Here is a 500370-nt window from a genome sequence, read left to right on the forward strand (position 1 = left end):
ATTTTAGAATATGGCTTGGATGCATTACTAGTTTATATATATTTGAATATTTGAATGTTGCATAAAATAAACTGTTAAAGTAATAAAGATTTTTATTGATGTTTGGATAGAAGGATACTGCAATAATTCAGTTGGGACTCAACATAATTTTTCTGGGACGCATCATATTTAGCTGGGACTCAACCTTCTCAGAAGTCTTGAGTCCTGGGACTCATGTAAGCAAAATCCTAGTGAGAACCCTGAGTATTCAACAAGAAATAACAAACCCTATGCATTAAACATATAGAATGAATTATCTTTAGCTATTATTACTATTAATTATCTTTAAAATCATTTGTCGCTGGTTGGTTTCAAATATTTTGTTGTTATTACGTAATTTATAACTCGACATTTCCCTAAATTTGATCCTCATAAGTTTTGTTTAAGATTTCATATTAGATTACAGAAAACTGTTCATTTTATTCTAAAAGTTATAAATCAGAATATCATTTAAAATTCATTATATGAGACAAATTGTTTCCCCGGACGAGAAACAATCCCAAAAGTAATATGTTTGATCAATTACCCTCCCGATGTGACATAAAGAGCAATAAAAGGACCTCGCACTATTTCATTTAACTTTGCAGTGTTATAAATATTTAATATGTCAGAAACACTGTACCATAATAATAGGAATAAATTTTGCAACATGGTTGGTAGTAAATCACTAAAATGGGTTTGTTAATTAATATTTGTGTATTAAATTAATACTCCACGGGTGCTTGAGGCTTAAAACTGCAATGTAAAGAAATTTCATATTTTAAAAAAGTTTGTCATTTGCTTTTTTAAATTCGGGTCGTTTCAACTTCATTGGAGTTCAGAGAAAAACTTAGTTTGGCAACCTTTTTTTATAGTACAATTATAGCATAATTATTTATAATCCTTTAATGTCTTGGTGTCATGACAAGACCCTTAAATTACATTCTTACCCAAAACCAATTTCCCGACGTGCACCGTTTTTGCCCAGACATGAAGTTAGTGATTACCGAAGGTGGTCCGTGAGGTTGAGACAGAAGTATTCTCCCAGTTAAAAATCAAAAACAAAAAATACAGCGATTGACTATTATAACGCCTTGTAGTCCATACTCAATCCACCCTACTTCCGGTTGCTCCAATTATGTTGAACAATTTCAAAATTGTCGTGTTGTGCCAACCTAGTGCCATGGTTATCTACAATAAATATTTTTTTTTTTGTTTATCTATTTTCATATTTTTTTTTTCACTAGAGAAATGAATATCTTTTATTTTAATTTTTCACATATTTCTCCAAAGGAGCCCCCTGTAGTTACCATTGTGACTGCTTTACACGTTGTTCTAGGATCAAACGCCGTAAACGATATAACTTTTTTCTGAGATTTTAATTACCATATATACTCGCCTATAAGTCGGTCCGCCTATAAGTCCGTTGTATTTTTTGAGTTTATTTTGGAGGAATTTGCCATTGACCCGCTTATAAGTCGGTGCAACTTTTTGCCAGAATCAGTTGACAATTTGAAATGAATGCTCTAATGTTTCACATTTCGATTAATATTTTTTAGAAATGACGCTAATATTTAATTTTAAATCATTAAGAAAAATGCTAAAATTAATGCACACTTAAGATGAAAATAAAGTTATTTAAATATGCAAATACTTATACTTTATGTATAATCTTAGAATACATAGATGATATAATATATCCAGACTTTGTTCAACGATAATCCCTGGAAATGTTTATAGAATACTACATTTCGCTGTCCAGAAAATTACTAATCTTTTTATGACTCGCCTTTAAGTCGGACATAGAGTTTTGGACCAAAATTTAACTCCCAAAAAACCGACTTATAGGCGAGTATCTGCGGTAGTACAAACATAACGAACACAAACACAAAGAAAAAAAATAGAAATTGATTCGTCCAAAAAGTATGGACACGATTGTATTTTTTTTTCTATGAACTGGTTACGCTTCAGTCAATTTTAAATTCATTTATCGGTTAAGACATTTGAATTACTCATTTTTTATTTAAGTAACACAATTTTGCATCAAATAGATCATAAAAAGTTTTGAAAAATAAAGTATTAATTTTCTGTGGTGGTGCGTTAGCAATTTTGTCTAGTGTATATCAATATTTGAAATACATGTATAAGATCAGTAACAGAGAACGATTGAAAATTCAAACATTTTTGTTAAAAGATTCGGAGATGTAACGTTATTTCATAATTTTAACACTAAGGATAATTACAGTAGCAATTACTTTGTGATTGCTATATAACCTTAATGCCCTTGCAGGAATTACAGAATGCTACATAGATATATTACAAGGCTATTAGGTTTTAATGGTTACTACAATTTGTCATTTTAATGGTCAAATAAACTTCATGTTGTATTTTCTCTGATTGTGCAAGAGAGAATAGAATGCTACCAATAATAAATAACACAAGTTTTTTTTAAGTTTTCTTTATTTTCATCTTTTTTATTTTATTTTTTTTTTAATTTTATTATTTTATTGCTTTTTAAAGGATCTGTCTGCGCATAAGGGCATTGATTGAATCGATTCACTTACTATATGAGGGGTTTTTTTTATACACGATAATTCAATTCTTTCACTTAAAACATTTTTTCCGCCATGTAATTATCCAGAAATATTACTCTTGGGATGCTCAAACTGAAGTGTATGACAGAAATGGTTTCAAAGTTGTTGGAAAAATTGTTATCCCACTTTGGACCTGAAGTGGAGTTCATTTTTCCATTTCAATACTTAATACTACAATGTACTTTACATAGCAAAGAAATCGAGTAGGTAATGTCATTTATGTCCAGTGGTTCTAGAGATCTCTATATAACCCCTCCTTCCTTATTCTGAATTTATAGGATACATAACTCTAGGATATATCTAATGCGGAATATCTAATGCTACTTGTGTTAATGCAGCTATCATTTCTTGGTAGTGACTCAGTAGTACTCATTGATATTTTTTGTTGTTAATAATTCAGAAGTTTTGCTGATTCACTCAATAAACCCTCAGATTAGCTTTTGAATCAACAATCATGTTTCATCCTTGCCATATGAATGTATCTTTTATTTTGGACAATAAACTGACCCACTTACATCCATTTTTTATTCTGTTGGGTACTCAATATTTTGTTGTATTCTTACCATAAACTTTTGAATATATTTAACTTTTTTTAAAACTCCTAATTCTACTGTGAATTTCCTGCTTCTCCCCTTGAGCCTCAAGAGGTTGGACCAAACCTCAAAAAATGATGACTTATTTTCTATCAAATCTTGGATTAGTACTAATTAATTAAAACTAAATTAGGTGTTATGTGTTATTCTGTGTACTTGTCTAAAATTTGATATAGCTCATACTCAAAGTTTTCAATCAAATATTAATTTTATAAAGTAATCAAACAGATGTTAACTGATATAGGACGATTGTTTTAATGAATCAAATATGTACTAGCATTTATGAAAGTTACGATCTTCCAATTTATAAGTCAATACTAGTGATGGTAATTGTTTGAATGCTTTTATTTACAAAGAACAGCAATTTTGCAAGTTATGTTCCTTTTATATAAATATAAACAAAATGTATAAACATTTTCCTTTAATAAGATCCTTCTAATTAGGAGGAGGTAACAAAACAAGTATTTAAATTTATACATTGTATATATTTATAATATATAAATGAATGTTTATACTCGACACTGTTTTTCTTTAACTGTGATTTTTTTCATATGTATATAAAAATGGTTAATGTACCAACACTTTAGCTAAAAACAAATATTTTTTTATTTCCACAAAAATTAAAACTATCTATAAGAATTATTATAATGTGCAATTTTCCTGAAATTATATTTTGAAATGGAACTCAGTATTTTATATTGTGAGGTAAACGTTTAAGGGCTGCTAAAATGTCGAAAAAACACTTTGATCAAAAACATTGAGACGCTTGTCCATCTCAAAGGATCCATCTGTTTGTAAATGTAGAGGACATGAGGAATAATGGGATATGACCTCTAACCTACAGAAATCTGGCTCATGATTACTACAAACAATTTGCCAAAAGCACCCTGTGGGTAAAATATGAGCCAGATTGAGCAATGCGGAGAGAAAAATGCTCCACGTAAGAACAATTTTTAAAACGAGGCAAGCTACTGACAAACAAATTGATGGAACAAGGATATCAAGAGTCTCGTTTAAAATCATCATTTCGCAAGTTCTATGGTCGATACAATGACCTTGTCAGCAAATACCATCTATCATTAAGTCGAATGCTGACTGACATTTTTCATAATAAGTGTTAGGCCATTATTTAAACACTGCATTGTCTACGAATTTTCTCGCTTGCCCGATTATGTGACCGTTCGACAGGGGATGCTTACTCCTCCATGGCATCTGATCCCACCTGTGATGTTTTTAAGGGGCCCGTGTTTGCTCTGCTCCAAATCTGTATTGTTTCAAAGGACATTTCAGCTTGATTAATGTTAGTTATATCCATATTTCATGTTTTGGAAAAGAATAGAAAACTGCTATAACCTTTACTTTTAATCCAGAAACTTGTATCAAAATCACTCTGAAGTGTAAGTCAAAATGGTTCGATGACAGAAATTAAGTGCTCCAGAGTTTTATTTCAGAAACGAACCTGCTTTGACATTGACATCTGTATCAAGGTCACTATTCAATTGTTAACATAGATCACTTTTAATGTTATATGTAAGTCAGATTGGGCAATAGGAGAGAAAATATGCTCATGACAAGGATTTTTAACAGAAACCTATTTAGACCTTCATTTTTACCTAAGATCACTGCCACGGGATCTGTTTTTGGTAGACCATGGGGTGGGAAAATAACTTGAGTGAGTACTTGATTTAATGCATTACTTGTGCAACAATTTATTTCAGCTTTATAAAGATAAATTTAAAAGCATATAATTATGTGTATTTCGAGATTAAGCTTAGATACTTTAAGATTATTTTTCATTTATTGCCTAAAATAAACGTCTTTTAAAAGAGAGTTATCGAAGGATGGGTACTATAACTCAACATAATTTTTCTGGAACGCATTAAATTTCGCTTTGACTCAACCTTCTCAAAAACCTTGTTTCCTAGGACTCAACAAAATCCTAGTGAGAGATGCATTATGCTCTCTGCCTACTTTACTTTTAATTTACACGATTATTAAACAAAAATGTCACATTTTCGTTATACTCATATTTTTCATCCATCTTCCCCTTTATGATACAGATATCTTAAATGAAACACATGATTTTGACTCATTATATAACTTTAATGATGACCAACAGATATCTGGAAATTTTTGTATAAAGTATAGGTATTGTGCGCTGACGCCCAAGAGTCGTCATGCCCACCAAAGAAGGTCGAGAAGAAAATACCATCAATTTTGACGTCATCATATTTCCGTAAAACAACATCTTTAATTGACATGACAGGACTTGACGAATGGTTCATAAAAACCTTGATCTATCCATCTGCATTTCCGTGACCGCCACTACGGACTGTATTAAGGTGGGTTTGTTGCCTCAAGTTTATCCACTGACCATGTTGGAAGACAAAATTTGGAGAGCGAATAGACACCCCATAATTGTCGTTTGTTACAATACTTGCATTTTGACTTTTTGCCCACACATTAAAATTTGGTTGAGCTCCTTTGGGGAAGTACAGATACAATTTCCCTGCTCCGTGAGCTCGCCACATGAATCGGGTGGAGATGCAGTGATCTGAATCCCGTCCTCCGGAGCACTGGGTGCTGTAACCATAAGTACCGGGAAGTTTCCCGCCCTTCACCCATGAAAAAGAACTTGGGAAGTATACATCATAGCTGAGAGTGACATCAGTGGCACCATTCGGGAAAACAGATGGAGTGGCGAAGAATTGTGCCCCTCTCGCTCTGTCATACGTATGTGAGTGACTTCCTTTTGCATAATTTGCCTATCAATATATGTATATACCATGTGAGATTCAAGCCTGACATAGTTCTAAACAAGCTTTTATAAAACAAGAAGCCCAAGGGTCATAACGATCACATGTGTCATATTGAGACTGTAGTTCTTGACAAGATATTTAAATGTACTATCCCTTTATCCCATGTAAAATTGTGATCCTAATTGTGGCGCCACAATACCCCCTTGGGACATGATTTAAACAAACTCAATAGCTGCAATTGATTCAGCACTTCTTTAGGACCCTTGCTTATTAATAGGACAAACGAAGGCTCTTCTGTTCTTGAGAACATATTAAAGATTTTTTTCCCTCTACGGTCCTTTTTTAAACTTTGATCCCTACTGTTGGCCCCTCACTACTGATTTTAAAATATTTTTTTCCTGTGAATTCTTGACAACTGTTTCCACCATCGTGGTCACCCTCAAAACCGGGGGGGGGGGGGGGGGGGTATGATTTGAAAACTTGACACTGCATCTCCGTGTGATGCTTGCATATTTATATTGCTGATCAAGGCCCTTGACAATAATATTTTTTAAATGACATAACAACACTCTATCTATTTCTTAATCATCTCCCCTCGAAATAGTGCGCATTTAAACAAATTTGGATCCACGTCATACAAGAAAACTTTATGACAGAGTTTGGTTGAAATTGATGCAGTCGTTCTAGAGAAGATGAAAATGTTTTCGGTTGACACAGCTCACACGAGAGACGACAGACGAATGTACCATTCGATCAGATTAGCTCGCTCAGGTATGCTAAAATTAACAACCTTAAACAGTAAACTGGTATAAACATTTTCTAGGCTTGAAGTATGTATATCATATTTGTGATTTCTGTTTAAACTATGTTTAAAATATTACAAATAATACAATCCATTTCGTAATATATCTCTATATAATTCGAAAACTTTGCGCAAAATAACTGAAGCGTACTAGCCTGCTGCCATCTTAACGTTACCCTATAGCCCGTTTCTACACAGTGCACAAAGCTAGTTCTTGAAACGTTATTACTGCTAAAAAATTATTGAAGACCATGATTTATTTACATGTTGTGTCAATCATAAGTATCTTGTTACGAATAAAGACAGCTTCAAGAAGGAATTGTTTAGATAATCTGATTACCCTGATAGCAAATCGTATTTAAATTTAAGTTTTTCAAAGTTCTTTTCCAGCATAGAGTCTAAGCACAAAAGGTAATAGACATTTTACCATTTTACCTTAAGCATAGTGCAGGATGACCTTTTCGGATCTTGTGTCACTTCAAGGTCACGAATGCCAAATGTCCCGGATGTACGAACATTAACCCCAAGGTCGCTCAGGAAAGAGGAAACTGTCGTGTAATGGGGACAGCTTTCTACGGATAATTAATAAGTTATCTTTATTAATATACATGGGTTGTAGTCATTAAGTTTCTTGTTATAGTTTGAATAGATTTAATAACGTATTACATAACTGTGGTTGATTCACGGAAATTTTAGTCTTTGCATTTCCTGTTATAAAGATTTAATCAATGACTTCAAAAACGTTTCGTTTAGTGTCACATCAGCTTTAAGTATACTCAAATCAGACATCTACAAATATTATCTTGAATTGTACCGGTAGTATACGGTTCTACTTGAGTTCTTAATTGACATTTAAACTTTTTTTTTCATTATCAAAAATTAAGGGCTTCAAGCAATCAAACGTAACTTAGTTCTTTACCACTAAAAATCTATTCCTAGTAGTTTGTAACTGGAGATGAATGAATTTGAAGTCTTACTCATATTTCTAACTATTTTAAACAGAAACACTATACATTTACTCTAAATAACACTGCTTATAAATTTTGTATAATCATGCGAGAACCCATGATTCTTTTTTCAGAGGAACTTGGTCTCCCTTTCGGTGATCTAAACAATAAACTGCTTTTCTTTGTTTAAATTGGGATGAAAGGATTCATATTACTGACAAAAATTCTGATCCCAGCGTAAGCATTCATCATCTGATAATTTACATTTGTATAAATTAGTTGAAGTTTTTACGAAATCTTTCATACAATAGCTTAAAAATGAAACAAGTTTAGAAGTTGATTGAGTTTATTGATTCATCAATATTTGGTATCCAAAAGATATATTATATATAATATAATTTTTATAAGAAAATATTTAATGGTTGTAAATATGTTTTGTTGTTTTGTTTGTTTGTTGTTTAACGTCCCTCTCGAGAATTTTTTACTCATATGGAGACACCACCACTTGCCGGTGGAGAGCTGCAAATTTTGACCTATACTCGGCACTCAGGGCGAGCAGTGAGGGATTTTTTTGTGTGTGTCAGCACCTACTGCGACACCGGACCTTGGTCTATACGGTTTTATCCGAAGGACCGATCTCCACGTCCCGCAGTGGATTCGAACCAGGATCAACACCTTACACGGCGACTCTAGAGCAAACGCTCTAACCACTGCGCGACACGAGCGACTGTTGAAATGTGATAACAATGTGCACTCACAAAATACTTACCACTTTTATAAATATACATGTAGGTTGAAGCAAGAGAAAAATCAGCAGCTACTGCCTAAAATATAGTCATCATTATATTCAAAATATTGAAAATATCGAAATGTTCAAAAGGAAACAAAATTGTAAAAACTAGAATTTGAATTAATCTTCGTCAATACTGACTCTTGTTGGTTTAAAAATTTTGTTGTTATTACGTAATTTATAACATGATATTTCCCTATATTTCTTCCTCAATAGGTAAAAACTCGTGTTAGATTACAGATAAGTGCTCATTTTACTCTAAAAGTTTTCAAACAAAATATTTTCCCATTTGTAAAATTAAAAGGCAATAAAATATGTTCAAACAAAACTATCTTTCAAAATTCATTATACGAGACTAAATGTTTCCCCCGGAGAGTATGAATCCCAGATGTATTATGGGTAATCAATTACCCCCTCCTGATACGGCGAAAGGAACATCCATATAAATCTTTGCATATCAATTTTTAATTCGTGGGAAACACTATACTAAAATAACAGAATAAATTTAAAAACACCTGATTGTTAGCGCAGCATTAAAGTTAGTTAATATCTTATGTTAAATAAACCCTTTTCAAGTGCCTAGCTGACGGTAAAAGCACTGTCATGTTTAATTAAGAAAAAGGACAAGATAGGCTAATACCCCTTTTTGGTCCCTGGTTTGAGTGCAACAGTTTATCAATAAAAATATGTTGTCACCCCTGCCACAAAATGAGTATTGGTTCTAAGCTATGGGATACACAGAGGTCGCAGGGAGGTCAGAAAATATGTCAAAATCCGAATTGTTTCATTTTTATGCAAATTTTCATCGAATTTACAGCATATTTTGTTTCAGAAAACATAACGCACAAGTTTGCCTATCTACTAAGTTTATACATTTCATACATTAGTATCAGATGCATCTTATTCATAAAAATATCAGATAAGCAAGCTTGTGCTCTATGTTTCCCGAAGTGAAAAATATCTAAAATTTGACGAAATTTCACCAGAACTGAGGAAATTCGGGAAAATGTCATACTTCTGCACCCTCTTGTGGCCTCCGTGTTAGCTTTGAATCAAAATTAGTGCTGGATTTAAAACAAGCATCATATATATATATATATATATATATATATATATATATATATATATATATATATATATATATATATATATATATATATATATATATATATACTGTACATATATGAACAGACAGAAAGACAAACGGACAGACAGACAGAGTTTGTTACACTTTAAGGTAGAACCTATCGGAAAAGTCTTTGTCACAGGATTTTCAAACTTTTCAAAATGAGTAATTAGCACTTGCATATTAATCAGTTAAAAATACATTGCATGTTTCCTTGTTATTAAATGTAGTGCAGCCGGTGCAATTAAGAATGATTATTATACACGGCAACTGTAATTTTCAGCCATTTTTAAGGGTACATGATCATAAGTAGAATATAGAAAATCACAAAAACACCTTTGTTTATAGACTTTATTAACTGAGAATGGGTAGAAATATTACAGTAACTAAAAATTAAAATCGTTTTTCTTAGATTGACATAAAAGATTATATCCACATTTCAACAAATATACGCAAATGCGCTCAATATTTTTAAAGGATTTTTTTAGTCCATCTACAGCCCTAAATTTGTAAATATTTACCAAAAGTCTTTGTGACAATGTTTTCAATCCTTAATATGATGAAGAACATACTCAAATGATTACGAAAAACCATTAAAATATATACCATTCCCCGCAAACTAATGAGAGATATGTTTTTTATCAATACTAGACATGTTGACCTTTTTGCATTTACACAGGATATTATGATTAAATGAATGTTTTGGTGATAGCTTCAGATTTACAATATGAATATTTATCAAGAAATGAAAATTTCTATTTAGAAATTAATATTTTAGCGAAATTTTATTATTATACACAAACCACTAATAATCCAAATAAACAATTAAGAAATAATTATGAAAATAGATACATTTCATTTCACAAAAGACATTACAAACATTAAACACAATCTTTAATAAATTTAAGACTCAGAGGATATACATCATCAAGATATAGTACTATTTAAGGGGATGAAGGACACATGGTCACATGACTTTGTTAAACTACGTCATAGTCTCCATTTATATAAGTGCAAAACGTATAAAGCATCAGTTCTTGTATAAATTTTTGATATTTTTTTTTCTTTAATTACCATCTTACATTAAAAAAATAAAAAGTTTAACATTCTTGTAAACATAAACAAATTATGAAAAAAGATTGATCCACTCCTCTGTTTCTTTAAACTGCGCGTCCAACAAGTCGGTGACGTCATACACGATCTGCTAGTTCAACAAGATCATACTCGGTGAATACAAGGGCGGTATTATTATGTAAAAACAGGTCATAATCAGTATATGATGAAGTATTTTGAGAAACGGGGAACACAAAAATTATTTTTGCATGGCTGATGACGGAAATCTTATGTAGGTATATCTTATTTCGCTTATTTAGCTTACGTGTGACGTCATAGTTGGTTTTTCCCGTACTCGAGAAATGTAAACATGATAAGTTTTTGTCCTGCTTATGTCGTCTTTAACGATGTCCTGTGAAATATTGAGGTCAGCTTCACCATTCGAAATTTTTACAGTTAATCAATAATTTGAAGGACTCGCATTTCAACATAAATTTAAAAATATTGAATGATAGGATTTTTTGTAAATTACGTTTTTTGTTGTTTTGTTCGTAATTTTCCCTATCCAGATGCAGTGTGATAGATGAAACTTGCCTTTTCGAATTTTAAACCCAATTCATATTCTGAAATATTTTAAAAGATACATGTTCACTTACATATTTTTTATATATGCTTTAAAAATCCAATTATGGACAGAGTAATGAGCCCGGAAACATGGAGGATTAAAACTCCACTTAGATAATGTAGGGCATAATATTTGTCAATCAATATCTCTAAAATAAGGTAAGAAACCTAATGATATAACTGCTTTAAGATATGTGGGACATACTTAATAAGAAATATACAAAATATAAAAAAAAATTGAATGACAAGTAATTTTTTCAGCTAAAGGTCCTTCTTCCCCTTAATAGTCGACTGAAGATTTCTTTGCAACTTTGCATTCCTTCAAAATAGTTGCATGTCATTCACTTATCACAGTTGTATATTTTCATTAGCTGAGACAGCCTTGCGTTCGTTCACTTAACTATGACGTCATACGACGTAGTTCTACGTTAATATATTTAAGCATTTACCAACATCGCATTTATAGCGAGAGCTGCTCGCGAAGCGAGCTCAATAGACTAACGTGAGAACAGAGAAAATTTGGAATGAAATCTCTACATACGTCAGGCAAATTTTTTTGTGAAAATTCCCAGAATTCCCTCGCTACTAGGGTTCTAGGCGAAATTATTACAAAACATATTAAAGTCCAAGGATAATTGTTCCTTACCAAGAGATACGCTTACTTTTATTTCTTTGCAGAGAGCTTAAAAGAAACAAGAAAAACAATTGCATCTACTCTACAATGTATTTCATTTAATTTTGCACTCGTTCAACCATACGTTCGGCTGTCTCCGTAAATTCCGACGTCATGTGACGTCGTGTGACGTCACAGTGTAGACTGTGTCTCGTGCGGTTTGAAGAGGCAGATCAACGTTATAAGTGAAAGCTGTGTATGTAGGTTTTTGATTATACAACTGCGCTCGCCCCAACAGTCACACGGTAAAACATATTAATTTGATTTTGGAGGCAGGAGAAGGGGTGGTAAATGCAAGAAATAAACACACAAAATGAACAGAAAAGGAATTTTCTACAGTTTGAAGGACTCCCGAACTTCACTGATTTTGGGAAGAAGTTGGGATAGTAAATGTATTACCTCACTAATATGTAAATAACACATACAATGCTATGGGTTCCATTCATCTATTCTCATAAACCCCTCCCACTGGAATTTTCAACTAACAATTTCAATTTCTTAAGGTTCATAAATAAAAGTCTTGCATTACATAAGAAATCCTTAGATAAAAAAAAACCTATTTAAACACTATGAAGACCAGACATTTATAAAGGGAACTCCATTTTTTTTCAATATAAGCTAATACACGTGGGTCTTTTTTAGTTGGCAACCCTTATGATGCTAAAATTATATACCTTCATTAAAAAAAATCTAGAGTCACGAAATTTTCTTAATTTTCAATCTTTGAAAAGCTTTTTAAAAAAAGCATGAAACATTTCTGTGGCATTTTAATTCAGTTGTCAACAATATACATTGTTATACTTTCAAATTTGATTGGTTTAAAACATTTATTAAAAAGTACTGTTTCCCTACCGCGTGCATAAACTACGCCCTCTGGGTAACATTACATAGCAACGGTTGACAATGCATGACGACGGGTAACAATATGAAAAATGTTAACTGCGCAGAATATCTGCGCGTAAGGTTCACTGTAGGTTTTTTTCTTTAAATGCATTTTAAATACATTCAGTATAACAAAAAAAATTACATGTTTATTTAGGGTATGATGTGAAATTGTTATCCCTTGAAAACCATTGCTGACTCTCGATCAGCAAAGGTTTTCACGGGATAACAATTTCCCATTTTACCCTAGAAAACATGTAATATTTTTATAAAGTGTTCTACTATTTATGCCTGTTCAAATTCTTAACTAAGATTCCATTAGAATAGTAATTGCTTTAGTCTAAAATGTATAAATGTCCTTGTTATTTCTTCCCATAATACATTTTTATAACAAGTATTTTTAAGCATACAAATATTGTATTATGTTCAGTTTAATAGTATTTTACATCAATTCCTAAGTTGAACATATTAGACTAAACATTCAATTTTCTCTTTGAAATCATCCAAAAATCTAATAAAATACTTAAAACTTAAATAGTGTTCCTATAGAAGTCTTGTGATCACCAAACAAAGTTTTGTCTATTTATGTAATATCTACGTATAATATAAATACGTAGTTCACATGGCAGCTCTTATATCAGAGATGGAGACAGCTGGTAGAATTGATGACAACTCCATTTTAGGTAGAAACAAATCTCTCTCTCTCTCTCTCTCTCTCGTCGATCGATCGATCAACATTCTTTCCATCAATAAATTTTCTTTTCAAACTGTAGTAAAATTTCAAAATTTACCCCCACCACTCAGTAATAGATCATATAAAATGTTTACTTCAGAATCTGCAATATCAAGTGCTCTCTGGTATCAATTTAATTACCTTTATTTTTAAGAGAAAAAATCTTTGGAATGTCAATATCTTATCATGAATTCTACGCCTGTATAATACAAATTTTAATATAAAATGCGATATATAAGATAAATTAAATTGGTTATATCTAATATACAAAAACAGTAAGATACAGTCAGCATTGCATCTACAATATTTCCCAATATATATATATATATATATATAGAGAGAGAGAGAGAGAGAGAGAGAGAGAGAGAGAGAGAGAGAGAGAGAGAAACTGAAACTTTAATAAATAATACTGTTATAGATGTAATTTCTATTTAATAATAGTCCAAAGTTTAAAAAGAAAAATCCTTAGTTCCATCTTGGGGTTCTTAATTTATCTTCTTGTGAATGTTCCAATTTCATTCATTTTTGTGAATGTATTTTTATCCTCTTTCATCTTTGTAGACAACCACGTAGATTATATATCTGACGTATCTGAGGATTAGTTCAAGTTTACAAAGAAAATAAAGAGCTATATGCGGTAAATATATATTTTTGCCCCCATAAATCAAATAGGAAAAATTTCTTGAAATGTGCCGAAATATGTGACCGGTCGGCAGGGGATGCTCACTCCTCTATGGCACCTGATCCCACCTCTGATGTGTTCGAGGTCCGTGTTTACTCTGCTCCAAAATTTGTATTTTGTAATGGGCTTTTGAGCTTGAATACTGTTCGTTATTACCATATATTTCATGTATATATTGTATGAAAAAGCTGGGAAAAAAATATTAGTTTTGAAGTAGGCTATTGCCAACACTTGTTTCTATATTATAACGTCACAAACTATTCGGATTTTGCGTTGCCAAAATGGGCAAACTTCAATTTTTACTATATAATTTACAGAGCGCGAACCTGCTCCATAACAATATTCTCATATTTCATAAATATTATCATTCTACACATTATAGCAAAACATTGACCTGGAGCAAACCTGCACTCAATGACTTTTACTCAAAATATTGACGCAGTATACACCTTTTTCTATAAAAATCATGGAAATCTGAATTTACGCCATTTTCCTGACCTCAGACATATTTAACATATGCAATCATGGCTGATGAAAATGGTTAATGCCTTGAATTCTGCAGATATCCGTCAAAGTTTGGTCATTACCGAATATAGTCCTTTGATATATTTTAACATACAAGAATTTTTGTGACTGTGGGAGCGTATTAACATAACAGGGAAAGGGTAAATATTGAGCAAAAAAATATATAAACTGACAATTATATTATGAAATAAGTAATAGTATTAACTGGAAGTGTTAAATTTCAAATTTTACATTTTCTGGCTGAGGTGAACGAGAGGAGTCTACCTTCTACTCACTTCGATTATCTTTTCATTATAATTGATTTCATGAACAATATAAAATAACCTTTGTATTTTAACACTTTGGATTTTGTTTTATGATATACTACACCAGAATATCAATGGTGAATAAATATGAAATAGTGATAATACTGTGAATGAAGCTATCATTTCGAAATGGTAATGACTCATGAGGACTCACTGGCGTTTTTTCATGTTAATAATTCAAAAGTTCTGCCCATTCACTAAATGTACTCTCAAATTAGTCTTTGAATCAACAATCATATTCAATTTCATATCACTAGTACGTGAAGTATCTTTCAGTTTAGACCAATAAAGTGACTCAGTGACCCACATTCTTTTCGACCAATGAGGTTACGCCGTTTCCATAAACTTTGGAATATTTCAAGTTATTTTCTGATCTTGAAATTCCTAATTCACAAATGAATTTCATACCACTCCCCATGCGCCTTTAAAGGTTGGTACAAACCTCCACAAATGATGAATTATTTTTATTTTTTAGAGTCATGGACAATTCTAAGTAAAACTTAATTTTTCAAAGAGTAATTAGTGTTATTCTATGTACTGGTGTACTTGTCTAAATTAAAATATACTCATGATAGTATTCAATCAAATTTCAAGCTCCCAAAAGAAATCACATGTTAACTGTCAAAGGATGATTATTACATAGAATGAATCATTAGTAAAAGTCTCGGAGTTGTAAGTTGACGCTGGTAAGGATTCGTGTATTTGTTTCGTTTCTTCATCAACGAAGGAAATCGACAAGATATAAGTTTCTATACATAATATAAAACGTACTGCAGATTTTCTTTTTAAAAGCATGATGTGGAACCAGAATTAATACTGTATATCACTTAATTTTGGCGAAATCTTATATTAGCGAGACAGTTATTTGGTACTTGTAACTGAGATTAAATTTCATAAATTTAAGTTTTTGTTTAATGTACTCTTCTATACTATAAATATACGAAAGAACAAAATATTCGCCAGCAGGCAGTCGATCTCGCATAATTAAGCAAAAATAAAGTCCTTACGAATTACAAGTTACCATATTTAAAATATATTAATGGATATTTATACTCCTTTGCCATATTCTTTAAAATAAATTATCAAAGTATAAGGAATTTGGCAGATGTGATGCCACATATGACCCACTTTAGGATCGCTTAAATGTAACTACAAGAAACAGACATATACATACATTTTATGTCATGCAAATTACCCTCCTGGTATTTTAATTTTAAATGTTTCCCATTACATTTATATACCCGCACTTTCCAGAGAAAGTTTGGGTATTTGATGTAATTAAGGTCCGTCTGTCTGTCCGTCTAACACACTGCAATCTTCCTCAAACTCCTCTTACTTTTTTTTACAGTAGCCAAATCATCATCTGAAATATGATTGTGTCCTGTGGATATGCAATAAGGTTTTGGTGTTTTTGTATTTATCCTGGGGTCAATTGAAGTCGAAAAGATAGATTTGTTAACAAAAACCTGGTTCACGGATCTATTACTCTTTATGTAGTAGCCAAATATCTTTTAAAAGATGATTTGCTTGTTTTTTGTAGATGAGCAACAAGGTTTCATAATTTTCATTTCCATACTAGATGCCAATTAACGACGTTTTTCAACAAAAAAAAACCATAGTTCCCAAAATGTCTTTCATATTTTACGCTGTGGTTAAATCATCTTTTGGAATACGTGGCCTTTAAATGTGCAATAAAGTTTCGGAATTCTTTCTAATTGTTGATTGAGGGTCGAAAAATAACTTTTTTCTACAAAAACGATGTTCCCATAATATTCCTCTCACATTTTACAGAGAAGCTAAACATCGTTTGAAATATGATTGGTGGTGTACTGTTGATGTTCAGAGTTTGGGAATTTTCATTTTTATCCAGGAGGCCAGTATGGAATGTGAAGATAACGAGCAGTGATTATTCTCAAAAGTCAATCTTAACAATACAAATTACCAATATGAGAAAAGAAAAAAAGAGCCTCTGAAAAAAGTGACGGGATCAGGTGCCATAGAAGAGTAAGCATCCCCTATCGACCGGTCATACCGGCAGTGTGCTCCTTGCATTGTCATGATCGGGTAAGCGGGAAAAATTCTGTGCCGATAAAATGTCTATACATTTATTAGGCCTAATTCTCCTTAAACAAAATTTATGCTTAAATAATTTAAATTAAGACTTGTAATGAATAAATTATATGAATTACTAACAACTGAAGAGAACAACTTGCTCACCTGAGAATTTTATGCTCAATTTGATAAATGTATAGTTATGTTATTTACAGAAAACCATTGTGGCTTTTTTGAAGTAACCAAATATATTAATTAGTTAATTGGTCATCGGGTTCGTTGGTACGAAGGAGGGAACATATAGAGGCAAATAGTTCCTCGTGGATATTACTGTCTTAAGAAAACATCTAGTTTGTATTAAGGAATAACTGTCCAATACATGTATTTTGGTTTTATGATGTGATCAAGCAATATGCTTGAGTGATAATTTGCATAAACGCCAAAGGCTTAGTCATCGTCATAAAACTAAAAATCTGACGGTTATTCCTTATATTTACATGCTCTTTAATCCATAAATTCACGTGCTCCAATCCACGCCTTCTCTCTCTCTCTCTCTCTCTCGCCCCGCACGTATTTTTATTAAACATTATTATTGGCAGAAATCTGGCTCAAGACCACTTCACATCCTTTTCCAAGTACACTCTTTAGGTGATGTATTTAGGTATCTAGATAAGAATTTTACATAGAAAACTGTTTTAACCTTGGTTTGCTTGGAAAGAGGCCATTTTGAAGTACATGTATGTCAAACTGGTCCAAGGCAGAAATTAAATAATCCAGACTTGGATTTCACAAAAACTTGCTTCGACCTTGATCTTTGATCTAGGATATTCGCTGGATGTCACAGTGCAATCTTTACCTTGTAGAACTTGTAAGTAGAAGTGTGAAACAGATTGGGCCAAAGGATTTAACACCTGTTTAGACATTGACTTTTATCTAGAAACAAAGATAAGATCATTGCTATGGGCCCTCTGTGGGTCAGCCTTGAGTCAGATTGGGCCAAAGGAAAGAAAATACACTAGTACTGCGGACAAGAAAGATGTGACAGTTATTTAGACAGACAACTAAAAGGACGGACGGATAAACAATGAACTGGTCTACTTACTGATCATTTAAGGGCTCCAAGATCAAGCTTGCAATAATACTTAATGGGCAAAATGTCTTCTCTAACAGATGAACCATGGGGCTTTGAAATGAGGAGGGGAAAAAGTCTACTCTAACTCAAAGTAAAATAGTTCGATTATATTGAACATGTCTTGGATAACACTGTACTTGTGTCTGCTCACAATTTGTTAACCAAGTCCAAAACATCAGGGATAACAACACGTGTTAAACAAAGGTGTTTTTTTTTCTTTATGAATCTTTTGCGTGGAACATCGTATGTATTAATAAACGATTCCTTGTGTCCAGGCAGCATGTCTGATCAGTAATTGATTTTACAGTAGATTTTTTTCTTCATTTTCATATATTTGCTATATTTATCAAATATGATGATAGAATTCATGACAGTTTCTTTGATAGATAATTTAGGACCAGTATAAAACAGTTCACTGCACAAAATAACTCTGTGTGCAGACTGCATGTAAAATATAGGAATCCATACTTAACATACTTTAAATACTTCGAAAGAGAAAAAATGATCATTTTCTTCTTAAAAAAACCTTCCGCCACAAAATATAGTTCCTCACTTAATGCTTTTGGTATGGAATTTAATCATGGAGTTTTAACTGAATATAGCTTAATTGACATTGTAAAATCCAAATTTATTATAAGAATTAAAACATTATTCAGAATTTTTGATATATAAGTTAAGATAAAGATCTGCTCAAAAGCTCATGCAGGAGCGAACCTCGTTAAACCAAAGTTTATGCTCTGAACAGCCCTCAAAGAAAATATGATGATACATGTAACACTCTTTACGTTTTTTTTCAATCATTAATAACAGGTTTCAATCTACTGTAAAATCACATACATGTATTTCTTGGGGTCAAATTTTCGTGGTTTGAGGAAAAACTATGGTTTCGTGGGGATTAGATTTCGTGGATGAAGAATTGTTGAGTAGCTATGTATATGACATTTCACATTTCGTGGTGGTCATGAATTCGAGGGTCTCTTAATTCGTACCTCTAAAACAAAGAATTTTTAGCCCCCACGAAAGTTAGTGATTTCACAATATCTCAACGCATGATCTTTTTTCCACAAATATCACCTCGTCATGAGTAAATATTCAGGGTGTTCGAAACGGAATGTTTATGAAATATTATTAACCAAATATTCATGCAATGTGCATACCTTTAGATTAGGGTCGAAATCAAGGCATCTTAAGGAAATTGTTTTTAACAAGGTTCAATCAAATTTTCTTACTGATGTCACATCGTTGAATTATGTCAAATAACGGACCTTATAACTATAAGAAATATGCAACAAATAAAACCGTGATTTGAACTAGATTATAAAAATTTGTCCATTGAATATATTAACAGCAGTGTTCTAATGTGTGACATTGCATTAAAAGTTAACAACATAACGGATTGTATGCATAATATTATTCATGATGTATGTGGGTTATATGTCACCAATCATGCTCAGGCCATCTTTAAAATAATGTTTGATTGCCCTCTCCCGACACAAGGTAAAAAAATTGCGTCGATAGGTAGGTGGGAAAATCTTTTTTTTTCTCAGAAAATTTCAACATATATGTTGACGAATGGGAAAATCCAGGAATAAAAGGAAAAAAAAATATCTTAATACCTGGAGGTTGAAAAAAGTTTGGAGTCGGGCCATTTTAAGCCAGTCGGTCGGGAGAGGGCAACCTAACAATTTTTTAAAGTTGGCCTTAAGCGTTGTTTTGCTTCCATAAATGATATATGAGGTCGCAAAATTGTACTTTAAGTCTCTCTCTCTCTCTCTCTTTCTGTCTCTCTCTTTACAATTTTCATGACTACACTATACCATTTTAACTATAAATGGAAAAAAGACTTGACTGTCGGCCAAAGAAATATATACAATGCTATCGATCATATAACTTTACTTTTCTGAGCAAAATTTGATTTTGAATTTGCCCTAGGATTTAATTTCTATTCTATTTACTGTAATAGAGGTAATATTTCTATCTCTTTCTACAAGATACCGGTATTAGCCCAAAAAGGCTACATGTATTTTTTTTTATGAAAGATAAAATCAAATACTACCCCCGTTTGCTTTTCACTATGAATTTCCAAAAGCGTTCTTTTGTATTGAAAAATGTTCTGTTCCAACTTTCCTCTCTTTATTTCCTCGATCAGTAAGGGATTTTTCTGTCAGTTTTTTTTTTTTTAATTCAGTAGAACATTTCATCGTTGTCTTATTTAGATGAAGAAAAAAAGGAGATAATTAATTCATGAAAATAATTCCTTCATGAAGATAAATATAATGAAGATTATTAAGGCGCACATCTTGATTCAAAACGGTTGAACAAATCTTTAAAAAAAATGAAATATTCAAATTTAATGATGACCAACAGATATCTGGAAATTTTTGTATAAAGTATAGGTATTGTGTGCTGATGCCCAAGAGTCATCACTGCCACCAAAGAAGGTCGAGAAGAAAATGCCATCAATTTTGACATCATCATATTTCCGTAAAACAACATCTTTAATTGACATGACAGGACTTGATGCGTGGTTCATAAAAATCTTGATCCACCCATCTGCATTTCCGTGACCACTACTACGGACTGTATTAAGGTGGATTTGTTGCTTCAAGTTTATCCATTGATTATGGTGGAAGACAAAATTTGGAGAGCGAATAGACACCCCATAATTGTCATGTGTTACGATTTCTGCATTTTGGTGTTTTGCCCATGTATCGAAATTTGGTTGAGCATCTTTAGGAAAGTACAAATATAATTCCCCTGCTCCGTGAGCTCGCCACATGAATCGAGTGGAGATGCAGTGATTTGAATCCCGTCCCCCGGAGCAATGGGTGCTGTGACCATAAGTCCCGGGAAGTTTCCCACCATTCACCCATGAAAATGAACTCGGGAAGTATACGTCATAGCTCAAAGTGACGTCAGTGGCACCATTAGGATAACCAGATGGCGTGACAAAGAATTGTGCTCCTCTCACTAAGTCATGAGTATGTGAGTGGCTTCCTTTGGCGTAATTTGCCTATTCGAAGATCATGTGAAGATTTAAACCAGGCACGTAGATGGTATAATTCTAAACTCTAGAAACATGTATATGTAATCGTAGAAGCAATACATGTAAATAATATAGTTCTAAACAAATGATATTTTAGACATAGAAAGTCGTAAAGAGCTAATACTGAATATCTGAGCTGGGAACACATTTACAGAGTAAGTGGGTTATTTTTCCCATAAAATGTAAGTATTTAATAATCTTATCTTAGATTTGCCTTCCTGTTTCTTGAAGGAATATTGTGCAGGTGTAATCTTGGCAGCGAATAAATACTATTTTTTTTTATTTTTTAAAATCCTGTTTCAGTATAAGTATAGTCTTATGGAATGAGTTATTCAGACATTGCGATTTATTTTACCTTAAGCACAGTGCATGATGATCTTTTTGGGTCGTGTGTCACATCAAGGTCACTAACGCCAAATGTCCCGGATGTGTGAACATTGACCCCAATGTGGCTCAGGAAAGAGGAAACTGTCGTGTAATGTGGACAGCTAGAGCTGTGGAGATCTATATATAATATTTGAATGATCGTTATTAATATTTGTCTATTATAATTTCCAGTAGGTTATGGTCATTAGGTTTCTTGTTAAAGTTTTCATCAATAAATTCAGGCACGTTCTGTGGAGCACTTTAGCCTGGGGACACAGTAAATGGAAAATCAATTGACAAGCTAAAATTGTTTTGTTTCTTTTTAAATATTATATATAAATTATCAATGAGGGAACACAACCGTAACTTAGCATGGTGTCTATTGTAAAGTATATGTTGGCTAAATTATGCAGGGAATCCTACCCATCCACCCCGTCCTTATATATGTACTTCAAAGTTAAAAGTTAAGAGAGGCTTGATTTGCAAATCTTGTATTAATGTATATTCCTTGTACTTCTTGTAATATGGATTTAATTAATAAATTCCAGAACATTGTGACAGTGGCTTAATTTCTTCATCTTATTTAGCTAAAATTCTTCTTTTTTCATTATCAACAAGGACATCAAGATATACATGTATCTTATATAAATAATAATTTAAGTTCTTCGTCGATAATTTAAGGGCAGACGACTCGTTCCTCAGTAATATATTGTTTTTCCCAAGAATCTGTGATTAAAGTATTACTACTTTAACAAGTTTCCTCACAAAAAATTAAGGTACCTTACCAAGCATAATTGTCCAAAATAGTACTAGATAGAGGATGGTACAATGTAATTCTTATATAGTACTATTGGATATAACTTCAATTGCTGATCTAACAATTTTTGGAGTCAATATCATTAAAGACAATTTTGAAAACATGCAGTTGAGAAATAAAAACATGACAATAATTATGAATATTTTGGTATACTGCAAAGAGATACAAAAACATATATTCAAGGAACGTGCCATATATACTTACCACTTATAATAAAAGAGCATGAAGGTTGAAGGATGAGAAAAATCAGCAACCAATGCCTATAAAATGTTAAAAAGGAAATAACAAATCTACAAAAAAGAATCTGAATTACCTTTTCTAAATACATTTCTGTACATTTTGGTTGGTTCAAAAATCCTGTTACAGTGTATTACATGTATGTAAAAAATAACTCGATATCTTTCTATTTTTCTTGATGATAAAGTTTTTTTTGACGAAAAGCAAAACAAAAACTCGTATTGGATTACAGATAATTGCCCATTTTATTCTGAAAATCAAAATATCTTTTAAAATTCATTATTTTAGACAAAACATTTCCCACGGGAGAATACCAATCCTTGAAGTAATATGTCTGATCAATTACCCCTCTTGATATGGCAAAAAGAGCAAACATTGAAACCCTGTACTATTTCATTTATTTTGCAGTGTTTAAATATTTAATTCGTCGGAAACACTATACTTTATCATGGAAATTAATTACGCGAGTAGTAGAGCACTAAAGTTAGTTTGTTAATATTTGGAAATTCAAAAATACGCCTCATAAAATAAAATGATGTTTGCCATTCGCTAATTTATGGGAAATCAATTTCCTGTCCATAGGGAAAATGTGACCCAAAAAGTTTTATAACAGAGAGAGAGAGAGAGAGAGAGAGAGAGAGAGAGAAGCTAAAGCAGTAAAGATACGATTCAATATGTAAAGCATTTACTAATATCGCTGAAATATATATATTCTTTTAAGGGGATGTGGTTCCCGCGGTGGGAGAGCATCTCATAGATATATATAAAATCAGCAACAAATTAAGGAATTTCCTACAGTTTAAGGGATTTCAAAACTTAACTTTTTTGACACGATATATGTAGTTTTTGGGGACCAAGTCTTCCAACAATTTTATGCCGACCTGTTTTTATATTCCTATGAAGCAGAATTTATTCAAAAACTTCTACATAAGAAAAGGGAAACTCTTGCTGTTATCTTCAACTCAACATTTTGATATATCGACGACGTTTGATCAATTTACAACAGTTACTTTCATTTTTTATGTCAACTCAATATATACCAGTGAACTCGAAATAAAAGACCACTACAGAGTCTGTCACATTATATTTAGATGATTTACTGTCTATAGACGATAATGGCCAAATGATAACCAAACTGTATGACAAACAGTATGACTTAAGCTTTTCAGCTTCCCTTATTTGTGCAGCAATATTCCAACATCACGTACCTGCATATGGTGTCTATGTCTATATATTTGATCACAAAAGCATGCTCTGAGTACGATCAATTTTAATCCGAGGCAAGCTACTGACAAATAAGTTGATGTTACAAGGATTTCAACAACCCCGTTTTAAATTAGCTTTTAGCAAATTCTATGATGGTTATAATGGCCTTGTTTGTAAATACAACCTATCGTTGAGTCGCATTTTGTCTGACATATTTCACACCATTTTTTATGTCACTGTCTATATAATAAATTCGACTACGGAGTACTCCATATACCTCATTAATATACAGGCCGGTCAAAAGGGGATGCTTACTCTTCCTTGGCACCTGATCCCACCTCTTGTATTTTCAGGGGCCCGTGTTTTTGCCCTGTTCACGATTCTTTTTGTTTACTAGATTTATGAGATCGATCACCTTTTACATTAAGGGGGCTATTTTTGAGGGGGGGGGTTTAAAGGTTATATATCATGTTTTATTTACATAATATTCTGTAAATCAAATAACACTGAAACCCCCCCCCCTTCTTACTGGATTATCCCTTACTAATGAGCAATTTTATTTTCCCTAAGTCTATATATAAAGGAGTCTTGCATTGAAAAACATTTCTTTTAGTGAATACCATGAAATTTCCTCATAATAAGGTCCCCTTAATCTTATTCATGTATGAGCCTCTTGAAATTATCAACATTTATATGAACACCAGGCTGAATTAAAACGTTCTACAGTCATGTTTCTGTGTAAATCGATTTTCTACTAATTTCAAGCTTTACAAGGCTTTTTTTTTAAAACAAATTTAGTGGTTTTTAATTCAATAATCAACAATAAACAAATACTGTTATAATATCTGTGCCTGTTTCGATTTCTAAGTAAGATAACAAAATTGTTGGCTTAAGTCTGAAATATTCATATTTCCTTTTAAAATTTGTTCTTATAGTAAACGCTTTTAATTCAAATTTACATTTATTAATTTACAAGCAAGTGTAATTGTATTATGTTCAATTTCATGATTTTATCAATATCATGTACACATTACAACTAATCCTAAAGGAAAAATATGGACCTCAATAATATACATGTATATGTCTAATATCTCTTAAGTTTCTAATAAAAGACTTGATACTTACATGGTGTTTCTATTAGTCTTGTGATCAACAAACTGAGTTGTATCTACCTTGTTTATAGTGTAAATATATATAATTTATATGCATGTCCTCTATCAGCAAAAACACCTGGTCTTTCCCAGTAAAACCAGGAGCTGTGATTGACGATAACTCCATTGTAGGTAGGAATCTCCTCTCTCCCCCCCCCCTCTCTCTCTCTCTCAATTAAATAGTGTTTATAAGATAAATTTTCTATTCCAAATTAAAGCAAAAAAATATTAACATCAACCCTTAAACAGTCAGCAATAATTAAATCATTTAATATTTATAAATAAACACTGCTCTGGCATCAGTTAAGTTACTTTTATTTTAATTTTAAACATAATACGAGGGTTGTTCTTAAAGTTCGTGGACTATGCCAATTTTCGTTATACTACAGTGGCTGCAACGTTATTGTTGACAAACCATGGCCAATCCTGTAACGTGCGTGATCGTTCGTGCAACGTGCGAGATCGTGCGTGTATCAGCCTCAATCGTTTGCGGTTTTAATCGTGCGTGATCGTGCGTTAAGAAACGTGTAAATTTCGTTTTGTAGGTTTTTATCGGAATGTTATTTGTTATACAAGCATTTCGCTTGTCTGCTTTTTTATTTCAATCCAAATAAAATAAATGAAGCGCGATTTACATAATTGAAAGCAGAGCGAACTAATTATCGCTTGGAAATAAGCAATATAGTAAGTCGTACAATATTGTGTTCTCGTCAAATAGCGTGATTTTTTGTGATAAACTGTACTTAGATGTTTAAGGACTTTTTCTCTGATGTTAATTATGTTTACTGCTAATTATGGTCAAGATATTTTTAAAATCAATAGATCAAAAATAGATTTTTTACAAATAAATAAATAAACAATCTCGATGCTTTCATAAATATTTAGTCGGCGAATGTACATGTACACGACATGATTTGTCGGGGTTTAGTTTTTCAGTGTTTATCTCTGGAGCTTAGTTTTAATTATCTTTATAATTTCTGCAAATAAATGATTTGTAAAATAATTGTTGATTTTAGAGATTCACAAATAGAAACATGGATATATCTTATAATTTAATTCATTTTCATGCCATTTTTTTCAAACTTATCCCTTTCTGCATATTATGTAATCCAATTCAATCAAAACTCAACTCCACCTACATTTTTGTCTTCTGATAGGAAGAAAAAAAAATCTGTTTTCTTAAGTCGGTCGGGAGAATTACGTAAATAATTATTTGCAATCTAAAATAATTAATAAGTCTTATATGTATTTAATTTCAGAAATATCGATTTCTATTCTTTTTTATTTTTCAAAGTCGATGAAATAATATCAATAATTATTTGAAATCTAAAATAAATATTAAGCCTTATTTCGTTTTGAAAATATCCATTCCTAAAGAATTTGAACTATTTTGCGTGAAGAATCGTGCGTTTGAGTTAGCAATCGTGTAAGATCGTGTAACGTGTAGAATCGTGTGCGTGAAGGATCGTTCGTCTAACAGATTTTATCGTGCGTCAATCGTGCGGAATCGTTCGTGTAACGTGATCGTTCGTGTAACTTGTCAACAATAACGTTGCAGCCACATGTATCTTCAAGAAATTTAAGCATTATGAGCACATTATCATCTGTAAAAATATTTATTTTGTTCAAATGTAAAGTTTCATAACATGTACAGTGTAATTTAAAAGAATTCATGCTATTTAATTTTAAAATCAATTATCATATGTAAAAATATTTATTTTGTTCAAGTGTGAAGTTTCATTCCATGTGATTTAAAAGACTTCACGTTATTTAATTTTAAAATGTTTTGTAACCACGGAGCAAACTCAACAACACTGTTACGTCAAAAACATACCGACATGAGGTTCTCAAAAATACTATCCCTATACATTTCACACAGAATTGACAAATACCAGTGCACTCATTAAAAACGTTTCTCTATCACCAGAAATCTATTTTGCTAACAATTGTTCCAGTAGCATCATTTAGTTTGTCAATGTTATATTTTTTCACCGTATAAGTGTGCCTTCACAAGATCAGCATCTGTGATCGCAAACTCTTAGCATAACGTTACTAACTTTTCATTGTTTTTTGATAAGATTTTTACAGATAATCCGGTTTTTACAGATCACCATCGTCTAAGCAGAGTACACTATCATTCAAATACAACTTGTACCATGTACACACTCATGCATGGCTCGCTTTTGACATATTTCCTACTTCCTCCGGCATTTTCAGAGGTTTTTTTTTCTGGAGTTTTCTAGAGTACAACACAAAATTGTATCTAGTTAACTGCTGCTCCGTGACGTTCTACGACGTCACTTTTTTGCCTTTTTCAATGAGGACTACCTATCTTCTGATACTGATTTCTTTTCAACGAAGCAAAATATTAAGTCTTAATTCGAATCAGAAACGATAAAACAATTCTTAATTTGAACGTGTAGAATTTTTTTCCGTTTTTGTGTCATTTTACAGAAGATATGACTTCAGACATTATTTAGTGTCTTGATTGTAAATTACGAAATTTTGACCTGCTTCGTGATCCGAATTTCGCATTTTTTAAGTCTAAATAAGTTTGGAATAAACAATGATATTTTAAAAAAATTTAATACATATCATTTGAATTTACTGTTGAAATATTTCTTCCAAATTTGGATATAATATGACGTTAAGTAAAAAAAGTTATGACGGTAGTCCACGAACTTTCCGAACAACCCTCGTATGATCTAAATAAGAATAAAGAATTATACTTACAAAACGACGAGGGCCGTTCAAAAATTACGCGGACTTGTTGCACAGAAAATATATTTGACGACATAATCAAGCAAAAAGTCATAAATAATATAAAAGAATCTTTTCATATATGATCCTAAAAATTTCATATCAAAATATTGTAAATTGGTATCAATGTCAAGTTATTTAACAAGACATCTCATGAAGTCACAGCGCAGTAAAACTTTCAACGTCACGGGCATTTTAAAAAAAATGGGAGCTTCATTTTCTCAATATTTTCCCTTAGTAATTGATACTGAATAGTTTTGGTTACCTTATCTACTCAGAATAAACATCCATATACCATTTCCGATTCAGCTTAAAAACTATAAAACTATCATTGTGTGTTTTAGTTTGTATTGAACCCCAAAACTGCAGATATTTTATGAATTAAAGTTTGACATCAGTCGATCTCAATCACATTCTTAACAGCCCAGATCAGTGTTTTGTCGATGAACTTCTTCCATTCCTCCCAGATTGCCTTTTGACTAAGGTCTATCAGTCTAAAATTCTTTTTTACATTTTGTAGAGATGTGTCGGATATTCCGCTGGTTTACTACATGTTTCAATAGGATTATTATGGGTCTGTATTGCGTTTTCCCAGCATGACTCATGTCTTGATTTGATAAAAGTGCGCTGCTCCGTCAAATCACGAGACGTCATTTTTGCAGTTGATTTCGTAGGGGTCACATCGGGAAAAAATTACAATATTTCTCTTAGTATTTCAAATATTTCGCCAGAAATCTAAATACTTAATAATAAAACAATAAAAAGAAATTTTAGAGAAAATTGTTGAATAATATCGTGAAATATGGAAAATAAATAAATAATATTTTGGATATCGCATGTTTGTTTTTCTACATTTTTGCCGTGCTCCGTATATCACCATCAGAAGTATCAAAACGGCAATAATTTAATGAGATATTAAATAAAATCAAAAATTTTTACCAAGAATTTATTGGAATTTTTAAGAAATATGTTCCTGTGAAATTTCAATTCTATATGACGTCTGTAAGAGTAAATAATAGCAGAGTCCGCGTAATTTTTGAACGGCCCTCGTACGGACATGTAATCATCATTTGCCAAATGAAACAGGTAGATCGAATAATATTGATAGAAATTTAAGAATATGTACTACTGTATTTGTGACTGTAAAAGTATTGGTGATGAATTTCATTATGTTATGGAATGCAAGTACTTTTCGAATGACAGAAAAATATATCTCCAAAATAGATATTGTAAAAATCCTAACATTTTCAAGTTTAATGAACTTATGAACACAAATAATGTAGAAATACAAAAATCGTTGTCAAAATTTACTGAGAAAATTTCAAAACTATTTGTCCTTGTTGCATCCTCCATATGTTTAACTGATTATATGTTTACTTCATTCTTTTTTTTTTCTTTATTTGACCCTTGACTGTAATTTTTGTTTGTATATATGTATCTTTTGTACCATTGATCTGGTTTTGAGAGAATAAAGAATTGAGAATTGAAGTAACTTGTTTGTTTTCAAAATTTTATTTTTTATAAATACATGGGGAAAATCATTTTATTGAGTATACTTCTTTATGTTACTAGTATCAATTATTCATGAGGTCAGTCATGCAGTCTATAGTATGATCAAAAATCGCATTTTTTATTTTACTTTATTTAATTAATACAAGTATCTGTCTACGTTTTAAGTAATAGTTTATGACTCAAATTTTTCCAGTCTCTCTCCTTCTCCCCCTACCTACCCTTCATCTTGCAGGAATAGCTTTTCTGTTTTAGTCTATACAAATACATTTGATAGTTTAGCTATTTTTAAAAACAGAGCATTTTTAAAAAGTGGTACATACATATTCTTCCTATTTTTTTTTAAATATACAAATAAATTAACAACAGTAATTAGTCATGACTTATACATAATACACGTTTATGTAGACCTGACAAAGATTAAATATATTATTCAAATTGTTTCATCTTACACACTTAAATATACAAATCTCGATAAAAAAAAATATTTTATGCTAGTTTGAGCTTTCAAATGCGCCTTGTTACAACGTACTTTGAAAAATTACGCACTTTGAAATTCTTTTTTCAAAGTGCGTTAAATTTGGGACCAAGTTTACCCACTTTGAAAAAAATATATTCATTTTCAAATTGCGTTAATATTGACCATATTAAGGCACTTTGAAAAATAATGTGCACGGCTTCGTTAATATTCCTGCAAATTTTATTTGAACCTACTTAGATAATTTTTCGGTGATAACGTCACTTCAGGATCTGAGATGTAAACGTTTTAAAAATTTCTTGTGTTTGTCTTGTTCTCAAAGGTTCTCGTAAATATTATAAAAGGGAAGTGGGTCTTTTAGAAATAATGGAGGAATTGTTTGATAGCACAGTTTTGTTTCTTTTTTATTTTATGCAGCCTATAATAAGTTCGGTAGATGTAGGGTCGATAAGTGACTTAAAGCAACGCATTTTTCTTAAAGAAAGGGGAGCATTTATGATTTTTCCATTGAAAAAATTTCTCGCACAATATGATGGTCTTTTTATTGTTATTTGACGAGTATTTAGAAGTATGAAAAAATTCTTTATACCCGATAATATGATGGCCTGTTATACAGTTATTTGATTAGTATTACGAGGTATGAAAAAATTATTTATGCATTTTATACTTTTCTTTTGGTATCATATTTGATTTTGTAAAGTCACATGTACTTAAGTCAAAGTATAGTCAGTTGACTATTGTTGCTTAGATCAGTGATATGGCCCCTAAGCCTCTCTTCTTTAATATAATAGGGTGCGTTATTTTTTTTTTCAGGAAAGCTTATATAAATACTTACACTAGACAAAATTGCTAATGCACCACTTATTATTCTTATTTGTGAATTGATCATTTTCCTGATTGGTACTAGTATATAAAATATGCCATCTTTTCCAAAACAGTTGGATTGACAAATGACTTGCTGTCATGTCAAGACCCTTAAAGGACCTTCTTGTCCGAAAACCAATTTCCCGACGTGCACTGCGCACCGTTTTTGCCAAGATATGAAGCTGGTGATTACCGATGGTGGTCCGTGACGTTGCGACGGGAGCAGTCTCCCACTTAAAAATCAAATGATATACCCTGATTGACTACCATATCGCTTGTAGTCATCCAGTGCCTTGGTGTCAATACCAAATCCACCCAACTTCCGGTTGACCCAATTTTGTGGAACACTCTTGAAATTATTGTGTGGTGCTCAATTAATGCCGTCGATATCTATTGTAAACATTTTTATGATCGTTCATTCATTTTCAACAATTTTTCACCAGAGAAATTCATAATCGTTTAATTCTTTTAATTTTTCACAAATTTCCTCAAAGGAACCCCTTGCAGACTGGCTGCCTTAACACGCTCTTCTAGAGTCAAACGCCGCATACGGTGTAACTTTTTTTCTGAGTTTTTAATTAGTACAAGCATAAAGAACACAACCACAAAGAAAAAATTAGAAATTTATTCCACCAAAAAATTTTGGATATGATTTTATTTCTTTCTTTGAAGTGGTTACGCTTCAGTAAACGTTGTTGTTATTTATCAGTTAAAGCATTTAAATGTCTCATTTTGTATTAAAGTAACATAATTATATATCAAAAACATCATAAACAAGTTTTGAAAAGAAAAATGTTAATTTATTTAGGTGGTGCGTTAGCAATTTTGTCTAGTGTATATCTATTTTAGGTTAATTCAAATTTACTGAGAGAAAGTATATCAGTTTCATACCATTTATGTAAATACATATGTTTGGTTAGTAAAGATAAAGAGTTGGGCTGAGGGACCTTCTACCTGTCTTCTACCAAGTTTAATGCACTTTGAATTTTTTTTTCAAAGTGTGTCGATTTTTCTCTCAATTTTACCACACTTTGAAACAAATTTTCAAAGTGCGTAATTTTTCAAAGTGCATTGCCACAGCGCCTGAATAAAAGTAATATTCCTAAGCACCTCTTAATCAATTATGATTTTAACTTTAAATTTGCGTAATCATTTTATTTTTAATGAACCATCGTTATAGTTCTCTTTGTCTATGAAATTCTGAAATTAAACGAGGTGTAAAAACCCCTGTATGCTAATAATATGGTAATTTATAAATCGCTTAGTAAACAGTTGTTAATTGAGGGGTACCGACCCTCTGATAAGAGAGATAACCTTCAAATAAAAAAATCCTAATATTACTCATATTTTTTTTTTCACCAGATTTTAATAATTACTTTTTTATCAGGACCTTTAGTAGTCATTTCGAACAAACTAGGCCTAACTTAGAACTATTTCCTTTTGCCGATACTTTTCAAATAGTTTTATACCTCATATTATTTCTCATTTGAATGTAATGCTATAGCTCTTGATGAAAATCAATACATTGGAAAGTTGAAAAAAAAAAAATGAAATGTAGAGCAGAGGGTCACTATTTGTCAGGTTTAAAATTTTATGGCCGTTATAATGACCTTGTTAGCAAATACATGTTTTTTTCTTTCTTTTTCTTTTCTTTTCTTTTCTTTTCTTTATTTTTTTTTTTTTTTTTTTTTTTTTTTTTTTGCTGACTTGTTTCATACCATTTGTTAGGTCTTTGATTTTGTACTGGTTGGCTGCGGATTGTTCCGTAAGTCTGATCAATGCATAGGGTATATGGCGGATGTGACCGGTCAGCAGGGGATGCTTACTCCTCCCAGGTACCTGATCCCACCTTTGGAATTTCCAGGAGTCCGTGTGTTATGCCCTCTCCACATATTTGTACTGTTTTTGGACTTTTTTGAGATCACTGTTCGTTATCTTCACCTATTACATTAGTTCTCGAGAACGCACAAAGATCTTAGTTTATTTGGAGTACTTTTATACATCCTTGAGAATATAGGCCGATATTTAAAAAACAAAAACAACCCTTTCCAAAAAAAAAATGGAAATAACAAGATGTCATTCTTTATTTCAATTTATACTTTATGACCAATAATAAATTTTAAATTTCAAGATACATGTAGCTACAGGGAAATCAAAACAGCGCACAAGTAAATTGTTATACATGTATTTTAATTTTACGAAAGTTAAATGTCTACGTTCAGTTTATAATGTACAATATTAATCGTGGTTGGGTATTTTTTTTAGAATCAAGAGGTCCATGGGCCACATCACTCACCTGAGCACAGTGGCTTGGAAAAAGTAGAAAAGTTTACGGGGGAGGGGGGGGGGGTCAAGCTTAAACTTATATACCTCAGGATGTTTCCATATCAATATTACTAATAATGGCTTTGATGTTCTTGAGCAGAAATATTTTAAAGAATTTTTCCCTGTATATTGCTATGTAAAACTCTGATCGCTCAATGTGGCCCAACTCTACCAACCCTAAATGTGAACAAACTAGGATCTACACTACCTGAGGATGTTTCTATAATAATAAAACTAATCATGGCCTTGCTGTTCTTTAGCAGAAGATTTTTTTCAAGACGATTCCTATATATTCTTATGTAAAACTTTGACCCTCTGTTATAACCCCCCCCCCCCACCCCTTGGGGTTCATAATTTTACAAACTTGATTTTTATTTTCTGCAATACCTAAGGTTGCTTCTATATAAATATGACTAATAAAGGCTTTAATTTAGTTGTTCTTGAAAAGGAGAATTTTAAAGGTATTTCCAAAGTTATTTGTATGATCAGGTTCTTACAAGGGGTATAAATTTTCCTTTTCCTCTGTCTGAGTTAATGATTGGAGTAATTATTCAGACAACTCTGTCTGAGGGTAAATCACACAGTACTAATTTTTTTTCTCTTTCATCTAGAGATGGGGACTGGGTAATGTACTACTTGTACCGTGTGTCTCCCTTAGGTTCCTATTGATAGATAAGACCTAGTCTCTCAGTCTTCTTTAGATTAACTACACCCAGAACTTAAACTTATTTTCCTGCGATACTTGTCACAGGTGCATAACTTTTATACTTTTATTTTGCTCTAACCCTTATCTTCTTTATTGCTTATTCAACGGCCAACTTCTTCCGCTAGCTTCTGAATCCCTGATTTTCCCAAAGCTTTGCCTCATATACCCTTTGGCTAGTCCATTTCAAGGATTGTCAGGACATTTCACCATTTGAAGTCTTCAATGCAATTTACGCACATACCCCTTAACCATTACATCTGTATATTCCTATGTAAAACTTTGACCCACTATTGTGGCCCCGCCCTAGCCCCGGGGTTCATGATTTGAACAAACTTGAATCTACACTACCTGAGGATGCTTCTGTATTAATATGACAAATAATGGTTTCACTACGCAGGTAGGTTAAGGCTTCCCGTAGAATATGACAGTGCACTCTGTGCCTTCACATCTCTGAACTACCAAAATATGACGTCATAATGGAAAATGACGTCAGGTCACTGCAAACTTGAGGTGTTATGACGGGGAGAGTGTCATGAACTTTACACTTTATTTCAAACTGCATGTAAAATGCTAGATAGCTATTGCAAAATTCACGGGTCGTTAAAGGTTTTTTAAGTCTTATATGTCCGAATATTTTAAAAATACACCGCTTACCTACCCTTGATTGAAATTCATTATGTTCAAAATGCTTATGAAAAATATACTTTTGAAATGTACTCTGTTTTATACCCGTGGTTGGAGGTAGAATTTATTTTGTGTGTATAAAAGAGTCTGGCGCAGGTGAATAATGAGGATTAGTCTGAGAATTTTTGAGGAAATCTGTAAGAAGAGGTTGTTCTCTAACTGAATCTCGCTTGGGAAAAATGTGTGTTGGCTTTGTTTTAATACAGATTACGATATTGTGTGGAAAATACCCTCAAATTTGTAGGTAAGTTGAATTTTTCACGAAATATTTTGTACCCAAGTAATACTATGACTTTTCCCAAGCACATTTCGGATACACAAGGATACGATGAGTTTATTTATATAACAAAATGTTAATAATTATTGTGTTAATCAGCTGCGCCGAAGCGATTTATATGAAACACTTCAAAAAAGCATAAATGACCGTCACGTGATCAACAAAGTCATGTGATATCATAACAAATATGCTAATATATAGCTGAGGAAACCCTTTATATAAATTGGAAGTACTAAAGTTAAATACTTATAAATTAAAACCAAAACCGACCTCGCAATGACATATTATGTTTTGAGCGCATTTTAAAGCTTCGGGAAGCCTTAACATAGCTGCGTATTCTTGGGAAGACTATTTTTAAAGATTTTTCCTATATATTCCTATGTAAAACTTTGGCCCCCTGTTGTGTCTGCGCTCAACCCCCAGACGTCATGATTTGAACAAACTTGAATCAACACTTCCGGAAGATACTTCTATATTAATATGACTTATAATGGCTTAGCTGTTCTTAAGAAGATTTCTAAAGATATTTCCAATATATCCCTGTAATAAACTTTGACCCCTTGTTGTGGCCCTTCCCTCCCCTAATAGAATCATAATTGGAGAAAATTTGAATCTACACTACCTGAGGATACTTCTATAATAATATGACTAATCATGGCTTTGCTATTCTCGAAAAGATTTTCAAAGACATTTCTTATATATTCCTATGTAAAACTTCGACCCCTTCTTGCGAACCCGCCCTACCCCGAGGGTTATGATTTGAACAATATAGAATCTAGAGTAATGAAGCTTTCACATAAGTTTCATCTTTTCCTTCTCAAGTGGTTCTTGAGAAAAGATTTTTTAAAGATGTCACCGAATTTTCACGAATCCTAATTATCTTCCCTTGAAAGAGGGTGTGGCACTTCCTGTGAACAAACTTAAATCCCCTTTACCCAAGGATGTTTTGTGGCAAGTTTGGTTGAAACTGACCCAGGGATTCTTGAGAAGTCAAACATAGGTAATCAGAGATTACAGAGCTCACCTCAACGAATGTTGTCTTCAAGTAAGGCAAAGTCCCATATTAAACTAATAGTCTAGTAGTGTACATCCCAAGATGCAATATTTATGCAATTTTGATCTGATATGGCTTTCAGTTACTTGGAAATTATCTTATCCAAAAACTTCGAACTAGTCACTCATCCAGAAAATGTCATTCAAATCCAGCATCTGAAGCAAGTATGAGAGTGTTCATCCCTTGATGCATCATCCATGCAAGTTTGGTTCAGATAGGCCTTATAGTTTCTGTAATGGACTTTCATCCTGAAACATTAACCTGGACCATATCTGAAAAATGTAGGTCAGATCCAGCATCCGAAGCAAGTCCAGAAGTTTGCATTCTTAGATGTATCATCCATGCAAGTTTGGTCAACATAAGGCTTACAGTTACTTTAGAATGAACCTGCTCCAAAACTTTAACCTGCTCCAAAAACATTAACCTAGTCATTCCTAAGCTGAAATTGCAGCATCTGAAACCTTGACTGTTACAATGAAACACAAGATGTATCTTCCATGCATCTCTGATTAATGTAGCGCATAGAAGAACTTGAAAAAAACTGAACCAAAAACTTTAACCTGGGACGCCGATGCCGACGCCCAAGGTATCACATAAGCTCCCCCCAACTTCGTTAAGGTGAGCTAAAAATGTGAAAAGTTTACGGAGATGACAGACGATAGACGGACGCCGAACACTCTTTGATCAGAAAAGCTCACTTGAGCCTTCGGCTCAGGAGAGCTTAAAAATCCTAAATGATTATTCTCATTTCGTTCCAAAGCGTACATTCCTAAATATCTTAACCATATTCTTGAAGAATCATGCGTTATGATCATGACCGTTCGTTCAACGTGTAAAATCCTGTGCGTGAAGGATCATTCGTGTAACGGGTTTATTCATGCGGAATAGTTCAGGTAACGTGATCGATCGTGTATCTTGTCATCTATAAGGTAGCAGAGCAACAGGAACATAAAATGCAATATAATTTGATTTATTATCACATATAAACAATCAAACACAGTCAGTAATGCATCTATTTCCCAACAAACATAGAATTCACAAACTTTAGTTAGAGAATGGTGTTAAGACGTTATTTCTATTCAATAAAAAGTTCCAATTTTAAATACATTGCTTAGTCCCATCTCGAGGTTCGTTGTCTTTTCGTTAATGTTCCATCTTCATTCATTGTTGTGTATGTATTTTTATCTTCATTCATCCTCATGTAAATTATATATCCGATACAACCAAGAAACAACAATGTACCAGGTCCCATAACCATTACATTCTAGAATAGAGAAGAAAATTAAGGTTACGTATTTATCTGACAGAGACCAACAATTTCATTATGTGTACAATAAGTTATTCACTCCCACAAATGTAAGGTGTACATATATGCTAAGTGGAAAGTGGATTTGTTAATGAAATTGCTGATTTTAGTGTAATTTCTTATGTTTAAATAAAATGAAGAGTAAATAAATCTTGATTTTTTTTAATGTTCATATTTTTTTTATTGTTCCCTAGGAATATTTATTATTTTTTAAGGGGGGGGGGGGATAAATGAATATAAATTCATACAAGTTTTTAATATTGTACTCTCCTCTCTCTTTGTGCAGTTCATTCTTCAAATAAAATTTGTCAATACTTTGTACACATATTTTTCTCATGTCTATCCATCCCAACCCGACCCCACCTAAAGAAAACAAAAGAGAACTGTGTCTTTTTTCCCTATAGATATGCTACATGCATCTTCAATGCAAGTTTGCATGATGCTGGACCAATGAAATATATGGAGATAACGAACAGTATTCAAGCTCAAAAGTCCATTAAACAATACAAGATAGGAGCAGAGCAAACACGGACCTCCAAAACATCAGAGGTGGGATCAGGTGCCATGGAGGAGTGAGCATCCCCTGCCGACCGGTCACACCCGCCGTGTGCTCCTTGCCCCTTGATCGGGAAATAACGGAAAAATCCGTCGACAATTCAGTGTGTAAATAATAGCCTAACAATTAGTATGAAAAACGTCAGTTAGCATTTGACTCAATGATAAATTGTATTTGCTGACAAGGTCATTGTATCGACCATAGAACTTATGAAATGATGACTTTAAACGAGACAGCTGATATTCTTGTTTCATCAACTTGTTTATCAATAATTTACCTCGTTTTAGAAATGTACATACGTAGAGCATGCTCTTGTGTATCGAATCAACCGAGAGATATATACCCCGTATGCAGGTGATGAAGGTATATCGCTGCATAAGTAAGGGAAGTTGACAATTGAAAAGTTAAAGTCATCACGTTTATCATAAAGCTTGGTTGTTAGATTACCATTAACATCTTTTTCAAGTAAAATATCCAAATATGAAATAGATGTGTCAGACTCTGTGGTATCTTTAATCTCAAGCTCACCAGGATATATTGTATCGACATAAGAATGGAAATAGCCATTGTTAATTGACAATACGTCGTCGATATATCTGAATGTCAAGTTGAAGGCCAGGAAGTGTTTTCTTCTTTTCACGTACAAGATTTTGGACAAATTCTGCTTTATATGAATACAAAAAAAGTCTGCTTATAATGGGGCGCAATTGGTACTCATGGGAATTCCAATAGATTGTTGGAAGACCTGGTTTCCAAAAACCACATAGATATTGTCAATCAGAAACTCAAGCATCTTTTTCATGTCAACTTCAGAGTACTTGTGTGTACAATCAGAATGTTTTTTAACAAAATAATTTTGCAAATGACCAATGACAAAGTAAGTAAATTTACGAGTTCCATTTTTATTGAAAAAGCAGCTATCAATGATATCAAAAAGCCTGGACTTTAATTTATCATGGGGAATCGTTGTGTATAAAGTTGTAAGTTTTTCTGCTGTTGATTTTGGTAAAATCTTGTGATTTCAAATTTTCCAAAAGTTCCTTGGATTTTCAAGTATCCACATCTGATTTACACCACTTCTCGAATACATGTATATTGTTGCACAGTACTCTTGAAGTTTCTCCTTCACTACTGTTAATATCTTAGTGAGGAGTAAAGAAAGAGGCTTGGTTGAACATTTACTGGAACCCACTATGTATCTTTGTTTGTAAGGATTTTTATGAAGTTTCGGAATCCAATATAATATGGTAATTCAAATTCATTTTCAATTGGTTGTTTGGAATATTAAAAATATTCAAAACTGACATATGATTTTTAAGAATTTCTTCCTTAGAAAGGGAACTATGAGTATAAGTTGGATTACCACTTGTAGAATTAAACCCAATAAATACTTGGCTAAGGACTTGCTTTATTTCATACCCTAGTAAAAAAAATTCAATTAAATAATGCATCTGAGGGTATTTACACTTGTAAAATTAAGTACAAGAGCCAAGGCATTCGAACAAAAGGGATCAACAGAAACATATAATTATTTATAATAATTAATATTATTTTTACTATATATATACTTATGATAAATGTCACTACTTGTAGATAAAATATGGTTTTGCCCTGTCCAAACCCTCCTTTATTTAAAGATTACGGAATGTACATCCTATTTCTATAAAACTGGTGGTTTGGTTCTTACGTGTTTTTCTATTTTTGTAATTATGAGTGCATAAAATGTGAATCGTGGTGTCTGGATATTTTTAATTTGGAGTTGACAAAGTGTCAAAATTTTCCAGAAAAAGTCACTAGGTTTGATAGATAATCTACATTTTCTTATCATGGTCAGGATTTCAAGTTCACGTGGACTAACGCTAAATGTTCATATTATTCTACATTTTTTCTTATAAAAAGAAATTTCGGACAGAAAATACAATATAAAAAATATAATTACAGGCAAACTTCGTTAATCCAGACTCATGTTTTCCAAAGCTAATTGTACGGATTAATGAAGTGTCCAGAATAATGAAACATATTTGGTATATGTATATATCTTGTTCCCCACAAATTTTGTGCAGAAGGTGGAGTGTCCAGATTATTTTACATCAGGATTAATGCAGCCCCACTTCACTGTATTTAACAGGTTGTTATTTATTGTCATTTGGTTTATTTACAACAGAAACAATACTTTACAACAAAAAAATATTAAGTTTACAATTAAAGTTATCTTATTAACAAAGTGGATTGAACTGCAATTTTGTGCATTAATTAGACGATTAGATTTAAAATGGGAAGAAAAATTGCTTGATATTTTTATAAAATGATTAAGGAAAATTGTCATGCCTTTCAAATCATTCAGTGAGAAATTCTTCATTATATAAGCATTTTAGGAAACATAGATTTCATGAATATCTATTATTGTAGATGTATATTTTTCCAAAAATAAACAAGAGGCCCACGGGCCTTGTAGGTCACCTGAGTAACATGTATCAACTTTGCTCTAAGCCCTGCCCTAACACCAGAACCTTGACCCAGGGCACATAAAATTCACAATTTTGGAAGAGGCACCCTACTCATCATAACAATACTCTTAGTTCATCGGCTTAATACCCAGGAGAAAAGGAGAAGATTTTCAAAGAATTATTGCATTTTTTACTATGTAATCATTAGAGCCCCGCCCTAACACCACAACCCCTGACCCAGGGACCATGAAATTCATAATTTTGGAAGAGGCACTCTTACTCATCATAACTATGTATTCAGTTTGTTTGCTAAATACCCCAGTTCAAAGAAGAAGATTTTTAAAGAAATACATTTTCACTACATACTCAACAGAGCCCTGCCTTAACACCAGAACCCCTGACCCTGGGGCCATGAATTTCACAATTTTGGAAGAGGCACCCTTACTCATCATTACTATATTCTTAGTTTATTGGCTTAATACCCAGGAGAAAAGGGGAAGATTGTCAAAGAATTATTGCAATTTTACTATGTAATCATTAGAGCCCTGCCCTAACACCATAACCCCTGACCCAGGGGCCATGAAATTCACAATATAGGAAGAGGCACCCTTACTCATCATAACTATGCATTCAGTTTGTTTGCGCTGGATTAGAGAAGAAGATTTTTAAAGAAATAATGCATTTTCAGTATATATTCAACAGAGCCCCGCCCTAACACCAGAACCCCTCACCCTGGGGCCATGAAATTCACAATTTTAGAAGAGGCACCTTTCCTCATCATAACTATGCATATTTTTTGTTTGCTTAATACCCAGTAGGCAGAGGAGAAGATTTTGAAGAATTGATGGATTTTCACTATGTAATCATTAGAGCACCAATAACACCAGAACCCCTGACCCTGGGGTCATGCAATTCACAATTTTGAAAGAAGCACTCTTTCTCATCATAACTATGTACTTTGTTCATTGGCTTAATACCCAGGAGCAGAGGAGGAGATTTTTAAAGAACTACCGGTAATGCATTTTCACTATATAAGGCCAAAAAAAATAATAGTCTTGTTTCCTGCTACCCGACCTACCCTATTTTTTAGCCCCCGACCCTAAAATTTTTTTTAAGTTTTGGAAGAAAAAAAATCGGGAATTTCATTGTTCTGTCACTGTAATCAGTTTCCGTGTTACACTGTAACACAAGACAAGCATTTCATGAAATTCTTGTTTTAAATATGGACTTTCATAAAATATCACTTGAGTTGTGCATAAAAAGACATGAAATTTAATTTTAAAAGACAATGTTGACCTAGCTGTGACATGTTTAATTTGATCTTGTGTTAGTTCATATCCAAAAAATGCTGTCGGAAAAAAATAAAATTAAAATATAAAATAAAATAATTTTCCTACCTACCTACCCTATTTTTTTCAGGCCAGTAGCAGGAAACAAGACTATTATTTTTTTTGGCCTAATCATTAGAGCCCCGCCCTAACACCAGAACCCCTGACCCAGGGGCCATGAAATTCACAATTTTAAAAGAGGCATCTTTCCTCATCATAACTATGTACTTAGTTAGTCTATCAAATATCCAGGAGCAGAGAAGAAGGTTTTCAAAGAATTAATGCATTTTCACTATATAATCATTAGAGCCCCATCCTAACACCAGAACCCCTGACCCAGGGGCCATGAAATTCACAATTTTAGAAGAGGCACCTTTCCTCATCATAACTACATATGTATGTACTTTGTTCATCGGCTTAATACCCAGGCGCAGAGGAGAAGATTTTTTAAGAAATAATGCATTTTCACTATATATTCAACAGAGCCCCGCCCTAACACCAGAACCCCTGACCCTGGGGCCATAAATTTCACAATTTTGGTAGAGGGTTAAATGCTTATTACAACAGTTTGACTGCTTGAGTGCTTGATGTCCAGGAGTAAAGAAGAAGATTTTTAAAGATTGCAATAATTTTTATGGTTTTAGCCCCACCCCTTAGGCCCCAGGGGGGTTAGGGGTAATGAATTTCACAATTTTTACTCCCCTTCACCCATAGATGCTATATGCCGAATTTGGTTGAAATTGGTTCCGTGGTTCCAGAGAAGAAGCTGAAAATGTCCAATTGTTAACGCACGACTGACGGACGACGCATGATGCATGCCGACTGACAAAAACAGATAGCAATAGGTCACCTGAGTAAACTCAGGTGACCTAAAAAAATTGTGAAAATTTTTGTGAAAAATAAAGTGACACTTTTTCATTTCATTCCTTCAGAATTATTCAGCAAGGCTCATTTTTAATTTTAAGAATTAAATTTCTATGAATAGGTCTGTTTTGTCAATTTATTGTCATGTGACACAGTGACACAACTGAACCTGTGCAATTATGGCAGTATAAATAGTCAAAATTTTCAATGGTCTCAATTTCAGGCCTAAGCGAGCTATAAACATTGATTTGGGGAAATGTTTTCTTGTCTAAAAGAATATGTTAGAAACACTAGGTTAGTACAATTTTCAAATGGCTGCATAAATAAACGAAGAAATAAATCGAGAATACAGGGCACTTTTTTGTGCGCAATAAACATACACTTTTTTCAATGGGTGACACTGTAGCTCTCTGGTCCTCCATCCCATTTTTTTCAGACCAGCGAGTAGCTGTAGAACTGTAGCAGTATGGTTCTATATTTTTGTCTTTGACCATAATGCCACAGATCCCGTAATGCAAATATGGTGCAATTTAAGGCACAAGATTTTCTGCACATGGTTGGAGAGAATTTCTCTACTTTCCAGCATTGATCAATCAACTACCTTTCACTCTCTAATTCTAGACATATTTTTAAATCAACCTGTATATTTTATCCACCTTCTAACCCTTTATATAGTTGTCTCTACAGACCAATTAACTCGCTTGTTTTGAATTTTTGTCAAATGGCAGAAAGTTCAAAACAATGCTACAGTTCTGCGACTAACCAGCGAGCTACAGATCTGCAGCTAGTACTGCAGCTGTGTAATTCCTAAAGGATGATGTTCCATATGGCCCCCAGTAAACTGACAAAAAATGAAATATCTAAATTTTTCTCTAATTTTTGCATCCACTTAATTACTGATATGACTTTAATGCTTGGAAAAAAGGCATAATTTTTTTTCTTGTTTTCTGATAAACATTTTTTTATTCATTTGAGTCACAGGTTAGACACAAATCTACAATATCCCTGCTCATAATTACAAATAATTTTTTTAAATAAATATACATTATATAATTTCATAATTTTGTAAAGCGTTGTTGGGCAATTGGCTACACATATTCCTGAGAATCAGTGAATACACATTTCAATGTGAATTTCTCGACCCAAAACAGTAAACACTGAGGTTCCATACGTATTATCATGCATAAAAAGCCTTTGCTGACCATTAAAAGGTTGAAATGTAGTAGATATAATGTGTAAATTGACCTAAGCCATGTGTCTGTGATAAAATGTAAACATGTAGTAACCAGCATGTTTTGTTGTTCAGTCATTGGATTAGACATTAATTGTTCTCGGTAAGTGACTATGTGTGAAATAATAACAATACCCATATAAGGTAGATTCCTCAGACACCCATACCCCTCTATTGTAATAAGACCCGCCTATTCTCTTTTCATAAAAGATTCTATTGTCACAAACCAGGCCAAATTTTGCTCTCATGGGGTCTAAAAAATCATAGATAATGCACTCTTTCCTTATAATTAAAATGTGTTGGAACTATTGAAACTATTCAAAAGGCGTATTTATTCACTTTTGTTTGAAAATTATCAAAATGGTTGTAGAATATGTAAATATAATTCATTGTAAAAAAAGCACAGGTGCTCCCCATGTTATTCTGTAAATGACGAATGATAAGTATACCGGTATATATATATATATATATATATATATATATATATACGAGGGTTGTTCGAAAAGTTCGTGGACAATGTCAATCCTCGTTATACTAATTTCAAGAAATTTAATATAAGCACATTATCATATGTAAAAATATTTATTTTGTTGACGTGTGAAGTTTCATTCCATTCGATTTAATAGAAATCAATTTACTTTATTTTAAAATCAGCATGTTTGGTAACCGCGGAGCAAACTAAATAATATTACAACGTCAAAAATATAGCGTCATGAGGTTCTCAAAATATTCCCCCTATACATTTCACACAGTCTGGTCCAATATCTGCTCATTTAAAACGTGTCTCTATCAATTGAAATTCACTTTGTTAGTAATTGTTCCAGTAGCATAATTTTGATTGTCAATGTTTTCTTTTTTTACCGCTTAACTATGCTTTCACAAGACCAGCAACCGTGAAACGCCTTTCTCTTTCCAAGACGTTACGAACTGAACGTTTTTGGGTTGATTCTTTACAGACAATCCGTTTTCTCACAGATCGTCCTCGTCTGATAGAGAGTCTCTATCATTCAAATACCGCCTGGGCCATTTACACACACATATGCATGACCCGATTTTGAAATATTTCATTTTCTTACAACATTTTCAGATTTTATTCTGACGTTTTCCAGAGTACAACAGAAAATCGTATCGTAAACTGCTGCTCCGTGACGTTCTACGACGTCACCTTTTTTGCCTTTTTCAATGAGAACTACCTATCTTCAGAAATTGATTTCTTTTCCATGAAGCAAACTATTAAGTCATAATTTGGAATATGAAACGATGTAACAATTCTTCATTTGATGATCTAGATTTATTTTGATTTTCAGCCATTTTACAGAGGATATGACTACAGAAATTAATTAGTGTAATGTTTGTAAATTGCTAAATTTTGACTTGCTCCGCAAACCAATTTTTGCAGATTTTAACTCCTAATAAGTTTGAAATAAATCAAGATATTTTAAAAGTTTTCAATACAAACCATTTGAATTTATTGTTAAAATATTTCTACCAAAGTTGGATATAATATGACGTTAAATAAAAAAGACATGACAGAAGTCCACGAACTTTCCGAACAACCCTCGTATATATATATATACAACTGTATATACGTCTACCCCTCTATACTATAAAATATACTTATCATTCGTCATTTACTGCAGAATTACATGGGGAGCGCCTGTGAGAAAAAAGGGGCTGCAGAAAGCAGTTTTGGCACATCATCCTTTAGTTGAAGATAAACAGAGATATTATACGTGTCATTGTTAAAAACTAATAATAAGAAGAAAAAAAAACTTTAAAAAAAAATAGCTGCAGAACTGTAGCTCACTGGTTGAGAAAATTCGGACAGATAAACCTGGTTTATTTTCTCAACCAGGGAGCTACAGTTCTGCAGCTAAATAAAACAACAGTCAGCACGCACTATTTCGTTAGTATTGAAACACTTAAACTTACTGGTTTTGCGTAAAGTTCGAAGTTGATCGCTCTAAATGCAGATGTACTCGGTAACTTTCTCCAACCAGGAGACTGAAACTTTTCGTTTTGTTTGTCAATTTTGTCTTTGAAATCTGGATTGGTACCATTTTCACCTTTTGGATTCATGTTTTTATGCTAAAAATCAGGGGTTTGTTTTTACTAGACCTTTCGTTTGCATTTCAAGGGCGCATCCATCTTTGAAATCCCCGTATATAGAAAAAACGAGCCCGATTTATATAAATCTATTTACATGTACTGAAAACTTTTATGTTTTTAAAATTTGACTTTTTGTATAGTAAAATTTTATTTGATATCTAAATGAATGTTCTAATTGTTTTTATTTGTAAAGGTACATATTCATTGTAGAAAAAGTAACTTTAGCAATCTAATTAATAACATGATTAAGGTTCATAAACCCTTTTGGATCACTCATATAAAATCTTATGATTTTCCAAAAGAAAATTATTTTTTTAGTAAAATACAAACAATTTTATCAAAGCCTGTAGGGCAAAATTAAACAAAAAAGACATTTCAACTAGACAGATCTATAAAGGAATAATAGGCATTTATGTCATTAAGAGTTATCTCTCTTATCAGAGTATCAATGAACCTTAAAATCAAACTTCTTAGATCCACGCCGTTTACACTCCGGGGAAGAAGTGTATATGGCATGGATCTAAGAAGTCTTATTAATATTTCAATATTAGATTGGTAACTTAGATTTATTCAGCACGGAGAACTTCTTTTAAAAGAATTTTAAAATATCAATTTCAGTATTTCATATTTCGAAGCACAAAATTTTGCGATAAAGATAATTACATGTTGCCAACTTTTTAAATCCGATCCCTTGAAATAAAGTTGGTTACATCTCAATATTTTTAGTTCTTGGTTCGTGCAAAAAAGTCTTGACTTCTGGCTACTGTAACATCATTTAATTTTTAATAATGTAGAAAATGAAGATAAATTCAAAATATTTTATTAAAAAAATTTAAAACTTTAGTCACCATGGGAGTGTATTTTAAATTTTATTTGCGTATATTCATTATAAAGCACCATCGTGGATCTATTATCTATCAATATTTCCAAATGATTTTAAACTCAGAGAGGGAAAATGTGAATGTGTGGTAGAGTGTGAAGAAAAAGCAAATCATCATGTATTGTTTACTTTTTTCATTTTTCTGTTTAAAAAATATTAGTGTTCATTTGCAATTAAAACATCAGTGATTCATTTTGAAAATAGTTATTATGCAATCTGATTAAAATCAGATCATTTGATCCGCAGGCCCGTAGGAAGCAATTTCATTGGGGGGGGGGGGGGGGGGGCACAGCCATACATTTTCAGTTGAGGGGGCATTATCAACTACCAAAAATTCCTTGACAAGCAAAAAAAAAAAAAAAAGAAGGTCATCGTTGTTTTTATTGAGGGGGCACAAGCATATAGTATCAATAGTATCTATGTTAATTTCTGTCGTACTCTATATATCGGCAAAATTATTGGGGGGGGGGGGGCACGCCCCCCCCTCGTGCCCCCCTCCCCCGGTTCCTACGGCCATGATCCGCTCACATAGATCGCTACACAAGCACATAAGATTAAACTTTTCTTGCCCAGTGGTTCTTGAGAAGAAGATTTTTGAAGATTTTTTTCTTATACAGTATAAAGCATCCTTGTTTAGCGATCTATGTGAGTGGATCAAAGGATCTGATTTTAATCAGATTGTTTGTTGCAGTATATTCAAATCATTGTAATGTGGTAATGTATACTAAAATTTGGTAGAAAAAATTGTAATCTACTAAAATTCGATCAACTACCCCACCCCCACCCCCGAAGTAGGATTTTCGATTTTTTTATATTTTGATCGTCAAAGTTTTTTTTCCAGATACGTCTCCCCTTTTTTTCAAAAACGATACTACATGCCTGGTTTTATCGCAGAATCTCACATATTAACTTAAGAAATAAGTTGTCATTCACTGGGACATAATGCATGAAGTTGGCCACGCGACCAAACCCTATAACGTCCGAACCCTGTAAATTTACAATTTGACAACACGGGTAATGTAAACTAAGTCAATTAATAGATATATGCGATTCATGATCAATTTCACCTTTTTTAATGACTGTATCAACCCACCCACCGACCCTCCACCACAACCACCACCCAACCACCTCCTTGCACAAATATTGACGATATATATATAATTAAGTTCTGCATTAGATCGGCCATCGAGGTTAAAAAAAATATTGAACTCTTATAATGGCCGGTTGCGTACCTATGGCTCAGATAAGTACAGCTCAGCCGCTGATCCGCGGATCACGCAAGCCGGGTTTAAACCCCAGTTGAGTCGGGTTTACTTGAGACGTACTTCTGTTGCACGCTATAAAACTGAGTAAGGCTTACCTAATCTTGACTTACTCAAATTACACTGTTGAAGGCTAGTAAGTTTCCTAATTTTACAGCTCTTCAAACATTTTTTGATAAATCTGGTTGAATCTCGAAAGGATATATTTAAAAACAAAGATATATATTGATGGTAAATTGTTAATTAAAATGCAGAAAAAACTGCAATACAATTTAATTCAAACCACAGGATCTGTCATCGAAACTCAAACCATAAGAAAATATGAAATGGCGAACATAATACAGCTTTTCCAAAAGACTGAAGAGAGGAAAAACTGGGAGGGGGGTCTTGGGAATAAGTAAAAATAGAAACAATACCAAAACTTAAGACAGAGGTAGGAACAATGTATATATTTAAATTTTCAATTTAATATCAGATGATACCTTTTCTGTAGATATCAAGCCATTAGTACTTAGTTGTTTAGAATGTTTAGTTTGATATACAACTAATGTAACAAAGAGATTATTTGGGCATTATTCATATAGGCAGCAATCCAGTGAAACATTCAATTCGGTACAAGTATTGATAAATGTGAGTTTGTTGTCATGTTTTCAAGGATCAGGCCGTAAGCATTTTCGGGGGGGGGGGGGGGGGGGGGCACAGCCAAACATTTTTAGTTGTGGGGCACAACCCAAATATCCTTGACAGGCAAATTAAAAAAAAAGTCATCATACGTTATTATTGAGAAGGCACAATCATACATTAGCTATATTTTCTAGAGTATTCTATATATCGGCAAAATTATTAAGGCTGGGCAGCCCCCCCCCCCCCGGTCCTACGGCCATGTGGATAGCCTACACAATGATAAAAAATAAACTTTTAATTTCTAAGAAATTCGGTTCGGCATTATTAGAAACTATTGGAATGTGTATCACCAGCTGTTTGCATTGTTTGAAAGTGTGAAATTCGTAATTTGATTTAAATTTGGTATATGAGAAAGTTTATATAACTTTTTGTGTACCCGAATAAATTCCCACTTAAAAATTTCTAGTAACTTCAGTATTCAGCTGCATCAGTGTTATTTAAAACGACACATTGAAGAAATGTGCCAAAAAAAATCTTCAATATGACCATAAAAAAATTTCTTGTAGAATAGCCTTTTTAATATGGCGAAATCTTTCAATACAATCATCGTCACCATAAAACATTTCTGGAACATCAAAACAGTTCAAAATATCAAGATATTCTACCAAAAATCCATGGAAACGATATCAAACTGGGTTTAAACCACCCCTATACCAGGTTCAGAATTTACCGTAATTCTGAGCTGTACTCAGCCAAGCCTTACCTGTGTGCAACGTGTAAACTTGGATTTAAACCTGGAATCATTGATCGGAGGTTTAAATCCGAGATACGCAACCGGCCATTAAACACGCCACAGTGAATAAAAGTTAATTCCTGGTTTTTTTTTTTTAAATTAAGTTGTGACTCTTACTCAGCAGTACTGGAAATTATTCAAATCAATTGTGTTCACTATGATCTGTTTTCACAGATCCCTATATGAATAGTTACGGGGATAATCAAATAATCAGATTATCAAGTGTAACCAGTAATTGAACTTCTTTTCAGGAGAATCGTCAGTGTCTTGATTCTATGTTCTTGATTGCTAGCGCTCTCGAGTGCTAGCAACTACGTTAGTCTATATTTCTGGATTACGCATGCTCAACTTCACGGTCGGGCATTCTGGGAAAACTACTGTAGATAGACTGTGCGATAACAATTTCGTTTTGTCATACAAATATAGATATGGTCAGAATTTACACTAGCCTTTCATTTCTGACGTTAGAGACAGGCAATACCAGTCTAGATCCGGATTCTGATTTTTTTTTATTTATTGTCGAACCTACACATAAAAGTACAAGAAAAACTTAGGTCATATAATGCCAAGATTCATCTAGCTTTCCTCACAGTTATACCACCTTCCTGGGTAATTTCGGCAAGCTCGGAAAAAAAAATCTTTTCAGGGTATGTCGGAAAGACATGTCAGTTTAGTTTTTATCATCTGAAAATACATATGATCTGAAGTTTCGTGTTTTGTTGTCTATTCTGCACGTAAATGAACAAAAAGTAACAGTTACTCGGGTCTTATAAAAACGAAGACTGTTATTTCTAAAATTGTAATGAATACCTAGCTTTTCTAATTTACCTTCATTGATTTTTCCGGCAAGTTCGGAAAATCGCCGCAACCTCGGATATGTTTACCGAGCTTGCCGGAAAGTTCCGAGAAGTTGCGATTGCTAAAATACAGTACCACACTGGAATATTTTAAACTAGGTGCTCATTGGTTCTACTGACCTTTTTTTTCACCTCCAAATTGAAATTACAGTAGAATACAGAATGCTTAAAGCACAGTTAGGAGTTATGCCATTGCCGACGTGAAGCCCACTCTTAGATTTACCATTCTGAATTATGACCCCCCACCCCCACCCCCAACCCCCCGACTCAACCCCCCAGTGCTCCAATGTGCCTTCTTATTAATAATTAATCGATTCAGCAAATTTAACAAATGGTTCAGATATCTTCTGTATTTTATTATGCTACAGCGCTAGCTCACCAATCTTTTTAAAAGATAAGCTTGTACTGCACTTACACTGACTGTGAGAGTAACAGGTGAATTATTATCAGATGAGTTTATCTCGGGCTCGAAATTCTCCTTTTACAAACGGGAATTTTCCTTCTGGGGCCTCATTGTTTACAAACAATATACCTTAAATTCTTCCGCCGGAAAAACATCAGATATTTGCACAAATTGCATTTTATTTAACAGAAATCTAAGATAATTTCTAAAGCTGAGAATATTAATAAAAGTTAACGCCAATAATAAAACTCGGTTTGACATTTTGATATCATATTTTAATGGACTATTTTCTTTCTCGTATCATAATATTATGCCATCAGCTGACATTGACCGTGGCGAAATTGTTGACAAAGAACACTGGTAAGATTTAGTTACTAACTTTGATGATTTTCATAATCACTCAACATAAATGTTGTATACGTTGAATTGGTGGAAGAATTTAGTGCAGAATTGTGGAAATATCGCATATCAAATGATTACATTGCTGTTTGTCGGGTGACCTAGTTTCATTTCGCTCGCCATGTTTGTAAACAAGTGCTAGATAGCAAAAACAAAACACACATTCTATTTCAAAGACTTCTCCACTCTAGTATATCAGAAGGCAGAAAGAAGAGTATTTCTGCATGTAGGATTCAGACGCTAATTATTAGGTGAGGTGCTTAATGGTTTCAAATGAATTTCAGGGGACTCGTCATTGTTCAAGAAATAGGCCTACAGTACAGAAGACCTAGCCCTTCAGTCTTTCAGTATAGGTCCAGCACAATCTCTTGATTAAGCTATATAGCTTGAAATAGCTATATAGCTTTATTAAGCTATTCGAAAAAGCTTGATAAAGCTATTCATATGCAGGTTTTCACAAAAGTGTTATTTGTACAAAATAGACAAAAAGTCGCTAGTATTTGACTATTCATATATGTAATATGGGTTATCAAATCAACAACCCAAATCAAAGATAGTTCTAACATTGCAGCATTTGAATACTTTTAAGCAAAAGAAGAATTTCCATTGTTTGGGTAGCTGTACACTACCTTGTGTGCATTGAGGCATGGATAAGTATGATTGCTTCTCATTGTACTGAATTATTACCAATCAATTATCTTGTTGACCATAATTGGCCTCCTTTATAATTTCATTGAAGAAGTAACTGTATCAATTGCTTTAGGGTGAGTTAACCATGCATCAGACACATACCTTGCTTCGGACAACTTGAAGCAATAAACTTTCATTGAACCTGAGTCTCCCCGTGTTTTTACTTGTTTCTGTCTTAAAGGTAAAGATTTAAACTTTTTAATGATGCCGATTTTTATTTTCATGTTGTGATAAAAATACCACAAGAATGGCCTTGAAATTACGTCATATTTTGCATCATCAAAGGGGAGTAACCAGAAATTTACGATTTTGCAATTTTTAGAGTTGTCGTTCTTTTAAATAGACGTCAACGGAACGGGTCGGACCTAGGTAAAATTTATCAATAATTGATAATTTTTCAGAAATTTTCAAAAATTTCACTTCAATGTTTGTATAATATTTGTTAGAGTTGTTTTTAACAAGTATGTTTATTTCACCGTACATCGGACACAAATTAACCATGCATCGGACACTTTCCGATGCATGGGTGATCACTTCCATTTTCATATAAAACCCAAATGACAGCTATTTTTTACGGAAATAGAAAATAAAAACTCTGAATTTTAAGTGAAATACAAGATATCGATATATGACGACTAGAAGTGGACTCAATTTATTTCTTTAAACTAGATGATGATAACCCACGAGACAAAGGCGCGAGTTGCCATATTACTTGCATTGTAAAGCCTTTCTAAGGTGATGTGATGCACCTAAAATCTCTTCACATCTGTGGATCAAAATAGTCATTCAAATTTAACTAGAAGTTTAATTTTTTAATAAAAGATAAAAATGTTTCGATATCACTAATTTTAAAGCAGCGAGATCAAGGTATGATATTTTTCTGGTTTAAATACCGTATGTCCGATGCATGGTGAATATTGTTCGATCCATGGTGAATTCTGACTTATTTCGAAAAAATCGGGTTTTAATGATATTTTCTTAATAAATAGCACACGATTGTGTCAAAAATTTATATTTTAACCACATACTACATGTTAAGTTCCATTTTGATAATATTCGGTTGGTAGCGATATCGCTAGAACTTGTTGAAGTGCGAGGGTGTCCGATGCATGGTGAATTCACCCTATATAGCTCCAAAACTTTTAGAACTTTGAGTACAAAGTCTCTAAAGAGATGCAATTTGATGAGTGATTTTTACATGCATTATTTTCATAAGCGTTCAAGGTTTGAATATCATCACTGCACCAAGGTGCGACTTTTTGTGCATACTTGGAAAATAACACATTTGAGAAAAAAGCGTGATAAAATAGCTTTATCAAGCTATTCTGAATAGCTTAATAAAGCTATATAGCTAAATCAAGCTATGTAGCTTAATCAAGAGATTGTGCCGGAGCTGTTAGTCTGCGCAATGTGGCTTCAGTCGAGCCTCTGAGTTACAAACACTCATTTTTAGCTCTACTTGTTGGAGACCAGAAGAGCTTATGCGAAAGTAAAGTGTCCGCCATATGTCCATCTGTCTGTCTAGCTGTATCAGTGTTTGTCAGTTTGTCTGAAAACAATTTTTCAAAATGCTTCTCCTCCTAAAGTTTTGGTCCGATTTCAATATTACTTGGTACACAGGTAGACTATACTATAATACATAATTTTGTGGATCTTTTTTTTTATTTTGTTGAAGGATGTTGCCATGGTTACTTATTAAATAGAAATTTCTCTGAAATTCTTTCAAAATGCCAATCCAAAGACAGTTTCAGTCTAATTTCAATATAACGTGGTACACAGGAAGACTAAAGAAGGATATATAATTCTGTTTATCAGTTTTTGATTTTGTTGAAGTGTTGCCATGGTTACTTTAATAGAAATATCTTTGAAATTCTTTCAAAACGCTACTCCTCCTACAGTTTCAGTCCAATTTCAATATTACTTGGTACACAAGTAGACTACAGTAAGATACATTGTATATAACTCTATATATTTGTTTTTGATTTTGTTGAAGTGTTGCCATGGTTACTAAAATAGAAATCTCTGTGCAATTCTTTCAAAATGCTACCCTACTACAGTTATTGTCCAATTGCAATTAAACTTGACTCAGAAAGAGACTAAACCAAGGATCATTATTTTATTTATTGCTGTTGCCGTATTGTTTCTCAACTCCGACTAAGTGCTACCTTTTTCTACTTTTGTTAAGTAAAAAGCATTAGAGCTACAGTCTGGTCAGAGATTTCTTGTTGGTATATAGAGTAAACTGTAGAAATTTAATACCTGTACATATTTTAGATAAAAAAGCAAAGATGAATATGAAATTACCACCCTACCTCCAGGACGAAGTAGATGATGTTATTCCATATGTTAATGATGACATTGACTTCTCTGAATTTGAGTGGATGGCAGACCAAGAATTAGAGGAATTTGATAAACAAGTAGGTATATTTGTATAAGGAACTGTATGAAGTCATTAAAGCTTACTTTGTATGTACCATTGTTATACCTGGTGATGATTCAGTTACATTTTATATGTTTGGATCAATGGGATGAAGATAAAATTTGTATTCTTTATCTTTGTTCAATGCATGCAGCAAATAAGATAATCCTTTGTCAATCAAATGCATGTTAGATATACACTGAAACTTACCTAATCCAGAAGTTGTGTATTCCAAAATCTTCCCTTCTCTGATGTAAGCTTTACATGTTAGTCTCTCCCAGTAATTTCAATTAATTAAAATGTTGTGTAATTCGGAATTTGTCCAATCAACACAATTTCTATGGAACCAGCGGTGTCCGGATTAGATAAGTTTTACTGTAGATCAAAATATTTATCACATGTATGTATGTAGATATGAAATATTTTCTAATACTGACAGCACACCATTATTAAGAGCAAAAAATTTAAGGTCGGTAGAACAGAATTGATTAGTCTACTTGAATATTAACAAAAATAGCAAGAATTAAAAACATATATTTGCATGAAATGTTTGGTTCAAGTTTTGAAACTTGGGAAGCACTTTAACCTAAAAATAAGTGCCTGTACATTGGTCCCACCTGTACATTGTTGTTAATGTGATGGTAATTCGACATACTTTAGACTAAATAACATTTATACAGCAGTAATTCTGAAAAATCAGTTGATGAGACCAACATGATATATGGACCTTTTCCTTATTTTCTAAACTACTGTCTTCAGGTAGAAGAAGAGTTCTGGGAGGGTGAGTTCATTGAGGCATGTTTTGAGGAGATGCTCAAAGAGGAGGAGGAGAGGGAAATGACATTTTATCCATCATATCCTGACCACCCCCATCAGACAGTGGATTGTCCCAATAAGGTATGTTTTTTGTTCCTTAGTCCTTTGAATATTGATACAATTACAGTCAAACCTCGTTATCTTGAACACAATGGGACCGAGAATAAACTTCGAGATATAATCCGAGGGTTCAAGATATTGGGGGTGAAATACTTAAAATATTAAGTGCTTGGGACTTCCAAATCACTTCGACATATCCATGCTATTCGAGATATCTGTGTTCGAGATACCAAAGTGTCACTGTATATATGTTACAGTTAAATCTTGTTTTTTGAACTGCATGGAATGGAAAAATAGAATTCAAGATATTAATGATATTTAGAAGTCAATTACATGAAGTAAAATATGTTAGGACTTCCAACTGGATCACTTTGACAGATCCATGGTATTGTTATGTCAATGTTGGAGGTACCAAAGTTTGACTGTATTTTCAATTTTAGAATTATGATATTAGGCAGTCCTTGAACACATGAATTTAATCAAAGTTTCTGACTTCAGTCTTTATCAAGCAGTTATTATATACTCAACTGAACTATGTCTAAACATGTTTTCTGTTCATCTTTTAGGTGTTTTCTAGTAAATTGAATCCAAACGCTCCTGAATTCATCCCTAGAAATTCCAAGAAAGGAAAAGCATAGCCATGCAGGAGCCAAGTAATCTACATTTTTCAAATAGGGTTGCATTGAAAACAGTTGTAAATGCATTATACCCTAATTGTCTTTCATGGAGAGAAAAAAATTACAAAAAAAATTAATACTCCCGACATTCGTGTATGGCTGTGGATCTGCATGTGTTCGTTTATGTTTGTTTGTTTACTGGTGTATTGTTTTAAATGTGTTATGATATCTCCACAAGAAAGACTGAGAAATGTTTCATGGTTTCATGTGCATATTGTTTTCAAAAAGTGCTATATTGGTGCACATTTTTTTTTCAGGTAAATGTTTTCACTTTATGTTTAGGACACATTGAAGACATCAATGTCCTATTGTTTTCCTTCAAGTGCTCAGAGTTGCCTTTCTTTGTATATGATTTCTACTTTCTCTTACCTAATTCTTGATAAGAACTCTATAACAGAGGTTAAATATTCAATTTTTATAAAGAATAACTTTTTCAAATCTGTATTCTTGATTAACTGGAGGGATGATTTTAGATAATGAGATAAACTGTATGGTGTATATTTACAATATATATACATTTATCACATGTTTACCCCTTTATAAAGTAGATATTGCTCATATATCATTTTCATATCAACAGTTGTGACATCACAATGGTTTTTATCTTAAATTGATGAAGTCAAATGCAGTGGATTGATATTTAAAAACGTATATAAAAACTGTGTAGAACATGTTATAGCTGTGTGTAAAACATTTGATAAAAAGAATCTCCCTTTGGCTTGTGGATGGATGTAATTGTATGTTTTCTTTCCCCTCACCAAGGCTTGGGGATCATATCATATCCAACTACAAACCATGGGAGATCCTACCCTTACAGAAATTTCTGATAAGTGACTTATAAGTGATTTATTCTTTTACTTATAAGTTGTTTATACTGGACTTATACTTCACTGATACATTTAACTTATAAGTGACTGATCAGTGACTCATTAGGATTTTATATGCAAAAGTTGTTGTTTTTTTGTTTTTTTTTTTACATATATACATATGCATCTTCACCTAAGATGAAATAATTAAGTTAACATTTTATGAAAAATATTCCCTCTCATATGACATTCTTTGATGATGCAAACTTTATATATTATTTCAGTTCACAAACAAAAATGTTGGACAAAAAAAAATCAATTAAGATTTAATGACCTTGAGGTTTCTTCAAATTTATGAAATCTGAAAGCAACTGAGTCAATTGATTTAAAATTTCAGGCAAAGGAAGTTAAAATAAAAAGATGATGTGAATAGAACCTACTTGTTGAACCTGATGTGAAGGCATATTCAAAATAAATTTGAAATCTCCAACAACATCCTTTCACAGAGACTTAGTTTCAAATTCTTGTTGTTTATCTCTTCAGAGACAAAGTTTCTGATTGGTTAGCTTGAATACTCAAGACAAGTCTAGTATAGTGTAAAAATTTTAAGTCCACACTATTCTGGCTAATACCATACTGATCTTCACTTATAAGTGAAGTATAAGTGAAATATTCACTGATATGTTGCTAATCTTCACTTATAAGTGAAGTATTAACAAAATCTGTTCCTCACTTATACTTTTTTTTGACTTATAGTACACTTATAAGTAAATTTCAAAACTTATAAGTGACTTATAAGTGGCTTATAAGTGAAGTATAAAACACTTTTAAGTTTTTATTGGTTTTTTCTGTAAGGGTATGTATATGTTCTTGATTTCACATACGATATATCTGGAAAACTTGACATTATAAAGTTTGTATTAAAATTTCAATATAATCAGAAACCAAGATTCTCTGAAATTCAAAGAAAAGTAGAAAATGAAACACTGACATTAATTTCGGTCTATACCATGAAATACAATTTTGAGGAAAATTGTAGATATGCATCTTTAAAACTTAGAATATTTCCTCCAGTTTAATCTAAATGTTAATATGTTTCTGTATGGTCATTATCTTAAATGTAATGAACAAAGCTCCAGTCATGTCTTAATCAGGAATCCTTCACTGTAATATTAATTCAATCAGTATAATGTGTGTGTATGTAAAGATCTGTCAGTTTAAAACTGTCAATTTCATTGTAGGTGCCTTTTAATTTTCAGATTGTTTCATGTAACTTTTTTTTCACTTATGTTTTTTTTATTATTGTTTTTTTTATATTATCACACGGTGCCAACTGACAGGTTTTTTTAGGAATAAATTTTTTTTGAAAAAAAAAGTCTTGTATTTTATGGTGATTTTGAAGTTAGGGCAAGAAATATCAGGATGTATTTTAGAACAGATGCTTCCTCCTCGGATTTGAGTCCTGATCTCTATTTTCTCTGTACATGATGATGAGTAAGCGACTGATCCAATTCGTATTTTTCAGACGAAACCGAGCGTTTCCCTGAAAATCTGACATGGTCTTTGTAATTTGGAGCATATTCAGGAAAAAACTGCGCTGTAGACTTTCCGATAAGGAAATTTGATCAACGGTCGATTGCACAGTGAGGAAAAAAATGAGTTGGTGTTCACAACGTCATTTAATGAAAGGAAATTTAGCACTTGGAGTCACAGGCACCTTACGAATGGTTGGTGTAACCCCCCCCCCCCCCCTTCATTCTGAGAATTTTTTAGACACGATAACTTAGCCAATAAACATGAATTCCTAACCTATCTCAGAAGGAGGGATGGGGGTTACACCAACCATTCGTAAGGTGCCTGTGCTTGGAGTCTCAGTGATTTAAGCAATTAACCCAGCATACATTTTGAAGTTTCGAAAATTTGACAGTTTTATATTCTCGCAATTTCAGTTGAAAAAGTCGACAATTCTAACAGCGTTGAGAATCGAAAGACGATTAGAGCGTGAGAAAAAACACCTTTTAGACTAGTTATATGCATTTGGTTAATTTCAGTAAAATTTTAGATTAAGTTAAGATCAGATGACGCGTTCCTCAATAAAAGAGAATTTTTCACAATAATTTGTCATTGAAGTATTGCTGCTTTAAAAAGATTCCTAGCAAAAAAAATTCGGTACCTTGCCGGGCATTTGTGCAAGATAACAGAGGATGTTGTTTACTATATAATCTATCGGAAATCACTAGTAATCACGGTATATTAATTTTTGGTGTCTTTACTTAGTTAAAAACAGTTTATAAATAATTAACAAGATAATGATAATTATGTTTAATTTGTTGTATATTACGAAGAGATAAATCAGAACAAAACAGGAGCGTGTCGTCAGACCTTAATTCAACAACACAAAAGTCTGGTCAATCAACAGTCCTAACTTACGCGTACTTACTGGGTATCAGTGTCATTTGATATAATATGAAATAACCACCTTCATATATAATTTAGTTCTGGTTATAACGCGGTATTTGATTGGATAAAAAAAATACTTCATATTGTATAAATTTGGTTGCCTACGTCACAATGACTTGCGTCAAAAACGTATCGATCCGCCTGACGTTACATTTAAATTTTGTACGATTTGAAGTAATTTTTTAAGGGCAATCATTTTTTTCTTACACTAAATGAATGAAAATTAAATTATAAGGAATGAATTTAATAGCTACCCAATTTATACGGTATAAAGTGTGTTGGGGAGTTTACGCTTTATAAACCGCAAAGCGGTTTATAAAAAGCGTAAACTGTTCCAACCCACTTTATACCGTATAAATTGGGTAGCTATTAAATTCATTCCTTAAATAATACATATCTCAATACCTACAGGTCGAAATTAATGAGAAGTTTCTTGTGAAATTCATTAAAATATAATGGTTATCAACTACCTTTTTACCTTGAAATAGTCGTCAAAATAGGACAAATGTCTGACTCTATCTAGTAAGATTCATTTGTTGTCAAAATTGAATTCGGTGCAGTATTCCACAAATGTTTTATATAAATAAGAGAAATTTATAATAAATTTTAAAATCATTTATTTAAATCATCAACAAATTATAACAATAAATATAATATATATTTACAAGAACAAAAGATCACTGGGATTACTTCGGCATCTTAAAATTAACGAACATATACAAATATGCAATCAATGTGGCCATTTATGAACAAAATATGAAATGTCAGGATGCATATAGGCACGAGTAATTCAAACGCTTAAATTAATCAAAATTTCGAGAGCGAGACTCGGGCCTCAACGCTCACATAATTAAACTTGATTTTCCTCCTCAATTATCAGCGATAAAAGGTTCATTTCAGCAAAATCGAATTCCCATAAACCAGCTAATGGCGTATCGCCTTGAGAATAAGTGAGCTTGACGAGTAGTGTTCGAAAAGTTTTAGCTCACAGATAAATTGGAAACGCACAAACGTCGATCAAAGAGGTTGGTTCACTTGAACTTCTTAGTTGAACTGAATCTGGGATCTAAAGTGTAAAATTCAATGTTTCAAAATTGTGCTAATGTTTTAGGTTGCTCTCCAACCACTTTTGAGTTTATTGAGCTTTTTAATTTGAAAATTTCCAAGAGAGAACGGCTCATCCTTTAGATCATCTTCAGTTAAGCATGTAATGAAATTTCCATCAACCTTTTCGTCTTTGCACACGTCGGCTAGTTTATCCAGCTTGTATTCTCTCAAAAGAGAGCACAATGCCTCCACTCCTAAATTTTCTAAAGATTTTTTGCCTACTTCAACAGAGGGATTGAGTGAATCAGTCGGAAGGGACATTGACCTAGGCGGAACTGAAATAACGGGGTCGCTGACCTTTATGGCGGCGACAGGCATCGTTTTACATTTTTCTTTTGACCGCGGAGGAATGGTAGGGCTAAGCACTCGAGGCGGAGGTGAAATATTTGGCGTTGGACTTGGTCCTCTAGGCGAATGTGCACTGTGAGTTGTAGGACTAGATACTCTCGGGGGCTGGGTAGGAGACACGTCTTCACTGCTGGCCCCTTCCTTACCGCTAGTCTCTGGTTGCTTGGGAGAAGACGGCTTCCAAAGTTCGATGTATTCTTCGTCAATGCCTGCCTGGGCTGGTCGGTCAGTATCAGTTTCAGGTCCTTCGTTAGCTGATTAAGAATTTAAATCGATTAAATAAACAATAAAGCAATTACAAAATGTTATTTTCATGGCATTAAAAAGAAATCATTATGTTTATCAATTAAACAATGAAATGCTTTCTTTGGTTTAGTATGGAAATAAATGTTGCAGCTGTTGCAGAAAAAAATACATAACCCGCGGGTTGCCTAATTTTTTTCTGCAATAGCTTTAACGTTTATTTCCGTACTAACAAACAAAGAAAGACATTTATATATTGTTTATACAGTTATGTGTGTTTAAATGTATAGATAAACGACCGTGGTTTTCATAAGAAATAAAGGATATGATGTTCAGTGGGTTTAGATATTACCACATATATCTCGTCCAGAAATTAGGTCAATCTGTATCGTCAGTAAAAATTCAGTGTCACAACATAATTTTAATCTATAAATGTTTATAACTTACATAAAACATACTTGCCTTTTATCTCACGTTTCTTTTCAGTTCCTTTAATAATGTAAGTCTGGATGTCACTGAACATTGATGCCTCTGGAACCACATAGAAAGGACAGAATGTGTCTATCTCCTCCATTGAATTTTCTAACACCTCCACATGGACAGAGGATAAATCTAAATTTTCTAGAAGTTCACATACAACATTTGAACATTCCTGCACGTATTTATCCACACACACCAAATTGCACTTTCCTAGGTCCGCAAGAAAAAGCATTTTGTTGGATAGGGAAGACGCAACAATTTCATTTTCAAATTTTTGAGTGGCTATTAAATGTTGATCAATTTGTCGGTTGCAGAATTTTACTTTCCTAGGCAAGTTAAATCGTTCGACGATATCCTGCATTGAATATTTTTCAGTGTCTTGAATTATTTCCATCCCACACCTTATTGCGTTGGGCAAGACAATTTCAAGACCAGACTTTGGACCCTCTTTGACAGAGCAACACAACATTTCACCATGAAGTTCTTGTGCATTTGTATACTCTTCTCCAGACTTTGAGAAATTCCCTTTGTATTCCCGAATTTCCTTCACTTCTAACAAACTTTTCTTCTCAACTCGGATGCTTTCACATTCTCCATCTTTCTCACAAATTGCAAATAAATCAGAGGCTGGAATTATATACCTTGGAAATTCTTTGATCAACATTTCTACTTCATCATAAGTTTTCCCGAGGCAATGAATATCGTAGAAGAGTTCCGAAGTATCCCAAGGTATAAATCCCATGTTCTGTTTTAAATCTCGCGACATATTTGATTTTATGCAATCCTTGACAATCACTTGCTTTTCACACGAAAACACAACAAAACATTCACCACCCTTAAATGTCTTCCATTTTGGAATTTGCAGACTTCCCTCTGTCATCTTGAATACTTTTGGCAGGTCAACATTCTCAAGAGCGCGGAGAAAAGACATCTTCTTCTTCTCCGCCATCCTTGAAATGATCTGAAACTTGAAAACGGAAGTTTATAAATCTTGTCTATGGTTATTACACACAACGTCAAACAAATATACACACATTAGTTTACTTTTAGTCAATGGAGAAACGAGGAAGTGTTTTTGCCGTATCATACACCCAGTCTAATGTTGATAAAAAAAAAGTACAACTCAGCGTTTGATACGCTTTAACCAAACGTGGTACTTCCTGTAATAAATAAGAGATACATTCAACAAAATTATACATAATTATGTGACTTTTAAAGTGCTGTGCAAAATATATATATGACTTTTGGATTTACAAATGTAAATATAGAATATTTATGTTTCTGGTTCGCATCAAAACAATCAACTGGGAAAAAACACAAACAAGTTATAACAAATATTCATTTTTAAGAATGAATAAAAACTATTAATATCTTTAAAAAACGTTAGTGTTATTTAAAAAAGCAATCTTGTTTCTCCAGCAGAGAGGGACAAATACGGTGGTCATTGCAAAATTTCAATATCTTAATTATACGTTTCCGTTGGATTAACGCTTGTTGAAATTTCTTTGTGGTCAAGATTAGAAGACTAGTAACAACAGTTATGATGATTTGCTGTAAAACATAAAGTTAATTTGCTACCAATATATTTGGCATAAGGAATAAGTATCATATAAGGAAAGTTTTCTTAGTTTTGTGAGTGTTATTGGTAAGTAAATCACAAAGACTTGTCACTTAATATATTTTATGAAGCGCGCTATTACACACTAGTAATAACTTTCACAAACTGAAAAAAATTCCTTAAATTTAAATTCTAATTTTTTAAAACCAACAAAAATAAACGGAAGCCCGTTGAGGCCAGTTCAGAGAAAGAAATATTTTTTATTTCGTTTAAACGCAATAATTATTGCGTTTAAACGCAAAAGATTGCGTTTAATCGCAATGTATATTGCGTTTAAACGCAAACACTTTGCGTTTAATCGCAAAAGATTGCGATTAAACGCAATATTTTGCGTTTAAACGCAATACTTTTGCGATTAAACGCAATAGTTTTTGCGTTTAAAAGCGATAATATTATTGCGATGAAACGCAATAATCTTTGCGTTTAAACCCAATAATCTTTGTGTTTACAGGCAGTCATTTGTATCAAACCTTGCAGAGTACAATGGTCCCACGCATACTAAAATCTTTTATTTCTTTCTCCTTTTTACTTATTAGGAAATTGTGTGCTTTATAGAATCAGATTTATTCGAGCAAAAGCTCTCTGAAAGGATAAATCACTTATATGAATTTATAGAAGAGAAAAAAAAATGTCGGGTTGTAAAAACAAAGGCAACCTAAGAACGAGACATGTCTTAAGCTTATTAGATCTCTACCTTCTTAATGGTTTTGGTCAGTTGCTTTGATAAAAAACTCCTATGTTGCGGTCACGAAGTTTAACCCATGTATTAAGGGTTTTTAGAAAAGGAATGATAAAATGTTGGAATTACGTACAACATGTAGTATTTAGACTATGTGTATTCTCAACCCTTCCTATGGTTGCATACAGTAAACACAAGAACATAGGTGATGGATTCATATGAGATCAGATGATATATGAGATCAAAATCAAATGAAAACAGATTGATCGCTGTGTACTACCAAATTGACAAGTGCCATTAATACCACTTAAACATTATCTATAAGTTGTGATACGTAAGCAAAGAAGATCCGATTTGTTCTGTGTCTTTTTGCAAAATTTTCCAGTTTTTGAAAATTATAGTAAAACAATGGCATCCTAACAACCTGAATGTCTTAAATGTATTAGAACCCAACCCTCCTAATGAAATCGTTGATCAATTGAATGTTTCAGTAATATTGCATAATTACTAGGATCCTAGTACATGTACATGTAATTATAAGCTTGTGTTAAAATGCAAAACAAATCTTTATAAGGAAGGATTATTGCGTTTAAACGCAAAGATTATTGCGTTTAATCGCAATATCATTAATTTTAATCGCAAAAGTATTGCTTTTACTCGCAAAAATTATTACGTTTAATCGCAATATTATTGCGTTTAAACGCAAAAATTATTGCGTTTAATCGCAAAAGTATTGCGTTTAAACGCAAAAGATTGCATTTAATCGCAATCTTTTGCGTTTAAACGCAAAGTGTTTTGCATTTAAACGCAATATACATTGCGATTAATCGCAATCTTTTGCGTTTAAGGACATACGCAACGTAGTTTGAACTTTATTGTCTTTTTCCCTGGAGTTGAAGAGTTCCAATACTTAAAGGAATTGTTTGCTACATTTGTATGTCTATATATGCTGTTGTACACTTCTTCTAAAACAAGTTTGGATAAACAAAACATCTAGAATATGTGTTTAGTAATTTTTGTGTATTTTTCTTTGAATTATACAAAAATTTTCATCAATTGATATCTTTTCAAAACCCCTGGTAATGTATGCTGATTTTTTGTCGACGAACATCTGATGGCACTATAATCTTAAATTAAGAATATCTTGAAAAATTATCAGTAGGTAAGGTACGTTGCGTATGTCCTTAAACGCAATAAATATTGCGTTTAAACGCAATAATAAATATTTCCTTCTCTGAACTGGCCTCAACGGGCTTCCGTAAAAATACACTTAATATTGATTTTTTTTTTCTCTGCCATATATCATTATTACTTTTTAAAAATCCCGTTTCTATGCAAGACTGTGCATAACAAGAGACCCAGGTGCCAAATAGCCTACCTGAGCTCTTTGGTTAGAGAAAAGAAGAAATCAGTTCAGTATTGAAAAGTATAAATATATAAGTGGTCCCACCCGACCTCGGGAGGGGCAGTGTGGGGCCATGATTTGAACAGACTTGAATCTACACTAACTGAAGATGCTTCCATATTTATATGCGTAATATATTTTTAAAAGATTTTTGTTATAGATTTTTCTCTTATATATGCCTAAGGGAAAATTAGATCTTCTATTGTGGCCCCTACCTAGCACAAGGTGTCATGATTTGAATAAGCTTGAATCTAAACTATCTTAGGATACTTCCATATTAATATGATCAATCATGGCGTGATTTGCTGTTCCTGATAAGAAGATTTTTATAGTTTTTTCCTTTATATACCTAATAGTTGTAAAACTTTGATCGCCCATTGTGGCCCTACACTACCCCCAGAGGTCATGGTTTGAACAAACCTGAATCTACACTACCTGAGGATGCTTCCATATAAATTTGACTAACCATGTTTTGATGTTCTTGAGAAGACGATTTAAAAAAAAAATCCTCTGTATTCCCGTATAAATTTCTGATCATCCATTGTAACCCAACCCTGGTCTCCTGGGGTCATAATTTGAACAAACTTGAAACTAAGCTACTTAAGGATGCTTGCATATTAATATGACTAATCAAGGCTTTGCTGTTTTTGAGAAGATTTTAAAAGATTTTTCTAATGTATTCCTACGTAAAACTTTGATCGCCGATTGTGGCCCCACTCTACCCCGGGGGTCATGATTTAAACAAACTTGAATTTACACCACCTGCTTCCATATAAATATGTCTTATCATGGCTTTGTTGTTCTTGAGAAGAATATTTCAAGGATTTTTCCTATATATATATTCCTATGTAAAATTTTTATCATCCATTGTGGCCCCACCCTTGCCCCTGGGGTCATAATTTGAACAAACTTAAATCTACACTATACAACGAAGTTTTCACATAAGGTTCATCTTTTCTGGCAGAGTGGTAAATGAGAAGAAGATCATTAAAAGATGTCTTTAGATTGTCATTAATTCTTATCTCTTCTTGAAAGAGCTCGATGGTGTGACCCTTCATTTAAAGAAACTTTAGTTACATTTCCTTCACTTTCATACTTTATGGCAAGTTTGGTTGAAATTGGCCCAGTGATTCTTGAGAAGAAGTCGAAAATGTGAAAAGTTTACAAACGTCACACGACAGACGGACGCCGGACACTCTTCAATCAGAAAAGCTCACTTGAGTCTTCGGTTCAGGTGAGTTAAAATGGCATCAAAATCAATGTCATAGTTGGATTAGTTAAAAAAAAAACCAGCACATGTCCGTTATCCATTTGAATATCTATCTACTTGTTTACTTTAACTTGAATTTACTTAAAGTTCTCACTATAATTTGGATAGACTCTACTAGGAATCCCTCTAACCTCAGTACTCTATAATACGAGATCATTGCCAATCAAAACACTTGCCATTACAAACCTTTTTTCGATCAACTTCACTACACCTTGTTCCGAATGAACTAAAGTAAATGTAGGGTCAGATAACTCGCAAGACTTCTAATCTAGCGTTTGTATAGTTTATCTCAAAAGTTGTTTGATTTTCATCAAGGTACATTTCTTGGTAAGAAAGGTATTTTTAAAAACGAACACCTGTAATTTACATATAGGGCATGCGATAATCTGTTTATATATACAAAGTGATAATTAATCCGTAGCACGCAAGTAATTTTGGTTTGTTCTTGTACACAAAATGATAAATCCAACTGTTTAAACAATTTAAGTATTTTTAAAAATTTCTTTGCTTTTAATCATGTAATATTTTTGAGGACTTCAAGACTCCACTTTGACAGGAAGTGTTAATTGTGTGAAAATGTGACTGGGAGAGTGAATATGTTACATGTCTAGATGTACATTATCAAGTATCAGGGAAATTATCGTGTATTTGTATTTTAACAACTTGAGTCACGCAAATATACTTAGAAAAATATTGAAGTATTTTTAAAAAATACTTTTTAAATATATATATATATATATATATATATATATATATATATATATATATATATATATATATATATATATATATATATATATATATATATATATATATATATATATATATATATATATATATGTATATAATAGGCCCTAATTCAAAAAATATTCCTGTTTGTACAGTGTATCAATAATGACTAATTTCTTGGGGACAACTGGAGGAAACGTTCTAAATACACTGTACATATCACGGGTGAGATTACAAGATTTCATTTGTCCATTTGTCCCCCCTCCCCCCCCCCCCCCCAAGAGCAACAAAGATTTACAAAAAAGGAAGAGGATGATCCGAATGATAGAACAAACTGGAATAGCTGCTGGAATATTGTAATGATTTAAGAGTCCATACGAAATTCAATTTTTGTCACATGAGTCTAGAGTTCAGGTCCCAGTTGGGGCAAGGTTTAAGCCTATCAAACTCATGATAGTAGGTCTCGATCAGATTCACATACATTCAGATCCCAACACGCAGTGACACTTCGAGTGCACACCATTCTGTCTCTATCCTCTTGGTTTTTGGGGACTTTGGATTGCTACACCATTTGAATTTCTTCCCTCATTATAAATACAGAAGGGTTATTTTAACGACTATTTGATTGTTTGGACATATCAATCAAAAGTTAACATTTCCGTTTCAATTCAGATAGAGGGGAAATCACACTAACTACACTATTGTGAATATTCCCAAAGTTGTTTAAAGTCCTAGACGTCAGAATAAAATCCACTCTTAAACAGGAATTATATGAAAGTTTAAATGATTATAATTTCCTTTTTTACATTAAGAATTGTAACTTATTTGGAATCCCATTTTGTTTCTCAATAACTGCATACAACCTTTAATATACTAGTAACAAGTTACAATATCAAGGTATAAGCCTTATGGTGATTGTCGATTTTTTTTCAAGACCAATGAAACTGTTTAGATTTTGTCAAACTTGTGAGTTGAGAAACTGTTAAAAGATAAAAATCTCCTATTTCACATTGGTCATATGATTTACCTCGTTTTTTGACGTCGAAAAATGACCCTCTCCTCCCCCAGGCATAGAAAAATGTGAATATTTGGTAGGAAAAAAACCCTAAAGGTCAGTTTCCTACATGTGACCCTATAAGAAATTGACCCCCGTTGAAAAATGTCTCCTTTCCCAAAAGTGATACAAAATTTTAAAGAGGTGATGGATGCCAAGGTTTGAACAACAAAGTTTAATTCTTTTTGCTTGCATTTTTATGACGAACACTGGACGAAATGCAATGAAAATGAAATAAAGTAGTATTATATGTGTTTCTATCTATAGGCCTACTGTGTTCTCAGCAAACAATAAAAATCAAATATATATGTAACTATGGCTATTTGTTCCAACTGTTATCTTAATTTTCCTTTATCATATGTTTCATATTGGGATATTTTACGGATTATAGACGTTTATGGCCAACTTGCAACTGAACTATATGACACGAAATGGCTTCGGTTTTTCAGTCACCTATTTCTCATTATCACTTGGTTTATTCCACTATCACCTGCATAGGTGTTTATGTCTCCAAACTTATTCGGCATGCAAGAGCATGCTCTGGGACAAATAAGCTGATGTTCAGGGGCTTTCAACAGCCTTGATGAAAGTCAGTATTTCAAAAAAATGTGATCGTTATTATGACCTTATTTGCAAATGCGATAATTTTCCCAATTTTTATGTTTTTATGTTGCAAGGTTATATATTCTGTAATTGTATAACCTTACAACATAAAAATTGTAGAATGTGGATAACTTAAAAGAAATTTCAACACTCACGAAGGCCAAAATTTTATTTAAAAAATACAGATACGGAATATAATGCAAGTACTGTGTACCTTGCCGTTGTTCGGATTTGTTCGGTCGAACTGGATAGTTGCTTGGACAACTTGGTTCTTCTTTCGAGCGAGTTACATATTTGTTTGAACAGTTTGATGTTTTTCTTTGCATAAGATTCACCATTCCTCAAATAAATGTGAGCATCCAGTGAAAAATCAATGCTAGTACAGGATCAATTGCTCATTGGGTGTGGACTTTCCCCTTCCCTAAAAAAATCATGCATATTACTTTTGCCCTTAATTAGCTCACCTGAGCCAAAGGCTCAAGTGAGCCTTTCTGATCAAAATTTGTTCGTTGTCTGTCGTCGTTGTAGTCGTTGTTGTTGTTGTAAACTTTTCACATTTTCATCTTCTTCTCAAGAACCACTGGGCCAATTTCAATCAAACTTGCCACAAAGTATCCTTGGGTAAAGGGGATTCAAATTTGTTCAAATGAAGGGCCACGCCTTCTTCCAAGGGGAGATAATTAAGAATTCGTGAAAAATTAATGGCATCATTAAAAAATCTTCTTCTCAAGAACCACTGTGCTTGAAAATATGAAACTTATGTGGAAGCATCCTCAGGTAGTGTAGATTCATGTTTGCTCAAATCATGACCCCTGGGGGTCGGGTGGGGCCACAATGGGCGATCAAAGTTTTACATGGGAATATATAGGAAAAATCTTTAAAAATCTTCTTCTCAAGAACAGCAAAGCCATGATTAGTCATATTTATATGGTAGCATCATCAGATAGTGTAGACTCAAGTTTGTTCAAATCATGACCCCCGGGGGTCGGGTGGGGCCACAATGGGCGATCAAAGTTTTACATAGGAATATATAGGTTAAATCTTTAAAAATCTTCTTCTCAAGAACAGCAAAGCCATGATTGGTCATATTTACAGGGAAGCATCCTCAGGTAGTGTAGATTCAAATTTGTTCAAATCATGACCCCCGGGGGTCGGGTGGGGCCACAATGGGCGATCAAAGTTTTACATAGGAATATATAGGTTAAATCTTTAAAAATCTTCTTCTCAAGAACAGCAAAGCCATAATTGGTCATATTTACAGGGAAGCATCCTCAGATAGTGTAGATTCAAGTTTGTTCAAATCATGACCCCCGGGGGTCGGGTGGGGCCACAATGGGCGATCAAAGTTTTACATAGGAATATATAGGAAAAATCTTTAAAAATCTTCTTCTCAAGAACAGCAAAGCCATGATTGGTCATATTTAAATGGAAGCATCCTCAGATAATGTAGATTCAAATTTGTTCAATTCATGACCCCCCCCCCCCCCGAACCACTTTTTTATTTAAACTTTTCAACCTTTCAAGACTGAACTGATTTCTGCTTTTTCCTAGCCATAGTGCTCAGGTGAGCGATGTGGCCCCTGGGCCTCTTGTTCATGTTGCATTTAAATATTTCAAAGTAAGATTTTTTTATATATCCAAATATGACATGTACATGAGTAAAATGTTAAAATAATTAACTTAAACTCTCTCTCTCTCTCTCTCTCTCTCTCTCTCTCTCTGGAATATATCGGGGGGAGGGGGTTAATTTAAAAATCTTCTAAAAATGATATTTTTGTCAAATCAATTTGGATGCATTTCCACATAATGTAGATTAAAGAATATTAATGTTGTCAAATTTTCATAAAATACAGATCATTTTATTTGACACATTACCGGGAAGGGTGTGTGATCATATAAATCTTTTTCTAAGATCAACATATCGCTGTATTCTGAATTAAGCTACATGTAGGATGAGCATTTTGACCCACAGGCCTCTTGATTTATAAGACTTAATTTTCTAGCCAAAATGAAAATACATTCCAAATAAAATTCCCAAAGGAATTTAGCTAGGATGATCATTTTGACTTACAAACCTCTTGATTTATAAGATTTATTTTTCTAGCCAAAAATAAAAATACATTCCAAATAAAATGTACAATTCAAGGGATCATTATTCTACTGGGGCCATTTTTCTTCACATTTAAGACTGATGACACTTTTTCTACAGGCAAAAGAGTTATTTCTCGACGTCGAAAAATGACCTCCAATCATTACTCTACGGGGTCATTATTCCTCTATAGACTGGTAGTGCCGCCGTCTTCCACAGTCCAGTCGAGTTGTTCCTCAGCAAAAATGATGCTGATTTACCTGTGTTTAATCTTCTTGAAATCTAGTTTATCAAATGCTCTCTTGTTTGAAAAAAATATACTGTAATTGACAATTAAGTAAAAATTGAAGCATTAAAATTGTGTATTAGCATCTGGTTAAACATTTGCAAATTAAAATAGTTTTGACTTTTGCGTAAATAAAAACGTTTAATAAAGGTTTCAATGTAAAAGGTGGAGATAACGAACAGTGATCAATATCATAAACCGAGTAAACAAAACGAATCGTGAACATGTCAAAAACAAGGATTACTGGAAACATCAGGGATGAGATCAGGTGCCTAGGAGGAGTGAGCATCCCCTGGTGACCGGTCACACCCGCCGCCTTATGTATTGATCAAATACACGGAGTACTCTGTAGTCAAATATAGTATAAAAGCAATGACCTAGCAAATAGTATGAAACTTGTCAGACAAAATAAGACCCAACGATACGTTGTATTTTAGAAAAAGGTCCGTACAGTTGTAACTACCATAGAATTTGCGGAAAGCTAACTTTAAAAGAGGTTGTTGAAATTCTTGTTACATCAATTTATTTGTCATTAGCATGCCTTGGTTTAAAACTTGATCGTACTCAGTGCATGCGCTTGCATATCGAATCATTTAGGAGACATAAACACGTACTGCGGGTGATGTTGGAATATCACTACATCAATAACGGAAGTTGATGATGGAAAAGCTGAAGTCATCCTGCTTGTCATAAAGTTATTATCTGGCCACTATCGTCTGTAGTCAGCAAACATCCAGGAAGGAAACAGATGTCGTACACTCTGTAGTATCTTTTATTTCGAGTTCATCGGGATACATATTCAGTTGAAGATCAGTATCTCAAACGCCAATATCTCGCGATCGAATACCATGGTTATGTTGAAGTGATTTGGAAGTCCCAACCACTTTAAGTATTTTACACTATATATCTCGAAGTTTTTTCTTGATCCCATCGAGTTCGAGATAACGAAGTTTGACTGTATATCTAGTTGACATATGAATGAAAGTAACTATTGTTAACTGTAAAACGTCGTCGATATATCTAAATGTTGAGTTAAAGGCCACAGCAAGAGTTTTCTTCTCGCTGTAGAAGTAGGCTTTTGAGGTAATTTTACTTCACAGGAATATAAAGATGGGTAGGCTAATAATGGAGTACAATTATTGCCCATCAAAATTCCAACAGATTGTTGGAAGACCTGGTCTCCAAAGACTACATAAATATTGTCAATGAGGAATTCCTGGCAGCATCTTTTTAATATATACATCAGAGTACTTGTATATAGAATCAGAATAATTTTGAACAAAGTAACTTCGTAGATGAACAATCACAAATTATGAAAATTTACGAGTTCAATTTTAATTATGGAAGCAGTGATTTATTCCCTTTAATTTATCCTGAGAAATTTTCTAATAATTTAAGCAGGTACCGGTAGCTTTATATCTTTTATCAATCAAGTTTCATAAAGTGTTTCCGTGCACAAAGACAACAAAGATCGACATAATTAGCTGGTTAAAAAGATTATAAAAACATGAAAAGGACGGAAACAAGTTTCGTAAAATATAATAAAGCATGTATACACATCAGTTAAAGTGTTTCCTTATTCTCTACTCCATGAGGTTAATTATAGAAATTCTAAAAATAAACTAAATTAAGAAATTTTCCTGACTACATTGTATGTCAACATCTTTCATTCATCTTAACGACATAATAATAATAAAAAATGAAGTAATGAAAAGCGATCAATCTCATAGATCACGAAAACAAAACAAACCTTGGAAAAAGCATGGATCCATCACATCCCCCAAAACACAATAGGTGGAATGGGAGGTCAACATTAATTACCGCTACACTGCGAAAAATTTCAACTCATTACCGCTACATTTTCTCAAATTTTCGGGAGATCATTACCGCTACATTTTATCAAAGGGACTAATGCCGAAAACAATATACATACCGAATCGGCCAGCAATGGCACGGGATATTAGTTCGATTCACTATAATTCACTCACCATGTAGTGATGTACAATTTGGATCTGAATTCTAATTAAAATGAGTATATATAAGTCTGTAGTCGATTTAGCGTCAGATGAATGTCATGGCTACTATTGAGAAGTTTGTGACAAATAAAAAATGAAAAAAAAACATCCTGATCAATGTCCTACTTTCACCTCCCCGTGGTGATAAGGGCCAACAGATCTTATGCATGTATACATATGTTGTACTGTACACGCATAAAAAGAGGCAATGTGGCGGTTATGTATACTTTTAAATGTAGCGGTAATGTATCCATTTTTTAGCGGTAATGTGCAAGTAGCGGTAATGAAAATTTTGAAAATGTAGCGGTAATGATACGCACCCGGTGGAATCAGGTGCCAATGAGGAGTAAGCAAACCTACCCTGACGACCGGTCACACCAACAGGGAGCCCTCTGTGTTGATCAAGTTAAACTTACATTTACTAAATTTCTTACGAATCGCTCTAGTAAATTTATAATTATATTTTTACGTACACTAAATATATTTTAATACAAAATATTATTAATGAAAGATTCAAAACTTGGTTTTTAACTATAAATTTTAGTAGACTTCCTTCCTTACCGATTGTAGGTCAGAACAGGTTTTTATTGATATTATTAACAACTTTTTTTGATTTTCTAGCTCCGAATATCAAAGAGTTTCAAACAATTCTGCAGGTATCAAAGAAATTTAAAAATGCCATTTGCCGTGTTCTGTGATAAAGCAAAAATTTAACTGTCTGATATGATGCTAGAAAATCAAGGAGAGTTGATTATTACAATTGGTTGTATACCCCCCCCCCCCAAAAAAAAAATAAATAAATAAATAAAAATAAATAAAAATTAAAACTTCGACTCTGTATTCGAATATAGGTCTGATATGAAAATATCAGAAATTGTTCTTTTTTAAATATCAAAATATGGCTGATAAGTTCCCGACTAGTCTTTATTCTCAGACAAACAAATTAAAAAAAAAAAAAGAAAGGAAAGAAATCATCATCGTGTAGGCTTTGATAATTCTAGGTGGGGATGGTATTAATGTGCAATCCTTTACAGAAAATTATGATCCTATCTGAAATCCTCGGTTGGCAATGTAATAACGTTTTTTCTTATAAATCGCTATTGCTTCAGCAATTACTGATCAATTTTTCATTTGTCTCTGATATTAAATTCAAAGAAGTAACTAACCTCAGTAATTATTGAAGAAACTGACGTTTATTTCAATTCCTCGTGACAGTAACTGATATCGTTAAGTTTTCTGTTTCTGTGCAATGTTATAATCGCTTCATAATATGCTAAATAAGTACATGTATATAAAGAATGTCGAAGCTAAGAAAGGTAAGCTGATATTCAAATTAAAGTTTTCGATCCCTTATAGGACCCCTAATTCTCTCTTTTAGTATCCATGACGTGTACAATACTCTGATATTAATTTAAAGCATTCTAGAAAAGGATTTACCAAGGGAAATTAAAAAAAAAATGTAATTATCTAATTAGTACTGTGTGTGCACTTAGAATAGCGGGCTTCATTTTTTAATGCCTTTAGCACAGACAACGATGCGCTATTTCAATAATACCACTAAGAAATCCCTGATAAATACAATACACGGCACGGACATGATTCATGATTTCGCCAACAACTCGACACCCAGTGATTGCACAAAATTTTGAAAACGCTAATTTTTGTATTTTTACAGTAATTAATCATCGGAGATGGGAAATGGGAATAATGTCAAAAGATACTGAGTATTGCATATCTGTTATGTATTGAATTTAATTGAATTTGAGGGTATTATAGATGTAATACCTTAAGCAGCTAGTTTTTGATTTCATGCCTTTTTCTGTCATTGCTATGTTGATGACGGTTACTGCAGTAATGGATATTCGGGTAATATCATCGAGTGTTGATTGAGGAGGGGGGGGGGGTCCTTTCCACAAGCACCTGTGATATAGCACAGAAACAAAGTGGCAATAGTTCAATATAAATCTATAACTCTTGTTTCACACTTAAAGCAATTGACTACTTCAACTTTTTCAGTTTAAAGTTTACCTTTAAAGTACCTGAAATTGGTTCTGACTTTCTGTTTATCAAAAAATATACTTGTTTTGTCATTGTTGCAGACATGGTACAAAAACCTACCTAATTGATACTTGAAGTTGAAACTCGTATTAAAAACAGACTGGCTGCCCCTTCTCTCTCTCTCTCTCTCTCTCTCTCTCTCTCTCTCTCTCTCTCTGAAGAGGCTGTGCCCTGTCTGAATCGCGGTTATACATTGTATCTAATTCGCAAACCCTCCTCTTTAGGTTTCTAGTCATCCTCCTCTAATTTTTCTGTTGTTTAATTTCCTTTTCTTTCTCACATTTTCAAGTAAACATACAAACTTACCATTCTTTTGCACAATTTTTTCTAGGAAGGAAAGTCAAACATACAATATTTTTAAATGTTGTTTAATATTTTTAAACATACAATATTTTTAAATATTGGTTAATATTCCCAACAATCAAATTGAATTTGAATTACCATACTTATACTGAATATCTAAACTACATAAAAAACCCTTACAGAGATACATGTACATAGCAGGTTCCAGTAAGTGTTCTACGAAACCTCTTTCTTTACTCCTTACTAGAAACTTAACAATAATGAAGAAAAAACTTAAGAGTACTTTACAACGATACTAGTATATCCAAGAAGCGATGTATATAAATCAGATGTGCATACTTAAAATTTCCAAGAAACTCCTAGAAAATTTGAAATCACAAAACTTTGCCAAAATCCATAACATGAAAACGTACGACTTTTCAACACTCTATACGACCATTCGCCACGACAAATTAAGTTAAGACTTTTTGACATTATGGACAACTGCTTTTTCAATAAAAATGGAAGTCGTAATAAATTTACTTACCTTGTCATTGATCAGCAAAATTATTTTATTACAGCATTTTGATTGTACGCACAATTGCTCCGAAGGTAATATTGAAAAGATGCTTGAGTTTCTGATTGACAATATCTATGTAGTTTTTGAATATAAAATCTTCCAATAATGTGTCGGAATTTCCATGGGCACTAATTGCACCACGTTAATAGCAGACCAATTTGGGTATTCATATTAAAAACAATTATTCAAAAACTTCTTCTCTTGGTGTGGCCATCAATTCAAGATTTATATGTCTATAGACGACGTTTTATCTATCTTTAACAATTTCATACGTACGAGCAGTTTCTGAAACGAGGCAAGCTATTGACAAATAGGTTGATAAAACAAGTATATCAACAGTCTTGATTGAAGTCTACATTTTTGCAAATTCTTTGGTCGATACAATGACCGTGGCAACAAATATAATCTGTCGTAAAGTCTAATGTTGACTGACGATTTTCATACAAATTGTTAGACCATTATTTTCTCATTGATTTGTCTACAGATTTTTCCGTTTACTCGATCATGACAAGGATGACACGGCTGATATGACCGGTCGACAGGGGATGTTTTCTATGTTAGGCCATTATTTATACATTAAACTGTCTACGGATTTTTCCGGTTTTAGTTTCCCAATCATGACAAGGAGCACACGGCGGGTGTGACCGGTCGGCAGGGGATGCTCACTTCTCCATGGCACTTGATCCCACCTCTAAATTTTGAGGTCCATGTTTGCTCTGCTCCAAATTTGTATCGTTTCATTGGACTTTCGAGATTGAATACTGTTCGTTATCTTCATATTTCATCACTCCTCCATGGCACATGACCCCACCTCTGATGTCTTTAGAGTTCTTTGTTTGCTCTGCTTCCGATTTGTATTGTTTTAATGGCTTATTCCCCGAACGGCTACTCGCCAAAAACAACAAGTAATTATCACACTCAATTAAGGGGCCCTCTAAGGGGTACAGGTAGACTTACCTGTATGAGTAATCTGCCAGAATTTAAGTTACTTTAAACAAAATAAAATAAAATGGATTTGTAATGAAGTTTTTTTTTTTATTTTAGCAGAAGTTTAGATATATATATTGTGTACAAATTTTTAAATAAATAATTTTACAAGTACAAAACATAGTAAAATTAAGAATTAAACAGATTTTTTACTTTAAATTGTCTTGAAGTTCTATTGTTTAACAGCACTATTTAACAAACTTCATATTTCATTATAAGTAAAAAAAAAAGTACTGTTTCACTTTCACACCACACATATTTACAATATTTACAATTTATTTAGTCACAACTAAGGGATCACTATCCTAGGTGAAGTAGTTCAGATGCAGAGTCTGCGTACGCCATAAGGTCAATGATGCCACCCTGGTACCTTTCTTTCAGTAACTGCAATCTTCTCTTTATAGTTGCATACTTTTTTGCTGGAGATCTAATGGTCCCGCCGGCTTCCCTCTGAATCTTTTGAATTTCTTTAGCATTCTGTATATCTTTGAACACCTTTACGACGATGAAGATGTTGGGATGTGCGTGCTGTGCCATCCTTCAAGGCTGTTGTTGGTCCGTGGTCCCTCTGTTCCAAAATGATTCCATAAAAGTCTGTTACCGTTAACCCACTGTTCTGTTACATAGTCTGTGAAGGATGCTGTAGCTTGTGCGAGGTCAGCTTCATCTCTGTCTTCCAGGGCTCTGAACCAAACGTCTTCAATACAGTCCAGGGGAACAAGGGGAAGAACTGCTGCTCTTCGAACCAAGGTCTTTACGTTGTCGTCATCTTTGTAGGGGATCTGTAGTCCTGTCTGTTGAGCTTTTCGCCAAATAGTCTGGGTGAAGTGAAAAAAACATCCCTTGGTTGTGATGTCCGGAAACACTTCTCGAATAGAGAAATTTATAGATAATTTGTGTGTGTGTTTTAATTTTAGTAAAAAATAATTTATGATTTTTTTAAAATATAATTATAAATAATTATATGTAAATTTTCCATCAATACTATTGAATAATTTGGAAAAAATAATATTAAAGGTACAACAATTTTTTTTTATTTTAAGTACAATCATACAAAGGATCTTAATTCTGTGTTTTGATTTTTTTTTTTCTTTTACACATTAGAGTTTTGAAAATTAAAAAAAAAATCTCTAAATTAAAATGAAATTGAATGAATTTATCTGATTTATCTTAATTTTATCTATTTTTTTTTCTTTTATATAGTAGAATTCTGAAAAATAAACAAAAATCTTTGAATTGAATGGATTTATCTGATTTGTCAAATATTGCTAATCCAGGTAAACACAGGTAAGTCTACCTGTACCCCTTAGAGGGCCCCTTAATTGAGTGTGATAATTACTTGTTGTTTTTGGCGAGTAGCCGTTCGGGGAACACACCGTTTTAATGGACTTTTGAGCTTGATTACTGTTTGTTATCTTCATATTTCATTACTTACAGTGGATTTATTCTACATGCTTGAGTGTTAGTAGCATCAATATTCATTCAATCTGTTTTTCAAACTAAAACCCATACACCGGTATTACGTAAGGGTTAATGTACGAGTAGCGCTCCATTCCTTAAAAGTAATGGAGCCGAGGCCCCGAAGGGGCCGAGGCCCATTGCTTTTAAGGAATGGAGCGCTACGAGTATATTAACCCGCGTAAAATCCACCTTTTTATTTGTTTGTATTTACTGTTTGTTAATATATAATAAAGAATATTTATATGATTCACTGTAAATTTACATTACATATTAGTAGTATTTAATTTATGTATAGAGAGAAAGTAAGCGAATAAAGTATACTGAAGTTAATCTAATCCTATATCACCCAACAGCTTCGATAGCACAGTGAAATGAGTACCCGACTTCGAAAGTGAGGGTACCGGGTTCGGTTCTCAACAGTGGGACACTTATTTTCTTTATGTGAAAGTAAACTTATTAAAATTTTCTAAGTTCTTTCCTCGGTAGAGTCACGGGAAGGAGAATATGAACATAACAAATTCCATTTTCAATACAATTTGCAGCTCTCCATTCCTGAAAAATAATGGAGCGCTCGAACAAAAGAGTGACGTCACAGGTGGATTTTACATCTAAATATTTATTTTTTTAATGTATGTTTAGTGCATGATATGAATGCCTGGATATTCTAATGCCATGATTTTACAATTAATTGCTCTAAATACATGTAAGATATACTAAAGTCAGTTTTACCGGCCACCTAAGTTTTGCGTAGATTGTCAAAAACTTAGTACGCTTCTAATTACGGTCTTAAATCTAAGAATGTATTTAAGTCCTACTTGAGCATGGTCTTAGACTTAAACAGCCTCTATGCTACGATCCCAAGGTCTCCAAAAGACTACAATATATTTTCTATTCATGAGGAACAATAGTTTTCATAATCTGAGAAATCGTTCCAAGAAAGCAGTAAGTCACTTTTGTAATCATAATGATAAAAAAGAAAATTTAAATAATTATGTTTTCACATTGACTTACTGAAACTTTTGAATGTTTTTTTGTTTGTTTGTTTGTTTTTGTTTGTTTGTTTGTTTGTTTGTTTTGTGAGAATATTTTGAATAGAAAAATAAAATATTTTTAAGAAATTGTGAAGAAATCCAAATTTTCAATGCTTGGCTTTCAAAGAATTTTGATATGACACATTCTTTGCAAATATAATCAAGGATACTAAAATTGGATATAAAGAAAAATTTAAATCTTGCATAGAAAAAGTTTAAGAATTGCAATTTTATATCGGTAAACCAAACAAGAAACCATATTTATTATTCTAAAGGAGTTACTCCTCTTTTGATTATCATTGAGTAAATCTATTTACTTGAAATGACGACCCTAGCTAACTTCTTACTCAAGGATTTATAAATTGATTTTTTTGTTTTGGATTTCGTTTTTATGATATGCTTCCCCTAGATGTCAGACAATTTTTTTGAAGGTAGAAGGGCAGTTCTCGTGTTTGGAATACCTATACCTGTCTGTATAAAGTTTACAGATCAGAAGGGTAGTTCTCCTGTTTGGAATACTTATACCTGTCTGTATAAAGTTTACAGATCAGAAGGGTAGTTCTCCTGTTTGGAATACCTATACCTGTCTGTATAAAGTTTACAGATCAGAAGGGTAGTTCTCCTGTTTGGAATACCTATACCTGTCTGTATAAAGTTTACAGATCAGTATAATCATGTATTTCTGCAAGAGGTTTAATAATAAGAGCTAAAGAAAGACAAATACAGTATGGAGAGAACACCTACTGGGTAATTACTACCACTGAATCATCATAAATATCATCTGTGTAATAAATATTCTTTTTTGTAATATAAAGTGAAAGACTTTGATAAGCTCCCAGGAAAGAATAAAAACACTGACATTTACATTTATGCAATGGATTTATTGTCCAGGTGCTAAATAAATAGTATAAAAGTACAAACAAGTGCGGAAAACATGTTAAATAAAATGTAAAACATGTGCAAAGTTCACTAATGAAAGTACAGAAAAAAAATAATGAATTTTAAACTGCTTCTTATATGCTTTGTGTATCTACCTTCTGCCATATTATTTCATTCAATTTCGTCAACTATTAAAATTATTTTTATAAAGAATTTGGCCAAATAAATTAGCTGCCCGCGTTTTTCAAGTGATCTAGTCTTCTTTTTTAATGTATACATTATGTGTTTGTTTTGACAAAGCTCATATCATTTACAGTGATGAAATATCAAAAAAAAATTCTCAGTAAAATTTTCATATCTCATATGTTTCTTTCTTTTAATGATGCTGCTGCTTTTCGTACTTCAACTTGCAGCTGTGACTTTGTTCGGTGTTTATTGGAAATGCCATTACTTTTAGTTCTCTTCATTCAATGTAATGACTCCAAACAACGAATGAATTCATATACAGTCGAAGCCCCATTTAACAGTTTGCTGTGACGGAGGGGTCATCTTGCCAAGCACTGAAGTCTAAATCAGGAATCTCACTACATTCGGCTCTAGGATGGAACTCTCTGTGCATAAATATAAAATATTTTAACATTAAAAATTTAACGTTTCATTCGTAGGCTGCTTCAGTTGTTTTTCTTTTGTAAATATTCAAAAACAACAATACATGAATATATACAGTAAACCAACTGTTTTTCGCAAAAATTTTTATGTGCGATTCAACGGTTAGAGATATATCCGCAATAAATTGAAATCTATCTGAAATCATTCTAAATATATGCACAGTCATAATGGCTTATTTATTTGCGAATAAAAGGGGGTTAGGTAAACTCGCATATATTTCTCGTACTTGAATTAAAGTTGGTTTAAATTTATTTAACTTACTCAGATGGAAGAAACATAACTCTTTGTTGAATTCTTTCGATATCCAAATTGTTACACATAATTTTGGCCAAGGACATTCTTCGGATTGCACTCAGTTGCTCTATAAGATAAAAAAAAAAATCTTGTATATTTCATATCTTTCAACTTGCATGCATACATATTTGAAAAAGAATTTAAAATGTGGTTAAAGCTTTTTAACATAGTTACATCTAGTAAATTAAAACCAGTACAGTAGTCTGCATTATATAACAAGATGTTTACTGAGATTTTACATTTTAAGTATAAAATCAATATAATATTTTAAAAAGCTTCGGTATTATTAGACTTTTTCAATATATTCTCGCTACATTTTGAGTTCAGGCTTTCATTCTGTCATTGTTTAAGTTATGTCCAATAAAGTTAATTTCATAGTTTCATTTACCTAAAAGTAAAAACAAATCTGCACAGAAGTAAGTTGTGTGCAATTACAGAGGCAATGCCTCATTATTATTCCCAGTGCAACCAGAAAAAGTTTCTTTCTGTATTTTGAATGATAATATAACATTTTCGTACTGATTGTGAACCCAGTTCGTGGATCTGGATTTTCAAACCAAAACCTGTCTCCCTTTTTCAGTTCGCTAAATTGTAGTCCCACTATGCAGGAAAAGGTTGGGCCGATCTCTGTTCCCATCCGCTTTCTCTCGGTCAATGCCCCTGTCAAAAGGTCTATGTCCATTGGGGATCTGTAAGCATCAAAATTACAACGTCGATACATTGTTTCCTCATGAATGAAATTATGCAGTAGAAGGGAATAAAATAATTCAATGTTAGGTAAGAGGGACTTAAATAACACTTTATATTGCAATATATACTTTACATCACCATTTATTCGCGAGAACTTTATTTTCGCGTAATTACGCCAGACAGTAAGCTCGCAAAAAATTTCATTCTCGCGTATAATAGTAATCCTTAAGATTATATAGAGCAATAACACAATTCGTGAAAATTTTGTCTCACTTATAAATAGACATTGACTATCTCGCAAAAATAAGTTGTTGCGAAAATTTAGTGATCTACAGTAGTTAGACTTGATCAATTAAAGCAGTCGAATTATGATTTCACTTTTAGAATTCTATTATCATTTTAAGTGATGGATTAAAAAAGTATAGGACATTGTGCAACATAATGTTTTACTTTCGAAAAACATTGCAAAACATAAAACAATAATTGTTAATTAAATTTCTGATCCTTTATAAAGCAAGGATGACAATCTATTTCTATGGTAGTACTCCATGAAGTATACATTACTTGTATATCTCCTTAAGCTTTTGTATCATTTCAGGTTCGTGGTCGAGGAGGTTTTCAAACTTGTCTGCGATTGGAAGAGAACAGAACCTCCGCCATGAGTTGTAAGCCGGAAGTCCATGGTCCCGCCCCCTTTGTATGTCAATGGCTGCCAGGTCTAAACTACTACCGTTAAACTCAAGGTAGGAATCTGTTAGTGCACGTACGTAGAATCTACGAAAAATATGACAGAATAAAACATTTAAAAACATTATGATATAAAAATAATTTTGGAACTAGTAGGCTTAATGTAGAAACATGGCGAAATAAGGTCTAATGTAGAAACGTGGTGGAATAAGAATAATTAGCATTGGAAGGGTTGATTGAAATAGAGTAAATGGAATATTTTTATTTGTACATGCACTAATATTTAATGACGATTTGCGCTTCTATTCTCTTAAGGACTCTGATCCCTGCACTTTGGATTCCTTTAGAAGGGTTTTCAGCTATCATTCTCTTTTTTCAAAAGTTCAGATTCGGTAATTAAAAAAAATATCATGCAATCTCAGGAAGCATTTTGTGTTTGATTATGGGATATAGAAATTCCTTTCGACTTAAGGCATACATGTATAAGCTCAAAAACCCTGGCATTTCTTTTTAGAAAATTGTAAGTCTTAATTTCGAATAATCTTAGTATATGGTAAAAAATATTAACTTATGGAACTTTCTCTATACTCAATTGGATCAAAAGGTCGTTAATCAAAACCAACTGCTCCCTCCAGCTGAAAAAGGTAATCGTAAAACCATTTGTGGTGGCATTGTGTAAAATAATTGAAGCTAATGATTTATTATACTTTAACAATGAACAAGGTTGTGGCGGAAACATTAGTAAAATGACGTCGCCTCCGAAATGTACTTTGATTATTTCAGAGGTAACATGACTAACTCGTTAATGTGTTTGGATATACAATCATACAATGTCAGGGAAAAATACTTTGGCTGGATAGTCTAACAAGCCAGTGATTTACTACGAATGAATCCTGTCAGATTGTAGAATTATTGGTAGTTAGTCCTCCCCCATAGCTATTGTTTCTCGAGAGCATTATGAGTGGTAAACATGGATTTAAGGGATGTTTTTAATGGCAAGATAACAAAGGAAAATGACCTATTGGTTTCCGGTTGAGCATCATTAACCAGCCATTTCATTATCTCTTCCATGCCTCTGCCGCCATCTTGTTGCGCGTACCAGGGTCTGTGAAATGTTTTCTCTAAATCTACGTATTGCGTTTGGTTATCGTAAAAACCAAGCATATCTGGCATTTGGGTGTGGATAAATTTAATAGCTGCAGAAGAAAAACTGTTAGCGATTCCAGCATTCACGTTTGGATTATATGCAGAATAGTCATAACCGTCAATATTGATGGTCAAACCATATTTCCACATGCCCTCCTTTCCTAGAATAACTGGAAGATACTCTGTGTAGGTAATCTGTTGTATCAGGGCTACTATGATCTTCCTCGCCTCCTGGAAGACAAACTCTGGAAGCCAGTGAGGGTTTCTGCATTGTAATTTGTCGACAAGACGGTTGTGCTCCCTAACAAACAATGTATACATTGATGTGAGGGCTGGGCTTCGATTAATTCTATCGTCACCTGCAAAATATGAAATTCATCTATTCTCGCTTTATTTATAAAAAACAAATCACACATTTATGAGTTTTAATCTAATCTACATATCTTGTGATATGGAATGTTGTTTATAATCCAGTCCATTTTTTATGTGATAAGAAATAAATATATAACATGGGAAGAAAATCCGGATATGAAACATTTTTCAATGGTTTTCGTTTTGATTCCTAGTGAATTAACAGCTAGGCAAGTATCAACAGTTTCAAAGGTGGGGGGAGGGGGGGTTACCCCAAAAAATCTGACAAGCAAATAAAACAAAAACCAGTACTGATCAAACATACAAAAGTAGAAGGGGGAACAACTTCCCAAATCTATCTGAAGGCAAAAAAAGAAGCGGATTTACTGTGCAAATCCTGGAATTTGCCAGTGCTCGACCCTACATCAAAATGTTGGGGGGGGGGGGGGGCAACCAGCATCTAAAAGAAAATTTACTATAGCAAAATACTATACTCAGAAAAAAGTTCCATGGGCCAGATTGATTGCAAATCAATGATGTCTTGCATGGAAAAAAACCTTGGGAAAGAAAATATGTAAACAGGTCATATTCTAAAAAAAGAAGTACAACTGATGCATAGTTCTAAATAAAAAAAATAATATATAGAGTTTATTTTCTGTTTTAAATCACTCAGAGAATATCCATTTTTTAAAATAAAAACCGCATTTCTTGAGGATATAATTTTTTCCCATTTTTTCATTTACTTTCAATACAGGCATATTTTAATGGAAACAGTTGTCAACGGTTTTATGAAATCTCTATCTGATTCTGAAATTAACAAGGAGGGAAAAATATATAAAAAAAACTATTTGGATAGTGATTGACAACATGAGACAAACGTGCATGTGTGTTGAATAGTAGAAGCGTTAAGCTTTATCTTTAAAAAAAATGACGCATTTCAAAAACCATTTGAGATGGTAGGTCAGGGTTTTTTCTGAACATTTACAGGAATTATCGCTTGATTTATCACATTTGTTCTTTTTCCCTTAAATATTGGTCATGACTCAGAAATAATGAGTCGATCATTATTTTAATTTTTTCTATGATATCAATTTTTTTTTTATTTTGGCCATGAAACAAAAAATAACTTGATTCCCGACTTTGACGAAATATCTATGCACCTTGTGAATTAAATCATATACAATGTACTGGTATCACTGTAACAGGGTTGATGAACTAAGATTAAAATCCCTGAAATGAATTCTGAGCGATGCTTCTTCAAATATTTTGCATAAAGTTCTTAAAGTGTAGATATACGTTGAATTTAAAAACTTTATGCAGTTGAAATTCAATTTAATTTTTAGGTTTTTTGGTAATTGCTTTTCTTGTTCCTGTGGATTACATTAATTTATTTTTTGGCATAAGGGGCAAACAAATGGGATCAAATAGTTACATCCCCCCCCCCCAAAAAAAAAAAAAAGGGAAAAAGGAAATATTTCAACATTGACACTGTCACTTACGATTTTACCTAACAAAGCTGTAAACTCTGTTCGGCCATTTGCTCTCAAAATTATGCAAAGAAGTTTGTTTCCAATAAGATAAACATGTTTCTAGATTTGTAAACGATATACATGCATTTCTGCCAGTTTTTTAAACACTTTACCTAATTTCGGACAGTAGTCAAAACTCTTCTCCAGAATACAATTTTCTATGGCAGGGTCGGCAGCTGGAATCATATTGTTACCATTTACTTTTAGTTTTCCTGTGGGAAAAAAAATATTCATTTAAATCACTTTCATCTTCATCATTTTACATCTTCCCTATCAAAAATATACTATAATTAACTATAGTTGACTATAGTTAACTATATTATCAAAGTTTTTACTATAGTAAATCAAACTTTTCACTAAAGTGAATCAAAGCATTTTTTCTATGGATTCTAGGTTTAAATTTTATGTTCTGTAATTCATACATGCATTTTTTTTTTTTTTTTTACCGTAAATGAAAATATTACTTGAATATTAGCATATTTTTCACAAATTTATCATTAGTATAGGATATAAGAGATTTTTAACTTTAAAATCTCAAACAAGATCTAAATCAAAGTTTCATAGTAAATCAAAGTTTCAAAGTATTTCCTATAGTTAACTATAGTTGACTATAGTAAATTTTAGTTAATTTTAATAAATTTTTGTCAGGGTTTCTCCAGTACTATGAAGAAAAAGAACGCTCTATAACGGTATTACAGTAACTAAAAAAGAAATTAAGGATATCAGCAAATAAAGCCATTAGCTGAAAAAAGGTCATTTTAATTTAAAATCAAATCCCTGTATTTTAAATGTATGTAAACACTCCTTTCACGAACCATATTAATGAATATATTCAAAGAGGAAAGTGTGCTCCAACAAAAGAACATCCCTTCTAAAAGTTTATCAAACATTCAAAACAGAACATAACCATTAAGTATAATTATCTACTAAGCCTTTTGCCGAATCCCGTTCTGTTATTAAAATAGCAGTTATGGATTATGGAATTTTTTTTCACTCAGACATTAATTTGATAAAGCCTGATTAGAGTCTGCAATTGATATACGATTCTCATCACGATACCGTCAGAGTTTTGCCTTAATGGACATTTTAATTTCCTCTATTCTGATCCTAGGTTTCAGATACATGTATAACCTCCTACATTTCACATAGTCTTCTTTTCCATCAATTTGTCTCTTTCGAGGAAAAAAAGGAACTCGAAAAATAAAAGTTTCATTTAACAATATTTCATTAGATTCGGAAATATTTCTCGTTTTACGAAATATTTCTCATACCACGTATTACATACTAGGGATCAATTTTACTTTTTTCCTCAGACGATGTTCATTTTTATACGATGCCCACCCATTTCTTCATGTAATTGTAAAGTAAAGCATTAAAATGAATGCATGTAACGTCTATGCTTTTAGTGTAGAGACAAATTTAAAGTGCAATTTTATCATTTATCATACTTTTTATCTCTAGTTAGAAATGTAATGCAAGGTGGTAAAATCAATCTTTCCATTTCAGAGGTGAGGATTGTAGAAATAATCTCTTACCAGTGTTGGCATCAACTATTTGTCTCAGTGTCTCGGTATTTGTACCATAAATGTGAGAACCGTCGATGAAAGCTGTAGCCAGGTTCAGTTGTTCTCTTTTTGCTGAAATGGTTTTTATTACAAAGTATACCAATAAAGATATAAGATGGTTTAATTCATAAAAAATTAATGATCAATATTTTTTTAAAAAAAAAAAAACTTAATTCAAATATATGAGGGAAATATAATGAAAGGATCCGTTGAAAATAAAGTAATAGTTCTAGAATGATGAGTTGATATTTACCTAATAGGCAACCTTTAGTGCAAGCATCTAATTATAATAGAGATTTTAAAAAAACGCATATTTTATAGAGCTAATATTAACGAGCAAATGACGGTATATATATATATATATATATATATATATATATATATATATATATATATATATATATATAGGATAAGAAGGAGCCGGGGAAAATGTCGTCCTTACATTTGAAAGATTGTACTCACTGGTGTAACACATTGGTCCAACTCCTGGTGCCGAACGTACCATCGGAATGCATCGGGTGTTGAAGAATGGGTCGTTTTGGGGAACGTTTATTGAGAAACATTCATGACTGAAATAATATAAATTAGAAATTTTAATTCTTTTATGAATAATGCTGATTTTAAATAAAGATTACAACAGCAATTCTGATAAACAAGATAACAAGACTTCGAACGATTATTCTTACTCGTTCTTATCTCTTCCACAGCAATCCAAAGCTTGGCCATGTTTGTCTAAAAATGTCAACCAAATACATGTAGCCTGCTAATAATACGTACTAAGTCATTCTGAATTTTTAGGAAAAAACTATGAATTTTTACATACATGTTTATCATATCACATTCCGTTAAATAAATAATTTTGGCTATATTTATTTAAGTTTTTTAAGAAAACATTAATTTATTGTCATATTTTAAAGGAATTTATGATCAATTCTTTAAAGCAGCAAATAATTTTCGAAAATAGCTGCTATGAGATATGATTTACCTCTGTAAGCAGGTACAGATAAAATATCATGCTCCAAAAATTGTCCCCACTGCATGACCATAGCAGATAGAACTATGTTCATGTCCATGACGTCACTTTGTCTATGTAATAATTTACTTATTTCCCTTGCACTGGGAAGTGGTTCTCCCGTGATGTCTAAGGATATTGGCATTTCAACCCCTTAATTCAAATACAAAGAAAGACTTCAAAACGTGGTCGAGATTATTAGTGAAAATTTGAGTTCTATGACATTTAACATTTTTTGATAATTATGTGAAATTGCATTAATAAACATTTTAACAAGACTGTGATTTTGTTCCACTTAAAGAGTTTTTGTTTTGTTTATAAACAATGCTGAAAAAAAGTCTTTTAATTTGATATTTAGATGAATTTTTTTCATCTTGTTTGATATGTTTGTCATGATCATTGCTATCCAATCAGAAAAGATAACAAGTTTGTCCAATCAGAGAAGAGATACATGTAACACTGACTGACCATCATGATACCCTGGGGAGAGATAGCGTCGCAGAACCTGTCCAGACATGCCCCAAGTGGGGAACACCATATTATTACAGGAACCGTCCAATGATCGGTATTGGTCATCGCTACATTGTCCATGAGATGGACCCAGTTCACAATCCTTCTCTGTAAACTTTAAATGCAACGGTATTAGGAACTCGTCGTTTTCAAGCAAGGCTGATGATGTTGTGTTCACTCTAAAATTGAATAAAAATATAAATCACATTTTTGTTTGAAAATTGTTATCAATATTTATATTTTCTATCGTTGAATTCATAAATGCTATCATTTAAGTTGATATAATGCGATCGGCGTGCCATAAAGCACATATCTAAGAAATGCTTTGTTCGAACCCGAGGTCTGAATAAATTGTGTTATATTCATAATATTGATAAATGTCATATATGTCAAATTTTGTAATGACAGTGAAGGAAAACATTTATATTCAATTAAAAGTTGCTCATGTACTTGTAAATACTTGTTTGAAAAATTAATCTTTGCATAATGTTGAGACGTTTAGTCATCATTCCAATAGATCATGAAAGAATTTAAAGGACAACGAATAAAAAGATCATCTTAAGATGAAATGCATTGGATTGTAAATAAACATTGCACAATAGTCTGCATACATGGTGAGTGAATTTAACTTTAGAAACCATGTTTATCAAGCTCGTGTAATGGAGAACTATCAAGTCATGAATTGTAAAACTATAAAATGATAAATACTCGTAGGCAATCTCCTCAATGACGTCATGAATGAAGTTATACTTCCGGGTCTCGAACAAGGTAGGAAACATACTGCTTGGTAAAGGATTTTCATCATTGAAATCTGTGGATGTCTTCAATTCAAAAACAGCTAAAATTGAAACAATAAAGGAATGAAACTCTTTCTGTATTGATTCAATAATGAGAGGTCTAATGGGAAATCCAAATATGAAAGTATAGCCAAACCTATTAGCAGAGAACTTATATTATGCCCCGAAGATTCAGGGGTATATAGTTTTTGCCCTGGCAGTCCGTCTGTTTGTCTGCAAAAATTTTAACCTTGCCCGTTGATTCGTTGAAGCTATGGCTTTCATATTTCACATGTTTATTTCTTGTTACTAGACCCTTCCTCTGTGTACCAAGGTATTTGACCTCTTGACCTTGAACTTAAAGTTTGACCCGTTTTGGAAAAAAAAAATTTAACCTTGGCCATAACTTGTAAAGAATTGGTGCCAGGGCTTTCATATTTCACATGTATATTCATTGTGAAAAGACCTTTCCATGGGAATAATTATTTTTGACCTTGTGACCTTGATCTTAGAGTTTGACCCATGTTTTAAGAAAACCTTTAACCTTGGCCATAACATTTGAAAAGTTGGTGCTACATGTAGGGCTTTTAAATGTATATTTCGCTTGTGTATTTCTTATGACAAGGGATTCCTCTGCGTACTATTAATTTTGACCTTTTGGCCTTGACCTCGGATTTTGACCTACTTTTGAAAAACTTTAACCTTCGCCATAACTTTTGAACAGTTGGTGCTAGGGCTTTTAAATTTTGCATATGTATTTCTTACGAGGAAGGATTCCCCTGCGTATCATTAATTTTGACCTTGACCTTTCGGTTTGACTCACTTTTAGAAAATTCCAACCTTAACCATAACAAATTGCTTTTGTTTATTAGATAACACAGAGAAGATATTAAGGATCGTATGTTAACCTATGGATAATCTCCTAGGTATTACGTTAAAGACGTGAACTTTCAATATTTCAAGATCATTGCCATTGTGTACTGAGTCTGTTAACTAAATATCATGAAATAAAGATAGACTAGTGGAAAGTAAATTTCAGAATAGATGTAATTCAGTTCAGTCGTCGAACCTGAATTATGACCTCAGAGACATGTGTTATACTCTGGCTAAAAGCTAACTGCTCATTATATTCATGTACACTGATTGCCTGCTGAATTTCAAAATTAAGACAAAGACTTTTTAATATCTGACCAACAAACCATATTAATGTGAGACCAAGGTGTCAAGACATATATATTTTATAACATAATTATTCTCTCTAAAATCAATCATATGACTTGCCTGCTGACAATTCAAGGTTAAATGAACAAGATTTCCATTAAAAGAATTTATGCATTGAATAATACTTTTGGTACAAAATTTGTAATCGCTAATGTGATAAATATAGTTTTCCGTTATAAATATTCATTTTGAAATTAAAGTAATTCACTTACTTAAGTTTTCATATTCAGACTGGCTTTTAATGACGTTATATAGATCTTCTATGACGGATATATTAACACATCCCGATATCACAAAAAGCTGGAAACATAATGTAACGAAAATCATCTTTCTTGGTCTGATGGTAACTCTACAACTGCAAATTGAGATGTTTTTTAATTGTTGATGGTGATGTAAAGGTTACAGAAAATAAAATGCTAATTAATGTTTCAGCATTTTTTTTTTTTTTGAAAAAATTTCTTCTATCCCTCTCATAATATAGTTTTGTATACACATGATTATGTTTGAAATATATGAAAATGATATTAATTCAGAAAAGTACTTTTTTGAGAAATGCTAGCTATTTGTAGAGCAATTTTTGAGTATAATTATATTATTACGAAATTGCCTTAAAAATTTAGTATAGTCCAACCCCAGAAACTGAAAGAAAGAAGAAATGATAAATTGGATGCCATTTTTGCTGCTTCAAACAAAAAAAATATTTAAAAAAAAAAGAGGATTGAAGAAGTCCGAAAAAAGAAATATTATTACCTTACGTATATGTGATTCGGATTTTATTTTCTGAAGGAAAAGTTGTTCTATATAAACTATTTAATTTGAATACATTAATCAAATTTGAATGAAACTCATTTCTGCATTTATGCACAGAACAGGTGCTTACATGACGTTTCTTTTTACGTCTACTTGGCATCGATGATTAGACAACATAACATTATGGAATTCAATTATTATTCTGGCAAATTAGATGTTTAACATATTATTAGTAACTAGCATTATAGTAAAGCCTGACATACCTCAAACATTTTAAATTTCCGGGAATTGTAAGAAATATACATTTTTACATATTAATAAATGCTATTTTGATAAAATCCTCGAGGTGAGTCAGAGGGGGTTTTCTGAATGACTAAAACAACAGGGAAAAATAAGAAAGCTTATTAAGACTTATATATGATACAAATGTCTCTATAGGCATTATGAAAACTTTTTCCTTGTGAACTCGAAATAAAAGACACCACAAAGTCTGCCACATATGTTTCATATTTGCATGTTTTACTGACAATAGAAGACAAGGGCCAACTGTTAACTAAACTTCAGTTTTCTACCGTCAACTTTCCCTATTTATGTAGTACATGTATTTATGTAGTAACATTCCACTATCTCTTGTATATGGGATCTTATTCGATACGCAAGAGCATGCTCTGAATACGATCAATTTTGAAACCGAGGAAGGCTACTGACAGATAAGTTTAAATTACAGGAATTTCAACTTCCTCGTTTAAAGTCAGCATTTCTGAAATTCTATGGTCGTTATAATGACCTTGTTAGCAAATGTAACTTACCATTGAGTCGTGTTTTTGGCTGACGTTTTTCATATCAATTGTTAGGTCTTTGCTTTTATACTGAAATTCTGCCTACCTGATCAATACTTAGGGCTCATGGCAGGTATGACCGGTCGACAGGTTTTGCTTACACTCCTCCTGGGCATTTGATCCCACCTTTGGAATATCCGGGGTCCATGTTTTATGCCCTGTTTACATATATGTGTGGTTTGTGGATTTTTAAGATCGATTACTGCTCGTTATGTTCACCCTTTTCATCCAGAAAGTCTACGAAATATTTTTTTGGAAGTCAAAATGTGCATGACCCAGTCCTAGTATAACCACAGTCAGTATATTTTTACAATTTATCTATTTTTTTTTTTAAATTCATTCTATACATATATTTAGCAATTGAACTCTGATTAACAATTAAGAGCAGAATGGTAAAAATTGTGAATGGAGTTGCCTTCATAAATTAAAAAAATCGCACTTTGAAATTTGATTGACACAATATCTTAAGTACCTTTCATGAAACTATATCTGAATGTTTTGTAAATACAATCTTATTAATACGAAGAACGCATACAAGTATAATGAACCATTTTTTCACTGGAACGTACATCTCCTATTCAAAATAATTTTAACATCCTTTTATGGTAAAACTGGTATGCCAGGTATTCTATGCATTGCATTAGAAGTTTTTAAAATGTATTATACATCCATATAACAAATATAAGCCCATATCAAAATGGTGTGCAAACGATGTATAACACGAAGAAGAACAAAGATTGCACGAGAAAATGAAGAGTTCAGGGTAAAATACTGTTCGTGTACATAAATTGGCGTATTCAAATTATGCGCAATCACTGGGTATTGAGTTGCTGGCGTATTCATGAGTTAGAGCTACACACTTCCGCGCCGTATATTATATTTATTTATGATATCTTAGAGGTATTTTATGAATTAGCGCATTAATTTCCGCGCCAAAACCGCTAAAATATAAAGCCCGCTTTTTTAAGTACACACACAGTAGTCCGTCTCATTTGTCGAAAGGATGATTTAAATTTGATAGACTGATTGAATTTTGTGAAATGTGAAGATAATGAACAGAAGCCCAATTAAACAATACAAATTATGGCCAGAGCAAACACGTACCTCTAAAACCAGAGGTGGGATCAGGTGTCATGGAGGACAGCGCATCCCCTGTCTACCGGTGACGACCACTGTGTGCCCCTTGTAATTGATCGGGTAAATGGAAAAATCTGCGGTGAATTCAGTGTTATAATAATGGCTTAAAAATCTGCATGAAAGACGACAGTCAACATTAGACCTAATGATATACTGTATTTGCAAGCAAGGTAATTAATTATATCAACCACAGAATTTGCGACAGGTTGTCTTTAACGAGATTGTTGATATCTTTGTATCATAAACTTTATTTGTCAGTAGCTGTCCTGATTTATAAATTGTTTAATTCCTTAAACGAGTCAGATTGTTGATATCCATGTATTATCAACTTTATTTGGCTATAGCCTGTCTAGATATTGTTTGTACTTAGAACATGTTCTTGCGTATCGAATCAACTGGAATACAAAAACCCCATAGACTGGTGATAATTGTGTATTGCTGCATAAATAAGGGAAGTTCACGATTGAAAAAAAGGTTGAAGTCTTCACGTTTTTCAAAAAATTTAATTGTCAGAGATACTAACAGTATGAACTTGAAAAAAAAAATAGATCACAAAAATTTTAAATGTTAATTTGCGATATGTAAATAGTTTATAGGTGTACATGTATATTTTTATCTATCTTTATTGTAAAGTACACTTAAGTAGTACTGACGCCATGTAATATTAGTATGCAATACGTATGGAAATTATTCCAAGCAAGATTTTACATCCCAAAGATATGAACGGCATCCTTACTAAATTAAAATTAATACAATGTATATTAATAAATTATGAATGCACATTACATTAGCACGTTATATTCCAATCATTCTTTTATTATTGATTGCAAACACCTTGTTTTAATAATGGAAGTGTAGATTTCCATGTTGTCCCTTCAGTTTGCGGTCTACCAAACTTAGACAAACACAGATGATTTAATTAAAGAAACCACAATATGTCATATACCTTTGTCCAAATGCGTGGTTTTGTCTATCGTCAATTTCTAGCCTAGTCATCCAATAATTTTTTAAATACGCTTTTAATAGTATGCAAATCTTATTTTCATAACAGTACCCTAAAGCTAATTAAGATTTATTTTGAGTGGCAGTGCTGCAGATTTGTGTTTTTGGGGGGAGTTTTCTATTAAAAGTAGTCATTTGTCATAAGAAGAAAACAGTCATGCTAGATCCTGTAAATTTTCTGTACGTGAAACAATTCATTTAAATTAAAAAAATAATAATAAATTGTAATTTGTAAGCGAATTATATGATCCATGAAAAACAACTGTAGAATGAAATTACGAACTTAATTTTTTTTTAAATATTTCTAGATTGTGTACAAAAGACAGATAACTTTTTTGTGGTCATTTCGGTTGGTAGAAGGAAATAAATAACTACATGATTTAAAACAGTGAGGTACTTGGGCTCTTAATGTGGCATATAAATTAATGATGACACTGAAGTTTACATTATGATGTTTATCATGATAACTGTGTAATTTGTCTGCCTTGATTATTAATACATTGTATACATAATTAAACGCACAGTTTTTATTTGCTTTCCTTTAAGTTTCAGGAACTATCGAATGCAGTTGTTCTGACACTCTTCAAATCTTAGTGAATACATGTATATTTGATTTTTCGTCATGAATTATTTGGTATTCTGACAAAAATCAAACTCCCAAATATTATGAGAATTAAAAAACAAAGGTCGACATTGCATATTTGTATTGAGGGCCCTTTTCTCTTTTTGCTTCTTTGTTTTTATTTAAACAATCTATTAATTAAAAATTCCGAGTCAACCTAGATTGACCTAGATCTATATGTGAAAATAAATGGTATTGAACATACTTTTTGACGAAAAATACAAATTGTCTATAAATTCATCCATTTATTTGATTTTCATTTCAACTGTTTTAATTTTAGGAACAATCAATTTTTGATTAATTGACCTGTCTAGATAATAAACACTTTTCGGGCCAAGAAGAGTAAATTTGGCTCTGACATTCGATCTATTCATGTACAACCTATCAATTATCTGCAGAACACTTTTAGTTTTGATAAGAAATAAACTCTGAAAATTTTCTATTTGGCGTCAATATATTTAAATAAATAATAAGATGTGAATATTTTCAATCAAATTAGAATTTGTAAACACATATCTTGCAAATTTTCAAATGTACTTGCAAATACTATTCATGGAATTGTTCCATGTTGATATATTGCAAATTAATGAATGATTATGCAGGTTCTTTTTAACAATTTTCATTTATAATTATTTTTTAATAATGCTATAATGAAAAAAAAAAACATCAAACAGACAAATGACATTCTTACGTCTGATCATAGGTTAAAAATGTCTTCATAGATGTCTACATATGTAAAACTAAAATAAAACATTCACCTTACTATTTTTGCTTTAAAAAAGAAAATATTGTGTTCCAAGAATTGTGCGTATTTTTTCAATGTAGAACATATTTCTCAACATACGAGGACATAAATGGGCATCATATCTACTGCACGGTCAATTTTATCCCTAAAATTACTTTCTATAACATTTAAGTAATTCAGAATGTTTTAGGGGAAAGGAACTTTGAAATAGCCATATATATTTTGTGATTGGCGTCTCCGATGTATGGCAAAAATACTGCAGACTTGCGTTCAAAAAAAAAATCAATGTGCCATCTATACAAAATTGATGTACACACACTCTTGAAATTTATTTTAAAAAGATGCTTGACTTCCTCATTTATGATATCTATATATATAGTTTTTGGTCTTGTGAGAGCAGGTCTTTCAAGAATATGTTCGAATTCGTATGGGCACTTATTTTGCCCCTTTATTTAGTAGACCTGTTTTTGTATTTTTATGAAGCGAATTTTTATTCAAATCTTTCTATATGAAAAGGAGAAGCTATTGTCAACATCCTTTTTTATCATGCATAATACCATTACCTGCGTATGGTGCTTACGTTTTTCAGTCAATTCGATACCTAAGAGCATATTCTACGTAATTTTTCTTTACAAGGCTTTCTACACTTTGAGAATTTTAGATGGAGCTTACAACACCTACATCCGTACACATGATCATGAGAAATGATTTTACTGCTCCTTATACCATCTTTTCTGCATAATATGTGTAATTGGAATAAGTTGACAACATAAGCCAGTCACTTTTTACGTATTAAGTGTATGTTAACAAAAATAAAACGTGTTACACATAGTTAAGAAAACTTCAATTAAAGTATGCAAAAACAAAGTTACTGTGAAACAAGAAAACATTGACATCAATTGTAGGTACTACAAATCAAATAATACAAAAGATTAACAGGAATTTGAAAACTATAAATCAAATATTACAAAGAATAACAGGCATAGTTTTGTCAAATTTTCCTTTTTGCATGAAAATTAATACATAATTGTAAGCATCTTAACTTACTCAAAATTTGTCACCTCAAAAAGATTTAAATGTCTTCGAATATTAAAAAAAATATTATTCAGTTCTGTATAAATAGGAAATTGGAAACAACAAACGTTGTAACAAGAAATTATGACCAAATTATGAACAAATTTTATTTACTTACACTGAAATGAAAGAAATTCATTCCAATCTAGATCTAATGAAAAGAAGGAAAGGATAATGCAAATTTATGATTTGTACTATTTTTTTTAAATCTAGCTTGCAGTTTGTGAAGTTTACAATTTTAAAAGTTTCTTAAAACTTACATAGACATCCAGCAGATGATAAATCCGGTTACCACTGACGAACTACGTTAATTGTAATTAAACAAAACGGATACAATATACCATGCTAATTAAACAATCTATTTGGAGACAAAGAAACGATGTCAAATTATAAGGTTCGCTGCGCGTTATTTATCCTTTGTGGTAAGAAGTTCAAATGTTAAAAATAATGACATTAATCGGTTTGAGATGTATCAAACCCACGTTGCTTCGTGAAGGATCTAATTATATTAGTTAACACCTAGATGTCTATGTGCCACAGCGCTCACCTGAATAAATTATTCTTTAATTCCTCACAAGTGAATTTGTACATATAAATAGATCGAGCCCCAAATTAAAGCATGTGATTTTAACAGTTTTAATTTTCAGTATACTGAGGCTTTATGCATGTCAACTTTACAAAATTACATATTTTTATTGGTTTGGGATTTCTGTATAATTCTGTAAAATTCTTTTTAACGAAATAGTTGCCTCAACCCACATACCCTAAGCCTATGCCTTTTTTTAATCCTTTTAATGTGGTCCCGTCCTTGCTCTGGGGGCCATAATTTTATTTTTCATTCAACAAATCTCGAATTGCACCACATGAAAATGCATTAGCTTTACTGTTTGTTCACTTATTATCCTCTTTTACTTTAGATAACCCTTTCAAAAAGATTTTTGCTATTCCAATACACATCTCTGACCGAATTGATTCCCAATCTTAGTCCCTGGGGGCATGGTTTGAGAAAACTTTGTTGTACACATTTGTAGAACCTTATTCGTACATTAATTTGATTATATGATCTTGATGTTCTGCCATATATATGCCTCCACCCTAGTCCGGAATAATGATTTGAATTATCGTTTATGTTACCAAGATTCTTATATATAATGATGAACAACTTAGTCCTGAAGTCCTTGATATGACATTTTAAAAAAAAAAATCACATTTATAAAGCCACAGGTGACATGCTTTGAAGGAAAAGAATTTCTACACTGTATTGAGATACTTGTAAAGTATTCTGACTATATATTTGAATCTTACTATTGCTGGGAAGATTTCTTCTTCAATTTTTTCCTGCTACATTTACTTTAAACCCATACTGTGGGTCCATTCAAGCCCCAGGAGTCATGAGATGAATAAACCTGAACTTACACCACATGAGGAATGCCTGTATTATCATATGATTTTTTTAGTTTCTGCTGTTCCTCAAAATGTTTTGTAAGATTCTATATATTCCTCACCTCAAGACAGGGGGCTATGATTTTTACAAATCTGGACTTACAATTAACAGGAAAATTTCTTTTCTAGGAAAGGGGGGGATTTTTAAGGGACCCAAACCTGTTCTTCCAGATTATGATCCCTTGAAAAAGGACGTAGTCCTCAATATTAACTCACTTTAATCCCTTTTTACCAAATAATACTTTGTGCCATGCAACCTTCAGCTCTGACACAGGTGAGCTAAAACACTAGTCATGGAATGTTTAATTCATTTTATTCAAATTATTTTAATTGCCATCCAAATTATAGATACTTTTTTATAGAGGAAGAAAAATAAATATTTAAATTTAAAAAAATTACAAACTCTTTACAGTACCTTGAGTTTTTGTTCAATTTTTCTCTAACAGATTCTTGTGCACTAGAGATATGTAGGTTACTGAGTATCAATATTAAGATATACATGTACAACATATTTCAAACTTTTTAAACGTCTTTTAATGAACTCCTTCCATACCTTTTAGGTAGATATCCAGGAACCTAACAGAAGTACATTATCTATATATTTATCTCCATCTTTCCTTTTTTGAATATAACCCTCAATCAATCTCAAGTAATTAACTATAATTTTATAGTATATATTACTAACAGCATACATAGGGTCCAAAATATTATTACATATCATTAAAATTAAAGCTAACTATCACTATATTTCTAATATTTCTATGAAAACTAGTAAACTTCTAGTATACTCAATATTTTTATCTTAAAAAAAGGGGGGTGTTTGTGAAACACTGATGCCCCAGTATGGCAACTTAGTATTATAGCAAAGGTTAAACTTTCTCAAATGCAAATCAAATATGTTGGTACGCAAAGTTAGGTCTTGCCTCAAGGAATAAACCTGTGAAATATGAAAGCCCTAGAAGTAACCATTGAATAGAGATGGAAAAGGTTAAAGTTTTTTTTTCAAAAATATGTCAAACATCAAGGTCAAATGGTCAAAATTAATGGTGCCCAAGGAAAGGCCTTCTCCCAAGAAATGCACAGGTGAAATATGAAAGCCGAAGCACCAATAGTTCAAAAGTTATGACGAAGGTTAAATTTTTCCAAAAGTAGGTCAAACTTAAAGGTCAAGGTCAAAGGTCAAAGGTATTGATATCCAAAGAAAGCTCTTGTCACAAGGATTACACATGTGAAATATAAAAGCCCTAGCATCAACTGTTCAAAAGTTATGGCCAAGGATAAAGTTTGGTAAAATTTTGCAAAACTGGGTCAAACTCCAAGGTCAAGGTCAAATATTGTGGTACCAAAAGAAAGGTCTTGTCACAAGGAATACACATGTGAAATATGAAAGCCATAGCTCCAACCACTTAAAAGTTATGGGCAAGGTTAAAGTTTTTGCGTACAAACAGACAGACAGACAGACAGACGGACGGACAGGGCAAAAACTATATACCCCCGAATCTTCGATACGGGGCATAAAAATATTAAGACCTTGATGGGCTGAAACTTCTCAGTTTATTGAATATTGAAGTATTATTTTTACTTCATTATATACATATCACGACAGGAAAAATATATGTGGTTAAAATAAAGGAAACATAATGATAAGGATGGTCAAATAGAAGTGCAATAATGCTTTTCTTGCTTTAATGTCCCTCTTGTGTATCACTTTGATCGACTGCGTTCGAATTCTGTGGTAATAGTACACAGAAACATCAACCAACATGTGCAAGAAATGGCAATTGTCTAGAGCAAAAAAAAAAATTCTCATTTACAGTGTCTTTTTCAACTTTTATTATCTTGCATCTTATATAGGAATTAAATGGCTATTAAAGGCCTATGGGTTTTTTTTTTCTTTTTTCAGATAGACAACACAAAGGCGTCACTGAATAAAGACTCCCGTGAGAAATAATAGAGTAAAACACACTTATAACGAAGACCAGGGACGGACAATTTTGCTTCGTTGTAAACGTAATTCGTTTTATCTGTTAAATTCACAATGTATTTTAAAGCCTCGGGGAATGAAAATCAATACGCTGTAAACGTCAATTTATCATAGGCGTATTTGCTATAAGCGTGTTTTACTGTAAGTTGTCAACTACCCCAATATTCTGTGTGTCAGCAGGCTGAATATTTCAGCCTATAAAACAGATTGTTACTTAGTACTTATAAAATATGCGTTACAAAGGTAATCTGAGTGAATGTTATTTCATAAATTCATACCGGTAACCTTAGGCAGAATATTCAATGTCATTCATTTATCATCAGTCGGAAAAACCTCGAACTAATCTAACTGGAAGGATTAGACATATATATTAAAATACAACATATCGATTTCATGAAAAGAAACGATGTACATTTGGTAAGATACATTACCTTATTTAAAAAATGGAAAGAAAGGATTAAAATTGTCATTTAACCATCTGTTATATATTTTTAGAAATGTACAAATACATAATGAAGAATGGCCATTAGAAAAAGAAATCCTGTATTTTATAATCAACATTATTTCTTGTATCTTTATACCTATTTTTCCCCAACGGATTGTCCATATTTCAAAATCACAAGATAGCCATATTATATCGTGGACATTAGAAATGAATATTAGATCTTTTCAACTTACATACGCACTGTTTCATTAATTTTGTAAGTATACAATGTATATAGATATAACAACAGTGTACTTTGAAAAAAAAACAACTTATGTTAAACTCTTTATTTTTGCTAAAAATATTAATACAAATAACTTGATAAAGAAATATGAGGCATTAATCATAAATGAGTCAGTAATATTAAATTTGCTTTATTAAGCCAGCGAATATATCTACCGATATCAGCGATCAAATTTATTTTATTTTGAATTCATTTTTTTTTTTAAATTCATCTAAAAGTTCTTAAATCAATGTTTAATTAGAATGCAAAGAAGAAATTAATCTTGAAAAGATTCTCTGTCAAATAATTGTTCAATATCCAGTTTTAAAAAAAATCAAGTATTTATTGTTGATAGCTTTCAATTTCGTATGCTTCTTCTTAATCCCTCTTGAAAAAAAAATATAAACGTTTGTTTGCTTTTTTCCCCAAAACTGTGTAGAATTTTGAATAATCTGTTGTTGAGTTTGATAAAGTGCATCATCTTAGAATAATATGTGAAAGTCATAAACATTAACAAATTAATATTAAATATATAGAATGAAGTCAAGGATCATGAGCGTCGAATAGTTTGTTTTCATGTTCATTGGTAACTCATCTAGACGAAAAATTTAAAAACTACCTAATTAGTAATATTTTATTTATTTCCAAAAAGAGTTTAAATTTTTTGGACTTAAAACATTTAGCAAAACGAAGGACTTTGATTTATCTTGATACATTGTCTCTTAAATATTTCAAATAACATTTAAATGATCCTAAATGTTATGTTACTATACTTTATGGGTACCTATTATTTCTAGTTTATGATTTTGTTTGAATCTTTAAAAGAAAAATTTCAAAAATTAAAATTGTTAAAGCTTATTACTTTTTTTAAAAAGGATAAAATTGTAAATTTTGAGAGTTAAAAGGAAAAATATTTCTTCATCTACATTGGATTAGGAAAATTCTCATTATTACTGCCTCTAATATATAGTTCAAATAAAATAAAAATATACATTAGGACTTTCCTGTACGGTTATATTATTAAATTAAAGATCATGCTTACTATCAAGTTTTACAGTACATTCTCTTTTTAAAAGATCCAAGAAAGTTAAAGCATGAATAGAACAAGTTTTATGCTATGTGATATTACTTTCCTGTGCACCATATGGAAGTTAATAGCAATGTTTAGATCAGTTTATAGATTTTCTCTTCGAATATGTTTCTTACTAATTAAAAGCATTGTCGAGACAAACAAGATGCTTTTAAGACGACAGGAAACTCGCTACAAATTTAGAACATCACATTATAAGTAAACAATATAGCAAACGATTCCGTATCATATCACAATTCAACTACTTTTTTTTTTAATTTAAGAAATACCAATTTAAGAGCCTTGTAGAAAATGCAACATTCGTCTTACAGTCGCCAATTTGTGTACTGTAAATTGAAAGATATTTTAGATACAAAAGGCAAGTAAAAGTTCAGATAAATAAATATAGCTGACGATGCAAAACTGCACAATTATTGAATTATACCCTTGCTGAATAAGTTAACTTTTTTCTTTAGTATATACATGTATTACAGGGTTTGAGTATTTTGAATATAGGAATGGTAAGCTGAAAAATCAAAAGTTTATGAGGCATACACTACTCCGTAAAAAGTCTGTTTTTTTTCATTATCAAACCCTAACACATTATATGTGGCTAGAATAAGCAATTATCTGTCATATCAATGTTACTACATCTCCAAAAATAATACTGGAAACGTTAGAAATATAAATAATTTTATTTGGAAAAATAATCAAGTTAAAAGGTCAGTGTTCAGCCAGAAATTTTAAATCGGTAAAAATGGATTGGGATGTCCTAATCTTTAAACATAAATTAATAATTAAGATTGGATTGGATCAGAGGAATATTCATTTATATTGTTTTTGTTTGTTTGTATGTTGTTTAACGTCCCTCTCGAGAATTTTTCACTCATATGGAGACGCCACCATTTGCCGGTGGAGAGCTGCAAATTTTGTCCTATACTCGACACTTACGGCCATTGAGCAGTGAGGGATCTTTTTCGTGCCAGCACCTACTGCGACACGGGACCTCGGTTTATACGGTCTCATCCGAAGGACCGGTCTCCACGTCCCACAGTGGGATTCGAACCCGCGACGTAAAGATCAACTCTTTACCTCGCGACTCTAACGCAGACGCTCTACCACTGCGCCACTCGGGCGACAATATTCATTTATAAGAGAACCAGGTAGAGGAGTATTATTCTATCTTCTTTAAATATTATAAAATTGAATGCATTTATAAATACCAGTTATCCTTCTAGTTTAAATGCATGTATATCGTTACCCAAATTTTACAGATTTTTATACATAGATACTGTACTATATTTTTAAGACTCTATGCTTAAATGATAACATTAGCAGTAAAAATTTATGAGAAAGTGTTGGGGAATACACACTAGGTATTTTGTATATTGTGTGTGAGTTATTTAAAATTGGAAATTGGTGAAGAAATAGAGAACAAAATTGAATTTTTAAATTAACAGAAGTTCTTTGGTCTTCAGTGATTTTGTCACAAAAAATTTCTCATCTGATTGTATCAGATACTGTGTATGAAATTCCAATATTTGTATATCTGTCTTTTCCAGAGCTTCAGAAAAATATGTTTAATACAATTCACTCATTGTGGTACATATCACTAGAAGGTTGAGGAGAAGGAAAATTAGCCGATCAAAAAAAACCCCAAAAAATCGTCTTTAAGTTGCGTAACAAATACACAGTGTCCACTAACGCGCATCAAAAATAATTTAGGAATTACGCTTCCCATTCTGTTTATATGCATGTAAACCGAGCACAATGCCAGGCAGTACACTATATAAAGATAGGCAGATGTAGTGTTAACCTCACATTTCTAAGTCAATTGAGATGGAATGGATGTTCTTGGTTGTTTGCTGCAAACTTATGAATGGGCCATGGCAGAGATTTTTCCCAAATTCAAATTATAACTTACAGTTGTACCATCATTCAGTTGTAGAATAGTGAGATGCAAAAGGAAAAAAAACAATCTGCAGTGTATGGATATTTGCAAATGTGAAATCCTGAACAAAGCAGAGAAAATTCGAATTAAGTGTAGAAACAACTAAATTTTTCGAATTAAAGTAATAATGTTAGCATTCCTTTATCATTTTTATAGTTGCATTACACTCTGTGAGATATTCACACATTCTTTCTCCTATTTGAACGACATTAAAAGAAAATTAGAAAAATTGCATGTCCGCCATTTTGAATCGCCATTTTGACCTTTTTAACGCCATTTTCATGAAGGCCAGCATATTTTTTCGGATTCAGCATACTCGAAATAGGTTAAAAATCTATGCTGGACCAAATAATAATTATTTGCCGTTAGAAGTATTTTTTTCTATAAATCGGACAAGACTATAGGTAAATTGGAGATCTTCAAGACCACATTTCTCAAAGACGCTGAAAATTCACCTTTTTCATGCCTTAGTGAAATATTACCTGTGTGTGGGGGGGGGGGCGGGGGGGGGGGGGGTAAATGTTCGTGGGCAAGCAAACATTTACTGGTTCATGGGATGTAAATTCGTAGGTATAGATATTTATACGGTAGATTCAGTGAATCAATACGTTGACAAAATAATCGTGCATTTAGGGGTAAGGGTGACCAAGAACATTGGTCCCCAACGAACAATAATGATTCCACAGTATTGTAAAAGGTGATGATGACGAACAGTGATCAAGCTCATCAATACAGTAAAGAAAATGAATCATGAAAGGGCAAAAAACGGACAGCATTGATCAGGTAAATGCAGAAATCAGTAGTCAAAATGCTTTAAAAAAATGGCCTAACAATTTGGTGAGAAACAATTTGTGAGTCATAATACGGCCCAACGATAGGTTGTATTTGAAAACAAGGTCATTATAAAGACTATAGAATTTGTGAAATGCTGAATTTAAATGACAAAGTTGAAGACTGTAACATCAACTTATTTGTCAACAGCTTCTCTCAGTTTTTAAATTGATTGTACTCACTGCATGCTCTTGCGTACCGAATCAGTTGGCATACACATCATGTACATGTGATAGTGGAATTTTACTTCATAAATAGAGAAAGCTGACGATGGAAAAGCTGAAGTCATTCCTATCTGTGGTATAGTCCAGTTGATAGTTGACCATTTGTGTCTTAAGTCAGTAAAACATCCAAGTATGAAATAGATATGGCATTTTATGCTGTTATCTTTTATTTCGACTTCAATGGGATATATAGAGTTGATATATGAATGAAATAACTATTGTTAATTAAAAAACGTTGCCAACGAATATATCGAAATTTATTCATATATTTTAATAGTACGCCCTAGTACTTTATGTAGAAAAGTTTATAATACAGAGCATCATTTTAAATATTAATCTTGATTGGGATTATTCTCCAACATTGTTATGTTTTTTTTAAGATTTCATACATGTACATCTTGCCAATGGTGTTTAAATATGTATCATTTGAACATAAATTCACTTGAATATGAATCCTACTAACATATGAATCCCACTGAAATATAAATCCCATTGAAAATAAATCATTAAAGTACCAGTACATAGTCCACTAGGAATATGAATCCCACTGAAATAAGAATCTCATTCAAATATATAATTTCGAATAAAAAAAGGAACCCCCACTAAAAATATCACTAAAATATAAATTCTACTAAAATACGAACCCTACTAAAATATAAATCTCACTAAAAATATGAATCTCGCTAAAATATGAAACTCACATAAATATGAACCCCAAATTATACTCTAAAATATCAATCATACTTTAATGGGTACAAATATAGTACTTACTTATCTTTGGTATATATTATTTAAGGCCAATTGAAGTAATATTGAAAAGATCGATGAGAAAAGGGCAGAATAAATAATCAAGGTCACCAAAGCTTGGTAGTCTTCAGTGTTAACCCGTGATAATGGAGGTATCAATAAATTTTATTAAAAATCCCATTGTATTTTTCAGTTTCCTGTTCTGTAGAGCTATTAAGTACAATAGTGTTGTAAACTGTTTGGTCATACTATCTTATCAACATCTCTTCACAAACAGGGAGTATCATAATTGATTTTAACCTTTGCGCATTTCTCTCATTAAAGAAAAATTCGCATGTTTGCATTGATCAATGGGAAGTTTGGCAGAGATACGCTAAATAATAGGTTGTCGATTTCTCACATTTTCATTAATAAAATATCAATGCGTCTCTGTGAATATGATGAATTAAGTAAAAACAAGTGTGATCTGCGTTGGAGGAATTTGAAGTTAATAAGGACATCCACGCACCCTAAATTATCTAACAACTTTCTGAACTAAAAGCTATCATCAGATTTGAGATGCTGGTCAACTATGTAGAAGAAGTCTGTTTTATTTCAGATGTGTCTCTTTAAATTGTACTAATCTGGTGATTGGTTTCAAATTCTGAGAAGAATGTCTGAAGCATATACTCATCACTGTGTCTGTCGTGTTCTATACGTTAGCTAAGTGGCCAGTATTTTTTTAGTTTATCGATTCTGATTTTTTTCCCTACGCCTTTTTTCGTCTGGGAGTTATAAGTACTTGTGTATGTTTTATCGTTCTTTCACTTCAATTCACTTGTCATTCAAAAAAGGGCTTACGATAACTTAAGAGGTATGTAGCTTCTAGGTGCTTAAAGGATTGTGTTATAGTTATTTTTTAATGAATCAAGATTAAATTTTAATGTATTTGTGACTTAAATCTCTTTTATTTATTCCCTTGCAAATTACAAAGTTAAAAAGTGGATTTTGTTCTGTCTTGGACTTTTGTTTTGATTTCTTTTAACTCAAATATTAATAATTCTGAAAAAATAATGTCTTAGAAAAATATATACTTATCTGTGAATGAAGTTGAATTTAAGGATTTTGCAAATAATTCATAATCCAGGGTAAAGAAGTAATGTCCATACATCTTTTTTTTTTCCTAATGTATACATATGTGTTAAGAATATTTTCCAATTTTCATCAAAATAAATATCCAAAAAGATTAGTTTGATACCTAAAATTATGTTTTAAAATCTAATGACATAAATTTACGCTGGTAGAAAGGTCAAATTAATGAAAAAACATCTGCTTTAGATATATACATGTAGCTGTAATGGCAATATTGGTTGATGGTTCATTCATGATATTCTTTCATTCTTCGAAATTAGAGTTATACATAGAAGCATATATTAAAGACGTCAAAAAAATAATAAAAAAGAAGAAAAGAAATCATCAACCTGTCAATTTTATTGTCTGTTTACTAAATATAGTATTACAAATATATATTTCTTCAAGATTTTAGCAGGCTGTTGACAAACAAGCTAATGATACAAGGATATCAACAATCTCGTTTAAAGTCAACATTTCTATGGTCGATACAATAAACTTAATTGCAAGTACAATCTGTCATTGTAAAATTGTTGACTGACGTTTTTCGTACAAATTGTTAGGCCATTATTTTCACTCTGAATTGTCTACGGATTTTCCCCCTTCACCCAGTAATGACAAGGAGCACACGGAGGGTGTGATCGGTCGACAGGGGTCCTTACTCCCAAATGGCACCTGATCCCACCTCTGTTTTCAGAGGTCTGTGTTGGCTCTGCTTATAACTTGTATTGTTTAAATGGACTTTTGAGAATATCAGGCATCTCATAAAGATAAATTTATTTATGTTTAAAATATTTGAAATAGAAACACTTTCATAATATGCTCATTCTGAATAATTAAAATTAAGTTAAAAATTGTGTGATATTTCATTGTGAATAAGCAAGTTGATTTTGAAAATGCATAAGATCCGAAGCTTAAATTTACAACATATAAATATCGACAGATGCATTCTGCTGTTAATTCCTTTATTTTATGCAAAAACATATACAGCTTGAGATCTAAATAGATAAGTATGGCAATATCTAAATAGTCCTTTTTATTAATTATGTCTAAACTACATTTTATAAACATATCTATAGTACTATTCTTACATTAAGAAAGAGAAAATTGTGCTATTCTATATGGTAACGTTTAAATTCATTAAAGAGTTGATTGCATCACGTTTTATTTAGTACAAGATATAAATAGATAAGTACAATATACCCTAACAAAGCTTAATACACAATTCAAAAAAATTGGTAACCCTCGTCATTTTAATGCGATGTGCTTTTTTTTATTAATATGTCGTAATCCGTTTCAGAAAATAAGTACATGTAAATGATAGAATTACCACGTTTCACGAGCCGCGATGTTCTTTATCTACATTTATATATGGGATTTGCTTTAAATACTTAATGAAAGCGCAAGCCCGTAGAGCGCGAAGAAGAGGGGGGGGGGGGGGGTTCCGGGTATAGTCTTTTGCTGTTGTTTTCATATGAAAATTTTCATTTAGATGCTGTTTGTCTCCCCGTGCTGTATGACTCCCCGGAATTTTTGATGCTGTGAGGTTGTACACTAGCACATCCCAGCATTTGAAATAAAAATGTGCCAAAGATTTACAGAAAGCCCTAACGCCCCCTCCACCACTCCCCCTACCAAAATAGGATTTTTGATTGGGTAGTTAACTTTTCTTGGCTTGTCAAATTTTTGGGAGGTTCCCCCTACACGACCCTGAAGTGGTTCATTCCTACAACTAGTATTTATTGTACATTAAACTCAACTGATGACAAGAGGACAAGAATTTCATGGACAAATATTTTCATACCATATTCAAGCTTTATTGACTTTAATATCTTTAAAAACGTAACAGTTCCACGAATTTTTTCCAGACAATCCCCGTTACCCCTTTTTTATATGAATTAATTTTCAATCAAAATGTTTGCTTAGTGAGTGGAACAATTAAAATTAAATATCAGAATTTGGGGGGAGGGGTCCATTAAGTCTTAATTAATATTCATGTACTTATAAAGAACTATAAACGTCATAAATTTTGCAGCTGAGCCCACGCAATGTACATGTGACATGTACGGATACTTGTTAAACATTGAGCAATACATTTGGCGTATGGTTTTGTTAGAACTGCAAAATATACAGTATACCTATTTTAAGTTCTAATATTCGCCTATTCTCTTCAATGCACTCTCTAAAGATTTCGAAATTTCAGAGAGTCTGTCTTCCGCATGCTTGTTGATTCTTATGTTAATCCAAAGTATTCCCGATGTTGTGTATTATGTTTGTTTATTTAGCTAGTTTTGTCTGGTCGTACCTCTCTCTTGGACACGCACTTAATAACTTATTTTTATATAATTATTTTCTTAGAAAAAGTGTGCCTTGAAAAGCAAGAGGACTTGAAGTACATTTAGATAAACTTCAAACGCTTCATATATATCTATATTTTCAATTCAATTTACACAAGGCAGTTCGAAGTTCAAAACGTCAATGAAATGATTGCCTTGAAATAAATTTTTATCATTCCTTCCGATGTTATAGTCTGTTTAGATCTATAACATCAGAAAAAATGAGAAAATTCAAAAATCCTCTATTATTTTCATTTCCAAAGACCAAATACAAAAATCGTCCTTTGTATTTCGGGTATAAAGAAACACATTATAGAGACAAACATAAGAATTATTACAAGGGGTGAACAGGTTTTGGGATTTGGCAATATCAATGGAAAGTAAACAAAATAAAATAATTTAATGAAAAAAAAATATTTTGCTTCATATTTTTTCATACTTTCATTGCCAAAGACCAAACACATTTTTTTTTGGCAATCTCAAATACGTCAACATTGATGAAAATATAAAAAAAATCTTTCTGTCTAAAAAAAAAAATCTGTCAATCAACAGTTGACGTAAGAGACTTGAAATCTCTCTGCTCATTTATTGACTCGCGCATTCCGATAGCGACAAAATTTATTGAACAAAGAATATCTATTACTTTTTCATTTTCATGGGAAACGAAGCAAAAAACCTAACCATAAATTTCTTTAACAACAGGCATAACACAACTATCTCGAGCAGTAAGCTAAATTAATCCCCCCTTTCAGGTAAAATAATTGAGTCGTTATTTTAAACCTGTCAGCAGGTAACAATTACAAAAGATATTCTAAGCCTCGTTTACAGGTGTTAATTTTTATTACTCGGATTTACGCAAGGTTGTAGATTGTTAATAATGTTTTTCCAATAATTTATAGCATATCTTTTCACAGTATGACCACAAATACACCCGTTACCTTGAAGTTTAGATACAAGAACTGATTACATGCAAGTTTAATTTTGCTATCATGCAAGGCTTCAAACCTTTTTGGGGTATTTGGGTATTTTTGGGTGTTTGGGTACATTCATGAGTTCACGATTTTTTTTTTTAAAAAAATAATGGTTATTTCATTTTATCTGCTCAAAATAAATATGAATGAACGTTTGTAGGAGTTACCCAATAATCTGCGTGCATTTCAAAATTTCTTTAATATAATATTGCATTTAAGTAATCTTTGTATATCTTTAATCTATCATAAACACCCTCTAATAATAATAATCAGTATTACAAAATTGTATTGTATCATTGATAGTAATAGACATGTTTTGGCTATTTTGGCACGGCCTTTCGTGATTTTATCCACGAACACCGCAAATGGATAATATTTTTAAAGATATTTACGCTTAATCGTGATTTTCCCAATAAATGCAGGACCTATATTTGCACTCAATTTAGAATTCTCTAATTCTTGTATCTAAACATGAATATAGCAGCTATATCCGCGAATATAGTGAGTAAAATATTTGATAAAATTTGTAAGGTCATGAATGTACCCAAACATCCTTAAAGAAAAGGGTTTAAATGCCTTAATAACAAAGTAAGGATGCCAGAACGTAACCTTGTATAAAAGATTGAGAAGCAATGTTAATTTCAATATATGTAAGAAATTTTGAACAACAAAGCATGCAGATTCAAAAATATTCATAGAGTGTGGCGTATGTTTTACTAAATTATCCCAAAAAATTGGTATGGTTTGGGTTTATGATGCCCTTAAATTTCGATGTTTTCAAAATGTTTTAAAATTGGTTTTAAATATGTTGAGATGAATGCATAACTGTGATAAATCAGGAAAGAAAATGGTAAAAAGAAAGACTGTTTTGGAAATATGACGTCATAAGTTCTTACATTTCTACATTTTAAACAGAAAAAGCCTAAAATGACTCATTTTAAGGGTTATTTTCTTTATGAAAATAGTGTCCACAGCCGTCGCCAACTTCAATTTTCGGACATGTTTTGTAAAAAGTTTTGAGAAATCGAATTTCTTAAAATCTTTGTGGGCGGTGCATGTAGTCTAGATTGTCTGAAAGAAAATTATACTGAAAATTGATGTCTTCTGCTACTTTTTAAGAAAATACTTGAAAATGCACAAATTTATGACGTCACTATTGGCATTTAGGAGGTCATATACGCAAAACGATCTTCAGGACCTTATTGCAATGTCTTTGAATAATTTAGAAAGCATGAGTTCTAATTTCCCACAACGATTTCATATTTATATAAAAAAGAAATACAGGTTCAGATCTCTATTGAAACCGTACCTTCTTTACTTTTCATTTCCTTATCATTCGCTAATTTAAGATTCTTTTGACGTTTTAGGACGTTTGTTGAACCAGACCATGCTCTGTAAATTCTGGATTCAGGTATTGGTTGCCGTAAGCCTATTGACAGTTTCATTTGGTCAAGTCAGTTTCTCTACGAGCTGGGGTAGTGGGAAAAGGTCCTCTAATACAGCTCCATTGGTCGACGACATCTGTTTGACTAAGACAGATACGAAATTATTGTACGATTTAATGAGGGTTATACAGGTAAGTGATAATGTGTTTTTCCTCAATTCACTTCAATGTTTGCGAAAGGGAATATAATAGAAAATAAAAGTATTGATCCGATATTGTGCGGTATTGCTGATTAGTTTTACACATTATTATTCTGTCATTTCAAAAATAAAATTCTCTTTAAGTATTTTGTTTACCAATCTTCGTTCAATATATCGTTGCACATGTCTATGAAAACATATCATCAAATTAGTATACAATGGGTTTGGAGATCAAGTCTTCCAACAATCTATATTAGCAGACCTATTTTTGTATTTATTTTGAGGCAGAATTTATTCGGAGACTTCTACAAGAAAAGAAAGTATCTAGCTGTGGCCCTGAGTTCAACATTTATACATATCGACGACGTTTTATCAATTAACAATATTTATTTTCATTCCTACGTTGATTCGATATATCCCTTTGAACCCGAAAGAAAAGATAACAGTCTGACACATCTGTTTCATATAAGGATATTTTACAAGAAAAAGACATTAATGCTAACCTAACAACAAATCTTGACGATAAACGTGATGACTTCAACTTTTCTATCGTCAACTTCCATTATTTATGCAGCAATATACTTTTGTCAACTGCACAGAGGGTTTATGCCTCCCATATGATTCGATACGCAAGAACATGCTCTACGTACGAACAATTTCTAAAATGAGGCAAGCTTCTGACAAATAAGTAGATGAAATAAGAATATTAATAGTCTCGTTTTCAGTCAACATTTGGAAATGTCTAAGGTCGATATAATGACCTTGTTAGCGAGTACAATCTATCATAGAGTCGAATGTTGACTTACGTTTTTTCACACAAATTGTTAGACCTTTATTTTCACACTGATTTTTTCGTTTGCACAATCATGACAAGGAGCATACGGAGGGTGTAACCAGTCGACACGGGATGCTTTCTGCTCTATGGCACCTGATCCCACTTCTGATGTTTTTAGAGATCCGTGTTGGCTCTGCTCCAAATTTGTATTGTTTCAATAGACTTTTGAGCTTGATTACTGTTCTTTATCTTCATATCTTCATATTTTCTTCTTACATTCAGAGGCAAGCAGAACGCATAATTGCCTGCAGTCGCAATTACGATGAATTGAAGCGGGTATGGTATGTAGTAAGCAATATCTGCATTTTAACACTCTGAACTATTTTATCTTAATATCTATGTGGTTAGTTTACAATTTTCATTTAACATTAAATAAAAGAAACGCATTATAAATCGAATATCTTTTTGGTTATTTGCAGACTCTCTCACATATCTGGAGGACAAACGTCATATCCTCTACGTCATATCCTCTATGCAATTTTAAACGAGAATACGAGAAAGAAGAGGAACAATCATTAATTTTGCGACAAATACTTCGAATTTTCTATCAAAAATTTTATTTCCAAAAACAAACTTTTTTAGAATATTTGCAAGCAGAGCAATCTGGAAGGTGGTTGTGTTATTTTTGGAAAAGTTCACAACTGTTATCAATATAATGAAGATGAGATATGAATTATCATGCAATTTCAAAATTAATTAATGATAAGACATGTAACATACATGTATGTAAATGATGGAACGTCTGTATATTATTAATTCTTGGAAATCGTATGTTATTTCTTTAGTGCTATATATATTTGTTTTTAATATCTCTCGAAAGAGTCTTTTGAGTGGATCAATTTATCATTTACAATTGATATTACATACCTTATACATCTAGTTTTATATAGTTTTTGTTTAAAAACCATTCATTGCCAAAGATAATTTTACGTCATACTAGTATTTTGTTTTTAATTAGCAGGAAAAAAAATAATGATGCCAATTTTTGTAATTCAACTATCAACTGTATTGAATATTGGCATTCACACTCTAAAATAAAAGAAGCTCAAAACCTTATGTTAAATTTAGAATAAAAATCGTATAATTTTGTATGTTGTTGTTTTATTTGTCTTTGTCAAGGTCACAATCTGAAGAACTAAGCATCAATACTTTGCCCATAGCGTAGCCACATGAACAAAAACTTCTCTTTTTAAAACATGTAATAAAGCTTACAAAAGTGAAAGGTTTGAGAATTGAGATCAACATCACTTCTCATGGTGATATCTGCAAATGCAAAGCCATTTGGAAATTAAGATACTGAAGAATCTGAAAACCCTGATTGGAAAAAAATGAATTTATTCTATAGTATGTTGTTGGCTATGACTTTATATGTGTCATGATTTTGACTCAAATCATTTATGAAAGGTTTGAGTCAATGAACAATCAGATGCAGAAACTGTGTCTGGCCATTAATTTTTAACCCTTGACTGGAATGAATTCAAAATTTAGCATGTTGTTGCTAATGATCATTTTGTGTGTGAAGATTTTGAATCAAGATCATATCTCAAGATGAACCTACACCATTCAGTCAACTGAATGGTGACAAAAGTCTGAAAAGGTCACTGAATGCCAGAGCTCTGTCATTCAGTCATCTTTCAGTATACTTTCAGTCACCCTTCAGTTAACTGAATGGCAGAGTTTCATCCTGTGATATCTCAAAGATTAATGAGGTTCTGAAGTTTAAATGCCTCCCCAATTCCCAAATATACCCAAGACTATTATTATTTTACCTTGACTACATGAACCTGAAACAAAAATGTAAAATCATGACTTATCCAATGATTGAGGACATCTAAGGTATTCAGATTGCATGTATTTTGATTGACGGTTCAAAGTTCGTGACTGAACAAGATTTGCATCATAATCTCAACATCTCATCTTTGAGATTTGACCTGATGTCAAGCTTATCAGCTTAGTTTGAGGCCATTCATATCAAGAGTTGCAGAAATATGGTTGAAAATATTCTATTGATATCTCATTGCTTGAACTTTACCTTTGAAGGATGGAACTGAGTGAAGATAATGACAGATCATGGACAACAACATAATGAAGTTTGAATTCATTCCAGTTAAAGGCTAAAAAGTTCTGACCAAGAAACAGGGGTTGATTTTGCATTCTGTAAATTAATCCAATAATAACATGGTTTAATCATGTGAGATTTACCAGTAAAAAGTTGGGGGGTTTTTTTCATCTTAAAATTACACTTAATACCACAGTGACTGCAATATTCTAACAAAAAAGATCTATAGCAACAGAGATACTGATGAACCCGGTTTTTATTAATATCCCACCTTGTAGTAAAATACACGAATGCATTACTGCACCTTTTATCGTTATCTTCACCTTTTTCATTTAAAGAAAATATAGACAAAATCTGTACGACTGAATGACTTTACCATCGAAAGTATCGGCCTGCACTGCGCCAACAACAATGGACTTAATCACTAAACGCAACCTGGTCCTGCTATATACAGATATAGGGTACATGAGTCACTCAGGTGACCTATTATTATCTGTTATCGTCCGCCGTCGTCCAACGTCCTTCAATCATTGTTTGTCTGTCGTAAATTTTGAATATTTTCAGCTTTTTATTGTATCTATTTCAGCCAAAGTTGGTACAAAGAATCTACTAATGTGTATGAAGGAGGACAAAAATTGTAAATTTCATGGTCTCTGACTCCTTTGGACCTGATGGGTGTGGCCAAACCATTAAAATTAGAGCAATCTCCAAAAGTCGTTTTCTTTACGCAATGAGTCCTTTACCAAAATTGTAAAACTCATAGATCCTGAGTTTAGGGTCCTGGCTGCAGGATATGGGACAAAGCTAGTCATACTGAAAGCTATTAGTTCCATGTGTATCTGTTTAGTATTTCCCATGAAGCAATTTGTATTGTAGGTATTATTTAGCAGCATGCCATAATTCAAAAATCACAAGAGAGTTCCTCAGACGAAATGTGGTTTTTGCAATTCCTGGAACAGTCCTGATTCACAACCAAAGAAAACATTTGGGATCAGATAAAGAAGACCAAATCTTACTCAAAACATGCCAACAACTTATAAATTAAAAGATAAGTGGAAATCACTCTAGCGAGAACGGTGCTTAATTCCAAAATAAGTTCTCTGATAACTTAGCATGTCTTAATGCATTGAGGCTATTATCCATTCAAAAAAGGGGAGCAATTGCAACTTATTACTAAAAGTTATTATCAATTATGAATATAAAAAATAAAATAGCAAAAGTCATTATATTTCTGTTCACAAAGCATGTTAGGTTAAAAAGTTTTTTGAGCTGTAATGATGTGCTTTATCTTCTTTCTCCTGGACATCTAGGAGACAAGCTGCATAAAGACGGTAATGAATATATCTCACCGAACGCTTCCAGGTGGGGCCAAAGTGGTCATAGCCTGAGAAACTTATAACTATCAGGTGATCGGGGCCTTTTATTTGTACAAACAGACAAACATACCCAAACCAATTTGTGTCCTCATGCTGGAGAAGACATAATTACCAGATGTCCCTTTAGTGTGTTTCAAGGTACTAAAATGTGTAAGTTTCTAATTTTTATCAATCATTTGCATTCATTTCCTTACGACAAACAAATGTTATCAATATTAGTTTCCATCAATTATACTTTTTTATTATACATACAATTTATCGTTTATCACAAAGCCGGTTTACTAGATCGGAATTATTAGGGAGGGGTCATGTAGAACTGAGGTTTCTATAAATTCTTTTAAAGCTATAAACCACATGTAACAACTTATTTGTGTGTATACATGTACTCTTATAATCAAAATAATCATATGAATTTCCTTTTTTTATTGCCCCGTAATCGAAGACTCGGGGCATATTGCTTTGCTCTGTCCGTCCGTCATTCTATCTATCTGTCTGCCTAGCTGTTTTTCTGTCTGCCTGCTCGTCTACAAAACTTTAAGGGTGCTTGGACACATATTTGAAGTTAATATTTTCTCATATTTTCTGTATAATATCACGACTTATATATCGCAATAGCATTTCACACGAAAATATAATAAAAACTGGAAATCTGGAAATTATTGGAACTACGAATTCCGGGACGTGTTTGATTAACACATCTTTGCACTTATCCTGGTACACAAATTTCAACCTTATCCTTAATATTTAAGAAAAGAAGCGATTCTGTCATAACCGAATAGTACATCTATAATCCAGAAAATTCAGAGTAGAAATGTTCGAAAGCAAAACCAACTCATCAGTATTGTCAGTCCGTGTTCTGTGATGTGTACAGAGTTTAACAAATTGGACACACCCGTGAAACGTAAACTGTTTTTGTAAACAGGGCACGAGCTCTGTTATTGTTAATGTTTACGATTCACCGGGTGTGTTCAATTGTTAAACTCTGCACACACCACTGAGCACGGACAAGTTTACAATACTGTGAGTGGGTTTTTGCTTTCGAACATTTCTACTCTGAATTTTCTGGGTCATAGTTTTAATATTTTTCATTAATACACAACAAAATTTCCACTTTTCTTAAATATTAAGAATAAAATTAAAATCTGTGAAAGCGCAAGGATGTATCAATCCAACGCGTCCAGAAATTCGAAGTTTTGATAACTTTGAGATGAAATAAGATTTTTATTATATTTTAGTATGAAATGCTGTAGCAACATATAAGTCATGAAATTATACAGAAAATTTGAGAAAATATTAACTTCAAATCTGTATCCATGCACCTTTAACCTCATAAGCTCATAAGTTTTGATTGGTTGGAGCTGGGGCTTTCAAATTGCACATCACGGTGCGCAGCACAGTTGAGGCTGCAGTAAGGAGGCGGGGCCTAATTTATACGGGAAATGCTTACTATGACATCACTCAAAAATATAAGTTCTTCAAATTATGACAAAATGAAATGATTTGCTATTTTAAACTGTTGCATAGCTTTAAACTACATCAATACTAGATATTGCATGCATTTTTGTAGCTGGTTAAATCCCACACATCAATATAAAAACAATTCACTGATCGCAATGCACTTGTCAATGTGACGTCATATCGTAAAATTTGACGCAGTTTGTATGCAGTGAGAGGCGGATCAAGTTATATTTCATACAATGAAAAATGTATTTTGTAATTAAATAAAATATTATTTGCAGATATATAAGAGGTCATTAACTTGGATGCGATGTCTATTTTATGAATTTATTAATATACTTACCGTACATTCACTAGACAAGTGAAACTGCCGTATATTTGTATGCAAATTCATTGAAGGGTAATAGAAGGGTAGTAATAAATCGATATATTGCAGGGGCATACCCTCAATGAATTATGACAAGCTTTTACACATAAACTCAAGGAGTATGAAGATATTTGAAAAGTGCTGCGAACCTGTTGAATTCTTGCAAATGAATTAATTATATCTATATTTAATGTACTTGACCAGCGAAATATTCAATATACGGTCTAACAAATGTAATTTTAACAATCAAATAGTAGAATCTATATAGGTTCGCAGCACTTTTCACAAACTACAAAGAGTGTTGAAAATAATTATAAATTAAACTTAGATTTTTAACTTGGTTATGCCCTTGCAATATTGGAATTTATAGATGACCTCAATGCTTCAGGTATATTTGCTAAAATCACGTGACTGCCAAATCTAATTGTCCTCGACATGTAGTTTTCAACCACATTGCATTTCTCCGATAATAGCAAAGTCCTAAAAAGAATCGCCCATCCTTGGAAAGAATATATTTTCTATCTAAAAAATTCGCCGATATTTCCATTTGGCTCCTTAACTGTACTGCGTGTATTTCTTGTGATCTTTCTCGGGTACCAACATATTTGACCTCTTGACCTTGACCTTGGAGTTTGACCCACTTTTAAAAATGTTACCGAACGTTAACCATGACCAAAACTTTTGAACCATTGGTGCAAGGGTTTTATTCCTCATGTGTATTTATTGTGATAAAACCTTTTCTACGATACAAATATTTTTAACCTTGGCCTTGGAGTTTGACCTACTTTTAAAAAATTCTTATCTTGACCGTATTTTTTGAATGGTTGGGGCTAGGGCTTTCGTATTTCACAGGCGTATTCCTTGTGACAAAACCTTTTCTTAAGGACATCCTCAACGTACATGTAAGCGTATTTTACAATGTATCTTTCCCACTGATAATTTCCCGAGATATTCTAATTCATAGTACCATCAGATGTCCTTCGACAAAAAATCAGCATACATTACCAAAAGCATCGAAAAGATAACAAATGATAAAAATCCTTGTGTTTTCTTAAAAATTTTGAAAAATTAACAAAATATAGTTTAGCTAGTATTTCCTATATATTTCATTCAGAGGAGATGCTCAGCATTATCAGGATAGTAAAACTGCACAAAGTCCATTCAATTATTAGAACTCTTAAATTATACAGGGAATAAGAAATTAAAGTTTAAAACTACATTGCGTATGTCCTTAAATACCAATATTTTTTACCTTGACTTTGGAGTTTGACCTACTTTTGAAAAACTTTAAAATTGGCCCTAACTTTTGAACGGTTGGTATGAGGGCTTTCGTATTTCACAGGTGTATTCCTTGTGACAAGTCCCTTTCTTAAGTACCAGTGTTTTTTGACGTCATGATGTAGAAATTAAAGTTTGACCGACTCTTGAAAAGCTTTTAAAAAAGCTTTAACTTTCTGAATTGTTGTTGCATATATCGTTGTTTTCATATTACACAGGTATATTCCTTGTGACAAGACCTTTCTTTCGGTACCACCAATGTTGATCTTTTGACTTTGACCTTGGATTTTGACTTGCATTAGAGAAATTTTTACTTTCGCCATGAGCTGCCATATGGGGGCATCATATTTTCACAAACGCATTCTTTTAGTGCTCCATTACTTTCAAATCCCTTTAAAAGCTTTTTAACGTAACAACTTTCTACAAATAAAAACAACTTTGGATTGTGTTTAAAAATAAGAAGAAAATATACACTGAAAGTAATTTGATGATCAAGAAAAAAAATATTTTCCCTTATCTAGGAGAGGAAGATGTGGATGATTTTTAACTTTGCGATCTTTGATGATGTCATAAATCAGCCTTGCACATACCCCATATGTCAAGGATGACCTCATTTTACGAAAAAAATAAGTTTATCAAAAAATATTCACTTCTGCACTAAGTCATACATATGGAAACTCACTAAAGCCTATTGGGCTAATTTATGTAAAACATTAATTTTATGGATCCTTATAAGCGTAACTCCTTAATATATCCTATATTCATAAAACACTTTAATACGTATATTTTAACACTCTTCAAAACTCAGGGAATGAAAATCACTTCGCTATAAGCGAGATTCATTATAAGCGCGTTCGATGTTACCGTGTTTTACTGTGAATTTTAGGTTTGGGGTTATTATTATCTCGCATGTTATTCAAATCTCTTGAACATCATTTTGGTTTACTCATACTAATTTATGCATTCCATCTATAATACTAGTAAGTATTCCGATATGACGCGATAAATTTCGTGTTAATTCGCAAAAGTTTCAGTTTATAATGTTTAAGTTCAATTGGCGGTGATAAATTTGCAATGAAAGTTCATTATAATCACTTTACTTTTGAATACTCACGAAAATTAAGCATATAATGTTCAATTTTAATTTGTTTTCTAAATCCCCAGTGAAAGCTCCTTGAAGTACATATATTAGTAGATGTATAAGGAACAAAGAATCTACCGCCTTAATAATTCATGCTATCGGAAAGCAAAGATATTAGATTCATTTCTCATTTCCGAATTAAAAATTTATACCCTGTGATTTATGGTCGTGCAAATGAGTATATTTCTTCTTGAAGCAGGTTGGATACATATCCAATAATATCAGATAGCAACGGCGGTCTGTTACATGCATTCAAATTACTATGTTTATATCTAACTGTGGAAGCTAATTACTTATTTTTCAATTTGTTATAGATGAAAAAAGCAAACTATTTTTGTGCTGCAAAGGTGGAATAACAACACCAAAATGTTTTAGATCTGATATTTATAATGAAACATCATTACAAAGTTCAAACAATGACGAATGCGTTGTCCTTAGTTTCATTCAGAACGTTTTGCAATGACACCTGTAGGAATGAAGGTGGATTATCATTGAAAATCCTAACCGTTTAGAGACAGCTTCTTTGCATTGAGGCGTTATCTACACTAATTAAACAGTTATCTCTGAACAGAGTGCCTTCCTAATTTGGAACAATATTATATTTCGTTCAAAACCAATTCTATATATTTTTTATTAATACAGATAAAACGCAATGTTTATGAATTATATTATATTTCATACCTTTGTTGCTATAAGAATAAGACAAAATTATATTTCGGGACATATTGCAAAACTAGCAATATTGACATTTTGTCATATGTAGACATTTCATTCGGGTATATGTACGAGGGGTTATCAAAAAATTCGTGGACTAGCACCACAAAATTAAAACCGCTTAAGGTACATCAATGAATTTTCAAACATTTATTAAGTATCATCTTTCTATTTACATAATAAATTATAAATCATAAAATTTATTTTTTAATAAATTGTTAATGTTTTTGTAAGCAATGGTATGTCCAGGCGGAGCAACCTCAAACATGACGTTTTTTTTTCTGAGTGTAACTAAGAAAAACTTTTGATACGAGCATTTGTCATCCAAAAATCTCACTTATGTGGTATGAACAATTATTCCGTAAAATTTGCAATTATTACCTCATGCATTTTGTAAGTTCTATGAAATTTTATTGTAAATTTTATATTATATTATATAAGGGGTTAAAAATGACGACAAAGGGGGGAGGGGTTTCTTTTTCCAACAGTCTATAATGTTTCACCCCTGCAAAAATGTGTATAGATCTAAGAAAAGTTAAAACGGGCTACAGAGAAATAAATTGCATCCAGAGTACTTTTGAATGCCAAAAAAATTACGAGAGAGGAGAGATGTACAGTTATTCCCGATTGTAGTCAGAATGTCCAAAGTCAGTCACGTCGAAACATGTGGGTAGATATTGAACTCCTACAAGCAAATTATGCTGGCATAATGAAGTAAGGATCTTTCCCTTTATGTAAAGATCCATTTACAATATTATATGCATTGAAATCATCTGTTCGTGACATTGTAAAGTCATATCAACAAGACGGGTTTAAGTCTTTACATAACTCCAGGGAATATCGTCAAATTAAGTGTATGAGATAGAGAAAGCGGACATTAAGAAACAATGACGTCATCGGACATCATGAAACTAAACATCGGGTGATCATACAATGTCTTTTTTATTTAAAGATAATTTAGCAAATTATCAAATTAGCAAATTATCAACGTATTAAACTAAAATTTCTTAAACTTTTGTTTTTTACGTTCGTTCCTTATAAATTTTGTAAACACAGACTACATAATATTAGTTTTATCGCATCAGTCCACGAACTTTTCGATAACCCCTCGTATGAATTGAAGAACATAAGATATAATAATCTGAAATCAATAGTAAAAATACTTTGATTTACTCTAGTGAAAACTTTAATGATTTTAGTGAACTAGAATGAACCATAGATTTTTTTTGTTGCCCAGGGCGTGCTTCTTTATCAGTCGACCTGTTTTTATATTCCTATGAAGCAGCTTTGATTTAGAAACATCTACATGAGAAAGAGAAAACACTTGTTTTTACCTTCAACCTTGATATATATATATATATATATATATATATATATATATATATATATATATATATATATATATATATATATATATATATATATATATATATGGACGACATATTATCAAACAACAATAGTTACATATACAAATGTACTCCCATTCATATGCTTAATCGATATATACATGTACAAGTGAACTTGAAATAAAAGACACCACAGAGTCTGCCACATCTGTTTCATATTTGGATGTGTAACTGACTGTGTACGATAAAGGCCAACTAACAACTAAATTGTATGACAAACGAGATGACTTAGCTTTTCCATCAACTTTAATTATTTATCTAGTCATATTCCGCTATCACGAGATATGATTTTACATTCCCAACGTATTCAATACTCAAGAGCATGCTCCGAGTACGATAATTTTTTTAACCGAGGCAGGATACTGACAGATAAGTAGATGTTACAGGAATTTCAATAACATCGTTTAAAGTCAGCATTTCGTAAATTCTATGGTCGTTATAATGACCCTAATTGTTAGTAACCTATCATTGGGTCGCATTTGGACTGACAAGCTTCATACCAATTGTTAAGCATGTGCTTTTATACTGAAATCAACTATTAAGTGTTTCGTCTAGCCGATCAATACATAGGGCTCACAGCGGGTGTTACCGGTCAACAGGGGATGCTTACTCCTCCATGGCTCCTGATTCTCTGGAATTTCCAGGAATCCCTGTTTTATGCTCTGTTGACAGATGTGTATTGTTTATATTTTTTTTTGAGATCGATCACTGTTCGATCCGTTATTTTACCTTTTGCAGCATAATCAATAGAGCCCTGTCCAACCTCCAAAACCTCTAATATGGGCAGTGAATTTCCAAGTTTTGGAAGAGACATCCTTGCTAAGTTTAGCCATGCAATTAGTTTGTCAAGTAAAAATCAAGGGTATAGAAGAATAATTTTAAAGAATTCTTGCATTTCCTCAATATAATTCATAGACCTCCACCCTAATTCCAGAACCCCTTACCCAGAATTTCACAATATTGGAAGAGGCACCCTTCTTCATCTAAACCATGCATTTAATTTGTTTGCTTAATACCCAGGAACAGAAAAGAAGATTTTCAAGTAAATAATACATTTTCACTATATAATCAATAGATCGCAGTCTAAACCAATCCCTGATCCAGGGAATGATGAATTTTAAAAGAGGTGCTCTTGCTCATCATAACCATGCACTTAAATTGTCCTCTAAAAATACAGCGGGAGGGAAACTTTTTTTAAAGAATGTTTGCATTTGCAGTATAAAATTAATAGGGCCCCGGCCTAATTCCAGAATACCTGACCCAGGGGTCAAGAATGTCACAAAATTTCACAATTTTGGTGGACGGCTCAGTGCTAATTACAATCAAACCAACAGTTTTAAAACTTTCTAATAATTAGGAGTAAGGAAGAATACTTTCAAAGACTGCATTAATCCGGTATAAATCTGACTCAATGGGGGTGGGGACCAGGAAGTTAATATTTTTTGTTTCCCTTTACATGATGGCATGCTAATTTTTTTGGATTAAATTGGCTAAGTGGTTTCCAGAGAAAAAAACTGAAAATATTCAAACATTAACACACGACGGACGACGACGGACGAAAACAGATAGCAATGGATCACTTGGGTGGCTCGAGTGACCTAAAAAGTATTTTCCTTTTAATTTAGTATTGAAAGTTAGTCCAAAAGAAAGGAACCTCTCCCCTCCTTTTCTTTATGGCTATATCCAGCCCCATTGGCTGAAAAACGATGATCCAATGATATGTGCATGTTATACAAAGATCGTAATATCAATGCTAAGAAACCTATAAAATGTAGTATTTAAATTATCTTTAAAAATGCGACAGAACTTAAATAAATGAACTTTTCCACAGAATTAAATTAAGCATAAACTTATTGTGCTCTACAAATACCGATCGTTTTCTTATTATTAAGCGAATATTTATTTTTTTTAAGGAAGGTGAACTGAAGATTACGCTTTTGCACTTATAAATATCGGATAATTTTCGCGTGTGTAAACTGCTTTGCATCAACTAAATAGCGGAAATCCCCACCTCGTTAACTCGAATTGGAGTTTCCAGCTTCACTTAATGGCCGTTAACTGTGATGGGCACAGCTAATGTTCGGCGGTTTACTTTGATTCCAATAATTCATGTTTTTCTTTTCGTTTTGATATTATGTTTAAAAAAGCTACACATTTTTCATTTCTCCCGGAAAAAGCTTCTCTTACTTTCAGGTTAAGCTATTTTATCTTTTTCTATGGGGGAGATTTCCCCCATTTACGTTCTTCTGTTTCTTTGAAAAAATAACATTTATTTTGAAAGTGTCTTTGTAAACAATAATTATCATAATTTTTAATTAGGTTCCAAATTAGTCCCAAATCTGATTATGGCTTAATTTGGAAATACAGAAATGCAATTAAAGATGAAAAAATAAGTTTTCGTTGAGTACAAAGTAAATAATAGCTATTCAACAAGTGCACAGAACGTGAGCTATGGGAACTTTCTTGTTAGTTAAAAGATGAGAAAAATAAATAAATATAACCTTCCCCTCACCCCCCCCCCCCCCCCCCCACAAATAGATATATTTTTCGCGTTAAAAAAAATGTGATATTCAGTGCTAATAAGAATTTTTCTGTATTTGTCAGTTTGATTTCCTGTTAGATGAAGAAAATTATCGATTATGTGTAAAAGACATTAAATATTCAAAAAAAAAAAAAAATCTAATCAAAGTAGTGACGTACACTGACTCAAAGAACATGTTTAATTTCTGTTCAAAATAAATATATATATGGAACTTCTGAAAGATATTTATTTTTAGTTGAAGTGATTTACCTACTATAAGTAGTATTATTCAGGTGTGGGAAATAAAAGTCATTTTAAGTATGCGGGCTTCCTAGATATGCCATGCATTAAAAACATTATGAATGATGTAGGTAGTTTTACGATTTGAAACTTGGTGCAAAAGTATTATTATTTCAGTAATAAATATGATACATTCACAATAAAGGAGGTTCGCCAGTCAATTTGTCTACTATTTGAAAACATCGTTGTAACGGGTATACAATAATAAAACAAGTATCCATTTCAAAGGAAATGGTCGTGAAATGTATTTACAGCTTCTTGACCGATTTATTTCAAAAGTACAAAATAACACGATATAGAAAACGTATCGGTACACCATGTGATAAATATACACGTGTAGAAGTAGACTGCACAGTCTTCCTTGCTTTATCAAACACGTAAAATAATATGAAAATTCCAGAAACCTGCACAACAAATGAAGTAGTCTGTCGTATTTATCGCCAACTTCACATAAACTTAATAATTGAATTTGAAGATATCAATTCATGTATGCATGCAACAATTCAATTAAAGATTAGTTGAAGTATTGCCATCTTCATTTGAATTATTACGCACATTAATTAACTGTGCGCAATTGAATTATTACCATTTTCACAATGATCATCTATTATATTTGTTATTATCTATTATATATCTATATATTTTCCCCAATGATTATCTATTATTTACATGTATGGAATCTTATAAAACACACTTCTTGAAGAAATCAAGTCGGACTTTTCGCTATTTCTTTTTGTACGAGTTATCATTCTTAAACTTGTGCAAAAGTTTTGTTTTCCATAAATTTCTTAGGAGAGTATGGTTTAATTCAATTAATACCTTTCTCTAAAAAGTAATTATTGTGTGTTGGTATTCAATTTTTTTTTCTCTAGATGGGAGAGGGTCTAAAAAGCAGCTGCATTCCAACCCCTCACTGGAAAGCTCCTGTTCTTGAACATCATGGTAGCTTAGTCGGTAGAGCACTCTCTCCCTGATCGGAAGGTAGGTCTTGGATTCGAACCTCGGCCATGACTGTCGATAAAAAATAGGTAGCAACTGTTCCTTCCCCCAAGCGCTTGGCACTTTGAAGTGAAAGTTGCTAGTCATTTGGAGGAGACCTTATTAATAAATAAAGAACCCTCACTGCTCAATGGCCCCGAGTGCCAAGTAAAGGGCTAAATTTGAAGCCCTTCACCGGTATATCGGTATGGTGATGTCTGTATATGAGTGAAAAATTCTTGAATTGGATGTAAAATAAAATACAATCAATCCTGTTTCTTGCATAGTGTTCATAAATTATTCATCATTACCTCTTATATTATTGCAAGATAAACACTATATAAATGCTATCATAAATTTCATTTCATTACAGTGAAATAAAATACTTGAACGTCCTTCTCTGAATAAATAAATGTACTGTCAAACTATTAATAAAGAAACAACAGGAAATTCTTTTTTTTTTCCCCTCGTAAAACAAATCTGAAGAAATTATTTAAGACCTTTTTAGTACAGGTTTATTTAAAAGCAATGTCAACAGTCTGCAAAACATATAACAAAAAACCATAATTGTCCAAATGATTCTACTCATGTGGTTGTTATAAATGTAACATATAACTGTATCACATTTTATTTTTTAAAAATCATAATTCTGGGGAGAAAACAATCAAGTATTATGGCAGAAAATGTTTTATCAATTCTCATCCTAGAAAAAACTACTTTAACATAGTTTTGTACTTAGAAGTAATTGACACTATTATGAATTAAAAGGCATTATAATACATTACAATATACTAAACCTCTTCTGTAAAATGGGACACAAAACAAAATTCTAAAGATAAATTAAATACGCAACAGTCAAGCACTAACTGGAAATACATACTGGGGTTATGACCTCTGAACTTATTTTGCTTTTCCTTGATTGGCTACCCTCTCCATGGCAGCCTTGACCTCTGCTTCATCAGCCAGGTAGTAGTCTTTCACATACTTCATGTTTTCATCCATTTCAATCACCAAGGGGATTCCTAAAAACATGGAATTTGTTTAGCTTGAAGAAAAAAAAATCTTACCAAGACATTTAAAAATAGTTTAGTACAGATTATTATACCTCTACTGATTTTTCCCTATATAAGATTAGATGTGATTTATTCCCTAGAAATCATTATGAATGGACTAATCCCCGTGCGTTAGTCAAGCGAGCTAATCCCTGCTTCGAAAGCTAATTCCCGGTTATTCGTAATCCTCTAAATATTACTTTTACATTGGTATGATATGTGAATGGACTAATCCCCCTATGTGTTAGTTCAGTGAGCTAATCCCTGCTTTGAAATCACGCTATCTGAATCCTCTAAATTTTATGTTTGCATCGGTATAATAAAACAGTTAAAAGTATATCATTGCAGGAGTTAGCAAGATTCCAGTTCCCCCCGACCAGGGCTATTTCCCTTGGCTTCGCCTCGGGAAATAGTCCTGGCCTTGGGGAACTGGAATCTTGCTAACTCCCTCAATGATATACTTTAACTGTATACTATCAGTGTTTATATCTGAAGGGATACTCAGTTCTGGGTAAGAGAAAAACTAGTACAAGGTATCAGTGTTTACCTGTAGGGATATTGAGTTCTGGGTAAGAGACAAAACAGTTCAATGTGTCAGAGTTTACCTGTAGGGATGTTGAGTTCTGGGATTTCCGCATCAGGAATGTTCTTGAGGTACTTGACCAATGCTCTCAGACTGTTTCCATGAGCTGAGATTAGCACCCTTTGACCAGACTACAATATAAAACAAAAAAAAATTCTACTTATCAGAGTTCAACACTAACTTTTAAAACATACACTATAGTAGCCTGCAGGGCTAGGAATTTTAAATTCCAACTAGCCTGTTTATGAATACTTGTCCAGCAGTCAAAGGCTGATGGCCGAGTTGCAAAGCAATGAGGGGGGTAGGGGGGTAGGTGTAGGAGGGGATTCCCCTGCTGGTGGGGGTATTAGGAGCCTCCCCCAGAAAATTTTGAAAATAAAGAAGCCAAATCCTGCATTCTGGCTGTATTTTAGGGCAAAATTACATCTTTAAATGTAAGTAAAGATATTTTTCCTTATTGATATTTTGTAAACCACACTTTAATTCAGCATCTACATCAGTGGTTTTAGCCATCAGTGCATTAATTGTATTCTAAGTTTTTATATCATTGGTGATAAATATTTTTGATAGGTCATCCCAAAACAATGTCTGGCAATAGAAAAGTTGACAATCTAACTTTTCTGACGACAATTCAAAAGTTATATTCCTTAAACCTTGATAACAAATTTGGAATTTTTTATTTTATGAATGAATTTTTACAATTGCTTTAAGTGAGTGTATGCAGTATCTTACATTTCAGTAACCCTGCAAGACAAGCTTGATGACTTGTTTAGCAGCCTGACCTCACTTTACAGTTGTCCTGGGTTAGCGGGCTACCGTTAGTTGCATCATCCATACTAATTTAGTGCAGGTAGGGCTTTTAGTTATATGTACTTGGGAATGGACCTGCTCCAAAAACTTTAACCTGGTCACTCATCTGGAAAATGTAGATCAGATCCAGAATCCAAAGCAAGTGTGGTAGTGTCAATCCCTTGATGCATCATTCATGCTAGTTTACACCAGGTAGGGCTTATAGTTATTTGGGAATGAACTTGCTCCACATTAACCTGACAATTCACCTGGAAAATCTAGGTCAGATTCAGCATCCAAAGCATTTGTGGAAGTGTTCATCCGTTGATGCATGAACCATGCAAGTTTGGTCCAGGTAGGGCTTAAAGTTACTTGGGAATGGACTTGCTCTAAAAACTTTAACCTGGTCACTGACTCTTCTGGAAAATCTTGGTCAGTTCCAGCATCCAAAGCAAGAGTGGTGGTGTCCATCCGTTGATGCATCATCCATGCAAGTTTGGTCCAGGTAGGTAGGGCTCATAGTTACTTGGGAGGGACTTGCTCCTAACCGGGACTAAACTTTAACCGGGATGCTAAAGCTAACGCGAATGCCTGGGGTATAGCATAAGCTCATCTTGACTTCATCGAGGTGAACTAAAAAGAGTGTGCTAATATTTCAAGCATCTACGAAGAGTAGTTGCTGAGAATACAGCAACAGAAATTAGTTACAAACAGACAGACATGCAAGGGTAAAACAGTATACAGTAAATAGTATACCTAGAAACTACTTTTGTTTGGCTGTCTGAGTTCATTATTATGCTTATTTTGCATTGGTATGCACACTATACAAACGTAATATTACCTTAATGGTTGGAACTATGATATCATGCCAGTATGGCAGTACTCTGGCTACTGTATCTTTTAAGCATTCACAGGCTGGGACAACTGTGGCATCATATTGCTGAAAAAAATGAATATGTAGAAATAGAATAAACAAATATTTCAAGTTATTTTGTCAAAGATAAAACTACAAATGATTAAAAAAAAATTGATTTCTTCATAAAGCTATTGTTTTATTGAAAGGTGTGATTAGAATAATCACATGTAGGGCAGGAGTGAGAGACATAAAAAGCTAGAGAAGTGGGTGGGGCTTTGGATCAAGTATGTGCATTTACAGAATCATGTAAATATAAGTAATAACTGTCAGTTTATTTTTGTTTTATGATGATCAAGGAATTGGCTTGTGTGATGATTCTATACATGAACGCTTTTGATGCAAATTATCACGCAAGCCAATTGCTTGATCACATCATAAAAAGATATAATAGTTATGTAATTTAGAGTTGCATTGTATAGATAGGGATAGGTGTACTTAAATGTGCATGTACTTTCTGGATGATAATCAAAACAAAACACACCACAAGCTTATATATATAAAATATCTATTTAGTTACTTACACTGAAATGCCTATCACTGTACTTAAATGTTCATGCACTTTCTGGATGATAACTTAAACAAAACACAAAGCATGCTTGCTGGAAGACAACTCTAGTTCTATGAAATATCTATTATAGTAACTTACACTGTAACGCCTATCATTAGCTGACCATCTTGGATCTGAGGGTTCCAGTGCTGGAGGTGGAGTGTCATAGGACCTACGCCAAATCTGGAAGGCAAAAAAGCTTTTAACTACACTACAAATATAATCTGCACAATCTTTCTGTTCCCAGTTCATCAATATCTTAATGGTCTTATATATCTTGTTTGTTGCATTTTAGGTAAATAGTTCTAAATTTTTTCATTTGTACATACTGCCATCAATATAGTATTTCTCTCATTTGACAATTGTATTTTAACTATGCTGTGAAAAACTTCCATTGAAAATTGTGACAGAATATGTAGCGTTACTTAACATCACACAGAAAAAAGTACATCTACAGCAGTAATTTTTTCTCAGTGCATTCTAATAACATTGTTTCTTCCATTGCTACAATACCTTCACTTGGGCCTCCCCATATTTTTGTGCCGTCTCTGATTTGTTTAATCCCTGCAGTGCTCCGTAGTGGCGCTCATTCAGTCTCCAGTGCCTGTGGACTGGAATCCAATGAAGATCTAATTCCTCCTGAACCATATACAGTGTTTTTACGGCTCTCTTCAGAACACTGGTGAATGCTATATCAAACTGATAACCTTTCTCTTTTAACATCTGAAATAAAGCAAAGATATGGTCAGAAATGTCAAATTTTTCTTTTGAAAAATGTGAAAATAACAAACAGTGATCACACCATCATTCTTAAATGTCCACAAATTAGGTCCGCAGGACAATTATCATTTCAATGTTTAGAACATTCTATCTAACTTCCGAAATATGTGCCAGTATTTAAATTCTAAAACGCCATGTACTGGCACATATTACATTTGAAAATTATATTGAGATATTGAACAGGTCCAGTACAATCAGTACATTAAACTACGTAGCTAGAATTACCTACCATAGCTTTATTTAGCTACCTCAGGTAGCTTTAATTAGCTATTTCAATGCAACTTTTCACAATTTTGCTTTTTTATTTAAAAACGACAAAAAATCGCAAGTATATGAATACTAATATTTATAGCGAACGCAGCAAGCAGCGCGAATCGCTGCTCACACTGCGAGCTCTAATGACAATGCCTGGGCGAAGAGAAAATTCGGACTTGCACATTGATCCAAATGATTTTATTTTCCACAGTAATTTCTGGACCTAGAGACGGGTCTAATTAAATAGCAAATAATACACAAAAAAGGTGTATCTGTGCTTGCTCCAACGATCGCACTGTCAGCATATTACGTCGGTTTTTTAAAAAAGCAATCCAAAGCAGAGATAGTTTAAACATTGCTGCGTTTGATCCCTTTTAAGCAAATTGTTTGAGTAAATGTAAACAACTCTGCATTTGGTGAGGCATGGATAAGTATGATTACTTCACATTCTGCTGAATATTTACCAATCATCATGTTAACCAGAACTGGTTTTCTTTGTTATTTCATTCAAGAAGTAACTGTTTGGTCACAAATTAACTGTTGTATATAGCCCCAAAACTTGGAGAACTTTGACTGCAATTGCGCAGAAAAAACACACTTCCAAGAGTGATTTTTTCATGCATTGTTTTTAGATGAGTTTACAGTTGAAAATTATCACTGCATCAAAGTGCAATTTTCTGCACATCCATGACATCCGAGAAAAATTCTAATTTAAGAAATAAGTTTGAATTGGTAGCTAATTAAAGCTACTTCAGGTAGGTAGGTAAAGCTATGTAGGTAATTCAAGCTACGTAGCTAAATCTAGTGTCTGTACCAGACCTGTTGAATAGAGAAAACTCGAGTTTTTACCTTTCCTGCATTTTGTGCCTCAACAATTCCAGTCTCAGACAAGTCAGCGTCATGCCAACCACAGAAAAGATTTTTCTTATTCCACTCGCTTTCTCCGTGACGCACACAAACTAATGTGTACTTGGCCATTTTTCCTAGCCAATGGAAAATACAATATTCTTCCTTTGCCGGTTGGTGTCAACTTGACCTTGAATGCAAGTGGCCTTGAGATTCTAATATCTAACCAACACGGGGCCCAAATCCGGATTTATGTTAAATGCGAAAAACGTAACGGTCATAGAATCCGTATAGCTAGTCTGAGGTAAAACTTTATGGTCCAGCTTTCAATAAAATAAAATAAAATAAAATAATTTTAAAATGGTCAATAAACGTTAGTAATGTACTATATTTTTTTCCATTGGATAAAAAATCCATGAGGATACAGTATTAAGCTGAAGAATTTTAATTTATATCTCATTTACAGAAGTGCAAATTCATTTTTACAGTGAAGTATACTATATTCTAGCCTGATAAAAAGAAAATAGGAAAAGAAGAGATGAGGTAGAGGAAATTCTCTTTTAATTACTAGTCAAGGTTTAGGTAGAAAACCTTGCCTTTGCTAGTCAATTTTATTTAGCTGAATCAATATAGTGTTTTATTACAAATGTTAAAAAGTTTTAACACTATAAATTCACTTGGATATATTAAAATCGGCTAAGCCTGCTACATGTACCTTCATTGGTTAGACATTTTCCTCTCCCTTCTCAAGGCACACACATATATATTCCCTATTCATGAATTCAATCTAATTAAAATTAGATCTTCAATCTGCTCCAACTAGATCGCTACACAAAGTTGGAGCGGATCAAAGATCTAATTTTAATTAGATTGTCACAAATTTGTATTGTTTGTAGTTTGTTTTTGCTTTTTAAGATTGATTTCTGTTTGTTATCTTCACCTTTTAAATACAATTAATGAAACTCACAATTAATCCCTCGTCTATATAGTGAATTTGAAGTCCTTACCCTGATTAACAAATTCTGGAGTTATCCTGTCAAACAACAAATGTATAAACAGACAAACTGACACACAGCATCTCACACAGACAGTGAAATATGCTGCTGTAAAACATCAATATTCTGAAGAGGAGTCTTAAATAAGGAACAAGACACAACAGTAAGGTATAACAGTTTTTATTCATCACTGGATAAACTACTACTGGACGAGTCACTGGACATGAAACCCACGTCCTCTGTCTCTGTTTTGTGTCCTTTCATGTCTGATAAAATGTGACTCCCACTGGCCCCCAGACCAAGTTCTGTTGATGAATGCCACCCCGAGGATGAAGTAGGAGTACCATCTATTAAAAAAAAATGCATAATCCCTACTAAATGGGTCCTCTTTTGTATTTTTAAGTTTTCCCCATTTTATAGAGGTTAAAGAGAGACAACTCTGTATTTAACAATTGAATATGACAAGCCAATTTAGTGAAAAATTTTCATTGTAAAAAATAAATCAATGTTTGTATTTCATACACATTATTTATACTGACCTGTTTGAGCCCCACTCCTGTTACTAGATATAGGATCCCCATAGGAGCCTTGTGATTGCAAAACAGGGGTATTTAAGGGGAGATCACCAGCTTTTCCTAGAAATCCAAGTCTCATTTCAAAGTCTGTAGGATAGGGCCTTCTGGGATCACCTTTTGAAAAGAATAATCTGTGACTAACAAATTTTTTCCTTAATGTCATGGACTAGTGAAAGAAAGTTTCATTCAATATGCTTGCATAAAATCATTGAAATATTGATAATCTATGTGTGAAAAAGAGAAAAGAAAAAAATCAAAGGATTACTTTACAATATATGTAAACATATTAATAGAAATAAGTCAACTCATGAACAGTTTACATTTTCATAATTTCATATTTGGTGGGTTATAGCAAGGAAAATATTGTAACCGTATGATATTTCTGAGATTTGAAATTAAAAAGTGTACAAGCATGATACAACATATATCTAGAGCACCAAAATGGTCTTACACATGTATAGGTCATGTCTGAGAAACTATTAAAACAAAGATACATGTACTGACTACATTATCATGTTTTATGACGAATTAATTGACCTGCATATATTTAAGACTTGGTACTTAACTTTTTAACAAACTTCTATAAGATTTCAGATCCTATCTTGTCATACCCCTACCGAGATGCGACATTTCTGTACCTACCTGGGGCCCATGTTGGCAGTGAAGCTACAGCATTACTAGGACTGATTCCATGGGCATGTACATACCTGGGACCCATGTTGGCGGTGAAGCTACAGCATTAGTAGCATTGATTCTGTGGACATGTACATACCTGGGACCTATGTTGGTGGTAAAGCTACAGCATTACTGGCACTGATTCTGAGGGCATGTATGTACCTAGGGCCCATGTTAGTGGTGAAGCTACAATTGGCACTGATTTTTTGGACATGTACATACCTGGAGCCCATGTTAGTGGTGAAGCTACAGCATTACTGTCACTGATACTGTGGCCATGTACATACCTGGAGCCCATGTTAGTAATGAAGCAGTGAAGCTACAACATTACTGTCACTGATTTTGTGAGCATGTACATACCTGGGGCCCATGTTGGTGGTGAAGCTACAGCATTACTGGCACTGATTCTATGGGCAAACTTGATCAGTTCTTCAGATGAGATTTTCTTTTTGTTTGCCTGATTAATAGCTGTCAATTTCTGTTTGGCTTGATATATTGCAGTAGACTGTAAAATTTAGATGATATACAATTCTCAACAAATGATAACAACTAAAACTGAAAACAGAATCAAAATTGTTATTAATATTTTGGTACATCATACACAGCATAAATATTCATTAATAGAACTGTATGATTTTAAAATTACTGCAAATGGAAAATATATGTCACATACCAGAATAGTTTCTGCTTCTTTGAGATTCTTTTGTAAATGTTTGATCTCTGCGTCTCTTTTGTCAACCTCTGTCCTCAGTTCATCTATGGTCTTCTGGATTTCTGCTTGTTCCGCAGCTTTAAAAAATGTAAGTAACGAATACATGAAATACCTATCTTTTCAAATGATCTCTCTCTCACTGTACCTGATAAATTCCCAATTTGGTCAATTCCAAATTTAATTTCAAAGAGACAACAAATACCCAGCTGCTACATTATTAGATTTGATGGAGCATACCATATAAAGCATATTCGAAAATTATGTGATCATTTTTCATGTTTATATGCAATTTACAATGCACCAATATATCAAAAATGTTCAATACTGGTAATAACTGCATAATGCATGAGCTTTTTGATTTACAATAAAATAAGGTGAAAAGATATTAGTGTATCATTAATAAAATTCTGTGGGTGTAAATATGTACAGCACTTTGAAAACAAAGTGTGCAGAAAACTTTATATATATCAAGTAATTAAAATGATCTTTGATACCTAATTTTAAAGTTTCTTTAATTTCTTTGTCTTTCATTGTGACCAACTCAACCAAAGTAACAGAATCCATTGCATCTGGCTTTTGTTGACCCTTTGGTGTAGCTGCCACTTCAAACAGTTCCCTGGAAAATAAATAGAACATTAAAAAATGATGAGATAATTCCAATTTCGACTCTAAATTTCACAATTTTTTTTCTTTGTCTAACTAGATACAGAATCATATTTTTGTGTAAATGAACAATTGAGGATTAAATTTCGATATTTCATATGCCCTCCAGACTGAATTTCATAACTTTTACACAAATTAAAAAAATATTTGCACAAATGCACTAAAATAGCTTCAGTCTATCTTGAATACACTAGCTTAATAAGCTGTGTAGCTATTTAAGCTATATATTGTGATGGAAATAATGAAAAAGAACATGTGAATTCCTTTTGCTGCACTGCAGGTGTAACTTTTATCATATCTAATTAATCAAATTTTGCTTTACATATCATTAAAAAAAAATCATAATTAAGATTCAACTCTTTTCAATACTTAGAAATGAGCTCAACATCTTCTATGAGTGAAAGCAACTTCTGCTTTGTACTGATCTCTGCCATGTTTCATCTATTTACAGTCCTGTCCAATGAAATAAAATTTTTCAAAGATTGCATGAGATTGTAACGAATCAAAATTTAGCTTACAACCCTCATGAAAAGTGAAACCGGAAGTACATTAATAAATATAGAAACCATGAACAACAAATTTGATGCGTGAGTATTTCACGTTTTAAAGCTTTGCATGTTGTATTTCTTTTTTTAGGTTACTGCAGAAAGTAATTTAAAATAAGTGCCTTCTTTGTGTAAGATCAAGCGACAGGCATTGTGCATTGAAGGAGTGTTAAATCAGGCGAAGCCTTATTGTGCTTGTGACGTCAGATTTCCGAATTGCCTGACTGTTTACACTCGTACAGACACGTGTAATATTGTGTAAAAATGCCACAAAAAATCAAATCTTTTGACGTTTTACGTTCTACGGCTGAGGATAATGAAAATGGGTATGGAATATTTATATCAAATATGTTTCATATTTTACCAATTCAGTCTTTTTAAGGTCTTAGAAAACTAAATATATTTTCCCGGCTTTGATTTCCATATGTGATTGATTTGATGATCTTTTTGCCTCTAATGTTTATAGGTCAATGTTCATTTTAAGATTCAAATAACATCAAATTAACTAATAAGAATTATTTAGATCACATATATTTATTCCTTATTTTGTTTAATACACTTTGTTTCCGATGAAAGCTTTTGCATAAAGTCATTATCTGCATTCTATTCTTTTCTGCATCTAACATTTTCCATTGTTTATATAGCCAAAAATTCTTATTGCACATTATGTAAATAGCAAGAAGAATTTCGATTTAGAGTGAACTGGTTATAAGTTTTTCATAATCGTGTAATTTCACTGCTTTGCTTCAGTTGAAGTTTTATATTCATCATAGATAATTTTCTTGAGTTTATCTGTGATTTCTTTGTAGATTCACATCTTTATAAAGCACTAATTTTAAAAATACATGTAATAGTGCTTCAGATGCTGCATTTGACAGAACTAAAGAAGAAATTTCAGATGATCCTACTTTATAGTCTTACAATGGAATGTTGGTATTACAGCTGTTGTTTTTATTATTTTGATATTTTTATGTTATAGTTTAAAAACAGAAGACAGTGGAGAAGAGGACAATGATCAGAGGAATGAAGCAGAGGACCCTCCTAGACCCTCTCCTGTAAGTCTATAGGCAGTTACTGGAGAATTAAAATATTACTTATTAATGATAGAATATTATCACTCATGAAAGACCGTTTCCTTCAAGTCTGGAGGAGAGGAAATACAGACAGTTATTTGACAATTAAAATGTTAACACATGGTTAATATTGCAATTTTCACTCTTGAAAGTCACCTGTAAGTGAAAAAGAGAGGAAATATAAATGTAATCTGAAAATTAATATGTCAATCTTCACTCATGAATGAAAAGTAAATGTACACTTTTTGACCAAGACTAGAAGCTTGTTAAACAAAATTGAAATGGTGAACCATTTCCTAATATTTTTATTTCCTTGCATACATGTTTTTTTCTTGTACAAGTATATTCATTTTATGAACTTTTTTGTGCTTTAAAAAAGGTGATAACATTAGCTTTTTATTGGATTTCTGTTTTACACAACAACACACCAGTACAGTGTAACTATATTATACAATTATTGCTGGTTTTTGAGGTCAATACGATGATTTAGACACCTGAGGAGTACAATATTCACCGAGCCCGAAGGGCGAGGTGAATATTGTACTTCGAAGGTGTCTAAATCATCGTATTGACCTCAAAAAACAGCAATAACTGTTTTATTATATGATTAAATGATAGCAAACTCCTACAAGACTGTTTTTTTTTTTTTGCTTTAATTGAAAGTTTTAACGAGAAATTTCAACAAGAACACATTGTAACATGAAAAAATGGAACAGGAATAATTCATTATATTGACCTGTAATAATTCCTTATATTGACCTGGAAGGTCACGTGATTCATTATATTGACCTGCAATAATTCGTTATATTGACCTGGAAGGTCACGTGTAGGTCAACATAACGTAGTATTTTTCTAACATTGTTGGATCTCAGCCAATCAGAAAGAGGGAAATTATTCAATCATATAATAAAATATAATATTCAGATATACATGTCACACTAAATATCAACATCACAGTAATTATTTACAAAGTTTTGTATACATGTTCAATGAAATTTTTCTTTCCTCTGCAGAAGCCTGGCCCTGGGGAGCACCCTCTACAGTTTAACTACTCCCTGTGGTTTTCCAGGAAAGCCCCAGGAAAACACTCTACAGCAACTAGTTATGACCAAAATCTCAAGCTTGTGGGAACATTTGCATCGGTAAGTATTTTATTAAATATAGAAGCCGTATACAGTAATGTCATGGCCTGGGCAGTGGAGAAGGTTCTATTATATTCTCTTATGATGAAGAACCATCAGAAGAGATGTTGAATACATGTACATTGGACAGTTAGGATAAGATAAATTTGTTGTTTATACACTCTTATGCATCGAAATGCTCATCCTCACAATGTCAAGGTTCTGTGTGGAGTTCCAAAATCACAAAAACCTTGACACTGTGAGGATGTGAAATGCTTTGCACATACCTGTATTTACATGATATATATACAGTTGTATAAGTATGTGGTTATGAACATTTTTCACCGTCCTCCAATTTTTTTATCATCCATCACAGTTTCTTTTTTTCCCCTTAAATAATATTAAAAGAGTTTGAATTTTTTAATAAACTATTTTAATGCAACATTTGTTATTTTATCACATTAACTGTTGTATGCATAAATTTAACCATTGTTGTATTTCAGGTGGAACAGTTCTGGAAGTATTATGCTCACATAGTGCGGCCCAGCGATTTAACAGGGCATAGTGATTATCATTTGTTTAAGGAAGGAATTCGTCCGATGTGGGAGGTAAATTCATAAACCAGAACAAAATGTGTAATCAGCTAGGTACAGATTAAGGAGGCTTAGTAGTCAAAAAATCGATCCACCTGAAATAAGAGATTTGATTTTTCTAGCGTAAACTATTAGTTTGTAAAAGGAAAAAAAAACAACATGCACCAGCTATAATATTTAATGTAGACTGCACTCTCTTAATTTTAGTACACAGCTCTTCTTTTCCAAGATTTTTAGGCCAAGACCCCACAGCCCTCTTTTTCCAGTTATACACATCTATGATAATGTGTAGTTTTTAGCTCACCTGAGCTGAAAGCTCAAGTAAGCTTCTCTGATCACCCGTTGTCTGTCATCCGTCTGTCCGTCCGTCTGTAAACTTTTCATATTTTTGACTTCTTCTCCAGAACCACTGGGCTAATTTAAACCAAACTTAGTACAAAGCATCCTTGGGTGAAGGGGAGTTTAAATTGTAAAAATGAAGGGCCAAGTCCCCATCAAAGGGGAGATAATCAAGATAATACAAAAATTGGGTGGGGTCATTAAAAAATCTTCTTCTCAAGAACCACTAGGCCAGAAAGGCTGAAACTTATTTGGAAGCATCTTGGGGTAGTGTAGATTCTAAATTGTTCAAATCATTACCCCTGGGGGTAGGATGGGGCCACAATAGGGAATCCAAGTTTTACATTGAAATATATAGTAAAAATCTTTAAAAATCTTCTTCTCAAGAACCACTGGGCCAGAGAAGCTGAAACTTAAGTGGAAGCATTCTGGGGTAGTGTAGATTCTAAATTATTCAAATTATGACCCCCGGGGGTAGGGCGGGGCCACAATAGGAAATCCAAGTTTTACATTGAAATATGCAGAAAAAATCTTTAAAAATCTTCTTCTCAAGAACCACTGGGCCAGAAAGGCTGAAACTTATGTGGAAGCATCCTGGGGTAGTGTAGATTCTAATTGTTCAAATCATGACCCCCGGGGATAGGGCGGGGCCACAATAAGTACTACGGGGGATGAGAGAAATCAGGTGAAAAACAGCAAAGCCAAAGTTACTCAGATGAGTGCTGTGGCCCATAGGCCTCTTGTTTTTTTTCTTTTTAGATATGTTTAATGCACTAAGTTTGATATAAATGTACAGTGTACCTTAAAATGTCAAAAAGTATTCGGAGCACATTGGCTGTTACACTGTAAACAACAACTGACATTTTAGTAACGTTTTGTAATTTTATTATTCATACTTGAAGGATTCAGCAAATAACAAAGGAGGTAAATGGATTGTTCGACTTAAGAAAGGCTTGGCCTCACGGTGTTGGGAGAATTTAATACTAGCCATGCTGGGAGAACAGTTTATGGTAGGAGAGGAAATATGTGGAGCGGTCATCTCAATACGATATCAGGTATGTTAATGGTGCTCTCATTATCTCAATACGATACCAGGTATGTTAATTGTGGGTTTGTCGTCTCAATTAGGGATGGGTATCGGCAGAAATTTCGTATCGTGATATATCACGATTTTCCCCCAAAAATATCACGATAAATTGTGATATTTTTACATACAATTTTTACTACAATTTCATATGAATTTTCATAATATGAACATTCCCATAATATTGAACAAACAAATGAATATTTATAGTAATGTACCAAATACCGGTATTTTAGTCTTCGTATCACGATACGTATCACGCAATAAAAAATCGTGATATACCGGTATACCGATAAAATCGCGCATCCCTAGTCTCAATATGGTATCAGGCATGTTAATGGTGAGGTCGTCATCTCTATACAGTACCAAGTCATTTTGTCCAAGTATCCTTCTGTGAAGCAATGGTGAATGCCATCATATGGTTTCTTTTAATGATTTTCCTTATTGACAACAATTAAAAGTTTCCATGGTTTCACATACACCAGTTTAGGGTGAGATTATCATCTCATAGTATTAGATGTGAGCATTTTACCTACCCGGTACATGTACACATATCCAAAAAGAATGAATAACCTTTTAGAAATTCCCCTTTGGAAATGATGTGTTATATGTAACTCCTGATTTTTGACAATTAAGGTTTACCTTTGTAACTACTAAATATTCCAGAAATTACACAGAGTCTTCCCTAATATTTAGGACATTACAGTAACTTGCCATTGTATTTATAGCATCAATTTCTTAAAAAGGGCTATCCCACCCTGTTTTACTGTTATCTAAATCTTCACTTAATATAATTCTACTTGCCAGGAGGACATTTTGTCCCTGTGGAACAGAACAGCCAGCGATCAACAGACCACGTCCAGAATTAGGGACACACTAAAACGTGTTCTCAACCTTCCACCCAATACAATCATGGAGTACAAGACGCACAATGATAGCATCAAGTAAGTTACATTACAGTTGATCCCACCCAAACTCAGTGTTATACATGATGGAATTAAAAGTAATTCAAAAAGATTGTGTGAAATAGAAAAACTGATACTTAAATAATTTAAGAAGCAATAACATTAAAAAAAAAGATTTTTTATTGCTTCTATGGTTTGAAAAGAGACCATGAATATTCATATCCTCCATGGAATGACTTTACAATTCTTCAGTCGTGAAATTAAAACTCCACAAAATTTTTTTTTCCCACAATCCACAAAAACTTGACATCACAAATACATAGAATTTCACAGTACACGGAAACATTGCTCTTTCTATAATGATTGTTAAGAACATCAAATATGCAAATCCACGAGTTCAAACTTAATACAAAACCTTTTTTTTTTTGCTTTTTTAAAAACATGACACCAGTTAGATAAAATATGGATGTAAAACCATCAGTTTTTATACAAGTCATGTTATAATTACACGTAAATTATGACTGCTTTATTATTTTATTACAGGGACAATTCAAGCTTCAGAAACACAGATATTTTTATGAGGTGACAATAGAACAACCTGTTATACCAGTAGAGACTGTTACAAAGAGACAAGGTTCACAAAATGTTACTGTGCTCTGTGTTTGGAAAAAAGTCGACATTTTTCTGTTATCATGTTTATAGTACAGAGGCACAAGGGCAAGAAAATTATAAAACGTTTCAGTCCCCACTTTTACATGGCAAAATGGGCAAGAAAGTTAAAATGGATTAAGTTCCTACCAAGTGTTTTCGTACAACAAACAAGTATTTGTGACAAGCACTGTGGTACATGTGGCTCATGATGTTCAGGATTGAAATTGTTTTTCAGTTTGCAATTAAAAGAAATAGGAACAAGTCAGATTAGTATTAAATTGATAAAAAAATGTTCTTTTAATGTCATGTATATACAGAAGATACAAAGTTTGTATAAAAACCTTGTTAAGCATTTTAACAAAAAGTTTTGATGCAATGTGTTTGTGTAAACAAATGTTGTTTTAAATAAAAAATATCAAAATCCATTTATGGTGCATTTGTTCATACATTTTATTTGGTTTGTGCAGAATATGAAAGATGTTCAAGCACTATTATTACCTCACCTGAGCAGCTTTTCTGATCACTTGTTGTCCGTCCTTATAGATCTGTAAACTTTTCACATTTTCAACTTCTTCTCAAGAATTAAAGCTAATTTTAACCCAAGTTGGTACAAAGCATCCCTGGGTGAAGGGGAGTTTAAATTGTTAAAATGAAGAGCCAATTCCCTTTACAAGGGGAGATAATCAAGAAAAAGACAAAATTAAAATAAACAATAGGGTGGGGTCATTAAAAAATCTCAATCACTCGGCCAGAAAAGGTGAAACTTATGTGGAAGCATCCTGGGGTAGTTAATTAGATTCTAAATTATTCAAATCATGATCCCGGGGTAGGGTGGGGCCACAATAGGGAATCAAAGTTTAACATTGAAATATACAAGAAAAATCTTTAAACATCTTCTCAATAACCACTGGGTCAGGAAAGTTGAAACTTATGTGGAGGCCTCCTGAGATAGTGTAAATTCTAAATTGTTCAAATCATGACCCCAAGAGTAGGGTGGGGCCACAATAGGGAATCCAACTTTTACAATGAAATATAATGAACAAATCTTCTCAAGAAGCACTGGGCCAGAAAAACTGACACTTACATGTATGTGGAAGCATGCTGGGGTAGTGTAGATTCTAAATTGTTCAAATCATAGCCCCTGAGGGTAGGATGGGGCCACAATAGGGAATCAAAGTTTTGCATTGTAATCACATGGAAAAAAACCTTAAAAAATCTTCTTCTCAAGAACCACTGGGCCAGAAAAGCTTAAATTTATGTGGAAGCTTCTAAATCCTGAGGTAGCCTAGATTCTAAATTGTTCAAATCTATGGCAACTTGGAGTTAGGGTGGGGCCATAATAAGAAATCCAAGTTTTACATTGAAATATAATGGAAAAATCTTTAAAAATCTTTTTCTTAAAAACCACTGGGCCAGAAAAGCTGAAACATGTGGAAGCTTCCTGAGGTTTTGTAGATTCTAAATTATTTAAACCATAGGCCCCAGGGGTAGGGTGGGACCACAATAGGGAATCAAAAGTTTTATGTTGAAATATATAGGAAAAATCTTCTCAAGAACCAGGCTGAAACTTATGTGGAAACTTTCTGAGGAAGAGTAGATTTTAAATAGTGCAAATCACTTTTTATAGATAGGTCAAATTTTTGTGGTTTAAGTAAAAATTACCAATTCCAGGGCAATTTGAATTCGAAGTTAAAGGAGAACTGTTGTACTGACTAGGGCAAAATTTTCATATTACATGGGGGATATGAATTCATGGGTTTTTTATACCACAAAACAATGAAAATTAAACCCCCCATGAAAATAAGTGATTTTACAGTAATATAATTACAAAAAAAATGCTAAAACTAAATTTGTTTACAATATTTATTCTCTCAGAAAAGTACTCTTTTACTGAGAACATACATCTGAATGTAAAAGAAGATAGGAATGTACATTAATTGTCAGACAGAATAACACAGTATATTCAAATTTTGAAGACAAAAATACAGTTGTATTACAATTTACATATTCATTATCTCTCTGAGTATTTATTTACCTTTATTTTTTTTTTTTATGGAATCTCATAAAATAAAAGCCAAGGTAAAAAATAATGAGTAAAAAAAATTTAGTAATACATCAATTCACAGGGAACTAATCTGACTAGATAAAATTTCTTTCTGTGACAATAGTGAACTGTTAAACTCCAAGCACTTCACTGTCAAAACTGAGTTCATCCACCATCTTCTCAAACATACACAGACATACACCATCAACACTGAGACAAACTTTTTGACAAGCAAATTAAATCCAAAAAAAAAATAAGTGAACTGAACTAGTTTGTAAAGCATAGTGCATTAATTGACATCAAAATATAAAGCTACACATAATACAATAATCACCCTCATTTCTCAATGCCACTAGATGGTTAACTGGAAAAATGGTAATCATTCATGTTAATTTATTTGTCAATATCACAATTTTGGCACTTTTGTATTTTTCAAGCACTTTTTACTGTAATAATTTGTGACAATACTTAATTTGATCCCCAAGTCAAGTAAAATGCACTTAAAATAAAATATGTTCACATATCATGAAAATCCATTTTGAAATAAGACCCATGGGCCACAATGCTCACCAGAGACACTTTGGCCGTGCTGTTCTCCATCATCAGATTTTTCCCCTCTTTATTTACATTCAAAATATTGTCCCCATATTGTAGCCAAACACTAGCCCCAAGTTGAATCCACACATTACGGGATACATAGCCTTGCTTTCCATAAGAGTTTTTTTTTTTTTAAATCTGTTTCCCTGTAAACTAGCTGCAATAATGTAGCCCTCTCCGATTTTTTTAATCTGATATTTTCAGGAGAGGGCTACAATTCCACTGCATCTCCATAATGGTGCAAATATATTTTTTAGATACGGGCGACTGCAGGCAAAATAAATTGTTTTTGCATTCAACTTACTTCCAATAAGACAGAATTTTTATTCACTATCAACATCATAGCCCTTTATACGTGAAAACTCAAGTAAAATAAATCTGCATGTTTTCCAGTCGTTCAGCCATGACAGTTCTCGCGTGATGTACTGAGACTTGCGCTTGAAATTTAGAATCACTTGATAATGTAAATGTCGGTGTTGATAAATGTTTGTGTTGTATGATATAACTAAACATCGATAAATAAAAGCATTCCATGTGATATTTTTATCATAAACAGTGATATTTATGCTTATAATAAGGGAAATCCATACAGATCCGCTCCCCTAGATCCCAAATTCTCATTGGTTGTCCCAAAATAAAATCGATCAAGGTCAGTAAACATGGCGGATAAATTCAAGTTGTGATGTTGACATACATGAAAAATAACCGATATACGGATTGTTCTGTGTATTTTTGGATCAATTCATGTCCTGCATAACTACATTTTATGAGTTCAGGTAAGATATGTTAACAAAATACCCACTTACTGATAATTTGAGCCGAAATCTGTGTGGTAGTGAATCACTCCCGCACTTGCACCACTACGGAGATCCTAAGGAGTTGTAGCCCTCTCCCAAAAAAAAAAAAAAAAAAAAAAAAAAAAAAAAATTTGGAGAGGGCTACATTATTGCAGCTACCTGTAAACATGCATTAACTTTTAAGCCCCAACTTAACCCCAGGGTCTATGATTTCAAAAAACTTGATTACACACAACTTGATAATGCTTGCATATTGATTCAATTCAGAGTAGCTCTGCTACATATGAAAAATTTCCTTTATACACTCATGTAAAACTTTAATTGCCTACTGTGGCCCCAGGAAGGCATGATTTGAACAAATCAAAATCTACATTATAAAAGCTTTAATTCACGTAAGTTTCTTTTCTGGCTAGTGACTCGAGAGAATTTTTTTTCTTCAAATGATCCCTTAAATTGTCCATATTTCTTTATAATATTGAAAAAGGGAGTGGCCCTTCATTTGAGGAAACTTGAATCCCTTTTACCCAAAGATATTCTAGACCAAATTTGATTAAAATTGACCTTAATTCTGAAGAAGAAGAAAATCTGAAAAGTTTAAAACAATGACAATGCAAACAAATGAATTCTGATCAGAAAAGCCTTTGGCTCAGGTGAGCTAATTATGAAGGCACCATAAAATGGGAGTATACCCTGTCACAATTTACAGTTGTACACATGGGGCATCAAAGGAGCAGTTCAAACACATAATAAAAGTTGTAAAGGAAATTGATTTAAAATCTAATCCTGGTTAATTATTAGCATAAAATAGTATACATATATGTACATATACTGGTATGACTATATATATTCAAGTGTCATGGTAATATAACTCTGACCTTTCAACTGTATCTATGAACATATGAATATATGGATATCATAGACTTAATTTGTTCTTTCAATAACCCCAGAAATCTTATATGGCACATGCTTGTCAACAGTAAATACTTTAAAACACAACAAGGTTGTTAAGCTCTTAAAAAGGTTGTTGATAAAATATTTTTTTTAAAATAAATGACTCTTTGGGTTGTAGTAATTAAATATTTTAAAATGACAAGGTAGCTATCAACTTCATTGATGGTGGGGGGAGGGGGGGGGGGGGGGGGTCAAATAAACTATACCAGCAAACAAGTAGTTATCATATAGCAAAATAAATATATCTTTTAAAATATAAGTAAAAAATATCACTTTTCTTGAGAATTTTAAAATACGCCTATCATAGAATTATTCTTTTTTTTTTTACCATCATTAATATAATATTCCCATTTATAGTCAAGAACTGCATAGATTTTCAATATATTTGTAAGGGGTTTACAAAGTGTTCAGGGAGAGCAGTAAGTCTTCTTTTGTTAACTGTACCATTCCCGTGAACGATGGACTGCCTTCTCCCACTGCACAAATCTGTCCTTGTACGCTGGCCAGGCATCTTTTTCTGCTGTGAACACAGTCTCTGATTCACGGATTTCCCTCAATTCCGACTTATTCTTCCATATCCCTAAATCACGCAGAGGGGAAAAAATTTCAAAATATATGATGATGTACACTGAAAGGCATTTAAGGATCAATGTGCGTGTTTCTAGTATTTTTACAAATATCAGCATCCAGACAAAAAAAAAATATTTATAAAACTTTCTGTGTCATAAATAAAGATTTTCAATACTGTGAACTTCAACAAATTTTTTTGCAGTTACAAGATAAATGTTCAAGAAATCTGCAAGGAGAGGGAAAATTTTGCTGTAAACTACTACATGTATTCATTTCTGTACATTGACAGCAAAGCCATCTTAAGTCCAAACAAAAAAAATGGAAAAGAAAATTGGTATATTCTTTAATGAAAAAAAGAAGCAAAAAGCAGCTGCAAAGAAAAAAATCATTGACTTTTAATTTTTTTTTACCAAATGACAAGGTATTCCAAGAGATGAAATATTACATTGGTTTAATTTCACATTGGTAATTTTTTAACCAAAGTAACATTATTATATATATATGACTGCATAGTAAAACTTGGTTATAAAAAAGTCACTGGAACCTTGAATTTTAATTCCCCATTAGTGAATTTCTTTTTATCCATATAAAGAACATAGTGAATGTAAAATGTTTCCTTTAACTGAAATTTCCTTATAAGCAAGTTCTTCATAACCAAATTTCACTGTACATGTAAGCATGAGCTTTTTATTCTTCCTGTTAGTCAAATAAAACTTAACACCATGAGAAGTGAAATTTTCAAATATGAAAAATAAAAGTGGAACAAAATTATTCCAGTTAATAAATATACAGATAAATACCTTTCGCTAGCCCAGCTAGGAATGCTGCCCCTAGACTTGTCATGTTGGCCCTCTGTTTGGCTCTATCTATTGTCTGATTGGTGAAGTCAGCTATCATCTGCATGAGGAAATCATTATTGCACACACCCCCATCTGCCCTGAAAGAAACATCTCAGATGTATTTTTCATTAAAAAGCATGTTTTTGAGCAATATATCCTTGATGTAATTACACAGTAGTCTTTTAAAGCCATAATTGAAGATATCCTCAGACGGTGTGTAGTACTCGTAGAGTAGTTTTTGTTTGACATGCAATGTAGTTGTACAGTAGTAAATATATTGTTATAAATACTTTTTTTTTATTATAAATATGTAATATATGTTTTTCATAAATATCTATAGAATGGTAATCATTAGTGTAGTTATTACAAATAAAATATAAATTGATTCTAGTTTTACACTCTGTGTAATTCAATTTGTTAAATATGTATATTTCTGCATGCAACTTTTTCAGAATGATGCAATTAAATGGAAACCCCATCAAAACTATTTTAAAACTAGTGGGTATTGTTTTTTTTTACAAAAAAACACATGTCTCCCCTTTACCAACATTAACGAGTGCAAATATATGATCAGGGTCAAAAATAATAATGCAGTGCATCTCAACTCAAATTCTGTGTACAAAATTTCAAGTCTTCATGTCAAACAGATCTCAAGTAATGGTCTGGTCGTGTTTTTCTTAATTTGACCTAGAAGAAAGTGGTCAAGGTCAAATATTTTGATGCAGTGCATTTAGTCTTAATGTTGTCTTTCCTTGTTCCAAGTTTGAAATCTTAATGTCAAAAAGTTCTCAAGTTATGACCTAGACTATATTTTCATGTAAACGATTGACCTTGACTTTATTAATAGGTCAAGGTGAAAAAATGTTGCCATTCACCCTTCCTCTATACCACCTCTCCATGTTCCAAGTTTGAAGTCTTAATGTCAGGGTTCTCTAGTTATGGTCTAGTCATGTTTTCTCTATTTGACCTTGAAGAAAGGGGTCAAGGTCAAAATTTTGAAACGTTGCATCTTGTAACAATGTCTTCTTTCTATGTAACAAGTTTGAAGTCCTAATATCAAAGGGTACTCAAGCTAAGGCCTGGACTCTATTTTGATGTAAAAGATTGACCTTGACATTATAATAATTGGATCAAGGTCAAAAATTTTGGTGGCATGCATCCTCCTTCATACCACTTCTGCATGTTCCATGTCTGAAGTCTTTATAACAAAGGATTCTTAAGTAATGGTCTAATCAAGTTTTTACCCTATTTGACCTTGAAGAAGAAAAGAGGTCAAGGTTTTGGTGTGTTGCATCTTGTATCAATGTCTTCTTTCTTTGTTACAAGTTTGAAGTCCTAATATCAAAGGGTACTCAAGCTATGGTTTGGACTCTATTTTGATGTAAAAGATTGACCTTGACCTTATAATAATTGAATCAAGGTCAAAAATTTTGGTGGCATGCATCCCTCCTTTACACCACCTCTGCATGTTCCAAGTTTGAAGTCTTAATGTCAAAAGGTTCTCAAGTTATGGTCAAATCGTGTTTTTTCCCTATTTGACCTTGAAGGCAGAAATGGGTCAAGGTCAAAATTCTAATGCAGTGCATTTTGTCTCAAGGTCTTCTTCCGATGTTACAAGTTTGAAGTCCTAATATCAAAGGGATCTCAAGTTATGGGCTGAACTTTATTTTGATGTAAAAGATTGACCTTGACCTTATAAATAGGTCAAGGTCAAAAATGTTGGTGGCGTGCACTCCTTCTCAATGTCATCTATCTATGTTCCAAGTTTGAAGTCTTAATGTCAAAGGGTATTAAAGTTACGGCCTGGACAAAATTTGGATGAAGAAGAGGAAGAAGAAGAAGAAGAAGAAGAAAATCGACAAAAACAATGTCTCCCCTGGAAGGGGAGACATAATACGAGACTGACAGACTCCTCTGAACAAGGAAAGTAACTTTAATAAATATAAAAACTGAAAAAATACCTGTACATGTACCATTTCTGGGCAAAAAAAACAACATAGACTTAATTAAATCTATGATTTCCACATAATATACAAGAACATGTAATGTAACACACTTAAGGGGCCGAGTGGGGTTTTCATTGCACAATACTTCACACAGCATAGTAAAATAAAGCGTATTTACTCTTTTAAAGCAACTATTTTTACATAATTTATAAAATGTAACAATTTTAGGAAATCTCAGGTTAAAAAATCTAATTACATTCTTATATAACTGATTTTTTAAATGATTTTTCAAAGGATGGGTAGATAGACGTCATACATGTAATAGTTGTGTTTTTGACGTTATGAATAACCGAAGTTCTTTAAGCGGGGTCAATAATTATGTCATCAAATTAAAAGTATGAAATAGATGTTCTTGAAATTTCAAGCATAGGAAATTGAGAATCTCACAATCATTTTCATTATTTTTTATTTAAATCTGTATACAAAGTATCTGTCAAGTTTTGTTGTACTCCATAAAAACAGGAAAATATCATGAATTTCGACATTTTGAGATGCCTCCTCTGGAAACCAGATGGTATAATTTTGTGTTTCTTACATAAAATGTACAATATAGTATTACCCTTCAAATAATATAATTTGAGCAAAATATCTATAGTAGCATTTGTATAATTTGCTCTGAAGTGCAAAAAAATGGTAATTTCCTATGTAATTCTATTAGTAAATGAACCTGTATTTTGAGATGGTCCCCAAAAAATAAGCAGACGGTAGATTTTCACTAAACTTGGCATATATTCTGAAGTCAGTGTAAGGTACATATGGTGTAAAATTAAAGAGTTTCTCTATAGTAGTTTTCACACAATAAAACCCCAGTCGGCTCCCTTGAATTTAAAATGTGGAGTTTCTACCTGATATGGGACAGAGGAATTTTGGTCTCTGATAAGATGGTTTCATAGAGTAATTTAACCCTGAATGCCAAGTTTTCTAGGAGTGCTCGGACTATGTGAGCTTTGGTTGTGGTGGGTTTCAACCCAATCAGAGTAGTCACTGCTTTATCATCATTAATAGGGGCCTGAAAAAAAATTTACAGAAAATATCATAAACTTAAGTAATTAAATATGTACAGTGACATGGATTCAAATATAGAACATGTACAGTGTATATAATTTCTGCCAATGCATGAGCTCATATTACCGGTATTTATGTGTCGTGCTCCCAACAGTGTAAACTTCAAGCAAGATAAAGCAAATTTTTTTTTTACCCTCGACTTGTAGCAGTGCAGGCACGGTCATTCCTACCTGTAATCCACTGAAGGCTCCAACAAAATAGACCCCGTCACTATCTACAAACAGGGCATGAAAACAAAGTTACATCACAACAAAGTACTGGTACACCTTACAACAAACAGACAGTACTGACAATACAAGTTTTTGTTTCAATTCTTCTCTGCACTACAGCCTACATTAGGGACAACTTGGTCTTCACTAAATTCTACATCAGGGAGACAGGGACACAACAATCAAAATATGGTTTCATCAAACTGTTAGTACAGATGCTTCCACAATCTAAGCCATTTCACTTTAATCAATTTCTTCGAAACTATAATGCTATAGGTACTAATTCCTTTTGCTTTACACTGTTGATGTATACAAAACAAGTTAACAGGAATAGAGAAATACAGTAAAACACGCTTATAATGAAGTGTCAGGGATGGACAATTTTGCTTCGTTATAAGCCTAATTCATTAAAGCTGTTCATGTTAAAATATAATTTAAAGTTGCACAAAATGAAAATTACTTCACTGTAAGCATCAATTCATTATAAGCGTGTTCATTCTATAAGCGTGTTTTAGCTGTAACATGTTCTGAACTTACCTGGGACACTTTCCGCTATTTTAGCTGTGTCTCCTACATCATCCACAAAACCTATGAAATTGTAAATACAAATAAAGTGAGTTTTACTCTTAAAGTACTGTATAAAACAAAAGTTTCACTTCAAGTCTGGGTAGATACTTATCATAAGTAAGCATTAAATTTTATTTTCCTGATTATTTCACTTTACCTAATGATTTAGCCCATTCTATGATGGAACCAGTGTCTGTTATGCTCCCCTCTGCTACAAATGTTGTCTCATTTCCTATTTTCCAACCCACTATAGGATAAAGTCCTAAAAGGTAAGTAAAGTCCATCTAAAGTTTACATCAGACTTCTCTGTATTTCTAAAACAATTTCAAGAAATGTTCCACTGAATGCCAGTTCAGGATTTTGATCTTCTAGAAAGAACATTGTTTAGATTCTTCTTTTACCTCCAACAGAGGCATGAGGTGTGTCTCCACAATTCAAATCAAGAAAAGTCCCTGTTCCCATGGTGCATTTGATGTCTCCAACTTCAAAACAGCACTCCCCAAACAATGCCCCGGTCTGATCAGAAACCTACATGATAAGAAGGATCACTGTTAAACCCTGTGTATACATGAAGTAATGTAGATTCCTTATTTTTCGCGAGTACCGGGTACTTATTTTCGCGAAATGGCTCTTTGACGTCAAATCGTGAGAACAATAATTCGCGAGTGGACGGTTGATCAAGAGATTTTACACTGATTTCAGCACCATAAAAATAAAAGCAAGTAATTTTATTTCGCGAGGCGTGCTTTACGTGATAATTAATTTCTCGCGTACATTTAGGAATGTACAGTATTGTTCCTCTCAGAAATTAGAATGTGTTTCTGAATTTGAAATCACTATTGACCACTAGCTGACAAAGTCAAAAAGGGCCTGCAGTTTGTTTGTTTTTTTTATCAATAATTTTGACCTTGCAGAGCAAGTGGCTTCGGAATTTATAGGGATCCTTTTCAATTGTGAAATGAATATTAAGCTAGGCTTCATGATATGTATTTAAAATTTTGTATCAAGCATTTTAAAATGGGCTTTTTTGAAAATATTCCATTTAGAATTGATCTTGACCTTTGAAATCAAAAGATTCTTCTCCATTCTTGATTATATATAAAGTAACCTGAGGCACATGGGCCACAATGCTCACCAGAATTACTTTAGCCCCGCTGTTCAGAAGATTGTTAAAAGATTTTTATATTCTTTTGAAAAATAAATACTTACTACTGCAGTAATGGGAATGGCTGCCCCAAATATTGCTGGATCTGTGGTTCCAAAATCTCCACTACAGCAATAAAAAAAATGAGCAACAGTTCATACCATGATAAACTAACCTATTACGCAAGTAATTACATAAGCAGCCCACACATACAAAGTACCATGTATTTACTATTTAAAAACTATTATATAATCAACCTGCACATAAAAAGTACAATGTATTTACTATTTAAAAACTATTATATAATCAACCTGCACATAAAAAGTACAATGTATTTACTATTTAAAACTGTGAGTGGGTTAAACCAGAAGTATCTGAGGAGACTCTAACTCTACTGGCGTGTACTTATAATAAAGATTTCAAAGATATATCTTAGTATAGGCTTCTTGAATGTGTACCATGTCTAATTGAAATCCGACCAAAACTGTAGGGGGAGTAATGTTTTGTAAGAATTTCACACTCAGGAATTTCTTTCTGTAGTATAGAACTGTTGGAGGAGTAGCATTTTAAAAAGAATTTCCAAGAATTTTCTATTTTCAGTATTATGGCAACATAATTTGCCAAAATCAAAAACTGATGTATAGAATGTATATGCATCTTAGAATAATCTTAGTATAAGGAATATCATTTTGAAAGAATTTCCTTTTTAGTAACCATGGTTACATCATTTATCAAAATCAAAACCCATAAATAGAATGATGTATCTTAGTGTAGTCTACTTGTGTACCAAGTTTTAATGAAATTGGACCAAAACTGTATGGGGAGTAGTGTTTTGAGAAAAAAAACTGCTTACAGACAGACGGACAGACAGACACCTACGGTTGTCCCTAAGACCCAGGGGCCAGGGAAATTCCCCGCCTATAATGATGTAATCCCCCGGTTATTCTGGTATTCCCCCTCAACTCCCTGTTGGGGGAGGAACCCCAAACCCCTTTCTACCTCTTTAATGTTTCTTGCTATTTCAATACTTAGGGAAAACCCTGGACACCTTACAATTGCATAAGCTCCAGTAGAGCTAACAAAAAAATCATTAGTCCTTAAAAAATTACAATAAATTTAATTTTGAAATATTTCAAAACTGGATTTTTTACAGGACATATACACAGACTTCTCTTCTTACAATGTATAAAACACTGAGCCCCTTTCTTACTGTTAATACCTGGTGTCTCGGATCTCGGGTAAAATTTCCATAGGAATGTTCAACAAGTTACATACAATGGTGCTCCATTCAAACTGAAAACAAAACATATGCATACATATTATGAACACTGTCAGATGTATGTACAAATCAGTGCAGCTATAGTTAGATAACATGGTTATATTGAAAGGATGAAAGTTTGACAATTTCAATATTTTAGAAACATGACGAGTGAAAACTTTAACAGTACTCTTTAACAAGAATGTCAAGGTTGATGAATGGTAACTTTGATGTTTTTTCACTTATTCTGCAATTTCGCCAACATTTCCATGTCATCAAAGTTTCCGCTTTTCCAGTAGCATAAAAGGCTTTCAAGAACAAACTACGTGCAAGTCTTTTTTACAGTGCATTATTGTTAACACTGAAAATAATTTCAGAACATTACATAGTTTTAGTCAGGTATATCTAACTGTCAATCTTGAATACAACAGTTTTATCAAATTATTAACAAGGCTGCAAATATTAAATCTAATTTGCTGACATTGTGTGACAATACAAAGAGTAGGTTTTTTATTATAGAATTTAACGTCTCTCTTTTTGACATAATATACAGATTGAACTTCGGTATCTCAAACACTGATATCTCAAATACTATGGATATGTAGAAGTGATCTGGAAGTACCAACCCCTTATTCTTTAAGTATTTTACCCTGGTTATCTTGAATCCTTGGATATCTCGAAGTTTTTCTTAGTCCCATTGAGTTTGAGATAACGAGGTTTGACTGTACTTAAGGTAAAAGAACAAATGACATACCTGGTAGGGATCAAACAGCCCTGTTCCACTTGCACAGGAGTAGTCAGTCACTATAAGCTTTTCTTTTGTCAATTTATATAACAACCATGTTTCTATACAACCTAGGCACACCTCATTTACAGCTAACTTGGCTCTCAGCTACATGGAAAATAGAATTTTTCAAATACATGTGAATTCATTTTTGTATGAGTGAAAAAAAGCATTAACTGTTACCTACAAATTGTTTCTCAATCAGTTCAGTGTACTAAAGATACATGTATTTTGCTAACAATCCAATAAAATTCAATATGCACGTACATGTGTATATTAAATATGCATGTACATGTATATGTATATTAAATTTCAGAACATGTAAAACTACTAGTACCTGAAAAGTTCTGAATCAGCATGATCAGGTATCAATTTTTATTTCTTCATATTTTAGACTAAGTACAGTAAATTCAGTTTACACAGAGATAAAAAACTATGAGATATCATTGACAAATTTCACAAACATACCTTGTTTAAAATTACAATTTTTAAAGTAAAAACACAGATAAGACTATATATTTTTTTCTGATTCCTTGATTCTCTTTTTTTTTGACCTAAGTTTATTTGCTTAAGCTTAGATACAAAATTTTAATTTTGCATCCCAACATAAGTGTAAAACTCTGGAAGGGATATAAAACAAATAAACAAACAATTTTGTAGCATCTGGTATTACACTATTACAAGTACATGTACAGTTAACTTCATTATCTCGAATACCAGGACATTGGCAGTCCCAACAACTTTTTTTGTCTGTATTTCACCCTCATTATCTCAATTCCTTGGATATCTCGAAGTTTAATCTTGGTCCCATCAAGTTCGAGATAACAAGGTTCCACTGTACTTCACAGATTAGGGAATTATAGTTTTTTTATGCAGTTTATGACCTTACCTCTTCCACATTTTCTAAAACCCAGATCAACCTCATTGTAACCTAAAAGAGAGAGAAATGACAGAATCATTTTTTACTGTCCATTCAATGCATCACGTACCTTTCAACTTTCTGTTTAATTCAAACTTACAGTATGTAAATCTAAAATACATGTATATTAAAAATTCTTTCTACATTGTAAAATTCTGAGAGGATTGTAAACTAATGCACAATCATAAAAACATGTACAAAAGTTGATCAGTAAATTCAATTTTTTTCTTCTACAAGTAAAAAGAAAGCCACAAATTATGAGGGATTTAGGTATGCTAAGAATGGCCAATGGAAATCACTACAAACTACTGTAAAAAGTACTGGACTTCAATGAAACACTTTTAAACTGAAAATGACAGACTTTAAATTGAATATATGCATACAGATTTCCTTCAGATGTTTATCAAAAAGGGGAAAAAATGATTAAATGGCATCGTCTCACCTGCTGTGACATGAATTTCAGTACACTTGCTGACAAGAACCTTTTCTGTCAGGTGAACATGTGTAGAATTGAGGAACCATTATTTAAAGCCTGAAAATTTAAAAATTCACATGTAGTACAGTAAAACATAGTTATAGCAAAAATGCAAAATACTTATAATTCATTATAATATTCAAGGCCAATTCATAATTAACACTTAAGAAACTGAATTGTACACTTAATGGATATAGTGTGTTAAGTTTATAACGATTAACAAAATTTTTCATCACTGGCCCTTTACCATAAGCATATTTTACTGTAGACGGTCGACAGTAACATAAATCTTAAAATAAACAGCAATTAAATTAACTCTAGAAAAAGGATTTTCCAAGGAAATATGCATATTAAATACATACAAAGTACATGAACTTGCCTTCATTCTTAATGAATTATTCCAGCTTTTGACAATGTTCCTAGATCTCAAGTCTTGCCAAGTTATGAAGTTGTGAAATGGTTTTCCAGTTGTTCTACGAAAAATTGTCAAGGAATTAATTATTAATTAACTTTTCTACGAGATAATTAATTAATTTACAACAGATTTTGTTTGATATTCTATGAATCCATTTTTTGGGGAAAATTATTTCTATCTCGTAGAAAAGTTTTTTTTTTTTTTTTTTTTTTTTTTTTTTTTTTTATTAATACCAATTGTCACACACATGTCTATAATCTGGATTACAACATTATATCATTAATGAATATAATAAACAAATAAACAAAAAAAATTATAATTGTGACAACTGAGAGATAGAGAGAGAGAGAGAGAGAGAGAGAGAGAGAGAGAAAGAAAGAAGGAGAGAGAGGGGAGGGGGTTGAGAATGGTAAAAGAAGAGCATGATCAAAGATAAATGTCTGTTCATTAAAGTACTGGTAAGAGTATGTCCAAGGATTGTGCAAAATATCTTTAAGTGCCTATTTGCAGGGTCTTACATAAGTGAAAGCCAATTTTTCCATTTATTATTAAACTCTTTAATTTGATTACTTTTTGTTGCGCTATATTTCATGGTAGATAGTAATGTTTTAACATCTCCACGTAATCCTTGTAATCTCAAAACCTCATTACGACATTTAGTTCTGTATATAAATGATTTAATACATAACAGTATTGTATTTAATTCCTTACTATTGGGTATTGGGTTTCCTAGTATGAATGTACAACTATCTATTGGAAATTCTATATTATGAGCTTCGCAAAGAATGGTAAAACTATTTATAAGTTCTTGAACCTTCTGGCATTCCCACATAATATGAAAAATTGTTTCCTCACATGTCTGACAGAAGCTACACAATTTAGTATCTTTCAAACCCATTTTATATAAAATTTTATTTGTAACTAAGATATGTTGATTTATTCTGAATTGTAGCCATTGTAATTTAGAACTTTTTGTACATTGGAAAGGAATTTTGTATAGCATTTCCCATAGGGAATCTTGAATTTCAAAATGTTTACTCCATTTCACTTTTGAGAAAGGTACTACATGTTCTGTATTCAAAATATTATACATAGGTTTTGTTCCTTTTTTAGCTAAACAGAATAATTTTAAATAAAAAGGTAGAATGGGCTTTGGGTTTGATCTTTCTTTGTTTACTTTTTCTACAGCCATAGCTACTTTTATAACTTTCTGTAGACTTGCATAGGTTAAAAAATTGGTTTCTATATTAAATTTTGCTTGAAGTTCTTCTAATTTTAGAAAAGTTCCCTGTTCATCTAACAAATCTGAAATAAATATTACACCATTGATAAACCATTTAGAGTAAAAAATGGGCTTATTGTCAATTTTGAGTTTTTTATTGTGCCCAAGATGATTTTAAGCCCTTAATGTAGTTATTTATATCGATCATATTCAATCCACCACTCTTATACTCTTGAGTAATTTGTTTTCTTTTTATCTTGTCCACTTTAGATCTCCATAGAAAATTAAACATAACGTTATTTAGATTTTTAACAAAACATTCAGAAGGTGAAGGTAAAGCAATAAAGAGATGGTTTAACTGTGCTATTAGTAGTGATTTAATAAGTGAAATCCTACCCAAGGGAGTTGTACGTCTTTTACTCCATTGTAGTATTATATTCTTAATTTTAACCAATTTTTTGTCATAATTAAGTTTTGGAATTCTAGTTAAGTCCACGTCAAAATAAATACCTAATACTTTAAATTGTGTTGTCCACTGGAAATTCATTTCATTAAGTAATCTTTCATTTGAATACTTTTTGCTTCCTATCCATACTATTTGTGTCTTAGAGAGATTAATTTTAAGTCCTGATAATTTATAAAATTTATTTATTTCTTCAATACAGTTTCTTAGGGATTGTTCTGTTCCATCTAGTATAACTAGCGTATCATCCGCATATTGAGACATTAAATATTCCTCCTCATCAATTTTAATACCTTTAATTTTTTTGTTATTTTTTATTTTTAAAGCTAAAATTTCTGCACATAGTAAAAATAAATATGGTGAAATTGGATCACCCTGACGACAGCCACGGCCTAGTTTAAAAAAATTGGATAAATGACCTGCTTGATTGATAGCTGATACAATATTACATTGAAATACTGAAATCCATCTTCTTAGAGAAGGCCCAAAATTAAAGAATGTAAGAGCTTTATCAATAAAATTCCATGAAACTGTGTCAAAAGCTTTTTCAAAATCAATCATTAACAACAATCCAGGGATATTTCTTTCTTCTGTATAATGCATTAAATCATAAATTAATCTAGTATTTTCACCTATGTATCTTCCGGGTACAAAACCTGTCTGGTCTGAACTTATGATTGTGTTCAAGATATTTTTCATTCGACTTGCTATACAGCCAGAACCTATTTTATAGACAACATTTAGTAAAGATATTGGGCGCCAATTTTTTATAAAAAATTTACTTTTTCCTTCTTTAGGTATACAAGTGATAATTCCCTGTTTTTGTGTTACAGAAAGCTCTCCTTTTTTATAACCATAATTTATTGATCTTACTATGAAATTACCTAGCTGTTTCCAAAACACTTTGAAGAATTCTGTTGTAAAGCCATCGCTTCCAGGACTTTTATCATTTGACATATTTTTTAAAACTAGTAATGCTTCATTCAAAGATATTTCCCCTTCAAGACTATTCTTTTGTGTATCACTAAGTTTTTCTGCAGAAATATCCCAAGTATGATCACTTAAATCAACTTCTGTTACCGCAGAATTAGCCTCATAGAGTATTTTATAATATTTTTCAATTTCCAGAAGAATGTCTCTCTGATTTGTTACTTCCGAATCTATTGATTCATCTTTAATCAATTTAGGGATTATTTTATTTGTATAGTGTCTGTTCTCAAGGTTGAGAAAGTAATTAGTAGGTTTTTCTCCTTCATTCATCCATTTTACTCTAGACCTTATGATATTTCCCATAAGTTTGTGGTCTCTTATATTTTCCAATTCCTTTTTCTTATCATTAATTGTTTGGATATTTTTATCATAGTCTTTTTCCAGATTTTCAATTTCAGACATTAGCTGTTTTTCTTTCTCATTACTTTTTTTCTTTATATAACTAGAAAATGAAATGGTTTTACCTCTAATTTCCATTAAGAGTGTTTCAAGAAAAAGCTGATCATCTATAGTAAACTGAATTTCTGCAGGTGATATATCTTTGATATATTCTTTAGAATATATAGGTAATGCATAATTTTCTTTTGTTTCCTGAATAACTTTGTTGACTGTTTCAATATACTTAATATCTTGAAGAAGTGAGTTATTAAATTTCCACAAACCCTTTCCATGTGTCAGCTCATTTAATTTAATCTTTAAATATATAGGTGAGTGGTCAGATTTATAACTATTCAAAATTTTACTTTCTTCAACACCATTTAAATAAGAACTTGATATAAGAAAGAAGTCTAATCTTGCTTGTTTACATGGGGAAGGTTTACGCCAAGTATATCTTGTTTCATCAGGATTCATTTCTCTATAAATATCACTGAAATTGTAATCAGAAATGATTTCTAAAACTTTACTTCTTGCCTTTGGATTATTAATGTGAAGATAATTGAAATAATCTTTTTCTGGGTCCAAAACTAAATTAAAATCTCCTACCAAAATAACATCTTGATTTGATAAATCTTTTATAATTTCTGATAGTCTTTCATAAAATGAGGGTGTATCCTCATTTGGTCCATATATTGTAATTAAGCTCAGACGCTTGTTTTCAATTGTCAAATCTAGAGCCAAAAGATTCCCTGCATCATCAGATATTTTATTATGAACCTTATGCTCAAAATTATTATTCAAAAATATAGCTACACCTCTTGACTTTGATGAAAAAGAATTAAAATATGCCTCATATCCCCATTCATTTCTTATATCATTCTCCATATCACTTGTAAAATGAGTATCTTGTAGACACAGAATATTGCATTGAAATTGCTTATAATATTGGAGTACATCTTTTCTCTTTTTATAATCATGCAGACCCTGACAGTTTGCTGAAACTACTGTAACACCAGACATGATATATGAAATTGAACTGTTGCAAAACACTTGGACAAACATTCACTTACCATCATTAACTCATAAACATGCAGAATGAGAAACAGAAAAGAAGTTGCTCTAAAGGTAGAAGAGAAGATTGGAGAAGGGTTTAGTAATAAAGACACATGCATCATAGAGAGGTAGATATGGACTTGTTAGAGATTTGGTCGGAAGGGCAGAGACAATTTATAAAAATAAATCATATCGGATATGCCGCCATGAAGATAAAATAATAAACAAAAAAGAGTGAACATTTAAATTCCGGAAAACTACAAATATATTTTCCAAGTCGGAAATTATTTTTAAATCCGGATTTTTGCATTTCTATTGACAAAAATAAAGATTTTTTAAACACAACTTTCAATATTTTAAAATTTGAAATGAAGACGGCATTAATATTCGTATTCTCTCATGAAAAGAAAAACATATTTACAAAATCATAAAGGCCAGATTTCATAAAACGCCTATTATGTCAATTATAATAGTTCTTTACTAAGTTGTATTATTGTTAAAGTTATGTACTGTCAGATTACCGTGCATATGGCTTCAAAAGTCAAATTTCCATGGAATTAGCGACTTCGTTTATTAGTTGTTCCACGATTGCGAATCTTTGAGGTCCAATATGGGCTTCGCCCATCCATCTTGTAATGACGAAAGCTGTGTTGTGAATTTGATTTTCTCTCATGTATCGCAAAAGTCTGCGCCCTGCCCCATGTTCACAATCATCATGATAATTTTCGTGCACGGTACCATCTACTGTAGAAAATCTATAAACTAAGATGCGATTATCTGCACTTGCTGCATATGGATCTATTAAAACCTTGCTGTACATATTCTTGACATCCTCCACAGTCTTAACTCGAGCACCGAAAGCCATAAATTCCGAGCCGTCCTTTTTGATGGGGTCCGAGTTTTTTGTCTCAACTGAGTCTAGATGTTCTGTCTCTTCAGGCGTTACCAATAAGGCGTCCGCATTTGATAGAAATGGTATGTCATCTTTATAACTGGAGCCATTGGGCAAGATGATCTGATTCTTTTGAATCTTAACAGTGATGTTTTGGCTGCGCAAAGACTCTGCTGTATCATAAACCCTGTTTCGAGCGGATACAATGGATGCAGGTTGTTGTGTAGTAATAAAGAAGGGTAATGGTTGTTTGGCAATTTTCTTTAGCTTTTGAGCATAAAGAATTGTGTTAATTTTACTACGGTCGGTCAACTTTGCAGTAATGGATACAGGTCGGTCAGAATTGTATTGTGGGCGTGCCCCATTCCTATGAATCCTTACAAAACTAACATCCACCCCTAGAAGTTCTTTAAAAGTTACTGGCATTGATGTGGGTAGGTCCTCATTGGGTTCGTAAGGATAATTGTGAATAAGGATATTGTCTCGCATAGACCTTGACCTAAGATCCGTAACCTCGTGTTCCATAAGAGACATTTTTCTGTCCATTCGAATTACAACTGACCGTAGTAATTCCAGTTCTCTCCGCAGTTGAGTGTTTTCTTGACGTAGCAAAGATATGTCGTCATAATTGCTCTCGCTTTGTTCTGCAACGTATTTTAATTTTGAAATTACGCTCTGATCACCCTCCCATAGATCATTTCTTATAGCTTCAACAGTTGTTTTAATGTCATCAATAGAGCGAGACTGAGAGCTGTCAACAATAGACCGATTAACGGTTGTTTCTTCTATCGGTTCGCTCACACTTTTTTTACTGGGAGAACTAGGCGACTTTGTGTTACCTGGATTCTTCTGTGAACACTCCTCAGTCTGTTTTTTAGAACTTGGCCCGGTTTTCCTTCTCGTGTCTGACGGCATTGTAAATGCAGAAATATGCACAAATATCACAAATAACACTCTCCAGGCACAAAAGGACACAATAAACCAAGGTACGAATATTAAATCCTTCTAAAAATGCCCTAAATTGACCAAAAACTCTGGAGCTCAAATTAAGCCGCCATACCCTTAGATGTCACGTGACTTTTTTTTATCTCGTAGAAAAGTTAATTAATAATTAATTCCTTAATAAAAAAAAAAAAAAAAAAAAAAAAAACTTTTCTACGAGATAGAAATAATTTTCCCCAAAAAATGGATTCATAGAATATCAAACAAAATCTGTTGTAAAAAGTGTGTTAGCATAATTTTAAATGCAATAAAAAAAAAACTGCAGGAAAAGAATGAAACTTTCACACATTAAAAATGATTTATGATATGCTTATAATATAATTCATCATTGTACATGTATCAATTTTGAAAATGTACAATAATCTTTTTTTAAAGCAAAGTTTGAGTCAAAACTCTTATATTTTCTTATTTCTATCAAAAAGGAAATTATTCTGATTTATGACATTTAATGTAACTTTGTCAAAATCAAAATACATACCTCATCTTATCATAAATTTTTATCTGCATTACATTATCAGAAAATTTAACGTAAATCAAGCAATATGCCACTTCTCTTGTCCTGGACACGTATATATGATCAAAAAAAAATTTTTAACCTAAAAACGATCAGCTTTTATTAAAGGGGCCTAGACACAGATTTGAAGTTAATATTTTCTCAAATGTTCTGTACAATATCATGACTTATAGCATTTCACACAGAAATATAATAAAAGCATGTTCAGAAACTTATTTTATCTGGAAATTATTGAAACTACAAATTCTGGTACGCGTTTGATTGACACATATCCTTGCACTTTCACAAAGTGAACTTTATCCTTAATACTGAAGAAAAGTAGAAATCTTGTTGTGTATTAAAACTATAATCCTTAAAATTCAGAGTATAGAAATGTGAGAAAGCAAAACCAACTCACCAGTATTGTCAGTCCGTACTCAGTGATGTGTGCAGAGTTTAACAAGTTGAACACACCCGGTGAAACCTAAACATTAACAATAACAGAGTTTGTGCCCTATTTACAAAAACATTTATGTTTCACCGGGTTATTAAGGACAAAGTTTACGTTGTGAAAGTATTTCCGTGTGAAATGCTATAAAACATTATATTATACAGAAAATTTGAGAAAATATTAACTTCAAATCTGTGACTATAGGCCCCTTTAAGGAGCATACATGTAAATGGGCCTTACTTCCTCTTTCTTATTTCAAGCTCTGACACCAGTGTATACCTTCAGTTTTATAGAAACCAAATTGTACTAAACTTGAATTAAAACCAACCTGTCCCAGGTTAGGAATGTGTTTCTCTGTGTTGTTATACCCATACAAGCCACATCATGGACAGATATTCCTGCGGCTAGAGGAAGAGAAGACATAACGCATGTAATATATTGATAACATTAAAACTGTACAATATGTACATTTCATAGTACAGTTGAATTACATTATCTAGATTACTGATATCTTGAATACCATGGATATGCGATTTGGAAGTCCTAACTACTTTATCTATATTGTATTTCAAACTTGATATCTTGAATCATTCGATTATCTAAATTTTTTTTTTGGGGGGGGGGGGGGGGGAGGGGAGGAGGGGGGTTACTAAGTTCCAGATAATAAGGGTTGCCAGTGTTGAAAGAATCTGATGTATTCAAAAATTAAATCTGTTTAAATTACAATGGATAATATAACTAGATATCGTTGAAATGGTGACCATCTCAAAGGGCCCTGCTTTTAGCAAAGGACATTAGGATGAAAGGCTGTATTTTGAGTTTGACCTTTGACCTTTGACTTAAATCTTCACCCATAGGCACTATTTGAATGATGTATGAGCGAGATGGGGCAAAGGTTCATATACAGGTTACATATTTCCATGTTTGATCCCGTATGTATGGTTCCACCCTACCTTCTACACTATTTCAGGAAGCTGCCTCACAAGTTTCATTTTTTCTGACCCAGTGGTTCTCAAGAAGCACACACAAGCTCTCTATGGGTGAATTGTTGGCCAGTTGGGCCAAGGTGAGAGAAAATATGCTAAGGACAAGGATTTTACATAAAGAAATCTGCTATGACCTTGAACTTTAATGTAGAAAATTAGTTCCAGGTCATTGCACACCCCTATTCCACAAGAACTTTAGGAGTAAAATTTGAGCAAGACTGAAACAAAGGGATAGAAAATATGCTCTAGTCAATGATTTTACACAGATGTGTTTTTTGACCTTGACCCTTGAATACGAAAATTGGTTCAAGTTCATGACACAACCTCTACCCCAGGTACTCCATGGGTTAAGTATGATCCAAATTGGGGCATGGGGAGAGAAACTATTCTCAAATGATTTTGGATGGACAGATGGACAGACATGGATCGACTGATCACTAGAGGGCACTAGCAGAGCGGGGTCCTAATAATATACATTAACACTACACATTATGTTGGGAAAAAAAATATTAACCTCTAATGGACTCTTTGATACTGTCTATGACTTGTTTAACCAGGAGATCGGGGTCCATCTCAAACCATCCAGGCTGAGGATGAAGAAGTTGTATCTAAAAATAATTTTTTGAAATAAAACACTTGAATGAAAAAAGTTCAGATAATGAAAATCTGAAACATTTTCCACATATAGTTGCACATAAGCTTATTCATCTACAATGATAATTAAAATTATTAATTGTGTATCTTTCATGGGCTTAGAAGATTCAGAAATTTTCAAAATATTTTCCTAACATCAAAGTATACACAATTACTCTGTCTTATATACATGTAAGGATGGTAAGAAATCTAGATCATAATTTTCAGTGAACTTGCAGGAGAAAAAAGTATGTCGCATGCATTATCCTTATTCCAAAACTCCCAGTTTATTAAACTGGATGCATAAATAGATATGCAAGATTGTAATTAAATGACCTTTTGGTCATTCTAAATCATATCCCATTATTTTCAAGATTTGATGTTACAGTATTTAATCTCAGAGACTGTCTGTGAATGGCAGGGTACATAAGGGGTGTGGAAAATTGCTAATGACCAGAATCAGGATTTTTTCATGGGAGGAGAAATCTTTATTCAATGAAAAGCCAAAAAAAATTTCAAAGAAAAAAAGAAAATTCTATGGTTTAGGTCCACGCAACTCCTCCCTTCCCCTCTGTTTTCAAAAATGACGTGTCTCACCCTTTTACTGCTGGCCCCTTTTATGTTTCCTTGTTTGTTGTAAATATGACTTCGTAAACTGGTGGTACCAATATCCACTGCCAACACAAATTTCTCCACCCCTTCAGATCCACCACTACTGCCATTCTCATTGTCTGCTGTTGGAGAGTCCATACGAAGTACTTTCTGTAGGGAAAGACATAAAAATATACAGATTGAAAATAAGGAAAACCTTTGTTTGTTTAATAATATTATATGCATCCATTTTCCATTGTTATTTTACTTAGGTTTAAAATTCAGAAAACATCTTAATTTCTCATTGCCTTTTTGCCTGTTGTCAAAAACTCCAAACGAAGTACTTTCTGCAGGAATAGACTCGAAGATAAAGACTAAAAAAAGTTTCACAGTAAAATATGCACCCAATATTTATTGTTCTATACATTTATCTTTAAATCTCCTCATTTCTAAGCTAAATTAATTATTACAGATGTTCTAGAACAAGAATACCTGGGTTAAAAGACTAAATGTGAAAAAAAAAACTCCCAAATTCAAGAAAATGAGATACATTAACTAATTCAGTAAGAAGAAAGATGTACCATATTCTGTAGCTATCTGTAAAAGTGATTTTCATTTTTGTCTGCTTAGGGTTCATTTTTGTTCTTGTGTTCTTTATTTGTAAACAATCCAGGCATGATGTCCAAATTAGCCAAGAGAAAATGCATGTAACCCATCAGAGTGATCAGTTTAAAACCCGAGTTATTACATGTACCGGTATATCCCTCATACAACTACTTCTGCTCCCCTGACATAAGGCATAAGTATAGTTTTAATGATATGATGTGTTTGGGTTTTTCCCACTTTCATTTTTATTTATCAAAAAGTCAAAGTGAAGAATATGTTGCTGTTGGTAAAGAATAGAAACTTTTTTATGATGATATAGCATAGAAATTTAAGCTTGTGTATCTATTATGTAACCAGTATTAATAATTAAGGATGCAATGAATGAATGATGCATCAATTAAGCAAGTGTTAAGTGATAGATTATCCCATGCAGTCTTACTAGAACAGATTTTAGTTTTTCGATCATTATTAACATATAAAATACAGCTGACTTTTGATCTTAATGGGTCATCTCTCCAGTTTCTCTGTTTTTATGGAAACAAAAGCTGGATGTATTCATCATTTCTGGGGTCCAATATGAAGCAAAAATTATGTGATCTATATAGGGCACGTTCAGTCAAGACATCATGTACACGTTTTTGAAGTTAAAAGGTATTTTTCTTTTCCCTGGCCCTTATTATTTTGCAAATTTTGTTTTGGATCAGATCTATCTAAGAACCTTTTCAATAATAGCAAGTTGGACTAGTAAATTTAAATGTTATCATGGCAAGTAGTTCATTTATTTAATTCTTACTTCTTTATGATTAATGTCAGAAAAACAGAAATGGTGGATCATAACTGCAACATTATTTAGTGAAATGTGCCCCTGATAAGTAAAACCTATAAACCCTAGAGCCTTGATCAGCTGTAGATCACTAGACAGAAGATTCCTCGCCATGCTTTGTGCAATCTTAATAATTGCACAGGTTCATTTATGTGTGATTAATGACATATAATATAAATGATGCTTACATGAATAAAACTTTCTCGGTGTTTATCTTCCATCTATATCTTCATCCTGTGAAACACTCTTTATCAAACGAAAAGAAATATAATCTTATCACCGTAATCACGTTTGCACAATGAATCATTGTTGGACATTTTGATTGTCACATGACCTCGAACACTGCCATCTACGATGCGACGTTTCGGTGCGAAAATTTGGTAGGGTTCTCTTCTATCCACCTCTTTATAAGAAAAAAATATTATGACAAGACTGAAAGTCACTCATGTCACTCTTAGGTTTTAATCATAGGCACTCCCCAGCTTACTAGTAATTGTTAAAAAATATATATCTACTATACTATATAGTATAGTAGATATATATTTTTTAACAATTACTAGTAAGCTGGGGAGTGCCTATGTTATTTGCGCTTAAGGTCAAGAAAAATAATGCATAGACCTTTTGTAAAGCATTTCGGATTTTAAAAAAAATATATTATCTAATGAGCTAGAAAAGCACGGAAATTTTTGATTTATTCGAATCCGTTTTATGGTTTACTTTGTATCTACTTACTTCCTGGTTGATCAACGATCCGGGATCTCTCTGTGTCAGCTGTGCGGACTGTGCCTGCGAAGCCTAATGTTATCTTCATGATATCAAGACCAAAGCAGGCGTCACAGTATGGACTATCGAATTGTTCAAGGATACTTTGTATGAAGAAATTAAGAATGAAGTCCATATTAATTTTATGTGGTGGTGTCATTGGTGTTTTAGGTGCGTAAACATTACTTATCATTTGATCTATCCGGCCCGCACTTCTAATACCTCTGAGATTCATATGTGCATTAGAACATTACATATGCAAATGTTTTATATCTAAATAGTATATAGTAGAGTGTATTGGGTTACTGAATACACTGACGCATCTAATCATTTGATTGACCACAGCTCACATCCTCAGGTAATACACCTGGAATTCATTTTGATGTGTGTATTAGTGCATAACATATGCAAATGTTTCGTGTTTTTTTTTAAATACATTTATGACTAGGGAAAGTTGTTTGTCAAGTTAATTTCCATTGATTCTGAAATCATTCAAATGAAAAAAAATTAAAACGAATAAATTAGCCTGTCATGCCCTGTGAACATGTATCATGTATGATTAAAGGGTTCTTTTGACAATAAAATTCACAATCAGATGATTGGAAATATGCAGTATTAAATTTTGTAGTGTATCTACCTGCATTTTTCTCATATATAACTATTCTAATTAAAACCCAACACTCTGACTCTTAAAATAAGGTCCAGATGTCCTTTCACATCTGGTCTCTTGACCACTGTTGACTGTCCTCCTTTGTCAGTTTTTGGCCAATGGACTGGTGTTAAGGTCAAACACTGACCATAACTGGTATGCTCAAGACCTGCTTTTAAAAATATCCATATTCCTTTTTTTAAACCCATGTTAAGATTTTGGACATTAATTTGAAATTTAAATTTGAATTTTAAACTATTAAAGCTTATGAAATATCTTGACCTTTTAACTTCACATTTGACAGCATTTAAAAAAAATGATATATTTTGATAATTACTATCAATATACTCATATATTTTAAGCTAAATTTTTCATATATATTTTTTTTCAGTATGGTTCATCAGGTTTTCCAACTCTACAAAAACAGAGTAAGAATTCATAAATTTCAAAATTACATTGTCTGTTCCATGTATAAGCATTGAAATGTCTTGACTTGTCATGTCATAAATAGTGCCCATTCATTGACAAAAAATAGTTATTTACTATTCCTTCTCACTATAATTTTTTTTTAAAAAAATTGCAGCTTTACGAGGCTCCTCAATGGAACAGGACATAGTGAAATCTATGAAGAAATCACTGCCCTGAAGGAACGTATCAGTCAGCTGGAAAAACAGTATGTATTACACACAACAGAGCATATTTAATTCATTTATTGAGATATTCAAGTAGTCTAACCCTAACCCAGAGTAAAAAATTCCATGTATACTTTAATTTTTGCTTATAAGGATATTTTCAAAAATATTTCAGTTCAATATTGATCAAAGGATAAAAAATTTGTTCAGAGGTATACATCGATATCTATAAATATCTTACTACAAGGATATTATCAAAGATGATCAAGTAACAGCTGGAGTAGATAAAAAAAAAGATGAAGTTTTTATTGATCACACAGCAAAGACAGACACAGAATAGATCAATAAATGTGTATGATGTGTATGCTTTTATGCCTTGCATTCAGAAAATTAGAATTTAAAAGCCTAAAAACATTGAAACCATTAGCAATGTTATTTATTCATATGCATGCACATATTATACATGCATGCACATGTATATGAATACATTTCTGGAAATGGTAAACTTTAAATGTTGCAATTTTTTTATATTGAATGAAATTAGCTTTGCAGATATGTAAAGACTGATTCCAGAGAGATATGATCCAGAAAGGCAATAGCTTTATACACTCGGATGTTCACTCTTTCTAAACCATTTACCATAAGTGGTAACAAGAAAATGTATAAATTACAGTTAAGTCTCTCCAAAACAAGGAAATTTTCCTACAATTCTAATTAATTACAAGTTTTTTTTTTCAAAATTTTTTTTAGCTGGCTTCAAAAGTGAAAAGGTTTTTTTGTCGGTGAACAGATGCCAATCTAATTAAAATTAGATCCTTTATGCTCCTGTATTTTGTTATGTCGCTGTTAGGCAACATAACAAAATACAGGAATGTAAAATTAAATTGAACAGAATGCAGGTTTATTTATAGTTTTGTATAGCCACTAACCAAAGTGTTAGGGGTCTTACATAATTTATATTTTCTATATTTAAATATTACAGTATTTACATTTCTATTTTATGCTACAGTTTTCTATTTCATTCATGCTAACATTTAATTAATACAAATATGCCATACAGTTTCAAAGTTAAGCAGATGGCTTGTGTGTATGTCTAGTACATTGTTATCTATTCCCTTTAATTAAGTTAATCCCCTACACAATTATCTTTTGTTACACTGAAGACAGTATAGGTGTCACAGCTGACCTGCTTTTCTGCGATTTTATTTTTGCAACCTTTCTGTTTTTCCACGACTACTTCATGCTGCTTTTCCATGATTGGTATTTACAATATGTTATGTGTTATCTCCTTTTTTTATACATCCTTTCCGCAATTTTTAAATAGTTACGGCTAGCCAATATTTAGCAGTATTTACCTGTATTTCCTCCATAGCATTCTACAATATGGGTACTAACTCACATTGTGATTAAAATTATTGAATGAATCTCGCATTTTACACTTAAATTTGGAGCTCGCACCAAGATGTGAAAGCATGCAAATTCCTTCTGTCGACTTTTTAAAATCTAGACCAGTGCTTGTTTTTTATCTTTGTTTTATCCAGTGCCAAAGATTTTAAATCAATGTTCTTATTAAGTGTTTTGCAAGACTTATTTTCTTAAAATCCAACTTCATCTCCATGTGGTAAGCAGAATGCAATGGGTTTTAAATGGCTAACGGAAGAGGTACAGAAAAAAGTCACGGAAAAGCAATAAAAATATCATTGCAGAAAAGCAGTATAAAACTTGTCTCAGAAAAACAGGATTTTTTACGCAGAAAAGCGAAAAAATTAAACTGTGTGTTACACTAATGAACACTTAACCTGTCCATATCACTCTATTGCAAAGATGTCAAATAATCTTGAGTAAATCATATAATCACTCAATTCACCTTAAGGCAAAGATTATTATATATTTCTATAAAGAACAAAGAGATAACCTCAGTAGCTGTTTTACTTTTAGCCTTGGAGTTGAGAGAGTTAGTAGTAAAAGAGTTAGGGTTAGAGTTAGGGCTATAGAGTAGGCAGCTAGCAGACCCAGTCTTGGATGTAAATAATGTACAAATTACTCCTTTAATAAAGACTTAAAAGACATTTCTTCTTATGTCTTAATCCTTGACAGTTTCATGTCAAGGACAGTAACCATGTCAAAATGTTGATGCCAGGTGTGCACATGTGTGCAGTATAGGGTGCACTACTTATTCCAGGTGGACCCATACCCTCCCTGGCAGTTACATTAGTAACAAAAAAATCAGTGTTGGTTTAAAAATATGTACAGTCATGCAATAAAATATTTTACTGTTTCCAGCTGGTAGTATATGTATATAATCTTGTTAAGCACTTGGCCTAAGTGCATTACCAGGTAGTTAAAGCTGTGCCACAGCATTTTCTTATATCTGATGCTGGAATAATATTTCTTTTTACAGATAATTTTTTCCCGTTTAATTTGCTAACTTAGAGATATATTTACAAAAAATATATAGATATTAAAAGTCTTTTTATACACCAGTTAAGTTAAAAAAAATTAACCTGAAGAAATTAATCAAATTCATGTTAATTTTTTAAAAAATTGATAATGCAGTCATGAACGCCATAGGTGAGTCCACATCAGCAATCGATCAAATGGCTTTGAAGCAACTTACTTTTTTTTCTTTTTGCATTTATAAGTCAATGGCTTAACTGTTCAATCTCTGCTTTAATATATTAAAATTACTTGTAGTTAACTCTGTAGCCAGTAATGACCTTTATTGAAAAATATATTAACTGCACATGATTTAATATATAATTGGACCACAGTTGATCAACACAAAATAAAAAAATAAGTAGTATATTTCAATTTTATGACATGATCATGTTATAACAATGTATTCATGTATTCAAGGAAAGGTTAAAAGTCATCAATTTCATGTGCCCAGAAAAGTTTTTTCAAAAAAATTCCCTTTAAGTTAACCTGATTTTTTTTTTAAATTATGAATAGATTTTGAACTCTATTTAATACCTGTACCAAAGGCACTAAAATTGTCAATTGCTGGAATATGTCAGCTGGTTTTGTTTTGGCAATTTGATTCTGTTTTATTGTTTGGGGTTTGTTTGTTTGTTTGTTTTTAATTTTTGAAGTTTCCTTTAAGGTGTGCATTCTTAAACCCAGACAAACCACTCTAACATACCTTAAGAAAAAAATTGTGTGAAAAAGTAAAAAAAAAAAAAAAAAAGTGGGGGTTGTTTGCACTGATCTGAGTATGTGCCTTATTATATGAATGATGACTTCCTATTGTAAACTGGAATTAATAATAGTACATGTAATTGATAATTAAAATATATTGAAAATACTGTCAACTCTACTTAAAATAAAAATTGTAATGAACAGGTCCCTGTTCAATGCATGTATGCCATACAATTACTTCGATAATTTTCCATTTTTAATATGCAGATGATCTGCTGTCTTTAGCTATATGTTGGTTACTGAATGAACACATCTTAATTGTATAAGGCAACTTACAATATTATTTCTGCAAATGTTTTGAAAAGATAAATTGTTGGTATTACTCATCTTTAATACATGTACAAGTGCATGCCATTGTATAATTTATTTTGCAGAAATAAGATTTACCCAGATGTGAAGTTCCTGAATTATAAAGACAGGAAAAGGATCTTGGTATGTATACAGTTACACCTCCATATCACAAACTCAAAAAACCTGACCAAAAAATTCTCTATATTTATATATGTCTATATATATTGTAAACCAACTTTTATTCGTGTGCAAGAAATATTTGCGAGTTTCGCGACCTACTTTAAATCACTAATATTAATCGCCCCGAACCATTAATTTTTCTTTGTATTTGTAGAGAATGTTTCCTCAGTCGCAAAAATCAATCGTCGCAGATTGATTCAAACTGACGAATCACGAATAAAAGTTGACATGAATAATAGTTGGTTTACAGAATATAAGATTTGAATTTCTGAAGTTGACACTCAAATTCCTATATAGGTTAGCCTAGTAGATTTACTTTCAGCTTGGCCCTGGTATTCTATTGAACTTCAAATATGTGGTATGCAAATTTCATAGCAATGAAATGATTCAGTTAACACTATATAATGGTACTCCAAATTTCAGTATAAAAATTGGAATGTTGAATAGATTTCTTAAAAATTCTTTCTAAAATACTGTAAAATCACACAGTTTTTAATTTTCATGATTTGAGGAAAAAATTTTGGTTCAAAGGGATTTAAATTTTTGGTTAAAGAAATACTGCATTGTTAGAGATTAAAAATTTTACATTTCATGGAGGACATGAATTCATGGGTCTCTTCATACCAGGAAACAACAAAAATTAACCTTCACCCCCCACCCCCCCTCGATAATTAGTGATTTCACAGTAGACAGCGGTCATAGATTTCAATGCAGTTTTTTTCTTCAGTATTATTTTATCGTGATCTTTATTTTGTCAAAAAATGAAATGCTACTGCAGGTAATCTTTAATTTCTTTTCTAAATTAGTTTATAACAAACTATTGTGATTGATACCAGTGTTCTATATTTAGATCTCAGGAGGTGCTGGTTTTGTGGGATCTCACCTTGTGGACAGGTTAATGTTAGAAGGTCATGAGGTCACCGTGGTCGACAACTTCTTCACTGGAAGGAAACGAAATGTGGAACACTGGATCGGGCATGAAAACTTCGAGTTAATCAACCATGACATTGTACAAACACTCTTTATAGAAGGTGAGTAAATGTAATCAGAGTTAATCAACCATGACATTGTACAAACACTCTTTATAGAAGATAAGTAAATGTAATCAGAGTTAATCAACCATGACATTGTACAAACACTCTTTATAGAAGGTGAGTAAATGTAATCAGAGTTAATCAACCATGACATTGGACAAACACTCTTTATAGAAGATAAGTAAATGTAATCATTGATGACATTTTACAACAGTTGTTTACAGAAGATAGACAAAGGACTATATATAATAAGAGTCATTTTTGGCCCCCATGAATCAAAATTTTTAAATGTGAATCAGGTGATTTAAATTGTTTTTTATTAAGTAGAAGAGTTTATATCAAACATATTTTCAATACATTTGTCTCATTTATATACCCTTGCTGGCTGTAAATGACATCAGATATGATTCTATTTTTTTTCAATCCAATCAAAATAAGACAAAAATGTGCCTTTTCTTGACATTTTTCCTATGGGAAACAATGAAAACAGTTTTGAACAAGCAAAATTTTTCTGTAAGTAAGTAGTTTTGGATAGATACATCTTTGGTGAAAATATAGGATTTGTCCAAGTGTGTGCTTAGTATTTTCTGGAAGACAAAAAATGAGCAATTTTATACAAAATATGCTAGAGGCAAGAAATGGTGAATTTCATGACGTTATATTTCAAAATTAATGGCATTTTGATCAAATTGAAAATCACGAATAATCGTCACATGTATATCTGAACAAAGTAAACCTATATATTAAGTATGATTAAAATATTAATTTTAAGGGGCCGTTTGGGACACTTATCATTTATAGTTCTTTACATGTAATAAACTGACATGTAACAATTGTTTACAGAAGGTAAGCAAATTTACATGTTATAACTTCTGACATGTAACTACAGGTAGTTATAGAAGGTGATGAAATACAATTTGATATTCTATACCAGGTACATGTACTTATATAAGGTAAGTACATTTAATAAACCATGTCATCTTTATAAATTATTTATTCCCTAAATTGGGTTAACATAACATTGGTTCTATCAGATATATCTTCTTTACCTGCCTTCAGGATTTTAAAGGTGTTCACCTCACTATAAATTAATTATTTTTTGATGAATAAAAAAAGGTGTGTGCAAGGTTTGAGTAACTGAGAATCAAGTTTTTATGTGATGGATCAAAAGGTGGTGGACCAAAGAGGCCACTACTAAGAGAACAATTTTTTTCTTGTCTATGGAATGGGGTTTTATTCCATTTTTCCAATGGAAGATCATTTTGATTTAAAATTTCTGTATTCCTTTATTTTTCATTCATTTTGCATCATACAAATAATATCAAATGTTATCTTTGCCAAGAGCTCATTATACAGTAATGTTTTGTCACAGATATTATCCCTATCCCCTTGAGGGTCCCCTTAGTGATTTTTCTTTATATGTTTAGATTTAGATGCATTTTTTCTGTGCAGTTTTCTTTCACAGTAATCCTTGAACATTAAAAAAACTGAAAAAATCATTGCATTACCAAGTACCCTTTAAGCTGATCTTTCAAAAATCTTTAAAGTTATGGTGCAATGAAGGAATGATTATAAGACTTACGGTAGTATATTTCTCAGTATTTAAGAATTATTTTGTCCATGCTTTTTCCTTCATAACCTGGAGATAGAAACCTGAAACATTCAGAGGTAATAATATATTCTTAACATTTGCATCTTGAATTTCATTTTTATCAGCAGTACTTATGGTGTCTCACTGGAAGTGGTACAAAAAATTGCTGATCTTTTTTTCACCTGCAAAACCTTTTTCTTAAAACACCTCCTGTTGCTTAATATGAGGTCCTACTTTTATGGCCTTTAAATTTTCACTGGACATGCAATCTGTTTGAAAGTAGAATTAGCCCATGAAATGAAATTCAATCATTTTTGCAGGAAAAATTTCTTATCTTCACTCATATTTTATTAATTTTTGAAATTCATTGCATACCAGCCAATTTTATGAAAGGCTGACATCTTGTGTGAGCCACAAGCAATGCATTTAGTTATCCTTGTATTTAATATTTCTTTCAGTGGACCAGATTTATCATCTTGCTTCCCCAGCCTCTCCTCCTAACTACATGTACAACCCAGTAAAGACTATCAAAACAAATACCATAGGAACCAACAACATGTTGGGTAGGTACTCAATAGCTAACTGTACAACCCAGTTAAGACTATCAAAACAAGCACCATAGGAACCAACAACATGCTGGGTAGGTACTCAACATAAACAACTAACTGTACAACCCAGTAAAGACTATCAAAACAAATACATGTACCATAGGAACCAACAACATGCTGGGTAGGTACTCAATATAAACAACTAACTGTACAACCCAGTAAAGATTATCAAAACAAACACCAAAGAAACCAACAACATGCTGGGTAGGTACTCAATATAAACAACTAACTGTACAACCCAGTAAAGACTATCAAAACAAACACCAAAGGAACCAACAACATGCTGGGTAGGTACTCAATATAAACAACTAACTGTACAACCCAGTAAAGATTATCAAAACAAACACCAAAGGAACCAACAACATGCTGGGTAGGTACTCAATATAAACAACTAACTGTACAACCCAGTAAAGATTATCAAAACAAACACCAAAGGAACCAACAACATGCTGGGTAGGTACTCAATATAAACAACTAACTGTACAACCCAGTAAAGATTATCAAAACAAACACCAAAGGAACCAACAAGATGTTGGGTAGGTACTCAATATAAACAACTAACTGTACAACCCAGTAAAGACTATCAAAACAAACACCAAAGGAACCAACAAGATGTTGGGTAGGTACTCAAAAGCTAACTGTACAACCCTGTAAAGATAGGTACTCAAAAGCTAACTGTACAACCCTGTAAAGATAGGTACTCAAAAGCTAACTGTACAACCCTGTAAAGATAGGTACTCAAAAGCTAACTGTACAACCCTGTAAAGACTATCAAAACAAACACCAAAGGAACCAACAACATGCTGGGTAGGTACTCAATATAAACAACTAACTGTACAACCCAGTAAAGACTATCAAAACAAACACCAAAGGAACCAACAACATGCTGGGTAGGTACGCAATATAAACAACTAACTGTACAACCCAGTAAAGACTATCAAATCAAACACCATAGGAACCAACAACATCCTGGGTAGGTACTCAATATAAACAACTAACTGTACAACCCAGTAAAGACTATCAAAACAAACACCAAAGGAACCAACAACATGCTGGGTAGGTACTCAATATAAACAACTAACTGTACAACCCAGTAAAGATTATCAAAACAAACACCTTAGGAACCAACAACATGCTGGGTAGGTACTCAATGTAAATAACTACATGTATAAAAAATTAAGATCATGAATTTCATAAGCAATCAAAACTGTAGAAAGAAATACATTTAGTAATATGGACTCTGACAGCAAATTGTATTAACTTTGCTTTATATTAACTAAAAGCTTAGAATATCTTAAGTTACATTAAGTGGAGTGTTGCAAAAACAGACTAGAAATCAGGGTCATTAAAGTGGAAATTGGTTACAAAACAGCCCCAAGCAAGGTGTAATGCCTGTTTCTTTATTGAATATAAACATAAATTTACCTATACATGTATTAAAAGAATATGTTTGTATATTAGATATGTATTATGATGTATTGTAGGCTTAACTAAGAGGGTGAGAGGAAGGCTCCTATTGGCCTCAACATCTGAAGTATACGGTGGTATGTACATCATTGGACACAATTTGGATGCATTATTTATATACAGCATACACCAGAGGCCTGTTCAACAGAGCAACCATTTTGGAGTGGTCTCCAAAATTCCTTATCCCTCCAACAGAAATGTTCATGAGCACTTGCGAAAGTTCCCTCCGTTGAACAGGCCTCTGAATTTGGTATATGTAGCAGATGAATTGCTTACATGTACAGTAAAACTTGTCTAATCCTGACACTACTGGTTCCATAGAAACTGACCACAGACTGCCAACCCCTTTTGGTAGAAAAGCATAATAAGCCAGTGTCCTGGGTCTGCAAGTGCCTCAAACTGCTGAGAAGACCTCAGTCAATGAAGATGAAAGATACCCACTTTAAAGTTGATTTACTTAGAAAAGTTTCCAGACCCCATAACTTTATATTTACCAACTAGATGCACATTAGTCTCAAATATTCATCAGTGGTGTTAATCAAATGATGAAAACCATTCTATATAAAGAGGAATACTGGTACCTCAAACTAAACTTCTGACAAAAAAAGTAAAACAAATCCTGATTTCACACAAAGTTTTTACTTTAGTATTGAAAAAGTAATCATATGGTGCACTTTTAAGGTGACAAATCATAAAACTACGATAAAATTGTAATAGTTGGCAACTCAGTGACTGGATTAGATAACATTCCAGATTAGGCAACATTTTAAACTACTGAATTTACTGAAAGGAGGTTAAAGTTCACATTGTAATATGCAAGATTTCGGAATACACAACATCCAGATTAGACAAGTTTTACTGTACCAGTTACTGCACATCCCATTTCTACACAGTACCCCTTTTCCATTTTTCTGTCATCTTCCAAGATTTTAAACATACATGTAGATGCAAAGTGGATTTTGTACTTGTACAAGGTAGTTTATTGCTTTGTGAATTCAATATTTTACATATAAATTACATCATTTCACTTGATATTTGAATATAAGTAGAGTTTTATAATGTTCACTTTTACCATCTAGTGAGCTGATGCAGTCATCCATCACAAAAATAAACAATTTGTACAGTAACAAATATTGATGATATGGCAATTCTATGCTCAAGTTACTGGAGAAAGTACACCCTGTCAATTTGAACCTTTCTGCAAAACTGATGCCAGAGAGCTTTATTTAAATACTTCTTTAGCTCTCAAAGTGTTTGTTGAAATACATAAACTGTAAAACTCAGTCATAAGGACTGGTACTTCAAATTTCACTTCCTTTTAACCAATATTCTTTATATCTGTATAGGAGATATATAGCAAAAGGTCACCAAGGGAATTCATGAAATATTCCATATAACCGAGATTTCCTTATAACGGATTTCCTTATAATTGAGTTTTACTGTAGACCCTGAAGTTCACCCACAACCTGAGGAATACTGGGGACATGTGAACCCGATCGGTCCCAGAGCCTGTTATGACGAGGGAAAGAGAGTGGCTGAAACCATGTGTTATGCCTATGCTAAACAGGTATACTGTTAAATGGAGTGTTATGCTTCTTCTAAAAAATTATAGGAAACTTTATCTTCATAAAAAATGTTATGTTGGGAATGGAAAAGAGAAATATCCATGACTTGCATTTCTTTCCTATCCCTGCTTACACACTGCCTAGAATACTTTAATATTCTATCTTTAATTTTATTAAAAATATTAAGATCACTTCAACTACATGTACACTAGAACAATGTACATGTATTATTGAGTTCAAAATTTAGAAAAGAATGTAGCAGTTTTAGATAGCACTTTATTTTTAGAAAAAGCAGGTCGACTTTCAGCTCAGTACTAAGTGTTTCCAACTCATTGTTTTAATGCCTCATTAACAAGTCGGTGAAAATAATAATTTTCTATTCTGTGTTTTAGGATGGAGTACAAGTAAGGGTGGCCAGAATTTTTAATACTTTTGGTCCCAGAATGCACATGAACGATGGCCGTGTGGTCAGTAACTTCATCCTGCAGGCTTTACAAGGACAGAATATTACAGTGAGTAATGGCTGAAAGGATGTGTTCCTCATTTGCAGCAAAACACGGCTATAGAGAATACACATACTCTAAATAAACTATTCTTCTTCACAACTTTGATTCACAATTTGCCAGTTTGAAATTCATCCATAATTAATAATTTTTGCAACCCAGGAAACATTTATCATGGTATGGAATTAAATAAGGTTAATTGATCCTCTGATAAAAAAGATAACTCTTAAATGACTATTATTGTCAATTTAAAAGGTCATTTCTATCAAATTTTCCCCATCAAGGTATGATGAAATTATGTGTATTTTAATCATGAATTTGATAGAAAATTAAATCATTAGCCTTAAAGCAGAATTTTATATGAGTGAACGACCTTAAATGAATGGTTTCTGATAAATATTACATGAGTAAAAAATAAGAATGCAAATCTCACAAATATATTTTGCAAATGAAGTTAGTATAATAGGCAAGGATGGCCGATATTGTATTGCCGTATCCTAATTACCGGGGGGTACATTCAGTTAATTATTCATTAACTTTCTAGTACCGAGTGAAAAAAATATTGACATGTAGTTTATTCTAGGCTGAATTTATAATACCTGTGTTTGCTTTAAAACATGTTTTGTTGTGCTATAATAGTGATAATTCTTTATATTTTAAAATTGTGATTTTTATTCATTTTAATTGAATGAAATTAATGTATGTGCATTGTACATGATTGTTCATTAGTTTGTTTCTTAGCCTGTTTCATATAATTATGCTAAAAAGGATTATTAAGAAACTTGCTTTTAATTAGCTTCCTGTCACTGCAGCTTTGATTACAAGAACTGAAATTGACCACTCTTTTATGTATAGGTGTATGGATCTGGAAAACAGACTCGATCATTCCAGTATGTTTCTGACCTGGTCGATGGTCTTATTAAGCTGATGAATTCTAATTACTCTCAACCAATCAACTTAGGAAACCCTGAGGAACACACCATCATGGATTTTGCTACAATTATCAAAGATTTAGTTGGTACGTAAAAACCATTCTTCAGTTAAAGTAAAAGAATAGTTGGTACATGTAAGGAGAATCACTTCCAATGTCCCAAATATATATATTTTCCTAAAATGGTTTGAAAAATATATTACATGAAGGTTGTCCTATAAAATTCCACATATATGGGATATTTTTCTTAATTTTACAAATTAAGGAAAACTCAAAGACAGTGAATGTTATGTTCAATAATACCTTCAAATTCCTGTAAAATTTCAAACTTTTTGTTTGTTTGGGAGTTTTTTTTGGGTTTGTTTGACATAACCAACTTATTTTCTAACTATTAGTGATAGTAATAAACAAAATTATTAAAGCTAAACCAAAAAAAATTATCAAAAAAGAACATAGTTTTCTGTCTTTCCTTTGAAGGTGGATCCAGCCAGATTGTAAATAAACCTGCTATGCAAGATGACCCAAGGAAAAGAAAACCTGACATAACCAAGGCAAAGAAGTATTTGAAATGGTCACCCCAGGTAATGAGAAACCAGAAATTACTTCAGTTATTGAATGCAGTACATGGCTTAAATTCATTATAAAGAAAATAGTTGATTCAGTTGCAGGGGCACTGTGGCACAAATGATTGCTCAACCTCAATGTTATTTTGTTTCTTACACACGCATTTAGTTCTTTATTATTTCCATTGATCTAATAGACTTTATAGTGCTTGATAATGAAACTAGCGCTTTATATATTATCTTTAATACAGATACAAGTGCATGGATACTCAATTTTGTTTTTTACTTGAAACCTTTTTATTTTTGTTTTACAGGTGCCAATGATTGAAGGAATAAAGAAAACAATAGAATATTTTAGAAATGAATTAAAGAGAACACACCACAGTGAAAGAAATTTACATTTTCCGAATTAAAATACATGTATAGTACTGTATCAATAAAGGCAGAAATATTTTAGAGAGCACATCTAAGAAAGAAGAACCGGTTATTTAAGTTTCTGTATATCATATGCCAAGATATTAAATTCTTTTCAGCTCTGCTCAACTAAAAATTATATGAAATTGTGTTAATATATTTAATTGTGATGCATCTTTGTTATACATTCCATCTTTTATGTATTTTATCATGTTCAATTGATTAAGAACATTTTTTTTTTCATATTGTATATGTATTTTTATCAGTTTACTACTCTGCTAATTAATAATGGACTGGATGTGCATGTATCTAATGTCTCAAAGTTCAGCCCTGTGGAGTTTTATTAACCTTTTTCTTTAAATTCAAAAAAGTTCTTACGATACATGTACTTGGATTAAAATCTACAAAATATTGAATATTTGTATACATAATGTGGTATATTTTCCATTTATTAAAGTTTACAGGTTATATAATTTGCTGTTGCTTTTTTGACACTGTCTTTGCGTATACATGTACATATCTTTTTAGCTTATTGGCACTCGCAAATATTTTATTTTAGAGGATGTGTAATAATAAGAAATGCATAAATATTGTCCATTCTGTTTTGTAGCTTTTTGAATCCATACAATAGTATTCATTATTTCAAATCCTTAAGTGCTGTATATTTATTTTGTTGTAAATAATATTTTTTATCATACTTTTTGTCTAAAACAAATGGATATGAAATCCTGTAATTCATGTACATCAGTGGAACTTATTGAATATAACTTTTTTTGATTTGTTTGTTCAAATGTATCATTCTCAGCTGTAAGTATGACTCAAGTTAAATTTTAAAATTGGAATATCCAGATGTATGGAAAATGAATTGTGCCATAATACGATTAACCAGGCAGCAATGATTATTAATTGCGCTTTGTTTTTTTTTTTCCTTGTTGTCTTGGAAAAGAATACTCAATCATGATACACATTATCAATTTTTTTTTCTTGTGCCATAATTTATTGAGTTTAGAGGACTATGACATATAAACACCCTCTCCACTCCTCTCCATAATGTGCAGTCAATTTCTAAGAAAAAAGTCATATTGAAAATAAATTGGAGAGTTATTTATGCCTGGCTGAAACTGCTTAAAAGTTTTGCTCTGATGCCACAGATGTGGTGGATTTCTCCTTATATCTGAAATCGTCAATAAAAAATGTCAAATTTCTCCCACTTAAGGTTTAATATTATTATTCTCCATGTTGTTTCAAAAGAAGGAGTCTGGGAAGACCCAGGCTAAGTGTTTTTAGTAAAGAAAAGTGGACATAAATATCTGGACTGTACTCTAAGGATCCATCGTCGGACACCCATGGGTGATCTTGCCTTAAAAGACCAGATCACTCATGGAAACCTGATGATGCTAAGGATCATCAAAATTTGCAATTAAGGTTAATTTTCCCAGAGTTACTGTAATTTTAGCACATACTAATTCGAGGTTATTTTTGTGATGTAGAGATAGTAATTACCATTGTTCCAATAAGGTCTTTGTTCTGTTTTTCTTTGAAGTTATAATTTTCAAGAAATGCTCTCATTTTCATTCATGTAGTTGTACCCGTGAAACATATTAAATCTGATCTTTACATTTTATTGAAGAGTTTGTGAGCTTACTCAGTGTAGTTTCCTTGTATATTGTTTTATTGGGAAAAAGTCATTGTCTATTTACAAAGATGTTGGGCACTGTTTCTATTTTAACAACCACAGGACCATAAAGTTCAAATAGATACGAGTATAAAAACCAAAAATTTCTTCTTTCTTTGGTTACAAGGAATGTAGCGATAGCAGTCAATGGAAGAAAAAAATTGTGCATGTTTCTGCAGTGTTGGAATTGTTCATCCATTTGAAAAAAATTCAAAGGAAATATTTTAATGCTTAAATGTTTTCAAATATTTATATGTAACAGTGAGGATTACAATCCAAAAAGGACAAGTAGGATATGTAAAGAAAAAATATAAAATTATAAAAACTGTGGCCTAACAATTGGGGCACCAAAATTAGAGATTTATCAGCTTGTAGGGAATAGAGGAGAAAGGGAGATTGAGGTAAACAGTATTTATCTCCATTCACCTATAAATTATTACTAATCATATTTATTTAAAATTGCAACTGACTTTTTGAGGAAAAATTGAATAGTTTAAGCATAAGGCAGTACCCCACTGACACGACAAGTAACGTCCGATAAAAGCAAAAGGTCACTGAATCAACAAATTTAATGTGCAGTGCCTTAAAATGATTTGCATGAAAACAATAGAAAAAAGAAGCTCCTGAAAAATCACAGAGTTGATGTTCAAGACAGGAAAAAAGGAACAGAAAACTTCAGCTTTTCGAACTCATGCAGGTCTTTCAGAGCAACAACGAAGTTAACAGGGTTAGAGGGAAGTGATGTATTTACCAATGCCTATTAAAACAAAAAAAATTGTGATCAATAGCCTTGAAAATTTTAAGGAAAAGGTGGGGGGGGGGGGGGAGGGGGCAAAGAATCGATGTGTTGGATTTAATTAAAGAAAGGACGCAAAGGAAAGAATACAGAATCTAGAAATATCTATAAGCTTTACAGATAAAGCATAAATCTTTCCTAAACCAGCAGGTATATTAGAATCAATGCTTTCTACCACGAACAATATAAATGTAGAACTGTGCAAGTTTGTTTGTTTGTTGTTTAACGTCCCTCTCGAGAATTTTTCACTCATATGGAGACGCCACCACTTGCCGGTGGAGAGCTACAAATTTTGTCCTATACTCGGCACTTACGGCCATTGAGCAGTGAGGGGTCTTTTTCGTGCCAGCACCTACTGCGACACGGGACCTCGGTTTATACGGTCTAATCCGAAGGACCGGTGTCCACGTCCCACAGTGGGATTCGAACCCGCGACGTAAGGATCAACTCCTTACTCCGCGACTCTAGAGCAGACGCTCTAACCACTGCGCCACGCGGGCGACCACTGTGCAAGATAACAACTTCGAATGTAATAGACGATTTCAACTAATAAAGGGATAGACTGTGTAACTGGTATTTCCAAATGCATAAATAGAAAAGATTGAAAATTAATCCAAAGCAATGTATTTTGTAAGGAACGATTTTAAACCCATTGCACATGAAAACACATAGGGGCGAATTAAAAAAAAAAGACCACCAAATTGAAATTTTTTGACAAAGTTCAACTACCCATAACATATTTTTCACTTATATTATCATATTGTAAATGTATTCTAGTTCAAATTTCCGAAGTTGCAATAGAATAGACAATTGGATAAGAAAAAGTTTTTAAGTTTTTATTAGTAAAACTTTATTTGAGAAAAGAAAATATCACTATATCCTAAAAGACTCTCTAATTAAAATACATAATCAAAAGAAATTATAGTGTTTTGTGCTTCCAAATGGTATCAGGGATAGATCTAAACCTTAATTGAGTTTCTGCTCTTGTATACCAGTATGTGGGGGAAAAAATTGGCTTTTTGATTGTTATTTTACATTATTTTTTCAATTCTGGTTTGAAAAGTTTTAATATGAAAGAAATATGAAAAACTAAAATTCCTCCCAAATCATTTTTTTTTTTGTCCATTTAAGTCAATTCTTTAAATTTAAGCCAAAAGAGAATTTTGACATACAAGTTTTCTTACGAAAAAAACTAGATTTTTAAATGACCCTTTGTTACGTTACTGTGTTGCACTCCTGACATCTGATATCTGATTTTATTTAACATTGTTTTAAAAATTATAATACACCATAACCCATTCTTAGTTTTAAATCAGTTTGTCGTTATATATATAATTACTGTATTTGCAATGTGTAATATATATATACATTGACTGTAAAATGTCTGTAATTAGTTGAGAGCCATAATGTTTTGGACATCAAATAGTATCAAACATTTTTTTAAATTTATGTTTTGTAAAGATAGATGAAGATCATTGATAATTATAAAACAGTTTTGTTGCACTCCTGACTGCAGTAAAAGTTAAAATTCAAACCACAGAACACAAAAATTCATAAAGTGTTGGCAACATCAAGTGGTAACAAAATTGTTCAATATTTATAGTTCAATAATTCATGATTGAAACACATAAAAGAATTTAAACTTCACTTTTTATCTTAAATTATTCCTTATTTATGCCAAAAAACTAGCTAAAATATATATTTAGAGGATAAAATATATTTTATAGTATATTTTCCTTCACAGGACAAACACTGTAAGCAACTGAGGTCAACCAGAAACATTCTACTCATCAATTTATCTTTATAATTATTCATATTTGATCAGAAATAATTCTATCATATTTGTTGCACTCCTGACCGAGAGCATGGAAGTCTTTAAAGTAGAATTGTGAAGCGAAAATTATATCAGAACTTGTTCTGTTGTTTCAGTGAAGTTGAGGTGGAATTACTTGAACTTTATAACAATTTTTCATTGTATTTTTTTTTCACATATTTAGAAAAATCAAAGAAAAGATAAAAACACATCTGAATTGATTAAATTGCAAAAGGGAAGGATTTTAATAATAAAACTGTCAATAATTTATTACTAAATTATTCAAAGAGATCATTATTAATTGAAGAATATTTCTTAGCATGAGTAGAAGTCTTTTCGTCATATAACTTGAATCTTTAAAAAATGTGTTGCACTCCTGACCATAGAAACATAGATCTGAAACACAGGCATACCCTGCAATTGACAACACTTCATTTTTTTTCTGTTGCACTCCTGACATAGTATAACATTTTTTTCAACATCAGCCATGACCATAACTTGGTCAAACAAAAGTTGCAACAGTCTACATTTAAAGCTCAATACTTTGAATATATTATCATGAAAGTCTTTATTTCTACCAATTCACAGATCTTTAAAAAAAAAAAAAAAAAAAAATGGTGTTGCACTCCTGACATTTTTAGCATCATTTTTGGGCATAACTTTTTTGTGAATCGAGATATCAATGAGATATTTGGCAGGTATTTAGGCACTATCTAAAGACATATGCTGAGACATAGAAATTTATTCCCTTTGCCTGTACTTTTAGTGCAGGTTAAAAAATATATATGTGATTGGTCTTTTTTTTTTAAAATTCACTCATATGCCAATCCAAGCATTCAACACAAATTTAATCTGCTGAGCTCACAAAGTTTAATTAGCCATGAATTATCAGGTCCCTGACATCCTTAAGATCATCATAGTCATGGAAAATTATGATTTTTACCAGTCTTAAACCCTTCAATATCAAAAAACAATCCAAAACACAATGTTAATGATTTAATGATCGGGTACTGTTAATCAATATATAATGATAAAAATATTATCATCATGGGAACTCCGCTCGTAGAGGTGCTGTACATTTTTCTAGTACGCGTAAATGATTCACTCTGAAACAGAGTGGACATCTATCTTCGGGTTAGATTTTCCCACCTAAAACAAAAAGAAAATATTCCACAAAAGTTCGTCTTAAATAGCCTGTATTAATAATTCCGGCAAGAATTCAACATTATATGCTTATATATCATCAAGAGTAATTGTTCAGAAGGTTTAGTTGCATGCATTATCAGATGTGCATATTTTTAGGAATATATATCTTATTGTTGATAAATTTTTATTCTACATTTTTCTATGTATAAAATTTCTAAAAAGGTATAGATATAAAACATTATCTTTTTACATTTTTTCAGTTTAGCTTAATTTTATTACCTTTTTTTGGTTTGACTTACCATATAAAGGAAGAGAACAATATTATCATCTCTAATTGTAATCAATTACCACATAGAGGGACAGAGCAATATTCCCATCTCTTATTGTAATCAATTACCACATAAGGGACAGAGCAATATTCCCATCTCTTATTGTAATCAATTACCACATAGAGGGACAGAACAATATTCCCATCTCTTATTGTAATCAATTACCACATAGAGGGACAGAACAATATTCCCATCTCTTATTGTAGTCAATTACCACATAAGGGACAGAGCAATATTCCCATCTCTTATTGTAATCAATTACCACATAAGGGACAGAGCAATATTCCCATCTCTTATTGTAATCAATTACCACCTAAAGGGACAGAGCAATATTCCCATCTCTTGTTGTAATCAATTACCACATAAGGGACAGAGCAATATTCCCATCTCTTATTGTAGTCAATTACCACATAAGGGACAGAGCAATATTCCCATCTCTTATTGTAATCAATTACCACATAAGGGACAGAGCAATATTCCCATCTCTTATTGTAGTTTCTTACCACCTAAAGGGACAGAGCAATATTCCCATCTCTTATTGTAGTCAATTCCCACATAAGGGACAGAGCAATATTCCCATATCCTGTTGTAGTCACTTACCACATAAAGGGACAGAGCAATATTCCCATCTCTTGTTGTAGTCACTTATCACATAAAGGGACAGAGTAATATTCCCAACTCTTGTTTAATCGCTTACCACCTAAAGGGACAGAGCAATATTCCCAACTCTTATTGTAGTCACTTACCACCTAAAGGGACAGAGCAATATTCCCAACTCTTATTGTAGTCACTTACCACCTAAAGGGACAGAGCAATATTCCCAACTCTTATTGTAGTCACTTACCACCTAAAGGGACAGAGCAATATTCCCAACTCTTGTTTTAGTCGCTTACCACATAGAGGAACAGAGCAATAGTCCCATCTTTTGTTGGGATCTGTGGTATAGCACCAGGGTCCCTTAGGTTCTTCTCCGTACGGATTACGACAGTAGTTCCCTTGATCCCCTATGTATTTATACCCATGCTTATGTGGCGATTGGGAATCCCAGCGCATGCACGTGTAGCCATTTCTAGTCTTGTTGGCATGGCCAAAATAATCCTCTCCTCGAACTACATTTAAGCATTCAGATGGTGGAGTGTCTGCAACATGAAAAAGGTTCGTATAAACTTATTAACTGAACACGAAAATGGTACAAAGGCCCAAAACACCTGCAGATTGATGATGCCAAGTTCGTCAGCAAATGTTGTCATACCACTTGATACTCTGGAGGTATAAACACCGTTTCCTTGTTTTTACAGTCAATTTGAATTTCTTGCAATCTTGGTTGACAAAAGTTTAAAAGGGTCTGGCTATTGCATTGCTAAGGTGAGGAGGACATTTTTTTTTGGCGTGATACATTTCACAGTTATAATTTTGAACACAGATTAGTGCACGGTAAGAAAGGTATTCCTCTGATCGATCACTTTTCATAATTTCGGTCATACAGTTAAATAATAATTGCATATTATGTTATCCTGCGTGTTTTCCATTCAATATATATCATGTTAAGGACAATGGACATGAATAAGAATATCTGATTATATATTCATACATTACATAAACATACCAAACTACGGGGTGCGAAAGTCATGAGAGATGTTTGGAATATCATAAAAATAAAAAATCCTTGAACTCCATCGAAAATGAAAAAAAGCAATCCGATTAAATGTAATATTAATATTTCCCATTAATAGCTTACACTGATATATTTCTGCTTCAGACACGGTATACCTACCACAAGTCGGTATATCGCAGAGTTCCCATCGTTTATATGGGTCAGTAGTGTAACACCACGGGCCAGCTTCTTTATCTGGGTTTCTGCAATAGTTCTCATGACTAGCCATTGACGTGGTAAAGCTATGTCTATGTGGAGAAGTTTCGTTCCATCTTTGACAGGTACGGTTGTTGACTGTTACCGATATTGTTCCTCGATACTCCCAACCGGTATTGGACCGTTTACAGTTCTCCGTCCTTAATGGAACTTAAAATACATGAGAAACCCATGTTATTTTTTTAAATACTAGTTTTTGGCTAAAGTGATTCCACATGATGCTTTGATGTGGATTCTAAAATATGGAATTTTAATGTCTAATGATTAATTTTGAATTCAGGTTATACAGGTAAGTAACAAGAAATACTGACTCTCAGTTTCACATCTGTCTCCTTGGTAACCCGGGAAACAGGAACAATTATAGGAGTCTCCATTATTAGTGCATGTCCCTCCGTTGTAACATGGGTTTGAAAAACACGCTAGGTTGTCTGATTATTAAAAAAAACAGTATTGACTTCATTTAAAAATGTAATTTTCTTTTATATTCCGATTGAACTCATCCCTGAACCTAACAAAATACAAGTATTGATTAAGGACAGACGATACGTCCCTAAATAATATATAAATTTTTCTAAGATTTTATCATTGAAGTATTGCTACTTTAACATATGTTTACTCACAAAAAATTGAGGTGCCTTACCAGATATTTGTGCAAGATACCAGATGATGGTTTCCTTATATAATCCTTTTGCAAATAACTTAAATTGGCAATATCATATCAAAAATTTTAGCATTTTGATTTTTTTAAGACAATTTGAAACCAGTTTAGAAAGCATAAGGTTATATGATTTTACACATTTTTTAAACATTACAAAGATATACAAAACACATATCTGAGGAATGCATCATTTGACCTTAAATATTATATAATAATAAAATATGGAGATATAACGAACAGTATTCAAGCTCAAAGATCATTAAAACAATACAAATCGGGAGCAGAGCAAACAGGGACCTCCAAAAACATCAGAGGTGGGATCAGGTGCCATGGAGGATGGATTAATACATGTACTCGTATATATCCTAGTATTTATTCCTTCCCCTTTAACCAATAGTAGAACAGTAGTAGAACAGCGATGCATATATCATATATATATCTTTTATCAATATGGAGGATATTACCACAAGATGGAATATTGCACCTCTCCCATCGTTTGTCGGAGTCTGTGGTATAACACCAGGCACGGTCTTCACCGCCCATGTTTCTACAGTAGTTCTCCTGGGCAGATGTCAGCGGCACTGTCAAATATAACAGTACAGTACATTTACAGTATAACTTGTTTATTCTGAATAGAGATATAACGAATGAGTGCTCATACCACGTAATCTTTAACTTTTCGTCTAAACTTACTAACTTGAATGAGAATGCGGTTTCTGTTGATCCCATCTTTGACATGATCGACCACTTGTGGTTGTGTTGATTTGTCCAAAGTAATCTATATTTTGAGCTAGCAATGCGCACTCCCGAGCTTCGTCATCTGAAACGGATAAGATATATATCTTTATATATCAGCATTAAATGTAAATTAAACGAGTGTATCTAATGTACAAAAGTCCAATATTAAACTAATGCTTTTTGCCTGTTTGAAAACATTGCAAACCTAAGAAGAGGTATGCCTAAGATTATAAACAGATTACTTCTATTCCACATATCAGGATTAAGCCAGCTGCACGTGTATATATTCAGCTTTAAAACAAGTTTTGCAGAATATACTACGCCAGTAACTAACGCCAGTCTCAGGATCAAACGAGGCAACAGAAAAAAGAAGGGATGTACTTTGTTTGAAATCTTACTACACATTGGCACTTCACAGTATTCCCAGCGTGTGGAGTTATCCTCTGTGAAGCACCAGGGTTCCTGCTCTCTCCCCCTGGGGTTCCGACAGTAATTCTCGTGGGCCATCAGACCCGCATACGGATGTTCATGAGGTGACTGGGAGTCCCACCTCTGACACGTTTTCCCGGACTTTGTTTTGCTCACTCTTCCAGCATACTCGTATCCGATACTTGAACGTCTGCATTCTTCATATTCTACAACCAAAATGGTGGGATTTATTTTACATAACCAATATTTGCAATACAAAAAACATTACGAACAAGTAAACTTCCTAACTGGTCAATGTGCTTTTTTTTAATATTTTTATAATTTGAAAAATATAAACAGGCTTCATTTTTTTGAAAGAAATTAAAAAAAAATATCTTCAGCACAGATCATTAGAACAACACCTATCGAACGTCAAACAGACGATATTTTCATACACACTGAAAACAAATACTAGTACCACAAGCAGGTATGTCACAGTAATCCCACCGGTCGTTCGGGTCCATAGTGTAACACCACGGGTGGTAGTCATTGCTCTGGGGGTAAAGATTCCGACAGTAATTGGAATCATTGACTAGGGCTGCATAGCCGGAGTGTGAATGGGGCGATTGGTCTGCCCAGGGCTGACACGCCTTTCCGGTCCTTGTTATGTTAACTTTACCTTTGTAATCCCCGCCTCGGTTTGATTTCACACACTCAATATTTTCAGTCACTGCAATGTAAGGTTGATATTGTAATCACATGGACTCTTACATGACAATAACGAATTTCTTCCAGTTTTTCAGAGATACATGTATGTCACCAAAAATTTAATATATTTTGTAAAAATAAAAATGTTTTATGCATTTGATTCATACATATGCAAATTTTCTCTTATCATTTCTAGCGTGTTGATTACGTAATTAAAAGAGAATATTTTTTTTCTAATTGTCCATGACATACATATATTCTAAGATAATAATTTTATTTTCTGTAAAATGTTGCATGCAATATCATAGATATCTCGGGATTTATGTGCAAAATCTTTTGATTTATATGCAAGAATTTGTGAATTATATTCGAAAAGTTGTCATTCATTCATATTCGTAAAATCGTGGTGTATATTCTTTTACATGTATAGTTATTTACTGAGTTTATCGTTTATTTTTATTCATATTCGTAAGCGTGTGATTAATATATATGCAAAATCTTGTAATTCATATTCGAAAAGGTTGTAAATTATATTTTAGAGCCAGTCTGCCAAAAAACCATGCAATACTGTCCAAATTGAAGGTCACTATATCTTGATCATACAAACAACTCTTAAAAATTGGCACAATTTTGAAGAAATGATAAATTTAGTACATATTGATAGGCCAAAACTTCAAAGACCAGGCTACTAAATTAAATTTTTTTTAATATAATTGTCATAATATTTCTCTAATCATTATCTTTGAAAAATATTAAGCTTGGCAGCTAATAATTTATTGAGATAAAGGAATTTACAAATATTTACAAAAAATTCTTCAAACTCAAATTGGTTACACAGACTAATATAGAACTTGAAATTGTAAATATTTGTTATTAGATAAGAAAACAAGATGCTACCATATTCTTTATCATGTTTATGGAAATAACTCAAATTGAAAATTTATTAAAAATGAAAATTAAAATGTTAACAATTACCCTCAATATGAAGATTAGTATTTTGCCAATTGTTCAGAAACAGAATGATTTTATGATAAATTATGCAGACTGATATGTACATTTTCAACAATCATACTGAATGGCCATATTTCCTACATTTTTTGTAAGCCATTTCCTTTATAATTAAAAAAGTGACTTTACATGTATGTAAATTGAGTAGGTCTTTAGTACATCATCATTCATATTAATTAAGAGACTTGAACACAGCGTTAGACATGTTGTTTGTATTCTGCCAATTTTAACAAGACCCAATCTAGTTGGGAATTACGAAAACGGGCCGATAAAAAATCCAATTCTTGGATATACGAGGGTTGTCCATAAATTTCGTGGACAATGACGTTTTTGTCAAAATGAATGGTTCTACATACATGTATATACTTATTGCATATCAAAATATTTTTTATTAAAATCAAAGTCAGAATAGTTTGTTTGTTATTTGTTTGAACTTAATTTTTTTTGTTGTTGTAAAAATTGGGGCTTTCAAGGTTGCAGATAGTGCGCACGGCCCAGGGTTAAAATAACATAAACTTTGAACTAAAGTGTTCTAATTAAAATGATTATTTTCTTTATAAAACAAGTCAAAGCTTAATAAAAATTGAATATGTTACAAATAAAGCGGCTATCGTCATTTTCTGATATCTTTAGTATCGCCTTATTATACAGACAGTGAAAATATTAAGTAAAAGTCGCAAGAAATATGTTTCAAAAATTGACAGAAAAAGCGACGTCGGCCATCCGAACGGAAAAACGTCTTATAAAATTATGTTTAAATATGGTTGAAACGAAGTCAGAGACAAAGTATTTATTCAAACAACTCTGAATTATTGGAATATATTTAGTTCATTGATTTGAGATTGGTTTACACGACTTTTCAACGGTGTGTACAATTTCAGAGACACTGTTATTTGATGAAAATAGGATATTTCTATTCATGACGTTGTTATAAATCTAGCTCAGCGTCGGATTGGGTTGTGTTGCCTATGTATACGAACTGTTTATATTGATGACGCTCGTAAATTATCCCGTTTTGTTTTGAATTTTAAAAATTAAATCAATTATGGTCTATACATAAATATTATTGCACACTCTTGGCAGTGTGGCATAATAAAGAAAATGTAGCGCCTGTTGATGATCATATGATAAAAATTCAAAATCCAAATTTTTGATGTTGTCATGAAATTAGCTTTACGTCAGATTGGGCCGTGCGGATTGTATATACAAATATTTACACCTATAACTATCATACAATAGTGTGTATTGTTTTAATTTTTATATATTTACTTAATCATGGTTTATAATAAAATATTATTGTATATTTTGTTAGTGCGGACTTTATTCAGGAAATTATACCATTTGTCCACGACTTTTACGGACAACCCTCGTAACATAGAAAACAAAATACTAATATGCATGTATACACTTGTACACTGTTATCAATTGAATTTAATACCTATGATCCTTATTTAATACCTGTATTTATAGACTTACAAAAGGGAAACACACACAAAAAAGAAACGATGTAGTTGAATGGATGAACCTAGTAAAAGATGGACACTTAGATGAATTATGAAAATAACGATTAGTAATCAAGCTCAAAAGTCCACTGAAACAATATAGATTGGGAGTAGATAAAACACGGACCACTAAAACACCAGAGCTGGAATCAAAAGCCATGGAGGAAGCATTCCCTGTCGACCGGTCACATACGCCGTGTGCCCCTTGTCATGATCGGGCAAACGGAATAATCCGCAGACAATTCAGTATGAAAATAATGGCCTAACAATTTGCATAAAAAAACGCCAGTCAAAAATCGACTTAATGAAAGGATTGTATTTGCTGATAAGGTCACTGTATCTACTGTAGAATTTGCGAAATATTGACTTTAAACGAGGCTGTTGATATCCTTGTTTCATCAACTTATTTGTCAATAGCTTGCCTCGTTTTGGAAATTGTTCGTACGTAGAGCATGTTCTTGCATATCGAATCAACTGGGAGACTTAAACTCCATGCATATGATAAGGTATATTGCTACGTAAATAGATACAAAGACAGAAAGATATATATTCTTTTAAGAAAAAAAACGCAAAATAAATCATAAATTAGCAACTATCCATTGATATTCAACTTAAAACATTCAACATTTGTTATCTTTACACAACTTAATAATATTTGATTCTCATAAGTCAAAGTTGACAGACTTGATTTTATATTTATGCCAAAATGAATATATTCAGACGTTTTTCTGTATTTATAACATATTCATGGTTATGTCAAATACAAACCATTTACGCATGCTCCGACAGTAAGAACTATGTCATCTAAGGCAATATCACTACTCCAATCTTCACCACGAACAGCTTCAAACACAATCTAGTTTAACAAAAATATTGATCATAAATAACGTAATCAGGTATAATCTTTTTCGAATTCAGATTTGTTTTTCGTAGAACACTTCTTTCATTCCACCACAGTCTTCGAAAATACTCTTATGGTCAAACTTTTTTGTCAAGATACTCTTATATCCCCAGAGCACACGTTTTCATTGCTAGTTTGAATCTCTATAAAAACTTGAAAAATATATACTTAAAAAGTTAATTAAAGGATGATCTGATGCATAGATTATCAGATCCATGTGTTATAATCTGAATATTTTGTGGATCACGTATTACCTTCAGTTTTTCTAATTGCTGAATATTGACACGAGCGAATTTCCACCTGCTGCCCTGGTTTCCGGTCTCAGACCAGATGACGCTCTGAGAGCTGTTTTGCCCGGAGATCAGGACACTCAGTGAATCAACCGTGTGACCAAACATGTAGTAGTAGAAAGAAAGGCATCTCTCTGAGGCTACAAAAGAATCAGATCTCGCAAAACGGAGGACCAATCAAGTACAATATACTTAAAACTTTTGTCAAACTCATATCAGAAAATAAATATCACTTAATTTAAAGTTGATGGTATGCATTCTAATTCAATATGGATCTTCCTTAGGTTGAGTAAAATCAACAGAAATTAACGAAAACTAACCTTCCACTATCATGCCTTTTAAGCACAAGAATTGTGTATTATATTTATGTCTGCATGGTGCTATGCATAAGTTTAAAGTTGACAAATATATGTATATAAACAAGTTAAAAGTATTTAGCCAAAAATTTCAATCCAAAAATTTCATTGAGTAAGGGGACTTAGAATTTTTTATAGAAATACCTGGCAGGTCCAAGTTAGACACCAGCCATGCCTTTTCTCCCTTGACTCGAGGGTCTGACATTTCTGCAAAAATGTACCGATTTCCTTTGTGTGCCTTATCAGGCCCTGTGCCTTGTGAACTACTTGGGCCCTAGTAAAGATTTAAATTAATTCAATGAAAAGATAATTATTTACAAAAATGAGCGTAAAATGTTATATTTGATTTAGAATAAACAAAGTATAAATTACAGACATTACTTACCGAGTTAACAGCCCAGTCAAAGTCGTCTCCTTCTTTGGTGTTGTCTAGGAAACATTTCGTCTTTTCAAAAGTACACTCAAATGTGGCATCACCTGTTCAAATGTTCAGTGTAGGTTTAACTAAATCGTTAAAGGTGAAATGCATCTACGAAGATGGATTGATGTACACGTAATCGTATGAAATGCACAAGTGGAGATGATTTCTAGATGTCCATTCTAGTTATGTGGATTCAAATAGTATACTAACAAATGCAAAGAACATCGAGGCACTAAGCAACATGTTGTAAACCATGTCTGAGACGTTATTGGGGGGGGGGGGGGGATTGACAACTTTCAAAGAGTTACACCATCCAAATTCAAATAGGTAAATACTCATATATCTACTTCCCTTCATGTGTCTTATTGAAAATATGTGATTATACATTAAATCTTTAGATCCTCAATGGCCAGAATAGGGTTAGGATGCTTCAATTACCAGTTGAAGTTTTCTGACCCCAACATGGCTACTTTGTTTAATCTGTTTTCACTTAACACTACACTTGCTATTTTCACGTATATTGTCTCAGTCATTTAGAGTCTCAATAGGCAGTGAAGTATTTCACTTTAAATGGATCCAACTTCTATTCATTTTTGATCCACCGTTTAACTTCTATTCCTTTTTGGTCCACTATTCCAACCATGTCCTTTTCATACAATTCTGGACGAAGAATTTTTGTATTGTAATAAGTAAGAGAAAAATAACTTACTTGACATTTTGTCACACAACTTTCCTTCAAAACCAGAATAACAGGAACACGTAAACTGGCAATCCATCTTGCTTTCGTGACAAGTACCATATACACAAGGGTTATCCTTACATCCTAAATAACAGACAAGAAAAATAAACCAAAGAATCAGACATTTACCTAACGAATACCACACCGGGTATATTCTAGTTTCACCCTCAAGGCTTTGTAAAAGGGTAAATCAAGATCGAGAAATCGTTCAATGCCCTTTTGGGTGGAACGATAAATCAATTTATGAAATGAACATAAAAGTTTCCCATCCCCACAAGAAATCAGAGTGGACCACAGACTTCATCCAAAATTCAACACATAAATGTAAAGGAAAAATCTTATCCAATGTTTCTCATGAGCAGAGTATGAATTCTCGCAGTAATTATTAAATATGACCCTTTTCTCTAGAGACTTTCTTACATTTTATGACTAGGCCTGGAAACAAAAGTGGAAGTGGCAATATTATTTCCTGTAACTTTTCTTCGAGTAAATAACCATTATTCCACTTAAATATTAATGTGCAACTTAGATTTAGTATGTTTTATTTATGTATGCTATAGACAAATCCCAATTTAATTTCTTTCAATTTTATAAAATGCTTAGCCTAACCTCTTCCAACAGCGTTAAACCTGAGTTTGAAGCCCTTTTCTACGGGTCTGTCCTGTACAAATTTACTGTCAAATGTAATCGTCATAAAATTAGGACTGTCTTTGGATCCCGTCCACTGATCACCAATAATATCTCCACAGCGCCTGAATAGAAAAGAAGGCTTACTTCCAATTCAACAAAGCAAAAAGCTGAATTATTGATAATTTATTTACCAGACCTCTAAATTAGTACTTTAGTAAATAAAACAAAACGAAACAAAATTTATGGTCATAATTATTGTAACTAAGTTCAGATAACAGACCAGCAGAGAATCACATTCTTTCAAGTTAAAAAATCCCCGATCTATCTTGAAAGTTTAATTAATCATCAGAAATTTAGGGTATAACTTCATGAACAAACCAGAAAAGCTTTCAAGTAAATTATCAGCACAGAAATGTCAAGCATAATTGTAAATCTAACAGAAACCGTAATTGTAAAATCTCACAAAAACCGGGTCATATAAGTAAAACAGAAAATAAAGCTTATTCACATTTGGGTGAATTTAAAAAAATGACCACCAAATTGAATTTTTTTGAAAAAATTCAACTACCCATGACATATTTTTCACTTATATCATCGTTTTGTACATGCATTCTAGTTGCAATTACTGAAGTTGCAATAGAAAAAACACTTGGTGTTTCAGTTTCAGAATTTTTATTAGTAAAACTTTATTTGCAAAAAGAAAATATCACTATATCCTAAAACACTTTCTAAAATACAAAAAAAACTAGCTAAAATATATATTTAGAAGATAAAATATATTTTATAGTATATTTTCCCTCACAGGACAAACACTGTAAGCAACTGAGGTCAACCAGAAACATTCTACTCATCATTCTTTTTCTTTATATTTATTCATATTTGATAAGCGATAATTCTAACATTGTTGCACTCCTGAACAAGAGCATGGGAGTCTTTAAAGTAGAATCGTGAAGAGAAAATTAAAGCAGAACTTGTTCTGTTGTTTCAGTGAAGTTGAGGTCGAATTATTTGAACTTTATAACAATTTTTCAATATCTGCGTTTTTCACATTCTTAAAAAAATCAAAGAAAAGATAAAAACACATCTGAATTGATCAAATTGAAAAAGAGAAGGATTTTAATAATAAAACTGTTAATAATTTAGTACTAAATTATTGAAAAAGATCATTATTAATTAAAGAATATTTCGTAGCATGAGTAGAAGTTTTTTCATCGTATAACTTGAATCTTTAAAAAAATGTGTTGCACTCCTGACCATAGAAACATAGATCTGAAACACAAACATACCCTGTAATTGATAAATCTATTTGGTAAAAATGTTTTCTGTCTCTTTATTTTCCAAAATAAAAATCAGAGAATCATATACTGATAAAAGTTTTTTTTTCATGCTGGGGAATAAAACGTCAAATGCTGCACTCCTGACATTATTGGGTATGCACAGATAGTTGACTCTCATTTATGCTGCTTGTGATTTATATAACATTTTTAAGTTTTAAATTGTACATCAGTTATTGTTTTACACTTTGAAAATTCTTTTTTGACTTGATTGATTTTGCAAATTTTTTCAAATCGACTTTTTTTTTTTTTTTTTTTTTTGGCAAAACTACATTTTTTCTGTTGCACTCCTGACATGATATAACATTTTTTTAACATCAGCCATGGCCACAACTTGGTCAAACAAAAGTTGCTACAGTCTACATTTAAAGCTCAATACTTTGAATATTATCAGGAAAGTCGTTATTTCCACCATAAACCATTAATATTTTTATCACAGATCTTCAAAAAATATTGAATTTTCAAAGTGTCACAATAAGGTGTTGCACTCCTGACATTTCAAGCATCATTTTGGGGCATAACTTTTTTGTGAATTGAGATATCAATTAGATATTTCGCATGTATTTAGACACTATCTAAAGACGTAAGCTGAGACATAGAAATTTATTCCCATTGCCTGTACTTTTAGTGCAGGTTGAAAAATATATGTTTGGTCATTTTTTTTTAAATTAACCCATTTGCAGAAATTATAGCTTTTCATCAGAGAAAGAGAAATTCCAGACTTAGTGGTACATGTATATTACCAAAAAAAATCCAAATTTGATTTAAAAAAAAAAATATAAGCCGAAAATCAAAACTTTTAAATGTGGTAAATTTGACCATATAAACGTGAATCTATTTTTAATTTTACAGAGCATACTCTTAAGACTTGGTGATAAATTTAAGTCAATAAAATAAAAATTTATTACAGGCCTACTCCATTTCTATGTTAGTGCAGTATTATAACGCTAATATCCATAAATATTTTTTTTTTACTTTTGATTCGAAAGAAATTGCTATGTAATTTTCAGATTTTGTGGGATAACAGTGTAGTGTAGATTATAAAATGTTAAGGTTGGTATAGCCTCGCCCCCACCCCACTCCCTTTCTCCCATCAAATTTCTTTCAGTGTTTTTTAAACACACACACGCATTACAATGGAATATTTTTTTGTGACATTCAAGTATGCGTATGTGTTATAAATTAGATATTTTAACGAAAGATTTGCAATTCAGAAACCACAATGCACAGCAGAATACTAATTTTGATCACTAAAAAGAAAATGTGAAACTTATTCACCAAGACAAGAAAAAATATGGCGTTGTTAAAACAGATTCAAAAACAAATCAATGCATTTAGTTTGGAAGAGTTTATGTCAACTTGAACAAAGTGTAGATTATTTTAGTTACCTTTACCATGCACATATCTAGATCAAGAGAAGTCAGCACCGTACTGATACAGCGGGTTTTCTTGGCGGGTGTAAAATTCAGCGTTTTGTTTGGCTAAAGATATGTCAATAATTTTGGGGTAATTTATTTTCGCGGACTCAGGGTCCCAACTCTTTGCCAAATTACACTAAGACGAACACTGAATATTTTAGCGATTAAAATTTTGAGACCACTATCAAAACGCCAAAATAAGCCAAAATTAACACCCCGCTAAAATAACACGCTATACGGTAGTAATATTTCATTACTAAAGTATCATCTAGTTTTATGGAAATTTTTCAGTTGGGTTATTATATCTCATAAATATATAGTGGACACAGTCTTAATCAAACTTCTCGAAATTAAATTATTCGTATTTTAAAGTATACTAAACAACTACAGTACTGACTTGATTCCTGTCTGTCCTGGCAGGTTATATTGGATTTCCAGCCAATGGTAACATCTATTCAAATTGTTGTCCGCCAGGTGGAGTTCTTCTACCGTCATTCGAAGGTACCATCCCTCGGGTGCCTGTAGTTTTTTTAAAAGATAAAATTCAATCAAAATTTCTTCCAACGCAATAAGTTTAACTTCAGCCAAATGCAAATATGACTACAGTTTTTGAAAAAAAAAACATGTGAGGAAGAGTTTCATACCAACCTTTACGCCCCATCTACATAATTTTCCAATTGGGTAAGATACTGGATACCCTGGTGACGTCACAAATACATCTTTACCGAGAGGAACTTCTATCATTCCACCACAGTCTTCGAAAATACTCAAATGGTCATTTTTTTCAAGATACTTCACTGATATGAATTGAAACTATTATTTTACTTTAAAGAGAACGTGCAATAACTAAGAAAGACAATACAACTGTACAAAAGAAAAGTTAAAACTCTGAGGGAAAAGATATTTAAGTTGAATTTACCTTACTATTACTTCTGTTTCAAAAAGAACCCCAAAAACTACATTGTTGCAGTAAGCTTCTTTTCAGTTTATTCTTTAAATAGCATATACATGTATATTCATATCATTAAACAATTACTATTTCTGTGATACTTCAATCGTTAATTAAGTTGTTAATTACCATCATCAGTGATCACATTTTCACACGTGTCACCTTGGTAACCTTTTGGACAGTAACAGACACAGTTATGATTGACAAATCCTCCATTCTCACACCTTGGTGGGTTCACACACTCTCCTACAGATGCAGTATTCATTATTTATTCATTATAAATGTCTGTGAAATGCTTTTCACATAAATTGGTAATTGAGCATAATTTTTCTTTTATTCTAATTAAACAGTCATATGAAAAAGGGTTCTAGTGTCTAGTTTCTGTCATAAACATAATAATTATGCGTGTAAACCTTTTATATTACATTTCAATCATATACTTATATGGGAACATTATCTACTAACGTTAAGATAGACTATAAGAAACGTCCATCATATTACATGGTAGTTTCAGACATATGTGATGAATTGTCTTCATAATAAGGTCAGGGTATAGCTTTTCTGCGAATTTAATGATAATATGCATGACTGTGCCAAAGATGGTTTCCATATTTGGAAAACCCAATGTTTGCTGCAGACTTGTAGCAAACCAATTTTGCATAAATGTTTGCTGCAAACATAAAGGCTTTGTATAGGCTGTCATCCTACTTAATCCTCATTTCAGCAAGTCTGCAGCAAATGTTTGGAGCAGACTTGCAGGAAATGTTTGCGGGAAGGCAATTTTGTTTATAAGTGAGTGGAAAAGATTGTCAACAGCTTTTGGAAGGCCCGAAAACCGGTTGATATCTAAAATATTAAGTCAACAGAAACTCACCAGCACACTGGTAATTTGCGGTTATATCCTTTACATCATAGAAATCAAGACCGACCCCGGCCCCCGTCCCAGCCAGAAACTCCAGATCTCTGTCCAAAAACTCCATTGTTTGACCTCCAGTGACGGAAAAGGACTGAAATGGGTAAATTTTTACGAATAATTCATTTTATATTTTTTGCTATTAAGTTTTCACAATTGAGCAGTGTTGTAAATTGAGATTCAAAATATCAGATAAACATTACAAGCATGTTTATTTTATCACAAAACTAATTTATTGATAATTTTTATAATATCTTAATGGGGTAGAAAACATGGTTCAAAATTAAAATAATGAATGAATTTTTTTTCCTGGGTTTATAAATGATCATTATATAGATATTTACCCATAAACCGTACTGCATAATGCTTTCATAGTCATATGCATTGCGGTCAAAAGTGCTAGTCTTTGCCATGTTACCATTGTGAAAGTTATGCTTGAGATTTTCTTTGATCATGCGTATGTAGTCGTCACGGTCAGTGCGTGACTGCTCGTGCATCAAACCCACGGCATGAAGCATCTCATGCACAGCTATCCCAACCTTCAAAAAACAGTTCATACTTCACAATTCATATTTCACATATCTTTTCTGTTTAATGAAAGACTGTATGAATTTGTTTTAAGATTTGCTCTTCCTTTAAACAGAGATCCAAAAAATAAAAAAAACTATCAAAACTAAACAAATTATAAAAAGAATACCAAGAGGTCCTTTGACAGAAAGTTTGAAAGTTCTCTTTAGTGCGCAAACATTTTCTCCTCTCAGATCTTGATATTTTAAGTGATGTATCAATAATTTATGTCATTAATAAGCTTACACTCATACATCCCCTCTGTGACATTCCAATCACCTGAGGACTGCTTCTTATGTACCCAACATAGGACCAACATCCACTACAAAAAGGTACATTACAAACCAAATTTACGTATTGGCCTCAAATATGAGTATTTCGACTAAAAGTGCTTTAGATATTTTTATTTTCTTAAATACATTTAGATCTGTTGCATGATAAAATTGTATATAAGGAGACTATTGTCAAATATATTCTCTTTTTAAGCTACTATCATAAAGGCTGTTTCAAAATATCTGTCCCCATTACAAACTGGTTTAGAAATAATTCAGATGGTTTATGAAAAAAGTTTTTTTGGGGGGTAATTCAGAAAATTTGAATTCAGTTTTTTTCTCCTTTTTTTTTTTGGGGGGGGGGGGGGTATATATGCCTCCATACCAAGATATAACATCCAAAATTTAAAAAAGAGTAGGGTTTTACAAGATTATAAAGAACTCTGGTTAAATAGATCTAAACTATATACTTACTCGGAATCACGGAATTGTACATAATTATTGTGACCCACTCGTTCTGCTAGTTCCGGTGTGTAAGGCAGCCACTTAAGACAGGTTAAATTGTTAAAGAGTTCAGCTGCTTTGTTGAAGATAGTGTAGCTGCTTTCTTTTACTGCAAAAACATGGGAGTTTTCCATGAATATTGTTCAAGCAACTGCAAAGTGTATGGTTTGATACAATGTTGAAAATCTGGTACCTACCCATGTTGGCTCTCTATATATGAATAGCAGGAAGAAAGATGCTTTCCACAATATTATTGAGAAAGCATCATTTTACCATGATGTCTTCAAGATATGTATTGGTTATATTGTGATGAATTCTTGCTATTTTTTATCTTATCAAGTAAATATTTTAATACATGTTGCTGATACTACAGGCCTTTAATGCGGGAAATAGTTATTGCCATGACAAAAGATATTATAGATCTATAAACATTCATTACAATATAAACTTTCCGATACAGCCATGGTTGTTAAAGTGGTAGTGAATTAAAACTCTAAGATTTCAACTAATGTCTTAGTCAGTGCTACCTCAGTAACAAGATCGAAAAGGACCCCCCACACCTTTTGCAAGGTTTTGTCTTGAATTCTTTTTTAAAAAATATATATATATTTTCTATGTTTCGGATTGAGTGAAATTCGTGAAAAATGGACAGCTTCTTTTTTTTTTTTTTTTTTTTTTTTTTTTTTAAAAAAAGCTTGCAATTTCACTTCCTAGCATTATCCATACGAACGCAGTTTTGAAATCCATATATCTGACTAAATTAGACCCAATCTAAAGCCAAGTACACTGTAAATGTCATCTTAACTTCAGTGACAATAAACAAATACTAGTACACTTTATGGAACCATACCATGGGCTTACCTATAGTGTTGTTGTCTATATCAAAAGGAACGATATTCTTCGGCCACTTCCAAGCTGCCCTCCAAAAACTTCTCTTTTTTCTGCGTACCTGAAGCGCAGAGTCAATAGATCGTAAAAGGGTGAATTCAAAAAAAATGACCACCAAACTGAAATTTTTTGGAAAAATTCAACTACTTCTAACATATTTTTCACTTATATCATCATATTGCACATGCATTCTAGTTTAAAATCCTGAAGTGGCAATAGAATAGACAATTGGATTAAAAAGTTTCAGAATTTTTATTAGTAAAATTTCTTTTGAAAAAGAAAATATCATTACACCTTAAAAGCCTTTCTAAAATACATAATCACAAGAAATTATAGTTTTTTATGCTTCAAAATGGTAAAAGGGGTATAAATGATTAAATCTAGACCTTGATTGAGTATCTTCTCTTGTATATGTGACAAAAAATTGGCTTTTTGATTGTTATTTTACATTATTTTTTCAATTCTGGTTTGAAAAGTTTTAATAATTATGAAAAAAATATGAAGCAATAAAATTCCCCAAATTTCACTTTTTTGTCTGTTCAAGCCAATTCTTTAAATCTAAGCCAAAAAAGAATTTTTATATACGAGTTCTCTTACAAAAAAATACTAGATTTTGAAGTGACCCTATGTTACATAATTGTGTTGCACTCCTGACATCTGATGTGTATTTTATTTAACGTTGTTTTAAAAATTATAACACACAATAACCCATTCTTACTTTGTAAATTAATTTGTCGTTTTGATATTTTTGATCGTTTACGGCAGATTTTTCATATTTTGAAGACTTTAACACATGATTATTTGCAAAGTGTAATATATATAAATTGTATATAAAACTATATGTGAAATGATGAAAACTATTCCCTGAATTGACTAGAAAATTTCTGTAATTTGTTGATAGACATATTGTTTTGAACATCAAATAGTATCAAACATTTTTTTCAACTTATTTTTTAGTAAAGATAGTTAAAAAGCATTGATAATTATAAAGCAGTTTTGTTGCACTCCTGACTGCAGTAAAATTTAAAATTAAAACTGTAGAACACAAAAATTCATAAAGTGTTGGCAACATCAAGTGGTAATGAAATTGTGCAATATTTATAGTCCAATACGTCATAATTAAAACTGATGAAAGTATTTGAAATTCGTATTTTATCTGGAATTATTCCCTATTTATGCCAAAAAACTAGCTTAAATGTATATTTTGAAGATAAAATATATTTTATAGCATATTTTCCTTTAGAGGACAAGCACAGTAACCCACCAGAAAAATTCTACTCATCATTTTTTCTTTATTTTTATTCTTATTGGATGATTTATAATTCTAACATATTTGTTGCACTCCTGACCAAAAGCATTGGGACCTTTAAAGTAGAATTGTGAAGTGAAAATTACATAAGAACTTGTTCTGTTGTTTCAGTGAAGTTGAGGAGGAATTACTAGTACTTGAATTTTATGACAATTTTTTAGTGTGTTTATTTTTTACATTCATTAAAAAAAATCACAAAAAAGATAAAAACACATCTGAATTGATAAAATTGAAAAAGGAAGGATTTTAATAATAAAACTGTCAATAATTTAGTATTAAATTATACAAAAAGATCATTATTAATTAATGAATACTTCTAAGCATGAATAGAAGTGTTTTCGTCACACAATTTGAATCATTAAAAAAATGTGTTGCACTCCTGACCATAGAAATATAGATCTGAAGCACAGATAGATCCTGTAATTGATAAATCTATTTGGTAAAAATGTTCTTTGTGTCTTTCTTTTCCAAATAGAAATCAGAAAATCATATAATGATAATAGTTTTTTTATGCTTGGGAGCAAAACATCAAATGTTGCACTCCTGACATTATTGGGTATGCACCTATACTTGACTCTAATTAATGCTGCTTGTGATTCATATAACATTTTTAAGTTCTAAAATGTATATCAGTTATTGTTTTACACTTCGAAAATTCTTTTTTGTCTTAATTTTCTTTCAGAATTTTACAATTGATGTTTTTTTGGCAACACTACATTTTTTCTGTTGCACTCCTGACATGGTATAACATTTTTTTAAACATCAGCCATGACCACAACTTGATTAAACAAATTAAACAAAAGTTATTACAGCCTACATTTAAAGCTCAATACTTTGAATATAATCAGGAAAGTCTTTAATTTCAACATAAAGCATTATTATTTATTTCACAGATCTCCAAAAAATATTGAAATTTCAAAATGTCACAAAAAGGTGTTGCACTCCTGACAATTTTAGCGTCATTTTTGGGCATAACTTTTTTGTTAATTGAGATATCAACGAGATATTTGGCAGGTATTTAGACACTATCTAAAGACAAATGCTGAGACATAGAAATCTATTTTCATTGCCTGTATTTTTAGTGTGGGTTGATAAATATGCGTTTGGTCATTTTTTTTAATTCACCCAAAAGCATTTGTACGCAACATATTAAATAGGTTTCTTTTGCCATCAAATAAAAAAAAATGTCGTAAGAGTAGGTGACTTTGATATTGTTTTTATATGAGAATTGTAGATGCAGATGACATTGATATTATTTTTATATGAGGATTGTACATGCAGATACGATTGAAACTAACCGTGTGTTTAGAGATTCTCACTCGAACAAAATCATTAGAATACTAGTAGTACCTGATCTCCCGATATCTGCTCTATCTGAGATTGTTCTGAGGTAAAGGGGTGCTTGTCCATACCTTGACCTTTTGCAATCATTGACAACTCGGGATGCAAACCTTTGGCCTTCAAAATATAAAAGCTTTATACATTCACTCGAAACATAAATATTTTCTTTTCATTCATAATAACTTAGAGAAAAAGAAAAGAAAACAAAATTTCTATACTGGGTAAAGGGGGAAAATAAAACTGAATATTTCATAGGGGGCTTAACCAAAAAAGAATTTAAAGTGTTTAGATAACAAAATTATATTAAAATACCAAAGTTAATCAAAGTTCATGGCGAAGTAAATCAAAATTTCAATTTTCCCTCATATGTGAATGGAATATTTAGAATATTTTTTTTTAATTCTTATACTTAAATGTGAATTTTTGATATTTAAAGTGATATTGCTGCATAGTACATTAAATTATATCCCTGGTTTTTATGTTTTTTGAATATGGAATCCGAGATACAAGTACTTGTATATCAATGCTCTAAATCTTTAAAATTGATACCTAGTGCAAAGTTTTAAAGTAATCAGGTGTCATAGTAGAGAATAGACAAAAAGTAAAGATTTGTATATGGATTATTGTAAACTATTGTTTTCTATTGTAATTCATTGTTAACAAAAGAAAACTTTGCAAATGGGAGGGGGGTAATAGCGATTTAGAATAAACAATAGTATTGAATTATTAAAATCAAACTTTATGAATCATTATTTAGGTCATTTTTCTACAAATATATGATAAAACAAGTAAAAGGGCAAAAGGAAAATAATCATAGGTTAAAATACAAATGCTCTTTCTAAAAAAAAAATCTCATCGTAATACACGATGTTCTATAAGAATTTATACATTAATTTAATAATTACATTTGTAAAATATGTATATAAAATATGTAACCCACGTACGACGATGATCCTAATGGAGCCCTGTATATAAATCAAAGAGGGAGAAGAAAATAAAGTTAACCCCAAACATCTGCAATAGATTTTTTTAAATGAAATATTTCTATCATAAAGTTCATATCGTCAAACTTTATTCTCTGATAGAAAACTGTATTAAGAGATGAATTTCTTGTTCGGCTCTAGATTTGATGACACTTGTTTTATTTTCGAACAATTATGTGGTACACTAGTTCAGGCTCCGCTTAAATGACTAGACTTTATCCTAAGGGCATCAGATTATACGGGCTTCAATTAATTGCTTCATTGATTAAACTGCCCATGTTTATTCAATTATGAAAAAAAATTAGTCAACCGAGTCAATATCCGGAGGCTTATAATATTTTATAGAGGGTCTTTAAAGATTGACAGATAGGTTAAGCTCACCTTGAAAACCCTTCCGTTTTTCTCTACTGCCATTCCTTCCAGTAACTCCATTAACCGTACGTCGTCAGGGTCAACTTCCTGCAAAGAAATTATATTGACAATGTCTTAAGGTTCATAAACCCTCTGCTCACTCATATAAATTGTTTTTTTAACTCTTATGATTTTCAAAAAAAAAGGATTTTTAAAGTAAAATACAAACAATTGTAGCACAGCTTTAGACAGACTTGGACAAAAAATACACTTCAACTTGACGAATTTATAAAGGAATAATAAACATATATGTCATTAAGAGTTATCTCTCTTATCAGATTATCGATGAACCTTAATCTTTCACTTCAGTAAACACGATTTAATACATAATGATTTTCCTTGTCTCTATTGTTATGAATATCTTACAATTGATATTGGTTAAAATTGCTATTAATTGTTTTCTCCTCTCTAGGTCTTCACAGCTATTTGATGCTATATTTTAAGTTTTGTATCACGTTCTATTCAAAATGTGCATGCTCCTCATAATTGTGCATTTTTTTTTTCAAAGAAATGAAATAGGAAATATTTTCTTTTATTGCTAGTTATACTTTTATTTTTCTAGATGTAAGTATAAGATAGATTTTCTCTTATAAAAACGTTATTTAAGATATTTTGCTCTCTGAATTTAACAGTATGTAGAATACTGTGTGCGAGAGAGAGAGTCCTTACCTCTTCGTCGATCATTTTACTGTGTTTTTCCTGATTATCAAGCTTTTTCAGACCTCCTTCCTCTGTAGATTTCTGTCCCTTATTTTTCTTGACTTTTCTTTTTTGGGTCAAATCAAGACCCTCCTGACCAAAGTAATTTTTGAAAAGCCTCCTTCCTTTCTCTTCGTGGTCGATTCTCTAAATGACACAATGCAACATCAGAATAAATTTATTTTCGAAGAAATTTTTTTCCAAAATCAGCATGGTAAAAGGTTAAAAATTTTGATAATAAAAAGCAAAAGAGATAAGAAAGATAAAAAAAAAATCCTGTCAAATGAGTACAAAATATGATATGTCCGAAAATATTCTATTTAAGAAGCATTTAAAGAGTAATTCTACTCTTTTGTTTTTATGTTTATTGGGTAGATACTCACCAAAAATAGCTTCGTCAGAAGAATTATTTGTATACATTTACTACCCCAAAATTACGTCCCCGCGAACCAGTAAAATTTTTATTACCACCGAAAATTGTCAAACCCCCCTCCCCCCCAACGAATCAAAATAATTTCGGAGTAATGTGCGTCAGCGCATTTTCAAGATGTGGATTCACAATGAGTATTATTGATAGCACTGACATAAAAGTTATTTAATGCTTACATATATATTTATCTACCATCTTAAATGTATACTAAGATATATAGTTATATTTTTTTTATATAAATATTCTAAAACAGATATTTCTTCTTACACATCTTTATACATTGTGGCGTCATTTTTGTGATCCATGGTACATGGAAGTATATAAGTACATGTAGCTTAGAAGTAAACCGAGTATGGAATGTGAATATTCGGTAATATTTGGACTAATCTTTTTTCATTTGTTACCCGACAGTGTCTAGTAAAATCTGAGTAAAATTGCACTTTTCCCTACAAATGTTAACAAGATTTTTAAAAATTACTTTTCAAAAACATATTCTCCTGTAAATCGAAATTTTTGTTTGAAAATTACGAAGCGAATAAATTGTATGTAAAGAGAACTGAAGACGATTATGCTACAACCCTTGGAGGCATCAGGCCCTGCATTGAAATGTTGATAAGTATTATTTTAAATCAAGATATTTATTAGTCTAATCATCAATGGTACAAAACTACAATTCATTTTTTTTTATCTTCTTTCATGCAAATTCAATATAAACATAGTCATACCCTTTGTTGTTGTAAAGGATGATTTTATACCGGAGAAATGCTTGTTTCATAAAATGTAAAATCAGGTTTTACGAGATTAAACTAAACATTTGAAAAAAATTACATAAAATTGATCGAATAATTTTTATAGAATGAAAAAGGTGACGATAACCAACAGTGATCGATCTCAAAAAATCTTCAAACAATACAAATCTGTAAACAGGGCATAAGACACAGACCCCTGGAAATTCCAGAGGTGGAATCAGGTTCCTGTTGACTGGTTACACCCGCCGTGGGCCCTATATATTGATCAGGTAGACGGAGCATTTAGCAGTCAAATTTAGTATAAAATCAAAGTTCTAACAATTTGTATGAAACGCGACAGTCAAAATACGAGCCGATGATATATTAAATTTGTTAGCAAGGTCATTATAACTACCGAAGAATTTACGAAATGCTGACTTTAAACAAGATTTTTGAAATCCCTGTAACATCAACTTTTCTGTTAGTAACCTGTCTCGGTTAAAAAAAAATGATCGTGCTCAGAGCATGCTCTTGAGTATCGAATAACTTGGGAGACGTAAACATCATATGCAAGTGATAACGGAATATTACTGCACAAATAAGGAACGTTGAAGATGGAAACGCTGAAGTCACCTCCTTTGTCATACAGTCAAACAGATGTGTCAGACTCTGTGGTATCTTTTATTTCGAGTTCAGTGGGATATACCGAGTAGACATATGAATGGAATTGTTAATTGATAAAACGTAGTCTAAATATCTGAATATCGAGTTGAAGGCCTCAGCAAGTGTTTTCTTCTCATGTAGGTTTTTGAATAAATTCTGCTTCATTGGAATATCAAAACAATAGTCTAATAGCAATTAGTGCCCATCGAAATTCATCCGAAGACTATATATATGTTGTCAATGATGAACTCCAGCATCCTTTTAAATATCAACTTCAAAGTACTTTTGGGTAGAATCAGAGTGATTTATACAAAGTAATTTTGTTGATAACAACAAGATATGAACATTTCCGAGTTCCATTTTTATTGAAAAAGCAGTTGTCTATAATAAAGCCTGGGTTTTAATTTACCGTGAGGAATGGGTGTATAAAGTGTAGAAAAGTCGTACGTTTTGATGTTATTGACTTTAGAAAAAAATGGTGATTTTAAATTTTCTAAAAGTTCTTATGAGTTTTTGAGAATCCACATCTGATGTACACCACTTCTAAAATATTCCGTAGCACCACAGTAATTCTGAAGTTTCTCCTTTACAGCGGTTAATACTTTTGTAAGAGGCAAAGATAGGGGCTTGGTAGAGCATTTGCTAGACCCGGCAATGTATCTTTGTTTGGAAGGATTTTTATGAAGTTTAGGAATCCAGTATAGGGATGGTAGATCGACCATGGTTGACTGGATTTTTTAAAGTCTAAGTTGGATCGAATCATTTCCAGACATAGAAATAAAAGTTCTCCTGAAATACAGTTATAATAATGAGCCTTACAAACAAAGACTAAGGTACTAATGTTATTAATACCATTCTCCATTCCTTTGTTGGTAGCTATAAGTTTAAGGAATCAAAAGGTTGAGTCAGAATTATCATCCGAAACATGTGATATAACATGTGACTGTAAATATGACAACACTTAAGATAGCAAAAGAATTTGTGATTGTAAAATAAATGCTCAAATGGGAAATTTATTTGGTTACAAATTCACTAATAAGTGTCAACATCTTAAAATACTCAAATACAGTTTTTGTTCAATGTTCAGATTATAAGTAATGTTAATTTCACATAAATAAGAAAAGATTTAACTTCTAAATACCGCAGCTATGTCTTCGGGTTCACTTTCCTTTAAAAATTCCAGTAATTCTCGGACTTCTTCTTTAATGAAATCTATTCAATGATAATTTTGAGATATATATATACATGTACATCTATAAATGAAATTAATTTCTACGATTAATTATATATAAAAAATCATAAGTGCATATCTTCCAATTAAATATGTTATTTAATTGCAATTTCAAAAAAACAGATTACCTTCATCTTTCTCTTTTAAAGGTACAGAAAATATAGAGTTCCAAAATACCAATAACACGAAACACGTTTGAATCAGCATTTTCAACTGAACAATTGGTAATAATCATTGTACATCAGGCTTTATAAAGGCTCTATATGGGGTCATCTAGCGAGCAAATGTGTTTTCGACATAAAAGAACCCTTTCTGATGCTTCATGATTTTTTTTTAAATTCATACATTTTATTAGTTGATTTGCCGGGTGGATGAACTACATGCCAAAAACAAAAACAACAACAAACCCATGATGAATTTGTCTAAAGTTCGTAATAAACGATACACTATAAAGCCATCATTAAATAAATGAAAATGGCATGAAATAGATAATTCAACGCCTTCCAGCCATTTACCCTTTTCACACTCCTTAAGAACAGTAAGTGAAGTAGTACATATCTGACAGCCCACAAACTGTGTCCCGATAAACTCAGATTTCAAAACCTTGACTCATGTGTTAACCCTTTTTAGATGTCATCAAGCATATTTTTTTTATTAAAAATAATTTCATTTAACCGATTTTTCTTAATATTGAATAATGTTGCTAAAATAAAAAATAAATTGCGGCGGAAAACACTGGACTGGGTTAATGAGAAGAGCTTGTAAACTGAAAACCAACTGGAAAAAAAAATTCCATCGAATAACAAAAACTCTGAATTACAATAAGTTAATGGTTAAATAGACTATCAAATTAAACTTGATAAAATTTTAAGAAAGTGATTTCTTGTTTGGGATTGTTATTCAATTAAATTCTTGTTCATTAATAAGACAAAGGATTGAAATGATAAAAATATTTCTTATTGTCGGTAGGGGATGCTTACTCCTCCATGGCACTTGATCCCACCTCTAATGTTTTTAGAGGCCCGTGTTTGCTCTGCTCATGATTTGTATTTTTTATCATGGACTTTTGAGCTTGATTTTTGTTCCTTATCCCCACATTTATTCTTACAGATGTTTTAGGTACAACATTTAACTTGCTCTATGGCAAACTTGAGACCAGGTGTTCCAACAATATGTTGAAATTCTCATGGGTTTTAATTGTTTTCCTTTATTTACCGATATTAAAATCTTATGAAGATGAATTTATTCCTACATGAAAAGTAGAAGAATCTTGCTATGGCCTTTTATTCTACATTTAGTTGTACATGTATAAATTGACAATATTCATTTCATTTATACATTGATTCGTGATATTGCATTGAACTCGAAATAAAAGACACCACAGAGTCTGACACATCTTTTCATATTTTGATGTTTGGCAGAGAGATATTGAAGATAAGTTAATATAAGGTTAAAGGACTTGTAGCATGCTCTTCAAAAAATCGAAATTTTATGGAAAATTTTTTATCTACAACTTTATTTATTAAACTACTGAATATAATAAACGCTGCTGTAGGCATATTTTATGCGAAATAAAGAGTTGAAATTCAAATACGGCGATATGCAAATTTCAATCGGATTTCTTGGCCATACTGCTGTGACGTCATATGCGATAAATCAGTGAACGAGAGATGAGAAACTACATACTGTTTAATGAATATAAAAATTCAATGATTCTTGATCAGGCATACACGACTTTCTCTAATAAAGAACTTTATGTGTCTTAGGGAGTGCTACGTAATTTCATTGTGTTTTCTCTTGTTTCTTTTAAGGACTCTTACATACTAATCCTTATTCCAAGTCATGTCTGATAATATGCAAAATTTAACACAAACAACAACTGAATTTTTATTATCCTAACAGTATATTAATATCCATCTTTCTTTCTAGCAAAATATTCTGTTCATAATTCATGTCCATAAAAACTTGCAATATGTATTTCTTTTCCGTTATTTATAGATCACCATTTCTTTTTTTTTTCTTTAAAGGATCTGAAAGTCCCAAAAAGTGATAAGTGTCATTTACTACAAGAGTGGTTTTATCATTTAGTAAAGAAAACTTGTAGGAATGTTGTTTGGTACACGACTGTGAATAGGAGAGATTCAGATAAAGAGCTTTAATAGATCTCTGACCCTTTTAAATGGAATAATGGTCCTTCATTATCTAAAATGGGGAATGTAAGTTTGTTTTTTCCAATAATAAGAATATATAAAAATAATTTTTAAAATATAAATTATGAAAAGAAAGTACTTTAAAATTTCACATATTTTTGATTGACCAGATTTTTTTTAATGTTATTCCTGTCTCACTTGTTATTGCTGCAATCTGTTATTGCTGCAATGTGAATAAATTATTTTTCAAGAATCATGGGCATGCTTATAATGTCATGTGTTAATATGGAAATAAATTCATAAAATTTAATTAAATACATGTGTTGAAATGGATGGGGGATTTATCCAACAAACTCACAGCATGACAACTGCCGATAGTGCTAGAAAATTGAAGTTGCAGAATTCCAAGGAACGTGTAATTTGCAAAATATATGAATGAATATACTCTCAATGTTTTTTCGGAGCAGGAAAGGGACATATATCTTTTGCACTCCTTTTAATTCTTGTTTTATATATTTAAAAATAAAAAAGCCTTGAAAAGAATCTAAACAACAGAAAAAAAAACAACGCATTAAGGTGGTCTATAAGAGCACTTGACGTCAGATTTCATACATTTATTAAATCGTATTTGAGACAGTGAAACAATATTATAAATTGAATTAAATTGTCAAAATGAAAAGGTTTTTTTATTGAGGTACCAGGAAATTAAAAAGCTATAAATCAAACAACACTAATATATATATATATATATATATATATATATATATATATATATATATATATATATATATATATATATATATATATATATATATATAAAATGATATGTTTATTTTCTTAAGGGTGGCTATTGCATAAGAATTGGTCATCCAAGTCAGCTAATAACTTGTCAACTAGTTCAGATGGTTGACTACATGTAATACCCGCTGTCGTCGCCCACTTTGGCCATGCGGTCGAAATTCGCAAAAGATAGCTCTTCAGAAACACTGCACTGCAGTTACACGTTATGGGATTGCCTCTGAGATCAACTATTATATCGTTCTCCAAGAACTCTTGTACCTGGTTTTCACTAACGTTTGTGATATTATTGCTTCGTAAGTCGATATACAATGGACCAGAACTCAAAGATGAATTTAACAGTGAAAAGGAAATTTCTTTTACATTGTTATTAGATAAATCAAGGATTTCCAACGATGGGTAATAATAACGAATTGTTTTTAGTGTACTTGGAATTTGAAGAAGACTGTTGCTAGAAAAGTTGTAGACTCTCAGATTTGGCATTTTGTAAAGTGTCTGAAGATGGGGATTATTATGCATTCCTGAATTTGGATTATTGAACGAGCGCTCATAATAGGTCATATTTTCATAGATGCAAAGTTCCTCTGCCTTCAAAATGCCCTGTGCAAAGGCTTCTGCATTTACCCCGGCGTCTTTCAAAATTACTGAAAAATTTGTTTTGTTGAATTCTGTAAAAGTAAAAGATACGTTACGCATTATCTCACTTTTTAATGATAATTGTTCATCACAGTTCCTTGCAGAAAGATTTTCGATTTGATTTTTAACATATTCGTACGAGTTAATTTTGATAACACAGTCCTCTAAAGTAACGTCTGTTGTCAGTTCAGCACTTAGAGCTTGATCATGGGATTTATAATCTTCTACCAACAAACATCCCCGGATGTTGAATTTTGTGACGTAGCTTCCTGCCATCCGTCTAGGAATAATAAGAGAACCATCATGGCCACAGTTAATGTTTAATATGACTTCCTGAGGATTTTTCAAAAATGACTTTAGCCATCGTCGAAATTCAAAGAAATTCCATTCTTTGGTGACATTAATTGAACACGTAAAGGTTTCCGTGGATACATTTTGAAAACAATTTTGCTCATAGCTGGATGCGACCGAATATCTAAAAAATAAAATAAAAATTGTAAGAATATGCGACACAAAAACATTCATTTTTTGGAAAGTTTTGAAGAACATCTGTTTAATAAAACTTTGAGAATCGCGGTGGTTTATATACTTATGTTTAATTTTGCACTTAACTTTACACTTCATTGCCTTCCTGTTTTTGTGTGGTCTGATTCATTGTAAGCCGCAGGTACCAGGTATGTATTGTCACTAATGGGAATTATATGTACTTAAAAGTTCAGAAAGCCCTGCATATTATTCAGTATCAGATTAATTGTTCATTTAACTACCAATGAGATATAAATAATATAGTGCTTATCAAAACATTAATTGTAGGAAGAAGCTCGATGATTTTGATTTTGATTTTATTGTACAACAGATTACGATACCAATTATATCCCACGGTAATAACTTTTTCGGGAATTTTACAATGGTTAAGTAAAAGGGTTGGCAATAGTGTAAATGCAAAATATCAATTTACATCCACTGAATATAATTTCCTTTATTTCTTATGAAAAACACGGTCGTTTATAAGTACTCTAACGCCACTTAAAGGGGCTTGGACACAGATTTGAAGCTCATATTCTCTAAAATTTTCTAAATAATCGAAATAATATAATGACTTATATGTTGCTAGAGTATTTTACACATATCCTTGCACTTTCACAAAGTAAACTTTATACATGATATATCCATAAGTAGAAATTTTGTTGTGTATCTATGAAAACTATAATTCAGAAAGTTCGGAGTAGAAATGCTAGAAAGCAAAACCAACTCACCAGTATTGTCAGTCCGTGCTCAGCGATGTGTGCAGACTAAACAAATTGAACATACCCGGTAAAACGTAAACACTAACAATAACAGAGCTCATGTCCTGTTTACACACACTGGCGTTTGACGTGATGTTATGAAGAATGTCGTTGTCACTGAATTCTTAGAATATTCAAGTAAGTTCAAATCATTAAATTGAAGTTTTTTTTTAAATAAAAATAGACATTTAGAAGGACTGTGTCCAGGTCCCTTTAACAAGCCAACTTATAAATTTCTTTTATCCATGAAGGAAACATATCAATGACGCACATATCAATGATACAATAATTAAAGTAATCAATCTTACTTTATATGACTAATTATACAGACATAAATACACACTAATATCTTTATTTCTTTGTTAGCATAAGAATTAATGTTGCAGATATTATGATTAGAATTTTCCAAACTCGCTTACACGGGTTATGTAATATTTCTGCAAAAGATGCAACATTATTTTCCATACTAACAACCAAAGAAAGCATTTTATCGTTAAAAAGAACGGCTCTTGTACTTCTTAAAACAAACTGATATAAGGGCACAGTTTTAAAATTATTATAATTGTATTATAATTTTATTTAAAAAATGGAATAAAACCAAGAGTATATAAAATATAACAATTCAGCAATGACGTAATAAATCTTCAAGCATTATATGTTACGCAAGATTACAAATAAATCCTTACACACTCCAGCCAAATGCTGGGAATTAACTCTTGTATGAGAGCTTTTTGTACATTCCTGCCAAGTGCTAGGTATAGTCTTAAGTATGGGATTTGTACATTCCTGACAGTAGTGCTATGTAAAGACTCTAGTCTGAGATTTCGTTGTACATTCCTTACAGGTGCTAGGTACAAACTTTGGTATGAAATATATGAAGATGACGAACAGTATTCAGGCTCAAAAGTCCAACAAACAATACAAAATAGGAGCAGAGCAAACACGGACCTCCAAACATCAGAGGTGGGATCAGGTGCCATGGAGGAGTGAGCATCCCCAGCCGACCGGTCACACCCGCCGTGTGCTCCTTGTCATGATCGGGAAATAACGGAAAAATCCGTCGACAATTCAGTGTGTAAATAATGGCCTAACAATTTGTATGAAAAACGTCAGTCAGCATTTGACTCAATGATAAATTGTATTTGCTGACAAGGTCATTGTATCGACCATAGAACTTACGAAATGATGACTTTAAACGAGACAGCTGATATTCTTGTTTCATCAACTTGTTTGTCAATAATTTACTCGTTTACGATCTATTTGTACATTCTTAAGAACGATCTATTTGTACATTCCTGTTAGACTGTATTATAACAGCAATTCCTAAATTACTGCCAGACTTTAGTATGAGAGGTCCTTGTACATTCCTGTCAGACTTTAGTATAAGACTTCTTTGTATATTGCTGACAGTTTCTAAGTTAAGACCTTTGATGAGAGCTATTTGTACATACCTTTCAAACTATACTATAACCGCTATTTGTAAATTCGGATAGAATTTAGAATAAGAGCTACAAGGTTCATTATTACAATAGTTACTGTATTTTATTTTAAAAAATATATATATACTCACAGTTCACTTTCTAAGAATAAAATTCTTCAAATCACATTTCAGTCTTTAATATTTTTAACATTCCAGTCAATGAGGATGAGTTCGATCTACCCTACCCATACTGGATTCCTAAACTTCACAAAAATCCTTACAAAGATACATGTCGGGTCCAGCAAATGCTCTAACAAGCCCCTATCTTTTCTTCTCACAAAATTATTAACTGCTGTAAAGGAGAAACTTCAGACGCACTGTGCTACAGCATATTGGAAAACTCCAAAGAACTTTAAGAAAATTTGAAAAAAAAATTCAAAATCACAATTTTTTTAAACATCAGTAACATCAAAGCGTACATATATGACTCTTCTACACTTTATACAATCATTCCTCTCGATAAATTAAAAAAAAAACTACTAGTCTTTTTTATCACAAACAACTGTTTTTCTTTAAATAAAAATAGAACTCCCAAATTTTTATATCTTGTGATTGGTCATCAACATTTACTTTGTTAAAATCAGCCTTGATTCTACACACGTGTACTCTGAAGTCGAGGTTAAAAGGATGCTGGAGTTCCTAATTAACATATATGTAGTCTGAAGACCAGGTCTTCCAACAAAATGTTGGAATTCCGATGAACATGCACTAATTGTGTTCCTTAATTAGCCGATCAATTTTTTTTATATTCCTATGAAACAGAATTTATTCTAAAACTTCTACATAAGAAGAAAAAAAAACCTTGTTGTGACCTTCAACTTGACATTCAGATATATCGACTACGTTTTATCAAAGCACAATACTTACTTCCATTGTTGTGTAGACTCAATATATCCCAGTGAATTCGAAATTGAAGACACCTCGATCAGAGTCTGCCACATCTGTTTCATATTTGGAAGTTTTACTGACTATAGAGGACAAGGGCCAACTAACCACTAAATTGTGTGCCAAATAAGATGACTTCAGCTTTTCAATCGTCAATGTTCCTTATTTATGTAGTAATGTTCCGCTATCACCTGCATATTGTGTTAATGTCTCCTAACTTACTCGATACTCAAGAGCATGCTCCGAGTACGATCAATTCTTAAATCGAGGCAGGGTACTGACAGATAAGTTGATTCAACATCCTCGTTTAAGCATTTCTTAAAATCTACGGTCGTTATAATGACTTTGTTAGCATATATAACCTATCATTGGGTCGTGTTTTGACTGACATATTTAATACCAAATATTATGCCCTTGTTTTTATACTAAATTTGACTAAATTATGCCGTCTCTCTGGGCTATCTGGGTGTGACGGGTCGACAAGAGATGCTTAATCCTCCTAGGCACCTGATCCCACAACTGGAATTTCCGGGGATCCGTGTTTTATGCCCTGATAACAGATTTGTATTGTTTGTAGGGGGTTCTTTTTTTTTTAGATTGATCACTGTTTGTTATCTTCAACTTTTTCATGATATCTAAATTCCTGTCAGATTTTATATTATATAGCAATTTGTGTACTACTATTCCAAACAGACTTTAGTATTAGAGATATTTACACATTCCTGACAGATGCTATGTATTGACTTATGTATGAGAACTATTTATACATTCCTGCCAAGTACTATATATTGCCTTTAGTGCAAAAGTTTCTTGTAAATTCCAGAAAGACTTTATTTGAGAGCTAATTGTAAACTCCTTCCTGACTTTAGTATGAGACTGTTTCTAAACTCCCAACGCTTTTTTTACATTCCAGTCTGATACTAGTATAAGTATATATTTTAGTATAAGAGCTATTTCTACATTCCTGCCTAATACTAGGTTTACATAGACTTTTTGTATGAGAGTTATCCCTGCCTAATATATGTACTAGGTATACACTTTAGTATGAGAGCTATTTGTACTTACCAAATGCCCTGAATTAGCAAGGAGCTCTCATACTGTATGAGGCCAGAAAGTAAAAATTGATCTCATACTTAAGTCTGATCTATATGTACAAATAGTTCTTTTACTAAAGTATATGCCTAGCATCAGTCAGGAATGTACAGACTTTAAAAATAAGAGCTCCTTCATTATTAAGGAGGACAGTTGATAAGTAAAGACTTGTTAAAACTTAGAGGTCTGTGCTCATTCCGGACGGTACAGACCATAAAAGTTATATTATTTGGCTGTATTTGGATTAATATTCTGTTTGATTTGTACAAAGTGTTTTTATGTTTAGCCCTTCTGCATACAAAATTATTAGATCTTATAAATGTTTTAATTATTTGTAATTCTGCTAACTTTTTGTTCCTGGTATCATGAAAAACAAAACAGATTATTCTTAAGTAAATTTAATAAAAATAAAATGTCTTTCTTTTCATCATACAGGTTAGGGTAAACAGTAGTTATCTCAGCATTTATTCATGTATTGGGTACCATGTACATCAAATTTCGACGGTCTATGCGTGCACTTTTTTCATTGTACATGTAAAAGCCAGAACAAGAATTTAAAAAAAAATGGTTCCTTCCTCATGTTCCTGCAGCTGGTGAAATAAGAAACATAATTATAAAGATATTGACAACAAGTTTTGGAGGCAAAATTCTGATCAACTTTATAACCATGAGACTGCATAAAGCATTCTACATCACAAGATAGATAGAAACGTTTTTGGTATGTTGCCTTAAAATGAACTCATGCATTTCACCTATAATAACCTAAAGATCGTATAACTTGACAGTAAGAATGATTGACAGTGCAAGTACATTATGCATTTATTCAACTGGGACAAGCTGGTTTTCCTAGTGGTAACTGCGCAGACAGGAATAAAGCTGTTTAACCCTGTGATTGACTCACCAATTCTACGAAATTGTGACGTCAAAATCACTGACGGAAGTGAGGACTTTGGAATACAAGTATTAAAAAGCATGTATGCTCGATCGAATCTAGAAGCGTCAATGTCAATATCTATACCTTCTTTATTAAGGAAATTCATAGTTCATATTCATAATGAAAAAAAAAACAAAAACGAAAAGACAAACTCCCCATACGTCATCCACAGTATTGTAGCACAACTGTGCCAGATTTGGATATGCATTCTCATGCTTTGATTCATTTTTTAACTGAAATTGAAAAAGATCGACTGAAATAAAATAATTGAAAAAACATGAGGAAATTAGGAAAACAATCAAAAATTACGATTCCCTGCTTTCAGGGACACTTTTGAAAATGTAACAAACTTCAAGGTCATGAGGTCAAAAATCATAAAATATTTTGGAAGGTCTTATCAACGATATCTTCTCTCACTCAAAAGTCATGACCAAGGTTAAAGTGTTACAGACAGACAGACAGACGGACAGACGAATGAGATTTAATGTCTCTGCGCTTTCGCGAAAGCAGGGGACAAAAATAAACACTTGTTAATCATAGCAACAATTAAAGTCACAAAAACTCTTCTTTGTAATTTTCGGGATCTATTGAAACTTCTTAAGACCACTTGCATGTTTCAAACAAAGGATCAGTGCACTTAAGCTATGAGAGTTGGATCCCGGTGCTTTGCCAATAATAAATTTCCAAAATTTATAAACTTTTTGAATCAGAATTATTTAACAATATCTTTAGAGCAGGGTTTGATATATTATATCACATAAAAATACTAGATAATGCCGAGCGACACTGGTTTTCGCGACAGGGGTCTAGCAGTTTTGTCACATTTCTATTGTTATTCATATGCATACCAGTTTTCAACGACATTGTTTCCATCGAGCCGCAACTTGTCCATTCTTCTCATTTGCACAGAATGTGTATTTTTATCTAAACTTATACATATCCAAAGGCAATGTTGGACAATTTGCGGCTCATATGTAATTTTTTAAAAAATTCTCCAAACTACGGTGGGTTAGCTACTAAATTAACAGGTCACCGAGTGTCAACCTATTTTGACCTGTTTGATATTATAATCATTTTACTCACGTGACATTCCACTGTTCGATATGCTTTCATTGTGTCTGTCAATAGACTTCAGGGCTGTACACACGGATATGTATTTAAGTACAAAATCTGACTATGTATGGACTTTTAATACAGTGAATCCTAAGATTTTTCGAATCTTGTAAAACTGTATTAAGAATAGGGCAATGCTCTATTTCTAAATACAAGTCTTAACTTACCTTTCATTTTAAACCAATCAAAAGTACTCACGTTGTGGTTATCCTATTTTTATCATAACAAAAAAAACACGTGGTAAATAATGGTGGACTTTAGCAGTAAAAATATCGAAAAACTCGTTGTTTTATGGGAAGAAGATCAAAAGGAGTAACTACATGTAATTGCAAAAGTTGCTCAAATGCAGCGTTATCTATTCTAAAGAAGTTTTTATAACTACTGGGGTCTTCTCTTTGCACCTCATCTAGCGATGCATTGTGTGCACCAAGTACATATACGAGTGTTCCGCCGCTGTTTCCATTACGATGGGTTTTTTTTTTCAGTTTTAATGCAATGCATAATACGATAACAGATACTGCTAACAGAACTTCGTTTTCCATTATTGAGAGAGAGAGAGAAAGAGAGAGAAATATTGCGAGGGAAACACGTAGACATCCCTAAAGTCTATTAACAATCTAATAAAAAGTATAAACGTGTGTACAGGAAAGTATCATAATATAAATATAATACTTGTATTATACAATAACTACAAATCTCACCGTTTGTACCGGCCTGAACACTTTAAATTAGCACTTGAAGAATTTTGCGAAAATTTTATTAGGGTCTTAATGTTTAATTTGTCTTCTTTCACTAAATTGTGTTTTTCGTTTGGTATTTTGAAGGAAATTCTGGTATTGCCAGTGCAAATCAAGTGCACGATTAGTATGTAGCTGTGTTAGCTCATGTCGCCTCTGTATTATGGTCTGCAGGCATCTACAGACACATCCCTAAACACTAGTATATCATACCTGACAATATTTGGATTGCCGAAATGAAAGAGATATTGAAGGCATAAGCGAGTGATTATCGATATAGTAACGTTGTAGAATTTTCGTTGACCATGTTTTTTTAATCTGAAATATACTTGTACCGTCAATAAATGTTAATTTAAAATTGCATAGACACATATTTGAAGTTTATATTTTCTCAAATTTTCTGTATAATATCACAACTTATATAATGCTATAGCATTTCACACAAAAATAAAATTAAAAACTTCTTTTATCTGGAAATTATTGAAACTACAAATTTCGGGAGGCGTTTGAATAACACATCCTTGCGCTTTCACAATTTTTAACTTTATCCTTAATACTAAAGAAAGGTAGCAATTTTGTTGTGTATTAAAGGAATAATATTACATCTATAATCCAGAAAATTCAGAGTAAAAATGTGCGAAAGCAAAACCCACTCACTTAAGTATTGTCAGCCCGTGCTCAGTGCTGTGTAGTTGTGTACAGAGTTTAACAAATTGAATACACCTATGGAACGTAAACTGTTTTTGTAAACAGGACACGAGCTCTGTTGTTGTTAATGTTTACGTTTAACCGGGAGTGTTCAATTGTTAAACCTGCACACACCACTGAGCACGGACTGACAATACTGGTGAGAGGATTTTGCTTTCTACATTTCTACTCTGAAATTTCTGCATTATAGTTTTAATATTTTTCATTAATAAACAACAAAATTGCTACTTTTCTAAAGTAATAAGGATAAAGTTAAAATTTGTGAAAGTGCAAGGATGTGCCTATCAAACGCGTCCAGAAATTCGAAGATTTTTTATCAAATTTCCTATGAAATTCTATAGCAACATATAAGTCATGAAATTATACAGAAAATTTGAGTAAATATTAACTTCAAATCTGTGTCTGAGCACCTTTAAATTACAGTTAGTTTATATTTCTTGGAGTTTTCATGTTAACCTAGCGACCCAAATTTTAAGTTAAAATTTTATATTTCATTTCCGAATGTTATTTATATAAACATGCATATAATAAAATATGTATCACCGTGAGTACTACATACATGTATAATTTGTTTCACTACACGTACGTTTGTATTACTCTACGTACTACATGTACAGTGAATAATTATGATTAAATGTAGTGTGACATCGAAGTCATGTAAATGTGAATCTTTCTTAAAACATACATTCATTCTTTGAATTGAAAAGCATTCAGAATATAAAACGAAAAATGATAAAGCTAAAGAAAAAAGAGGGAGCATTTTTTATCATATACGAAAACTTAAGATTGATCTAATTCGGTGCTAGGCATCAAACATATGGATACGAATCATGAAAATGATCAATATGTATGGCCATGAATCATTTACTATTTGTGTGAATCATGAAACTACACAATCTTTCTCTCCTCCATCTAAATTCATACTGTAGAATCAATCTGGAAATAATGTGCAAATGTTTACATTCCACTTCCATGCGATTTAAATATCTCCGCCCATTTGCGGGTACCTTAAATTCGAAAGTGGTCCAGTTCAAATTTCCGGAATTTAAGGCTTATACATGTTCTTTTCAATGACGTTGTGTGGAATTATAGCAATATGTTTAACAAAAAATTCGAAGTATAAATATCAAAAGCATATGTATGCACAATAATCATAGATTAATTTAGCAATATAGTCTAATTTAAGGCTTAAAATGGGTGGCCGAAAAGGCTCCAAATGACACTCTAAAGTGCACTTATTCTTTTATTCATTCAATTCCATTAATACTGGTATTTGTCCCCCGCTTATAAAAAGAATCTTCTATACACATATTAAAAAATAAGCAATCAAATCTTTATATCCATATTGGCTTTTTTTATTTGCTTCAATACACATGTATACATTTACTAATTCTGCAAATCCAAGGGGGGGGGGAGGGGTCTGACCCCCCCCCCCCGAACTGCGCATGCTCTTCGTTTTTTCCCTAAGCGGGGGACACAAATTCTCTGAATCAGCTTGTTTTCCATGAATTTTGAAAGCTTTATCTTTCTAAAAGAAGAAATAAAGCCTCAAATGCCTCAGATGGAACTGAATGCTGGCATATTTATCGGTAACTTAGCTTACCTGAGTAACTAAGGCTCAGATTTGCTTTTCTGATCAAAGTTTGTCCGTCTTTCAACGCATATGTTTATCTGTTAAGTTTCACAACTTTAGCCATATTTCTCGAGATCCACTGGGCAAATGGCAATCATGGCGATATATATTCCTAGGACGATTAGAATTATATTTTCTACAAAATAAGGACATACCTTCTTTCCAGGTGAAATAATTAACAATGTTGAAAATAGGTTGGGATCATCTAAAGTAAGGGCCAAGGAAATACATGTAATCTTCAATGATCGATAACTTTCTTTCTAATTGTAGATTCCATTGTATTAAAAGATCATTGTGGATCCATATTGGGGGAACAAAAATTATCAGAGGAATCATATAGTATAGAGAAAAATCTCTCAAGAGAAAGGTCACAGTAATATAGATATGCAATCAATCCCGTAAAGTGAAAATTCAAATTTAGTAAACGTCTAAGGCGGAGCGTCGATAGGGGGGATAAAAGTGTTTAAAAGGCCCTTTCACACCAATGCTGTGTTCCTACAGAGTTGGCACGGCGTTATTAAATTTCAGGAATCGCCATGGAATAATGAAATTTTCAAAAGAAAAAAGATGTCACAGAATCCTGACGGCGATGAAGGCGTTTCTACAAAGCTCATTCGGCGTGCTGAGTTATAACTGACGATTGACTATACGTTCTCAATGAGTGCTCATCATACATGACGTGGTCATTTCGCGCTCACGGCGTACACAATGCGCTGACTGTGCAAAAGGCGTTAATATTTTTTAACGCATCGAAATCTTTAAGTGGACTCCGAGTGGTCGCTGTGCAAGCGCCGTTGATTCTATACTGCTATCATGTGCGTCACTTTAGCGCTCTAAGGAACGCTGTTGGAGACCTTAACGCGCTGTTACGGTGACCCTACGGCGTTCCTGCTGCGTGTATCTGGAACACAGAGCCACGGCGTTCTGCTTTTTTCATGGACGCCACGGGATTGCCGTGAGGATGCAACCCTGTTGCGACATGTGCACGGGTTTTACACAGGAATATGTGACATAAAAGATCAAGAAGAGCAGTCATATTGATACACAAGCTTCCTAATGTGATGTAGGTTCAATTTTGTTCAAGTCGTAGTCCCAAAAGGTAGGGTGAGACAATAATAAGGGTCACAATTATGCATGGGGATATACATGTATAAATAAAAAACAAAAAAGGTCACAATCACAACAATTTGCAAGCATTTCCGTGTAGTTTAGATTCAGGTTTATTCAAATCATGACCATGAGTTGTTGCCTACGAACCTATTCTTAAATTTGTTAATCTTTCTTTTCTTCATGAGTAAAGCGGTCACGATAGCCTAGTGGTAGGGTGCTCGCTTCGTGATCAGGAGTCCAGGGTTCGATTCTCGTTCGCCGCGCCGCGTCAATCCTAAGACGTAATCATAGGAAGTGACTGTTCCTTCGCCAAGCGCCTGGTACTAGAAGTGAAATTCATGGGTCTTTGAGGTCCAGTGTCACGGTAGGCGTTGGTACGATAAAGAACCCTCACTGCTCAATGACCCTAAGTGCAGAGTATAGGTCTAAATTTGAAGCCTTTCACCACTGAAATGCAACCAAATAATCCTTTCACCACTGAAATGCAACCAAATAATAAAAAAAGATCCCTGTAATCTATACCAAGGACGAAGTGTCATTTTTCTTATTGGTTGGTAATGGTTGCCATGGTTTTAATACCGCAAAGGAATTTCAAATTAACTCTCTGTATGTTTTAATCTGACCTTATCTTTTTAAAAAGCATATTTGTATATAAGTTCAGGCCCGTAGGAAGCAATTTCACTTTAAGTGGGCACAATCATACATTTTCAGTTGAGGGGGCACTATCGACTCCAAAATTCCTTGACAAGCAAAAAAAAAAAAAAAAAAAAAAAAAAAAAAGGTCATCAGACGTTATTAATGAGGGGGCACAAGCATGTAGTAGCTATGTTTTCTATAGTATTCTATATATCGGCAAAATTATTTGGGGGGGGGGGGCACGGCCCCCCCGTACCCCCCCGGTTCCTACGGCCATGAAGTTGTGATCAATTTAAAGGTATTGATGTGATCCTAATTTTCACATTTCGAAAAATTCAAATTAAAATCTTTAATTAGATCGTTGCTGTGGAAATCATAGGAAACGATACATGTATGTAGAAAAAGCTTAAAGATATTTTGTTTCCTTGGATACGTACCCTTGTATGTAGATTCCCAAAACTTTTATGATTGATATTTATGAACAAATAACCAGACTTTAATTGTGACAACCACACATTTCTAACTGGATGCAAGAATCTAAGGGTTGAATATTGCTAGAAAGTTAATAAAATTGAACATTTTTCCTTCTTGGTAACCATTGCAACAGTGTTATTTCCTTCATCAAACTTTATCAAAATATATGATATTCAACATAGGTTCTATCAGATATAAGTACAATTTAAGATGAGTCAAATAATACATTTCTTGAAGAAAGGGTAACTAAGTCCTAAAGCAGCAGAAAATATCACTTTAAACCAATGGTACCTTCTTTCCATGGTTAACTGAAAAGTAGCAATTTATCCCAATTTTTCTTATGCTATTTGTGTTACAAGGTCATAACGATATATATTTGCCAGTCTTGAATTCCCATGTTTTTCCTCAAGAAAGCAGCATTAACCAAAACTTAGCAACAAATTTTAAGGAATTTCGAATTTTTAACACCCCCCCCCCCCTTCATCCCCGGTCCTTTTCATAACTTAAATTCTTCCTTCAGACTAAGAATTGAATGCTTGTTTCAAATGTTTTACGGGTTACAAACTTTATCTCTATAATGTTAAATGGCTTGAGGAAGGCGCTATGCGCGACAGAGGCAACCTTCTTACAAATTTTTAGCACACATTTTGCATGGCTCTCTTTTCTTATTGAATGGCTCTACTGCTTAATGGAATGATTGTAATTTTCCCAGTAACATGGCTAGGGCCTGTAATAAGGTGAACATTTACTCAAATCACACTGATGGCCTAACGGTTAATCCATTCAAAAACGTTTAGTGGAAAATTATGGTTAGTAGAGTAGAACCATGCAACAAGTAAAGGTTACATGTAGGTTTTTAATTAACAGTACGCATTTGAATAAAGCACCAAACGAATATATATATGCAATGAGAAAATATGACATACCAGGTGTGTTCATCAAGAGTTGTGTAGCGTAGTGTTTAGCGTGTTTGTATCAAAGGAAAATGATACTCAGGATTTTTGTTGCAAGGGTTTGAACCCCGCAAGTACCACTTTATTTTTTAACAGAAAAAAATTGGCCAATAAAAATTTCCACAGAAAAGTGTTGTTTATCATAATTTCATAAATTTCGATAATGAGAACTTAACTCTAAAATATTAAATTCACAAACTGAACATGACTTTTATAAATCTGAAGCTATAGGTATTCCTTGATGCCTTGTTCACCCATCTCCTTTGAAGATCGTTTTTATGACAATTATTATTTATAAGGGAAGGAGGCAAGAATGCATGGAAACAAGAATGCAAGGATGTCAAAGGTGTCATAGTTTACTGCAGTATTGCTCCTTCGCGTTGTTTCCCTCGTGCTGTCTCCCTCAAATCGTGCCTTTTTGTGCTGTCACTTTGAACTAAGAAGCGAGTGATCCTGTTAATAAAGCCCACTACATATTATTATTATTGACATATTCCTGCTGTTCATGAGAACAAGATTTTAGATATTCTAGTGCCACTCAAATCACCAATAAAAAACATACACATAAGAATGATTGCATAATAATTAGATAAAGGACTGTCTTGATTTTTAGACCATGTTTCAAAATTTACTCTCAAGAACCTTTGGAGTCTCACACTGGGTTGAACAAGTTTGGTTTACATCAGATAACAACTGCATTCAATCGTACATTTTATTTTTGTTCAAATGACTTTAGTCAATTGAACCACAGTCCAGGGTGCACATGCTTACTCATAACTTTTCCTAGGTACATGTATTCCTCTGCAGATCTTTACACATCTGTAACTGCCCATAACCATCCTTACGGCCATGGTTTTGCAGTAATAAAATATTTCAAACAATTTGTGTCTGTGTTTTTTTTTTGTTTTTTTTTGGGGGGGGGGGGGGGTTTTGTTTTGTTTTTTGCTTTGGTTTTTTGTTTTGTTTTGTTTTTAGCAGTTAAAGGAATATTAGTTAAACTTTGGAAAATTTAACTTTGGACAACAAGGAAGTAATTAATGTGATCATGTGTTTAATTCAAATGTATTGCACACAAAAAAAAAACCTGGAACATTGTTTATAGTAGTAACACAGGGTGGAAACAGTGTTCCTGATTCTGATATACATTTGATTTCCACATTTAACAGACATTTAACATAACATCTTTCACAAATACAAGAAATATAAAAACAGTAACAACTACCGCTATCTTGTGAAAATTCTATTTAACTGTAGATAAAAAAAAATTGTGTGGGTTAAAATTACATGGTTCCATACCCAGAACCTTGATGTCTGATGTTTTTGCAATGTAATCAATTAAAGAACAGTAATGTCAAACATTAATTTTGCTGAGCAGACTTATCCAGAAACAAACATACATGTAATTTAATCCCTCTTAAACATTTCTTCAGCAATTTGATACTAAATTAGTTATACAATCACTGCAATGATAGCATCGAAGTAAATATTCTGTATGGCACCTTCAGAAATTCCAACCACTAACAATGAATCTTTGATGCCATTGTACACACTGAGAATTCTTTAACAGATTATAAATAAACATGTTGATCTTTTTCCCTTTCATGCCCCCTTATTATTCAACTATCACAGGTACCTAAACAATACACAGACTTCAGGCACTAACTTCAGACAGAAGTCTTTTCTGAACCTCTGCATTGTCCGGATTTAAGTTAATTAAGCGATTACTGGACTCTGCTAAGTCTGATATTGACACTCTGCCATGCTGTTTAATGAATTTGGCCACAGATTCGAGTTCCTCCATTGTAATAAATATAAATTTTCCCCTGTCATCCATCACCCCCGTCAAACGACCTTCCGTCTGTAGTTCTTTAACTCGATCAGCAGCATCCTACAGAGAAAAATGGCACAGTTCATATTTTTTTACGGCATTTCACCTTCTGTTGTCAGCAAAAGTTGAACTTTTGATAAACAATTACCATGCTGTTAACATACTTTTTTATATGAGGTCATAATTCTACATAATCACAATTTCTGTTCAATGCGCAGGTAGAATATTATGCAGATTTTGTGCATTGTTAATAAATTAATCCCATGTAAAAATTGTATTTCTACTCTAAGTTAAAATTTTGCAGAAATGTTTCAAACATCTTAACCACAACAATGCTCAATTTTACAAAAAGTAATCAACACATTAATTCTAAAAACAGAGACAATGTGAATTTAATTATCAAGAACTTAAAAGCAAATCATGAATCTCCATCTAAAACAAATGAAAATCATAATCCACAGAACACCACTATTTATACTTCAACACATTTTCACACTTTTTGGAAATCATTACATTACCTGGGTCTTGATTTTAAAATGGGCAGCTAAGTCTTCCAGCATGATAACCTTCATTTCCTGAAAACAAAATGTATATAATTATATATACCACTTAAAATTAACTATGCAATGAAACATGTGCTATGCAATGTCATAGTCTACCCCATGATTTTATGGATATACATATGTAAATAAAATGAAAACAAATATTCTCAATTGATGCTAATAACCTACTATGATTTCAGAATGTCTTTTTATAGCTACAGGTATAAACAATTTTTCTTTGTTTATTTTAGCTCGTATCTTTTTATTTCATGAATTTATAATGTCTTCAAAGAGGAACTGCCTATACTAAACCAAAGACTTCTACAAAAATCAGGAATATTCTACACATGAACTGTCAAGACAAACAGCTGGGTGGTTTTAGTAAATTCCCTTTATTACTCGAACCACATATACTTCATCTTGCTAGAAAAACATAAACATAGGGAAAAAAATATAATGTAAAAGGAACCCCTCAGTATGTTGTAGACATTTCTTCTTATAGACACTTACCTTAATGTAGTCAATAAATTCTTGAAGAAGTGACTGTGACTGAAAAAGAATACAGATGTGTTGGTGAAACAATATTAAACCTGAAGTAGTCAACATCCCAGCCCTTTTCCTCTCCCTTATCATCCTTCTACAGTTAAATGTAATGACCAAGTTTGAAGTTACACTTACAATGCTGCTGAAATCAGAGACATCATACAGTAGTGTTAAATCTAAAGCAAACTAGCATGGCGCGGCGCCATGCCCTTCTCCCTTGGCGCCATGCCCTTTTTTCCTTGCAAAAATAAATAAATATGCCTAGCAGAGGCAAGATGGACTAGCGGCTTTGTTTATTCAGTGCATGCTGATTAGCCCCTTTGTTTATTTAATGCACGCAAAGGTGTGAATTCAGGACAGGAAATCACTTCTCGCTTGAACGCACACAGCCACCTGGCCAGGTAACATGCCTCAGGCTGTCAGGGTATAAGAGATAACACGAGAAAATATCATTTGATTGCATTGATTATGCAAGAATTAGCCCAATGTCACAGATAGATTAATTTGTAAATTAAAATGTTACACATTTTAAATCAGGATCGTTTTTTTTTAAATTGAAAGTAGAAAAAACATAGTTGATGAAGAATTGTGAAAAATAAAACTGCTGATGAATTAAGACAACTTACAATGTACAGTACCAAAAAACTGAATATTATATGTGTAAAATGGGTTAGGAAACAACAAAGTATGAAGTTAGTTTCTTTCAACATGTTCAATGATTCTGTGTTCTAACTTTTTGAGTTGACACCCAGAGGCTCAATGTTTCTAGGCCAGAAAAAAAGTTTTAACCAAATTTTATATTATTTCAAGTTTAATGTTTTGGTATGATCAGTTTTCAGTTGATTTTGTTGGTAGATTATTTTAAAAATAAAGAGAATGCCTTCTACATTTATTATCCAAGTAGCCCCCCCCCCTTGCAATTTTGTTCTGTTATTTACCTCATACATAAATAACAATATTAAAGTAAGGGAAAAAAAATTCATACCCCAAACTAAAATGATTTTTGAGCAAGTGACAAAAAGATTCACACCTATTACTTTTTAAGCATAACCTTGATAACCATACTAATTTCCTGATTAAAAAATTTGAATTTAAATTTTGGCAATAATTGCCCTCTCAGTGTGTATTAAATGAATTAAGCTGACAGATTTATAAATTTTTCTTTTAGATACTTGTATAACTAAAGATTTCAGTATTAAATAATAATTTAAGTACATAAACATGATAAAGAAAATATTAATAATTTCAAAAACGTTAAAAAAGTGCCCTCATGAAAACTTGTCGCGGCATAAAGTGCCCTTTTGATAATTGGATTACCTTGCCCTTTTTAGGGTCTGGATTTAACACTAAATACATATACAGGAATAAAAAGCATTGAAACCTTACTTCAAAACAGGAAAAATAACCTACAAGTCTAGTGCTGTTACTCCTTCTACAATTACACTAGAGAAATCAAGTTCTCTGTGTAATGCATCATAAAGGGAGATAACACAGTTACTTCTTGTTCTATAATTACACTAAAGAAATCCAGTTCTTTGTGTAATGCTTTGTAAAGGGGGATAACTCAGTTTCTCCTTGTTTTAGAATTACACTAGAGATGTGTGATGCTTCATAAAGGGAGATAACTCAGTTACTCCTTGTTCTATAATCAAGTCTTCTGGGTAATGTTATATAAAGGGGAATAACTCAATAACTCCTTGTTCTATAATTACACTAGAGATGTGTAATGCTTTGTAAAAGGGAGATAACTCACTGAGAGGTCTGGTCCTATATCCTCCTCCCCCTCCTCCTCTACACTGAAGGCCTCCTTCATCTTCAGGTACTCCTCATGTTCCCGTCTCTCCTCCTCCTCCTTACGGATCCTCTCCTCCTCAGCCTGAGGAACATTATTTCAAACATATCATTATTTAGCATTTTGTTTTTTCACATAGTCAGTTCAACCTATGTCTTATATCAATCTGCTAAAGGAAAAGCCTAACTGCCATTTTCAATTCATTATTGGTATTCAATGGATTCTATCTATTAAAAAAAGATTATTTAATAAAACTAGAAAGCTATTTTATGAGATAATTATTACTACTTATTAAAAAAAAAATTAAATCCTCATAATACATTGCACTATGTCTTAAACAGGAGGATAACCTTACAATTTAAACCAGAACTTATATTTGCATCAGGTTTGATAAAATAAACATTACACTTGGTGAGATAGAGACGTTTAAGCTAGCATGTTTTTTTTTTTAATATGCAACATGAAGACTTCTTGTGAACATAAACATGTTTATGTATGTGTACAACTCAATCAAACCACACATTCAACTTTTGATTTAGTTTCCTAATGTCAATGAATTCTCATGCAAAATTAGATTAATTTGTTCCTTTATCATTTAGTGCTTCTGATTCTCAAGGACAAAGGAAATTACCCTGGCTGCCTCCTCGGCTTTTGCTATTTCCTCTTCTTTTTTACGCTGTTTTTCCAGGAGTGCTTCACGCTCTTTCCTCTCTTTCCGTTCCTCTTCCTCTGCCTATATAAAAGAAAATTAATTTCAAACTGTCAGATGTTTTTACAGTAATTTTTTTTGTTACTGCTCCATCTTATCTAGAAAAAAATGCAATGTGCTTTATTTTTACATGGTATTCAACCAACACTAAAATAAAAAAAAAAATTCAATTTTCCTAATCAGTGATCAGTGGATTTTCACTGCAAATCACCAACATTTTTATTCTTTGAACACTTTTTGAAGCATAAACAATTTGTTGTTTTCAACATTTGTTGTTCAGAGTATAATTTAAGGTATTTACCGAACACAGATTGAATTAATTTTTGAGTATTTACCAAACGCTGCTGTTTTCTTTCCTCCTTGGCCTGCAACTTCAACATCTTCTTCTTACCAATCTTCTTCTCTTCTCCCTCGAAATCCTCAAATGGATTAAACTCATCAGGAGCATTGGGTAAATCATCGTCATCTGCAAAACAAAAACATTAAAGAATACAACAATCATTTCTTAAATCCTCTAAAATGTTTCATTCATCTTCTGACCATTTTAGAAGAAAAGCAATTCTGTGAAGTACTCGGTCCTATTTGTTGTAAAAAAAAATTATTTCTCTTCTTTGCACATGTTGCAGGTAAAAAATTACTGAATTGTTAAAAAGAATCTTGACATTTGATATCATTTCAGGTCCACATAAGGCTTTCTAATGTATTTTACAATCAACATCAAATGAGTTGCCTGAAAGGGTACCATTTTCCCAGAGCCATAAAGTAATGACTGAAAATTTGAAATTCAACTGCCAATTTATAGGTACAGTGATATGATTAAGTAAAAGGATTAAATAATAGGATTATTTTTAAAAATTTAAAATTGAAATAAATGTACTTAAATTGCAACTGACATGTTGGCAGATGCACTCAACACACTTCCTCACAATTAACAACTATTAACCATGTTAATGCTACAATGGTAAATTCTGGGATTTTTCTAACTTTTTTATTTCTCACAATTGATACAATACCAAAGCTATTCCCAAACAGTAGATAATAATTGATAATAAAGTATCTCAATTCAGCTAATATCAATGAAACAGATAAATAAATTTAATAGCCCCCCCCCCCTTGCCTCCTGTAGATTTTCGTGCCGTCTGCTTGGTACGTGCCATGCTATCTCCTCAGATTATTCAAACTCGAATGAATGAATGAGTTTCAATTGTCATGATAATTATTAGTTGATATTCTTTTAACTAAAGAAGAATGGCACTTATCAGATGCCAGTCATGCCACTGATTATCATTTATTTACCAGATTCTTCCCCTCGATTGGCCATTCTGTTTCTTCTCCCTCTTCTTCTGACCCCTTGAGGCAGGTTTTCATCTCTAGCCCTGGCAGCTGGCTGCCTTCCACCATCTCTTTCTGCACGCTTTCCTAGAATATAAAAGTTACACACAACATCAGAAACTAATTTAATTAGTTCAGCGAAACATGAAATAAGCAAAAAGTTAAAAGAATAAACTATTAATTTTAAAGCTATAAAAAAATTGATGATAAGATTATCTTTATATATTGTTAAGTTTAAAATGTATTTTATTTCAAAAGAGACAATCATGTGAAGATCAACTGATCACAACAATCCATGATATAGCAAGCAGTCTTGACCAGCACCAACAAGTGGATGCAGTGTTGCTCAACTTAAGCAAAGCCTTCGACAAAGTTCCCCACCATCGATTAACCATCAAACTGGAGCACTATGGTGTGAGAGGACAGACACTGGACTGGATCAGAAGCTCTCTTGCTGATAGAAGCCAACAAGTAGTCGTTGCTGCTCCTGTAACATCTGGAGTACCCCAGGGCTCAGTGCTTGGCCCACTGTTGTTTCTGGTTTACATCAATGACTAATCATCCTGTATCAAATCCAGAACAAGGCTTTTTGCAAATGATTGCCTGTTGTACCAAAAGATTACCAATGAGGAGGACACCACCACCCTTCAGCAAGACCTGGACAAGCTACAAGTATGGGAGTCTGATTGGATGATGAGCTTCAACCCAGGAAAATGTGAAGTTATACGCATCACCAACAAGAGACGTATATAATATTGAGGCCAACTATTCCATATATGGCCAAACTTTGAAGATTACCTCCAAAGCAAAGGAGAGGAACTAGTAAGTTGATAGAACTTGTTTCTGATCCTTTTGATTGTTAATATGTTCAAAACAAAGCAAAGTACCTGGCTGTCACCATTGATAACAAGCTCAACTGGGGTCCACATATAAATAACATCACAAGAAAAGCCAACAACACCATTGCTTTCTTGAGCTGTAACCTCTCTGGCTGCCCATGGTACATCAAGGCAACCAGTTATAAGACACTAGTGAAACCCAAGGTCGAATATGCCTCCACTGTATGGAATCATACCAACAAGACCCATATTAATAAGATAGAAGCCGTACAATGAAAGACTGCACAATACATCATGGGTGATTACACCAAGGAGAGCAGTGTTACATCTATGCTCCAACATCTACACCCTGCAGTCCAGGCAGATAACAGCACGAGCCACCATGATGTACAGGGTTGTGAATGACCTTCATAGATATTCCGTCTAGTCATTTACAACCAACAATCATCTATATCAGAGGACATGCTTAGAGGTTTTTACAACCATTCTGTCACCTCAAATGCTACCAGGAATCCTTCTTCCCAGCTGGAGTAGTGATATGGAATTCATTACCAGCATCCCATCATATAAAAGCCAGTATTGGTTACCACGACGTACCATATACAGATAGATACAGATACATCCACGGTCACAGCTGATTCACTCAAGGCTCTCAAGGCCTGAAGCAGCTCCTATTCATTTTAGAAAAGATTGATGATTTTATCCAGATTTTAACGAGGCCTTTCTCGATCAGCATGATTTTAACCATTTATACATGTGCAAAAATGCCCAACATTGGAGTCAGGCACATTATCAGAAGAAGAAGAAGGCATAAGAAATATAAAAAAAATACTGAGTACCCGGGGTTATTTTAAAGTTCAAATTACAACAAAATTTATCTAACGTTATATCAGAGCAAAAGGATTGAAATATATCAGCGTATTTCCGAGTGAATTTTACGAAATTATCCATCAGAATTTCATATTTCATGAAACACTGTCACATAAACACATACACATAGTAAACAATCATGTCAATAACGCCCACACCCTCCCTCATTATGTTTTGCGACAAACTTCCCAACCCTTGCCTCTTGGTTGAGCTGAATGTAAAACTTTTTAACAAGTTTAATCAAATTGTACCTTTCTTGTTATCGTTGCAGAATATCGAGGCAAGTAACATAATTATGCCTACGATCGCCATCATTACTAAATACACCGTCGCTTGGTCTACAGCCATTTTTGCTGCTCACAGATGTTTTGTGTTTTCAAGATTTCCCAAACACGAAACACGACGGAAATGCCTAAAGAAACGTAATTGTCGAAACGGAAAAATGCTTGTAATTTTTCCGGAAAATTATTCATCAGAGACTTACAGCGTCATTTTCCCAACGATTAAAATTTAGTTGTAGTGAAACATACTGCTGAGCTATCTTGGAGCTCACCATAGTTGCTCTTAGGAAACAACAAATTTCTATCAACAAGCCGATATTGTCAGTTTTGTTTGTTTTTTTGAAGTACATGGAAATGAATTTCCTTTCCAGAAATTCAAGATTTCCATTCGAATTCCTTTCCTTTATTTATTTTTTGAAAATTTTTGTTGAGATTATACGTGTTGACGTGGTTAAAGTATTATGTTACTGTTCGTTATCTACATATTTCATTGAATTTATATTTGACATTTATTCCATTCTATTTGCAAAGTCATGATCTTATTCATAACTGTATATTCAATTTTGTATCTTGAAAAGGAGAAATGAACATCAGTCAATCGGCGATGTCAGAACTTTCGGTGATCTCATTCAAAATCTCTCGGATATCAGAATGTCATATTTGATAACGATCTATCTTTGATTGAAATCGATCGATTCGATACACACACTCAAATGTATCCATATAAGGGGGGGGGGACCCACACCCACAACCGTGGCACCCAGTCCACTTTTTTCCAGACATGTTTTACTGTTAATATAGTATGAAAATGTTCTTTGCTATGCAGTTTCGTTAAATCGTTCCATGTTGATGTATCTGAAATATTTTCTTGACGCACATATACACCCCCAACATATGCTTTTAGAGTTAGGACAATTTTCATCTTTTTATTTCTCTGCTTCTCAAAGATTTATAGGTAAGCTCTCAATTATCTCCCCTTCCCCCTTTCAAAAACAATGAAAAGGGAAAACCCCACCATGTAGCAGCTATCGGGGGGGGGGGGGGGGTGTTCTACTGTATAATCCGTTTTGAGGGGGAATACTATTTAACAACATCGCGTTTAATTCTAATAAGAATTTCAGTTGAATTTAATAATAATAATAATGGCTATATTAAAAGACAATAAAAAGTAAGTAGTTTTTTAAATTTTCCTTTCGTCAATGAATTAGCTTTGCCAACATAATTTGAAAACGGTTACAATAAATTTTAATGTACATGCATTTTAAGAAAAGAATATGCCCTTGGGAATTAAGATTAAGTTAGGGAGGTTTATCCATTACGAGATGCAGCTTGATTTTCATCTATATCGCCCAACTCCTTAACATGATCAATATACCCTAACGCTGTCATTCCAGAAACAAGAGGCCCATGGGCCACATCGCTCACCTGAGTAACTTTGGCCATGCTGTTCTTTACCAGATTTCCCCCTTTTAATATACCTATTGTGGCCCCGCCCTACCCCTAGGGGTCAGGATTTGAACAATTTAGATTCTACACTACCCAAGGATGCTTCCATATATAAGTTTCAGCTTTTCTGACCCAGTGGTTCTTGAGAAGAAGATTTTTTAAGATTTTTCTTATATATTTCAATGTAAAACTTGGATTCCTTATTGTGGCCCCGCCCTACCCCCGGGGGTCATGATTTGAACAATTTAGAATCTACACTACCCCAGGATGCTTCCATATAAGTTTCAGCTTTTCTGGCCCAGTGGTTCTTGAGAAGAAGATTTTTTAAGATTTGTCTTATATATTTCAATGTAAAACTTGGATTCCTTATTGTGGCCCCGCCCTACCCCCGGGGGTCATGATTTGAACAATTTAGAATCCACACTACCCCAGGATGCTTCCATATAAGTTTCAGCTTTTCTGGCCCAGTGGTTCTTGAGAAGAAGATTTTTTAAGATTTTTCCTATATATTTCAATGTAAAACTTGGATTCCCTATTGTGGCCCTGCCCTACCCCCGGGGGTCATGATCTGAACAATTTAGAATCCACACTACCCCAGGATGCTTCCATATAAGTTTCAGCTTTTCTGGCCCAGTGGTTCTTGAGAAGAAGATTTTTAAAGATTTTTCTTATATATTTCAATGTAAAAATTGGATTCCCTATTGTGGCCCCGCCCTACCCCCGGGGGTCATGATCTGAACAATTTAGAATCTACACTACCCCAGGATGCTTCCATATAAGTTTCAGCTTTTCTGGCCCAGTGGTTCTTGAGAAGAAGATTTTTTAATGACCCCACCCTATTTTTGTCTTCTCTTGATTATCTCCCCTTGTGAGGGGACTTGGCCCTTCATTTTAACAATTTAAATTCCCCTTCACCCAAGGATGCTTTGTACCAAGTTTGGTCAAAATTGGCCCAGTGGTTCTTGAGAAGAAGTCAAAAATGTGAAAAGTTTACAGACGGACGGACAGACAGACAGACGGACAGACAGACGGACAGACGGACGGACGGACGACGGACAAAATGTGATCAGAAAAGCTCACTTGAGCCTTCGGCTCAGGTGAGCTAAAAAGGAAGTAAATGTGACGGTCTGATGGATTCGATGGCCAGATAGCTCAGATGGTAGAACACCTGATTTGTCGTGGTTGGGGGGGGGGGGGGGGCATCGAATTCTGGTCTGGTCTGTCGCATTATTCTCCTTCAGTATTACATAATTTGGTGCCGTTGACCACCCTGGACTTGCAGGTAAAAGTCCTGCCAAGGGTAGAAAGAAATAAGGTTAGTTGTGTCTTCGAGGAGGGAGGAATGTAATGGTTTGGGCATTGGAAATTGGCCTGACTAGTGGTGCAAAGGTGTGATTCCCGAACCAGTTATACATTTTCTCCTTTCCTGTTACGTAAGACAAAAAACTTGGGATGACTTGGAACATAACTCACAATGAAGAATAAGTCATTTTAATATAACAAATGATTTGCCTAACCCAAGGGTATATCCTCAACAAGTTATGATGAAAAAAAAATCAAAACAGTTGAAATGAAAAAATGTTTTAATCAACAATAAATTAATACATTGTATGTATATACAAGTACCGATTGTTCAGAAATTTACAAGCAATATACTTTCAATGCCCAATATGGCAAACATGCAACAAATTTTATTTCTTGGGTTTTGGCAACTTAAAACTTTAATACATGTGCAAAATCACAAAACATGCACAACTCCACCCATTCACACCTCTCTGTAGCTAGCATGTAGTATTTATCTAAATTTACATGCATTTTTTTTAATTGAAGTGTATGCAAATGTACAATGAACTCAGCTACATGTAGCTAAAATAAAAGTTTCATAGAAACATCATTATCAGTTGAGAAAATATCTCCATTTGGAAAACCCTTAAGCACTAACATGTTAATTTGAATCTGTGTACATATATGTACGACTTATGTTAATTCATCTGGTCCCTATTTTTGTAAAAGAGCAGCAATTTTTTTTCATTAAATTTCTTGACATCAAATATATAAAGAAATACATGACGTACAGTCAAACCTCTTCCAAGATTAAACTTCCAAATATCTGAGGATACAAGATAACAAGGGTAAAAAAAAAAAATGAAAAAGTGGTTGGGACTGCCAATGCATTTAGACAAATCCCTGGTATTCAAGATATCAGTGTCTGAGATAACAAAGTTCAACTGTATTTTTAAACTCCTGTTAGAAAGAACAAGAGAGCTAATTTCAATGCAGCATGTTTGAAAAACAAAGAAACCTCACATTGCCTACATAAAAATTTACCAATCAAAATGTCAATTTAAAATTTAAAAAAATTGGTCTTCCAAATTAAAGAATTTTCCACGATTTTCTATTCTACCAAAAAAAAAAGGAAAAGAAAATTTAATGTTCTTCACCACAGATGTGTAGTTACTACACATTGGTAAATATCCACATTGACACACCTACATGTATATCCCATACAACAAATGGAAATGATTTTAACCCCTTAAATTCTTTATAAATCAATAATTTAATTCTGGTTGTAACGCTGTATTTGATTGGATAAAAAAATTACTTTTTATCTTATAAAAGGGGTTGCCTACGTCACAACGACTTGCGTCAAAAACGTATCGATCCGCCTGACGTAACATTCAAAGTTTGTACAAATTAAAGTCATTTTTTAAGGACAATCATCTTTTTTTTCTTACACCAAATAAATGAAAATTAAATTATACAGAATGAATTTAATAGCTACCCAATTTATACGGTATAAACTGGGTTGGAACAGTTTACGCTTTTTTATAAACCGCATAAACTGCCCCAACCTAGTTTATACCGTATAAAATGGGAAGCTATTAAATTCATTCCTTAATTAAACGCTTTTGGTTTCCATTTTTTAAAAAGCATTCTTTCTAAACTGAAGGAAACTGTATTGGGAAAATTTCTTCCAAGTTTTTAAATACAAGTTTTATATTCACACTTCCATCTCTCATTCTTTGGCAAATGCATTTACAATATCTTTCTGAACTGCAAACCAAACTATCATAGCAATCATCAAAATCATACCAACAAATATATCAATCTTATTCTCAAAACAAACACATTCATAAAGAGCACAGAAATGTAAGAACCTGTCAAATGTACCAATTAAATAATAAAACAGAACAAGAGACAATAATAGCTATCACTTGTAGAGATCTTTCAAACACTTCTCATATTAAGTAATTCGTAATTCAGCCAATATCCTGCACATGTATGGTTTGGACAGGAATTTCATGAGTCACTACTCTGTGCTCCACAATTTGTCCGTTTCTTTGGTGACCGTACTCAAATTTGATCCTAAGTTCCCCAATTCTGGACTTTGGCAGAATGTCAGGTATCCATTCTATAATGAAGGGTGTTGGTTCCTTTTGATCTGCAGCTGTGTTTCCTTGTTGTGAAAAATAAATAAAAAGTAAGCTATTCATTCAACAAATTGTTGAACTGAAGAGTTTGCAAGTAATTTGCAAAAAGCAAGAGTCACTTAATTCTAAACACATCTACTTAACACATAACAACTTATAAAGGGTTGTGGTATTCTTACCAACTTTGAGGTAGGTTTTAAGTTCAAAAGGTCGAATTGGCATTGGATTTTTGCCCTTAAATGGTTCATCTAAATTCTCTACTTGAACTTTTGGCACTTCATACAGATCATAGGTTCCATCTCTGTTTTCCACAAAATTGCGAGTGATATCTAATGGCATCTACAAAGACATTTAATTCATACTGTGAGTCTTCAAAAATATACAATAGGAGGTATGAATGAGAAATTTATAAACTGATTTTAGTGAAAACTAGATATCATTGAGATGGTGGCCATCTCAAAGGGCCCCGCTTTCAGCAACGAACATGAAATTGTAAGGTAGCTGAAAAGGGTTTATTTTGAAGAGGAACATTTGTGTACTATTAAGGGATTGTTGTTTGAGTCTAAAGGGCTTCTATGTCATCCTTGTTATAATAAAAAATAGCACGAGTGCTCCATACCCTCTATCAAACAGCACAAAAATCACAAATGTTGCATATCCTCTATGAAAATTGTTGCATATCCTCTATCAAAATATGGAAGGAAAATCAAAAATGTTCCGTACCCTAAGTCAATTGGTAAAGTTTGAGGTTGACTGGACTTAAGGGAAAGAAATTAAGCACCAAACAAAGATTTTAAACAGAGAGGCTATTTGACCTTGACCCTTGACCTAGAAACTTCGTTCTAGGTCACTGCACATCCATTGACCAGTGGCACTCTGTGAGTGAAGTATGAGCCACATTGGACCATGGGGAAGATATGCTCCGGGCAAGGATTTTTCATATAATTCTGCTATGACCTTAACCTTAGACCTAGAAACATGGTTCAAGGTCACTGCACACCCTTTACCCAAAGGCACTCTGTGGGTGAAGTCTGAGCCAGATTGGGCCAAGGAGAGAGAAGATTTGCTCCGGACAAGAGATCTCAGACGGACAGATGGACAGAAGGACAGACAGACAGACAGACTGATCACTATAGGGCGCCCGCAGAGCGGGGCCCTAATTAGTGGAGGGTTTTGAAGTGGAGCTGTAAATGTAAATCTATCCAAATTCAAGAACTTATCAAAATGAATTACATTAAGATTGGCATCCTATTTCATGAAAACTACAATAAGTCTGCCTCATTCAAGTGTATAATGGGGAAAGTCTAATATGTGCAAAACTGGGAGGGGGACTCAGGGAAGTTAATGTATGTCCCTTCATCCTGTTTTGGTTTCCCTGCAAACCTTCTAAATGGGTTTAGAGTGGGATATTTGTAATGACAACATGGATTGGTTGGAAGAAGAGCTCAGCTTTATTTTTATCATTTCTGTGGTATGGGGTCTTAGCTATAGGGTGTGATCTTTGCTGTTAAAAACTGATTTTGATTTCAGTGTATTGACTTGTCAGAGAAGGGCTCTGGTTGGGAGTTCATATTATAGGTAGTCATACACATCTTAAATTGCTGAAGATATACTTTTTCTCAATTGACTGAAGAAACATTCTTGTTCTAAGTAAACAGAATTAGAATGCAAACAAAAAAATCATTTGCTAAAAAGAGATAAAAAGCTGAAACAGTGTGCCTTTTAGATTGGGCTTTATGGCAAGTGGCCAATATACAGCTCTTCACCATCATGATTATGAAACTAACAGAAATGCTATATATTATCACACCAACACCGTTGTGCATGTACTTACTTCAGGCGTATCAAAAATCTGTTTGACATGCAGTATATTAGTGATATGCCAGGTGTATTTGGTGAATGTTCCTAGAGGCAAAGCATCTTTACGTATAAAGCCGGTGGTAAAGTTGGGCAGTCTCTTTTTCTTACTGCCGGATGAGATTCTCTGTTGTAAACACTCAAAGAACACCTGAGGGGCATGAAAGACTAGAGGGTCCGGATTACCTGAAGAGAGATCATGGGATTTCAATTTTTAAGTGCATTAAATTCAGATGGTGCCGATTACGATATTGAGAAAAATTATGACAAGACCTTAAACTGATCATGCACTTTTCATTACTGTTTCGTGATAATTTTTACTTTATGCCATTAAACATAATTAAAAAACAATTAAAAATTTTAAAACAATTTGACAAGTAGATTCTATCTATCTGATAATGGATTATTAGCTAAGTAAACGAACTCATTCTCATTAAAATCTTAGGAAAATCTGACCATCAAACTGATAGTGCATTGTCTGGTTAATCCTCTCTGTAACACTGCCCAGCCACTGATGGAAGGACACCACAACTAAGGACTCATCTATAGGCTGTGTGCCTACAATACATAGACATAGAAAATCAAAATAAGAAACAACACGCATTTATAAAACATTATTCCAGCCCTCAATTTTACTGGATTTACTCTGTACTACTTTTAATTTAATCCCCAGCACTAATTTAATAGATCTAAATAAACTTATAAAGTTTATACACATCTTTATTATTTTCAAATACTGAAGGTTTAACATTTAAATGTTTAAATATATGAGAGATAAATCCCACCTAAGAGTTCACTTAAAGTTCATCATTACAGCTAGATGAACTACATGTAGCTGAAAACATCAACAATTTAATACATATTCTATCTACCAACTCACAAAATTCTTGTTAATGTCTGCTTACTGACCTGGTTTCTTGGCTGCTGCAGTAGCAGCTTTGGTCTGTGGTTGTTGTTTAACTGGGCTGCTTTTCTTTGGACTGTTAGGAGATGAGGTGTTTCCATTTCCTTCTTGTAAAGTCAACAAAGCATTGCTGGCCTGAACTGTAGATAAAAGAAATACATATAAACAAGACTATACCCCACCCCAAAACTTGCCCACTTACATAATCTTCTTCAAGCATTGTCCACCATATGTTTTACTAGAAATATGTCCATAGGACATGAATGCCCCGCCGAGGGTATATTAGTAATGCAACATGAAAACTTGTATTAGTGTATGAAATTTGATGAGAATATCTTGAATAGTTTCTTTAAAATTGAAATTGAAATCTAAAAAGTTGGACATAGATGATAAATTTTCACCATATTATGTATAAGTGCATAAGCTTACATAAATATATCTAAAATGGTTTCTTTAAAATTAAGCAAAATGCAAATTTAAGTAAAATGAGGTCATTGTCCCAAAAAAGTTCAAGGTCAAACGTTTTTGATGCAGTTGAATAGCTCTCATCAGTTTGTATTAGCATTTTAAGTTTGACAAAAATATTTGAATGGTTTATTTAAAACTGAGCTAAACACTGATTTAAAATAAATGAAGTTAATGTCAAAGGAAAGGTAAAGGTAAAAAAAATGTTGATGCACTTGAAAAGGTTACATCAGTATGTATTAGCATATAAAGTTTGATAAAAATATTATGAATGGTTTCTTTAAAACTGAGTTAAACACAAATTGAGAAAAGTGAGGTCAAGGTCAGAGGAAAGGTCAAGGTGAAAAAATATTGATGCAGTTGAATAGCTCTCATCAGTATGTATCAGCATATGAAGTTTGATTTAAGAAAAGTTTGATAAAAATATTATGAATGGTTTCATTAAAACTGAGCTAAACACTAAATTGATGCAGTTGAATAGCTCTCATCAGTTTGTATCAGCATATGAAGTTTGATAACACTATCTTGAATGGTATCTTTAAAAGTGAGCTAAACACTTATTTAAGAAAAGTGAGGTCAAGGTCAAAGGAAAGGTCAAGGTAAAAAATATTGATGCAGTTGAATTGCTCTCATCAGTATGTTTCAGCATATGAAGTCTGTTAAAAATATCTTGAATGGTTTCATTCAAACTGAGCTAAACACTAATTTAAGAAAAGTGAGGTCAAGATCAAAAGAAAGGTCAAGGTCTAAAAATGTTGATGCAGTTGAATAGCTCTCATCAGTATGATTCAGCATATGAAATTTGTTAAAAATATCTTGAATGGTTTCATTAAAACTGAGCTAAACACTAATTTAAGAAAAGTGAGGTCAAGGTCAAAGGAAAGGTCAATGTCAAAAAATGTTGATGCAGTTGAAAGCTCTCATCAATATCTATCAGCATATGAAGTTTGATAAAAATATCTTGGATAGTTTTTTTGAAACTGAGCTTTGAACAGAGCTAAACGCTAAGTGTGACGGAAGGACGGAAAGACAGAAGGACGGAAGACGGACATGACAACACTATATGCCCCAGCCATATTCATGGTGGGGCATAAAAATTAGATTTTATATTCATAATGTTGTTTATATCATGTTACCTAGTGTTTCGTCTTTTTTCTGTCTCTTGGCTGGTCGGACTATACTTTCATCACTAATGACAACCTCTAACGTTGTAGGGTCAGACACCTCAATCTCATTGTCTTGAAATATTGCCACTACTTGTCTCTCTGGTGAGGGAATATCTGGGGGTATAGTTACTAAAAAATGAAAATTATTTCTACCTTAGATTTGTAGCTCAATGATTTCAAAAATCAACATATGACCTCTGACATAAACCTCTTTGTTACATATTTAAATAATGAGGGGCTTACAGTTGGCATCTAAGTTTATGTAATATTCAAACTCTTCTTGAAGTTTTTCATCACTAGCAAAAGCACATATACAAGCGTAAAAATGGACACATCTTTTGTGCAGATCTTCTTTGGGTCCTGGTTTTGTCTGGAAAAAAAAACATGATAAAGAACTGACACAAATATATATACACACACGTAAATATTTCTAAGTACAAGATTAAAACATTTTTGTCATAATGATCAATATTCCATGAAATAAAGTTACCTTAAAAGATCGACAAGTACACTGAAATTTATGCTCTGGCTGAGTTCGGTTTCTTGATGTCTCAAAAAAAGCAAAATGTAAAAACCCCAGCGGTTGCTTTGGACTGACTTTACATTTAACAACCATAATGTTCTTTGTGACCCTTTGCACCAGAGGTCCTGTGGTCTCTGTGGCTAGCAGCCAAATGGCCTGCTTAGTTTCATTAGGGACTTGCAAGGCATTTAGCACAGAATTTTTCAGAGTCAGAGGTTGAGCTTCCTGCTCACAATCAATAGCCGCCCGAATATGAGGACAAGACTCGTTCTGAAACCCTATCTGACTGTTTCGAGAACAACTGTCCACGTAGCATCGGGCTGCTTGGTATACAAGTGCCTGATCAACCACTGTAGCAGGATTTCCATCCATGTCTTGAAACAAAGGCAACTGTACAAAACCACGATAATCTGGTCCTCTATCTCGCAATCTCACAGAAAACACCTGAACAGTTGAGCCAGTCATAATCTTTACAGCATCGGCACTATGTCCTTTCTTCTTCTCTCTCTCTTTGAAAACAACATCACATGCTTTGTTTTTACAGCTTATTCCTCTTGTGCCATTATAGGTTCCACATTTGGGACATTTCCGAACTCCTCGCAATGTTGGTTTTCCTAAATCTTCAAACAACGTTTTTAGCTTGTCTGGTGTGGCCATTTCAAAGTCTGCAAAAATGAAAGGTTTTTTAATATAAATAACCTATCCACTTTGTTTAAGTTCAGTATTTTGGTAAATAAATACTAAGTTTCGAGGTGAATGAGTGAAATACATTATTTCCTATGTAGCTTGTAACACGAGCTTTGATTGGTTACAAAGTCGGGTGTAAATTTCCATACACCCGACTTGAGCCGGGGGGTAAAAAACATGACGTCACAATGCATAGTTTCTCTATGATGAAAAGCAAATAACATGACGTCATGATGCATTGTAGGACGTAGTAAATCTTATCGATAGCTTGATACATAGTTGATTGGACTTGTTTACAAAGAATTTATTTGAATACACAGGAAATAAATTTTTTTATCCAGGTCCAATCAAGGGTGTATGGGGATTTACCCGATTGTATTCCATACACCCTTCAGCCTTCGGCCTCAGGGTGCATGGAATAAAACCGGGGTAAATCCCTGTACACCTGGATAACTAATAAAATACATGTATCAAAATCATGAATTGTAGTTGGAATTGTGTGACGTCACACAGACCCTCATGGCGACTGATTCTTTTCGAGATGTCGTTAATGTTGGATTTAAGCGTCTAGTACGGCAACTGAGAGAGTAATCGGACCAGAAATCAGGTTAGAAACATCCACTGACATGAATTATACCGTGTGTTGTTGTTAGATTTATTAAATAAAGCGCCAGAGCAGAATTCGCCAAAAATACGTTGCATTCCTGTCGCTTCGCTCGCTACGCTCGCGAAGCTCACTGGTTGTTGTTTACGTTGCTTTATGGATAAAACTGCCGACTCCTTTGATGAAACACTGAATAATATGCTACTCCATACTCATCAGACTTGAAGCGGAAATAAATTCACTTATTCAATAAAAGCATTTTACTTTATGCTTCGTTTCTACCATGTTATAAATATAACACATTCATATTTATCAGGAAAACACATTTTAAATTTCACTTGCTGTTCAAAATACATAGATCATAGGCTAAAGTCATATCTAATAAGTTTCCCCTATATTTAACAGAGTTTCGGCATTTTGAGATTAAAACTGATGTTTTACAATTCATTTTATTTCATCTGTTCTTTGGCAAACGTACCTGTGGTTCTATATTAAATCTTCAACACAGATTTTCGAACAGAAAATTATCGTCTGAAATCCTTCGGCTCTTCCACCATGACAGCTACCTGCTCATAACGCGGTCAAGACGACAGAGCTGGTTGGATAATGCATGGCACATGATCTGCTGTCGCATTTCATTGGATAATGCGAAATAATAAGAAGAAAGTACAAATAGATAAGCGTCTGCAATCCCGGATAAGAGCCTCAAATATTACATGTATTCTCGAATCTAGATCATAAAATTACCCAGTAAATCGACCAAATTTTAAAATTTGTGTCAAAGAAAAGTTCCCTCAACCTAAATGAAAGCTGGGTCAAAATATCAAAATTTGATTCAAGAAATAAAACTTTTTTCCCCTAAGAATTAAAAAACGTTATCTAATTGTTATTTATTTTGTCCACTGATTAAATAGGAAAGTTGAGGGTGTCCTTAATTAATTTATGGCTATCAACACTTTTTTTTATACATTATTTTCCTCACTCTAGTTATTTAGGTCTCATTCAAAATTATGATACTAAATATCTATCAAACCTTGAAGATTTCCATTATTTATTATCAGGTATTTAGAATATATGTTTATGACATATTCTAACTTCTCTGCATAACATTGCATTATGACCTGTCTAAAACTTTGTTCTTCTGAATCCTTTCACCATCTGCAGTCACTTGACTCAAGTCATATAAATCTCTGCCTGAGAGCAAACTGAAATAAATTAATGTACTCAGAAAAGTATATGAATTTCTAATACATGTACTTATCCTGCAAAGGCCTGCATCACATTAAGTCACAACTGATCAAAGACTATGAAACTCACCTCAACTAATGTTATCTGTAAGTGAATTAAGGCAAATTAATTTAAAAACACACCAAATGATTTTTGTTGGTACATTGTACCATGCATTAATTAGGGGACCACCATTTGATTAGGGAGGAAGGGGGGAGACAAGGACAGATAGTTTATTTTCTTAACAATTTTTTACAGATTGTTCATTTTTATTAAAGGCTTAAGGGAGGAAATACCCCTCAAATTTTCTCCCCTGCATCCCTTTTTCCAGAAACCTGATGTCAACATTTTCATGGACAGATTATTCTTATCCAAATTCCCCCCCCCCCCCCCCCCCCAAAAAAAAAAAACAAAAAAACAAATGGTTCTCCCTTATAAATATATATGCAACATCTATGCAAGACTGGTACAAAAACTGTAACTATATATTTCAATTATCTGAAGATGAAGGTAGAACATCCAGGAAGGTCAGGTGCTGACTGCATCAGAAGCATAGTAGTGTTCATCCCTAGATGCTTCATTCATACAAGTTTGTTCCAAGAACAGCTTTTATTTAATTTACAAGGAACCTGCTCCAAAACCTTTTGATCACTTGTCTAGAAATACTACATCCCAGGTTACCTGGGAATGGACTTGCTCTGAAAACTCCCATCTTCCAAATACCGGTATTCAAGAATGTCTGGAAGTATGCATTGCTAGATGCACCATCTATGCAAGTACTCTACTAGTTTCTTGGGAATAAACCAACTCCAAAACCTTTTTTTAAAAAAAAACTTTTTATTGCACTTTCAATTTGGAAATGAAATTTACAAACATATAATATGTGTATTCACATAGATCAGTCATCTGCACTGCATACAGTTTCAATTAAATCATAGTGATTAGATATTTTTTTTCCACAAATACCTTGGTAGTGTTCAGATTGTTCTCTTTGTAAGAAATTTCCCACAGGTGATTTCAGTTTCTAATAGTCTGTGTCGCACGGACTGTAAAATCAACAGGGGGTTTCCCCTTCCTTAATTGCATTAATGTACAGGTATATAGTTTAAAAAAACTAGAAATATGTCCATAGGACATGAATGCCCCGCCAAGGGTATATTAGTAATACAACATTTTAACACAAATTGAGAAAAGTGAGGTCAAGGTCAAAGGAAAGGTCAAGGTCAAAAAATATTGATGCAGTTGAATAGCTTACATCAGTATGTATCAGCATATGACGTTTGATTCAGAAACTAATTTAAGAAAAGTGAGGTCAAGATCAAAGGAAAGGTCAAGATCAAAAAATGTTGATGTAGTTGAAAAGGTTACATCAGTATGTATTAACATATGAAGTTTGATGAAAATATTATGAATGGTTTCTTTAAAACTGAGCTAAACACTAATTTAAGAAAAGTGAGGTCAAGGTCAAAGGAAAGGTCAAGGTCAAAAAATATTGATGCAGTTGAATAGCTCTCATCAGTATGTATAAGCAAATGAAGTTTGACACTAATTTAAGAAAATTGAGGTCAAGGTCAAAGGAAAGGTCAAGGTCAAAAAAGGTTGATGCAGTTGAATAGCTTACATCAGTATGTATTAGCATATGAAGTTTGATGAAAATATTATGAATGGTTTCTTTAAAACTGAGCTAAACACTAATTTAAGAAAAGTGAGGTCTAGGTCAAAGGAAAGGTCAAAAAATATTGATGCAGTTGAATAGCTCTCATCAGTATGTATCAGCATATGAAGTTTGTTAAAAATATCTTGAATGGATTCATTAAAACAGAGCTAAACATTAATTTAAGAAAAGTGAGGTCAAGGTCAAAATAAAGGTCAAGGTCAAAAAAATGTTGATGCAGTTGAATAGCTTACATCAGTATGTATCAACATATGAAGTTTGATTACACTATCTTGAATGGTATCTTTAAAACTGAGCTAAACACTAATTTAAGAAAAGTGAGGTCAAGGTCAAAGGAAAGGTCAAGGTCAAAAAATGTTGATGCAGTTGCATAGCCCTCATCAATATCTATCAGCATATGAAGTTTGATAAAAATATCTTGGATAGTTTCTTTGAAACTGAGCTTTGAACAGAGCTAAACGCAAAGTGTGACGGAAGGACAGACGGAAGGACAGAAGGACGGAAGGACAGAAGGACGGAAGGACAGAAGGACGGAAGGACGGAAGACGGACATGACAAACACTATATGCCCCGGCCATATTCATGGCAGGGCATAAAAAATAGTTAGAATATGAAACATCATTGAAGAGATACCATTAGAACACCAGAATTTTGTCATCTGGGACTCACTCTTAGTTCAACTAGCTACAAAGCTTTAATGCTACAAATGTTCATGTATATACATGTCAGGGTTGTCCCTAAGAATTAAAATAGCAGGGGACATTCAAAAAGTAGAAGGGGGCCTGAGGTTCCTCCAATAACAGGGTGATGAGGGAAAATACCAGAGTAATCGGGGATTACGACATTATAGGCGGGGAAGTTCCCTGGCCCCTGGGTCTTTGGGACAACCCTGCATGTACATGTATGTGTATCACAGAGACTTTACTTATGATATAAAACTATACATAGAGACACATATTAGCATGAGATTATACAGACTAGTTCTCTTAAGCAGCACATGTATATCACAGTCCTGAAACAAGTCATTCAATCATTGACAAGAGCAAATATTATCACACATCTGAAACTAGTTTCAAGACACTTTCATTTTATAACATACCACTTGGCAAGTTTATAACTGTATAAACAATCCTCGACAAAAATAAGTCTAGTCATGGATCATTGCACATTCACATTTTATGTCCTACTTGTTTTATTATGTACAAGTATCTAAAGCTGAAAAATTCTTAATCTCTTAATCTTTCACAAAAAAACAACAACAATATATCCACCAGTTAAATGAACATCATGAGCACTTGAAATAAATATAAAATAACAACAGTCTTTTTAACTAAGACGTCACTATCTCCGTGCCTTAATCCTTAGGACTGCAGCCAGACAAATCATTTGGAAGGTACACAAGGTTTTTTTTTTTTTTTTTTAAATATCTAAATCACTTTTTTCAACTTGAAAAAGATTTTAATTTTTTATTATGAGGTAGAGGACTGTATGTCAATACTAGAAAACAAGTCCATATCATCCCAGGGAGAGGCTATAACCTGTGAACTCTGTACGGTTGATTGGTCAACCGGAACAGTCACCAGTTCCTCCACTTCCTGTAGCAAGGCCTCAGCTTTCTCATTCAGCAAAACCTAGAAAATGTAAACATGTGTTGTTTAATTAATAGTAACTGAATACATTTTTTTAAATTAATAATTTTAATTTCTATTAACTTTTATTCAAAACAAAAGAAAGCATATAAAATCTCTATCAACAAAGGTAGCCTAAAAAATACATCATTATTCACTCATTGAGGATGCATGTACATAAAAAATGACACATTTTCTTTGTAAATACAGAGAAGCCATAAAAATAAGCTTAGATGTAAAAATGTATTATGCATCCCTTTAAGACAAAATGTCTACAGCGAATTATTCAGCTGGGTGTCATGCATGTTGAAATACATATATTACAAAAACTTATCTTGTATAGAAATCAAATACTGAGAAAAAGACACTACAGCTCTATCTTTATGAGTTGTACAATTTTGCCACAAAAAAATTCCTACTTTTGCTGAAGCGACGATCTGTTTGGCCACTTTACGAGGGATCTGCTGTATGGATTTGACAAGGACCTCTGGATCAGCGGCTGCCACTAACGCAACAGACTGGAATCCGGCATTGTATAACTGCTTAGCTCGACCCTGTAGAATGTGAAAGACACTTTGTAAAGAATATCTTATTTTAAAATTCTTTCAATCATAAAATTAAAATAGTTTAAGCAACTAGTTCAAGGACATAAAGTAAAATCATGTAATGCGATTCATTATTTAGATCTATCATACACTGACAGAAACTTTATAGTTTTATTTTACACCTGCAGTTTGTACAATGTTATGCCAGTCACTTTACAATTTATCCTTCCAGATGTTGATATATTTCTGTTTAAAAAAAATTGTTTCCAAAATGAGGCTCTAGCCTAGTCCCCAAGTCCATGTTTTGAACAATCCTGAATCTTCATAACCTAATAATTAACTTACTGTGACCCTCCACTCATAAAAAATGATTTATAAATGTATTCCTATGTAAAACTTTGACCCCTTAATCCCTGCACAAAGGATTTGTGTGTCAATATGACTGATTCTGCCACTTCTGTTCTTGAGAAGGTTTTTCCTACATGTACATGTATCCCCACATAAAATTTTGATCCCATATTGTGGCCCCAACCTAACCCCACAGGCCATGATTTGAAAAGAAATGAATTTAAACTATGTTGAAATTTTTGTATGGGAAGATTTTTAAAAAGATTTTCCCTATATAACTTGTATTATAGTACTATATAAAACACTGACCCTCTTGCTACCAACCCTGGTGGGGGTTCAGGAATTTAACAAATCTGTAACTACACTATACTATATAAGGAAACTTGCATATCAATATGACTAACTGTACTTCAGCTGTTCCTGAGAAGAAGATTTATAAAGATCTTCCTAATATATTAGGAGGTTCAAGGACCATAATTTGAGGAAACTTCAAATTACAATTATCAAAGAACACTCATTAAGGAAGCCTTTACAAAAGTTTTGTCTTTTCTGGCACACTGGTTCAAGATTTTAAAATGACCAAACTCTATTTTCCTTCATTTTCTCCCCTTGAAAAATGGAGTGGTTCATCAAACATATTTGAATCTGCATCAATCAAAATGCTTAGTGGTTATGGAGAAGAAGTCGAAATGTGAAAGTTTACAGATGACACATGACAGACAGATGGACACTTAACACTTATTGATCAAAAAGTTGGCTTGAGCCTTTGGTTCAAATGAGTTCAAAGTTGTCAAATTAATTATGTTCCGATGGGAGCCCTGTATTATATTATTCCAAAGAAACATGAAGTCTAACATTTGAGCTTTATATAAAGAAAATTTGTGATGATTAATGAAAATAAAGTAAAACTTGTCTAATCCAGACACCACTGGTTCCATAGAAATTGGCTGCATTAGATAACATTCCTGATTAGACAACATTTTTTATCAATGGATTTTACTGAAAAGGACTTTCAGTAAACATTGTCTACATCACAATAGGCAAGATTTCAGAATACACAACATCCAGATTAAACAAGTTTTACTGTACATAATTATGTACCAGTTTGACGCCAGGTATTTCCATGAGCGGCAGGAGTTCTGCAGATACACAATAAGCCAGGCGCTTGACAAATGTTCCTAGTAGTTCTTGATAGGCCCAGAATTCCTCTAACTCCTGCAATGATTAGAGACAATTTGTCAAATACAAGTACTAAAACAGCAGTATGTACTAAATGTACACTTCATAATGTTCATATACACACATATAATAAGGTTTACCAACTTTTATTTTGAGTACCAAAAATATCCCAGTTTTGTGACCTTTACCCAGTTGCAGAAATTAGTAGTCACAGATGGATTTCAAACTGAAGAATCTTGAATAAACGTTGTTGTAACAAAAGTTGGTTTACAGTATATGTAGTTGATGTATCATTATGTACATGCATAAATACACCACATGAATTGCAAAAATATGTGTGGTTGCCCCATTTCTTCAAGTTTTACATGGCCAACCAGACCCCAGTGTCCATATTTTGAAAAAAACAAAACTTAAATAATCTTCACCACATAAGGATACTTTCACACAATTACTATGCAGATGGGTCTTCAGAAGAAAAAGTAAAATAAAATTATTCAAGGCTGGGCTCTTTTACGTTTGGTTGAAATTGGCCAAGTGGAGAGGCAGTTAAAAATGACAGAGGTTCCCAGACAGATGACATGCAGGATCCAATCAATAACAAACTATGATAACGTAGAACATGCTCACCTGAAGTTTCAGATCAAGGGAGCTAAAATATTGATTATGATATAGAATGTGGTAATATACCTGACAGAAGTGATAAACACATGTCGCAAAACTAGCTGCTCCAGAAAGGAGGTTCTGGACAAAGCCCCGAGGATATTCAAATTTTTCGGCGACTTCCCACAATGACTTTTGCTTCCAGAGATCGTACAACATCAGGGTCAGGTAGAAGCGCTTGACAACAAACTCGTCAACAGCCTTCAAAATAAACAATCAGGTTGTTCAATACAAATTAAAAATAAACTTCTCATCTGTCTTAAAAATGAAAAAAAAAACAACAAACTAATCTTTACAAAAATTTAAAAGATGCCAGGCACAAAATATCATATGTTCATGTACATGTAGTGTACACATGTCTATCTTTTCAGAAACAAATTTAATATACCCAGTGACATGAAAAGGAACAATGAGCTGCCAAAGTTTTAGGTGATTATTGTACATTTACTTGTAGATTTGAGATTGGAGTTATGAATTTCACACACAGAAGCTGTATATACCTGTCTTGTGTATTGGCCCGAGGCTTTCTTTGCTACATAAGATTCGGGTACACCTATCAACTCAGCCACCTTCAGCTCCACAGGAGTCAACATACTTATCTACAAAATAATACAAATATGTGATACACTGACATCTTCAATGTGACAATTAAATACCACTCCTTTTAGATTCAGCTTCAGAAATGAAGGAGTCTCTCTTGCTAAACAATGTTTATACTATATATACATAAAAGAAACTCACAATTTTATATAAAAAAATAACTTTGTTTCGTTAAGCATCTTCTTGTCTAAAAAAAACCTAATAAATCTTCCTGAAGCAAACATGAGTTAGAATTCAATCAATTCATTCGGTTTTATATGCAGAGTACATTAAATATGTCAGAACTCTTGTTGAAAATACTGCATCACTTGTGTAAACTTGAGCAACACTCCCACTTAAACTTATTCACCAAGTTCAAATGATTTTAAATGACCTGCTGTGTTTGCAATGAAGGATATGTGTGTTTCTCATGAGTTCCTTTGATTGACTTGATTCAAAGAAAAGGAAAGAGAAACAAGGTCTATCTATGGTGTACTTAAACAGAAAAGACACACTGTAGTCTAGTCTGCTCTGATGACACCAACTTTGTACTTTAGTGATGACCTATACATACAATCATGTAGAAATACATTATTTAATCTACTTTGAAGATACCAACACTGTTCTCAGTTTAGCAATGACCTGTACTTGGAATGCTTAGGAGACTTAAGAAGAGGTTCCAACTCATTCTTTTCAACAAGAAACTTTTTGGGACACATTAACATGGGAGTGCTTGTCCATACTTCCACAAAATAAAAGGGAGGAAGCAACTTTTTCACTTAAAATTTTCATACTAAATTAACAGCAACAGAATATTTTGGGTAAACTACATGCCTGCAAGAAATCTAATTTTACTCACTGCTTGTTCAAAGGAATACCACCCTTAAGAAAAAATTCTGTTTACTTTAAATTCTGATTATGAATTTTTTCTTTATATATATATACCTGTTTGAAATAAGTCATCCATGGTGGTTGAACTTCCTTGACAAGGTCATATGGGGTCACAAGGAACAATAAATGTAGATAGCTAGCAAGAACCAGAGATTCTTCTGCCTTCTTCAAGTCTTTATACAACTGAGCAGAAAAGTCCAGATCAACTGATCCTGTAAAAACAGAAAGTCCAGATCAACATGTTCTATTAATACAGTAAAGTCCAGATCTAAAGATCCTGTAAATACTAAAAAGTCCAGATCAAAAGTTCCTGTAAATACTAAAAAGTCCAGATCTTAAGATCCTGTAAATACTAAAAAGTCCAGATCTAAAGATCCTGTAAACACAGAAAAGTCCAGATCTACAGATCTTGTCAATAAAGAATAGTCCAGATCTACAATCCTGTAAAACAGAAAAGTTTGCATCTAATGATCCTATAAATACAGGTAAGCCTGCAGCTAAAGATCTTGTAAATATAGATACATGTAGGTTTACATCTACAGATCCCATATACATGTATTCAGAAAAGTCTATATCTTCAGATCCTGTTTATACAGGAAAATTAACTTTTGATATACATGTATCAGATTAAAATGTTTGAGGAAATTTATGTCAGATCTAGGTGTTCCATCTTAAATGAAAGAAAAAGTGAGCAAGCTCACATACCCCACACTCCCCTAAAACTCGTAATGAATGGCACAGTGCATTTTAAATACACAGTATAATTCAAAAAGGGGCATTACTTGCAAAAAATCATCACATCAAAACTTCTTGCATGGACATTCAAATCTTTGTATGTTACAAATTTAATTGAGCTGAAGTTTCTATTTAAATAATGGAATCAAAATTTCTTGGAAATATACACATCTATACATTATGTCTGAAGTTTCAGGAAATTCAGTGCAGGAGTTATGCTGACAATCTGTTATTTAAATTCCTCAGTGATTTCGATTTGTTAATGAGTGTAAGTCCATGTCCAACATATGACATTTTACACATTTAAATAATTGATGGAAACAAAATTATGATGTAGTCATATGAATTTGTTTATATACTGTACTTATGAAAATATCTAAGGCAAAGTACCAATTTGAGGGGGGGGGGGGGGGGGGGGGGAGGAGAACTATCCAAGATTTTGTGTGTGAGTGTGTGTGTTAAATCATTAATATTTTGATCTCAAATTCAATAGGGGTCTTTTAAGGTCATAAAATTTTTCACATAAAATTTCATTACAAAAGCTGATTCCAGTGGATTTCCTTATTACCTAGCTGGAAAGTTACTTCAATAATAGATAAAACTCTTAAGGCAAAAATTACGGAATCAGAATTTCCTGGTAATATGCACATCTACACACTGTGTACTAAATATCTGCGAAGTTTAACAAAATTCTGTGCAGCGGTTTAAGAGGAGTTGCACTGACAAACTGTTCTTCTCTATATTCAAGATATGGCCAAAAATCTAATTTGAAAAGTGCCGAAATTCCCAGAAAAATAATGGAATTCGAATTTCCTGGTAATATACACATCTACACATTGTGTGCTAAATAACTGCAAAGTTTTATGAAATTCTGTGCAGCGGTTTAAGAGGAGTTGCACTGACAAACTGTTCATCTCTATATTCAAGATATGGCCAAAAATCTAATTTGAAAAGTGCCGAAATTCCCAGAAAAATAATGGAATTCGAATTTCCTGGTAATATGCACATCTACACATTGTGTGCTAAATAACTGCAAAGTTTTATGAAATTCTGTGCAGCGGTTTAAGAGGAGTTGCACTGACAAACTGTTCATCTCTATATTCACGATATGGCCAAAAATCTAAGTTGAAAAGTGCCGAAATTCCCAGAAAAAATAAAGGAATCGGAATTTCCTGGTAATATGCACATCTACACATTGTGTGCTAAATATCTGCAAAGTTTGATGAAATTCTGTGCAGCAGTTTATGAGGAGTTGCGCTGACAAAAAAAACAGGACTGACGGACTGACTGACTGACACACTGACTGACGGACGAGTCAAAAACATTACACCTCACACAACTTGTTGCGTGGGGTATAAATACCTTTGAATGTGGCTCGTCCCAGAGGTGTAACTTCCAGTGTGTGGGGGAGTGGGGAGTTTTCTTTATCTTGTGATAGCATCCTTATCTGTCTCACTAATCCCATGTCAATCAAGTGCTGAAGAGCATCTTTTGTCGTGGCAACAATGTCACATGACAACTGAGAAGCCTGGATGGATAGTAATGTGCGAGTCATCATTTCAAAAACTTCCTCTGTTGTCTTGGTGACCTGAAAAATGAAGAAGATTTCTGTGTTCAAGGTCTGGATGAAAAACTATCAATTACTGAACTCACTCGAAAACATATTGTTGATTTATTATATCATGAATATTTTTGTTTATTTACATTTATAATACACGTGAACTTATCTTCAAGATCCATATCTTGAATACCATGGATATGTGAAAGTGAGTTGAAAGTTCCAACATTTTTTTTTTAAATTTATTTTAACCTCTGTATTTCAAAACCTTTACTACATATCTCAAGTTTTTTACTTCCTACTCATACATGTAGGTCAACTAAGAGAAACATAAAATTTGTATCAGACCTTAACTATATGACATTTTTCTGAAATTATTTTGATAAGACAGTTCCCTCAGACTACCTGTAGACCTATGGTGGACAGGATAAGAGATCTGATTCCTTTTCCATCCTCATAATTGAGACTGCTGTAACAGTTCTCCAGGGGACCACTAATTATCTCCCACACCTGAAAAAGAGGATTTCAGTACAAAAAATATGTGACCAGATGTATATGAACTAGTAGCTGTATTTTATACTCTAAACCAACTTTTATTCATAAGCGAGAATTATTGGCAAGTTTTGCACTGAAGTATGAAGATAATGAACAGTAATCAAGCTCAAAAGTTCATTGAAAAAATACAAATTGTGAGCAGAGCAAACATGGACCTCAAAAACTATCAGAAGTGGGATCAGGTGCCATGGAGGAGTAAGCATCCCCTGTCGACCGGTCACACTCTCGTGCTCCTTGTAATGATTGGGTAAACCGAAATTCAGTGTGATGATAATAAATTGGATATGTTTCGCTGTATAATTTTTATCTCATGCCAAAAGAGATGTCATTCAGTCCTTGGGACTGACAATAAAGAATGCTCTCCCCTGTTATATATAGAGATGATTACTTACACCTGTCCTTGGGACTGACAATAAAGAATGCTCTCCCCTGTTATATATAGAGATGATTACTTACACCTGTCCTTGGGACTGATAATAAGAATGCTCTCCCCTGTTATATATAGAGATGATTACCTTACACCTGTCCTTGGGACTGACAATAAGAATGCTCTCCCCTGTTATATATAGAGATGATTACCTTACACCTGTCTTTGAGACTGACAATAAGAATGCTCTCCCCTGTTATATATAGAGATGATTACCTTACACCTGTCCTTGGGACTGACAATAAGAATACTCTCCCCTGTTATATATAGAGATGATTACCTTACACCTGTCCTTGGGACTGACAATAAGAATACTCTCCCCTGTTATATATAGAGATGATTACCTTACACCTGTCTTTGAGACTGACAATAAGAATGCTCTACCCTGTTATAAATAGAGATGATTACCTTACACCTGTCCTTGGGACTGACAATAAAAATGCTCTCCCCTGTTATAAATAGAGATGATTACCTTACACCTGTCCTTGGGACTGACAACAAGAATGCTCTCCCCTGTTTTATATAGTGATGATTACCTTACACCTGTCTTTAGGACTGACAATAAGAATGCTCTCCCCTGTTGTGTCTTTGCCTGCCCTTCCTGCTCGTCCAATCATCTGTTTATACTGACTCCTGTTGAGGAACTGTGTACCAATGTATGGATTGCGCAATATCACTCTGAAAAGTTCAATTTACATATACCTACATAGAGAAACGGTTTTCAACATAAATCAATAAAAAATCAGTTCACATAAATCAAATAAAAAATCAGTTCACATAAATCAAATAAAAAAATCAGTTCAGACTGGTGTTCGAAATCTGTACTTAGTGCAAATTATGACCTTAGGACAAACTAGACTGGTATAGAGATCTTTTTTGTTGGTAGTCTGGTATAATGACTTTCGGGTTATTATACTGACCTTTTTGCAGGAAGATTGACACCAGCAGCTAGTGTAGAGGTACAAGCCAGGAGACACAGTACACCATCAGAGTATGCCTCCTCCAGTAGATGGCGCTCATCTGTTGTCAGACCACTATGGTGGTATGCTATACCAAAATGTATGGTATGCTGAAGCACAGGACACATTCTCTGTTCCCCATCTTTGTACAGTTCCTTCAACAAATCTTTTCTTTCTTGTCTTTTCACTTGACTTAGTTCTCTTTGTTGAATAAAAAAAATTATAAATTCATTTTCTAGGGAGACAAGTTTCAATTTGTTGATTTGAATAAAGCCATAATGGCAATAAGAAAGTTCAACAAATTCAAGAAATATAATTAAAAATTTAACACGTTTCATTTTTGTATTTCACTTGTGTTTCATATCCCTTATTGCTTGCATTTTAAATTCCTACCACTTAGATTTCATATCTTTATTGATTACATTTCATATCCTTAACCCTTGTAATCACTTGTACTTCCTATCCTTACCTCTTGTATTTGGCCATTAATTTACTCAGCATCAGGGCAACATTTTCACAGTTTTTCTTGGTGGAGCAAAAGATGAGACAGGAGTGTTGTGGGACAACCTCTGTCACAAGACCTAGGAGGTGGTCCGGGTCCATTTTGTTCATCTCTGGACTGTACTGAAATCAAATTCCATCAGCTGTACATTTATCCACAACAGAAAGTTAAAATCAAAATCAAACAGATACATATGTAAATCATATACTGTAAAATCACTAATTTTTGTGGGTGGGTGGGTGTTGTGTGTGTGTGTGTGGGGGGGGGGGGGGGGGTTAATTTTTGGTGTTTTCAAAGTATGAGGAGACCCACAAATTCATGTCTACCATGAAATGTGAAATGTAGAATTTCAAACTAATCACTATTCACTTCTCTTACCACAAAATCAAATCCCCACAAATAGACTTGACTAACTTAGTGTAGTTTAATTGTGTTTTAATTTTTACTACTGTAGGTAAAAAGAAATTTTTTCCTCAAACCTTTAAAATTTGACCCCACGAAATTATGTCATTTTACAGTAATCTCCTCTGAGACAAATTTTCATAATGTAAGCACCTTTTTACTCTGCGCTTTTAGCAGTCTTACTTATAAAATCTCATCAACATGAAACAGAGAACTACATGTACATCAAGACCATAAACTGAGAAGAGAATTAACTCAAAATTTAGATTTTGAATATTTTGTCTTCTATTGAACAAACATATTTAAACACTCATAAGTTTGAATAATATTCAAATACAAATATATAATGCAAATTTCATTTCATTTTCAAAATAATGTATATAAATATTTCCAAGGTTATATTATCTTGCAATTTTGACTCAGTTCCAGGACTTGCGAATCATAGCAAAATTTCTCAGGGAATGATTTAAAAGTTTTTCTGAAGCTTAACAATCCTTGGTGTCTTAGTTATGCAGACCTCTTCTCTCGTGACTGACCTGGAAAGCTACGGTCCGTTGATGATGTAAACTTTCCTGCAGAGTTTGACCTTTCTGCACTTCAAAAATGCTGTCATCCAGTTTCACATGTTCAGTAAGCTTGACCTAAATAAGTAGATTATGATGTTTTGATAAAATTTAAGTCTTGTAATGTTGCTAATGAAAAAGCTAAATGAAAAATATAACCTGTGCCAAGAAAAATAATGCACTGATATTTCATAACATGCACAAGGATTCCTTACTGGACGGAAATCACTGGAGAAAATGTCAGCTTTAAGGAATGTCAGGAGATCGGTTATATTATTCAGGGTAGCACTCATTCCAATTATCTGTGTGGAAGCTGAAAGGGGGGAAAAAAACTCATATGACAACATGTCTGATTCACTTTATATTTTAAACAGTTAATTTCTTAAACTTACACTGATAATTTACATGTAATTAATTATTTTAAGTTTTAATAAGGCTACAGAATCCCCATTGATGATTATTTCCATGCAATTCACAACTCATCACTCAACACCCAAAAACCTTCTGATGTACTGGTAGCTGTTTTTCAATTATTTTTTAAATTTCTGATGAGTGCCAGAGGATCAACAACATCTCACTTTTGAAAGCTGATTTTCTTTGCATCTTAAGTTGGAATCATAATGATTCTTAACTTGGTTTGAAGTGAGGCTAAAAGGCAGGTGGCCGTGGGATGGTAGTATGGTGTGAGTAAAATCTGGAACTGGAAGAAGCACTTACCTTTGGCATAGATAATTTTCAGAAGAGTGGCTTCTAAACGGGATCCTCGACTTCTCCCCTCACCAATCATGTGAAGCTACAAAGAAAACTGGTCCCCCTGATGATAGGATTAAACCATGATGGACTTCCCACGCAGTTGAAAATGTTTCAAGATATGAACTTTAAACACTAAAATTTTGTCAGCACTAAGTAATTGGCTCTCCAATTATTGTATTCCTAGTACATCATGCCTCTCTGATTACAAAATAAATGTCAAATATATCTTTATCACCACCAGCAAATTGCCAAAAGGGCAAGACACTCCCTATTGTTAAATTATAAATTCAAATTTTCTTTATCACAGATTAAGTCTTGAATTTTTCCACAAAGAATACATGTACTCCAAACCAAAGATCTGTGATGAGAAATATTTGTGAGAAATATATGCGAGAAAAATATGGTTTGAGGCCAGTGGATATTTCTCACAAGTGAATAAAAGTTGTTTTACATCATCTCTAAAAGAGTTTGTTGAAAATAAGCCTGTGTGTCAATTACCTCATCCACTACTACCAAACCCAGGGAACCCAGTCTCCCCTGCTCTATCAAACTGTTCACTAGAGAGTGAGCTTTCTCTATGGTAGCTACATACAGGGACCTTTTTCTGTGTTTAATGGGAGGAAATTTGCCTTTACTGCCAGCATATTCTTCCACCAGGAAGTCTAACTCCACAGCTAATTGGGCCATTCCTTTGACCTGTGTAGGTAAATGTAAAACATTTATTTATCAGTGTTTATAATACATGATATAACATTCATTGAGCAGGGTTTATTTTAAGTTTTCATTCAAATCAGTGTTTAACTATTTCTTATATAAAAAAAATGTTTCACTGTTTACTTATCAAATCATCTCTTCAATGACCAGTACTGATCATTACATATTTCTTACTCCCTGAATCTATTTCAAAGAATTTCTATAAAATAAATATGGATACACTCAATACCAAATGTAAACAACCTTTTCCTGGACAATGGACACAAACGGAAGAATCATCATGGCGTCTTTCTTCCTACACAGCATTTCCTTCAGAATTAGGACCTCTGCCACCAGAGTCTTGCCTCCACTAGTAGGTAAAGAATAAACCAGATTACCTCCCCTTTGCAGTGTTGGAAGTCTCAGGCACTTGTCCTGCCACTCTGAAATACATGTACATATTATACAGTGCATATTACTGCCATTCTTTAATATCAGATACCACATACAGCATTATTTTTCTTGAAGTCCTGTTTTCTCTAATTTATGGTTACCGGTAAATAAAACTATGAAAATAAAACTACCAGTTTATTATTTTCAACATAGAAGAGAAAGAAAAAAAAATGAACTCAAGCAGGAGAAAAACAAGTCTGTGATATGCTTTTCATCGAAATCAAAGCTACAAATAGTATCAGTACTTTTATCTACCTAGTATGTATAATTTTTTGTTTTTTCAAAGAAAATGGACAGACTTTAGAAAGTCAAATAAGTACCATATAGTGAAGTTATTCCTCTCTGGGTCTGTAACAGCTGTTGGACTTTTGATGGCAAACCATAAAATGGACCAATGTCACTGGCAGATCCTTCTCCTTGTATAATGGCCACCTCCCTCTCTACCTCTTTTAATCGGCTCTGTCTTCCCTGCTCAACTGTCTGGGCAGGACTAACGGGGGATTTAGTCCCAACGTTCTGTAGTAATTTTCTTTTTAATCGATCCCTTAGTGATCCCACACTATTGACAGAATTAAAAACTTCTCCACTTTTGAACTGATCTGAAGATTTCTGTCCTATATACTTGACCTCTTTTTCAGTATTATCATTGCACACGGATATATGGGGTTTTGAATTTCTATCACAGACACTTTTTTGTATAGTACTCTGAGTTTTACCCTTTAAATCACAATCACCATTTTGTATACTGTTCCTGCAATTTTCATTGACAAAAACTTTTTTTTCATTAGGCCTACATTTAGGCGACAAAATCACGCAATCTCTTTTAACTTGTTCGTTCAAAACACTTTCATTTTTTGCTGGCTCTTCTGAAACAGTGTCTACAAAATCAATGGAGTTTTGACTCTCAATGGACTCCACATGGCTCAGAAAATCTTGGTCTTGAAAACTCTCTTCAAAGAAATCCTTCTCTGAGTTGTTATCCGAATTATCCTGTTCTGATGGTTTCCCTGGTGGTTTTTGTTCTCCATTTGTCAAAGGAAACTCCAGCCTACTGCTTTCTTTCCCCTTGTCTGCACTCAAATCTCTGACATCCACCGCAGTTTCTTTCAATTGTACATCCACTTCATGTTGAATCTTGTTCCCCTTGAAAAAAAAACAAACAAACAATCAGTACAATAACACCATAAAATATCACACAAGATTATTTATCATTGCTTCATTTTTGTGAGACAACAGAAGTTTCAGAACTGTATTGATGTGTTACACATAATTTTCATTTGTATCCTCCATAAGCGGTAATTAGAATTACTTGACCCATTGACCCATGGGCTTTATTTCTGTGAAAACACAATCTTGTGAAATTACCGGTATGTGTAGATTAATGTGATATAAATCTGATATACTTCACATTGATGGAAAATGACAATTTTGTATATATTTTACTGTAGTGGCACTAAAGGTAATTTTATTTCCTCTGTTGAAAATGTTGACCTGGTTACAACATCCAATAAAGTACACTAAACATACTATGATAACAAACATGTAAGTGTTGTAAACCTTTGAACTTTTGCCTGCACTGCAAAATGAACTTTCAAACCATCCCTGTTCTTGACCATGTTGACCACTAGTCACTGCAGCTGTTGCCATGGTTTTGATGATTACATCGTCCTTCAAAGATCTCTCTACCTCTTTATCAGATTGTCTAAAGTATTTCGATGTTTTCTTGACCTGATCTTCACTTACGTCATGGCTGGGACGTCGCTTTCTGGCACCTAGCAGTTTTCTTTGTGGCCCATTTTCTGTCTGTAGACTTGGCATTGCCAGGGCCATCATGGAGCGAAAAAAACTTTAATACCCACAGGTTTCAGTCAAACCCTAATGCACATGGTCTGGAATTAGAATTATTAGATGCAATTTAGTAAATAATTTATAAAACATTAAATCAATTATTCATGTTCATGAAGATTTTTTTTCTTAAAAAATATGAAGATATAGGTAACATTGTACAATCATTCCTTCCATGTTTAATTTACTCCTCTTTATACTGCATGGCAAGATTAAAGATGGTTTTTAATTTCTTGATATTTTTTTTCTCCAAATAAATTTAATCATCATATTTAAATATGTTCATGTCACACAATTTTCCTAGTGCATTTAATGTAAAATGGAATTGTGTCTGTTAAAATTATCCTTTCTAAGAAGTACATGTAGTTAAAATTTTTCATAGTTTTTCTCATCAGTTTGTGTTACTATATAATTTTGTATACCTTGGTTTTCTCATACTCAGAGGAGGATGACTCCTTATCAAAGTCAACTCAAACAATTTTTCTTATCAAATTTTAATTATATTTTCATTGCAAATGCATGATTCTTATCAATTCTTAAATTTGTTATATTTATTGGGTAGCACACAACAAAGCTGATGAGAGACTTTTTTCTGATGACTATTGTAGAGAAAGACTGAAAATGTCATCTCTCATTGCTCTTATCTGCTAAACACAGATAACAATAGGGTGTAGATTTTTAGTGTTATTAGCCACTTGGTGTATATATACATATTCTAAATGTGACCAGGTGCTGTCCTGCAAATAAATTCAACTCAAGTTGTCCCTAAGGTTTGAAATAGCAGGGGACACTAAACAAGTAGAAGGGAATCTGGAGTTCCTCTCCTAAAAGGGAATTGAGAGGGAATACTAGAATAACCAATGGATAATGTCATCATCGGTGGGGAAATTCCCCCGTCCCCAGGTCTTAGAGGGACAACCCTGCCACTGAGATCTCGAAGTAACTCACCAGTCATTATATTTACTGTGAATAGCACAAGTACTTGGGTCTTTGTTTATAAATATATAATTACATTTCCAATTATTTTCACTTAAGATACAAATTAGAATACAGTTTATTTTCTCATGAACTACCATGGATGAGAATGATTATCTTTTTGTTACGTCATAACACCGTACTTGATGTCAAAACTATAGTGCAAACTGTTTTGTTTTAAAAAAGGCAATGGAATGGCATAACTTGCGCCAACTTATCATATAAATAATGTTAATATGAGATATGAATTCAATTTTTGAAGATTCATGAGGTACATGAACTACAAGGCTTCACACCAGCATATTTATCATCATATCATGAAGCACTAAGGCGTTTCATGAAATATGCTGACGTGAAGCATTGTAGTTTCATGTCCTCATGAATTTTCAAAAATTAAATTCATTTCTTAAGCATATACTTATATGTAAAAAAGAGGAAAGGTATGCAGACTCTGTAAAGGCATCTGCTCCACTTACTTGTTTACACGGCTTGTTCTTTGAAAATAACGCTGCACCTACAGCATTCATGCACCTGTCGTCTTGGAATATTGATTACTTATCGTAATATAATATAATTTTGATTGTAACGTGTCATTTGATTGGATGAAAAATTTAGTTTATAGCGCATAACCTGTGTTGCCTATATCACAATGACTTACGTCAAAAACGTATCAATCTGCTTGACATTACATTTAAAATATGTACAATTTGAAAATATTTCTGAAGGAGAAATTGTCTTATTTTCTACAATGATGGAAAATTAAATTATAAGGAATTAATTTAATAGCTACTCAAGTTATACTGGTATATAACCTGGTACCCAAGTACCTGTGGTGACTGGTGAATGGATCATCGTGGTCTCACTTGCAATTTCCTGTGCGCGGTATATTTATGCTTCAAAGCATTTCTCTTATGCAAAGAAACACAATGATGAATTTCTCTTACAGAGAATACATGTAATCAGGTTCAGCGGTGTATGCATCCCTTTCCGTCTGCGAAAATTCGGACTAGATCGACGTAAACAAATGATACCGTTCTGTTTTCTTCTGTAGAAGTGTGTAGTATCATAATCGTCTTATCTTTTTCTGTAAATACACATGACTTTCTGTAAATGTCTGACACTTTGACAAGTTAGAGGTCTGGCTAACGCCAAAATTTATGCTAATGCTTTCACGATAATGACGATTTACTGTCTGTCTTGCTTCGAATCCTGCAGCACATATTCAACATCAATTATGATTGGATGAAAATTTACCGGATATCGAAATGTAATGGATAATTTCAAACTGTTGACGTTCAGAAATACGGCATATGTGGTGCCCCAAAAATTGAATATTAAAAATCAAGAAAATTTGTCCAATTAAAAAAATACAATAATATAATATTTTTTGTTATCACGAAGCCAAAAAAAACATGTATGTAATATATGTTTGTTTTTTTTAGATAGTACGCAAAATCTGGTACAAAGAGAAAGCGAAAATAGGTCTGCTATAATGTGTTTTCCGAAAAGACTATAGTTTTCTTGCATTACATGAAATATAATGGCCTCCTATTTTCCGAAAATTTTAAACTAAATAAAAAGGCTATATAGAATTAAATGTCTGTTGAACATAATTTGGACACAAAGCTTTACCTCTCAGACCCCCAGAACAACGAGTCAACATGAAATTTGGTATTTCACACGTAACATCCAGATAAAACTAAAAAAAAAATCATAAATTAAAATTAAACAAATCAAGGTCACGGAGGGCGTAGGAGAGCACCATTTAATTCAGGAGTGGTGATGGTGGCTGATTAATATAATATTAAAATCTCTCCTTGATAATGATGAAAATAAATAATCTGTGCTCCACTGGGAAGAGAAAAAATAATGGAACCTTGACTGGTTGTATCCTCCAACTCCAACCCACCCTCTATATCTAAAGAGAAAGATTTTGAGTTGCGCAGATTTTCTTTTTTTCACATTATTGTCAACCTTTTCTTAGCGGAGATAAACTTAAGATAAAGATGGATAAATTGATCTCCAATTTTCATAGAAATAAATAATTATTAATCTGTCCTTCACTGAGTCAGCATGAAAATTAATAATCTGACTCGAAAAAAAAAATAAAACACCAGCCCCTCCTCTCTCTCTTTCTCAGAATCAAATGGTCTTTATTATATGATAGGGTAGCTCTCCTTGAAAAATAATCGGAAAATTTTATTTCCCATAAATGAAGCCACAGTTTTGCAACTATAAAGATGGGGTGGGGCTATTCAAACCCCTTCGATCTTCTTTGGACTGCCCCTTCTCACATAGATACACCCATCGTTCACTTGTACCCATGCATTGTCTGGCTAATCAAAAAGCAATAAGACCATTGATTGAAAAGTCACCAAATTGGTCTCAAAGTGTTTTGAACTCTGAGTCGAGTGTTGGCCCGAATTGTTCATTATACAATTTCTAAACCAAGGCAGGGTATTGATAATTAAGTTGATGTTACAAGGGTATCAACAATCTCGGTTAAAGTCAACATTTGTGCAAATTCTACGGTCGTTACATTGACTTTAGGCCATTTTAATACATACTTAGGTGTTGTTTTTTTTTACCCAATCAAGACAAATGATCCATTGCGGGTGTTAGCGGTCAGTAGGGGATGCTTACTCCTCCATGGTACTTGATCCCACCTCTGATCTTTTCAGAGGCCTGTGTTAACAATGCTCTCATTTTGCATCGTTTATTTGGACTTTTGAGCATGATTAATGTTCGTTATATATATGTGTTTAAATTTTTGCGTACTGAAGCATTGAAAGTGTGAACGCATTTAAAATTAGTGTATTATATTTCAAATACAAATAAAGTTCTAAAAAATGATGCACTCAGATTGTACAAATTAAATGATGTATGTTACTTAGTTCAAATCATGAAGATTTGCCTTTCAGATTTTTTTTTCTTCCAAAAAATGGTGTACCAATATATTGGAAACGTTAAATTAAATTAGCTTTGCCTATAATGGATTACATTTCAAATACGTTCTGTTCGTTTCCACGAAAATTAACAGAATCATATCTAAAGTGTATACATAGCAGACAAGAATATGCTATTATAATATCTAGTCTAACTACACTGGAATAATTTACTAGCCAATATCAATATATTCTAGGGACTAACACATAAATATTCGCATTATCATATTTTGTGTTTGAATGAAGAACCTTAGGGTGATATTTGCCAGATTGTAAGTTAAATGGTAAGTCATTATAAAATGTTCAATATCTATACTTTTCTGTGAGTGACAGTGACCACTTTTTTACATGTATATATACATGTGCATGTATATTTTTTTATACTCCTTTTTGCTAGAAAGCCAGTTCGTTTTATTTAGAAGATTACTCTGCCAATTAAGCCAGTATTGAAAATGAAAATAAAAATGCATTGGAAAAAGTCCATGGGTTAATTAAACGGTGAGGTAAAAAGTAGACATAATCGCGCTTTTCCTTTTTTCTTTCTTTCTTTCTACTCTTCTTCTTCTTTCAGTTCAATCAGAAACCAGATTCAATCATATACCAGAATATTGCACACCATTAAATTTCGATATTTTGTCAGTAGAAACCTCTATTTATCTATTCATCCAATCACGTCTCCTTATTTTTTCCGAAACGGAATCCAAGAAAAGCAATTATGTTACAAAAATAGAAAAGTGATGTCATGCGAAATAAATACGCGGGCAATACCATTTAATTAGTTAAGCAACTTAATTTATACTCCCAAGTGCTTCCGCTCTTAAGTTGACCAGTTACCACTTTTCATTACAAGAAAACACTGGGAAATTGTCAGGTATATAAAAAATAATTATAATGTGCATTATTAAGTTATTAATTACCCTAAGATCAGCTCCTCTCATTATAGCCCCGAAACCAGCGTTTTTGATGAGTAAATCCAGCAAAGTTGAAAAAAAGAGTGACTCTTATATTCCCCGAAAGACAGACGAAGGGCCTGATTGACCATGAAATTCGGACAAAGTACCTGCCATTAAAAGACATAAAATGATACAAGGGTGGATCCAAGAATTTTCGGGGGGGGGGGGGGGTCCAAAACCACTTGGAAAAAAATTGACTCAAGACATTTTTCTGACCATCCAACAAAAGGGGGAGGAATGATTAAAAAAAATCGTATGGGAATGAAGAGATACCCGACTCTCAACAATTATTATTAAAAAAAAATAATTAAAAACTATCTAGTAAAAAAAACAAAAAAACAACAACAACAACAAAAAAAAAAAAAAAAAAAAAAAACTATCTCTTGGGGTGGAGGGATGCATCTTTCTTGGTCACATATAAATAAATGACTCTTCTCAACAATTTATGGGGGTCCGTTGGGGGAGGGGGGTAATTGTATGGTTATTTTTCTTTATAAATTGGATAACTCTGAAAATCCCTTGAGGGTAGGAACCCTCTCCCTCGGTGGATACGCTTCTGAAGAAATACAATATATATCTTAATAATTATATAGTATATGGTATCTTATAGAAAAAATAATAAATAAAACTAAAAATGTAAATAGAAATTAATTAATAACAATGCATTGAGATTTCAATCATTACAGTCTAAAGCATAGCATCATGATGCAATTTACAAAGTGTTGATGCTTTTTTCATCTAGCTTTAGAGACCGTTTTTAAAGATCATTTTTGAGATACTAAATAGATAAGAGCTATAGGGAAAAAGCTATATCCTTTTCATAATTTGCAAGATTTATAAAAGAATGAAACTTCCAAAGATTTTGTTTATATTTATTGGATTTTTGTCAATATATGATTTAATATTTACCATCCAGTGTGTTAACCCGCAGCAAATAACTAAAACAAAAGCCCCCCCCCTTTTTCAAACCTCCAAAAAGAACAAAACAAAACAAACACACGTATATTAAAAAAAAAAAACAATAATAACATTTTTATTTTTTGGCACTCAGAATATACATGTATACAGTATGATTTTTCAGTTTGTTTGTTAATTTGCTAATTGTTTTGCTAATTTTACACTGTTTAATTTAATTAGAAGTATAAGACTTTTTCTTTTATTTCAAGATCATGATCCCTGGATACCTGTTATTAAGAATATGCTTATAAAATAAGTTCAGGTTCAGGCACGTACCGTGGTTGTATCGGGGGGGGGGGGGTTCCTCCAGACTACTAGTAACTTTTTACTGTTAATTTAGTATGAAAAAGTTCAATGAAAGCCACCCCCTTTCCCCACTACCACCATTATTTTTTGTTAATTGCCATTGAGTCAAATGCTTCAATGTTAATTCAAAATTGTAATAGTCGAAAAACCTGCAACCTGCAAACCCAACCCCACCCACGAAGTAGGATTTTCGAGTTTAGAACCCCCTTTTTGTTTTTGCTCTTCAAAATTTTTTCAGGTACATGAAAGTTAATTATCATTTATTCCCCCCCCCCCCCTTTCTCAAAAACGATGCTACGTACGCGTCTTAAGTTTGAGACGTTTAATTTCTTTTTCACGAGGTCTGTTAATCTGAAGATTTTAAAATATTTCGACGGATATGAAACAAGTTTTAAAAAACTGAGGCAATACAGATGAACTTCAAGATAGGATTAACCCTTGACAGGGGAAAACAAATGAATAGGAACTTAATTTATTCTGCAATAACATAAATTACTGACGAAATCACCTTTGTGCAATAAAATAAATAAATAAATAAATAAAAAGTCTTGATTTAAAGGCTTTAAAAAGTCACAATTTTGCAAGGAGAATCAAAAACAATTTTTGTTTTTTATTTATCTGGGGGGTGTCTTCAATGTCAAACTCTGCAGCAGAATCATAGAGATCTTGAAAAAGGTTCCATTTAACCCTTCACCTTCGCTCCGACCTCAGGGAAAACACCGCCTACACAAACTCGATACCCGAGTCCACGCGTCGGAATAACCTGGAAGTGAGTCATGCTAAAATATGTTTAAATGACCCATATGTACATACCCGAATGGCTTGAATTTTTGGAGCTGAACCTTTGACCTGAATACAGTCCGTTTTCTGAAAATATAGTCAGTTTTACAAAAGTTTACAGCAGAGTTTAAATCGAAAGTAGGATTCTGTGCCTCAGGAAAAAGGACGAGATACTTCCGATAATCGTATCATCAACTAGTCTGGAACTAGCTATAGATGAAGTGGGTTGATATTTTTGGATCAAACTCTCCAAAAATGACATGATGCACACTACTGACCGCTGTTACAGCCAATCATTGCACGTATATTAAAACTTTTCTCTGCCTAATTTAACCGTAACATGGAATCGGTATAGACCCTGGATGTCATCGAAAAAAATGGAATTCATGCAACTCTTCACTTAATTGTTCTTTTTTCTCAGTTTTTCATATATCTATAGATCAATTATTATGTATTTGAACAGAATTGTTTTATTAATAGAGGGAGAGTATTAGAATAATAAGATGACATAGATATATAAATTCATGTAGGGAACAAAAAAGAAAGGAAAAGAAATATATGCATTCAAATATTCACAGAAATTCTTCTAGTGATTTTAACAATTAAAGAAACTTAATATCTACATGTATTCATCGTTAATTAATTGTAATTTACTAATGAAATTTAAATCCTCTGCGCCCTGGAATGCATGATTAATTGTACTCTCTCTCTCTCTCTCTTTGAGAGGGTTAGAGTTTATGTTTGCTCTGCTCCTATTTTGTATTGTTTAATGGACTTTTGAGCTTGAATACTGTTCGTTATCTCCATATATTTCATGCTTCCACGACATTTTCCATTGCTATGCTTTTGATTCATTCAAATTTTCTACCCATATTTATTGCTTAATTTTATATGAACTTGCAAGATAATATTTATCACATCTATTTTGGTCATTTCTCAGTACAAAAATTTGAAGATTTTTTTTTTATTTTTGAGGTTAGTAAATTTTGAGCACTAGTCCTATATAAGTCTGTTTTACATAGTCTGAGCAGTAGATCTGAACAGGTCACTAAAGTCAATTTACTTTTTAAAAAATCCTTCTTACTTATTTATTTACTTGTTTACATATTTATTTTATTGTTGTTGTTGTCCCTCATAACTAAACAATGTAAACTTTGAATGATATTCATAAAAAAGTATGGATTTACCATATTCGTAATTAGCATGATAACGTATTTACACACAGACACACTAGCACAGAGAGAGAGAGAAAGAGAGAGAGAGAGAGGATTATACAAATATAGTAACACGTTCAATGTACAAGTTGTCAACTTGAAACTGAATTGTTGGTAACAAAGATCATGCGTTATAAATAAACCAGATAACTATATAGTGTAAATTACATAAGTGTGCGCTATTAATAAATTCGCTATGTAGTCAATAGGCTATAGGGAATAGAAGTGTTATAAATCAGTATCGACCCCCCCCTTTTTTTTTAATCAATTCTTTCCAATTCATACGGCTAGTAATCTAGTTATATTAGAAACGATTATCTGGACAATAATTACTCCCATAGACCTAATGTTATTAAATTTTTGGAACTAATGTCAACCCAAAACGAAAAAATTCTAGAAAAAATGTATGCTTCTTGAATTATTATGGAAAATTCTGTTGTAGTATTGCATGTGTATCTCTGACTATTGTTTCTAATGTATACATGTATCAGTTGCTAATATTTTATCTCGATGCATAAATAAAGAAACAAAATCATTAATTCGCTATTTCGTTCTATTTCTTCTCTTTTTAATACAAATATAATTTCTGGATCTGCAGCCACTGTTGAAGTCTCTAAAGTCCGCGACAGCAGGCAGAAAATGTGCAAAGTTGGAATTCACTTTCTAGAATTTGAAATACTTATTAATAAAGAAAAAGGTGGTTATTTGGTCTAGAGGTCAAACCCTCGCTAAACACAGTTAGTAGATTCGTATTAGAATTTGAGGTGTTTGGTGATATACAGGCTTAAATTATTCAATAAAAGTTTATTTTGCGGCCGAATCAAGTTACACGGACACATGGGTACAGTTTTGTCAGTTCCGCTTGCAATGATTCTGATCATAATACTTATGTATAAATATATGTATTAGTATCTTTCATTTGCTTTCATTAAGTTCCAGTTGTTATGCTTTCACAGTATGCCTCAAGCACGATATTATGTGAAAAATAAAAAAAAAAAAAGAAAAAGAAAAAAAAAAAAGAAAAAGAAAAAGGGGGAGGGGGTGTTTAGCTTAATTACATGTAGCATTTTTTTTTTTTACTTTTAAACTCATCGAGTTTCACAGTCTTTGGAATAAAAAATGATAGTTATGTATATTCCATTTTTGCAAATTCTGCTGTTTTGCACGTCCGTTTTATCACAGAATAATTATATAATTAATTAAGTGCTCTATTTTCGTTTCACGTTTTGCACAGGTTTCAATATACAAACGGATATCCAAGTAGAAGAACACACGGAAGGGAACAACCATTTTATTATTATTATGAAGTTTAATAAGTTATAATTGATCATTGTAAGCTATTTTCATGTTTTTTTCATTGTTTACGTTTTCGATACTTTACGCTTGATCGATATATAAAAATAGACTCGGATTTTAGTTTGAACTATATTTAGATCTCTAAAATCCACACGACGTTCCTCATTGGTTTATCGGCTTCTGCAAAGAAAAACAGCTCCAAGATTCAAAACTTTAATGTTTTCCAGACTGTATCTGTATAAAAATTAACCAAAAAGTTAAAATGGAATCAAAGAAAGATGTGCGAATCCGAGAGAAACATTATGAAGCGAGGATTAATCGCTGTTATGATATTAATTTTACTTGGTGTGTTCTTAGGTATCTCACTAACCAATCTGAGCATAAAAAGTATGTAATGTTACATACATTTGCATGCAGACTCGACGTATCTACATTCTTTTTTCCTTTTCTTTCTTTCCTTTTTTTTTTTTAACAATTTTTGTTTTCATTCTTTTCTTCAATTTTTAGTATTATCTATTTACTTTAATTAATTTATTTGTTATTTATCTATTTATTTCATAATTTTATTTTTCTTTGGGATGGAGGTGGTGTGTTTCCGTTAATTGATTACGTTGCTTTATTTCATATCAGTTTAAATACTTGTCAAATATTGGTCTAATTTATTTTTATTCCATTTTTTTTTTTTTGAGCATTTATTCTTAGAATTTTAATTGTCTCCGTTTAATGGATAGTTACAATATTTCTTGATAATTGTGTAATGTTAATTAAATTAAATAAATTTCAAAGAAAATCAATCATTTACTTGTTAAAATATGAAACTTCCTATATGTATCAACCCCCCCCCCCCTTCCCCAAATCAATTAAACGAAAATTAAGACAGCTGTAAACACACAAAATAAATAAAATAAATAATAACATTTTAAGAAAGCATAAATATACCCATATCTTCCTTTCCAACAATAATAAATATAACATTAGTGTATTAAAAAATATTTTTACTGGGTTTTCATTAACGTGGTTCTCCTTTTGCTTTCACAGAAAACAAATCACAGATCGAAGCGGCACCGCTTGCTGGGGCAGAAAAACCCGCCAGATGGACAAATCCTTGTAATGCGACTAGAAAACTCAGTTCAACGGATTTAACGATTCCAGTGATTTCAGAATTTGAAAAAATTCAGAATATTAACGAAAAACTGATTGATCTACGGGATATATCAAAAGCCTTGCGGGATAGACTGGTAATTCTCTTCCAAACTCTTTTTAATATTTTTTATTTTTATTTATTTATTTTTGATATAATACGTAGATTTTAGAGTTAATTGTTCTTGATTTTTTTCTTCCCTTTTTCTGATTGAATGATATCAGATATTTTGAACTTTTTTTTTTATCCCGTCCTACACAAGGTTCTCGGAATTTCATATATATTAAATGCAAATATTTGTTTATTCCGACTCAAATGTCATTCAATACGGATACCTTGAGTTTACATTCATCCGCTGCACTCATTTTTCTTTAGCAAAGTATTGGTATTCTATTTTTTTCTATGTGTATAAAGAGTTTCATCGTATTAAAAAAAATAAATTATTCAAAATCTACCGAGGATAATATTTTATTCGTTTTATGGTTTTTCTCTCTTTTTCCCCCCGACACCCATTTTTCAATATTAATAATCTTAATGTTTTTCCTGCTTCGGTCGACAAAGACTTGTTGCTGAAAAAATTGTCTTATTTTTACGATAATCTTTACACCACGTAAAAAAAATCCTGCTTAGACGTGTTCATTTATAATTCATGATATCGATCAAATGCTTTCAGTTGGACAATTCAGAAAAATCAAAAAAAAAAAAAAAAAAAAAAAAAAAAAACACAAGATATGCATTGTGTATACAATGTACAGATTTCTTGCTTTTAAGGACAGATGATACAAACTTTTATCTAAAACTGATGTGCAAATAACGACTTTAGTCATGTTTATTTAAGTAAAATGAATAACTTCAACCGCATAGATTTTAATTTTTAAAGTTTCACAATAATGTAATTTTAGGTGACAAAAAATTGTATAGAACAATAAGGAGGGTTGCAGAAAGGTAGAATTTTGAACATCATGCACAGAAAGTTTACAGATTCTTAATATATTTTAAAAATTATTTGCATCATTTATAATCAAAATAGGTCAAAAAATATTTACCAATCCAGGCATCCATTTTTTTTTTTTGGTTTGTATCATCTTTCCTCAAGGTAGAATCGTGTTTGATTTGATTTTGGAAATAGTAATATCAATTTGTAGAAACACAAGCTTGATATTTTTAATAATGCGCTCTAGATTCTACCGACACAACTTAATCTTGAAATAATTCAAGGCCTGTAAATGATGCAATATAAAACAGGGTGCATGGACTCGCAAAATTATTACATTTGTTATTTTTCAAGTAACTGAATTGAACTGATCTTTATGTTAAAAATTCGGACATCGAAATGGTTTTGACTTTTGATGTCATTTATTTAATAAGAAGATCTTTTTTGACATTCCTTTTGTTTTCCAGGCAAAGGAGCGAATAAAGAATGAAGTACTTGTGCAAGCTCTCCAGTCTCAACATATAGACGGATTTCCCAACATAAATGTATCCCAACAGGATCTCGAAGAGTACACAAAAAATGTAATTATTCTCTAGTAAGCTATAATGAAAAGAAAACATTATATTATTATATTTTGAACGCAATTTTTGAAGAAAATGTAAGGAGTGCAAATTTTAGTTCTTGACCACATCACGTCGCAAAAATCTATCATAATTTGAAAATAAAAGTATTGCTTGTAATGCATGTTCATATTTCTGATTCGTTGGATTTATTTTCGACAGGTGACATTAGCCTATGTACGGAGCTATAGGGATTTATCAGTAGTTGCAATATTCATGGAGGCCAGCTTAGAAGACGAAGAAAAATATGAATATGGAAGTTGGTCCCCTGAATTCAAAAACAAAGAAGACAGTCTCTACAAACTACTCTGCGAAGTGCATAACGCTATCACTGACAATGGAGTCGCCGTTGAGTACCAGTCACGTGACATTATGCCATCGAGCATGCTCAGTGTATCTGATCGCTCTTTGAGACAGATGCGTGATTACGTCATCACCAGAGATTGTGCCACACTGTGCCAAAGTTTCTTGGACATGAACGAAGTGCTAGTAAAGTCCATGAACAGTTCCTAGTGCTAGTCATTCCGTGTTCAGATTTACAGAGGCAGCAATTTTATTATTTCGTTTCTGATCAAAAATTCTTTTCCAAAAAGTTTTTTCAGTTTCATACATGCACATTTTTTAAGTTTCTATTTTTCAATTGTCATTTAAGTACTTATTTTATTTTTCATTATTGTTGATGATTGTTTAGCAACAAATCTTGCCTCATTTCAGGGAGGACATGATTAATGTCTTTACAATTTTTACAGCTGTTTTGAGTATCATATCATCCATTCCATGATCTCGTTTTGCTTCAGTTTAATTCGTGCTCAATTTCTTGTGAAAATGAAAATCATTTATGTTCAATTATTTTTTTCACTGCCAGGCTTGGATAGTCCAATTTTTTACCAACTGTATTCAAGCATATATTCATGTACAAATGACGGTGTGAATGTAATTTATTGAAGGTTTGCAAGTTGTCAGAATTATCCCACCCTACAGATACTGAAGCTATATGATTTGTGTTGTTATAAAATATATATTTATTGTTTTTTTTTCTTCTTCCTTACAATTGCATTTTTGATTGTTCATTATGGAAAAGCCTGGGATGGGATCAAAACCATCACAAAGCCTGTCCTATTTATCTGTATTTCTGAAATCTCATGTTCCGTGTTGATCTGAAATTTAGATTTTGTGTTGAACCTTTTGATTATAATAAACAAACCCAAAATTCTGACCCCTTACTCAAGGAATAAAACATCAAGTGTTTAATTTTTTTACGCTCTACTAATTTGATCAACCAATTCTTTATTTTAACTGATTTTTATCTTCAAATTTTTAGTTATTAGTTCATTAAATAAAAGAAAATAGTTCAAGTGAAATTATATATATGTATACCCTTGTTATGAAAATGTGATTCTCAGTATGTATTAAATAAATGTATTTTTGTTTATGTATTTTCCAAATTTTGCATGTACTTTTGTATTTTTACATTGAATAACATTCCTGTGATAAATTGAATAAATATTGAAACTGGATACTTTTTTTGATTTTACAATGTCATACTCACATTTCTAAGTGATGGGGAAGGTTAATGGCCTTACATCTTGTACTGACCCCAGAATTGATTTGTTGACTTGATTTTGGAAAGACAATTGCAGAATAGAAACGTGGCTACGTGTATATCCTTACTATATATGACATTATATATAACGATAGTGGGCCATATTTACACTCCTAGAATTCATACCCCCCCTTCCCCACTCCCCCTCAGACAAAGTACTCTGGTAACAGAAATCTGTAGCCCAATTGAACATCAAAAAAATTCATAAATGTTTAATTTGGTATGAAAGTAATTTTTATTTATTTAAATGCTGATTTACAGTCACAGAATTGTAACTATACAGTTAAACATGGTTACAGCTACCACTCTTATAATGAATTCATGCTTATAGTGAAGTGACTTTCACTCTCTGTAGTATTAAAACATATTATGAATGTATTTGATGTAGCTCGTTATGTTTATAATGAATCAAAATTGTTTGCCACAGGCACTTTGTTACAAGGATGTTTTACTGTATAAAACAGTTGTGTTTAATTAATTCATTATGGTTTAAACATAAATTAATACATAAATAAATATGAGGTATTGTGAGGTTTACAGTGGTCATAAAGGGACTAACAATACATAACATAGATAAAAAAAAAAAGAATCATAAAAGTTAACTTTAAATATAAAATTATATGGAGAGAAAATAACAGTATAGCAAAATATAAAAACTGATGCAGAAATAACTCTATACACGGCTGTTCAGAATAAAAAGAATAGATTTGGAAATGTATAAATAAATATGCCATGCAAATAACCTTAAGTAAATGTATGTTTTACTTAAAGAATTAAAAAGCTTATTGTGGTAATAAATTGTTACTTAAAAAAAACCCCAAACTTTTAAATACATGTACTACTATTACTACAACAAAAAGAAATGTGTTTGTTCCATTTGAAATAAAAGGAAGATTGTCCATTGCACAATATATGGTAAATCAAAAGATAAACTTGAATTTGAAGTTAGTTTGCAATTTAACAAACAAACATGTTCTACTGTTTGAAATTTAACAAACAAACGCATGTTCTACTGTTTGATCAACATGTACTGTATGTAAATAAATGTAAATACATGAACTTAAAAATTCTTGACAAAAAATGGGACTAAGTTTACATGTTTACACATGATGATTCACTGGTATTCCAATGATAAAATGATGTAAAAATGGCATATTCAATAAATTTCACTTCTGTAAACATTCTCAGAAATGTTCTCAAAAGTCACAATAAACAACTAAAATCATTCAAAATACAGTCAAACCTCGTTGTCTCTAACTCAATGGGACCAAAAATTTAAGATATCCAAAGATTCTAGATATTTAGGTTAAAATAGAGAGAAAAATGAGATGTTTGTGAAACACTTATCCCCCCCCCCCCCCCCCCCTTGGACATACATTATAGGGTGCACAAGCCTTTATTATGGGCAGTATACATTATGGGCAGTGTACTTGGAAATGAAATTGACCTTTTGAACTTAAAATCAATAGGGGTCATCTACCGGTACTATCTGAGGTGCATCAATCAGAAATACCTCTACATCTCATCTTTGGCAAAAACGTTTCTCATAGCATATCAGTAATTAATTTGTTCAACCTTTGCAGAGATAATAAATAAAGTAAATAATTGGAATTTTTTCTAAAGTCCAAGGGGCATAACTCTATCAAAATTTGCTCGATCATATTGAAAAACAAAACCTGACCTAGATATTCTTATAATAAATCTGTATACCTAATTTCATTTCAGTATGTGCAACCTCTGCGAAGAAAATGAACGCACACTGTTGGTGGACCAACTGACCGACAGACAGCAGCAAAGCAATATGCCCTTCCTTCTTTGAAGGGGAGCATAAAAATGCTTGGGACTTCCAACTCAGTTTGTGATATCAATGCTAGAGATACCAAGATCGACTGTAATTCTGTTTATCCAAATTTAAGTTGAGAATTATTTACATTAAATGAAATCAAATATCCACACTTCAAATGTAAATAGTTAAATGAAATGAAAATCTCACCAATGATTGGTTCAAAACTTGACATATAAAATAAGCATAACAAGGCAATGTTTGGTTAAAAAAGAAAATGCAAGAAATCTCAATCAAGGATAAAATCTCAATCTTGGAAAATATTATGTATAATATACAATGCTATTAATTCGTGTAAATAGACAATGCAACCGCTACATGTATGTGTATGTGTCTGCAATGCTACAAGGTGATATTTACCTAAAAGCCTTCAGTTTGAAAATAATGTTAATTAACATTCAATTGAATAAAAAGGTATAGCACATTAAAAGAGAGAACAATTCTAGAAAGAAAAAAAGTCACTCTCTACCATGTCCCATAATTTCAAAAGTATAATTTCAATGTAATACATGTACCAGGATTCATATTTTTAAACATAGCCAAATTTATGTTTTATTGGAGATTCAGAATCGATTACCTAATAGAAATTCTTAACAATGGAAAATCAGAAGTTTGCTTTCATTAGTTTAATGCCTTTTAGCATGTTGAACCTCAGTTCCCCTCAATTAGGTGACACTTTTGTCCTATGTCTAGTTGCGGTGAAGGTGGAAGTTAGCTGCCTTATCTCCGGCCGCGATGCGGATTACTTTCTGTGGTTGTTGGGCCTCGGATTGTAAATACTGGTTAAGATCCACTCCAAGCTTGCGTAGTTCACCTATGTGCTGGAGGAATACTTTATCATCCTCCTTCTTTGCCTGACAACAGAAATATATCCAACATTTTTTACATACTTATCACAGAGTCAAACCTTTTAATCTCAAACTCAATGGGGCTGAGAAAAAACTTTGAGATCCTCCAACTCACTTTAACATATCCATGATTTTCAAGATATCAATGTTCAAGATACTGAAGTTCAAATGAACTTTAAAATTTATTTTTTGAACACTGGATGATAACCAGGTATATGTAATGTTTAGTTTCCAAAAACAACAGTGAAGAGTTGTCAATGGTTAGACTACCAATTTACTTAGCAATGTTTGATTTTGGTACTATACATAGATTTTAACTTGATGCTATGATGTTTTATGATCCTGAGGCTAGTTAAGACTTTTAACTCCCTTTACCTCCAGAGCAGCCATCTTTTCTTCTGTCCATCGGTCCCTCTTTTTTTCCTCCTCCTGGATCCTCAGACCAAGTCTGTGTTCTACTGCTGCCCTGCAAAGAATAAAATACATGTTGTCTAGAAGTTACTGCAACAGCTTAATGAAACAGGTATTATTGTGTTCATTCTACACCTGATGAAAAAACATTTTAGCTCACCTGAAGCAGAGGTTCAAGTGAGCTTTTCTGACCAAAATTTGTCTATTGTCATGATGGGCAACATCCTCTTTCAAGGGGAGATAATTATGAATAAGTGAAAATTTAATGGCATCTTTCAGAAATTTTTCTTTTCAAGAACCAATGGGCCAGAAATTATGTGAACACTTCATTACATAGTGTAGATTTAAGCCACAATGGGTGATCAAAGTTTTACATAGGAATATATAGGTATGAAAAATATGCTGATATAGAACAGCAAGACATAGAGACTCAGGTGAGCAATGTGGCCCAAAGGCCTCTATTTGAGATTTCAGAATTTCAGACGAAAGTATACAAAATTAATAGCAAGTTATTGTTATAATGTCCAAAAACAAATGTGACTTACTTTTCCATATTCTGCTTGTGATTTAAACTTTCAATTTCCATTGTTTGTTCTACAAAGAGAGAAATAGAAAAAAAGTTACAAGACCAGTTTCCTTCTCCGTAATTATCAACAAAAATATTGCAAATAATATTCATCCTTTTACATTAATTTGACAGTTTGAAGTTTATAAAATACTCATTCTAGATTTACAAGTTAACATAAAAAAAATAAATTTAATATCTATCATGAATATTAATAAAATACCCAGATTGAGGCGATCTCTGTCATTCTTGAGCTTGAGATCTGTCATGTTCTGTTGTTGCTCTTCCTTTTCATACTAAAATATAGGTACAAATGTTGATCTTACTACATTAACAAGAGGCCCATGGGCCACATCGCTCACCTGAGTAACTTTGGCCATGCTATTCATTACCAGACTTCCCCCCTTGTAATACCTATTGTTGCCCCACCCTACCCCCAGGTGCCATGATTTGAAAAATTTAGAATCTACACTACCCCAGGATGCTTCCACATAAGTTTCAGTTTTTCTGGTCCAGTGGTTCTTGAGAAGATTTTTCCTATATATTTCAATGTAAAACTTGGGATTCCCTATTGTGCCCCCCCCCCCCCATCCCCGGGGTCATGATTTGAACAATTTAGAGTGTACACTACTTGAGGATGCTTCCACATAAGTTTCAGCTTTTCTGGCTCAGTGGTTCTTGAGAAGAAAATTTCTAAAGATTTTTCCTATATATTTCAATGTAAAACTTGGATTCCCTATTGTGGCCTCGCCCTACCCCTGGGGGTCATGATTTTAACAATTTAGAATCTACACTACCCCAGGATGCTTCCACATAAGTTTCAGTTTTTCTGGCTAAGTGGTTCTTGAGAAGAAGATTTTTAAAGATTTTTCCTATATATTTCAATGTAAAACTTGGATTCCCTATTGTGAATCTACACTACCCCAGGATGCTTCCACATAAGTTTCAGTTTTTCTGGTCCAGTGGTTCTTGAGAAGATTTTTCCTATATATTTCAATGTAAAACTCGGGATTCCCTATTGTGCTCCCCCCCCCCCCCCCCATCCCCGGGGTCATGATTTGAACAATTTAGAGTGTACACTACTTGAGGATGCTTCCACATAAGTTTCAGCTTTTCTGGCTCAGTGGTTCTTGAAAAGAAGATTTCTAAAGATTTTTCCTATATATTTCAATGTAACACTTGGATTCCCTATTGTGGCCTCGCCCTACCCCTGGGGGTCATGATTTTAACAATTTAGAATCTATACTACCCCAGGATGCTTCCACATAAGTTTCAGTTTTTCTGGCTAAGTGGTTCTTGAGAAGAAGATTTTTAAAGATTTTTCCTTTATATTTCAATGTAAAACTTGGATTCCCTATTGTGGCCTCGCCCTACCCCCGGGGGTCATGATTTGAATAATTTAGAATCTACACTACCCCAGGATGCTTCCACATAAGTTTCAGCTTTTTTGGCTCAGTGGTTCTTGAGAAAAGATTTTTAAAGATTTTTCCTATATATTTCAATGTAAAACTTGTATTCCCTACTGTGGCCCCGCCCTACCCCCGGGGGCCATGATTTGAACAATTTAGAATCTACATTACCCCAGGATGCTTCCATATAAGTTTCAGCTTTTCTGGCTAAGTGGTTCTTGAGAAGAAGATTTTTAAAGATTTCTCCTATATATTTCAATGTAAAACTTGTATTCCCTATTGTGGCCCCGCCCTACCCCGGGGGTCATGATTTGAACAATTTAGAATCTACACTACCCCAGGATGCTTCCACATAAGTTTCAGCTTTTCTGGCTCAGTGGTTCTTGAGAAGAAGATTTTTAAAGATTTCTCCTATATATTTCAATGTAAAACTTGGATTCCCTATTGTGGCCCCGCCCTACCCCCGGGGGTCATGATTTGAATAAATTAGAATCTACACTATCCCAGGATGCTTCCATATAAGTTTCAGCTTTTCTGGCCCAGTGGTTCTTGAGAAGAAGATTTTTTTATGACCCCACCCTATTTTTGTCTTTTCTTGATTATCTCCCCTTGTAAGGGGACTTGGCCCTTTATTTTAACAATTTAAACTCCCCTTCCCCCAAGGATACTTTGTACCAAGTTTGGTTAAAATTGGCCCAGTGGTTCTTGAGAAGAAGTTGAAAATGTGAAAAGTTTACAGACGGACGGACGACGGACAACGGGTGATCAGAAAAGCTCACTTGAGCTTTCAGCTCAGGTGAGCTAAAAATGAGATATGGTTTAGCAATGCAAAAGCAAACAGTTCTTTGGATTCTAACATTTGAAGAGAACATGAAACAAGCATAGTGATGCACTGTATATCACTCTATCACTTGTATTTACAGTAAAAGAAATTATGTTTCTTGGAATTTGCATTTATGGCAGATTAAATACATGTACAAGTATCCTAAATGTAGATTTAGTATTAAATACTTATACTGTATACAGGGAAATTTTTGCCCCCGTTTTATTTTATGTTGGTCCTACTCACAGGCGGGTGAATTTAAAATGGGTCAAATTCAAAAAACACATTATAATTTCTTGAACAGAATTGTGACTCGGTGAATTTAAAACTGAGCAAAATTGTTTGCAAGTGTGAAAGGGCGAAAATAACACGGGGCAAAAATAACCCTGTATACAGTAATACATCTACATACAGCAAGTTTAAGCCTTGTGCGGGTCTGGGTTGCTGTATCATGAATGCGCTGCAGTTCTGGGTGAGCGTGGTACCCACGATACACCATTTTTGAAATTTCGTATCCGATCTTTTTGCTGCGTTCCCTGAGTTGAGGGTAATTAGCAAGGTCGTTAAGTTCTGATGAATTCTCCATGAATTCAATATAGCTGCAAGTAAAAATAAAATTATCAATAATGCTTTGATGTGATATAATTTTCATTTCTTTACCAAACAGAAAAGGGAGGGATTGCATGAAATGTTTGATTAATAAATAAATAATTTATAATTGTTTTGCATTTGATTTCTTTCTCAAGTATTTATATTTGCATATCAGAGTTAAGAGAGATGTTTATGAAAATTATTTTCCTTGTCACATGAGCTACTATATCTGCTCTCTTCTACAAAAGATTTTCTGATAAGGGAATTAATTAGAAAAAACATAGGTAATCAGAGATTACAGAGCTCACCTAAACGAATGTTGTCTTTAAGTAAGGCAAAGTCCCACACTAAACTAATAATCTAGGAGTGTGCATCCTTAGATGCAACATTTATGCAATTTTGGTCTGATAGGGCTTGCAGTTACTTGGGAATATACTTATCTGAAAACTTAAAACTAGTCACTCATCCAGAAAATATAAGTCAAATCCAGCATCCCAAGCAAGTTTTGAGATTGTTCATCCCTTGATACATCATCCATGCAAGTTTGGTTCAGATAGGCCTTATAGTTACTTGGAAATGAGATCTGCTCCAAAAACTTTAACCTGGTTACTCATCCGGAAAATGTAGGTCAGATCCAGCATCCGCAGCAAGTCCAGTAGTGTGAATCCTTAGATGTATCATCCATGCAAGTTTGGTCAATATAGGGTTTATAGTTACTTGGAAATGACATCTGCTCCAAAAACTTTAACCTGGTAACTCATCTGGAAAATTTAGGTCAGATCCAGCATCCAAAGAAAGTCCAGTAGTATGCATCCTTAGATGTATCATCCATGCAAGTTTAGTCAATATAGGGCTTATAGTTACTTGGAAATGAGATCTGCTCCAAAAACTTTAACCTGGTTACTCATCCGGAAAATATAGGTCAGATCCAGCATCCGAAGCAAGTCCAGTAGTGTACATCCTTAGATGTATCATCCATGCAAGTTTAGTCAATATAGGGTTTATAGATACTTGGAAATGACATCTGCTACAAAAACTTTAGCCTGGTCACTCATCCGGAAAATATAGGTCAGATCCAGCATCCGAAGCAAGTCCAGTAGTGTACATCCTTAGATGTATCATCCATGAAAGTTTGGTCAATATAGGGCTTATAGTTACTTAGAAATGAGATCTGCTCCAAAAACTTTAACCTAGTCACTTATCCGGAAAATGTAGGTCAGATCCAGCATCCGAAGCAAGTTCAGTAGTGTGCATCCTTAGATGTATCATCCATGCAAGTTTGGTCAATATAGGGCTTATAGTTTAACTTGGAAATGAGACCTGCTCCAAGAACTTTAACCTGCTCCAAAAACATTAACCTGGTCATTCTTTAGCTGAAATTGCAGCATCTGAAACCTTGACTGGTACAATGAAACACACTAGAAGCATCCTCCATGCAACTCTGACTAATATAGGCCATAGAAGTACATGTACTTGAAAAGAAAACTGCTCCAAAATCCTTAACCTGGGACGCTGACGCCGAGGGTATTACATAAGCTCCCCCAACTTCATTGAGGTGAGCTAAAAAGGCCTAATCCATAGGTAGATGCAAGATTTTCAAAATAATAAAATACATGACTGTATAAATGTTTCTATTCCTGGTTTTTACCTGTGTTTGGCAGCAAAGGCGACAACATCAGCACACACACAGCTGCAAAAATCAGAAAGTAAATAAACCAGAGTCATATGATAATTTTGATTTTCAATCAAAAATATCCCCCAGTCATTTTAAATATTGAGTTTGAAACAAATATAGTTGTGGTTTGAGGGGGGAAGGGGGAGGGGTTCATGAATATTTGAATATTGAGTTTGAAGCCAATATGGTTGTGGTTTGAGTGGTCAATGGAGAAAGGGGGGGGGGGTCAGGAAATTTTTTTATAAGCTTAATTAATTATATTCTTTTATGCCTAAAAGAAGGAATTTTAGAACCACATACATGTACTTCAAATGTTACAATACATCAATGTAATCTGTTTTGTATACACAATACATTGTACATGTACATATATTAATATATGTTTCAGTATTTGTATTCATTCATATGTTTATAATTTGTTATTCACTGCTCAGACTGAACAAGAACTGACAGACTTTCTCTTCATGTAACATACATATGTGAAAAATTCAGAAAAATACCTTTACATGTACAATCTCTTCTTACTATGTACACTACATCCACAAACATAGATTTGTGGCTAATGTAACAATATGTTATTAAAGATTTATGGAAACAAATTGAAATGAAAAACACTTTAAAAGATAAAGAAATACATACTTGACAATATCTGCTATTGGGTCTTTAGTGGCATTCAGCTGAAATAATTACATGTATTAGCACATTTAACTATTCACCCAGAAGATAGTTTTTTAATGGTAAAAAATTAAGCTAAGAGCCTTTTTTGATGAATCTCTGTGGTTTTCTACCTACCAATTTTACATACTTTATATACAAGTAATTAAAATCAAATTTGAAAATTCATTCAATATTTTGAACACACAACATCACAATTTTTAACTGCATTTTAAATTCTATTGTGCCACATGAAAGGCCAATTTGGGCCTTATTTTACTTGTTCTTTAATTTAGTTTTATTTGTCAGTCATCAATACATGTAAATGTATATAACTCACCATGGTCTCTATGCCTTTTAACTCATAAAATACCATTAGCTTAACTCTGATTGGGGCATCATCTTTTGTTCGCACTTCATCAACCTGGGGAAAAGGTACCAGGACATTGTTTATCATAACATATCAAAATTTTATTATGAAAATTGATTTTTTTTAACTTTATTCCTTACAATGCAGCTAAATAAATTGACTTTTTGACTTAATCTTTGGAGTACACAATCCACTTCCTGTGGGATTTTTTTCTTTGTTTGTTTGTCTGTTTGTTTTTTTTTTTTTCTTCGGGGGGGGGGGGGGGGGGGGGGGGGGGATACAGTACTATACAACTATCTTATGGGGTACTCTAAACCAAATCATAGTTTGAGAAATTCATTGTTACTGGTCTGACATGTGGAAATATGAAATGAAACAAATCATAGCATACAGTTTCTTCTTAAACATTGCACTTCATGTAGCTGAACAAACTGTATGCAGATAATATTTTCAATTTGAAAATAATTTACAATTTGGAATAATATCAGAGACTTCTCAGTGTAGTAGACTTACATTGTAGTAGAACTGGCCAGGAATGATCTGAAGTTTCTGGAACTGGTGAGCATTAGGGATTAACTGTGTCTTGTTTTCTGGGTCTGTGCCATGCCAGCTAAAGGAATGGAACCTGAAATTTCAATAATTAATAGAAATCATGACAACATTCCATAGGTTAATGAAATATTCTCCACAACCACCAAAATATTATGTACTTACAAAACATCATAGTATCAAAATTTAAAATCAACAACAGAGTACTTTGCAACCAATCATTCAATACTACAAACAGAAAAAAATCTACATTTTGTTTTATATACAAAAAAAGTTTCAATTCTTTTTACCATTCATTAGCCTGAGGCATGACAAGGGTGGGGCCATACTGAACGTATCTGGTCACATTCTTTGTCTCGGAATCTTCCCTGTATATAACCAATGCTTCATTGGCATCCAAAGAGATCATGTCCCGAATCTCAATCTTATAATGCTCAAGGGGATTTGTGAACATAACACATGGCCTGAAATTAAAAAACCAAACAAATGTACTGTATATAGATTACAGATTAATTCCATACTTTGTCGCAACATTTATTGGTAATTTTTTTTAAAGTTAGATATACATAACCATATAATTTTTATTCCATTGTTGGATTTAATGTCTATAGAACAATCTTAATGTATGTGAAATGTTTACCCTTTTCTATGCTCAACTCGCCCATCTTTGTACTGCACAACAAGATAGGAATTCTGGTTAGCTGCATTTCGTTTTAAAACTTCATAGCGTTCACGCCAAAGAAACATCTGGAAAAAATTTCTCATTACTCTAATTAAAATATTAAACATGAATTAACTGTATTTTTTTTAAAGTTCATATCATGAAATGAAAACAAAGAAGCTTTATCAGAAGTCTGAATGAATTTAAATTTTAAAATTGACTACCAAAGGTATTTCTCTTTCCTGCAAATTTGTTTTATTTGATCACTGCATATCATGAAGTAGGATATAAAACAAGAAGCCCATGGGCCACAACGCTCACCTGAGTCACTATTGCCCTTCTTTTCATCAACAGTTTTTCCCCCTACATACCGGTATGCCTATATAAAACTTTGATTGCCCATTGGGGCCCCTCTTTACCCCCAAGGGGCCATGATTTGTACAAACTTGAATATACACTACCTGAAGATGCTTCCATATCAATATGACTGATCATGGCTTTGCTGTTCTTGAGAAGATTTTTCCTATGGAAAAATCTGAACCCCCATAGTGGCTCCTCCTTACCCCAGAGATCTTGTCTCTTTACCAAGTCAGGAAGCTTTTATATAAGTTTCATCTTTCCTGCAACAGTGGGTTTTAGTAAATGACTCCACCCAAATTTCACTATTTCTTAATTATCTCCCCTTAGAAGAAGATGTGGTCCTTCATCTGAATAAACTTGAATCCCCTTAACCCAAGGATACTCTGTGCAAAGTTTGGCTGAAATCGGTCCAGAGTTCTAATGAGAAGATGATGAAAATGTGAAAAATTTACAACTACAATGCCAAAGACAGACAATGGAAAAATTTGGATCAAAATAGCTCACATGAGACTTCAGCTCAGGTGAGCTAAACACACACACACAAAACAATTTAAGGGCTGATTTCAACCATTCTGCTAGTACATAAAGGAAAAAAATAACTTGCCCGCCGTGGTCCATTTTCTGTCCGTGCAACTCCTTCATGATTGTACACCAATGCCTAAGGAAAATATAATGAAAATAATTGTTAACTTTTCATTCCCATAACAGAAATATATATATATATATGCTTTGGATAAAACTAGGACAGACATTTACTTGAGGTTTGGGTGAAATAAAAAAAAAAGATAAAAAAAAAAATAATAATAGAGTCATTAAAAACATTAAAACTTTTGTTGGTTATTGACAGTTGTCAAGTTGGTAATCTTAAGTCTGTATATTCAATATGAGTAATGTACATGTAGCTAAATTTGAGCATTGCAAGTGCCAAAATTATGTACTGCACCTAGTTTCAGTTTTCAATATAGCATGAATGATTTTTGCACTAATCAAAAAAATTTTTGAAAATATTTTAGAGTACATGTAAATGATAACCGCTTCGCATTTTATAAAGTGTAAGCCTTTAATTCCATCCATAGAGTCAGCTTACGGAAAATTATGAACATATGAAATTCCAAGAAAGTTAATCAGCCTCATTAAAAGTGTTTTATCTAGATTTCATTTGTTTTGTGATAGAAGAAGGGGAGATATTGGTATGGTTTGATGAAAACAGGAGAGAAACAAGGCTGTAACATGTCTGTTTTTTATTCCTGATAGCAAAGGACTTGATAATGAGGAGGTTAGTGAAGAATGGAGAGACCGGGACATGATGAGATTTTAACAACAAATTGGATGATTTTAGATTTTGCAGATGATTTCACATTCTTATCATCAACAAAACAACACATACAAAGGAAAACAACAAATATGGTCAAAGATGTAGGAAGAATGGGGAGCTACAGAAACACCAGAGGGAGAGGGAATGGGAGCTATTAAAAACATACCCTCAAAAGCAAGAAAAAATTCTTGTACTACCAGTGCTTTTAAATGGAAGTGAAACATGGAAAATAAACAAAGGAGACAACAAGATGATAGACACATTTTCAGAACAAATGCTTAATGAAGATAAAATGGAAAGATTGAGTGAGAAGAGAAGAATCTGTTAGAAAGAGCAAGGATGAGACCAATAAGTGAAAAAAGGAGAGGAGCGGATAGTCTCCCTTGGCTGGGGAAGATGGAAGGAAGCAGGAGAAGATAGAAGTTTATTATTGAGACAAGATCCTACCAGTGACTAACATCATAGTGCTAACATGGGTACTGGAAGGAAGAAGAAAGTGTGGGTGAACAACATGACACCAAACAGTAGAAAGGGACGAAAAGATGATGGGCGTTAATCGTGGAATAGAGCAAGAACAGCAGCATCCACTAGAAATGAGACAATTAAAGCAGAAACTGTCCCAATCTAGGCTATTCTGCTTAACTTGGTTAGCTATTATAAATGCATTCCTTTAATAAGGCCAAACAAAAAATATCTTTGTTTACTGTAACATGCTGAAATAAAATAGGGTCGGTAGGTAGGATTTTTTTTTAATTTATTTTATTGATTTTTTTTAAATTTTGCACAAATTCACTTGAATTGGTTGAAATACAAAACAGTTTTACCATTGTGTGGTGCTTTAATTTTGTTTGGGCTTGCCATGTGGGCAATAGACAATATTTTTCTTGCCAACTGCCTTACAGCTACCACACAATGGTAAAACTGTTTTGTATTTCTTCTTTAATTCCAGGTTGCACTGAATATTTCTAGTACTTTCGATTTCAAACACTTGTCCAATTAAGATGCATGAAAAAGTTAAAGTGACCGGTGAGTGATTTTTTTTTTTTTTTTTTTTTTTTTGTAGAAAAAAAAATTGGGTAGACGATTAAATATAGGGTCAGTCGGGTAACCTTAAACACAATTTTTTATTACGCCTAAAAGACTTATGAGCTTGATATTTTCAGTAATTTTTGGACATTTGCTATTTAAACATAGTTTAACCTTTTTGAGTATTAGTCAAATCTGATTTTTTTTCCCCCTTGAAAATGAAATTCATCTTCATTTCTTTATTACAAATCGTTCATGTTTTGGTAAAGACATGTGTTTACCCATTTCTATGGAAAGATTAAATACCTATAATTAACATGGTTGAAGTTTCATAGGTGTGAACAATCGATGTCTATTTCAGGGCTACTTGTACATATTATAGGTAGGTTACGATATACTCGGTACATCAAATTACCGAAATGCCCTGATTTACCGAAATGCCCCTGGAAACTACCGAAATGCCCCTAGAAACTACTGAAATGCCCCTAAAAATTATAAATATGTGGAATAATATGAAAGATTTTGTGTTCAATATGTATAATTTATCATGAAAAGAAAATTAAAAAAATATTTTGATGATGTTTTAATATTTTTTTTATACAATACGTATGTTCATCTAAGGAAGATAACTCTAGCTCTGTAACCTATTGATCTCTATTTCATCAGAATTTTACGATACTTCTGAAGTTCAAGAGTAATAATACTTGTAGGTTTAGAAGTTTTGTTAGTAAATTAATTTCAACGGAATAAGATATTTGCAGCTTATTTATTTATTTACTCTGTTAATTCCATACTGATCGTCGTTGAACCGAGGAAGAAGAAAGGAAATATATTGACTGACACTAAACAAATTAAAAAAATAATTTTTCTACACTGACGGTTTAGTTTTATCCTAAAGTAATTGATGTCAGTTTGTGGCAAGCGCACACTTGAACAAGCTTCCGATATTCTCATCATTTTATGAAAGAGGGTAGCCATGTTTTTTTTTCTTTTTTTTTCTCAGAAAGAATTTATAGTAATGTAGCATTATTTCATTGTTGTTGATGTTTTTAAATATCTTTGAAAAAAATATTCTGAACATGGACGCTTTTCAAGCTTAAGAATATCGGATACTCAGAAAAAATGTGATAAAATTTTGTCGAACAACAGTTCTAAACAATTATTTATCACGAAGTTATTCTATGTCGTTTTTTTTTAAAAGCTATTTTTATTTTATTTCATTTACATATTTATTTCTATTTTTGCCCACCAATTCTAAACATTATATTGAAATCAAACATGAAAAAGTTGAACCCCCTCCCCCCACCCCTCAAATTTCCTTTTGTATTTTTTGTGTTTTCCAATGGCGTTTTCTCAAGATGTCCCGCAACGCTTCCTACCAAGTATAAATCATGTTTTTTTTATTCTTTCGTTTTGACAAATGTTCACTTGCTTTCAAATTGTCATTCTCGCAGACATGGCACAATAACCGAAAGTCTATGCACAATTGAAACTCTAATAAAATAAAAAGCACAAAACAATTGAAACTCTAATTTAAAAAAAAGTACAAAACAATAGGGACATTTTTTAAATTTCTCCTCCCAGTATCACAAGCAGAGACTGCAGACATTTTATGATACACTTATTTACAATTTAAGGAAGGAAGGAAGGAAAAAAATTGTTTTCAGAAAACAATTCTTCGTATACATGTATCTCCAACTTATCAACAACTCTCTCTCTCTCTCTCTCTCTCGAACAGTAGTGAACCCTGTCTGAATCCTCGCTTGCTGCGTTCTACATTCAATCAATCTAATTTTTCAGACAATCTTTATTAGTTTACTAGTCATCCTTTAATTCACCGACAATTTTTAACATGCATTTCATTTCATTTTTTCACAGTGAACAAACAAATCCATGATTACTGTGTACAATTTATTTATTTATTTTTTACTAGTCAATTTTTATTGAGGAAGCAGTCGTCCATAATGTCAGGTCTGTTCTTTATTTTTTTTTTTTAATTCTTTATTTACTACACAATCTGTTATATCATAATATAAAACACAGTTTAACATTTTTACAGACTGTGGTTTTTAAGAGAGAGAGAGAGACAGAGAGGAGGAGGGAAGGAGAGAGAATTTATAATGATTAGTGTTTATAACATAGGTCCCACTAATATTTCAAACGTATCCCAAAAATAATATTTTGGATTTACATTTATGTCATTTAGAGAGTGATATTGAAATCCGTGATGAATAACCCCACCCCCCACCCCTACCCCCCCTTGACGAAAAACTAAAATTCTTATACCAATATATTAAATAGAGAAAATTATTCTTTAATCCATAATATAAATAGAGGAATGTTTTAAAATAGAAAGTCAACATTAAGTAGTTCTATATATATGTTGAAGAAAGTTAAGACATACTTAATCACCTCTACCGGCCGCCTAAGTTTTGTTAAGATTGTCAAATCTTAGCAAGTTTCTAGTTACGATCTTAAGTTTAAGATTGTTCTCAAGTCCTACTTAAGCAGGGTTTTAGACTTAAGTACCCTTTATGTTATGACCCCCAGGTGTCTAAGATGCCGATTTACCAATTTGTTAGGCATGCTACAAACGTATATGTACAGGCATCTAAACCGCATATAAACAGATGATTTTTCACTATTGTAGAACTAGTTTCTACCGAGTTTTCATGTACATAATACTTATCCTAATATTTTTTTATACGGACGGTCATGAATTACGAATGTTCATGTTATAACCCAAAATGCATGTATGGTTAAATATATATGCAAAACCTCATACGTATGTTGAGAATTAGAGTTGAAATCGATCTTTTTCATAAGGATGTTATAAGGGTAAATTTGTCAAAACTTGTTATTTGGTCAAGTTTATAAATGCTTCAATATATAAAGATCACACATTCATTTTTTTTTTTTAAAGCGGTGGATTGAAATTTTCAGTATTGTTTGTTGTCATTGTATACTTATTACGATTTTTTTGGGTCAAATAACATTACAATTTTTTATTCTTCACACAAACAAAAAAATAATAATCATAAATTAAAAGAAATAAATTTATGGAAAAAAAAAAACAGAAAAAGAGAGAAAAAAGACAACATGGAATCAATACCAATATTGCAAGAGTTATCTCTCTTTGAAATCGCGATATTGAGCAAAATAAACATCATTTTTGTACTTATGTTAAAATTTAAGCATATTTTGAATAAAATTTAACATATTTTACAATAAAATGTATTCAAGAACATAATAAAAGGGGCATTTCGGTAGTTTTCAGGGGCATTTCGGTAATTTTTATGGGCATTTCGGTAAATCAACGGCATTTTGTGTTTACCCCGATATACTTAGATACTTACTTGGTCACCGACATCGAGGGTAACCCACCCGATCGTCATTGTGTGGAGAGTTTTACGTCCGAAATAAAACTTCTATCTGTCTCTTATTTCACCTGAAACTGCTTACAATATACGGTATTGTGTCATAAGATATTTTTAACTATAAAAATAGTTAAAAACGTCAAAACATCACGAACCGGATGTTGTTATTTTTTTTCGAAGATTTTAGATAGCTTGAACATATATTAAGATTGATAGTTTAAACCTGGAAGTATTCGTATAAGGGCAACAAAGCGCAAGTCGTGGTGGTGGTGGTGGTGGTGGGGGGGGGGGGGGGTTAGACTGGCGAGAAAAGTCTAGAAAACCTGGACACGCCAAAAAAAATAAATAAATAAATAAAAAGGCAAACACAAAAAATGATAATAATAAAAAAGAAAAGAAGTGTAAAAAAAAAAGAAAAACATAAAATTCTAAAAGAACAAAATTGCACAAAATCGAAAAATAAAAACACAGACCCCCTGAAAGTAAAAACTATTCTAGGGAAAATGGGGACAGGTCCTGTTCTACTTGCCTATATTTACCTTTATCATACAGGTATTCTTTTGCAATTGGATGTACAGATCTGTGGCAAAAGTGAAGATAATTTTATTTTTTCTATATATTTCATTGAAAACAACATTTTGTAAAATTACTGGAAAGACAACATTTCTTGACAGATTTTACCACAAATTTCTTGATAATCTTAGAAATTGTTTTATTTGATAAAAACAATAGTTTTTATCTGATCAGCATCGATATTTAAAAAATATTGTAATTAAAGTGCGACATGAAAATTTGAAGTCGTATACTCACAATGAATTTATATAGTCAATACTGATCTTAAATTTTAGAACTGATGTAAATGATGAACTATCTTTTTCTAAAAACTAAATATGTAATGATCTTATTGAAAAAATATAACTACACATTTTCTGGTTTAAGTACTGAAATAAATAATGAAACTGGACAAACATTGACCATTTTCCAGCGATTTAACTATATGTGGTTTTCAATAAAATATATAAAGAAAAAATAAAATTATCTTCATTTTTGGCATGTAAATCTGTGGACGAAGGGAACTGTACACATTCATGACTATTCACCATTACGAACAATTTTACTTAATTACTAATTTAAGGCCAACTATTATTGGCTGAGTTCAGGCAGCGGTTTAAGCACACCCATTGTGCCTGTATAAATAATGCTACCTATATAAAAACTAAAAAAAAAAAATTATGTTTACCAAGACATTATAGGGCTAGAAAAATTAGATTTAAAAAATATACTGACTGATAAGAGAGAGAATAACTACGTATAGGTTTGATTAATGTCCCAATCTTTTAGGCTCAACTAGGATACATGTATATGGATAAGTAGTACCGGTAAATATTTTCATACGCCAAAGGGCTGAAGAATTAATGTGCATTGCTAAAGAATATGAGGAAATTTGGAGAAATTATATGTAGCGTAGGAACTTTTTGGTAAAATTGTGGACATGTAAACAGTTAATTGGAGAGGTTGACAAGTCAACCAAAAGACAGGTTGACAGGATGACAGGTCGACGGATTGACAAAATGTTTGGTTGACAGGTCGACGGGTTGACAGGGAGACGAGTCGACAGGTTGACAGATTGTTTGCTTGACAGGTCTACATGTATTCAGGAAGACAAGTCGACGGGTTGACAGGTCGACAGGTTGACAGGTGGACGAGTCGACGGTTTGAAAGGTCGACAAATTGACAGGTCGACGGATTATTATCTCCAGTGGGTTCCTGCACTAACCCTAATCTCTCGGATGGGTTAGAGGACTAACCTAAATCTCTCCGATTGGTTTGAGGACTAGTTAACCCTAATCTCTCTGGTCGGTTCGAGGACCAACCCTAATCTTTCCGATGGGTTCGAGGACTAACCCTAATCTCTCGGGAGGGTTCGAGAAAATACTTTCCCAATTAGGTGTCAACTGTCGACCTTTGTTGTGATGGATAAGATTTAGCAATTTGATGTCGACCTGTCGACCTCTATTTTGAGGGATAAGAGTTTACCAATTAGGTGTCAATTAACTGTCGACCTTTGTGATAACAATACAGGTTAAGTGTCAAATTGTCAACCATTTATAGAAAACTCTTCTTGTGGACTATTTTTTTTTAAACGCATTTATTTGACGTAATAAGGGAAACACTTTTTTGTTTTATAAAGGGAACTATTTCTTTCCTTATTTTAAATTTGAAAGATGTTAATCGGTTTTACGGATCTACTTTTCCGTATACCCTAGTTGAACCATCTTTTACAGACTGTCTTACATTGTTGGCCAATTTTCCCTTTTTATTAAGAGTTCCAGCGCCCAGCTCTCTGCCAACTTTTGAGCGGTCAAAAAAGTGGATTTCTTTTCTCTTTTCGGCAAGTTTTGTCAAATTCTGACTAATTTTGAGGTCAAAGGTCAAATGCTCAGTTCAGGGAAAAGGTTGAACATACATGTTCTCCTCCTGAACACACCATAATGAATATACAGTCCCATTTCAATAGACCAATGCTTGCTCTGTAGAAAGATGATTAAGATAGCTAGAATTTTTAGATGGTTTTCTCTGTTACTCTTTCAATGGGTGTAACTTTTATATTTAGACAATGAGACAATTGTCTCACCAGTCGCCAGAAGATTTTAAATTTATCAAAAATATTTGTAATAACTCAAAAATATTTGTAATAACATTAAGATATTTATATATGTCAAATATAGTCATTTTTGCTTTGTGATAGTATATTTTGCTAAATAAGCGCGGGACATTAAATCTCACAAATTCGTCAATCCGTCTGTCAAACAATGTTTAACCTTGGTCATAACTTTTGAATGAGAAAATATAGAGTTAAATTAGTATCCTTTAACATGTGCATTACCACTGACAATTAATGTCTTCGGATGTTTTATGATTTTAGATCTCATGACCTATTTAAACCTTGGTCGTAGCATATGCACCTGAAGAGACAGAGCTTTCATATTTCACATGTGCATTACCTATATGACAAGACCTTTTCGCATATATTTCAAAAATACTAAACTTTTTTTTATTACTCATGATAGACGGACAAGACAAGACAAACAAGGCAGTTAAAATGCGCCCTATATGATCATTGGATCTCAACCAACAAGTTCTCTGGCTTGTATTTTGTTCAGTAAGTAAACCTTCTTATGATATCTCTCTCTCTCTCTCTCTCTCTCTTAGCATAGATCTGAAGCAAAAGGTCTATAGATGCTCTTTTAAAATATGTACACGTCAGACCCCTTATTATATATTACTTATCTGTTACATCACGACTACAATCTATGACCTCACTATGCACATGACGTCATAAAACGTCACAATATACCCCGTATACATAGTGACGGTGTTGGGTTAAATTTAGCGAGAAAATAAACTACAATAATGAAGGAAGTAATAAGAGAGGCTGTGGTAAGTAATAGTTTAATTGTCTAGCTGGGTGTACTTGTATCATGCACGGAAGAATTAAGGGCAAGTATACTGACGTTTTCACGGATAGTGATCCCAAAAATCGCTTGATTTCGGCCATTTTAGCAGTACTACAGAATTGTACAAAAAATACTATGGTGGCAGATTTATGAGTTTCTATTAATAAGCCGTTTTATGATTGATCAGACTAATATATATATATACCCCCTTCATATATTAATATTTTTATTAGGTCACCTGAGTCACTCAGGTGACCTATTGCTATCTCTTTTCGTCCGTCGTCGTGCGTCGTTCGTCGGTCGTAAACTTTTGAAGATGTTCAGCTTCTTCTCTGGAACCAGCAAACCAATTTCAACCAATTTTGGCATATAGCATCTATGGGTGAAGGGGAACAAAAATTGTGAAATTCGAGGCCCCTGTCCCCCTGGGGCCTGAGGGGTGGGGCCAAAACCATCAAAATTAATGCAATCTTTAAAAATCTTCTTCTTTACTCCTGGAACTCAAGCAGTCAAACTGTTGGCATGATTGTAATAAGCATTGAGCCGTCTACCAAAATTGTGAAATTCTTGGCCCCAGGGTCAAGGGTTCTGGTGCTAGGGTAGGGCTATATAGATCATATAGTGAAAGTGCATTATTTCTTTGAAAATCTTCTTCTCTACTCCTGGGTATTATTGAAACAAATTGAATACATAGTTATGATAAGCAAGGGTGACTCTACCGAAATTGTGAAATTCATAGCCCCAGGGTCAGGGGTTCTGGTGCTAGGGTGGGGCTATATAGATCATATAGTGAAAGTGCATTATTTCTTTGAAAATCTTCTTCTCTACTCCTGGGTATTATTGAAACAAATTGAATACATAGTTATGATAAGCAAGGGTGACTCTACCAAAATTGTGAAATTCATAGCCCCAGGGTCAGGGGTTCTGGTGTTAGGGCGGGGCTATATAGATCATATAGTGAAAGAGCATTATTTCTTTGAAAATATTTTTCTTTACTCCTGGGTATTATTGAAACAAATTGAATACCTAGTTACCTAGCAAGAGTGACTCTACCAAAATTGTGAAATTCATAGCCCCACTGGGTCAGGGGGTTCTGGTGCTAGGGCGGGGCTATATAGATCATATAGTGAAAGTGCATTATTTCTTTGAAAATCTTCTTCTCTACTCCTGGGTATTATTGAAACAAATTGAATACATAGTTATGATAAGCAAGGGTGACTCTACCAAAATTGTAAAATTTATGACCCCAAGGTCAGGGGTTCTGGTGTTAGGGCGGGGCTATATAGATCATATAGTGAAAGTGCATTATTTCTTTGAAAATCTTCTTTTCTACTCCTGGTTATTATTTAAACAAATACATGATTATGATAAGCAAGGGTGACTCTACCAAAATTGTGAATTTCATGACCTCTGGATCAGAGGTTCTGATGTTAGGTCGGGGCTCTATTTATTATATAGTGCAAATGCTTTAAAAATCTTCTCTGCACCTGGGCATATCAGAGGCAAAAAGAGTAAAAGTTTCAATAAGGAAGGGTATTTTTACCAGATTTTTGAACATGATCAGGACCATTTGGTCAAGTGTTCTGGTCCAGGCCAGGGCTCTATTAATTTGTATTCTACTGAGAGGAGTTATTCCCCTTTGCCATTTACGTGTGATAATTAATCACTGTAAATAATGTACTTGAAAGGTTAATAGAATAAGATAATTATGCAAGAATTTTTATTGTATAATACAAAAAGTACTTTTATAGTTTTAATGATCAGGTAGACTTGTAAGTAATAGATAAATAAAAATGAGACAAAAATAACTTGTCTTATTAAATGTTCTTCAAAGACCAAGAGAGGCCAATGTAACAATGCAACAATTTCAACAAGGAATTGAAAGAGTACAGAAGCACTGATAGTTTTATACTGTCTGGTGAGCGTGATAAATGGGGAAGAGATTAGAACCTAATTTATGAACTGTTACTGAATGCTAGAATAATTATTTTGTTGTTCCTGATCACCCTATATTTCTTGCTTTTGGGCAACAAAGCTTCACCTTTCAGTTCATTTCATACTCTATGGATCCTCTAAATTGTTGTATTTTACTTAGGTGACCGTTAAGGCCCTTGGGCCTCTTTGTTTATATATATAGAGAGGATATGCAATCATATAACGGCTTATTGATGGAAATTCAGAGGCCTGTGAAAATACACACCTGAAAGAACTTTGCATTCTATCTAATTTTATGAATCAGAGGATGTCGGATTTATGAGATTCCTCCACTTTCAGACTTTGTCGGCGGTGGTGGAGGTCAGGCCTATCAAGTAATCCACTGCTGTTGTACTGGATTGAAATTAAGCTTTTGAGACCGACCACTCTTTATTTATCCCTCCCCTTACACAGTCAACTGCGGGGGGGGGGGGGGGTATTGGTTTGAAAAAAAAAATGTAAATGTTTTTCATTTGAACACACTAAGTCATGAACACTAAAGGATTCAATTTGGTTGAATTTGCTCAATCCACTGACTTAGTTTGTTAAAATATAAACTTATATTATTATCCCAAATCCCAATTCAAAGAAGTAATATTAAATAAAGAAATATAGTGAAATAAAGTGGGCTCATTTAAAGAACTACTGAACCATTAAAGATAAAACATACATGTAGTGAATGCTTCCTTATAGAGTGCAGATAGTGATACTTCAAATTATGGCCCCTGGGGCTAGGATGGGACCACGGGGGGGGGGGGGGCATTTTAACTCAAATTAGAAAAAAGGCTTCTCCAGACAGAAAGGATACAGTTGATAGTATTTATGTACAGATGTATCCGTGTATTGATTGAAATTTTCGTTCATACATGAGTCATGTCTACAGGACTAGAATAAAGCCAAAACGGGTTCAAGTTTGATCTAGTAATACATATACTAAGAGTAAATTTCTAACTTTATTAAAGCAATTCGAGATTTAAAATTTTTTAATGGATTGGCAGACTCAAATGAAACACTATAAAAGGGCGAACTTGTCATTTAATTTTGAAGACCAATTTCGGACTGGAAAAATATCTAATTTTATTAAAATCTGAATACAGAAAGGCAATTTGTAGATTACGCGGATCAGCAAACAGACTTTTTATAGAATTGGGCAGATATAATAACATACCTAGTAGAGGTGTAACGATACAGCGATACATCGATCGTATTATCGCAAGGGCTCACGATACGCATATCGTATCGCTATGTATATAGCGTGATACAGTACAAGATAATTTTCATTCTTTTGTTTGAAACTTCTACATACAACCTAACAAATTTATACCAACATTGCACCTCAACCAAGTTTTTTGGCTTGTATTTTGCACAGTAAGCAAACCTTATGATTGATTTCTCTCTCTCTCTCTCTCTTAGCATAGACCTGAAGCAAAAGGTCTATAGATGCTCTTTTAAAATATGTACACGCCAGACCCCTTTACTTATCTGTTACATCACGACTACAATCTATGACCTCACTATGCACATGACGTCATAAAACGTCACAATATACCCCGTATACATAGTGACGGTGGGTGTATGGTTAAATTAGCGATACAGTACAAGATAATTTTCATTCTTTTGTTTGAAACTTCTACATACAACCTAACAAATTTTGATGTTTTAAAATGGCTGAAAAAAAGATAGCAAAGAAAAAATACAATGTCAAGACTATAAATCCACCTTTTATTAACTTTGGTCAGGGGTATCAAGATATTCTTTTTATATTTTCTATAACAGAAACTGTGGAGGTTAGCAAAGAATAACATGTTAATTATGGTAACGGTTAATTCAATTGTTGACAGCTGTATCATGATACATGTATCGCATGACCGTATCGTGATATGTATTGTATCGTTTGGTAGCTTGCGATACCCCGGCCTTATACCTAGAATAGAAAGAATATGTAAAAATTGTATGCCTAATCAAATTGAAGATGAAGAACATTCCCTTATTCATTGTAACAAATTAACAAAGGAAAGAGAGGAACAATTCAACACAATTTAATCTAAAAGTAAAACATTTTACAAATTTGCACGATAAACAAAAATTATTCTGGATATTGAATTGTGAAGAATTAAATATATTAAACTCCCTTTGTAGATTTCTACAAAAGGCATTGCCATAAATATATTGTAACTTGTATCATGAATTATATAGAAGTATGTACTTTCATACGTGTGTGATATTATAAGTATGTATGCATATAGATAATGCATATATAAAGAAAAAATGATTTTGCTCAGAACTTATGTAAATGTACAATATATATACTATCTTCTTCATTCCACCTTTTTTGTGTCTGCTTTTCCATTCAACCATGCAAATCTTTCTTTCTAGTGTATATGTATATTGTATTACACGTATATGACTATATATATATATGAGTATTAAGGATGTACTTTCTTTTTGCCCCTTGAGGGCCCATAATTGATCAATAAACGAATTGAATTAAATTGAATATATTAGAAAAAATTATGTTAGAAAAATCTTTAAAACTATGCTTTTCGAAATAGAGATGTTATTATTAAATTGTATTAATAATACATGTATTATTCCCAAATTTCTTCAAGTCAAAGACCCTGGGGTTAGCATGGGTCGCAAAAGGGGTTTAATTTTACATAAGGATATATTAGAAAAAAAAACAACTTCTTATTGAAGATGATTAGGGCTACAGTGAGTTATGCATTTGATTTACAACCATTATGATGATATGTAATTTCAAGTTTTATTGATCAAGTCATTGCCTCTGGGACAAAAACAAGACTGCTATAAATAGAAAATTTATTAATAAAATTTTTTAAAAAAATCCTGCAAAGCTGAGGGGATTTGGAAAAGCAGTGTGACCCAAAAATTATTAATTTTTTATTAATCAAATACTATTTACGCTTTCTTTCTTTAGGAGGTGTTACAAGATATCTTTGATCAAATCAAAATTTGCAATGTCAAATTTCAAAACCTAGTACAGTGAAACCTGTTTAATCCGACATACATGGGAGACAAATTTTGCGTCTGAATAGACGAAGTCAAATTTTACAGTGTAAAAAAAAGAAAATATAAAATATAGAAATAAAAATAAAGGCCTTGTAGAATTCACTGTAACAGTAGAACGGCCTGCACAGAGATCAGATTAGACAGGTTTCACTCTATGTACAGTCGAACCTCATTCTTCAGGATGCTTGTGAAATCCCCAAGCAAATTTGTCCGGATTAATGGGCGTCCAGATTACTGAACGTACCTTTTATAATAGGAAGATTTAATTAAAAATGCTGTTTTCCCAATTTTGTCTGGAAGATGGATTATCTGGATTATTGTTATCCGGATCACTAAGACTCGACTGAATTAAAAATCATATTGTTGTAGTTTTTGGTATTCACATTCAAAAGAAAATAAACATTATATATGTATAATGTAATTTATATTGCTCAGAAATGAAAAATTTTTGTATAATTATTTCTCACGAGAAGCATATATATATGTTAAGATATTTTATTTCAATCTGACTTAGGTGAAAAGAGAAGCCAGAGCTTGCAGCTATGAGCAGCAAATGTTTGCTTGGGCAGAGGTTGGTAAATAATCATTGAATATATTAATATTTGTTACGTCATCAGTTCAAACTATGTTTAATTATAAAGTAATGAAATACTCTTCATATAGAAACCTTGTCTTTTATCTCTTGTCTTTTTTAGGACCTATTGTGGAGAATATTTGCTCAGGAAAAAAAGAAATTCCCCCAGGAAATTGCCGAAGCTATTGCACAGAAAGTGTACGAAATAGTATTGGTAAGTATAAACAAAGGTATTAAGATAATTTATGATTTTTTTCTAAAATAAGATTTATTGTTATGATTTATTCACCATTATTTTCCCAAAAGAATGGACCAGAGCCATGGCTAATAGAAGCACGACAAATTCAAGTAAAGGCTTTAGTAAGTAAAAATATATTCATATCAATATTTGAAAATTAACTATTTATCCATCTTAGTTAAATAAAAATGAGTCAGCAACTCTACACACATGCATGCACTGTCCATTCATTCATTATTTCTTAATTATATGTAGTAGTTACCGTATAAGTTTTTATTGGTTTTCTCCAGATATCCTATAGGGAGGTTAAAAGGTCACGAGAAGGCACAGCCTTCGAGTGACCTTTTAACCTCTCTATAGGGTATCTAGAGAAAACCAATAAAAAACTTATACGGTAAGTCACATGTACCATAGCACTCTCAGATTTCCTAATACGGCAGAGAGATGATGTATAAGTTGCAAATAAATTTCCTAATATGGTTTGTCACCTGACATAATTATAATTTCACGCGCTATACACTGTGCATATATATTACATTTTATTGCACATTTTGTGCACTTGCAATCAAAAAGCGAAAATAGACAAACACAGCGCAATGAGCATGGATCTGGATTTTCTTGAACTTCCGCAAAATTTTGAATGGGACATTTCTATCGATGATCAAGCTCTCTCACAGATAGGCCAGTTGATAGAGGACGAAGTAAACATGTTTGATGGTATTGGGGATTTATCTCTTACTCAAACGGATTTTAATTTGACCCAGGAGCCGGTTACACCTGAAAATGTTATACAGCAGTTGGACCATTCTGACGATCGATTTGGAAAGTTTAACGATGACGACGATATGGAAAAGCCTTCTAAAGTCTACCGAGAATAAATTAAAGATTTTGAATAAAATTAAATTGATTTTGCATGCAATTTAAGACATGCACCGCCTATAGGTTATGAAGGCTCCGCCCATGGGTTATGGTGTAGATAACCCATAGTTAAAACAATAGAAAACATGGCGGCCTATGGTACATGTAAAATATGAACATTAACCAGTCTGTTAACATTTAAAGCTAATTCAATTTTAAAATTCAGGACCAGTATTTAAGTTTTTTTCTTATTGAAATCTGATTTATGAGTATGTACTCAACAAGGAAACATTTGTAACAATTTCTAAATAAATTTGCTTCGAAAACATAAAAATGCTAATAATTCAAAGGGGGGCTTTATCTATTTACATGGGTAAATATTGAAAAAAACAAACTTAAAGTCACTTTCTACTTTGGATTTCAGTATAGGAGTAATATACTTTGTGGTGTCATTGACCAATAAATTCATGTTAAGGATTAAAAAATTTAAAGAGCATTTAAAAATCAATAGAGCAGAAAAATTACCATAAGAAACATTATAAAATTGTTTACAATACCGGTATTTTAAATGCAAATTCAGTTACTCAGAATATACCAACCACTTACCATAAACAACCTTGAAAACTCAACTTCTAATTTCAAAAAGTCAAAGTCGCTAAATGGGTCAGTAGTAAAATATCAGAATGTAAATAACAGGAAAGTGAATAAGTATTTAGTGTATCCTGTAAATGATAAATGTCTCACTCCATCCACACAAGGACTCTTTCAGTGATTTGTACTGTCAAAGCTGTTATGAATATAAATTACATTTTGTAAACAACTCAAAAGTCAAATGTGTCAATTTACCTCTGAAAATTCAAAATATAAACTTCAGAAACAAGTTTGGTACCAGAATGAGAAAATTAAGACGTAGGCCTATATGATTTACAAATGAAGAAAAAAATTTCAAAGTGTAAACACTACAGCAAACAGCTGATCGACAAGCTGTTAATGTAAACAAGCACTGAAATACTCAATAAAATTCAAAAATACAAATAAATTACATGACTTACTTTAAACAAGCAATATCCAAATAAGAATAAACAAAATTATCAAATAATTTTACACTTTTATCAGTCTAGAAGTCTTGAAATTCACAAATCCACGTGTGGAAAACAAGTTCAGGTTCAAACCGGATATAGATTTACACTGAAAATGTTAAAGTCTGTATGGACGGAAAAGTAATTTCCGGAAAGTTTATAGTACAAATTTGGATGGACGGAAAACAAATTTCCGGAATGTTTATAGCACAAGTATATATGTATTCACAATAGTGCAGTTTCTTCTGAACAAAACTCACTCAGGTGTGACACAGGTGGGTTACCTTGTGTGTTGTCAGTCTGTAGCAAAAAAACACAACAGCTGTTGAAATGTTGATTGAAGGCTTTGATCCACCACTGACTTTATTATCTATGGGGGACTGGAGGTGGCTCCTGCAGTTGGTGCCATCATCATCATTGTCCCAACGTGGGCGCCAAATTTGTAGCAGAGCAGCAATCAAGACAAGATGGTTTTGAAATCAGTGTGATGTTTATTACATGGATTATATACTTAAGTACCAGATTCTGCAAAACAATATAAAATACATTAACTATATTTGATATCACACGTAACAGCAGAATCTATTGTTATCATAAAATCAAATAATTACTACATATTAATTAGATCATAAAATAATATTGACACAGGTCAATGAGTTATATCTCTTGACAAATGATATTTCTCTTTATATATTCACTTCATATAGTGGATAAATATTTACAATATACATGTACATATAGCTACATACCAAACTATGGGTATGAATCCATCTCTATTTCTAATACAGTGTATATGTATTGCTATGGATTTAATATCTACAATTCATAAATAACATTTATACACTATATATTCTTTTGTGTCATAAAATACATTTCATTACAAAGTTTAAAATCAACTAGTTCATCAGCTTTGACAAACTTAAATAATTTAATAAATTCTCTCATATGCCACTTTTCATTCATACAATTATTAATATGAAAGTATTAATGTGAAATAAGAATGTCAAAAAGTCAACTTACTGTCAGTGGTCTATAAAATACTCCAAATATCAAAAATACAACTTTACACACTGACTGCTCCTAGGCTAGTAATTATCTGGACACTCTGGACAAAGGGGGTTAAAGGTTTTGGTGGGAAAATATTAACCAATGGCAATTCTTACTTATTTATTTATTCAAGGTTAAGAGTTTAACTGTAATTTTAGAACTCTAGAGATTTCTAGACTTTAATTAGAGGTAGTTGTTATAAATTTATTTAAATGTTTAATATTTAAATAAAACATTTTTATTTTAAATTAAGTTTATTATTGAAAGTTATTTCATAACTTTCAATGGCATCTGAAAGAAAATTGTTGTTATAATTAAAATCAATTTAAAATCATGACTATTACAGTGCCAACATATAAAATAGATGGTTTTTAGTAGGCCTAAATTAGCAAGAGTTATTTCCCGTTGGTCGCCATATTGGATGTCAACATGCCCTTATTCCTTCATTATTCAACCAACTTTAACTTTTAATATTGGCCATTTTGAGATAAGAAGCATTGTTTTCCTGAAAAAAAAATACGTTTGTTAAAGCCTCCTTTATTTCATAGTTTTTATTCTATAAAGATTTTTCTCCAAATATTTCTGCTACATCCTCTTAAATTTGGCATGACAAAGAGGAAAAATTACCATGTTGACCACAAAGACGGCGGCCAAGGGAAATAACTCGGAGAGATAAATATGTCATATGAAAACTATCTATATACACCAACAGAAACCTAAATATATCATAATTATGTTAAAGAAGAAGCCTTTTTGAAACCAGAAGTTTTTATTGCAATTTTTGCGAGGAGACAGGCTTAGGGTTTTCATTTAAAAGAGAAGAAAATTCTTTTTATCCTTTATGAATATCAAATTATATATGTACATGTACATTTATTTTTCCTTCCACTAGCTATCCAAATCACTCAATATACAAGTAAATGTTACCACTTTGTTTAAGTTTTAGCATTAAAATATGATTATTTTTTCTGATACATCCCTAAATTAACTCTTTTGGCTAGATACTGCTTGAAAATGTCAAGCGTAAATTCAAGGAAGAGCTGATTAAAAGAGGTGAATTAAGACGCTTCATTATAAACCTAATGAAGGTAACTATGCAAATTTTTTCACTCTGGAAAAAAATCATCTTTGAAAAGTACCAAATACATACTGTATAAAACATTATTTTTAAGTCTTTGAGATAACAAACATTTTCTTAAAGGGCAATTTTGTAAAACGTTAACTTAAGATATTGGGATTATTATTTTCAATTTAAAAAGGAAATTTTATTATTATTATTTTCTTTTAATTTTGGCAGATGGAAAAAGGCGTCTATGAGAAAAAAGAAGTAAGTTACTGAGTACATTTTTTAAGTTCACCTTTTTTTAAATAAAAATAAAGTGATTAAAAGTAACACCCCAAACACGAAGAAAAATATTTTCCATTTTATACTAATTCCTCAACACATGGAATTGAAGAACCATGCCAAGAGCAGAAAAAAGTTCTTTATGATTTGATGATTTTAGGTTGTTCAAATTCATGGCCAGTGGGGGAGGGGGGGGGGGTCATATATTAGCAAAAATATTAAGTTCTTAAAATAGCAAGACTGTTATTAGACATTATTCAGTCATATCTATGTTTAACATCTTCATGCACTGTATATTTCAATTTATATAGAGATTTCTTGAAATTTATTTCAAATAAGATATTTCAAAATATACAAATTAAATATGATTTGCTGATCTAGTATTTAATATCTTTAAATTTTTTTTTTTCAATTCTGTCAGGAAAATGCTGCAATTGTACTACAGAAAACTTGGAGAGCTTACAGCATAAAATGTTGGTACAAAAGGATACAGTCAAGCACTGTAATTCAAAGAGCATGGCGTGCACGAAAACTGAGGAAAGATTTTCTAGGGAAACAAAAAGCAGTAGTACTTCTACAACAGAAATATAGAGCCCATCAACTAGCCAGACGACGCAGAGCTGCATTTATTCAGATGAAATCATCATCCATTGTTATACAGCGGGCCTGGAAGAAGCACAGCAAACAAGCAAATCGAAGAAAACTATTAATTTAACTACAGAAAACTTGGAGAGTTTAGAAAGGGAAATGTCGGTACAAAAGGATACAGTTAAGCTCTACTGTGATTCAAAGGCCATGGCGCACACGGAAACAGAGGAAGGATTATCTAAGGAAACAAAAAGCAGTAGTATTTCTTGAACAGAAATACAAAGCCAATCAACTGGCCAGAAGGCATAGAACCACATTTATTCAGATGAAATCCTCCTCAATTGTTATGCAGCAGGCTTTAAAAAAGCAAATGGAAAAGCGCAATCAGGCAGCAATCATTCTTCAGTCGTACTGGAGATGTTTTAAGGCTAATCAGCGAGATTACAATCAAAAGAGGCAAGCAATTTTAAAACTGCAGGCATTATTTCGCATGAAAATCCAGAGATATTTTTTTCTGGTCAAAGAGATGGCTGCCTGTAAAATTCAAAAGTGGTTCAGAAATGAATTACAAAGAGACAGGGTTAAAACAGAATACCAGAGAAAGAGACACTCAATAGTAGTTCTTCAAAGTGCTTCAAGAGGTTGGATGGCTAGAAAACAAGAAAATCAAAGAAAATTCCTAATTATCCGAATCCAGTCTGTGGCCAGAAAAATAATAAATGAGCGGAAGTTCCAGATTTGGAGGAAATATACTGTGCTTTGTCAAAGGCGCTATCGAGCTAAGTTGCATGGCAGATTGATCCGTCGTCAGTATTTGAACCTCATTGCAGCAGCTGTGACAATACAGTCATGTTACAGAGGACTTCAGACTAGAAGGCTGATGTTGCTGAAAGAGGAAAGTGCCAAGGGAATTTAGTCATGGTACAAAGGCAGAAAACAATACATATTGTACACAGAACTAAGGCAATCAATCCTTGTTTGTCAGAGAACTTACAGAGCTAGTAAGTTAGCACAGTCAGATCGAAGGAATTTCTTGGTCCTTAAAGGAGCAATTCTTTCTATACAGGCATTTTATAAAGGTTACAAGACAAGATGCATGTACCAAAGAATGGAGCAGGCCATAGTGCTGCTCCAGACTGGTTCTAGAGGTATGCTAAAGAGAAGAAGGATCAAAGGACTTGTCAAGGTTAGATCAAGTAAAAATATTAGGATTAATAATCAAAATGTCAATTGAATAAAAAGCAACGTTAAAAGAAAAATGCTTTAATGAAATATGTAGACAAAAAGAAGAAATGTAATTTCTTAATTTTAATATGAATGAATCAAAATCAGGCTTGTTCAAATTGTGGTCTGGGGCCACAATAGGATGTTAATGTTTCTTATGGGAATATTAAGTAAATTCTTTGAAAAAATTAGCAAGGCAGTAATTAGTCATATTGATGTGCAAGCATCCTCAACTTTAACAGTACATTTAAATTTGTAGTCATAATAAGGCAGATATTCGAAACGGGTGCAAATTAAATTTAATTTACTGATATATTCAGTAAAATATGTTTTAAATACTGAGTATATGTAATTATTTCTGTCAGGAAAAGGCTGCAATTGTACTACAGAAAACATGGAGAGCTTACAAAGTGAAATGTTGGTACGAAAGGATACAGTCAAGCAACACTGTGATTCAAAGAGCATGGCGTGCACGAAAACTGAGGAAAGATTTTCTAAGGAAACGAAAAGCAGCAGTATCTCAACAACAAAAATACAAAGCTCATCAACTGGCCAGAAGGCATAAAACTACATTTATTCAGATGAAATCGTTAAATGAGAAACTGCAAGCTCGGGAGAAACAGATGGAAAAACACATTCAGGCAGCAGCCACTCTTCAGTCTTACTGGAGGTGTTTTAAGTCTGATCAGCGAGACTACAATCAAAAGAGGCAAGCAATTGTAAAACTGCAGGCATTCTTTCGCATGAAAATCCAAAGAGATATATTTTTGGTCAAAAAGATGGCTGTCTGTAAAATACAGAAGTTTTTCAGAAATAAAATACAAAGAGACAGGGTTAAAAGAGAATACCAGAGAAAGAGACGATCAGTAATAGTTCTACAAAGTGCTGCCAGAGGTTGGCTGGCTAGAAAACAAGCAAAACAAAGAAAAATCATAATTATCCAAACCCAGGCTGCGGCCAGAAGTCATTAACTGATCGCAAGTTTCACACTTTAAGGAAAGTGTCAGAATTTTGTAAAGAAATCCAGCAAGCCAAATTGCATGGAAGGTTGATTCATCAACAGTGTTTGGCCCTCCATAAAGCAGCTGTGATAATGCAGTCATGCTTTACAGGACAGCAGTCTAGTAGGTTGATGTTGCTTGAACAAGAAAGTGCCAGGAGAATTCAGTCATGATACAAAGGCAGAAAACAATACATATTGTACACAGAACTAAGGCAACCAGTCCTTGTTTGTCAGAAAACTTACAGATCTAGTAAGTTAGCACAGTCAGATCGAAGGAATTTCTTGGTCCTTAAAGGAGCTGTTCTTACTATACAGGCATTTTATAAAGGTTACAAGACAAGATGCATGTACCAAAGAATGGAGCAGGCCATAGTGTTGCTCCAGACTGGTTCTAGAAGTATGCTAGAGAGAAGAAGGATCAAAGGACTTGTCAAGGTTAGATCAAGTAAAAATATTAGGATTGATAATCAAAATGTCAATTGAATAAAAGCAACATTCAAAGAAAAATGCTTTAATGAAATATGTAGACAAAAAGAAGAAATGTAATTTCTTAATTTTAATATGAATGAATCAAAATCAGGCTTGTTCAAATTGTGGTCTGGGGCCACAATAGGATGTTAATGTTTCTTATTGGAATATTAAGTTAAAATTCTATAAGAAAAAAAAAATAGCAAGGCAATAATTAGTCATATTGATGTGCAAGCATCTTCAACTTTAACCGTACATTTAATTTTGTAGTCATAATAAGGCAGATTTTCGAAACGGGTGCAAATTAAGTTTAATTAGTGATATGTTCAGTAAAATATGTTTTAAATACTGAGTATACGTAATTATTTTTGTCAGTAAAATGCTGCAATTGTACTACAGAAAACATGGAGAACTTACAAAGTGAAATGTTGGTACAAAAGGATACAGTCAAGCAACACTGTGATTCAAAGAGCATGGCGTGCACGAAAACTGAGGAAAGATTTTCTAAGGAAACAAACAGAAGCAGTATCTCAACAACAAAAATACAAAGCTCATCAACTGGCCAGAAGGCATAGATCCACATTTATTCAGATGATATCGTCAAATGAGAAACAGCAAGCTCGGGATAAACAGATGGAAAAACACATTCAGGCAGCAGCCACTCTTCAGTCTTACTGGAGGTGTTTTAAGTCTGATCAGCGAAACTACAATCAAAAGAGGCAAGCAATTGTAAAACTGCAGGCATTCTTTCGCATGAAAATCCAGAGAGATTTATTTTTGGTCAAAAAGATGGCTGTCTGTAAAATACAGAAGTTTTTCAGAAATAAAATACAAAGAGACAGGGCTAAAAGAGAATACCAGAGAAAGAGACGATCAGTAATAGTTCTACAAAGTGCTGCCAGAGGTTGGCTGGCTAGAAAACAAGCAAAACAAAGAAAAATCATAATTATCCAAACCCAGGCTGCGGCCAGAAAGTCATTAACTGATCGCAAGTTTCACACTTTAAGGAAAGTGTCAGAATTTTGTAAAGAAATCCAGCAAGCCAAATTGCATGGAAGGTTGATCCATCAACAGTGTTTGGCCCTCCATAAAGCAGCTGTGATAATGCAGTCATGCTTTACAGGACAGCAGTCTAGAAGGTTGATGTTGCTTGAACAAGAAAGTGCCAGGAGAATTCAGTCATGGTACAAAGGCAGAAAACAATACATATTGTACACAGAACTAAGGCAATCAATCCTTGTTTGTCAGAGAACTTACAGAGCTAGTAAGTTAGCACAGTCAGATCGAAGGAATTTCTTGGTCCTTAAAGGAGCTGTATGCTGTCTGGAACAGCTAGCTAAACCTCACACCTCACACCTCATACTTGATCATTGAAGAACACATGGTAACTGGTTCCATATTTATTAACAAGCGAATTCATATTCCAATCAGTGAATGAGCGAATGAGCCTAGGTGAGTGAGACAAAGTGAGCCTATGTGAGTGAGCCTAAGTGAGCGAGTGAGTCTACACGAGCGAGTAAGCGAATGAGCGAGTGAGCGAATGAGGTAAATAACTGAAATAAACAAAATCAAATACTATAATACTGATATACCAAAAAGACAATAACGGTGTTCCATAGAAATAGCTCACTTATAAACCTTATCATAATAACAAATTACTATAAAGCATATTAGATAAATTGAATAACAATAACTAATTCTCGTGACTTCAGTGACTTTAAACTTTACAAAAAATACCGGTCTGAATAAGTTTTCAATACACAAAAACTCTATAAATAATCACCAAAAAACTTTACAAATAATAGGTATGAAGTTACAAAAGTTTCCTATAAAAACTTACATGGTAATAGGCCACAAATCGTAAGAAGGTAGAATGTTACATGTACATCCTCATGGATGGAACTCTAATGGCAGACTGAATGAAAACTTGCACGAGAAAATGAGGGAGATAACTCCTGACACAAAAGATTTCCACTCAAGGAAGATAATTCAAAAATTTACAAAGAAGGATAACTCTTTCTGATATCTGAATAATACACATATTTCACTCCGTATAATTACACAAAAAAGCAAACAAAAATAAATAAAAAATAAGAACTGTGACAGCACACTCCCCGTCTGATGTTTCTAACATCACATATACAATTACAAGCTATACATCAATGTCATTGGATAGTAGCAGCACCATCTCTGTAACTGGACGAATGAATGTTGACGACTGGCAACCGCGTTTCGCGACACGAATTTCAGCTTTACGAACTTTCCCGTCATCACTGGGAAACACTTTCACAATGACACCCATAGGCCAAAGGTTACGATGAACATCTTTATCGCGAAGTAACACAATATCACCTTGTGTAATGTTTCTTTCACTACGCGTCCACTTGCGACGAATCTGTAAAGTATAAAGATACTCTTTTCTCCAGCGTGTCCAGAATAAATCTGCCATATGCTGTACGCGTTTCCACTGAGCTTGATACATGTTCATCTTGTCAACAGGAAGGTCGACGATCACAGGAGTTTTCTGGGTAAGTATCATGGAAGGGCTCAGAGGGTACGGTTCATCTGCATCTTCCGATAAGGGGACTAATGGTCTGGCATTTACGATTGCTGAAACTTCTGCCATAAATGTCGTCAGTGTTTCATGAGTTAGTGATCTAGCTGGTATCTCCTGCATCAATCACACGTCTTACTACTCCAATGAGGCGTTCCCATGCGCCACCCATATGCGAAGAGTGGGGTGGATTAAACTTCCAGGTAGTTCCACACTCATAAAGGAAGTTTTTGATTTTACCGTCTTCCAAGTTGAGTCCAGTTGAATCAATTTTCAGGTCATTTATAGCACCCACGAAATTGGTTCCTTGATCTGAACGAATTTGGGTAACTTTTCCTCGAATGGCTTCAAACCGCTTAAAGGCATTGATAAATGATGAAGAGCTTAACTCCTCCACAACTTCAATGTGAATTCTTCTCGTTGTAAGGCAGGTAAATAAGATTGCCCATCTTTTCGAGTTTGCAGATCCTCCACGCGTCCGACGAGTAACTATCTCCCATGGTCCAAACGTATCCAGGCCAATGTAAGTAAATGGTGGACTAGGCTCCAAACGATCGGTAGGAAGGTCCGACATTTTTTGACACAATAGCTTTCCACGTAATTTTCTGCATTTGACACAGTTGTGAAGTATGGATGAAACTAATTTTCTGGCTCCTATTATCCAGAATCCAGCACTACGAATCGCTCCTGCTGTTAAGTGGCGACCTTGATGTTTACAGAGTTCATGATAGTAACGAACAATCAACAACGCTATATGATGGTTTCTGGGTATTATCACTGGATTTTTCTCATTGATTGGTAAAGAACTTTTGTTGAGACGTCCTCCGACTCTCAGTATTCCATCTTTATCCAAGAATGGCGAAAGAGGTAAAATGTTACTATCTCTAGGTAGAGGTTTTTCTTTCAATATGCACTGAATTTCTTCTAAATACACTTCATTCTGCACAATTTTGATGATAAGTTTCTCAGCTTTGTTGAAATTTTCCACAGTTCTTGAATCTTCACACACATGCCACCCAGAGCATTTACTGTCTCCTTGTTGAAAGGAATGTGCTATATGCTGAAGTCTGGCAATAGTTTCAACAAGTTTCCTCCATTGCGAAAAACATGAGAATCTTTCTGATTTCAGTCCAAGTCTAGAGATGTCAACCTTTAGACAAGTGATTTCTTGTCTGACTTCCCTGTCTGAATCTGGGTCCACCATCTCATAAGATACGCATGGGTGCTGAATCTGTTGTAAGTGTGCAGGTGATGGTCCTAAGAGCCAAGTACTGTTTTGTAGAGCTTTAACTGGTATCTGTCTTGTTGCTTGATCAGCTGGATTTTTGTCTGTTGATATGTATGACCACTGATCTGGTTTGGTCACTTTACGAATTTGCATCACTCTGTTTGCCACATACTGATAGAATCTCCTTGAATTGTTGAAAATATATCCCAACACTACTTTACTATCATAGTAAAACTTAAAATGTTCAATCGGTAATTCTAGCTGTTCTGATACACACTTAGCAATTTCCACAGCTAGCACAGCGCCACAAAGTTCTAAACGTGGTATCGAATGTCCTTTTAAGGGCGCAAGTTTTGATTTGCCGAGGATAAATCCAAAGTTTCCTTGTGATTCTACATAGGCCACTGCTGATATTGCTGATTCTGAAGCATCACAAAAAATGTGAATTGTTTTGTTCATTGTCTCACTCCATGACTGAGTCAGTTCTATGTAAACTCTTGGGATGTGTAGATTTTGGAGATGTTGTAAGGAATTTTTCCATTTTTCCCACTGAGTAGACTGATTTTCTGGTAAAGGTTCATCCCAGTTGACCGTTTCTTGAAGTAGATTCCTCATAAGTGACTTGCCTTGGATGATAATTGGGGCGAGAAATCCTAGGGGGTCAAATATACTATTTATTGTTGATAACACACCTCTTCTTGTGAATGGTTTGACATCATTTGAAATTTTAAAGAAAAACGAATCTGACTGTAAGTCCCAATTAAGTCCTAGACTGCGCTGTGTTGGTAGATTGTCTTTTGATAAATCCAAGTCTTTCATTTCACTTGACAGATCACTAGGTGGAAAAGCGTTCATAACTTCCTGGTTGTTTGAAGCTATTTTGTGTAGACGTAATTTCCCATAACTCAATGCTTTCTGTGTTCTTTTCATTAGGTCCACAGCTTTTTCTACGGTAGGTTGTGATGTTAATCCATCATCCACATAAAAATCACGTTCTACATACTGAGTTACATCTGTCCCAAACATATCTTCTACTTCCTTAACAGTCTTGCGTAATCCGTAGGTTGCGATGGCTGGCGAGGGACTGTTTCCAAAGACGTGAACAGTCATACGGTATTCGATCAGTCTCTTTTCAGGATTGTTGTCTTCATGCCATAGAAATCGCAAGAAATTTCGATGAGGTTCACAGACTTTAAAACAATAAAACATCTGTTCAATATCTCCAATTAATGCGACTTTCTCTCTGCGGAACCGTAGTAAAACACCCAGAAGACTGTTTGTCAAGTCTGGTCCGGTAAGTAGTACGTCGTTAAGCGACTTTCCTTCGAATTTTGCTGAAGAATCAAACACAACTCGAATTTTGTTTGGTTTCTTTGGGTTGTAAACTCCAAACAATGGTAAGTACCAACACTCTTCTCCATTCTGTAGAGGCGGTGCTATTTCTGCATGATGATTCTTGAACAATGCATCCATAAATTCCACAAAATGTTCTTTCTTTGTAGGATCCTTCTGCAAAGTGTAATCTAACTGTTTTGCTCTCTTCCTAGCTTGATCATAGTTGTTTACTAGTCTTTGACGGTCCTTACGAAAAGGAAGTGGAGCTTGCCAATGTCCATCAAGATCTTTTGTAAATTCTGAATTCATGATGTCTAAGAACTCATGATCATCCATAGAAAGTCCTAACTTTTCATCATTCTCTGTCCTCTGAAAAACACTTTCACCAATTTCAGTTTTTGTACACATGATGTTTGTTGAGGTTTCATTGAGGATTTTTTCTTTGACCTGTAAGTTACTGTTGCAAGGTAGCATCAGAGTTGGACGGCCATCAGGTAGAACACAAGTTTTCATGACATTAATGACATCTGGTTTATGGGTTTTTCCCAAACAAGTCTCACCAATGATAGTCCAACCAAGGGACAGTTTTTGGGCATAGGGTTGATTTCCCAATCCAATGCGTTGGTCTAAAACGTGATGTGCTTTGGTTATGTCCCTTCCTATCAGTAACAAGATTTCTGCATTAGGATCAACTGGTGGTATGTGATCAGCAATGTCATGCAAATGTTCATAATGTAGGGCTACATCTGGTGTAGGAATTTCCTCTCTGACTTCAGGAATTTCATCACACTCAATGATGGTAGGTATATCTATACAGTTTTGTCCATCTAATGACTCAACAACTAATCCATGAACTTTACGTCCTGACCTTTGAACTTTTCCTGAACAAGATGTTAACAGGTAATTTGTCATAGTTCCATGAGTGTCCATAAGATCAAAGAGTTCTGGTTTAGCAAGTGTTCTGTTTGACTGGTCATCAATCACTGCATAAATTTTCACAGATTTTTGCGGACAGTGTTTTGGGTACACATGCACCAGAATGGTTTTAGCACAAGATTTTCCACCAAATGTTTGTCCACAGATTTGTGTACACTTAGAATTCACAGCTGGGTTGTTCACATTTTCAGAATCTAAAACTTGTCTCTCAGTGAAATTCTCCCCGCCATAGTTTCTCCAAGGGTATGAAGTCTGAACTTTTGTCCTGTTCACATGTAATGGTGATGTGTGAAATTTGCTTCCACATTCTCCACACTGCACATCAGAATGACACTCTGCTTGTTTATGATCTCTTGAACAACATCTATAACACAAATTGTTATCTTTCAAGATCTTCCTCCGTTCGTCAAATGGCTTTGTTCTGAAAGCTCTGCACTGTTCCAAGGAATGGTTTGTCTTATGAAGGGGACACTGGTTTTCTTTTCCTGAGTTACGAAGAATCTGTGGTTGCCGAGACACAGCTGTTTTCCTGCTTGAAATCTTCAGAGTTTTGTCACTGTGTTTCTGCATATGCAAGTTTCTATCTGTATAAGCAAAACTGGGATTGTTCTTGATACGGCTTTGCTCACGAATAAAGTTTGCAAATACATGAAATGGGGGAAACACAACATGATGTTCACTTATGTATTTCACTGCTGTATTCGTCCATTTTTCTTGAAGTTGGTACGGAAGCTTCATGACGATAGGTGTCACTCCTGTCGACGCATCAAAATATGCAAGTAATGACTGGTAACGAATATCTTCTTTTGCTGCTAGGATTTCATCCAAAATATCAGACAAGTCATATAGACGACGATAATCTTTCGATGTAATAGGAGCAAATGAGTTCAGTTTTGTTTTTAAAGCAGATTCTATCATTTCAGGACAACCAAATCTCTCCTCTAATCTTTGCCAAATTCTCTGAAGTCCATGCACTGGATTGCTCGCACTTGCTGCTTTAATGCTGATAATCTGTTGTTGTGCTGATAGACTAGTGAATTTGATAAGAAAGTCAATTTCCTCTTCTGGTGTCACTTGTAAGTCTCTCATAACAGATTTAAAGGTTGCTTTCCATGACGGGTAGAATTCAGGTTTGTCATTAAATTTGATGAGACGTGAAAGCATCAAGTCTTTTTTCAAGAGATAACGAGTGAAATCTGAAGTCACTGCTTGTCCTCCTACACTCCAGGACGGCTGTGGTGGAAAGTATGGAAGAGCCTGAGGATTCAGTATAGATGTACAAGGTTCTGGAATGCAACTCTGACTATGTTGATTAACATTTTCTTTCACAATAGTTTCAGGTTCTACACAAATGTTTTTATTTTGAGTTCTGATTTGAGCATGTTGCTCTACATATGATTTTGTACGTTCTTTACTGTCAACACTCTCTAAATGTTTAATACATGTATCACTATGACCACACTGACTTCCTTCCTCTTCACTGAGAATTTCCGCTTCAGCAACTGCGACTTCCTTTTTAACAGATAGTAATTGTAGATCTGCTTCTAAATCGTCTGTCATTTTCTGAGACTTAGCTCTTTCTAATGCTAGAAGAGATTGTTCCTTCTTAATTTTCATTTCAAGTTCGGTATATTTTAATTTGGCACGGGCAATTTCTGCTTTCTTTCTCTTTTCAGACAATGAGCTTTGTTTACTGCTGATTGAAGAAGTTTGTGAGGCATTTTCTTGTGATCTCTTAGTTGACCTATTTGAATGAACATCTTCTTCCTGAGGTGGTTTCTGTTCATGAAGCTGTGGTGACTGTTGGTACAATGCATTCAGTTTTCTGAAAGCAGTATCAAATAAGATAGAATATCCTTTCTTTGAAAACTTGAGTTTTTGAAGTTCATGTACACATTTTTCAGTTCGATGTCTTTCCAGAAAACCACAGAATTCACTGAAGAGTACGTCGAATGCATCTATTCTTGTTTCTAATTGTGATTTCAAATGTATGATGAGTTCTGGATTTTTAGAAGATGTGTGGTCTACTTCCTCGATGATAGTGTCTACATTTTTCCATAACTTTTGTAAACGAGCTGAGTAAGTGTTAATCTGTTTGTCTAGGAGTTCTTGACCTTTCTCAGTTAGATCCCTGTGACGTTTCGGCCTGGCAGAGGCCTGGTTTTTGTCATCTTCTTCTTGATCAACCATCTGGTGTTCGTCATCTTCTTCTTCTTGATGATGATCACTCATCCTCAAATTCTGGGTTTGGTTCTGGCCAATTGACATTTATTTACTATGCTGTCTGGAACAGCTAGCTAAACCTCACACCTCACACCTCATACTTGATCATTGAAGAACACATGGTAACTGGTTCCATATTTATTAACAAGCGAATTCATATTCCAATCAGTGAATGAGCGAATGAGCCTAGGTGATTGAGACAAAGTGAGCCTATGTGAGTGAGCCTAAGTGAGCGAGTGAGTCTACACGAGCGAGTAAGCGAATGAGCGAGTGAGCGAATGAGGTAAATAACTGAAATAAACAAAATCAAATACTATAATACTGATATACCAAAAAGACAATAACGGTGTTCCATAGAAATAGCTCACTTATAAACCTTATCATAATAACAAATTACTATAAAGCATATTAGATAAATTGAATAACAATAACTAATTCTCGTGACTTCAGTGACTTTAAACTTTACAAAAAATACCGGTCTGAATAAGTTTTCAATACACAAAAACTCTATAAATAATCACCAAAAAACTTTACAAATAATAGGTATGAAGTTACAAAAGTTTCCTATAAAAACTTACATGGTAATAGGCCACAAATCGTAAGAAGGTAGAATGTTACATGTACATCCTCATGGATGGAACTCTAATGGCAGACTGAATGAAAACTTGCACGAGAAAATGAGGGAGATAACTCCTGACACAAAAGATTTCCACTCAAGGAAGATAATTCAAAAATTTACAAAGAAGGATAACTCTTTCTGATATCTGAATAATACACATATTTCACTCCGTATAATTACACAAAAAAGCAAACAAAAATAAATAAAAAATAAGAACTGTGACAGCACAAGCTGTTCTTACTATACAGGCATTTTATAAAGGTTACAAGACAAGATGCATGTACCAAAGAATGGAGCAGGCCATAGTGTTGCTCCAGGCTAGTTTTAGAGGTTTTCTAGATAGAAAAAGGATGAAAGAACTTCATGAAGCTGCGGCCTTTATACAGCAGGCTTTTAGAAACCACTGGAACATCAAACTTTTCAAGGTTAGATCAAGTAAAAAATATTTTCTTTGTCAATCATCAAAATGAATAAAATTAAGGTAATGGTTTAAAGAAAATTGCTTTAGTAAAATACATAGTCATTTGTTAATTTGCTTAGATGATTAAAATTGGGTTGCTTTTATAAGAATTAGTTTTTCAAAACAATGAATCAACTAATTGGTTGGTACAAGATGTAATTGTAACAGAGAAATGTCTGTGCCTTGGAATGGATTTGAACCCAGGACCTCTGACATGCCAGTTCAGTGCCTTACTAGATAAGGAGTTCACCTTTTACTTTGATCGGTAGAGCACGGGACTGATATGCCCAATGGTCCCATGTTCAAATCCATTCCAAGGCAGAAACATGTCTCTGTTACATAATTAACTGGTATGCAATCTTGCATTAGATTACCTTATCTTATTTATAAAAGCGTTTTTCTTTTATTGTATTAGGAGAAAGAAAGACAAGACTTCTTTTTACAATTTGCCAAGCAAGTAAAGATTCACTTGTCAGCAACAGTCCTACAGAGATGCTACAGAAAATATAAAGCACAGGCCAATAAACAACTTCACAGTGCACTCAAAATACAGGTAGAGTTTACATATTCTTTGTTTTAAAATTGGGTGAACAAATTTCTTTCTCAAATATCATATGTTAGATGATAAAATATTAATTGTTGAAATAAAGTTGCGGTCTTGCTAAAATACAGTACTGTTGAAGTTTGGTATCTCGAACATCAATATCTCGAATATCATGCGTATGAAGTAAGGTAGAGGTCACAACAATCTTTTCTTTATGCATTTTAACCTCAATATTTTGAATTGTTTGAAATCTCCATTTTTGGCCCACCGAGTGCAAGATAATGAGGTTTACAGTAGGTAAATATGTGCTGTGTGTCAGATAAATTGTTACAAATAATGAGTTTAAACATTGATTCATTGCAGAACTGGGTGAGAGGGAGATTGTGTCGAATTAGGTTCTTGAAGCTCAAGAAGTCGGTTCTTGTGATTGAAACAGCAGCATTAAAGTGGAAACACACCTGCCTTCGAAAAGAAAAACAAGCAGCTACCCTAATGCAGGATACACATTTAACAATGGTAATTCTTTTTCAAATATTAAAGCCTTACATCAAAATGCAGGTGCCCAATGATAATCAACTGTCCCTTTGTCCATTCACCACTACTTTATGTGATAGGGAAAAGTCAGGGTTAAAAGGAGGGGTTCATATGAGTCACCATGTCCCTCTGTCTATCTGGCCTACTTGTACAATCGTGTTGAGACAATGACTTTGTAATGGAGAAACACTGGAAGCTCATTCTTGGTGAAAGATTGTTTATGACCTTGGTCAAAACCTCGATCAGTAGAGCACTAAACTGGCATGCCAGAGGCCCCATGTTCAAATCCATTCCAAGGCAGAAACATGTCTGTTACATAATTAACTGGTATGTGTATTTGCATTAGATTGTCTTACCTAATTTATAAAAGCATTATTTTCTTTTTGTATTAGGAAGAAGAAAGACAAGAACAATTACTACAATTTGCCAAGCAAGTAAAGATTCACTTGTCAGCAACAGTCTTACAGAGATGCTACAGAAAATATAAAGCACATGCAAGGAAACAACTACACAGTGCTCTCATAATACAGGTGGAGTTTACATGCTCTTTGTTTTAAAATTGGGTGAACAAATTTCTTTCTCAAAAAGGGTAGGTGATGAAATGTTAATTGTTGAAATAAGGTTGTAGTCTTGATAGAATACAGTACTCAAACATTAGTATCTCAAATATCATGCGTATGAAGTAAGGTAGAGGTCACAACAATCTTTTCTTTATGTACTTTAACATCAATATCTTGAATCCACGGATATCTCCATTTTTTAATTGGCCCAATGAGTGCGAGATAATGAGGTTTACAGGAGGTAAATATGAGCTGTGTGTCAGACAGATGGTTACAAAGAATGAGTTTAAACATTGATTGATTGCAGAACTGGGTGAGAGGGAGATTGTGTCGCATTAAGTTCTTGAAGCTCAAGAAGTCGGTTCTTGTGATTGAAACAGCAACATTAAAGTGGAAGCACGTCCGCCTTGAAAAAGAAAAACAAGCAGCCATCATAATGCAGGATACAAATTTGACAATGGTAATTCTTTTAAAGTATTAAGGCCTTACATCAAAATGCAGGTGCCCAATAATAATTACCTGTCCATCTGTCCATTTAACAAACTTTTATGTGATGGGGGAAAAGTCAGGGTTAATAGGAGGGGTACATAGGCCTTGTCCCTCTTTCTGCGGGGCCTACTTGTACAATCGTGTTCGGACCATGACTTTGTAATGGAGAAACATTGGAAGCTCATTCTTGATGAAGGATTTTTTATGACCTGGGGGGTTGGGGGGGTTGCTGTGGTTGTTTGACTGTTTATGACCTGAGAGTGTGTCAAGACCCTGACATCATTTGTACAAGTTCAAGGTAACTGGCAGAAAAACGTGTAATTCCTATCCTGGCCATATCTTGTAATAAAGAAACGTTGGGAGGTCGTAGAAAAAATGTTGCCAATCATCTTAAAGTGTGATTTCATTTTCACTTTTTTGGTAAATTCAAGGTAAATTGCAGAAAAGTGTCAAATTTATGTTTCGCAGAAAAACCTTGCAAAAACTTTTTGATTGCTTATAACCTGAGCATGTGTTTTGATCCCACAGTCATTTAGGCAAGTTCAGAAAAATGTATAATTTCCTTTCATACTGAATGAGGAAGAAACATGTAAAGCTCGTAATAGACAAAAGGATTGCTCATGGCCTCTATACATGTATGTATCTTTGGGGGGTATCATTTTGTGAGCTTCGATCCTCAGAGTAATTCTTAGTCTCTCTTTTCCCAGACTTTTGCTCTAATTATGAGACTTCTTTGTGCAAAGTCTTGAGAGTGAAAATCTGGAAAAAGCGAGACTAATTACATGTAATTTTGGCTGATGTCACCATTCAATTGATATAACATTTTTTTTGGTGAAAAATGGACTACAGCATGAGCAAATATATTGTCATGCTTGTGGTTAATCAGGCATAAACTGTCTTATGCACCCAGAATATTTTAATTTTGTGATCTCCTTTCAAGCAATATCAACCAAACTTGGTGTAATTTGTGTGTCAGATGGGGATTTTAGTATTTTAAAAAAATGGCCCTGCAGGCATTATTCTGTCATTATTATCAGTGTATCTGAAGAAAACCTATGGTTATTTTTAACATTTTTTGTTACATTTTTTTTTATTATAGGTGGAAGAGAAGGTAAAGGAGGAGGAAGAAAAGAAAAAGTGTAAAAAATTAGGGGTATGTGTTAGAACATAAACTCTATTATTGTAAAGCTCTAAATGTGTTAGAACATAAACTCTATTATTGTAAAGCTCTAAATGATATAGAGTGTTAACATATTTACGTCTGATTTTGGTAAACCTTGTTGACATTTTATCCCAAATCTTGAAGAAACCATTAAAAATCATCGGAAACTTGAGAGATTGTTGTATTTAGCAGTTTTTGCACACAAACAAAATCCAGTACAAATATAGAGAACTGTTGTTATTGTCGTTGTCAAATATTAAAGATACAACTTTACAAACTTTGTCCCAGAATTTCCAAAGAATTTGATGTTCATAGGAACTAATTTCCATTTAGTATTTCTGAATAAAAGGATAGTCTTTTGATCTAACAAGGAATAATAAATGTCTGTCTTAGAATGATAAATACCATAGATAATTTAGTATCTTTGTTAAAATCTGGATTTGAGTTCTTGCATGCCAGGCAACTATCCTTGAGATCATAGCTAATCCAATTTTGATGTAACCAGTAAAACTAAATTACTAAAGAGCATCATTCTGTGCATCTGCATATTGTATCATCTTTCTACATTTCAGAGAATGAAAAGATTAAGAAGACGGTTCAGAAAAACCTTTAGTTGTGTAGGAGGAAAATCCACGATATATGAAGTAAGTTAGTTTTATTTTTTTCTGTGGCTTTCTCAGTCACATCCCGGGCATTTCTTTACTTTTTATCTGTTCTCGTTTTCGTTCAAAGATAGGTGGTTGGATAGTTGGTATTCAAAATAAGGCTAAACGATTATTTTTTCATAGAATAATAGAATTTTAAAATAAATACTAGTGTATCATGATCAGTAATTCTTAGAATCTTGACATTGCTTTGGAAAAAAGATGTTTCAAAATTATATAGCATTTGTATAGATAATTGAAGAGCTATCTCTTTCACAATCGTTCTTTTTATCAGCTTTATCTTGCTTGCCCCCCCCCCCCTTTCATGTATATTTTGTTTATAATACAGTGGTTTTTTTTTCTTTTTTAGTTCTGAAGAGGACATCCAACCCACATTTACAGATTACTATATTAATAAAGTTTAAAATAGGGTCATTAATTTTTTTGACAATTCTGTCCATTTTGTATATAAAAGAAGCTTTTAATATTTATTAGTTTTGAATAAACAAGCAATAGAAGATATTCAATGTTTTGTATCAAATAAAGATGTAATAAATTGCATTATAAGATATTATTGATTTTTAGTTATAAATTTTGTTTATAACTAATTTTAAAGAAATAACTAAATGTCTTCCAGAAAAAGTAAATTTTTCTTACACATTCTCCGAGTCATGAGAATCATAATCTTGTGCTTACACCCATTTTCTGTGGTTCTAAGTGGATAAGAGTCATGGACTTCCCTTAGATGGGACACAGATCCATCCATTGCCTTATATGCAATTTACATTTTAAAAAACCTTACTCTTCTGTATAGTATTGACTCAAGATTGAAAGCTGTTTTTGACAACCTGGTTCACATTTATACCTCCTATTTCCATAGCCAGAATAGACCGAATGGTAGAACTGCTGACTTTATAGATATTGACACCGCGGGTATTTTTTTAGAGTCATGGTTCGAATCCACCTGGTGTCTCACTTTTATTGTAAAAAATATACGCCTTCTCAGACACTTTTTATAAGGGCTTGTGTATTTTGCTACAATTATCTATCCTTTATACGTATATTCATTCTTGATATAAAAGACCCTAAAGTGAAAGCAAATCGTAAATTCCTTTGTAACTAAAACACGATCACTCAGCATAGCACACCCTTCTTCGAAGACAAGAATTATTCACTCTGTGTTTATACTCAATACAGGTATTCTCGCCTGTAATGAGTTGCGATGGATTTCTATTTTATATATCATGTGCGGATCTGGAGAGGGTTCGAGATAGGTTTCGGATCCCCTGAAATTTGTGGAGTTATTATGTGTACATGGTTTTTTGTTTGTTTGTTGTTTAACGTCCCTCTCGAGAATTTTTCACTCATATGGAGACGCCACCACTTGCCGGTGGAGGGCTGCAAATTTAGACCTATACTCGGCACTCAGTGCCATTGAGCAGTGAGGGATCTTTTTCGTGCCAGCACCTACTGCGACACGGAACCTCGGTTTATACTGTTTCATCCGAAGGACCGATCTCCACGTTCCACATGGGATTCGAACCCGCGACGTAAAGATTAACTCCTTATACTCCGCGACCCGAGAGCAAACGCCCTAAACACGCGGGCGACTACGTGTACAAAGTAAAGTATGTTTACATAGTAAAGTAAATAAAAGAAAAATGACCTTGGCCTCCCCCCATCCCCCCCCCCACGAAAACACGGATTCCTGTAAAGTTGATAAGAAACTGAAAGTAAACATTAAATGCTGTTTTTTTTATTGGGGTGTAACCCCCCCCCCCGAAAAATATCCTGGATCCGCGCTATCCACCGTCAGGCACTTGAAGCGTGAACAACGTAATCTATGCATTCCCCCTTTACAAAATAATGTATAAATTACTGAGTGCATTTTCTGGGAAATGAGTGATTTCTCCATCATAGCAATCTTAATGTTATTCTGTGCAATTTCCAGTTTTATAATTTGGCCAATACGCGGGTGGGGTTGGTGGGGGATGCAGAGTTGTATAGTATCATGGTTAATAACGCTTTGTAGGTGCCTGTGCATCTAAAATTATGTTGTGTTCGCTCATACATGTATAAATATCGAATACTGGCTATTCATTTTGATCAAAGTGGTCTATTATAAAGTTACTTCACTCATATTTTACCAAAATGTTTTATATATATATATATATATATATATATATATATATATATATATATATATATATATATATATATATATATATATATATATATATATATACCATGTGTACGGCATTACATTTATGTTTCCTGTACCCTATGCTTTGCTTTTGTACAGGAATCTTCATTTGAGAATAAACATGAATAAATCAACTCGTTCTTGATCATCAACGTTTAATATGAACAACCTATATAATGTACATCGTTTTTGGTATAATTTATATATTTTCAAGAGATTTAAACTGGGAAATGTATCATATTTGCCGTTTTCCGTTCCGCGTTTTAGCAACACCCTCTTTAAACTGGAACTCCGCGTGGTTTTTAGCGCACCTCAACGAAGTTGGGGGAGCTTATGTAATACCCTCGGCGTCGCCGTCGGCGTCCCAGGTTAAGGTTTCTGGAGCAGTTTTCTTTTCAAGTACTTCTATGGCCTATATTAGTCAGAGATGCATGGAGGATGCTTCTAGTGTGTTTCATTGTACAGTCAAGGTTTCAGATGCTGCAATTTCAGCTAAAGAATGACCAGATTAATGTTTTTGGAGCAGGTTAAAGTGTTTGGAGCAGGTTAAAATTTTTGGAGCAGGTCTCATTTCCAAGTAACTATAAGCCCTATATTGACCAAACTTGCATGGATGATACATCTAATGATGCACACTACTGAACTTGCTTCGGATGCTGGATCTGACCTATATTTTCCGGATGAGTGACCGGGTTAAAGTTTTTGGAGCAGATGTCATTTCCAAGTAACTAAAAGCCCTATATTGACCAAACTTGCATGGATGATACATTTATGGATGCACACTACTGAACTTGCTTCGGATGCTGAATCTGACCTATATTTTCTGGATGAGTAACCAGGTTTAAGTTTTTGGAGCAGGTCTCATTTCCAAGTAACTATAAGCCCTTTTAACTAAACTTGCATGGATGATACATCAAAGGATGCACACTACTGGACTTGCTTCGGATGCTGGATCTGACCTATATTTTCCGGATGAGTGACCGGGTTAAAGTTTTTGGAGCAGATGTCATTTCCAAGTAACTATAAACCCTATATTGACCAAACTTGCACGGATGATACATCTAAGGATTCACACTACTGGAATTGCTTCGGATGCTGGATCTGACCTACATTTTCCGGATGAGTAACCAGATTAAAGTTTTTGGAGCAGATCTCATTTCCAAGTAACTTTAAGACCTATCTGAACCAAACTTGCATGGATGATGCATCAAGGGACAAACAATCTCAAAACTTGCTTCGGATGCTGGATTTGACTTAAATCTTCTGGATGAGTGACTAGTTTTAAGTTTTCAGATAAGTCTATTCTCAAGTAACTGCAAGCCCTATCAGACCAAAATTGCATAAATGTTGCATCTAGGGATGCACTGTTGCAACCACTATTGAAATAACGCCCACTATTGAAATAATTATTTCAATAGTGGTTGAGAGTGCATTTCAAAACCAAACACAGGTTGTAACCACTATTGAAATAACGTCCACTATTGAAATAATTATTTCAATAATGGTTGAAAGTGCATTTCAAAACCAAACACAGGTTGTAACCACTATTGAAATAACGTCCACTATTGAAATAACTATTTCAATAATGGTTGAAAGTGCATTTCAAAACCAAACACAGGTTGCAACTACTAATGCAATAACATACACTATTGAAACAATAATTTCAATAGAGGTTTTGAATGCAAAAATCATGCAAAAAATTGAAAAATCATTTCATTAGTGACCGTTTTTTTAAATAACAGTTGCATTAATACTACCGCTATCGAAATAATATCTACTATTGAAATGATTTTTCAATAGTGGTTGCAACAATGGACCTACTATTGAAATAACGATCACTACTGAAATAATTATTGAAATAGTGGATATTATTTCAATAGTGGTTTTATGCGTGTAACCACTATTGAAATAACAACCTCTAATGTTATAACACTTATACTTAGTTTTCCCAAATAGCTGATTTTATGTATTGACGAGTAGAAACGTTGGATTTACTACCCATATTAATAATGTATGCAAGCCCATGAATATACGCGAGAATAAACTTCTATTCTATATCCTTTTGATTAAGAATAACCATATTTTTATCAGAAAGTTTGTACACATATGAGATATCACAAAGATATTTTCTTTCTTCTTTTTAATGTAGATATTCTAATTTTCAAAACTATCTGTATCTATAACCTTTAACTTTCCCTGATTGATAACAAAGATGAGCCTTATATAACAAAATTACTTAAAATTAAAAGATCAGTTAAACCTCAGATGTCCGTGTAGTAATAGTATTTCTAAACAGAAATTAAAACATAAAATTACATATCATTTTTTAAACTCAATAAATCAATTTATTATGTTTGAAAACATAATGAAGAATTTATCCTTATATTTTTTCCAATACAGGGGTTATTTCAATGAGGCTTGCAATGTGGTTTTTATATTGAAATCATTGTAAGCAACTACTGAAATAATTATTTCAATCACTATTGAAATCATTATTTCAATCACTATTGAAATCTTTATTTCAATAGTGAACATTATTTCAACAGTGGTTGCAACTTGGTTTAGGTTTTGAAATACATTCAAAACCCCTATTGAAATCATTGTTTCAATAGTGAATGTTATTCCATTAGTGGTTGCAACCTGTGTTGAAAAAATTATTTCAATAGTGGTCGTTATTTCAATAGTGGTTGCAACAATGCACTCTCCTAGATTATTAGTTTAGTGTGGGACTTTGCCTTACCTAAAGACAACATTTGTTGAGGTGAGCTCTGTAATCTCTGATTACCTATGTTTACTCCTTAAGAGGACCAGTTTAGATGATGATTTAAAGAAGTTACCAAGTTCTGCATAACATAAAACGATTAAAGCATATAAAGAATTGACCACTTCATATAACGAATTAACAACGACAAATAATTATTAACCACATCATATAAAGATGTCACCACTGCATAGCATGGTTTTGAAATATATATAATAATTTTACTTTATAATATAATGATGTTAGTACTGCACATAATAAATTTTTCACTTCATGTAAAGGTGTCGCACTGAATGAAATGAACTTGGCACTGCACATGCAGCGTGTTTCATCTATACTACTATATTAAAATAATAGACTCGAATTTTTGGCCTTTAATACCGATAAATCGGAAGAGTACTGTCTTTTGTTTTATATATTTTAAACATCATTGGTACTTCAAGATTACCAATTTGTTTTTATTTTTTCTCAATTAAGCTTCGCTAATTAATAATCAACGAAAATTCCTAAAAAAAATTCCGGAAGTCATCCGGATTTTTTGGATTTTACAATCTTGCGCGTGCGCATTACATTCACGCTAAATCAGGGTGTTCAAATCGTAGACTGGTATTGCCTGCCTCTATTGTATATCGCGCATATCAGACAGGCAAGCCAGTCTATTCAGGAATCGGAGAAGACAAAAGTAATTTGTACTAAGTAGATATATATTTGTTATTTTATAATTTCTCTAATAAGAAATCATAAATATATATGAACAAAATATATAGCAAATTCGAGTCTATTATTTTAATATAGTAGTATAGATAAGAAATCATTAATATATAGCAAATTTCCAATGAAAATTTACACGTATTTGTATCATTGTTTCTGAGTTTATCCATGCAAATTTGATATTGTGGCCACGTGGGTAATCATTCGCCATCTCGGATACACTTATTGTAATTATGTTATTTATGTCTCTGGCCATCTCAACGCAAAAAGCTCATGATCGTAGAAGCAATATTAATGTAACTACCTGATTTTATTTTATCCTTCCTTTCTTTTATGCTTTTTTGAGGGGAAAGGGGGGGGGGGTTACAACTCCACCTAAAATCACATCTTGGTGAAGTGAGCATTCTTTTTCCGCCAAAAATTACAATTACATTATTTTCATTTCTTAACTTTGAAATAAATCGAAATAATTAAATAACGTCAATAAAACCAATATTTTCAATTTGAAATGTGCCTAAATGATTGCAACTTGAATTTGTTCGCCATGTTTACTATTACCTTCACTGCTGAGATTTATAATTTCACCTCCAAAATTTATTAAACTTTAAAAAAAGTGGGTGAAATATGTAAATTATTGTTATTGATCTTCAGTACGTTATATGGAAGGGACAGCCTGTTCTAGGCTAGATATTTTCTAAATATGTAAAGGTTGTCATGGTAACTACGCTTGATAGGTAGTCTGAAGGCAGCCCTTGCGGCCCGTACAGTTCAGTCTATCAATGCTGCTAAAATATCGATCGTTTGTAAAATATAATCCATGCATAGTAAATCTCAAAACTATGAGGTGGGACAAAATTAAGATCGTAAAAATATTTATTCAATGATGAAATGAATTATATTTAATCGTAGCAAACAAACTTATGTTTTATTAAATCGCCACAAGAAAAAATACACCAGCGTGAAAACAAGCTGTCTTCTTCAGCAGCCATGACAGTTCTCATGTGATGTAATGACTTTTGATTGAAAACGTTTAATACTGCAGTAGATTAATTTTTGTTATCACTAAATAGATATACAAATGTTTATGAGGTATGTATTTTATTTTTGCTGCATTATTTACGTATAAAGTAAGAAAAATTCCCATATTCAGTTCAAGATCCGCTCCCAAATTCTCATTGGCTGTCCCAAAATAAAATCGGTCAAGGTCAGTAAACTTTAAAGTTTGCGCTAAACTCAGACTATATTAAATATTTTGGAAAAATTTATGCTCTGAATAATTAAATAAGAAACATTTACTTTAAAATGTTTCTGATTACATTGTATGATTTCAATTAAAAAATGGAAGTGATATTGTATGATCCAAAAAGAGTTGTAACCCCCCCCCCCCCCCGGGAAAAGACTTCATTATTGCAGCAAGAAGTACCTTCAAGTTCCTACTTTCCTACTTAAGATACCCTTGCTTGGCTTATCTAAGATAATGATAATTTTTGTATCCCATATATTTTAAACTTAACATAAACAAGAGGTCCATGAGCCACACCGCTCACTTGAGCAACATAATGTTTTAATGGTCAATTACTCTAACCCAAACAGCTTTAACAAATCAGATATATCTGTTTAGTTTTTTATATTAAATTTTTGAAACATATTCTAACTTTTTTCTCCAAAGATTTTCATATGTAAAATTTACAGTAAATATTTTGCCCCCCCCCCATCCCATTGTGGTTGTACCCTATCATCACCCCTGTGATCGTCATCATCAAATTTGAATGTACATTATATGAATTTATATTTCAGAAAACCTCTCTGGTCAAATAGTTTTGGAAAAGAAAATTCATAAAAAAAAAATTCCTATAAATACTCCCATTGATACCCCTCCCCCATTGCGGCCCCACCGTACCCCCCAAGGGTCATGAAAGGTCATGATAAGATTTAAACAAAATTGAGAATGCTTCCACATAAGTTTCAACATTCCTGGCCAAAAGGTTCTTGAGAAGAAGATTTTTAAAGATTTTTCCTATATATTACTATGTAAAATTTCAACCCCATTGAGGCCCCACCCTACCCCTTGGGGTCATGATTTTAACAATTTAGAATCTACACTACCTGAGGATGCTTCCACAAAAGTTTCAACTTCCCTGGCCAAATGGTTCTTGAGAAGAATATTTTTAAAGATTTACCAAAACATTTCAATATTTCTTAATTATCTCCCATTGAAAAAGGGCGTGGTAGCTCATTTTAACAATTTTGAATCCCCTTTACCCAATGATGCTTTGCGCCAAGTTTGGTTGAAATTGGCCCAGTGGTTTTGGAGAAGAAGTCGAAAATGTGAAAAGTTTACAAACGGACAGACAGACGAACAGACTGACTACAGACAAAATGTGATCAGAAAAGCTCACTTGAGCTTTCAGCTAAGGTGAGCTAAAAAGTAAAACAATTAAATTACATTTGTTGAATCATAAAAGATGAAAAAAACTTTCAAATTGGTCACTACATTGTATTTATTTCGAATTTTCAATAACTATAACAGGTTTAAACACAACTGAAGCAAACATATTGTTTCCAAAAATTGAATCAAAATTATTCAAAAACCGAGGTTTTTGTTTTAATCGAATCGATCCAAACTATTCCTAATTTAAGGGTATTACATTAATTTTTATCAAAACAGACAGTCATGAGAGCATTTTCTTATATCATATATTAGATAAAGTACATTTGATATTCTTAATTTTTATTATGATCTCTTGAACAACCAGTATTTTTTTTTTGAGGGGGGGGGGGGGTTTGCTTCACATCTGCTAAATTGTGTAGAAATACCAGTATAGCACATTTGTCCATTTTCATTTCTGCTTTTACAGATTATATACATGTCTATTACCTGTGTATATATAAAGTATATGTATTAGCAGTGCTTAATAACTCTTTTATTGTTGAGGTCATATTTTGAACAAGTTGAGATCTGCAGTGTTAAAATTGTTACAAAATTTTTTACACCTTTAGCTTAATAACTGATTGTGTAAAAATACCACCTTAGCACATTTCTTCATTTTCATTACTTTGCTTGATATGTATCAGCAGTGCTCAACTCTTTGTTGTTGTCATATTTTCAATAAATATCCATAATTTCTTTTATTAAATTTGTTTGGAAATGTGAAATTTATGTAAGCTCTTGCGTGATTCGAACTCAAGACTTGATTTATAGCTAACTGGGGGTCAAACCCATTCTGCGCTACGCCGTTCCGCACCAATTTTAAGAACAAAAACAAAACAAAACAAAAAAAAAAAAACCAAAAAACAAAAACAAACAAACAAACAAAAAACAGAATTATATTCACATTCATTGTTTATTTCAAAAGTACCTTTCAATATGAATGTGTCGATGTATCTATTTTGTAAATGCCCGATATGCACATTGATGCATTCATAACAATGTCAGTTCCCGTGCACGCACGGGCAAAGTCTAGTATAATGTAATGATTGCACTATCACACAAACTATTTTTATAGCTGCATATATTGAACTTATCACATCATAGAAAGATTTCATTAATGAATATAATGGAATAACCACTGCATATAATGATTTTGCAGAATAATATAACGATATTATCACTTCATTACATTATTTAACCACTATACATATAATGACATTGCCATTGTATATAATGATAAAACCACTGCATATAATACATTTATCACTGGATATAATGATTTTACCACTATATATAATGACTTCACCACTTTATATAAAGGTTATACCACCTCATATAATATGAAAGTGACCTTCAGGCAGCTATGGCGTTCCATAAGTACAGAGCATTATTTTATGATCAAAATTCCTTTTCTCTGCGCAGAGCTCTGTACGAGTATATAAACTTCTGTCGTGATTTTATCTGTTCCTTCAGTCAATTTCTGTGCACGCTTTTCAACAAACAGTAAAAAACAAATAAAAAAAATAAATAAATAAAATAAAATAAATAAATAAAAAAAAAATTGGTAAATCGTGGATCGAGGGCCCCACCTCACACAAAATTTGAGTTCCACATCACCAAGCCAGTGGTTCCAGTGGTGAGCTTATTTAGTCAATAGGGAGACTTTCTTTACTTGAATCGCCCTTGCTGCAATAATGCAGCCCTCTCAGATTTTTATTTGGGGGGGGGGGGGAGAAGAGGGCTACAACTCCTTAGGATCTCCGTAATGGTGCAAGTGCGGGAGTGATTCACTAACGCACAGATTTCAGCTCAAATTATCAGTAAGTGGGTATTTTATTAAAATATCTTACCTGAACTCATAAAATGTAGTCATGCAAGACATGAATTGATCCAAAAATATACAGAACAATCCGTATATCGGTTATTTTTCGTCAACATCACAACTTGAATTTATCCGCCATGTTTACTGACCTTGATCGATTTTATTTTGGGACAACCAATGAGAATTCGGGATCTAGGGGAGCGGATCGTTTCCTTTAAGCATAAATATCACTATTTATGAAAAAAATATCACATGGAATGCTTTTATTTATCGATGTTTAGTGATACCATACAACACAATCATTTATCAACACCGACATTTACTTTATCAAGTGATTCTAAATTTCAAGCGCAAGTCTCTGTACATCACGCGAGAACTGTCATGGCTTCTTTATTTTACTTGGTTTTCGCGTATAAAGGGCTATGATGTTGATAGTGAATAAAAATTCCGTCTTATTGTAAGTAAGTTGAATGCAAAAACAATTTATTTTGCCTGCAGTCGCCCATATCTAAAAAATACATTTGCACCATTACGGAGATGCAGTGGAATTGTAGCCCTCTCCTGAAAATATCAGATATAAAAAAATCGGAGAGGGCTACATTATTGCAGCTAGAATCGCCCCCGAAGTTTCGTCAAATAAATCGGACGACTCGGACATATTGCGGGGAAAAGGTTTATGCGTTAAAATGCGTGACTGTGGTGAAGGGGGTTTACTTAACAATTTTTCAAGGGGATAATAGTCTTTATTCTAATATAACAGTTAACAGACTTAACAGAGGATCAAAGAACTTGAAATGCTGTTAATATATGTAGTTTTCTAATAATAACAAACATTGCATTAAAAATTATCAACGAAATTTATTAAGGAATCCTTACTAGAGAATTTGCAACTCTAGCAACTCTATGTGCAAAACTTAATATAATAGATTAATATAGTGAGTTGATTTTGAATATAAAAATAATTAGAGAAATAAACCCACCTCTACTCATCGATCAACATTCAACAAAATAAATATATAAATATAAAAACACCAATATGGAAGCACCAAGTGAAGATTAATACTGCTTTTCAATGCCATAAAAACTAAAAACGAAATACATTGTACATGTTTGAAACAGAAATGGCTGCATTTTCCGAAACTCGAATTTTACGACATATTCAACCAGATAATGAATTTCTGCACAAAGTAGTTTAATCTAACTTTCGTCAGAGAACTACATAGTTGGGCAGCGTTCGAATTGTCGATTCTGGTACCCAGGAACCGGAACAACAGACTTCCGCCCAATGTGACTCAAAATTCGTCCCATCTGTCCTCGATTCTTTCTTAATATTTTTTGTGCTTCAGGATATCGAACACGTGGCACTGCACTCGAGACAAGTCGAGAACTTGGAGGCTCATGCATTATTCTGCTCATCCTTCCACCGAGATCTAGCGTGTAATTCGGATCTCCCTCGGGCTTTACTCTAGGAACAGCTCTAGAAGATTTAGGCATACGATTATACTTATGTAGTAAGTTATTCATTCTTTTGCCTTTGTCTAATTCGGCATTGTCTTCTGCCTCTGGTTTGACCCTAGGAACTGCTCTTGTGGACGGTGGTGCTCCCGGAGTCTTGGGACTGTGAATTGTGGTCTTCATTCGTTTGCCTTTGTCAAGGTACGCGTTACTCTCTCCTTCCGGTTTTACTCTAGGAACTCCTCTATCTGACAATGGCAGTTTTCCATAACTATGAATCAGATTTTCCATTCGTCCTCCTTTATGAGGCACGACTATTTCTTCAGCCTCGGGTTTAACCCTTGGTACACGAGGTGTAGGAGCAGACTGGGCATATTTATGTATAATTCTCTTCATGCGTTTTCCTCTACTTACTGAAGCAATGGGTTCCGCCTCGGATTTGATCCGAGGAGGTGCTGTTTCCGGTCTCGGCGTAGCTTTTCCATTTAAAAGAGGTTTTATGGTTCCGTTTTTACCATGCTGGTAGTTCGATTTACAGGAATCTGTCGGGCACCGGGGGACAGGACGCGGTGTCCTTCGCTCAGTAAAACAACCGAAGGCCCACTTCCCGACTGACCCTCGATTTCGGTTGTAGTAAGATTCACCCTCCGGCCGGACACGTGGTACATATACGGGTTCCCGGTAAGAATCTTCTAAATCATACCCCGGATATGGCGGGACAGGGGAAGCAGATGATCGCGATGATGTCACTTCCACATACATCCTTTGTCATCTGTAAAAGAAATCAAAACTGAAAATAAATACATAGAAGATATACATGTACATGTATATAAGTTTGAAATACGTGTATCTCAAGGGCTCAAGAGGACTTTACTCACACTGAAACACGATGTCATTGTTAAAGATATTGTAACTAAGCTCATTGTTTCTTTAACTTACATTTCATGGCAAGAAAAAGATATTGCCTGATTAACTATTATACTACTTTTATTTATATAAATGAAACCATATTAAACCATATTAAAAGGCAATAGTGAAATGATATGTTTATAATGAAGTCATTGAGAGTTTAACAGTTTAAAGGATTATTGTTTGGAGACGTCGCGTAACCCTTTTGTATACTGCGGTCATGTTCTCGGGGGGTTCACCTTTCATTTAGAAATCTAAAGAGAAGAGATTTTTTATACATATTTAAAAACGTAGTGTTGTCAGCATTTTAACAATAATGTTTTTTATATTTTGACGATACTCAAGTAATATACATACAAATTGTGTAGTGCTGAATTTATTGAAGTCACAGGACAACTCTCTCTCTCTCTCTCTCTCTCTCTCTCTCTCACTCTCAAACATGATTCACACTGCATACCATTTCGCAAAAATAAGTCTTACAGTTTTATTCTTCAATGTAGCTTGCTATATACATGTACAAACTTTTCATATTTGTATATGTAATGATAGTGGGAAAAAAAGTACTGCAGAATTTAAAAATTGGTCACTTGATCCATAAACTTCTGGAAACTACTAGATAAACCAGGCTGTGCGATATCATTTATTAATGTGTTGTATAGACATATCCTTGATAATAATATCGTTAAGACTTGGCAGAAATTTTTTTTTTACAGCGAAGATCAATAAGGTAATGGAGGTGTGCATATATAGAGAGCAACAAAACAATCAGGATCGTGCGATGTGGTACAAGATTGGCAAAAATTCAATCGTTAATTCAACAAGGCCGATTAAAAGCCATTCATATCAACGCTTTTTTGTTTATTTCTCAGATGTATATCTAACCGGAACAAAAGGAATATTTTTCTTTTCATTATACGAATTATTCTGTAATTGTTGTTTTTATTTTCTTGTTTAAAACATAAAAATAAAATCCAGATATAATATGAGCGTAGAAATTTTATTTTCATCACATCAAATTCATAGGTTCTTGAAATGAAAATGAATTTAAAAAGAAACAAAAATACATGTAAATATTTGTCAATGAAAATAAATGTTTAATTGAATTATATAAGTAATTATTGTTTTATACTTACATGGGTTGGCCCTTCCTCAAAACATTACACCGGGTAACAGAACCATCACAGGTTATCGATTTTGTGCCGGTAAGATCAGGTATTTAAATCAGAGGAATAGGTCAAACGTATCTAAAGAGAACGAGGCGTGGATCAATCAACACTTTACACATGTACTCATTCAGGGGCGTATCACGTAGGTTTGTTCTGTTCGTAAGAACACCTTTGTTGTAAATTACATTTATTCTGTTTGTATACACACGTTTATAATTTATGGTAATACAAAAAGAAAAAAAATATAAAAATATATATTATAATTATGATAAATAGATACATAAATAAATAAATAAATAAATGAAATATTTTTTTTTAATTCAAAAAAAAAAAAAAAAAAAAAAAAAAAAAAAAAAAAAGAAGAAGAAGAAGAAGAAGACAGCTTCGAAAATCTGCAGTATATCCGTACTTTAAGTTTCACATGTAAAAATTAAATAATATAACTTTGATATAAAAACTTTTACAATCTATTTTATCAATTCAGTCTCTGATAAAGATATTCTCCTAGATACGTTGATAAATTTCAATTTCAAAAAAGTTTCCAGAGGGATCTCAAATTTTAACTGGGCAATATCGAGGGACAAACAATGTCATAAACATTGTTGTGTTCGGGGAAAAGAAAATATATATTTAACATGATACAATCAAAGATAAAAATAAAATGATAACCTCCTTAATTTAGTTAATTTTAAAAATAAATAATTATGTACCAAAAAAAAAGAAAAAAAAAAAGAAGATATTAAGGACATATTAGGAATTAACTAAATAAACATACTCAGTTATTTAGCATACATTGAAGAATTAAAAAAATGTTTGAAAGAAAAATTCTAAGAACATGGACGTTAGCTAATTAATTTTTTCCCATATTGATGTGGATAATTTTACATTCCATTTTAATGGGATTGTTCGATGTTAAAGGTAAACGAAAATTATGATTTAATTCTGAACTTAGGGAAAAGGAATAATAAAAGAAAACCGGCAAAAAAGATCCTGGAGATGTTGAAGATTCATGCCGTAAACAGGTAAATTAACAACAAAACACACAATTAAGTTAAACATGTTTAACCAGGGACATATATACTAAGTAAGTATATAGGTCCCTGGTTTAACTATCCTTTTTTTCAAACAAAAGTTTAGATGATTCTTCGGGTGCATTTAGACAGACATAGAAGAACACAATGCACAAATTAAACCATCCTGAAAACGGATCTTAAGCATACATTTTGATTTGTCCGTGTTAGAATAATTTGGTAAACACTAGTTTCCAAGAAGTGGACCTTATAAAACAGTTAAATGGACTGTATGCAGAGTTCAAAGAAGAATAACTCTTATTATACCAGTGTACGTTTGCACTACGCCTTCAAAGTTTGGGAGTTATCTTTCTTTTTACTTTGCATATATTGCTTCAAACAGTCCAGTTCATGTGCTTTGGGATTTAGTTTGTATACATATAATGAACTTTTTTTTTTTACACTTCATATGATATTATATGAGTTGAACCTATGTTTAATTTTATTGATCCGAAGTATGTTTTCTACCAAGTTTAGCGATATTGTTGTGCATTGCATGGATTTACTTTAATGCACTGTATTTTCAACGTGGGGATGTAGCTCAGTGGTAGAGCGCTCGCTTTGCATGTGAGAGGCCCCGGGTTCGATCCCCGGCATCTCCAGAACTTTTTTTTTTTTTTTTTTTTTTAAATTGTTTTTACTGTGAAAAAGCCAGTTGCATTCCATTACTTACAAATGTATCCAAGTAATTTTGAAAACTTATCGAAAAAAAAATTATTTTAAAATCATAAATTAAATATCACGTATATGCTGTTTTATGTACAAGAAATTTTTTTAAGTGCAAATTGCAGCGATTTTCATTGTTTATTATTATCATATATTTAGATATACATAGAAAAACACACAATACACAAAATACACCGTCCTGAAACCGAGCCCCTATGATATAGGCGCCAAATTTTTGTGTATATCGTATCCTGTATATCCTTATAATATTAAGTACATTTATCCACATGCAAGTATGTGGTGAAAGTAATTAATCTTTGTTACATTCTGTGCTATTGTACAGTGTATAAGGTAGAAAATGGTCACTGTGTTGGAAACTTTAAACATATGAAGCGAACGAGATGTGCACGTCTAATAAAACAACAATATAGGCTAAATCTAATTAAAGAAAAACATGCAGTCCACTGGGGAAAAAAAACTTTTTTGCAGGACATTTACTTCCTTGATAGTATTTTAAGTACAGCAACTAAGGAATTTTCTATTGCTGTTGTACAGGTCACCGTAACAAAAATGGATTTGCTTGATTTATGCCAGAGATGACCTTGAAATGTTCTTCATTATTGTGTTTTATGGAGTTAAATTAATCAGAACAAATAACGTAATTGAATAGCACTATTATACCCTTTCTGTCGACATTTATACATATAATCTTTTAAAGATATATAAAATAACAGTGTAATGTTTTTTCCCTTTTCTCGAGCCTGGAGTCTTGAATAAGCAGTTTTTCTTTTCCGTTTGATCGTGGTAAATTTAACCAGCTTCGTTTCCCCCAGCAGGACAAAGCATTATGAAAATAACTCCAATTCTGTACTACATAACATGAATTCAATTCTCACAATCAATATAATCTAGTTATCCTAAATCCGATAGTCAAATTGCTTGAAAATAGATGAAAGGTTCCAATATTTAACTTGTTTTGTAAAGTTGTTAATCTCATTGAAAAGCCAGTCTTTATATTGGTAATCCCCTTTAAAGGTTTGCGATTTATAGAAAATTTGAAATGACCTTAAGTACTTTTTTTGATTGTTTGACAAACATTCCTTCTAATTTAAAATATGACATCTTCAAACTTGCATTTTTTACTCTGTGTGCAGTTTTATAAATCAATGCACGTGTATTTTTGCCTGAGTTCATTACATATGTACACACATAATGCAGACTTGCATTTTTTTTTCATTTTATCGGCATTTCCAGTACATGACTAGATCATTATTTGAAAATATTGATCCAATTCTTGCAGTGTGGCACTATTTTTGCACTTTAACAGTGAATCAAAATCACTTTACGTAAAAAATAAAAATAACAGATTAGTGTCAAACTATAGCTAAATCAGAGCAAAGCCCCCCTTATACAACATTTCCTGTTTTTCTGTGACCTTCCAATGTAGGTATGGGTTTAAAACAGACCTACCGACAGTCTGAAATCATTTGTTACATCTAGGTATATTAATATTTTAATTCTTTCCTGATGACTATGTGATACCCTAGAAATGTCCTGAATATTTAACAGAAATTTTATTTGAAAGATTAGAAAGTAGGATAAGTTCCCGCGGGATCCAGAAGAAATGAAAGAAGTCAAAATAGAGGTGAATATTTTTTTTTTACCTAGGAAAACGAATTGCTTGTAGATATTATCTACTTGTATTGATTACAGAACTCGTAGCATCTTAGGGTACATGCGTCATTTGCAGAAACATGCAGGCCTAGCATTTATCCATGGAAACGTATATGATTTCCATGGAAACCAGAATGATTTTTCTATTTCAAGTGAAAAAATATTAAGGTTAGGCGAAGAATTCGGTTAATGAATTCTGTGGACAGCATTATTACAGATCCAGAAACTGACAGATTTCTACATAACAACGTCTGGTAGAGATGACATTATGACATGATAATGAAGAAAAAAAAATGAAGCCTAAAAGAAAAAAAATTATTTTGAATTGTGTGTGTATGAATCAAAACACAAATCCCCTTGATTACATTCCAACACATCAACAAAAAGTTGACTATATAACGACTTAACACTTTTTACAGATAAATACAACACCCATCAAAATAGAGTGTGAGCTATTCTACACAAATCGACCTAAACTATGAAATTTTAATACACTTTTTAAACATGTGGAAAAAAAGCGATCATTTATACTGAGTTGAATAATGTTGCAAAGTGTATGGTATATATCTAACCTACATGTATATAGGTATTTACATGTACATTCTAACACAGACGACAAAAAAAGACCAACATGGACAATTAAGAAAAAATATTTTTATAACGTGAAACGGGATTCGATTTAGCATCCCTAATAAAAATCAATTTCTGGTCACATAACCAAAGAACCAGCAGGTACAACTGCCCCACGGTTAGTGTCAATGTGCGCGTATTTGCACGACCGTTACGGGTAACGCGACCCAGTCTATTGTGACCCAATGTAAATCGCAGTCGAGTTATTTACAAAGTAGGGATTCAGTTTGTACGAATATAATTGGAAAATCGTTAACAGTGTCGTGGATTTTTTGCATCACATTGTTTTAAATGTTGGGAGGGAAAACATCATCAATGAAGTATAATGGATGGGCTTTAATTAATATGAAAAGAAAATGACTACTTCAATATTTTTTTTTTGGATCGTTTCTATAAATTTCTAAAAATGCACACTGTACTTCTTGTATATAGCTAGACAGATAAAGAAAAAATGATAACCCCCCCCCCCCCAAAAAAAAAAACCGATGTTAAGATATAAATATACATACTTGAAAAATTAACCCATTCAGAAAATCATATGATTCATGTTTTTGCGAAGTCAAAGTAAAAAAAAAAAAATGTCCATGATGATAGATTTTAAAGCTAAATGCTTTAAGACCATCTGAGAACAACTGAAGAAAGATTTTGAATTGAATTGACCTGCAATAGGAAAAGATGTCAGAAATACTGGGTATGTCTCTTCAAAAAGTAAGGTTTGTTCGATTAACCACTCGATAAATAAGTGTGCTCGAATATATAAACTGCGTGTCAAATTTTCTAAAATATAACCATACAGCTTATATAACAAATGTGCTGAAGTAAAGACTACCACCCCGTAGAATGTAACGGGTTAAACGTACACAAGAAACTTTTTTTAAACCAAAACTGTTAAGCAAACATTAACAATTTCTTAAGTTCTGAAAGCTCCGCTTAAAATAAAAGTTGTGTAAAAACAAGTACATTAAGAAGAACTGATATAAATTTGGCATCAGCTTAATTGTCAAGTTTTGGAATGATACGGGATACAAACTTAAAGTTTGGAAAAATTTGTGTTAAACAAGTAGCAATTCAAACCTTCTTATCACGAAGAAGTGATCCACATAAAGAGGAACAATAAAGGCGCGGATCTAAAGGAAATTGTGAACGATTCATTGGAGATGCATACCTTGTTTTATGTACTAGCAAAAGGAGGAGCTAGGTTCGGTTGGCATCAACACTTATGGAGATAAGACTTTTTTTTATTACATGCAGGTGCGTCTAATGGATAGTCATAAGCTATATTTCGTTTACCATTAAGGTGTAAACGCCTTTTGTTTCTCTAATACCCTTACAACGAAGTGTTGAGGACTTTATTCGTTCTCCTGAACGTTTCGCTCTTGCAGTCCATTGCACACCTAAAGAAGCATAGGTCGCCTTGCATAAACGTTATAAAGAAGAAGGGTTTAGTAAGATATTGACTATTGAATCATTATGACAGTCTACAGAACCGAAAATTTAAAGCCTATACATTCATAGTTTCATTTTTTTCCTTAATGTTCACCTTTTCAGATTTTTATCATGGATCTTCTTCAGCACGTACCTGTGACGTCGTCAATCAATGGAAAAGGAGGGAAACAGACGACATCTTACTCGCGCTGTTAGATTGTACGTATACACTGGTGGAATGGTGCGTGTATTTTAAAACAGGTAGCAAAATCTCTTGTCGATATTTATATATCTACATAACACCGGTAAAAGGTCTAGTCATTAGAGCGCAATCGAACGATTGGCGAACAGTGATAATGTTTACAAGTGATATAGCGTTGAATTCGCTCTCGATTGTTTAATTACAGTTAATTGGACATAAATGGAAATTAATGAGAATTCTTGACGGAACTTGGTGCTTAATATTACTAATTTGAAAGCATTCAAACGACACTCTATTGAGCTACTTAACAAGATACGAAAGGAATTGGATATTCGTTATTTGTGTATTGGATTTTAATGAATTAAGTGATGATCACTGGATGCAGAAGATAAATCTCTGAAGCAGACGATGGGTTAAAAGGAGATCGAAATGGAGGCTTATGTCAAGAGAACGTACGCCCAGAAGAACCGTCCCGGGGGAACGACCAACAAATACCCGTTCTGGGACTATAGGTAAGAATATAAACGCACCCTTACCCAGCCTCCTACACTGGGGCAATAAGTAAGGAAACTAAACGCACTCTACCACAAACTCTTTGTATATTAATCACTATATATGTACCATTAAAATATTATCCCGCGCTTCTCCCGTTATCAAATGACCTACTCTAATTCATCAAAAACTTGCAGTATCTAATCGTCTAAAGGTGTTCATGCATTAACGATGTCTGTATCAATAGATATATTTGATTTAATCGAATCATTTCTATCTAACATTCAAATTGTCAATCTTTGATCCCTGCACTTGAAGGAAAAAAAAAACCACATACAATTTACCTTATGTGTGGTTACTTATATGCGTGGTTGCCTTAAGTTTATTTTATGTAGTTGCTTATATGTGTGGTTACCTTCATTTTTGGTAACGTTTATATGTGGTTACCTCATTTATATGTGGTTACCTTTAGGTGTGGCAACCTTTATTTTTGGTTACCTTAATCTGTGGTTACCTATATGTATGTGGCAATTTTTATTTTTGATTATCTTTTTTTATATGTGGTTACTTAGATATTTTGGTTACCTTTATATGTAGTTACCTATATGTGTGGCTACCTTTATTTTTGGTTACCTTTATATGTGGTATACCTATCCACACAGTTTTGTGTGGCTACCTTTATTTTTGGTTACCTTTATATGTGGTCTAGTTTTGCAAACTGTTGTGTCTGAAAACTCTTATTTTTTCATGTTTGTCTTCGTAAAATACACATATGTGTACATACCTCTTGTCTGTCGAATGTATTAAAGAGTTTTTCTAGAGTGGAAAAAATCGAACCCTTTATACGGTAAAAGACATTTATTTTTATTTTATGGCCCACTTTGAACCATGAGGGAATATTTACATAATTTATTAAAGTCTAAGTGTCCCATCGAAGTGTAGTAACGCTTATCAATATATTTATTTTGTGTTCACTAAATAGGTGTATATACTCCTATAGAACTCCATTTCTGACCAATACAAAGTCATCTACAAAATAAATTTACAAAGCTAAACAAGTTTTACAAATAAATGTATATATCTGAACGTTTATAGAACTTTATATATATAGCTTCATATCACCGTAACTAGTTCTAACATATAGTGAAAACCAACTCAAAACTGGATTAAAAATGAATGTCTCGAAGAGAGAAATTAAATCCCTTCCTAGTAATGAAATGGCATTTTATTTCCTATAGCTACTGCCATCCAGCCAAATTTTAATGCTAATGTAATTAGAAATTTATTCTGATATGTTATATTGCATATACAAGTGTGCACCTTTATAGCCAATTTAAGCCAACGAAGATTATATCAAATAACACTTATATACAAGATTAATGTCTTAATCGGAAATATATTAGCGGTAGAACTGGAAAGGGTTCTTTGTGAGATTGTGTAGCCTGCAATTGAAGACTTGAGTCTTTTTTAAAAGCCTGATTTAATAATCATAAAAAAAGATTTATACGCGAAACTCTCTTATAGCGATTTGTATTCGCTGACAACATATCGATTGTATACCTGTATCATTAATTAGCTTTTCATATCGATTTCGGGGGCGTTTTTTGAACAATATGTTGCAAAAATATAATTATTTTTTTATTTACACGTGCAGATGGGTGGTTTGCCTTAAAGGAAATAAATAAATGCAAACAGTTGCAGCTTTATTTAACGTTTTAATATTGGATCTTTGCCTTTTATGTTAGAGTTGATTACAATTTGCCGAGTACTCTTGGGGCCAAAAAAAGTCAGGAAAACGAAGCAATTTTTAAATTTTTATATCAAAAGTATCAAATCAGTCTTCGATACCTCCCAAAGGCTTATAACCCGAGAAACCTGAAATCTGTACCTTAACCACGATTTTTATTACAATTGACTTTCTCCTTTCCTCTGTGCTTTTGTTGTTAATTTTATCTGTTTCTGGTGTCATCCACGCCCACCCAGCGAAATCATGTCGCCAACCCGTTACTAACCCGATTTTATGGCCCATTGTAGTAATACAACGGACCCTCCCTCGCCATCGGGGGGTGTGATTGTTTGTGGAAAGAAGTCCGGAAAATGGGAGAAAGATACATGAAAGTCGTTCATGTGAAATATACACTGTAAATATTTATAGCTTATTTCCTAAACACTTTCAAGTTATGTTAGGGTCGTGAAAAATGAGAACGTTTTGAAATAATTGCAAAGCATTTTTGAAGCGTTAACTAGCCAAGACACCTTGTCTATCATGGAGTTGTTTTCCCTGTCTTTAATGCATGCTGCAATCTTTTGTCACCGTAAAGACCTTTGATGTTTTCTGTAAGCTTTCAATACACATTAAGCAGGCATCCGCTCTCACTTATTCTGCGCTCTTTGGGTGTGCGGAGCCGACAGGTAAATAAGGCACGTGCAATTATATGCTATTTCTCATTTGAGACAGCACCCTACCGCTAATTGCATTTTGGTTCTCGAATATTGCTTTTCTTTGTAGAAATATATATTTGACAGTCTGTCCAATATTGATACGTCTGTCTTTGCTCGTTTAGAGACATATGGCGAAACTGCTAATTATCAATCAGCAAGAGCCTGCCATGCATAATTAATTAATGTACTGTATTATAATGGAAAGCGAGGAAGACGAGATCTTCAATAAACCAATAAGAATGTTAAGTATAGATCCCTTTCCTGATCAGAGGGTGTTTTGCGGTGAACAAAATGTATCTCTATTTCATGTCATGTTTAATTTTGTTCACATCAGTATGCATAACCATCAAAATGCAACAGCATATTAATTATGGCAGGTTTTTTTTTTATTTTATTTCTTCAAGGTATTTATGGTAAAGACCCCCCCCCCCCCCACCATTCAAACTTCTTGCTGCAATTTTGATCCAATTCCTTATTAGATTTAGTGGATAAGAAAAAGAACGTTTGAATTTAGAATCCGCCGATTCACTCAGGATCGTCCTATATATATCTTTTTTCATCATATTTGCTCTGACGACGTAAAAACTGATCAAGACGATCGTCGAGTGTTTTTTGGAGATGCTTTCAAAAGATAATTTAATCTGAAGGGTCGTTAGTCAAACAGAGACTTCCGTTAGCTTAGAGATTGTTGAAATAATAAGGTCAGGTATAATACACGGTACACACCGTAGGTGGTATGATGGTCTAGGAACTATTAAGGTCTTGTAATCAAGTTTGATTATTTTAGGACCTTTTGAGATGATTAGGAAATTGTTTGCCTTTTTTCAAGCACCTTCCGTTCATGTTGTCACCTTTTACAATGGGTGTAACCGCAGCCAATGCAAAACGTCATTTGAATAAGCGTACATATTTGTGTTTGATGACGAAATTCTTCTTGTTGAAAGGTCTCAAAAATATGTTTTTCTTGTCGAAGAACTGACAATAGCGAAGTTATTTGAAGTCCGTTAAGTAGTTGCAAAAACAGGAAAAGTTAATTGGGGTGGTCCACATTGTGTAAATGAATTGTCCGGCTGAATTAATAAACTTGAACTATGAATCATTGTTCATTATGCAATATAGATAACACTTTATTTTCTGATTCATATGGTATTCTCTATCAAATTCCAGTTATTTTGAACTTGCTACAAGTATCAAAATAGTCTCCAATAGATTTATGGGCCATGTATTCGTATTGACCAGAAAATGAATTACCGGTTTATGAATTTTTGTCTTAATTAATATACACCAAAGGTTTGTGGGCCCGTTTGACAGGGAATACTAATTGCAATCATGTACGACTTTGCACCAATAGTCACCAAATTCATTTCCCGATACTAAACCTTACACGTGCAGTAATAAAATGGCAATCTCGCAGACATTGCAAACAGTGGCATCCTGTGGTTTACATCTTACCTTTGTGTCAGTTTGTATGTATCCCTAATGGACGTTTGGAATTCTTGTGAATATTGAATTGTGCAGATATAATGGAACGACAAAAACATTTTGTATTTGGATTATTCTCTCTCTCTCTCCTTCTCTCTCTCTTTCTCTCTCCAACAATGGTTTGACACAAATAAACAGGAAAAGAAGATAAATCTATAATTAAATTAGGAGGTTAATTATTTTGTTTTCGCACCTGCCGACTGTCATATAAATCTTCATCATCTAGGTCGCCAAACCTTGTCCATTTCCAAATACCATGTTTGACAAATTCACCTTCATTCCTCATCAAAATTCCCCAAGCAGGGTCCGTATACAAGATATGGAAAATTCATACGACAACCTGCCATAGATGCGACCATTGTATTTCGATTGATTTCAATTAAATACGCTCGTGATGTGTCTTGTATTTACCCGAACTTTATTGTTCCTGGGAGACATAAACTGCTACCTTACAGTGGCACTCTTAACCACTTCATTTGTATTAAATACACAACACCTCGTGATAAGAACATTCGTACTTCACTACACTCAGAGGTTACGAGATTCAACTTTTATAGAGATTATGGGAAGTCTAACATACTGCTGTTGCGATTCTTTAATATAACGGCCAAATGAGATTATCCATCCGTGGGAGAGAGAAAAATTCCGCGAAGAACCCCTAAATATTTAATGTGGGGCACATGTAACTTTCGTAGTCACAGGCTGAAGAAAATTGGTCATTTCTTACAAAAGTTTGGGGTCTCAGAGAGAGAGAGAGAGAACTTCTTGTAAGACGATATATTTCATTGTTTTAAGGTCTGAGTGACTCAATTTTCTTTTGTATGATATTTTACATTTAGAGAAAAAGTAGACCATAGGGAGCAGGGTATTTAACAATTGTCTTAGATTTCGTACTGATTGAAAATCAACTCCAGACGGATCCTATTTTAAATTGTATTTTACTATTGAATCATGAAGGAAAAATCGTCAAATTTCTGACAAGACGCCACAAGCTCTTCGTCTTGTAAAACAAGATGTTTACAATATCAACTAAACAAAACTTTTTTTGAAAACCAAGACGTATATGATCGTATGTTAGAATCATATATAAATTACAGAAAGTGATATTTTTATATATAAGTATGTATAGATATATATATACTAGTACGTATTTGAACCAATTAAGAAATTTCCCTTTCCTTTAATATGATAGTCTCAAATGATGAAAAGGAAAATCGAAAAAAAAAAAATCTTTTTTCGTCTATAGGACATTTATTATCCCTCTGTCGATAGTTTATAATTACATTCTGATTTCCAGAGAGGGCGTGGCTGACATGTTTAGGTAATTGGGACATCTATTGTGCACGTGTCACAATGTAATTATACAAGACTCTCGTCTCTTATGCGTTTCCTCTGTTTCCTTTTATTCGTTACTTTCCAACATCAATAGTCGATCTATCTATGACCTCTTGCTGACAGTTTGAAACTTTCTCAAAAGCTAGATACATTAGAATTCTCTCACGACCTCATGCACAGAAAAGCAATATTCTGACTGGTAATTAACCGTTTTGTGAGGACCTGTCGACCTAACCCTTGCTCCGTGTGTGTCACTTCAAAGAATGGACAGGATCTACCCGAAATGAAAATACTTAGCAGGAGACCGGGAGTTTCTTCGATGTCAGAATCCGAGAAATTTGCTCGAAAGTATGGGTGGGTTAGGCAATGTAAGGACATGTTGGACTAGAAGAAATCATTATCCATACCATCAGCTGCAGAACTGTAGCGTTATGGTTTTATGTTATGGTCAAAGACTAAAATATAAAGCCATAACGCTACAGTTTTGCAGCTACCATACCATCATCATCTTCCAGTGGTGCAATATATGTGCGCGACTTTCTGATTTCCCTCTTTGCGGTCTATGTTTTTCGTTCTGCATGCAGGAATTTAGTCCTGCCCATTTCTGTGCTTGTTAATGTCCATTTGTAGACATATAGATATATCTGAGACATAAACGACAAAGACGTTAATTCATGACCTAATCAACGTGTAGACGATCTAATCTTCAAAAAACAAATTTCGATTTCTGAAAGAACTTTTACTGATAAATCCCATGTTTCATAATATTGATTCAAATCGAAATAACCTTTGTCTATACAACCAATGAACTTTTTATTATCAGCTCTCAAAGGGTTTTGATTTTGTCGATATCAAGCGTGAACTATGTACCCCATTTGAATGTGTGGTCCAAGGAAAAAGAGGTGTATTTTGTGCATAGAATGTACGAAGACGGTTATGATGCAGATATAAAAACATTAAAAATCGATTATAACAGTTAACATATAACTGATTGTATCTTTAAAGGTTAGATTTCAAAAGATATTTTAAGAAAAACCGGATAAGGAAATTGCGATTGTGCAAACATACAATGGTCCCCTAACATTTCAAATTTTGCGTCAATATAGAATAGAATATTTACAAGTTTCACCAATTATGGATAATGATTAAAAGGTATGTTTAAGGCGGGTCTGAGTCGGATATATGATAATATACGCAACTGAAAATTGAAAAGAGAGGCCAAAAATAAAATTAAATGACGAGCGATTAAACCGCAAAACGAACCAAAACTCTCTGAAGTGGAATTTGAGAAATTCACTTGAAATGATAAAAAGTAGTTTTCGGTTCGTTGAGAGGAAGTAGGCCCAGTACGATTAGGGGTCCGGTCAATGTTTGTACACGTTATTATCTGTAATCAAATAAACACGTGTCGTAATAACCCTGATTTTAAACTTCGAAAATCCTAATAAATTGGTAATTAATACGATATCATCTTAATCTGAGGACTTAATTATCATCTTCTGCTCACAGATGAACAAATTATTTAACTTCCACATAGCGGCTGCGAATCATCCACACGTATCTGTTTACCAGTTTCATTCATGTCGGATTTTGATAAGTTTTAATGTCTTTTGATATACAGACCAATTCTTTTGTCATTTTTTGTTCTGAAACGGGCACCTGGCGAGGTCCTTATTAAAACGTTGCTGGAGTGGCCAGAGAAATCTCATTAGACACACTTATATGGTGTAGATTTCTAATTAGCAATAGATTTTCACCACGGGTAGCTGGGTAAATCGGTTTGTTGTATACGACAGATATTTGAAAATCGGATCGCAGTCTTATAAGTGCCATATTCATATAATATGTAAGCTAAATAATAAGCAATCAAGATGGGGCATGCATGGGTTTTAACATCAGTTACTTGGATGTTTGTACATGAAATAAATGATATACATACATATATTCTTAGAGATATTTATCATGAACAAGTTTCAAATCAGCCACAGAAAATTAGAATGTGTTACGTTTTAACAAATGACACTGATAACTTATTAAATATACGTACTTTAAAAGATGCCTTTCAAAGGATGTACATGTACACTGTACATATGCACTTCCCATGAACATTAACTGACGTACTTTAAAAGAGAAAAATCTCAGATTATCAACGATAATTGATTTTTAAAATAATTGCAAGTAAAACTGTAAATCTATAACTCTCATTTTTAACCCTTAATATATTCACACCTATTAAATGCATGTTCATTAGGATGTGTTGACGAGTGACACATTATGGACAGGTCAAGTGTTTATTTATGTTGTCCGTGTCCGGTAATCCTCAGGTATCTATTTTTCTGCTGTCTTGTCCACCTTGTATATATCACCGCCAATGCATCGACTGACCATTTTGATAATAATGGCCAAGCTGGAAAAATGGTCGAACATCTGATGCTCTTTGTAAGAAGAGACAAAGAACATCCTGAGAGGAAAATGGTCGATTCTGGAAAAGCGACAGTGTAGACAATCTGCTCACCTTACCGGTTTTAAAATCGTAGATGGAAATTTTCATTGTCAAGGTATGGTCAGCGCGGATAATTTATGGCATAGGGAATTAGTCGACTGCACTTTCATACCTTATATGTTAATGAAAAATTAATTGATATTCGTTATGATAAAGCGTTTGTTAGATGCGAGAGGGTTCATAAATGAGTCAGATGGTATTGACAACGATAATTCTCATATGTTGCTTCGCGCATCACAAACAAAAGATATTAATCCTTCCGCTTGTAAACTATTCATTTCCTCCCCAGCTTTTGATGAATGATGTTTGCCAATTCATTAGGGATCAGATACAAACGTATGGATTTGGAGAACAATTCTTTGGTAGGGATTAACACCTGCCGACCCATTGTGAGGCAAATTCGATAAAGTTCCAAACCACGCGACCATCACGCGAGATGCCGCAAAGACAAATGGGAAACACAGTGCTACCTGCAGATGCTGACCGGCGCAATATGACAGATATGATACCTTCTCAATGGATTTTTAAATCTTGACTGATTTGAGTTATTTTCAAAATCTTTGTATGCTTGTTTATTATTTAGACTTTAGACTACGTGTCAGATGATGACGTCACATTGCAGGTTGCGTTCAAGATCGAACCACGAAGGCGATATCTAGGTCTATGATTTTTAGCCCTAAGCAGGACTAACCGAGATGTTTATCTTAGTAGCGCTATCTACGTAGTCACTGCGACCTTGAACGCAACCCAGCAGACAATATATTTTCTTTACGCAATAAATTTAAAACGTAACTCGGCTCTCATGACGGTGTTCTTGTGTGTTCGTTCTCAATATACTTTCGATCGAATATACTTGAAGTGAAAGAACTTATCAAATAGTAACGATTTTATTTTCGTAAAGAAAGCTGGCTTTATTTGGGGAAGGCGTCAACGCGACAATTTTCAATAGTGTCAGGAATTCCCCGTTATTATTGTAAACAAAGTAACTAGCGTTTAATTGTAATAAAAGCAATGCTTGAAAGCAAACTGGAGTGAGGACACTATTGAAAACAGGCTTTAACAAACTGATCTTCATACCCACTAAATGTATACTTCATTTTCAATTATAAAATCACATACTTTGACACAATTTTTGCAATGGATTTCTCTTTTACTTCCTTTGTAAGCATCGAGGTAATATATCTGTGTTGAGGACTATTGAGTTATGGTAAACATGACGCCATTAGTTTTCTGTCATTGTTATATAGCCATCTTTTCCCGAATGATGTTTGATAATACATCTCTTAAGTGTTTTATCTAACGTACTTGTGAATAGGTTTGAAAACTGTTATCAAGTTTTCAATAATGCTTGAAAATACATGTAGATGTAGGATTTCGTCGTTATCTTTTTATACATTGAAAGCGAACTGTTTCCTTAATTTTCTTTAAATGTTAATTTCAATTTTATAGAGCAAAAGATTAATAAGAGCCCGGGAAAACTGCCAGTGATTTAAAATACATGTGATAACCTAATTTGACGATTTTCTTCAACATTTAAAAAAATCAAATACACGATAAGTACACACTTTTTGGATTTCGTTAAACATCGGCAAAAGAAAAAGTTTAGTTTTGCGACATTCTTCGGCTTGAAAGAGGTTTCTAATTTTGCTTTAAGTTTATGACCTTTTTCTATAAATAATTATAACCTTGCAAATAAACATATAAGTTCTTTGATGGGATATTTTACATTTATTTTCTTTAGATGTTCGTGATTTACTAAAATACAGGTGTCCAATTTTTTTAAAAGGAACTTTAAAATCTACTTGACCTAGACTTCTTTAATTGTAATGTACAAACCAACAGCAGGTGCTAGTTTAACTTCAATGTTGACCAATGTTTTAAAGAGGTCGTTAAAGTTTTTGTTGACCTTTTGAGAAAGGCAAACATTTAAAGAAGTTTCGTACGAAAAAAAGTATCTACTGATCAGAAAAAAAGCTTTCTTGTGGGTGATTTGGAACAAGCATAAAGTAATTTAATTTTTTTTAATCAAACAGTTTATCAAACAAACGTCTCATTGGTGTTCTTTGCAACATGTTAACATGTGAACGTGGTTTCAAAGCACATGTACTTTCGTATGTTCAAACCTATGCATGTGGTTTCAAAGTGCCTTCGTGTTTACAAAGTACCAGCATATGTATGGTTTCAGTGAACCTTCATACATATATATATACATACATGCATATATGGTTTCAAAGTACTAACATGTGTATGTTGTTTCAAAGTACCTTCGCTGTATAGTTAATTGCCATATGACTAAACTTCAACATTTAAGTCGAAAAAGGGGGAAAATCTACAGGTATAATATTTAAATATTAGCAGTTCCCTTTTTTATTAACATACCGGTATGAAGTCGGAGAACTCCAGTTACGTTAATAACGTCTTGATATTATTAAGATATAAAATGGTGTTACGACTATTTTCTCAGTTTAATTAATCTTCTTTATTCGGAAAATTCGCACAATTTTCGGCTAATCACAAAAAGAAATACTAACTTTTGCTTGGCTAAATTCCTGTTATCCATGCAAAGAAGTGGGGTCGGACGGAGGTGGAAATGCGCCCTAATGTGGTAACTTTTATACGTAAAGAGAGAGAGAGAGAGAGAATGTCGTGTACCTTACAACAATACTCGCCGTTACTGACCAGTTTAATCCAATATCAAAACACTCCAGTCCTAAATAGGCTAGATTTAACGAATTCTAAACTTTGCCTTCATATTTAAACCTGAAATGGAGCGAATTAATGGCGAGAATTAGAGGGAATTGCAAATCTTGTAAGTTATCTTGATGTCGTTAGAAACTTCTCTGTTTGTTGTTGACTATTTTTTTTAATAGATCAATTCTAAGTACTTTTTCCCTTGATAGTTCTACAAAGAGACCTTGTTTTCCTTATATTTGCGACTATCGCTTCTTCTGCTTTTTGTGTTAAATGGAAACGATATGAACCTGAGGAGATTGTGTTGGTATACTAACATGTTTTAGTGTGTGTTCAGGGATCTAAGGTCGATTTTTTCAAGAGATCAGTAAACATATGTTTTCCGTCAATTGTTTGTTTGATGTTTATGCCGAAATGTTAAGCAAAATATTTTTTTTAAATGAGTATATATAGTAACTTGATGATATTACAATGCATGTACTTAATTGTTTCTGGAACTTACAAACGGAATCAAATTACTCAGAATACGGCTATGGTGGAGAATGAAAAAGTTATTCCTATACATTTAGTCATGGCGTTAGTCAAACCACTGATACCGGAAGTCATTTGGACTCTTTGACGTAAAATGTTATCATCGTATAATTCTAAGTGCATTTTTGAAACCTTTTAAACTTTTAATTTTATGCCAAATCTTGTCAAAATGCTTTTGTTCAAACGAGAAAATACCTGCGTCAAAAATGTCAAGTTATGTGCAGATCGGAAACTCTATGCACGTCCAAAAATTCTAACTAAATCATAAATCTTGTCTGCAGACAGTAGCGTATTAGCATGTCTTGATTTATTCATGTGTCGCATTGTGAAGTTCCCTTTTGTTCTTCTGTGTTTCGTTTTAATCCGATTGACAGTTTCTGCTCGAAACCTGACGGATGGAGAAGCTGTTCAGTGCATTTCAATAATTAAAAAAAAGAGTTCAATGTACAGCTTCATGTTTTGTTATTCTGTGTAATTAAATGTTTATTCTTTCGATGCCACGTATGATAATCTTTTTATTACTTATCCTGTCGGAATCATCCCGGACTATAGAGATCGGATACACATCTGTAATATGAAGTCTGCAAGGATTTACAATGTCTCGTATGTTTAGAAATTCGACACCGTTAAAACAAGACTTAAATCACGGCATCAATTTTAATGAATAATGATTTTAACGAAACATTACATGCATTGTAAGTGGTTTATGGACTATTTACTGATAAGTTATAATCCGTGAGGGTCTGTTTATATCTCAAACAGAACAGTTTTTTAATTGATAAGCGGTCAATAATTGTGATTGCAAAATGCAAACAGTCTGAACACAGCAGTCATACGATAAGATTATACACATTTAGGGCTATTTGTATAAGTATTGTCAGTTTCAGAGTGCATTTGTTTGTCCTATGGGTTTTATTTTGAGAGATTGTACGGTTTACTAGACCTCTTGTCTAGACTTCCTAGCATCAGAGACAAAAAGCAAATGCACAACAAACCGAAAACATCATGACCAGTCATTGAAATAAGCAATTTAAAAGGCAGTTGTGTTCATTTGAAATGCAATCGCATTCATCTTTTTTGCCGGAATCTATAAGTTGCTGAAACGGAAGAGTCTCAATTGTAGTATTGAAACATCGATCTTTCTCGTCTGAACAAAAATTAATTTCATCTATCCCTCCCCTCCCCCTTCACGGACACCCTTCTTAAAAATGGATCAGCCAAAAACTTTGAAATATTTTAAACAATGGCGTGAATATGAAAGATTAAATTATGAAAGTTTTGTCAATGACAATATTTGATCCGTAACTAATTATAACAGTTTTGACATTAAGCAGGTCTGATGGGGTTATTAATTTAATCCCAATCATTCGGACCTTTCCTAATCCCTGGAAATCTTTGATATCCCCATTCTTGGCAGGAGGCCGGCAATATCGCGCGAAGTTGCACTGAAACGAGACAAAACTGATATGTTAAACAATTAGCACTTTCTCCGATATAAAAGAATTCTCTATGAGATACCCAAAATCTTATAAAGTATCTAAGATACGTGGACTGGTATTGAAATAATCTTATGTAAGGCAATTGAAATCTAAAATGGGAAAGTAAGGTTGATAAAGGAATTCTTTTGAAAAGTAGATTTTTTTCCTTCAATTTTTTGCGACATTGAAATAATTCTTGTTATGACAGGTGCGCGCAGTAAACAATCAAATTATGTCGGATCATCCTCAGAAAAATGTGTATTCAGTTTGTTTACCTGAAAATCTACAAGGAAAATATTCAGCGTGTTATAACAATAGAAAATGATCCCCTTTCAAGCGGATTATAAACTGAGATTTTATAATCGTCTTTTCTTTTGTGTTTAAAGAGTTTTCATATATAACTTTCAATATATGCATTAAGAACACCTTCCACTATTAAGGTGGATTAATACCCCTCCAAGATTTTCATTTTATTTTCAATTTTATTGCCCACTCAACATTTTAAGTAAAGATTAATTCAGTAACACCCCATTGACTACGAGCGCGCGTCAGGCCGATAACGGCGTTCTCCTCAACACCGAAAAACTACCAGGCGGAAATAAAGATGCACTTTATCACATGTTTCGATCATTAGAAACAAGAAGTCAGTCATTTCACACAAAGACATTTTATTCTTCAGGAATTTGAAGTGTCACTGAAGCAAAAAGCTGCAATGAAAGGAAAGTAATAGGGCTTTTGCGTGATAGTGGCATTTTTTTCTTCCATAAATCTCCCCATTAGAAATTTAGTTTCCCCAAGAAATCACATGGAACAACGCGAAGAGGCTATGTTGAACATTAACACAGTTACACAATACTTATTCTGCACCGATTCCTTTCTTCAACACTGTCTATTTAATCATTGATATTGATAGAAAAACGATTTTATAGGAAGAGATAGCATGCAAGATCTGGTGTGTAAAAGGCAATCGATTACATAATTACAGTTTTTTTTACATGATCAATTAAACATATTCGAATGTTGCCCTGTACAATGTTTTTATGTTTGAATACGTATACATTTTACATTTCAGTCTTTACAATTTTAGGAGTTGACCTGTAGGGCCTTAGACTTGAATATGTACAATTGCTAAATTTGGATCTGCACGATCTTTAATAAGAGTCATAATTGTTTAATATGGACCTGTGTAAATATGCACAATAAAATATAAACTTCCACCTACAATTGTCTATGTGCAATAATCGGCTCTGAACCTAATTTTGCCCTGTAACATCTCTGGACCTGATTTTGGCCTCTAACATTTCTGATTTTTTTTTTTCTAGACCCAATGTTGGCCTGTAACATCTATTTTTTTGTCTAGATCTGATTTTGGCCTGTGGTATCTATTTATTTCTCTGTACCCGATTTTGACCTGTAACATCTATTTATTTCTCTGAATCTGATTTTGGCCTGAAACATCTCTGATTTTTCTCTCCTTGTTTTACAGATCACGTAGAGGAAGTTTATCAACGTCTGCCTCCAATTCTTCTAATGATGGTAAGTTCTGACATCATTTGTGTTTATATAAATGATAACTGTTCCCTGTTGATTCTGAATATAATTTGGTACTTTACTATAGTTTACTTTATGAGTTAAGTTTTTTTAAGACTTTCGTTTAAATTAGATTGGTTAAAAAGAAGTGTTAGATATTAACGCCTACTGGTCATTTGATGTCAATGTGGGTTCTATCATTTAAAAAAAAAATAGTTAATTTTTCTACATATTTCTAGAATTTTGGCAAAATGGAGAGGGGAAGTAAGGAATTTTACTGTTCCAGTATGTCCCATCTTTCGACACCGGATATGCCTCATAATTATACCAAGTTGTTTTAACGAAATTCGAATTTTCAAGTTCATTGACGGATCACTGTGGATCCAGCAATTATCTTTTCTTTTTTATCGGTCACATAGTCAGTTCATCATGAGCGGAAGCCATTGACTAATCATCTTAATTATAGTCATGTATTCATGGTGTCTAGTTTTTTTTTTTTTTTTTTTTTTTTTTTTTTTTTTTTTAAATTTTTCCTTAAGCTGATGACTCAGCATATCTTAAATTTATTCAAAATATGCAGCAGGCAATTATAAAATGAATCTCATTATTTATAACAAAGTAATTATTGCTGTTAATTGATACGTTCAAACAACAGCCTGAATGGAAATGTTCGAAATATTCATGAAATGACCATTAAAAAAATCACCCATAATTGTCTTCAAGAGAAAAATGTGCATCATTAATATTAAAACATGTCGTAAAATCTTCTTACACGAAAATTCTGTAACAAAGCGTATTCAACTGTTATATCAATTTTCTTTTTACTGTGTTCTTTGTTTGAGGGGCATCGATGATCTCTTTATGAAATGTTTTACTCTGTTGAACTTCTACAAAAACTTCTTTCAATGCACTTCCATGGAAATTCGATACATTGGACTGCAATGAACGAGACCAAGGGAATCAATTATGGCAGTCTTTCTTTTGTATTTTTATTTAAAGATAACTTCAATTTTACGTTTCCAATATGAAGTCATTCAAACCTCAAACATAACAATTGTATTTCTCTAAAAATCTCTGTGTTTAAAAAACATAATTTCCACTGCAATGAGTATTTTTTTTTATTAAAACCACTAGGGTTAGGCTCTTTGTTGGCTATAATGGGAATGCTAAAAAAAGAAAAAAAAAACATGTGTAGGGTCATCCTGTTTAAGATATCCAGAACACTTCTGTTAATAAAACCATGCTGCGAGGTTGGGGTCTTAAATCTGGTGCATATATTTGAAAATTGAAGAGTTTTTTGGATTTTGCCAGTGTTGGTTTTCCACAGAAGAGGGTAGACCCCTCACATCAAACAAGTAAGGTGAAACCTCGAACCATTACTTTGTAACTCCTGACACAACGCAAACAAAACTTCGATGGCAACGGATTTCGTGCTGAGGAATTACGGACACGATAGGAACATGTGTTTTAGGAATTTTGTTTATCTTTGTCTAGCGTCTAATTTGTAAAACTTGAGATTGAAAATGTGTATGTTGTTTCATTTCATTGAAACTTAAGGTACCGAGTGGATATAATATACTTCTAGACCTAGTTTTTTCGATTACAAATGATATGATTTATAATGTTTTTCTCCTTTTTATTTTATGTTTATTTTTTTTTCTCCACAGGAAGCAGTATTTCTTCCATCGGGTCAATGAGATCGGAAGGGGAAAACATAAGTTTGTCTGGAAATTCCGACATTGATTCCATTATGCTGAGCGACCCCTATCGGCTAACTGTGCATTTTTTAGCGGATTCTCACGAAGTTTATCCTATGATGGACATGTATCAGCCCGTAATTGACTGGGTGGATCCAGACCTTCATATTTTCAAGGTCTCGGAGCGGATCAATGTTTCTGAACATAGACAGAAAAACTTCCCTGATTCGGATGCCAGCCTCCCCAGTACCGCCGTTATGATATTCTTACAGGAGGAAGGCATGTTAGGATGTGAAAGAATTCAAACTGCCAAAATTCATTTTGAAAAATCTCCATGGAAATTTCACCATTCGGAGCAAGTGTCCCGAGGCCGGGTTAATCCGTATCCATATAACAGTCAGGACTTCTTTTATACCTCAGAAGATCTTCCGCTTTGGGCTGTTCGGCAGGTGCATTATGGGAAAGAGCATATTCGAATAGTAATATTCGCTAGTGAAGAAAACTGGGACGACATGGTACATTTCTACAAACTTATCATAGGAGCGGATCCAGAATTGTTACGGGAAGACTTCTGTTTATTTACGGTGCATACTCATACACATTACGACGTTCAATTTGCATTAAAAAGACTCCAAAAGGAGACAAAACCTCGACCTCTAGAATGTGTAAAATTACAATTTCGTGTAACGGACGTCGGCCATATTGTGCCACTTTTCCCAAATGTTTGTAAACCTTTATCAGACACTCGATGGGAAACCATGGACCATGATGGAAACATCATTGTTTTAGAAGTAACAGGCTGCGTCTTGCCATCAGCAAACAAACCAATAGAGAACAATGTTACCCGTAAGAGATCAGACCGGTCCGATACCTCCGATAGGTCACGTGGTTCCAGTCGGTCGTCTTCGGAAACCACATCGAGTCAGTCTGGGAAAACGATAGAAATGTCAGGGTTTTATGTTTGAAAGTTTGATTTGTTTGGGTTGATACCTCATTACATGTCTGTGATAGTGAATGAATGGTATTTCCGATCACGTAAATAAGAACTATAATTATGATGAGTATTCAGAAGTATTTTTTTGATAAATCTTGTGTGTGAATCTTTGTTGTTGAAAAAATGTTGTCAGAATTGATAGAAGTGCAATACATTCATTAGCAGCCAATTAGACAGGATTTGTGAAAAGCAGAGGAAATACCAACTCCTACCTTTCCCATTCAATCTTTTCAATGCATTGATACCTAAATATTTTTATTTGGTAAAACGAGATCTTCTCTTGTCAAAGGACCTTTAAATATCTTCGATGGTTAGAAGTTTCAAATTCTTGCTAGAATAAATTATATGCTAATCCAAGTTATCCAAAATGTCATTCGTATTTTCTCAAACTGCCAAATTAAATGTTATTCAATATGACAGTATCATTGTCAACCGACTGTAAGAATTTGAATTGTTGTAAATGTTGATTGTGTGTCCGAATTTCCTCGTTAGGAGTGAATGGAGATGATTCATGTATAAGTCGTATATTATTTATAATGATTGTAATACGCCAATATACCTGTAAGAAAAGCCATTTGTTGCACGCTTCTTCTATATCGGTATACACAAAATTACTCCCAATCATTGTGTAAACACTAAATCTAAAATTGAGCAGTTCATTAAATCCCACTTTATTACCCGTGACTGGCCCCACAAAAGATAATTATATCATCAGACACAAAATTATAGGTTATATTCCATTTAAGATCCATGTGTATGTATTTGACAACCTAATACTAATTCGTATCTAGAGAGAAATTTTTATAAATCTGACCTGGCACAATGGCTTATTAATATACTTGCACGGAGTATTATGGCAATTCTGATGTGTTATGATTAATGTAATTACGATATATTTACCATTGTTTATTTGGTAATAAACTTTAAAGAAATATTTGTCTTTGTTATGAAAAGCTAATTCAAGGAAATTATGTCCCTACTTAATCAAGAACAGAATAAGTGGATCAATTGATTGTATGTTGTTTAACGTCCTGTTCGAGAATTTTCACTCATATAGAGACGTCACCCTATGCCGGTGAAGGGCTTCAAATTTAGACCTTTACTCAGCACTCAGGGCCATTGAGCAGTAAGGGTTGTTTATCGTGCCAACGCCTAGTGTGACACGGCGCCTCGTCTTTTAAGGTCTCATCCGAAGGACCCGCAACTTTCACTTCAAAGTGCCAAGCGCTTGGTGAAGGAACAGTTGCTACCTATTTTCTATCCACTTAGGTTAATCGCGGCCGTGATTCAAACACACAACCTTCCGATCACGGAGCGAGCGCTCTACCGGCTGAGCTACAGTGACGGCCAGAATAAGTGAATGGAAGACTTGAAGAATGCAGATGGAGAGAGAAAAGATCGAAGAGTCATGATGTTAAGGATTTATAATATTGTTTTGGTAGAAATCATGCAGCACATGTATTGACAAAAGAAAGAATAGCTTCATTCCATATGTGAATTGTGACCTTTATCTTTCCGTCTCAAAATCAAAAGAGATTTTTCTTAAGTTACAGAGAGTTATCATAATGAGTTTCATTGCAAAAGCTTAAAAAAAACTTAAGTAATCATCAAAAAACATTTTATGCAGTATATGAAATTATGACCGTGACCTATGACGTTTTGGCCTCAAATTCAATATGGATCTTCTTGAAGTCATAGGAAAATATGATATAAATGTATATGTAAAAGCTATAATTGAAGAACTTTTGGAGATATCCAGACACTAAGCTTTTATAGAGTGAGTATGTCCAAATAAAAAAAAAATGTGACCATGACCTTTTAGCCTTTAAATTAATAGTTGTCATTTTTATGTTAAAGAGGGTAATCATCTCAAATTTCATAGCAAAAGCTCCAGGAGAACAAAAGTTATCACCAAGAACCTTTTAATGCAGTATTTGAATTTCTGAACTTAACCTCTGCCTTTTGACCTAGAAATTAATACAGGTCTTCTTTGAGTCACAGGAAGTTTAAAAAGTAAAAGAACTTGTCATCTGGAAGCCATCTGGAAACCAAATTGTTATAGAGTGAATTGATCAAAACCATATGCATGTATGATTTTGAGACCTCGACCTTTCATCTTTTGACCTTCAAATCAATAGGGGTCTTTCTTAAGTAAGAGAGAGTCATCAGCTCAAGTTTCATTGCAAAGCCAGAACTAAAGTTATAACCAGGAAACCATTTCCTACAATTTTTGACCTTGGACTTTCACCTTTTGATATCAAATTCAATAGAGGTATTTTATAAGTCTTAGTGGGTTATGATGTAAAAATTCATTGCAAAAGCTATAGGAATTCTAGAGATATCATTCGAAAAACGCAGTATTAGACAGACAGAATGACGGATAAACCCAAATTTTAAAATATCACCAGCGAAAGCGGGGGACAAATATCTTTCATTAAGTGCACGTTCCTGTGAAGTCGCACGTATGGTTCCTGCTTCTCTTTTTTTTTTTTTTTTTTTTACAATATTGGCAGATCAAATATGCTGCAGGTCAGATGTGGTTGGGAAATGAATCATGTTTTGCAGTCGTCCTCAATTTCTTCAATATGATAGCTAATGCTTCTGAAACATGTGCATTTTACACTGAAAACAGACGTTTGGTAACTGAAAATTTGTACTCTGAAAACGTACTTTAATTTGAAATGGACAATTATTCACATAGAACACGGTTTTAGGCTCAATTTTCTCCCTGTAAATTTACGAAACGACTAAGGGATTTTATGCACATTCAGTGAATGTTCAACACAGACTATTTTAATCAAACTTCCCGACCAGGTGAAATTCATTAAAATAGTTGGAGTGTTAAGGTATTATGGAAGGTAGAAATGTGGAAAATTGTCCATAGAAGAAATAAAATGTAAACGTATATAGGTACACGTTGATGTGTTTTTGCATGCGATGTCCAACATATGAACAATTTCAAGTTCCCACTATTAACGACAAGAAAAATTTCCGAAACTTATGCTTTTGAATATATTTCGTTTACTTCACCGATCCAGCAAATTAATCTATAACACATTTTATTTCTTTGCACTCTTTTTCCAAAACACGTAAATGACTGTCAGAAATGTGAAAGAGAACAAAACAATATATTTATGCTAGGCAGTAGCAATGCAACTTGTACTGTATACAGTAATTTACCATTCCATTTTAATGATTTTCAATTCTAGTCAGTAAGTTTGATGGAAACAATGTATGGTGAGCTCCACTGAATGTGTCTTATCAGAATGTTTTTGTTATTTACCATCTTGATATGTTATATGCATTTTAAAACATGTATATATTACAATATTTTAAAATGAAACTATTTGAAAATATATATGTACATTAAGTGAGTTTCGAGATTCAGTTGCAAACTCCGTGTTGCCAAGCATTTTAAGGGCAGTGGGCAGTAAGGGCAAGAATATGCACGCTGTAATTATTATTTGATTTAATAATTATAATCTATAAGCTACTAAAATTGAACTCTGCCACCGTCTACCCAGTGTTACTTATTGAGAAGCGAAGCATATTGCGATGAATAATGGTTTGCATCATATAAAATGTTTCTTCCCCGATGTTTTAAAATACTGAACATTATGTGGTTTTGGTACTTTAATAATTTTTCTGCCCTGTATACGCCTGTGCGTGTGCATTGCCATTCTCTTCTACTGCGAGCGATCGTCGCTCTCCTTTGAGGTCCTTTGCTGAAACAATTTAGGCAGGTATTTCATATTGAGCCATTTAAAGCCCAGCGTAAACGGTGCCTTTGAATGATAAACTGCAAGGTTAACCCGGGCCTGTAAATTATTATAGCTCGTAATTGATAGAGATGAATCATTTCATAATTCTTTGTCACCTTTTTAGTCACTTTCCCCCTTTTAGCTTTCACGTGCAGAGTAGCATTTACTAAAAGATCAAAAATGATCAGAGGCTATTTCCTCTTATTAGGCGTTTTTAATACACTTGTTAATGCACTCCTATCCTCGATTGAGATCTTTTCAAGAATTTTTTGATAGAAATATGAAATGATGACTGTTTTGATTTTATCTTGTTCTTGGTGTCGTGTGCGCCAGCTGACAACTCGCTCGAGATTCACTTTTTGATGCATGAGATAAAAAAAGGTTATTATAAGACCAGGTTTTCAAATTTTATCATTAAATGTCAAATAAAATTTAAAGATAAAATATTTCAAAAGTTTGTTACTCATTCGAAAAATTATTTTACATTACAGCTGTTGATTAGTCCATGCATGACGATCAGTTGTGCCTCAAGGATAAGACAACGAAAGATAACTCCCTTTCCGATATTAAAAGGGAGTTATCCAATCTTCTAACCCGCCAGTCTAATGAACTTGTACGTACATTTAGCAGTGTAGTCTTTACAGTCGCACCAGTCAGAAATGAAGGCATGTGTGTTGAATTTTGATTGGCCAATGCATGTACTTTGTAGGCCTATAGCTCTCTTACTTTTCAATGAAATACGTTGAAATTTAAGACAAAGGACAGTATGTACTAGTATATAAAGTACGGTACTATTAGAAAGTACGCGCAAAGCACGTATGCTGAAATCTGTTTGGGCAAAAATTGAAAATAGTTAATATATATTTCTTGGTTTTAAGGAAACAAGACAAAATATGAGAATTATGTAAATAAATCAAGTCCCTAGGCTAAGTTATGAAATCTTCAGAAATGAATATATACAAAGAGACGCATGCACGTGTGCTAAATTCTGATTGATTGATACTCAAATTGCTGAAACTTTCTACGTTTACAGTGATATTTTTTTTAATCTAAAATGCAGCTCTTTATCATGGCATACTATGAGATGAGGTATAAAATTTTCGAAATCACGTGCGTGTCTTATGCTCGTTTTGATATATGTGTGTTGTTATTTCCCAAAATATTCTGGAAAATAAGTTATAAAAGTGTATTTTTCCTATAATATAATGAGGCTTATAGGGAACGGTCACAAAAAAGGAAAAGGGGAGTGTTTGGGGAAATTCTGTAACGGCCTCCATTACAAGTAGATTTATAGTTAGAAAGAACGAGGGCGCATTTGATTGGCATCAGAAAACTTGAAAAGTGAAAATTTCATCAACCTTCACGTGAAATTTTAACATTATTTTGATGTATCGGGCTCCTGTGAAATAGGAAACGGAAATTTTTCCCCGATATTTTTTTTCGATTTGCTAAAACATATCTTAAAATATGGCTAGATGAGTCATTTGGTACAAAATGTTACATTTTTAAACACGTTTTTCTAAAAATTTGCATCCTCTAGATCATCTCTCTGATCTTAAAACGTTATTTGTATGCAATAATCAAAAAAACTTTGCAAAAGCAATTAGTAGAATGATCCATGATTTACTCTCTTTTTATTGCAATCAGACTAGAACTGTAAGAGGAGTAGCCTTTTGAAAAAAGAAGTTCAGAAAATTCTATTTTTAGTAACCATGGCAACGTCATTCATAAAAAAAAATGATTAAGACAATTATGTTTCTTAGTGAAGTCTATTGCCTGTCAAGTTATATCAAAATCAGACCAAAACTCGGGGGGGGGGGTTAAAAGTATTTCACAGAAATTTCAATTTTAGTACATGTCACCATGGCATCACTTCACTAATATCAAAAAACGATATACAGAATTATATATCTCATTGTAATCTAGTTGTGTGTCGTTATATTGAAATCATTTAGTATCTTAGTGTATTCTACTTGCGTGCCAAGTTATATTGAAATCAGACAAAAACTTTAGGAGAAGTAGCATCTTGAAAAATTGACAGACGGACGGACGACGGACACCTTACTATCGCATAAGCTCTTCTGGTCTCTGACCAGTACAGCTAAAAATGGAGAAACAAGAGGCCATGGGTCACACCGCTCACCTGAGTCACTTTGGTCCTGTTGTTCTGCAACAGATTTTTTTCCCCAAAATACATGTATTCCTTTGTAAAATTTTGATCGTCTTTTGTGGCCCCACCCTATATACAGGGGCCGTAGAATGAACAAACATGAATCTACAGAGTGAGAGGATGCTTCCACATTAATATGATTCATCATAGCTTTGCTGTTTTGAGTAGAGGAGTTTAAAAGATTTTTACCTATGTAATCCCTCTTGTGGCCCTACCCTAACCCCTGGGACCGTGATCTAAACAATTAACATTCTACACATCTCAAGAAGCTTCCACATAATTTTCAGCTTTTCTGGTCTAGCAGTTCTGGAGATGATTTTTTTATATGTAAAAATTTTAATTCCCGATTGAGGCCCCATCCTACCCCTGGGACCATGATCTGAACAATTTACAATCTGCACCGCCTCAGGAAGCTTTCACTTAAATTTCACCTTTTCTGGTCCAGTGGTTCTTGTGAAGACTGTCCCTATATATATATCAATGTTACACTTTGATACCCTATTGCGGGATCACCCTACCCCAGGGGATATGATTTGAACAAGTTACAGCCTACACTACCTCATGAAGCTTCCACATAACTTTCAGCTTTTCTGGTCCAGTGGTTCTTGAGAAGATTTTTAAAGATTTTACCTATCTGTTTCAATGTAATACATTGATTCCCTATTGTGGCCCCATCGTATCCCCAGTGGCCATCATCCTCACAACGTCAGAGGTCCATAGTCAACACGTTGCCGTTGGACCCCTGACAAACTTCATTCGAAATCTCTCATTGAAAAGCACCAATCAAATTAAAGAAGACGGATAATATAAAAGGCTTAATGTGATTGGTTGAGAGATATTCCCTATCCATACCCCCTAAACCCAGGGGTTGTGATACGAACAATTTACAATCTATACTATCTAAGGAAGCTTCCACATAAGTTTCAGCTTTTCTGGTCCAGTGGCTCTCGAGAGGAAAATTTTTCCAATATATATCAATATAAAACTTTGATTTCCTATTGTGGCCCCTCTACCTCCCCCCCCCCCCCCCCCAAGGACACTACTTGAACAATTTACAACACCTCAGAAGCTTCAACATAAGTTTCAGCTTTTCTGGCCCAGTGGATCTTGACAAGATTTTTTAATGACCCCACCCTATTTTTGTCTTTTTTTGATTATCTCCTCTTGGAAGGAAGCTTGCCCTTCATTTCATTAATTTAGAATCCCCTTTACCTTGGGATGCTTTGTACTAACTTCAATTAACATTGGCCCAGTGGTTCTTGAGAAGTAGCTGAAAAATGTAAAAAGTTTAAAGACAGACAACAGGTGATCAGGAAAGCAGGTAAGTTGAATTTTTTTCTCTGGTTGCCCCCCCCCCCTTTCAAAAACGATGCTATGTCCCTGCTTTGTACTCTGAATATCGGTCAAAACTCTTTGAAAACACTGCTCATTTGAGCATTCAGCTCAAGTGAGCTAAAAACCGAAGAGACCATTAAAAATGACACCCCCAGCAAATACCATTGTGTAAATGCATTGCTTCATTATCATTTTAAAATCCATCGTTTAAGTAGCTATGATAGCTCAGTAGTAGGATTTACCAGTCTAGAGCATTCAGGAATCCCAGTTTTGGTTCGATCCTCGCAAGGAGCGTTTATTTAGTTTTAAAGTCGTATGTCAGTTTAATTTTTACCAATTTAATTGAATTTTAAAACAGATAAATTTTGGTTCAATTGCAAAATGGAAAGCAATTCTTCCCACTGAAACCTCAATATAATTGCATTTTACAATACCCTATCATCTTATTTATGTGAAGTGTTACTATGTTATCCTAACTATTAACATATGCGGACTTAAATATTTTACAATTCGAAAAGGTATTTCAAAGTAAATTAACATTTTCTGTGCATCAAGTCTGTCCAGCTGTGGTCCATCGACCAAATCGTGGACATTTATAAATGTTTCGTACACAATTCCTGCAGATGCCCATGTTCTTTGTTTTGAGATTTGATTAAATTATCTCAACTTCGCAAAATTCTGCTATAAAAGTCCAGGACACCATATATCAGATATTAGGAAAGGGTGATATTATATAGCACCTATGCAACACACAAGAGGACAGTTGCATCTTTTTTTTTTTAATATCTTTATACAACAACAACAGTCTATCACTCTTTCTCTGCGGGCTTCTGTTGTTTTGTACCACGTAGTCGACCAGTACGTCTGGCAGCAATAAGACCAACCTGTAAAGCAAAGCACCTCCATAGTAATTCACATCTTGCGTTCCAAACTATTAATTAAATTATAATTTTATAATCGTTTTCCTTAGATCGTTGTTCCAGATTCTGTGAATATACTGACAATATAAAGTAGCAAGTAAATATTTTACCATTGCTTCATTACAAAAAAATACATTCTTTTGTTTAGAGCAAATAGCTAAGACTAAAACAGTGAGGTGGACTTGATGACATTGACCTACCTTTCTACCAGCAGGTGTGTCTCTTCTGACTGTGGATGCCTTACCAATATGTTGGTGGTTACCTCCTCCGTGGGGATGCTCAACAGGCTGGAATCACACATAAACAGAGAGATCAAATTCAATATGATCAGATTAAAATCAGCTATTCCTATCCTAAATAAGACTGAGAGTGATTGACTGAAATAATGCGACCAAAATATTTATTGCTAAGACCACTGTCCATAAACTTGCTTATCCTCAAAAAATGTGGATTAAAGCAACTTGAAAAGGCAGGGGGTGGGGATTTAAGAGGGATATTAATACAGACAGGATCAACATGATTTCAATTTTGTGGTAAATTCTTGCTGGAAAATTAACAATTTGCAGAAAATTTGAAAAATTCAATTTGGCTAAACCAACAGAACAAAAATAATTATTCCTGAAATACAGCAGATATTCCACATTTACTGGCCCAATTGGAAAGTTAACTGACAGTTTAACTTGCCAAAATCGAGATTTTACTCCATCCTGGTTATCTGACAACTGATAATGTCTATCCCTGCACAGGAGGAAAAATGGCCATTTCATGTCAAGAATTTAGAATGATTACTTACGTTCATGGCCACTCCTCTGACTTTAGGCCAGCAGTTCCTCTTGGCCTTGTATTTAAAGTAAGCTCTACCAGCCTTGAGCATAGGCTTGTCAATACGTCCACCTCCAGCTACAATACCTATACACCAAACAAAGTAGCAAATTTTATTATACTGTATATATATAAAGCATATGGGACCTCAGTTGTTTTAACTGATTAATAAAGGTCAGGCGAAAGCTAAATGGTTACATGGAAGTTTTATATTTATAGGATTAAAGTCAGCTTATAGGACACAAATAAAAGAAATTATGATGCATCCCTGTGATCACACAAGAATGTTAATTTTTAAATTCACTTTAAAAGGGTCTCCAGTAAGCATTTCTTTAACCTGTTATTCATACCTAGAGATCAGATATAAATAACACTAATCAATGCAGACTCTACAACACTAAGAAATGACTGAGACAGGTACCCAAGAAAATTTCTCTCACCTATATTTTTTAAAAGAGAATATAAGGGGGAAAATCTTAATAAAATTATTCTATTGTCTGAAGGAGGGACTTGGGTCTCATCTCTAGAAGTTACTGTTTAAACTACAATATTCATGTACACTGTATTGGTTCTATCAGTTAATACATTAAGATATATTTTATTAATTTCAAATGTGGATGTTTTACACCAAAAAATACAAGAAAGTTTCATTTGATGAATTGATAAATAACACTGGTCCATTTTGGTAAATACTAACCAACCATAGCTCTGTTTGCAGAGGGGATAAGCTTCTTGGAGCCAGATGGCAACTTGACTCTCGATTTTTTGGTTTCAGGATTGTGGGCGATAATTGTCGCGTAGTCCCCTGAAGCCCTGGCAATCTTGCCTCGGTCACCCATCTTCTCCTCCAAGCAGCACACAATGGTACCCTCAGGCATTGATCCGACTGGCAAAATGTTTCCAATCTGAAGATTGGCTGTAAAAAATTCAGAAAATATTAATATTTAAAATATTGTACCTTGTCACTCAGATATCAAAAAAAAAAAAAAATTCTTTGAAAGAAAAGTGTGAAATGATTTTTGATTTCAGTGACATCTAAAATTCATAAGGTTTTATAAAAACCATCAAAGGTCAGACAATTTTACTTCACATCAATGATCATCAGTTCAAAGTGAAGAAAATTTTAAATCATCATTCCATTTCACCCACTAATGAAGCCAAAACCATAGCTTTCTCCACATTCATGGAAGTTACTCGTATTAACTTATAAGTTTTACTCTACAGTGAAACCTGATCGAACTATGTCTACGTTTTCTAAAAACTAAAATAAGAATGAAACCTGACTTAACATGTCTATGTTTTTTTGTTTCTAAATTTCAGTTATGGCTCTAATTTATCAATGTATTAGGATAAAATATACATGATTCAACAAAAAAATTGAATCTCTTGTCTTCTGTAAATCCTATCTGACACTTGCTATCTGAAACATCCATACACAGAAAAAGAGATGAGCATAATTTGAAGATGGATTCCTCTGAATTGTCTAAAATTCACAATGAGTTACCAATGATAACTGCCCCAACTATCCAAAGATTACCAAACCAGGAAATTATCTAAGATATAGGGCTGAAACTATACGCCCCCTCCAAGATACGGTACGTATTGCGATATTTGTGTCACAATTCAATTTTTCCAATACGATACATTTTAAAAAAGAAAAAAATCATAAAGTTAAAGAAAACATGTATTCAGATTTCAAAAGGCAAGTAAAAGGTGGTGAAACAATAAAGAGCACTACTTGTGCTTCTGTAGATTAAAAGAGCACTTTGTTCGTGTCAATACTAGCAGTGGCAGCCTGCTCTAACATGTCTATGTTTTTTTGTTTCTAAATTTCAGTTATGGCTCTAATTTATCAATGTATTAGGATAAATTTTCTCCCACGTGTGTGTCAAACTATTAAAATGAGGTCGAATCCGATCTATTTCAAGGAGTAACCAAACCCGATTATAAAAAAATGTACCGAACCGAAAATCAAGATTGTGAATAGAACACTGAACCAAGCAGTAATATTGAACAATATGGATATTTCGGTGAATCGTTTCAGCCCTACTAAGATATTATATTTGACTACCTTTTTCATGTGAAAAGGGGGGTTGGGGGGGGGGGGGGGAGGAGAAAGATTGCTCGACATAAACAAGTGTCTGACATTACTGATGTCTTTAATTAAATACAAAAGAACAAGAGATATAATTTTATGGAGCAATGAATTATTGTTTTATTTTCTTCAAAACATGCATAAATAGTTGTTACTTTAAGAACAGAGGACATATGACTGAAAATTCCAAATAAGTTCTTTTCTCAACTGAAAGGGTACCAGTACTATTCCCCACTGGTGGAGGGAAAAATGCCTTCTTCAAATGACTATTATAATTGTAATTACTAACCTTTCTTTCCACAGTAAAGAAACTGTCCAGTGTACATTCCTTCAGAGGCAATGAAGGTTTCTGTGCGGAGACGGTACTTGTATGGGTCACGGAACACCACCTTGGCTAAAGGTGCACCACGTCCTGGGTCATGAACGATGTCCTATACATGCAGGAAAAAACAATACAAATTGCAAAATGAAATTTGATTTTCTCATCAGTTCATTTCTCCAAAATTATATAAAATAGTGAATGTACATTTTTACAAATTAGTACTCTCAATTTCATATTTTCTTTCTATTACTATGAAGTGAAACTGCATTTTTACATTGTGTTAAACAGTAAGAAAATTGTATTTACCCCTCAAGCTCATTTTTAAATTAACATTCCATAATTCTGCCATTTTACAGTGTCTTAAAAGTGCTTTTAAACATGAAACAACACACAAATGATACACATTAACAACACAGATTGATTCACAGAGTCCAGATCACATTGGTTCACAGAACATTACCTTCACCACTCCTTTAATGTATCCGTGTCTTTCAGCATAGTCGACAGCTCTCAGGGCTGCTTTACCCTTTCTACATCTTGTGCGGGCCTTGAAAACGCTTCCAGGACCCTTTCTTTGAGACCTGATCACTCGGCCCATTTTTCTGCAAATAATGACATGAAACTAATAACTTGGAACGTGTGGCATTCAAAAATAAGCCCCTCAAAAAAATAGAGTGTCGAGATGTAGTCCTTTAATGACTCAATGAAGTGTGTCAGTTACAAAATTATGAGAGTTAATTGAGCTAATGTTGGAAGAACTTGGAAATTCCTAAATGAAACACCCTATCGACGCATCTCACTAAACAATTCTTGCAGATCAATTGACATTTTCCTCCAATGTTGACTAAACTTTTACCTATAGTTTCATGTATATGGCGTCATATACCTATGCCATTACTTATTAAAATGTTGGTACAATGAGTATTTAATGTCATAAAATGAATAAACACCAGAGATGACAAATATTTATTGAGATAAGTGTGGATTTATTTCCATATACAACGTGAAACTCACTATTAATGGCTACCGATAGGAAAAGGAAGTTCAGAGGATTTCTGTATCCCGATCCCGATTTTTATTCCAGCCTGAACAGATGTTTACTCCAGTGAGTGCTATGCTTTTATAATTTTATAATCAATATTATAAATACTGGCTGCATATACTTTTTTTTATTTTGCTTAGCACTACTATTACAATAATTTTGAATTTTGGGTGTAACGTTGCCCCCCCCCCTTTTAAACAAAATATCGCAGATGGTCTAACCGCGGAGGCATCTCAGATAATCGAGCTTGCGTTCGCTGTTCATTTGTCTTTTTTTATTTTTTTTATTTTTTTAAATTTTTGTTTATTATTTATTTATTTGTAGAGGGCAATTTAAAGTTAATGTTTGAAGATGGGGATCAAAAATCAGGAAGCTATATATTTTCATTCATATGGTCTTGTACATGTAGCCTCAATTATTTTTTAATTAAAATAACCTGATTTTCAAACAATTAAGAACCTTTGAAATTTTTCATTTACAATTTTTATCTGATGGTGAAATGAGGGAAAAATTCGGCGAGCAGTTCAAGTACCATGCCTTTGTTAAAAATTTAATGTTTGATAAATTGAAGAATGAAATAATGTATTGATCGGATTTAAGAAAGTTTAGATGCTTTGATAATTTGAAGAGAAATCACTTTACCGATTCCAAATAGGAATTTGGATCTCACAAAATTGTCATCTATTACACAAATACATCATTGTGTACGTTATACTCAAATTTATCAATATAACAATTCACACTAATTTATTATAAAATATATTATGCATAAAAAAAATCCCAAACACGAAAATCCCAATTTTTTGGTGAATTAAAAAATATATAGATTATACAATGGGGGAATTTGATTTGATGCCACAAAAGGGGGGGGGGCAAATAACCCTTAAACGAACATTTTTATACAAAATTAACGATAAATAACAAACATACATGCATTAAACATCTTTTTTTTTTTTTTTTTTTTTCAAAATATTGCTGTGAAATATATGAAGAAACGTGCAAAACAAGCAAAATATGTATAAAAAAAAAAAAAAAAAAAAACAAACAAACAAAAAAAAAAAACAACAAACAAACAAACAACAACAACAACAACACCCCCCCCCCAAAAAAAAAAAAAAAACAACCAAAATAACAAAATTTTTGTGTGTTAATTATTAGTGCTTGCAGTGTGGAGCTTTTCTGTTTTCATACTCTACCTGTCTGCAGAAGAAGAGACCCGCGGTGAGACCTGTTCCCGAGTCAAAACTTTAAGGGCAGTGAAAAAATGTCAATTGTTTTAGCACAATTTATTAATTACCATGAGAGTACTTACCCGTAATGGTGACAAGGGGAAAAAAAAGACAGTACAGTGTAGGTTTGGTCAGTGAGAGTAGATAATATTAATAATGTGGCGAACATTTAATTTGTATGAAAATCCTTATATATTACGTACATGTGTTGTATAAAATTAAATTTTATCACGTGGAAAACTAGGCTTAATTTGATATAATCTTACTACACCAAGACAGAATTAAACTTTTAATTTATCTCCGGAAAATATGTTACGTTGAATTTGCTTTTTGTACACACCCCTTTCATACTTTTAACAAAACCTTCTAATAAATTGCACCGGGCGGAAGTATTTCTATTTAGACAATAGTCGAATTTTATGCCTGTTTGCCACAGTTTGATAAGGGTATTTCATACAAACTTTAATAAATGCAATTGTATTTAGAAACTATACTTGATTTGTTATTCTGTCTACTTACCAAATTCACTTAGATTAATTAAAAGATTAAACAAGATGTGCTTGTAAAACACTGATGCCCTCACATGGCAAATTATAGGGCAAACGTTAAAGTTTCTCAAAAGAATACATGTACACCTGTGTAATATAAAACCACAGTACTTAGTGTTCAAAAGTTATGGACAAGGATAAAGTTTTCAAAAGTGGGTCAATCTCCAAAGCCAAGGTCAAAAGGTAAAAAAAATATTTATACTCAAGTAAAGGTCTTGTCACCAGACTTATGAGTTACGCATGTGAAAAATAAAAGTCCTATCACCAATTGTTCAAAAGTTATGACCAAGCTTATCACGGATCATTTTTTGCAAAAAGTGGGTCAAACTTCAAAGTTAAGAGGTTAAATATGTTGGTACCCAAAGAAAGACTTTGTCACAAGGAATACATATGTGGAATATTAAAGTAATAACTTCAACCAATCAAAAGTTATTGGCAAGGTTAAAGTTTTTGCGGACAAACAGACAGCTAGACAGACAAACGGACGGGCATGGGAAAACTATAATGCCCCAAATCTTTCATTATTAGCGTGTGTTTGTCAATTTCTCTTTCTTTTCTCAAGTAAATATTCGTCAAAACAATATATCGACGACAATATCTACCGACCTTGACTGTACATATTGTCGCCGACGACAATATGTGTTGGTGCTTGACTGTTCATTTTGTCGTCCATTATGCAGAAGGAAAATAAGGCTCGTCTCGGTACATATTGTCGCCGGCGACAATATGTACCGATGGACGACAATATGTGCAGTGAGGGTAGGTACATATTGTCGCCAACGACAATATGTACAAAACGACAATATGTACCGTCACAGCATTTAAATGCTCCACAATTGTATAGCTAATCATTGCTTTGACACGTCCGATGAACAAATGAATACACTTCACATGTACCCAAACTTAGAGTCATTCAAAAAAAGAAAAAGAAAAAAGAAAAAAAAAAGCAATTTTGTAAATTCGTCGTTAAGTCTTTTGACATTTTGAATGATTGCTGATTCGGGATTTTTAAAGAGAACCATCCTATCAAAATACATAGACAAACTTAAAATAATTCCATCTCGTCCGTTTTTTTTCAAAACAATTTTCAAAAATGTGAATTAGAAACAGTGTTAATTTGAACTTTATTTTCAATTAGATCATGTAAAACAAAAATTGACTAAGTTTATTTTGGTTGGCCACGTTATCGGACCTTGAAATACAGCGCATTGCATTGCAAGACAGGGAAAAAACCCAATATTAATTATATAATTTACTTGTAAAAATTTAATATATAAAATTTTACTTATCGATCAAATTCGAGAATTTATTCCATTTTGATGTTTGCATACCCTAAAATAGTCGTAAAAATCAGCAATACATGTATGTAACTTCATTATAAAGTCTATTGACATTAATAGTGATAATTAATTCTGATTCATATAATTAATGCATGGTAGTGGAAAATAATTTTAGAGGATGAGTACAACAAATGTTCCATGAATTTCGTTTTGTAAATCATGTAAAACTTTTTTTTAAATAAATCATTGAATTTAAAAATAGTTGGAATCTGTGTTTTTTAATCAAAATTAGACCAAGTTTTTTTGATTAGCCGAATTGCCAGGCATTATATTGTATAGTATTTTCACTGGAACACTGTGCAGTAGAGTACAGAAGACACTCAGTAGTACTCTACTTGTAGATGGAATTAAACATCCCCCACCATCCACCCTCTAAAGACGTCTCCTTTATACAATTCCTGCTTGTGATTGGTTGTATTTTCTGAAATTTGCATAATGTAACGTTCGATAACTCAAATGATGTCCCTTTGATCAACGTAGACATAACGATCATTATTTTCTGCTTTATATTATGCAAATATTAAGTCAATGTTAAACAACAGCAAGCTTGTATACTATATAAGACTTTAGAGTCGTTCATAGACTAGCAAGTGTTAACTTCAGAGTGACTAGCGGTAACCTCTCTTGTTAGTGTGAATTTATCTCACTAAACATGCGCTACTAAATAGGACCTTATAGGGCATTTAAATGCTCCACAATTCTAATCATTGCTTTGACACGTACGACGAACAAAAGAATACACTTCACATGTACCCAAACTTGGTCATTCAACAAAAAATCAGCAATTTGTAAATTCGTTGTGAAGTCTTTTGACATTATGATTGATTGCTGATTCGGGATTTATAAAGAGGACCATCATATTAAGATACATAGACAAAAATAATTCCATTCCATCCGTTTTTTTTTTTTTTTTCAAAACAATTTTTTAAAATGTGATGTAGAAAAAGTGTTAATTTGAACTTTATTGTCAATTAGATCATGTAAAACAAAAATTGACTAAAATTATCCTGGTTGGCCACGTTATTGGACTTTGCAATACAGTGCATTGCATTGCATCACAGGAAAAACAACCAGTATTAATTATATAACTTACTTGTAAAAGTTCACCATAAAATTTTACTTATCGATCAAATTCGAGAATTCATTCCATTTTGATGTTTTGCCTTCCCCAAAATAGTCGTTAAAAAAACCAGCAATATGTAGCTTCATTTTAAAGTCTTTTGACATTATTATTGATTATTAATTCTTATTCGTATAATGCATGTTTAGCGGATAAACATTTCAGAGGATATGTACAACAAATGTTCTATGAATTTCGTTTTGTAAATCATGTAAAACGTTTTATAAATCACTCATTTGAAATTAATAGGAATTTGAACCATTTTTTCAATCGAAAGTAGACCCAGTTTATTTTGATTAGTCAATTAGGTAGACATTATACTGTATTGCATTTTCACTGGAACACTGTGCAGTAGACAAGCAGTAGTACTCTACTTGTAGATGGAATTAAACATCCCCCACCATCCACCCTCCAAAAACGTCTCCTTTATACAATTCCTGCTTGTGATTGGTTGTATTTTGTGAAATTTGCATAATGTAACGTTCGATAACTCAAATGATGTCCCTTTGATCAACGTAGACATAACGATCATTGTTTTCTGCTTGATATTATGCAAATATTAAGTCAATGTTAAACAACAGCAGGCTTGTATACTATAAGATTTTAGAGTCATTCATAGACTAGCAAGTGTTAACTTCAGAGTGACTAGGGGTAAACTCTCTTGTTAATGTGAATTTATCTCACTAAACATGCGCTACTAAATAGGACCTTATAGGGCATTTAAATGCTCCACAATTCTAATCATTGCTTTGACACATCCGACGAACAAATGAATAGAATTCACATGTACCCAAACTTGGTCATTCAACAAAAAATCAGCAATTTGTAAATTCCTCGTAAAGTCTTTTGACATTTTGATTGATTGCTGATTCGGGATTTATAAAGAGGACCATCATATTAAGATACATGGACAAAAATAATTCCATTCCATCCGTTTTTTAAAACAATTTCTTAAAATGTGATGTAGAAAAAGTGTTAATTTGAACTTTATTTTCAATTCGATCATGTAAAACAAAAATTAACTAAGTTTATCTTGGTTGGCCACGTTATTGGACTTTGCAATACAGTGCATTGCATTGCATCACAGGGAAAAAAAAACCAGTATTAATTATATAACTTACTTGAAAAAGTTCAACATAAAATTTTACTTATCGATCAAATTCGAGAATTCATTCCATTTTGATGTTTTGCCTTCCCCAAAATAGTCGTTAAAAACCCCCAGCAATATGTAGCTTCATTTTAAAGTCTTTTGACATTATTATTGATTGTTATTTCTTATTCGTGTAATGCATGTTTAGCTGATAATCATTTTAGAGGATATGTACAACAAATGTTCTATGAATTTCGTTTTGTAAATGTAAAACTTTTTATAAATCACTAATTTGAAATTAATGGGAATTTGAACCAAGTTTTCAATCGAAAGTAGACCCAGTTTATTTTGATTAGTCAATAAGGTAGACATTATACTGTATTGCATTTTCACTGGAACACTGTGCAGTAGAGTACAGTACACAAGCAGTAATACTTTACTTGTAGAAGGAATTAAACATCCCCCACCATCCACCCTCTAAAGACGTCTCCTTTATACAATTCCTGCTTGTGATTGGTTGTATTTTCTGAAATTTGCAATAATGTAACCTTTGTTATAAAATTCGAGAGCTCATATTATGTTCCTTTGATCAACGTAGACATAACGATCTTTTTTTCAGCTTTATAATTTGCAAATATTTAGTCAATGTTAAACAACAGCAAGCCTGTATACTATATAAGACTTTAGAGTCGTACATAGACTAGCAAGTGTTAACTTCAGAGTGACTAGCGGTAAACTCTCTTGTTACAGTGTGAATTTATCTCATGCGCTACCAAATAGTACCTTATAGGGCATTTAAATGCTCCATAATAGTATAGCTAATCATTGCTTTGACAAGTCCGATGAACAATAAATACACTTCATATGTACCCAAACTTAGAGTCATTCAAAGAAAAAAAAAAAAAAACACCCAACAATTTTGTAATTTCGTCGTTAAGTATTTTGACATTTTGATTGATTGCTGATTCGGTATTTATAAAGAGAACCATCCTATCAAAATACACAGACAAAAATAATTCCATCTTTTCCTTTTTTTTCAAAACAATTTTTAAAAATGTAAAGTAGAAAAAGTGTTAATTTGATTTTTATTTTCAATTATATCATGTAAAAGAAAAATTGACTATGTTTATTTTGGTTGAACACGTTATCGGACCTTGCAATACAGCGCATTGCATTGTAGTACAGGGAAACGACCAGGATTAATTATAAAATTTACTTGTAAAAATTTAATATAAAATTTTACTTATCGATCAAATTCGAGAATTTATTCCATTTTGATGTTTTGCATACCCAAAAATAATCGTTAAAAATCAGCAATATGGAACATCATTATAAAGTCTATTGACATTAATATTGATCATAATTCTAATTCATATAATTAATGCATGTTTAGTGGAAAATAATTTTAGAGGATGTGTACAACAAATGTTCCATGAATTTCGTTTTGTAAATCATGTAAAACTTTTTTTTTTTAAATCATTGAATTTGAAAATAGTTGAAATTTGTTTTCAATCGAAAGTATGCCCAGTTTATTTTGATTAGCCGAATTGCCAGGCATTATATTGTATAGTATTTTCACTGGAAGACTGTGCAGTAGAGTGCAGTAGAGTAAAGTAGACACTCAGTGGTACTGTACTTGTAGATAGAATTAAACATCCCCCACCATCCACCCTCCAAAAACGTCTCCTTTATACAATTCCTGCTTGTGATTGGTTGTATTTTCTGAAATTTGCATAAGGTAACGTTCGATAACTCAAATGATGTCCCTTTGACCAACGTAGACATAACGATCATTGTTTCTGCTTTATATTATGCAAATATTAAGTCAATGTTAAACAACAGCAAGCTTGTATACTATATAAGACTTTAGAGTCGTTCATAGACTAGCAAGTGTTAACCTCAGAGTGACTAGGGGTAAACTCTCTTGTTAATGTGAATTTATCTCACTAAACATGCGCTACTAAATAGGACCTTATAGGGCATTTAAATGCTCCACAATTCTAATCTTTGTTTTGAGACGTCCGACGAACAAATAAATAGAATTCACATGTACCCAAACTTGGTCATTCAACAAAAAATCAGCAATTTGTAAATTCGTTGCGAAGTCTTTTGACATTATGATTGATTGCTGATTCGGGATTTATAAAGAGGACCATCATATTAAGATACATAAACAAAAATAATTCCATTCCATCCTGTCCGTTTTTTTTAAAAAACAATTTTTAAAAATTGTGATGTAGAAATTATTGTCAATTCGATCATGTAAAACAAAAATTGACTAAGTTTATCTTGGTTGGCTACGTTATCGGACCTTGCAATACGGTGCATTGCATTGCATCACAGGAAAAACAACCAGTATTAATTATATAACTTACTTGTAAATGTTCAACATAAAATTTTACTCATCGATCAAATTCGAGAATTCATTCCATTTTGATGTTTTGCCTTCCCCAAAATAGTCGTTAAAAAACCCCAGCAATATGTAGCTTCATTTTAAAGTCTTTTGACATTATTATTGATTATAAATTCTTATTCGTATAATGAATGTTAAGCGGATAATCATTTCAGAGGATGTGTACAACAAATGTTCTATGAATTTCGTTTTGTAAATCATGTAAAACGTTTTTATGAATCACTGATTTGAAAATAGTGGGAATCTGAACTATGTTTTCAATCAAAAAATATACCCAGTTTATTTTGATTAGCCAACTTGCCAGGCGTTGTATTGTATTGCATTTTCAATGGAACACTGTGCGGTAAAGTAGAGTAAACAAGCAGTAGTTGTTGTTGTTTTTTTTTATGAAATAGTTATTCAGGCAAATACATAATACAAATTATGTAAATGTTATAACAAATAGAAACAGAACAATATTACTTTGTAACAAAGTATAATAAAAGTTAAAAATCTGATAAAAGCATCATAACATATTACATACCCATGTAATGACCTATCTAACCCGACAATGTATTGATAGTTCTGTAGACGTAGAAATATTATGAATGGACAAAAACCGGTTTTACTACAAGCAAATAAATAGTATATATAACAAAGAAGAATTTACACATTGGCGTGAAGGTCAAGCTGACCGTTATCTACAGAACAGAAAAGGTGAGTAGAAGCCCAGAATTTATAAAATTTTGTTTCGTCAAATCTATGAAAGTCACATTAAATTCTTTGAATTAACCTGATGATAAACATTAAGATCATTCTATTTGAGTTTATATATATATTTTTTTTCAAATTTAACAGTACGTCTAACGTGCCAATAACAAAGCACATTAAAGAAATTAAATATAGACACAGAGATTCAACTTCCTTGCTTAATATGGTAAACGGAAAAGTATGGAAACGAATATGTGACATATTGAATTGTAAAAATTGGTCGTGAGAAATTACATTTAACCAGTTTTTGACTAAATGGACTAAAGGTTTAACAAAGCTACATTAATAAAATAAATGACATATAGTTTCAATATGAGTTTGACATAAAGCACATTTGTCATTTTTATAAAAACCAATATGACGCATGTAATAAGATACAGGTAATATATCGTGGATAATTCTATACATAATATCTCGAACATTTTTGTCTATGAAATGATTATGCAAACGATGAAAAACTTGTTTGAAATCTATACTTGGAAAAATGCTAACAACTCTTGGTGTAGTAATAATTTCTTCTAACAGAATAGTATACTTTTGTTTTGTAGTCATGCTACCAAAGGAATCTTTATACTTATTGTTCCCTATATTTAGAAAAACCTTGAGATCTTTTAAACATTCTCGATAAAAAATAGGAATAAATTCTGAATGTGGTCTGTTATTATTGGCAAACGAAGGCAACAGCAAGCTTGTATACTATATAAGATTTTAGAGTCGTTCATAGACCAGCAAGTGTTAACCTTAGAGTGACTAACGGTAAACTCTCTTGTTAGTGTAAATGTAAATCATGTTGAACTTTTCTTTAAAAAATTCTTACAATTTATCTGAAGATTTAATTAAAGACAAATTCTTTGTAGAAATAAGAGAAGAAGCACATGCCAAACACGACCTTTATTATGCCCCCGTAATCAACGATTCGGGGGTATATAGTTTTTGCCCTGTCCGTCCGTCTGTCTATCTGTTTGTCTGTTTGTCCGCAAAAACTTTATTCTTGACCATAACTTTTGAACAGTTGTGCTATGGCTTTCATATTTGACATGTTTATTCCTGTGACAAGACATTTCTTTGGGTACCAATTTGACCTCTGGACATTGGGGTTTGACACACTTTTGCAAAAATTAAAAATTATTTAACCTTGGCCATAACTTTTGAACAGTTAGTACTAGAGCCTTCATGTTTCAAGGGTATATTTCTTGTGAAAAGACCTTCCTTTGGATACCAACAATTTTGATCTTTTGACCTTCCTACGAAAGCCCATTTAAGACCTATCAAAAATATTTTTGAATTCGATATAACAAATTGTCGAATTTGTTATTATGAATTTAATTCATTATAACAATTTCTTTGAATTCGTTATACCTAATCTGTTATAACGAATTAAATTCGTTAAATCAAATTCAACAATCAGGACCATAGAAAATATATATGAATTCGATATAACGATTTATCGAATTCGTTTTAACAAATTAGAGAATTCGTTATAACGAATTTAATTCGTTATAACACATTTTTGAATTCGTTATAACGAATTCGACAAATTTGTTTTAACAGATCTAGATTAAATTCATTATATTGAATTCAAAGAAACTGTTAACGAATTAAATTCATCATAACAAATTCGACAATTCGTCATATTGAATTCAAAAATATTTTTGATAGGTCCTAAATGGGCTTCCTAGGGCTTGTAGACATGCACAAAAAGAAAAAAAGAACAAGTTAAATCGTGTATTGATAAATATATATGTTAGGGATGGCAATTTGTAACCGGTTAACCGGTTACTCGGTCGGAACTATGGTAATCGGTTAGAAAATCTGTAATCGGTTAGTCGGAAAAAAAATTAAAATGGGTTTAAATTTCCTTAAAACACGATTTACAATGTTAAAAAACCCTGAATATTGATAAGTTATAACGTTTCCGCATTTAATTCGGCGGATTTGGAGGTAAATAATTTAATTAAGACTCTCAATATTGAATTTGTTGGGGGTAATTGGTCACTTTGCGAAGTGTTAATTGCTGTTTAAATACCATGTTGTTACCCTGCCTGTCCTAATTATGATATTAATTAAATCTTTGTTGAGTTCTGTTTAATGATTGAAATGATTGCAATGTGTATCTTACCCCGTCTATCCTTCGCAGTTATCTATCAAATTAAATTTTCAAACATTGTAAATTATTTCAGACTCGGTTTCTGTTTATGGTAACAATGCACAATGACCTTGTGTTGTAACAATATAAATTTCTGCGATATTTAAGAGATGTTTTATGGTCTCCTTTTTTTCTTGCCATTCGAAATTGAAATAATATATAATATATAGCGTACTAATAAACGTTAACGCCTTTTTCAGTTTTCTTGTGTATACAACTAAGAGTTTACTTGAAAAATAAAATATATGGAAAATGTGTATTTTGATACGATTAACCGATTAATCGGTCGGAACGTCTTTCGGTTAACCGATTAGCAATTCTGTATTCGATTGCCATCCCTAATATATATACACATACACAAGCACAAAAGCAAACAAGATGAGTCAGTATAACACTGATCTCCCCGTATGACAGCTTATTACGAAAGTTAAAGTTTCTCAAAATAATGCAAATCAAACTCCAAGGTAAAGAGATCAAAATGTTATTACCCAATTCATAGAAAGGACTTGTCTCAATGAACATGCCTGTGGAATATAAAGATCCGAGCAATAACCGTTCAAAAGTTATGGGCAATGTTAAAGTTATTCAAAAGTGGGTCAAACTTAAAGGTCAATGTCAAAGAGTAAAAATTAATGATACACAAGGGAAGTTCTTGTGTTTGTTGTTTAACGTCCCTCTCGAGAATTTTTCACTCATATGGAGACGCTACCACTTGCCGGTGGAGAGCTTCAAATTTTGTCCTATACTCGGCACTTACGACCATTGAGCAGTGAGGGATCTTTTTCGTGCCAGCACCTACTGCGACACGGGACCTCGGTTTATACGATCTCATCCGAAGGACCGGTCTCCACTTCCCACAGTGGGATTCAAACCCGCGACGTAAGGATCAACTCCTTACTCCGCGACTGTAGATCAGACGCTCTATCCACTACGCCACGCGGGCGACGGGAAGTTCTTGTGAAAGAAATACACTGGTAAAATATAAATGCCCTTGCACCAATCATTAGAAAGTTATGGCCAAGTTAAAAATTTTTAAAAGTAGGTTTAACTCCAGGGATAAGGTCGAAAGGTCAAAATTTTTGGTTCTAACACTCTTCCAAAGGAAGATCTTGTCACAAGAAACATAAAAGCCCTAGAATCAACTGTCAAAAAGTTAAGACCAAAGTAAAAGTTTATTTAAAAAATGGCCAAACGTTGTGGTCAAGGTCAATAAGACAAACATCTTCATACCCAAGGGAAGGTCTTGTCACAATGAGTACACATTAACGTATGAAACGTATGAAGAATGAAAGCCCTAGATCTAAATGTTCAAAATTTATTGCCAAGGTAAATGTTTGTTATTTTTATGCCCCGTAATCGAAGATTCGGGGGTTATATAGTTTTTTGCCCTGTCTGTCCGTTTGTCCGCAAAAAACTTTAACCTTGACCATCACTTCTGAACAGTTGTTGTAATCCGAGATTCCTCTGACTCTAACCCCTGCTTTTATATTTTGACATGTGCAGGGGAGAGTCAGAGCGGAGGCCATATTGAAAAGTGGGAATTCAGCAACACCAGCTGGTGTCGCGACTCTGCCTACCTTTTACAACTTTATTTCGCGGATCTAACTTCCGAGACGCGAGAACTCAGTAAAGGGATGATTCTTCTACGACCTTTTCATCACTAATATGATGCTATCGCCATTTAAAGAGCCCTATCACCGACCAATGAAGCATCACTTGAATTAGGTCGCCTCCTCGCCATTCGATTTCTTTGCGCATGACGTCTGCACACAAATACACAAAATTCCAATCGGTTTCAATTAACACGTAAAACACTTGTGGAGTTTTCGCAAAAACATGAGAATCCGGTGAAAAGGCACAGAAAACAACAGAATGATGTAACATTTATTTACTGATAAGGAAAACAACTGTCGAAAGTGGCCTTTATGCTTATATGAGAAAAAAATTGACAGCATTACCACACATGATTTGTTCATGTGATAGTTTGTTTGTGTATTTGTGTGCTGACGTCATGCTTTCATATTTCACATGTGTATTCCTTGTTGACATTTCTTTGGATACAAACATATCTAACCTCTTGACAGTGGATTTTGACCCCATCTTACAAAAATTTAAAATACTTAAACATTGGCCATAACTTTTCAACAGTTATTAAAGGAGAATTCAATATCACAGGTGAATTTCTTGTGACAAGACCTTCCTTTGGATACCAACAATTTTGATCTTTTAACCTTGACCTTGGAGTTTGTCTTACATCTGAAAAACTTTAATCTTGGCGTTTGAATGATTGGTGCAAGGGCATTTACATTTCACCTGTATATTTCTTATGACAATGCCTTCCCCTAGTTAGCATTAATTTGACCCTTTGACATTTACCTTGGAGTTTGACCCATTTTTTAAAAAAAGTTTAACCTTGGGCATAACTTTTGATTGGCTGGTGTTTCGGATATCATATTTCACAGGTATATTCATTGAGACAAGTCCTTTCTTTGGGTAACAACATTTTCTCTTGACCTTGGAGATTGACTTGCATTTAAGAAACTTTAACCTTCTCCATAAGCTATCATACAAAGGCATCAGTCACAAACACAGCTTGTTTTTTTTAATAGTGGGTCAAACTCAAAGGTCAAGAGGTCAAACACGTTGGTATTCAAAAAAAGGTCTTGTCAAAAGGAATACATATGTGAAATATGAAAGACATAGCTCCAACCAATCAAAAGTTATAAGCAAGGTTAAAGTTTTGCGGACAAGCCGGCAAGCAGACAGTCAGACGGACGGATAGGGCAAAAACTTAATACCCCGAATCTTTAATTACGGGGACATGAAAATGCCAAGACCTTCTAGTGAGATCGTGAATTACATGTACATGTATAATTGACAAATATTGTAGTATATACAGAATTATTTTCTTCTTTATTTCTTCTATATAAAACAAGAACAAAATAATTGGGTTTTTTTCCCATCAAAACATAATCAAAGAACGGATCATATCATCTTACTAAACGAAAACACTTTTTTTTATTTAAGAATAGTCAAGGAAAGAAAAACTTATTCGACTTTTAAACGTTGCAAAGAAATGATTTGTATGTTCGATTTCCTTTGTTTTTCAGCATTTTGGATCCATGGTTTAACAAAATTGGTTCTTTTTCCACCTGATTGTGATACCTGAGAAAAAAGAGACAAGAATATCAATGCTTGAAAAGACATTCAGTGAAAACAACTGCAAACATTTAAAAAATAAAAAAGGAAATACCTGATACTTGATCATTCCGCCCTGTGTTTTCGTGTTACTTGTAAAGCTTGATGTCAATGAAGACTTCTGTAAAAATGTTTATTTATTTATCAAAAAAAAAAAAAAAAAAAAAAAAAAAAATGGAAATACATGTTCAATGGAGACGGAAAAGCATTCTTTTAGAACATATCTGTAATTCATCATTACGGTTCAAAATCACAACCAGCAAGTAGATAAGATTTACAGGGAGAACTACGACAATGACTATATTTAGAACATTGTACCTGTTTATCAGTTTTAGAACTACATACCTCTTCATCACCACGGTTCAATATCACAGACAACAGGTAGATAAGGGGATTAAGTGCCGAGTTTATAGGGAGAACTACGACAATTACCCAAGCGTACACCTTATTCGTGACATCAATTCCCATAAATGTCAGAAACCCTACAAGTTAGATGAATCATTTTTTTAAAAATTAAAATGAAATAAAGAAAAAAGAGATAATGAGGAATTAGAGTCCATTTCAGCGCTTCCACCTCATCAATTTTGATGATAGCAAAAAAAATTCAAATTGTCTTGAAATAATTTTTTAATTTTTTTCCCTTTTAATTTATACGTCGCCCGCGTGGCGCAGTGGTTAGATCGTTCGCTCTAGAGTCGCGGAGTATGGAGTTAATCCTTACGTCGCGGGTTCGAATCCCACTGTGGGACGTGGAGACCGGTCCTTCGGATGAGACCGTATAAACCGAGGTCCCGTGTCGCAGTAGGTGCTGGCACGAAAAAGATACCTTACTGCTCAATGGCCCTGAGTGCCGAGTATCGGTCAAAATTTGAAGCTCTCCACCGGCAAGTGGTGGCGTCTTCATATGAGTGAAAAATTCTCGAGAGGGACGTTAAACAATAATAACAAACAAACAAATTATTATTTATACCAAATTGTGAACATACCTTTTTAAATTAAAAAAAAAATGTATGATTTTTTTTTTAAAATCAAGTAATTAAATTTGGCCATACTGGCGAAGTCTATAAATATACGTTAAACAAACTGTTAAACGCCATATGTTACTATTTTTATATGGTAAATGAATGTATATGAATGTTGTTATTTTACCTGTATAAAAATATATTTTTTCTTACCTATAGTCCCAATCGTAATCCAACACAGCACATCTGTAACTGCAACAGCCATTAGGGATTTTGCTAGTTTTATTTCTGTTCGTTTTTGGGAAAACGATTGTTGGCACGATTTCTTTTCAAACCGAGCAACATCCGTTAATATGAAAATTTGCCCAAGAAGAACAATGATGAAGATGACAAAGTTTGCCCCCACGAAGAGTACCATAGAATATTCCCATCCAGGTTTCCGAAGAACTGATAGAGGTAAAGAGATACACACTCCAGAACCGGAGTAATAACCATCAAAGTACTCAATCCCAAATAAGGGAAGCAATGACAGCAGGAAAGAAACTGTCCATACTAACATGGAAACGGTCTTTGCAATCTTAATTTTCTTATTTAGCATCGCAAATGGAAATCGAATGGCCAACATTCTGTCAATGGTGATAAAAAGTACAAAAAGAGCGGAAGCCTCACTAGAAAGAGTAGCTAAAACACCAGCAAAAGTACATAAAGGACTATTTCTCCACGAGAAATCTTCAAAACCATAGCGATCGCTGAATTTCAAGTTAGCTCCCGCTATGATGTAAAGATACACACCCATCAGAAAGTCAGCGAAACCAAGATTTATAGAAAGAATATCAAACGGTTTACTTGTACTTGAATTCTTATTCAGCAAGAGCAATTTATGGCATGTTCCAAATAAATTTCCAAAGACAGCTAGAAGGGCCATGTACCATATTGCTATACTTAGGAGAGGGGTGTCTATTAAATCGTTGCAGGAGGAGATTTCGTTCACGGGTGCCAAACACTGAATTTTACTGACAGCCTTTGGTTGTGCACAACAAAGGGTGTAGGAATCGACCTGCAGATACTGAATATTCATGAGACCATCAAACATTCCTTCTATTACCCTTAGTTTATTGTTTTGAAGATAAAGATAGCGAAGATTTAAGAGATGAATAAAATGACTGCGTTCCAAATCACTAAGTTCATTATTTGATAAATCTAAATATATAAGCTCAGTTAATTTTAAAAATGCTCTTGGATGAACATAACTTATAAAGTTATGTTGTAGTTTAAGATACATAAGGTTGTTTAATACAGCTAAATCATCATTGACTATTCTTTCAATCTTATTATACGATAAATCAAGATAATGAAGTTGAGCATCGGATAACCCAAGGTCAATGGTGTAATTTATAGAGACTATCAAATTATGCTGAAGATGTAAAATTTGAATTAAAGACAGAATATGCCATGCTGTTAAACGATTGTGGCTTAAATCAAGTGTAAATGTTTCATAGTATGAAGCTGGCTGATCAGTCAGATAACTATTACTAAAATTAACAACAGTATAACTAAGTTTCTCGAATATCTTATGAAATCCATGTGTTTCCACAATTTTTATATGAACACCCTTTCCCTCATATATTTTAGAGTACGTATTATTCAATAAACTTGTTTGAACATGGGATTCGAATGTAAAATTATTCCATAAATAATATGGAACAAAGAAATCAAATGTGTTATTCAAATAACTTTTGTATACGTAGAATTCTAATACATCAAAGATATACCTTTTATAATAATGAAAAAAGTACATGTTTTCAAATGAAGATTTGTTGATATTAATGTACCGGAAGGAATTTTTATGAAAGAAAACGTTATTAATCTTACTGTTTTGGATAATCATTGTTTCTATATGTTTTTTGCTAATATTAAATGAATCAATTGTAGAATTTGTAATGACAATTCGTTTGAGGTTAGGAAACAGACTCTCACTTATAACTAGATTTTCATGCAGTAAACCATTAAAAGATATAGAGGTAGAATAGATCGGGGCATTTGCAGACGAACAATTAACAGATAAATCAATACAGGAACAATTTACAGGGCAATATAGAAAACAGGTGCCCGATGAATTGAAGAGGCATTGTTTCCAATCAATGCAAATATTTGCATCAGGGGCATATTGTGTCTGTTCCACCTCAGACCGTCTGGATAAATTCTGGAAAGACAATGCCTGGTCTTGTCTGCATAGGGATTTACTGATATTCTTCTCTGAAATTAAAAACATTTTACATTATATTTGTATTCATTAGAAAACTCAAATGTAGAAATCTTGGAAGAGAAATATGAACAGAAAAAATAGAAAGTTTGGTTTCAGTTGCTCACAAGAGATTGAGATAAAGTTCTCAAAAATGCAGTGGAAGAGGATGTCTTCTTATGCTTGGACAATGATTTATAATTACTATTGTAAAATATCTTCAAGTTCACACATAAGCAACCTACTTTAGTACTGTTACGCATTTCACCTAATATACTCAGATCTACTCAAAAGTTAAGGAAAACTACTCTTCAGTTTCACATTGCCAAATTTTTTAAAAACAATTTTTTCAAATATGTTAAATTAAATCATTGTATCAGATACATTTACAAATCCTCAAATAACACGTTCCTGCTAAAAAAAATATTGGTAAAAAGCAAAACCTATGTTCAAATATTCACCACAAAGCGCCTCGTCCTCTCCTTTCAGACAGTCAGACTTCAGATCACAAACTTTATCTAGTGGGATACATTCATCCCGTTTATCACTGCATCTGAATTCATCAGGGCTGCATGTCTCTGAAATATACAAATGATATCCATAACGACTCTATCTCTAGTATAGAAATATTAATATCGTGAAAGCTTTTTCATTTAGATTAATGTTTAAAGATTTGGCTTCTGTATGAAAGAGAATACAATATGAAAACTGGCTGTAGATAAGAAATTGTTTATGTTTTAAGGGGACCGGATGGGATTGTTATGCTTTCTTCAAGCAATAGTTTAATTCAGATTTATCAAATTTATTAAAAATTCAGGAAGCAGATGTAAAAAAAAATATTTACAAATAATTAAAATTAAGATTTTGTAACGGAAAGGTAGACAGACGTCGTTTTGTGTGTTTGTGCATTATAAACTGAAGTTATTTAAGAGGGGGCCACACGAAGTGTTACAAAAAAGCATAAAATATATGCGCTTGAACTCTCAAACACAGACATTTGAAGAAATCACTGTTAGTTTTGGTAATCTTCTGTATAAATCATTTCACAAAGTTTACCCGATCATGACAACGAGCACATTGTGTGACCGGTCGACAGGGGATGTTTTTATGGAGCCTGATCCCACCTCTGATTTCAGAAATCTTTGTTGGCTCCTCCCACAATTTTTATTGTTTAAACAGACTTTTGCGCATGATCACTGTTTGTTATCTTTACAGATCATATTGATGATAAAAGTTGTCCATAATCTATGATACCTATTTTTACTTACTACAAATTCCTTCTGTTACAGAAATATTGTCGAGAAGGACAAAAGAAGTAGTTCGTGGCCAAAAATCAAAGTATGCTCGAAAAACCACCTGTTAAATATGAAACACATATAATAATGTAATATGGTCATGAAAATTTTTGAATTTCATTTCTTAAAAATCCTCTTAAGTATTAGTAAAAATGAATAGTAACAACAGTTTTCCCTGAATATATATTCTCATAGATATAAAAAGTTTACTAAAACGCAAAGAAGTCGCACTAATTCAATTGAAAGAGCTTTAATGAAGTTCTTTTCCATACCTTAAAGTTAGTTCCAAGGGGAAGTGTCGCGGAAGCTCTGCTAAACTTGATCTCTGGACTCTTATCATGTACGTTTAAAAAATCCCAAAGATAATATGGCTCTAGATAGTTAGTTAGGTAGGCAACAACAAGGACGGCACGAATACCAAATATAAAGTAGCTGTAATGGAGACATCGATGGCTTTTTATTAAAAGCGGAATTTCTATACTGACAGCGTCCATAGTGTGAACCCAGATAAATGTATTACTGTAATTTACTGACGATAGAAGAACGTAGCTATCCTCAAGTCTATCAAGCATCTCTCGAGTAGATTTTGTAACCTTAGGTCCAACAAGAGCTGCGAGATAGAAATCAAATCTTAAAATGTACTTACATGTATCTAAAAATGCAAAAGGTATGAAACTCATTTCAGTACTAGTTTTCTTTTATTTCTTTTATGTTCATTTTTATGTGAGTATGTAAGGGTTAAAGTTCTGTTTGATTTCACTAAGTTAATTTCATCTCATTGTTTTCACAATATGGTGTTGAAACATCAGCTATCTTAATTATTGTTTTAAATGGAGATCAAAGTGTTTTAAAAGTGAGTTTTTTTTTTTTGTTTTTTTTTTTTAATCTGCAATAAAAAATTAGTTTGCGATCATTATGTCTCTTACTTGCAAAAAATGCATTGGTAGGATAAAACCAAATGACTCCCTTTCCATTAGTACAAGAGGACCTTGACCTCGATATTAGAACTTGAGACAAGATCAAAATTTAAGAATAACGCTACGATTTCACGAATCTCTGGTAATCTTTCCTTTCGACACAAGACCTTGATTTTTGACAGTAACATACTTTGAATCCTCAATAACAATTTGTTTTAAGTTTTAATTTATTTCGATCAAGTCTTCTAGAGTTAAAGCCCATACACAATGTAAAAAGATTTGACATTCAGGGTTTGATTATAAGTCAAGATCATGACATACATTTAGATTATAGGCAGCAACATATCAAAATTGAATTTTCACTCAAAAAGAGATATATAAACCGATGAAGGGCTTCAAATTTAGATCTATATTTGGCACTCAGGGCCATTGAGTAGTGAGGGTTCTTTATCTTGCCAACATCTACCGTGACACGGGACCTCGGATCCGAAAGCCCCCTGACTTTCACTTCTAATGGCGAAGGAACAGTCACTACCCATGTTCACGTCTTGGGTTTGACGCGTCACGGCGAAAGAGGACCCGGGCCTCCCAATCACAAAGTGGAATCACTAGGCACAATTTTAACTCCGATCTCAAATGTCAATATTACACTGTATAATTTAACTTACATTGATAAATAAGTGTTACAAATATGTAAGACGAAACGTAATTACAGATAGAATGATGTCTCTTCAGCAAGAATACAGCTGGGATTACGGAATTTCACTTTTATAAAAATACTTACAATTTAGATATTTTACAGCTGAAGAAATTCGTATTCGCTTCCACCAAGTTGCAGTTTGAGCATGGTATGATTTACCACAGTTAAATAGATTACCCCACCTGCCACACATGGGTGTCATTTTATTGAGAGCTACCGTATTCTTTTGCCACGTCCATCCACATGTACCATTCTCAAAATCACAGTTGACTGAAAAAAATTCTTTGGAGTTAAAAGAGTCAAATTGAAAGTTTAAAAAAAATATGTATGATTTTGCAAATGAAAAGGTGAATTTAGATAGCTAACACTGATCGATCAACAAAAACATACAAACAATACAAATCTTTTAACAAGGCATAACACCCGGAAATTCCAGAGGTGGGATCAGGTGCCTAGGAGGAGTAAGTGTCGACCGGTCAGACGTGCCCTGAGCCCTGTGTATTGATCAGGCACTATTATGGAATTATTATTAGAATATTCCGTGGTAAAATTTAGTAATAAACATAGGACTAACAATTGGTATAAAATAAAAAAACAAGATGATTGTGGTTATATTTGCTTAGGAAGTTATTATAAACAAGTATACGAGAATATTGAATAAGCTAAAATTTAGTATCCTACTGGAATGAGTTTAGCTTTAACTCATCAAAGAAGTACATACATGTACAAAAAATTAGCTCAACATATGCAATTGCCTAGGAAAAAAATAAGGAAAACCAAGCTTGTTAAACCGACTGACAGATAGATAGGAAGTCTATATTTCCCTCCAGTTTTTTAAAAAATATATTTTTTAATTCTTGGGAAGACTGCCTTACATTGTATCTTGGTGATTTTCATTTTGATTTTTTCATCCTATTTTACAAATTTACCAATTTTAAAACAATTTCTGGTTTTAATATTGCAAATATTTCAATAAGAACTGACACAAATGCTTTGCTTATATTTCTCGGCAAAGTAAAAAAAAAAACCAAGATGAAATTTAATATTTTTTATTTTTATTTTTCCTCTTTCCAACGTACATGTATTTGTCTTTAACTATTAACATTTTTTTTAGACATCAATTTTCTTATTAATGTACAAATATACCATCAGCACCTGCATATGGAGTTTATACATGTATTTCCCAGATTCGATACGCTCTTGAGGATGCTCTTTGTACGAACAGTTTCTAAGACAGACAGCCTACGGACAAAAAGTGGTTGATATTAATAATCTTGTTTAAGTCATCATTTCTCAAACGTAATGGTCGATACAACGACCTAGTTTGCAAATGCAAATGTTGAATGGCGTCTACAAATTGTTAGGCCATTATTTTACTAAATTGTCGATGGATTTTTCCGTTTACCTCATTATGACAAGGGGCACACAACGAGATGACTGGTCGACAGGGGATGCTAACTCCTCCATGGCACCAGATCCCACCTTTGTTTTCAGAAGTTTGTTTGATATGCTCACTAATTTGTAAATTTCTTATTGACTTTTTGAGCATTATTACTGATAGTATTATCGTGTCGTTTTTCATTTCATTTAATTTGAAGGGGTGAAACATTTTCTATAATAAATTTGAATTACTAGTGCTCAAGATATCTCTAACCTCAGGGGATTTGACACATGGTCAATTCCTGCTCTAGATCTCCCTAGCTTAAAGCAATTGGACACATGGTCAAGGATAAATTTAAAAAAAAAAACAAGGTTGCTAAGTTTGAAATGTTCATTTATATTTTTAAACTCTTGCCACATTAAAGTGTCAATTTTTTTATCATGATCAAGCTTCAACCGAAAAGTATACAGAATACTGGTGTAGTTCAACTTTTATCACTTAAAATGGTCGCTATAAATATGCATTAGACAAAACAAATTAACAGAAAACGTACTCACCTGACGCGTAGTCCTTCTCTGTATACAATTCACATGAAACTGTGCAAATAAGAGTAAACCACCACCAAATGAACAACATCATCTTCATCTGCACTAGTTCTGAAGACAAATGTGCTACTGAGAATTCTTAGCAAAATGGATTAAAATTTATCGGATTTTTTCTGTTCCCAATAGACATGTCAATCATATAAAATAAACATCTAATGTACATAATGAGAATAGGAAATGTTAATTACAAAAAGAGATCTTTATGCAATTTCACGTCTGTGAAGCTTCAGGGATTTCGTCATATATCTAACTTGATTTAGAGAGTTAATTCTTTCATTAATTTAGTTATAATATTTTCATCCAAAAATTCTATCATATCAGTATTCCGGATTGTGTTCACTTACGAGTGAATGCTTCCACTGACATGTAATGTTTCGTTATATTAATTTTTATTTATTCATTTGATTATATATTTATTAATTTATTCATCTTTTTAGTCTCTTCTGCAGTAACTGATTTAAAAAAAAGTTCCTACATTTTAAGAGAAGAGCTTTGAGGGAATATAACTGGCAAAGAAACATTTTACTTCAATATAGTTATGATACTAAATGCAACGCGCACTTAAATATCATGAAAATTGCTTGTCTTTGTCATAATTCGCTTCGTTTGTTTCTTTTGAAAATTATTGGATACACATTAGCAACATCGCAATAATTAAAAAAATCAAATTGTATGGTTTTACAATAATATATTTCAATATTGTAATGCCTGTCAATTTCAATATGTGTTATAATCCCTGACTTAACATACGTATAAGAATGATGCATCACAAGGTAAAAATGAAAGCCAAAGTAACGGTCAACAGGGTCAATTATCTGTTTGTATGTATGTTGGTTTATTTATAAACACTTTCTAAAACATTAACCTTATATGCAATTTTGTTCATATAAAATCGACACATGTAAAATTTATGTAAGAATACAAAATATCGGTTATTTGTTTCTCATTCTGGTGAGTTTTAAAAACACATTGAACGATAATTTACTGTATATGAGATATAAAAATGCATAAGAACAATTGTAATTTTCCTCTATTATTGGATTTAGAATTTATCAGGAAACTTTCGATATATGATAGATGCTAAGAGTACAATCGAACTCCCCCCCTCCCCCCCCCCTTAACAAAACTATTGCTAATCCCTTATTTATTTTTTGTTGTTGTAAATTTTATCCTTAATGTTTTTTTTTCTCTAATTTTTAGCTCTCAGTATTCCTGGTGCTGCCACTCAGTAATCGTTTCCAGAATAATGAATCAAAGGAAAGAGTAGAACCAATAAAAGGATAAAATGTGGCGGGAAAAAAACTTCCTTAAGATTTCTCTCCTAATTACTAAGAGGACAATTTCAATTGATATTATCTAATCACTTTTATCATTGATTATTTTGACGAGGAATTTTGGCATTATTTTCATATAGAAAAATGCTTTGGTAGCGTTTTAAAAGTAGATTACTTTTATATTTATTTTCCTTTTTTGACATTTTTTAAACATAATGTTTGTTTCTATCATATTTTAAATAGCCTACCAGTAACACTAGAGGGTAAACCTTCATAAAAACATAGCATATTCTGTAAAAACTTTTTTGTCCTCCTCTTTTTGGTTTTTAGGAGACTTGCTACATATTTGAAGTTTTAGATAAAATAAATATATTTTTAAATTGCTATACAGCTGAAGTGCTTATCATAGATGAGAATTTTGATTTTGTCTTTGTTCTTTCTTACATAAATTGTAATTCCTTATGTTATTGTGTTTGTTAAATCAAAAGATAACTTTGAGAATAAAAACAAGAAACTATTAATTGTGTAAATTTAAATTTGAATGAACATTTCTGTATTAAAAGATACCTAAAATATTCAGATTTATTTATTCTACAACATACGTTTTGTCCAAATAAATTTATAGGCAATGTTGAAAAGTGTTCAAAGTTGATGATATATAAAATTCTTTATTTCAAGCTTTTCATTTCGGAATACCTTTAACCACAAACCGTTTTTATCTTATTTATTCAGTTTTTTTTTTATTAATTTTTTTTCAGGAAATTTAATGAAGGAACAATTAATTTGATTAATTTTATTATTATAAAGAGATCTACAATGGTTCATCATATGCAACGAAATTGAAAATATGAATTCTAAGACTAAAGTGCAAGTCCTTATTTTTCTATTACTTTTCCTTTTTTCGTGCACTTTAACGTTATCTGAATACTCCCATTACCTTTGAGGAACTAATATTTTTGACAATTGAAAAGAATTTTTTTTTTAAAAATATTTTCCTTATTACATCTGCAAATTTCAAAGAGACGCGGTTTTCACGACAGTAAACAATGCACTCGTTTTAATCTTTTTTAAGACTACTATTAAACATCAGTAAAGCTGAAAAGTAATTATGTAATATGATATTCTAGGTGTTAATTGTACTTTAATTAGTTCCTCATGATTCTTTTACTAATATTTCCCCTTTCTAAGCCCCAACACAGGATGTAGATTATTTTTTATCGATTTGTTTTTTCAAGTTATGCCTTAAAACAAATTACTCTTTCTACTTTTCCTTCTGTGATTTGCTTACAAAGTTTTACAATCAGATATATTTACATTTCCTTTGAATCTGCATATTGTACAATTTGGAAATACAAGTGTTATTTAAATCTTTTAGAGTTGTCTGAAATGTAATGAAAAAATTAGAAAAAAGAAAAAAATTTTTGTATGTTAATAGCCTTCCCCATTTCCTGTTATTTGTACAACAAAAACAATAAGCGATACTGCATGATATAATATCTTAGACATTTCAGACATCTTAACAGGGAAAACAGATCATTATTTGTAATTATAAGTAAGATAATTGTCTTTGTTTATGATGCTCATTATTAAAACTTTACATGTATGTACAGGACCTTAGATCTAATTCTGCAGGTGAAAATCAAATTTAATTTTATTCATCGTTTCCTTTCGAAAAAAGAGATTATTCAATAACATAGGTTTAAAGAATACATACTCCAAAGATTTTTTAGAAAATATGATTTCACGATTTTATTTCAAAATCAATAATATAAAAAATTAGCCTTCTAAGTATTTTATGCACCATTCTTCGCGATCAAATAAATACCATACCTTTGACAACATATAATACAACTTTACTACGCTTTTCAACGGAGTCCTCATTATTTCCATATCTTCTGATTGTTCATCTTCAAAATCACTTTAAAAATAATTCCAGAATTTTTCATTGACAATATCTGTGAAGTCTTTGGAGACCAAATCTTCTTACAATCTGTTGGAATTCTTATAAGAACAAACTGTGTCCCTTTATTAGTTTTTTAAATTTTATTTATGAAGCAACATATCTTGTATTAAACCTTTACAAGAAAAGAAGAATTCTCTTACTGTGGTCTTCAATTTTATATCAAATGTATAGAAGCCATAATTTATCAATTCTCAGTATTCATTTTCATTCGTACTTTGAATCGATATATCTTACTAAACCTAAAATACAAGACATAAAAGACTCTGAACACCTGTTTCATATTTTGATGTTTTGCTAGAGAGAGACTTAACAACAAAACTTTATGATAAACTTATATCGTAAACTTCCATTATTTATAAATGGAGAAATATACCATTATCACCTGCAAATAGTGTTCATTGGATAAGGAAGAAATAGTTCCGTTTACGGTCAATATCTAATAGAGACAGGCTACTGACAGAAAAGTTGATTTTACTACCGTTTAATGTTGACATTCCATAAATTCTATGGACGTTACAATGGCCTTGTTTGTATACAACCTGTCGTTAGGTCAAATGTAGACTGACCTTTTTTTATGCAATTTCTTAAGCCAATATTTTCACACTGATTTACCTGATCAAGATCAAGGGATAACGCGGTTGTGACCGGTCGACAGGAGATGCTTAATCCTTCATGACACTAGATCCCAATTTCGATCGGGTCTGCTGTATTCTTTTTATCTTAATACTTAGATAAACCTATGCTTTATCCACGGATATGCTTTATCTATGCACTTCCGAATCTGACATAATCCCTCGCTACAAGATGTAAATTATTATTATTATTATTATTTTTAAAATTTATTTATGTAATTGCAAAACATATACACCTCTCTCTCCCACTCTCATACCTGTTGGACAGATACATACACACATATATATATATATATATATATATATATATATATATATATATATATATATATATATATATATATATATATATATATATATATATATATACAAATAAACATAAATACCCGATATACAATACATAATCATTCATAATATTAAGAGTTACTATTAGACACATTAAAAAGACATTTCCACGTGGACCATCTATTTTCATAAAATGTATTTTCTGACATTTTTTCTTCTAAAGTATAGTAATTGTTTAAATATTTTGAAATTTCATTAAAGACAATATTATTGTTTTTTCTTGATTGTTGAAATAAGTATTTCTTCACCAACAGGATTATCAAATTTATTACCATGTGATCTTTTTCCAGATAACCAAAAATAACAGTTTTCACATCAAATTCAATTCTTTTACCAGACTTTTGAAAAATCCAATCTGACAATTCTAGCCAAATCATAGAAACCTGTGGACAGTAGAAAAATATATGCTTAATTGATTCTGGTTCTAATTTACATATTGAACAAAGTGGTGAATTTTTAATTTTAGACAAATATAAGTACTTATTAGTACCTAATATTCTATGAATAATTCTATAATTAAACCACATAAGTCCTGAGTCTTTTGTTATCAATTTAAAGTTTGCATAAACATGTTTCCAGTTGAAATTTGACTCTAACTTTAGATAGTGGCCCATTTGTTTTCACAAATTGGTTTGTGCTGTGTTTTGGATATTAAATAATCATGAATATTTCTAGATCCTTTCTTGTTCTTACAAAGTATTTTTATAAATTCAGGTTGATATGGTTTAACATGAGTATTATATGACAATTGCTTGATATTTGGCCATGCACTCAAAATACTTTGCTTCAGACCCTCATATGTGCTAAATGGTAACTTTACTAAATAATAATTTGTGATACTTTCATAACTAATAAAATTACCTTCTATATCGAATAAGTCATGTACTATGTGGAACCCTTTATCAAACATTTTCTTACAAAATACATATTTATTTTGAATCTTTATTTTATTATTATACCACAGTGGTTCACACAATGGATTTAAATTAAAACTTTCTAAAAATTCTGCAAAATAATATAGAGTTTCTTTCCAAAAAATATTTTGTGTGATTTTTGCCCTTTGTTTACTGTATTCAGACCCAACACTACATAACTTGGTAATATTACATCCTGTAATTTCAGAAAAAATATTACACCAATCTAACTCAGTTGTTAAAATTCTCCTTATTCAAGTTAGCTTAAGAGATTTAATAAATGTTTCTATATTGGTCATTCTACATCCACCATTTCCGAAATCCAATTGCAGTGTTTTTCGAGAAATTTTATCAATTTTGTTTCCCCATATGAATTTGTATACGGTTTTTTCGAAATTCTGTATCCACTGCAAACTTGGTTTTGGAAGAGAAATGAATAGATGAGTAAACTTTGATAGGAACAAACTTTTTACTACTGTTATTTTTCCTAAAGGGGTAATATTTCTTTTTGACCAATGGTTTATTTCTTTCTGAATAAGTTTAAACTTCTTATCGAAATTAAGTTCCTCCATGTTTTTAAGATTTGCTGTATACGTTATACCAAGAACAGTAAAAGGTTCAGTAGTCCATTTTAATCCTGTCTCTATACAGACTGTATTTCCTGTGTTTATTTTAGACCCAATCCAGACTACTTTTGTTTTTGAAATATTTGGCTTTAAGCCTGAAAATTTTGAAAATTGAAAAAGAAGATCCAGCGCACTTTTAAGACTCTTTTCTGATCCATCAAGAAAAAGAACTGTGTCATCTGCATATTGTATGAGACAAACTTTTTCCTTCCCAATTTTAATGCCTTTGATATTTCTATTCTGTCGAATCATGTGTCCTAAAATTTCTACACAAAGATTAAAGAGGTAAGGAGATACTGGGTCACCTTGACGACAACCCCTACCAATTTCAAAAAAATTTGAAAAAATACCTTTCTGAATAACACATAGATTAGCTTTATTATATAATACTGAAACCCATTTAATAAGGTCAGGACCAAACTTAAAAAATTTCAAAGTATTTAACATAAATTTCCATGATATGGAGTCAAATGCTTTTTCAAAGTCAATAAGTAATATCATACCAGGAATATGTTTTTCATGTACTGTATTAATTACATCATAAATCATTCGTGTATTCTCTCCAATAAATCTACCATTGATAAAGCCTTTTTGATTTTGATTAATTAAGGAGTCAAGAACCTTTTTAAGTCTATTTGCAATGCATGCAGATGCAATTTTATATGTTACATTAAGGAGAGATATTGGGCGCCAATTACTAAGAAATTCTCTCGGTTTATCTCCTTTTGGTAGAATGGATATAATACCTTGTTTCTGGGTTACTGATAGCTCTCCTTTTAAAAAACCTAAATTTATTGATCTTATTAAAAACTTTCCTAGATCCTTCCAGAAAAATTTGAAAAATTCTGTAGTGAAACCATCGCTACCTGGACTTTAATCATTTTTCATATCTTTTAAAGCAGAGAGGGCTTCCTCTTGAGTTATGATACCTTCCAATGTATTAGACAAGTTTTCGTCCAAAGTATATATATCTTCTTTATTGATAATGGTTTCTAAGTCTACATCAATTAGCCTGTTGTCGCATGTATATAGGTTTTTGTAAAAATTTTCAATTTCTGATAATATTTCGGATTGGGAAGTAATAACACTACCATTGCTTTGAGAAATTTTGCTTATAGTTTTATTAACATAGTTTCTTTTTTCCAAGCTAAGGAAATACTTAGTAGGTTTTTCTCCCTCTTCAATCCATTTTAATTTTGTTCTAACAAATAAACCTTTAATATATTCTTTACGATATTCTTCAAGCCTATTCTGGGCTCTATTTAATTTTTCAACTATTTCATGTGACTCATTGTCATTTCTTAAGGATTCTAAGTACTTAATTTCTTCTTCAAGAGCTTTAATAGTTTTATTTTTTATTTCCTTTTTTCTAGAGCAGTAACATATTGTTGCACCTCTTATGCATAATAATAACTGTTCAAAAAAAAGTTGATCATCAATGCAAAAACATAATTCTTTGTCCTCCACAGAGCTAATTGCTGAGGGGTTATAAGGAGTGGCAGCATATTTTAACTTTACTTTTTGAATTGTTTCCTTAACACAATAAATATAAACATGGTCATTTAAAAGAGAATTATTAAATTTCCAAAAACCTTTTCCTCTTACAAATTTAGTGAATTTGATGTAGAGTTCAATCAATGAGTGGTCAGACCTGTACCCTGACTTTATATCCACCTTATCTACTAATGCCATCAATTCATTAGAAACTAAGAAAAAAATCAAGTCTCGCTTTTTTTGTAGGGTTAGTCTTAAACCATGTGTACCTTTTTCTCTGTTCATGTTTTACTCTCCAAGGATCAGTCAGACCATGAATATCTTTCATATTTATGACGATATCTCTAGTTTTTTTTTATTATTTATATTAGTATAGTTATAGTAATCCAATTTTGTGTCTTGAACCAGATTAAAGTCACCAGCCATAATTACAAATTCGCCTTGAAAATTTGAAACTATTTCTGATACTGACTGAAAAAAATTTGGATTATCTGTATTTGGACCATATATGTTAACTAATAAGATATCATATTTATTGAACACATTAAGTTCTAGTACCAACAGATTACCTTCTTGATCTATATGTTCATTTATGATTTTGTATTCGAAAGTATTATTAAACAAGATTGCAGTGCCTCTGGCATTGAACTGCCCAGGAGATAAATAAACATCATAACCCCATAAAGATCTGATATCTTTGTAATCGTTCATAGTGAAATGTGTGTCTTGTAAAAAAAGTAAACAGAAAAATGTTTTTGTTTAATGTAGTTAAGTACATCTCTCCTTTTTTCTAATCCCCCAAGACCTCTACAGTTTAAAGACATAATGCTAAAGCTCATAAAAGTATGTACAGTTTGACAAAATAAACAATATTTTTCAGTTAATATCCACCCTGAGTGTACTGTACAGACAATGGGAGGTATATGTAAAAGGTATCTAAAAAATGATTGACTTAGTGCATGTACTTTGGTACACTTTACTATGATACTAGTCCAACCTAATTCACACATACATCTTTCACACACTGACAAAGATAAACACAAAAATACGAAAAAATAAAGTAGCATAATTCCAGTAGACACCTGAGCGGCTCATTGATAGCGCATTTTATTGTTTACCCAGCCGTTATGTCACTCATCACCGGAAGTGTTCTTGACTGTATACATATATGTTGCAAACCAATTTCGATCAGAGTCATTTTTTCCGAATTCTTTCATCTATCGAGTCAAAAATATCAAACTTGATTCTACGTTTTCCACATTGTCCGTATACAGCACCATTAAAGTACCACGCCGCGGTGATTCTTGGGTCTTCACTGAGTTTGGATATTAGGATAGCGTTATCCCGCGTCACGTCGTCAGCGACTCTCCATCCCTTTTTCAGGTCTTTTATTTCGGATCTTTTCCTCATTATGTTCGCTTTGGCTTCAGGGTTACGCATTTTGACGATTATTGGTTGAGGCTGGTCTTTTTGTCCTGATGGAATGCGGTGAATAGCCAGCACGTCAGTTTCCAATATTGCCACGCCCACTTCTCCTAATGCCTCGTTAAGCTTTTCTATTAAGTGTTCACCCTGTGTTTCGGGAAAACCATGAAATTTGATATTTGTCTTTCTAGAGTACTGTTCGTTATAGTTCGCTTTTGCAGCAGCAATTTTGACCAACTTTTCATTTTCCTCTACTCTGTTATGTACATCATTTAGCGCTAAGTCTCTTTCATTTAGTTCCCGTTTAAGCTCCGAGTTCTCTTTTTTAAGCTGTTCAATACCCTGTGATAGCTTGTGATTGTCTTGTTTTAATTGCGAAATTTGATCGTTCATTTTCTTTTCAAATTTTCCTAAATAGTTGGAGAATAGCTCATCTACGACATTTTTGATGATATCTTTAATGTCATCAACTTTGATTGATTTTTTAAGATCGTTTTTTATTTCAGTCAGTTGCGTCTGAATTGACAGCATTTCCTCTGACGTTTTTTCTGATTTCTCCTGTTTTTGACTACTGTTCTGTGGAGTCTGAGATGTTTTTTTTGAGATCGGACTGTTTGTTGACTTGCGTGAGTTAGCATTCGTGTTTCGGGTAACAACACCACTGGTCGACATAGTAAAGTATTTGTCTATTGTATTCATATAACCGGTTGAAACCTGTAACTATTTATAGCAATGACTACTCACGTCGAATGTGGATTGTTCAAAGTCTCCTTCAAAACTACACACCAGGTCTCTCAAAATCACTGTCCTAAATCCCTGGACACCCTTCACCACAAAACACCCCATCCAAACACCCAACTTCTTCAATTATGCACTATAACGGCCACTCCACCGCTCTGTCACAAAATGCGACCTATTCGCGCGGGCGCCATTACCGGAACTCACAAGATGTAAATTATACTGTTTGTGCAAATTCTTGCATTATAAAATAAATAAAAATGAGCAAAAATGTTGGTTAAAACAAGAAAAGGTTTATATACATGTACCTCAGAGAAATATAATATTTTATCAATGTACTGTACTGCTGGCTGCGCAGACAGATGTTCTCATAGGTAACGTTAGACCTAGCAGTTAAATTGTTTGTGCAACATTCCTTTGACCATCCAGACAAGTCTATCCATATTCAACAATGATTTCTTATACTACAAGCATTCAACTTACAATGGATTTGAAGTAGAACTTTCGTCGAACACAGAATCAAAGGAAGATTCATGATTCCCCGGTCCTTGTTCTTGTAGTTACTTTTATTTATCATTTATTTGTTTTTGCTTTTACTGATAAATATCATAAATATTCAGTTTTATTTAAATTAACACTATATTTAAATACAACCTTCAACCAATTGTTTATTTTAGCAAAATTACTAATTAAAAAAAATTCTGCTGTAAACGTGGAATTTTGAAAGATTTATTTGAACAATTAATAATACAAGTACATCATATTAATCTTTAAAAGCATGGACTTAAATTTGATACTGTAAAATTTTGAAAATTTAAGATATCTTAAAAGACACATTTGTATTAATATTTTATTTAAATACAAAAAATTATTTCATCTGACACACAAATCCTAAATTTATTTCAAAACATAAGTAAATAACATTATATTATTTGACATTTTTAATTAAGTAGTGTTCATAAAAGAAAACAGATGTTTAATACCAGAATTGTACCAATTTTCTAAAACATTTGCGTGCCATAGTTTGTAAAAATACTTTATTAACTTTTAAATATTTATTATATTGATAAAAACGGAAAGAAATCTACTGAGTTCCTGAATATAAATTTGGTTTCTTATTGATTCTGTCTCATTCAATCCTGTAGCAGGATAAAGAAAATGATTAGAAGACCCACAATCAACCTTTTAGTTGTCATTGGTGTCATCCTAGTATCGTGTCATGCTGCTGAGGAAGATCTTGATTATCACAGCGGTATGTGTATTTTATTATTGAATAAATCTTTTTAGGATGCATTGCCTCATGATGAAGACGGCTGTTCTTTCAAATTGAATATGTGTCAACATCTTACAGGTATTTCCTTATCCCGCTTTTATACTCTAAAAATTTAAACAAGCATATTGAAAGCCTGATTTCTATTCATTTTTGGATGACAATGCTATTAATTATTTGTTTTTTCCTCTTTAAATCAATGCAAAGACTCAGTGTTACAACAAAGTAATGATTATCATAGTTTATGACATCGTATCTCGTATTTTGAATCTCGAATGTCGAATGAGCCTTCCGAGCTTTTAAGAGGGCTGGGTGGTTGTGGCCATTTTCAGACTATATTGATCTCCTTTAGAAGAAGAGCTCCATATGAAGATATACAAAAATGATCAAATTTTAAAACTAAAATGTATGAAATTTTTCTTTGCCAAATGATAGTTCAAAGCTTAAGGTATCATATCTAAACAATTTAGTTATATCTGATGGTTAATTTATTGACCCCCCAGCTTCCTTAAACAGTAATTTAAACTATAAATATAGTTACTATTTCAGATAACGTATATTTATTGAAGATATTGTTTTATGCTCTTTTGTTTCTTTTTTATACAATTGGTACCTTTTAGTATCTTACATACTTCTAATATTGGATTTCATATTTCACTTCTTTTTTTTTTTATCAAAGAACGTTTTATAGTATAACAGATCTTCCAATAATAGAATAATCTCTGTTTTCCGTACAGAATGCTGGAGAGATTTGTTATACTTTACTTCTATTCATACAATATTACTTTACTCCGCTGTGAAATTCTCTCAACTTATCGTGTTGTTAAGATTTGATTGTTTTTTTAAGTTCTTAGATGGATCGAGGTGAAATTCTCTCAGTTTCAAACTATGTTTTCTTTACAGTGGCATGTGGTTTTGAAAAAGACAATTGTGGTTGGACATCATATAATACTCCTGTACAATTACAAACTTACGCTGTTCTTTGTGGATGGAGAGGAAATCCTGGACTTTGCAAAAGCCATGACGATTTTCAAAATGCAGTAGGATGGCAGAGAATAGATACTGCCTCATTAGAACCATATTTGAAGTGTAAGTTACCAGCTATGCAGTAGTAGAAGGATGAAGAGTGTGTGCTGAAAGCAATAATACATGTAGTTGTGGCCCGCCAAATTCACAAAATGAGCTAAACATAGTAACTAGGTTTATCCACTGCAAAATGTTATAGTTTACGAACCGTTATCTATAAGTAACGACGTTTGATACAACGCACTTTTGAAAAATTACGCACTTTGAAAAAAATTTTCAAAGTGCGTTAATTTTGGGACCACGTTAACGCACTTTGAAAAAAAAAATATTTCTTTTCAAAGTGAGTTAATATCGACCATACATGTATTAACGCACTTTGAAAAAAAAATGTACACGGCTTGGTCAATATTCTTGCAAATTTTAGGTATGATAAATAATTATTTAAACATGGTCGGATAACTTTTCGGTGATGACACCAGGATCTGAGATATAGATGTTTTAAAGATTTTTAGGAGTTGTCTTGTTTCCAAAGGTTCTCGTAACTGTTAGAAAAGGGAAATGGATCTTAGAAATAATGGAGGAATGATTATTTAATAGCACAGTTTCGTTTCTTTTTTTCTTTTCTTTTTTTAAATTTTATCCAGTCTCTAATAAGTTCGGTAGATGTAGGTGTCGATAAGTGACTTAAAGCATTGCATTTTTCTAAGGGAAAAGGGAGCAATTATGATTTTTCCATACCATGAAAATTCTCTCTCTCTCATCTTTTTTTCTATCATATTCATCTATCTATCTATTGTGAACATATATGAAACAATGGTTGACTCATTTATTTGATAGTAAGAAAATAAACCTTAGCCACATTACTCACTTGACTGAAATTTTTATCTCGTTCACTATTAATTTTTTCTCAAATAAGGTATGCAGTCAGATTACTTCTAAATCTGTAATTTGATATTATAAAAACGCAAGACATGTCAAATAGCATGTTTTAATTACCATGTAAATGCATTTTTGCTGAGGAATCATTTTGGATACATTTTGAATAAAGGCTATGCGACTCTCTTCTTTAACATAATAGGGTGCATATTTTTTTTTCAGGAAAGCTTATCTCAATTTTTATGCCTCCGGATCGAAAGATCCCGGAGGTATATTGTTTTTGTCCTGTTTGTCTGTCTGTCTGTTGTCAACTTTAACCTTGCCCATAACTTTTGATTGGTTGGAGCTATGACTTTAATATTTCACATGTGTTTTTCTTGTGACAAGACCTTTCTTTGGGTACCATCATATTTGACCTTTTGACCTTGACCTTGGAGTTTGACCCACTTTTGAAAAATTTTATGAGACTTTAACCTTGGCCATAACTTCTGAACAGTTGGTGCTTGGGGTTTCAAACTTCACATGTGTATTCTTTGTGACAAGACCTTCCTTTGAATACCAACAACTTTGACCTTTTGACCTTGACCTTGGAGTTTGACCTACTTTTGAAAAACTTTAACCTTGGCCATAATTTTTGAACAGTTGGTGCTTAGGGTTTCAAACTTCACATGTGTATTCCTTGTGACAAGACCTTCCTCTGAATATCAACCACTTTGACTCTGTGACCTTGACCTAGGAGTTTGACCTGCTTTTGAAAAACTTTAACCTTGGCCATAACTTCTGAATGGTTGGAGCTAGGGCTTTCATACTTCACATATGTAATCCTTGCGACAAGACCTTCCTTTGGATACCAACCACCACTTTGACCTTTTGACCTTGACCTAGGAGTTTGACCTAATTTTGAAAAACTTTAACCTTGGCCATAACTTTTGAATGGTTGATGCTAGGGCTTTCATACTTCACATATGTAATCCTTGTGACAAGACCTTCCTTTGGATACCAACCACTTTGACCCTTTGACCTTGACCTAGGAGTTTGACCTACTTTTGAAAAATTTAACCTTGGCCATGACTTTTGAATGGTTGGTGCTAGGGCTTTCATACTTCACATATGTAATCCTTGTGACAAGATCTTCCTTTGGATACCAACCACTTTGACCTTGACGTTTGACTTTTATTTAAAAAACTTTAACCTTCGCCATAACGTTTGAACAGTTGTATCTAGGTCTTTTAAATTTCACAGGTGTATTCCTCGAGACAAGACCTTTCTTTGGGTATCAACATTTTTTATCTTTTGGCCTGGATTTTGACTTGCATTTGAAGAAACTTTAACCTTCGCCATAAGCTGCCATACGGGGGCATCAGTGTTTCACAAACACATCTTGTTTCATCTATTTTACGTTAACTCAAATTTATTGAGAGAAATAATATCAATGTCATACCAGTTATGTAAATACATATATTTGTGTAGGAAAGATAGAGAGTTGGGCTGAGGGACTTTCTACCTGTCTTCTCCTCGTTCTCGATGAGAGTAGATCAATTCATCAGTTTTCCGGAAGAAATATAACAAATTGATGCTGTCTATTATTAAAATCTAAGTCCAGAATTTTTGTTTGCCAGTTCATCTGATAATATGGTTTACGATTTGTAAACTATGGTTTACAACTCTAAACAATAGTCTACGAATGTTAATTATAAATCATTGTTGTAAACTCTACTTTACAGATATTTAAGGCACAAAATTTTTAATTGTAATAAAAAATTATACATATGGAAAATACAGTTTAAGAGCAGAAACCCTGATTTAGTATCGGAGACACATTTTTTGTGAAACTATATTTTACGACTTTAAATCATAGTTACTTATTTAAGATATCAAGAAAAGAAATAACTTCTGCTTAAATGTATTGTCTTTTCCGATTGGTTTGGCGAGATTTTGAATTTAAAAAAAATCATCGTTAACAGTTAACAGCTAGTGTTTAGATTCATATACTATAGTGTGAAATATAGTGTCTGACAAAATCTATTATTGACAAATGCGAATCATTGTTTATCTCTCAAAACTATAGTCTACGATTAAATTATTGATAATAGTTTACGTCAGTTAAATATAAGTTATGAGTATAAATGACAGTTATCTGTAGTTTAAGATCAAAATCTTAATTAACGAGTGTAAAACATAATTTGTTAATATAATCAATATAGTTTCACGATTTGTGAAACTATGATTTTTAACTCTGAACCATCGTTTACGAATGAAGATTGTAATTTACAAAGAGTAAATGCATTGCCAAGATAAAAGATCCTCAATACTATGAATATTAACCTCTGTCCGATGACGTCTTTAGACAAGTTGAAAAATTCTGAAAGGAGGCGTAAAGCAATATACAATTCATCAATCTTAAAACCAATTCTATATTTCCGTGAAATTACTTTTTTTCTGTTAAAGGCTTTCAAATAGCCTAAATTGTTTTTGATGTATTTTTGAAGAAATCGAAGAAAACTTAATTTACATTTACATAAACTATAGTTTACGAATGCTTATCTAAGAGTATCTGTTAGGGATAGATTTTGCTTTAAATATTGATTCTCATTTGCTAAGCTGCCTACAGATAAATAAGTTGGCCTTTACACAAGGATATTAACAATCTCGTTTAAAGTCAACATTTTGTCCTTGTTTGCAAATACAACCTACTGTTCTGTCGAATATTGACTGACGTTTTTATTTATTACCTTATTTCTCACTGATTTGTCTACTGAATACTCCGTTTACCTGATGTAGACAATAGGGCTCACGGTGGGTGTTACAAGTCGACAGGAGAAGCTTTCTTCTCCATGGTATCTGATCCCTCCCCTCCTTTTGAAGTTTTCAAGGATGAGTCCGTGTAATGCTTTTCACTTCTGTTGTTTTATTACCAATATTGTACCGTCATTAATTGTATAAATAGAAGTGGTATTTTTGATAGCAGCATACATTAGTGGTATCAATTATTGTCATCATAATGTACAACATAGTACTTTCATTGTTGTTTGTTACATTAATTACACGTAATCTAATTGTGTTAGTTAGCCAAAGATATTATTTTTATTACACTATTCTATATTTATTCCATAGCGCTTGGAGCAAAGATTCCTAATTCTGTACTCGAAAGGATTCGTAAACTTGATGAAAATAATATCCTTGTCGCAGCACGAAATTACCATGACAATGACATCGTCATGCAAATAACTGACGTAGTCTCTCCAGAAATCACAATGTCAATGTGCTACCGCTGTCTCCACTATAATTATCTGGCTTTTGAAGACAACACTCTTGTTGTGGGTTATATAAAAAATTACTTCAAGCCATATGATCTGTCTGAGCATTTAAATTTCCATGAGTCACTTGTAATCAAAGTTAATAGTGCATCCGTCACTCTTCCTGTTGGAACAAAATTCAAGGTAAAGCTATCTTACGCACTCTTTGTATTAACAATACTAATTTTTGCCTTCTTATCTCCTTCTTATAAATTCTATTATTTTGTTTAATTTAAGGTGGTGTTCCGAGGAATGTTTCCAAAATCTACCTATGGATTTCTTTTAATTGATAATATAACAATCACTGACGGAATATGTGGTAAAAAAAAAAGAAGAAGATAAAATGCTACTGAATGATTAACTAAAAAAAAATTAAAATAATTTGAAATCAATGTAGAAAATAAATTGAAATAAAGTGATGTGTTTTTATTTATTGTCTCTGTTTAATTACAGAAAAGTGCGGTCCTAATGAATTCAAATGTAGTAATATAAGTGATGAGTGTATTCCATTTGACAAAGTGTGTGATCTTGAACCCGACTGTATAGGAGGAGAGGATGAAAAAAGATGCAGTATGTATATCTATTCGGTTAAGTGTATCATAATGTATACTTATATTTATATCCGTAACATTGTCTAATGATTATTTGTTTAAACACAAAACTTTACGCGTTTAAATTTTACGGATTCATAAAACTCGTAAAAATAAGTAAAAATTAGCAGCACGTAAAAAATACCTGCTATACGGTACTTTTTATTGATTACACTTGTCGGTGATACTGGTTCTTGTAACATTAGAAAGGGATTAATGAAATGAAAACATTTTAAGAAATTAACAAATATTTTTTAAGTAAAATTAAAATTATTTAAAAAAAAAAAGAATTGGAATTTTTTTAATAACATGACAAAAAAGTGGGTTGAAATATATTCATACGTAATGCGTTATACATATAAATATATGCATAACACTTGCCTTTATTTTAATATTTTTGTTGATTATAATTTGATTATAATGTTTTCAACACTCTAATGTACACATTTATCCACAAAAGTGAAACATTTGGTTTTACTCCTAATATTGAACAACGAAATCAGAAAAGATGACAATTCACCACCCTTAGCGATTATCTTATGGAAATGCTTTTACAATTTTGCCTTTCATAGAACTTTTTTCCAGACTGGAGTGTCATTAAATCATCATGCATGAAAAACGAAAGCTCAATGTTTCCAAATGAAACTCTACCACTACTAGAGAACGGTCTACAAAGAAAAGAGGATTCATGGAGGCAATTTATTCCTCTTTTAAATCAGTGTGAAAGAGAGGACCAATGTCTATCGAATTCTTCTGACACCTGTTTCTTATATTGTCCTAGTGACTGTACCTGTAATGATCTGTCTGTCAACTGCTCTTCTGACAATGTACCATCTTATGCTACTTCTATAACGTGGCATGGTCTTGTTCAAGAGAATTTGGAAATAAGCAAGGAAAGGTTCCCCAATGTTATGGCGCTTAACATTTTAAATTGTACCTTTCGATCTCTGAAAATTGGCAAATACCTGAATATTGAGAGTATTTCAATCAAATACAGCAAAATTGACTACCTTTCCATGTCTTATTTTAGTACAGATATGTTACAATACGTACATATATTTGAGAGCTCATTTCAAAGGCTTACCTTTCATCGAACAAAGGGTTATGATATTGATGAATGGTATGTTTATAAAAGCTCTCTAGTTGATAAAAATACCAATCTCGAAGGACTCTATGGGACTAACTTTAGATTATCGGAGTCTGAAAGCTTCTACGGGTTTTTGCAAGAACTGCGTTATTTGGTTGCTAACTTCAGTTTTTGTAATCTGACTGAACTACAACCTAGTTCTGTCTACGATGCCATAACACTTGATTTAAGTTACAACTTCTTAATGACATGGAAACTGATATCATACACACAAATGCTCCATTTACAGCATAATTTAATAACATCGTTAAACTACACTCTTGACAAAACACAGTCAGAGGCCCGTTTACAGTATTTGGATCTTTCTTACAATAAGATTTTTAGCATTAATAATGAAGATTTGGAGGAATTACCAAATCTCTTGTATCTTATTCTTCATGAAAATCGATTAACACATATCCAAGAAAAAGCTTTTGATAAATTAACTAAACTAATTCATTTGGATTTGTCAAATAATAATCTACGAAACCTAAACCGCGGTCATTTTCTATATCTCTCAAGATTACAATACCTCAACATTCAGAATAATGATGTTAAAGTAATTGAAGGAATGTTTGACAGTCTCATGAATATTCTTTATCTTCAAGTTGATTCATATACTCTCTGTTGTGCACAACCAAAAGCTGTCAGCAAGATTCAGTGTTTAGCTCCCGTGAACGAAATATCCTCCTGCTACAATTTGATAGATTTACATATTCTTAGGATAATCATTTGGTATATTGCTCTTCTTGCTCTATTTGGGAATATGTCTGGTATATTTTACAGACTTTATCAAGTAAAGAAAAAATCAATCACAACGTTTGACGTTTATTCTTTAAATCTGGGTCTGGCAGACTTCTTTATGGGTGTTTATCTTTACATCATAGCCGGGGCTAACATAGCGTTCAGTGGTCGTTATGGTTTCGAAGATTTCTCTTGGAGGCATAGTCCTTATTGTATCTTTGCTGGTGTCTTGGCTACTTTTTCTAGCGAGGCATCTGCTCTATTCGTTCTAATGATTACGATTGATAGAATACTTGTCGTGCGATTTCCATTTTCAATGCTCAAGAAAAGGGTCTGGATATCAAAACTCAATTCCAGCTTGGTATGGACCTTTGCTCTTTTTCTGTCTATAATACCTCTATCTGGAAGTGAATATTTTGATGACTACTATTCCAGTTCTGGGGTGTGTATTTATTTGCCTTTGTCTGTTCTACGTAAGCCTGGATGGGAATATTCCATGATCATATTTGTTGGAGCAAACTTTGTTATCTTTATTGCAATACTCTTTGGGCAATTCGTAATATTTACGGATGTTGTTCGAATGGGAAAGAAAACGGCCTTGCATTCATGCAGTCAACAAAGAAGGCGAGAAATTGGCTTAGCAAAGACTTTGATTACAGTTGCAATTACAGATATGTTTTGTTGGATTCCTATTGGATCTATAGGTTAGAATTTCTTTACATTTTAGACAATTTTGAATTGATGAAACTTACTTTAACACTAATTTATTTTTTGTTTGATGTTTTTAAATCATTCAACTAAATATTAAGGGCTTCTGACGTTCATGGGTATTGATGTAACTGTTCAAGTTTATGCATGGATTATTGTTGCTGTACTTCCAATAAACTCGGCCCTAAATCCACTCATTTACACATTTTCTGCAATCATGAGACATGGAAGCCACAGAGTAAGACCAAAGTTTCAATTTTTTAAAAATGTGTTGAAATCTACCTAAAATATATAATTAAAAACAGCTATACATTTTTATACGTACAAAATATTTCAGAATCGTACTCAGAAAAACGGCTTTACAAAGGAAAGGGGGAATAATAAACTTAATCAAAGAAATCTGGTGGGTATACTAGTATATGAATATTCCTCTAATGAAAAAATAAATAAATATTTTTCAGATTTATTTTAGCTAAATTGAGTGATGATTATTTTCGTATTTACCTTCCTTTTTACAGCCGTCCCTGACAGATGAAGAAGATTTGTCGATTCCCTCCGCAGAAACATGGAGTCAAGAAAACAAAGAACAGATAAAACCTAGTGTAAACACTATTTCAAATGAATAACTTTAGCGGTTAAAAAATGCTAGATAAAGCAAATAGCAATAATAAACTTGAAATCTAAAGGATTTATTTAACTACTAACAAAAGTATACAAAAAAGAGGTGTGTGAGTTAATGCTTGTACAAACAGTGCAGAACTATGGAATAACCAAAAAACTTTGCATATTGTCAGTTTATTTTGTTGCATTGTTCATGACAGAAATAATTGGAAGTGTTTGTTTTTTTTAAATAGAATGACCTAGCTTCTAATAGTATCTATTTTTTGATGATGTAATGTATAACAAACCCAAGAGCAAAGTAAGCACAGTTTTCCTTCTTAATGATTTTTAAAGGGCTTTGAAGATCGATTAATAAAAGAAAATTAACTACAAAAAGTCTTTTCGGATTGCATTTATGTACAGATACACTATATTAAACTTAAGAACATTACACTCTGTGTATTACGATACGGTATAGACCAGTTAGAACCTTTTAAAATAGTTTTGAATTCGATACAACAATTGTTGAATTTTTTAAGACGAATTTTACTCGTTATATCAATTTTCTATTCAAAATAACTAAATTAATCTATTACAACAAATTTGTTGAATTCTAAAACTTGTTATGTCGAATTAAATTCGTTAAAACTAATTCGACAATTTATTATTGAATTCATTTTTTTATAGACTGTGGAACCCATTTAGGAACTATCAAAAAATATTTTTTGAATTCGATATAACGAATTGTCAAATTTGTATTAACGAATTTAATTCGTTGTAACAATTTCTTTGAATTCGTTGTAATGACTTTTATTTGTTATAACAGATTTGTTGTATTCGTTATTACGAATTCAAAAAATTGTTATGACAGATTTAATTCATTTAAACGAATGCAAAAATTTGTTATAACAAATTAAATTCGTTTAAACAGATTAAGACGAAATTGAATCCCTTTTATCAAATTCAACAATCATTCGTTAAAACAAGTTAAATTCGTTATAACTTTTTATAAATTATAATTTTTATAATTTTTGAATTCGTTACTGTAAATATTTCTTACCCTATGTTTAGAATGTATTAGAGAACTTTACTTTGAAAGAAATTGAAATCAAATTACAGAATAAGAGAAAATGAGGGAGAAAATGGGTAATTTTTTTTTTAAAGACCTATCCAGATCAGAATTAAAATGATCCATAGCACAAATATTTGAAATGGAGATAAAGGACAATTTCACAAGAATGTTTGAAAGTATAAAGCAAATTGCTCTGATAGAAGCAACTGCATCAAATAGTCAAAGACATATTTTTTTTTTTAAATTTATTTGTCAGTTTTATTTTAATTTGGATAACTTTCAAAATAAGCTATGTTTTTGATAGTAGAATTTTGCAATTTTATTTCAATATCTTTTTAACAAAATGTAGTCAAAAAATGTCTTTTCTATAAGCCATGGGGTAACGGAATCCAATGAATTAAATTGTGTTGTTTTTTCCCTTAATTTTCATTTTTTTTTAAATTGAACTGAATAACAATGTCTTTGCATGCCTTTTGACTTTTTATTGAAAATATAGATTTTGCTTAAATACACAACAGAGTTAAAGCTCATGCTTGTGAACTTCACAATTTTTTTTATATATCCTCTAGAAAGATTTAAAAATCATATACAAATAATTAAGTCGATTAAGATATCTCATGTCATGGGTGTTTTCTTAATTTGTGTACATTTAGCAATTAGGTACAGATTAATAGGTGTGAATATTTATTTTTTATAAATTATGTACAGTATAGTCTGTTTTCTGCCCTAAACTTATCTGGAATTACTAGTATCTGTATTTACCAGCTAATTGCGAATAAGACGTTTATTAAAGGCCTATACAATTTAGCGCATGTTTTTCTTTTACACCATTTTTAAATGCGCTCAAAAAAGTATCAGACTATCCTACATGTAATCTTGACTTTTTTGACAGAAGGAGACTTGATCCTGCTACAATAAGTCTGAAGAATTTTTTTGTCAAGTATATTTTAAGTACCTAGGATTAATCAAATAAAATGATTATTTTAATTTATATTGAAAATATTGTCTTCATATTAATGTCAAATATCTGATATTAGAAAAATGTTTAAGGTTTATATATATTTTAAGTACCTACGATTAATCAAATAAAATGATTATTTTAATTTATATTGAAAATATTGTCTTCATATTAATGTCAAATATCTGATATTAGAAAAATGTTTAAGGTTTATATATATATATATATATATATATATATATATATATATATATATATATATATATATATATATATATATATATATATATATATATATATATAATAAGATTTTTTTCTTGTTTTTATCTAAGTGAGTTATGGGAGTTATTACAACAAAGACATTATCCTACCTTACTGATTAAAACGGAATAGACAAGCTAAACTACATGACAGAACCAGCCTACTTCAGATAAAAGAAAAACCAGAAAAAAATCTTATTCCCTACGTATCAACACACAACCAAAAAAATCAAGAATTCTTCCAAGTCATCAAAACCAAGATGCCGATTTTAGAGAATGATCCAAGAATGAAAGAAGTATTGAGTGAATTTCAGTTAATCAAAAGTAAACGACAGAGTCCCTCCTTAAAGAAGATTTTAACACGAGCAAAATTTAACAATACAGAAGAAACCCCCATTGTTAAAAAATGTCATCACCCAAAATGTGGAACCTGTCTCTTTTTACAACAAACCCAAAAGTTTATTTTTAAAAACGAAAGAAAATTTATTCATTCTTCTTTTTCCTGCGAGAGTTCTAATTTGATATATGTCATTACATGTTTAGGATGCGGTGAGCATTATACTGGCCAAACCGGGGACACCCTTAGACACCGAATGACCGTCCATCATCAACAGATTCGTCAAACCTAGTACCAGTGCACTGCCGTAAGCGGACATATTAAAACATATTTCCTAACTTCGCAGTGTTTCCAATATACAAGTTCTACAACAAGACTTCCGAAAAAGAACATGAAACCAAGGAAAAAATTTTCATTTCATTGTATCAACCAATGCTAAATGTCCTATCATGATAGACAATTTACAATTTTCCCGCACTATTTGTCTAATTGTTAACATAATAACGTAACATAATGACGTCATAATGAACTTTGCTAAAGCGCAACAATTATTCAACGTTACACGACCTCACAATATACTTTGAAATGTTTGTATCTATAGCAATATGTCAAAACTCCTGATGATATACATGTAATTGAAACCGGTAGAGTTTTAATAGGCGTTCTGTTTTATTATTATTACTATTATTATTTCATACCTGGTGAATACACTACTTTATTTGCTACACCAATTGTTTGTATTCTAGTTGTGTTCTTTAAGAAATAAGGTATCATTTTAAAACATCTATCGGGATATAAATACGGGTTGGTCACGAGATCAAATTCCATAAAGCCCGAAGGGCTTTATGGTAAATTTGATCTCGTACCAACCCGTATTCATATCCCGATAGATGTTTTAAAATGATACCTTATTACTTATATTTACATTTGTGACTTATTCATATTATATATTAGCCTAATTATAACCTTTAACGCGTGAAATGTTTTATTTTTTCAAACTCAACCGCACGAGTTTGATCTATTGATTGCGCGTCGACCCTTTATGACGTCACTGAGAAATTACGTCGAACGTTTATGACGCGAGGAACCCGTGCTTATACGGATATAGATACGCGTTGCTTTTTTAGTGTTATATAAAAGAAAACATTTGCAAATGTAAATATACTGAATTATCATGCTTATTATGTTCTATATGAGCCTTTACCAATTACTATTTTTGTGTTTGTGCCAATAACATATTTGATATTTGATATCGGAATACAGTTTAAAATATCTCGGGATATCGCAATATAAAATTTCCAGCCAATACCCAGCCCTATTTTCCAATGTCAAAAATCATTTTGAATTGTAATATTTTTAATAAATTTAATATTATGATGTGTTTAAAGTTTAACTCATTGTAAATTATGTTAGAAGAATAATTTTTTAAAAAACACCATGAAAAATCAATACAGCAAATGCATTAGCACCCGTACTTAAAGGTCACCATTAAAACGGAAACGAAAGTAGAAGAAAATTTTACATAAAACGTTTTTCCAGTACGAAAGTACTTTTTACTATGAGTAGCCTAAAAGGTACCATTATAAAAGGACAAGTAAATAAGAATGAGTAGCAAAAAATCTTTATCGAGGCGGTGTGTTCTGGTAAAGGAAGTTCCAGAGGGGGTGAAAGAAGAATGTATCTACAGTATTCGTGGTATTGAAAAGTCCCACCGCCATAATGAGCTCAGTATTGGCAATGGAGAAGTAAAGTGGATTGTCTTGTTGACAAGCGAAGAAGGTTTGTTTGAATTAATTATCATATAAAATGTATGTTATAAAATATTTCTGTCTGAACATTAACATATGGGTTTTGTGAAAACAAGAAACAGAATCAGGCGCGGATCCAGGAATTTTTTTCCGGGGGTGGGGGTCCACCCCTGTCAAAAAAATTCCAATCCATTAATTTCTTGACAGAAAAAAAAAATTAAGTCCTTTCCCACACGTATCAAACCCAGAAAATTTCCTGACAAGCAAAAAAACAAAAAACAAAAAACAAAACAAAACAAAACAACACACACACACACACCCCCTCCCTCACACCCACACCCTTACACACACACACACACACACACACACACATATTTCAAAAAAAAAAGGACCTATTTCGTAATCCTGGTAGTTGGTTCCACGTTTTTCAGGAAATCCAAAGTAATTCTTTATTTGCTTCAGTATATACTTTTATCAACTCTGCAAATTTCAGGGGGATCCGACCCCCCCCCTTTCTAAATCCGCGCATGCATAATTATTACCTGTACGTTTAGGGGTTTAGCTAAAACGTGGAACGGAGAACGGAGTGGAATGAAAAATAAATTTAATATTTAGGGGCCATAATATGATAATGCATAATAAAGGAAATCTTTTAGGAAAGATATACTATTCCAGCATAATGTTATTGGACAGACAGGGTAAAAGCTTTTACTTTATTCCGTTTAAATAAATTCTGTACAATTGCAATCCAATTTGGAAAAGTTGTAACTGAAGCTTTCAGGTTTGGTACAAAAAAGATCAATGAAAAGTAAACATCACGTATATATCAGAAATGAATCTTATTCATGTGTACGCTTAAAAATACCTCCAAGTACTCAAATGTTTGTGTAATATAACAAAATCATTGCTAGTGCGAAACTTGACAATGATATCAGTCTGATAACGAGGAATAGGAGGTCTTATTATTTACATAATAATTGTAATATAGCTTTTTTGGTGAGGCTTGGACAATACCTTTAAGTATACTGAATAAGTATCAAGTGCTTTATTCAAAATTAGTAAAAGACTAATTAAGTCTATAGTCATTAGTCATTATTACGTGCACTCTTACCCAACGTCAACACTTGTAAGTGAGATACTTACAGATCACCTAATTTTTTTTTTACATTACTTTGCCATTACATCAGTAGCATTTTTGGAGTTTTAAAACTAATTAAAGAATTGTTCGAGACAATTACTAGAAGATAAAGATTTGAATAAGAGGCGATTTTACGTAGTTTGGTTTCTTGTACTGCAATGATTTTGCAGCATTTCTCTAACAACAGTATTATTTTCAAGAGTGTAGAATAAAAATGCTAGCCCAGAGAGTGGAAATGTAAGTCAATAAAATGAAAAAGTGAAAAAAAAATTAAAATGCTAATTACACAATATTGTTATTACATGTATTTGGATATACTATGCCAAAATAGTAGTCAGGGTTTGACACATGGTGCACGAGCCGGAGGCAAGTATACCATGTTTGTCAAACCCCGATTACTAATTCGAAATAATAACATTAATTTATCATAATTATTATGTTTACTGTTGATTGCATATGACAATTTAATCATATACTTTAAAATACGTTTCAATAGCTAGGTAATGGTGGTTGTGGCGTAATCTATAGCGTGTTGGACTGATCATCTCGAGATTGTGGGCTCAGCATGGCTGCTTTCACATTTACTCTGAAAAAGACAACCATGCACTCTTTCGACATAGTATGCTTACGCTATAAAAAGTCCTTAGATTGCTATGCGAAAGTAGTTGGTTGTTCATTTTATAGAGACAAACTCTGACAAACTGACAGGAAACATAATAATTTTGAATAAAAGAATCGCAAAAAATTTCAAACTTCAGACTTTATGGTTTCATTTTATTGGAAATACATATATTTTAAGATTTTGAAAAATTCATTATTTACTTGAATCTTATTTCTTTATCTATTTACAGTTGCAGAAAATCTGTTAAAGGAAGGTTATGTTACTTTAGATTCTGATGGAAAGAAGTTGGATCTTCCAGTTGGAGGCTGTCCAGAACGCATCATCCCAGTTGAGTGGATAGATAAATCCCCTAAACCTGATCTAGTTAGTATTTAAAATAAAGATATGATGATTTAAAGAAATAGAGGAGATATTTATTTCGCTAAGCTTTAAAAAACAGTTTTGAATTATCTGGAAGTCTTTAAACTAAGCATGTTGCTTGTTTATCTGCGAAAGTAGTCAAAACTCCTCTGTTTCACAAATCCTATATCTGAAAGAATTAAAAAAAAATAATAATTCCTCTCAAAATAAAATTTAACAAAAATGGTACCAATTATATCATATCATTATCCAGACAATGTATAACCAACCACTCAGAAATACCTTTTAATAAGGACACCGCAAAGCGAAGCATCCCCTCGCAAAAGAGCATATCGATTCTGATATGAATTATTACTTGCTTAGCTTTCGCACATACTAACACCCCTCTTGATATGTTCCATGTCATGAGGTTTGTGAACCGTAATTGGAGACGCTGCTACAGTTTGATTTACTTATCAGTTTAAATTTATTTCGAAGACGCTGTTACAATTTGATTTATTAATCAGTGTAAATTTATTTTGAAGACGCTGCTACAATTTGATTTATTAATCAAGCCTATTTATTTCGAAGACGCTGCTACAGTTTGATTTATTAATCAGTGTAAATTTATTTGAGCAGTGATCATTATAAATGATTCCTGATCTTTAAAATTTATGTACCATATATACTTTGCAGCTATTATTGTTTACCTACAACTTTTATATCAGCCTTGCTGCAGAGATCAAAAATATAAATGTTGATTTTCAAAATCTTGTTACTGATTACAGACAGAAAAACAATTCTTTACCAGCAATTTCTTAATTTTTCTGTGCTTTAATTTAAACAATAAGGCACAAAATACAAACGAGTGAATCGGATCTGAGACAACCCGTAATTGGTGACTTCACTGCATGTAGGTAATTCAAGCCACATGTATGTCGCTAAATATTATGATTGAACAAGAGTTGTTGGGAAGTAAATGTTTCCATGCTTGAAAAGTACCGACAATAATAATGGAAACGTAAATCTGTAATTGGCGACTTCACTGTAACTCAGGTAACACAGGTAATTCACATGGAACGCCAAATTAACATATATTCAAATATTTGAACCTATCTTCACATAATTGTACCTATCTTCAAATAATTGAAGCTATCTCCAAATAAATCGAAGATAGGTAAAATTGAATTAAAGATGGATGTAAATGAATTAAAGATAGGTGTAAATGAATTAAAGATAGGTGTAAATAATTATACTATCTTTAAATGATTAAACCTAGTTCAAAAAAAATTACACCTATCTTTGATAGAATAACACAGGCTATCTTCAATTCAATAAAGGAAAGGTTCAATTAAATTATACATATCTTCAATTCATTTGAAGATACGTGTAATTGATTTAAAAATAGGTGCAATTGATTTAAAGATGGGTAAAATTGATTTGCAGATAGGTGCAGTTGAAACATATCCACAAAGGATTTGATGATATAGGTACAATTCATTTATACCTAGGTTCAATTCTTTTTCTGTTATTGAAAATAATAAAAGCAACTTGAACTGGGAGAGAACTGCACAAAGTATTTTTATGGGGAGTAGCTGTTATTGTCACCTATCTTTAAATCAATTATACGTATCTTTAATTCATGGCTTTTGTCCTATTTTTAAATCTATTGTACCTATCTTCAAATAAATTAAAGATAGGTAGCATGGTTTAATTGAATTAAAGATAGGTACAGTTGATTTGAAGATACTAGTAGGTACAATATATTGATTGATTGATTATTGTTGTTTTGCGCCGAGTCGGCAATATTTTAGCCTTATTTTGGCGCTCAAGATATATGTTAATTTGGCGTTCCATAAATTCAAGCTACGTAGTAAATGATTCTGACAAATATTTCGAACCTGATTGCACACACGTAAATATTTACACTTGGAAAAAAGCAAAATACTGTCTGTTTAATTTCATGATCTCTTCGTTCAATTTTATCTATGTGATTGGAATACGAGATGATCACACATGTACAGTTGATTAATAAAGTAACGAGATACTCCGTTGCTAGGGGAATTCTATCTTGATTTTTGACACAGTGATTGATCTAGCAAAAATTTAAGTGATGGCATTAAAGACAAGGATTATCTTTTAAAGATTCTTTGTTAATCAATAAATTATGACACATTTTTTTCCTTTAGTCGTTTATCAACACAATGAAAGATAGTATCAGTATGCTGAGTATAGGACTTAGAGAGGAAGGAAAGCGCGCCCATGATTTAGGTAAATGTGACTATCATTCAGGAAAGTTACAGTCCATATATAGTTTTCTATAAAAAGTTTTATTTGCAAAACCTTGCTAAAATACAACACAAAACATTTTAAAGAGAAATTGATAAATTTTCTTTGACAATTTATTTATATTCATCTATTAACATTTTTTTATATTTCTTTATGTTGAAAAAAATACTTTTGTTTAAAGAATTCAACTTACATGAAAATTCCTAATATTTAATGACAATGTCATTCTTCATAACCTTACAACAGTTACCTGTGTTTGTAAGCATGAGCTCGAACTTTGCTATGTTTGACTGGCCATGGGTGTGTTCGATTTGCTTACATCACACAAATCACTGAACACGAACAGACAACACTGGTGTATTGGTTTTGCTTTCTTACTTATCTATTCTGACTTTTCTTGACTATGAAACATGAAGATAACGAACAGTATTCAATCTCGAAAGTCCAATGAAACGATACAAATTTGGAGCAGAACAAACACGGACCTCAAAATTTAGAGGTGGGATCAGGTGCCATGTAGGAGAGAGCATCCCCTGCCGACCAGTCACACCCGCCGTGTACGTGCTCCTTGTCATGTTCGGGACTATCTTTTACTAATACACCACAGATTCCCGCCTTTTCTTATCAATTGACAGTAGTTATTTCCATTTATATGTCGACTTATCACACTGAACTTGAAATAAAAGAAACCATGGAGTCTTATACGTTTGTTCATATTTGATTATTTTTCTAAAAAGACTTTAATGGTAACCTAACAGCAAAACTTTATGATAAACGTGATGAATTCAACTTTTCTATCGTCAACTTCCAGTATTTATCTAGCTATATACCCTTATCACCATAATATGGAGTCTGTATCTCCAAGTCGATTCGATTCACAATAACATGCTCTACTTATGAACAATTTTTAAAACGAGGCAAGCTTTTGACAGACAGGTTGATGAAACAAGGACATCAACAATCTCGTTTAAAGTCAACATTTTGCAAATTTCATGGTCGACACAGTGATCTTGTCAGCAAGTACAATATCAAGTAATCATTAAATCGAATGCTGACTGACGTTTTACATATGAATTGTTTGGCCATTATTTACATACGGAATTGTCAATGGATTTTATGTTGGTTCCCGTTACATGTTCAATCAAGTTTTTCTATAAATGTAGCTGTTAATTATCATTTCTTCTGATGCTCCTTACCTTTAAGCTGTGCTGTGCATTTGAATAGCTATAACAATATTCTGCTTTGTTTCATTTACTTCTTTCTGTTTATTATTTTTTTAATTCACTAAAATACAAAAATCTTTTTGAATAAAAATTCAAAGAATTACTTTTTAAAATTTATTTATGAAGAAGGTTATTAGGCATTCTCATTAAGCTGTGAAAGAGATTTCTGTCAATGGTTTATACACTAAATTTTTTTTTTATTTTTGAGGATCAAAATTTTAAACGGAAATGGACACAAATATATAGAACACATACATTAGATATATTCAGATTCGTAGTGTTTAAATGGCATAAGTAGTTTTTCAAGGTATATGTGAAAAAAAAAACAGAAATAGGCAAAGAAATCGTCGCCAAAGTGACACAGTGCAATCCATTCGGAAAGACGGACAGAGATACAGATATTTTAATGAATTACTAATGAACTTTTTTCATGTTTTAATGTATAGTATATAATAGCAATTATGATTCTTCATATTTTTAACTTAAATCTTAATGATAAACTAGAAGATGTTATTTTTATAATTAGTGCATTACAGGTGTACAGGTTACACTTACGTATTTTTTGACGTCGGAGATTGCTCCGGTTGGTAGGAAACGTTAAAATTCTAATTATTCGTATTCTTTTAAAGTAATCATGTAAAAACTTCGTAATTTATCAGCTAAAACTCACTTTATACACTCACAAAATTATATAAAGTTAAGTTGATTTCTGCATTCTACGGAATTCTGGGGCAACCTTCGTATATAGGAAAAAAAACTTAACAAGAACAGTGGTTCAATGATTCGTCATATTTTAATACAAGTATCTTCAGGTTGTGCAGATTCAAAAATGTCGAATTCTTGGCTCAGAAGGGGGGGATAAGGGGATGAAAGTTTTACATTGGAATGAATAGGATTTAAAAAAAAAATTCTAGAGAAATTAAACATAATGCATAAATACAGAATAAAGAGTCATATTGACTTTGAATGAAAAATGTGAATTTAACAAACTGTGATCGATCTCATAAAAATCTAAACAATATTAATCCATAAACAGGGCATAAACTACCAAAAATGCTGACTTTAAACAAAGTTGTTGAATTTCCTTTAACATCAACTTATCTGTCAGTAGCTGCACTCGTTTTAAAACTGAGCGAACACAGAACATGCTCTTGAGTATCGAATAAGTTGGGAGTCTTAAACCCCTTATGTAGATGATAGCGGACTACTACATACATAGATAAAATGTTGACGATGGTAAATCTAAAGTGATCTCTTTTGTCATACAATTTATTTGAAGCATGAAGCATGATGTGTGGATTCAAGGATGTTTACCTTATTACCCCTTTATGCAAGGCGGGAACAATATAAAAGTCATTGGGGGTGGTGTAAGAAATCTTTCAAATGACCTTAAATAAGCAAACAAAAATAAAATCTATCATTAAATAAAATGCTGACTGACGTTTTTCATACAAATTATTTGGCTATTAATGAATTGTCCACGGATTTTACCATTTACTTAATCATGACAAGGAGCACACGGCAGATGTGACCGGTCGACAGTGCATGCTTACTCCTCCATGCTACCTGATCCAACCTCGGATGTTTTGGAGGTCCGTATTTTGCTCTGCGTCCAACTTGTATTGTTTCAATGGACTTCTGAGCTTGATTACTGTTCGTTATCTCCATATTTCATTAATACACAGCCATTCCTAAATCACGCACATACCCTCACACACACAAACACACCCTCACACACGCACACACTCATACCCTCACTCACACACACACCCCTCACACACATCCTCTAACACATACACACCCTCCCTAACGCACACATATTGTTTATTTATTGTTGGAAAAACCTATAAATGTAAATGAAAGAATGTTTTTCTTGTAGTTCCTAACCATTTTACTAAAGTAGTGAGATGTAGTTTGATAAATTTTACTCTCTTTTATAATATCTATCTACCTGTACTTTATTAAATGCACTGGTTTTCTAAATTTAATATAATGTCAGTGTTTAATATTTCAACAAAATAGACTTGGAATCTTTTTTTTTTCGGAATATGTGAGTCTATGATGAAAGCACAAATTTAAACTGGGTGAACAGGGGTTGCTATTTCATTTAATCATTTTTAATTGAAAACGTAAAGTGGCTTATTTCTGCTCCCTACATTCGAGATAAATTATGTCAATAAGCGAGAAAAGTATGTCAAAATGCGAGAAAAGTATGACAATATGCAAGATAATTATGTTTACATGCATAATAATTATGTTGACATACATGTGCAAGTTGCCAATCTTTTAAGAAAATGTAATTTTAATGTTGGTAAACTTACTTATTAACGCCAGTATACGTTATCATACAAGCAAAATGCAACAAAATTATGTAGTCATGCGTCTTATTTATGTCAACATGCAAGATAATTTTATTAACATGCAACTTATTTATGTCAACATGCAAATTATTTATGTCAACATGCGACTAATTAATGTCAACATGCGAGTTATACTTTAACATGCAAGATATTTATGTCAACATGCACGATAATAAGTTGCTTGTCTTCATAAATGTTGTCACAACACATCACATGTTCTAGATTTTGGTGTAATATTTTTTTGTGACTTTTTATATGGTATTCTGTTTTTTGCAGCTCTTATGCTTTGTACTCCTTAATAAATGACCACTTTTATTCTTTTTATGGGAGTTGAATCTTCTTACGTATATGTAATTTGGACAGCCAGGCATAAATAAGTTGCATGTTAACAATAATTATCTTGCATATTCACATAGATAAGTCGCATGTCTACATAATTTTCTCGCATGTTAACATAAATAAGTCGCATGTCAACATAATTCTGTTACATCTTGCTTGAATGATGTCATATAATTCCGTTAGTAAGTTAGTTTACCGACATGAAAATTAGATTCTCTAAGAATATTGGTAACGACGTGTCAACATATTTTTTTGCGTATGAAATAAAAAAGTCGCATGTTTACATATTTAAGTTGCATGTTAACATAATTTTTCTTGCACGTAGGGGGCATGAAATATGCCACCATAAAAATATGCTTATACAATTACTCTTTAATTATTTGTTTATAAACCAGTCAGAGATAATTTGTTGTTTTTTTGATAGATGATAACACGAATTCCAAAGTGGAGAAAGAGAAAGTAGAAGAAATACCAGAGGAAAGAGAAAGCCAAGACATATACATTCCTTCGTTTGTCATTCCACCTATAACTTCTTCGCACAGTGAGTGCAATTCAAATTTAATCAGCTGGAATTAATAATTTGAAAATATTCTGAATAAACAATTAAATATACATTGTTTTTGGCAAATTTCCTAGCCTCGTTAAAATTAAATTATTTAAATTAAAATTTAATAAAAATCACAGTCTTAAAATCCTTGGATAGTTTTCTCTCTCTTTATGCTCATGCATTAACTTCAATACAGATTTATATTTAATTATTGTCGGTATTTCAGAGAGTACTGTAACACAAGTGACAGAGTTTCCTTCAGACAAATCTCAGAGAGAAGGAATGAAAGGTAAGTCTGAGCAAAAAGCTGCACGTAAAGTGGAAGATTTGTAAATATGGGTATAATAACTCAAAATCAATACTTGAAAAGTACTAGTTAAGTAAATAATTATTTCTTTTGAATTCATCATTATTAAAGCCATATATGGGGTATGTTTGATAAATTCAGATACCAGAATTAAAATGATCTTTCTGTTTGTTTTATTTCTTTATATAAAGATAGGACTTTTGTTGTAAATTACACAATTTTAATCTATCATGTTTCAAAGATATCAAAACTTTAAAACCATAACCAGTTTGTTTACCGACACCACAAAAATAACAGAGATTAGGAAAACTCCGCCATAAGAATGAGTGCACTTTAGGATGTCATTTGGAACCTTTTAGTCTATCCATTTTAAGCTTCGAATTACAGTATATCGCTATATTAATGTATGATTATTTTGCATGCATATGCTTTTGATATATATGCCTCGATTTATTGGTCATATATATTCTATAATTACATTCGACGTCATTGAAAAGAACATGTATAAGCCTTAAATTCCGGAAATTTGAACTGGACCGCTTCCGAATTTAAGGTATCCGTAAACGGGCGGATGGAATGGATTAAATCGCATGGAAGTGGAATACATGATCTTCCGTATTGATTCTTCACTATGAATTCAAATGAAGAAGGCCATACATTTCATTTTCATGATTTGTATCCATATGTTTACTTTAATTTAATCTTTTTTGTTTTTTTTTTTTTGTTTTATATGCTGAATGCTTTTCAATTCAAAGAATGAATGTATGTTCTAAAAAAAATCACATTTACATGACTTCGATGTCACGCTATAATTAATCGTAATACATATAGTAGTAATACAAACATGTGTAGTGAAAAAAGTATACATGTAGTACTCAAGGTAATGCATATTTTATTATATGTATGTTTCGATAAATAAAACTCGGAAATGAAAGTAAATCTTTAACTTAGCTAAAAAAAATTGAGTTGTGTCGCTAACATGAAAATTCCAAGAAATATAAACTATCTGTAATTTAAGCATTTTATTGGCGGAACAAGTATATTTGATATTCAACAATCATGGTCAACGAAAATTCTACAATGTTATAATGTCGATAATCACTCTCTTATGTCTCCAATATCTGTTTCATTTCGGCAATTCAAAACATTGTCAGGTATGATACTAGTATTTAGGGATGCGTTGTGTCTGTAGATGCCTGCAGACCATAATACAGAGGCGACATGGGCACAGCTACCTTCTAATCGTGTAACTGATTAGCTCTGGCGATACCAGAATTTCATTCAAAATACCTCCCAAAAAACACTATAGTGAAAGAAAACAATGTTAGTTTTAAAACCCTAATAAAATTTTCGCAAAAATTTTCTACATTTTGAAGTTGGAAGTCGATAGACACTTAAGACTCTTCCAATTACAGACACAATGAAAGCGAATCGAACAGTGGGATGTCACGTGAGTAAAGTGATTATAATATCAAACGGGTCAAAATGGGTTGACACTCAGTGACCTGTTAATTTAGTAGCTAACTCGACCGTAGTTTGGAGAACTTTTCACAAAATTACATATGAGTCGCAAATTGTCCAACACTATCTTTAAGACATGTACAAGTTTAAGTCATAATACACATTCTGTGCAAATGAGACGAATGGACAAGTTGCGGCTTGATGTATACAATGTCGTTGAAAACTGGTATGCATATGATTTTCAATAGAAATGTGACAAAACTGCTAGGCCCCTGTTGCAAAAGCCAGTGTTGCTCTGCATTATTTAGTACTTTCATGTGATATAATATATAAATCCTTCTCTTAAGACATTGTTTAATAACTCTGATACAAAAAGTTTAAAAAGTGAGGAAATTTATTTTTCTCAAAACACCGGGACCCAACTCTCAATGCTCAAGTGCACTGATCCTTTTCTAAGTTCTTTCCCCGGTAGAGGCACTGGAAGGAGAATTTGAACATAGGAATTACCATTTTCAACGCTAGCGCTTCATGAAAAATATGCCTACGTGCAAGTCCGTGTGATTTACACACCAATAATTCACACTAAACTTAAAAACATTCCGTATATTTACATTTTACAACTTAAAAGCACCAATAATATACTCAATATTTGAATTTCTTGCTGCCCTATATCGTTACATTTTTATTCAGTCTCTGTTGCCTCATTGTGAAGTCACTTTAGCGCGAGTTTCACCGTGTATATTTCTACGCGTGAGTATACACAAAAATGACTTTCAAATCAATTTACAGTTGGCTTAGTAGAAAAACACAGCAAATGTAAATATTGTAATTTGCAACTCTCCTTATATAAAGTAATCAGATTCTATCTCAGCCTTGTACTATTTCTCTTTGCAGGAAAATGCATGAACTATCGTGCTGGTAATAAATAAATGAATACCTGACCACTCTTAGATTTATTCACATTTTAAATGAAACTATAAAGCAGGAGACACATCCGTGACTTGAAACACTTTAGTTTATATGTACATTTTTGATTTTCATATAAATGTAAACATTATAAATCACTGTCTAGTTTATTGGGTATACCCATATGCAAATTATACCCACGTTTCAACTCTCGTTAATGCCTAACAAATTAATCAGTAATTCCTTTAATATATAGTCTTAATAGACCAGCAAATATAAGGGGGATAATTACGTTTAAACACATAAGAATTCAATATAAAATAGCCAAACTTAACATGCTACATTTTCACAATCATATACAGACCCTAAAACGTGCTACTACACCTTAGAAACGAACCGTACCGTTCCGTGCAAGAAGCGTACCGTACCGTGCAAGAAGCGTACCGTACCGTGCACAAAGCGAACCGTACCGTACACCAAACGAACCGTACCGTGCAAGAAGCGTACCGTACCGTGCACAAAGCGAACCGTACCGTACACAAAACGAACCGTTCCGTGCAAGAAGCGTACCGTACCGTGCACAAAGCGAACCGTACCGTTCATGAATAATTTTTGAAATAATTATGCAAGCCACGCCCCGAAAGCATCCCGAATCTTGCAATGACCAAATACAGTAAGTAATTTTTTTTTATTTCTTTCGACACAGCGCCCGTTTAAGAAGGACGCAAAAATAACCCTAGAGATTCAAAATATTATTATTAAGTGCCATGCATCTAGACTTATATCTGTTAATGTATGGAAACTACTCAAAACTAGTTACGACTTCAAAACAACTCGACAGAGTGTGAGGCGATTCCTTATTCGCTATGCATGATCGGGTCGTGCTTGACTAACATTTTTTTTTCATATAAAATGCAGCATCGTAATATTTTCGTGTACAATTTATGATAAATAAAAGTGAATTAAATACTTTATCGTTTATTTCTATAGCTTTTATCTACTCTATTCCTGTCTCTATCAACGTTCTCGGAAACCAAGACACATCGAAAAATGCAATTTGGAATTCGTGCTATTTTCAGAAATCATTCATGTAAGTAATAGAGGAAATGATTACAGATTTAGCAACAACAACAATAACAAAATTTAAAAAAAAAAATACGAACTAAATTGTCAATTTGAAAGCGGACTTGTTAAAATGTAAACGCCTCTCGATTACTAGAAAAAAAAATAAATAAAGGCGGTGTTTATATAAATAATATGTGTTGGTTTACACTCTTCTGACCAACTCAAGATGTTATCGCCAATGTAATATACTGTCAAAACGTTTGATCACCACATTTTCGCACGAAATTTTCAGTTTAATACACGTAAAAAACAAATCATATGTGTCAGAATTAATTTTTATATAATTAAAAGCTTTTCCCATTTCATTTGCTTTATTCACTGAAATCTGCAGGTAAAATATGTTACCTGGAATTTACACATAAAGTCCAGTTTAATCTTTAAAAAAAAAAAAAAAAGCTTAGTCTCAAGTTTTTTTTAAGAAACACTGCACATTTCTTGCCATAGTCTCGTTATCTAGACTGACGTCTTTCTATACTTTTGTTATTTACTCTAAAACATTTGAAAATTTCGATCAAGTATTGTCTTCTCACGTGCACTGGTAAAAACTTGAGCTGTGTATAAGTCAGAACCGTATCTAATCCCATTAGTCCGGATATGCCTACATTCACACATGTATCAACAGTTTGCTGTCTTAAACAGTAAGTCTACAACAATGAACTAGTTTTAATCAGCATATATAAACAGAATTTCATGTGCAGTCAGCTTTTAATTTCTTCTAGGTCTTCAATAAAAAAGTTTGAGTCTGACAAGGAAACAAATGGGGGGGGGGAGGGAGGGTTGCACCCGGCATGGGCATATTATTCATTTTCAAAGTTTTTGAGGACATGCATGGCCGCATATTATTTATTTTCAAGGTAATTGAAAACGGACTATTTATTTCTAACATTTTGACATTATTTATTTCGGAAATCTGTCTTTGCAGTCAATATACATGTATATTGTATACATTTATACATTGTAGATGGAATTGTAGCTGTCTTAACAGTTTTCTTGATTGTAACTTGCCTTCAAAAAGCGTTTTTACACGTTGATGGAAAATTTATGTAAAAAGGAAAACAATTACGCGCACAAAAAATAACGTAATATTTTACACTCATTGTGTACACTTCTGCCGATTTCTTTTCAATGTATTTTTCCTAGCGAGCCAAACACCTAAGAAGTCTATGTAAAAAAAATATATAATTCCTCGCAAATAAAAATAATAACTTATTTTTTATTGTTTGTTTGATCATTCGGTCAAGAGAATTTTTTTATGTTTTTTTAAATGAAGCAACAGTGACAAGAACGTAAAAAGAATGGTAGACGAAATGAAAGCATGAGGGATTTATAAATTCAATCTCATTAGTTTAAAAGTGTGATATGTGAATATTTAAAATAATAATTATATTCAATTAGGAAAATTTAGAGGGAAAAAAAAACATATGTACGCTTATTCTTTAAAAAATATTCAGAAAGGCCTTTTATGGCGACGCAACCAAAATATCTTTTTTTTTTATCCTTGTTATACAGTCTTTGTTGATATGTTCGATTTATTTCCGAGTTACCGAACCATAGGGTGATGGTGTACAAATAAGATAATAAATAGACAACTAAAATTATTTTTTTTTAAAAAATTGAAAGTAGTTCATACAGAAAGTAAATTAAAAAAGATACAGTTATTAAGACGACTAGTTACATGTAATACCAAAAATACAGCTGTAAAAAGGAAATATTTATAACAGTTTAAACTTAAAAACAACTTATTAAAATGCTTGCGACATCTTCCTTCCATATATATAAAATAAAGAGATTATAATAAAGAAATAAACGACTTTATGAAGTAGCCAATCATAAACTAAAGAGTACAGGCTCCGCCCACTTAATTTACATACCGTTCACCAAAGCGTACCGTTCACAAAACGAACCGTTCCGTGCAAGAAGCGTACCGTACCGTGCACAAAGCGAACCGTACCGTACACAAAACGAACCGTACCGTGCAAGAAGCGTACCGTACCGTACACAAAGCGAACCGTACCGTTCACAAAGCGTACCGTTCCGTGCAAGAAGCGTACCGTACCGTACACAAAACGAACCGAACCGAACCGTGCAAGTGGTGTAGTAGCACGTTTTAGGGTCTGTAACAAGGTTTCAAACTACAGAATTCATAACTTCCTTTCATTGCAGATATTTCAGGTTTTTCAATATGTACATTAAATTTTAAAGAGACAGAAACGCTGATAAAAGATGACCATGTTAATTTGGATTTGAAAGGACAGAAGTCAAATCTTCCAGATGTAGGCAATCCAGAATGCATTATTCCAGACGAGTGGACAGGAAATAAACAAACAAGGTCAAATGATGCAGTAGTAAGTATTTTAAATATGTGATGAAGTAAAGAAATGAAAGCATTATTATATTTTTATGATCCCGTATCGAAGATTCGGGGGTATATAGTTTTTGCCCTGTCCATCCGACTGTCTGTCTGCTTGTCCGCAAACAAAAAAACATTGCCTATAACTTTTGATTGGTTGGAGCTATGGCTTTTATATTTCACATGTGTATTCCTTGTGACAAGACCTTTCTTTGGGTACCACCATATTTGACATTTTGACCTTGACCTTGGAGTTTGACCCAGTTTTGCAAAATTTTATCCAACTTCAACCTTGGCCATAACTTTTGAACAATTGGTGCTAGGGCTTTCATACTTCATATGTGTAATCCTAGCCTTGGGACAAGACCTTCCTTTGGATATCAACAACTTTGACCCTTTGACTGTGACCTTGGAGTTTGACCTACTTTTGAAAAACTTTAACATTGGCCAAAACTTTTGAACGATTGGTGCTTTAACTTTCATTCTTCACATATGTAATCCTTTTGACAAGACCTTCCTTTGGATACAAACAACTTTGACCCTTTGACCTTGGCCTTGGAGTTTGACATACTTTTGAAAAACTTTGACCTTGTCCATAACTTCTGAAGCGTTGGTGCTAAGGCTTTTATACTTCACATATGTAATCTTTGTGACAAGACCTTCCTTTGGATACCAACAATTGTAATCCATTGACCTTGACCTTAAAGTTTTGAAAAAACTTAAACGTTGGTCATAACTTTTGAACGATTGGTGCATCAGTTTTCATATTTCACCTGTATATTTCTTGTGAGAAGGCCTTTCCTTAGGCACCATTAATTTTGACCATTTAACCTTGACCTCAATGATTGACTTACTTTTGAAAAACTTTAACTTTTCCATATCTATTCAATGATTGCTGCTAGGGCTTTCATATTTCACAGATATATTCCTCGAGACAAGACCTTAATTTGGGTACCAACATATTTGATTTGCATTTGAGAAAGTTTAACCTTTGCTATAAGTTGCCATACGGGGCATCAGTGTTTCACAAACACATCTTGTTTTAAGAGAAAAAATTAGTTCTGAATTTGATTATAAACATGATTTTGAAAATTTAAAAAGTGATAATTTTTAAAGGGTATACAGCAAGCACGTAAGATAATGTTAGGCCCTAAATTAAGATCTGTTGCCCTATAGTACATCTACAACTGGCTGTCCGCCGGTCAGCACTACTTGAGTTCTTGTACGTCAATCTATATAATGCTACATACTTCCTAACTACTATCATGACTATTTAATTGGAGGATGGTCAGAGTAAGACACGCTTAGATTCATAATATTTGGTCACATTTGGTGAAACGTCAGGGTTAAAAAAATAAATAATTAGCACTATCATTACACATTAATGTGATGCGGCAGCATGTATATTTTATCCTACAGACATCATATTTACTACCTTATATAAATTTATTAATTTTTTTCTTTTATTTTTTGTGTGGACAAGAACAAATTCCATTAGTTTACAAATCGATAAATATCATCAAATGGAACTACTTTCTTGACTTTGTAAAAAAAAAAAAATTCGCTGCTCCAATGTTTCCGCCTTGAAGGAAGATCGTAAAAATAAATATGTATATTTCAAATTTGTCCGAACGAATTTTTATTTCGTCTGAACAAATATCTAATTATCAAAATATTAAAAAAGAATTATATGGCCCTATAGCGGCGCCGTAATAGTACGCGTTATGAGTAAAAAGTCGTTACATCGTGTTTATTGCTAAATAAACAGTTCAGGTAGCCTAGTTCTCGGCAGCGTTGACAGGAGAGAGAAACCTATGTTTGGATTGATTGAGTTGACTGAATGTTTTACATTCCATTCTAGAGTTTTTCACTCATAGAGAGACCGGTGAAAGGCCGCACATTTAGACCTTTACTCGGCATCAGGACCATTGAGCAGTGAGATCTTTATCGTGTCAACGCCTCGGTTTTTAAGGCCTTACGTTTGAAAATGCCTTACATTTGAAAATTCCACTATTATCTATGTGAAAATTGATAAAATTCCATTGTCAAACAAACAACAAAATAAAAATTATAAATTTCATCGAATATTGGTTTAGTTAACAATTTAAAAGTACAATTGATTAGACTTCAAACAAAGTTTTCAAAGAATCGTCCTTAACATTAAAGACAAACGCTGAAAAACGAGATTAGTGTACCGACAATATCCTCGATTTGCTATGATTTGATTTAAGACAGAATAGTGTAGCATGAGGTGGAATTGTGAATTTAAAGCTACTGAGGCAAGAGATATTTAAGTTTCTCTCTCTTGTCAACACTGTCGAGAAAAGAGCTGATTTTTCAGCATAAGGAACGACGGCAATATGACCTCATTCACACTCCTGATCAATGACTTGGGATATGATTATTAAATTTCTTTCGGTCAGTCATGCAAGTCGTCAGTTTTATTATCATTTTATATCAAGTTTTAAGTGTTTATAATTGATTTGCTTCAATAGGACTAAAATGATGATTTGTTTCAATTTTTCGTACCTATCTATCCACAAATGATAATGTATGGTTTTGGAATGTCAAAACTAACTATAAATATTAATTGGTAAAATTCTTGGATTACGCAGCACACTGGTATATATCATTGTTGAGATTATGTGCTCAATGTTTCACTGGGCGGAGGAGGGGGTAATATCCTTCATTTTCATCATATTTCATTGCACATGTAATACCATTACATATTACGGCATACAGACTGAAATTGGAATTATTAAGAGGTTTTAGTTTATTTTGTATGTTTTGAAAATTAAAATGAAATTTTATCGACAATCATCTGGATTACGTTTCATTTTCACATATCGCAGCGTAAAGTATATCTACGCATCACAGAAGTAACGGAGGCTTGAAAGAGCAATAATTAAGAAACTGTTATTTGAACTATAAAGATTAAGCGTTCTTTTGCAGAATTTATCGATGTGCAAACATAACTTTGCATGTACAAACCTAACATAAAAGTGCAAAAAAGCAGGTCTTGAGTACATGCAAAGGGGTATAAGTTAAACATCGATAAATTCCTGAAAAAAGGACGTTTAATCAAGTTAATAATTGGTATAGGAAGACACAGGTCTAAAATTTTTTGCTTTGAGTTAATCAAAGGTTGACTATTTTGATGCAATATCATAGACATTTCGTAATCTATAGACTCCTATGAAGCATTAAAAAATGGATAAGTAAATAAGCAATAAATGATAAATTTATGTGATAAATAAATATGTGTGAATGCTTTGGAAAGGCTGAAAATTTAAAATTTGACCAAAAGTTAAGATTGAGTTTGTGATCAGTGTAATTCAATAGCTTGTCTAATTTTGCAATACATAGATGAAGGTTGGTGAAAAGAAGACTTAAATATTGAACCAATCCCAAGGCCAATGGGTCAAGACTATTTATGTACTTATTTCTTAAATGGTGTATCTTTTAAAATTAAAATGAAAATGATCACTACGTAACTATACTTCAGTGGACCTCGGTTAGAGGTACACACCTAGAGATATTGACTTAATTCATTCCAAAATTAAATCAAAATGGTTCATTTTTACATGAACTCATTTCTCTATGGTACAAAATGAATACATGTGAATTCAACATGCCAACTACTTAGACTCTACAACTGTGTTGTATTAAAAAAAAATCCCCTTTCTTCTAAGGTTTCATGTTAAACGGTCAAAATTAAAAGGTCAAGATTCTGAATTAAAGAACATCACCTGGCTGTGAATTACATCAATTTTATATTTAAGAACAGAAAATAAATTATTTTGATTATAATAAAGCTGAAATAATAATACAGTTAAACCTCTCATAATGAACACATGTATTTTGCAACTTCCTGTCGTATGCGACTGTGAAATCTCCTCCTGAGAATTTTTTATTATATTTTACCTATATCTAGGGATCAGAACAGACTTGCAAAAGGATGAATCCACAAAATCAACATGGTGTCATGCTAACACAAGCAGAACCATCTAGCGGTATGATATATGCACAAAATCAAATTGGTGTCATGCCACAAGGCTTTATGGTGGGACGTCAATCAGACAACCAGCCAATTCAAGACTTTCAACCTTTACGATATCCAGGTTTTCCACGATCTTTCTTCCCTTTCCAGCAGCTGTCAGTACAAGAAAATATGGTCCCACCTACTGGAGGTATGTTTAACTTTGCCTCAGTTATATGTAAGAATGAGGTTTTATCAAGTTTTTGGTACTGTGCGTATTTCTACAATTCCCGAGACATTAATTCTGATTTTGTCCAATATGCATTCACAAAACAAAGAATAAATTAGAATTCATTTTGTGCAATAAATACATTGGCTTATGCCAGTCTTGTTACATATAATTGTAATAGACTAAAACTTTCTCAAAACTTTTTTTTTCAAAAACTTGAAACTAATAACTATTCATGGCTAAATGAATGCTCAATTTTTTTACGGACCATTTGAATCTTTAAAACGAAGATAGAAGAAAAATTTACTGTCTACCAAACAAGCCCTGCATACCATCACTATCAAAGGCAACCTCCTCAAACCATGGTACAATGACTCAATCAATGAAGCAAGACAATGGAGAAGATAGCTGGAGCGTAAAGCCATGAGCTCAGACCTGGAGGATGCTCGCGGAGCAGACCCGAGCAGTGGTGCATATGATTAACTTCTCCAAGTCCAGCTATTATCAGGAAAAGCTCACCACAGCGGACGGTTAAGAGACTTTCAGAATTATCAGCAGTCTTATGAATTAAAATGCAGGGACTCCCTTACCACCGGCTACCAGTGACCAGACCCTTGCCGAAGATTTTATACGGTTCTTCTACAATAAAGTTCAGAAAATCAGGGTCTTGATAATTCAGATCTCCATGACAAAACAGCTTCTCCAGGCCTATACAGAACAGTGCCTAAACTTGGCTCCTTCAAGGTCCAGACGCAGAAAGAAGTGGACAAGGTCATCAAGAGCTGTGCAAATAAAACCTGCTCACTGGATGCAATCCCAATTCCGCTCTGGAAAAACAGCAATGTTCTGTCTGTGGTGCTGATGACCATTAGTGAGCTAGAGAATATACATCACTTTCAATCGGGGTATTTTCCAAATAAGCTTAAACATACACTTGTTACACCACGTCTGAAAAAGCCTGGACTGGATATGAATATTTTTAGTAACTATAGATCGGTCTTAAATATCCAATTATTCAGCAAGGTCATCGAGCGTGTTGTTTGCACAGCAGCTTAATAACCATCTCAAGAGGAAAGGTCTGCATGATGACCTGCAGACAGCTTATAAGACTGGTACCAGCACTGAGACAGTCATCTACGAATAAAAGCAGGCAAAGAAGCAATACTGCATTAAGGTGACGCCATGCTCCTGGTCCTTCTTGACCTATGTGCGGCAATTGACATCATCGATCATACTCTCTTGCCGAAGAAACTGCATGTGGAAGTTGGACTGACGGACACAGCACTCCGTTGGGTACAGTCATACCTGAATGACCGCACCCAAGCATTCAGGATCAAAACCAGTGTGTCCTCAGATGTGCCACTGTCCACCGGAGTGCCCCAAGGGTCTGTTCCTAGATCACTTATCTTCTTGGTGTACATTCTCCCACGCAGGAGTGTCATCAACCAGTATGCTATAAAACGTCACGAATTCGCAGATGACACTCAACTTTATAACCGTTTGAGTGTTAAAAAAAACCACTGCCATGCTACCTCTCAAGTCAATATCATGGAGGAGTGCATAGCGAGCCTCTGAACCTGGATGACTGCGAACAAAATCAAACTAAACGATGCAAAAACTGAGATAATGGTGGTTGCAAGTGCCCGTACCAGTCCCTTATGAAGGATACTCGCCTGAAGATTGATGAGGCAATAGTGACACCTAAGTCTAATGTAAAGAAAAACTCTTTGCTGCCCTGGACGCCACCTTATCAATGGAAACACAAGTCAGTTCCGTGGTAAAAAAAACACATATAATTTAACATCAGGAGAATCTCTAAGGTGAAACACCATCTCACCCAGGAAGCGTGTGCAAAGGTCATCAATGCAACAGTCATATCCTACCTTGACTATCACAATGCCCTCCTGCTTATGACTCAGAACAACGCTGCACGCTATCTCACAAGAGCATGTTAAAGACGAATATTTCGCCGGTACTTCAACAACTACACTTGCTGCCTGTGAAACAACGTGTTGTGTTTAAAGTGCCATACACAAGTCACTACACTCCTCCTCAGCTCCAACATACATGACAGAGTTATGTACTGTTTACCAGCCACAGAGGACCTTGTGATCATCATCTGACCAATGGAAACTGGTAGTGAAGAAATCATCAAACAAATACGGTACAAGAGCCATAAACACACAATGTGCACAATTGTGGAATAAACTGCCATTGGAACTTCTAGAGCTTAAAGCACATGGAGCATTCCGCAAGAATCTAAAAACACTCTTGCTCAAGAGTGAATATGCTCTGTGAATGTTAAATCCAGTATAGTATCAAGGATTCCATGTGTAATTTCTTGCAACCTGAACTTCTATTCATTCAGTGCCCAGTATTCGATCCCATGTCTTCTATTTCAAAATTTTCTGCGAAAAACTGTAAAGATATTTTGATAACTAACACTTCTTTTACTAGTAATCTTACTGGACAGAGCTTCCATACCAAAACTTGGGAAAATCTGAACTGCAAATCTTCTAATGTTGTCTATGGAATAAAATGTAATCTTTGTGGACTTATTTATGTTGGTGAAACCAAGGGTTCACTAAATAAAAGAATATCAGGACATATATTTCAAATTAAAAATGGGGGCCAGCGGCTTCTATACAAGCATTTTAATTTACTTGATCATTCTATTTTGTCAATGATATAATTCTAGAAAAGATTTACCATCATACAAGCAGTCCATCACTGTATACACATTTCCGTAAACAAAAAGAAGAATATTGGGTAAGAAAACTAGGCACGACCTTTCCCTATGGATGCAATAACAATGTCGATAGTGTTGGGAATCTTTCAAGTACACAGTGTAACAATGTAAATGTGATGGGACCCTTTTAACCATACACAGAGGCGTAAGCGTAGTCATGGGCATCGGTCTTACAATAAACCTTTCATACACGATGTCTCTTTTGATTCATTGAAATAAATTGCTTAAAATAAAATATACCACAGATTCTGATACATCTGTTTAATATTTAGATATTTTACTAGAAAAAAACGTTAATGGTAACCTAACAACAAAGCTTTATGATAAACGTGATGATTTCAACTTTTCAATCGTCAACTTCCCTTACTTATGTAGCAATATACCCTTATCACCTGCATATGGGGTTTATGTCTCTCAGTTGATTCGATACGGAAGAGCATGCTCTACGTATGAACAATTTCTTAAACGAGGCAAGCTATTGACAAACAAGTTGACGAAACAAGGATATCAACAGTCTCGTTTGAAGTCTTCTTTTCGGTCAATACAATGACTTTGTCAGCACATACAACCTGTCATTGAGTCAAATGCTGACTGACGTTTTTCATACTGATTGCTAGATCATTATTTATACACTGAACTGCCTACGGATATTTCCGGTTTTTGTTTCCTGATCATGACAAGGGGCATACGGTGGGCGTGACCGGTCGGCGGGGAATGCTCACTCCTCCATGGCACCTGATCCCACCTCTAAATTTTGAGGTCCATGTTTGATCTGCTCCAAATTCGTATCGCATCATTGGACTTTCGAGATTGAATACTGTTCGTTATCTTCATATTTCATTCACTACTACTTTTAATTTATGTAAATCAACGGTTAGGTCTTCATCACATTCGCACCAAACTTTACCCAGTCCCTTTGAAATTCTTAAATAGTCTACTTGAAAAGGTCAAAGAAAGTCCAATTTTTGATTCCTCGACACCAGAATACAGGTTCGAATCTGTGGTTATGGATATTGCAAACCATAGGCTTTTTAAACCGCCACGTTTTACCGAAGAAAATGCAGCTAAAACAACCCATTTATTCCTTAAACTCCAATAGGCCAACAATATATTCTTAATCACAAAAGAGTCAAGTCTTGTATTTCAACTTATTTCAAGTTGAAGACTACACCTTGCATCTCCTACAAATATACATCGACTATTGCTTCTAAACGTTTTAATTACAAATGTTGATATTGATAAAAAAAGAAGTAAACTTTCTGGAAAACCTAGTGAAGTTAATGAAGTCACAATTAAAATGAATGCCTATTTGAAAAAAATAAATTCAAGTTCCTTAAAAATACCTAAGGAAGATATGAAATAAGTAAAAGAAAGGAATAAAACTCTCTTTTTCTTTAAGAAATGAAAATGGAAAACAAGAAAGATGTGTTGAACGTAACAGGAGACAAAGTGAAAATTACACCATCGGACGTGAAAGTTGCTGATGAGGTCTTGAAGAGGCTAAAATCTCCAGTCAAGATGGCTGAGCTCGAGACCGATTTACTACCCGGTGAAATAAAGTTTTTTGTAATGAAAGGTGATGTTACAAAAGTGCCAGTTGATGTCATCGTAAATGCAGCCAGTGGAGACTTGGATCATTGCAGAGGTCTGGCTCTGGCTATTTCTAGAGCAGGTTAGATTTTGTTTTTTAAAAAAAGGTCAGACATTCGTGATTGCTCAGTGTATTTAGAAACTATATATATATTGTTTTTTTTTTTTTTTTTTTTTTTTTTGTTTGTTTGTTTTTGTTTTTTTTTGCATTTCTTTGTTAAAAACAGACAGTCAGATTGTCAAGATTAATCGTCTTATTTTGAAATATATGCATGTTTTGCATTTATTTTAAATACATACCCCATATTTTTAATGTCAACATTGTTTTGGGTGAATTAAAATAAATAATGGCCACCAATTTGAATTATTTTATTCAATGTCTTAAATTTCTTGAAGTCACAATAGAATAGACTATTGGATATAAAAAGTTTCAGAATTTTTGTCAGTAAAACTTTATTTGAAAACAGAAAATTTCACTACAACTTTAAGATTTTCTAAAATACATAATCAAAAGAAATTATAGTTTTTATGCTTCAAAATGGTATCAGGGATACAAATGATTAGATCTAAACCTTGTTTGAGTTTTTTCTCTTGTATATGTGGGGAAAAAATTGGCTTTTTGCTTACATTATTTTTTTCAATTCTGGTTTGAAAAGTTATAATTTGAAAGACATTTTAAAAATAAAATTCCTACAAAATAACGTTTTTGTCCATTTAAGTTAATTCTTTTAATCTAAGTCAAAAAGAAATTGTATATGCAAGTATTCTTTAAAAAATATACTAGATTTTGAGGTGAATCTATTTCTGTGTTCCACTCCTGACATTTGATATGTATTTAACATTGTTTCGGTCGCCCGCGTGGCGCAGTGGTTAGAGCGTCTGCTCTAGAGTCGCGAAGTAAGGAGTTGATCCTTACGTCGCGGGTTCGAATTCCACTGTGGGACGTGGAGACCGGTCCTTCGGATGAGACCGTATAAATCGAGGTCCCGTGTCGCAGTAGGTGCTGGCAGGAAAAAATCCCTCACTGCTCAATGGCCGTAAGTGCCGAGTATAGGACAAAATTTGCAGCTCTCCACCAGCAAGTGGTGGCGTCTCTATATGAGTGAAAAATTCTCGAGAGGGACGTTAAACAACATACAAACAAAAATAACATTGTTTCAAAAATTATAACATAGAATTACCCATTCTTAGTTGTAAATCTACGGCAAGTTTTTCATATTTTCAAGACTTCAAAACATGATTATTTGCAATGTGTAATTAATATATATATATATATATATATATATATATATATATATATATATATATATATATATATATATATATATATATATATATATAACCATATATATCGAAAGCAAGTTTTTTAACTTGCCTAGATGGCCGAGCGGTCTAGCACGCTGTTTCTGTACTGCTAGGAGACAGATTCCGTAGGTCGAGAGTTCAACCCCGGGTTGGGGCGGAAGTGGGTATCCATGTAAAAGTGAATTTCTTTGTGCTTTCTATATTAATATTTCTTCACTTAGGGCAGTTATGTTAGTTTAAGAGTTGTTGTAAAATGTGCGTTATAAATAAAATTAATTCATTACAATGTGTATCGGTAACGATCCTCTAATAAAACTAATGTTCAAATAACTGTATCTCACTTCCATTCTCAATGACCGTGTAGTATAGGTCAGCGCCGCGAGAATTCCATCGGTATCGAAAGCAAGTTTTTTAACTTGCCTAGATGGCCGAGCGGTCTAGCACGCTGTTTCTGTACTGCTAGGAGACAGATTCCGTAGGTCGAGAGTTCAACCCCGGGTTGGGGCGGAAGTGGGTATCCATGTAAAAGTGAATTTCTTTGTGCTTTATATATATATATATATATATATATATATATATATATATATATATATATATATTGCATTTTAAAATATTCGTTAAGTGTTGAAAACTGTTCTCTGAATTGACTGAAAACGTCTCTATTTAGTAGATAGACAAAATGTTTTGAAAATCAAATAGTATCAAACATTTTTTTTTTCAATTTATTTTTTAGAAAAGATAGAAGAAGATAATTGATAATTATAAAACAGTTTTTTTGCAGTCCTGACTGCAGTAAAATTATAAATTACAAAAATTCATAAAGTTTTGGCAACATCAAGTGCTTACGAAATTGTGCAATATTCATAGTCCAATACTTCATAATTAAAACACATTAAAGTATTTAAATTTCGATTTATATCTGGAATTATTCTCTTTTTATGTCAAAAAACTAGGTAAAATAAATATTAAGAAGATAAAATATATCTTATAGCATATTTTCCTTCACAGGACAAACATTGTAAGCAACTGTGATCAACCAGAAACATTCTACTCATCAAGTTTTTCTTTATATTTATTCAAATTTGATCAGCAATAATTTAAATATATTTGTTCACTCCTGACAAAGAGCATGGGAGTCTTTAAAGTAAATTGTAAAGCAAAAATTACAACAGAACTTTTTCTGTTGTTTCAGTGAAGTTGAGGTGGAATTACTTGAATTTTATAACAATTTTTCAGTGTGTTTATCTTTTACATTCATAAAAAAATCAAAGAAAAGAAAAGAACAAATCTGTATTGAAAATGTGAAAAAGAGAAGGATTTTAATAATAACAATGTCAATAATTTAGTATATTAAATTATTCAAATATATCATTATTAATTAAGAATGAATAGAAGTCTTTACATCATATAACTTGAATCTTTACAAAAATGTGTTGCACTCCTGACCATAGATATATAGATCTGAAACACAGACAGACCCTTTTTATTAATAATGCTACTTCGTAAACATGTTCTTCATGTCTTTATTTTGTAAATAAAAATAATCAGAGAATCATATACTGATAAAAGTTGTTTAATGCTGGGGAGCAAAACATCAAATGTTGCACTCCTGACATTATTTGGTATTCATAGATTCTTGGCTCTCATTAATGTTGCATGTGATTTATAGAATATTTTAAAGTTTTAATTGTACATCAGTTATTGTTCTACACGTTGAAAATTCGTTTTTGACTCAATTGTCTTTAAGGTTTTTAAAATCGATGTTTTATTTATTTATTTTTATTTATTAAATATTTTTTTTGGCAACATTACATTTCTTCTGTTGCACCCCTGACATGGTATAGCATTTTTTTTCAACATCAGCCATAGCCACAACTTGGTCAAACAAAAGATGCTACAGTCTTCATGAAATATATGGACCGTTCACGGTAGCTCAGTCGGTAGAGCGCTCGCTCCGTGATCGGGAGGTCGTGAGTTCGAATCTCGGCCGCGACTGACCTAAGTCGATAAAAAATTGGTAGCAACTGTTCCTTCGCCATGCGCTCGGCACTTTGAAGTGAAAGTTGCGGGTCCTTCGGATGAGACCTTAAAAACCGAGGCCCCGTGTCACGGCAGGCGTTGGCACGATAAAGATCCCTCACTGCTCAATGGCCCTGAGTGCCGAGTAAAGGTCAAAATTTGAAGCCCTTCACCGGTATATGGTGACGTCTCTATATGAGTGAAAAATACTCGAATGGGACGTAAAACAACATACAATCAATCAATCAATCATGAAATATATGGAGATAACAAACAGTATTCAAGTTCAAAAGTCCATTAAACAATACAAAATTGTAGCATAGCAAACACGGACCTCCAAAACATCAGAGGTGGGATCAGGTGCCATGGAGGAGTGAGCACCCCCTGCCGACCGGTCACACGCTCCGTGTGCTCCTTGTCATGATCGGGAAATAACGGGAAAAAATCCGTCGACAATTCAGTGTGTAAATAATGGCCTAACAATTAGTATGAAAAACGTCAGTCAGCATTTGACTCAATGATAAATTGTATTTGCTGACAAGGTCATTGTATCGACCATAGAACTTACGAAATGATAACTTTAAACGAGACTGCTGATATTCTTGTTTCATCAACTTTTTTGTCAATAATTTACCTCGTTTTAGAAATTGAACATACGTAGAGCATGCTCTTGCGTATCGAATCAACTGAGAGGTGTAAAACCCGTATGCAGGTGATGAAGGTATATTGCTGCATAAGTAAGGGAAGTTGACGATTGAAAAGTTAAAGTCATCACGTTTATCATGAAGCTTGGTTGTTAGATCACAATTAACGTGTTTTTCAAGTAAAATATCCAAATATGAAACAGATGTATCAGACTCTGTGGTATCTTTTATCTCAAGCTCACCAGGATATATCGTATCGACATAAGACTGGAAAAACCATTGTTGACAATACGTCGTCGATATATCTAAATGTCAAGTTGAAGGCCACAGCAAGTGTTTTCTTCTTTTCACGTATAAGATTTTGGAAAAATTCTGCTTCATATGAATACAAAAAAATGTCTGCGAATAACGGGGTGCAATTGGTACCCATGGGAATTCCAATAGATTGTTGGAAGACCTGGTCTCCAAAAACCACATAGATATTGTCAATCAGAAACTCAAGCATCTTTTTAATGTCAACTTCAAAGTACTTGTGTGTACAATCAGAATGTTTTTTTACAAAATAATTTTGAAAATGACCAATGACAAGGTAAGTAAATTTACGAGTTCCATTTTTATTGAAAAGCAGCTGTCAATGATATCAAAAAGCCTGGACTTTAATTTATCGTGGGGAATGGTTGCGTATAAAGTTGAAAAGTCTTAAGTTTTTAAGCTGTTGATTTTGGTAAAATCTTGTCATTTCAAATTTTCCAAAAGTTCCTTGGAATTTTTAAGTATCCACATCTGATTAACACTACTTCTCGAATATATTGTTGCACATTACTATTTAAAGGCCAATACTTCGAGTATTATCAGGAAAGCATTACTATTTATTTCAAAGATTGAATTTTCAAAAAGTCACAAAAAGGTTTTGCACTCCTGACATTTTAGCATCATTTTGGTCATAACTTTTGGGGAATTGAGATATCAATGAGGTATTTAGACACTATCAGAAGACATATGCTGAGACAGAGAAATTTATTCCCATTGCCTGAATTTTTAGTGCAGGTTAATAAATATGTGTTTGATCATATTTTTTTTTAATTCGCCCTTATCAATTATTGATTTATGTAGGAAATTGCTAGAATTCAGTTAACAGAATGTGGTATGCATTTGTCCTTCATTGTTATATTCTTTTCAGTCGGTAGAGAACTAGCTCTGTGATATGAAGGCCGTAGGTTCAAACCCGGCTGGACAGACCTACGACGACAAAGGAATTAGTAACAACTGTTTCCTTGGCATTTTGAAGTGAATGATGTGGGTCTTCTGGATAAAGACCTATCACTGCTCAATGGCCATAAGTGCCGACTGAAGGTCTAAATTTGAAGACCTTCATCAATATATGGTGTTGCCTCTATAAGAGTAAAAGAATGACTGCACATAAGGACATGCGAAATTGCGTCAAAATAAACTTTCAAAACAAGCAATTTTCTTTTAATTGCAGGAATTGTCAACATCTAATCTACAATTTTACGTAATTACATTAAATAAAGGTATGTATTTACGAAGTACGAAGCTGTTTTCAAAGGTGGGAATCATCAAATATCTTGAATCTCCGTACGATAATAAGGACGCCCACTTTTTCACCGACTTTGTACATAATCAGCGCATGTCTTTCTATTGTTCTCCGTATAACAGTAGTTGTATATTTGCATTAATAATTTTGTGTCAAAAGGAGATTAACAGACAAACGTGTGCTCATGGTTTAGAAGAGAAAAATCTGCTTCTTCTTACATTCGCTCTCTCTCTATTGTAACCAAGGGCTACGACATGTTGAATATTCACGTGATGTCCTACCTCAAGTTACTCAGGTGAATACAAAATTCCGTCACGTGACTTGTAAGATAGCATGTTTTGTGCTAACTAGGACACTCTCCTCGAACAAGTTGAATTGTCAGGCATCGATTCAAAATATTCTTTACTTACCTGTACGTGCTCATATTGTTAATTTCGTCTTGAAACCTTTGTAAATACTATAGTAGAGTACTTGTGCCATACAGGGGGATAAAGAGAGAGATGGAAAGGAGTGATCACGTATTTTAATACATGTCATTGTTATTTATCTAGTCTAATGTTAGCTCCACCTCTCATGCATACCTAATGTTTAATCAAGGACAGGTAAGTGTAAAATCTCTATATTTGGAAAGGGGTAGGGACAAGAAACATGAATTATTCTATTATGTCACAGACTAAAATCATTTTTTAACATTTAAATTTGGTGCCAGATTGATAGAATTCCGTAGTAAATATACAAAAATGAAATAAGGTTTAGATATAAAAGCAGCAGAAGCGACGGAAGAAAGACCCAAAACCCAGTGTTAAGTGCAGTTATCCTTTCTCGAATGGGAAGAAAAGCACCACATAATCAATTAATTAATCAATAATTGTTATATTCTAGGAGGTGATTCGATACAGAAAGAAAGTAAAGCCTACATCAGATCCAATGGAACTGTTCCAGATGGTGATGCCATTCCAGCAAAACCTGGTAATCTTCCCTGTGAAATGTTGGTCCACGCTGTTGGACCGCGGTGGCAAGGTGGAAATAATGGAGAGGAAGTGAAACTTAGACAAGCCATTTTAAAATGTTTGGAACTAACAGAAAAAAATAACTACTCCTCTATAGCTATCCCAGCTCTCAGTGCTGGCAATTTGGGATATCCCATGGATCTATCAACTCGCACAATTGTCAGTTGTATTCAGTTTTATTTTGAGTCCAAGGAAGGCAAGTCCTCCAAGATAAAGAAGATCTACTTTTGCGATGTTGAGGAGAAGATCGTAATGGCCTTTATTAGGTGTTTGAGAAATTTTGGACAGGGTGTAAAAGAATATTATGGAGACAAAGGTTTGTTAAAACACAGAGAACAAGAGAAAATAATTTTAATTTGTGAAACTGGCAATAGTATCAAGGATTTTATAAATAGATTTATATCCGTATATTAATTTGTTAACCTATTACCTCTTACAAAGTAGTAATTTTGCATGATTATTTTAAGTGAAAATATGTATGCCTTTCAGAACATGATTGGCTCACAACTAATTCTTGTACATTTCTCCAAAGTTTGTTTGTTTGCTGTTGTTTAACGTCCCTCTCGATAATTTTCCCACTCATATGGAGACGCCACCACTTGCTGGTGGAGAGTTGCAAATTTATACCTCTCCTCATGACCATTGAGCAGTGGTTGATCTTCCTCGGTCTCCACATCCCGCAGTGGATTCGAACCCGCGACGTAAGGATCAACTCCTTATTCCGCAACTCTAGAGCAGACGCTCTAACCACAGCGCCACGCCGGCGACTTTCTCCAAAGTAAAAGGGAACTTAGAATGAGAAAATGTGTACATTTAGATCACAAAAAATGGAGGTGGAGACACATTACCTTCACATTAGAAATATAAAAGAGAGACAAAATTATTTACATGTGGATCATTTGAAATTCTTGTGTTTTCCTAATATACTTCTTGAATCTCCTGAAAGCAAAATCTGATTAGAAAATGACTACGGGTACATACTGCTTTATATCATTAGATTTGGATATTGGTGACAGGAAGTGCAGAGAATTAAATGTTGAGGTCAGACAGGGGGACATAACTCAAGAGAAAACTGATGCAATTGTCAGCTGTATTTCAAAAAGTCTGGATTTCAAAAGAGGCAAGTAATTTTTACTCAAGCTCTAGAGGGGCTTGAATTATCTAAAACGATTTTGCATGTAGGTCATTGATTCAATCAGTTTGAAAACATGCAAATGCATTACTTGTGTAAATAAAAGCATTTCTAGACAAAACAATTAAGCCTATCTTGAAAATGTCTATATATTAAAAAATATTCAGCGTTAAATATCGAATTATAATCTGACGAAAGAATAATGAGTGACAATGCGCAGCTGCAAGAGTTTCGATGCAGAGCTTTCGCGTTTTTTTTTTTTTTTTTGTTTTTTGTTTTTTGTTTTTGTTTTGTTTTGTTTTGTTTGTTTGTTTGTTTTTTGTTTTTTTTTTTGGGGGGGGGGGGGTTGTGTAGGAATCTCATGTTTTCCAACGACCAATAATGCATGGACGAGTGCATTGGTTACTCTGAAAGGTGACACAGTCATTTTCTACAATGATCTGACTACTACGTGATAGTACTTTAATAGCACAGGTATTAACATCAATTCTCTGTAAGGACCAAAAATGCTTGGCCACGCACTATCATGGAATTTTTTTTTATCACTATAAAATTAGAAAGTGCCTTATATAAAGACTATTGGTGGGTAAATTTTGGACAGTACCTCCTTCGTATCCATAGCAACGACTTATCAGATAAAAGTCATATTCCAATTCCCTCAAATTATAACTTTTCCTAAAAATTAACCTAGAGTTATTTCCCTTTGCTGACTCTTTTGCACTGAAGACAAAACAATTAAACTGGTGTTATTTCCCTTTGTTGACTCTCCTGTATTGAAGTTTAAAGAAGTTTATAACAATTAACATGTGGCAAAAACAGACGCCAGAAAAATAAACATGAAACAATAACAGAAAAATGATGTGTTTTTCAACTTTTTAAAATGGAATGCAGGTGTGAATGACAAAGTAAGTCATCAATCAATTAAGGAAAATCAAGGAGACACTGCTTTTTTCGGCATTCAACTTGATAATGATGTACGGATCTTTATTAATAATAGATTTTTAAAGTCAAATTCACTTTGCGAAATATTGAAACAAAATTTGTGAAGTCTAACTTACATTCCCATCAAGTGGGATTCTATGTACTCTAAAACCCATGAGAAAAATGCAAGATGCAATTGAAGGAAAACAACATGCAGTAGTTACGGCACTCAGTGGGAATGGTTAGAACAACCATAGGGACAGGTATAAATTTTAATGTTTTCAAATATTCATTTAAATTATTCATTTGAAGCTTTTTCAAATAAATTGACATAATGTTTAAATTAAATATTCTTTATATATATATATATATATATATATATATATATATATATATATATATATATATATATATATATATATATATATATATATATATATATATATATATATATATATATATACTTAAATAAATGAAAACAGAATGCTACAGTCCAAATTAAATAAAATCTTTACTGTTAGCGCTTTCAGCCATGTTGGCTCTTCAGACAGTTATGAAAAGTTCAAAACGTTGCCAATAACGTTGCTAATGACGTCGTAAAAATCTTAGGTATTATGACGTCACAATGAAGTTTGTGGTAGCGGCTACATGAACTTTTTCAACGCAGTTAAAATACAATGTATAATTAAAGCATAGAAATAATATAAAATCTGTGAACACATAATCTATCAAAATACACAAATGTAAAGAAATCCAGAAAAATGTCAAGAAATGTAATTCTACGTACATAAAACTTCCTAGACCAAATGATCTTAAACTGAGGCCCATCATTGCAGGACCTGCATCTAGTACACAAAGATTAAGCAATCTGCTAGATATAATCTTAAAACCACTGTGCACCAAAGTGACCAGTTATGTTCGTGATGATATGGATTTCCTTAATTATATTCCACAAACAGTACCAAGAGATACACTGCTTGTTAGTTTTGATGTTACCAGCTTATATACTAATATTACGCATGATTTAGGAATTGAGGCAATCAAATATTGGTTTGATAAATATCCGGAGGAAATGGACGATAGATTTCCCGAAAACTTCATCTTAGAAGGACTTAGAAATGTACTAGAGAATAATAATTTTCTTTTTGATGACGAAAATTATCTACAAATCAAAGGTACTGCCATGGGCACCAAAGTCGCCCCTACATATGCTTGTTTAGTTATGGGATTTCTAGAAGAAAAACTTTACACTATTTTACCGGAAACCTTTGATCTGGACTTTACGCAGTACATTAAAGAGAATTGGAAAAGGTACTTGGATGATTGCTTCATCTTTTGGACAAGGAGTGAAGAGGATCTTAGAAAATTCCATTCGGTCATTAATGAATTACACGATTCAATTAATTTCACAAATGACATGAATCGTGATTCACTTCCTTTTCTAGATATACTCATAATAAAAAACGGAGAAGATATTTCTACAGACCTATTCTGTAAAGAAACAGATACTCACCAATACTTGGACTTTCGTTCCTGCCATCCGTCACATACAAAAAGGAACATTCCATACAATATGGCCAGACGTATTTGTACCATTGTGACCGAGCCTACTCTACGCTTGAAAAGACTCCAAGAATTAAAACAACACCTGAGGCGACAAAACTATCCAATAAACCTTATTGAGGACGGAATCAACCGGGCAAAAGACATACCAATAACCAAATTAAGAAAAAGTCGCCATCCAGAGGAAAACGACGTAGAGAACATCCCATTTGTGATAACTCATAACCCACGTAACCACAATATTCTAAATTCAGCGAAACGATTTTTTCCAATATTAGAACAATCTGAAAACATGAAAAATCTTCTGGACAAATCGTCAGTAATTAACAGCAGAAGACAAGCACCAAACCTGAGGCGGATTTTAACCAAAGCGAAATTTTCCTCTAGCAACCAGAGAGTCGTCAAAAAGTGTGGTGACCCCCGATGTGGAACGTGTGATTTCATTCAGGAGGGCGAACATATTACACTTAAAAACGGGAAAATTTTAAAACCAAATACCAGTATAAATTGTAAATCTTCAAATTTGATTTACTGTGCAATATGCCCTACCTGTGGAGAACATTATATAGGGCAGACAAATCAACTCAACGCACGAGTTAGGGTTCACAAACAACATATAAGGGACGAAACTGTCAGATGCACCCCATGTTCAGAACATTTTGCTGAGTGTGGTAAAGGAAAATTTAAGATTTTCCCGTTCTACAAAATGTGGACATCGGATGAAAGCGCCCGTGTAACCAAAGAGGACTATTTTATAAGACTGTTTAATCCAAAACTAAATCGCAAATGATAGATTATGTGTTCACAGATTTTATATTATTTCTATGCTTTAATTATACATTGTATTTTAACTGCGTTGAAAAAGTTCATGTAGCCGCTACCACAAACTTCATTGTGACGTCATAATACCTAAGATTTTTACGACGTCATTAGCAACGTTATTGGCAACGTTTTGAACTTTTCATAACTGTCTGAAGAGCCAACATGGCTGAAAGCGCTAACAGTAAAGATTTTATTTAATTTGGACTGTAGCATTCTGTTTTCATTTATTTAAGTATTTTTTACTGTACCAAGAATTTAACTTATCAACGTATATATATATATATATATAGAGAGAGAGAGAGAGAGAGAGAGAGAGAGAGAGAGAGAGAGAGAGAGAGAGAGAGAGAGAGAGAGATAGATAGATAGACTTCATTGGTCTATATTCAACGATCACCATGTTAGCAGGGCATTCCAGATATATATCTTTAGTTATTAATATATTTACATTATAGGAATTTTTGCTTGCTTCAGAAAGCAACTTACTTTGACAAATAATAACTACAAAGTTTATCAAAAGGAGGAGAAAGTTATAGAAGATGTAAGTTTGTATGTAATGAAAAATATACACAAGGCAATATAAAATATGTATATATTTTTGGTAACGTTGTACAGTATAAAATCTGATTTGGCCTAAAAAGTAGTAGGGATGGTGGGTAAAAATTAGAGATGGTCGACTTAAGTCAGATTCACTGTAAAAGAATAAAACTGCAGATATAAATACACACTAATAGGATAAAAATATAATATACCCATGTAAATGTATGAAAATGTATGTGTATGTAAATGTATGTATTCATGATTGACAATAAAAATGAATTTCTTAAATTTGAAAAAAAGAAATATTTTGAACATATTTTAGATGTGAAAAGAAAAAAGAAGATGAAAAAATACATAGAGAAGTAATATCATTGAAAAGCAGATGAATTTTTTTTATAACAATTGTCTGGATATTGAAATGAACAGCATTTTTCATTTTTTAATGCCAACTACCACAATTAATTTATCTTTTATAAAGTCTTGATTTTGACAGATTCTGGGGGTGTAGTAATTATGAAAAGAAATACAAATTGGTTGTTGATTATACTTTTATGTATTGTTACATTTAGGACTATGACACAGGAGCATCACTTATGAAAGGTTGCATTCTAATAGTACATCGACAAAGGATATATGAGCAACTGTAAGAACACTATAATTTAATTAATTCAATTTTCTTTTTTCACTTGATGTATGTTTTAAACTTTTAAGATAATCTTAATTTACAAGCATATTTATGGTGGGTATAATTTAAAAATATTCAATCAAAACTTGTTCAGGAAAGTTTCCCTTGTGAGTACAAGTTTATACATTGAATATGTATAAAATTTATTTAATATGCAATTATATATATATATATATATATATATATATATATATATATATATATATATATATATATATATATATATATATATATATATATATATATATATATATATATATATATGAAATAATGTTGATTACTTGTATGAATATCCCTAATGCATATGATTTACACAAGAAAATTGCATAGGCCTATAAGTTAACTATAAATAGAAATATCCAGTATACAGTAATGATCGATATAGTTGCAAATGTTTGGGAAATAACTGATTAAAGAGAACCTTTATTCTTATGATTTATCATTTTTATTTCAACACAAAGGCTATATACCAGAAGCAGGAGGCAGTTACAAAATTAACTAATGGAGACAGAAACCTAGCTTGCAATTGGCCCTAGCTGAGAACTGAACATCGGACAGTATCTTAACTGAACAATATTCTATTGGAGAAGATTCTGTTAGAGCATGGGGACAGCGCAATCACTGGGTATTAAAGAGTGGTTGGTGTAAAGCGCTATACATACGTCTGCGCCATATATTGTATTTATTAATGATTTATTTATGGTATTCATTAGTTAGTGCATTGTTGTCTGCGCCAAAGGCGATAAAATAAAAACAGGTGCTTGGGGACGGGAACCCCCCTCCCCCGTGTTCCGTACCCCAAGGATTCTCCCCGACTTTTTTTTATATAAAATATTTTTCTATGACACATTCACTAAGTATTGCAATTGAAAAATCCAAAATATAACCTAAAACTAACCTTTTATAAAAATTCATACTCTTTAATACTAAAAGAGAACTTGGGTTATGGAACGCAGGGGGGGGGGGGGGGGTCTCGTCCTCAAGCACCTGTGATTTGAAGCCTGCTTTTTTAAGTACATGTGCAGGAATTTTGAGGCAACTTATTTCAAGGTGTAAATACTAACTACTAGCTTAGAATTATATACATTTTAATAAAATAGATATGTTTATATACTTGTATTTGTTATCACATGAAAAATGTAGTAGATATTAAAGTATACATATATGTTTTTTTATTCCAGGAGAAAGATGAAGATGATTATTTCAAGTATCACTTTTCAAACCCATTTAAAATTCTTCTTGACTGGTCAGACACAACACCACATAATGGTCAACCTCTGATGTAAAGAGAAATTATGGAAACATCAAGCTTAGCTGCTTCTATTGTCTACAAAATTGTTATATAACAGCTATTGTCTACATTTTGTTTATCTCTAAATACACATTTTGGATAATGTTTAGATGTAGATTCTTGGTTGACTAATAATTTGAAAAAAAATTTTTTTTAAAAGTAACGATAAAATTAAACATATACACATGAATATGTGTATGTTTTCTGATTGTAAGACTATACATGAATGGTTTTATTTTTAATGGGGTGTTAATTTATGGTCAGTCTAAATAGTTCTAAATTACTTTAACCAAATAAAATTAATATATGAAGATATGCATCTGAGAACAAGCAAAATTTAAATGGAGGAAATTATCATTAGCTTATCAAATTTCAAACCTGCTAAATTAATATATACCTACCTATGTATGAAAAAGTAATTTATTATTGATTATTTTTTGGTTGAAAAAGTATCATCAGGAGTTTTTATCCATTATCTTTTTCCATTTTTTATCTAGTATTTGAAAATGTTTTTTACTGAAATAAGTTCCAGTGAAAAGTTGAATAGCTATAAATTTTCTTTAGATTTTGAGTTATCTGCCCTTTGTAAAGGATCTTAGAGAAACAATAATAATTCAGTTAATTTTGTTTTATCTTATTTATTATCTATAATCTATTGTCTTATTTATTATTTATTAGTGAGAAAAATGTTTGGAAAAGAAGTTTTATAAAACAACTAGTGTCTAGTAACATTTTGAACAAAATATTATTTGGCAAAATGCCAATTTTCGAAGTTAAAAATACCGACTCTACTTTTCATAAAAGTTAACTAATATTATTATGGTGCTTTTAAAATTATAGGTGATTTTTTTTCTTGAATTGCCTGCATTTCTTGAGAGACTTCTTGAAATATAGGGTAAAAATGACCATTTTCAAAATGTAAGAATTTGGTCATCTTTGAGCCATCAATTGAAAAATTTGCAGTGACTTCTAGATTTTTTTTTAATTTTGTTATATAGTGCTTTATTTGTTCTATTCATATAATATATGAATTATCTCAAAATTATAAAGATGAAACATGAAATCAAGTATATAGCATTATTATTCTTGAATTGAGAGTAAATGGGGCAAAAATCTATTTTAGTCTGTTACCATGGCAACCAAGGTAGTAACCTTAATTTTGAATGTTGATTATGTCATAATGTATGGGCATTATTCACCTGAAAAAGTTTCATGAAAATCGCTCATGGTGTGTGCCACAGCCCTACAGTAAAATTTTGGTCCTTACAGAGAACTGATGTTAAATTCTATTCTTGATAGGCATAAACTTCTGTAATTTTTTTTTAAATTGGGCTGTTTTTAATAACCCAGAATGGCAAGGACTTAACATACCTGTTTTGGATTTGTATGGAAGACTCCATCATTGGAAATATCACCGGTACCAGAGAAATGGCTCCCATTTTACTTTTAATATTTATTCTAAGAAGAGGTTTCCATAAGGCTGTTTTTGACCAATGTTTTTGCGAAAAATGAAATTGGATTGTCCACAAGTTTAAACTCATTTTCATTATTTTCAACATGTCTAATTTTGTGCTGTATAATTTTTGAGCGAAAAAAAAATTAGGATAATATTGGAATAAACGATGAAAGTAAGGTACCCTTAACCACTTTAAAATTGAGTATATGGGAAAATGTTGGAGATTATGTTGTTTAACCTTCTAGTGCACCACGTGTTGCATTGAGAACCAAAACCATATTTGGATAATTGAATACTTATATGTAAAGGAATATTATACTGGAATATGGTTGTGGTTCTCAATGCAACACGCACTAAGATACTAATGACTTTGCTAATTTTGCAATTTGTTGAGCTGTGGTTAATTCATTCAAATATTTAAAGTGGTCGATACATATTCATAACATGGTCCAATTAATCAAACAGATTAATAATACCCTCGCTCCGAAGGAGAGGGGGGTAATCTGTTTTATCCTTATGTATCTGTCTGTCTGTCAGTCTGTCTAGCTGTGTGTCTGTCCGTAACAAATTTTCGTCGCAGTTTTCTCGGCGACTACTCATATAATAGATGCTAATAGATGCTTTTAGTACACTCTCTGTTTAGGCATGCCATATGGTGGGATTCATTTTTGTATGAATCCAATGTCCACTTCCTGTTTATCTGTGCGTCTGTCTATACCAAATTTCTGTTGCAGTTTTCTCAGCAAATACTCATTGCAGATGCTTGAAATTTTAGCACAGTCTTTGTTTAGGCATGTTATATAGTGGGATTTATGAAAGCCTATCAGAACGGGGGTATTACTAGTGAGCATTGGCTTACAGACTTCTTGTTATATAAGCATACTATGCGTTATGATGTCAAACATGCCTTTGTTTGTCTGTGAGGAACACCACAACTTTGACATTAGAGACGGTAATTGGAATATGTAAAGATCAAGCTCAGACTTATTGTTTCACAGTAAACAAAATAACTGTTTAATGAAAATCTAGGTCAGTTTCTTGATTTGGGTATGTTGCGGCATCACAGATTTAACGTACGTCTTTTTCTGTTACCAAAACCAAATACAAGCAGTAGCCGGCTCTTTTCAACTTAATGTGAATTTGAATTTTACAAGATGTTGTTGATGATGTAGTTTATACCTCGATCAGTCTATTGCTCATATGACCAGTGGTCTTATCAATGCTTGAGTCAGCAGTAGTTTTGAAAAAAGAATTGTTGAAAGTACCTACCATAACCTGTTTATCTATCCTTGGTGGTGAGTTAGCGAGAAAGAAATATTTTCTATACATTTTACACCTCGATATTGAAGATAAATGTGCAACCCAACGCTTATCTTTAGTGTTGCAAAGACTTTTGTAATCTGCGACTGGAAGAGCACCTCAGATGTCAGGGGAGATTTTCTGAATGGTCATCCCTGGAACACAGTAGTAACGTACTTAAATGAAGATATTCTGACACTCTCTACATTTTGTATAAGAGTATGTAGTTGATGGAGTTATTGAACGGGTTTTTTTAGAGTCGATATATCATTTAGCCAAACAAAGTAATGGTAAAAAAAAAATGCCTCCAAATAAAACAAACAGAATCTCTAAATATAAACTAAGATAATGCTGGTCTGTTGAGAGCAAGAAAACAATCATGCCATGTATCTTTATGAGATATCTGTAGATACTAGTATTTTTCAATGATACTTGCCATTTACCCCCAATCACTGGTTAGTATTGTCAGTGCAAAGTATGATCAAGAACTATTGGTTGATGTGCACAATTTGGTACCCGTGGTTTCAAAAACACTTTGAAGATACGTTCCACACGAAAATGGGCACAGACATGGATTCAAAGGATATATCTTTAGAATATAAAAAAATGTATATAAAAATGAAGTTTGATAATAGAGAAATCTTGCATCCAATTTCTATAAATAGAATATAATATAAAATAAGTGTATGGGAATTGCTATTTTTATATCTATAAATCTTTATGCATTATATACATGTAAATAATGTACAACTGTCTATTTATTACAGTGCAAAGTGCAAAGTATACACTTTCAGAATCAATTCTGAATGCAGTATGAATTTTTATTCCAAAAATCACATTATCCGTGCAAAACAATTTAAGAGATTTTTACTTTCTATGTGTCTATCTTAATCAAATACTTTGAAATCGATGTGCTGAATTATGTTGCGTAGAGGTCTAATTGTAAACGCATGTAAGAGTTGCAAGCAAAGTCGTTTTTTAATAATACGTCACAATATATGATATTTATTTATATTGAAAGCTTTTGTTTTCATTGCTGATTGTTTTTCATACCTTTTTATATTATTATAAATAGCAAATATATCGAACAAGAAAGCGTACACAATTTCCATTGGATTTTATGGCTACAATTATAGAAGTTTTCTTTTCCAAAAAATATTAATTCAGTTAGCCTTTTGTGTTACTTCAGCCCTGTTCTATATTCCCTGATGATATACTGTTAATCTTTCTTTGGTTTTTCACAATGAATAGTCTACTACATGTAATAAATCGTCATAACCCTCTTAGACGTTTTAAGATTTAGATACCCTTCGGTCACGTGACTAATATACGTTGATTTTGCAAATAAATTATGAAATATAACAGAGGATTCATTACTAGACATTACTAAACAAATTTATTTAAAATTCATTACGGGACAAAAACAGCCTTATGGAACCTGTCCTTTATTAAATAATTTTACTTAATAATTTTCATATCATTCATAAAATTCATTCATTTTTATAAAATTTTGATATCCTAATTTATTTGTTGACAGGTAATGAAACTAAACCAGCAAAACATCTGGTTAATTCTTAATCCGAAGAAATATTTAGTGCTTTCTTAGCAATTGTGAATCATTTTACACTCATACTGCCTGATGGCAATGGTCAATGATTAGGTGTTGGAGTAATTAAATAAATTTTCTTTGACTTCCTGACATCAAAGGATGACACTTAGGTATTTTATTGGTTCAGATTACTTAGTTGACAAGTTTCTGCCTTTGTTTATTTTACATATGAGTAATTTTTTTTTCAATTAGTTAAAAATATATTTGAGAATACAGAGACTTATAATTCAGAGAGATCTAGAGTGACAGAGCTAGTGAGTTGATGTGTTATGAACCATGTAGGGAATTAGACTAAGAAACTTTAAGATTCTATTTTTGATTAAACCATTTTATCTTAATTTTATCTAGGATCTGGACTTATATCTTTATATTTTTATGTTGTTTGGAATTCACTATAACTTTCATAAACAATCATTGTTATCCTACATATTTAGACTTTTGTGCTTCATAACATTCCCCAAACCCTTGAGTTAAATTCCCCAAATGAACAAGCACCGTTGAATTATGTACCAAACATCCAAGACCGCCATCACAGAAAGATGGCACACATATAGCACAGGATCGAAGCATGTGGGATTTTTTCGGAGCCCCCCCCCCTTTAAAAAAAAACGTTTCTACAGGCCTGTACATGTATATGAAATTTCATATAATTAAAGTCAATGATTATATAAACTATATGTGCATCGTAAAATATTTCTGAAAATGAGTAATATATCGAATACAATTCACTTTTAACAGTAGTGAAATTAATTCTATCAATTCTAAGTTCTATATGAATTTTACTTAAAATAATTAAGCTATTTGTTATTTTTTCATGCAAGTATATGCATATAAAAGTTCATATATTTGTTTTCTATTCCATGTATTTTATTCAACAGAAGTTGTTGAAACTCATTTGCCTACATTTTATGTCATTTTAGGGTATTTGTGACACTTGTTATAGTTGACTTTCTACAGCTTGAGTATCTGACGTATGTCAGTGAATACTTGTATTTTCTTAAAGTAATTTCTTTAAAACGACATACTAAGAAATAAATAACTATTTTCTCATTTTCTAGAACAGTGTAATTGTAAATATCTTACAATATTATTTAGGTGCTGTTTCTAAAGCTGTCCTTAGAGCAGCGGGAGACAGAATACAGACAGAATGTCGTAGAGAAGGTGGGTAGTGTATTTGTTTTATTGTCTCCTTTTAAGGATATCTGGTGGTTTAATATATAGTGGTACATTAAATTTAAAAAAGTCAAAGACTTAATATTAGGGTTACTAAATAATCACAAATCTCTGAATAACAGACGATACCAACAAAACATTTTTTAACTATCTTTTTAACCTATATTTTTAATAACCTGAGTTTACTCAAGTGACCTATTGCTATCTGTTTTCGTCCGTCGTCGTGCGTTGTGCGTTAACATTTGAACATTTTCAGCTTCTTCTCTGAAACCGCTTCACCAATTTCAACCAATTTTGACATATAACATCTATGAGTGAAGGGGAACAAAAATTGTGAATTTCTTGGTCCCTACCCCCCTGGGGCCTGAGGGGTGGGGCTAAAACCACTAAAATTAATGCAATATTTAAAAAATCTTCTTCTTTACTCCTGAACATCAAGCAGTCAAACTGTTGGCATGATTGTAAAAAGCATTTAGCCCTATACCAAAATAATGAAGTTTATGGCCCCAGGGTCAGGCGTTCTGGTGCTAGAGCGGGGCTCTGTTGAATATATAGTGAAAATACATTATTTCTTTAAAAATCTTCTCCTCTGCTCCTGGGTATTAAGCAAACAAACAATATGCATTGTTATTATGAGGTAAGGTGCCTCTTCTAAAATTGTGAATTTCAGGATCCCTGGGTCAAAGGTTCCGGTGTTAGGGCGGGGCTCTAATAATTATATAGTGAAAATGCATTAATTCTTTAAAAATCTTCTCCTCTGCTCCTGGGTATTAAGCCGATAAACTAAGCATATAGTTATAATGAGGAAGAGAGCCTTTTCTAAAATTGTGAATTTCATGGCCCCAGGGTCAGGGGTTCTGGTGTTAGGGTTGGGCTCTAATGGTTATATAGTTAAAATGCATTAATGCTTTGAAATCTTCTCCTCTGCTCCTGGGTATTAAGCAAACAAACAATATGCATAGTTATGATGAAGAAAGCTACTTCTTCTAAAATTGTGAATTTCATGGCTCCAGGGTCAGGGGTTCTGGTGTTAGGGCGGGGCTGTAATGATTATATAGTGAAAATGCATTAATTCTTCAAAAATCTTCTCCTCTGCCTTTGAAGTACTTACATTTAGCAAACAAACTAAATGCTATGATATTAATGTAAATGTATTAAATATTATGATAAGTAAATGTGCCTTTTCTTTGCTCCTGGGTTTTTGAGGTTGACAAGAGACTGGATAAAGTTGTTTAATGCATTATCAAAGTAAACAAAGAATCACAGAGAGCCAAGGTGACTTGTAATTAGTGACAAGTGGCGAATAGCAACGTTATACAATGTATAGCAAAGTCTCTGTGTACAGAATTGTAGCATTAGGCAAGCGACATACATGTACATGTATAGTAAACACCTTACACAATGGGCAAGTGTTCATTGTTTTTGTATATTTTGCGTTCATTATCATTCCTCTAAGGCTTGGGAAAACCAAGTATGATCCAAGAAAATCACTTGGGTCTAGCACGCTACAATAAGCAAGGGTATTTTTACCAGATTTTTGAAATATTTGGGCAACATTGCTTCGTCTATTATTTGATTTTGTTTTATACTTCTATGGATCCTTTACAGTGTTGTGACAGGTGACCGTTAAGGCCCTTGGGCCTCTTGTTATTTTAATTGATGCAAATATCGAATTTTATTTTAAATGATGAAAATATTGAATTTCTAAAATGTTACAGTAAAACACGGTTATAGCGAACACGCTTATAATGAATTTACAGCAAAGTGATTTTCATTCCCCTTAGTTTTAAAGCATGTTTTAACTGAACGGCTCTAACGAATTGTTGGTTACTGGCACTTCGCTATAAGCGTGTTTTACTGTAAAAGAAATTGTAGATGTTCAATGATGTTCAAAACTCTATCTCTTTGCCATCACCGGATAAATCCAAACAACTTTTTCAGACGACATTATTTTGAACCTTTGAGTGAAAAATTAAACAAAACATAATCATTTTATTTGTATAAAAATGACTTGAGCTGGGTTTTTTTTCCATATATATATATATATATATATATATATATATATATATATATATATATATATATATATATATATATATATATATATATATATATATATATATATATATATATATAATCTGTCGATTAACATGCATATATAGCACATCCTAATTTCTCTTAACATCTAGTTTCTCTCTACTAAGTCCAAAAGCAAGGTCAAATACAAGGTGGACATAAGTTAGGATCATTTAGAAAAAATTATGAACACGTTAGATATCAAAGAGACTTTTTGTGTGTATAACGCATACAGCTTTACAGCTTTAAATAGACTGAAAGGTCAAACTAAGTACCCCAATTTGTTAAAAGGCAAACGGAAAAATTTGTGGACAGTTTAATGTTTAAAGGTAGGGATTTTTTACCGGGTAATAAATCTCAGGTGAGGGTGGGGCTTAATTTTACAGGTATTAAAAATTGAGGGCTAGAAGTCTACCTGTGGTCTTATTCCCTGCTAATCCATATACACAGGAAGTGACTTAATACAAAGTAAAACGGACCTATATGAAATAAAAGCACTAAGTTTCTATATGTTGATGTTAAAAATGGGACATAGGGACTTGGTGAGTTAACTGGAATATGAACAGGGCCTTTTGAAAGATAAAGTGAACTTAACTCTTTTAATATATGTTATGAAGCTTTCATTTAGGTTTCATCAGTTTTGGTCCAGTGGCTATTGAGAAGAAGATTTTAAAAGATGTCATTGATTTTTTTTTCTAATTCTCAATTATCTCCTCTCGAGAGAGGTTTGGCCCTTCATTTCCCCTTCACAAAGGATGCCTTTTGAAAGTTTGGTTGAAATTTGCCGAGTGGTATCGAGAAGTCAAAAAGGTGAAAAGTTTACAAAATACAGACGGACACCGGACATTCTGCGATCAGAAAGGCCAACTTTAGCTTCAGGTGAGATAAAAAGAAACACTCCGGGTAGGTGTCAAATCCGGACGGAGACCTTAACGTATCGCTGCTTCAGTTTTGATTCATGAAAACCAGACATTGTTTTTGTGCAAATGTTTTACCTAATATTATTTAAATATTTATATATTAGTCACTCGTTCTTTGAATTTCAACATAAATGACCATAGATTTTTTTCAACACTTTTGTTGCACTTCTGATCATGAAATTAGAAGACGTTAAAGAAGAATTTTGAAGCATATATATCATCATAACATTTTTGTGTCCCAGTGTAAAATTTGTGAATTATTTTTGTGAGTAATCATTTTTTTCAGTGATTTCTTTCTAACGTAAAAATAAGAAAAATGTTAGCATATCAGAACTAATACAACTGAAGAGAGAACAGCTTTAATTATAATCATAGATATTAATCTAGTTATGTACTAATCAAATGCTAATTGTACAAATTATGATAATCAGTATTAAAAAAAATCATTTCATCGTTAAAATTGGAACTTTGAGGAAAAGGTTTCAGTCGTCTCCTGAACATGGAAATAAATCTGAAACGAAGATAGGTCCTGTATCGCAAATACATATAGATTAAATTGTTTTTATGTTTGTTTTTTGTTTTTCAAAAGAGAAAGCAAAAGTATTTATTTTATAAAATGGAAAAACAATCTATCAATTACTACTGAAAAAAGGTTTTTTGAAGAAAAAAAAAATACAGTATTCTCATACGCTTATTATTTACAAAACATTTTGAAATTGAATATGGTATATTATGTTTTTTTTAACTTTGATTTTTTAAGACGCAGTTCCTATCAGTTCTTCAACATAAATGTTTTTGGAACATTTTTTTCCATTGTATTCCTGATACTGTACAAAACTTTTTACAATAACTAGGTCAAACAAAATTTAATAAAGTCTGCAATCAAAGCGCAAAATATAGAAATTTATATATCAAAAAGATATTTTTCCCATTATATAACAATAATCCAGATAATCCATCTTCCAGACAAAATTGGGAAAAACAGCATTTTTAATTAAATCTTCCTATTATAAAAGGTACGTTCAGTAAACTGGACGCCCATTAATCCGGACAAAGAGCAAGAGCCACTTAGGGCCTTTTTTGGCCCTGTGCATTTCTGAAAATTCAAAACTGTATAGTTTTAGTCAACAAGGCAACAAAACATACTTGAGCACTCGGTGAATTAATATCTACTGAAAATGACGTAATTGTCTTTCTAGTCAATGCATTATGACGTCATGAATTGCGTCATTATTCACATATCCTGAATATTTCTTCAAAAATGGCCAAAATATGATGCCATTTTTCAATATTTCATATACAGCACAACCTCCGATCCAAAATGTGTAAATATATTATAAAAGAACTGTTCATGAAGATTATAAAACATACTTTAATTTTTGGATCGAGGGGTGTGCTCATATTTTAATTCTTTGCTGAAAGTTCTCAAAACACCTGTTTTCTGCAAAATTCAGTAACATTGCAAATTCACACAATCTGTTTTTCAATGTCTGGACTCTTCAAAGGAAATTCTGTTATATTAACTGAAAGCACTAAGTCTCTACTTTATATTAATGTTGAAAATGGTACACGGGGCATTAGTTAATAAATAAGTATATCTACAGGGCCATTTTATGCATAAAGTGAACCTTGCTCTTTGATTATTTTCAGCTCACATGAGGTTAACGTCATCTTTTCTGATCACTTTGTCCAGTGTCCTGCCTGTCTGTCATCTGAAAACTTTTCACATTTTGACTTCTTCTCAAAGACTACTGACTCCGTTTCAACAATTTTTGTTCAAATGAAGGATCACAACCGCTTCCAAGGGAAGAAAATTAAGAATTCATGGAAATGTAATTGCATCATTTAAAAATCTATTTCTCAAGAACAAGCAATCCAGAAAAGATGAAACTCCTGTGGAAGTTCCTCAAGTAGTTTTTTCCCCAAATCATGACTCCCAAACGTAGGGTGGGGCCACAATCAGCGATTTAAGGTTTTCATTGCAATATGTAGCGACGTATTTTGCATTGGGATCGATGTCGAACGCTGTTTTGATTTATAGATATGCTCTTTCCGAGGGGGTGCTCCGCTTTGTGGTGCCCTTGTTACATTTTGAAATCAAAATAGCAGGGAGCAATGCAACCGCTCTTGAGAAATAAACCCCTCTCTTTTTTCACAATAAATTAACATCAAAAATTTCGTGGACTTCCGCCATAAAATTAAAACCGCTTTAGGTACATCAATGAATTTTAATACAGTTAGTAAGCATCATCTTTTCTATCTAAAGAATAAACTAAAATCATAAGTTTTTTTAAAAAATAAATTGTTAATGCTTTTGTAAGGGGCGCAACCTCAATGTGACGTTTTTTCTACCTGAGTGTAACTGAAAAAAACTATTTTGATATGAGCATTTGTCATCAAGAAATCCCGTTAATTCAGGATTGTGGTACGACACAGTTGTTCCGTAAAATATGCAATTTTTACCTCATTCTGTAACTTCTCTGAAATTTTACTGTAAATTTTATATGGAGTGTCCAGACAATTAAGGGCTTGAAAATGACGTCAAAAAGGGGGAGGAGTTTCTTTTTCCAACATTCTATATATAAAGTTTCGCAACTGGAAAAACTGGTATAGATTTAGGTTATGTTTAAATGAGCTACAGAAAAATAAAATGCATCCAGAATACTTGTTTTCAAATGCCCAGAAAGATTCATAGAGATAAAAGATGCACAGTTATTGTCGATTTGTAGTCAGGGTGTCAAAAGTCAGTCACGTCGAAAAGTGACGTTGATCATGTATGGTAGAAAGTGAACACTAACAAGCTAAGTATTCTGACATAATCAATTGAGGATCTTTCCCTATGTATAGATCCATTTCCAATATCATATGCATTGAAAGCAGCTGTTCATTACATTGTAAAGTTACATATACAAGACGGGCTTAAGTCCTTCCTTAAGTCCAGGTAATCTCAACAACATAAGTGTATAAGGTATAGATAGCGGACAGTAAGAAACAATGACGTTGTCGGACGTCATGAAATTAAACGGTGACAGCGCCGGGTGATCTTAAAATGATTTTTTTATTTTAGAATAATTTGGCAAATTATCAACGTATCGAGCTAAAATTTTCAACATTTCTTAAACTTTTGTTGTTTTTTTGTTCCTTATAAATTTTGTAAACACAGACTACATAGTATTAATTTTATTGCGTCATTCCACGAACTTTTTGATAACCCATCATATATGTTGTAGGTCACTCTTTATCAAAAGAAGGCTATGTTGTTACATCAGGAGGCAGCATGGATTGTAAGTACATCATTCATGTGAAAGGTCAGAGATCAGCAGAGGGGTGGGAGCGTATGGTGACCAAGGCATTGGCTCATGCTGACAAAACAGGATGTAGGTCTATATCCTTTCCAGCTCTAGGAACGGGTGAGAGAAAAAAAAAGAAAAGTGATCAATTGATTTTTGGATCCTTATAGTATTGTGCATCAAGTATTATAGCTTTGTGCATTATAATAATTCAGAAGTAAAAAAGGAATTAGATAGATTACACAATCAGTATGTACTGGTTCCAGCTGAGAAAGCTGGTAACAACATAGTCTTTGTTTGTAAGGTTCATTATTTTAATTGTATTTTAGAGGAACTAGGATTTAATTCTACGGGTGGTAATCCAACTTACACCCATACCTCCCTTTCTAAGGAAGAAATTCTTCAAAATCATATGTCCGTTTTAGATACTTTCAATATTCCCAACAATCAAAATGAATTTGAATTACCATACCTTTACTGGATTCCTAAACTTCATAAAAATCCTTACAAACAAAGATACATAGCGGGTTCCAGTAAATGTTCTATCAAGCCCCTTTCTTTACTCCTCACTAAAATATTTACTGTAATGAAGGAGAAATTTCAGGAGTACTGTACAACAGTATATTCGAGAAGTGGTGTAAATCAGATGTGGATACTTAAAAACTCCAAAGAACTTTTGGAAAATTTGAAATCACTGAATTTTACTAAAAATTTCAATAAAAAAGGAACTCGTAAATATACTTACCTTGTCATTGGTCATTTTCAGAATTATTTTGTTAAAAAGCACTCTGATTGTACACACAAGGACACTGAAGTTGATATTAAAAGGATGCTTGAGTTTCTGATTGACAATATCTATGTAGTTTTTGGAGATCAGGTCTTCCAACAATCTCTTGGAATTCCCATGGGAACCAATTGTGCCCCCTTATTAGCAGACCTATTTTTGTATTCCTATGAAGAGAATTTATTCAAAAACTTCTACATGAGAAGAAGAAAACACTTGCTGTGGCTTTCAACTCGACGTTTCGATATATCGACGACGTATTGTCAATTATCAATAGTTACTTTCATTCATATGTCGACTCGATATATCCCAGTTAGCTTGAAATAAAAGATACCACAGATTCTGACATATCTGTTTCATATTTAGATATTTTACTAGAAAAATACATTAATGGTAACCTAACAACAAAGCTTTATGATAAACGTGATGACTTCAACTTTTCAATCGTCAACTTTCCTTACTTATGTAACAATATACCTTTGTCACGTGCATATAGGGTTTATGTCTCTCAGTTGATTCGATACGCAAGAGCATGCTCTACGTATGAACAATTTCTAAAACGAGGCAAGCTATTGACAAACAAGTTGATGAAATAAGGATATCAACAATCTCGTTTGAAGTCATCTTTTCGCAAGTTTTACGGTCGATACAATGACCTTGTCAGCACATACAACCTATCATTGAGTCAAATGCTGACTGACGTTTTTCATACCAATTGTTAGGCCATTATATATATACTGAACTGTCTACGGATTTCTCCGTTATTACCCGATCATGACAAGGAGCACACGGCGGGTGTGACCGGTCGGCAGGGAATGCTCAATCCTCCATGGCACCTGATCCCACCTCTAAATTTTGAGGTCCGTGTTGCTCTGCTTCAAATTTGTATCGCTTCATTGGACTTTCGAGATTGAATTCTGTTCGTTATCTTCAGATTTCATCAACGCTTTTAATCATCCATTATAATATTGTGCATTATTCATTATAGAGCAATACATCCATTACAGTATTGCCAATCATTCATATGCTTCACAGACTCATGTGGCTCATGCTTATAAGACAGTAAATCCATATCCTTTCCAGGCTAGGAACAGGTAAAGACAATAAAGAAAACTTATTGTAGGTTGTGGGTGAGAACAAGGATCTTGTATTTGCAATATAGCTCCTTTGAATTTCTGCAATGTTAATGAGAGAATATAGCAGATGATAAGACTGAATTCAGCATACTGGTAGTGAAATCAGCAATATATTTACAATTTTCTCACTAACCACATTATGAGATGCTTCAAACAAACATCGATATCTGGAATTATTTCTGGTGCAATATATTAGTATTAAAAACTTTTTTGTAGATTATGTAAGATTTTTCATGTGTAGGCAAAATACTAATGTTTCAATATCTTTGATATTTTCTTCAAATTTGACTGACCATTGAGCTTTTCTTATTTTTTTTCATAGACTTTGCTTTATCTAGGAATAAAACTTATGATATGACAATTTGAGATTGCCGACAGCATGTTATTTAAGAAAGACCGAAAACAACGCAAAACGGATTTGGGTCACTTTCGAAAAAAAAAAACAACCAGAAAATGGTCCTTGAATATCTTAATTATAGCAGAAAAGTAATCTAAATTTATTTTAGGAGCTGGAAATATATTTATTTTATTTTAGGAGTTGTAGATATTGATCCTGCAGAGATTTCAAAGTGCATGTTTAGAGCCATTAGTAAATTTCCTCCAGTGAACCTACAGACAGTGAGGGTTATTGTTTTCCAGAGCAAAATGTTTCCAGTATTTAAATCTACACTTCAGGCCCTTTCTCAAGTACCTTTACCACAAACCATGGATAATTTTACAAGAAAAACGAGAGGTTTTGTAAAATTTTAAAAATATATTTTGAGAAATAGGGAATAGAAAGTAAAACATGTTATAATGCCAAGCAGAGTAAAACTTTATTTCTTCCTTTTTTTTATTTATTTGAAAAAAAAAATAATCATAAATTTGAATATTCTTAAATATACTGGATAATACAATGTCAATTATTGTTATTGAATGATATTATGAATAATTAGTATGATTTTTAATAAGTTGATATGGGATGTGATGACAAAGATGAAACGAACTCAAACTCTAAGGAAAGCATCAGTGATTTTGATAGGAAGTTAAAGAAAGAATATGAATGGAAGGAGGATATTGATGTATCGAAATACATATTAAGAGATAACCAGGTAAGATTAGATTATCAGTGTAACCAAGTAAAAGACATTTTAATCATTGAAGTTGACACTTGCCATTAAATAAGGTAAGCGAAATTTAAATGATAACATAGAGTATTTATCCCAAACGTATAGAGTTCAAAGTATAGCTTGTTTTGCAGATTGATGAAATTAAAAGAATAGCAAAAGACACCAAAGTCATCATCAAAGAGAGAAACATTGAACTGCTTGGTTTAGCATCAAAAGTTAACGAAGCCGCTGTAGCTATTTATAAGTATCTTCATGAAGTGAATGACAAAGAGAGCGCTCAGACGGTCCAGAAATACGTCAAATGGCAGTACGAAGCGTCGCCAGGTAAATGGTCAACGCTGAGGGATGACGTCAACTTACAAATAGAGAAGGCTTACCAGGCCAAGAGAGATTCCTGTACGATAACAGACCGTATCGGAAATGAATATGTTATTGACTTTACAAAAATGGAGGAATATGAGATATACAACGACTGGAAAAAGTACAAGATCAAGCGAGCAGAAATAGGTGAGCATTTTTTCTTTGGAGACAATCTGACTTTAAAGCAATCTGACTTAAAGACCCTTCTCTCTATTTTCATCACTTCATAGAGTTTACGGAACAGGCCTGGGAATTCGGACTTTTTTTCAATTCAATAAGCATCAAAATAAGAAATTTACGAGGCATTTACCGTTTCTTCAATCACAATAAGGTTTAATTGTTAAATTGAAGAAATAGTTATAGTATATTAACACCCCACCCGATAATGAATAATGACAAAGAATGAAAAGAATGAAAAGTATAAGATATTCAAAAAACAATTTTACCGTTTACAATATTTGATCATGATCAGTGTATAACAAACTCTCATTCACCCCGTGTTTGCAAAACTGTGATGAAGATGTAATGTTAGTATATTAAAAAAAAAGGAAATCTTTAAATGTAAACAAAGATACTTAGCGGGTCCCAGGGAACATTTTGGAAAATTTGAAAAATTTTATTAAAATCAATAACATTAAAACTTTCGACTTTTCAACTCTATATACAACCATTTCCCACAATAAATTAAAATCCAGGCTATTTTACATCATCGACACTACTTTTTCAATAAAAATGGAACTTCTAAATTTACTTACCGTGGCATTGGTCATTTGGAAAATTATTTTGTTAAAAAACATTCTGATTATACACACAAGTACTCTGAAGTAGATATTAAAAAGATGCTTGAGTTCTGATTGACAATATCTACCGGTATGTGGTTTTTGGAGACCAGGTCTTCCAACAAACTATTGGAATTCCCACGTGTACTAATTGCGTCCCGTTACATATGTATTAGCAGACCTATTTTTGTATATATTTGAAGCAGAATATATCCAAAATCTTATACATGAGAAGAAGAAAACACTTGTTGTTGCTTTCCACTCGACATTTAGATATATCGATGACGGATTTGCAATTAACGATCATTGTTATTTCCATTCATATGTCGATGCGACATATCCCAATGGGCTTGAAATAAAAGATACCACAAAGTCTGACACATCTGTTTAATATTTGGATATTTTACTAGGTGATAAATAAATACTACAACTAACTCAACGGATTACATATCTTGGGACACTCTTTCTCCTCCAGCATATATAGATATAGTCTAATCAACTCAAGTTTGGAAAGTTTCCACAGCTTTTGTTGAGTAATTTCTTCCATGGGCAAGGATTCCTTTATTCCAGCATATTTATTACTCAAAATCCATAGTTTAATGACAGCCTGCATAGCCTTGATACTCCTTGCCAGACTCCAGATGCATCCAATTCAATTCTGCCTTTTGAGTCCACGTTTGGACAACCTGGATCACATGAAGTCAATCAACTTTCTCCTTTCACATCTTTTTTGGTGGACAGAGCAAGGAACTTCTTTGCAGGAACATCTATCCTGAGTTTTAAGGCAGATCAAACATTGTGGACAGATGCCTCCTCTTACGGTTGGGGAGCCCACCTTACAGAGAGCAATGTGTCCAACAAATTTCACATATTCTGTTGGAACTCATTGCAATGAAGAAAGTTGTTCATCACTTCAAGAACAATGTCACAACAAACAAATCCTTTTGACGACGGACAACTCAACAATGGTGTGATTCCTCAACACATTCATCAAACCCTTGCATGTTGACATGGAGGATTCTGCATTGGTGTCGCCTTTTAGTGTACAAATTCAGGCGCACACATTCCTTGGGGAAAGTCCAAAGATGACAGAGTCTCAGTCAGGAAGAAGTTCAACAGGTTTTTTTTTTTTTTTTTTAGATTTTCTTCTTTCCAGACATTGATCTGTTTGCGACAAGGGAAAATCAGGAAAAAAAAAACAGTTTTGTTCTCCCTTCCCAGTTCTCTAGCATGGGGATATAATGCACAAATTGTAAATTGTATAGAAAGGTCTGCAAATGCCATACCGCTACCAATATTGATTCCAAACGTACTCAAAAAAATTGTCGAAAGGAACGTTAAACAAACAAATGTATCTAAAGAGAATGGTAAACCACAAACCAAAATGATCTTTTTAAGTTAACATAATTAATTTGGTAGACTTTTCCATCCACTTGCATGGAGAACGTGGCCATTAGCCAAACACTTTTACAGGTTATAGGCCAACAATAGCTTCTGTTCATAATGTCTGGAGCAACACTTCCGTCGGTACTGATTTATCAAAACTAATTAAAGGAATTTAGAAATCTTAAACAAGTGGACCATTACTTCCAATTCGGGAACTATTTTTATGGAAATGTGTGATTATCCTTTTGAACCAATGAAAATAAAGTTTCTTATTTTATTATTTACACTATTTACACACCATTATTTACACACTGAATTGTCGACGGATTTTTCCGTTATTTCCCGATCATGACAAGAAGCACACGGCGGGTGTGACAGGTCGGCAGGGGATGCTCACTCCTCCATGGCACCTGATCCCATCTCTGATGTTTGGGGGTCCGTGTTTGCTCTGCTCCTATTTTGTATTGTTTAATGGGCTTTTGAGTTTGAATACTGTTCGTTATCTCCATATATTTCATTCGAAAATAAATTTCTAGCAGCAACGTCAAGAGAGAGTGAAATTCAGACACACTCTATCGGAGACGCACTTGCGTTTCTAAAGGAATGGAATCCAACTTTTACCAAACATACAGTTATTAGCAAAAACTCAAAAGTTAGGAAGGCCATGGAAAATCTATCATCATACCAGCGTTTAACACAGACACCAGAGGCTTACTCTTGTGCGATTGCAGAACACTAAAAATGTATCTCGAACGAAAAAAGTCTTCTCTTTGAAATGAAAAGTTTTAGTTATTATGATACAAATCAGGCCTTCAAAAACCAACATCAGAGAATTGGGGTGTGTCTTTAATGCAATTTGTGTATGAACAGAAAGGCTAAACCCTAAATAGCGTACTGCATGGTATTAGACGCATATCATCTTTATGGACCCATTTCAATGGAGCAACAGTGGAAGAAATTTTACAGAGAGCTCATTGGGCAACAAAAACCACTTTAGCTGCATTGTACATGGGGGATATACCTCAAGAAGAAGCTCTGTTTGTCAAGTCTTCAGTCCTTGACACTTTCCAGATGGGCAAAGGGAAAAGAACAGAAATAGAGTACACCTGTAATAGTGATTGCAATCTTTTACTATTTTTTTAGATGGTAAATGGAATTAAGCTATTCCACACTAGTTCTGCTACACATTTGCAAAACGTTGATGCAGGTGAGTATAGATATTGATGTAAACCAGAGATTTTTATTAAGGACAAAACTTCTATTATTTCATCTGCATCACCCTAGTTGTCTGGGTCCTCTGAAGCAGAAGTTCTTGCGGATTACGGTTGTACAGACAGTGTAAATTATCAAAGGGATGGTCCCAAAAGTTCAGGAAAGATTGTAAGCAGCCCGGTGAAAATGCAAAAAGTTGTTGCAAATGTAGTACAGATATTTTAACAGAGGTTTTACTCTTTTAAACCTCCATATCAATGAAAAGTTCATGAAGATCAACTTCATATTTTATTTTTAAATCATGTGAAAGACTTTGTCTAGATAAGAATAAACAGTAAAATCACTACAAGGTCTTCTGTGTAGATGGGTGACCTAAGAAAGACAATATCTGAAATACTGGAAGAGTGGAACGTGCATGTAAATTACCCTGTATATTAAACTTCTTTAAAAATAAATAATCATGGTGAGAAAATTAATAGAAATAAATAAAAGATATTTTTATTTTATGGATTAATTTCAAGGTTCTCTCGATGGGTTGCCAACTACATGGACATGCATGACAAATAACCAAACTGTGGTTGAGATCACCTTGAATAATTGGGACAATGAGTATCAAGAGGTCATGTCAAAGTTCAAGGCCTCCAGTAAGAGTTCAGTGACAGTTTCAGAGGTAGGACAAATATTCTATAAATAACCACATTAAAAAGCCTATCTTGGAATTTTTCTCTTTAATTGAAAATTTGTAAACCAGATGAAACAAAAACGGGGATAAATTTAAAGAAAAATTACAAAATTAGTCACTTTTGAAATAAAGAGGAAGCATCATACTAGTAATATAAAAATAATTCAGAAAAACTGCATAGATGTAAAACTTTTCTATAAAATATCTTTTGAGCATCAATGATCGAGTTTCAACTAATTTTTCATTATTTTCATTTTTAAATGCTTAAGTAGACAATTATTAGGATCTATAGTAATAACATCATGAGATGTCAAACATTACATAGACTGGATTTCAATCAGTGAAGCAATGATCTTCACAATCATAACGAAAATATGATTTACTAGTATATTTGGGGTTGTTTCTTATTGCTTGTATTGATTTACAGAGGATCATGTGAGATTTATCATATAACTGAATTTCATCGAGAATTGTACACTGAAATCAATTTAATTAAGCACAAATACGCAAATTAGGTCCGTAATCCTTTGTAAAGACATTTTTTCTCTTTTGAATCTAAAGAAATGAAAAAGTGAAGATAACAGTCAAACATTTATCGATCTTAAAAAATTATAAACAATACAAATCTTTGAAGAGGTCATAAAACACGTACATCTGGAAATTCCAGAGATGGCATCAGGTGCCTAGGAGGAGTACGCATCCCCTGCTGACCGGTTAAACTCGCCGTAAACCCTATGTATTGATCAGGTAGACGGAATATTCCGTAGTCAAATTCAGTATAAAAAGGGCCAACTACTGGTATAAAAAAAAGTCAGCCAAAATACGACCGAATGATATATTAGACTATAGAATTTACGAAATGCTTACTTAAACGAGGTTGTTCCTGTAAAATCAACTTATCTGTCAGAAGCCTGCCTCGGTTTTAAAATTGATCTTACTCGGAGCATGCTCTTGAGTATCGAATAAGTTGAAGATGAAAATCTTGAAGTCATCTCGTTTGTCATACAATTTAGATGTTCGTTGGCCCTTAGTTTTTATAGTCAGTAAAACAACCAATTATGAAAAAAAATGTGACGATTCTGTGGTGTGTTTTATTTTAAGTTCAATGGGATATATCGAATCGACATATTAATGAAAGTAATTACTGTATTGTTAATTGATAATTCATCGTCAAAATATCTAAATGTCGAGTTTAAGGCCACGGCAAGTGTTTTCTTCTTCTCATGTAGAAGTTTTTGAATAAAATTGTACTGCATAGGAATATAAAAACAGGTCACCTAATAACAATAGATATTTAAAATTGTAAACAATACGGCATGGGAAACTGTGTCCAGTTTAAGACATTTTCCCATTCTAATCAGGCTATCATTTTTGATAATCAATATTTTCTCACAGAAAAACTTCTCTCAATCAAAAAATGATTTTCTTCCGTCATAATTATGTAACCTTCATATATATAGATACGCAGAGTGCAGAACCCCTTTCTTTATCAGCAATATGCTGCAAAAAGGAAGGAAATCGAAGTGAAGAATGGAAAAGATCCGCAGCAATGGTTGTGGCATGGGACCTATCCAGAAACTGTTAATAAAGTCATAAACAATGGATTTAATAGAGGATATTGTGGCAGGAATGGTATGTACAAGTAGCTGTCTTTCATGAGGACTGCAATACGTGGATTATAAGCATGTGTTTCGAACAGAAATCTAAACAAAAATTCTGGATGTAATGGAAATATGGGTTTAAAAAAAGATTTCTTTTATCTTGAAATGTGTAAGTTTTTCATTATAAATTAAAGTTATAGTCTAATTACTAAAATTGTAATAATGAATGATAGAAGCACTTCCTGGATGAAATATGGAGATAAGGAACAGTTTTCAAGCTCAAGCTCAGTCCATTTCAACAATACAAATCAGGATCAGAGCAAACACGAACCTCCAGAAACATCAGAGATGGGATATGGTGCCATGGAGGAGTAAGCATCCCCTGCCGACCGGTCACACCCGCCGTGTGTCCCTTTTCAGGATTGGGAAAAAAGGGAAAAATCCGAAGACAATTCAGTGTGTATATAATGGCTTAACAATTAGAATGGAAAACGTCAGTAAGCATTTGAATAAATGATAGGTTGTATTTGCTAACAAGGTCATTTATCGAGCATAAAACTTGCGAAATGATGACTTAAAACAAGACTGTTGATACTCTTGTTTCAATATCAATACTTGATAAAGATATCTTTTGTTTACTTATTTAGCGAATAGGGCAAATAGTCTTTAGAACAAGTTGTCTTAAAGCAAATTCTTTAGCATTCTCGCGCATGCGTAACCTGAAGTAAGCCCATAGTATCCGTTTAATCTCGCTTATATATTTTCTGCGAGGACCACAGAGTCCAACAAAGATCAATTCCGAGTTGCTCTTGAAATTGAAATTCGAAGTTATTTTACTGACTACCTGAAACTGTAAACATTAGCGAAAATTATTGTGACGTTTTTACTATACGTACAATATATATATATATATATATATATATATATATATATATATATATAGTCGAAGCTCGTTATCTCAAACTTGATGGGGTCGAGAAAATACTTCGAGATATTAGAGGATTCGAGATATTCAGGGTAAAGTACTTCAGAAATAAGCGCTTGGGACTTTCATAAACAATGGATGGAAAATCTATTTCTCTGAAAACTTGTATTTAGAATTAAACCTTTCTTAAAATATTTTGAAAATACTAACAAAACTAGAAGGAATTAAAATACATGTTTGTTTGTATGTTATTTAACGTCCTTCTCGAGAATTTTTTTCACTCATATGGAGACGCCACCGCTTGCCGGTGGAGAGCTGCAAATTTTGTCCTATACTCGGCACTTACGGCCATTGAGCAGTGAGGAATCTTTTTCGTGCCAGCACCTACTGCGACACGGGACCTCGGTTTACATACGGTCTCATCCGAAGGACCTGTCTCCACGTCCCACAGTGGGATTCGAACCCGCGACGTAAGGATTACACTCCTTACTCCGCACTCTAGAACAGACGCTCTAACCACTGCGCCACGCGGGCGACTAAAATGCATGTATGATAAGATAAAAGGGGCAAGTGGAAGTGAGCATATTTTTCAGACACAAGGCATTGTTTTGAGTTACTTTAAACATTACACACCCCATTCCAGGGTCACTTCTTGCATTACCTTTTTTGAAAAGTCATATAAAAATATGATTCAAAATGACGAAAAAATCAAACGAATTACCATCAATTATAATACATACGGTAATTATTAAAACACTTCATCAACAAATACAACCTATCATTAAGTCAAATGCTGACTGACGTTTTTCATACTAATTTTAGGGCATTATTTACACACTGAATTGCCTACTGATTTTTCCTTTTTTCCCGATTATGTAAAGGATCCGGAGGTCTGTGTTTGCTCTGCTCCCCATTTGTATTGTTTAAAGGACTTTGAATTTGAATACTCTTTGTTATCTCCATATTTCATTTTTCATTTTATATTCATTTATAACATTTATGCATGCTATCAATAAAGAATTATTCTACCGGGAAAATAAAACACAACACCTCATTTCTCCATGTGACATTTTGTTTTGTTTTTTGTTTGTTGTTTAACGTCCCTCTCGAGAATTTTTCACTCATATAGAGACGCCACCACTTGCCGGTGGAGAGCTGTAAATTTTGACCTATACTCGGCACTAAGGGCCATTGAGCAGTTAGGGCTCTTTTTCGTGCCAGCATCTGCTGCGACACGGGACCTCGGTTTACATACGGTCTCATCCGAAGGACCTGTCTCCACGTCCCACAGTGGGATTCGAACCCGCGACGTAAGGATTAACTCCTTACTCTAGAGCAGACGCTCTACCACTGCGCCACGCGGGAGACCCATGTGACAATTTAAAATCAGTACTTTAGTTGACCTAAACCCACGGTTTAAGCGAGTTTTTCTGACCAAAGAGTGACTGGTTTCGTCTTTCTCTCAGTTGTTTGGGGTTTTTTGGGGTTTTTTTTTTTTACATTTTTTTTTTACATTTCCAATTAACTTCTTCTCCAGAAGCATTGAACCAATGTCAACCAAGCTTGGTCTAAGCATTTTGGTGAAAGGAATTCAGACTTGCTAATAAGAAAAATTAAGGGTACGACCTCTTTCAAGTAGAGATAATTTAGGGATATTGATAATTATGAGGCATAATTTATAAATAGCTTTCTCAATAACGACTAGTACTAGGCCAGAAAATGAAAACTATTGAGACATCCTTATATAATGTAGAATGTATGGCCCTTAAAACTAGGACTGGGTTGAAATTGATATTTCGTATTAAAGGGGCTTACACACAGATTTGAAGTTAATATTTTCTCAACTTTTCTGCATAATATCATGACTTGTATGTTGCTATAGCATTTCACACGGAAATATAATAAAAAACGTATTTTATCTGGAAATTATTGAAACTACGTAATATCTACCACGATGACAAGCCTTGTTTATTACCTTATATGGCTATTGTCATTGCGAACAGCGGATCTTACCTCGAACAACTGTTCAATCATTGAACGATCAGCAAAGTATACTGTTCTACTATATGTTTACATTCTTCTTTGAACACGTGGCTCAGGTCAATCTACGATGCGATATTAAATGGACTGCGGAAAAAAAACAGTTGCAATTTTTTTTTGTTTTATGAACAAATATTCATTACGCTTTTCCGATCGCGTGAACATTTGGTTTTTTCTAAGTGTACATGTACCTGTAGTATTCCTAGAAACCCATAATGTAATTCAACTCATTCAGCTGATTTGTCGGTTTTAAGTCACGTTGTTCCCTCGTATAGTATGTGAAATTAGTCTGGTATGACGCCAGAAAATATAGTTCCTATGCAAGCATGTTTGTCCAGAAATAAATTTTAATACAATAATTGCAGAAAATAATGTCATAAAGAATACTTAATGAAGTTTGAATAAATTCTACAGAGATTTAAGTACATTTCCACTGATATTATTCAGTGGTGAAAAGTGAAACTTAACATAACTTTTCTGTGTATCATGTCCCACGTGCTAGTCACTTCCTAGCCACTTCCGTGAATAATTAACCTTATCCGTTAACATCCTCGCTGTAGTCTCACTAAATCTCGCCAGAGCTACTGCGAACTCCTTGGTTACTATTGTCTGTAGAACACCGAAAAATAAAAGTTTCCAAACACATTAGTAGGGGTGCATTTGTCAGGGAAAAATTGTTATTAAGCCGAGCATTGTAGCCAATGGAAGTTTGAATCTATTTAACTTATGTAGCGTCTATAAAACACATTTACAGCGAAAACGTTTAATGCCCAGTAACGATTCCATGTTACACTGCAAGTAATTACACCCTCCGTCTGTCTGATTGTCTGTCCTTAAAAAAATTTCGTCGCAGTTCTCTTAGCAACTACTCATTACAGATGCTTGAAGTTTTAGCACATTCTTAATCTAGGCATAGCACATGGTAGAATTCATTTTTGTACGAATCCGATGTCAACTTCCTTTTATCCGTGCGACTGTCCGTAACACATTTTTGTCACAGGTTTTTCAGCAATTATTCATCGAAGATGCTTGAAATTGTAGCGCACTCTTTTGCTTAAGCATGTCATATGGTAGGATTCATTTTTTACGAATCCGATGTCAACACTCTATTTAACCATTCGTCTGTTCGTACAAAATTTCTGTGGCAGTTTTCTCAGCAAAAACTCAAGGCAGATGCTTGAAATTTTAGCACACTCTTTGTTTAGACATGCTATATGGTGGGATTCACAAGAGCGTATATTCACATCAAAGCGTGGGTATTACCAGTGAGCATTGGCTCACAGACTTCTTTTTCATATTTAATTGGATTTATGTTTTATATAATGATGGCATTTTCTACATACTAGGTACGAGGTATGGTGCTGGGGTTTATTTTGCTGTGAATGCGTCCTACTCTGCTGGGTATTGCAGACTTGACTCTAATGGACTCAAGCATATGTTCTCTGTCCAAGTTGCGACTGGTGATTATTGTGTGGGTAATAGAAGAATGAATGTACTTCCACCAAAACACGGAGCAGGAAGTCACGTGACGTACGACTCTGCCTCCGATAATCTCATTAATCCGGAAATGTATGTGATATTTCATGACAGCCAAGCCTACCCGGCATATCATATAATCTTCAGATAATCTGTCAACTACTATGTCAAGAAAAAACACAAGAGCATGGACTGCTGTAAACGCGCTGGATTTTGCATTGTGAATTAACATTGGAAGCATTTTCAAATACTACAAGTACTACTAGTAACATATACGGAACGTGATAGGAGTGAAATCATTTGTAATTGCAATCAAATTGTGCCGTTGAGTTCAAAAAATTTTTCTACTTTAACAGTAAAATAATAATGTAGGTTAACATTAATAGTAAAAAATAAAAATGAACAATTTTGGTAGAAACAATAAATATTATTTGTTAGAAAACATGTTAATATATAATTTAAAGTTTTCAATTGTTCATGAAATGATTTTTGGGATTTATAAACTTGTAAAAATTATACAAATGCAAGGCATTCTTTAATGAATAAGCTGATGTCCTATAATAATTCATACATTATAGATGTACATTTAATGTCATGGGGTGATGGTTCTTTTACTAATGATCAAAATGCTGATCTTTTCAAGATTCTTCAAACTTTTCTAAATGAATGTGGTCGTTTTAAAAAAAAAAATTGATTTTAGAAATGAAAATCTATATTTGTGCATTTAAAGAAGATTTTATTTTCTTTCTATCACTATTATGTATAAGTAGTAGACGATATATATACATGTGTTATATTTTGGCAATTTACAAAATGTTGTATTAGGAGAAGACTATATCTAAGTTTCTGAATTTGTGTCTGATCCTTTTGACTCTTTGTCAATAAAATATGTTCAATTCAATTCAATTACAGTATAGACTTGTTGAAGCCCCTCGTCTATTGAAAAAGGTATCATATCTGTTCAAAATTCTTTTTCTTTTCTTCCGAATTGATTTAAACATAAAGAATTTGTTCATCTTAAGAACTTTTTTGAGATATTTTTTTGTTTTGCAAAATTTGAAATGATTTAAACATAAAGAATTTGTTCATCTTAAGAGCATTTTGAAATTTGTTTTGGTTTTGCAAAATATGAAAAAGAAGACCTTGACACTTTGTCAGAATGGATTAAAAGTATAAGATGGATGTTGAAAACCAGGGTTAAACGATTGAGGAGCAATACGAAAACAAGATATCCTTCTGTCTCCAATAATTAAGAGGAAAAGAAATTAAGGATGTACAACACACCTACCCCAAAAATTTCCTGTCGTTTAATTTTCGCTATTTTTGTATATCTTATACATGATTTAATCTACTATGTGTATGTACATTTTCGTCAAAATCGTTCGAGCCGAATTTGGACAGGAAGTTCATAAAGTGACCTCCCTTTGGCTGATCACGCGTACAAAAAAAATTCAACCAACTAACTATAAAATCCCTTATTTTAAAATATTTAAGGTTAGGCTAGCTGTCAAAATTTGCTGAATCGTTTGTTTAACTATTAAACACACAAACAAAGTGATTTTGTAGAGGTAAACTTCGAGAAAAACGATTTTGAAGAATTTAAACTGAAAAACTATGGTTCATTTTTGCATTGAAAAATGCGTGATTTTCAAATGAAATATTTTTTATGAAAAAATCTGTCGTTTAATTTTGAAAAAAAAATAATTACTTCTTGTAACTGCTGATCAAAATGTTCTTGATAATTTTTGAAATTTTTTTAAACGACGCGTTTTGAATTTATAGCGGAAAATCTCCCCTCCCCCTCTCTCCGTAAGTTACGTTTCTCACAGCGTCTTTCAGACTTGGGACGAAAGGAAAGCTATGATTCTACAAATACAAATAAAAATCCCTAGCTGCAAAATATCTTTTACTTTAAAAAAAATGAAGATGAATAAGCAATTTCTGAAGTTTTAAGACCCCCCCCCCCCTCCATTCTTCTCTGCAATGCAGGACATTTGAGCTTGAAAAAAAAACATTGGTTACGTCTGCATAATATATATAATTGGCATATTGAACTCCTAAAGTAATGTCCTTCATTCGTGTATACAGATTAAATATTGACTACTAAAGTTTTTTGTTATTCTAAAAATTATTTTTCTTTTATATTTATATTGTAAAACTATTTTTGTAAGGATTTTATGACCACGTGTCTGGTTTGGAGTTCATATACACAGGTGCAGTTTCAAACCTTTATATGACTTCTACTTGCATTGAATATTATTTTTTAAGTGAACCAACAGTGGTGTATGTACAACTCTCTTGTGATGAAAATGGAATTTATGAACATATAAATTTTAAATTATTTCTGTTTTCAAACGAGAGATGTGCTCCCCCCCCCCCCATCCCCGGATATTGTATCCTTCTGTTGTTTCAATAAATGGAAATGATGTATTCGTCCATATTAACTTCAATTGTACCAAATTGCAAATTATTTATCAATATTAAAATTATTCACGTGCCTGAATCATCTACAATGGTATCATCTACATTGGTATCAATCGTTTTGTTTTTATTCGAGGAAATGCGAACTGAAAGTGTTTACAGTAAAAGATTTTCTCAGTGGGGTGCAACCGTTGTATTAATTTCAGTAAATAAATTTTCACTGTTGATACTTACTTTAATTTGTATAAACTTTGGCTTTCAGTTTTTGTGTTCCTTGCAACACACTGTAAATGTATCTGTGTATTTGTGAGGGAAAAAAACATAATTCTTCGGAAAACAGGAGGAATAACTCAGCTAAGGGGAGGAAAGACATATACCCTCTAAATTTTTAGATCTAGAGTTGTTTCTCTTTCATCAGTGATCTTCTGAAAACGGTTACTCTTTTTAATCTTATTTTATCAAAGAAAAGCAAGAAAATGTTTATTTCGTAATATGATAATATTTAGACATACCGGTAATATTTATTCTCAATGTTATGCCGCCGATTGTAACGCTCGTCATTTTGACGCTTCATAATTAACGTCAAATTTAACGTTATGTTAAACGTTTTATTGAAATCGCAAGAGTTATCTCCCCCACTGTGTTGTACGTCTTTAAATTAAAGACGTTTAAGGAACCTGTCTTTTTTTTCTTTTTTATGGAGGGGGGGGGGATTTATTGCAATTGCGCAAATGATAAAGGATAGGATTTGGTATTCCAAAAGAAACCACAACAAAAACCTCTATTCTATTTTTTTTTTTTTACAATTAATTACATCGGGATCGTATCGCTCGTCATTTTGACGTTCCGTAATTAACGTCAAATTTAACGTTATGTTAAACGTTTTACTGAAATCGCAAGAGTTATCTCCACAAGTGTGTTGTACGTCTTTAAATAGATTATACGATCAATTTATACTTGTCCCAGCTGACAAAGCAGGAAACATAACTGTTAGTCTATATATTCCTATAAAACAAAATTGATTTAAAAAATCTTCGACATGAGAAGAAATCACTTTCTGTTGCCTTAACTCGACATTCAGATTTAACGGCGATGTTTTATCAATAAAAAATAGCTATTCAAATCATATGTCGACTCAGTATATCCGGATAAACTTGACGTAAAACACATCACAGAGTCTGCCACATCTGTTAAACGTTTGGATGATTTACTGTCGCCCGCGTGGGTGCAGTGGTTAGAGCATTTGCTCTAGAGTCACGATGTAAGGAGATGATCCTTCCTTCTCGGGATTGAATCCCACTGGGGGACTTGGAGACCGGTCCTTCGGATGAGATAGTATAAGCCGAGGTCCCTTGTCGCAGTAGATGCTGGAACTATACGCAATTGCCCTGTTTGCCGAGGTCTAAAATTGCAGCCATCCACCGGATCGTTGTGGTCTCATTATGAGTGAAATATTATCGAAAGGTCTCCATATCAGTGAAAAATTAACGATATAAACGTTTAACAAACAAACAACTTGACTATATATAGACGATAAGGGCAAACAAACAATTTAATTGTATGACTAACGAAATGAGATCGTCAGCTTTCCTTATTTGTGTAGTAATATTCTGCTATCACTTCATATGGTGTTTACATCTCCCTTCTTATTCGATACTCAAGAGCATGCTTAGAGTACGATCAATTTTTAAACCGAGGCAGGCTACTGACTGATAAGTTGATGTTAGAGGGATTTCAACAAGCTCTTTTTAAGTTAGCATTTACCAAATTCTGTGATCAATATAACGATCATGTTAACAAATAATACATATATGTCATTAGGTCGAATTTAATATATTTTTTCACACCAACTGTAAGGCCTTTGTTTTCATGAGTCATTATCAAAAGCCGCAGAAATAAAGTATCAGGAAAATCAACAATTTTCTTGCATTTAAAAGTAATTTTTATTTTAAAATAGCAAACAACAAACATATATCTGAAGAAAACAAAAACACCTAACTCCCACCTAGAAATTATTTGATTTCATAGTAAGAAGAGATCAAAGAACTGGTTCTCCTAAAATTTTGTCCTTCCTGTTACAGATGAAAAAAATACAAGTTTCATTATTAAGAGGAACAAAAATTATAATTATAAAATTTGTTCAAACTAGATTGTGAAAGCATGACAATTAAAGAATCAGTAATATTTTTCAATGAAACAGAAGCAGTAATTTTTACAATGATTTTAGAGACAATTTTCAAAACTGAACAACATTTTGTTCAATATTTTCACCATTTTACAGTCATAAAAGTTAGTATGAAAAATAGTATGCGCACATTTGATTAGAAATGGCATCTTAGATATACATGTAGATCCAATCTTTGAACAATTGTATATAAACAATATATTTTTTATAATTATTGTGCATGTAACCGGAAAGACATGCCCATAACAGGAAAGACGGTATTTTGCAACAGACATGTCTCTCCTGTTACAAAATCCTAATTCTGGTTAAGAGATGATTGGAAAGTAAATATATCAACAATTTCACAGTTTGAAATCTGTTAATATACTGTCAAAATGTAGATAAATCTAAAACAAGTCCGTAAAAACATGACAGTGAAATTTTTTAACCTTTAAGTTAAAGAGTATAACAAGAAAGAACAGAACATGCAACAGGAGACAAGTTTTTGTGTATCTAAATGAAATTCTTCATTTTGTTAAACACTGACTTTAGAAAATCCTGAAAATTAACACTGGTGTCCCCAATTAATATATGGTAATACTTTAAGTCAAGTTCTAGATATGGACAAATATTAAGAACAAAAATTAAGACTTGTCCAAATTACACAATTTTGTAAGTAGTAAAAAAAAATATTACGTGTAAATTAGACATACCTTGTAACTAGAATTATTACTGAATTACATGTACAATATAAAACAAAACAGGATTTACATACTGGAAAGTGCTTGCCATTGCAAATACTAGCTTTTACAACATAAAATAAAGTATCAGGAAGGACAATTTGTAGAGCTTAAAAAATGATTAAACTTAACAGAATTTGGAAAGGTATCTCTTTTTTGTTTGATTTTCTTTGTCTTTCAGCTTTAGACATCCTCATTCTTACCTTTCTCACAAATCAACTGTTTTTACTAAATACTGTACATAAAATATTAGTTTTTAAATAGTATGTTTTTTTGGGGGAGGGGGGGGGGGGGGGGGATAGGCCCTTGGAATTGGGAATTTCATGACATTTTATCATTGAAATTATATCACGCTGGGAAATTATATCACATGACAATTTTTAAGAAATAAAAATATTAAAAAAATATTCTGAAATATATTTTACGTAATCGTTCACTTCTCTCAAATCTGAAAAATTGTTGCCATTATTGGGAAAAAAGTTAAAAGGTTGCAAAGGAAAAATTGAAAAATTGAATATGTTTAGAGAGCAAACTATTAGATTATAACAAGTTGTGAATGAAAGAAACTCAAAATGTTTATTTCTGTCCTGTGGCATCCATGATTCATTACTACAGAAAAAGATTTGGTATGTTGAAAAGTACAGCGACAGTTTTAAAAACGCAAAAACAATCATCAACTTGAAATGATGAATCAATTTAAGACCCATGAACGTTGCCATTCAATCTAAAAAAAATTAGATGTTTTGAATTCGCTATCATTTCTCTAATGTTTGAGAATGGTAGCGGATTCGGAAGATCTTATTTTAATTATAGATTGGAAACTCTTAAATTTTTATTTAAGTTGAATTTTAAAAAAAATTCAGAAATCTTATGTTGTTTGGCAGTCTCGTGAATATTCTTCATCTTCAAGTTAATTCATACATTCTCTGTTGTCAAACATTCAGTCAAACATTCCTGTTAACGAAATATCCTCCTCCAACAATCTGATATCATTTGACATTTATTTTTTTTTAATCTGGGTCTCCCAGACTTCTAGATAGAGTTTGCAATAATAAAAGATTTTTAATTAGTTTTGTTACTAATCTTTTGTTTATTTATTTACTTCTTTCAACGAAGACCAATATCGGTTTCCATTTATGCATGCATGACTACAGTCATTCAACATTTGTTCAAGAGCGCGCGCTCACACACGCGTGCATGCTCTTGCCAATGGATTTCCCGTAAACCATTATATGTATTTGGAAAATAAGTATTAGGGAATACAAAGAACAAGCTAAAGGCCCATGGGCCACAATACTCACTGATTAACTTTAGCACTGCTGTTCTTCTTCAGATTTTAAGAGATTTTTTATATTCCTATCGTATGGCCCTATCCTAACTTTAGGTGATCTCTGAATCCACACAACATGGGGATATGCTTATATATCAATATGACTAACATGGTCTTGCAGTTATGGCGAAGAAAATTATCTTCTTGTACATGTTTTCTTGCGAGATATCGATTAACCAACTCTAACTCGGGATAAATCCACATAACTTGGGAATGTTGCAAATCAATGACTTTATTGTTGTTCTTGGAAAGATTTCTGCATGACAATTTCATGCATGCATAAACGCATTCGAGGTTTATACAAATTATCACGCAATTCAAATGCTTTGTCACATTATAAAACCAAAACAATTTCACAGTTATTCCTTAATGAGAACCAACATATTGGAAAATATATGCAAAAAATAATTTGAGTATGTGTTTGAAAAAGTGAAACAGAGAAAGTGTTAATTTCAACTTTAATTTAAATTGAAACGTGTAAAACAAAATTTAACTAAGTTTATTTCAGTTGGTCTTATTTCGGTGGTTGTTTTGTTGCTCATAACGATGTAGAGCATTACATTGCATGCAGAACAGTGTAGAAGAGTGCAGGCAAGCAATATTATTTTGCTTTTAAAATTTAATGTAAAATTTCACTCATCAGTCAAATCCGAGAATTCATTCCTTTTTATGTTTGGCTTACCAACAGTTAGTCGTTAAAAAAAAAAATAAGACAGAAAGAAAATCAGCAATCATTGTTGTCTTTTGACATCATTATTGATTATAACTTTGGATTCATATTAAGAGGAAAATCATATAGGTACAAAAAAATCTATCAATTTTTTGTATTAAAAAAATTGGAAAACGCTATAAAAAAAAAAAATAACTGTTTTTAAAGGAAAAAATGCATGGGAATTGGAACCATATTTTCAATTAAATGATATAAAGCAAAATTTGACCCCGTTTATTTTGATTGGCCAATTTCCTAGACAAATACAGTTGAACTTCGGTATCTCGAACACTGATATCTCGAATACCATGGATATGTCGAATTGATTCTGAAGTCCCAAACACTTATTTTTAAAGTATTTTACCCTCGATATCTCGAATCCTCTGATATTGCGAAATTTTTTCTCGGTCCCATTGAGTTTGAGATAACAAGGATTGACTGTATATAATAATGCGCATTTCTATGGAACACTATGCAGTAGAGTGCACTCAGAGTGACTAACGGTAATGTCACTTGTAAAGTTTCTTGTAAATGGATGAATTAAAATAATTTACCGGTGCGTTATTATCAATTAACATGCGCTAAAAATTCAGCCTATGTGAAAAAATTTCTTTAGCTCAGCATGTTCCTTTTGATACTGGCTTAATGTATGCCAGACAAATATCCCTATGATATCTTAAGACTCAAAAAGTTGTACCCAAAAATGATTCTAAAATGCCATAAGTCCTGCATCTGACTTGTTTTAAAATGGTGGCTGCATTGATCTTATGAACCTTTTGTTTTTACTGATATTAAAACTGTAAAAATCTGTATTAGATCAGCCGGGCATTCGTTCTAGAAAAAAAGATCTTATGTTTATACTCTTTCTAGTGCATACAAGTACGCATATATATTGTAATTTATTATACATATGTTTCATTGTTTATAGAAGAAAAAACACATATGTTCAAAAGAATAATTTAGTTCTTACTGCCAGGACTAGGTGTCCCATGACACATGTCTGGTTAGTATGCTAAAAAAAATATCTGTGTAAAGCTAGTATTCATTCTTCTTCCAGTACATACTAGTAAATTTTCAGATCAATGATTTTTTGTAAAAAGACAAATTAACTTACAGATAGTGGCAAGCTGATGTCTTATACAAGAGCCTGAGAAATCTTGATGCTTATAAGTCTTTAGGTTAAGACAAAAATAAGTTTGGAATGCATTGCCAGAGAACAGGGAAAGTTGCAACAGCTGCTAATAATGGGGTTACAGATAGACTTCTCCAAAATCATAGGTAGTTGAGACAAGAAAAGGCAAAATATGGATATGTACAAGAAAATTGAAAAGGTTTTTTTGCTTCTAGGAAAATTGGGATTTAAAATGTTCAGTATGTGAATTTAGCTAGTTGGTTTTTTTTTTTTTTTTTTTTTTTTTTTTGCTCCAAATGCTCGCAAACAAGCACATCCTTCACTATATGTGTTCTTGTTTATACTGTAGATAATTTATGTTCATTTAATTGAAACAAATTAGAACACAATTTTATTCATAGGACAAGTGTTTAATTCATACACGCTTTTCATTCACTCGAAGGTTTCTCTTTGCCGCATTTACAGTTATCAAAAAGATATAAATTCTCGTGTATGATGAATGAAATTTTACGATGAACGTAATAGAAATACGGTGAGTGAAATTTTACAATGAATGCGCAAGAAAAACAGTGAGTAAAATCGTACATAACTTTACATAAGGAAAATTTCTCTTACACTCTGCTGCAATGCAATGCGCGGCAAAACAATGCTCGACAAATTGGCCAATCAAAGTACATGATTTCAAATTTTGTTTTACATGACATGGTTTAATTGAAAAATGCTTGAAATTAGAACTTTTCATTATTCATACTTAAATATGCTTTAACGGGATGGAATATTTGTTGTATTGACTTTAATGGAATATTTGTTGTATTCACTTTAAGATGAAGGTAACTGATTTGTTTGTCAAGCGACAAGTTGGAGTATGCCAAATAAGGCAAATATTAAAAAAAAATTCTTCAGTTTAAATGTTAAATGAAAATTTTGTTACATAAACACGGCGAGGGGTAACAGGAACTAGTTTTGATAACATAACTAAGTACTTAAAGCTGATTTCTCGTCAAACAATTCATGCTGTATTAAGATTGAAAACTCAAAGCAAAAAAAAAACTTTAGGTGACTTGGTAACTAGTAAGTCACACTGATAATAATATCATGTGCAGTTTAATTGAGGATATATCACTTTTGTTAATTCAAATGACTACGGTGTATTATATTAAATAGAATGTAATAAAGCGTCGATAAACACTTTTTAGCCTTTTTAAAATACCCGTCAGTCCTTTTTAGTGTATGGTGAGTTAAACTTATACTCACAAGTAAGTTTACAAATGACATTATACAGTTCCTTTGAGTTTAACGATTGCTCTTCTTTGTATGACTCTAAAGTCTTATTTTATATACAAGCATGTTTCTGTATAACGTTGATTAAATATATGCATACCATTAATCAGAAAACAAATATGTCTAAGTTGTTCAAGGGGACTTAATTTGCGTTAGAGAACTTAATAATGAAATATGAGGATAACGAACAGTAATCTCAAAAGTCCATTGAAACAATACAAAGAGCAGAGCAAACAAGGACCTCTAAAACATCAGAGGTGGGATCAGGTGCCATGGAGGAGTGGGCAACCCCTGCTGACCGGTCACACCCGCTGTGTGCTCCTTGTCATGATCGGGAAAAAACGGGAAAATCCGTAGACAATTCAGTGTGTAAATAATGGCCTAACAATTACTATGAAAAACGTCATTCAGAATTTTAATTAATTATAGTTTGTATTTGCTGACAAAGTGATTGTATCGACCAAAAAAACTTGCGAAATGATGACATCAAACGAGACTGTTGATATCCTTGTTTCATCAGCTTGGTTTGTCTTTAGCTTGCCTCGTTTTAGAAATTGTTCATACGTAGAGCATGCTCTACGAATCGATTCAACTGGGATACAAAAACCCCATATACAGGAGATAAGGGTATATTGCTATATATTAAGTAATGGAATTTGACGATTGAAAAGTTTAAAGTCATCACGTTTATCATAATGCTTTGTTGTTAGGTTACCATAAGGTCTTTTTCTTGTAAAATATCCAAATATGAAACAGATAGGTCACACTCTGTGGTATCTTTTATTTCAAGCTCACTGGGATATATCGAGTCGACATATGTAGGAAGTAACTATTTCTAATTGATAATACGTCGTCGATATATCAAAAACAAAAGTTACATTATGCAAAGAAACTGGGGGGATAAGCCGAGCCATATGCCTACATAACGATCGATAAAAAATCAATAAATTCATTTTTAAAAAAATTCACTTTTTGTTGAATTAGTGTAATGCTTATTACCATTTGGATACAAATTTGACAAAACCTGAATACTGTAACAGCGAAATTGATTCTGATTAACACAAAAAAATGGCATCACGCTCAATTTTCACAAAAAATGACATAAATTGGATGATATAACTACATTTTTTAAATAGAGTGGGTCATCGTACCATTTTTTGAGAACGATTAATGAAAGGCAATGGAAAGATGTTGCTTTTTACACTTGCAAAAATTTGGTACGAAGACCTACTCTACATAAAAAATTAAGTTAACTTACTTAAATTTTCACCGTGGTCCAAATACGCTTGCTAAATATAGAGAACTGTATGCTATTTAAATGGGTATATATGTGTGACTCAGTGGTATAGTGGTTAGCGATGAGCTCTTTAAAGGGACGTTTATTGAGGAAAGTGTTCGAGTCATGATTTTTTTATTTTTTATTTTTTGGGGAGGGGGTTAATTTTTTTTTTTTACTTTATAAAAAATGTCTATAGGAATAACATATTTTTCACTGGAAATAAAATGTGTATATATATATATATATATATATAAATATATATATATATATATATATATATATATATATATATATATATATATATATATATATATATATATATATATATATATATATATATATACAGTGATGAACTCATTTACAGTAAATTATTTAGAATGCCGGATAAAAATTAGAATAGATATTTGAATACTTTTATTCCCATTTTTATTTATTTTTACTACAAGCGCTTCTAGATCACCACTATCATTATATACAATGTTAACATTTTTATGATATCTCCACAATAAGTGTTAACACTCAATATGCAGATTAATTAATAGAAGTCCCTACCCATGTTAGACACTTGTGACAGTAAATGAAATTAAACTGTTTAGCTTGTTTAGAATATAAATATCATTTTGAGAATTTTTTAGAACTACTGCAAACATTAAAATGCTTAAGTAAATTCGAACAATTGAGAGATTTTTTCCAATAAATGTTCTTGCATAGCCGAAAAATGGGCATGGGCACATGGCTCGTCTTATTCCCCCAGATTCTTTCACAAGCAAGACTTGTATAAATGAGATGTCTTTAAAGGATGCATGGTGAGAATGTTTTAGCCTATTTACAAGAAAAGTTCTTCTGTACTCTAATTTTTATTTTATTTATTTATTTATTTTTATTTTTTAAAAAAGGTGGGGGGGGGGGGCGACTCATTATCGAAAAGGAATGAATTAATTTTTCGAATTTGACTGATGAGTGAAATTTTACGTTAAATTTTACAAGCAAAATAATACTGGTTGTTTTCACTGTGTTGCAATGAAATGCATTGTATTGCAATATCCAACAAAGTGGCCAACCGAAATAAAGATAATTTTTTTAAACAAAGGATGGGATAGAATTAATTTTGTCTATATATTTTAATACGATGATTCTTTTAAAGTAAAACCGAATTAGCTATCAATAAAAATGTCAAAAGACTTTACGACGTATTTACAAGATGCTGATTTTTTGTTGAATGACCATGTTTGGGTACATGTGAAGTGTATTCTTTTGTTCATCGGGCGTGTCAAAGCAATGATTAGAATTGTGGAGCATTTAAATGCCCTACAAAGTCCTATTCAGTAGCGCATGTTTAGTGAGATAAATTCACACTAACAAGAGAGTTTACCGCTAGTCACTCTGAGGTTAACACTTGCTAGTCTATGAACGACTCTAAAGTCTTATATAGTATACAAGCTTGCTGTTGTTTAACATTGACTTAATATTTGCATAATATAAAGCCGAAAACAATGATCGTTATGTCTACGTTGATCAAAGGGACATCATTTGAGTTATCAAACGTTACATTATGCAAATTTCACAAAATACAACCAATCACAAGCAGGAATTGTATAAAGGAGACGTTTATTGAGGGTGGATGGTGGGGGATGTTTAATTCCATCTACAAGTAGAGTACTACTGAGTGTCTACTGTACTCTACTGCGCAGTGTTCCATTGAAAATGCAATATAATGCCTGGCAAATTGGCTAATCAAAATAAACTGGGTCTACTTTCGATTGCAGTATTTTTAGAAATCAATGTTTCTAATTCTGATAATATAACTTTTGGACAAGGATATTGGAAGTTTAATAATTCTTTATTACAAGACAAAACTTTTGTTAGGCAATTTACAAAATATTGGACGGAATTAATTGATGGTTTAGATATATGTTTGGAATTATGGGATCATTTAAAAGATCAAATTAAAAATTTTACTATTTTTTACTGTAAGAAAAAAGCTAATGTTAAACGTAATGTATTACTACAATTGGAAAAGTCCTAATATCAGATGCAATATTTCGAAAATAAAAACCCTGGTCAGTTTAAGATAGATAAAAGGAAATTAAAAGTCAGTTTAAAGAATTTCAGCTTCAAAATTACACTGGCTCGAAAATTCGGTCAAAAGCTGAATGTTTAGATAATGATGAAAACCCGTCTAAATTCTTTTTTCAACAAGAAATTAAAAGAGTCAAACAGAAAACCATTACAAAAATTACAGAGTCTTCAAAGACGTATGCAAATTCCGGCGATATTTTGGATGTTTTCAAAAATTTCTATTCTAAATTATGCACGGACGAAGGTATTGATCAGGTTTTAGCAGACGAGTTTCTGAAAAGTGTGCCAAAATTAAGTGATGATATTTCGGCCACCTGTGAAGGTCAGATAACAAAAGACGAGTTAATAATAGCGCTCCGCTAAATGGACAACAATAAGTCGCCTGGTGCAGACGGTCTTACTAAAGAATTCTATTCCAATTTCATAAATATACTTTTAGAACCGTTATTAGAAATTATCAATTGTGCTTTTAAAGAAGGACGTTTGTCCGATACTAAAAAATTATCCGATATTACTTTAATTTGTAAAGACCAGGAACATTCCGAAAATGTTAAAAATTACAGACCTACATGATTTTCACTGTTAAATTACGATTATAAATTACTATCTAAAGTTATTACAAACAGAGTTAAAAAAAAAAAGTATTAGAGTATATTATACATCCTGATCAGACCTGCGCCGTGCCTGGGCGCACCATTTTTGATAATTTACATCTAATGAGGAACATTATTGACTATTGTGAGCAAAAACAATCCCCGATGGCTTTTATTTCTTTAGATCAAGAGAAGGCATTTGATCGTGTCAATTATGATTTTCTGTTTCAAGCTCTTTCGGTCTATAATTTCGGACCTTCTCTCATTCTATGGATTAAAACTTTATATACTGATGTATGTTCCTCAGTTATTGTTAATAATTTCGTTAAATAGGGGGGAGCGCCAAGGGTACAACCTGAGCCCATTGTTATATGTTTAGTTTTAGAACCCTTCGCCATTAAAATTAGAGAAGACGAACAAATTTCAGGTATCAAACTACCAGGTACTTCAAAATTAAGCAAATTATCTTTATAAGCAGATGATAGTCTGGCTATTTGTACCTGTGACGCGTCCATAGGTCGAGTACTGTATTGGTGCTTGCTGTGTGGGCGAGCCTCGGGTGTAAAACTTAACCTACAAAAAACAAAAGGTATTTGGCTAGGTAAATGGAAAAATAGATCAGATCATCCATTTGGCATTTCTTGGGTAGAACATTGTAAACTTTTAGGGGTTAAATTTGGAAATAACCTTACTTCAGACGACATTTGGCAACATGTTATTACGAAATTTATGAAAACTTTAATTTATGGAAACAAAGATATTTGTCTTTTGTAGAGAAATCCATTGTCGTAAAGGTTTTAGCATGTTCTAAATTATGGTACATTGTATGTAGGATCTGTCTGTGTTTTACCTGATCATTATTTAAAACAATTTGAAAAAAGCTATTTTTAAATTTTTGTGCCCTAGTACAACTGAACCACTCAAAAGAACTGTTTGTTATAATAACAAGAAAAATGGAGGCTTAGACATAGTTAATTTTCATGTTAAATTAAAATCTTTGAGATTGAAACACTTACAAAATATTATATATAAGGATTCTTCAAAATACTCTTTTTTATCTGTGTATTGGGTCGGTTTAAGTCTCAGATATTTTGAGCCTTCGTTTGCCAATAATAACAGGCCACATTCAGAATTTATTCCTACTTTTTTATCAAGAATGTTTAAAAGATCTCAAGGTTTTTCTTAATATAGGGAACAATAAATATAAAGATTCCTTTGGTAGCATGACTACAAACAACTGTATAATATTCTCTTAGAAGAAATTATTACTACACCAAGAGTTGTTAGCATTTTTCCAAGTATAAATTTCAAGCAAGTTTTTCATCGTTTGCATAATCATTTCATAGACAAAAATGTTCGAGATATTATGTATAGAATTATCCACGATATATTACCTGTATCTTATTACATGCATCATATTGGTTTTTATAAAAATGACAAATGTGTTTTATGTCAAACTCATATTGAAACTATATGTATATGAATGTAGCTTAATTTGTTAAACCTTTAGTCCATTCAATCAAAAACTGGTTAAATGTAATTTCTCACGACCAATTTTTACAATTCAATATGTCACATATTTGTTTCCATACTTTTCCTTTTTCCATATTAAGCAAGGAAGTTGAATCTGTGTCTATATTTAATTTCTTTAATGTGTTTTGTTATTTGGCAAATTAGACGAACTGTTAAATTTGAAAAGAAAAATATAAACTCAAATAGAATGATCTTAATGTATATCAGCTGGGCAGGTTAATTCAAAGAATTTAATGCGACTTTCATAGATTTGACGAAACAAAATTTTATAAATTCTGGGCTTCTACTCACCTTTTCTGTTCTGTAGATAACTGTCAGCTTGACCTTCACGTCAATGTGTAATTTCTTCTTCTTTGTTATATATACTGTTTATTTGCTTGTAGTAAAACCGGTTTTGTCCATTCATAATATTTCTACGTCTACAGAACTATTAATACATTGTCGGTTTATATAGTATGTAATATATTGCGATACTTTTATCAGATTTTTAACTTTTATCATATTTTGTTACAAAGTAATGTTGTGTTTCTATTTGTTATAACATTTACATAATTTGTATTATATATTTGCCTGAATAAATATTTTATTTAAAAAAAAAAACTACTGCTTGTTTACTGTACTTTACTGCAAAGTGTTCCAGTGAAAATGCAAATGAATACAATACAACGCCTGGCAAGTTGGCTAATCAAAATAAACTGGGTCTATTTTTGATTAAAACATGGTTCAAATTCCCACTATTTTCAAATTAGTGATTTATAAAAAAAAATTTACATGATTTACAAAACGAAATTCATAGAACATTTGTTGTACACATCCTCTGAAATGTTTATCCGCTTAACATGCATTATACGAATAAGAATTAATTATCAATAATAATACTTTAAAATGAAGATACATATTGCTGATTTTTTAACGACTATTTTGGAGAAGGCAAAACGTCAAAATGGAATGAATTCTCGAATTTGATTGATAAGTAAAATTTTAAAAGTTATATAATTAATACTGGTTGTTTTTCCAATGCAGTGCACCGTATTGCAAGGTCCCATAACGTGGCCAACCAAGATAAACTTAGTCAATTTTTGTTTGACATGATCTAATTGACAATAAAATTCAAATTAACACCTTTTCTA

The 500370-nt window shown here is 32.8% G+C and overlaps 26 protein-coding genes, 1 non-coding gene and 1 pseudogene across 30 annotated transcripts; 10 read left to right on the forward strand and 18 right to left on the reverse strand.

Annotated features, from left to right (window-relative positions):
• Positions 1-5304: 5304 nt before the first annotated feature.
• On the reverse strand, positions 5305-7747 carry LOC133180431 (uncharacterized; annotated as a pseudogene).
• A 12890-nt stretch (positions 7748-20637) lies between these two features.
• On the reverse strand, positions 20638-28527 carry LOC133180120 (uncharacterized). Its single transcript, XM_061314695.1, has 4 exons — positions 28385-28527; positions 22724-22779; positions 21692-21840; positions 20638-21303 (listed from the first exon to the last, which is right to left on the reverse strand). Exons 1-4 carry the CDS (start codon positions 28525-28527, stop codon positions 20641-20643), a joined length of 1011 nt encoding a protein of 336 aa, XP_061170679.1. The 3' UTR covers positions 20638-20640.
• An 8197-nt stretch (positions 28528-36724) lies between these two features.
• LOC133180555 (small integral membrane protein 8-like) lies at positions 36725-45645 on the reverse strand. Its single transcript, XM_061315040.1, has 2 exons — positions 45435-45645; positions 36725-37034 (listed from the first exon to the last, which is right to left on the reverse strand). Exons 1-2 carry the CDS (start codon positions 45579-45581, stop codon positions 36882-36884), a joined length of 300 nt encoding a protein of 99 aa, XP_061171024.1. The 5' UTR covers positions 45582-45645; the 3' UTR covers positions 36725-36881.
• An 8155-nt stretch (positions 45646-53800) lies between these two features.
• On the forward strand, positions 53801-57657 carry LOC133180279 (polyadenylate-binding protein-interacting protein 2-like). The gene is made up of 3 exons (XM_061314822.1): positions 53801-53936; positions 54698-54835; positions 55381-57657. The coding sequence occupies exons 1-3, from the start codon at positions 53808-53810 to the stop codon at positions 55450-55452; spliced, it is 339 nt and encodes a 112-aa protein (XP_061170806.1). The 5' UTR covers positions 53801-53807; the 3' UTR covers positions 55453-57657.
• Positions 57658-59476: 1819 nt separating this feature from the next.
• Positions 59477-61900, reverse strand: LOC133180556 (uncharacterized). The gene is made up of 2 exons (XM_061315041.1): positions 60918-61900; positions 59477-60466 (listed from the first exon to the last, which is right to left on the reverse strand). Exons 1-2 carry the CDS (start codon positions 61882-61884, stop codon positions 59865-59867), a joined length of 1569 nt encoding a protein of 522 aa, XP_061171025.1. The 5' UTR covers positions 61885-61900; the 3' UTR covers positions 59477-59864.
• Positions 61901-79937: 18037 nt separating this feature from the next.
• Positions 79938-96921, reverse strand: LOC133180273 (peroxidasin-like). Of its 2 annotated transcripts, none has more exons than XM_061314816.1 (14): positions 96841-96921; positions 90624-90766; positions 89123-89252; positions 88373-88593; positions 87878-88057; positions 87579-87624; positions 87355-87461; positions 86863-86964; positions 85441-85539; positions 83320-83806; positions 82179-82388; positions 81444-81613; positions 80892-80991; positions 79938-80572 (listed from the first exon to the last, which is right to left on the reverse strand). In XM_061314816.1, exons 1-14 carry the CDS (start codon positions 96846-96848, stop codon positions 80482-80484), a joined length of 2094 nt encoding a protein of 697 aa, XP_061170800.1. In that variant the 5' UTR covers positions 96849-96921; the 3' UTR covers positions 79938-80481. The 2 variants fall into 2 exon arrangements, with proteins under 2 accessions (XP_061170800.1, XP_061170801.1); XM_061314817.1 differs by lacking the exon at positions 96841-96921 and adding an exon at positions 93105-93186.
• A 14403-nt stretch (positions 96922-111324) lies between these two features.
• Positions 111325-113182, forward strand: LOC133180278 (uncharacterized). The gene is made up of 3 exons (XM_061314821.1): positions 111325-111529; positions 112595-112648; positions 112792-113182. Exons 1-3 carry the CDS (start codon positions 111341-111343, stop codon positions 113026-113028), a joined length of 480 nt encoding a protein of 159 aa, XP_061170805.1. The 5' UTR covers positions 111325-111340; the 3' UTR covers positions 113029-113182.
• A 13277-nt stretch (positions 113183-126459) lies between these two features.
• Positions 126460-131950, reverse strand: LOC133180269 (probable phosphoglycerate mutase). The gene is made up of 6 exons (XM_061314810.1): positions 131742-131950; positions 130371-130580; positions 129957-130040; positions 129236-129334; positions 127628-127736; positions 126460-126992 (listed from the first exon to the last, which is right to left on the reverse strand). The coding sequence occupies exons 1-6, from the start codon at positions 131868-131870 to the stop codon at positions 126871-126873; spliced, it is 753 nt and encodes a 250-aa protein (XP_061170794.1). The 5' UTR covers positions 131871-131950; the 3' UTR covers positions 126460-126870.
• A 947-nt stretch (positions 131951-132897) lies between these two features.
• On the reverse strand, positions 132898-135793 carry LOC133180557 (mediator of RNA polymerase II transcription subunit 4-like). The gene is made up of 6 exons (XM_061315042.1): positions 135728-135793; positions 135190-135311; positions 134657-134772; positions 134344-134488; positions 133273-133422; positions 132898-133080 (listed from the first exon to the last, which is right to left on the reverse strand). The coding sequence occupies exons 1-6, from the start codon at positions 135790-135792 to the stop codon at positions 132914-132916; spliced, it is 765 nt and encodes a 254-aa protein (XP_061171026.1). The 5' UTR covers position 135793; the 3' UTR covers positions 132898-132913.
• Positions 135794-135890: 97 nt separating this feature from the next.
• LOC133180558 (eukaryotic translation initiation factor 4E type 2-like) lies at positions 135891-142094 on the forward strand. 2 transcript variants are annotated; one of them, XM_061315044.1, is made up of 7 exons: positions 135891-135945; positions 136883-136958; positions 137990-138118; positions 138601-138705; positions 139932-140084; positions 140921-141057; positions 141562-142094. In XM_061315044.1, exons 1-7 carry the CDS (start codon positions 135926-135928, stop codon positions 141602-141604), a joined length of 663 nt encoding a protein of 220 aa, XP_061171028.1. In that variant the 5' UTR covers positions 135891-135925; the 3' UTR covers positions 141605-142094. The 2 variants fall into 2 exon arrangements, with proteins under 2 accessions (XP_061171028.1, XP_061171027.1); XM_061315043.1 differs by lacking the exon at positions 135891-135945 and adding an exon at positions 136087-136229.
• A 4240-nt stretch (positions 142095-146334) lies between these two features.
• LOC133180280 (putative glycerol kinase 5) lies at positions 146335-167190 on the reverse strand. The gene is given in 17 exon segments (XM_061314823.1): positions 146335-146638; positions 147429-147565; positions 150319-150482; positions 150709-150752; positions 151285-151335; positions 151472-151576; positions 151716-151842; positions 152524-152584; positions 153678-153751; positions 154471-154608; positions 155390-155431; positions 155862-155951; positions 156274-156367; positions 163582-163657; positions 164754-164847; positions 165470-165634; positions 167081-167190. Coding segments are annotated over 17 exon segments (1641 nt in total). The 5' UTR covers positions 167114-167190; the 3' UTR covers positions 146335-146492.
• On the reverse strand, positions 160957-162222 carry LOC133180121 (protein IMPACT homolog). Its single transcript, XM_061314697.1, has one exon. It carries the CDS (start codon positions 162220-162222, stop codon positions 160957-160959), a length of 1266 nt encoding a protein of 421 aa, XP_061170681.1.
• A 467-nt stretch (positions 167191-167657) lies between the features above and the next one.
• Positions 167658-181483, forward strand: LOC133180274 (UDP-glucuronic acid decarboxylase 1-like). The gene is made up of 12 exons (XM_061314818.1): positions 167658-167825; positions 168695-168731; positions 168887-168976; positions 172508-172565; positions 173455-173635; positions 175688-175792; positions 177322-177381; positions 178750-178871; positions 179262-179381; positions 180228-180390; positions 180781-180884; positions 181181-181483. Exons 1-12 carry the CDS (start codon positions 167702-167704, stop codon positions 181277-181279), a joined length of 1263 nt encoding a protein of 420 aa, XP_061170802.1. The 5' UTR covers positions 167658-167701; the 3' UTR covers positions 181280-181483.
• A 6042-nt stretch (positions 181484-187525) lies between these two features.
• On the reverse strand, positions 187526-212115 carry LOC133180432 (uncharacterized). The gene is made up of 27 exons (XM_061314960.1): positions 212037-212115; positions 211819-211889; positions 208827-209003; positions 208128-208205; positions 206773-206880; positions 204087-204174; positions 203196-203334; positions 202696-202771; positions 202227-202421; positions 201844-201976; positions 201099-201215; positions 200669-200775; positions 200418-200539; positions 197248-197390; positions 196609-196722; positions 195864-195955; positions 195623-195752; positions 195087-195262; positions 194700-194787; positions 191192-191443; positions 190704-190940; positions 190265-190387; positions 190032-190148; positions 189221-189337; positions 188814-189059; positions 187884-188178; positions 187526-187622 (listed from the first exon to the last, which is right to left on the reverse strand). The coding sequence occupies exons 1-27, from the start codon at positions 212113-212115 to the stop codon at positions 187526-187528; spliced, it is 3717 nt and encodes a 1238-aa protein (XP_061170944.1).
• A 17647-nt stretch (positions 212116-229762) lies between these two features.
• Positions 229763-237392, reverse strand: LOC133180560 (DDRGK domain-containing protein 1-like). Its single transcript, XM_061315045.1, has 8 exons — positions 237240-237392; positions 235244-235366; positions 234283-234413; positions 233870-233971; positions 233200-233322; positions 231414-231452; positions 230880-230936; positions 229763-230421 (listed from the first exon to the last, which is right to left on the reverse strand). Exons 1-8 carry the CDS (start codon positions 237334-237336, stop codon positions 230185-230187), a joined length of 909 nt encoding a protein of 302 aa, XP_061171029.1. The 5' UTR covers positions 237337-237392; the 3' UTR covers positions 229763-230184.
• Positions 237393-241234: 3842 nt separating this feature from the next.
• LOC133180270 (uncharacterized protein C2orf42-like) lies at positions 241235-248938 on the reverse strand. Its single transcript, XM_061314812.1, has 9 exons — positions 248831-248938; positions 247029-247726; positions 246782-246908; positions 246509-246667; positions 244913-245047; positions 244460-244561; positions 243981-244189; positions 242326-242485; positions 241235-242172 (listed from the first exon to the last, which is right to left on the reverse strand). Exons 2-9 carry the CDS (start codon positions 247716-247718, stop codon positions 241976-241978), a joined length of 1779 nt encoding a protein of 592 aa, XP_061170796.1. The 5' UTR covers positions 247719-247726; positions 248831-248938; the 3' UTR covers positions 241235-241975.
• A 3750-nt stretch (positions 248939-252688) lies between these two features.
• Positions 252689-268658, reverse strand: LOC133180272 (helicase POLQ-like). The gene is made up of 19 exons (XM_061314815.1): positions 268332-268658; positions 266242-266573; positions 265005-265827; positions 264496-264674; positions 264037-264234; positions 263503-263578; positions 263001-263098; positions 262759-262863; positions 261788-261942; positions 261280-261519; positions 260896-261037; positions 259783-259887; positions 259182-259407; positions 257139-257296; positions 256115-256213; positions 255642-255815; positions 254877-254990; positions 253302-253436; positions 252689-252885 (listed from the first exon to the last, which is right to left on the reverse strand). The coding sequence occupies exons 2-19, from the start codon at positions 266515-266517 to the stop codon at positions 252724-252726; spliced, it is 3465 nt and encodes a 1154-aa protein (XP_061170799.1). The 5' UTR covers positions 266518-266573; positions 268332-268658; the 3' UTR covers positions 252689-252723.
• Positions 267390-279192, forward strand: LOC133180433 (uncharacterized). Its single transcript, XM_061314961.1, has 4 exons — positions 267390-267507; positions 276994-277193; positions 278498-278611; positions 278813-279192. The coding sequence occupies exons 1-4, from the start codon at positions 267390-267392 to the stop codon at positions 279161-279163; spliced, it is 783 nt and encodes a 260-aa protein (XP_061170945.1). The 3' UTR covers positions 279164-279192.
• Positions 279193-280925: 1733 nt separating this feature from the next.
• On the reverse strand, positions 280926-296846 carry LOC133180561 (uncharacterized). Its single transcript, XM_061315046.1, has 13 exons — positions 296710-296846; positions 291617-291670; positions 290632-290738; positions 290282-290455; positions 289956-290067; positions 289413-289496; positions 289058-289095; positions 288392-288433; positions 286565-286751; positions 284144-284216; positions 283901-283949; positions 283320-283410; positions 280926-282950 (listed from the first exon to the last, which is right to left on the reverse strand). Exons 1-13 carry the CDS (start codon positions 296746-296748, stop codon positions 282786-282788), a joined length of 1215 nt encoding a protein of 404 aa, XP_061171030.1. The 5' UTR covers positions 296749-296846; the 3' UTR covers positions 280926-282785.
• A 14400-nt stretch (positions 296847-311246) lies between these two features.
• Positions 311247-311837, forward strand: LOC133180434 (abnormal spindle-like microcephaly-associated protein homolog). Its single transcript, XM_061314962.1, has one exon. The coding sequence runs from the start codon at positions 311247-311249 to the stop codon at positions 311835-311837; it is 591 nt and encodes a 196-aa protein (XP_061170946.1).
• Positions 311838-316273: 4436 nt separating this feature from the next.
• LOC133180435 (uncharacterized) lies at positions 316274-321901 on the reverse strand. The gene has a single exon (XM_061314963.1). The coding sequence runs from the start codon at positions 321899-321901 to the stop codon at positions 316274-316276; it is 5628 nt and encodes a 1875-aa protein (XP_061170947.1).
• A 15912-nt stretch (positions 321902-337813) lies between these two features.
• LOC133180562 (uncharacterized) lies at positions 337814-340392 on the reverse strand. The gene is made up of 2 exons (XM_061315048.1): positions 340330-340392; positions 337814-339059 (listed from the first exon to the last, which is right to left on the reverse strand). Exon 2 carries the CDS (start codon positions 339047-339049, stop codon positions 338048-338050), a length of 1002 nt encoding a protein of 333 aa, XP_061171032.1. The 5' UTR covers positions 339050-339059; positions 340330-340392; the 3' UTR covers positions 337814-338047.
• Positions 340393-341962: 1570 nt separating this feature from the next.
• On the forward strand, positions 341963-342034 carry Trnaa-ugc (transfer RNA alanine (anticodon UGC)). Its single transcript has one exon. It is a non-coding gene; the product is annotated as a tRNA-Ala (tRNA).
• Positions 342035-346050: 4016 nt separating this feature from the next.
• LOC133180293 (protein FAM124A-like) lies at positions 346051-363492 on the forward strand. Of its 2 annotated transcripts, XM_061314834.1 has the most exons (3): positions 346051-346541; positions 360470-360519; positions 362181-363492. In XM_061314834.1, the coding sequence occupies exons 1-3, from the start codon at positions 346459-346461 to the stop codon at positions 363173-363175; spliced, it is 1128 nt and encodes a 375-aa protein (XP_061170818.1). In that variant the 5' UTR covers positions 346051-346458; the 3' UTR covers positions 363176-363492. The 2 variants fall into 2 exon arrangements, with proteins under 2 accessions (XP_061170818.1, XP_061170819.1); XM_061314835.1 differs by lacking the exons at positions 346051-346541; positions 360470-360519 and adding an exon at positions 361735-362040.
• Positions 363493-371229: 7737 nt separating this feature from the next.
• LOC133180287 (large ribosomal subunit protein uL2-like) lies at positions 371230-375260 on the reverse strand. Its single transcript, XM_061314825.1, has 6 exons — positions 375090-375260; positions 374597-374738; positions 372910-373128; positions 372184-372299; positions 371591-371677; positions 371230-371354 (listed from the first exon to the last, which is right to left on the reverse strand). The coding sequence occupies exons 1-6, from the start codon at positions 375225-375227 to the stop codon at positions 371280-371282; spliced, it is 777 nt and encodes a 258-aa protein (XP_061170809.1). The 5' UTR covers positions 375228-375260; the 3' UTR covers positions 371230-371279.
• Positions 375261-389742: 14482 nt separating this feature from the next.
• On the reverse strand, positions 389743-394498 carry LOC133180436 (G-protein coupled receptor GRL101-like). The gene is made up of 6 exons (XM_061314964.1): positions 394277-394498; positions 393978-394065; positions 393171-393287; positions 392650-392723; positions 390681-391977; positions 389743-389987 (listed from the first exon to the last, which is right to left on the reverse strand). The coding sequence occupies exons 1-6, from the start codon at positions 394496-394498 to the stop codon at positions 389743-389745; spliced, it is 2043 nt and encodes a 680-aa protein (XP_061170948.1).
• Positions 394499-407012: 12514 nt separating this feature from the next.
• On the forward strand, positions 407013-417280 carry LOC133180438 (uncharacterized). Its single transcript, XM_061314965.1, has 8 exons — positions 407013-407230; positions 408164-408270; positions 413305-413630; positions 413724-413805; positions 413940-414056; positions 414662-416650; positions 416756-416892; positions 417173-417280. Exons 1-8 carry the CDS (start codon positions 407013-407015, stop codon positions 417278-417280), a joined length of 3084 nt encoding a protein of 1027 aa, XP_061170949.1.
• Positions 417281-477782: 60502 nt separating this feature from the next.
• On the forward strand, positions 477783-484269 carry LOC133180563 (protein mono-ADP-ribosyltransferase PARP15-like). The gene is made up of 3 exons (XM_061315049.1): positions 477783-477925; positions 479398-479569; positions 483850-484269. Exons 1-3 carry the CDS (start codon positions 477812-477814, stop codon positions 484128-484130), a joined length of 567 nt encoding a protein of 188 aa, XP_061171033.1. The 5' UTR covers positions 477783-477811; the 3' UTR covers positions 484131-484269.
• Positions 484270-500370: the final 16101 nt, after the last annotated feature.

The sequence above is a fragment of the Saccostrea echinata genome, unplaced genomic scaffold (genome assembly GCF_033153115.1).
Source record: "Saccostrea echinata isolate AGI-Se365-2 ecotype Australia unplaced genomic scaffold, CSIRO_AGI_Sech_v1 ptg000006l, whole genome shotgun sequence".
NCBI lineage: Eukaryota > Metazoa > Mollusca > Bivalvia > Ostreida > Ostreidae > Saccostrea > Saccostrea echinata.

Excerpts from the sequence above, each read along its gene's own strand:
- LOC133180120 (XM_061314695.1), bottom strand. The coding sequence starts at position 28,527 with ATGACGTCTCGTGATTTGACGGAGCAGCGCACTTTTATCAAATCAAGA. Across the intron at positions 22,780-28,384 it reads CCGACACATCTCTACAAAAT|GCATTGGTTGCTGATTTTTC; the intron begins GTAAAAAAGAAT and ends AACATTTTATAG. Across the intron at positions 21,841-22,723 it reads ATGCTCTTTTATTATAAGTG|ATCTCCACAGCTCTAGCTGT; the intron begins GTAAGTATATAT and ends TATTATATATAG.
- LOC133180555 (XM_061315040.1), bottom strand. The coding sequence starts at position 45,581 with ATGAATCCAAAAGGTGAAAATGGTACCAATCCAGATTTCAAAGACAAA. Across the intron at positions 37,035-45,434 it reads TCGAACTTTACGCAAAACCA|AATGTAATGGTTATGGGACC; the intron begins GTAAGTTTAAGT and ends TCTCTATTCTAG.
- LOC133180279 (XM_061314822.1), top strand. The coding sequence starts at position 53,808 with ATGAATATGAAATTACCACCCTACCTCCAGGACGAAGTAGATGATGTT. Across the intron at positions 53,937-54,697 it reads TAGAGGAATTTGATAAACAA|GTAGAAGAAGAGTTCTGGGA; the intron begins GTAGGTATATTT and ends TACTGTCTTCAG. Across the intron at positions 54,836-55,380 it reads CAGTGGATTGTCCCAATAAG|GTGTTTTCTAGTAAATTGAA; the intron begins GTATGTTTTTTG and ends TTCATCTTTTAG.
- LOC133180556 (XM_061315041.1), bottom strand. The coding sequence starts at position 61,884 with ATGGCGGAGAAGAAGAAGATGTCTTTTCTCCGCGCTCTTGAGAATGTT. Across the intron at positions 60,467-60,917 it reads AAAGAAACGTGAGATAAAAG|CTAACGAAGGACCTGAAACT; the intron begins GCAAGTATGTTT and ends ATTCTTAATCAG.
- LOC133180273 (XM_061314816.1), bottom strand. Across the intron at positions 85,540-86,862 it reads AATAGTTGATGCCAACACTG|GAAAACTAAAAGTAAATGGT; the intron begins GTAAGAGATTAT and ends TTTTTCCCACAG. Across the intron at positions 80,992-81,443 it reads ACGAACTGGGTTCACAATCA|AGCAACTGAGTGCAATCCGA; the intron begins GTACGAAAATGT and ends TTTATCTTATAG.
- LOC133180278 (XM_061314821.1), top strand. The coding sequence starts at position 111,341 with ATGCTCTGTAAATTCTGGATTCAGGTATTGGTTGCCGTAAGCCTATTG. Across the intron at positions 111,530-112,594 it reads ATTTAATGAGGGTTATACAG|AGGCAAGCAGAACGCATAAT; the intron begins GTAAGTGATAAT and ends TCTTACATTCAG. Across the intron at positions 112,649-112,791 it reads ATTACGATGAATTGAAGCGG|ACTCTCTCACATATCTGGAG; the intron begins GTATGGTATGTA and ends GGTTATTTGCAG.
- LOC133180269 (XM_061314810.1), bottom strand. The coding sequence starts at position 131,870 with ATGGCCAAGTACACATTAGTTTGTGTGCGTCACGGAGAAAGCGAGTGG. Across the intron at positions 129,335-129,956 it reads CTAATGATAGGCGTTACAGT|CAATATGATGCCACAGTTGT; the intron begins GTAAGTTACTAT and ends CATTTTTTTCAG. Across the intron at positions 127,737-129,235 it reads TCATAGTTCCAACCATTAAG|TCTGGTCAAAGGGTGCTAAT; the intron begins GTAATATTACGT and ends TTTATATTGTAG.
- LOC133180557 (XM_061315042.1), bottom strand. The coding sequence starts at position 135,792 with ATGGCAGAGATCAGTACAAAGCAGAAGTTGCTTTCACTCATAGAAGAT. Across the intron at positions 134,773-135,189 it reads TAAAGAAACTTTAAAATTAG|CTGCGGAACAAGCAGAAATC; the intron begins GTATCAAAGATC and ends CATTTTTTAAAG. Across the intron at positions 133,081-133,272 it reads CAGGAGTGGGGCTCAAACAG|ATGGTACTCCTACTTCATCC; the intron begins GTCAGTATAAAT and ends TTTTTTTAATAG.
- LOC133180558 (XM_061315043.1), top strand. The coding sequence starts at position 136,168 with ATGCCACAAAAAATCAAATCTTTTGACGTTTTACGTTCTACGGCTGAG. Across the intron at positions 136,959-137,989 it reads ACCCTCCTAGACCCTCTCCT|AAGCCTGGCCCTGGGGAGCA; the intron begins GTAAGTCTATAG and ends TTTCCTCTGCAG. Across the intron at positions 138,706-139,931 it reads GAATTCGTCCGATGTGGGAG|GATTCAGCAAATAACAAAGG; the intron begins GTAAATTCATAA and ends TCATACTTGAAG.
- LOC133180121 (XM_061314697.1), bottom strand. The coding sequence starts at position 162,222 with ATGCCGTCAGACACGAGAAGGAAAACCGGGCCAAGTTCTAAAAAACAG.
- LOC133180274 (XM_061314818.1), top strand. The coding sequence starts at position 167,702 with ATGATATCAAGACCAAAGCAGGCGTCACAGTATGGACTATCGAATTGT. Across the intron at positions 167,826-168,694 it reads TGGTGTCATTGGTGTTTTAG|TATGGTTCATCAGGTTTTCC; the intron begins GTGCGTAAACAT and ends ATTTTTTTTCAG. Across the intron at positions 173,636-175,687 it reads ACAAACACTCTTTATAGAAG|TGGACCAGATTTATCATCTT; the intron begins GTGAGTAAATGT and ends TATTTCTTTCAG.
- LOC133180432 (XM_061314960.1), bottom strand. The coding sequence starts at position 212,115 with ATGCTGATTCAAACGTGTTTCGTGTTATTGGTATTTTGGAACTCTATA. Across the intron at positions 208,206-208,826 it reads GTAAAATGATCGACGAAGAG|GAAGTTGACCCTGACGACGT; the intron begins GTAAGGACTCTC and ends ATTTCTTTGCAG. Across the intron at positions 188,179-188,813 it reads CTGCGATATACCGACTTGTG|ACACTCCACCATCTGAATGC; the intron begins GTAGGTATACCG and ends TTCATGTTGCAG.
- LOC133180560 (XM_061315045.1), bottom strand. The coding sequence starts at position 237,336 with ATGGCTGTAGACCAAGCGACGGTGTATTTAGTAATGATGGCGATCGTA. Across the intron at positions 233,323-233,869 it reads AAGCCGAGGAGGCAGCCAGG|GCTGAGGAGGAGAGGATCCG; the intron begins GTAATTTCCTTT and ends AATGTTCCTCAG. Across the intron at positions 230,422-230,879 it reads ATTTTAAAATCAAGACCCAG|GATGCTGCTGATCGAGTTAA; the intron begins GTAATGTAATGA and ends TTTTCTCTGTAG.
- LOC133180270 (XM_061314812.1), bottom strand. The coding sequence starts at position 247,718 with ATGGCCACACCAGACAAGCTAAAAACGTTGTTTGAAGATTTAGGAAAA. Across the intron at positions 242,486-243,980 it reads AGATTTTTGATACGCCTGAA|ATGCCATTAGATATCACTCG; the intron begins GTAAGTACATGC and ends ATGTCTTTGTAG. Across the intron at positions 242,173-242,325 it reads TAAAACCTACCTCAAAGTTG|GAAACACAGCTGCAGATCAA; the intron begins GTAAGAATACCA and ends TTTCACAACAAG.
- LOC133180272 (XM_061314815.1), bottom strand. The coding sequence starts at position 266,517 with ATGATGGCCCTGGCAATGCCAAGTCTACAGACAGAAAATGGGCCACAA. Across the intron at positions 264,235-264,495 it reads TGTCCATTGTCCAGGAAAAG|GTCAAAGGAATGGCCCAATT; the intron begins GTTGTTTACATT and ends TTACCTACACAG. Across the intron at positions 263,099-263,502 it reads GAAAATTATCTATGCCAAAG|CTTCCACACAGATAATTGGA; the intron begins GTAAGTGCTTCT and ends CCCCCCTTTCAG.
- LOC133180433 (XM_061314961.1), top strand. The coding sequence starts at position 267,390 with ATGGATAATGTCATCATCGGTGGGGAAATTCCCCCGTCCCCAGGTCTT. Across the intron at positions 267,508-276,993 it reads ATTTACTGTGAATAGCACAA|AAAACAAATCACAGATCGAA; the intron begins GTACTTGGGTCT and ends TTGCTTTCACAG. Across the intron at positions 278,612-278,812 it reads TCGAAGAGTACACAAAAAAT|GTGACATTAGCCTATGTACG; the intron begins GTAATTATTCTC and ends TATTTTCGACAG.
- LOC133180561 (XM_061315046.1), bottom strand. The coding sequence starts at position 296,748 with ATGACGATCGGGTGGGTTACCCTCGATGTCGGTGACCAA. Across the intron at positions 290,456-290,631 it reads CGAGTTGAGCATAGAAAAGG|GCCATGTGTTATGTTCACAA; the intron begins GTAAACATTTCA and ends TTTTAATTTCAG. Across the intron at positions 284,217-286,564 it reads GCACAAGGCTTAAACTTGCT|TATGAAAAGGAAGAGCAACA; the intron begins GTATGTAGATGT and ends CCTATATTTTAG.
- LOC133180434 (XM_061314962.1), top strand. The coding sequence starts at position 311,247 with ATGAAATCCTCCTCAATTGTTATGCAGCAGGCTTTAAAAAAGCAAATG.
- LOC133180435 (XM_061314963.1), bottom strand. The coding sequence starts at position 321,901 with ATGAGTGATCATCATCAAGAAGAAGAAGATGACGAACACCAGATGGTT.
- LOC133180562 (XM_061315048.1), bottom strand. The coding sequence starts at position 339,049 with ATGTATGTGGAAGTGACATCATCGCGATCATCTGCTTCCCCTGTCCCG.
- LOC133180293 (XM_061314834.1), top strand. The coding sequence starts at position 346,459 with ATGGAGGCTTATGTCAAGAGAACGTACGCCCAGAAGAACCGTCCCGGG. Across the intron at positions 346,542-360,469 it reads TACCCGTTCTGGGACTATAG|ATCACGTAGAGGAAGTTTAT; the intron begins GTAAGAATATAA and ends CTTGTTTTACAG. Across the intron at positions 360,520-362,180 it reads CTCCAATTCTTCTAATGATG|GAAGCAGTATTTCTTCCATC; the intron begins GTAAGTTCTGAC and ends TTTTCTCCACAG.
- LOC133180287 (XM_061314825.1), bottom strand. The coding sequence starts at position 375,227 with ATGGGCCGAGTGATCAGGTCTCAAAGAAAGGGTCCTGGAAGCGTTTTC. Across the intron at positions 373,129-374,596 it reads TCTTTACTGTGGAAAGAAAG|CCAATCTTCAGATTGGAAAC; the intron begins GTTAGTAATTAC and ends AATTTTTTACAG. Across the intron at positions 371,678-372,183 it reads TCAGAGGAGTGGCCATGAAC|CCTGTTGAGCATCCCCACGG; the intron begins GTAAGTAATCAT and ends GTGTGATTCCAG.
- LOC133180436 (XM_061314964.1), bottom strand. The coding sequence starts at position 394,498 with ATGGACGCTGTCAGTATAGAAATTCCGCTTTTAATAAAAAGCCATCGA. Across the intron at positions 394,066-394,276 it reads CCCTTGGAACTAACTTTAAG|GTGGTTTTTCGAGCATACTT; the intron begins GTATGGAAAAGA and ends CATATTTAACAG. Across the intron at positions 389,988-390,680 it reads GATTACGATTGGGACTATAG|GGTTTCTGACATTTATGGGA; the intron begins GTAAGAAAAAAT and ends TCTAACTTGTAG.
- LOC133180438 (XM_061314965.1), top strand. The coding sequence starts at position 407,013 with ATGACTACTCACGTCGAATGTGGATTGTTCAAAGTCTCCTTCAAAACT. Across the intron at positions 407,231-408,163 it reads ATTACCGGAACTCACAAGAT|CAGGATAAAGAAAATGATTA; the intron begins GTAAATTATACT and ends TCAATCCTGTAG. Across the intron at positions 414,057-414,661 it reads AGAGGATGAAAAAAGATGCA|ACTGGAGTGTCATTAAATCA; the intron begins GTATGTATATCT and ends ACTTTTTTCCAG.
- LOC133180563 (XM_061315049.1), top strand. The coding sequence starts at position 477,812 with ATGACAAATAACCAAACTGTGGTTGAGATCACCTTGAATAATTGGGAC. Across the intron at positions 477,926-479,397 it reads GTTCAGTGACAGTTTCAGAG|ATACGCAGAGTGCAGAACCC; the intron begins GTAGGACAAATA and ends TCATATATATAG. Across the intron at positions 479,570-483,849 it reads AGGATATTGTGGCAGGAATG|GTACGAGGTATGGTGCTGGG; the intron begins GTATGTACAAGT and ends TCTACATACTAG.